Source organism: Aquarana catesbeiana, linkage group LG06 (genome assembly GCF_042186555.1).
Source record: "Aquarana catesbeiana isolate 2022-GZ linkage group LG06, ASM4218655v1, whole genome shotgun sequence".
In the NCBI taxonomy this organism is placed as follows: domain Eukaryota; kingdom Metazoa; phylum Chordata; class Amphibia; order Anura; family Ranidae; genus Aquarana; species Aquarana catesbeiana.
In genome coordinates, this window is record NC_133329.1 from 264,489,549 (window position 1) to 265,066,264 (window position 576,716).

Below are 576,716 nucleotides of genomic sequence, written 5' to 3' on the forward strand. Positions count from 1 at the left end.
CTCCCCTCATCTTCCCATCCCCCAAAGCTCCACCATCCTCCACATGATTACCTTTGTAAAAGAACTTTTCTGTAAACTCCTTTTCAGCTTCTGAACTCCCCGAAGCAGATAGGAGAGAAGGATCGTGGTGCAGAGCAGGGAGGCTGTTGAAGGAGCCGTGGGAGAGCTGCTCTACCCCCACTTTCAACTAATGCAGAAACTGAAAGCTGAAAAAACCTGCCTTGGTACCTTTTCCACAGCCAGCAATGTACGAATGCCTCTTCCCCTATACACTGGTTGCTTGACAAAGGGGGCGGGTATGAGTAGTAGTCCCGCCCATACCCAACATCACAACTCTCATCTGACAGGTGAAGTCTCTCGTCCACGCTGCACAGTGGACATCCAGCTGGCTTGCTCGCCCATCCCATTCCCTGGCTGTGCTGGATGTTATATCAGCAACAGAATGTATATGCTTCCCTTCTCTGTAGCGGGCCCCGGAGGGGGGAAGGGGGGGGGGGCGGCCAGGCGGCCCCTTACAGGAGTACAGCCTGTACCCCCTTGATGGCGGTCCTGTTGGTCTTGATTTGTTTAAAGTGGTTCCAAACCTATACATATACCCAGTAAAGTGATTAACCTCAGGTTATACACAGAGCTGAAACAAATCCTCCTACATATGTTGTACCTGTTTATCTGCATCTATCTATTCCACAGATCAAAAAGCACACAGATCAAGGTCCGTTATTTAAACAGAACAAGGCTGTGTCCTTTTCCATTTTGATGGATCTGAACGGATGCCATCTGTTTACATTTATTCAATTTATGTCTGTTTTTAGGCAAGAAACATTTTTAAGTTTATACTTTTGTCACCTCAGATTAGTTTTTGCAACAACTAAGAAAAAATGGATGCAAAAACAGATGTAGAGTGATGTAAACTGAACTGATACAAATCGATGTAAACTGAACTGAAGACGGATGTGCAAACTGATGTAAACTGAATCTGTTTTTTTCTTTGAAAAAGTGCAACTGAATGGATGACAGCAATGTGAATGGGGCTTTACAGGCTCATAGAAAAATACACAGAGCTGATGCTGGGCATATACGGGAAGTTTTCTTCGTTCAACAGAGCAGGCAAAATGAAAAAAACTTACAGATTTCTGTACCAACACATCTGATGTTAGTGTGGCGATCTCCCTTCTGAGCTATTGTGTTCTGATAGGGGGATTGTGCCCCCACCAGAACGCAGTGATCAGGGCTTGCAGCCATTGGCTGCATTTTCCAGCATGCTCGTTCGCCATGTCGTATAAGGAGCTGTATACACAGACTAAAAGTCACAAGGTTCCTGCCGAACTGACCATTTTCATACAATTTTCGCGCCGCGGATACCAGGCTTAAGGCTATGAGTCACATGCACAAAATATACTAGGCTTAAAGGGGTTGTAAAGGTAAACATTTTTTCACCTTAATGCATTCTATGCATTAAGGTGAAAAAACTTTTGACAGTACCGCCGCCCCCAGCCCCCCCGTTTTACTTACCTGACGCCTCGAATCTTCGCTGCTCGTGCTCGTCATCTTCATTGCAGCTCAGCCTGGTCGCTGATTGGCTGCAGTGGATGGATTGAAAGCAGCGCAGCCATTGGCTCGCGCTGCTGTCAATCACATCCGATGACGCGGCGCGCCGGGGGGCGGGGCCGAGTGATACAGCGAGCGGCTATAGCCGCCGGCTGTATCACGGGAGCGCGCCCGCAAGCACTCACCACCGTGCGAGGGAGCTCGCATGAAGGTGGTAAATGCTTGCGGGGAGGAGCTGAAACAGCCGCCGAGGGACCCCAGAAGACCAGGTTCGGGGCCACTCTGTGCAGAACGAGCTGCACAGTGAAGGTAAGTATAACATGTTTGTTATTTAAAAAAAAAAAATAAATAACTTTACAACCCCTTTAAGGCAATGAATCACAGGGAAAAACTGTCAGAAGTGATTCATGCAGATAGCAGACAGAAGAGATATCAGAGAGGAGCCATGCTTTGTGCTTTGCATTCAGGCTAGTGCACACTATAGAGGGATGTGCTTCGTTCATTTTTCTGAGAATTATCCATTTCTGTTTTTTCTATAATTGTTTATTAAAGGTTTATAATGTCATGACAATGTAAGAGTTTGTAGCAGTCATGGTAAATTGATTATTATATATCTAAGAAATTAGGGCATGCAACCATAAATCTCCTTAGTCTGTACAACTCAGTTGTGTAAATAGCATTAGAACATAAATACAAAGCTTTACCTAGCAGTAGCTGAGTTTGACAAACGGTGGCTTTCTTTGGTATTTGGGAGAGTAGCCTGTGTAGGTGAATTTGGTGGAATTTAAAACTGTGGCCAGCTTTGCCTCTTTCTCCAGTAATGGTTTACTTAGGCTGGATTCACACCTATGCAGTTTTAGTGCTTTTTGCAATTTGCAGATTTGCACTACAGAACGTGTCCCATAGGAAACCATGTTAAATGGACTGTAGTGCAAATCTGCAAAATGCAAAAAGCACTAAAACTGCATAGGTGTGAATCCAGCCTAAGTGTACTACCACAGAGCAGGGCCCATGTTGAGGAGGTTAAAGTTGGTGATATAGTGAACAACAGCCAAAAGGATAGTCAAGGTCAAAAAAGGAGCAAAAAAAGTAAGATGTAGATTGGAATGCCATTGGTAGGGGTATAAGAGTAAGTAATAGAGAGGGAGTCGGGTGTGAATCCTTGCCAGCAAGCACTACCATAGGGGCAATCAAAGTCTTTAGGGAGGTAATGTTCTACCCATCAAAATTTTCATACTGTGTCCTTAAGAATTGCAGCCATTTTTCTGTAGATCAAGGACCATGTCATATTATGTTTCACCTGGGTGATTGTAGGGATTGAGAACCACTATGCCTTTGCAAGAGTTTGCTTTGCTGGAGTGAACAGAAATGACAGAAATTGTGAGTTAATGCATTCTGATGGTTTATTAGGTTCAACAGTGCTTCCCTAGGTGATTTTCGTATACCCCTGCCTGGTATTGTGTACACTAATTGATATACACAGGTTCAGAACCTTTTGATCTTGGGGCATCTCCACTATATGCTGCAGGGACGTGCAGTGAGGTCAGTAGCTGGTGAGGCACTGGCTAGTATCAGAGCCAGATACACACAGGTTACATACGCCGCGATCGTTAGAGCGAGAGCAATCATTCTAGCACTAGACCTCCTCTGTAACTCTAAACATGTAACCTGTAAAAAAAATTAATGCGTCACCTATGGAGATTTATAAGTCCTGAAGTTTGGCGCCATTCCACAAGTGCGCTCAATTTTAAAGTATGACATGTTAGGTATCTATTTACTTGGCGTAACATCATCTTTCACATTATACAAAAAAATCGGTTTAACATTAGTGTGTTTTTTTTTTTGTTCATGAAACAGTTTTTTCCCCCAAAAAAGGGGTTATTATATATTGTTTTTAAGGTAATTTTCTATATTTTCAAAATGTGTACTCAAGCAGGTGGCTTAACGGACAAATTACTGAAGCTTGAAGGTAGAACTTCCAACCAGTAATTTCACAGTAAATAGATAAATAATAAATTATGTTACAACATACTGCATATAAATATATAATTTAGCTTGAATATAACAGTACCTTTTCAACAGAATCAGTTTCTCCCTCTTAAATGTGTGAGAAAAACATAGGATTGTGGGTAAATTTTATACACATAAACACATGTTTTTTCCTTGTAGTTAAGAGGGCTGGGCTGGAAGGGAGCATTTGTCTTTTAGATACACGCCCCTTCTATGACACTGCAGTGAGAGGCGTGCCTCCACTGGAGCATTTTTATTGGACAGCTGGGACCAATGGATCTTTACCATTGGTCCAAGACGCCAAGCTGTTCATTGAGCTCAGTGCTCTGACAAGAAGTGAGAGGCACTGTCAGCTCAACCTCCTAGTCTACTGCAAACAGAGTGTGTCAGCTTGTATTTAAAGTGGTCGCTCTGTATTTAGCTTCTGACAGGCTGCACAAGAAGCCCCATATCCCTGGAACCACAGGTCGTAGGAGCCCCAGATTTTGACCAGTGGTGGGGTAGGACTTAGGCTACATACCCCCCAAATCGCTGAGCTACGACCCTCGAAGCTTATTTTTTATTATTTTTAATGATCATGGCAGGTGAGGCCCTGCTTCACCTGCCTCCCCTGACTGCACGTCCCTGATATACTGTATGTAGAAGAGTGCCCAGGAACTGGCATTCCTGGAAACATGGTAACACATTTTTTCTATTTTTCTGTTATGGGACAATGTACCATCGCGTAATCCATTTATAGTTGGATTCTATGGCCAATGCCTTTAAGGAGCAGAGGACTATGGCCTGCCATATTTGTTTTTAGTCCTTCTGGTCAATGTGGGGTCAAGTATGTAAATTTTTGCATAATTTTTGATCTGGGGGTACCTGAAATAAATATTAACCACAATCACATAGCGCTAGAAGTAAGGCTACCTAACCCAAAATTTCAAATTACAAAAAAGTATCCCAATCAATAAACATGACATCTAAAAAAGTGTGAAATACAGTGAAAAATAAAGTAAAAACTGTGATATAAAAGTCCATACAGAACTCTTCACAGTGACTTGCAACAATAAAACAATATCAATGGCACTTATAAATCCCAGAAAGTCTTCTTCCATTTAATTCATACCACATGCCTTGACACAAACATACACTATATTACCAAAAGCATTGGGACGCCTGCCTTTACATGCACATGAACTTTATTGGCATCCCAGTCTTAGTCAGTAGGGTTCAATATTGAGTTGGCCCACCCTTTGCAGCTATAACATCTTCAACTCTTCTGGGAAGGCTGTCCACAAGGTTTATGCGTGTGTCTATGTTTGACTATTCTTTCAGAAGTGCATTTGTGAGGCCTGGCACTGATGTGGGTGAGAAGTCCTGGCTCGCAGTCTCTGCCCTAATTCATCCCAAAGGTGTTCTATCAGGTTGAGGTCAGGACTATGTACAGGCCAGTTGCTTTGTGCACTGATCCAAATCATTCGGTGGAGGGGGCATTATAGTGTGGGATTGTTTTTCAGGGCTTGGGCTTGGCCCCTTAGTTCCAGTGAAGTAAACTCTTAAGGTGTCAGTGTACCAAGACATTTTGGACAATTTCATGTTCCCAACTTTGTGGGAACAGTTTGGGGATAGCCCCTTCCTGTTCCAACATGACTGTGCGCCAGTACACAAAGCAAGGTCCATAAAGACATGGATGAGAGAGTTTGGGGTGGAGGAACTTAACTGGCCTGCACAGAGTCCTGACCTCAACCCAATAGAACACCTTTGGGATGAATTAGGGTGGAGACTGCAAGCCAGGAGTTCTCTCCAACATTAGTGCATAAACTCACAAATGCGCTTCTGGAAGAATGGTCAAACATTCCCATAGACACACTCCTAAACCTTGTGAACAGCCTTCCCAGAAGAGTTGAAGCTGTTATCGCTACAAAGGGTGGGCCAAATATTGAACCCTATAGACTAAGACTGGGATGCCATAAAAGTTCATGTGTGTGTAAAGCCAGGCTTCCCATTACTTTTGGGAATTTAGTATATATATGCACTTCACTCGTCCATAGACCTCCGTGTTATAAGAGTCCCAAAGTGTGCCTGTTGTACAACTACTTTCCATCACCTTCAAGGGTTCCTGACCAGGCTACCTGATGTTACCCTTTTTGGATTTAAAAGAAATCTTCCTTCTTTCCTCCTCCATTAGAGACAAAAAATAGACACTTCTAGTGTTGTTCATTTAAAAAAAATTCAAACAAATGCATATAATATACTCACATAAAAAGTGTTCACTTAGCTGGCAAACTAATGTATATCCTCCACACAGGCATTTCAGCGATGGCTCTCCATCTTTTTCGTATAGCGCAATGATGTCATGCCCTGTTCTCGACCTTACACTTTACGCACACAAGATAGGGCATGAAGAAGATTCCCCCTCCCCACTAGTAAGAACTGACATCTACTTTAACAGACCTACCAGTGCTTATAAGTCCCACACTAATTTCTTCCTATTCACTTTATCAGCAGCACTACCTCTGTTTTCCCTATAACATTAACGCGCATTACCAACATGGCTTTGGTGACCTCACCCTTTTATCCAAAAAGACCCCTTATTGGCCCTTCTAAGCCAGCTAACCTAAGTTCAGTGGAGGGTTATTACACCTTGTCAGTTTTTTTCACAATCTATGTCCCATTGGGGAGATTTACGTTCAATTTCTGTCCCGTAGCCAAAACAGGAATTGAGAGGAAATCCTTGCAAATTAAGGGAATCCCTGGGGTCCCCCAGGTCACCAGAACTAGTGTCCCTATTAGAAGACTTCCCCTCTATTACTTTTGTGGGGGCAAAATGTAGGATTTTCTTTTACTTTCACTTTCAATACTTTCATTATCCCTGAAGGAGCTTCTGGTTAAGATGGGCCCTCTGTTTTAGCCTTGACTTCCTCAAGAGCCTCTGCCGCTCTAACACTTCAGGTTAGGAGAATACAAGCACATACAATGGAACACAGCAAATCATTCCTGTTACCCAACGTTGGAGTTATCCTAAGAAACCAGACACCAAGCAATTGATATGGATAAACTAAAAATGTTGTTCTCTCAGAGAGTTGATAACCCCATAAGTAGAAGAAAAATACAAGTCCCTAACATTGATCTTCTGCCAGTTAACATTGGGGCCCTTTTTGAACAGTGTTGGTGCACTTATGATAGTCCTTAAACCTGCATGCAATTAAGTGTTGGGGTTGCAATGTAGACTATAGTATGAGAAACATACTGGGTCAGAGGTGGAAATGATGCACTATGGCCGCAGTTCATAGGTAGCAATGGTGCAGCAGGGATATTTGAGGCGATAGATAAATAAATATAAATACCGCGCTCAGACAAAAACTCAATCAACAAAAAGCAGCAACAATAAACCATCTAATACCTAATGGTGCTAATGTAAAAACTAATGTGAAAAAGTAAGGACAGACTCCTCTGGGGACACCTGATGGCATCTGGTGGCAGGCGACGTGGCTAGTGACACGCTCAGGACTCCCACTGATTCTGCATTATGGTACTGACTTGCACTAGGACTGTTGAAAAATACTTTTAAATCAATCACAGGTCTGCTGAACAAGCCAGCTCAGAAATACCACGTGACTGGATCTCCCAAAATTGGGAAGGCCAAACATGTGTACTATCGTGATCAGATTGGGGACATCCAGCTGATGAGCATTTACTGCTATTTGGCGAAATCTCTGCTGACCCTTCAAGACAACCAAAAGACAGAGAGACCAGAGGATTCAAGTGTCCCCGCAGAGGGCTTAATCTGTCCGCTCGTATGACCCCGCACTTTAGTGGGTCCACCGGTTCCGGTAAGGGTTATCACATACAGAGTTTTACACCAAAGCTGTCTCCCATTTTCGGCATCAAAGAACAAGGCTGATTATTCGGACCCCCATACCTGCTGTGGATTATTATCCATATAATTTAATGTTTATCTATCACACCTAAAGAAAGACGTTGCTCATTATACTTATTTTTCACATGGACACTATCTATTTATTTATTAATCGATTTGTACATGATTGATTTCAATTGTTGCTATAGTGTTGATTTCACCATTTATTTATTTATGTACCTATCACCTGAAGGAGCTTAGGGTGCACTCCTGATCCGGGTGTGTCCTTGATTTTTGCATGTTTATTGGTTTTTATTATTTCTTGTATAGGGAAACATTTAATTTAGCGCAACTTTTTCACATTAGTTTTAATATTTGAGGCAATAATATAAACAATGGAGGGGTATGGAAATAATACTACAGATGTCCTACTCTCAGTAAATTGGATACTGCTGACACTACAAAGTGGGTCTGAAGCCCCCTCGCTGACTCCCAAAGGTGGCAATAGACTTTTAGCAGTGGAAGGGGCCCCTTTCGGTCTGGTCCTGGTGTGGCTGCAGTTCACTCAACAAGAGGAAGGAGGCTGGCGAACTCCTCTGTCTCTCAGTGGCAATCCCGTATGATCAATAAGGCTGGAGATGCGACTGGCTCCTTGGTGATGTCACTCTCCACATTGGGCTCTTTAGGGTTGGCTCCATCTCCTGTCAGGTCTGAATCTTCCACAGCGCCAAGAGAGTGAGCTTTTCCCAGGCAGAAGAATATAAAGGCCTTTAGGCATCTCCTGTGGCCCGATGCCTGTTAGGAGCTGCCGTTTAGAAAGTCAGTTGTGCCATTACGTGGCCACCACATCAAACTGCACCTCACATAATTCCAGATGTCTTACATAGAAGTCTATGAGTTTGCATCTACTTAGCTCTGCCCCTGATGGCCAGAGGAGAATTTTGCGGCTCAGTATAAACAAGAGAAATGAAAACAGAGCAATGTTTTGGTCTCCATATTGTTGTAGTGAAGTACCTGGCTACAATCATAATGGTAAACAGGACAAATAGAGAGGGCAAATCTCCCAAATGAGGGCACAGACAGCAATAAAAACCTAATAGGTGTTGTAATCCATCTCCACTCTGTTCAAAACCAAAGTTTTTACCTTTAGACACTTTAAGGGCTCTTTCACACGGGGCGGATCAGTGATGATCTGCCCCGTGAACACCGCTTGCTCAGCGGGGATCGCTCTGCCGATCCCCGCTGAGCAGGAAGATGACAGGTCCGTCGCTGCACAGAGCGCAGCTCTCCCCTATGGGGGATCGGATGATGACGGACCGTAGAGTCCGTCGTCACCCGATCCTATCCGAAAACGGATGGAAAAGTAGGGTTTTCCTCCGTTACACTTTTTCAGATGGGAGCGGGTCAGATGTCAGCGGACATGTCACTGCTGACATCTGACGCTCCATAGGGATACATGTATGTCCGTTTTTCATCTGAAAACGGAAGGATGAAAAACGGACATACGGATCGTCTGTGTGAAAGAGCCCTACGGTTTAAAAAAAGTCAGTCAATGCCCACATTGGTTGGGTGGGTTCCAAGACTTGAACATGCAGGATTCACCACGAATCCGAAGCTCATCCTCACTTCTTAGATGCTGTGTATATAACAAGTATATGATTTGCAGCACCGATAACAAAATATCATGTACCAAAGATATTAAGGCTTCTGGAGCTTACATATCTCTATTCTCAATTTCTCATAGTCATGACTAATCACATATTTGCATATATTTCTGTCAATGTTCCATGTTGCTCATGTCCACTTCATAACAGATCCTGAAAACAAGCGATCTTTAATGCACTAAAAAAATGCTAGTGGAGGGAGAGAGATATTTTGCACCCAAGGCAAAGATTACGTGATTCACCCTAAATTGAAACAAAGAGATAGGGAAAAAAACGAGATTTGGTAAGGAAACCAGAAAGACCGCCAAATAGACAGTCTATAGATGTTAAAACACCCAGTAGCAATCAATTGGTATTTTCTTCTGTCATATAATCTTTGGGTGAATTGTAATCTGATAAGTTCAATCAAGAGCATAACGCCCCTGACTGATCCAGGAGCATCATGCCCTCACCAATTTCTTCCTGCATTATGAGACCAAAAAAAAAGGAAGGACAAGTAAAAAATGGAACTGCCTACACAATCTGTCATTTTTAAACCCCATTCATATCAATGGAAATATGTAAAAATTAAACACGTGTTTTCCTGTGCTCTTCCAGGTTAGTAAACCAGCAAAGAGTTAGCATGGAGAAAAACAATATTGCAGGTAAAAAGAAACCAACATGAATGTTTAGTAATTAATAATCATGACAGAAAAGGAGTGCCATGTACAACTTTATTATTATTAATATTATTAATTTTTTTGCATGTTCTCAGCAGTGTATTGACATCATATTTAGATGTAAGGGAATAATCAAGCATGTCAGTCAGCAGTACAAAATGGAAATAGCTTATTTTTCCTTAATTACCTCCAGTTCCAGAATTATCTACCATACCATTTACTATGCAAGTGAGGCTACTACTGGACCATAAGTCATCTTATAAATCAAACCTATGCTCATATCTGATCCAAACCTCACCTATTTCTCAAAGTCACATCTCTGTGTATCTCCAAACAGTAGAACAGCTGGTAGAGATGCTATCTGGAACTGGTAGAAGATACCCACCTTGTAGACTCCTCTACTTTATTTGTGGGGGAAAATATTGCTGTTCTGCTTTTACGAGAAATAAGTACTACTGAAAAACATTATTTATTGTGAAAATTCCCATAAAAATCCCTGATGTAGAAAGGCAGAAAAGCATTTGCAGAACAGCGTAATACTTATAGGAAACCTGTACTGAAAAATATGGGCACCATTGCTGACCTCTTTCTAAAAATACAAATGTCCTGTCTTTCTCTGGCTTTATTACATTCTTAGTCACTTAAGACCGTCTCCAGTTTCAGTACAGGTTTTGCTAAATTGATCCTGCTATCTAGAGCTGGTTAAAGCGGGGTTTATAAGGTGCAAGACTCCTGGGTTTTTCAAGATGGCTTCTCTGAACAGAAGGCAGCGGGAGGAGAAGTGAAAAGTAGAGATGGAAGGCTAGTACGTTCAAACAGCTGTGTTTAGAGATTGCAAGATGATGTCCGTGAAGACTGCAAAATTGAGAAAGTTAGAAAATCAGTTCTTGCCATTTCTGTGAAGTAGCTTGTCAGAAAAAAAATAAGCCCTTTCTTTGGGTTAAATACAATTCTAGCTCAAAACTCTGGACCATATTTCTAAAGAATTCGAGTACTGAAATTTGCTAAATAAATCAGCGTATACCACTTTTGAGGAGCCTGTTTGCCAATTGTTTTGCACCTGAGTTATAAAGGATGTAACGAGTAAACGGTGAACTGCAAAATGGTGAACGAAAAAGCTGTATCTTTGGTCAAAAGAAAAGTGAATATCCTTCACAAGTACATTCACCACTGTCAACTTTTTGCTAATTTTTATTACTCATTTTATTTATATTATTAATATTACATGTGATCTATTATAATAGTACACAGCAACAAAATAGCTAAATAGGTTGGAAAACAGAAAAAAAAATAAAAAAGGGGACAATCAAAATGGTGAAGTGTTTAAAAAATAGAAGAAGAAAAGGGAAGTAAAAAAGTGGTGCACTCAGCTATACCTCCCTTACAAATAGACCCTTCTCACTCCTTTTTGTTTCCTAGCATATTCCATCTCACTGATGATAAATTGTTCTCAGATATGCCAGAACGCATCACAATATGTGATTTATGGTAGATTAACCGCTTACCGCCCACGTAACGTCAAATGACATCATTCACTTTGAGCGGTGATATCTGAATGATGCCTGTAGCTATAGACATCATTCAGATATCTTCTTTTAATGCCGGCGATTCCCTACACCATAATAATGATCATAGCGGCTTTTCAGCTGCTTGATTGTTCTTACAGATGGCAGGAGGGGACGACCCCCCTTCCGCCGCCCTCTGGTGCTTCTACTGACTCACCCCTGCCAGCGGCGATCCAGAGAAGGGAACTGCTGCCGGATGCTGACCATAGAGATTTCCGGTGGACCAGATGGGCCCTGGAGTCTCTATGACCATTCGGAGGCCCCTGCATTTGAAAAAATGGCACCGCCTCGGCTGGGAATCTGAGATCTTTTTTTTTATTTCAGGCTTCACGCTTATTGACCCCAGATCTCACTGTAAAGAGGACCTGCCACGCACTATTCCTATTACAAGGGATGTTTACATTCCTTGTAATAGCAAAAAAAGTGATAAAAAAAACTGTAAAAAGAAAGTGTTAAACTAGAAAAATTCAAGTAAAATTAACAATAAAAAAAAAAAAAATTTAAAGCGCCCCTGTCCCCACGTGCTCGCACGCAGAAGCAAACGCATAGGTGTCGCTCCCAAATATGAAAATGGTGTTCAAACCACACATGTGAGGTATCACCAGGATCGTTAGAGCAAGAGCAATAATTATATCCCTAGACCTCCTCTGTAACTCAAAATATGTAACCTGTAAAAAAATTGAAAGCGTCGCCTATGGGGATTTTTAAGTACCGAAGTTTTGCGCCATTCCATGAGCGTGTGCAATTTTGAAGTGTAACATGTTAGGTATCTATTTACTTGGCTTAACATCATCTTTCACATTATGCAAAAAATTTGCCTAACTTTACTGTTTTTTCGTTTGAAAAATTACTGCGCAAATACCGTGCAAGATAAAAAGTTGCAACGACCGACATTTTATTCTCTAGGGTCTATGATAAAATATATATAATGTTTGGGGGTTCTATGTAATTTTCTGGAAAAAAAAATATGATTTTTACATGTAGGAGAGAAATCTCAGAATTGGCCTGGTAGGAAAAACAAAGAAAAACAAAAAATATATACCGTATATACTCGAGTATAAGTCGAGATTTTCAGCCCTTTTTTTGGGCTGAAAGTGCCCCCCTCAACTTATACTAGAGTCACCGCCATCTGACTACATGATCAGCGTGTCATGCAAGCAGATGGTGATATTACCATTCAGCGGCCAGTCCACTGTTCAAAAGCCAGGTCTCCTCCTCGTCTGTGATAGGCAGAAAACTCTATTTCCCAACAGTCAGTGTACAGCCTATCACAGACATTCTCTCATCCTCATCCATGGTATGAGGATGAGAGAATGTCCGTGATAGGCTGACCGCTGACTGCTGGGAAGTGGAGTGTTCTGCCTATCACAGACGAGGAGGAGGCGTGGCTTTTGAACAGTAGAATGGCCGCCGAATGGTATTATCACAGGCTGATCGGTGCAGAGCGGCACAGGGAAGCATGCACAGGACACAGGTAGGCTGCACAGGACACATGCACACATACACAGGGACACATGCACACATACACAGGGACACATACACAGGGACACATACACAGGATACATACACACATACACAGGGACACATGCACAGGACACAGGTAGGTGACACATACACAGGGACACATACACAGGACACAGGGACTCATACACAGGATACATATACACATACACAGGGACACATGCACAGGACAGAGGGACACATGCACAGGACACAGGGAGGCATGCAGCTGCAGATGGGCATTGTTGACCCTCTTTTACACTTATAGTAGCTGCTGCATTTCTCACCCTCGTCTTATACTCGGGTTAATGCATTTTTCCCAGTTTTTTGTGGTAAATTAGGGCCTCGACTTATACTCGGATCGACCTATACTCGAGTATATACGGGTATTTATATATGAAACAGTCAGTGAGAAAGCTATTTAAGTTTAATCATTTGCTTCCTGCATATGCCCTGATGAGGCTTTTTTTCACATTTCCCAATTCTTTCAGGAACACTTAATGTGGGTTTAGAAGAAGGTAAAAATAATTAAAATAAATTTAACAATGTTGGATCAAAACGATCCAATGAAATATTACAGTTAAAAATCTATATTTTACATAATGTTTTTTCTTACTATTCTTAATTCTTAATAACCAAACTATTTGAATCACTTGAATTTTGATATTTGTTGCTTTAGTATACACTGCCCTGTGACAAGCTGAAGTTTCCTGTATCACCAATGATTTCCAGTTTTTAATCTGCAGCAAGTGAGCACTGGTCAAACAGCTACTGCTGCTACGGCTGTGAGAATAAAGTCTCCTCCAGCTATTTTAAAGCCCAGTTGTAGTTTACTTTAAATATGAACAGATACACCTACCATGTCTGTGAGAATAAAGCCTCCTCCAGCTATTTTTAAAGCCTAGTTGTATTTTAATTTAAATGTGAACAAATACACCTACCATTTTGCTCCAGTATTTATCTTCAAAGGCACAAATTTCTAATATTATTTGAATGTACTTGATTGAAGCCTTCTAATGTTCTTCAGTTTTTCATCAGTATCACAAACCAATGCAGTGAAATATATATTTGCAATGTCAACACATGAACATGTAAGGAACTCACTACTACCATACTTAGTGCTGTTGATTATATTTTTATTGATTGTTTTGTATTTCCATGTGTCATATTACTCACTGTACAACAGTTATATTTCTAGTCACATGGACAAAAATATATAAAACATATATGAGGGTTCTTCAAAAAGTTTCCACACTTTGTTTAAACTCTATGAAATATAAAAAAGTGTGGAAACTTTTTGAAGACCCCTGTATATTCCAGAAAATGAAACAGATAACACAAGGGTGGTGATGATGTGTGAATTTCCTACTGTGAAGTTTGCTGTAAATGAGTTCCAGCACCAGTCCAAGGCATGGGCAGGAGACTGCAGAGAAGGACCAATGAGAGCAGTGGTCTCTTTTCAGCAGTCTGACACACCTCTGCTGAGTCAAAGTTAGAGCTCTCCAACCAGCAAAGTGCACACTCCCTGCTGATTGGAGAACTGTAGCATCTGAGTCAGCAGGGGAAAGCATCAAAGCACTGCAGATGAGACTACTGTTGTCACACGGATAGCACCGGTGCTTCTAAGCAGCCTATTTGGATTTTGAATTATCCCTGGGAGTAATTTATGGCAAATCTCACAGTTAGACATTTATACATATGTATTTTTCAAAACCCTTAAAGTATCTGTTTAAATTTATGTTAAACAATTACAATTGGGCTCTAAATCTTAGGTACTAAGGTTGAACCACTAAGAAATACAGGCTGCTCACTTTGCAAATTGAATGTCCATTTAGCTTAGTAAATAGGGTGAAGATATTTTGACTTTAAATACTTAGTGATGTGCAAGTAAAAATCCCGTCTTTTTAGTTTCACTTGCACTTTTCCTTTAGTAAATCAATCAATTTCTGTTGATATTGTGCTTCAATTGTTTTATTATATACACTTTATGATCATTTGTCTCTAGCAATATCTCACCTCTGTAATGTTCACCACGGTTTGTGATGTGTAGCTGGTTGGGATATCTTCTGTTTGGGGATTAACATATCTCGAATTTCTGGTTTAAGGCTCAGCCCAGGGACAGTGAATATAGACCGCACTGAAATAGAACACACACGGGTTATACATACAGATGCGGCCATGGGTTTAATTCCAAAATACTGTGTATCAAACTGCATATATAAAAAAAGAGAAAGTTATTAAGGTAGAATCAAAGGGCTGCTTTGTGTACCTAATTGCTCAGAGCACATCCCAACTTCGAAAGACTGCCACCATCCTTGAAGAAGGACTAACGATTCCAGATTGTTCTTTTTAATGTGCATATACAACAGCACTGGACAGGTGTATGGTGTCTGGGATCAAATGGAGATGATCTGGGCTTTGTTGTCCTTCACAGAGTCTCATAACCAATCAAGATGTGGTGTCAGTAGGCTTCATGTACACATTGCCTACTTTGACCGCCGGCCGCGTGAAAAGGCAAAACGTGGCAAAATCGGTTGCATTTTTTTTGTGGCAGGCGGTCAAAATGTTCTTATCCTGAACGTGATTCTTCCGCGTTCAGGAGAGGGAGGTTGAGGGAGGTTGAAGCTCCCCTAACTGCGGCAGCTCCTAAACTCTGGTAAAAGACTATGTGTACATTGACACATAGGCTTTTATGCAGTTGAGTTTAGGAGCTTTCCCAAAAAAACTCCAAAGGCTCCTAAACTCAAATTTAGGAGCTGCTAGTGTACATAAAGCCTTTTTGAGGTCTCAGGCTGCTGCCTCTCTAAAAGCGACAGTAAGACACCCGGTGGGATTATTTAAAATGTGTGTAGAGGCAAATCCAGTATAAATTTTCATCACACTTGTGGTTGAATTTAGAAAGTTTATTGGAGTTCTAAGTTCACAAACGATAAGAGAAGCCATCACATTTTGGAGGAGGGATGCCTCCCTATTCATCAGGGCTAGTGTAGAGGAAAAGCAATAAAAATATTTCATGTACTTTATATCCTTTACATAAGCAATCCATATCAAGCACTGGGCTTTATTACTGTTCAATTGCATCTCCCCCGAAGCATGTTAGCTTATCATCGGTGAACTTAGAACTTCAATAAACTTTTTAAATACGACCACAAGTGTAACGAATATTTATGCTGGAGGCGCCTCTACACTTATTCTAGACTGTGGTTTGTCAACTGTCATTAAAGGCACTGTGCACTTTTCAATGTCTTTGTTGTTTAAACTAGATAGTGTATTTATATTCCCTGTGTCATTTGTTTGGCTTACCTTGTAATAATGGGCTCACATGTTGAGGCTGAAGTTTGTGGTGCCACGGGTGATCAATTTTCCTATGCCCATGTATTTATTCATGTAGCTTGCCCCATTCGTTAAAGGGACAACAAAGTTCACACAGCATCCAATCCATGCCTCGCCATTTCCTCTGTGTTGCAACACAAATGTGGGCTGATACTGATGTGATGATAGACTGCATGGTGATCTCTTTGTTAACTAGACTGAGAGACCCAGGGATTGTGGGATATAATGTTTCTTCACAGGAAGTGTCAGTTCTTAGACAACAGACACAACCTTGAACACAAACAGAAACTGCTGACAAAGGAATGTGAAAATCTATGCTACTATAGGCTGAGAGTACAGGGCAACAAATGAGATCATGAAATGACATGATCAACGCACATCTTATGCAGCTGAAAAACACAAGTAAGATCAAGATGCTGCAGACTATCACTTCAAAAGTTTTAGTCAAGTGCTGCATAGCTGAGAGATCCACCCAATGGCTGCCTGCATGTGTAGATACAGATGCACTTTATCAAGTTCAGGTAAAGAATGAAATAAGAAATCACTTGGCTGCAATGGTTTTTATTTTTTGAATATTATTCAGTAGGGATGAGCCGAACACCCCCGGTTCCGTTTGCACCAGAACATGCGAACAGGCAAAAAATTTGTACGAGCACGCGAAGTCTATGGGACAAAAACATGAAAAATCAAAAATGCTAATTTTAAAGGCTTATATGCAAGTTATTGCCATAAAAAGTGTATGGGGACTCGGGTCCTGCCCCAGGGGACATGTATTAATGCAAAAAAAAAGTTTTAAAAACGTCCATTTTTTTCGGGAGCAGTAATTTTATAAATGCTTAAAGTGAAATAATAAAAATGAAATATTCCTTTAAATATCATGCATGGGGGGGGGGGTGACCTTAGTATGCCTGTAAAGTAGCGCATTTTTCCCATGTTTAGAACAATACCCCAGCAAAATTAAATTTCTAAATGTAAAAAATATACATGCAATGTATAAATGCAAAAATGCAATTCAAGATTACTTGCAGCTGTAATGTATTATTGGGTCCCGGCAATATAGATGAAATTCATGGAAAAAAATCAGCGTGGATTCCCACCCCCAGTCCATTACCAGGCCCTTTGGGTATAGATTTTAAAGGGAACCCCGCACCTAAATTTTAAAAAAAAATGCGTGGGGGTCCCCCCAAAAGCCATACCAGGCCCTTCAGGTCTGCTATGGATATTAAGGGGAACCCTGCACCAAAATGTTAAAAAAATGGCTTGGGGGTCCCCCCAAAATCCATACCAGACCCTTATCTGAGCAGGCAACCTAGCAGGCCACAGGAAAAGGGGGGCAAGAGAGCCATACCAGGCCACATGCCCTCAACAGGGGGGGGGATGCTTTGAGGTCCCCCCAAAGCACCTTGTCTCCATGTTGATGGGGACAAGGGCCTCATCCCCACAACCCTTGTCCGGTGGTTGTGGGGGTCTGCGGATGGGGAGCTTATCGGAATCTGGAAGCCCCCTTTAACAAGGGTATCCCCTTGTCTACGGTAATTTTTAACATTTTGACACTTTTTTTGGTGAATTGGTAGGGGTACAATGTACCCGATACCCATTCACATAGGGAGGACGGGATCTGGGGGTCCCCTTGTTAAAGGGGGCTTCCAGATTCTGATAAGCCCTCCGCCTGCAGACCCCCACAACCACTGGGCTGTGGGGATGAGACCCTTGTCCCCATCAACATGGGGACAAGGTGCTTTGGGCGGACCCCAAAGCATTCTCCCCATGTTGAGGCCTGGTACGGTTCAGAAGGGGAGGCCCTCTCTCGCCCCCCCTTTTCCTGTGGCCTGCCAGGTTGAGTGCTCGTATAAGAGTCTGGTATGGATTTTGGGGGGACCCCTACGCCATTTTTTTATTTTGGCTCGGGGTTCCCCTTAAAATCTATACCAGACCTGAAAGGGCCTGGTATGTATTTTGGGGGGATACCTATGCCATTTTTTTTGTAATTTTGGCACAGGGTTCCCCTTAATAACCATACCAGACCTGAAGGGCCTGATATGGATTTTGGGGGGACCCCCACGCAATTTTTTTTAAATTTGTGTGCGGGGTTCCCCTTAATATCCATACCAGACCCAAAGGGCTCAGTAATGAATTGGGGGGGGACCCATGCCATTTTTTTCAATGATGTTCATCTATATTGCCGGGACCCGACAATACATTACAGCCGCAAGTAGTTTTAAATTACATTTTTTCCATCAGAAATGTCATTTTGCTGTGGTACCAAAGCCATTTTGTCATTTAAGATAGCAGAAAGACGTTCATTAACCATGATCCAAGACAGTTTAGATTTTATGAGATGAAAGGGAATCGTTGAAGACTTCCACGATTTTGCCATCGCTATCCTTGCTGCTACAAATATAAAGGTTATGAGTTTCCGCATGTATTTCGATGTTCCTTCTACTGGGCGTCCCAACAGTGCCTGTAGGGGTGACTTGATAAGGTTTACTTGGGTTAATGAGTAGACAAAGTTGTATGTGCGGATCCAAAATCTGCGCACTTTTGGGCAAGTCCACCAAGTATGTATCATGGTGCCTTCAGTGCTGCATCCCCTAAAACACTGCGGGGAGGCCCCTGGAATAAAAGCTGCCACTCTCGCTGGGACCAAATACCATCTCATCAGGACTTTGTAGTTTGCTTCTATCAAAGAAGTATTGATGTATGATTTGGACGCCTGCAGAGACAGTTTGTTCCAGTCTTCAACTGTTAGACTGATATCTATATCTTGTTCCCATTTTTGCATGTAAAACAATTTCTGAGAGGTTGATGATAAGATACTATATATCAATGAAATATGACCTAAACACTTTTTATGGCAATAACTTGCATATAAGCCTTTAAAATTAGCTCTTTTGGTTTTTCATGTTAGTGTCCCATAGACTTTAATGGCGTTCCGCGGCTTTTGAATTTGCCGCAAACACCACATATTGTTCGCTGTTCGGCGAACACCCAATGTTCGAGTCGAACTTATGTTCGAGTCGAAACATCGGTCTCATCCATATGAAACATCGGTCTCATCCCTATTAGTCAGTCACTTAAGTTGTAGTACATGCAGGTCAGACTTGAAACTCAGCTGATGAGTGGGTTAACAGTCTGTTTGTTAAAAAGTATGAGAACTTCTGGTGAAGCTAATTTTGAGTAAAAGTGCACTCTTGAAAGCTAAAAACTTCTTTAACAGAAGAAAAACATTTCTGTAGTGTGACTCGTGTACTTTGAAAACAGCTCATTAAGTTGAATATGATAAACCTGCACGGATGCAATTTCAGAATGAACTGTTCTCTCTGTCTGCTATCGAGGTGGCTATATCTCCCATGTCTCCACCTCTAAGCACCCACTTCCATATTTATTTATTCAGAGCACGAGGCTTCTGAGGTAATTAGGCTGTCAGAGTCAGAGAGTTAATAAGGAATAGCAGGAGAGAGAAGACATCTTTCTCTCTCTCTCTTTCACCCTCTCTTCATCTTCTATGTTTTTATCTTAGTGCTTAGTGTCTTTATTTCACTAGCTGGTTTCCTGTTCTTTCTTGTGGGATTTTACCTATTTAATTAAGAGATCACATTATCTTCAAATGGTGTACTATTTGGCTGGTACTGTATTTTTCCTAGTAACAGTAACTCGTTGCTAAATTTTTATATTTGGAGACTTCTGAATTTGTTTCTGAGAGTTAAATTGCACTTTCATAATATATGGGCAGATAAAAGTTGCTTTTCCCTGACAATACCTGGGTGGTCCTTTATAGAGCATATTTAGGAAAGTGTAACTTCCTATATACGTCAATTTCAGTTTTATACAATTTTGACATTGCCGGATTAAACACAATGTAACAGGGCCACTTTATTGTTCACTAAATTTTCTGCTCATATTTACCATGGTGCTCATCCAAAGTTCTGTTCACCTGCCAGAGCCAAGTGCAATAACTGATGTTTCCAGGGATAAAGTAGCATGTAACTTTCTCCCTTTCTACCATTATGTACTGCTTGGCTGTGGCAATTGCCAAGCCCAAGATCTGTCACATATGGGGGTGAATGGAAAGCTTTTTGCTTGGCTCCAATGGGCAAACTGGGGAGCAGGGTGGCATGGAAATTGTAAGAATGCACAGCTAGGGGGGGAAGGCTGTTGAAATTGTAAGAATGCACAGCTAGGGGGGGAAGGCTGTTAAAACAGAATTAAACCAATCGATTTATCTGCTTCCCAAAAACAGTTACTTTCAAGGCATGGTGTGAATAATAACGGTCACAGGTGATTGTGCTCTCAGCTGAACTGTCAAGCCAGCAAATGGCTGGTGTCATAACTAGGGATGAGTTTAGGTGTGTTCTGATCCTAGTCCAAACCCACCTAAGCGAGCCACCCAGAAAGTTGTCACCTGTACTGGGCATGTACTGAGGCTGAGGCAATCCCTGCCCTGCAGCCACATGTAAATCGTGTGCGTTGGAGAATGCTTCGGCTGCTTATAATTGGCTCAGTACAGTGACAACTTCTAGGCGTGCTTACTCAGGTGGGTTTAGAGTAGGATCTAAATATGCCTGAGCTCATCTCTATGGCCACATAAAGAAAGCACTACTCCAAGCCACTGTGAACACATTACCTGGTGACTCCAAAACCCTGAGCATTGTGCTGCTGCTCCAAGCTCAGCCTATCAAGCTCAATGATACAAACATCTGACAAATGAGAATGGAGTCACACACATATCAGACTAGTTGTGCTAAATGTAGAAGAAGATCGTCTTCAAATAGTCTCCTCCCATAAGCCATGCTCTATAACGCATTTCACACTTCCATGGACTTAATCGTAGAGGTCCTCTAGAACTAAGCATGTGGGAAGGTGAAACACTTTAGAAACTAACTGAAGACGATCTTCTACATTTAGCATCACTAGGCTGACATGTGTGCAGGTCCGTTCTCTTTTATCGGATGTTTGAATTCATCCCTAGTCATAACTGGTAACATGTGCAGCACCATGGCAACTGCAGATCAAACAGAGCTAAGAGAAACATTTCCTTGGCTGTAAAGAATAAGAGGGTTAGTTACACTTTAAGTTAAAGTGGTTCTAAAGGTAGAAGGGTTTTTTATCTTAATGCAATATCTGCATTAAGGAAAAAAACCTTCAGTTTGCAGCTTCCCTGCTCCACTCTTTCTCTCCTTAGTGGACATGGAAGCAGCAGTGGGAGCCATTGGCTCCTGCTCCTGTCAATCACAGCCAGTGAACCTGCAGGGGACCCCAGAAGAGGAGGATCAGGGCTGCTCTGTGCAAAACCATTGCACAGAGCAGGTAAGTATGAAATGTTTGTTATTAAAAAAATAGGTTTACAATCACTTTTAGTTACCTTGTTCTTAATGGGCAGGTTCGCTTCAGGCATAGCTTTCAGAAGGTGTCTGGAGAAGACTTTTGGCACTCACACTGTACTGTGTTCTCTACTAACTTACTTCCTGCATACCATGGCAGGAGTAGTGCAGGGATATAATTTCTTTCTGAATTACTACAGAACTGAATAATTATATGTCACATATATGAAACTACTCCAATGAATAGAATGAAAATTATTTTTACTGCTTTAATCAGATGATTGGTTCCTGCCAAGAAATCTTTTTATAAATTTGCTATTGTTAATTTTCAACTAGCAGCCACATTTCCCACCAGGTTCAAATGTCTAGTCTAATAACTTTTTCAATAAGCAGTACACTGCAGCATTCATGTACCTATAAAACTATATTTGTACATTTTAAACATGAAAATGTTATAACAGCAGAAATCCTAGCTCTGTATAAAACTACAAGGTGCCCTTATTTCCTACCCCCCACCTTTTAAATAAAAATGTTCAGATAAAGTTAAAGAAAAATGGGAGAAAAAAAATACCTTATACCCAGTTTCTGGCATTATTGCTGGACAGGAGGTGACTTCACCGAGCCTTCTCGAAGGATTTTGGGAAAGCTGAGGTTCCCAATTCCCACAAGAATGTGTTTCTCACATTGGCCTTTATGATCTTGCATCATTTGGTCCACCAAACCTGTCTGCTGCACCAGGGCCACTATAACCAATTTTAATGGAACATCAGTGTGAAGTTTAATTCTTGATGCCTATTTTCCAAGAAGAGTTGGAGCTGTCATGGATTTGCAAAGCAAGAAGAGTCTTGTAGAATAAATTATGATTATTTTTGTGGGAGAAGTGTTGTTATAGTTTTGATAAGGTTTATTCTAAAATATAACTATAGGCTTTTTTTAATTTTTTTTTTTTAATTTTTACTTTTGGGTAGAGTGGAGAGAGATTAGCACTCCTGTCAGATTAGGGTCCAGGGACACACTGGATGCCTTCATTGCAATCATGCCCTTTCTGGGTGTCACGTGCATCCCTGTGCCTGTAAGGAACAATGGGCTTCCTTCAGGCACACCTGCCCTTAATATATCCTACTGCTATTAGTGCTCCTACTTAGGAAACTCTGGAAATGTATAGAGTTAGGACTGCAGTTTACAGAGAGAGGAGCCTTGCTCCCTGGTAGAACATCTCCTCAATTCAGCCAAAGCCTGCATCCCAGTGATGTGGAAGCAATCATCGCTTCCTAAAAAAAATGCTCTGGCTTCCCAAAACTGAAGGAGTAAAACAAAAGGAGTTTTCATAATGTCATTATGGCGATGAAAGATCAGGAAGAGAGTTATTGGCTGATTTGGACGCCATATTTCTTCTAAAGAGACCAGACATCCTTAGCTTCCCAAAAAGAAGTAGGGCCATACTTCAGTTTCTCCAAGAAGTGACATTGTGGTTTGCAGAAGCATTTTTTCCCCGCTTACCTACCCCACCTAGTCCTTTGCTGTCACCCTTGTTGATTTTTTTTTTCTCCCTTCCCCCCGGGTTTGTAGCTTTCTCACTGAACTTAAAAAAAAAAAACATTCGAGAAGCAATGGTCACTAGTTTTTCATGCCTGAAGTTACCAAGTATATGTTATGGAATTTTTATTACTGGAATAGGTATGTTAAGCACTAGGGGCCTTAGTGGCTTTCTTACTTTGCAACAATACTGAATGTTGGTTGATGTATTTGGTACTTCATAATAGTGTGTACGTTTATCATTATGTACTACCACCTTTCTTAAATAGAAATTTTTTTTAAAAGAAAAGAAGAACAAAAAAAAAAAACACTAATGCATAAAATACTCTGGATGAACTGTGGATCTGTAAATATTAGCAAGTCTGCAAATGAACCTAATTATATAGGTTGAATTTGGAATTTTCAGGGTTGATTCATTCATGCCTAGTTGCTATGGGTTACTGCACATTGCAGACTGCCTAGCTGAATAAGTATAAAACATCTGTGAAATGAAAGGTAACAGCAGTAACTGACATTTTGCTGAATGCACCATAAATAATAAAATACATTTCCCAAACGCTGAGCAAAGAGTCAATTAATACTGACAACTGTGTTATCCATACAGCTAAGCAATATATGTAATGTTACAAGTGCACTGTGCTGTTGTGAGCAATAAACACAGTTGCACCCAGCTGAAACTAAAAAGCATCCTACGAGAACAATGTGTAAGGAGCGCATTCATCAAAGCAAAGATTAGCCAGCCAGACTGTATTTGCACTGTATTTCCCTTTATACTGGTTTTGTCTGTTTATTAACTTCAGGAGACATCATATTGCTATGCTATTATGCTAGAATGAATTTGCCAATTTACATCTTGTGAAGTCCACTAAAGCTAAACGCCAGGTAAACAACTAAATGTACAGCTGAAATGCATACAGTTAGGTTCTTGACCTTCCTGCAAACTACACTGCAGTTATGCAATACAGCTTGGTCCAGGACACACCCCAGCCTGTGAATAGATGACGAAGAAGCTGCAGCACACTTTTAACGCCACCTCTGTACGCTCCTACAAACACATTTACACAGCCCTGTGCAAAATCATATAGCGCTGACGGTCTCAGACAAATGTCCCTCCCTCTCTCTGTTTGACTGTTGCTTAGCAGAGAATTTAGCTAAGGTTGGGTTCACACTATTGCGAATTGGATTTGGGTTTCCCCCATCCAATTTGCTTGTCAGGAGATTGTGTCCGGTTCTCTATGGAACTGGTTCACACATCTCCCGAGCGGCTCTGGAGCGAATTGCACTGTACATCTTCTGGTCCATTTCAGGTCTGGATTCAGCCAAAATTCAGACCGAAATCGGGGCTGAAACAGAGATGCACTGGACCCCTGCTGTGAGCCGCTCCATGCGGCAGTGTGAACCTAACCTCAAAGTGTAACTTACAATTATCAGGGTGCACATGCATGCTGCGATCACCTATGGAGAGTTCATACTCTGATGGGGGGCATGCGTGGGCCTAGCAGAGAAGGTTTTGAAACGAGGTTGTGTGGCACTAAGGTCACACAGCCAAGATCTCGGTAGACCAGGAACAAGTTAACATGGGATCCGGAGAGAAGGGGAGTCAAGAATAAACACCACAATAAACAATAAATGTAAACTCCTTCCATTTCACCCTTTTTATAGGTGTGAAGCTCAAAAACTTGTTTATTTAATATGCAATGAAACAGCATAGTAAAAACCTGGACTACTTTACTTTACTTTTTATGCATAAAGGGATTTTTTTTTTCAGCAATCTGGACCATAGCCAATATAAAAATGCCCCTACTCAGTGAGTGTGGTATATAGTGCCCAGTGTGTGAAGATAAAACATATGAAATCATGCAAACATGTTACCAATCTGTATTGTTTCTCTATATCCTGCACAGATGGTCATTTACTAGCTGCACATTTTATCTATAAGTTTATTCTGCATTATCTCACCTACCCTTGTCCTATCAGTTCTCATCTTTCATTTTTCCCACCTCTCTCCCTTCTTGCCTCTGTATTTATAACCATTCTGTCTCTTTCTCTCCCTCTCTCTCTGTTCCTGTATGCCGTTGCAGAGACTTTCATCTGTTCCCTTGGGGACTGGATGTGTCACCGCGGGATTTGCTTGTCCGCCTCTCATACAGTGGCAGAGCCCCATGGCTTTGACAAACCTCATTTAATTGGGAGGAAGCCAGGAGGGTTTGAAAGAACTCACATGTCTACGAAACTCCTTTTATCAGGCATAATTTAAACTCTGCATGGAAAAAAAAAACTATATGTAGAAAAGAAAGTCAAACTCCCTCCTGCTGTGTGCCCCCCTCTTCCCGCCACAGATAGACAGGTTCATATAAGATTCTATCGTTTTATTTTTATAAAAATGTCAATGTAGATTTATGTTCTACAGCTGTCTGCGGAGTGAAGAAGGCAGATATAGCTGGCCCTCATTCTCATTATTTCCAGTGTCTGCTTCTATTCAATATTTACAGGAGGCAAATTAGTATGTTCTTTTATTTTTAAGTGGGATCAAATATCCTAAAATAAGTCAATAGCTACAGTTGCATGGCTGTACCAAAAAAAAATATAATACTTTTTTCATTCTTTAGATTTGTGTTGATTTAATAACCAAAAAAAAGTGTGTTTTTAACTCTAGTAAAGACTACCCGTATTGAAAACAGCCACTTAACCTCAACTTATATTAGTGGAGACCTGCTGCTTGTATCCTAGAGAGAATCTGACTTGTACTGCCAAAGAACCCTTATAATGTTGCTATCAGTAGGGAATAGGGTAAAACCTGCCATAGACGGTTTGAATCTTGGCTGGTTCGAGAGGGGCCATCCAGGATTCAAACCATGTATGGGCAAGCTGAATGTACCCAAGTTGATCGATCGTGTCGGATTTTACATGTGATAATTGCTAGCAGCCAGTATAGCCACTAGCAGTAATCACAGTGTTGTCCTGCCAGGAGAAAACAATAGCTCCACAGGATGAATTCCTGTAGTTGCAGGAAAGTAATTTGCTCCATCTATGGCCAGCTTAAAGAAAATGTTACAAGCTGATATTTTTTATGAGACCTAAAGAATCACTATTACAAAGAATATTGTATGCTGGATTGGATATTTTAGACCAAATTGCATATAGTTAAATTTATGCATGATAGTATTCAGTACAATAATTATTATATTGTCTCCACATTAACAGGCAGATCAAGCTGTCCTGTAAGGCAACATTGACATGGTATGAGACAAACTATAACACTACTATGGGAGCAGTAGTAGCTACATTTTATTAAAAGAGCGCCAAAACATTTGTAGGGAAAACTTTGTCAAATTCATCCTCACAGTTTGTCTTTTAGAAAGACAGGGATAATTCAAAATTATTCTATTGTCATTGAAACAGGAAGTGGGGAGAAATATAACAAGGTAAGCCCCGGTTCACACAGGGGCGGCACGACTTGCAGGTCGCCTCAGCCAGGCGACCTGCAAATGACTTCCGCGGCGACTTGCAAAACGACTTCTGTATAGAAGTCTATGCAAGTTGCCCCAAGTCGCCCCCGAAGTAGTACAGGAACCTTTTTCTAAGTCGGAGCGACTTGCGTCGCTCCTATTAGAACGGTTCCATTGTACAGAATGGGAGGCGACTTATCAGGCGGCTAGGTCGCCTGACAAGTTGCCCCTGTGTGAACCGGCTCTGGTGTGCAACATGCGGCCCTCCAGATGTTGCGGAACTACAGGACCCATGAGGCATTGCAAGGAAAGTCCCACAAGGCATTGCATGGCTGACAGTTGCAAGCATGACTCCCGAAGGCAGAGGCATGATGGGACTTGTCGTTCCACAACAGCTGGAGGGCCGCAGGTTGGATACCCATGTAATAGGGACACCTGTTCTATTGACAAGTAAAATATTTCCCACTTTGAAGATATTTCCATTCACTTTCTGTTGTGTCCCTGGGACAGAAAGTAAAGGGGAATCTTCCCAATAGGACACAAACAGCAGGAAAAAAAACAGGACTTCCAATCAATCTCGACTCTACTAAAATATAACAACATTTATACTTTAAAGTGAATCTGTTCTTTGCATTTGCAGAGAAAAGCAAAAGATCTTCATTAAAACTTCAGCTTGCAGCAGCTTATTTTTTTTACCCCCCCCCCCCCTCACTCTGCTGCCACCCTGTTCCCCACTGGGAGCATGGAGAAGAAACCCTAAATAAGCCCCAAGTCTATCCTGGTCCCATGTTCTCCTTTTTAGGACTCTCTCCCTGCCCTACTGACAGTGCTGGTGCAACAGCTATGCACCAGAATTGTAATGAAGGAAATAATTGAGTGAGTCTTGTGCTTCCCTATAACTGGAAGTACAAGGTCTTTCTCTTTGTGAACAGAGTAGTGGAGGAGTAAAGTGAATGCAAAAGGAGAAAACAGCAGGGTGCCAGGTTAGGACAATATATAAAACACCATTCTTTATTGGAGCTCCAACGTATGTCCAGCTCCAGTGGTCAAGGTGGTCAAGGTGGAATGTGCAAAAGTAGGCAGGAGGAGTGAAGTGAAGTGGAGGCGAGTATAATTACTGCATGGGCAAAATTCATGTTTGCTTTAAATTATGTGGATAAAAGGGTTTCTTGTGTAAGTACCCTTGGCAGTAATAAAGTTTGTCCCACTTCCTGTCAGTTATGCTGGTGAGTGGGATGTATGTGTTCACTGAATTACAAAATGTAGTGAATTACCGTATATGAAATTACTTTTTTGTGGATGAATGAGCTACTTTGTATGGAGTTCATTCACAGTAAAAGAAACTATAACCTTTACAGTGTCAGCCCTTATTTCCAAAATCAGAAGAGCCCTAAGGACTCTCTTCTTTAGTAATTTTTGCACTTTGACACTTTAGTGTATTATGTATGTAACACCCTGGTATTTAGGCAGGGTTGCTAATACATTTAGTTTGTCAGATATTAATCATCCTGGCTGATTGTTAGAAGATCCACCACTGCTTCCTCTCTAACTCTGGATTGCTGCAACTTTTCTCTTCTGTCACTAGGTTGCGCTTGCTGGTGGCATTAGATTGACAAGGGTGTAGCAAGGTCAGGCTATGGATGGATGGGGTGTCTTAGCCAATTGGCAGGAGTTACGTTAGTCCCTTGGCCTGCTGGGAGAGCCTATTTATTTGGGTGGAATCAAGTGATCGGGGTTCTGTGCCACGAGGACGGCTGTCTGGGTGGACGTGTGTTATGCTGCCCTGGGCTGCTAGGCTGGAAGCCTGAGGCCTATCCCCGGGACATCTGGCTGCTGGGCTGTCTGAGAGCCTATCCAGAAGCAGGGGAAGCAGCGCAGGGTTAGGACTGCTGGATTGGAGTCCAACCGAGAGTAACGGTTCAGCCGGACGGGGAACCAGTTGTGGTCGGAGGTAGAGGGGAAGCTGTCGCCACTAAGGGGCTATCCACCTTATTACCCAAGACCATTGTGAGTAAGCTGGAGCCAGTACCAGAGCAGTCTTCTCACCAGCGGGACAGCAGAGGGGATGCTTGAGGAGCATCAGTGAGTGCCAAGCAAGGGACCTAGCGGGTCAGCAGAGGTGACGTTTGAGGAGTATCTGTGAGTGCCAAGCCAGGGACCCAGCAAGGAAGCAGGGGTGAGGCTTGAGGAAGATACAGAGTTAGGGAAGTGGAACAGCTCAGGGCATTCAGTGGCGATTGGGTCTGAGAGTCTTGTGAGAGATTGGTGAGTGAAGATCTACAGTGAGAGATGGTAAAGTGCGAGAACTATTGGTGTTAGCAATAGTTCAATACAACTACCGTTAGTAGCGACTGTAGTGACAAGATTTGTTGCCATGGGAGACAGCAGTCCTACCTATATAGAAGTAGTGTCCGGCTGGAGGCTTTCCACTGTATAGCTGTCTACCTATAGAAGTCTTGGAGTCTGCCAATTGTCATTGCATCTACTTAAGTGTGTCCTGGCTCTAAACCTCTCTTCCACAGTTCTTGTTTAAGGACAATAAATTTCTTTGCATTCAAAAAGTGTCTGGCGCCCATCACTTCAGCTTGCATTACAACCCCCATGCCTTGTAAACCACTCTACAACGAAGGAAGTCAGCTCTCCCTGAATCTGGAGGTCACCATTAGGCCTCTAGGGGTCGGGGCCATTGCTATATGTATATATTATATATATATATATATATATATATATATATATATTGTAATAGTCCCTGTCACTGGGAAAAGGGATGGGATCTCTAACCTTGTGTCCATGTCTTATGGAGAGCCAGCAGGTTGTGTGCCCAGGTGCACACAGCCCATATAACGAGGGGCTAGTGAGAGCAGAGGGTGGAGGAAGGTGGAGTGTGTGTAGCTTGTTGCTACTGCTGTGTGAAGACAGACCTGTGTCTGGAGAGTGGTCTGCCCTGCGGGAGTCTGCAGCCTATGTAAAGGGGATTCTTTGCCCAGGGACTGGGAAAGGCTGGCCAGCCTTGAGAGTCGGGGAGACTGAGGAAGCCAGTGAGTCCAGGGGGCTGTAAAGAATTGGCAAATCTGTTGAGAGCAAGCAGAGGAACTGCTGACAAGAGAGCCAGGTGGCTTGGTATGTTTTCCTTATTTTTGGAGTGCTTAATGAAGTTAAACCCCTGCGTGGGAATCCTGAATGGACCTTTTTGCTTTTGTTTTTCGGTTTAATAAACGTGGGCTACCAGGCCCTTAACTATAATGCCTGTCTGATGTGGACTCACTGCACTAAAAACGCATTTATCGCTTGAGCTAAATACCCCAAACATTACAAGTGGTGGAGAATGCGGGCATGTTATGTCCAAGTGCCCTTTGTCTCAGTCTCCAATACAAGGCGACACGGCCAGACAGAGGTCTGCAACAAGGTTTAGAAAGCCTGATTTAAGTCCCAGGAGTGTCCAAAAGGCTTATCAGAAGTTTGACAAGTATGTGGTTGCCCGTAGCAACGGCAGTGATGTCAAGTCTGTGGACTACGCGAGAAACGTATTGCCGACAGAGGATCGTGGCATGTGTAAAGCAACAATGCTTCAAGGAGCGCAAAGTCGCTGCTTTTGGGAGAGTCAGCAAAGTACAGCTGGAAGAGTGCCATCTCCCTTAGCAACAAGGGATCGGGTGTTAACCGGAAGGAGGAGATACAGTGGAGATGTGGAGCGGCATCCCATTAAAGATATGTGTAAAAATGTACCATGCCTGGAATGTGGTCAACTGGGGCATGAAATTTTTTCTTGTCCCAGGTTATGGAACATGCCTGGAGATGTGGTTACTGGGCAGAAGTCTTTGTCTGCAAGCCCAGATTTTTGTGCAAACCTATTTTCAGTCACCTCTGGCAACAGTGAGGAAGTACCTGTTGTGCCTGCAGGGGGTGCTAAGGAGTCAGAAGTGGCTGCTGCAGTTTCATCCCATGGCCACCAGGGAGAGTTAGTCAGTAAAAGTGCGATAAAGGATAGACAACGTACTCAAATGAAGCCAGAGTTACCTGCTACAGATTATGGTAAGACTGTTGCAGTTTGCGGGACTGATCCCAGTGAAGTGGGAGTATATCCGGCTGGGAGATCAGCAGAAGTGGTAAAAATGGACTTGCTGCAGTTTGCTACCCCGAGTAGTGGGGAGACACAGGTTGAAGCTCAACCTGCAGCAAGGTTAAGAACTCAAAAAGACTGGACTCTGTATGTACCTGGTGTAATCCACCAGAGTGCTGGAAGTGGTAACCTAGGGGTGACCAATACAGTTTGTGTGCCAGGTTCCCTAGTGACAGGTGCTACAGAGATGCCCAGGGAAACCTCCCAGGAGCCCGCAGTGGTGAGGCACATGGTTTCCCAGGACAACTGTGGAGCCGCCCTAGTGGGCAAAAGAATGCCTTTGGAGAGGAAGGGTGGTGTGCTGAGCATTACACGGGGTGCTGTGTGTTCTGACCAAAAACAGCCTGTTAAAGCTTATAACACTGCTATGTCTATGGCTGATGATACATGTACTTATTGTGATGTATTCAAAAGTAATGATGATGTTGAAAAGTGTATTACTGACAATGTTGATGGTTTGGTGTCTCCCATGGTAACCACAGGTAGTGCAGCAGAGTTGTCCCAGGAAATCTCAGGAGGACTCCCAGTGTTGGAGCCGGCGGGGCTCCAGGACAGCTCTGATACTGCTCAGGTGGAAAACAATGGGAAAATAGCTCAAATGAGGGAGTATGTATTATCACAATCTGATGTGGTTGACAGTGACTGGTGCAGATTGTCTGCTGCTAAACCACTCTGTCCACCTGTGTCTCCATGGGCAGAGGGAGCAGTACTACAGAGTGCTGATGACTGGAGCACAGACAGGATAGACTGGGATAGTCTCGCCATTAAGGTGATAGCGTGGTGGAAAGAAATTTCTGAAGGTAATAGTAAGCTGGACACTATTGCTGCTGTGACAAATGGAGAGGCTGCAAAGCCAGTAGACACAGGTGCGTTGGCTGTTGCAGAACTTAACCCCCTCCAGGCGGAAGGATCGGAAAAGGGCGCATATATAGCAGAAGTTTTGTCCACAGCAAAAGAGATGAGTCATGTTGAGTGCCAGGATGATGGGATAATGGATAGGGACTTGGAAGGGCTCAGTGTTGCTGAAAATGAGACAATGAGTGTGACACATGCATTTAGCGGTGCTCATTGGGAGCCGCAAGTTTTGTCAGTGGCCTCTGAGGTGGAGGTCTCTTTGAGTGTCTCAGCCTCTCAAGCCTTAGCAAATGAGCCCCTCCACGTCGTTAGTAAGGGAAAAGTCCCTAGAGTTCTGTGTTTAGATGTGGCATGTCTAGAAATAACTGAGATGTTGTTGGAATTGGTGAAAATCTTTCCGCTGTATACCTGCATGTATCCACCGCAGATGGGCGACCTGGTACTGCGTAGTACCAATCAGTGGAGACACGTGGTACAGGCGATGTTAAGCAATGTTGATAAAAATTGGTTACTGCAATGTTGGTTACTTTTGCAGAAAGTGGTCTCGCAGTTCTCTGCGAGAATGCTTCCAGCGACAGTTATGTGCGGAAGGCGTTCAGGGGAACTGCTAAAGGAATCAGAAATGATAGACATAGTAGAAGTCTCTCCGTATGCTGGTGTGATGAGGTGCATTCCTGCTGGTGCGATCCGAGGTGCAGCTGAGCAGTGGTTGGTACATGGCGCGTGTGCTGTCTCACCCGCTAGACCTCGTGAAAGGGAAGGGCCCGGAAAAGACGCAGCAGTAGTGGGAATTCAATCCATCACTCGCAGGGAGGTGCAGTTTGAGGTACCCGGAGACACTTTGACAGGAAATGGCAGTGTTGGTAACTGTAATGAAAAAGTGTATGAGAAGCACTGTAGAGCACTGTCGGACAACTCAGAGGTATTGGTTGAGGTACCAATGGACACAGAAATGGTTAAAGAGATTGGTGTGGAAAAATGTGCATTGGTAGGACAGTCGCTATTGGAGTGTTGGACAACAGGGAGCGATGTGAAACTGCGGGAATGTCCCATAGGGAGTAACTGCTTGCCTGTAGATGGTCCCTCCCTAGACCCTGTTCTAGCAAACCAGGTGACAAGAGGTCTTGATGATGATGATGATGATGATGATGATGATGATGATGATGATAATATTGAATTAAATAACCCCTTGTGGAACATTGCTATCGAGGTTAAACAGAAGTATGTGGTGTTGATCTCAGATGATTTGGTTGCCAAGGGTAACCACACAGGGGTTAGTGAACCTGATAAACAGATGTTGTTGGTTAGTGTTGCGTCAGGTAGTGAGAGGGGTCAGTCCCTGACAGATTTCATGGAAATGGGTCCCCAACAGTCCCAGGAGAGTAGGTCTGTGGGAGGGAAAAGGAGGATCCCGTGGCCAGAAGGTGGAAGGGATAGAGAGATTAGTGGGAGCCCATGGTTCAAGGTGAAGTGCTGGTGGAAACATACCCGGAAAAAGAAATGGGCCTACGCAGCGAATGGCTGGCACAGAGGTGTCCCATTCTTAGTGACTGGTTTATGTGTTCCTCCCTCCGGTGCGAAACAAGGGGGGAGTATAGGGAAATGTAGGACCCTGTTAAGATCCAGGGTGGGACGTACCTGGAAGCGCACCCGGAAAAAAGGTTGGGCCTATGTGGCTGACAGCCAGCACAGAGGTGTCCCAACCATGACGGGTGCTGGTGTTCCTCCCTCCGGATCGAAACAAAGGGGGGGGATATGTAATAGTCCCTGTCACTGGGAAAAGGGATGGGATCTCTAACCTTGTGTCCATGTCTTATGGAGAGCCAGCAGGTTGTGTGCCCAGGTGCACACAGCCCATATAACGAGGGGCTAGTGAGAGCAGAGGGTGGAGGAAGGTGGAGTGTGTGTAGCTTGTTGCTACTGCTGTGTGAAGACAGACCTGTGTCTGGAGAGTGGTCTGCCCTGCGGGAGTCTGCAGCCTATGTAAAGGGGATTCTTTGCCCAGGGACTGGGAAAGGCTGGCCAGCCTTGAGAGTCGGGGAGACTGAGGAAGCCAGTGAGTCCAGGGGGCTGTAAAGAATTGGCAAATCTGTTGAGAGCAAGCAGAGGAACTGCTGACAAGAGAGCCAGGTGGCTTGGTATGTTTTCCTTATTTTTGGAGTGCTTAATGAAGTTAAACCCCTGCGTGGGAATCCTGAATGGACCTTTTTGCTTTTGTTTTTCGGTTTAATAAACGTGGGCTACCAGGCCCTTAACTATAATGCCTGTCTGATGTGGACTCACTGCACTAAAAACGCATTTATCGCTTGAGCTAAATACCCCAAACATTACAATATATATATATATATATTGGAGTCCTAACAACCGATGACATCATCAGTTACTAAGGAGGATGTCTGTTGCCTCCACAGTATCCTTGTTTGACTCTTCTGTGCCCCTCTCCCTCAGCACTTGGGTGACATTGGCTGACTGATGGAGGGAAATTGAGGGAGAAGAGAAACATTGGAATACTAGTCAGAATCAGAGTGCAAAAGTGTATTTGCTTTGGGAGAATAAATCACCTCCAACGTTCAGTGTCCTACATGTGGATGTTGCTGCAATATGTAATACTATTAGAATTTTTTTTTTTACATTTTAGAATGGAGTGCCTTGAGACTGCCAATAATTTTAAAGGGTGCCTTGAGATTGTCTATAGTTTTAAAGTGTGCCTCAACTAAAAAAAGGTTGAGAAACACTGGTGTAGAGGACAGAACAGGCTGTGGAGTCTCATGCCTGCTTTTCTCCCCTCTCCATGTGCTGTACTATGATTGGAGAGGGCTCTGTGTGTCCTTCCCCCTCGCTCCTGCCCCCTCAATCCTAGCAGCAACTTTCAAACAATCCGTGGAAGAGAGGATTTACTATGCAGCTGCTCTGGATTCGGGGAAATGTAGTCCTTAAAGGGGCACAGTGCAATGCAAGTGAATGAAAATGAATGGCTGAAAAACTACAACACTCAGGGGAGGAGACATGACTTTTCCTAGGCACTTCTAGAGAAATCAAGGTCTTAGTCAGGAGGAAGCCAATCAGTAAGGACGAGTGCCAGAGTTTCTTGCAGTCTGGGGACCAGAGGGTACAGACCCGCCAGTGAGGTGTCTGTGTCTGTGCCTGAACAGACGCAGACCTGTTGCTAATATCTAAGCATAGCACCAGTGAGACTAAGCCACTAAGAGATCACTTGCTGAGCTGGGACCGGAGCTGGAAGGACCCCTTGTTGTGAGTGTCTACAGCAAGGGTGAACTAGTGGTGACCAGAGCTGGGAGACAGAGCCCTGTGAGGGAAGACTGAGTCACTGGGTCCATTGTATCTAAGGACAACAGACTGCCATGTGATCTGGACCGGATTCCTGTGTACCAGGATGGGTGGGCTGAACCATCTGTGCATAACTGAACACTGACACAGTTACTGCAATAGAGACTTCTCCTTATTTAGCAGCCCGTCTGCTATCCATTTCACACTCTTAAAGCGATAGCTACACATGCACTACCTTACAGAGGGGCCACCACAATAGCCGGTTAGCGTTAACAATTAGGCGCCAGGTACTTTGCAATCACCTTCAGAGGCACCCCTTTGTCAGGAACGCATACATCCACCGACTATTGGGGCAGTATGTGTAGTGTGCACACGTGGACCTCCATTTTGCATTAGTTGATGCTAATACTTTTAACCCTGTTACAATTTGGTTTAGCAACACCAGTTGATTGTCATCTTGTGATTCAGTGCTCACATCATGTAGTGCAGCATCTGTAAACCTGTTTGATTGTCTGTTTATCAGTTCATGCATTGTTTAACTGCATTGCCATAATACATCCATTTACTCTACCATCCAGTGGCCTATTTTCTGTGCATTATTATATTAACTTTTAAATTACACAGGTGTGTCAGCGGGGTCCAAGCAGATTAAAGAGTTGTGGCAGAACAGAGAACCCATCAAATCCAGCAGCTCCTGTGGGGGTAAGCACTACAGGCTTACTGTTTTCCTAGAGGTTTTAACACAGAAGTTGGAAATGTCACTAGGATCTCATTTACACCTGAGTGTTTTGTAGCTTGAAGCCTGAAGCTACAAAATGCTGAAGCTGCACAAATATTCACAGTAAGTTCCAAAGACCACAGACCTTCCAATGTGACATGTGAATATTTGTGCAGCTTCAGTCACATCCTCAGAGTCCAGAGCACAGGTAGAGTCTTGACACCCTTAGCTTATGGGAAGTCGATGAGTGGGCGAATCTGCTGGGAATGGTGCCTAAAACGAGATGATTTGTGACGCTATCTGAGGAAATTGGAGACCCATACCGATATTTCCCATAGAGCCCAGGAGTGGCTCATAAGCCTGTTTTGACATAGTTTAATTACTGTGTCACACGCTTCAAGGTGAGCGCATATGCTTTTGGGGGTCACTGGAGAGCACTAAGGCATGCTATATTGTTGTGCACTTTTCGGATGAGCAGGATGGATGGATATCACTGATTATGGACACTTCTTTTTGTGCACTTTATATTTAATTCTTGTTGAACCTTATGGACTTTTTTTCACTTTATTTAAGGAGTGATTGCATTTTCATTCCTGGGTTAACACTTGGATTTTGAAATATTTATGCACTTTGCACTTTTTATATTCATTTTTTGAGCACTAAGAGCCCTTGCACACTGGGGCGGGGGGCAGCGTCGGCGGTAAAACGCCGCTATTATTAGCGGCGTTTTACCGTCGGTATGCGGCCGCTAGCGGGGCGGTTTTACCCCCCGCTAGCGGCCGAGAAAGGGTTAAATACCAGCGCAAAGCGCCTCTGCAGAGGCGCATTGCCGGCAGTATAGCCGCGCCGTCCCATTGATTTCAATGGGCAGGAGCGGTAAAGGACGGTAAAGGAGCGGTATACACACTGCTCCTTCACCGCTCCGAAGATGCTGCTGGCAGGACTTTTTTTACCGTCCTGCCAGCACATCGCTCCAGTGTGCAAGCCCTCGGGGCTTTCACACTGGGATGACAGCAGCGGCACTTTCGGGGCGGTTTGCAGGCGCTATTATTAGCGCAATAGCGCCTGCAAACCGCCCCAGTGTGCAAGGGCTCTTATTGTTAATTTTTACTCTTTGATATTTGTATTTTTAGCGCAGACACATTTATTTATTTTTTAGTACTAATATTTACTCCTGCTCCTTTAAGAAAAAGTTGGTAAAAACGGATTCAACTAACCCTGATTTAGGCTGGTGTCCCATGGATGTCTGCTATAATCATTTATGCTGTACATACTCTCTTTGTCATAACCCTGATGGCAACGTCTTTTGTACTGCAAGTTCACTTTGAATATGGGTACCTTTAGGGATAAGCACAGTTTTGCTGACAGCGCTGAGCCACATCCTGAAAACAACTCAGTGTAACTCCCTACTTCTGTACAGCAGACGTCCTTCTTCACCTTGCCCTACCTATATGCTGCTGGTACAGTGCAGTGTTAACACCAGCTCCATACATCACAAAAGGGTGGCACAGTGGCAGGGTCTTGCTGGGAAGGTTTATAGCATGTAAAACCCATTCCTCTCTTCCACACATCTGTGTATAGAGCCCTGTCCCATTGGACGTTCGAGAACCAGAGCCATTATATCTAATATATACAGGGCCTGGACAAGGGGTGGGCAGAAGGAGAAATTTGTGTTTAGGGGATTGGGGAAAAAGATTTGTGCTAAAAAGGGGGGATATGGTGGAGGGGGGAGGTAATCTGCTAGGAGGGGAATTTTTTTTGGGGGGTGGGGGGGATTTGTGCTAGGAGGAGGGAAGAATTTGTGCTGATAGGGGAAATTTGAGGAGTAGAAAAGATTTTTGCTAGGAGGGGTGAGCAACTTGTTTAACCACTTCAATACCAGGCACTTAGACACCTTCCCGCCCAGACCAATTTTCAGCTTTCAGCGCTGTCGCAATTTGAATGACAATTGCGCGGTCATGATACACTGTACCCAAACAATCCCCACAAATAGAGCTTTCTTTTGGTGGTATTTGATCACCTCTGCGATTTTTATTTTTTGCGCAACAAATAAAAAAAGACAGAAAATTTTGAAAAAAAACACGTTTTTCTTTGTTTCTGTTAAAAATTTTTGTAAATAAGTACATTTTCTTCTCCAATGACGGGCACTGATATGGCTGCACTGACGGGCACTGATACGGCGGCACTGATGGGCACCAATGAGGTGGCACTGACAGGCACTGATGATGGGCACTGATAGGCGGCACTGATAGGTGGCACTGATAGGTGGCACTGGTATGTGGCACTGATGGGCACTCATAGGTGGCACCAATGGGCACTCGTAGGTGGCATTGATGGGTACTTATGGGTGGCACTGATGGGTACTTATGGGTGGCACTGATAGGCACAGATGGGCACTGACAGGTGGCACTGATGGACACTGATGGGTGGCACTGATGACACTGTTTGGTGGCACTGATGCCCCTAAGGGTGGCATTGCTGGGCATCACTGCAATATACTGGTGCCAATCAGTGCCCATTTGTGGGCACTGATTGGCACAGATTGGGCACATTGGGCACATGTGGATGGCCATGGGGTACATACCTGGCCATCCACATGTTGCCCCTCTCCCTGGTGGTCTAGTGGTGATCCCTGGTGGTCCAGTGTGGTGATCTGAGGGGGGGCTGCGCTGATAAACAATCAGTGCAGACCCCCCCTGTCAGGAGAGCCGCCAATCGGCTCTCCTCTACTCGCGCCTGTCAGACGCGAGTGAGTTAAAGCCGATCAACGGCTCTTCCTATTGACATCGTGATCAGCCGTGATTGGACACAGCTGATCAAGATCGGTGTAGCGCTATGTCAGACTGACACACCGCTCCACCGATCGCCGCGGGCGCACGGCGGCATGTTATCCTGCTGGACATCATGTGACACCCAGTCAGGATAACGGAACCACCGCGCGGCCGTCATCTGCTATGGGCCGGGCGGAAGTGGTTAAACTTGTAGTTAAGTCTCTGGCCTTGTCCAGTCTAATGAGAACTTTCAAAGCCAAAGATAGCTGACATCCTTCTGTATGTATTAGAACAAGGGGGTTGGTTGGGACTTTATATACAGCACAGCTAAGAACTTAAAGATATGCAATCACATGTTAGTGGATTTCGAAGAAATATACATAGAGTAAAAAGAATAACATGATAGAAAAAAGCAGCACCTTAACAATATATTATACATAATGATAACATGATTCACAATCAATATAATAGTAATAAATACTTTAGTATATAGTAATAAAATTGTTACAATTCATAATGCACATAATTATGTCAATGGTGATAATGATTGATGATGAAATTCATATTATTGAATCTCAAAATCACATGATTGTGTTGATGTAGCATAAGGCTGGGGCTCTACGCATTTCATGGAGATGTCCACTCATCAGGAGTTACATTGGGATAAATCTATAATAGAACAAAGGATTGCAGAATGAACAGATGTTTAACACAAGGGAAAAATAAGACAGAGGAGGGATGGAGTATTCTCAAGCACTCTTACCTACATATGAATTGGATATATAATTTAATAATGTTCACGACTGGAGGTGCCGTGCAAAGCAGACATCCCATGGGAGCTGAGGCCACTAGTCCATGGCCGCACTGAGGCCCAAAGAAGTGATATAAGAAACATCAGTGGTGGTGTAGTCCCTAATTAACATCTAGGTATTGGTACAGAATGTGTGACAGTTCCAGTGGGTATGCTGTGAAAAAGAACATTGTGTAAATATATATGTGTGTATATATATATATATATATATATATATATATATATATATATATATATATATATATATATATAGCACTAACTCACGGTGGAGCTGCTGGTTTAAGCGGGTCTGTTACCTTCACCTTGGTTTCACCGGCACCGGGTCTAGGGGTTCCGTTGAGTTTACTTCTGGACGACACACGCACCAACACTGGAGTGCGTTTTCAATGCTTTATTGAACAAACAAACTTTAGGAAGTAGCAGGAAAGAGGCGCAAAACGAAACTTTCGGGAGAAACTCAAATATCTTCTTATAGAATCTTAGCGACAAATGTCCTGATAGAATTCAGATAATTAGGTGGAATGCGCTCCCCTTGTGGGACACACTCCTTGCTCGTCTGGATAGGCTTCTCTCACCGGTCTAGCAGCCAGTACGCAGCACGAATCAAAAGTCTCTGCCACAGACTCATTTGGGGGGTAAATCCATACGATCCTCTGCCACAGGACAAGCCTCTGGACCCACCCCTGCGCCGCAGCATCGTGGGCCTCCTGATCGGAGGACCACGAGGTAGCTCCTTAACGCATACCTGTCGGCCAGGAGGGCCAGCAGGTGGCTGTAAAAAAAAACCCTAGAACATGGCGTCTGTCCCATAAATACCCTCTTCCCAGAAAGCAACTCGGAGGACCACCTCCACCGAGCTTGTCTCCTAGACAGAGGAGCATCTATACACTTCGACACGTTGCCTTTCCAACACTGACCAGTGGTAACAGCGACACCCACCAGTCAGCTTGGAAGCACACACAACGTCAGCCAAGCTGGAACAGAGGCAAACTTCTAACCTTCCTAACACACAATTTACTAAATTTACCTAACCTGCAGTAGATTGTAAATCTACTACCGCTACATATATATATATATATATATATATATATATATATATATATATATATATATATATAAATGCACAAGGGCAGGTTTTGAGCGCCAATTGCCGAGTGACACTAGGTACCTAAGCACTGATGCCGCCTCCCCCCTGATTATGCAGCTTGACATTGGTGGCATACCGTGGCTGCCTGAGGCTACTAATACTGCAGGAAGGTGGAGAAAAAACTCTATTCACCCCGAGACCCCAACACACTGGCTGTCATTATTTTCTTTCTGAGCTTTAAGGTAAGATTCCATTGGTTTGTGTTTCACTCACTGGGTCCACTCGTTAATTCCCCACGTTCACACCCCTCCTTGTTTGGGTATGTGGGATGATTTTTTTAGTTTTGTTTACCTTTCACCTGGCTTTTTGACTCTAATATATGTCCCTTCAGGTAGTAGTTCTTAATCTGCCCTTGTGCAGTTCTATATATATATATATATATATATATATATATATATATACACACACACATATATATTTACACAATGTTCTTTTCATCTGTTACATCTGTTCATTCTGCAATCCTTTGTTCTATTACAGATTTATCCCAATGTAACTGCTCCTGATGAGTGGACATCTCCACGAAATGCGTAGAGCCCCAGTCTTATGCTACACAACTCAATCATGTGATTTTGAGATTCAATAATAAGAATTTTATCATCAATCATTATCACCCTTAACATAATTATGTGCATTATGAACTGGAAACATTTTTTACTACATACTAATGTATTTATTACTATTATATTGATTGTAAATCATGTTATCATTATGTATATTGTTAAGGTGCTACTTTTTTCTTTCATGCTATCCTTTTTATTCAATGTATACTTTGAAATCCACCATGTTATTGCATATCTTTATCTTCTTAGCTGTGCTTCATATAAAGTCCCAACAACCCCCTTGTTCTAATATATATAATAGGGATGGAGGCAGATGAACCTACCCATTCATTGCCTCACTTAAAGTCCCAACCCCCCTTTCTCCCCCCTTCTTGCAATCCTTCTGTATGTGGTGGGTTGTGAGGCGTAGTGGGTGCAAGGTGGACAAAGGTATTGGGCGCCAGACACTTCTTGGATGTAAAAGAGGTTTTTATTTCTCTTAACAGTCCTTTTTGTATTTTTGGGGGAAAGAGGGTTAGGGCCAGGACACCCTTATATAGTTGCTAATTCAATTGGCAGACTCCGAGACTTCAATAAGAGAACAGCAATGCAGGGAAAGGTCCCAGCAAGGTGCCACATCTGCACTTGCAGGAATGCTGTCTCCTATGGTAACAGTCTTTAACAGTTCATAACTCAAACGCAACAGACCTTTCAGCTCCACTACAACTGCCTCTTGTAGTTCTTCAACACTGAGCTCCCGGTCTCTCACTAGATCCTCTGATTCACTGACTCTGAATTCCTTGAGCTCCTCCAAGGTTTGCGGTGGTATCTCCCTTAAGCGTCACCCCTGCTTCTCTGCTGGATCCCTAGCTTGGCACTCCAGATACTTCTCAAGCTTCACCCCTTCTAACTGGCGAGGTCCTTAGTATGACTCACAAGGCTGCTCTGCAAGCGTCTCCTCCGCGTGTTGGGTCCCTGACTTGATCACCGCCTTGATCCCGATTCTCCACCGTGCCCTTTCAGTGTAAATGTGGTTCCAGTACTTGCTTCAGTTACTCACTGTGGTCCCTGGTAAAGATGATTGGTCACTTTGTTGTGACAGCTTCCCCTCTACCTCCGACCACTGACAGGTTCTCTGGCCAGCAGAACCGTCACTTCTGGTTGGACTGCAAGCCTCAATCCCAACCCTGCACTGCTCTCTTTACTTCTGGATAGGCTCTCACACAGCCTAGCAGCCAGATGCACCCAGGATAAGCCCAATATTTGGCCTAGCAGCCTAGGGCGTACGACACACGTCCACCCAGACAACCGTCCAGGTGACACAGAACATACATCACCTGACCTCACCCATTTATATAGGTTCTCCCAGCAGGCCAAGGGATTCAAGATACCCCATATACTCATAACCTGACCTTGGGTTGCCCTTCTCATATCTAGCACAAGCAAGTACCCGGCCACCTAGTGGTAGAAGAAAAAAGTGCAACAAGGCCAAACTTAGGGAGAAATCAATAGATCTCTATCAATCGACCAAGATAACTACTCTTGGCAAGTATATTTGTGAGGAGCTCCCTGACTAAACCCCAGGGTGCTACAAACAGATTTAAGCAGCCCATAGGTGAGTCAGTTTTTTTCACTCAACCGGTGGGTTGAAAAAAAACTAGTGTCCTCCATCCACACACTCAATGAGACTTCCCTGCTGTCAGAATACACTGATCAGTGGTGCCAGCTATAGATGGCAGTGCTGATTGAGTCGGGAAAATTCAACAGGCTAGTTTACAGAAGTTGATCCGTAGATCGCCTTCTGTGCAACCAGCCTGCCCATAGGTGGATCGAAATTCAGTTAAACCCTGCTGAACCAGTCGAATTTCAAGCCATGTATGGCAGGCTTTTCCCTGAACTTACACAGGGTATGGACTCTTTCAAAGCTCTATATGATTAGGCCAATCACAAGGTATTTAGCATTGTCACGTGGGACAGGCAAAGTAAGTCACATGCAGACCCACAACTGAAAGTGCTGAATATGTGTATTCACTTTCAGCAGCCAAACAGAACAGCTCAAGAGTAAAGAAAAGTGGGTATGTCCTGCTGGGGATGAAGGAGGTAAGTCACTCTTTTTCTTTGCTCTCCGTGGGCATTTTAAGCCTAACTTCAGTGAAGTTTCCACATACTGCTCTACATTCCAAATAGGAAATTCTAACCAGAACTGTGTCCTAACAAAGATGATCAAGACTAACTTGTACAAGCTAGGCTAAAGTGTTTACTAAATGACTTTACAAGGAACTTTGATCCTCTAAAAACAATTTTTAATATTTTAAGAAAATGAGAGGAATACCAAAACTAAACACAGATTGCTTAGTTTAAAGGTGGATACCACATTCCTCTGCCTTGCATAACATTGAAAATATGATATTACATAGAAGTCACAGAGATTAGCAGAATTTGACATTTGAAACTGGAAGGAAACCTATGAAGTTTTTGAAATATTTTTGATCTAAATGATGTGCATTGGGACATACTAAAGTCTTTGAATACTTTCAGACATGAAGTAGAGCCCTAACTATTCCTTCGTTCATCTTGCAGACAGCATGTTTATTTAGGCATTAGAAGCGTAACTTTTCCAGATGGGTAAATGGCATGCTCCATTCAACAATGATCCTGCTAGTGAAAGGGCTGAAATCCTACACATTTATAGGACTACATGCACAGTAAAATGACCTGTTTAGGGTTTAAGAGATAACCCAAATAAAGAGTTGGCATGCCAGGAATTTATGGAGTAATTCTTCAAAAGGATTATCAAGGGACTACTGGCCATGTGATTAAGTCATTGCCATGTGTTCTTTGGGGTATTTTTTTTCCCCTCATTTTTTCGTACCAGCATGATTATGAAGTAATGCTTTTCTTTCCTTTAAAAAAAAAACAATCTTTCTCTGGTAACATGCGTTTTAATTACAAGTGTGGGTTTTTTTACTTACAAGCCATGCTTTAATTCTGTAATCACTACCTCAGGAGGCGTTCTGGTGTTTTCAGGACTATAAAGTTTGTCTAAAGCTGGCCAAAGACGTGTATTTTTTTTTCCCCGCTCAGCTAGCGGAATTAACAAAAAAAACAAGAAAACAGATTCCTCCATCTTTACAAAGTAGATGGAGAAATTTCCAAATTTACCCTCCCATGACATTGTATTCTCACAGGGATACCTAGCGCTGTCAGAATATAGTGATCAGCAGCTGCAGCCTATTAATCGACAACATTTTACCAACTTGTTAGTTTGACAGAAGTTAGTCTGACAACCACGGGAACGGTCTGTAAACCCACACATACACTAACTGTAGGAAACTGTAGACATACATACAGTATATTTTTTAATTAGAAGCCTCACAATGATTACAAATTGTGTAAAGGCTCCTGATGTATGTTAGCAATGATGGTAGTATGGTAGTGTTGGGCGAACGGTTTCGGCCCAAACTCATGTTTAGGCTGAACCGTTCGCCTAACACTACCATACTACCATACATAACATTGGCTGTTCGGCCCCGTTCGTACAACATCCCAATTTGCAACATCCTGCAATGCACTGGCTACATCACCCGGTGGCATCGCCCCCTTTGTGACATCATCGACCCAGCATTCACCAGTCCGTGAAATCAGAAGGGGGCGGTGCTACCCGGTGATGTAGCCAGGTGGCCCCGCCCCTTACCTATACAATAAATGTCAAACGGCAGAGCCTACAGTAGGCAGCCATTCTTCATGTCAGCCGGAGTGTTTTTATTTTTTTTATTTTTCAGGTGTGGCGTGCGGCGTGATTGATGATTTACATAGTTACATAGTAGGTAAGGTTGGAATAAGACAATAGTTCATCCAGTTCAACCTGTGTAGGTGTACTTGTGTCAGTGTCTATAATTATTTCCCATATCCCTGTACGTTGTGCTCTTTAAGATGCACATCCAAGAGTCTTTTCAAAATATCCATACTCCCCGCTGCCACCATCGATTGTGGAAGAGAGTTCCACATCCTTATTGCCCTGACAGTGAAAACCCCCCTGTGCAGTTTAAGATTAAACCGCTTCTCCTCCAATTTAATTGTGTGGCTCTGTGTCCTCGTACACTCCCTGAAACTGAATAGTTTTTTTCCTATGCTGGGATCACCATTGAGGTATTTCTAAATCACTATCATGTCCCCTCTTAAGCATTGCTTCTCCAGCGAGAAAAAATTTAGTGCTTGTAGTCGTTCCTCGTAATTGAGGGCGTCCAGTCCCCTTATTAGTTTTGTTGCCCTGCTTTGGACTCTCTCCAGCTACAGGACATCCTTCCTGAGGACTGGTGACCAGAACTGGACAGAGTACTCCAGCTGAGGCCTAACCGGAGTTTTATAAAGTGGCAGGATGATCGTTTCATCAGCAGCAGAGGCGATCGGATCCTGTCCCCTGCTTGGCATGGAGTTGAGTGAGGGGAAGATGGCCCCCACCCGGCTCCATACCATTGCAGGGCAGAAGCGACGTCTAAACTTCACTTCAGCCCATAGCTGGGACATTTTTTTTTTTCAAACGACATTTTTTTTTTTTTTATTGCATTTTAGTGTAAATATGATATCTGAGGTCTTTTTGACCCCAGATCTCATATTTAAGAGGTCCTGTCATGCTTTTGTTCTATTACAAGGGATGTTTACATTCCTTGTAATAGGAATAAAAGTGACACAATTTTTTTTTAAAAGAACTGTGTAAAAATAAAATGTAAAAAGTAACATGAATTAAAAAAAAAATAAATTTAACGCGCCCCATCCCGCTGAGCTCGCGTGCAGAAGCGAACGCATACGTGAGTAGTGTCCGCATATGAAAACGGTTTTCAAACCACACACATGAGGTATCACCGTGATTGTTAGAGTGAGAGCAATAATTCTAGCCCTAGAACTCCTTTGTAACTCAAAACATGCAACCTGTAGAATTTTTTAAATATCGCCTATGGAGATTTTTAAGGGTAAAAGTTTGTCGCCATTCCACGAGTGGGCGCAGTTTTGAAGCATGGCATATTGGGTATCAATTTACTCGGTGTAACATCATCTTTCACAATATAAAAAAAATTGGGCTAACTTTACTGTTGTCTTATTTTTTAATTAAAAAAAGGGTATTTTTTCCCAAAAAAGCGCGCTTGTAAGACCGCTGCGCAAACACGGTGTGACAATATTGCAACGACCGCCATTTTATTCTCTAGGGTGTTAGGGAAAAAAAATTATGTTTGGGGGTTCTAAGTAATTTTCTAGCAATAAAAAATATTTTAACTTTGTTAAAATCCATACCAGACACGAAGGACATGGTATGGACTGGGGGGGGGGGCAAACAGTTTATTCTTAATTTTTTTTTCAATAGCCGGGTGATGACAATTGCAACCGCGAGTAATTTTAAATGAGATTTGACTCGTTTTTTTTTTTTTTCTTTAGAAATGTAATTTTTGCTGCAGCATGTTCTATATGTGCTACAGATGTGCCACTTTACATGCAGACTAAGGGGATACCCAGGCACTATATTTAAAGGAATGTTTCATTTTTAGTGTTGCAATTTAGGCACCATTACAAATCACTGCTCCTGAAAAAAAAATTATTGTTTTTAAAAAAAAAATTTGCATTGATACATGTCCCCCAGGGCAGTACCTAGACCCCTGTTTATGGCCAATTACTTGCATATAAGACTTCAAAATGGGCACTTTTGATTTTTCTGTTTAGCTCCAGTAGACATCAGTGGGGTTCACCGTTCGGGTTAGAACCTTTCCTCTGTTCGGGAGTTCTGCTGCGAACAGGGGGGTGTTCGGCCCATCTCTATAGTATTGACACAACAAGACTAAGGCCCATACATCTATGTATGTGGTAGAGGTGTCTATACTCATCAGATGGCTTCTGCATTTAGAAAAAGCTAAACACAGGAGTGCCAGTGTGTGCCAGTGTAATATAAAAATTTACAATTAAGTTCCCTAATATATAAGTTTTAAAATAGGGACAATGTATCTTTTTAGCATCAAATGTTTTAATTGTCAGCTGAAACCAAAACATCAGTGCAGAACTACCAGGGTCACAAAGGTCACACTTGCGACTAGGCCCTGGTGTTCTGCCACCGTGGGGGAGCCCCAAGCAGTGTTGCGAACCATCCATTACTATAGCTGCAGTTTTAAAAAAACAGCCTGATTTCTGCGCTCTGTAGGAAAAGGGAATCGGTCTGTAAATTTAGGAACTAGTGGATGCAACTGAGCTGAGTGTCTGTGACACTCTCACACAGCCCAGCGATAACACCCCCCCCCCCTCCCCGATGGGAGAGGAGAGAGGAATACAACTTGCTCCTCCTCCTCCCGCCCCTGTTTCCCCTGTGTCTGCCTGGTGGGAAATATGAATGATGCTGCTGCCTGAACCACCAGATATCAGCCTCGGCCCTCGGGTGAGTGAACACTGAGCACTGCGGTACATTTTTCCCCTGCTGGGGCAAATTGGTTCATGCTTTGCTGGGGCTTTTTGTCTTCCTCTGGATCAACTGTGGGTATAGGATTGTGTATATAGGATTGTATGATTTTTAATTTTTTTTTCCCTTTTATTGGTTGAACTAGATGGACTTGTGTCTTTTTTCAACCAGATTAACTATGTAACTGTGATTTCTAAACTCTTCCCATCTCCCTCCTTTCTCTCCCCCCCATCCATCTGCCTCCCCCTCTCTGTTCTTCCAAGAGCTTCACAAACTTGCTTAGTTCCAGTTAGCACTTAGGCAGCCTGTATATTGATCTTTTTTTTTTTTTGTTCAACCATGTGGTTAAATGAAAAAAAAAAAAACACGATCCGATTCTTCCATCTACACATTTAAGGTGGATAGGGGGAATCCTCCCACTGAATCCTCCCACTGAGACAGTGGTGGTACTACCAGGGCTACACTTGGCCCTTCTGCCAACATGGGATTCTCAACCCCTTCTTGCTGTTCTGCCCCTGCTATTGATAGCGTCTCCATTGCACCTGCGGCAGTGCTTTAGGACCCAGTGGCAGTTACTTAATGGAGCTGATGGGCACATGCACTGGAGGACCAGCACTATTGGTTGTAAACAGCTGAGCTTCCCACTGGTCACCTAGCAGTGGTGACACTGCATAGCCTTCTCTTTTGACATGCTGACCGGGATAAGATCCGGGCGATGCTCATCAACCCTGCACTCTGTACACAGCACACTAATGAACCCTGCACTCCCTCTACGTAGTGCACTCCTGAACCTTTCACTCTGTAAAAGCACACTCCTGAACTTAGGGTGCAATCACACCCCTGAACTCTCCATTCCTAAACACCTGGTATGTAACAATGCCCCATTGTTAGTGCAATTTGGCCACAACCACCATTTGATTGGGCAGGACGCCACCCCCCCCCCCATAACCCCATCACACACCCCCCTCTTGGGGTTTCTGTTCCTGCACCTGTTCCATTCTCTGAATAAAAAAGCCCTGCTATGAACTAAACATACCATCAGATAGCTGGTACAGCTGACAAGGCAAAGTACTGAAGAATTTATGAAGCAGCGCATCCTCAGCAGAGATCCTTTCTCGAGGGCAACCTTTCAACATCTTCCATGCAAGATCTTCAGCTCCCATAGTTCTACTCAATCTGAAAAACACAGAAATGCATGTCCATCAAAAGAAACAGATGTTATATATCATGCATTACACAGAAATCTTTCCCCAAAATTTGTAAATGCTACCTCACAATACCATCTGTCCATAACCAACCAAGCACATGCTTCTACCAAGAATAATTTTCTAACACATGAACTGCATGGATCAAACTGCACTTAGAGAGTCTCAACTAATGCCAGCTGTCAGTTCAACTTTCAGCTCAGTGTTTTTGTATGCAATAAACCAGACATAATTTATTTTCATACTTGTCTTCATTAATTCATATAGAAGATAAAAAACATGTTTTTCTTAGAGCCCAGGTTCACACTATTGCGATCACAGATGTCACATGCGATTTGCACCCGCACCTGCGGTGCCGATCACATGCGATGTCTGTGAGATGCGAGTTTAGCCATACAGTTGTATGGCTGAACTCGCATTAGATTCGCACAGAAAAAAGTGCAGGGACTTGTTTTTCCCCGCAGTAGAATCGGATCACATGGGTGTTCTCACCTATGCGATCCGATTCCTGTGCGTGCGTGGGGGTGTCATTAACAATGTAATGACACCCGCAGCAGTTCACAGAAGGCAGTGTGAACTGCCTGCGGGAGAGATGCAATGTGGGAACCAACGCTTTATTGCACTTGTTCCCGCATCGCATCAGTGTGAACCTAGGCTGATTGGCACGATACATAACAAAATTAATGTAATTAATGTAAGTTTTCACAACTTAGGATGCAATAAAAAGATCAATATTTATACATTGAAACATAAATGGCAAGATTTAGGTTTTAATGTAGTCTCAGAGAAATTAGGGGTAATAACATAAGAGCCCTTAGTGTGGCCCATATTGTGACAATGTTGTCATTTTTTGTATGTGTTTTTATTGCGGGGTATTCTGGGGGTGGGGGGGTTTACATTTGTAACTTTAATAAAGCAATTTTTCAATTAGATATTCCGTGATTGATTATCCATTTGCTCCTTTTGGGACATCTCTTTGTTCCAGCACCATCAATTTTTTATGGTAATAACATAAGAGTATGATGTATTATATAAGTACAGAAATAATGTGTGTTGAAGCATGGTAAATTGTTGGTAAGTTGTGGCTTATTCAGTTAGCTAAAACCTGTATCCAAAAAGAAAAAATCTTTTTCTGTAACTGCTTAGCTAGAGTTAAGCTTTAATTTGTTGGTCACTTCTATAAAGTGCATCTAGCTCTACTAGTCCATCTAACATTTTCCACCCCACAGGTTGACAATGCTGCTGTCCAAATGTAGCTGCATTGCTCCTCCAAAAATACAGTGGAGAAGTGTGTGTAGCCACCCTAAGATAAGAAGTGTTTTACTGGCTAATACACCAGGTGAAAAAAAGGGAAAAATTGCCTTAAAAAAACAGAAAACTGGAACAGCTACCACATCTAAGGATCAATAAGCTGCAATATAGTTCATGTTTCTTCTCTGAGTTAGATACATTTTTAGGCCCGTTCATACCAGGACTCACATAGGAACGTGCTGTGCCTTCCCGTGCGATTCACATGAGATCCAGGTGCAGTGAGATTCCAGTCTATTAATTTGAATACGCTGAAATTGCGCTGGACAGAACCAACAGTAGTGCATGGACTACTTTAAAAAAACGCATAGCAACCGGATTGCAAGGTACTACTGTACCATGCAACCCATTGCAGGCAAATGTACTGCATTAGCAAACTGCATTTGGGGTGGCTATAGTCAACATTGACATCCGCTGATCGTAAGTGCAGTGCATTTTGAACGCGGTACAGAAAACACACACAGAAGGCAAATTTCCTGCACTGCGTTCTGGTGTGAACTGACCCTGAGTCATGTTGTTAACACCAGAAAGGCTAAAATCTGTAGCAGGGCAGAACATAAACATTGCAGTCAATTTCCAGTTCTATGGAAATACATGACAGTTTTCTCCATGATATAATTAGCCCTAATGAAATGTATTCTTTACATCTGCTAGATTTTGGATTATGATTGTCAAGTTTACTTCCTAACACTTAGCTACAAGGGTGCAGAATCACAATAATTAGAAAAAAATGAAATGGTATAAGCGTACATATACAAGTGTTCATTTTTAACATAATTTGCAATGGGTCTATTACAGCTTCATTTGTGTGGCACACCCTTAGCTGTGTATGAGATAAACCCAGATCTAAGCTTATCAAGAGCTATCCTGGTATGTGTGACTAAGTAATTGAAAGAATCCATAGGCATTGGAGGGTGGCTGGATTATACCTGCACTTTTTGTTTAAAGGTTGGTGAATAAACATACACACTTGGATCACCCAAGCATGCATGGGTACAGCTATGGAAGCAGGAGGGGATTTTGACCAGCTATCGCAAGTGCTGGTTTATCCATTAATTGATTGACATATCACCCAATGGGTGTCTTCCAAACTGATATTCAACAACATATGTCAGCAGCACTCCGAAAAGCTCAGGAGAGGAGTTTGATTTATCGTAGGTATAAAGTAAGAGCTGCTGCAATGGTCTCTTTATCAGGCAACAAGCAAACAGCTATTGTGCAGATTTAAGGGGGTATTTTGCTGTAATAGGCTGGACAGGCAAATAGACAAATGTATATTTTGGAATGCTTTACCTGACATTCCAGTGATGGTGATCCCAGCTCCTTTGCCAGATTACACAGCTGGAGCCTTAACCTATACTGCAGCCACAGCACAGCTCGTCATTGTAACTTGCAAAGAAAACACCCAGGCTGCAGACTAGACAATTTACTTTCTTTGCTCTTTCTTTGCTCTCTCCCCCACTACATGTTCACTGCAGCAGAGCCTGATTGGCTTTCAGTGCCGGCCCTTCCTTACTTACAGCTACTTACATGAGAATTAAATTTTATTGTACTAACTGCATTCTTTGATGGTTCTTTTTCAGATTCTTCATTTATAAAAACCCCAGAATCAGTTACAGGCCAAGCTGTGGAGTCAACAGTTGCATAGGTAGCATACCAGTGAAACAATTCATACATCAATACCATCAACGGTTAAATAGGGAACCTTTCCGAACAGGACTGTTAGGTCTGCAAAAGGTGGTGACACATTCCTAACTATTACTTTAATTTTTAAAAAGAGGTGAAGGAATCAGATTCGTAAAATGTGGAGATTATGGCAAATAGGAGCACCAAGGTGAAAAAGAAGAAGCAAGAGATTAAAGAAAGGGAAAGAAGAGAAGTACAAGGGGAGGGAAGAAGTAGTAGGGGAAGGTGTGGATATCCTACCCCGGGGTCCTCTCTGCAGGAAGGAAGATTGTTTAAGAGCAATTCAGTAGTAGGTAGAGACGTGCATGAAGGAAAATTTTGTTTTGTTTAGTTTCAGATTCATTTGTTAAGTAAATAATTCTGTTTAATCATATTCCTTAGGCCCCTTTCACACGGTCGGACCATCCGCCTGTCAGTTTTGACGGCGGACCTGAACGGGTGCTCCATGCTAGTCTATAGAGCGATAGATGTCAGTGGGGGCATGTCCGCTGACATCCGACCCGGCCTGATCTGCTAAAAGCAGATGGATGCCCCTACGTTCGCATTCATCGATGGTGGACATGCTGTCCGTTTTCGTCCGATCTTTCCATAGGCAGCAGCGGCGCTGGACAAGCCCCTCCCCGCTCAGTGAGCAGAGAGGGACCTGTCATCTGCCGGCTCAGCGGAGATCAACGGAGAGATCTTTTTGAATATTTGGATTTTTTTTGGATATTCGTTGCAAATTGGTTTGTATTTTCAGAGTTATTTTGGAAGATTGGTTATTGTCATTCTAACATGTTAATTTGGTATTTTGAGAAATTACTTATGCACTCTGAGTCATCCCTGCTAGTTCAACCAACAAAGAGAAATGGAATGAGCTGGATGGATGGTATCGACTGGAGTTGCATGCATCTGAAAGTATCGAATGGAAAGAAATTATTTTCGGATTTATTCTTTGTGATTTTGAGATTCTGATGGATCCACCTCCATTCAACCCAAACACAATAAGTAGGAATCATCTTATATCACTTATACCTTACTGTATTTATTGCAACATGTTTCCATTTCATATGTAGTGCATTTTTAGAATAATGAAAAATATTAATGCAAAATAAAAATGGGATCATTTGTTATGTCATCATGTTATTTTAGATGCTTCATACATTTACAAAAAAGCCCAAACTATCGCATCATGTCACCCAAATGAATACAAATTAATTCTTTTTTTTGTTATATTTTGGATTAGTTGAAATGTGTTACTAATGTGAATCAGAGATTTGGATACATCCGAATCTCGAAAATTTTGTCCGAATTTCGACTAGTAACAAAACAGATTGCACATGTCTAGTAGTAGGGCCTTACCCTCGTCTGAGGAGGAAAGTGTTCCAGTAGTCCCCATTGCATAGATAGGCCTCATGCTTACTTTGAGTGAAATGTATAAGGCACTCCCTTCTCCTGACTTCTTCCACTTTATTGATCCACATGGAAACCGTATTAGGGAAAAAGTCTTTCCCTAATCCCTAAGCAGAGGACTGACTTACAATAAGTTTTAAGAGGTATGTGTGAACAATGCAGAAGGAAGAAGGTCAGGAAGAAGTAAGAAGGTTGTCTGGTATAGGGATGTGCTCTTTAAGGACTTTAATGAAAGAGATAAGAACTTTTGGCATTGCTCATCTGTGAAAACGACTCCCGGCTCATGTTCCAAAGCAAGAAGAAATGGAGCTTCTGTTCCAAAGAGGGCTGTGTCAAGATAGCATAAAGGGTAGATAGAGTATGCTTTAAGGGACTGCTGTCAGTGTTCGAAGACGTTTAAAGTAAGGAAGTGATCTCAAGAATGCTGAAGGGGCTGGCAAGGAAGTAAGGGAGTGTCAGAGTTGGAGAGACGAATGGGCCACCTAGATTTTGATGTATTTTTTTTATATTTGCCTTTAATTCAGCTTTAGATTGTTACTTAAACTTTATTGTATATTTATAGAAATAATGTTGAGATCATTGTAACTAATCTTTAATTTAGGATAAGTAGGGCTAAAGCTCCTTTCAGGGATGTGGTAATTCACAGACATAAGGATTATATGCAGATACTTTCTAGACACTGACAAAAAGGAAAAAAACATTGGAGGGCCAGCCCCATATAACCCTGCCCCCAACTGTCATGCTTTAGTCTTGTGAGGAAGCATTATATAGGACCAATAAACACATAGGAGTGGGACCTGGGTCCCTCAATGAACTTCAAGAAGAAGGTAAGTGCAAAAGTTTAACGAACATGAAACATCACCAATGATATGGAGAGCAACCAAACAACTACCATAGGGAAAAAACAAGTGGGAGAAAACATGGACCAACAGCAGAAATTGTTACCAAAACATGAGTGTTTGTAAGGTAAAGGCCAAAGCCCCAGATGCCTAACCCTTGACCTCAGGGAAAAGAATTCTGGACTTACAAAGTATGTCCCAATCAAGGACTAAACATTACACAGCTGAGGGTAAAGGAGAGCACTAATAACCCTTGACTTTAAGAAAAGGCATAACTATAATATAGCAGCTCTCCTGATAGTAATCTAAAGGGAGAGAGGAAGGGAAATCTTTGATGTGGAATAGGGGAAGGTAGAGTACCACATACTCATTAAAAAAGGGGTCAAAGTTCCACATGTCTAAATAATATAGAAATCTAAATGAGGATTTATTGCAACATTATAGACATACGGGAACCTCAGAATGAAAGGAGTAGACAATGACACCTTCCAATTTACACCAAGCACAGAGGTGTGATAGTCACAATAGGACCTGTTTAATTATACAGTATATGTAAATGATCAGCCTGATATAGAGAAGAAAGGGGATCTTTCTTTTTAAAAAATATGTCCCATAAGAACTTCTGTACATATCAGTTTTCTACTGCGGTACTTCTGTCTCATCGGCAGATCTCCAACATTGAAATGGGCGCTTAGAGCAAGAACCAGGAGGTCTGGGCATGTCACCATTAAGTGTGTGACCAAAGAGATGTCTTTCCTCAAACAGCAAGTGAATAATACCTTTTTAAAAGACATGTTTAAACATATTCCTTATTCCCCGGACACATAGTGAAAGAACCCTATACAAATAGAGTGACATTACTGCCAACCGACACACCAACTTAGATGCCTCTAGGAGGCCATCATAACTGAAAATTAGGATTGGCATCTTAATTGAAAAGAAAAAGTTTCAAAGTACTGAGGTTGTTAATAAAAGAGAAAAAGTGTTCAACCTCCTAGGACACTATTGAAAATTAAAGTGTGTCCACCTTCTGAAGGCAGCTGCATATAACCCATATGTCTTCAAATTACTTATTGTTAATGTTTCCCCCAATGAACAATAAAGAGAAGTTTTATTTTAACAAATGGTGTGGGATTAATTTTTTTTCTGTTCTGTCTGAATACAAAGGTAATGGAAATTAGGTACAGGTTGGCTTGCACTGGGCAGGGCACCAGGGCAGGTAGACATCAAAGAAATTCTGGACAGCCGCACTCCAAAAATATTTGCCTTTATTCAATAAGGTGTCATCCAAAATACAGGTCACAGCAAAGTGGAACAAAGCTTATGCGTTTCGCACAAGGGGTGCTTAGTCATAGCTAGTAGGCTTGTAGCTATGACTAAGCACTCCTTGTAGTGCGAAATGCGTAAGCTTTGTTCCACTTTGCTGTGACCTGTATTTTGGATGACACCTTATGAATAAAGGCAAATATTTTTAGAACGCGGCTGTCCAGAATTTCTTTGATGTCTACCTGCCATAGCATTGCCCACACCTGGACTTCTAGACTGAAGGAGATGCCTTTTACCTCGATCTGACCCACCTGGAGCGGGCACCAGGGCAGGGGGAAGGTGCAACGCTGGCATACTACAACTCCAGAAGGTTAGGGGTAGAAAAGACACACTATGTCCCTCATCTCTTCTTTACTAAAGGTAATAATGAGGAGGGAAGGTAGAAAGGTTTGGTGTAGCTCTCCATTCTTATGCCCTGTACACACGATCAGACATTGATCGAACATTCCGACAACAAAATCCATGGATTTTTTCCGACGGATGTTGGCTCAAACTTGTTTTGCATACACACGGTCGCACAAAGTTGTCAGAAAATCCGATTGTTCTGAACGCGGTGATGTAAAACACGTACGTTGGGACTATAAATGGGGCAGTAGCCAATAGCTTTCGTCTCTTAATTTATTCTGAGCATGCGTGACACTTTGTTAGTTGGAATTGTCCACACACGGTCGGAATTTACGCGAACGGATTTTGTTGTCGGAAAATTTTATAGCCTTCTCTCAAACTTTGTGTGTCGGAAATTCCGATAGAAAAAGTCCAATGGAGCCCACACACGGTCGGAATTTCCGACAACAAGCTCCGATCGCACATATTCCGTCGGAAAGTCCCACCGTGTGTACAGTGCATTAGAAAAAGGTTAAACAGCCTTAGCAAATGTGTGGCAGACATCACACTAAGCTTTAAAAAATGTAAGTTGAACTTCAGGCAAACAGCTGTCTATACATAAGTCAGTTTTTTTTTTGTTCAAACCAGCGGGTTGAATGAAAGAAACTGCATTGATTTCTCTATCCATACATTCGCGGTGGATGAGAAAATCTTCCCTGCCGAGCTTTTGTATCATGACAGCAGGTTACCCCCCCATTAGAGGACAATGACTAGCACTGCCGGCTACAGCCAGCAGTGCTGATCCAGTTGCAAAAATTTGACAAGGCGGCTGTATAGAAGTTAATCAGTAGATCAACATCTTTGCAACTTCCCTGCCCATATGTGGATTGGAATTCGGCCAGTGCCCGCTGAACCAGACAAATTTTAATCCACATTTGGCTGGCTTAACCACTTAAGGACAGAGCCTCGTTTTGAGATTTGGTGTTTACTGGTTTAAAACAGTTTTTCTTTGCTAGAAAAATACATAGAAAAAAATATATATAATGTTTGGGGGTTCCAACACCCTAGAGAATAAAATGGCGGTCGTTGCAATACTTTCTGTCACACCATATTTGCGCAGCGGTCTTACAAGCGCACATTTTTTTATTAAAAAATAAGACAACAGTAAAGCAAAGTTACCCCAATTATGTTTTATATTGTGAAAGATGATGTTACGCAGAGTTAATTGATACCCAACATGTCACGCTTCAAAATTGAGCATGCTCGTCGAATGGCGACAAACTATTACCCTATAAAATCTACATAGGAGATATTTAAAAAATTCTACAGGTTGCATGTTTTGAGTTACAGAGCAGGTCTATGGCTAGAATTATTGCTCTCACTCTAACGATTGCAGTGATATCTCACATGTGTAGTTTGAACACCGTTTACATATGCGGGCGCTACTCGCGTATGCGTTCGCTTCTGCATGCAAGCTCGGCGGGACGGGGCACGTTAAAAAAAAAAAAATTCTTATTTATTTTACTTTTTATTCTTTATTTTTACACTGTTCTTTTAAAAAAATGTGTCACTTTTATTCCTATTACAAGGGATGTAAACATTCCTTGTAATAGAAAAAAAGCATGACAGGACCTCCTAAATATGAGATCTGGGGTCAAAAAGACCTCAGATCTCATATTTACACTAAAATTCAATAGAAAAAAAAAAAAAATCATTTGAAAAAATATTTAATAAAGCACCTTTAAGAGCTATGGCGGAAGTGACGTTTTAATGTCGCTTTCGCCCTGCAATGGTATGGAGCCGGGTGGGGGCCATCTTCACCTCACTCAGCTCCATACCACACAGGGAGAAGGATCCGATCGCCCCTGCCGTTACCGACGACTCCAGTAAGCGTCAGAGGACACCAGAGCACGGCAGGAGAGGAGCCTCTCCCGCCACCGATAAAAAGTGATCTCGCGGCGAGCCTGCCGCAGAGACCACTTTTATCTGAAAGCCGACTGCCCGCTGAAGAAGAGGATACCGGGGTTATGGTAGCTAGCTGCTGCCATAACAACGATATTCCTCTTCAAAGTGCTGACGTATAACGACGGCGGGCGGTCGGCAAGTGGTTAAACTACAGTAGTTATAGCCGCGTACACACGGTCAGGACTTCCGACAACAAATGTTCGATGTGAGCTTGTTGTCAGAAGTTCCGACCATGTGTAAGCTCCATCGGACATTTGCTGTCGGAATCTCCGACAACAAAAATGTGAAAATTTGAGAGCTGGATCTCAAATTTTCCGACAACAAAACCCGTTGTTGGAAATTCCGATCGTGTGTACACAATTCTGCCGCACAAAATTCCACGCATGCTTGAGATCAAGCAGAAGAGCCGCACTGGCTATTGGACTTCATTTTACTCAGTTCGTCGTACGTGTTGTACGTCACCGCGTTCTTGACGTTTGGAATTTCCAACAACATTTGTGTGACTGTGTGTATGCACAAGTTTGAGCCAACATCCGTCGGAAATAAATCCACGGTTTTGTTGTCGGAATGTTCGATCGTGTGTACGTGGCATTAGACTTAGCGGCAACTCTATTTCCAGTAGTCTTCCAGGACAGCGCTTGAGTGATGGAGCTCCTCCCATCGCCACAGGAAACACATAGCCAAATTCAGTTCAAAAGGTGGTCCCTCAGGAACATGGTCAGTCATAAACAAGAACCGAAGGGCGGAACTGAAAAAACATAATCAGAAACAGGTAACATCATTAATTCATAATTTCAAGGGTGGGATCGTGCTGTCCTGGAAGACTACTGGAAACAGAGTTACCGGTAAGTCTACAAAGTTACATAATCTAACTCCGGATTTCCCCAGTCATCTTCCAGGACAGCCCCTGAGAGGATCCCCAAGTACTCACCAGAGGCCTGGTCCCGGCTAGATAACAAGTCTAACCGGTAGTGTCTTGTAAAGGTGGCCAAGCTTGACCACGTAGCTGCCTTGCATATTTTCTCCGGGGTGGCACCACCTTTTTTCCACCCAGGAAGCAGAAAGCGCCCTTGTGGAATGCGTTCTAATACCATCAGGAGGTTCTCTATCTAGAACTCTGTACCCTAATAGCCAACCTGATTCATCTGGCTAATGTAACCTTAGAGGCCTGCCATCCCTTATGTTTACCAGAAAATAAAACAAATAGTGTATCTATATTCTAAATTGCTCAGTAGCTTCTAGGTAAGCTAAAAGGCATCTCCTAACGTCCAACATATGAAATTCCCTTTCTTTCTCATTTGTAGCGTTTTGACAAAAGGTGGGTAGAATAATGTCCTGAGATTTATGAAACGTAGATTCAATCTTATAAACAAATTCAGGATCCATTTTTTAGATGACCCTATCGTCTAGGATTTGGAGGAAGGGACCTCTAACAGAGAAGGCCTGCATTTCACCCACTCTGCACGCTGAAGTGATTGTGATCAATAGAACAGTTTTAAGAGTGAGTAATCTTAATGAGGCTTCTGCGATTGCCTCAAAGGGTGCTCTAAGAAAGGCTCTGAGAACTAGGTCCCAAGTTGGAATCTTGTGCCTTTGAATTGGTGTGGATTTTGCGATGGCTTTGCAGAATCTGGAGATAAGCGGGTCCTCTTGTAAGGATTTTTGTAGGTAGACGCTTAAAGCAGCTATCTGCACCTTGATTGTACTAAGTGACAACCCTCAATCAACCCCATCTTGAAGGAATTCCAAGATGTTTGCTGAGCCCCTGCTTGCATCTGTCCTATTACTTAGCCATCCATTAAATTTCTTCCAGATCTTGCCATAGATTTCTCTAGTGACCGGTTTGCAACTCTGGATCAAAGTTCGGATAACTCTTTCCGATAATCCCTTGTTCTTTAAGATTTCTTCTTCAGTAGCCATGCTGCTAGTTTCAGTATGGCGGTCTGTGGATATACCAGAGGGCCCTGCGAAAGAAGATCCCTCCTGAGGGGTAACATCAAGGGGGTTTTGTCTGATAATTTGAGAAGTGTTGTAAACCATGGCCTCTTGAGCCAGAACAGGGCCACCAAGATTAACTGTGTTTCCTCTAAGAGAAACTTGGATAGAACCCTTGGAATAAGATGGAGAGGTGGGAATGCATAACAGAGGTCAAGGTCCAGGGATTCTGTAGAGCATCCACTGCCAGGGGCTGATCTCCTGGATTTAGTGAGAAAAATCTTGTGACTTTCGCGTTCTTGGTTGCGAATAAATCGACTTCTGGGTCTCCCCAATATGAAGCTATGCTGTTGAATACCTCTGGGTGAACAGACCATTTTGAGGCTTGTTGTTGACTCAAAAAATCTGCTGTATTGTTCTGCTCTCCCTTTAGTGGAACTGCAGAAATAGAATTGAGATTCCATTCTGCCCACTGAAAAATGGTTTGGGCCACTGATATTAATTGGGGACTCTTGGTACCCCCTTGTTTGTTGATATATGCTACAGTTGTTGTATTGTCTGAACAGATCTGGAGGTGATGACCCTGGATCTGTTCCTGAAACAGCCCTTTGGATACAGCCGTCAGTTCTCTCCAATTGGAGGAGAATCTTCTCTCTTCCTGGGTCCACCTGCCCTGTGTCCAGCGGTTGTTGAGATGGACTCCCCAGCCCCAATTGATGGCATCTGTGGTCAGTATGCAAGATATGGGTAGTACCCAGTGTATCCCTTTCTGAAGGTTCTCCCTGTTCTTCCACCACCATAGGGACCATTTCACTCTGGCTGGAATGTTTTTTTTCTCTTCTAGGTCTCTGTCCTTCAAATCTCTTAAAAGGAAGATTTGTAGGGTCTTTTGGTGGAACCATGCCCATTGGACCGCCGGTATTGAAGCTGACATTAGACCTAGGGCTGACATCACTTCTTTTACTGTACACCTGTGATTGGATTGGAGATAAGACGTTTTCTGCTTCAGGCGGCCAATCTTTTCCTCTGGATGTACTATCTTCTGTTTCGTGGATTGGATGGTGTATCCCAAAAAGAGAATGTTTGAGCTGGGATTGGGTTGGATTGTTCTTGATTTATAATCCACCCCAGCTGTTGTAAGTTCTGCAGCGCGGTGTCCAGATTCCAAAGGAGCTCTTCTTTTGAACGAGCCATGAGAAGCAAAACCGTCCAAGTATGGAATGATTGTAATAGACTGGAGTCTTAAAGGGACTAGTGCTTTGGCTAACACCTTGGTAAAAATTCTCGGGGATGACGATAGCCCGATGGGAAGGACCCTACACTGAAAATGATAAGTCTTGTCTCCGATCTGAGTTGCTAGGCGGAGGTACTTTTGACATTCTTCCCTTATGGGAATATGTAAATAGGCATCTTTTAGATCCAAAGTTGCCGTGAAGACTTCTTTCTGTAGAAGGTTCCTTATAGAATAAATAGACTAAATAGAATAAATAGACTCCAAAGCAAAACCTTTTGTATCGGATGCATGCGTTCAAGGGCCGGAGATTCATAATTAGTCTGAATTTTCCGGATGCTTTCTTTATTGCAAAGACGTGAGAATAAAAATCGCTCCCTTGAACCGGGGCTGGTACCAATACTTCTTGGTCTACCATTTCCTAGATCAGTAAAGGTAAGGCCCTGACTTTTTGTGGGTCTCTTGGCAATTTTGTAACCAGAAACTTCGAGGGTGGGTTTCTGCGAAACTGTAGGGCATAGCCTTTCTTTATTATGTTTCGCACAAAAACGTTGGTTGTTACAGCTTTCCTCTCACCGGAAACCTGACGTCACTGGGGATTTGGATTTTGACTGGGATGGTTAAAGAGAATACCTCCCTTTCTTTTCCCCTTATGCCCTGACCAGTGCTTCTTAGTTCTAACCTCATTTCCTGCCTTTGGGGGTTCTTTTTTGGGACGAAAAAACTTTTTCGAAAAATACTTCTTCTTAGCAGGAAAAGTCTTCTTTTTGTCAGCCGTTCTCTCTAGGGCAGCGTCCAAATCAGGACCAAATAGCAGATCACTAGTAAAGGGAATGCTGGAGAGGCGCATTTTTGAGGCTCTGTCTCCTGTCCAGGTCTTCATCCAAACCTTTAGGCTGCTACTGAGAGTGCAGCAGATTTAGCTGAAAATTTGATCGATTCTGCTAATGCATCTGCTATAAATCCTACGGCTTTGAACAGCATTGGAAAAGATTTTAGCAGTTCTTCTCTTGGAGTACGGTACCTGCAATCAAATGCTCTTGAAGCTGTGAGAGCCAGAATTTGAAATTCCTGGCGACACAGGTTGTGGCCAATGCTGGTTTTAAACTGGCCATAGACGCATCCCAGGCCCTTTTTAGAACTATGTATGTTCTCATATCCATAGGATCGTTCAGATGTCCCATGTCTTTAATTGCTAAGTCTGCCTGTTTAAACATTTTGGACAGAGGTGCGTCTAACTTGCGATTCTTATTCCAAATAGCTTCTAGATTTTCGCCAAAGGGGAACTGCTTCTTTAGGGAATTGAAGAAAAAGGCTTTTTTATCAGATTCAGACTACTCCTTACGAAATAGATCTGACAAGATTTCCTGGACTGGAAAAACTCTTGCTTTCCTTTTCCCTAGTCCCTGATACATCCTATCGTGTCTGGACAACTGTGCCGCTTTTTCTTGCATTTCCATAGTATCATAAATTGCGCCTAAAAGGTCATCAACTTCTTCCAGGGACAATTTATACTTTTCAGACTTGCTAGACTCAGCCTGCTCTTCCTCCTTTTCTGAATCCGAGTCTGAAGAGACCGACCTGACTACTGTTGGGCTCTGCTCTCTAGACCCCGAAGCCTCTATTGTATTTGAGATTGCGGAGATGGGAGAGGAGGGTACTCTCGCTGCTGTACTACTGGCTGGGGCTGTAGTTGTACTTGCATCGGAGATAAGCTTCCTAAAGGCCTTAAATGTGGAAGCTACTTTGTCCTTAAAGGAGCTGAGAAACTTGCCAGGGGAGACTTTGCTTCAGATTTGAGCAAATTAGTAATAAATTGTTTGCATAGAGTTTTGTTATAACTGGAAGAGAGCTTAGTGCCAGTTAGGGCACTTCTTCCAGCTTGATCTATCTTCCCTGGAAGTTTCTTTAACCTGAAAGATAATACAAAAGGATGGAGGAATAAGCCAATCAGTCTCCCAGCTACTACACCCAAGTGCCAGTACCCTGCTACCCTCTGGGACTGTGAGGACTCTCCACCTAGAGGTTCCCTAGTCACCATGCAGATATAAAGCATATTAACATACTGCTCAGCAGCCTACTTGTGCCTGGCTGGTGCCCAATTCCCCAGAGTGTCCTGGGAAGAAGCCTCCATGGTCCCCCTCTGCTCCAGCTCCCACCGCTGCTCCTGATAGCCAGATGGGAATGTATGGGGTAAATCCGCGCAGTGGCTAAAACGTTCCTGAAACATAGAGTTGCTGCCTCTACAAATACAATTCCACCTAGGTGGAGTGTATTAGAAAATTTGTGGAAAGCAAGAGTAGGTATGGCGCTGCCCTTATGGAGTAAAAAAATTTTTTTTACGTGGTGAACAATTACTCTGTTTGGTGCTTGGTGTGTTTAATTTCTGTGAGTCTGCACCTCAGAGGCCCGGAACTGGAAGGTCTCGGCGCACTGCGATGACGTCACTCAGCTGGAAATTACGCTCGGCGTCTCTGGCCCTGACGGTGTGGCGTGGCCTGAGGAAACAGGCTCTTCTGCTGGTGCGGCCCCCTTCTGGGACTATGCTGCCGAGCCTTGGGAACGCAGCCAGCTATGCCACAATGCCAGGAATGTCATCACCCGCCGCTGACCCTCGCCGGATACTGGAGGGAGGCGGGAGCAGGTCTGTTCCATGCATGCTGGACGGTGCCCATGGCCATGATGTGGGAGAGGAGGGATAGTATCCCCAGCTGCCTGTAAGACCCCATCCCCCTGCAGCCTGCTTCCATCCTCCCAGAGAGTCCTCTTTCCTAAAAATAAATAAAAGGATTGGTCCCTCAGCAACATGCCTCCTCTGACGGAGGAAACACAAATGACTGACCATGTTCCTGAGGGACCGCCTTTTGAACTGAATTTGGCAGTGTTTCCTGTGGCGATGGGAGGAGCTGCATCTCTCAAGGGCTGTCCTGGAAGACGACTGGGGGAAAATCCCTTTACTGCTTTCCCTGGGTTTATTAGTGAAGGTCACATGATTGCTGTAGAAGCTACAGCAATGCACAGACCTGCTGGTGGACATGTCCAGTGTCGGGGACATTACATCATGGCAGGAAGTGACGTTGCCACTGAGATTCTGTGTTTCCATAGCAATGGAACACCATCCGTGCTGGCAGCATACAGGTGTATGGCTCGCTGAAGACTGTCCACGCTGTCCAGGCTGCAGTGCCTGCTCGCATTCCCCAGAGCAGCTGGGTCTCTGCTCACAGCTGAAGGCTGTGGTCGTAAGAGAAAGCGATCCCCCCTGGACCAGGCTATTTATGTCCTCACCCAGTATTCTTCTTTCTCCAATCGACTGGAACTAGTCTGCAGCAGCACTGGCTCCATGGAAATCCCGGCTCTCCGGACCACATGTCCCACAATCCCCTGCTTTCAATAGTGGTCTTGCACTATCTGCTTTACGGAAATTATGTCACAATGTCCAGGCTGAACACAAGAGGGAAACACTCAAGGCAGCCCTTGTTAACCACTTACCCTCTGGGCACTTAAACCCCCTTCCTAACCAGACCAATTTTCAGCTTTCGGTGCTCTCACATTTTGAATGACAATTACTCAGTCATGCAACACTGTACATATATGAAATTTTTGTCCTTTTTTTCACACAAATAGAGCTTTCTTTGGTGGTATTTAATCACCTCTGGGTTTTTTTTTTTTTTGCGCTATAAAAGAAAAAATACAGAAAATTCTGTAAAAAAACGAATTTTTCTTCGTTTCCATTATAAAATTTTGCAAATTAGTAATTTTTCTTCATAAATTTTGGCCAAAATTTATACTGCTACATATCTTTGGTAAAAATAACCCAAATCGGTGTATATTATTTGGTCTTTGTGAAAGTTATAGAGACCATAAGCTATGGTGCCAATACTGACGGCCAGTACTGACGGCCTATCTCATTTCTTGAGACCCTAACAAGCCAGGAAAGTACAAATACCCCCAAATGACCCCTTTTTGGAAAGTAGACATTCCAAGGTATTTAACCACTTGAGCCCCGGACCATTATGCTGCCTAAGGACCAGAGGTCTTTTTCCAATTTGGCACTGCGTCGCTTTAACTGCTAATTGCGCGGTCATGCAATGCTGTACCCAAACGAAATTTGCGTCCTTTTCTTCCCACAAATAGAGCTTTCTTTTGATGGTATTTGATCACCTCTGCAGTTTTTATTTTTTGCGCTATAAACGGAAAAAGACCGAAAATTTTGAAAAAAAAATGATATTTTCTACTTTTTGTTCTAAAAAAAATCCAATAAACTAAATTTTAGTCATACATTTAGGCCAAAATGTATTCGGCCACATGTCTTTGGTAAAAAAAATGTCAATAAGCATATATTTATTGGTTTGCGCAAAAGTTATAGCGTCTACAAACTAGGGTACATTTTCTGTAATTTACACAGCTTTTAGTTTATGACTGCCTATGTCATTTCTTGAGGTGCTAAAATGGCAGGGCAGTACAAAACCCCCCCAAATGACCCCATTTTGGAAAGTAGACACCCCAAGGAAATTGCTGAGAGGCATGTTGAACCCATTGAATATTTATTTTTTTTGTCCCAAGTGATTGAATAATGACAAAAAAAATAAAAAATATTTACAAAAAGTTGTCACTAAATGATATATTGCTCACACAGGCCATGGGCCTATGTGGAATTGCACCCCAAAATACATTCAGCTGCTTCTCCTGAGTATGGGGATACCACATGTGTGGGACTTTTTGGGAGCTTAGCCGCGTACGGGGCCCCGAAAACCAAGCACCGCCTTCAGGATTTCTAAGGGTGTAAATTGTTGATTTCACTCTTCACTGCCTATCACAGTTTCGGAGGCCATGGAATGCCCAGGTGGCACAAAACTCCCCCAAATGACCCCATTTTGGAAAGTAGACACCCCAAGCTATTTGCTGAGAGGCATATTGAGTCCATGGAATATTTTATATTTTGACACAAGTTGCGGGAAAGTGACACTTTTTTTTTTTTTTTTTGCACAAAGTTGTCACTAAATGATATATTGCTCACACAGGCCATGGGCATATGTGGAATTGCACCCCAAAATACATTAAATACATTTAGCTGCTTCTCCTGAGTATGGGGATACCACATGTGTGGGACTTTTTGGGAGCCTAGCCGCGTACGGGGCCCCGAAAACCAAGCACCGCCTTCAGGATTTCTAAGGGTGAAAATTTTTGATTTCACTCCTCACTACCTATCACAGTTTCGGAGGCCATGGAATGCCCAGGTGGCACAAAACCCCCCCAAATGACCCCATTTTGGAAAGTAGACACCCCAAGCTATTTGCTGAGAGGCATGGTGAGTATTTTGCAGCTCTCATTTGTTTTTGAAAATGAAGAAAGACAAGAAAAAACTTTTTTTTTTTCTTTTTTCAATTTTCAAAACTTTGTGACAAAAAGTGAGGTCTGCAAAATACTCTCTATACCTCTCAGCAAATAGCTTTGGGTGTCTACTTTCCAAAATGGGGTCATTTGGGGGGGTTTTGTGCCACCTGGGCTTTCCATGGCCTCCGAAACTGTGATAGGCAGTGAAGAGTGAAATCAAAAATTCACGCCCTTAGAAAGCCTGAAGGCGGTGCTTGGTTTTCGGGGTCCCGTACGCGGCTAGGCTCCCAAAAAGTCTCTCACATGTGGTATCGCTGTACTCAGGAGAAGCAGCAGAATGTATTTTGGGGTGTAATTTCACATATTCCCATGGCATGTTTGAGCAATATATCATTTAGTGACAACTTTGTGCAAAAAAAAAAAAAAAAAAAAAAATTTGTCTCTTTCCCGCAACTTGTGTCGCAATATAAAATATTCCATGGACTCGACATGCCTCTCAGCAAATAGCTTGGGGTGTCTACTTTCCAAAATGGGGTCATTTGGGGGGGTTTTGAACTGTCCTGGCATTTTATGCACAACATTTAGAAGCTTATGTCACACATCACCAACTCTTCTAACCACTTGAAGACAAAGCCCTTTCTGACACTCATTGTTTACATGAAAAAGTTATTTTTTTTGCAAAAAAAATTACTTTGAACCCCCAAACATTATATATTTTTTTAAAGCAAATGCCCTACAGATTAAAATGGTTGGTGTTTCATTTTTTTTTTTCACACAGTATTTGCGCAGCGATTTTTCAAACGCATTTCTTGGGGAAAAAACACACTTTTTTCAATTTTAATGCACTAAAACACACTATATTGCCCAAATGTTTGATGAAATAAAAAAGATGATCTTAGGCCGAGTACATGGATACCAAACATGACATGCTTTAAAATTGCGCACAAACGTGCAGTGGCAACAAAATAAATACATTTTTAAAAGCCTTTAAAAGCCTTTACAGGTTACCACTTTAGATTTACAGAGGAGGTCTACTGCAAAAATTACTGCCCTCGATCTGACCTTCGCGGCGATACCTCACATGCATGGTGCAATTGCTGTTTACGTTTGACGACAGACCGCCGCTTGCGTTCGCCTTAGCGCGAGAGCAGGGGGCGACAGGGGTGCTTTTTTTTTTTTTTTTTTTTTTTTTTCTTTATTATTTTTTTTGCTTTTTTATCTTATTTTTAAACTGTTCCTTTCATTTTTTTTTTTTTTTAATCATTTTTATTGTTATCTCGGGGAATGTAAATATCCCCTATGATAGCAGGTAGTGACAGGTACTCTTTTTTGAAAAAATTGGGGTCTATTAGACCCTAGATCTCTCCTCTGCCCTCAAAGCATCTGATGACACCAAGATCGGTGTGATAAAATGCTTCCCCAATTTCCCAATGGCGCTATTTAGATCCGGCGAAATCTAAGTCATAAAATGCTCGTAGCTTCCGGTTTCTTAGGCCATAGAGATGTTTGAAGACACTCTGGTCTCTGATCAGCTCTATGGTCAGCTGGCTGAATCACCGGCTGCATTCTCAGGTTCCCTGTTGAGACAGGAGAGCCAGAGAAAAACACGGAAGACGGTGGGGGGGGGGCTTTCTCTCCCACGGCTTGTAAAAGCAGTCTAGAGGCTAATTAGCCACTAGGATTGCTTTTACATGAAAGCCGACCGCTGGCTGAAAAGAATGATACCAAGATGATACCTAAACCTGCAGGCATCATTCTGGTATAACCATTCAAAGTCGTGAATGGCGTACCTGAAGACAAAAAAATGGTTAACAATAAAGCACAGTAAACGGTAAAGTATAAAAAATTGCATACCTGAAAAGCAAACGTGATAAAACATAATAACAATAAAACATTGCAGAATAGAATACAGTAAAAAAGAGCAGAACAAGAGAGAGAGAATAGAGAGAGAGAGAACAATAAAACGACAACTATTTTTTTTTATTTTATATATATTTTTTTTTTTACACTTTTTTTGTAACTAACTTTTATAACTGTAACCGGTTCCAGGTTCGGGTCTCTCAAAATGCGATGGCATCTTGGGAGACCCTGTGAAAGTGTGCCTAGTCTGTGCAATGCTGTACCCTACGCTAATACTCAACTAATGAATGGTAGCGTTCAAAACATTCACCAATGCAAAGACCAGGATTGTCAGGACAGGAGGGACAATAATAGAGGGTGTCACGCCTATATTCGCGCTTGCTGCAGACACAACATCTTTTTTGGGGGTTCGTTGGGTAGGGGTACTCGGGAGGACATAAAGAAAATGCCTCTCATGCAGCCGACTGCATTTGGTTGGGGATGTGAATGGGGGAAGTACGGGCGCTGCAGAAGCGGTGGGTTCCCAATTAGGATTGGCGAATGCAGCAGGAAGGGCACTATGGGCACGACGGGCCTGTGTTTGTCTTCTTGGTGGCAGCGGGACACTACTTGTGCTTGCCACCTCACCAGCTTGAACTGCACTTATGGGACTCGCCACGTCACCAAGTGTTACTGCAGTGCTGGTTTGACTATGACCGGGGTGTACTAGGCCGCTGGCGCTTGCCAGTTCAATAAAAAGCTACCAAAAAAACTGTTAGCGATCGCAGGGATCAGGCCTGACTCTGCGAATGCTGCAGTTATGCGTTAAGTGTTTTGTAAGTGACAGTGATCGATCGATACTGCACTTGGGTGGGCTGGGCCGGGCGGAGGGGCAAAATGCAGGTGCTAGCAGGTATCTGGGCTGATCCCGCTAACACTGCGTTTTTGGGAACCCTAAACTGCTGGGGACGCCAGTATAGATCTGATCGGATCAGATATTGATCCGTTCAGATACTATACCACTAAGGGAGGTGTACGGTGCGTGCGTGGGTGTTAGCGGTACTGGCGCTAATCTGACGCTGCTTGGGGCTGGTGCTTGCCAGTTCACCAAAATACTACCAAAAAAACTGTTAGCGATCGCAGGGATCAGGCCTGACTCTGCGAACGCTGCAGTTATGCATTTAGTGTTTTGTAAGTGTCAGTGATCGATCGATACTGCACTTGGGTGGGCTGGGCTGGGCTGGGCCGGGCGGAGGGGCAAAACGCAGGTGCTAGCAGGTATCTGGGCTGATCCCGCTAACACTGTGTTTTTGGGAACCCTAAACTGCTGGGGACGCCAGTATAGATCTGATCGGATCAGATATTGATCCGATCAGATACTATACCACTAAGGGAGGTGTACGGTGCGTGCGTGGGTGTTAGCGCTACTGGCGCTAACCTGACGCTGCCTGGGGCTGGTGCTTGCCAGTTCACCAAAATGCTACCAAAAAAACTGTTAGCGATCGCAGGGATCAGGCCTGACTCTGCGAACGCTGCAATTATGCGTTTAGTGTTTTGTAAGTGACAGTGATCGATCGATACTGCACTTGGGTGGGCTGGGCGGAGGGGCAAAACGCAGGTGCTAGCAGGTATCTGGGCTGATCCCGCTAACACTGCGTTTTTGGGAACCCTAAACTGCTAGTTTTTTTGGTAGCATTTTGGTGAACTGGCAAGCTAGTATAGATCTGATCGAATCAGATATTGATCCGTACAGATACTATACCACTAAGGGAGGTGTATGCTGCGTGCGTGGGTGTTAGCGGTACTGGCGCTAATCTGACGCTGCCTGGGGCGACGCATATCACCGCCGGGCGATCAGGGGGCTAAACCTTTATTCGGTAATAAACGGCGGGTGCCCTGACACTATAAAAAATAAACAAACTAACCAGCGTCACCCGTAACAGTTATACGGTGATCAGTGGTGAAAGGGTTAACTAGGGGGCAATCAAGGGGTTAAAACATTTATTCGGTAGTATATGGGGTCCCTGTCGCTATAAAACGCTGACGGCGAACCTAAATATTTAGGTCCCTAACTAGCGTCACCAGCGACACTAATACAGCGATCAGAAAAATTATCGCTTAGCGACACTGGTGACAGGGGGTGATCAAGGGGTTAATACTAACTGTCCCAACACTGTAACTGTCACAAACTGACACCAATGCAGTAATCAGAAAAAAAAAAAAACTGCTGGTGTCAGTTTGTGACGGGGGGGGGGGGTGTGATTGGGGGGGGTCGGGGGGCGATCGGGGGGGGGGATCGGGGTGTTTAGTGTGCCTGGCATGTTCTACTGTGTGTGTGTAGTGTTGTGCACTCACATACCTGTCTTCTCTCCTCGGGCCGGAACGGAAATTACCGAGCCGAGGAGAGATGACATCATTTCCTTTGCTGCTGCTTAGCATACAGCAGCAAAGGAATGATGTGATTGGCCGGCGGCGATCGCGAGGGGGGGCCACGAACGGATGGCCTCCCCCTCACCTCTGATCGCCGCTGGACAAAAGACGACCGCCTCGGGCACCGGGGGGAGGGTCCGATCGGACCCCCCACCCGCGGAAGGCAAATCACGTATATGTACGTGATTTTGCCTGTCCGTGCCACCTTGCCGACGTAAATCAGCGTGAGGCGGTCGTCAAGTGGTTAATAAAAGGCATAGTGAGTTTTTTGAAGTTGTAAATTTTTTCCACAATTCTTTGCAAAATCAAGATTTTTTTATTTTTTATTTTTTTTACACAAAATTGTTATATTAGCAGGTTATTTCTCACACACAGCAAATGCATAGCACAAATTACACCCCAAAACACATTCTACTACTCCTTCTGAGTATGGCGATACCACATGTGTTAAACTTTTACACAGCGTGGCCACATACATAGGCCCAACATGCAGGGAGCACCAGACGTTCTTGGAACATAAACTACACATATCATTTCTTGACTACCTCTTACAATTTTGAAGGCCCTGGAGCACCAGGAAAATGGAAACACCCCAAAAATGACCCAATTTTGGAAAGAAAACAACCCAGCGTATAATCTGTGAAAACACATTTTTTTTTACACAAAGTTGTCCATTTATACAATATTTCTAGGGCTGACCCGATACCAATACTAGTATCGGTATCGGCACCGATACCGAGCATTTGCCCGAGTATTTGTACTCGGGAAAATGCTCCCGATGCTTCACCTGATACCTGGACAGGCTTTCAGCTGCTTTAGCAAAATTTATACAGCAGTGATCGGTGCTTGTAACTCTCCCATACACGATCACCGCTGACTGTCACAGCATCCTCCTCCATGCCGTTCTGCTGTCCCCCTCTGTTCTAACTCCATGCCCCCTCTGTTCTGCTGTCCCCCTCTGTTCTGCTTCTGTCCCCCTCCATTCTGCTGTCCCCTCCGTTCTGCTTCTGTCCCCCTCCATTCTGCTGTCCCCCTCCGTTCTGCTTCTGTCCCCCTCCGTTCTGCTTCTGTCCCCCTCTGTTCTGCTTCTGTCCCCCTCTGTTCTGCTTCTGTCCCCCTCTGTTCTGCTTCTGTTCCCCTCCGTTCTGCTGTCCCTCTCCACGTACTCTTCCTTTTTTGTATGGACAGAGTCAGCCGCTGTCTTCTCTCCATTCATTTTCAGTGCAGCTGAGGCTGCAGAGAAAGGAACTAGGAAATCTCTATCCTTGGTCTCTTTCTCTGTCTCAAGGGGGAGATATCAGGGGTCGTGGATGAGAACTGATGTGAAATGGATGAGCATGAATGGGGATGGGTGAGCCGTGGATGGGGATGGCTGAGTAATGGATGGGTATGGCTGGGTACGGTTGAGTATGGCTGAGTATGGATGGGATGGCTGGGTATGGCTGAGTACGGCTGGGTACGGCTGAGTACAGCTGGGTATGGCTGAGTACGGCTGGGTTGCTGGGTATGGCTGAGTATTGCTGGGTATGGCTGAATATGGATGGGATGGCTGAGCATGGATGAATGGATGAGTATTGCTAACTATGGATGGATGGATGAGCATGGATGAGTATTGCGGATTAGGGATGGATGGCTGAGCATGGATGAGTATTGCTGATTAGGGATGGCTGGCTGAGTATGGATGGCTGGCTGAGTATGAAAGGCTGGCTGAGTATGGATGCATGGCTGAGTATGGATGCATGGCTGAGTTTGGATGGATGGCTGAGTATAGATGGCTGGCTGAGCATGGATGGATGGATGGCTGGCTGAGCATGGATGGATGGATGGCTAAGTATGGATGGCTGGCTGAGCATGGATGGATGGATGGCTGGCTGAGTATGGATGGCTGGCTGAGTTTGGATGGCTGGCTATGGATGGCTGGCTGGCTGAGGATAAATGGATGGATGGCTAGAGTGGGCACAGATCAGCGCTGTGGGCACTACACATCCAGCCCACAGCGCTGCAGCACCTGATCTCTCCCCTCACACTGTACCGATTGGTACAGAGAGGGGAGAGAGGAACCGGACATGAAGCTGGTTTGTTTACAAGTGTTCACTCCGTCATTTGACGGAGCAATCATGTGGTAAATGGCCATTTACCGATGATCATGGATATTCCCGGGTGCGCGTCCCTGGGGGCGCGAGGGAGCGCGATTCTGGGAGGACGTCAATGTACGCCCTCCAAGAGTTATCGAGCTGTCATTCGGCTATGGCCCGGTCGTTAAGTGGTTAAATACCAAAAGAAAGCTCTATTTATGTGAAGAAAATTATAAAAATTTGGGTACAGTGTAGCATGACCGCGCAATTGTCATTCAAAGTGCGACATCGCTGAAAGCTGAAAAATGGCCTGGACAGGAAGGGAGTGTAAGTGCCCTGTAGGCAAGTGGTTAATCACAACACCTAAAACTGACAACTTTACAATATTGAGCCTAAGTTGTTCATTAAAGCCAACAGTAACTGCTAGGATACAGCTGCCCCCAAAGCAAATTCTGCAGATTTCAGATACAGTATATAACAGATGAAAACAACACCTCTTAGTTTGTGCCTGTTAATGCTGCCAGTGAACATGACGAAGCATCATCAAGTAACTGTTACATTATTGAAGGAAACAGAATAGCCACCTGCTGATTTGGAAGTTCTCAGGGAATAGGGATGAGCTTTGTGTTCGAGTCGAACCCATGTTTTACTCGAATATCGTCTGTTCGCCCGTTCGCCGAATTGTGAACGATATGGGCCGTTCGTGCCAAATTCGTGTGGCGCGTCACGGCCCATAATTCACTGCGGCATCGCAGTGCATTACTGGCTGATGATTGGCCAAGCATGCACTATGACCCGCATGCTTGGCCAATCACAGCGCCGTCAGTAGAGAGAGCTGTAATTGGCCAAAGCCAGGGTGGCTTTGGCCAATTATGGCTCAGGGGGTTTAGAACACGCCCCACACTATATAAGGCCGCCTATACGTCGGCCCTGTGTAGTGTGTTCCGGTGTGCTGAGAGAGAGAGAGAGAGACAGTGTAATTTCATTTGAGTTAGCTAGATTAGGCAGGACAGTCAGTCAGTTAGCTGCACTTACAGTGTATTGTGTATATATATATGCATCCCAGGTGTTGTATATATATATATACACACTGTATTCAGTTTAGCTAGATCCATTCCTGTTATCTTCCTACTGACAGGCAGGCTTGTCTTGTTACAGTATTTACAGCTACCTGAAGAAAATTGCTGGTGTTCTTTTGATCCTATTAGTACCACAGTCAGGCAGCTAGACTATTTACAGTTAGTGTAGTGCATCCTCCTCACAGTGTTCAGCTAAAGCTACAAGTTAGTTTAGTGTGACCTCTGCACAGTGTTCAGCTAAAGCTACAAGTTAATTTAGTGCGACCTCTGCACAGTGTTCAGCTAAAGCTACAAGTTAGTGTAGTGCGTCCTCTGAACAGTGTTCATCTAAAGCTACAAGTTAGTGTAGTGCGTCCTCCTCACAGTGTTCAGCTAAAACTGCAAGTTAGTGTAGTGCGTCCTCTGAACAGTGTTCATCTAAAGCTACAAGTTAGTGTAGTGCGTCCTCCTCACAGTGTTCAGCTAAAACTACAAGTTAGTGTAGTGCGACCTCTGCACAGTGTTCAGCTAAAGCTACAAGTTAGTTTAGTGTGACCTCTGCACAGTGTTCAGCTAAAGCTACAAGTTAGTTTAGTGCGACCTCTGCACAGTGTTCAGCTAAAGCTACAAGTTAGTGTAGTGCGTCCTCTGAACAGTGTTCATCTAAAGCTACAAGTTAGTGTAGTGCGTCCTCCTCACAGTCTTCAGCTAAAACTGCAAGTTAGTGTAGTGCGTCCTCTGAACAGTGTTCATCTAAAGCTACAAGTTAGTGTAGTGCATCCTCCTCACAGTGTTCAGCTAAAACTACAAGTTAGTGTAGTGTGTCCTCTGAACAGTGTTCATCTATAGCTACAAGTTAGTCACCACCAGATACCAAGCACCTGATGCTGATGTAACCGAATCATTTTTTTTGGAAATGTCAGATCCCTTCAAAGACTGCCTATGCTGATGCTGAGTGACTATCCTGAGTAATTATCCTCTTCCTCCTCAATGATCATGCTGATAGCTTGTAAGAACATTTTTGATTCTGGGCGCTGCCACCACTGCCTAAGGCCCAATTTTTCAGCCCCTGTTTAACAGGGGCGTGTAATTACAATTCTTGATGCAATACTTTGCAGCAGGGCTCGTTCCTGCGTTCCAACTAGAGTATCTGTGAGGGGTTGCAGTGTTGTGGCACCAGCGCCTAAGGCCCAATTTTTCAGCCCCTGTTCAACAGGGGCATGTAATTACAATTCTTGATCTAATATTTCACAGCAGGGCCCGTTTCTGCGCCCACCAAGATTAACTGTGAGGACTTACAGTGTTGTGCCACCAGCACCACCACCACCACCAAAGGCCCAATTTTTCAGCCCCTGTTCAACAGGGGCATGTAATTAGAATTCTTGATCTAATATTTCACAGCAGGGCCCGTTCCAGCGCCCGCCAAGAGTAACTGTGAGGACTTACAGTGTTGTGGCACCAGCACCACTACCATCACCAAAGGCCCAATTTTTCTGGCCCTGTTCAACAGGGGCATGTAATTACAATTCTTGATCTAATATTTCACATCAGGGCCCTGTGAGGGCTTACAGTGTTGAGGCCACAACAACACCTAAGGCCCAAATTTCTGCTGAGTATATAGGACAGGCCCCTACTTTCAAACATCCAACTTACAAACGACTCCTACTTGCAAACGGAAGGAGACAACAGGAAGTGAGATGAAATCTACCCCATAGGAAGGGAAGTTCTCTCCTGTAAGAGTTAATATGGGAAAAACTTTTCTCCTTTCCACTGATGCTTTATCACTAATCCTTGTTTCACTAAAAACCCCAAATTTTCAAAAAACATTTGTCATTGGGACAAAAAGTGAGGTGAAATCTTCTGAAGAGGAGCACAGACAGCAAAACAAATGTCACAGGGGTGATAACCGTTCCCTATGTTTTCCAAAAAGCTTAAAAACAGATTTTTTGACTGGAGCTACACTTTAAAAATGTACCAGTTCAAAATTACAAACAGATTCTACTTAACAACAAACCTACAGTCCCTGTCTTGTTTTCACCACCTGTATACTGCTGTTCAGAGTATATAGAGCCTGGGGGCCCCATGCCTTTCCTTTTTTTAATTTGGGTGCGGGGTTCCCCTTAATATCCATACAGGACCCAAAGGGCCTGGTAATGGACTGGAGGGTACCCATGCCATTTGTCTCACTGATTTTCATTCATATAGCCGGGACCCGACATTACATTAAAGCCGCAAGCAGTTTTTAAATAACTTTTTTTCCTTTAAAAATGTCATTTTGTGCAGGGACTGTTCTAAGCACGGGAAACACATGCCACTTTACAGGCATACTATAGACACCCCCCAGGTACGATATTTAAAGGAATATTTCACTTTTTTATTTTTTTAACTTTAAGCATCATTAAAATCACTGCTCCCGAAAAAACGCCGGTTTTTAAACTTTTTTTTGGCATTGATACATGTCCCCTGGGGCAGGACCCGGGTCCCCAAACCCTTTTTAGGACAATACCATGCAAATTAGCCTTTAAAATGAGCACTTTTGATTTCGAACGTTCGAGTCCCATAGACGTCAATGGGGTTCTAACGTTCGTGCAAATTTTCGGTCCGTTTGCAGGTTCTGGTGCGAACCGAACTGGAGGGTGTTCGGCTCATCCCTATCAGGGAATAGACATAAGTCTTGACTTCTTTGACATATATGTTAGAAAGAGAAAATCCTTTATTGGTTAAAGATGGTTCGAAAAAGGAAACTTGCCTATTTATTTTTTTACTGATGACTGGGGCATTCTTTTCATTTCAGTATTTTAGGCAATATTGAAAAATGGTAAAGCTATATTACATGGCTAGATTGTATGTAGCAAAAGTAGGCAAACACTGTTTAATTTTCAGTGCCAATTTTTATAAAACTCCCTTCATCAGCCTACTTACATTGGCATGGCTAGGTCACTGTATTCACAGTACAGGATATGAAAAACACAAACATTCATACTCACCTAGGTAGGTGCCGCATCAGTTGGATGCTACATCTGTCCCCCGTCTCCTCTACACCGAGAAGTGAGTAATCAAAGACAGCTGAGCGCTCAGTTCTCAGTCTTCAGTCTGCCCTACCAGCACTCACTGGAGTGACACGTGCAAGCAGGTGAGTGTTTTTACCGCACATTGTCCCCAGCAAAAGAATCACTTGAGTGACACATTTTTTTTAAAAACCTGTGGCGTGTGAAACACATCAAAAATCAAAATGCTTATCAGTGTAGATGTCCCTTTTACACAAGCCGGTTATTGGCTGTCAGTGTGAGGAAAGGAATGCCGATACCCAGCTTGTGTTTACATCGTGATCAGCTGTGATTGGACAGTTGATCACATGGTAAAAGGCTGTGATTGGCCCTTTACCTTGATATGTGATCAGCTGTGTCCTAGTAACACAGCGATCACAGAGCGTGCTGCCCGCCTGCTGCAGTGTGCACACGGCAGACACGACCACGTCATATGATGCCCTCCCAGAACTGGCTGGCCACGCTCTAGCCGTCATTTGGCTATAGCATGGTCAGCAAGTGGTTAACCTTAAGCTGATATGATCTCACCTCCTGCTCATTCAGTCTGATACAGCTGTATGCTCCCACTCTCTGATCTGCCTCTCCACAGTCTGCATTTAGCGTTGCCATACACAGCATTTCAGTTCACAGGAGTTCACAGGAGCTGCAATCAAAGAGGAGGCATTGGGTATCAATGTGCACTAACAGCAATCACTGTTATTGTGCTGTTGCCTTATGAGTTTATGTGAAATCTCCATTAATAACTGTAAAATATTGTAATAATGAATATATTTAATTTAGCTGGCATCTATAAAAGCCGGGGAAAAAGGGTTTCATTTAAGCTTTTGCTAAGAGCAGAGAATGTGGGCCAAGGCTTGTATATGCAAACAATGGAGAGCCAATTCCATTGTTCTAAACCTACTCCTTTGAAAGGGTGCCATGCTGGGATATGCATTGGACCTAACTTCCTGGGGAAATGCAATTAACACACTTGGCCAACATAGTCACAAGGATTTGCATGAAAGGGGGCCGACTTATGGAGTAAGCCCTTCAATCATGATCCAAGCTAGGCCAACCAATGAGACATCAGCTTGGTTTGATATACTCAGAGCCAAGGGGGAGGTATCGCGCTCTTTCTGATAGACCAGCAAGCTGAAAGGAACTTTGGTAAGGCTGGGTAATTATGGGAAAGGAATGCCCTTTTACTTGTAACTAAATATGTGTGCAGATTACTGTATGGAGGAATATACCCTGTATTCCTTCATGTAAATACTTTATTTCAACCTAATATTTTCTTCCTTGGTGTAAGACGATAGATAGATGATTGTGTATTAGCTAGACTTTCAACTGCTTCCTAATAAATGTTATTATATTTGAAGCTTTCACTCTTGGTCGAAAAGAACTCTTATTTAACCCACATCATATCTATGAGATATGAAAAATCTTAAATATAGATTTTTCAGGGTAACAATGCATTGAAAACAACATTGGACAATTATGTGTGGCAGAACTCCTGGGGACTTCTCACAGAACCTCGGAAAAGAAACGCCAATTTAATGCTGCTTCTGCAATAATTGTTGTTAAATCCACAGCTCACTGATCAGATCCAATATTCCTTGAATATTCTGAACATTTTTTTCAGGGGCTCCCTGAGATCTAACATTTTTTGCCCAGGGTTCCTCCAGGATATAAAAGTTGGGAAACCCTGGACTAGAGTGTGGGGCTTCTCAAGTCGCTGGTTTGACATCCCTTTAGTCCCCAAATAAAAAAAACAAATCTTTACCTAACACATTGATTTTTGTGCTTCTCTTTATACACCTACGGGTTATTTTAAATGCTTGTGTCTTCCTGTCCCAGTGACATTTTCCTCATTTCTTTCTCCTACTGACATAAGTTGTTTGGCAGTACAAGGCCTTGTAGTAAGTATTAAAACCACACTTTATGAATATAAAATTGTTCCACTCATATTAAAGCAGTAGTTCTTTGGTCACCCCCGCCCCCCCAGAAAAAAATTAAGTCAGCAGCTACATATACTGTTTCTGCTGACATTTAACAAAAAGACCTGTCCATGGATCCAACGTTTCCTCACCTGGGCCAGTTCTTCACTGGCACCGCCATGTTAACTGTGGAAGTCTGGCTTTCCACTGTGCATGTTTGGGCTGTGCTGGACTGTGTGAAGGGTCCTGGAACCTTCTGGGACCAAGAGGCCATGGGAAGAGAGGGGGGCCAAATTTTCACTTGGATCGCCTATCGAAGGCGGGGGACAAGAAGCAGAAAAGCATTCTCAAAGAGGCAGCTGGCTTTCACTATACAAAGCACACTCCTATCTCCCAGGGCCCAGCGTCTGTCTAGATGCGTTTTGTAACAAGGACTTCCCCAAGAGGCACTTTAATAAAAATCTAGTCTTTTTTGGTCTCATGCACAATAAAAAGCATTTTACCATGTCTTGGAGGGAAAACGTATGATGCCACATCCCAAAAATACAAGTAGGAAAAAAAAGAGGTAAGGAACTATCCCAAAATAGGGGACTTTAAAGGCTTCATACTAAAAGTGAGGCAACACAATTAAATTCATAAAAAGGAATTATTTCACAATTCAGTTATGAAAAGCTAGCTCAATCATGACCGCCTAAGTGTAATTACAAACATAAGGAATAATCATCGCATTAAAACACCATAAAAGTTTTGGCTAAATTCCAAAATTGATGCCAATATATCCTGCTGGTTTGTTCCGATGCATTTCGCAGCTGACTGCTGTTTCATCAGAAAGATAGTAGAACCATCTGAAAGGTTTAAGAACATGTACAGTGTACAGTACAAAATAGTTTCACGCTGAATAAAGAAAGCATTGCTATTTATGTAACCTTTGGCTTGTCACAAATAAAATTACAGGCTGAACTTGCATGAACTGCAATACTCCGAAGGGACGAAACACATATGGGGCATCTACCAGCCACCACCGGAACAGGCAGCGGATAGCGTCACACACACTGGACCAGCAAAAATAAAGTACCTCAAAAGTCCAACTTCATAGCAAATAATACCTACAATGCAAATCAGGAACTCACAATACTAATTCCACTCAAAACACACACACACCAAATATCCAAATGTGCCCTCACCTAACCAAATCCTCCCCCACAAAACCAAACTCCACAACCCTCTCCATCCAGTCCAGTGACTGGAGTGATATGGGGTTCATTTGTGTTTGTGTTGGAGTGTTGCTGGATGGGGGGCTGTTATATTTGGTTGAGGGTTTGGAGTTGTTATGGGTAGTTTTGTAGGGTGCTTGTGTGTAGGGGTGAATGAATGAATTAATGAATAACTTGTATAGCGCTACATATGCAAACTAAATTGCCTCAGGGCGCTTTTGCCACCAGTGTCCGTCTAAGTCTTCAGAAGAGATGGGTCTTGAGCTTTTTCCTGAAGGCCAGATGGTATTCTTCCACGCTGATGTCCACGGGTAGAGCGTTCCACAGCCGTGGTCCTTGGACTGCGAACCTTCGTTCACCTTTTAATTTATTACGGGTCTTGGGGATGTGGAGGAGGTTCTGGTTAGTTGACCAGAGAGGGCGACCTGGGGTGTAGTGCTTTATTTTGTCGCAGAGGTATTGCGGGGCTTTTCATTGTGTACATTTGTGAGTGAAGCAGAGGGTCTTAAATGTAACTCAGTCCTTCACGGCTAGCCAATGGAGGGTCCTCAGGGACGGGGTGATTGATTCCCAGGGTTTTTTTCCAGTTACCAGTCTGGCTGCTGTGTTCTGGACGATTTGTAGACAGGAAATTTGGTATTTTGGAAATCCTAGGTAGAGGGAATTTGCGTAGTCGAGTTGGGAATTGATGATTGTTCCAACTACTGCTGCTGTATCTCCTTCCGGGATGAAGGGGATGAGTCTATGCAATAGGCAAAGAAGGTAGTGGGATCCGCTGACTACTGATCCTATTTGTGCATCCATCATCATGTTTGAGTCAAAGATGACTTCGAGGCTTTTGGTTTTAGTGCTGGGGGGTGATGGGTTGTCCGAGGATGGTGAGTAGTGTGGACATCGTGCCAAGGTTTTTGTTTCTGTTTGCTTGGAGGAGTTCTTTTTTGGATCCGTTGAGTTTAAGGGAGCTCTCCATCATCCAATCGTCGATCAATGAGAGACAGTTTTCCAGTGCCTGGTATTGGTCTTTTTTGTTGGTGATGCGTAGGTAGAGTTGGATGTCATCCGCATAGGAGTGATAAAGTAGGTCCTGGTTGCTGATGATTTTGAGGAGTGGGCAGAGATAGATGTTAAAGAGCACGGGCGACAGGGGTGATCCTTGAGGGACTCCACATGTATGTTTCCGAAGTGAAAGCTCCTAGTTTCACTTTCTGAGATCAGTTCTTTATGAAGCATGCGATTCAGGGTAAGTCTGAGTCTGCAGTTCCAGCTACTTCTGTGAGACGAGTGAGCAGGGTTTTGTGGCCTACTGTGTCGAACGCTGCACTGAGGTCCAGCAGCACCAGGAGACACTATGGAGATGAAGTTGAGGCTTGTGACAGGTCTGCGGTCGTTTGGGCCTTTGGGATCGAGGGTAGGCTTCTTTAGGTTGTATGATGATGGTGGTGGTTATCGATAGTTTGTGTGGATGGTTATGCTTGTGCTTGTGGTGGCTGTGCATAGTGCATTTTTATATACCTATAACAAAGTATTTGCTTCATTTACACCCAAAAAGTCAAAACAGCATGAAATGATCAGCCCCTGATATTTACTGGCAGTTGTAAAAAAAATCACTGATTTTTACAAACTGGCAGTAAATTTACTGGCGGTTGGCAACCCTGGTGGGATGGGGTGGGTTGTGGAGTTTGATTTTGTGGAGGAGGATTTGGTTTGGTGAGGGTACATTTGAATGTTTGGTGTGTGTTTGAGGTTTTGAGAGTGGAATTAGGAATTGGGAGTCCCAGATTTGCATTGTATTATTTGCTATGAAGGTGGACTTTAGAGGTACTCTATTTTTTCAGCTGTGGTGGATAGGTCTGTCGTGGCCTCCATCTCGCCTCTGGGTTGTCCAGTGCCTGTGACGCCATGCACTGCCTGTTCTGGTGGGGATTGGCGGATGCGCCATATGTATGTCGTCCCTTTGGAGTATTGCTGTTTGTGTAAGCCTGACTTCTAATTTTATTGTGGTAATCCAAAGGATACATGCTTTAAATGGTGATGCTTTCTTTATTCAATGTGAAACTATTTAACAATGTAAATGTTCTTAAAGCTTTCAGATGCCTCTGAGGTCTCCTTGATAAAGCTGCAAAACATGTTGCAACAAATCAGTGGGATATATTAGTATTAATTTGGGAATTCATCTGAAAATCTTATTGTGTTTGATATTATGATTATTCTTTATGGTTGTAATTACACTTTTGTGGTCATGAATGACCTAACTATTTAAAAATAAATTGTGAAAAAAATTCCTTTTTCTGAGTTAAATTGTGTTGCCTCACTGTTAGTACAAAGCCTTTAAAGTCCTCTCTTTTGGGATGGCTCCTTACCTCTTTGTTGTTCTATTTATTTATTGCATCTTTTGTTTAGGAGTTGTAGTACAGCTAATGACCACACACAGCACATTCTTCAACAGCCAACATAAATTCGAAATATGCCAGTTTACCTTAAAGAATCCTATGGGATTTAACCATGTGCTTCTCACAGCCAGGGGTCAGATTAAGAGGCCAGTAGCTATAGCAGCCAGGTACACACTACAGAAAAAACAGCTAACGCGTTTCGCACTTATGCCAAGTGCTTACTCATAGCTGGCAATGATTGCCAGCTATGAGTAAGCACTTGGCATAAGTGTGAAACGCGTTAGATGTTTTTTCTGTACTTTTTCGCTACAGTGTCCTGTATGCTTTATGATCCAGATTTTACAATAAAGACACTTGCATTTTCTCCCGGTGTGCGGCTGTCCAGATCTTCTCGTATACTTCCTGCTTGGCTCAGCATTAGCCAGCACCTGGGGCTCTTTCTTATATGGAGGCAATCATTTTGTTTATACCTGGTCTGAATTCATACCTGTGCGGTGAAGTCTCTCTCGCAACCCACGGGGTTGAACCAAAAAAAAAACTAATAGTGTGTACCCGGCTTAAAGAAACAAGCAGGCCAGCCTGGCAGATGATGCGGGCTCACCCGAGGTGCCTGGACTAAAGCACTAACCAGTATTCAGCAAAGTTCCTGATGGTAGAAATGAGTTTTGCTGCATGTTAGTACCAGGTCGTAGAGGTGAGCAAACCAGGGTCCAGTAGAAGGCATAGCAGGTAGGAATCAAGCAGAAGTGTATTCCATAAACAAGCCAAAGGTCGATAACAGTGGTTGCAGTTTGGGATCAAGCTGCAGCATAGTCAAGAAACAAGCCCAAGGTCAGGAATGAGTGGTAGTGGAGACAAGGACTTCTGCATGTATGCAAAGGAGCAAGATATCAGCTAAAGAGAGTACAATAATCTGGCAAACACGGCTTAAACCAGGAAGTTCGTGGGAGCAGCAAAGAGTTAAAGATTCTTCAGAAACCAGAGACAAGGCAAGAAAGACCAAAGGATCAGACAGGGAGCCATCTAGCATTTCAGATGGCTCAGCAAGAAGAGCAGAGGTTGCGAGCTCAGATCCTGATCCTGACAGTGCTGCTGAACCATATTCTGATCATTTTCAAATGTTCTCTACAAAGGTTGCTCATGGATGCACCCGATGTTCTAGGAACCCAGCAATGCCACTGTGCATTGTGATGGCTAGCTATCTATGTAAGTACTGTTAAGGGATACATATGTTTATTCAAATAGTGCATGGTTTATAACATAAGATAACATTTACTTCATTTATTAAGGATAAATACAGTATGGTGGGTCATCATTATAAGCAAAAGCATATGTAGATAAAAGGAAATACTAGACGGTTTAATTGTCCATAAGTAAAATGCTCCTTTTGGTGAACTGACCCTTAAAGTGGTTGTAAAACCTTACACACCACTTGTACCTACAGGTAAGCCTATAATAAGGCTTACCTGTAGGTACCATGAATATCTCCTAAACTTGCGCCGTTTAGGAGATATTCAGTGTATCAGCATGTGCCAACGTCATCGACACATGCGCACTGAAGAAACGGCTCGCTCGTGCCGTTTCTTCAGCTGCTGTGCCATTACCGGCGGCTCCCACGCGCATGCATGGGAGTGATGTCATTACGGCTCTGGCCAATCACAGCGCCGGAGCCCACGATACCCGGAAATAGCTCCGGGAGACATGTTGCCGGTCACAGAGGTGTGCCGGGACCGATGCGGGGGCTTCTATCTAAGGTAAGTATTTCATAATGAGCTAGTATGCTATGCATACTAGCATATTTTGCCTTTGTCTTGCCGGTTTTTTGTGGGTTCACAACCTTTTTAAGGTTAGTATAATTCATGAAGAGACACAGTATATATTGTATTATCTTTGAAGCAGCCTGCAGAGCAAGATAGTGCCATTGGCTTTGCACACATGCTGTACAACTACATAGTCTTTTAACACATGGATTGAGGACAGTGTCATGATGCAATCATACAAACCAGTTCCATGTGTCATTCTGCAGTTCATAGCCTGCTGTTTAAAGTGTCGGCGGTGAAACAAACAGTTGCATTCTATACAGTGGCCTGCTGTTTATGACAATAGGTTGTCATAAATCCGTCATATATACATAATCAGAGACAACGTCTTTGTAAATGGACAAAGAATATTAACCATAAGATTGCATGAGCTATTGTGCAGAGAACAGTATGAATTTAAACTAAAGAAGAACAAGTGAATCTACACATTAACTTTAGATACATGACATTAGCAATTGTTTGATTAGTATACGTATGAATAAGGGCTTCTATTTTCATAGAGTTCTTTTTAAATTTTATTTATGGACAGATATACAATGATAAAGTATATACTGTATATATCCATGTATAAGTAGCAAAGATTTATACAATGTGAATACAGCTAATGCTCAGTTTGACTTGATTCACAGCTATAATGATTCTAATATTTTACATGTTCTTTTATTTCCTGTTTTTTTTTAAGCTTTAGGAATTTTGGTGCCTTTAAACTTGATCTTTTAAATTATGTTTTTTTTCCATTTCTTTTTTTTTCCTTTGCATCACAGCACCTGATAAGAATATAAATCCCAAGAAAAGCCAAGTCTTTCCTTTGAAGTTGCGGTCTTTAAAAATAGTTTGGCCGCTGGAAACCCCTAAGGGTGTGTGTTTTTTCTTCTTTTTCTTTCAGCCTTTTCCCCTGAATGACTCCAGGGCAGGATCATTTTATGGCCGACTGAAAATTGTCTGCAAAAGAACGAGTGACAACTGCACTGAAAACAAGGGTCATGGCACCAATTGTGTACTCGCCCTCTGCCCCTTTCTTCAAATACAATGCTGGCATTATTGGCAAGAACAATTGCAGAGAAGGCAAGAAATTAGTACTCCTTCTTCTGGGCAGGTCTATTCCCCAAACATTTTTCAGAAGCAGATAGCTGCAGATGTTAATCCCCTCTGAGTGAACAGATTATTTTTAACTTACTCACCCTTTGTTTTTTCATTAGCGAATAGATTGCAATAGTCTATATTTATTTAACAAATCAAGAATGTGGAATAACATTTTTTTTTAGTTTTGCAAAGGGTAATGGCAATACACCACATTATTCAGTTCAAGTCCCTATTAGAAACATTAAAAAAAGAGAAAATTAATTTATATAAAATACAAATATTCAGCTCTTTATATATCAAATAGGGATGGGCTGAATGGACCCCTGTTCAGTTTGCACCAGAACTTTCGAACACTGCGAACGTTCGGACCCGAATAACGAACCCCATTAAAGTCAATGGGACCCGAACATCAAAAATCAAAAGTGCCCATTTTGAAGGCTTATATGCAAGCAATTGGGCATACAATGGTTATGGGGGTCTGGGTCCTGCCCTGGGGGACATGTATCAATAAAAAAAAGTTTGTGAAAAACATAATTTTTAAATGAGTAGTGATTTTTTGATTTTTAAAGTGAAAGCATAAAATGAAACATTCCTACCAATATAGTGCCTGGGGGTCCCCTAATGCCCTGTACACATGGCCGGTTTTCCAGTCGGAATAAACTCTGAAGGTTTCTCCGATGGAGTTCCGATGGAATTCCGCTCAAGCTGTCTTGCATACACACGGTCACACCAAATTCCGACCGCCCTGGAACACGGTGACATACAACCGTACTAGAAAACGGAAGTTTAATAGCCAGTAGTCAATAGCTTCCGTCTTGTACTTGCTTCAGAGCATGTGTCATTTTTGGTACGTCGAAACAGCATACAGACGAGCAGTTTTCCCGATTTCGGAAAAATTTAGAACATGTTCTCTTTCTAGGTCCGTCAGAATTTTTGACGTAAGAAGTCCGATGGGGCATATGATCGGAATATACGATGAAAAACTCCCATCTGACTTTTTCTGTCTGACATTTCGCTCGTGTGTACACGACATTAGTCTACCTGTAAAGTGGCAGATCTGTACCATGTCTAGAATCTGCTGCAGCAATAATTGCATTTATAAAGCCAAAAAAATGACATTTTCCCTGCAAGCTGCCTTTATTTTGCTCAGCAACAGCTGGGGAGCCAGTGTGTATGATGACAACATATAAGTGTGAACGCTGGGTTCAACACAATTAAGACCCCCCAACCTTATCGTTCCTAATAAGGAGCAAATGTACATAGGAATACAACTATATAAACGTGGACTAAGACAATGTAATAGGCAATGTTGCCAAAAAGACTTTTAACTGCTTAATGTCCATGTAAGCTGTAATATAGTCCATTATAAATATGCATATGAAGGCAACTGTAGAAGGCAGCCCCGTTTGAATGGAAGAAGCAGCCCTCTGGGTGCTGGAGAAGAAAAACTGAGGTTCCACTCTAAGTGCAATATTAAAAAGAAATTTAATAAATCTTTAAAAATAGTACTCACAAAGGTACATTTGTAATCAGGCATGTGGGTAAGGTTGCAGTACTGCCGGATGTCCCGGGAGTTATGTCCGATCAGGTCGTTGGATGACGGTAATCTCCATACGACAGGCTGCGCTGCTGTGTGCCGATGCTTCTTTCCATTGGAACGCACAATAGAAACCAGAAGGACGGGATCGCTTCCGGGTCTGTGTAGGAGTAGGTGACGCGTTTCTAAGTGTTTTTCTTCTCCAGTGTGTATGATGAGGCCACAATGTAGTGCACAGGGAACAAGATTAGAGATTTTTTGGATACATTCTGGTGTCACTTTGACTTTGGATAGAAGTAACAGGTGCGTAAAAATTGGTCTTTGGGTGTCGGTGGTGCCTTCCCACCTTAACCCTTTAGAGGTACTCTTGATGAAAGCAAGAATTGGCCTTGCTGTAAAAAATTGCAATGATATGCACCTGTCAAACAGGTGCTGAAAAATTGGTCTTTGGGTGTTAATTGTGCCCATGAAACCTATACCAAAAACATTCTTCCAGATGAAATGATTGAACATCCTCAAAGCTAGGCAGCCTCAAAGTCCTGCAGAGATTCCATATCCCAAAAAGATGTGACATCCCAAAATCAGTGACATCGGCATCAGGGGCTTCATAGCTGGTAATCCAGGACTGATTCATTTTTGTAAAAGTCAAACGGTCTTTTACAACAGGGATTCTGTCACTGGTGCATGCAGTCGCTGCTCACCATCCTTGTGGCCTCCTCAAATGGTGACAATACAGTGCATGCATCCTTAATGATCAGCCATTGGCGTTGAGAAAAAAAGCTGAGGCGGCCTGAGCCTGTCGTTGTGCCGTACTGGCACAGGTACTCGTTGACGGCCCTCTGTTGCATGTATAGCCGCTGTAGCATTCCCAAAGTTGAGTTCCACCTGGTGGGCATGTCACAAATAAGGCGGTTTACGGGTAGGTGGAATTCCCGCTGAATTTCAGCCAACCGAGCACTAGCTGTGTATGGCCGCCTGAAATGGCTAATGACTCTTCTGGCCTGCCTTGCAACCCTGGTTACGTACTTAGGAAACGCTGCACCACCAAATTGAGGACATGTGCCAGGCAACTTTCCCTGTCTAAGGGCAGACAGGAGGTTTGAGCCATTATCGGACACCAGAATTCCTGGCTCCAGCTGGCGTGAACCACCTCTGGGCCTGTCCCTGCAGAGCTGCAAGAATCTCTGCTCCGGTGTGGTTCCTGTCCCCTAAACACACCAGGTGAAGCACTGCATGGCACCTTTTTGCCTGACTCTGGGAATAGCCCTTTGAATGCTTAGTGGGTACCTGATGTTCATAGGAAAATTATGCAGAGGAGGGCATGGAGGTGGCGGAGGAGGGGGCAGAGCTCATCACCACCAGCTGTATGGAGATGTGGGGGCACAACAAGCTGCAGCACCGAGCCCTGTCCTGCATCCTTTCGAGTTGCAAGCAGCGTTACCCAGTGTGCTGTGAACAAAATATATCATCCCTGCCCATGCTTGCTGCACCACGTAAGGTGGATTTTGTGGCTGACTGCCTTGCTCAAGGATGCCAGAACATTCCCTTCCACATGATGGTAGAGAGATGGAATGGCCTCACGTGAAAAGTAGTAGCGACTGGGAACCTGCCGTTGTGGTACAGCACATTGTGCGAATTCACGGAAGGGGGCAGAATCCACCAGGCTGAAAGGCAGAAGTTGGAAAGCCAACAGCTTTGGCAAACTTGCATTCAGACGCTGGGCATGTGGGTGGCAGGGACTGTATCACAGGGGCAGACTGAAGTGGGTAAGGAGGAGGAGGAGGAGGGACGTATTTGTGTCCCTTTTGTGTGGCTTTTAGGTGCTCTTGCCAACGGGCTGAGTGGTTGGACGTTAAATGTCTTATTAAGCAATGGTTGTTGTTTTTGCTATGTTTGATGTACCTGAGACACTGAAGAAGGCCCAGACAGCTGAGCTTTGGGGAGTGGGCCGGGAGATAACAGCTGCAGAATGTGATGGAATAGGGTGGCTGCTCTCTACTCTTTCTTGATGTCGGCCTCCTTGGGGTTGTGCCGCCTAACCTTCAGTTTCCTCCTCTGCTTGATCTGGCACCCAAGTCGCATCACTGACCTCATCATCATCTCCATCATCTTCATCATTATCACTGGAGACAACTTGACAATACGCTGCGCCTTGGGGAACATGAATGCCAATTTGTCTACCAGTGTTCCTCCATCTCTCTAGGCTCATTTTCCTGTCATCCTCAACCTCAGAACCAACATCTGAATCCAGTAATGGCTGGGCATCATCAAGGGGCAAGTGGCTGACACTGTGGTCAAATAACTCAGCTGATTCCTCAATGGCTGATGTTGGGGCTATGGCAGGAATAGATGTGGACAAGGAAGCAGGTTTATCCACTCTGGCAACTGCAGGGGACTGCACACTTGTCTCTGCTTGCATGACAGAGGATGAGGAGGATGAGGAAGGTTTAGTAAGCCAGTCCACCACCTCCTTTGCATGCTGTGGCTGGATAGCATGGGCAAACTCACTAAACAGAGGAAATGATGCCCTGCCTGAGGACTGACCACCACCTCCACCTTTTCCTGTGGACACATTTGTTGCTGGCCCCCTTACAGTGCCAAAAGAACATCTGCCTCTCCTTGTTGTCTTCCCAGACATTATTGGGAGGGAGGGGGCAGTGCTTATAAGCAAATGTAAAGAAGAAATTGAAATCTGTACGTAGATGCACTTTAATCAATGTAAAGAGGTGTTTGGTGCACTTTAATTTGAGTACTCATACTACACAGACACACTCCACAGATACGCTATAATATACTGCAATATGATGCGCCAAATGTACAGTGATGCACAAAACTATATGGCGTTAAACTGGTAGTAATGCACACACAACTGTATGGCGTTAAACTGGCAGTAACGCACAAGAACTATATGGCGTTAAACTGGCAGTAACGCATGCAAAACTATATGGCGTTAAACTGGCAGTAACGCACACAAAAGGATATTACATTAAACTGGCAGTAACATACACAAAACTATATGGTGTTAAACTGGCAGTAACGCACACAGAAGTAAATGCCATTAAACTGGCAGTAACGCACAAAACGATATGGCATTAAACTGGCAGTAACACGCACAGAACTATATGGTGTTAAACTGGCAGTAATGCACGCAGAACTATATGGCGTTAAACTGCCAGTAACGCACACAGAAGTAAATGGTGTTAAACTGCCAGTAACGCACACAGAATTATATGGTGCTAAACTGGCAGTAACGCATACAGAACTATATGGCGTTAAACTGCCAGTAACGCACACAGAAGTAAATGGCGCTAAACTGGCAGTAACGCACACAGAACTATATGGCGTTAAACTGGCAGTAATGCACACAGAACTATATGGCGTTAAACTGGCAGTAACACACACAAAACAATATGGCGTTAAACTGGCAGTAACGCACTCAAAACTATATGGCGTTAAACTGGCAGTAACGCACACAGAAGTAAATGGTGTTAAACTGCCAGTAACGCACACAGAATTATATGGCGCTAAACTGGCAGTAACGCACACAGAACTATATTGCGTTAAACTGGCAGTAACACACACAAAACGATATGGCTTTAAACTGGCAGTAACGCACACAGAAGTAAATGGTGTTAAAGTGGCAGTAACACACACAGAGCGATATGGCGTTAAACTGGCAGTAACGCACACAGAACTATATGGCGTTAAACTGGCAGTAACACACAAAGAACTATATGGCTTTAAACTGGCAGTAACACACGCAAAACTATATGGCGTTAAACTGGCAGTAACGCACACAAAACAATATGGCGTTAAACTGGCTGTAACGCATACAGAATTAAATGGCGTTAAACTGTCACTAACACAATCAAATAGACGGTGTTCAACCGTCACTACACTGACGCTATCTGAACTGTTCCTACTCTAGCTATACACTAATGTAAAGATTACTGGCACGGTCTCACTACACTACACTGAAACTATGTGAGCTGTCCCTACTCTACACTAATGTATGTATGAATGACAAAGTCTCACTGCACTACAGTGAAACTATCTGAGCTGTCCCTATTCTAGCTTTACACTATGCAAAGCTGAATGATGGTCCTCCTCACTACACTCACACTATCCCTAGACTGACAGTAAACTAATATTCTACACTGACAATTGAAGCAAAATAGCACAGTATAGCACACTAAATAACTAATAGCACTGAACAGAGCCCTGTTATATTTCTCTCCACGCCGAAATCACACTGAAAATGGCTGCCATTGAAAGAATACTTTTATACTGTGGGGCGGGAATGAACCATGATTGGATAAGAAAAAGGAAAGTGGGACTTTAAATGAGGCTATTGATTTGTGGGGGTGAGATAATTAGAAAGTATATTTAATTGGCATATGGAGTCTGACAATACATAACAATGATGCACATAGTGGAAAAGGTTTAATATGTATACACACACACACATACATGGTACTGACCTCATGAATACATTACATATATATGTCAAAGGGACGGCATATAATATATTTCTTGGGGATGATGTTTTGTGCACCTGGTCCCTCTCTTGCGGGCTCCTTCCACAGCTGCCAGTACAGACAATTTGGACAGCCTCGGATTCCTCGTCCCCCATTTTCCAGACTTATCATGATGTAAGTACTTAGAGGGATGAGTAACTCTCTCCCTTTTCTCTTGCACACATTCTCTCCGTTGAGGGGTATATTGGTTGATCATACTGGTCTACTCATGTTTTGTTGTTTTTTTATAGAGTTGCATGCATCTGCCCCTGAAGAGTGGTATTATCCACAAAACGTGCATCGGGCTTATAGGATGCATTCTTATGCCTATTGATAGGAATCTACTTAGAATCATTATCTACAACCAAATGATCATATGTTTTTACCATTGTTTGCACTGCATAGTGCCATTTAGATGTCTACACATATGAATCTGCAATAATTCATTTTACCCTATTAAATCTCTAGTCAATTTAATATGCAGTCCCTTTGACATGTATATGTAATGTATTTATGAGGTCAATACCATTTTTGTGTGTGTGTATACATATTAGACCTTTTCTACTATGTGCATCATTGTTATGTATTGTCAGACTCCATATGCCAATTAAATATACTTTCTAATTATCTCACCCCTACAAATCAATAGCCTCATTTAAAGTCTCACCTTCCTTTTTCTTGTACCTGAACCAGGGATGGAGGCACAGACCGTGTGCTTCATTTAAAGTCCCAAACTCCCCCCATATTATTCTACATTATTGGATAAAGTCATGATGACAGTGTTCAATCATGACTCTGACAGTGCTCTGTGCCCTGATTGGCTGAAGCTTTCATTGCTTCAGCCAATCAGGGCTTGCAATGCACTGTTTAGTGCCACAATGCATTGTGGTCGGTTTGGGGGGCCGAACAAACAGTTGAAGGACCAGTTTGTTCGGCTGTTCACCGAATGACCGAACAACAAAAGTTTGGCCCAAACTTATGCTCGGGCCAAACCGTTCGCCCATCCCTAATAACAAAATAACATAATAAAGGGTCATATAAATAACAAAAAAATAAATAAAGAGAAGAAAACTAGTAGATTTCCAGGTATGATTACAGCACTGCACATTATTAATTGGTCAATGAGAATTAAGAATGGACTAGAAACTAACCAATGAGAGGCAAATCATAACTTTTCATTTATGTTAGGAGAATCCTAACTGCTGCTTGAAAATTGTAATAAAATATCCCCAGCATCCCCTTCCATGTGTGCATATATCTGCTACTTGCAGTAGCTGCAAATCTCTTTTTTTTTTAAACTCTGGAATATTTCCCTCTTCCCACCCACCTACCCATCCCTAAGTAAATGCTAGGGTAAAAAAGTAAATAAATAAAAACCCTACCCTATCTAAAAGCTCTTTTTACTAACCTAAACCCACAGTCATGTGATAATCCAGCCAAAAGCCTTGTACTCTTCTGTTTACTTACGGCTTGGGTCCTTCTTCGGGCCTGCATGACATGGATACTTCCTTTAGGATGTCCAGTACCAGGGTTCCCTCAGGATCCAGAAGAGGACTGATGTGAGTGGAGGGGAAAGGTGTTCCCAGTTGCTATTGTGACCCACACTGAAAATAGGGACACTAAGGAGCCTGGAGCTGGCGCTGGCTTCACCAGTTAAGGAGTCAAAAAGGCCTGGCAAGAGGGGTTGGAGGGGATAGGGGGATGGATAGTTTTTGCTTGGAGTGGGGCTTTAATGAGGCCCTGTTTACAGCCAATTAATTTAACAAATATTTTGCCATAGGATTATATGTGTACTTAAGGACAGTTATTTACCTGTAAAAGCCCCCCTTGTGAAGACGCCCAAAAAGCCCTGACACTGCTTCTGGGCACCTCCATATTAGCAGTCAGCAGTACCAGCTGTCACTCAAGTGGCACGCTACACTATCTCCCTTTGCAATTCCCCTGACAGTTACATTAAAAGTTATGTAGAGAGCTTGGGGGGGGGGGGGGGGGCAGCACAGAAGAGGAGACACTCTCAGAACAAGAGATGGCTATGATGTGTAAGGGGAGAAGGGCCTGTGCTAGGATATATTTTAATCCAGCTATAGAAAGAGATCTGTTGCTATATGTAATGAAAGATCTGAGGTACAATTGCTGAAGCTGCAATCAATTGGTAAGTACTATTTCACCGAACAGAACAAAATATTGCTTGTGCTTTATTGAGATTAAATATTCACAAATAGGATCATAACACTAACAATAACTTAAACTAATAATGATGTTGTAAAACATATAAATATACAGATAAGGTTTAGTCAATTTTCTTTTACATTTTTTAAATATTTATTTATAAAATATATAAAAAATAATTGATATAATGTATTTAACTTTGCTTACGTTAATGTAGTAAATCTAAATAATTATACAGCTAAAATCTTTCCATTAAAAATGTTCAAATGTACAAAAATGTTGCATATACTTTAAATCACTTAATCAAGAAAAAGTGTTAAAATAAAATATAAATAATAATAAAATGTCCAATTTAAATTTGCACTCAAATATTTTAATTCCATGCTATTTTTTGTTGTATTTTTTAATGCATTAACTGCCTCTAGCTATTTTAGCTACTTTTACTTCCTACAGTTCCATCACACCAAATAAAGAATTTGTCAAATTCTCTCACACAGCAAATGGTTCCCATGTGAGATCGCTTCAGTGTTACCACAGTTCTCTGCTCTTGTTAGACACAAGTTTTTAGTCTTGTTGCTTTTGACAGTCCCAGTTGGGGCTTTCTTTTAAGATGGAGACCCCTCCCTCTGTGCCATCTGTTCATCTGTTTCATGCTCAGGCTCACATATTGTGCTACAGAGCGTGAGGGATGGGGCACATATTTTTATGGATGGCTGCTTGAGAGAGGCCTGCAGGTGCCATCGTCTGTGTTGTGTCAGGTGATGGGGTGAGAAAGAACCCAAGAGAAACAGGTGTGGGAGTAAATGCCTATGTATCTTCTTCTCGATAAAAAGAAAATAGTTACTTCAAAAACTGGGACTTTATTACTAGAATCAGTGGCTTCTGTTGTCTCTTAATGATATTGGAGAAAAATGATCCATGCAATATATTTTTGAAACAATTGCATCTTTTATTTATTTTTTTAAGTAAAGTGAAACTTTGTCACATCCCATTAGTATCACATTCATATAAATTGAGAAAAAAAACTATTTTAATTTTTCTTTTTGCCTTTATTTCATTTACTGGAAATGCACAATATAACACTCTACACTAAATTATTGGGGCTGATCAACCGATACGAAAAAGGGCCTCATGCATACAGAGCTTAAAAAACACCACATTCAGTGCTTTTTTTTATGCCTGTAAAAGCACCTCTATATTTATATGAGTTAGGGACTTTAAATTGTAAGCTCCCTGAGGACATGTGAATGTACAATCCATATGTAAAGCACTACATAAATTGACAGCGCTATACAAGTACCTGTAATAAATAAATGTTAGCCTATGTGGCCATGAGCACACAGAGGAGCATTTACAGACAGGAAAAAAAACACAAAAGGCATGTTCTGAGAGGTGCTTAGAAAAAAGCGTGTAAATGCATCTATCTAATAAACACACATTTATACGCATAAATGTATTCCAATGGCCAGAATGCATTTACACTCAAACACCACACAGGCATAAACAGGCATACATTTTGTAACATTAGAGGCATTTTTTCTGCCAAATTCTGGCAGAAAAAATGCTGTTTTTTTCATAAGCCTCACGCACACAGCATGAGGCTTAAAAGTGGACAAGGTATATACCATAGTGTTTGGCTTTTACACTATACATTTTTTGATTAAATGTCTTTTATCTTTATAATGAATTAATATTGTATTTTGGCTATGTTGTATGTGTAGCCTATGGGTACCAATAAACTCCACTTTATTCACTGCCATTCCTCGGTAATAAAGAAAGGGATTGGTGTGACATAGAAAAAATACTGTCTTTTCTGATAAATAAAAGAAAAAGAATAAAAAGATGATAGATGATTGCATTTCAGCTCTTTGGAGGTTATTTACGAACGGCAAATCCACTACAAGTGCAAACTACAAGTGCAAAGTGCACTTGAAATTGCACTGAAAGTGCACATGGAAGTGCAGTCGCTGTAAATCTGAGGAGTAGATCTGTAATGAGGGGAAGCTCTGCTGATTTTATCATCCAATCATGTGCAAGCTAAAATGCTGTTTTTTTTTTTTTCCTTGCATGTCCCCCTCAGATCTACAGCGACTCCAATTCCAAGTGCACTTTCAGTGCAATTTCAAGTGCACTTTGCACTTGTAGTGCAAAGTGCATTTGCCTTTCGTAAATAACCCCCTTTATCTTGGTATGTTACAGAATTTATCAGCATCAAACAATAACTGCTCTGGTGCTCCTTTAGTCTTCACTCGCAAAATCTTTATTGTCAAGGTTTAGATAAACTACATTTTTTCTCTATAGGGAATACAGCTCTTCTACCTGGGTAAACAAGGCATAAGACCATATTCTCCCAAGCTGGGGAAACAAATGCCTCTTTTACACACATAGTAAGGATGTTTCTTCTTCTTCCCAGGAAGATGACAAATGTCACTTCTCAGTCCCAACTGACTGCCTGGCACACCAGTCCCTCCAAACTGTCTATAATCCCACCACTATGCCTCCAGTTGACACCACAGGCAGCTAGTCCCAAATGAAGTAGCTCCCACACCCTTACACCACCACCCCCCCCTGTAGTTTATGGCACATCCTTGTGCCAAACTTTCCCCATACTGGTACCAGGGTTAAAGAACCAAAGTGGAAGTATGATTATGAAGTTCAAGAAGAACATAAAAACAGAACAGATTAGCAATATTTTTTTCTATAGATTAACACATTCAAATGCACATTCAAAATTAAAATAACAATCTACTCGCATTGAGGATAAGGAAAGTATACAAATTTCTCAGTTAACTGCATTCTCGGAAGCATGTATCAAATTCCCAGCACAATTACTGTAGACCTTGAGAACACACAGGTACTTGTAAACAACTCTTTCACACATGAACGGTCTTTCCAGGTGCAATAGGTTGTGTAAAGACTTTGGCACATATAGGACTCCAGACTGAGCTCCAAATAAACCTGAAGTTTAAAATAGCACTGAAATTTAGAAAATATGGTAAACCAGCAGTTATGACCTCTTGTAGAGGGAGGTAAGAATCGGGAGCTCCAATAACATACATTCTCTCCGAGCTTACTTAGGCCACAGCTTTAGCTGGGGGAATAGGTGCAAGGGGGATCACTGACTAATGGTATGTTGAGGCTCTGCAGAAAATCTTCTGGATAAATCCTTTGCAGAAGCAGAAAGCAGCAGTTCACTCAGCCAAGGCATGGTGGCTGGAATCAACAAGTATCAACTAGTGCTTCAAAAGTGTCTGTAATACATGTTTGTTGTAGCTTACAATGCTACATTTTGACACTTTCAGGAGCCAATATAGATAGTCCTAAGCCTTTTTTTATTTCCTTTTTAAGCCCCAATGAAGGAAGATTGTTTGGTCCTCAGAATGTACTGACTGTCTTTTAGCTTCAGGTTATTTCAACTTTGATTACCAATGAATGATTGTGGACTCTAAATGTGACCCACTGGTGCTCTTTTTGCTAATTTCTCTTTGTTTTCTCAGTGGAGGCTGATGCCTCTTTTTGGGGGACAATGCCTATAATAGAACTGCTAAGGTTCAGTCATCAAACCTTTCTAATGCTCCCTGACTGACAGACAGAAGATCCAAGTCTCGCACCTCATACACACCTGGCATAGAGCTCAGGGACACTTTCAGGTCCAGGGTACGTGTCAGTTCAGCCAAAAGTTCTCCACAGTGAGGGCTAGTGGAATACATGCAATAGGCAATAGCCACAAACTAATGAAGAGGCGGCATATCAACATCTGGGCTGCTAGAAAGGTATGTATAGAGACTTTTTTTTTTTGTTACAGGTAATTCTTCTTTCTGTTTAAGGATCAGTTTAACTGGTTTTCTAAATCTAAATGGTTTTCTAAATCTGAACTTATTTTTGCCACCCCTCCCACTATACGTGATGATTAGAATTCTGCCTATAGCTAGGTCCTCTTTAACATTGTTCATCTTTAAGTTGCTCATTATATATTATGTAATTTCATACATGTGTGTGTTTATATAGTGTATATTTTAGACTGTAAGCGCTAACAAGCAGATCCCTTTGATTCCCCTTGTTTTGTATTGTGTTGTAACCGCACTGTCTGCCTCCATTTTGTAAGGCACTGCACAATTTGTTGGCGCAATATAAATCCTGTATAATTAATAAAAATAATATACTGTATGTCTACAGGTTGTAATTATCAACTAACTCCATGAAGTCTCAAAAAACTCTACTGCTTGTATGGTAGCAGGACTAGGTACTGCAATAGATTAATTGTATTAAACAACAAATCAGTCAATTTGAAAAATTCTGTATTATGATGATTGTCAGTTTAAAAAAGGACAATGTATGAGCACGTTTACTATCCGCCATATGATTAGCACGTGTACCAAATATCCAGATCTTTTCAATTTATCAAAAAGTATGAGTGTAATGTAAAATGTAGAAATGTCTTAGTCACTTAGATCAAGTAACTTGATCTCCTGGATCATAGACTTCACAGACAGGTTTCTTCAATTTGCTAAACACTTGTGTTATATTTTTTAATATATTATTCTAGAGGTTTTTCTAATCTAGAAGAATTCTAGACCTTCTGACAATTTTAAAACGCTTAGGTATTTTTTCAAACGTTTTACTCATGGAAGCCTAAGTGGGGTACATTCGGCCTCATGCACACAGGACGTTTTGCTAACTCTACTAGACTTCTTACCTCTTGGCAGCAGAGTTTTGGCAGAAGAAACGCTTGACACTTGTAAACTCATGTAATGCGTTTAGGTGCATTTAAATGTGTTTAGGTGCATCAAGCACGTGGGCATCTATTCATTTTATTGGCCAGAATAATAATTTATTATGTGCTATAATAAAATGTAGCACTAAAATGAACAAAAAAATACAGGCAAATGATGTGGTGATCACTGGGTACAACTCACTGAGACATGAAAAAGGAAAAAATAAATATATAAAGTTCAGCGACTACAGTATATTTAAACTGAGCCATGATGTGAATAAGTGAAAAAAAGTCCCATAATGAAGAGTGAAAGTGAATCCAAAGTGAATGGGAAATCTTCAGGTCTGTGTTTCATCGGCATGAAAATCTCGAATAAGAAATAGATGGAATACTCTTACCAGAGACGGTGGATTCAGATGCCAGCGACACCAAATCAAACAGGCTTAGAGATCCAAGAAAGAAGTTGTCGTCCAGGGAACCCCAGATCTCAAGGGGCATCCCCTCTCCGCTCCACCGACCAGGATGAGGACCGCCAATCCGGAAGGACCATGGGGAAAAGATTAAATATCCAAATCTCGTAGGAAATCCGGGGATGTGGGGAAGCAAAAAATGAAATGCGCCAACTTGATTTTATCTACGTGATCACGCTTTTAATTGTTTTGTTTATTGGTGTGACCCAATAAATATATCCTTATGATCTGCACTAATGGCGCATTTCATTTTTTGCCTCCCCACATCCCCGGATTTCCTACGAGATTTGGATATTTCATCTTTCCCCCATGGTCCTTCCGGATTGGTGGTCCTCATCCTGATCGGTGGAGCAGAGAGGGGATGCCCCTTGAGATCTGGGGTTCCCTGGACGAAAACTCCTTTCTTGGATCTCTAAGCCTGTTCGATTCGGTGTCGCTGGCATCTGAATCCACCGTCTCTGGTAAGAGTATTCCATCTATTTCTTATTCGAGATTTTCATGACGATGAAACACAGACCTGAAGATTTCCCATTCACTTTGGATTCACTTTCACTCTTCATTATGGGACTTTTTTTTTTCACTTATTCACATCATAGCTCAGTTTAAATATACTGTAGTCACTGAACTTTATATATTTATTTTTTCCTTTTTCATGTCTCAGTGAGTTGTACCCACTGATCACCACATCATTTGCCTGTATTTTTTGTTCATTTTAGTGCTACATTTTATTATAGCACGTTTTGAATATTGGTCATATTTGTATGTAGCAGCTTCACCATTGTTTATTGGGTTAGTGCAGTGTTATTTACACTTTAATAATTTATTATGGCCACTGAGATGAATTAATGCTCAAGTGCTAAATGCGCATAGTGTAAAGGCGCGTTTAGACGTGTTTACGCACACTAAGCATTTTTTTGCCAAAACTCTGCTGCTCCTGGGCACACTACACTGACGGTGGGTTTTCTTTCTGCCTCTAAACCCCCCTGCCTCTAAACTCTGCTAAATGCCTCTGTGTGCATGGAAACATAGGCCAACATACAGGGGTGTCTAGTGGCAGGAAAAAAAAATGCCAAATGTCCCTAGGAGCAGCAGGAAAAAACATCTAATGTGCATGAGACCTTCATCTCTGATGTGCTTAGCAATGTGAAAAGTGTAAATAAAGATGCATGATCATCTTCCAGCACTACAAGCAGTTCTTACTCATTAGCATTTTATTCTTGGCAAACATTAGTTCAATACCTTGGCTTACCTGTCCCAGACATTTCCAAAAGGCTGTTTTTCACATAGAGTCAGGCAATCTACAAACAAAAATAAAATAGCATATTTATACACATGCATACAAATATATAAAACGCCAAAAGCAATAAGCCATGTTAATGCAAACATCTGAATACTAATTGTTTTAAACATAAAAGGACCATACTTAAAATTGAATGTTTTAGACACCAAAGCATAGACGCTAAGCCCAGAAGGCACAGGAAATGCACAGCTTTTAGGGCAAGTGCCCTTATAATTGCTAAATGACAACCACAATTAAATACTTTTACATAAATGTTATAAACAGAAACTGAGCATCTAAAAATTATAACTTGCTGGAACAGGTTCATGTAAAAATTGAAGGCATAAAGTGTCAGTTGTACAGCTCTTAGTAGTGGGAACTGTATACGGTATTTATTAGTGACCTTTTGACCATATAACTTCACTGTCACTGTGAGTTTTTAGCACCGAGGCTAAATAGCTGGTGAAATGAAAAATGTGGAAGCTACTATTGCTAACCTCTTGAAAATATTAGTTGCAGAAAGAAAAACACTGCTGTTCGATACAGTATGAAGTACAATCATCTAGAGGCCCCTGTTTTGGTTTGTCTGTCATGGTAGATTTTCGTTGAAGGTATGTGCAGGCACCTCTCTGTGCCTATACTTTATACCTTAAAACATTTTTATTTTTTTTTTAGCTTGCAGTACTATCTGGGCGCTGACCATGAACAAACTGAGATTTTACCATGGATCTCACACCACTTCCTCAAACCCAATCTTTCAAAAACTGAGGTTATCACCAACTTTATTTCCAAATATCACCCAACATGTCCTCCCGGGAACTTTTGCTCTCTAGAACCCTCATCACCTCATCCCATCCTGGCCCCCAGGACTTTTCCAGAGCCTCACTTATCATTTGGAACGCCTTCCCCCAATCTGTCCAGGTATCTCCTACCCTGTCCACCTTTAGGTGATCCATGAAAACTCATCCCTGCGAGGAAGCCTAACCCTCCTCAACCTAAAAATGATACTCCTACTTTCTCCTTCAGCTCATCCCTCATAGTTATTATCTTTTGTATCACTTGCCCCTTCCTTTTAGAATGTAAGCTCTCACAATTGTGGTCCTCCCAAACCTCTTGCACTGAATTATATCAGCTGATCACATGTAAACAGCCAGTATAAATCTGCCCTCCAAAAATACAATTCCAGCCTCCTCACTGCCAAGCAGACCTATTTCATCACCCTCATTAAAAACTTATCATCCCGTCCCGTCAACTCTTCTTTACCTTCAACTCTCTACTTCGCCCTCCACTGCCTCCACCCACTAACTCACTCACTGCTCAGGAGATCGCCAATCACTTCAAACAGAAGATTGATACAATTCGCGAGGAGATCTCTAATGTTCTGACACCCTCCATGCCTTACACCTCATGTCCACAGGTACAATCATTACTTCCCTCTTTCAACCCCACCTCTATAGAAGAGGTTTCTAAATTACTTGCTAACGTCCATCTTACCACCTGCCCTCTAGACCCTGTTCCCTCACAAATGCTACATTCACCCTCTAGCTCTATTCTACACTCTTTAACCCACATCTTCAATCTCTCCCTCTCCTCTGGCATCTTCCCCAATTCCTTAAAACATGCACTTGTCCCCCCATACTTAAAAAGCCCTCACTGGACCCATCCAATCTTAACAACCTATGCCCCATCTCCTTGCTCTCCTTTTTATCCAAACTCCTTTAACGTCTAGTCTACAACCAACTGATGATCGTCCATCTTACTGATAATAGCCTTCTTTATCCCCTTCAGTCTGGATTTCATCCTCAACATTCCACAGAAACTGCTCTCCTAAAACTAACAAACGATCTACTAACGGCCAAAACTAAGGGACACTATTCTGCACTCCTACTTCTGGACCTCTCTGCTGCCTTTGATACGGTTGACCACCCCCTTCTCCATAAAAAAACTCCATGCCTCTGGTCTCCGTGACTGTACTCTTCACTGGTTTTCTACTTATTTAACCGCACCTTTAGCGTTACCTACAATTCTACTACCTCCTCTCCTCTTCCTTTCTCTGTTGGGGTCCCCCAAGGTTCTGTTCTTGGACCTTTCCTATTTTCAATCTACATCTCCTCCCTGGGTCAGCCTCCCACGGCTTCCAATACCATCTCTATGCTGATGACACTCAAATCTATTTCTCTACCCCACAACCCACTCCTTCATTCTCCTCACGTATCACTAACTTACTTTCAGATATATCAGTCTGGATGTCATGCCACTTCCTCAAACTTAATCTATCCAAAACCGAATTTATCAGTTTTCCTCACCCACGTGCCTCTTCCCCTGATCTCTCGGTCAAACTCGATGGCACAACTATCAGTCCATCCCCACATGCCAAGGTACTAGGAGTATTCCTGGACTCTGAACTCTCCTTTAAGCCCCATGTCCAATCACTGTCCAAATCTTGCCGCTTCAACCTCCGGAACATCTCCAAAATATGCCCCTTTCTAACCAATGACACAACAAAGCTCTTAATTCACTCCCTGGTCATCTCTCGCCTCGATTACTGCAACTCCCTCCTCATTGGCCTACCTCAGCATACTCTATCCCCCCTTCAGTCCATCATGAATGCTGCTGTCAGATTCATCCACCTTACCAACCGCTCTGTCTCTGCTACTCCTCTCTGTCAATCCCTCCACTGGCTTCCGCTCACCCAACAAATTAAATTCAAAATACTAACAACTACCTACAAAGCAATCCACAACTCTGCCCCCAGCTACATCACCGACCTAGTCTCAAAATACCAAAGTAATCGTTCTCTTCGTTCTTCTCAAGACCTCCTGCTCTCTAGCTCTCTCATCACCTCCTCCCACGCTTGTCTCCAGGACTTTTCCAGAGCCTCTCCAAGCCTATGGAACTCCGTACCCGAATCTGTCCGTCTATCTCCTACTCTATTAGCTTTTAGACGATCCCTGAAAACCCTCCTCTTCAGAGAAGCCTATCCTACTCACACCTAACAACTGTATTTTCATTTTGTCCATCTGATCATCCCCCACAGCTACTACCCTCTGTTCCACTTGACCCTTCCTTCTAGATTGTAAGCTCTAACGAGCAGGGCCCTCTGATTCCTCCTGTATTAAATGGTATTGTAATTGTACTGTCTTCCCCAATGTTGTAAAGCGCTGCGCAAACTGTTGGCGCTATATAAATCCTGTATAATAATAATAATAATAATAAACAGACTTGCTGGTTATCCTCAGATGCTGTGTCTGTGTAATGAAAGGAGAGCTGTTAACTTGGCAAGACTGTCAGTACATTGCGTACACTGATAATCAGGGCACTGATCATCAGTGCCCTGATGATCAGTGCTGCCTATCAGTGCTCATCAATACCACCTATCAGTGCCACCTATCAGTGCTGCCTATTAGTGCCACCTATCAGTGCTCATCAATTCCGCCTATCAGTGCTCATCAATGCTGCATATCAGTGCTCATCAATGCCGCCTATCAGTGCTTATCAGTGCCACCAATCAGTGCCATCTATCTGTGCTCATCAATACTGCCTATCAGTGCAAATCAGTGCAGCCTATCAGTGCTGCCCATCAGTGCTGCCTTAGCAGGACTCTGAACTGAGAGCATCTTTCTCATACAACCCAGAGCCTGCACTGACTGTTCTTCCTCTCACGGATGGGAGAGGAGAGATCCAATCCGTTTCTTCACCTCCCGTCCCTCTCCTCTTGTGTAAGCCCTGAAGAAAGTATGAAGCCTAGCAGCTGAATGATTAAAACTAGCTTCACACTTCCTGCAGTGCACACAGGAGGAGAGGGGTGGGAGGAGAAGGAGCAGATCAGCTCTCTCCTCTCCCATCCATGCGAGGGAGGAGAGAGGGGGAACGGTCAGTGCCATCTCTGGGCTGTATGAGAGAGACGCTCTAAGCTCAGAGCCTTGCGGCCAGCAACCCTGCTGGGACCCCCCCCCCCAACAGTAGCAGAACACCAGTGCGACCTTTATGACCCTGGTAGTTCCGCCACTGGCTCCATGTCCTACCAGCTTTCTTCTGATCCAGGAAGTGAGCAGAGGTGAAAATTTTAATATGGCATCAGAAACTCAGAAAATGCAGCCTGAATGTTCGAGGAACAAGAGGTCAGCAAGGGAGGACTGAGGACGTTAGTATGGTAATTCTCTATTAGTAAGAATATACCTTTAAAAACATGTTCATTGCTTTCAGTTCTGTTTTCGGTCTTAATTCCGCTCTTCTTGGAAAATGAAAGCTAGACTGCTAGCTTTTCATTGTGTATTAGTGAGCACATTATAGAAATTTATTTTACAAGATTTTATAAAGTTTCAGAACATTGTTACAAAAACGAGGTGAACACAGGGGTCCAAGATTTCAGGGAACGAAGTAGATATGCAGAAGAGTCATACATTACAGTTTTTTGAAGGTACACATTTATTATCTCTTTATACATGCAAAAGTCCAAACCTTCATCTGGTAAGAACCATATGAAAAAAGACACTGACACTGTACTCACCACCTCAGTGGGAGATTGTTTTGTTCCATTGAGGGCACAATGATTGTAAAAAAGAAAATAGTATAGAGAACAGGGACACAGAGACATGACAAAAAAGTTATTGGGTATGATAAGAGTGAATGAAGAAGAGGAAGGAAAAAAAAATAAAAGGAAAATGTAATAGTTCTATGGATAATGATGTAAAGGAAGATAGAGTTTGGGAATGAAATGGGATTCCCATTCTCAAGGATACCTGTTTGTCATGTCCAGGTACCTGTCTTCTTTATTCTTGAAGAAAGAGGGAGCTAGCTAGGTCACCCTGTGTATGGGCTTAGTTGAGCCATGGTTACCAGTTTTTTAGGAAATGGTTGTGTCTGTCAAATTAGTTTGCTTCATCTATTTTGACCTCTTAGAACCACATAGTTGGTGACTCACAGGTCCTGTCTAGTAACCAGTTCTGCTGCTCAAGTCTAAGCATTGCAAGTGTGATCTCTATAACTGATCCAGTTGGGGTGAGAAAGCTATAACTTACAATCTCAGAAGTGCTGGCAAACAGTGATTTGATACAAATGACATCTTGCAGAACATAGAAAGCTTTAATTGAAAACGTGTGCAGATCTTCACAGAAGAACATCAGATAGGTTAAAAATCATAGTATGTCTAGCTGCAGCAATTACATGTGCTCAAATCAGAAACGAAAAACAAACACTGAAAAGAGGGTGGGACTAGCTATACAGAACATCTCCTAGCTATAGAGTAAGAAAGGGACAAGATTATTTAAAGGCAAACAAACAACAATGCATGTGTAACAAGATACCCTCCATCGAAATCCATGATTTTAAATATTAAACAATTGAGAGTCCAAACATTGCAAGAGAAGAATATTCCAGGAGCACCTGAAAAGATTAAATGGGGAGAACATGGAAGAATAATGCAAATATTAACATACTGTAAAACTTGTAAAGTCATTACTAGTGTCTGTAAGCTTGCACAGAAGATTGTCTAGGAGTGTATCTTCAGAGGGGAAGGCAGCAACATGCAAAAGTTTGTCGATAGGTCTGAAGTTGAGTTACTCTGATCCTTCCATAATTACCAGGACTTCTACTTTCTGAACCTTTCCATCATCACGTGGTGCAGCCTTTGTAATAAGACCCATAAGCCAATGATTGCGGTGGGCATTCTTTTCTTTCAAGAAGACTATGTTGCCCACTTGTAGGTTGGGTTTTTTAGTTTACCATTTGTCACAATCTTGAAGGTTGCATAGGTACTTCTTTTTCCAATGGCTGCAGAAGACATTGGCAAGGTGCTGAACTTGCTTGTGGTGACGTTAAACCAGCAGTGCAGTGGTGTGATGTCAACCTGGAGAAATAGGCTGATTCTGTTCCTTAATCTAACAGATTGGACTTCTGTGTGCTACCTCCAACTCGAAGTAAATTGTCATGATCAATCACTGGGTTCAATTTTGTACAGCAGACTATGCTTAGAAAGGCTAAGTCTCTTTGATATGTTACCAATCTCCTGAGAGTACACTTCATGTTGAACACATTAAATGATGACTTTTTCTGCTTGTGAAATTTTTTCGATGGTGAGATGCCCTTTACAGATGTGCCATCCACAACACTTTATGGACCTCAGTGTTGGATGCAAATTGATGAGCAACATGGATAAGTTGTGCAATAGCCTGTGCAACAAAAGACCACTTTGAAAAGTGTTCAAAACAGTGAGAACCTGCCTCATCTTTGACTTTACAGAGGTGTTGTGTGTAACAGTATTAGCTTTAATCTCCTTATCAGGCACCGGATTAACCAGTTCAAATGTAGAAACAATGAGAATTGTGTTGGGGTCATCATTGTTGCAATACCATCGGAACCTGAGTAAGTTTCTGTTTTCTTCTTGAAAGATGAAACAGTGGAACATCCACTGAATGTCGGCCATAAAAACAACTGGTTCTTGCCTGAAGCAGAGCAAAACTCCTATAAGCTTGTTATTAAGATTAGACCCGGTGAGAAGGATATCATTGAGAGAAACACATTCAAACTGAGCACCTGTGTCGTAGACCACCCTGATCTGATCTGGCTTGCCATGATGGTACGTGCCAAAGCATGGGAGGTATCAAACATCCTCTCCTTCCCTAAGAGGTGGTGCAGACTCAGCATGATCTCTCGCAAACACCTTCTACATAAACAAAGTGTTTTTTAATCTCAGGTTTTCTGTTCAGGGTGCATTGTAAAAGAAGTAAATAGTGCTTCCACATGCTGAACATTGTTTGGTAGTTTCTTTCTTGAGGCACAAAATGGCAGTGGTGCCAACCAGCTGTTGAATTGTCCTGATAGAACTCATTACTCATAATTTTTAGGAACTTCTTGCCTTCCATTGTGGCTTCCAGATCATTGTCTTTAGTTTAGTTTAGTAAACAATGTGGTGCCGACATGATCATCCCAGAAATGAAGGGCCTTGTTATCACCTTGTGTATAGAAGTGTTGCATGTCTTTAATGAAAATGTAGGCACTGCTTGACACAAGTAATGCGACCATCTGGCACAGAACAGGTGTCTTGAACGAAGAAACTGTGGAAGACCTCCTGATATTACCCAAGCAGATGTTGCCTTTGATGACCCAGTTTAGGTCCAGGCGTTGGGCATATGGTGCATCATGTGGTAGGTGGGCATCCGTCTTGACAAGTTGAAGCTCCAAAAGAAGGTCATTAATCTCTTGAAACTTTAAATTGTCTCTGCTAGATATTTTTGGGAAGTTATGCAACCTCCTTAATGGCTTTTGGGCTACTGAAGCTATGCTCAAGTCTGTGCTGGGAGCTGAAGTTTTGGAAGAGAGTGTGAAAAATACGATGTATATGATGCAACTGAGTATCTGCTGCTGTTACATCATTCAGTTCACTAGCAGCTTAACCTTTCCATGGCTGTGGCATGCTCACATTGTTTCACCAAAGCTTCCATCTCTGCTTTCTTGCGTGTAGCATCTGCTTTCACCTCTGCTTCCATCCATGCTTTCTTGCATGCAGTTTCTAGGGCTTCTGCTTCCACCTCTGCCTTATTATTATTATTATACAGTATTTATATAGCGCCAACAGTTTGCTCAGCGCTTTACAACATGAGGGCAGACAGTACAGTTACAATACAATTCAATACAGGAGGAATCAGAGGGCCCTGCTCATTAGAGCTTACAATCTAGGAGGGAGGGTCAAGTTATACAAAAGGTAATAACTGTGGGGGATGATCTGATGGAGAAAATCTCGCAAGAGATTGGTTTTCAGAGATTGTCTAAAAGCAAACAGAGTAGTAGCCTTATTGTGTGCAGTTTCTGCTCCAATCTCTGCTTTCATATGTGCTTCCTTGCTTCCTATTTCTGTAGCTTCTGTTTCCATCTCTGCTTTCTTCTGGGCAATGACTGACCAAATTTTAGAAGTTTCAACATCGGCACAGGTTTTAATAAGCTGTTGGCTGAGAGTGGAAGAGCTTGATTGTAAGGATTTGGCAAATTCTCACCTCTGCCTTTGTTTTTGTAGTATTAAACTGTCTCTCTCTAGATTAAGCTCATCAAACCCGTTTAATTCTTCCTGTGACTTTTCAGTGTTGTACCACTTTAGGAGGTTAGCATATTTAAAGCACAGTCTTTGATAACTCCCATAGGTAGCAGTTCTGAGAGCACCCTCTAGTTGCAGTATCTCATGAGAAGGGTGAGAAATGGATGGCATGCAATCAACCTTTGTGTGATTAACATTAACCAGCAGTTCTTCTTTATTAGCCTCATAATTGTGTTGAACCTTGCAAGGTGGTTTAACCAAGTATTTACCTTGTCAGCTTAGTTCCTGATCTGGAAAGAATTCTATTTCTCACTGTGTTTCAGCCTCACAAATGTAATGTTTTGTTTCGGCCTTCAGAAAATGTAATGTTTTGCTGAGACATTGTGTCAGAAACCATGAAATCAGACCGAGACAGAAGTACAGTTAAAACACTTGTTTAATAATAAAAGTAAAAAGAACAAACGTAGTCAAAACATAGCCAAAGTTCAGTAACCGGAATGGATAGTCAGCCAAGCCAGAAGTCAGGGATCAATGTAGTGGAACAGCAAGCAGGATCCAGGGCCAGAAGGGATGTCAGCAATGCCAGTCTTTAAACAGGAACACAGGAGATGTTTCTTGTGATGTTGACCAAGGCAAAGGCAGAGCTCCTCTGGACTGGACGGCTTAAGTAGGCAGGACTGACAAGCAGGATATCAACAACAGCTGAGTAACTGTGGAGAGAGATGGGAGCTGCCAATTAGCCTACAGCTGAGCAGCCAGCTCAGAGAAGGAAGGGCTGAGCCCAGCCCTGACAGTACCCCCTCCTCAACCACCCCTCCCCCTCGGAGGACCACCATGCTTGAGGGTAAAACATCTATGGAAATCACGGAGGAGGACAGGGGCATGTACATCCGAGGATGAGACCCAAGAGTGTTCCTCCGGACCGTACCCTTTCCAATGCACCAGGTACTGTATGCGCCCACGGAACCTACGGGAGTCAACAATGGACTGTGCTTCATACTCCTCATGGTTCTCAACCTGTACAGGGTGAGGACGTGGCACCGAGGTGGTAAAGCGGTTGCAGGCCAAAGGTTTTAATAAAGGAGACATGAAATACATTTGAAATACGCATATTAAAAGGAAGGTCTAATGCGTAAGCCACTGGGTTAATCCGGAAGCTCCCAATAAACCGAGGTGGGAACTTCAGTGATGGAACACGAAGTCGGAGATTGCGAGATGACAGCCAGACCCTGCCCCCAACCTGGTAGGAAGGCGCAGGCAGGCGTCTGCGGTCAGAAGGGAGTCTGTACCTATCATTAGCATGACGCAAAGCCTCCTGGACTTGTGCCCAAATGGATTGAAGACCACGGAGATGCTCCTCTAATGCAGGAATACTCTGCGGAACAAACGAGTCAGGCAACATGGAAGGTTGGAAGCAACAATTCGCCATAAACGGGGACAATCGCGAAGCAGAATTCAAGGCACTGTTGTGAGCAAATTCGGCCCATGGTAATAGGTCTGACCAGTTGTTATGATGGTCAGAAATATAGCAACGTAGGAATTGCTCCAAGGACTGGCTGACTCGTTCTGCGGCCCCATAAGACTGCGGGTGATACGCAGAAGAAAAAGCAAGCTGAATTCCCAACTGTGCACAAAAGGCTCGCCAGAACCGGGACACAAACTGACTATCCCTGTCCGAGACAATCACCTTGGGTAGCCCATGTAAACGAAAGATCTCCCGAGCAAAAATGGAAGCCAGTTCCTTAGAAGTGGGCAACTACTTAAGTGGAATACAATGACACATCTTTGAGAACCAGTCAACCACCATAAGGTTAACTGTGTTGCCCTGGGAGTTGGGTAATTCCACAATGAAATCCATAGACAGATGGGTCCAGGGCCTCTCTCCATTGGGTATGGGTTGTAGGAGGCCCACTGGAAGGTGTTGTGGAGTCTTATTCTGAGCACACACGGAACAGGCAGCTACAAAAGCAGTTACATCAGCATGTAGACTAGGCCACCAGAATTGTTGGGAAATGGCCCAAACGAGTTGATTCTTCCCAGGGTGGCCAGCTGCCTTAGGACAGGTCACAAGGTTTCTCAGGAGGAGCATGGACCTGAGCAGCAAGAATTTTGTCACCCAAAGGAGAAGTGAGACTTGTGCGAACCATAGCCAAAATACGATCAGGAGGAATCACAGGAACCGGAACCGACTCCAACTTGGAAGTGGAGGAAAATTGTTGTGACAAGGCGTCAGCCCTTACATTCTTAGTACCGGGTAAGAATGAGACAATGTAATCGAAACTTGACAAGAAAAGAGCCCATCGCACCCTTCTGGGAAAGAGGCGTTTAACCTCAGACAAGAATGTGAGATTCTTATGGTCAGTAAGAATGAGAACCGCACAGTGGTACCTTCGAGGAGATGTCTCCATTCTTTCAGGGCTAAAATTATTGCCAACAGCTCTCTGTCATCAATCTCATAATTGCACTCTGCAGGTAACAATTTCTTGGAAAAGTAGCCACAAGGATGCATAGCGCTCTCAGAGGTAGGGTGTTGAGACAGAAGGGCGCCAACACCAGTCTCAGAAGCATCAACCTCAAGGATAAACGGTAACGTAGGATCAGAATGTGCCAACACAGTAGCAGAAACAAAGGCAGCCTTGAGACTCTCAAAGGCCTTAATGGACTCCGGAGACCAACTCTGTGGGTTACCGTCCTTTCTGGTCATATCAGTCAGGGGCTTGACCACAGACGAGAAGTTACGAATAAACTTCCGATAATAGTTGGCAAAGCCCAGGAAACGCCGCAGAGGAAGTAAACCCACGGGTCGGGGCCACTGTAGGACTGCCGAAAGTTTCTCTGGGTCCATCGAAAAACCAGCAGTGGAAATGACGGTGGAATTTAACCTGTTCAAGATGGAACTCGCACTTCTCCAGTTTACAATAGAGATTGTTCTCTCTTAGCTTCTGAAGCAAACGACAGACATCTGTGTGGTGGCTCTCCAGGGACTTGGAAAATATGAGGATATCATTGAGATAAACCACCACACATAACTACAACAAATCTCGGAGGACATCGTTATTAAATTCCTGGAAAACTGCCGTAGCATTACAAAGGCCAAAAGGCATTACAAGGTACTCATAATGGCCTGTTCTGGTATTAGACGCAGTTTTCCACTCATCGCCCTCCTTAATCCTCACAAGATTATATGCCCCTCTCAAATCAAGCTTCATGAAAACTGTTGCTCCCTTGAGGCGGTCAAATAACTCTGTAATCAAGGGAATCGGATAGGCATTCTTAATCGTGAAACGATTGAGACCCCTATAATCAATACAAGGTCTCAGTTCACCACTCTTCTTCACAAAGAAGAAGGCAGCACCAGCAGGAGATGAGGATTTGCAGATAAAACCTCGAGAAAGTGCGTCTGCAACATACTCCTCCATGGCCTTATCCACCAAGACCGACAAAGGGTAAACCCAGCCACGAGGGGGTATGGCACCAGGTTATATGTCAATAGCGCAATCATTTGGCCGGTGTGGAGGCAAACTACCGGCTTGACCTTTGTCATAGACATGGCTAAAATCGTGGTACCCCTCCGGCAGGGAGGAGTGTGAAGAGGTGCACAGGACCTTGGCTACCTTGGCTACCTTCTGGAAGCATGTCTCACTGCATTGTGGTGACCAGGAGAGAACTCAGCACAGAGCCAATCAAAAGAGGGGTTATGCCTCTGTAACCAAGGATAACCAACAACCAGCGCAAACCTAGGTGAGGAAATAACTTGGAATTGGATTATGTGAAGAGGTGCACAGGACCTTGGCTACCTTCTGGAAGCATGTCTCACTGCATTGTGGTGACCAGGAGAGAACTCAGCACAGAGCCAATCAAAAGAGGGGTTATGCCTCTGTAACCAAGGATAACCAACAACCAGCGGAAACCTAGGTGAGGAAATAACTTGGAATTGGATTATCTCATGGTGAAGAGCCCCTACGGTCATGGACAACGGAACCGTCTCATGAGTCACATGGGCAGGCTGTAGAGGTCTCCCGTCAAGAGCCTCAATGGCCAGTGGAGTGTCACGCAGCTGCAGCGGAATCGAGTGCTTCGATACAAAGGCAGCATCAATAAACAGGCCTGCAGCCCCAGAGTCAATTAGAGCCTGTATCTCGACGGACGACTCAGCCCAAGAAAGGGTGACAGGACCTCAAGGTCCGGGCGTTCCCTGGACGGGTAGGACAAGACTTCAAAAAGTGACCTGCCTGGCTACAATAAAGGCACAATCTCTCCCTCCTCCTACAGGTTCTCTCATTCGCAGAGACACGTGAAACCCAAGTGCATGGGTTCACCTTCACTGCCCGACTCGGTACCAGGAGGCATGGGAGGTGAGGGAGGCACGGGTGGGACTGCAAAGCTCAGAGACAAATGTACAGGAGGCTTCCGCAAGCGCTCCTTAAAAGAGAGTCTTTCTCTGAGTCTGGAGTCAATGAGGATGGCAAACGTGATCAACTTCTCCAGCTCAGTGGGTATATCTCGGGCTGCTATTGTGAAGGAATGTGATGTAGATAATAATAATAGTAATCTGAAAATGTCTATTTTCTTATGTGCATACATATTTTTCTCCTTACTCATTATATAAGTATACAGGTTTGCTCTGTTCCTATATTTTCTCAAGATGGCGGGTACCCCCTGCATCCCACACATCAGAAGAACGCGGAACTGAAGATAAAACCAAGGACAGCCAGACCTCGTTATGAAGATTCTCCATTTTCTTTTTTTATCTTAACCAATGAGATGTACCTATTAGACTAACATAGCAATGACGTATTTGTGTGTATAAAACATTAGCACCGCCTTGAATAAATTAGAAGTGTGAGAAGTAACGGAGCTGAGCGTGTCTCAGAGTGTTTACTTTATATGCATGCATATCAACACTTTCAAATTAGAGACAGCAGCAGATAACCTTGGGCTCGATTGGAGCTCTTAATCATTCCCATAACAGATGGTGCCGAAACCCGGGACCTCAGGCTACAGTCGAAGCTATACCGCGACAAGCATTCGGGCGTTAATCGATTGATAAGAGGGGGTTTGTGCAGCCCTAACAGTACCGGTAAGTTTGATATATATTCTTACCACTGTACGACTTTCTTATCTTTCGGTTGACCGCTGGATTCTGTCGGTATGCTGAGACTGTCTTAGAGGCAGGTAACTCCTCGCCTGAGGTTGTTTTAACGAACCTGCCAATGGGTTTCTGCTGACTGTATTTTTTTTTTGTTCACTGTCTGCCATTCTTTGGGCTACGAAACTCAGCAGTCTAAAAGTGCTACATGTGTGAATGGGTGGTCTCATCTCCAGATGAGCTTTCGGCCTCTGGGATAAGATTGTTTCCCTTGTAGCAAACGTTTATAGACGGGTTACTCTGGGTTCGTCGAATCTTTGAGGGTTATCTCAGCTGCTGGCTTTGCAGTCTGAAAGTGTTACAGAAGTCTCACCCCAAGACGAGTTGTCGGCCTCTTGGTGTAGAGCTGGAAAAAAAAAAAACGTCTATAAACGGGTTTATTTTTGCAGGGTGGTCTGCCCTTGTGGTTATCTTAGCCTGCTGAAATTTTGCAGTTCGAAGAGTGGCAGGTGTAATGTCCTGTTGTGAGTGTATTTGTGGTTTACTGTTTGCTATACACGAGAGGGGTTGGGGACTGGTTAAGGTCGGATGGGGGGCTGCCCGGGGGATCTGTTAGGTCGCGGGCCGTTGCTCCTCACTACCCCTGACGTGTTTGTTCTTGTTCTGAGATTAACCGTACATTACAGGGTTATAGCAAACAGTAGAAGCTAGGAGCGCAGTATGTGCCCCCACCGAAGGAATTTGTTGATAAAGAACGCTGAGGAAAATATTAACCCCTTGGTTGTATGTATTCTCCTCTCAAGCCGTTAGCCGAGAAACAGAAAGTGATATTGTAAAGAAAGTGAGATTGTAAAGAAAGTGATATTGTAAAGAAGGAGAGAAGAAGATGTTGAAATAGTTAACAAAGTTGAAAGAAGTGGCGAAAGTTATGTTGCTAAAGAAACAGGGAGAAAAATCCTGTGTGATAAAGAAAATTGGATAAAGGAAGTTAAGAAAGATGGCGATTGTATTATGTATGTGTATCACAGAGCTGATGATATGTTGGAACTTGAAACAAAGGAGGGGAGGGACAGCACTGCCCTCCGTCTAACAACCACTCCTTTCTCACCACCCAAGCACAACCCACTGTGACAACTCAGCCCAGCGGCCATCTTAGTGCACCCATGCCTTCACTTTCTACCCAGCCCAGTGCACTTCCTGCTGGCGGCCATCTTGGTACACCCAGTAAGCTTAAACACAGCCTGTACCCAGCCCTCCCTGTTTTAAACCAGGATGGTTCGTACCACACATCTGTCTTCCCCAATACGGAAGCATCACATTCCCAGGCCGGATATGTTAATGATGAAGAAGCATCTGAGTGGGAAGCCCAACAGCAGGCAGCAAGGCCACCCACTGATTTAACCCCCAGTCCGGCTCCAGACTCTCAGTTCCGAGAGGATCTCAAACACATGCTGGCAACCGTAAAGAACAGTGCCTCTTGCCAGCCCCCGCCCCAACAACAGTTTCGGTTACTAGAAGGGGCACCAGTGATGTATGTCGCTTTTACTCCATCACAAGCAGAGGCCTTAGTGACAAGTCTGCCTGACCCAGAGAAGCAGCCAATTCCCTTCTACCACAGGATAGTGCAGATACAAGAAACTTACTCAGCTGCCTGGAGAGACTTGATCAGCCTATGCCAAATCAAAGCAGGACATGTCTTTTGGCTGGTCATGCAGATGGCCTTCAATGATGCCAGCCTGACAAGTGCCACTTCCTACACCTCAGGCGTGGAGTTCTGTGCACAACTCCACGACTGGGCAAAGGAGAAGTTAACGGATCAGACCACCGCAATCCAAGATATTACCCAAGATAAAGGGGAGTCTGTGAAGAAGTATCATGCTAGACTCATAAAGACACACACACATGTTATCAACTGCTTTTGTTTCAGGGCTCAGAGAGGATATCAGAAAAGGCCTGATGGTGGCCCGCCCTGAATACCATTCAATGAAAATGTCTGATTTATTGTTGGTGACCAGAGGTATAGAAAATCAAAAAGGTAAAAAACCAACGCCCCTCATGGTAACCCATGACGAAGATCCCGCCTACACTAGTCCACCACCACTGCCCAATACCAGGGAAAGGATCACCTGTTACAACTGTGGGAAACGGGGTCACTTCAGAAAAGAATACAGAGCCCCAAGATGTCCCAGACGAAAAACCTACCACTTTCCTCATTGACAGGGGTGCAGCCAAAAGTGTGTTGAGGGCAGTGAACCTGCCTAATAATTCTTTCCTTTCCACTATTGATGTTTCCTGCGTAGGAATGGATGGGGTGCCCCGCTCCAGTCCACTTCCTGATTTGCTTGCCAGATTTGTGGTGTCCTCTACATGTCCCTTGAATCTACTAGGAGCTGATGTGTTGTCCAGACTACAGGCCTCAATCAGGACACGCCTGAAGGGGGGATGAAGTTACATACTCCCCTATCTTTAGAAGACTCATCTGCTTTGTGTTCTCTGCCTCTCCTGATGACACTTAATGAAGCAAAAACTTCAAGTTCAATACTGCAGGAAGTACTTGACAGAATCCCTGCGTGCCTATGGTCCACAGGACCGGAAGACAACGGTCACTTAAAGGTGCCACCAGTTTCAGTCAAGCTAAAAGAGGGCGCTTCATTGCCCCGGAAACCACAATAACCCCAAGAAGAGAATCCTAAAGGAGAACCAGGTACCTGCTGTGGATGCCTTTGACTGCAAAGTACCTCACAGAGGTGGACCTTACAAATGTTTTCTTCAGTGTCCACCCTCACCCCTCCTGCTGGTACCTTTTTGCATTCATCCACGGAAAGAAACGGCAACATACCTAAACAGTTGTGCCACAAGGGGCACAGAACTTTCCAAGCCAGTTTGCAAAAGCTATGGCTATCATCCTTGACACATGACAGGAGGAACACCCGGAAGTGATTCTCTTCCAACATGTTGATGACCTTCTCCTTTGTGCAGCTGACTTACCCCCTGTTGAAGTCACCTCAGAAAGCCTGTTGTGCTATCTTGCCAACCAGGGCTGCAGAGCCTCAAAGCCCAAATTGCAGTGGTGCTCAACACCTGTCATTTTCCTTGGACTAATTTCCTAGTGCAGAGCATGGATTCCAGAAGCCTTCCTACTGATGCTCTGCAATCAGACCCCTTCCAGATGTCTCCTGAAGAAATATCTAGAGTTTGAAGCCCTTAAGTGCGCCACCCCGGCGCTAGGGCTTCCAGCCTACGACAAAACGCTTAAGCCTTGTATCTGAACGTCTGGGACATGCTGCAGGTGTACTCACCCAATCACACGGCATCAGCCTACGCCCCATAGGATATTATTCCTGTCGGCTGGATGCGGTAGCAAGAGGAGGCCTATTGTGTCTGCGAGCTGGATTTGCTACACAAACCTTGCTTGACAAAACTTTGAACTTGGTCCTTGGACACTGCCTCGTTCTGCTTGCTCCCCATGACGTTGTTGCCATATTCAACCAAGATCCAGCCGAAACACTTGTCCACTACCAGACACTTGAGACTCCTGTGTTCCCTCCTACTGGACAGCATTACTCTATTAAGTTGTCAAACACTGAACCCTACCACCCTTCTTCCACTTCTCGAGGGGGGAAAGGAGGAGGAGGAGTAGAGTCTTGACTTGTCACCCCATGACCACACAGGACACGCGGTCATCACTGAAAACACTGTTCTACAAGCTGAAGCCTTACCACCGGTGATGTCTACACAGGAGGCAGAGCTGTAAGCACTTACTACAGCATGTAAATGGGCAGAGGGAAAAAGAGCCAACATTCATATGGACTCAAGATATGCTTTCAGCATTGCCCATGATTATGGTGTTATCTAGGACAGAGGATTCCTGATGGCTGCAGGAACACCTGTGAAAACTTGATTGATGCCTTGCTTCTCACAACCCAAGTGACTATTATGAGTAAAAGCACACGACAAACTGAACTCAAAGGAAGCCAAAGGCAATCATCTAGCCAATTCAGCTGCCAAACAGACAGCTGGTGGTCCACGGGAAGTGGACAGCAGAGTGGTAGAAGAAGACCACCCCGTGCTTACCTTACAGACTTTCCCAGTGGACAGAGTTTATCTAAAAGAACTACAGGAAACAACAAGTCCGGATAAGAAGGAAAGCTGGAAACGGAGAGGAGCAACTCTCAGAAATGAACTATTTGAGTGCAACAAGAAGCCTTGTCTACCCAGGAGTATGTACCCAGCTGTGGTGCAATGGGCACATGGAGCTGCCCACTTGACAAAGACTTTTATGAACTCTCTTATCAACAAGTGTTGCACCAAGAGTTACTCCACTGACCGACAACTTCTGCAGATCATGCATTATCTGCACCAAATGTAACCCAGGATGCACAGAAGAAGCACAGAAGAAGCACAGAAGAAGCACAGAGGAAGCACCTGGCAAAAGCCCTATACCCCATTCCAGAGGATGCAAATTGATCATTCTCAAGTGCCAAGAAGTGGCAGATTCGAATACACCCTAGTGGAAGTGGTCATGACTGCCAGGACCACAGCTAAGAAACTACTGAGTGAGATAGTATGTAGATTTGGGGTCCCAGAGGTGATATTGAGAGGTCAGGGCCCAGCCTTAACAGCAACCCTTACTAAAGAGAGTTGGGCAGCACTGGGGGTTCAGTTGGTACTACACACCCCATACCACCCTCAAAGTAGCGGGAAGGTAGAAAGGATGAATGGGACACTAAAAACAGGATGTTAAAGATGGCCCAAGAGACTAACATGAGTTGGCCAGACAGTTTGCCCATTGCCCTGTTCAGTGTCAGACACACCCCCAGGGGAAACATGCCCTATCCCCTTATGAAATTTTGTTTGGTTCAGCTCCCAGACTTGGTTGTTACTTTCCACAACAGTTACAGTTACAGTCTGATGTGTTGACTAATTATGTAACCACATTATCACGAGAATTAACCTGAATGCATGTCCAGATGTTTTCTTCCATTCCAGATCCTGAATTAGATACAGGAACACACCAACTACTGTCTGGAGATCCTTGAGCCAAGATATGATGGTCCATTCCAAGTTTTGCTGACCACAGCCACCTCAGTCAAGTTGGCCAGGAAGAACACCTGAATGCACGCTTATCACTGCAGGAGAGCGTGTTTTCGGGCGCTGCATATCCTTTTTCTGTTTGATCTAGGGGGGAGGGGCCCAGGAGGTGGCCATCACAAAAATGATAACATAATTACGTTTTGGTGTAACTCTTCAGGTACACATGTGACCACCTTTACCTTAGATTACTGTGACATAGTACCTTGTCCGTTTGACCCTTCATGGTGATGCCATTGGTACAGTGATATCCCTGACGGTAAGGACATATATGTATGCCACACAGACAGTTACTGGGGACAGAGTTGTGGTTTCTGTGGGAGCCAGTGGGTTGGAACACAGGGCCAGACTGGGCGACCACAGAGTGCATTAGAAAAAAAAAAAAAAGATGAAAATAGAAAGCCCCATATCCTAACCAAAGATACCCCTGATACATACACTGACCCAGCACACAGTCAGAGGAGGAAGCGAGCAGCTCTCTCCGGAAGCTTTGACCCTCATGTATACATAGATGCCATAAGGGTTACAAGGGGGGTCCCTGATGAGTTTAAAGCCAGGGATCAGGAAAAAGCTGGTTTTGAGTCTTTGATCCCCATAACAACTGTCAGCAAGAATGTAGATTGGATTAACTACATGTCATGGTTATGCAATAGAGTTTGTCGATCAGCATACCTGTCTCCATGTGTTCATCTCTAGAGACCAGCTGACCCTCACCTGACTGCTTTTGTAACCTCTCCTCTAAGCATGGCCCCACCCCAGGCCCTATCAGGGAACCCTATATTAACCTGTGCACTACAAGCCAGCAGTGCTGATCAACCACTGTGTGTTAGCCTCTGTGTGTACTTGCTGTGTTTCCTACATCTGATTCCTGTTACCGACCTTGGCTTGTCCCTTACTTTCCTTGTTGTTCCAGCCTGCTGCCTCCTTCCTCTTCTCCTGTAGTCTACGGTGAGCGTGAGCTGTGAGACCCTGGGGGCCGCGACCTGGAGCCAGACTGCAGCGCAGTCCATCCTTACCATTAAAGGCTCTGGTGAACACCTGCTGGCTCTTAGACTCCGCGCCCTGGGGAATCTATGCTCTAGCTCCCAGTGGGATCTGTGTCAGTGATCCAGTAGACCTGATTCCTGAACCTCCCAGGGTTTAAGCCGCAGCAGTCAGCCGTAGGGTCCACTACCTTGCTGTGCACTCCTGATCCCAACGGTGTGCATCTGTCACCCAGCCTCTAGGTGACCTGACACTACACATATTATAACCAACAGAGATTTGTAAATTACTCTAAAGATGCCCTCCAGGGAATTGCTGACCAGTTAGCCCCCACTTCCTACATGACATTCCAGGACCTGATGGCCTTAGACATGGTGCTAGCTGGGAAAGGAGGTGTTTTGTAAAATCATAAAAAAAACAGGAACTTGCTGCACATACATTCCTGATAATACTGGCCCAAATGGTAAGGTTACTTTAGCTATAAAGAAATTAGAAGATCTGTCATTGGAGTTGAAGAACTCAGGTATCACAGACCCATGGGACCAATATTTTAGCTGGATGAGTGGGTGGCAGAAGGTGCTCGCCCAGATACGGGTAACGGTATTAATAATCCTGGTCCTTTTAGCCCTGATTGTATGCTGTATTCTACCTTTCGTAAAAAGTTAATGAGCAAGGCTGTAGACAATAGCACACCCACATTTCTCCACCAAGAAGAAGAGGATCACCTTGTGATGGAAGATGACAAACCCTTCACTCCTCTACAGTCACTCCCTGTCCATAATCTCACAATCCTATAGGGTTATAGGGATAGATAGCGCCTGACTGCACCTCTCCAGCTGTATCGAGGAGGGAAGTGAACAGTTGCTGCCCAATTCTATATACAGCCAAAAAGAGTTGCTGAGGAGAAGGGCCAGGCTAAAAGTAGGACCTTTAGTATTAGGGACAGAAAAGAGAAAATAGTCATTTTAGGGGGGATTGTGAAGGAATGTGATGTAGATAATAATAATAGTAATCTGAAAATGTCTATTTTCTTATGTGCATACATATTTTTCTCCTTACTCATTATATAAGTATACAGGTTTGCTCTGTTCCTATATTTTCTCAAGATGGCGGGTACCCCCTGCATCCCACACATCAGAAGAACGCGGAACTGAAGATAAAACCAAGGACAGCCAGACCTCGTTATGAAGATTCTCCATTTTCTTTTTTTATCTTAACCAATGAGATGTACCTATTAGACTAACATAGCAATGACGTATTTGTGTGTATAAAACATTAGCACCTATAAACAAAAGAGCGCAGCGCTGGATATAAACAAAATATCGTGCTATGTGCAAATACTTTTAAAATATTCCAGATTTTTTAATCTCAAAAAACAGCCTCCCAAATCGTCCCCTGGGTCATCTTTGCCATCAAAGACCCCTTCAGTATTAGTGACGATCTGAGACCTATATTCAAAAATATCCATTGCGGATGCACCAGCAGCAAATAATATGTATCAAAAAACAGTATTTTTTTAAAAGGAAAAATTTGCGCTAGGTGTACAAATGTTGTGAATGAAAAAAGAATGTCATGAGAGGGTTTACCCGTTGGTGGCGCTATCGGTCTCTTGGATCGCAGTACCAGTGTCCATCAGCAGGTGTCCTCCAACACCTAGGACCTGCAGTAAGAGGTCTTTCCTGCTGGTGGCACTGTTGCATCCTTGGGCCGTAGTACTGGTGTCAACCAGCGGGTGCACTCTGGCAGTGTGGAGCAAACAACACACACTGCGCTCAGCTGTGACATGAGGTCAATCACCACAGCCTTATAAATACCCGGCAAGCCCTCATAGGCTTGCCTTGGTATCTCTCTCTCCCTCCCTGCGTTCTGACCTTGCTGCCTGTTTGACCTTGAAGCCTGCATCTGCCTTGTCCTGATCTGATCCAATCCCTATCCTTCCTGAGGCCTTCCCAGTCCTGTCCCTTCTGTTCCTGGCTACCTTGGATCCCTGCCCTGAACCCCATCCATCCATCCTCTCCTTGTCCTGTTCAGTTTCCCGTCCTTACCCTTTTGCTGACTTCCCTGTGTATGACCTTGGCTTGGCTTGTTTACGATTACGGTATCTCCATTTACCTATATATATTGTTGTTTGTAGTGGGTTGTTGTGTGGGTTTTTTGCACTATTTATATTCCTTTCACTTATCACTTGTTAATAAACACCATCTTTTCACTTACATGTGTTTCTGGTCTCCTCTGTGCAGTCCACACAGTCTGGTCTACTAGTCTCCTGACAGTATACCAAGGCCATCCCTGACCAGACGTGGCTGCACTGAGAAACCGTCCTGTTACGGTGGGCGCGCAAAATGGACTTTGATGAAATTGTCTATTATTCTCTGCTGGCGGCAGAGGATAATGAATATTGTTGTCAGACTCTTAAAGATTGGACCCGAGACCAACTGCTGGAAACGATACAAACCGCCCATTTACTTGTAGATCGAGGTCATATGTTATTTGAGGATGTTCAGCCTTTGATCCAATTATGTACAAGGTCAGCTTTGTCATGCATTCCCGAAGGTAGTGACGATTTCTCCCCTCCTTTCAGTTGTGACCAGGTTGAATCCCTGTTATGGTTGTTAGAGGATGATCCGGCTTCCTTTGATGAACATTATTCCGCTTGTTCCCAGCAGGTGTTATCCGATTGCATTTATTCAGTACAATCTTTGGTTAGTCAGGCTGTGTGTAAATCAGCGTTTGTTCAACCTTTGCTGCAGGCATGGTCAGATCTCCTGTCTTTAGCTAAACCACAATATTCCAGCCCTGCCATTAATCATCTACCTTCCAAGAAATCTATCTCCCCGTCACCTATGGCAACCTCAGCTACAACCCAGTTTAATCAGCTCCCTACCCAATACTACCACCCAGTCTCCAAGTGTCGCACCTATCCTGCCTTCAATTCACCTGTCTCTTCTCCTCCACCTGTAACGGTCCCACAAAACCCCTCTCTAGCTACAGTTCCTTGGTCTTCCTTCTGCCCAGCTACTTTCTTTTCTTACAGCCCTGCACCTACATACAAAACTGCACGGCCTAAAGCAAAAAGGAAACAAAAATTCTTCCCGACCCACACCATCTTGCCAGTAACCCAACCTGCTCCCACTTTCCAGTCTGATGTTCCAGCCTTCCAGTCTGATGTTCCAGCCTTCCAGTCTGATGTTCCAGCCTTCCAGTCTGATGTTCCAGCTTTGCAGTCTGATGTTCCAGCTTTGCAGTCTGATGTTCCAGCTTTGCAGTCTGACGTTCCAGCTTTGCAGTCTGACGTTCCAGCTTTGCAGTCTGACGTTCTAGCTTTCCAGTCTGACGTTCCAGCTTTCCAGTCTGACGTTCCAGCTTTCCAGTCTGACGTTCCAGCTTTCCAGTCTGACGTTCCAGCTTTCCAGTCTGACGTTCCAGCTTTCCAGTCTGACGTTCCAGCCTTCCAGTCTGACGTTCCAGCCTTCCAGTCTGACGTTCCAGCTTTGCAGTCTGACGTTCCAGCTTTGCAGTCTGACGTTCCAGCTTTGCAGTCTGACGTTCCAGCTTTGCAGTCTGACGTTCCAGCTTTGCAGTCTGACGTTCCAGCTTTGCAGTCTGACGTTCCAGCTTTGCAGTCTGACGTTCCAGCTTTGCAGTCTGACGTTCCAGCTTTGCAGTCTGACGTTCCAGCTTTGCAGTCTGACGTTCCAGCTTTGCAGTCTGACGTTCCAGCTTTGCAGTCTGACGTTCCAGCTTTGCAGTCTGACGTTCCAGCTTTCCAGTCTGACGTTCCAGCTTTCCAGTCTGACGTTCCAGCTTTCCAGTCTGACGTTCCAGCCTTCCAGTCTGACGTTCCAGCTTTGCAGTCTGACGTTCCAGCTTTGCAGTCTGACGTTCCAGCTTTGCAGTCTGACGTTCCAGCTTTGCAGTCTGACGTTCCAGCTTTGCAGTCTGACGTTCCAGCTTTGCAGTCTGATGTTCCAGCTTTGCAGTCTGATGTTCCAGCTTTGCAGTCTGATGTTCCAGCTTTGCAGTCTGACGTCCCAGTTTCCCAGCCTGACGTCCCAGTTTCCAGTTTGACGTCCCAGTTTCCAGTTTGACGTTCCAGCTTTCCAGTCTGACGTTCCAGCTTTCCAGTCTGACGTTCCAGCTTTCCAGTCTGACGTTCCAGCTTTCCAGTCTGACGTTCCAGCCTTCCAGTCTGACGTTCCAGCTTTGCAGTCTGACGTTCCAGCTTTGCAGTCTGACGTTCCAGCTTTGCAGTCTGACGTTCCAGCTTTGCAGTCTGATGTTCCAGCTTTGCAGTCTGATGTTCCAGCTTTGCAGTCTGATGTTCCAGCTTTGCAGCCTGACGTCCCAGTTTCCCAGCCTGACGTCCCAGTTTCCCAGCCTGACGTCCCAGTTTCCCAGCCTGACGTCCCAGCTTTCCAGTCTGACGTCCCAGCTTTCCAGTCTGACGTCCCAGCTTTCCAGTCTGACGTTCCAGCTTTCCAGTCTGATGTTCCAGCTTTCCAGTCTGATGTTCCAGCTTTCCAGTCTGATGTTCCAGCTTTCCAGTCTGATGTTCCAGCTTTCCAGTCTGATGTTCCAGCTTTCCAGTCTGATGTTCCAGCTTTCCAGTCTGATGTTCCAGCTTTCCAGCCTGATGTCCGGGTGTCTGCCCTCCAGCCTGATGTCCGGGTGTCTGCCCTCCAGCCTGATGTCCGGGTGTCTGCCCTCCAGCCTGATGTCCGGGTGTCTGCCCTCCAGCCTGACGTTCCAGCTTCCCAGTCTGACGTGCCAGCTTTCCAGTTTGACGTGCCAGCTTTCCAGTTTGACGTGCCAGCTTTCCAGTTTGACGTGCCAGCCTCCCAGCCTGATGTCTTGAAGCTTGCCTTCCAGCCTGATGTCTTGATGCCTACCTACCAGTCTGATGTGCCAGTCTCCCAGATTGATGTGCCAGCTTCCCAGTCTGATGTGCCAGCTTCCCAGATTGATGTGCCAGCTTCCCAGACTGATGTGCCAGCTTCCCAGTCTGATGTGCCAGCTTCCCAGTCTGACGTGCCAGCTTCCCAGTCTGACGTGCCAGCTTCCCAGTCTGACGTGCCAGCTTCCCAGACAGATGTGCCAGCTTCCCAGACGGATGTGCCAGCTTCCCAGACGGATGTGCCAGCTTCCCAGACGGATGTGCCAGCTTCCCAGACGGATGTGCCAGCTTCCCAGACGGATGTGCCAGCTTCCCAGATTGATGTGTCTGCTGCCCAGCTCAAGTGGTTCCTGTCTGCTGCCCAGCTCAAGTGGTTCCTGTCGTCTGTTGCCCAGCTCAAGTGGTTCCTGTCGGCTGCTGCCCAGCTCAGGTGGTTCCTGTCGGCTGCTGCCCAGCTCAGGTGGTTCCTGTCGTCTGCTGCCCAGCTCAGGTGGTTCCTGTCGTCTGCTGCCCAGCTCAGGTGGTTCCTGTCGTCTGCTGCCCAGCTCAGGTGGTTCCTGTCGTCTGCTGCCCAGCTCAGGTGGTTCCTGTCGTCTGCTGCCCAGCTCAGGTGGTTCCTGTCGTCTGCTGCCCAGCTCAAGTGGTTCCTGTCGTCTGCTGCCCAGCTCAAGTGGTTCCTGTCGTCTGCCGCCCAGCTCAAGTGGTTCCTGTCGTCTGCCGCCCAGCTCAAGTGGTTCCTGTCGTCTGCCGCCCAGCTCAAGTGGTTCCTGTCGTCTGCCGCCCAGCTCAAGTGGTTCCTGTCGTCTGCCGCCCAGCTCAAGTGGTTCCTGTCGTCTGCCGCCCAGCTCAAGTGGTTCCTGTCGTCTGCCGCCCAGCTCAAGTGGTTCCTGTCGTCTGCCGCCCAGCTCAAGTGGTTCCTGTCGTCTGCCGCCCAGCTCAAGTGGTTCCTGTCGGCTGCCGCCCAGCTCAAGTGGTTCCTGTCGGCTGCCGCCCAGCTCAAGTGGTTCCTGTCGGCTGCCGCCCAGCTCAAGTGGTTCCTGTCGGCTGCCGCCCAGCTCAAGTGGTTCCTGTCGTCTGCCGCCCAGCTCAAGTGGTTCCTGTCGTCTGCCGCCCAGCTCAAGTGGTTCCTGTCGTCTGCCGCCCAGCTCAAGTGGTTCCTGTCGTCTGCCGCCCAGCTCAAGTGGTTCCTGTCGTCTGCCGCCCAGCTCAAGTGGTTCCTGTCGTCTGCCGCCCAGCTCAAGTGGTTCCTGTCGTCTGCCGCCCAGCTCAAGTGGTTCCTGTCGTCTGCCGCCCAGCTCAAGTGGTTCCTGTCGTCTGCCGCCCAGCTCAAGTGGTTCCTGTCGTCTGCCGCCCAGCTCAAGTGGTTCCTGTCGTCTGCCGCCCAGCTCAAGGGGTTCCTGTCTGCTGCCCAGCTCAAGGGGTTCCTGCCCGCTGCCCAGCCCAATGACTCTGACATACCCACCGTCCAGTTTGATGTACCCGATGCCCGGCCTGATGTGCCCTCATCTGTTCGGTTGGAGGCCATGAACTTTGGACAGATGCACCTTGTTGGAGCGTCCGGAGGCCGCTCCTTTAGGGGGGGTACTGTCATGAGAGGGTTTACCCGTTGGTGGCGCTATCGGTCTCTTGGATCGCAGTACCAGTGTCCATCAGCAGGTGTCCTCCAACACCTAGGACCTGCAGTAAGAGGTCTTTCCTGCTGGTGGCACTGTTGCATCCTTGGGCCGTAGTACTGGTGTCAACCAGCGGGTGCACTCTGGCAGTGTGGAGCAAACAACACACACTGCGCTCAGCTGTGACATGAGGTCAATCACCACAGCCTTATAAATACCCGGCAAGCCCTCATAGGCTTGCCTTGGTATCTCTCTCTCCCTCCCTGCGTTCTGACCTTGCTGCCTGTTAGACCTTGAAGCCTGCATCTGCCTTGTCCTGATCTGATCCAATCCCTATCCTGAGGCCTTCCCAGTCCTGTCCCTTCTGTTCCTGGCTACCTTGGATCCCTGCCCTGAACCCCATCCATCCACCCTCTCCTTGTCCTGTTCAGTTTCCCGTCCTTACCCTTTTGCTGACTTCCCTGTGTATGACCTTGGCTTGGCTTGTTTACGATTACGGTATCTCCATTTACCTATATATATTGTTGTTTGTAGTGGGTTGTTGTGTGGGTTTTTTGCACTATTTATATTCCTTTCACTTATCACTTGTTAATAAACACCATCTTTTCACTTACATGTGTTTATTAACAAGTGATAAGTGAAAGGAATATAAATAGTGCAAAAAACCCACACAACAACCCACTACAAACAACAATATATATAGGTAAATGGAGATACCGTAATCGTAAACAAGCCAAGCCAAGGTCATACACAGGGAAGTCAGCAAAAGGGTAAGGACGGGAAACTGAACAGGACAAGGAGAGGATGGATGGATGGGGTTCAGGGCAGGGATCCAAGGTAGCCAGGAACAGAAGGGACAGGACTGGGAAGGCCTCAGGATAGGGATTGGATCAGATCAGGACAAGGCAGATGCAGGCTTCAAGGTCAAACAGGCAGCAAGGTCAGAACGCAGGGAGGGAGAGAGAGATACCAAGGCAAGCCTATGAGGGCTTGCCGGGTATTTATAAGGCTGTGGTGATTGACCTCATGTCACAGCTGAGCGCAGTGTGTGTTGTTTGCTCCACACTGCCAGAGTGCACCCGCTGGTTGACACCAGTACTACGGCCCAAGGATGCAACAGTGCCACCAGCAGGAAAGACCTCTTACTGCAGGTCCTAGGTGTTGGAGGACACCTGCTGATGGACACTGGTACTGCGATCCAAGAGACCGATAGCGCCACCAACGGGTAAACCCTCTCATGACAAAGAACCTGTGAATAAATATGAACCTGTGAAAAGGTATCCTGCAGCTATACGCTATAACCCTGATAGGGGGCACTACTAAACATATAAACAAAAGAGCGCAGCGCTGGATATAAACAAAATATCGTGCTATGTGCAAATACTTTTAAAATTATGAGCAAAGAAATGTGCACAATAGTTCACAAAAAAATGTAAATACATAAACAAATAGTGAAAATATTTTGTGCTATGTGCAGACACTTATGAATAGAGAGATGTGCACATTATTCCACCAAAATATTGTCCGTGAATATTAAGTGTAAATAAAAATTGCTAATCCATTTATATAAAGTCCATAAATTGTGAAATTATCGCTGTTGGATAACCGACTTCCACCACTGTGAATCCCGTCACCTCAGAGAGATTAAAGGCTTACCGAATAGCCTATAGAAAAAGGCATGAACCAATCTCCTCTTAGGATGCTGTACCTTCTGTGGATGGGTTCCGCTATGGAGTGCTAGGTGGATATTCTCAGATCGTCAGCCATGGAGGAAAGCCATTCCCAACAGTAATGGGTGTCCAGGAGAAAAGAAAGAGATGCTCCGATAGTGTAATTAAGCTTATGGTTCCTTTATTAAAACCGCCATATAGCCATTCAATATACAAAAATCCTTGCAAGGAAAAGTTTAAAAACAGCTCCGGTGGAAAACGAAAGTTCGCGCATGCGCAGTACGTGCGTGCGTGTCTACCCTACGGCCGTTTCGTCAGAAATGACATCATCAGGGGCACGCCTACACGTCCGCGCATGCGCTTTAAGTACCTGAGCGGCGAAGCGAAGAAACTCAGCCATTGGTCACATAATTATCGGAGTTAAAAACAGCTGAAGCATCAATCAAAATGAAAATACTCATTTGCATACAAAAACCTTAACCAGAGCCATCTTGTGGACAACTGGAGTAATGCTTCAAGCTTACATTTAATTTTAGTAGATAAACCACCACAAATAGAGCAAAGGGAGGATTTTGGTTTAGCATTCTTAACCACTACTCTAGCCAGCATTGGGCCATAAAACGCATAATAAAAAGACATTGGCCTGTTATAAAAAACGACAGGATTTTAGGGCCGCTATTGGCAGAAAAACCTTGTGTGCTGTTTAGGGGTGCCTCAAATCTTAGGCACTTCGTAGCACCTAATGTCCCAGATCCACCAGTAAGACCCTCCTTTTTTGGTGATTTAAAAGGTTTTTATCCCTGTAAAAAGTGTCAAATTTGTAGCATTAATGCTTTCAGGGGGAGAAGGTTAACCGAATTTACATCTACAGGAACAGGTACTACATATCCAATCAGATCTTTTATTACCTGTTCCACGAAATGTGTGGTGTACCTTTTAAGATGCCCTTGCGGGTTGGAATATGTAGGTCGTACCACTAGAAAGCTACAAGTGAGGCTTGGGGAACATGTTGCCAATATCCGAAGGGGTTTTGATAAGCATAATGTTTCAAAACATTATGATCTTAAACATGGAAGGGACCCCACTGGTACCACATTTCTAGCCCTCGAAAAATACATACCACACTGGCGAGGCAGTAACGGTAAACGTAGTATATCTAGAAGTGAGACTAATTGGATATATAGATTGGGCTGCCATGTTCCTATGGGTCTGAATGTGGAGTGGGACATAAATTGTTTTATTAATAATAGTTAACACCATTTTGATTCTTTGATATCCCCTCCACACTCCTCGGTCAGTTTATCTCTCTGTTTTGAATGTCTTTATATAGAGAGTGATTTCATCATTCTTTGCATTTTTGGATTAATAGTTTTTTCAATACTTTCTGAACCAAAAGAAGGCTTTTTCATCTGGGGTCTATCACCTCACATTTGGGTGATTTTTATCCTACGGTGACGTTAGGATATTTTATATAATATATCTAATCTTCTGCTTTGATATATTGTTTTAATTTTCTTTTAATTTTTGGAGAGAAATTTTTCCATTTTTTCTCTCACTTTATTAGGCTTGTGTAATTAGAAATGTTTCTAACTTGAAGGGGGATGCGAATCGTCCTTCAGCCATTTCTATTTATTTTTATTTTAATTTATCAGGATTAAAATATTAAAATTAAAATTAAATGTAAGCTTGAAGCATTACTCCAGTTGTCCACAAGATGGCTCTGGTTAAGGTTTTTGTATGCAAATGAGTATTTTCATTTTGATTGATGCTTCAGCTGTTTTTAACTCCGGTAATTATGTGACCAATGGCTGAGTTTCTTCGCTTCGCCGCTCAGGTACTTAAAGCGCATGCGCGGACGTGTAGGCGTGCCCCTGATGATGTCATTTCTGACGAAACGGCCGTAGGGTAGACACGCACGCACGTACTGCGCATGCGCGAACTTTCGTTTTCCACCGGAGCTGTTTTTAAACTTTTCCTTGCAAGGATTTTTGTATATTGAATGGCTATATGGCGGTTTTAATAACGGAACCATAAGCTTAATTACACTATCGGAACATCTCTTTCTTTTCTCCTGGACACCCATTACTGTTGGGAATGGCTTTCCTCCATGGCTGACGATCTGAGAATATCCACCTAGCACTCCATAGCGGAACCCATCCACAGAAGGTACAGCATCCTAAGAGGAGATCGGTTCATGCCTTTTTCTATAGGCTATTCGGTAAGCCTTTAATCTCTCTGAGGTGACGGGATTCACAGTGGTGGAAGTCGGTTATCCAACAGCGATAATTTCACAATTTATGGACTTTATATAAATGGATTAGCAATTTTTATTTACACTTAATATTCACGGACAATATTTTGGTGGAATAATGTGCACATCTCTCTATTCATAAGTGTCTGCACATAGCACAAAATATTTTCACTATTTGTTTATGTATTTACATTTTTTTGTGAACTATTGTGCACATTTCTTTGCTCATAATTTTAAAAGTATTTGCACATAGCACGATATTTTGTTTATATCCAGCGCTGCGCTCTTTTGTTTATATGTTTAGTAGTGCCCCCTATCAGGGTTATAGCGTATAGCTGCAGGATACCTTTTCACAGGTTCATATTTATTCACAGGTTCTTTTTTCATTCACAACATTTGTACACCTAGCGCAAATTTTTCCTTTTAAAAAAAAAACATTAGCACCGCCTTGAATAAATTAGAAGTGTGAGAAGTAACGGAGCTGAGCGTGTCTCAGAGTGTTTACTTTATATGCATGCATATCAACACTTTCAAATTAGAGACAGCAGCAGATAACCTTGGGCTCGATTGGAGCTCTTAATCATTCCCATAACACTATCTCATCCTTGATGGTATACGAGAGACCATGAAAAAAAGAAGCCACGAGGGCCTCATTGTTCCACGCAACCTCTAAAACTAAGACAACAGGTTTTTGCATCTCCCATAGAGGGTTTGCCCAGGACAAGGCTCTCTCAGAAAGCAAAGATATCACGAAACCTACTTTGCTTCTGTCCGTGGGAAATGCCTGGGGCAGCATCTCAAAGTATATCTCAACCTGGTTGAGAAACCCTCTGCATTGGACTGGATCGCCCCCAAATCGCTGGGGAAGCAGAGCGGAACCAGACTTACCTCTTATAGAGGTAATACTCAAGGTGGGTGCCTGCACAGAGACTGGAGCAACAGCAGGGTCGGCCTGCAACATAGGTTGTATCGGGGCAGCCACAGTGGGAGATTCCAGGTGAGCCGTGCGACTCAGGAGCATTGGTAAACGCCATGGCAAACTGATCCAATGCGTGATCCAGTTCATCCAATATGGAAAAAATATTACCAACAAGTGGATTGACTGCATTTTCTGAATTCATGGCCTTTGCCTACTGTCAGAAACCATGAAATCAGACCGAGACAGAAGTACAGTTAAATAACACTTGTTTAATAATAAAAGTAAAAAGAACAAACATAGTCAAAGTTCAGTAACCGGAACGGATAGTCAGCCAAGCCAGAAATCAGGGATCAATGTAGTGGAACAGCAATAAGAATCCAGAGCCAAAAGGGATGTCAGCAAAGCCAGTCTTTAAACAGGAACGCAGGAGATGTTTCTTGTGATGTTGACCAAGGTGAAGGCAGAGCTCCTCTGAACTGGACGGCTTAAGTAGGCAGGACTGACGAGTAGGATATCAACAACAGCTGAGTAACCCTGGAGAGAGATGGCAACTGGCAATTAGCAGACAGCTGAGCGGTCATCTCAGAGAAAGCAGGGTTGAGCCCAGCCCTGACACATTGTCCTGACATTGAAAGAGTTAACTGGCAGTTTCTGAGAAATGTATCAATTGTTAGCTCTTTGCTTAGAGGTTGTTTGTGAAGTAGAGATTGCTTTCTGTCGACTTGCTTGCGAAGGTATTATAAGCAGAAACTGGCATGTAGTAACACAGACAGCTTCTACTATAATATATACATGTATATTGCACAACTGACTTGTATAACAGTCCCATTAGGCAATCGCTGTAGTATTGGTATTGTAGGCTATAAGATGCTGTGATTAGCAGTCATGTGAAAGCTTGAATGACAATATCTGTGCTGTCCTAAGCTGCTATATACCCATAGTTGCCAACATTGTAAAAAAAAAATGTGGGACACTTTTGTGGCTGTAGGCGGAGCCGTACAATAATTAGGGGGCGGGGCATTTGTTTGTAGGCGTGGCTTGGGAAAAATATACAATTATATAAGGCGAAAAATGGGCGTGGTCTACGCGACCCAGTGGGCGTGGCGTAAATGGGCGTGGCTCAAGGGGGTGTGGTTAGAGTCTAAGATGAATGAGGGAGGGAGAGGGAGAGAGGGGGAGAGGGGGAGAGGGATTAGAGGGGGAGAGAGATTAGAGGGGGAGAGGAGGAGAGGGAAATGACGGGACAGCAGCCCCAGATCCTACACAATAAAAATATGTGTATTCTAGAAAGTTTAACAATCAGCAGATAAAGATACTCCAAACACCTGGTGTTAGCACTTCAATCATCCCGGCACCATGGTTGTTTTGGTTTCAGGATGATTGAAGTGCATTATTTCTATTATTAAATTGTAATATAAAATGAAATCATTCAACTCACCATAATGCAGAATCAGTGGTATCCCTGAGTGTGTCACTAGCCACGTCGCCTGCCACCAGCCGTCCGTCCTTGCGTCAGATGTCCCAGCAGAGTTCGTCCTTGCATTAGGTGTCCCCAGCGGAGCCCCCCTTACATCAGATGTCCCCAGCGGAGCCCCCCCTCACACTAGGAGTCCCCAGCAGAGCCCCCCTCACATCAGGAGTCCCCGGCGGAGCTCCCCCTCACATCAGGTGTCCCCGGCGGAGCTCCCCCTCACATCAGGTGTCCCCGGCGGAGCTTCCCCTCACATCAGGTGTCCCCGGCGGAGCTCCCCCTCACATCAGGTGTCCCCGGCGGAGCTCCCCCTCACATCAGGTGTCCCCGGCGGAGCTCCCCCTCACATCAGGTGTCCCCGGCGGAGCTCCCCCTCACATCAGGTGTCCCCGGCGGAGCTCCCTCTCACATCAGGTGTCCCCGTCGGAGCTCCCCCTCACATCAGGTGTCCCCGGCGGAGCTCCCCCTCACATCAGGTGTCCCCGGCGGAGCCCCCCCTCACATCAGGTGTCCCCGGCTGAGCCCCCCTCACATCAGGTGTCCCCGGCGGAGCTCCCCCTCACATCAGGTGTCCCCGGCAGAGCCCCCCCCTCACATCAGGTGTCCCCGGCGGAGACCCCCCTTACATCAGGTGTCCCCAGTGGACCCCTCCCCTCACATCAGGTGTCCCCAGTGGACCCCCCCTCACATCAGATGTCCCCAGTGGAGCCCCCCTTGCATCAGGTGTCCCCAGTGGAGGCCCCCTTGCATCAGGTGTGTGTCCCAAAGGAGCCCCCCCCTCACATCAGGAGTCCCACAGCGGTGCGCCCCCCCTACCTCAGAGGTGTCCTAGTAGTGTCCGGCTAGAACCCCCGCCCCTTTCCATATCAGACAGGAAGACGGCTGGGGGGGGTAGACGGAGCTCCTGCGTCGCCGCCCACCCTCCGCCTCACCCCACCTACCCCCCGCTGCCAGTCTGATATGGAAAGGGGCGGGGGGGTAGGCGGGGCGAGGCGGGGTGAGGCGGAACGGGGCGGAGGGTGGGCGGCGACGCAGGAGCTCCGTCTACCCCCCCTCCCCAGCCGTCTTCCTGAACTACATCAAAATGGCGGCCGGCGGAGACATTGTCTCCGCCGGCCGCTGACCTCTAGCGGCGGCGGTGGCGAACCGGATTTCTCGGGACATTTCCCAGGACACCAGAAATTCGAGAATGGCGTCCAAGTCCCGGGAATGTCCCGGGAAATCCGGGACAGTTGGCAAGTATGTATACCCTGAGTCCATATCACATTTCACAGTATATTCCATAGCTATAGATTTTTTTAGTCTGGAGCTATAAAAGATTTTTTGGCTGGAGCTAAATTATTTTTTTTACTGTCCCACTTCCCCGATCTAGGCATTGCAAGTATGATCTCTATAACTGATCCAGTTGTGATGAGCTAGCTATAACTTTTCATCTCAGCAGCATTGACAGACTTGATTCAAATGACATCTTGCAGATCGTAGAAAGCTTTAGTCCAAAACTTATCAGTATCAGTCAAAAAATCACAGTACGTCTAGCTCCAGCAATTACATGTGCTCAGAAAAGAAACTAAAGACACACTGAAAAAAAGGTGGGACTAGATATACGGAGTATCTTCTAGCTACAGTGTGAGGAAGGGACAACATTTTTTTAAAGGCAAGCCAATAACAATGTATTTATAACTTGATATAACCAGTGTACATTTGTGTTGGGATAGAGAAGATATGGGTCTTTTATTGAGTTATTTGATAGGCTAAGGTGCAATTAGAAGTTATGTCATTACAGCCTCAGAAGGAGTATGAGGAAAGACTATTCTATTTTAAAAGGTACCAGCATATTGGAATAAGAGTTACAACAATTTCTAATTTTTGCATCTCCAACCTTTCTGCCTATCTTAAGCTGGCCATACATGGATCAAAATTAAGCTGGTTTAGCAGGGACTAACCGAACTTCAATCCATATATGGGCAGGGAGGGTGTACGATAGTCAATCTACTGATTAACTTCTGTACAACTGCACTGCCAGATTTTACCCACTCGATCAGCATTGCAGGTTATAGCCTGCAGTGCTGGTCAGTGCATTTTGATGGCAGGGAAGTCTCGCCACTGTCAGAACACAATAGCTCAGTGGGGAGGATGCCCCCATCCGAATCAACTGTGTGGATGGGGGATGTACGAAAAAAACTGACTCATCTATGGGCTGCCTTAAAGAGGAGATCCAGCCTGGGTGAAAAAAAATACTGTAGCTGCTGACTTTTAATATTAGGGCACTAACCTGTCCAGGGAGCCTGCGATGTTGGCACCTCAGCCGATCTTCAGATCGACTCCCAGGTGCTGGTGCCGCCATTCCTGTTAAGGGAACCCGGCAGTGAAGCCTTTCGGCTTCACAGCTGGTTCCCTACTGCGCATGCGCAAAGCGCGTTGTGCTCTTTAAGTAGCCTGGCAATGGGGCAAGGAGGAGGGGAGCTGAACTTCCGGGAGATCGAGCCATGGCCCCGTCTCCGCAAGTGGGGAAGGGGACCTGTTTTTGATCCCTACCCCCTGATAGGTGCCAAATGTGGCACCGGAGGGGGAGAGGAGGCGTATAAGTGGAAGTTCCGCTTTTGGGTGATTAGAAGAGGGAAGCACTCATAATGCCACTTCCGTAAACTGGGGGAAATAGGAAAGGGTACTGATAAAGTAACCAAAGGTCGGACTTTAAAGGCATAGAAACAATGGAGAAGTGTTACTTCTCCATTGTTTCTATGCCTTTAAAGTCCGACCTTTGGTTATTTTATCAGTACCCTTTCCTATTTTCACTTTTGGGTGGAACTCCGCTTTAAGGTGACATTGAACAATACTCTTATTCTCTAAAAATAATTAATGTACATCCACTACCTAATGGCCTTGTAATCTATTATTTTTTTAAATTATTTTTTTAGGCTTCATGTACACTACATTTGCCATGGCCGGAAAATGCAAAACATTTTGCCATGGTTTGCATTTTCCCGCGGCCGTCAGTCGAAACATTCCTATCCTGAACACAATTCAAGAGGGAACTTGAGGGAGGTTGAAGCTCCCCTAACCGCAGCAGCTCCTAAACTCTGGTAAAAGCCTATGTGTACATTGACACATAGGGGTTTATTTACTAAAGGCAAATCCACTTTGCACTACAAGTGCATTTGGAAGTGCAGTCACTGTAGATCTAAGGGGGACATGCAAGGAAAATAAAAAACAACATTTTAGCTTGTAGATGATTGGATAATAAAATCAGCAGAGATTCCCCTCATTTCAGATCTAACCCTCAGATTTACAGCGACTGCACTTCCAAGTGCACTTTCAGTGCACTTTCAAGTGCACTTGCAGGGCACTTGTTAGTGCAAAGTGGATTTGCCTTTCCTAAATAACCCCCATAGGCTTTTATGGAGTTATGTTTACGAGATTTGGCACTAAACACAAGTTTAGGTGCTGCTAGTGCATAGTTGCCAACATTGCAAAAAAAATGTGGGACACTTTTTTGGCTGTAGGCGGAGCCGTACAATAATTAGGGGGCAGGGCATTCGTTTGTAGGCATGGCTTAGCAATAAAAAATAAAACTGTGGCGAGCGTGGTTTACGTGAAATAGTGGGCATGGCTCAAATGGGCGTGGTTTACGTGAAATAGTGGGCGTGGCTTAAATGGGAGTGGCTCAACGGGGGTGTGGTTAGAGTCTGAGATGAATGAGGGATGGAGAGGGAAAGGGGGAGAGAGGAATGATGGGACAGCAGCCCCAGATCCTACACAACAATAGAAATATGTGTATTCTAGAAAGTTTAACAATCAGCAGATAAAGATACTCCAAACACCTGGTGTTAACGCTTCAATCATCCCAGCACCATGATTGTTATGGTGTCAGGATGATTGAAGCGCATTATTTCTATTATTACATTGTAATATAAAATTAAATCATTCAACTCACCATAATGCTGAATCAGTGGGATCCCTGAGCGTGTCACCTGCCACGTCACCTGCCACAAGCAGAGTCCATCCTTGCATCAGGTGCCACCAGCAGAGTCCGTCCTTGCATCAGGGGTCCCCAGCAGAGTCCGTCCTTGCATCAGGGGTCCCCAGCAGAGTCCGTCCTTGCATCAGGTGCCCCCAGCAGAGTCTGTCCTTGCATCAGGTGTCCCCAGCAGAGTCTGTCCTTGCATCAGGTGTCCCCAGCAGAGTCTGTCCTCGTATCAGGTGTCCCCAGCAGAGTCTATCCTCGTATCAGGTGCCCCCGGCAGAGTCCCTCCTTGCATCAGGTGCCCCCAGCAGAGTCTGTCCTCGCATCAGGTGCCCCTAGCAGAGTCCATCCTTGCATCAGGTGCCCCCAGCAGAGTCAGTATAGACCCCCTCAGTGCAGACCCCCTCAGTGCAGACGCCCCTCCATCAGTGCAGACCCCCTCAGTGCAGACGCCCCTCCATCAGTGCAGACCCCCTCAGTGCAGACCCCCTCAGTGCAGACCCCCTCCATCAGTGCAGACCCCCTCCATCAATGCAGACCCCCTCAGTGCAGACCCCCCCATCAGTGCAGACCCCCCTCCATCAATGCAGACCCCCTCAGTGCAGACCCCCATCAGTGCAGACCCCCCTCCATCAATGCAGACCCCCTCAGTGCAGACCCCCCATCAGTGCAGACCACCTCAGTGCAGACCCCCCTCCATCAATGCAGACCCCCTCAGTGCAGACCCCCCATCAGTGCAGACCCCCCTCCATCAATGCAGACCCCCTCAGTGCAGACCCCCCGATTCGGGACAGCCTCCGATCGGGACGAGGGTCCCAAAATCGTGATTGTCCCGGGAAAATCGGGACTGTTGGCAACTATGCTAGTGTACATGAAGCCTTACTGTTTCCTAGTAATGTCCTCCATGAACTCCCTAACCTCTTCTTTTCCTCTTTACTTTTGTTTGTTTGGAATGGGAAGTGTATGTTAGTTGCGGTCATGTGCACTACTCAATACATACAACAAATCCCATGGTTCATACTCCATAGTCCTCAGTCCATCTCTGGAGTAAGCAGGAAATGGTGGCTACGTTTATACATACAGTGGGACCATGGAGAATGAACGTAGCCACTCTCTAACAGGATGTCAGATTACAGCAGAGAAAAAAAGGAATTTGGAGATTTGGAAGAGGCTGAGAGTAGTAGAAGTCACCGTCCCCCCTGCCCCCCCCCCCCCGTCTTACTTACCTGAACCCCTTCATTCAGTCGGCAGGGACGCGCTGTCTCTCTCTTCACAGGCTCCTAGCTCTTAATTGGATAGCTTGATAGCAGCGCAGCCATTGGCTCCTGCTGCCATTAATCAAATCCAATGACGCGGGGGGGCAGGGGGCTGGGCCAAGTCCTGCATTCGGCCTCTATGGATGCCGAATGCTGGACTCGGGAGTGCCCCCGCAAGGTAATCCCCTGGGAGAGCCCTTTTCCCAGGGGGTTATCTGATGCGGGAAGGAGCCACAAGAGCCACCGGGGGACCCCAGAAGACGAGGTTCGGGGCCACTCTGTGCAAAATGAGCTGCACAGTGGAAGTAAGTATGATATGTTTGTTATTCTAAAAAAAACAAATTACCCTTACAATCGCTTTAAGAATACCTGAATATACTAGAATATATTTTATTAAACCAGACTTTAATGTCACATTAAAATGACCCACCTCTTTAAAGTTTAACTATCTATTATTCGATTTTCAACATATAGTATATTGCAGTTTTAAGTTTGGTAAAAGATTTAATAGGGAGAAACAAAGTTATGAAAGAAGGTTGGGGGGTGTGGGGTCATAAAGGCATTAGTGTTTAAAGTCTGTGAGAGTCATATGGGATGGCTTTTGATGAGTCAGAGACTCTAGGTAATATTTCAGCTGCAAATAATAAAAATAACTCATTCACTGGAATCTTGTGCAATTCCCCTATGTGGCAGAAAAGTCTCACTCCATTAAAGCAATAAGTGCAGGTGAACCCACTATTAATCTACCAGTGAAACTTAGAGGGTTACTGTAGTCCAAGGGAAATAAAGGACAGCCAACTAGGCCAGCTGAAAATTATATAACTTTGAATTATACAGTATATACCCCTATTAATAAATGTCCCGTTTATGCTCCTTTTTGGTCTGTGTTAAATATAAATTTGAAAGCATTTTGTAATATCTGTTAGATAAAGTGGAAAAAAATACCTCCTGACCAGTGGAGGCTGGTGGGGGGGGGGGGGGGTGCGGCGGCAAACAATCCAGCTGGCGCCACAAGCCCCCCCAGTCGGTCGGGTCACAGGCATCCATCCCCCCACCCCCTGGTTGGTCACCAGCCCCTCATTTACCCCATCTAGGTTGCGGGCTGCGCTTCCTCTGGGCGGTGTCTCCTCCTCCTGGTGCTTCACGGCGGCTTCCCCTGTGTCTCCTTCCTCCTCCTCAGCGGCCAATAGGATCGCTCCTCCTCTTGGACAATCAGGTGGAGGGTCTCAGGACCCGCTTCCTGATTGGCTAGGAGGAGAATCAGGAAGACAATAGCGAACATTAATTCGCTATTGTCACACAACTGGGTGGGCTCTGCGCCCGAGCCCACCCTTTTTTGAAACCTATTAGAGCCTCTGGCTCTAATCACGTGCTTCTAAAAAAAAAAAAAAAAACCCATTGGAATCCTTTCGTTCAGCACCCCGCATGTAAATTATGGGGCTGGATGCATGGATTAGGGGGGCGGTACCCCTGTGCCCTGCAATTCGGCCGCCACTGCTCTTGATTCTGCCAGAACTTCACTGAGCTGAAACTTTCTGTGCTTTCTGCCTTTGCTGACTTTTCTCAGCTAGCATTTCCATATCTCTCTATTTCTGGACTTTAAAACACATCCCCTGGAAAAGAGGAAAGGGGAAGTAATCTGTATTCCTAAAGCACTTCCTGTCCTAGGGTGAAAATGCTCAGTGTCCGGCGCCCTGTGATTGGGCGTATGGGGGTCATGTGCGGTAGCAGGGCTGGCCTATTCACGATAGGGGTTGCTCCTGCAGTCCCGCCTCCGCACATGACCCCCATACGCCCATTTACAGGGCACCGGACAGTGAACATGGCGGCCAGAGCACAGAGGACAAAGGCAATGAAAATCATGATCTGCCGCTGTCTTCGTCTCCTCCTCCTCCTCTCCTCCGGACCAAAGCAGGAAAAAAAAACTGACGGTGAGTCATGTTGCTGGCCCCGGGGGGGGATGGATGCAGTCTGGGGAGAGGGAGCAGCCAGAGAGAGAGAGAGAGTGTGTAGAAGAGCAGCTCCATGTAGTGTCAGTTTAGGAATACTGTAGGTAGGACAGTGTAGTGGACAGTATAGTATAGTGGTCAGTGTAGTATAGTGGACAGTTTAGTGTAGTGGACAGTATAGTGGTCAGTGTAGTATAGTAGACAGTGTAGTATAGTGGTCAGTGTAGTGTAGTGTACAGTATAGTGGTCAATGTAGTGTAGTGGACAGTATAGTATAGTGGTCAGTGTAGTTTAGTGGACAATATAGTATAGTGGTCGGTGTAGTGTAGTGTACAGTATAGTGGTCAATGTAGTGTAGTGGACAGTATAGTATAGTGGTCAATGTAGTGTAGTGGCAGTATAGTATAGTGGTCAGTGTAGTGTAATGGACAGTATAGTATAGTGGTCAGTGTATAGTATAGTGGTCAGTGTAGTGTAGTGTAGTGTAGTGGGGAGAGGGAGCAGCGGGAGAGAGAGAGAGAGAGAAAGAGATAGAGAGAGAGAGAGAGAGAGAGAGAGAGTAGAAGGGAAACGCCATGTAGTGTCACTTTAGGAATACTGTAGGTAGGACAGTGTAGTGGACAGTATAGTATAGTGGTCAGTGTAGTATAGTGGACAGTTTAGTGTAGTGGACAGTATAGTGGTCAGTGTAGTATAGTGGTCAGTGTAGTGTAGTGGACAGTATAGTATAGTGGACAGTATACTAAAGTGATCAGTGTAGTACTATAGTGGTCAGTGTAGTATAGTGGTCAGTGTATTGTAGTGGTCAGTGTAGCGTAGTGGACAGTATAGTGGTCAATGTAGTGGACAGTGTAGTATAGTGGTCAGTGTAGTGGACAGTATAGTGGTCAGTGGACAGTGTAGTATAGTGGTCAGTGGACAGTGTAGTGTAGTGGTCAGTATAGGAATCGGGTTGGTCAGTGTAGTGGTCAGTATAGGAATCGGGTTGGTCAGTATAGTGGTCAGTGTAGGAATCAGGTAGGTCAGTACTATTGTAGGAAGGGAAGGAACTTGGAGTGCTAAAAGTCAGCAGGTTAGGGGGTGCAAATTACTTGCCTTGCCCCAGGCGCTGATAACCCACACTACGCCACTGCCTTCATATATACAGAGTGAGCATTGTCACCTTAGGACAGGAAGTGTGTTTCTGGTGGGATCACCAGGTGAAAATAAAGAGAAAAAAGATAAATAATGCAGTCACAACATCTAAGGACTGGTAAGCTGCAATTTATTAAATGTTTGTTCTTGGGTTTGGCTGCATTATAATTTATTACAGTATTGCACACTGTCCCATATTTGCATGGATCATCACCAAGGTAGCTATTTGAACAATCAATTGTTAGTATTTGCTAATGTACTACCAGGCCTCCTGTAAGTGTATAGCTGTAAAGAGTAGATCTGTTAATTGGGGCCTAATGGTATTTTAGATTGCATTACACATAACATATGAGCAGGGACTGTGACTGACAGGGTCCCAAAATAGTAAAAACGTTTGCGTATATAAGTTGTTTTGATTTCATTCATTCTACTAATATATAATATAATGATATTTACAAATTATTCTTGAATTTATTATAGTCAGGAAAAATAAACATTATAAAAAGAGGTTCTTTTTAAGTTAGGTACATATGAAATAATGTATATTACTATTCTTTTGTTTGGCCAGCAGGTGCAGTTTCTTTTATCTCTTTAAACCTGTTGTAAAAACCCTGTTGCTTACAGACCTCATTAACTCAAGCTGAAATTTGTGTACCAGAGAGGATGACTTATTTAAGTATCTCATACATTATCAGATGGCACAGTGCATGGTTTCAAGCAGACAAATGGAGCTGTAGGTAAGCTGCTACTGCTGTCTGTGACTGTAGATGAATGTTACTGCTCTGGGAATCCTTTTTGGATATTAAATGTCTGTTTGTAAACAAAGAGTGGTCGAGTGGTCTGCGAGTGCACGTAGGTCTACGAGTGGTCTACGAGTGCACATAGGTCTGCGAGTGCACGTAGGTCTTCCAGTGGTCTGCGAGTGCACGTAGGTCTGCGAGTGCATGTAGGTCTTCGAGTGGTCTGCGAGTGCACGTAGGTCTGCGAGTGGTCTGCGAGTGGTCTGCGAGTGCACGTATGTCTGCAAGTGGTCTGCGAGTGCACGTAGGTCTGCGAATGCACGTAGGTCTGCGAGTGCACATAGGTCAGCGAGTGCACGTAGGTCAGCGAGTGCACGTAGGTCAGCGAGTGCACGTAGGTCTGCGAGTGCACGTAGGTTTACGAGTGGTCTGCAAGTGCATGTAGGTCTACGAGTGGTCTGCGAGTGCACGTAGGTCTACAAGTGGTCTGCGAATGCACGTAGGTCTACGAGTGGTCTGCGAGTGCACGTAGGTCTACGAGTGGTCTGTGAGTGCACGTAGGTCTACGAGTACCTGTGTATTGTCTTGTTGAGTACCTGTGTATTATCTTGTTGAGTACCTGCGTATTGTCTTGTTGAGTATTCGTGTCAGGAAGCTAGTTGTTAGGTAATTTGGACAGGGTATAATCCCCAATCCTCATTAAATTTAATAGGTACGATGCCCGGCGGGTGTGGAGAGGCGACTCGTTGTACATCTTGCAGCATGTATGCGTTCCCTGATCATCCGATCGAGGGTGAATACTGCTGTGCAAAATGTAAGCGCATTGTTTCCCTGGAAGCCCAGGTTCTGAATCTGGGGAAGCACTGTCAGCACTGAGAACTCCCTCCATACTAAAGGAGAGCCAGGAACGTACACGGCAGGTGCCGGCTGGGGCCAGCACAGAGACAGGTGGAGACAAAGAGGTGCAGGCACTAGCAAAGAGTAGATGGGTGACAGTCAGGAAGAGCAGAGGGGAAAGTGCCAGGGAGGCCGATCCAGGGCTGGAGCATCCCAATAAGTACGCTCCATTGAGTGACATTGGTGAAACCAGTCAGGGACCAGCACTGCTGGAGCTGAGGGACTCTCCTAGCTGCCGGGGGAAGAACTCCTCCAGTGCGAGTGGGGGGGAAGCAAAGGGAAAGGAAAGACAGATTCTGGTGGTTGGGGACTCAATTCTTGGAAGGACAGGGAGGAAAATCTGTAACAAACACCTGAAGCGCCGAACAGTATGTTGTCTACTGGGCGCTCGGGTTCAGCACATCACGGATCTGGTGGACAGATTACTGGGAGGGGCTGGGGAAGACCCAGCTGTCATGGTGCACGTTGGCACCAATGACAAAGTCAGAGGCAGATGGAGTGTCCTAAAGAATGATTTTAGGGACTTAGGAGCTAAATTGAGGAAAAGGACCTCCAAGGTAGTATTCTCAAGAATACTACCGCTACATCGAGCCACACCAGAAAAGCAGAGGGAGATTAGGGAAGGAAATAAGTGGCTGAAAAGCTGGTGTAGTAAGAAGGGGTTTGGGTTCCTGGAGGACTGGTCCGACTTCTCAGTCGATAACCGGTACTATAGAAGGGACGGACTGCACTTAAATGAGGAGGGTGCAGATCATCTGGGAATGAAGATGGACAAAAAGTTAGAGGGGTTTTTAAACTAGGCGATTGGGGGAGGTGTCCAGAGGTAGAGATAGTCAGCGCGGAACATATTTTAGAGGGTATTATTGGGGGCATTAGTGGTAAGTTGACCACATAAACCCAAGGTAAGTATAGTATCAAGTTCTAGTTGCAATCTCGGAACACCCAATAAGAGGATAATATGCGAACGGTCTAAACTACGTGGCATGTTCACCAACGCCAGGAGCCTGGCGGACTAGATGGGTGAACTAGAGATACTGTTGTACGAGGAGGATTTGGATTTTGTGGGAATTTCAGAGGCTTGGTTCAACAGCTCTCATGATTGGCTGGCAAACATTCAAGGGTATACCCTTTATCGCAAGGATAGAGAGGGTAAAAAAAGGGGGAGGGGTATGCCCATATATCAAGAATAATGTACAAGTGAATGTGATAGATGACATCACTAAGGGAGCTAGGGTGGAGGTGGAATCCTTATGGGTGGAGCTCCAAAGGAATGAAGCTAAGGGGAAAATAATACTGGGAGTATGCTATAGGCCCCCTAACCTGAGCGAGGAAGGGGAGACATCTCCTATCACAATTTGGATTAGCAGAAAGGATGGGAAGTGTTATTATAATGGTGGATTTTAACTATCCAGACATAGACTGGGCGGAGGGAACCGCATATTTATCTAAGGCTCGCCAGTTCCTAAATGTCTTGCAGGACAATTTTATGGGTCAGATGGTAGACGCACCAACTAGAAATAAAGCGTTACTGGATCTACTGATTACTAACAATACAGACCTGATCACAGATGTGGAAATACGGGGCAATTTAGGTAACAGCGATCACAGGTCAATTGACTTCAGTATAAATCACACAAATAGGAAACATAAGGGGAATACAAAGACAATGAATTTCAAAAGAGCCAACTTCCCTAAACTACGAGCCTTGCTAGAAGGCATAAATTGGGATAAAATCTTAGGAACAAAGAACACGGAGGAGAGATGGGTTTGCTTTAAGAGCATATTAAATAAGGGCATTAGCCAATGCATCCCATTGGGTAATAAATTTAAAAAATGGCTTAACTAAAATGTAAAAATGCATATAAAAGCAAAGGAGAAGGCCTTCAAAAAATACAAGGTTGAGGGATCACCATCAGCATTCAGACTCATCACAGGAAGCACCTCCATGGTTAACAGAGGACATAATTAAAATTAGACTTGGGAAACTTAACATTAATAAATCACCGGGACCAGATGGCTTGCACCCAAGGGTACTTAGGGAACTCAGTCAAGTAATTGCCAGACCACTGTTCCTAATTTTTACTGACAGTCTACTGACTGGAATGGTACCAGCCGATTGGAGAAAAGCCAATGTAGAACCAATATTTAAAAGGGCCCAAAAATGGGAATTACAGACCAGTTAGCCTAGCATCAATAGTATGTAAACTCTTCGAGGGGATGATAAGGGACTATATACAAGATTTTAGTAATGAGAACGGTATCATTAGCAGTAATCAGCATGGATTCATGAAGAATCGTTCTTGCCAAACCAACCTATTAACCTTCTATGAGGAGGTGAATTGCCATCTAGATAAATGAAGGCCCGTAGACGTGGTGTGTCTGGATTTTGCAAAAGCATTTGACACAGTTCCCCATAAATGTTTACTGTACAAAATAAGGTCCGTTGGCATGGACCATAGGGTGAGTACATGGATTGAAAACTGGCTACAAGGGCGAGTTCAGAGGGTGGCGATAAATAGGGAGTACACGGAATGGTCAGGGGTGGGTAGTGGGGTCCCCCAGGGTTCTGTGCTAGGACCAATCCTATTTAATTTGTTTATAAATAACCTGGAGGATGGGATAAACAGTTCAATCTCTGTGTTTGTGGACGATACTAAGCTAAGCAGGGCAATAACTTCTCCGCAGGAAGTGGAAACCTTGCAAAAAGTTCTGAACAAATTAATGGGATGGGCAACTACATGGCAAATGAGGTTCAATGTAGAAAAATGTAAAATAATGCATTTGGGTGGCAAAAATATGAATGCAATCTATACACTGGGGGGGGGAGAAACTCTGGGGGAATATAGGATGGAAAAGGACCTGGGGGTCCTAGTAGATGATAGGCTCAGCAATGGCATGCAATGCCAAGCTGCTGCTAACAAAGCAAACAGAATATTGGCATGCATTAAAAAGGGGATCAACTCCAGAGATAAAAAGATAATTCTCCCGCTCTACAAGACTCTGGTCTGGCCGCACCTAGAGTATGCTGTCCAGTTTTGGGCACCAGTCCTCGGGAAGGATGTACTGGAAATGGAGTAAGTACAAAGAAGGGCAACAAAGCTAATAAAGGGTCTGGAGGATATTAGTTATGAGGAAAGGTTGCGAGCACTGAACTTATTCTCTCTGGAGAAGAGACGCTTGAGAGCTGATATGATTTCAATATACAAATACCATACTGGTGACCCCACAATAGGGATAAAACCTTTTCGCAGAAGGGAGTTTAACAAGACTCGTGGCCGCTCATTACAATCAGAAGGAAAAAGGTTTAACCTTAAACTACGTAGAGGGTTCTTTACTGTAAGAGCGGCAAGGATGTGGAATTCCCTTCCACAGGCAGTGGTCTCAGCGGGGAGCATCGATAGTTTCAAGAAACTATTAGATAAGCACCTGAACGACCGCAACATACAGGGATATACAATGTAATACTGAGATATAATCACACACATGGGTTGGACTTGATGGACGTGTGTCTTTTTTCAACCTCACCTACTATGTAACTATGTAAGATTATATCCAGAACTGTCAAATTTCCGTTTAACCTATTATACATTCATTTATAAGAGGATGTTTTAAAAATTAATAACAGACTAATGCTTATAAATAATAATAAGTTAGTGGCAGTGCCATTATGTAACAGATACATAATTGCATATTTTTTAAAGAATCAGTCCACCCAAAAAGTATATTTCTGTTATAGGCAAGAAATAGTGAGCCAGTTAGCTGCTGGCCTAATATCTCTTGAAGAGCCCACACTGAGGTTTTTCCATTCCTACTTTTGCATGTTAATAATTTTGTTCTTACCTCGCTCCACAGCTAAAGGATGCTCTATGTAGTTAGTCTCACGCTTCTTCTTTAGCCTCCATTCATCACATGTACTGTGTTCTGATGTAGCTTGAAACACCTTTGATTTTTTGTCCTATCTAATGTTCATCTGTTGTGATCTGCACAAGTTTTTGGATTAACGATTTCTACGATATGCAAGATGTCATTTGGATTGAGTCACTGCCAAGCTACCGAGACAGTAGATTAACCACTTGCCGACCGCCTCACGCAGATATACTGTGGCAGAATGGCACGGGCAGGCAAAGTAACGTATGGGTACATTACTTGCCTCTCGCGGGCAGGGGGTCCGATCGGACCCCCCCCCCCCGGTGCCCGAGGTGGTCGGCATCTGTCCCCGAGCGATCGGAGGTGAGGGGGAGGCCATCCATTCGTGGCCACCCCCTCGCGATCGCTCCCAGCCAATGACAATCTTCCTCTGCTGCTGTAATGTAAACAGCGGCAGAGGAAGTGATGTCATCTCTCCTCGAGCCGGTCTTTTCGTTCCGGCGCCGAGGAGAAAAGACATCGATGTGAGTTGCACCAACACTACACTAACAGTAGAACACACTAGGCACACTTTTCACCCCCCATCACCCCTCGATCACCCCCCTGTACCCCGTCACAGTGACACCAATAGCAATTTTTTTTTTTTCTGATTATTGCATTGGTGTCAGTTTGTGACAGTTATAAGTAGTAGGACAGTTAGTGGTAGCCCCCTTTAGGTCTAGGATACCCTCCTAACCCCCCCAATAAAGGTTAACCCCTTGATCACCCCCTGTCGCCAGTGTCACTAAGCGATCGTTTTTCTGATTGCTGTATTAGTGTCCCAAATGATGCTAGTTAGGGAGGTAAGTATATAGGTTCGCCGTCAGTGTTTTATAGCGACAGGGACCCCCCTATACTACCTAATAAAGGTTTTAAGCCCCTGATTGCCCCCTAGTTAACCCTTTCACCAATGATCACCGTATAAGTGTTACAGGTGACACTGGTTAGTTAGTTTATTTTTTATAGTTTCAGGGCACCCGCCGTTTATTACCTAATAAAGGTTTAACCCCCTGATCTCCCAGCGGTGATATAAGTTAAGTTTTAGGGTCAGATAAGGTCCACGTCACCCCAGGCAGCGTCAGGTTAGCGCCAGTGCCACTAACACCCATGCACGCAGCATACACCTCCCTTGGTGGTATAGTATCTGAACAGATCACTATCTAATCTGATCAGATCTATACTAGCGTCCCCAGCAGTTTAGGGTTCCCAAAAACGCAGTGTTAGCGGGATCAGCCCAGATACCTGCTAGCACCTGCGTTTTGCCCCTCGGCCCAGCCCAGCCCACCCAAGTGCAGTATCGATCGATCATTGTCACTTACAAAACACTAAACACACATAACTGCAGCGTTCGCAGAGTCAGGCCTGATCCCTGCGATCGCTAACAGTTTTTGTTGGTAGTGTTTTGATACAGTCGCTAACAGTCAGGAGCTTTTTTGCCTGTGAGTCTCACTAGTATACCACTAAATTTAGAGCCCAAAATGGCAAATCGAAGGTACACTAGTGAAGAGGCCTACACGTTTCTGAGCATGACAGATAGTGAAGAGAAAGTCACTCATCTGTCAGATTCAGGCTCAGAATACGATCCTGTAGAGGACAGCGGCTCCATGACAGATAGCTCTGATGACGGAGTTGTGGTCCCTGCCAAGGTCAGGCGTACCAGACCCTGATCTTCTTCTGCTGTTGTTGAGGTGCAAGAATCGCAGGTCCCTCGTATGGAGCAGAGCAGTACTAGCGCCGCTATATCTTCTGGTGAACTGGCAAGCACCAGCGGCCTAGTACACCCTGGTCGTACATCAAGCACTGCAGTAACACTTGGTGACTTGGCGAGTCCCATAAGTGCAGTTCAAGCTGGTGATGTGGCAAGCACAAGTAGTGTCCCACTGCCACCAAGAAGACAAACAACAGGCCCATCGTGCCCATAGTGCCCTTCCTGCTGCATTCGCCAATCCTAATTGGGAACCCACCACTTCTGCAGCACCCGTACTTCCCCCATTTACTGGCCAACCCGGCATTCAGGTGGAAACAGTTGATTTTACCTCACTTGATTTTTATTCGCTGTTTTTCACCGAAGATCTCTATAGATCTATTGTGGACCAAAGCAATTTGTACGCTGGTCAACACATCGCCACTATTCCCCAGTCCTCCCTTGCCAGTGATTGGGAACCAATTACGGTTTCCGAATTTAAGATCTTTCTGGGCCTTTCCCTCAATATGGGCATAACTAAAAAGAGTGAGTTGCGGTCATATTGGTCCACTGACCCAATTCACCATATGCCCTTGTTCTCTGCCTCCATGACCAGGGCACGATACGAGCAGATTTTGCGGTTCATGCACTTCAACAACAATGAACTCTGTTGTTCTCGTGGAGACCCTGAATACGATCGGCTCTACAAAATTCAGCCCCTCGTAAACCACTTCAACCAACGTTTTGCAGACTTGTTTACTCCCCATCAAGTTGTCTGCGTTGATGAGTTCCTGATTAAGTTTTCTGGCCGCTTGTCATTCAAACAGTACCTTCCCAGCAAGCGTGCCAGATACGGGGTCAAGATGTATAAGCTCTGTGACAGGACCACAGGCTATACATGTAGTTTTATGGTTTACGAGGGCAAAGATAGTCACGTAGAGCCGACAAACTGCCCTGACTACATAGGAAGCGCTGGCAAGATTGTGTGGGACTTGGTGTCACCCTTATTTGGAAAGGGGTACCACTTGTACGTGGACAATTATGATCAACAGATTGGAGCATGTGGCACCGTGCGACCTAATTGCCGGGGCTTTCCCCAACGGCTTGTAGATTCCCGTCTTAGGCTGGGGGAGAGAGCCTGCTTCAAGTGTAATAACTTGCTCGCTATGAAGTGGAGGGATAATAAGAATGTTTTCGTTCTTACCTCCCTTCATGCAGACACGACGGTTCAAATTCCTACGGCAACTGGTGTTGTGGAGAAACCCCTCCGTGTCCACGAATATAACCTTAACATGGGAGGGGTGGACCTCAACGACCAGTTGTTGGCGCCGTACCTATTTGCCCGTAAGGCCAGACACTGGTACAAAAAAGTGTATGTTTATTTATTTCAATTGGCTTTGCTGAACACTCATGTGCTATACAAAGCTTCAGGATGGACTGGATCCTTCCTTAAATTCCAGGAAGAGATCGTCAGAGCCCTTCTGTTTCCAGACGGTGCTCCACCTCACCCTCCCCAACCAAATTCAGTAAGCCGGCTGCATAAGAGGCATTTTCCGTATGTCCTCCCGAGCACCCCTACCGAATGAGCCCCCCAAAGAAGATGTCGTGTCTGCAGCAAACGCGGATATAGGCGTGACACCTGGTATTATTGTCCCTCCTGTCCTGACAATCCTGGTCTTTGCATTGGTGAATGTTTTGAACGCTACCATACACTAGTTGAGTATTAGCGTAGGTTACAGCACTGCACAGACTAGGAACACTACACAGGGTCTCCCAAGATACCATCGCATTTTGGGAGAACCGAACCTGGTACCAGTTACAAAAGTTATAGTTACAAAAGAAAGTGTAAAAAAATAAAAAATAAAAAAAAAAGTAAAAAAAATAAAAACACAAACAAATATATAAAATAAATAAAAACAAAAATAGTTGTCGTTTTATTGTTCTCTCTTTCTCTATTCTCTCTCTATTGTTCTGCTTTTTTTACTGTATTCTATTCTACAATGTTTTATTGTTATTATGTTTTACTATGTTTGCTTTTCAGATGTGCAATTTTTTTATACTTTACAGTTTACTGTGTTTTATTGTTAACTATTTTTTTGTTTTCAGGTACGCCATTCAGCTACAGAGCAGATTTATTTATCTTGACAGAAACAGAGTTTGCTCCCACGATACATAAAGCCGTGACTCCAGCGCTGTCGGAGGTGATATCACCACCACAGTTACATACTTCAGCATATATGCCGAAGCGTGGGGGCAGCAGTGGGTGGAGGAGCGATTTGCTCCTACCTTTTGCGGGAGGATGCCCCCATGCTTCGGCATATATATATTTTATGCACAGGTTGCGTTAAATGTTTTATTTTTTACTATGTTTTTTTTTTATTTGCTTTGCAGGTATGGTAAGTCTTACTGTTATACTGTAATGTTACTTTGTTTTATTGTTAACCATCATTTGCTTAGCAGGTACGCCATTCAGTTGCAGCGCGGATTTATTTATCTCGACAGCAACAGCGTTTGCTCCCACGATACATAAAGCTGTGACTCCAGCGCTGTCGGAGGTGATTTCACCACCACAGTTACATACTACAGCATATATGCCGAAGCATGGGGGCAGCAGAGGGCGGAGGAGCGATTTGCTCCTAACTTTTGCGGGAGGATGCCCCCATGCTTCGGCATATATATACGGTGCATGTATGCCCATCATTAGAAGTGGGTGGATGAAGGGAGGTATTCTAATGGTGGGCATACCCACCAATCAATATCTTTTTTTCGTTCAGCCCACAGGCTGCATGAAAAAAAAAGTTTACAATATATGCCCAACAAGGACCAGCAATGTACTGGTATGTTGCTGGACTTTGAGTGGTTATACCAGAATGATGCCTGCAGGATTAGGTATCATCTTGGTATCATTCTTTTCAGCCAGCGGTTGGCTTTCATGTAAAAGCAATCCTAGCGGCTAATTAGCCTCTAGACTGCTTTTATAAGCAGTGGGAGGGAATGCCCCCCCCCCCCCCACCGTCTTCCATGTTTTTCTCTGGCTCTCCTGTCCCAACAAAGGCCTAAGAAACCGGAAGCTACGAGCATTTCATGACTTAGATTTCGCCGGATGTAAACAGCGAAATTAGGAAATTTTATCACACTGATCTTGGTGTGGTCAGATGCTTTGAGGGCAGAGGAGAGATCTAGGGTCTAATAGACCCCAATTTTTTTTAAAAAGAGTACCCGTCACTACCTATTGCTATCATAGGGGATATTTACTTTCCCTGAGATAACAATAAAAATGATTTAAAAAAAAAAAAAAAAAGAAAGGAACAGTTTAAAAATAAGATAAAAAAGCAAAAAAAAAGAAAAGCACCCCTGTCCCCCCCTGCTCTCGCACAAAGACGAATGCAAGCGTCGGTCTGGTGTCAAATGTAAACAGCAATTGCACCATGCATGTGAGGTATCACTGCGAAGGTCAGATCGAGGGCAGTAATTTTAGCAGTAGACCTCCTCTGTAAATCTAAAGTGGTAACCTGTAAAGGCTTTTAAAAGCTTTTAAAAATGTATTTAGTTTGTCGCCACTGCACGTTTGTGTGCAATTTTATAGCATGTCATGTTTGGTATCCATGTACTCGGCCTAAGATCATCTTTTTTATTTCATCAAACATTTGGGCAATATAGTGTGTTTTAGTGCATTAAAATTTTAAAAAATGTTTTTTCCCAAAAAAATGCTTTTGAAAAATCGCTGCGCAAATACTGTGTGAAAAAAAAAAATGAAACACCCACCATTTTACTCTGTAGGGCATTTGCTTTAAAAAAATATATAATGTTTGGGGGTTCAAAGTAATTTCCTTGCAAAAAAAAATAATTTTTTCATGTAAACAAAAAGTGTCAGAAAGGGCTTTGTCTTCAAGTGGTTAGAAGAGTGGGTGATGTGTGACATAAGCTTCTAAATGTTGTGCATAAAGTGCCAGGACAGTTCAAAACCCCCCCAAATGACCCCATTTTGGAAAGTAGACACCCCAAGCTATTTGCTGAGAGGCATGTCGAGTCCATGGAATATTTTATATTGTGACACAAGTTGCAGGAAAAAGACACTTTTTTTTTTTTTTGCACTATTTAGTTGTCACTAAATGATATATTGCTCAAACATGCCATGGGAATATGTGAAATTACACCCCAAAATACATTCTGTTGCTTCTCCTGAGTACGGGAATACCACATTTGTAAGACTTTTTGTGATAGGTAGTGAGGAGTGAATCAAAAATTTACGCCTTTAGAATTCCTGAAGGCGGTGTTTGGTTTTCGGGGCCCCGTATGCAGCTAGGCTCCCAAAAAGTCCCACACATGTGGTAACCCCGTACTCAGGAGAAGCAGCAGAATGTATTTTGTGGTGTAATTCCACATATGCCCATGGCAAGCTTGAGCAATATATCATTTAGTGACAACTTTGTGCAAAAAAAAAAAAAAAATTGTCACTTTCCCGCAACTTGTGTCAAAATATAAAATATTCCATGGACTCAACATGCCTCTCAGCAAATAGCTTGGGGTGTCTACTTTCCAAAATGGGGTCATTTGGGGGGGTTTGTGCCATCTGGGCATTTTATGGCCTTCAAAACTGTGATAGGTAGTGAGGAGTGAAATCAAAACTTTACGCCCTTAGAAATCCTGAAGGCGGTGCTTGGTTTTCGGGGCCCCATACTCGGCTAGGCTCCTAAAAAGTCCCACACGTACTCAGGTATCCCCGTACTCAGGAGAATCAGCAGAATGTATTTTGGGGTGCAATTCCACATATGCCCATGGCCTGTGTGAGCAATATATCATTTAGTGACAATTTTTTGTAATTTTTTTTTTTTTACATTATTCAATCACTTGGGACAAAAAAAATTAATATTCAATGGGCTCAACATGCCTCTCAGCAATTTCCTTGGGGTGTCTACTTTCCAAAATGGGGTCATTTGGGGGGGTTTTGTACTGCCCTGCCATTTTAGCACCTCAAGAAATGACATAGGCAGTCATAAACTAAAAGCTGTGTAAATTCCAGAAAATGTACCCTAGTTTGTAGACGCTATAACTTTTGCGCAAACCAATAAATATATGCTTATTGACATTTTTTTTACCAAAGACATGTGGCCGAATACATTTTGGCCTAAATGTATGACTAAAATTGAGTTTATTGGATTTTTTTAATAACAAAAAGTAGAAAATATCTTTTTTTTTCCAAATTTTTGGTCTTTTTCCGTTTATAGCGCAAAAAATAAAAACCGCAGAGGTGATCAAATACCATCAAAAGAAAGCTCTATTTGTGGGAAGAAAAGGACACAAATTTCGTTTGGGTACAGCATTGCATGACCGCGCAATTAGCAGTTAAAGCGACGCAGTGCCAAATTGTAAAAAGTGCTCTGGTCAGGAAGGGGGTAAATCCTTCCGGGGCTGAAGTGGTTACGTTATCTCACCACAACTGAATCAGTTATAGAGATCACACTTTCAGTGCTTAGATTGTGGAAGCAGAACACATATTCTGTAATATAAAATAAATAAGAAATCCAGCAGGGAGAATAGGACTCCTTCACAATGACCATGACTGGTGTGTAGATGTGGGAATCCCATCTTTGAAATCCCACTATTGGAGAAGAAATATTAAACCATTATGTGATTTATACTTCCAGTATCCAACAGAAGCTAAAATATAGGATTTTTGTGGACTTATCCTTTATCCCAGAACAGATCTAGGAACCCCAGAGGGTTACTACCTGTATTATCCTAGTTAGTATAAGTTAAAGGGCTAAAATTCCAATTCCTATTAATACACTTGTACCTACCCCAACCTTAGAGATCTCTGAGCTAAATTTTAATGTGCATGCTGCAGGACATAAGATTTATATACAACAAACATGTTAAAAATATGAAGACTATTAATTTGCTGGCTAGCATGAATGTCTTCAAGCATTCAGAATTTGATTCCTTAAACAAAGGCGAAACTTTCCACTTACTGGTGACAGCTTGAGCACTTCATATATGAGCTCATTGTAACTGTCTTTGCCCATCTAATGCCTACCAAAAGCAGCCAGTGTGTCTTACAATAAGTACACGATAGATGAGTGTATCCATGTGGTATTTAAACTGTAGATAGTGTGAAACAAAGGTACTTTGTAATAGGCTTGGAGACCCCCAACAAATCCCACATTACATTTGTCTATTTGTCCCTGTTTCATTATGCTTTGAAGATCCCAAAATGGCAGCCAAACCTCACTGGCCAACAGGATATTGCAACATCAGACTTTGGGCACAATAACAGTCCAACCACAAAGTATCTTTGAAATTAGACAGTCTCTAGAGTTTGCAAGTGAGTAATTAATGTCTGGATCGCCTTCTTTTTTCAGATGTTGTCATTTTTAAATAAACAAAGTAAATTTTTTTTTCTTTTGGAAAGCAGCAGCTTATGCTCATCGTCTGTGAGTACATTTTGTGACTTAAGTTTACATAATAATTCAAACTTCTGTCAGTTTCAACTGTGTAGCCTATGGAGATGCTACCAAATGTATGACTTTTATCAAATGAATGTCAGACTACTGGCTCAGAATTTCGGGGTGATTAGAGGTCACATTTCAAAGATTTACATTGTCTTTTACCCTAGTTGAAGTGAATTCTCTGGTTGTGCAGGGGTTAAACTTCATCTTTCTCAAAATGGAACAATTAGATCCCCTTCCCCACCCATTTCCTGCTGAATATTTTTGTAGGGTTGTTTGCTTGTCTAGTAAACTCGAGCTGCAAAGGTAATCAGTGATCTGTTTTACATTAGCCTGGCTGCTCTGGAGAGGCTCCTGAAGGATTTCATTAAAGTCTCATGCTGCAGGAACCGGTGTTTTTGTTTTCTATGTTTATCTTTTGTACTAGTCCCAGGAAAAATAAGAGGAAAACTATGTGCCTGTTACTAAAATATGGAGTAAAAAAAGGATTTATGTATCTAAAATATGTAATACTCTATATAGGTACTTAGGTTGTCACTACAGTAACACAAGAATAGATTACTTTGTTATCATTTACTTTTCATGCAGATAAAATGTTGGTTTTGTCATTTGTCGGGTCCTAGGCTGATGTAAAAATAGAATTTAGAATTCTTTACTGGGGTAGTGGTGGTGGTGGTGGGGGGGGGGTTATGGGGTTTGCACACTATCTTGGAGATATTTGATTATTATTATTATACTGAATTTATACAGTATCAACAGTTTGTGCAGCGCTTTAAAAAAATTAAAAAGGATACATTGCAATTACAAAACAATTTAGGACAATCTAAAGGGATTAGTAAATATACAAAAAGGTAATAACTGGAGGGAGACGAGTTGATGAAGAAAGTAATAATGCAGTTTCTAGGTGGAGGTGGGATAGATTTCCCTGAAGAAATTTGTTTTTAGAGTTCTCCTAAAGGTGGACAGGGTAAAAGATAACCATACAGATTGTGGTAGGGAGTTCCAGAGGATGGGAGAGGCTCTGCAGAAGTCCTGGAGGTGAGCATGAGAGGAGGGGCCAAGATTGCTAGAAAGCAGGAGTTCTTGGGAAGAGCAAAGTGGATGGTTTGGTTGATATTTTTAGACAAGGTTAGTGATCTAGCCAGTTTTTTTATCCAACTTATATTAAAGCCCACTATTAAACCGCCTAAGTTTTAATTCAGTTCTATAGAGAGAGAGAGGGAGCAGGGAGACCAAGACAGATATGATTGCAGCCCAGGAATCTTATATATGCTTCAACATGTTGATTTGAAAGTAACTGTAAATGATGATTATTATTATTATACAGGATTTATATAGCGTCAACAGTTTACGCAGCGTTTTACAATATAAAAGGGAGACAATACAGCTACAATACAATTAAAATAAAAGAGGGTTAAGAGGACCCTGATCAGAAGAGCTTACAATCTAATATGAAAGTTATTTTCAATAAATTGGCAGCTTTCAATAAAATAATATGAGCAGGCTCCTCTGATTCCTCCTGTTTTGAATTGTATTGTAACTGTACTGTTTGCCCTAACATTGTAAAGTGCTGCGCAAACTGTTGGCGTTATATAAATTCTGTATAATAATATTAATAATAATATGTGGTGATCCTGTCAATAAGGTCCTTGTTCAAGCACTTCCTGGTATAGGGTGACAACACCCTGTCCACATCTCCCAACTGCATTGTCACCCTGCCACATGGTCTTCTAATGGAGAGTAGAAGTGGCGGCTTCAGCACATATTATGCAGCCATTGTCCACTATTGTTATGATCAGCAAAACTGCACTGAGAAATGAGAAGGGTGATCAGCAGCACTGAGATGTATAAAAATATATATATAAAAAAAGAGCAAATGCAAGTATTCAAATCCTTATATTTTTGTTAAAAAGTGGACATTGTTTATGACAGCATTTTAGCAAACTAATGTCATTCAGTTACAGTTCACGTCTACTTAGGAAGGCAGTTTCTACATTTGCAAATTGGTGCCATGTGCTTCTGTATGATCATGTTCACCCAACACTGATTGTTTGGCAGGAGGGGATCTTTGCATTCAAGAGAAATATGGTGCACAAAAGAGCAGATGCCATATTACCAGCACTGCCAGTAGTTTTGAAACTGTGCTTTTCATTGCTATTTCTACAAAATTCTACAGTTTCAGACATAAATATGTATTATATGTGTAGATAAACAGAAAGCAGTAGACACTTATAAGTATTCATCTGGAGAATGTGTCCAAAAAGAGGAGTTTATTCCCTCCAATATTCAATGGAAGGCAGTCCATCTTTGTCAGTGCAGCTTGACAAAGACGGACTGCGATCCATCCAAATGTTGGACAAAATAAACTCCTCTTGTTTGGACACATACTTTGGCTCAAGACCTATAAATGCCTTTACTACTTTCTATTTATCTACTGATAGTTTGCTGCACTGCACCCAGGCAGATACTCCCTAGATAGTGTGCAGTGACTTCCAATGAATTTTATATAACATATATAATGCCTATAGATAAGTATATACAAATCAATAACAGGTTGACAGGCATCACCTGTACCGGTACAACATCCGTTTACACTTGCAGTTGCAGGGTAGTAGCAACCTGTATTTGAGCTGCAAAGATAGCCACTGCATGTCAAAAGCAGCTTGGCAATAAGGATCCCCGTCTTGTGTTCGGCAGACAGTACCACCTGTGGAATGCAACACATTCAAGCGAGTAGGGCAATGCCACGATAGCGTGCAATGCATGTGGTTGCGGAACGGTGATGCAGGTATTTAGGGGTTAAATACCTGTCAAAGAGCGGATAGCTCTTCAAAGGGCAAAGCTAGTGTAAATGAGCTCTTAAGGAATTAAAGTGATTGTAAAGTCTTGTTTTTTTTCTAAAAAATAACAAACATGCTATACTTACCTGCTCTGTGCAGTGGTTTTGCACAGAGCAGCCCAGTTCCTCCTGTGATCCCTCTTCAGTGCTCCTGGCCCCTTCCTCCTGTTGAGTGCCCCCACAGCAAGCAGCTTGCTATGGGGGCATCTGAGCCACAGCTTTGTGTATTCATTCAAAAACAGAGCTGCGGTTCAGCCCTGCCCCTCTCTCTCCTCATTGGCTAACTGACTTTGATTGACAGCAGCAGGAGCTAATGGTGCCGCTGCTGTGTCTCAGCCAATCAGAAGGGAGAGTCCAGGACGGCCGAGGCAATCGTGGACATCGCAGGATTGAAATGGGGCTCAGGTAAGTATTATAGGGGGGCTGAGGGGGGCTACTGCACATAGAAGGTTTCTTATCTTGATGCATAGAATGCATTAAGATAAAAAAACTTCTGCCTTTACAACCACTTTAGAGTGGATGTAAACCCGAAAAACATTTTTAATTAAGACTTGCACCTTGTACAGTATAGGATTTTATGTCATCTGTGCCCAGTCTTGCCACAAAGAGTTAATCAAGCTCTGAGCAGTCCTCTTATCTTTTTTCAATGAGATTAAAATGGACAGACAGAGAAATAGGAGTCTGTTTCTCCCCCTTGCTGTGAGTGACAGGTGATTTACATATCTCATGCACGAGCCTGAGAGAGACATTCTGTGTACTTCAGATCACCTCTTCCTTTCTTCTCCAGCTCTCCCAGGATTGGCTGCTCCACACCTCAGCATGATTGAGCATGCTGAGGTCATGTGGTGACTTTTCTGGGTTTTGACTGGATGTTAGTGATCATAGCAGAAGAAAATGCATGTTGACAAGAGGAGTGTAGAGGTGGACGGGGAGTCTACTGACATCACGACTCCACCCACCGAGCTCCGGACAGCAGACCCACCCACAGAATCTGCAGTTTTTTGGGTCTCATAACAGACAGAGGGGAGACATTTGACAGGTAAAGATACATGCAGGAGGCATGTATATCCTTATAGATAACCACTATGGCATTAGTTTAGAAAGGATGAGAGTGGGTTTACATCTACTTTAAGAATCTTCACTCTAAATGTTTTGTGAATATTCACTTCAGTCATTCACTTATATGAAAAGCAAATTCCTAATTACCTGGAATACCCAATCATGTGCAGTTTTTCACATGGTTGAATAAGAGAATTTAATATTCACACAATTGTTGAGTAACGATACTCAATACCTTTAGTAAAATCAGCCCAATAAGCATTCATGTTTAGGGCAGCAAAAGGGATGAGAAAGACTTAATTGTTTTACCACTTTACTACATATTTTAGGCTGGGTTCACACTATTGCCACATGCAGCTCAGAGCAGGGGACAGGTGCGTCCCCATTCATGATTTCAGGTCCGATTTCAGCCCGAATTTTTGGGTTATACTCGGACCTGAAAAAGACCAAAAGACGCACAGGGCTCCTGTGCAAATTTGCACCGGAGCCGCACCCGAGAAATGTGAACTGGCTTCATAGAGAGCCGGTCACAATCTCCTACCATGCAAATTGAATGCTGGAAAACCCACATCCAATTCGCATAGGTGTGAACCCAGCCTAAAATACATAGGTCTCCAAGGATGATCTTATGCCGCGTACACACGAGCGGACTTTACGGGAGATTTTGCCCGGCGGACTTTTCGACGGACTTTATGACGGACTTTCCGAATGAACGGACTTGCCTACACACAATCCACCAAGTCCGTCAAATTTGTACGTGATGACGTACGACCGGACTAAAACAAGGAAGTTCATAGCCAGTAGCCAATAGCTGCCCTAGCGTGGCTTTTTGTCCTTTGAACTAGCATACAGACGAGCGGACTTTTCGACCGGACTCGAGTTCGAGAGATAGATTTAAAACATGTTTCAAATCTAAGTCCGTCCAACTTTTGAGAAAACAAAGTCCGCTGGAGCCCACACACGATCGAATTGTCCGATGAAATCCCATCCGCCGGGCAAAGTCTGCCGTAAAGTCCGCTCGTGTGTACGCGGCATAAGGCGTTATGTTACATTTCATAGATATTACACTTATCTGTCTTATATAAGGTGCATAGGAGTGTATAACTACCGAATTGTGATTATAGACATGTCACATATGTGGCATAACACTGTCTCATGATAGCTACTTATGTCACCAAAATGACAGCAAAAAAAGTGAGATGCAACTCAGTTTGTCAATTAAGGAGAAACGGTATAAAAAAAGGACAGCTTGTGGGAAAATATAAAGATCAAATATGGAAGCAGTTCCAATGTTGTGTTACAGAATTATTATGTTGCACAATTACATTCAAATGAGAAAATTGTGTGGGATAAAAACATTTTGTGTACAGCTGGTAGTATTTTTATTGCACAAAGACAAGAGACTGTCAGTGCATTCTCAGGGGATAAAGCAGTGGGACTCGTCTTGAAAAAGATTGTTATGTTAAGGGAGCTGTTTGGAGACCTTTCCTGCTGACAGAATGCCCCAGAAGTGTATCTGTCATGTGTGATGATAGCATGGTACAATTATGCTGACATCCCACAACAGATTTCTCCCCCTATTGTGTTACAGCTGCAGAATGTACTAACAAACTCACGTTATGTTCATCCAGTATATTTCCAAAATTCACCAGCAATTGTGTAGTAGCAAATGTGCAATCAAACCAAAGTGATGTTATGGAAAAAAAAAATCCAGTGGGCAAAGAGTTTAAACAGCGGTCAGATGTTCAGGTATCATCAAACTGCTACAAGACGTCTTTCCCTTAACACCCCTATAAACATGTATGCTTACTGTATATCCTAGAAGGCTACATGCACATGGTCGCATTTGCACATGCACCATAAACAGGCTGTGTATTTTTGGTGCCCGGGATGTCCTGATGATGTATTCAGCTGCCCATGGAAGTGAATAAGTGAAAGTAGATGTATGAAGCTATGCGCTGCTATAATTGTAAAGTAGTGCATGTGCACAGACCTAATGTCCTGAATGTAGGTAGGGCATACCTCCCAACATTTTGAGATGGACGTGAGGGAGACCTACTAGTAAACGTATGCAGGCATAGGACACGCCCCCTGTCACACCCCCTTAAAAGGAGAATTAACCCCAAAAAAAGGTTAATTAAATCCACAAGGGCTTTTTTTTTACCACTACTATTCCTTTATATTGGCTTTTAAAATTTACAAATGCAGCTATTTAGAATTTGGATGAAAGGTTTAGCGCTGGGAAACACTTTTTGAAAGATAAAAAGTGCACTTTATATACAACTATATGGATCAGACCAAAATGAGGGACAAATGAGGAGGGAAGAGGGACAGAGGGACATTGCTCCACATCAGGGACAGTCCCTCCAAGTCAGGGACAGTTGGGAGCTATGGGTAGGGTGCGTTTGACATATTACATCTGTGCCCCTGGGCTACTTCATATTAATAGTGGCACATAGCTGTGTATAGCCGACTTCACCCGTTCATGACTATGGGCAGCTGTATGCAGCTCCAGGACATCCCAGGCACCAGAAACACACACGTGTGCATAAAGCCTAAGTGCATATGTACTGTAGAAGGATGAATGACAGCGAACAACAGAAAACAAATGTAAATACATAAATATTCTGAACCCAAATAATTTTACTTATTTGTATTGCTACCCGGGGACTATAGCAGGGCAAGGTAAATATCCCCTTATTGTGCCATTAAAGAGGAGCTTCGCTCTCTCAATAAACATTGCATATTTTTAATCCTCTGCGCCACCTTTAGTAAATTAATAGGAAAGTACATCATAATTACTTGTTTTAAACTTTTTTTTTTTTTAATTTCTTCAGTTACTTCCTGGTTTCTAGGCCTAGGCAAATGACTAAGCGAATGCCTCAACGATTAGACCCACTAGGGGGCAAAACGCACCTTAGGGACCTCTCCTGCAGGTTAAGAGCAGAGATGAAGCCATACTTATACTACTTATACTACTTTTTTCAGTGTTGGTCACAGTGAGTTGGTGTCTTAGGTGCAATCTGTTGCCATTTTTCTATAGCACCTAGGCAAATGATGTCATAGAACCCAGGAGTCTTCGGGGGGGGGGGGGGGGTTTCTCAGCTAAGCACACCCTCCTGCCTGCATGCCTAAGCTAAGGGCAGATGGATTCCAGGAAGTAAAGGCCACATGAATCATCTGCCCTTACTCAAGATGGCCATGGCCAGAAATGCTAGGGGGGTATTTTTCAAAGTGATTTCTTATCAAAATAAAGCATGGATACATGAATGGGTTAGTTTGCTTTGAATAATTTAAATGAATTAAATATTATTTTTTGGTTTGTGATGCTCAGATGCAGTGTAGTTCCACTTTAAGTTGTCTCAGCTATATTACATAGATCTTTTATTATTGTTAAATCATGGTAATGTTAATAAATCTGTATTATATATTTATTTTTCTTTTGGTAGTTCATTCTGAGCAACACAATTTACATGAAAGATAAGTCCTTTTATTAATCAACTCCCAGACTTTTCTATTGTTAACTGTGTCTACATTTGGAAGATTTCTCCTTACTTCCTATTTGAGTGTCAGCCAGAACAAAGAACGTTCAAACAGCAACACAGACAGCAATTTAATTTTTTTCTTTAAAAGATTGGCCTCTTTCACACAGACAGACCGACTGGACTATCCATTGCTCTCTATGGAGCGGCGGATGTCAATGGACTTGTGTCTGTTGACACCCGCCGATCCGATCCTGTCCGCTAAAAACAGACGGATGGGGATCCATTCCTTGTCTCTCCGGCGGATGGGATGACAGTTTCCATCTGACAGCCCATAGAGGATTCGCTTGCTCACTGGCCTGTCATCTGACTGCTCAGCGGGTATCAGCGTAGAGATCCCCTGATGAGCGGGTGGATCTTTTGGTGGACCAGTATGATGGGGCCTTAAGAAACTTTAGAACCTTTGCCAGGATTGTACTGCAGTTTGTCCTCATGAGGGAAATCTCCCTTCACTTCCTGTCCAGGTGACAGGTGTCAGAACAGGAAGACACACAGTACCACATTTAACTGTGACAGAAGTTCTAACCCTTCTCTATTTTATTTGTAACTAGGAGAAGAGTTTTGGCTAGAGTTAGACTTTAAGACTATAAAGTGCCCCTTGCCTGAAAGGATTTGAAGAAAATGCCCTTTTTACATCTTTACTAAAATGACCATGCACTTAAGCCTAATGCAATACTGTTATTATTATATTATTATACAGGATTTATATAGCGCCAACAGTTTGCGCAGCACTTAACAAAATAAAGGCAGACATTACAGTTACATTACAATTTGGTACAGGAGGAATCAGAGGGCCCTGCTCATTAGAGCTTACAATTTAAATGTTATGATGGTAAGATTCAATACTGAAGTACTATAAGACCCAAAGGTTTGCCATCACTGCATTTATCTCATCTTTGCACATGCCTATAAATCTACAATTGATCTATACATTTCCAAAAAATAATCCTTTAGCCTTTCGTGATTGCTTCTGTTTAGTAGCTATACTATGCACATCATATGATTTTTGGTTAGTTTTTTATTAGGCTAAAAAATAATCTTACATCATCTTTAGGTCATGAATTTCATTTGCAATTTAGATGTAGCACAAATATGATTTTGAGTCTACCAAATTTACACTATTACCTAAATAGCTATAACATTTACATATTTTACTTCATTACTACATGTTCATTTTGGAACAGGTAACCCTTCCTAAACTACCCAGTGTACACATACATATAGTATATGAATTAGGCAGTATATAGAGGCTTGGCATTCTCAGAAAAATAAAAAGATATAATTAAACAGATTCTGTCTCCCCCTTCTGGTTACACAGAAGAAAAAAAAAGTTAAGAACTAACTTACTAGAGCTGCAGCCTTTGGTTAAAATTCATGTTACTACACCTTTGGAGACTACAACAGCTAACTAATATTGAATTACTCAAATTGTAATGCCGTGTACACACGAGCGGACTTTTCGACCGGACTGGTCCGAGAGACTATCAAACGGACTTTTGACGGACTTCCAACGGACTTTCCAAATGAACGGACTTGCCTACACACGATCACACCAAAATCTGACGGATTTGTACGTGATGATGTACGACCGGACTAAAATAAGGAAGTTGATAGCCAGTAGCCAATAGCTGCCCTAGCGTCGGTTTTAGTCCGTCGGACTAGCATACAGACGAGCGGATTTTTCGACCGGACTCGAGTCCGTGGGAAAGATTTGAAACATGTTTTATTTCTAGGTCCGTCGGACTTTTGGGAAAAAAAAGTCCGCTATAGCCCACACACGATCGAATTGTCCGACGGAGTCCGGTCCGCCGGACCAAGTCTGCAGGAAAGTCCGCTCCTGTGTACACGGCATAATAGTCTTCTTAAATTGAAAGAGCTCTTTTCAAAAAATTAACAAAAAGATTTACAAATATTTTTTTTTAACAGCCCAAGGCAAAAATGAAAATGGCCACACATAAAAGATGATTATCTTTTGATACAAATATAGCTAGATCAGATAATTATTGCATTGTCTATGGCACCTTTGTTCTAGGGTGGATATTCCTAGATGATCATTGTTTCCCAGGGAATAGTCCAAAGCAGTGATGTCTGGACAGAGAAATAGGCATGCAGGCTTTGTGCACATCACTTAAAGCGGGGTTCCACCCAAATTTTGAACAATATCTGTATGTATTCTCTTCCTTGCCTAGATGCTGACATGCCGTTTAAAAAAATTTTAATCGCCGTAATTACCTTTTATTTTTCTATTCTTCTTTGCACTTCCTGGTTCTCTTCCCGTGGGAGTAGGTGTGTTTCTAGCCTCTCCCAGACTCCTGGGAGCTAGTCCAGTGTTTCTCAACTCCAGTCCTCAAGGCGCCCCAACAGGTCATGTTTTCAGGATTTCCCTCAGATGGAACGGCTGTGGTAATTACTAGGGCAGTGAACCTGATCAAATCACCTGTGCAAAATAATGGAGAGCCTGAAAACATGACCTGTTGGGGCGCCTTGAGGACTGGAGTTGAGAAACACTGAGCTAGTCTGAGGCTTCCCAGGATGCCACTGAGCATGTGCGGGAATGAGCGGTGAATGCTGGGAGCACAGCATTCACCACATCCAGGAAATAAATGCTTGTGGGCTTCAAATGCCCACAATGAAGATGGAAACCGCCTGCAGTGAATAATATAAGTTATTCTTTCCGACGAAATCTGACACAGGCGGACATATTACACACAATATGTGAGTATGTAATGCTGAGAAGAAAAGTTTGTGAATGAACTCAAAAAAAAAAAAAAAACGATAGATACGTGGACCCCCGCTTTAAGTCACAGTTTGTTCACCACCCAACTGCCATCTAATTCCTATTGCCAAAAATAAAGCCCCAGGTCAAGCATAGCATTCAAAGGTCCTGTAAGTCTCTTAAAGGCGTAATCACACCTGTACATGCACATTGTAGTGTCGGTTCATGCACTTTTTCGGGTGCGCTAACTGTATAGAAGCCGAAGTGTGTTGCCATTCACTTCAATGGCACCCCAGTGCTGATAAACAGACAAAACAAATGCTCCTGACCCTCAGCAACTGCAACGTATGTAATAAGAAACACAGTAGTCGTCTTGGAGTGCTTTAAAAAAATAAGGCAGGTAAATTTTTTGGTCTGTGGACGTGGTAAGGGCAATGTGAAATCAAATAAGCATACTCAACACAAAAAGTACATCAGTGCGCGCACATGTGAATTGGTTCTAAATGATTTTATGAATAATTCTATGAAGCAAAAACATGTTTTTACAAATGCATATGAAAATGTGAAATATTCCATAATACATCTACTAAAGCAGCGACTCGCCAAGAAACTGGCAGGGGTTCTAATCCCTCTCCACTCTGTCCAAAACTTTAAAAAAGTTTTGCCCTTAGTTAGACTTTGGGTAAACCTGTCAAAAACCTAAGCAATTTAAACTGAATATACTAATATTATATTAAAATCTAAGCTTGTCTCCGGTTTCTGCAGAGCTGAAGGGACTTGTGGCACTTAGTAGCCAAAAACTACAAATGGCAAGCAGATCCCTAGTTCAGCACATAAAAGTGCTGAGAGAAAACAGATGAGACCGTGGGGAAATTGTAAAACCTTTGAATATATTTGGTAAAGTGGTTACATTTGCAATAGGTGTATTATGTGAGTACACAGGTTACAATTTGAAATTGTAAAAGGCATTTGCTTTCATTTGAATTAGGTTGATTGCATTTTAATTAGTAAGTAATTGGTCAGACCAGCAGTGTACCTAGTGTAGCGGACAACTGGGATGAATTATATATTAACCCTCCACACTCGTCTATATGTCGTAGTGGTGCACGTACTGAGCTGTGCAAAACATGGGGACAATCACGCAGCTTTGTGACAGTGGCAGGATTATATTGTAAAATGTTTCTGTAACCCAGTAGTTTTTAACTTAGTAGGTGTAGGTGACCTCACTCGTAGCCCAGGACATCACCAAAGGACCACACATAATGTCCAGTATATGTAATTCAAGAGACAACTGTCACTTCAGTTCTACTCTGGCCATACATGTCTCAGCTGTGATTTAAAGCACATAGTTTTGCAGCCAGTAAATGGCTGATGTGTATTTTTCAATAAAGTAAACAAACTATCTGAATTACTCTACCCCTCAAGATAGAACTATTGATTTATTTAGGCCTCTGCGTTTCTTCCCAGTAAAAAGTTTTACTTAATTTTACTGACGGCGGGCGGCGCAGCCAGGCACAATCATGTACATTTACGAGGCCAGCTGATGGGCATGCAACACCACACTCCCACGACTGCTATGTCCACCAGATACAGCTTATTGCGGCTCCCAGTACCCGGCTATGCGATCACATGATCACAATGTACACACAACCGTTATGAATGTGTTTAATTCATAACAGCTGTGCTTAGTACTGTGATGTTGTAATTGACCCACATGGGCCCATTACAGCACCCTGTATCATGACAGTTCAAAACACTGCTATTACAGTGATCATCACTGTAATGGAAATCAAAGTGTAAACAAAAAAAAAAATACCAGATCACCCCTCCAGAGTAGTTCAGTGTCACCGCACATATATTGCGGAATTGCGGCCCAGCTGCGTGAAACAACGTACCTGTACCGTTGTTCTGTCACAGACAAAGAGAGAGATCTTGTGTTCCTACTAATCAGGAACACAGATCTCTCTATTTGTCTAGTGCATCCATTCCCCACACAGTTAGAAAGCACTCCCAGGAAACACTTTGATTGCCCCTGATGTTAACCCCCTTCCCTGCTAGTGTCATTTATACAGTGAGTGCATTTTTTTTAGCACTGATCACTGTATTGGTGTCACTGGTCCACAAAAAGTGTCACTTAGTGTCCAATTTGTCTGCCGCAATGTCGCAGTCTCACTAAAAATCGCTGATTGCCGCCATTACTAGTAAAAAAAATAAAAATAAAGAAAATAAAAAGTCCATAAATCTATCCCATAGTTTGTAGACGCGATAACTTTTGCACAAACCAATACACTAATTGGGATTTATTTTGCCAAAAATCTGTAGCAGAATACAAATTGGCCTAAACTGATAAAGAAACTCAATTTTTTACATATTTTTATTGGATATATAGCAGAAAGTAAAAAATATTGGGGTTTTTTTTTTCAAAATTGTTGCTCTTTTTTTGTTTATAGTGCAAAAAAATTAAAAACGCAGAGGTGATCAAATACCACTAAAAGAAAGCTCTATTTGTGGGTAAAAAAAAAGACATCAATTTTGTTTGGGTACAGCGTCGCACGACCACACAATTGTCAGTTAAAGTAACGCAGTGCCGTATCACAAAAAATGGCCTGGTTATTAAAGGGGTAAATTCTTCCGGGGCTGAAGTGGTTAAAATGTTAAAAAAAATTGAATAGAAAATGTAGATCCTTTTTTTTTTTTTTTTTTTTTACATACTGTCACCATTCAGTATCCCTGATCACTGCCATACCACATCATGAAGATGACGCTGTGCTGCACTGGTGACAATATGTAAAAAAATAAAATTGTGAAAAAAAAATAACAAATTTTATTTAAATTCTTCATTTTCCAAAAGACTAACAAAAAATGTCAACTTCAGAAAACTTGTCATTCCTTTTACTAAACACCGCAGGCTGTCTACTTTCCAAAAAATTGTCATTTGGGGGATTTTGTACTGTTCTGCCATTTTAAGGTCCTCAAGAAAAAAGGCTGTCGGTACATCAGGACTGATTAATTTTCAAATACATATACAGTGCCTTGAAAAAGTATTTATACCCCTTGAAATTTTCCACATTTTGTCATGTTACAACCAAAAGCGTAAATGTTTTTTATTGGGCTTTTATGTGATAGACCAACACAAAGTGGCACATAATTGTAAAGTGGAAGGAAAATGATAAATGATTTTCAAAATTTTTTACAAATAAATATGTGAAAAGTGTGGCATGCATTTGTATTCAGCCCGCTTTACTCTGATACCCCTAACTAAAATCTAGTGGAACCAAATGCCTTCAGAATTTACCTAATTAGTAAATAGAGTCCCCCTGTGTGTAATTTAATCTCAGTATAAATGCAGCTGTTCTGTGAAGCCCTCAGAGGTTTGTTAGAGAACCTTAGTGAACAAACAGCATCATGAAGGCCAAGGAACACACCAGACAGGTCAGGGATAAAGTTGTGGAGAAGTTTAAAGCAGAGTTAGGTTATGAAAAAATATCCCAATCTTTGAACATCTCAATCCATCATCCGAAAATGGAAAGCGTATGGCATAACTGCAGACCTACCAAGACATGATCATCCACCTAAACTGACAGGCCGGGCAAGGAGAGCATTATTCAGAGAAGCAGCCACCAAGTCCATGGAAACTGAAGGTGCTGCAGAGATTTACAGCTCAGGTGGGAGAATCTGTCCACAGGACAACTATTAGTTGTGCACTCCACAAATCTGGCCTTTATGGAAGAGTGGAAAGAAAGCTATTGTTGAAAGAAAGCCATAAGAAGTCCCGTTTGCAGTTTGCGAGAAGCCACGTGGGGGACACAGCAAACACACCCACCCCATACACACTGACCCTCTGTATATGCTGACTTTTTTTCCCTGTACACACTGCTCCCACTCCTTTTTGAAACTATCCCCCTCCCTGTACACACTGCCCCTCTCTCATAAATGCCTCTCCCAGCCTATCAGCAGCCTGTATTTATGTATGACTGTACACAGTATGGGGGAGGGGGGCAGGAGGAAACAGTACAGAGGGGTTGAGGGACACAGTAAAGGGAAGGTCAGGAGGGTACAGTATAGAGTGTAGTAATGTATAGTGTCAGGTTTAGGTAGTATAGGGTGGTAGAGTGTCAGGTTTGGTTAGTATAGGTGGTATAGTGGAAGGTTTGGGTAGTATAGGTGGTATAGTGGAAGGTTTGGGTAGTATAGGGTGGGATAGTGGCAGGTTTGGATAGTATAGTGGGAGGTTTGGGTAGTATAGGGTGGTATAGTGGAAGGTTTGGGTAGTATAGGTGGTATAGTGGGAGGTTTAGGTAGTATAGGGTGGTATAGTGGAAGGTTTGGGTAGTATAGGTGGTATAGTAAAAGGTTTGGGTAGTGTAGGTTGGTATAGTAAAAGGTTTGGGTAGTATAGGGCAATATATTAGCAGGTATGGGTAGTATAGGGTGGTATAGTGGCATATTTGGGTAGTATAGGGTGGTATAGAGGCAGATGTGAGTAGTCTAGGGTGGTATAGAGGCAGATGTGAGTAGTACAGGGTGGTATAGTGGCAGATGTGAGTAGTATAGGGTGGTATAGTGGCAGATGTGAGTAGTTTAGGGTGGTATAGTGGCAGATGTGAGTAGTATAGGGTGGTATAGAGGCAGATGTGAGTAGTATAGGGTGGTATAGTGGCACATGTGAGTAGCATAGGGTGGTATAGAGGCAGATGTGAGTAGTCTAGGGTGGTATAGTGGCAGATGTGAGTAGTATAGGGTGGTATAGTGGCACATGTGAGTAGCATAGGGTGGTATAGAGGCAGATGTGAGTAGTCTAGGGTGGTATAGTGGCAGATGTGAGTAGTATAGGGTGGTATAGAGGCAGATGTGAGTAGTATAGGGTGGTATTGTGGCAGATGTGAGTAGTATAGGGTGGTATAGTGGCAGATGTGAGTAGTATAGGGTGGTATAGTGGCAGATGTGAGTAGTATAGGGTGGTAGAGTGGCAGATGTGAGTAGTATAGGGTGGTAGAGTGGCAGATGTGAGTAGTTTAGGGTGGTATAGTGGCAGATGTGAGTAGTATAGGGTGGTATAGTGGCAGATGTGAGTAGTATAGGGTGGTATAGTGGCTGCAGCTCAGCTGAGTGTTTTTACAGCCACAACCAATCCCCCCCCCTGAAAGACAAGTGTAGCATGTAGCATCTCACAGTGCCTTGTGATCTTCAGGCCTCATGCACACCGGTGTTTTTTTTACTGCTTCCTAAACTTTTTGAATCTTTTAGTGGCAGGGGTGTTTACAAGCAGGAAAAAACCCCAGGGGCAGTGCATAAAGGAGCAGCAGCGTTTTGGCAGAAAAAATGCTTGACATGTGTAAATGAGGCGCTTGAAAAATGTGTCTAATGCTTTTACAACCATTTAGGCACGTTTACAGGTGTTTAACGCCTCAGCGTTAATTCATTTCAATGACCAGAATAAATTATTATTCTGGCCAATGAAATTAATTAACGCTCACGTGCTTGACGCCAGTAAGAGCATTAGACACTTTTACAAGTGTCAGGCTTTTTTCTGCTATGAGGCTACTGCCAAGAGGAGGAGCATTTTTTAGACATCCTGTGTGCATTCGGTCTTATAGCTTTAGGATAATTATCCACACAGGACAGCAGGTGCTCTATGGCTTTGTCACTTTGCATTAAGTGTGTCACATGGCTGTTGGGTGCTGACTTTGTTCATTTATAACTGTACTATGTGTTACAGATTGTACCCCACAGTACATCCACAGCAAAGTCAGCACCCAACAGCCATGTGACACACTTTAACAAAGCCATAGGGCACCTTCTGTCCTGTGTAGATGATTATCCTAAAGCTATAAGATGCTAAAAGGTACTGTGACAACAGGCATGACACCTCACTCACTGTGTGCTGCCCAATGCCTGCCATGCTACCCGCTGCCACCGCCGCTCCACTCGTATTCATTTTACTGCTCCCTCTCTGCCAGCTCTCTCACATTAGTCTCGGCACCTGTAAGAGCAGAGCAGCCGCCAAACACCGACACCAGGGAAGAAAGATAGCAGCCGATAAGGGCTGGATTAAGAGCATTATGGGCCTGGTGCTGAGGATTTTGGTGGGCTTTTTTATGAAAATAAATAAAATGAAAACACAAACATTTTTTGTTAAAACAAATTAAATTAAAGAGAGAGAGGGGGTGATAGAGAGAGAGGGGGGTGAAAGAGAGGGGAGGAGAGGGAGGGGACAAAAGAGAGGGGGGGTGAGAAAAAGCGGAATAGAGAGAGAGGGTGGTAGGATAGAGGGGGTGAAGGGGGTGAGAGAGAAAGAGAGAGGGGGGGGGGGGGAGAGAGAGAGAGAGAAAGACTGTGGGGGGCACAGCATAGTACATTACATGGGGGGCACAGCACAGTACATTAGATGGTGGGCACAGCACATTACATGGTGGATACATGAATGCAACACATTATATTGTGGGCAAAGCACATCACATTACATGGAGGGCACAACACATGACAGTGGGCACTGCACAGCACATTCAATGGTGAGCATAGCACAGCACATTACATGGTGGGCACAGGACATTACACGGTTGGCATTGCACAATACAGCACATTACGTGGTGGGCACAGCATATATGGTGGGCACAGCACATGACATAGTTGGTACTGCACAACACAGCACATTAAATGGTGGGCACAACACAGCACTTGCACATGGTGAGCACAGCACCTTATATGGTATGCACATCATGTGAGAGGCAGGCACCGCTGAGCACATTACCTGGTGGGCACTGCATATTAAAATTGGGCACTGCACAGCACATTATATGGTGAGCACTGCATATTATATAGTGGGTACTGCACATGACATGGTGGGCACTGCATGACACCACGTGATATGGTGGGCACTGCATAGCACAGCACGTGACATGGTGGGCACTGAACTTGACATGGTGGGCACTGCACTTGACATGGTGGGCACTGCACGACAAAGCACAGCACATTACATGGTGGGCACAGGACACTAAATGGTGAGCACTGCACAGCATGTTCCATTGTGGGTACTGCATGGCACATGACATGGTGTGTACAGCACATTACATGGTAGGCACTGCATGGCACAGCACATGACATGGTGGGTGTAACACAGCAAATGATATGGTGGGCACTTCATGGCAATTTACATGGTTGGCACTGCATGACATGGTGGGCACTGCATGGCACAGCACATTACATGGTGGGTACAGCACATTACATGGTGGGCACTGCATGTAAAGCACATGACATGGTGGGCGCTGCATGGCACAGCACATTACATGGTGGGCACAACACATTACATGGTGGGCACTGCATGAAATAGCACATTACATGGTGGGCAATGCACATGGCATCGTGGGCATTGCACATTACATGGTAGGAACTGCACATGACCTAGTGGGCACTTCATGTCACAGCACATGGCATAGTGGGCACAAGAGAGCACATTACATGGGGGGGGAGCAGCAGTCTGTCCCCTAGCACAATCATTACACCCCCCAGGTCAGTTTCTTCACAATCCTCCCTCCCTAAAATTACTAACCTCATATCAACAGCATGGCATATTTCCTTCCTTCCGGGCTCCTGGATGACATCAGCGCCCCTCCCCCAGACAGCTGCCTGCAGCTCTCAGGCACTGAGGATCTGTGTGAGTGGAACAGATCCTGTGATAGGAGGCATAGGCAGAGACAGAGGGAGGGGCCTGGAGCTGCAGCTCCAATAGCCCTGCAGCCAGGAAATCTAGAGCATGCGCCTGGGCGCAGGATGGTGTACCTCCACCCCAAAAATGAAAAAATAGTCCCCCAGCACCCACCTTCTGGGCCCCTCTATTGAACTGATGGGGTCCAGAAAAATATATTTATTCACCCCCTGAGCAAAAAGGAGCAGTACATGTTTACAAGGGGACAGGTAAAGTGCAGGGGCCCCCATGCAGTTGGGGCTCCTGGGCAGTGCCCAGGGGTGCATACTCATTAAGACGGTCCTGGCCCACCCTGTCTTTTACACATCCCACTCCAATGTCAAACAAGGTATAATATTACTTAGCTGTAAGCAGACAAGTATGGAGCTGGTGCAAAGAGCAGAGTGGATGGGCAGTGCCGATGCCAGGGCCAATACTATTAAATAAGTAAAGGACTAATAGGGGAGCAGTTTTGCAGAGCAATAAAACAACGAGTGTTTGGATGAATAAAGATTGCATTTTAAAGTGTGCTAGACACCACCCCCGTCAGCCATAGTGCCTTAGGCCACAGCTCATGAACTTACCGAATGAAAGAAAATCAATGGATTCTCCCATCCACTCTAAACAGCTGAATATCCACTGCTGGCTATTGTATTCAGGCAGTTGCAGCATCTGTGGCTGCCTAAATACCTTAAAGAGGAACTGCAGTCTGCTCACATAATTTGTAATAAAAACCTCTTTGCCATTCTGAAGCTTCCCTCCAACCACTTTGCATATTATTTTATATATACTGCGATTCTGTGCTTGCCAAATATGCTGCAGAAATCTCCCTCCACCGAGTCTGGCTGCATTCATTTTAACTGTGGGCAGCTGAAGCTGCTGCCTGTTCACTTCCTGGATTTAAACCGACATGCAGAGGCACACCTCCAGCTTTGCAGCTCTCATTGGCCCTCTTATGACTGATCCCCCCTCCCTTCCTGGCTAACTCTCATGAGAGTAAGAGAGAGAGCTGTGCATGATGCCATAAGCCTAGGCTTTTTACCAGACAAGAAACAGGAAGTGGGCTGTATAAGGTATTTACTGGCAGAAAAAAATGTTTTACTATCCAAAGTTAAAACAACAAGGGCAGAAGATTTAATAGGTGGAAAGTTGAAAAAATGACTGAAGTTCCTCTTTAACAGTGACTGAATCTGATAGGACGCAGTCACTGTTTGGCTGATCATTTTCCAACTGGCTCATTTGATTTTTAAAATCAGTTTTGTAAGGCCTGGGGGTACCAACAGGGCCACCCACAGCTCACATTTTTTTGGAATAAGCCAAAATTCATACCCTGTATGACCAGCTTTAATGTATGCTTGTACATTTGTCTTGTTTCTTTCATTCTTTGAGTATATGTATAAGGGTGTTATTGTGCCCATCTATCTTCCATTTTCAGACAGAAAGGGAAGAGAGATATAGAACTTTTTTTGTAGAAAAAAATAACGGAAAAATAATAAGTAAAAGGAAAATAATGCTAATATCAGTGGGTAGTTTGGATTGAAATACACATCCACTGCTCTGTAAAGATCAGGTGAAATTATAAACTGGTGCTTTACTGCAGCTCTAAATTCAGGTAAGTACCTAGCTTATTTTCCACTCTTCTCTCCTTTATATTATAAACTGGAAAAATTCTCTCTAAAGCTCACCACGCGTTACAATCTGATTATACCAACTCCTTTAGGCCCTGTTCACACCTTCAAGTTTTAATGTATACGCTGTAAAGCAAAACAAGGAATGTGTCATAAGAACCAATGCTAGTCAATAGGGCAGTTTAGGTCTTTGTGGTATGGTGCAGTGTGATTTGAGGCATGTCTAATATTCTGTGCATTTTCATGTGCTGTGACGCCCAATAGAATACTGGAAATGCATGTAACAGTGGACGTTAGAAAACACACTAAAGCCGACACGGATAGATGTGAGCTTGGCCTTAGATCGAACAACAAAATATAATGTAAAGGCCAATTGATTGGATACAAATTGTTTGGATATATGAGAAAGGTCCTTATATTATAAAGTTTTATTAAATCTAAAGGTGATTGTAAAAATATTGTAACATGTATGGTGACCCTTATACATAAATGACAGTAGCTCTGGGCTTTCTTCAATTCAATTTTTGGCTCTGTGAAATCTGTGTGTAGGAAATACTACTGATTGACTACTCAGGCAGAAGCAGCCTGCCAATCAGTAGCACAGCCTACATACAGACCCTGTGCCATATACTGCAGCTTATTGCCAGATTAGAACAGAACGAGACAGAATCCAGAGCCTTTGTCAGGTAAGTGAAAGAGGGGTATTTTTTCAGAATGGGTTAAAAATGCAAAGATGAATAGGAAATGTGTGGTGTTGGGCTGGCAACTGTATGTATGGAACAGTGCTTTCCCCAATCTGTCAAAAAATTCAAGAAACTTGATAAATAAACTTGATAAATTTGATAAACTGGCAAATATCATTAATACAGATTTTTACAGCAGGATGAATTACTCTATTCAGATGACTGTTACTAAGAGATGTTATCAGTGTCATTGCTCTTACCAACTGTTGGGACAGTGGAAATGTTGAAATATCCAGTTTAAATTTGTTATATTATGAGCAGATGTGATTGGAAAAAATGAATGATTCCATGGAAAAATTGCTTGATTCTCACATATCATTTCCAAATTTTATACAATGTTTTTAAAAATATGTACAGTACATCTGGTTTGCGTTATAATAGTCACAGCAAAGTAAAAAAATCTGTACTCTATGGGCAGTCTTAGTTGAGTTTAGGCTTTTTTAAGCACAGCTGGTATATTACAATTATGAGTAATGGCCTACATACCAACATCACTGTCACAAGCAGCAGAAATCTGTTACAAGTTTGGAGAATTTCTAGGACCTGCGCAACTGTCACAGAATGGTATGAATGGTATGAATACTCAGTGTCATTACTGGAAGGTGTTGGTTTACCCAAGGTGCAGAGTCTATGAAAGGCCTGGACTTTGTCTGGGATCCATGCAGGGAAGATTCGTATTTAGTGTGTTACTGTGTGACCCTCTCATGTCTCACCCCTTAGGTATGTCCTACTGGTGACTGTTGCTGAAATGACAAGCCGCCAAATCAAAGTACTGAAAAGCATTCTGTTAATAGGCAAAGGTCCTAAAACAGGCACACCTTGCTCTCTAATTTTCTCATCACCCCTTCCCATGCTCGCATCCAGGACTTCTCCAGAGTCTTTCCCATGCGCTGGAACTACCTACCCCAACATGTACAGCCATCTCCTACTATTTATAACACAAGTTCATCTACTTGCTTGTTCACACATTCAGTAATGAAACCACCTCAAGGGCATATAATCATAGCCAAAAAGATTATGAAAAAGACATAGTTTCCTCTAGGTGATAAAGTATAGTATGTCCTCACAGTATACATGAAGAGTATTGAATGAATTATTCAATGCCCACGGTTTACAGGGTACACTGATTAAAAAGAAGCAATCTAACAAGTGCTCTCCCACAGTTGTGTAGGAATGGCAAAACGTGTAAAGAGTCAGGTTTTACAGATTAGGAGACCTGATAGTGCTTCAGTTACTCATGTTGAATTGACATCTTAAATGGGTATCATCTGGAGTGTATTGCAACTGTTGTAAGTGAATCTAAGTGAAAGAGATGAAAAGATGGAGGAGGAATTGTGTCCCCTAGTTAGTCAAGGATCACTTTGACATGACTCATAAAGAGTCAATAGCCAAGCAAGGAGAAGTTGGGACTCAGACTAACCTGCTTATTCTCTGCTCACTTACTTCTTGAGTAAATTTGCTAGTGAGCTTTAAATTATTATAATGTTCACAGAACCATTTCTGGTTCAACTCCAACTTTTGGACAGATGGCCTCACCTTCTCATCAAGCACTCTTCAATATGATGAAGAATGTATAGTTGACTCGCCTGACTGCAAGCTGTCCAAGCCCTGAGATAGCAAAGCAATCCCAAACCATAAATTTCTACCCCCATGCTTCACAGTTTTTCTGTGTTCTGTGATCTTCCCCTGAAATGCTGTCAGTATGTGGAAAATATGTCTACTGTTACTATGACCAAACAACTTGATTGGTCAGACTTCAGCTCATTGTTGCAGAAGACCTGGTCTTTGTCTATATGTTCAATGGCAAACTGTAATCTTTCGCTAATGCTCTTTATGGTCAGCTGAAGTTTTTTCTTAACATGTCTCTCATACAAGTTAAAGTGGTTCTAAATCCAAAACGTTTTTACGATAATGCAGTCCCTTCATTAAAGGTAAAAAATGTTCCACTAGCTCCACCCTCTAAATATCCCTAAACATTTACCAGCCCCCCTCACAATCCAGCAATGTGCCCATTTGCAGAACCACTCCATTGACTTCCTCTTCTCACAGGGCACACAGGCAGCAGCGGGAGCCATAGGCTCCCGCTGCTGCTAGTCAAATTCTGTGAGGAGGGAGCAGGGAGTGTGGCTGAGCTAGGCTGTGTGTGTCTATGGACGCACACATCCCCTCTTTGGAACGTACTCACATGGGTGCTCCCATAGTACACAACTTGCTATGGGGGCACTTGAAGGGAGAAGGAGAGGACAGTACTGCCAGGGGACTACAAAGAACAAGTAAGGGACCGCTATGTGTAATATCTTTGCACAGAACAGGTAAGTATAACATGTTTTAGTTTAATAAAAGAAAACTTTTGCCTTTAGAATCACTTTAAATTGCTGAAATCCCTTTCTGATTGTAGGTGCATGCATTTTGACACCAACTGTTACAAGATGAACACCCTGCAATTCATTTTTAGGATTCTTGAAGACTTCTTTTAGCTTCAGTTCTTTGGCCGAGTTTGCTGAGTACCCAGACCTGGACAAATTATCAGTTGTTGACACTTACAGTGGAATTAATTATTCCATATCATTTGGTGATCTTTTAAAATCCCTTGCCAGGCTCATAAGCATCAAAAACTTTCTTCCTCAGGGTCGTAATTTTCTCATGATGACATTACATACTTTAATAGCAAAGAGAACACCAGACCCTAGATGGCTAAGGTTTAAATAAGACAAGTTCCACCTTCGTACGCCATAAGTAGTTTCTAATAATTGGCATTTAAACTGGAACACCCAATTCTAATTTCAAAGATTTGGAATGGTGAAACATTTAGGGGTATACTTACTTTTTCCATATACCAAACCTGCATTTTCATTAATTTAGATCATGAAAATGAATACATTGTGTCAGTTTTGTGTGTCATTTGGATCCCCTTTGCATATAGGCATTATTTGAATCAAGATCTAATGTTTGCCTGTTTAAATAGGATAAAAAAGTCAACAACTTACTTTTTCATATGGCTGTATGTGAAAAGAAGTTATTTGAAATTATTGAATTTTTTACTGTTAAAGCAGAACTCAAGTAAAAAATAAGACAAAAATGAATAGTTAATGAAAAGATAAAATAACAAAACAACTTTTGTTCCATTATTACCTTTAATTACATTTCTGCCACTAAATGTCCCTGAACCTGGTCAACATAATTGAACTCACAGCCTCTGAGCCCAGGTTGTGACTCTGCTTTCATTTATATGTAAATAAATACCCCCTTGTTACTAAAAACAAGCAAATATTCTATAATACTGTGTTAGAAGCTGCTAAAAACCAGTGTAATTACCAACCACAGCATTAAAAACATTCAACAGATAACAGTGTAGCGCTTCCTATAAAACAAATACATATGAAAATACTAATGGTATTTTTTCAATCTACTGCTTATAGGTAAATTTAGTGGGTTATCTGTTTATACATAGTCAGACTTGCCTCTGTTCCAGCTTGGCTGAGTTGCGTGTAGTTTCACACTGTGCCTGTGGGTGTCGTTGTCACCATGGGTCGGTGTTGGAAAGGCAACACGTTGAAGCGTATGAGTGCTCCTCTGTCCCGGAGATAACTCGGTGGAGGTGGTCCTCCGAGTTGCATTCTGGGAGAGGGTATTTATGGGACAGACGCCATGTTTTAGGGTTCGTCTTTTGTTCCACCTGCTGGCCCTCCTGGCCGACAGGTATGTGCTAGGAGTACTACCTCGTGGTCCTCCGTCCGGGAGGCCCACGTAGCTGCAGCGTGTGGGTGGGCCCAGAAGCCTGTCTGGGGCCTACCACAGCGGCAGAGGAATGGTCCTGGGCTGTCTGTCCTACAGGAAGAAGCTGGACAACTGAGAAGATCCCAGGGGAGGACCCGTCATGGAAGAATCATGCAGAGTGCTCGTCTGGAGAGGGGCCTGGTGACTCAGTTGGAGGACGCATCCTAAAGTAATCTTACCGCATAGTACTGCCGGGACGGCTTAAAGGTTCTAGTGCTGTGTTTGCTGTTCATCGTAAACCATTACATCCTGTGGCAGAGGATCGTACGGGTTTTGTTCCAATCAAGTCTGTGGCAGAGACTTTTGTTCGTGCTGCGTACTGGCTGCTAGGTTAGTGAGAGAAACCTATCCAGGCGGGCAAAGATTCAACTATAAAGAGAGAGTACATTCATCTACAAGCTTTCAATTCCTAATAATACACCAAGAAAAGGTATTTGAACTTCCCTGCAACTCACTTTCTACCTCTTTCCTGCTACTTCCTTCAATTTACGTTTATTAAAGCATTGGAAAAGATACTCAAGTGTCAGACTTCCACGTAGCAGACAGGTTAACCCGATGTAGCAGGGGGAGGCCTCCCTTACGTATTTGGTTACCGGCCCCTGATAGTATGGACAGGAGGCACGGGAGCACAGAGTGGTATGAGAGCCTGGCGGGTTAGCTGCAGGAAGATCCCGGTAAGATGGTTATGGAGATCACCAGTCAACTGAAGCACAGGCAGTGGATGCAGAGCAGGAGTGGAGCAGGCTGGTCGGGTCACAGGCAGAGGTCGGCAGCAGGCGGGCAACGCAGTACAGAGGAGCAGGCAGGTTCGTAGTAAGGACAGTCCGGGATCAGTGGCAGGCAGCAAGCAAGGAGAATCAGAGACAGGCCGGTGGTCAGGAGATCGGTACAACAGGAAACAGGAAGCAGGTGCAGGGATACAGGGAGCTGAAGATCGGACAGCACCGAGCCCCCTGTGCAGATGGCCTAAATAGGCAGGTTGGCGCCAAACACCGGGCGCGCGCGCCGATGCGTGCCCCCGCACACACGCACGTGCCCGCGCACACGCACCCGCGGCGGCGCGCACGGGAACGCACGCCGACGCGCCCCAACGCACCGCGATGCCCACCAACAGCGCATCTGCCCAAGGGAACTCTCTGACACAAGTGTCCGGTGCCTACATTGTCTGGTATTAAACTCAGTGGGACCCTAGACCCAGTTCTGGTGAAATAGAGGTAACGAAGGTGACGGTAACAGCCCGCTTTAAACCAGCAGCTCCACCGAGAGTTATTGCTACATGTGGGGGCGTCGTCCGGGATTGTTAGCCATCAACCTCCCGCAACCCTGAGAAGTATTTCACAGGGAGTTTACGTTGGAATAAGTTTCTGGACAATTTTTGGAGAGAGGAAGGGGTTAAAGTGCAGGACTTTATTTCTGACTGCATAGGCTGTGGGTGAGAAGTAAAAGCCCGGGAGCTACGTGATCAGAAGAACAAGTGGGAGGACCTAACCTACTTGTTGCCGCGTGGGACACATGTGTGTGTTTGGCGCCAGAGGAGAAAAGAGGCCTCTTGATCGTGCTGAGAAGATCAGAGTGCAGCCATGTCTTCTTTTCCATTGATACCGCCAACTAAGGGACCTAAGATGTTCCCTACAAGTACCACTGCGGGTGCTATGCTGACCGGAACCCTGCTGACAGATACCGGCATTCGTCTGAAACCGCAGGGGAGGTTTGTTCTCTACACAGTTAGAGATATTGAAGGGCTGGGCATGCTTTGCCACAAGTGTGAAGGACTGGCCATACATCTCCATCCATTTGTTCGTTGTTTGCAGTGCAGAGAATATTTGTTCATAGTGGAGCAACCTACTATGTCGCCCCGTGCTTATCGGGTGGACTGGGCTACAGGTATTGCTACAGTGGAAGCTGCTACCATTGCTGTTGGAGAACAACAGACTGTGATTTCGCCTGTTGCCACCGGAGAGTGTCCCTGAGGGAGATACCGCTGTCACTACTTCATCAGCGGACATCACTTTCATTTCCACATCTACTACACCTATCCCCGTTGCACCTGTCCAGAGGAAGGTGGGATATGTAAAGGCTTCCTGCAGCCGTGGTCGAGGCCTACCCCAGAGACTACCCGAACCGGAGCTGGAGAAATACATGGATGCGGAGAAGTCCACGTCAGGTACGGGTGAGAGATCAAAGGGGGACATATCTGGGACTCTTTGTAAATGTTTGCCAGCAGAAGAGTTGAGAGACTCGCAGATAGATTGTATGTCATATCTCTCTGGTGATGATGATTTGTTTGAAACAATGTCACAGGAACTATTGTGGGCCCAGGGCGAAGATGTTGCTTCTGCCTTGACTTTCTCAGAGTGAACAGCCATGGATTCTGGGAAGACATCACCTTGTGTGGAGCCGCACAATACTACTAAGGAGACATTATCTAAAGTTGCTAATTTGCTTCCGACACCCGTCGGGTCTATGGTGAGTAAATCACCAAACTCTTGTGTGCTTCCTGGTTTGGGAAAAAATAGATCTTTGCCTAAACTTGCACGTTTACAGAGAGTACTTACCAAACGTGTTGCCACAGAATATGGTCTGGAATTTCCCTATGTTACTCAGGAAATTATGCAGGAAATTGAGGCCAACCGAGAACTGTGGTACAGTGAAGCTGTTTGGGACTATTTGTCTGTGCCAAAACCTTTCTGGAAAACTGGATATTCTGTTGCCATGGACGAACGCTTCAGTGGATGTTTCTTACACTGGAACTATGGTCGGCACATCTATGCTGACAAAGTGGTCATTTGCAGACCCGGAAAAGATGACATTGTGTACTTTATCACTACAGTGGATAAACTGGGAAAGAAACTGATTGCTCCTAAACTGTTTATTGAGGGTACTGTACATATTTAGTGTGTGTCTAACTTTGTTTTTTTTTTCAGGAACAATTGGATCTCCTATCAAGCTGTTAGGCTTTTCAGCTAGATAGACAGTGGGGTTGTGACAGTCATTATGTGATTTTATTTGCAGATGTGAACATGTTGTTTTATAAATGTTGGAACTGTAATATTTCTATACTGTCTTTTCTTCTTCCTTGCCCTTATCCAAGTTTTAAGTTCAAATACCTACTCTCAGGCTTGGGAGTTATTTTGACAGACATTGAGGACAACGTCTATTGTAGTGGGGGGAGTATGTAGCGCTGGTAGATTTTCAATCTACTGCTTATACAGTAGGTGACCGCGATATTGTTTCAATCTCGCCGCATTTCTCGGCGAGATTTGACACCTGCGAGCCCCGTCGCGAAAACTTTGTTTTCCTTTCCCGATGAGTGACAGGCAGTGCTGACAGCTGTCTGGTATGAATCCTGAGGGGGAACGCCACGCCAAATTTTAAATAAAAAAAATGGCGTGGGTTCCCCCCCAGGGGCATACCAGGCCCTTAGGCCTGGTATGGATTATAAGGGGAACCCCCTACGCCGAAAAATTGGCGTGAGGGTCCCCCCAAAATCCATACCAGACCCTTATCCGAGCACGCAGCCCGGCTGGCCAGGAAAGGGGGTGGGGACGAGCGAGCGAGCCCCCCCTCCTGAGCCGTACCAGGCTGCATGCCCTCAACATGGGGGGGTGGGTGTCTTGGGGGAGGGGGGGCGCCCTGCGGGCCCCCCCACCCCAAAGCACCTTGTCCCCATGTTGATGAGGACAAGGACCTCTTCTCGACAACCCTGGCCGTTGGTTGTCGGGGTCTGTGGGCGGGTGGCTTATCGGAATCCGGGAGCCCCCTTTAATAAGGGGCCCCCAGATCCCGCCCCCCCCGTATGAATGAGTATGGGGTACATGGTACCCCTACCCATTTACCTAGGGAAAAGTGTCAATAAAAAAAAAAAAACACAGTACGCAGGTTTTAAGAGTAATTTATTAGGCAGCTCTGGGGTCTTCTTCTGACTTTGGGGGGGTGGGGGGTCTTCTTCCGACTTCTCCCGGTGTTCCGCCTCTTCTCCCGGGCCCCTCTGCTATCTTCTTCCAGCTCTTTTGCCAGCGAGGGGCCCGGTCTGCTGCCGCTGTTTTGTCGCCGCTGTCTCGTCGCTTCTTCTCTTCTTCTCTTCTTCCGATGTTGACACGACGCTCTCTCCGGCTGGAATGCTTTGTGTGAGCTGCGGAGCCATTTATATAGGCGGTGACCCCGCCCCCTTGTGACGTCACGGTCCTAGCGTGCGCAGGGACTCTGGCATCATAAGGAGGCGTGACCCTAGAGTCCCTGCGCATGCTGGGACCGTGACGTCACAAGGGGGCGGGGTCACCACCTATATAAATGGCTCCGCAGCTCGCACAAAGCATTCCAGCCAGAGAGAGCATCGTGTCAACATCAGAAGAAGAGAAGAAGCGACGAGACAGCGGGAGCAAGACAGCGGCGACAAGACAGCAGCAGCAGACCAGGCCCCTCGCTGGCAAAAGAGCTGGAAGAAGATAGCGGAGGGGCCCGGGAGAAGAGGTGGAACACTGGGAGAAGTCGGAAGAAGACCCCCCACCCCCCCAAAGTCAGAAGAAGACCCTGGAGCTGCCTAATAAATTACTCTTAAAACCTGTGTACTGTGTTTTTTTTTATTGACACTTTTCCCTAGGTGAATGGGTAGGGGTACCATGTACCCCATACTCATTCACACAGGGTGGGGGGCCGGGATCTGGGGGGCCCCTTATCCCCCAAGGCACCCACCCCCCCATGTTGAGGGCATGCGGCCTGGTACGGCTCAGGAGGGGGGGCTCGCTCGCTCGTCCCCACCCCCTTTCCTGGCCGGCCGGGCTGCGTGCTCGGATAAGGGTCTGGTATGGATTTTGGGGGGACTCCCACGCCGATTTTTCGGCGTAGGAGGTTCCCCTTACAATCCATACCAGACCTAAGGGCCTGGTATGCCTCTGGGGGGGAACCCACGCCGTTTTTTTTCATTTAAAATTTGACGCGGTGTCCCCCCTCAGGATTCATACCAGACAGCTGTCAGCACTGCCTGTCACTCATCGGGAAAGGAAAACAAAGTTTTCCTTTCCCGATGAGTGAGCCAGCGCGACATGCACAGCACCCTGTCGCCGAGAACCAGCGCAATGGTATCGTGCTGGAAACACAATCTCGCGGTCAGGTACTGTAGGTAAATTTAGTGGGTTATCCCGGGAATAACTCGGTGGAGGTGGTCCTCCGAGTTGCATTCTGGGAGAGGTTATTTATGGGACAGATGCCATGTTTTAGGGTTCGTCTTTCGTTCCACCTGCTGGCCCTCATGTCTGACAGGTATGTGCTAGGAGTACTACCTCGTGGTCCTCCGTCCGGGAGACCCACGTCGCTGCAGCGTGTGGGTGGGCCCAGAAGCCTGTCTGGGGCCTACCACAGTGGCAGAGGAATGGTCCTGGGCTGTCTGTCCTACGGGAAGAAGCTGGACAACTGAGAAGATCCCAGGGGAGGACCCGTCATGGAAGGATCATGCAGAGTGCTGGTCTGGAGAGGGGCCTGGTGACTCAGTTGGAGGACGCATCCTAAAGTAATCTTACCGCATAGTACTGCCAGGACGGCTTAAAGGTTCTAGTGCTGTGTTTGCTGTTCATCGTAAACTATTACATCCTTTGGCAGAGGATCGTACAGGTTTTGTTCCAATCAAGTCTGTGGCAGAGACTTTTGTTCGTGCTGCGTACTGGCTGCTAGGTTAGTGAGAGAAACCTATCCAGGCAGGCAAAGATTCAACTATAAAGAGAGAGTACATTCATCTACAAGCTCTCAATTCCTAATACTACACCAAGAAAGGGTATTTGAACTTCCATGCAACTCTCCTTTTACCTCTTTCCTGCTACTTCCTTCAATTTACGTTTATTAAAGCACTGGAAAAGATACTCAAGTGTCCGGTGCCTACATTGTCTGGTATTAAACTCAACGGGACCCTAGATCCGGTTCTGGTGAAATAGAGGTAACGAAGGTGACGGTAACAGCCCGCTTTAAACCAGCAGCTCCACCAAGAGTTATTGCTACACTAACATAATAAATAACTTCATGAAATAATAAAGTGTTCAAAAATATTTTTAAATAAATGATAAGTGTTTTTTGTGCTTAATCAAACCATAAACCATAAAGTGTCTCTGTGCTTTAAATTGTGCTTAAATTAGCCCTTACATCATCCAAGCATAATGCTTCAATCAATGGTCATGCAGCAATATACTCCAAACATATTTTCCCAAATATGTGAATCAATAAAAAGTTTCCATAATCACCAGAGCTTTTCAACACCTCAGTTCCCCAATCACGTGGATCCTCACCTTTACCCTCACCCTAGATGGACCTTACTAATAATTAAGGTTGAAGCAAACTCAATAATGTGAACCTTCTATAGGGATTATTGCCTTCTTTCCAGTCACTTCTAGTAATCCTCGCAAGAACCCATGAACAGTGATCATACAAATCCATTGAGTTGCTCAAATAAACAAAAATATCCTCATAGTGTATACCATATGTTTATTCAGATTATATAAATTAAAACTGCACCTACAATACACCGATAGGATTCAGCTTTATTTATATTAGTGCAAGTGTGGCTGCAGCACCGCTAGCTCTCCTCTTCGCTTGTGGTGATGTCACTGGTCCCACCTCCTGATGCGTTCTCTGGACTTTAAAAAGGTTGGCTGGGCTAAGGAATTCATCACTTTGCCTTCTTTACCTATCAGCATGCTTCTTGTCAGCACATGAACTGATTGGCTCCTTGTAATACTCCTTTTTTTTATCACACCCAGCCCTGCTGCACAGAAACTGCCGGAGGCTGATACCAGGTCAAATTAAAGGCTAAGGATGATAAGCATTAACTTAATAACGTCCGGTATAAGCAGGTTCAACAAAAAACAGTGGACACTCGGCCAGTGTATACTTCAGCCTGTCTGACAGAAGTCGGCCTAAGGTCCGTCTTCTGTTGAACAGGCATGCTGGAACACCAGCAGCTGACCAGTATTGGATCAATGTGCCCTTGCAGGGGGAGGGGCATTTCCCTCTATCAGAACACAATAGCACAGTGGGGGAGATTGCTGTACTAACATCACTTGTGTTATTACAGTGATCTGTCAGGTTTTTTTTGGTTAGCCTGCTGAGCTGAACAAAAAAAAAACCTTATGGTGTGCACCCTGCTTAAGTTCACTATTTAGAACGTGCTACATCCGTATTTAGGGTGTAACATGTAACATGTTCTAGTCCCCCCTCCCCCTCAACACCCCTCCCTCTGTGTGACACAGGGGAAGACTGGGCAAGGGGGGCAATTGCCCTCTAGGCCTCTCTGATGCTTTGTAAAAAGGCCATAACCCCAGTGCTGCCTCCTTGTCATTATAGCATACCCCTTCATTAAAGGCCAAACTCCAGTTCTGCTCTGGCTTGTGTACCACGGGCCGCATCTGAATGGTGGAATACTTGTTTCAGCACTTGGCTTCCACTTTGTCTTCTACATTCCACACCCCTCTGCTCTAATTGGTTGGGGGGAAGCTGTGAGCTTTCGGTGCCATTTCCTGATTGGAGAGGAGAATGAGGTGAGAGAAGACCAGGACAAGGAAATGTCTGTGGCAGTGCTCTGTGCTGACAACAGGGGATGAACACCGAGCTGTCCCAAAGGTCCTGAGCAGGGACCTTCTATTCCACTCACCCAGAGATGTCCATTCACCCCACAACACGGACAGACAGGAACAGACACCCTCCCACAACTCTTGCCAACAGTGACAGAAAAATCCCCCCAAAAATCCCCCAAAATTACTACAAAAATCCCTAACTCATCCTGAGGGACTGCGGGCTCCAGGGGCCCCAGATTTTATTGTGTCATTTGAGCAGGACCAGTAGAGCGGAGCTGGGCAGGGGAATCTGTCATTACTAGGAGGGGGGCTTTTTGAATTACCCCCACAATGTAAATAAAGATTTGAAATAACTCTTTAGGCACTTGAGGTATCTTGGTGCACAGTGAGAGTTTCTTGGTGCTTGAGGGAATGGCAGGTGGTGGTGGGGGGCCCCAGGTCAACTTTTGCATTGGGGCCCACAAGCTTCAAGTTATGTCTCTGCCCCGCCGATTTCCTACCCGAGTGCGGGATTAGGACGAAGACAGAGAGAGAGGCCGTCCCCCTGGCATGAATGGCGTACACTGTCTGAGCAGAGGCCGGCTCTGTGCCCCACCGGAGGCTCTCCTCCCCAAGCCAGCCCTGACCGAGCTGCCCCGGCTCCCCCCTGCAGCCTTCGACCAGCCAGTTCGGGAACTTGGAGTTGGTGCAGCAGGCGCTGTCCAGCCCGCCCGGGCCTGGAGAGCAGAGAGTACCTAGAGCAGAGCATCAGCCTGGGATGGGGGTTGGCAGGAGGCAGGGAAGAGGGAGATCAAGAGGGGGCTGAGACGTTGCACCATGGGCCTCTGGTTTCGGTTTGTACTTGTCCCTTGAGCCAAAAGTTGCCAGTCAGCCCATTTTATGACAGCAGGCATAGGTTCTTCTCTCCGCACCTGCTGTCATATTTTGAAAATAGCAAAGCTGTGCAGGGCTCATGTCATTCATTCTTTGGGGGGAATCTTTAAATGAAGAAACTACAAGTCCTGTCTTCCATCATTCACATTGCCTTCAGCTCTGAAACTAAAAGCCCTTCCACCCAAATTTTGAACATTATCTCTATGCATTCTCTTCCTTGCCTAGATGCTGACATGCTGTGTAAAAAAAATTTAAATCGCTGTAATTACCTTTTTTTTCCTAATCTTCTTAGCACTTCCTGGTTTTCCTCCCATGGGAGTAGACGTTTTTTAGCCTCTCCCAGACCTCCCACAGTCCCCTGGGAGCTAGTCTCAGGCTTCCCAGCATGCATTGTGCAACAGCATCATCACAACATCTCTGTGAATGCTGGGAGCACAGCATTCACAGCATCCAGGAAATACATGCTTGTGGGCTTCAAATGCCCACAATGAAGATGGAAACCGCCTTCAGTGAATTTTATAAGTTATTCTTTACAACGAAATCGGACACAGGCGGACTTATTACACAGAACATATGAGTAGATAATCATGAGAAGAAAAGTTTGTGAATGAACTCCAAAAAAAAAAAAACGATAGATAGGTGGACCCCCGCTTTAATATGTATTGTCATAGTGTCTCCCAGTGCTAGTTCTCCTGCAGCACACTCCAAAGAGCGGACTGGGGCAGACTGACGCCAGCTGAGACCCGTTTTGATAGTTAAAAGCTTCCGCCAGAGAAGGGCCCCTGTGCAATGCACAGATGATCGTCTGGGGGGTGTTCACTCTGCAAATACATTATCGGCTATGGGAGATGTACTCTCGTGTGTCTGATCAGCACGTAAGGAGGCTATGGCGTGTTCCTGCAGATAATCCCCCATCCTTAAAAATGGTAGTATAATACAGGTATGCGTTGTTCTCTGAACAATGCAGAATAAGGATTCACGCCAATGGTAAAAATGAGAGTCTTTGAGTGCGTTTTGGTTGGTGGGCAGTGTTCATGATTTCAAGGCCAGCCATGCTGTTTTCTTTGTCTAGCTGAAGATGATGGCTTACAGGGACAGGGGGTGGGAAATCATACACATTGGCCCTGCCCAGACACGCCCATGGACTCCCCTAGTCATTGTTCATTGGTTGAGATTTGTATAACTCCTTCTGTTTGAAGGATTGCCTGTTCTTGATTGGCTGATTGTGAAACCATCAAGCTCTATTGTTAGGTACTCTAAATAAAGAGAACACAGGGTCTCCAGGGACAGTTGAGCTGTGGTGCTAAGGATGTAAGGATGGTGGTCATGTCTGTTTACTTGGGAAGATACGGGAAACAGGGGTTTACTAAGATGCATTATACCAAGAAGCTGAAAGAGCGCTCTATTAGCGCAGGAGACATGGATTACGCGCACAGGTACAGCCACAGAGCTGTAGGCAGTGTGTGCAGGAGCCTGACATTGCACCACCAATACTTTGAAGGCTTCTGTTTTTACCTGCAAAAATATGTGCATTTATTATTTTTTAATAAAAGTGAACTAATGATTACAGAATTACATTAATTAGTGACCTCATATAGTTAATCTCTGCCTTACAGTTTATTATTTTTCTTACCTCTACTGTACATAAGAATTTCACTTTTTGTATGACTGGTGGCCTGTGAAGTTTAGTTTAGTGGAATGTACAGGATTGCTTTTTATGCTAAATTTGTATGTGGTTATATGATATTATTCCCTTTTCTTCTTTCTTTTCTCTACTCTCATCCTAATTATTGTCCTAGGTAATAACAACCTTTTCAGGGTTCCTTTTCAGTAAAGTGCAAAACCTCAACATTGAACTTGACCCTGGTGGCTCCTTTAGAAAATGATGAAACAGAGATTTAAATAGAAGAGAAGCATGCTGAGCAAGCCTGATTTATTGCAGTTAAAATTCAATATATAGTTGATAAAGTTTTTTAAATTGAATAATTTGGCCAAATGGTACTAAAAAAAAGCAAATGGATGACTTTGCAAACATACTAAGCATTGTACAGTAAATATACAGTACACTATAACTCTATGGATACTTTTAATATACATTGCATCTCTAATGCTGCGTACACACTATCGGATTTTCCGACAACAAATGTTCGATGGGAGCTTGTTGTCGGAAATTCCAACCATGTGTAGGCTCCATCGGACATTTTTTGTCAGAATTTCCGACGACAAAAATTTTAGAGCTGGTTCTAAAATTTTCCAACAACAAAATTCATTGTCGTTAATTCCGAGCGTGTGTACACAATACCAACGCACAAAATTCCACGCATGCTCTGAATCAAGCAGAAGAGCCCCACTGGCTATTGAACTTCCTTTTTCTAGTCCCGTCGTATGTGTTGTACGTCGGTGCGTTCTTGACGATCGGAATTTCCGACAACATTTATGCGACCATGTGTATGCAAGACAAGCTTGAGCCAACATCCGTCGGAAAAAAATCCCAGGATTTCGTTGTCGGAATGTCCGATCGTGTGTACGCAGCATTAGATTATGAAAGATAAAGTAACTTTGGGAGCAATAACTTCAGGTTATCAGTATATGATTTAAGATTCAACAACCTGTTCACTTTAAAGATGTACTGGAGTAAAGGTTTACCCCAACATTGTGAGATGCTATAATGTCCACTTCTTAGCCTTTTATGTCACAGGAATGTGTCTGTTTCTGAAGGCGACACAACAATCTGAGCTCAGTCTAGTCTGATTAATGTCTCTGCTAATTGTCTGTAAAGTGGCAGTTTCAAGTCTGTTCGTAACCAAGCCATTATACAGAAACTGGCTGTGCATGTGAAAGAGGGGATTAGGGGTAAAAGTGGAACAGAGGTTCTCTCTGAAACAGGGTGCCCCTCTCAAGGGTCACAAGTAACACCCCTTTCTTTCAGGTAACTTTACTATGCTCTGATAAATCCCAAAGGCCACTTTTTTTTTCAAGCCATTCCCCTCCTCAGCTTTTGGTTCCTTTAATGTGACTTTGACTATTTCCCATGGCTGTTAAGGCTATTACTGAAGTTTATATAGTAGGCCTTGTGGCAAATAAACAGTCTCTGTTCTCTTTTGCATGCTACAGCCCATAACAACAATAGGCATATTCTACTTAAATGCTGCATAAAATGACCATTTACATCAGTGCCTAGTGAAGTCATATTTTATGGCATGCAATGATGGCTAACAGAAAACACAATATGCCAAAAGGCTTTTTTTAACATCATTATTTAAACACTTATGCCCCGTACACACGGTCGGACTTTGTTCGGACATTCCGACAACAAAATCCTAGGATTTTTTCCGACGGATGTTGGCTCAAACTTGTTTTGCCTACACACGGTCGCACAAAGTTGTCGGAATTTCCGATCGCCAACAACGCAGTGACGTACACCATGTACGACGAGACTAGAAAAGGCCGGTTCAGAACCAAGCGCGGCACCCTTTGGGCTCCTTTTGCTAATCTCGTGTTAGTAAAAGTTTGGTGAGAGACGATTCGCGCTTTTTCAGACTCGTGGCTTTCAGATCGTTTTCTGCCGTTCAGTTTGTGCTTGTGGGTTTGTATCTGCTCTTCAGTGCATGCAGTCAGTTCGTATCGGAGTTTTCTGTGCGATCTTGCCCGCTCGTTGCTGTTTTTCAGGTCGCTCTTCACAGGCCTTGCTGTTCTTCAGTGCGTTCTGTTACTTCGTTCTGAGCAGCCGACCGTTTTCTAGCCATGTTTCGTATGCGTACTCCTCGTAGAGTTCGTGCTGTGCGGGGGCTTGGTGTTGGGGTCCTGACCTTGACACAAGTCCAGTCCATGAACAGGGTGGGGAGGAGTTCATGGACCAAGAATTGGTTGCTTCAGCGTGACCAGTTCTCTCATATGCCTTTGCTCCATGAGATCTGTGAGAATAATCCTGATGATTTCAGGAACTTTCTCAGGATGACGGACCCCGTGTTTCACCGTTTGTTGGCTTCGCTGACCCCTTATATTAGCAAGCAGGATACCTGCATGAGGCAAGCCATCACTCTGGAGCAGAGGTTGGTCGCTACCTTGCGTTATTTGGCCACAGGGAGAAGTCTGCAGGACCTCAAGTTCTCGACAGGCATCTCCCCCCAGGCTCTTCTTTGTGGACATTTACTGCTTGTGTTTGTTTGAGCTGACCCTGACAGAAATGTGTGGAGTGCAGAAAATGTCGTGATTGTGTAACCTTATACAAAGCACTGTTGGCTGTTATTTACTAAATGCAAAGACACTTTTCACTACAAGTGCACTTGCAACTGCACTGAAACTGCACTTGTAGTGCAAAGTGGATTTGCCCTTAGGAAATTACCCCCATTTTCTCATAAAACAACAATTACATCACCCCAAAAGTGTTGTAGCGTTGAGACAATAATCCACACATTCTTGATGAGCAATCTTTTTAATACCTGCACAATCACATGTGCATTTACCAAAGGTTTTTCTGACAAACCAACATGTTTGTTGTATAACAATTTTTGTGGTGTCATTATCCAAAATCAAAATGTGCATTTTAGAGAAAACAGGCCTGTGTAAAACCCACAAGAAAGACACAAATCTTGATCTTACAAAGTTCACATTTGGTAGAACTTGAAGGCAATATCAGACATGAGTATTTAGGAACTGGGTTTGATATTGCGTTCAGATGGGGGGAAATCACCCCTGGAAAAGCCAAATTTGGAAGATGCACACAAATTTCACAATGTCAACATGTGTGACCTGCCATCACGGGGGATCAAGGGACGTGTTTTGGGGGAGAAAGCCCTTCCTCACCGCTACTTTATTATTGAGGAAGGGGTTGCACCCCCAAAACGCGTCCATTGATTTCCCGTGATGGCAGATAGCACATGTTGGCACACTGTGTGCATCCTCCAAATTTGGCTTTTGGAAAAATCACAAAAACATTTAGCACATTGTAGCACACAAAAGAAGAAAGTGATTTGGAGGGGCTTTAAACTCGCCCCAAAACATCAATGATGTTTTTATATTTTGGAATAACATCATTGATGTTTTGCTTGATGATTTCCAATTGTAAATTACACCCCATGATCTCCCCGATCACGATCTGGGCACTTTCTGATGTGAAAGGATCTTCATCCACAACCTCACGATCACCTAAAAAGAGAGGAACCCAAAATAAATTAGGTCTAAAAAAAATGCCGCCATCCATCTCTTATCTGAGCCTGTGGTCGCAGACACTCATCTGTTGTGGTGACTAGTTCCACCACGTCTTCTTCCTCCTGCTCATCTTGTGTTGGGGGGATTTCCCCTTCTTCCAGGGGGGGGGGGTCTCTGGTCTCCTCGGATGAGGGGTGTCTTCCGAGTCTTTTCTCCCCTATGTAAAACAAAAATGGTATAATTAGCACACAGATATTTGATGGCAGAACTAGAAATAGGAAACATTGCTTGGAAGTGGGGTACAATGATCTATTTTAGCAGAGTTCCAAGATGTAGCATTTTTAGTGTCCTTTGTCAAGCTGCAATACTTTACCTGTTTAGTACAAGCTTCACAGATGGAGACCCCCCTATAGTATACACTGGAGCACCTGTGTGGCCCCCTAATAAAAATGGTGTTCTTGTGTCCCACACTAGTGCTCCAGTGTCCAGATGTGAAAACAGCTGCTGAGTGTCCTCTCCTTACACACAATCTAGTTTGCATTTCATTCTAGTAACCAAGCCATCTACACAACCCAATTCTTTGAAGACAAGTATAGGGCCTCAAAATGGTGGCCAAATGCATATGGCCTAAACAATGGTATTTTATAGTCCGAAATAAAAATGTGTGATCCGAACGAATAATGTGCCCATGAACATGAAAGTTGCCATTTTAAACTGTACAACAGTTCCCAAAAGCACATGGAGCAGCACGAACGTAATAAACACAAGAACAATAGGAACACAGCATAACTACTTACTTTTTTGCAGCACTCTCCGGATCTTTCTGTACTGCTCATGTTCTCGTAATTTCAGGTCCGACCACCGCTTCCTGAGCTGATCTTTCGATCGTCGTACCCCGAATTTCCGGTGCAGACTCCTGACCACTTTTGTCATGATCTTGGCCTTTCGGACATTGTAGTTGGGGTAAGGCCCATACTTTCCATCATAGTCGGCCCTCTTCAGGATGTCCACCATCTCCAACATCTCCCCAAAGGACATATTTGAGTCCTTCAATCTCCTTCTGGATTGGGACGTTTCAGGCTCCGGCCTTTCCTCCTCCTCCTCCTCGTTGCTGTACTTAGCACGATCCTGCTGTCTATCCGCCATGTGCTCTTCCTCCACTGCGCCGAACGAAAAGGGGCGGGGAATAGAATAGAAAGAACGTCAGGGGCGGGCGGAGTTATACGCATGCGCAGTGTGTATAAATCGTAACGCGCGCGTCTTACGTACGATCTGTGAGCGGAGGAAGGAGCATCGGAGACACCGATCGTGCTAACGAAGGTAGGATCTAAACTTGGGCCTATACTGCTTCGAAATTGAAGCCTATATTGTAACAAGATTAGGGGAGTTTGGCCTGACATTAGGGTTTGTCTTGTGTTGTGTCTTGCAGAGAAAATGGATGGGTTCAACGACCACAATTTCCTGCCCCTGTTTATTGACAAGTACAGGGAGCTGCCCTGTCTGTGGCAAGTGAGACACCCCCACTATAATCACAAACAGAAGAGGCAGGCAGCGCTGGAGAAACTGCTGGAGTTGGTGAAGCCGGTGGTCCCCACAGCAACCATCCCCTATTTAAAAGCTAAAATTAGTGGCCTGAGGAGCACATATCTTAGGGAGCGCAAGAAGGTCACAGATTCCCAGAGGTCTGGAGCTGCAGCAGATGACGTTTATGTCCCCAGGTTGTGGTACTATGAGAGACTGCGATTTCTGTCAGACCACACTGAAGTCAGGGAATCCCTCTCCACTCTTCCTTCCACTCTTCCTTCCATCCCAGCTGAGGCTTCTGATGTCCAAACTGGGCCTTCCAGCCAGGAAGAAGTGGAGGAGCCCAGCTGGAGTCAGGTATAGCATTCTTCTACAGATTTCTGGGCAATAAATAAATGATGTTTACTAGATGTTATTATTGATCATTAATTGCTGATTCCAAAAAGTGTTTTACATATCAATAGACAGTAGTGGGCACCCAAAATTGGGACAAGAATGAAAAATGCTGGGCTCAGAAGGATAGTCTGTTATATTTGTTAACATTCAATTTGTAGCAGTCAGGAGGTGAAAATTGTGTGTGATTGATGTAAAAAAAACTAAAACTATGTCTCTTTTTCATAAACAATAAGACCTCAGCCAGGAGGAGGCTGTGGAATGTGGCAGTCAGGAGGAGGCGGGGATTAGTGTCATCCAGGAGGAGGCGGGGATTAGTGGCAGCCAGGAGGAGGCGGGGCTAAGTGTCAGCCAAGAGAAGCCTGGGACAATAAAGTCCTACGTAAGGGGGAGAGTGGGGAACTGACACACAAGACGGATGTCATTGAGATCGACGATCCTCCTCCTCCTCCTCCTCCTGCTGCCACAACTCCACCACCACAGCCAAAGGCTGGAAGGAAGCGTGGAAGGAAGACCAAAGAGTGATTGCCCTGGGTTCAGTCTGGTCTGACAAAAGCTGCAGTCTCTCGTATGACCACAGCCTGGGGACACAGATGTCATCTGCTGCTTTCCGGATCTCTGGGACTTCTGGACCAGACTGCCCTCCCTTAGATATGGACTCCTCAGGCCACCAATTTTGCTTTTAAATAATTGATGTCTGCCCTGGGGGTCCAAGGCTTTGCCCACTTCTGCAGTTTCTCCAGCGTTGCCTCCCTCTTTGTTTATAGTTGTGACCCCTTAATAAAATATTTTTAGGTAAATTCTACTCTCCTGTGTGTGTTTTCATCCAAAAAGGACAGTTTGTTGGTGACGATTCAGGTACATTTCTAAAGTACAATGTGAAATTAACAAGGGACAACAACACCAAACAATCTCCTACAGATTAAATAGAACAACATATCAATGGTGTTGTGGGAACTTGTCACAAAAAACACACAAACATTTTCGGGAGTACAAATCAAAATCACCAAAAAAAAATATTAAAAAAGAGAAACACAAAAAAAGATTCTACATTAAAGTCAAAAAAATAAAAAAAATATGTTGTCAGATGTGAGAAATCAAAATATATTGAGGGAATCCCGATAAATAGTAACGAAAGAAGTTTGTGAGAAGTGTGTGTGAATATGAGCATCAAAACTACTTAATTCTTGTCACATTATAAAGAAGAAGAGAGTGCGCTGTATTAAACCATTTTGAACATTGCAGCGTGACGAAAGTGCTGTATCCATTACGAACGCTAAGTTTACCAGAATGAGCTGTCCCGTGTCGGAATTTCTTCTGAGCATGCGTGGCACTTTGTGCGTCGGAACAGGCCACACATGGTCGGAATTGACGCAATCGGATTTTGTTGTCGGAAAATTTTATCTCCTGCTGTCCAACTTTGTATGTCGGAAAATCCGATGGAAAATGTCCGATGGAGCCTACACACGGTCGGAATTTCCGACAACACGCTCCGATCGGACAATGTCCATCGGAAAATCCGACCGTGTGTACGGGGCATTAAGGTGCAGGGCCTCATTTACCAAGTTGCCAGAAATAAGAACTATTTGTGTTGCTCCATAACAACTAGCCAGTTTCTTCCTTTCATTCTCCAGCTACAGTGAGGAAAAAAAGTATTTGATCCCCTGCTGATTTTGTACATTTGTCCACTGACAAAGAAATGATCAGTCTATAATTTTAATGGTAGGTTTATTTTAACAGCGAGAGACAGAACAACAAAAATATCCAGAAAGACGCATTTCAAAAAAGTTATAAATTGATTTCCATTTTAATGAGTGAAATAAGTATTTGACCGCTTCGTAAAACATGACTTAGTACTTGGTGGCAAAACCCTTGTTGGCAATCACAGAGGTCAGACGTTTCTTGTAGTTGGCCACCAGGTTTGCACACATCTCACAAGGGATTTTGTCCCACTTCTCTTTGCAGATCCTCTCCAAGTCATTAAGGTTTTGAGGCTGACGTTTAGTAACTCAAACCTTCAGCTCCCTCCACATATTTTCTATGGGTTTAAGGTCTGGAGACTGGCTAGGCCACTCCAGGACCTTAATGTGCTTCTTTTCAAGCCACTCCTTTGTTGCCTTGGCCGTCTGTTTTGGGTCATTGTCATGTTGGAATACCCATCCACGTTTCATTTTCAATGCCCGAGATCCGAGCGGAAGTTCTCCTCTGATCAACGCCACACCAGTTACAGTGTCCCTGATCACCACCACACCAGTTACAGTGCCCCTGATCGCCACCACACCAGGCACGGTGTCCCTGATCACCGCCACACCAGTTACAGTGTCCCTGATCACTGCCACACCAGTCACAGTGTCCCTGATCACCACCACATCAGTTAGTGACCCTGCTCACCACCACACCAGTTAGTGTCCCTGATCACCACCACACCAGTTAGTGTCCCTGATCACCGCCACACCAGTTACAGTGTCCCTGATCACCGCCACACCAGTCAGTGTCCCTGATCACCGCCACACCAGTCAGTGTCCCTGATCACTGATGTAAACAGAATAAAAATTATGTGTAGCGCTAGAAAATCAACAAAAAGTCCAACAAATGACAGGGACGTCAACCAAAAAAAAAAAAAAAACATATAAAAAAGTCCTCCGTATGAATAAGACTCAAAATGTCAAAGTCTTCGTGCAAAGAACCTGGCCAATATGTAACATCTGAAATGGACACAAAGGAGACACACCACCACCAACTATAGAAAGGCTTACCAGATGACGTGGACCCAAGGGGGCATACGCCCGATTAGGTCAAGACAGGCTTGAGTGGTGGGTGATAATGGATGTTCTAGGCTGATGATGAGAATGGAGGTCCAAGAGCCAGCCAGGCGCTGGTGGGTCCCTCAGGAAAATGTTGAAAAGCAGATGGCCGTATGGTAAGATAAGAAGGAAAAAAGGCACATAGTGTAACTCCCTAAACAAATCCCAAATTTTTTAAAAAGAGACTCACACATGAAACTCTAAAAACAGCGCTGTAAAAAGTGAGGCGGCAGTGGGGTCCTAACCGACGCGTTTTGTCCTCTTAGACATCGTCTGGGGGGTCCCCCCACTGCAGCCAGCAAGATATATATAGATGATTTGATTCTAAGGAGAGGAGGTCACTTCAGACTGTATTTAATTGCCACTTCCGGTTTCGCTGCAAAATGGCCGCTCGGCGTGCGTTCCACGCCTCTCTATGAGGTTTGATATCAGTCCCGGAAGTTAAACCAATAGGGTTATTAAGACCTGGGTATGGCTGTCAGAAAATGTCAAAAGAAATAAATTATTATGCCCATTAAAACTGGTGAACAGGATTGCTTAAGTGATGGGTGTATAGCTGCACTAATATATTAGCTGTAAAAAATGTGAGTTGCGTGTCAGTCATCCGAGATGCGCACGCGCAGCATACAGCATCACGGCCCGTGTGAAGCATAGCGAAAACACCAGAGTGCGCACGCACCATGCGCATGCGCACTAGTGGACGGACACGGTTGGCAAGACATGCCTTGCGGACAGCAGTCCGCCCACCGTTCGGGGAAAGCGCCGTTATTGGAGAACACACAGGGAGGGAGCAGCCACACGCCATGTAAGGCGTGATCATAAGTGTTAGTGCGGTGGCCCCAAATAAACAAGGATCGTGGGGTCAGTGTAAATACTGAGTGCTGAAAAAAAATCTATATAAAAAGAATATATATATAAAAATAGGAAGAAAAAATAAACGTGCCGGCATGGAAAATGTCTCAACCCGTGGGGGGAAGAAACAAAGATAGTAAATATGTATAGATGTGATCACTATGTGTGAATATCCTCTTTATATCCAATAACTGTGCAAAAACATACCAATAAGGGAAAGACAATAAGTATGGAGATATAAAATGAACTCCCCTCTCATTGTAAGGCTACTTGCTTATACACATAAGTATAAACTGTACAAAGGACTATATAATAAAAATAAAAAGAAGAAAATATTTTGCACAGATGATTAAAACCATAAAAATATATATGTACAAAAATGGTGAAAAAAATAAAAATTATGGAATATAAAGCCAAATCGCATGAATACTCAAGAAATTGCTAAATAATAATAGGTGAGAGCATATATATATAGAGGAGAAAAAGACAGTGCAGCTGGGCATCAAGCCATATTAATAAAGGCATTAACGTCAAGCTCCACGTTGATACCAAGGGGGGAGAGCGTGCGGAGCTCGTGGATCCAGAAGGTCTCTAGGCGTGATACTCCTCTGGTCCTGGTGCCACCTCTCCAAGGGGGAACATATTTGTCAATTACTACAAATTGCGTTCCATCTATTACCCGATTATGATTAAGTTTATAATGTCTGGGGACAGTGTGTTTGGTGTCCCCATTCTTGATAAGGGCAATGTGCTCAGCCACTCTCACTGCAAACGAGCGAATGGTACGTCCCACATACTGTTTACCACAGTGGCATGTAATTAAATATACAATATGGCTGGTGGTACAGGTACAGAACTGCCTAATGGAATAGCGTTTATGGGTGACAGAGGATGTGAAAGAAACAGTCTTACGTCCAATCCCAGAATTGTGCTGACAGACAACGCACCTTCTACACGAGTAGAAACCTTCCATCTCGTGAAAGAAGGGCTGGCGTATGGGAGGATTGATAACATTTGGGGCAATTTCGCTCTGTAAAGTAGGGGCGCCTCTAAAAATGACCTTAGGTTGATCTGGCAAGGATGAATTAAGGACTTTATCATTTTTGAGAATACCCCAATGTTTAGAGATGATGGCCTTAATCTGTCGATGCTGAACAGAAAAAGAAGTGAGCATAGACCACTTGAAACCATCATCCGGTTGTTTCTTGGGTTTTTCCCTCAATAGTGACTCTCTGTCCATCGCAAGGGCATACTGGAACTCACGTTCAACAAGACCAGGGTCATAGTCTTTATGTAAAAACGTGGTTCTTAAAAGTTCAGATTGTGCTCTAAAGGAGTCAATGTCTGAGCAATTTCTACGCAGCCTCAAGAATTGGCTGCGTGGTACAGAATCAAGCCAGGATCGATGGTGGCAACTGTCAGGTGGTATGAAGCTGTTATGGTCCGTGGATTTGAAATGTGTCTGGAATTGGAACTGGCCATTGCGTATTCCTATTTCCAAATCAAGGAAGTTAATCTTGTCTCTGCTAGTGGTATAAGATAGAGAAATACCTCTATCATTATCATTCAAATGTTGGAAAAACAAATCAAGAGATTCAGCACTGCCCTTCCATAGGAGGAGGATGTCGTCTATATATCGTGCCCACATAGTCAGGGACGGATCCCTGTTGGCATAGACGACATCCTCCTCCCACTTGGCCATAAATAGATTGGCTAGGCTAGGGGCATATTTGGCGCCCATAGCCACGCCATGGGCTGACTGGTGTGATGACCGACACACCAGTCAGTGTCCCTGATCACCACCATACCAGTTACAGTGTCTCTGCTCACCACCACACCAGTTACAGTGTCCCTGCTCACCACCACACCAGTTACAGTGTCCCTGCTCACCACCACACCAGTTACAGCGTCCCTGCTCACCACCACACCAGTTACAGTGTCCCTGCTCACCACCACACCAGTTAGTGTCTCTGCTCACCACCACACCAGTTACAGTGTCCCTGCTCACCACCACACCAGTTAGTGTCCCTGATCACAATCACACCAATTACACTATCCCTAATCACCACCAAAGCAGTCACAGGGTCACCATAGGGACTTGTTCACATGTGTGATGGCCTCTGAAGAGCCATCCATATTCAGATCGCTCTTTAGAGAGCATTTGACAGGCAGTGAGAAGGCACTGTATTGCCTCCTCACCACCTGCCTTAACCCCTTGGAACCCACACAAGCAACCCCATTCACTGGAATGTGTCACAATCAGTGGGAGTACAGGAGGTATAAATCCTGCCACAGCTGCAAAGCAAAGCATCTTAGCCATGGCATGTACTAACCCTGGCCTGTTTATTGACCATGTTTCTGCCTGTTGCCTGGACCGATCTATTGCCTGTTTGCTGTCTCTGCCTGTGCCTGAACTGACCCATCTGACATTCCGCTGACTACGTTCCTGTGAGACACCAGTCCCAGTCATCCCCTGTGGACAGTTGCACTCTTGGAACCACAGGAACATTTGTTCTTCCTTTCTTTAGCCTCCTGTACTTCCTGGCTAGTGAATATGGCATTCCTAGGGGCAGCCATGTACCAGTAGGTCAAGCTTGCTTGGCTTATAGGAACAGGGACTGCTATAGGTGATGCTACACAAAAGCCATATTCCCTGACCACTCATATAGAGGCGACCATTCAAGTACATTGGTTTTGATAAAATTGGTTGATTTGTGTGATACACAGGATACAATGTCCTGTATGTAATCTGTCCAAACATTGAAAAGTCGCACACATGTGGTATCGTCATACTCAGGAGTAGCAGAATCTTATCTTATTACATTTACAACTTTGTGTAAGAAATTCGTTTTCATTTTCATTCCGCATTTTCCAAAAATCTGTGGCAAAAAAATGAAGTCTTCAAAACACTCACTATGACTCTTAGAAAGTACCTTGTGGTTTTTGCTTTTCAAAATGTGTTAATTGTATGGGTGTTTCCACTGTTCTGGTGCTCCAGGGCTGCAAAAATGTTATCAGTAGTCAGGAAATTATATGTGTAATTTATGCCCCTAGAAAGCCTGAAGGTGCTCCTTGGATTTTGGGCCCCTCTGTGTGGCTAGGCTGTGAAAAAGTCTCACACATGTGGTATCTCCATACTCGAGAGGCGTAGCAGAATGTGTTTTGAGGTGTAATTCTAAGCATGTTTATGAAGTTTGTTAGATATATTTTATTAATTGGCAACTTTTGTGTAAAAAAAAAATGTTTTAAAAAATTTTTCCTGTATTTTCCAAAAACGCGTGGCAAAAAAATGTAATGCCTCTTAAAAAATATCTTGGAGTGTTTCCTTTCCATTTTGTAGGTGTTTCCACTGACCTGGTGCTTCAGGGTCTCCGACAATGTGATAGGTAGTCGGGAAATTAGATGTGTAATTTATGTGTTAACTTAATTTCCCAAAAAATGTGACAAAAAATTTAATTTTTTAAAAGACTCATTATGCCTCTTAGAAAATACCCTGGAGTATTTGCTTTCCAAAATGGGGTAATTTTGCAGGTGCTTCCACTGTGCTGGTGTTCCAGGGCCTCCAAAAATGTGATAGGTAGTGAGGAAATTAGATGTGTAGTTTATGTTCCTTGAAAGCCCAAATTGGATTTTGGGCCCTTCTATGCATCTAGGCTGTAAAAAAAGTCTCACACATGTGGTATCCCCATACTTGAGGGGCATAGCAGAATGTGTTCTGGGGTGTCATTATAAATAGGTCTATGTTGTGTGTCAGACATAACTTGTTAAAATGACTTTGTGAAAAAATATAATTTTATTTTATTTCATTATTTTCCAAAAAATGTGACAACAAATTGCAACTTCAAAAAACTCACCATGCCTCTTACTAAACACATTGGGCTGTCTACTTTCCTTAAAAGATGTCATTTGTGGGTATTTTTACTGTCCTAGCATTTTAGGGCCTCAAGAAATGAGATAGGCAGTCAGTACATCAGGCTTGATCAATTTTCAGATATATATAACATAGATTGTAGACTCTGTGACTTTTACACAGACTAAATAATATACACTGATTTGGGCTATTTTACTAAAGAAATGTAGCAGAATACATTTTGGCTTAAGAAAGATTATTTATTTTGCTAAATTTTATAACAAACTAAGAAAAACATGTTTTTTTTCAAAAGTTTCTGTATTTTTTCGTTTATAAAGCAAAAAGAAAAAAAAACCCAGTAGTGATTAAATACCACCAAAAGAAATCTGTTTTAAAAAAAATTTATATAAAAATGTCATTTAGGGACAGTTTTGTATTAATATGTAAATGATTATTATTATTATTCAGGATTTATATAGCGCCAACAGTTTGCGCAGCGCTTAAAGTGATGGAATACCCTAATTTGTCATTTTTACCTACAGGTAAGCCTATAATAAGGCTTACCTGTAGGTAAACTTAAGATCTCCTAAACCTTTACGGTTTAGGAGATATTCCCTTTGCATGCTGCCGCTCTTGTCAGCAGCACATGTGCTCTAAATGCCTGGCCGAAGGTCCGGCAGACGTTGCTGGACCTTCCCGGGAAGAAGACACCCGCGCACATGCGTGGGAGTGACATCATCGCGGCTCTGGCCACTCACAGCGCTGGAGCCACGAACCCAGAAGAAACGCCGAGGGCAAGGTGTCAGCTCCCTCGGCGTGGACCGGGCTGCGATATGGGGGCTTTGATCTAAGGTAAGTATTTCATAATGAGCTAGTATGCAGTGCATACTAGCTCATTATGCCTTTGCCTTGCCAAAATAAAGGCAGGCATTATAGTTACATTACATAATAATTACATAATAATAAAGTGTGACAGCGGTAAAAACGTAAAACTGGCCTGGGCAGGAAGGGGGTGAAAGTGTCCAGTACTGAGGTGTTTGAATAATATACTAATGGTAAATTTGCACTCGATCTCTAGAAAACAGCCAGAGAATACACTATTCCAAGTGTTATTTACAATCAAAAAATCTAAAGAAAAGCCAGCGCTTTCCAAACTTCCAGAGAAGTAACTATTCAATAAATCTCTTTAGTAGTAACTCTGGCAACTGGGCTGACCGTTGCCTATGGTTAACATCAAAGGGAGCCAACCCCTGATGGGAATACATTTATGGCACTCTATGATTTTTGCTTATTTTCTTAAAACTACATGCGAATAGTATTTTAACCTTTTTTTTTTATATTAAAAGTATAGTAATCTTAGTCAAGGCGATATTTTGTCCTTTTTTTTAACAAAGCTACTTTCCAGCTACATTACTGGAGATACAGGCTACACTGCCCATGGTAGACAGACACATCACAGACTCAACTGCATATAAGGATTTCCCTGTTTCTACTATAACCACTTCAGAACCGGAAAGATTTACTCCCTTAATGAGCAGGCCATTTTTTGTGTTATGGCACTGCGCCGCTTTAACTGACAATTGCGTGGTCGTGCGACGTTGTACCCAAACAAATTGATGTCCTTTTTTCCCACAAATAGAGCTTTCTTTTGGTATTGATCCCCTGTGCGGTCTTTATTTTTTGTGCTATAAACAAAAAAATTACAATTTTGAAAAAAAAAAAAAAAAAAAAACAATATTTTTTTTACTTTCTGCTACAATTCATATCCAAAAAAAAAAAATAAAAAAAAATGCATTCATCAGTTTAGGCCAATATGTATTCTGCTACATATTTTTGGTAAAAAAAATTGCAATAAGCTTATATTGATTGGTTTGCGTAAAAGCTATAGCTTCTACAAAATAAAGGAAAGATTTAGGGACTTTGTATTTTTTTTATTGTTTTTACTAGCAATGGCGACTTTTAATGGGACTGCAACATTGCGGCGGACAAATTTGACCCTAAGTGACACTTTTTGGTGACCAGTGACACCAATACAGTGATCAGTGCTATAAAAATGAACTGATCACTGTATAAATGGCACTCGCAAGGAAGGGGTTAACAAAGGGTTAAGTGTTCCCCAGGGAGGTGCTTTCACTGTGGGGGGAGTGGGCTGACTGGGAGTAGAGAGAGATCGCTGTTCCTGATCAGTAGGTACAGCTGATCTCTCTCTCTCCTCCCCTGTCAGAACGGGGCAGATCCCCGTTCTGCCTCTCTTTACCGTGATTGTGGGTGGCTGGCAGACAGCGAGTCCGCTAGACCCACGGGCGAGCTCCCGTGGTATGTGGCACGCGTGTGCCTGCTGTATATAATGCACAGACCGACGTACAGGTACGTCGGAAAATGTGCGTGTGTATCGTTCAGGCTCGGTGATAAGGGGTATGTGATCAATGCTTCCGCAGCCGCTGCAAGAGTGCTGACAGAGGATGGAACCCGTCCTGGCTCCTGTGAGGCTTCAGAGAACAATGGGGTGGCGCCTAAAAGTCACACATTTGGCATCTTTACCACTCTACTTACCACTCCAGGATACCTAGATGTGCGACTTTTAGGGGTCACCCCATTGTTCTCTGAAGCCGTACAGGTACGTTGGTTCATGCAGCAGGGCCACCCTACCGCAGTATATGTGCGGTGGGCGGTCTGGAAGTGGATAAACAAAGAGGAGTCATATTCGTGGGATTTCCTACATCCCACATATTTATCATATTTTTTAAACTGATACATATTTATAAGAATATTTATCAATCTTTTGCTCTAGTCTCTAATCGCTGTCATAGCATAAGATTGCGAGGACCAGTGTATGGTATTTTTCTTAGTTTGTACTGTAATCTACTGAGCCTATCATGATGATAGTTGTCTATATTAGATTTGATTGTGTTAATTGAACAAGCCTGATCTCCATTAGTGTTCAGTGTGGTTTATCTCTGGCTTATCATGTGACTGGGAGCATAATATATATCACATCTAAGATGGCCCCATCAGAGCCTTAGGAAGAAGCATGCATGCTTCGAACACGCGCACCCTCCCACTGAACTTTAATCCGGAAGTGACGACATCGCAGCAGGACGCTCCGGTGTTCAGGATCCCTTCCCCTGGATACTGAAGGCATTGGACTCCACCACTGCGTTCGCTTCTCGGTACATGCCAGTCCCAGACCTGCATCCTCTGGATAAGTGTGGATGACACCCATTATACATGCCTGTTTCTCTCATCTGTTTGTGAGTGTATTCGCTATTTTTTTACATTGAATCCATTAAATTTTTAATATTTTACACGCCGCTTTCTTTCCCTCAAGTGTAAGAATTGATGCTGGCTTGGAGCCAAAGGGTAGTCACACCAAACATTAATTTGATTTACATTTTTCTTCTGGTCGCTCACTTTACATTTTGTAAATTGATAAAAATAAACAATTAAAGAATATATTTATAAAAGCATTTACACTTTACAGCATTTCTTCACACTTGCCTAAAGGTTTTGCACAGTACTGTACATCAGCTGGGAAGGCATTGCTTTTTTCACTTAGCCCTGTGCTCCATTTTGTACACTCGGGTGGCCAGACCATTTTTGCAATTTTTACTTTGCTTTTTTATTTTTCATGTATAGCTTTCAGAGTTTGTAAAAGACCCTCTAAACCACATATTTTCTGAAAGCACATGATCAGTAGAATGAAAAGAAGGTGCTACTGATTTTTTAGACCCAGCTGTATTTGCACAAATGTTTATCAAACCAATATATTTGCAAAAAATACACTAAAACCATTATTAGCAGAAAAAAACACAGCTAATTTTACAAAAGGCCTGCTAAATCTTTACTAAATATAAAAGCTTAACTTGTATGAAGTTAATAACAAATATTTGTAAGTTTTAAATTGCGCCTTTTTGCAAAATGGTGAAAATCGAATGTACCCAAAAATTTCTCAAAAAATCTGGAGGTTTTCATTTTTCACTTACAGCTTTCAGAGTTTGTAAAATACCCCCAAACCATATATTTTCTGATAGCATATGGCCTCTGGAATAAAAAGAAGGTGCTACTGATTTTTTAGGCCCCGCATATTTGCGCAAAAGTTTATCAAAACAATATTTTTTCAATAAATACACTAAAACCATTATTAGCAGATAAAAACACAGCTAATTTTACAAAATTTCTGCTAAATTCCAACTAGATATAAAAGCTTTTCCTGTATGGAGTTAATACATAACAAATATTTGTAATTTTTGCATTGCGTCTTTTTGCAAAATGGTTCAAATCGAACATACGCAAAAAAATGTGTCAGAGATGCCATATGCAGGCACCCAGCAGGGGTAGAGCTTTTTGGAACATGGGTGGGAGTTAGGCAAGTAGGCAGCATGAGTACGTATCAGTCTTAGCCAATTACAGGGAAGGTGGCCCTGAGCATGCTGGGATTGACCTTTATATTCAGAGGACATGTGATCTATGAGAGCTTCCTTGCCCAGATGGTGGAGTGCACTGTCCAGGGGTGAGGCAGGCTTAACGCCCTGGCACCTGCTGCCATGCAGTCTCAGGTGGTTGACCTGAGGGCCTGAAGCCAAAGAAAAGGAGTGACCCTGGTGCTTCAGAAGAGCTGACTGAAAGGGAGCCATGCCTGAGGATCTGTTTGCAACTCTAGTACATACTAATGATCTTGGGGCCTGTTCTTTTTGGCTACCCCTCTGTGTTAGTACAGTCAGCCATGGGTCCAACAAAAAGGGATCGCTGGCTAGTTATCTGAAGAGCTTGCCCAATTGTGATTACTGCATGGGACTTTGCTCAGTTCTACTACTTCTGGACTGCCATAACTGGCTCATACCTGAAAAGCTCTGTCTACCTGTCCTGCTTTACAAGAGACTTTGGTCATGCTATTCAGGGCCAGTGCTACCTAAAGGCAAGGTAGGCGCCGGCCTAGAGCACACATCAGTCGTGGGGCACTGCAGGTGCCATCCATGGAAATCACATCCTCTGTGCCTCTAATGCCGCCCAGCACTTATGGGGTTAACCGATTTAAGCTCCTTCTTAAGGTCCAGCTCGGCACTCTGCCACTCCAGCCGATCACTGCTTGTAGACCTGGAGCCAAGCTTGCTATAATTAGATAAAAGAGGTGGGATTTATGATTTCTCCAATCACACCCAGGGGACAGGGCTTGTGCCTCTCCAGACGTCTCCTGCTCCTCTGTGTTCTGGCAGAAGTGGGTCTCCTCTTCCCAACACACACCGAGGACAGCATGTCGGTGGCCTGGGGCTGAGGAAACAATTCCACAAAGCCAGCCAGGTGAGATGATGACCGTGTGTGTCCCCTCACTGTCTTCTCTTCATACATGGGGGGCTGTATTGTATGATATGGGGGGGGGTGTATTGTATGATACGGGGGAGGGGGCTGTATTGTGTTATATGGGGGGCTGGGTTGTGTGATATTGGGGGCTGTATTGTATAGTATGGGGAAAGGCTGGATTGTGTGATATTGGGGGAGGGCTGGATTGTGTGATATGGAGGTGTGGTGTGATATGGGGGCTGTATTGTTTGATACTGGGGGGCTGGATTGTGTGATATGGGGGGCTGTTTTGTATAATATGGGGGAAGGATGGATTGTGTGATATTGGGGGGCTGGATTGTGTGATATGGGAGTGTGGTGTGATATGGGGGCTGTATTGTGTGATATTGGGAGGGCTGGGTTGTGTGATATGGGGATGTGGTCTGATATGGGGGGCTGTAATGCATCATATGGGGGGGCTGTGTATGGCAGACAGTGTCCCTATCTTTCCAAATGCTAACCTCTGACCCCGCCTGACTGATGGTGATCTGTGATTGGCTGTCTCCAAGGCCTCTTTCACATGAATGGCGGTGAAGCTGCATTATTACCAACTGCCAACCTGGAGGAGAAGCTGTGGTTGGTGGGGGCTGTACACAGGTCACAGTAGAAATTACCCCCTATCACAGCCCAGGTAGCTGAATGGTACGGGACCGTAATGGGGTGTAATGTAGGTGGGCGTGGTTGGAGCTTCTGAGGGCTCTGGCAGGTGACAGGCAACTGGGAGCAATCTGTCACCTCATCATCATTACCACCTGTTATCCCCCTGAGACTCCTGCACTACCTCGTAGCCTTTCTATGTACCACCCTAGCCTGTCTCTATACCGCCCTAGCCTGTCTATGTACCATCCTAGCCTGTCTATGTACCATCCTAGCCTGTCTATATACCACCCTAACCTGTCTATATACCACCCTAGCCTGTCCATATACTACCCTAGCCTGTCTATATACCTGCGGACTATGGCTGGCATGAGGAAGTGAGCCGGTGCCGCCACTATTTGTCCAGAGGCGTAGGTGCAGGCCTGCGGACCATGGCTAAAGAAATAGGTAGAGAGACACCACAAAACTCTACACCCCCGCCACCTCCACCGTATACATGGGCAGGGGGTGGAGTCAGGGGTGGAGCCCAGGGGGCGTTGAAATGAGGTTTCACCTAGGGTGTCAAATATCCTTGCACCAGCCCTGAGGCTATTGATTTCTACATTGATACATAGGATAAGTCTTCCATCTGTTCCCAGCAAGCGACTTCACCTACTAGTTCTAGATTAGCTAGAGTCCTCAAGTTATACATAGTTTTATTCTGGAGTATCCTACTACAAATCCCCCTACCCTATCCAAGTTCTTCAAATAAAACTAAAAAAACAACATGCCCTAGACTGGTCATTGACTACATCGAGCCTAAGTGTGTGTGTCTGGGTGCAGAAAATACCTTGCACCTGGCTGCCAGTGAAGACGTGAGGACTGTCAGTGTAATACTCAAGCGACACCTACAGGGGTAGCTCTACATTTAAAATTTATAAATGTTCTGGGTAGCATGAAACAGTGTAAGTAAACTTTTATAAGCATTGCTCAAGCATATACCAGTAAAGGACCTTTAAGCATTTATTTTTTATATTATAAGATTTTGGCTACTGTATATTTAGGAATCCCTTTACATAAAGGTTAAAGTGTATCTAATTCCAAAAACAAATACGTTATACATTGCAAATTACCCATCCTTAGCTCAGGTTTACACCAGTGCAATTTTCACCTCCGATTTCATTGCGGCTTGCAACGTCGTTTAACAGAAGTTAAACAGAAGTTAAAGTGGCAATGAAATTCCAAAAAAGTAGTGCAGGAATCTTTTTCAAAGTCGCTGTGACTTGAGTTGCAACAATTTGAACAGTTCTATCGCCAGCAATAGGGTGGGACTTGTCATGTGATTTTGTACTGTCAAATTGCATGACAAATCTCACCAGTGTGAACCAGGGCTAAGAATGTTAGCTTTCTTTTTTCAGACTATTTCTCTATTTTCACCTAATGATCTTGCCAGTAACATTTCCTGTTCTAGATGACAATGCTCACTCATTTTACTGTATCTATGGAGGAGTAGCATTTACACCCTAGGCTGCTCCTCCATGGATACAGATTACATAACACCCCCTCTCTCCTTGATTCCAAAACATAAAGGTGGTGGTCTCTAGGGTAGAGGTGAACAGGGGCTGATAACACTGCTTGAGATTTCAGTGAGGCGGAGTGCACAGAAAGTTGAGAGCTTATTGAATTTCTGGCAGGATAAAAAATTTTTTTTTTTTTTTTTTTGCTCTTATCAAACATATATAACAAAACAATGTCAATTGTATATTTAACTGACCAAACAGAGTAAATAAGAGTAGTTCATTGTGAAGCTTTACATACACTTTAAATGTTCAAAGAAAGGGTTTTTATTATGTATAAAATTGTCAGCAATAGGATTATGAGATCTGGGTTCTGTAATTTAAAAGTTAAAATTATTCCATGAACATGCCAGCATTGATTGCCATCTACTAATGTAATGTTTCATCCACTTATCTGTCTGTGTCATTTTTCCTCTCTTATTACAGCTCAGCCTGACACATCGAAAACAGCATGCCAGCACATAGGACAGAAATAGGCTTAAAGTGGTTGTTAAGCCACTCTAACATTTATGCACCATCCGTACTGCCTCCTATTGCAGTGTCCTCCTCTGTGTGTGATTTATAAAAATAAATGCTGCAAATAGCGTATTTCAGAGCGGAGATCGCGATCACATGATTGGCTGGGTCTCTCCTTTCCTCCACTGACAGATGTAGTGGGCGGGCCAAGATTCCCCCGCTGACGTCATATGGGAGGGGAGGAGGCAGGGAGGAGGAGAGATCCGGCTGGGTCACGTGATCGCAATCTCTGCTCTGAAATATGGCATTTGCAGCATTTATTTTTATAAATCGCACACAGAGGAGGACACTGCAATAGGAGGCAGTGCAGATGGTGCATACATGTTACAGTTATTCCAGCAGCCGGAGCGGGGGGGGGGGGGCACTGTCAGGAGCTGACAGGCAAGGAGGGGAGTGAGGAAGGAAGACAGAGGAGCAGAGAGGAGACAGGGGCAGGGCTGCGAATGACAGAGGCATGTAAACTGATCACGGTGTCACGGCTCAGCAGCCATGATTATCGTAGTCAGTTTACAGAGGGGAGGGGGGGAAACTGTCAGGATCAGCCAGGTTTTTTAGGTGTTACAGGTGGCCAAATGACACAGGACAAGCACTGTGTCATAACATGCTTTAAAGGAGCAGGATCCATTTTTTTTTTTTTTTTGGGTTAACAAACACTTTAAAAGTGGTGTTCCAGCTGAAAAAAAAATAAATAAAAGTCAGCAGCTACAAACACTGTAGTTGCTGACTTTTAATAAGGACACAATGTCGGCCCCCAGAGGCCGATCCGTCCATCGGATCGTGTGCCTGCACCGCCATTCTATCTAAGGGAAACAGGAAGTGGAGTTTTAAATACAATAAAACCTATTAAAAACAGAAAAATCAAACATATTGTCTGTCTTCCATACCTTCCCCTTTGACAGTATTAGAGTTGCTACTAAAATTACATGCACATTTTAGGAAAGTCAATGAACAATTCTATAGGGTTCAAAGATACAGCAAGACAGAACTGGTTCACATAGACTGGCATTAAAAGTGATTGCCATTAATAATTTAAAACTGTATCGCTGCTTCTAGCGCTGCCATGTTGTAACACAATACATAAAGTTTATACATTTTCAAGATTCCAACATTGCTTGGAAACTCTGGCTTAGCCATATGCTAACCAAGACACTTAATGATTATCAGTGCAGCCTATTGTATATACCGCATTATATTACCATAATTTCTGTTGTTTCGCAAGATCATCTAACTGCATTATATGAAGATAGGGGGTCTATTTAAAAAAAAAAGCCATGACGAATAATTACCATATTGTGCATGTGTATTTCCATTGTCATCAGCTCCATCTATCAGCCAGAATTTGGTATTTTCTTGAACTACTCCAGTCAGGACCAAAACCAAATGAGGGAAAGCTCTGCTTACTTCCATCATCCAATCATGTTAAAGCAAAAATTCGTTTTTTTTTTTTTTAATTTTCCTTGCATGTGGTTGGGTATTCTTTGCAAAGAAAAACTTCACCTCATTTACTAAGCTTTGGAGCAACTGTTCTTGCAAAGTGCACAGTCAATTTGCCTTTATTAAATCAACCCCTAAGTCTAGCTGTGGCACAAAAACAGTTTAATGGGATTTCTGTCTTGTATATTTGGTATCCATGTCTTTGGCTTGATCTGATTTAACATTGTGTGCCTTCAACATTTCAGACTTAAGTGGCGTACACACTATAAGAAAATTGTGCGAACGATCGTCTGATTTTCCTCATTGTTTCACAGCAAATCAGAACCAATGAACGAAGATTCGTACGAAAATTCTCGTAAGACAAAGGCTTTTTTTGTTGTTTATTGTTTCCGATCACGCACGGTCTTTCTTTTCTAATTTCTCTTGTACGAAAATTGTGTGAAAACAGAACACATTAAATGAAAATCGTTCATTCTGTTCCCGTAAGAGAACAATTTTGGAGTTTGTCCCTTCGGGAATTTTCATATAAAAATTCAGAATTGGCCGTTGAAAGTTGTGTACACACTACGAAAATTGTGCGAAAATTCTTTGGACAAAAATGTTCTCCTGATTTTCTTATAGTGTGTACAAGCCTTTAGTGAGAAATTGTCATTATCGTCACCCCTGTGGTATCTCTTGTCTGTTACGACATTATTCTATATGTGTGTTACCTTGTATTTTGAAAAACTAGCTTATGAGCGTTCTTTCTAGTTCTGTTTTTTCCCTAGATGTCTTGTCTGGGTGTTTCCCTGCGTTTGCACGTGGTGGGATTAGCTTGAGGCCTCCTGATTCCCTAGGTTGCTTTATACTTGGTGTCACTCCATGTGGTCGTGTCCAGATGAATCAGTTTTTATACTGTGCGTATAATTATTTTGCGTTAATACAATTTATATCCTGTTTGATCTGACTTACAAGTAATTGTTCATTTACATGTATCATTGTGGGTTATTTTCTCATGATAATTAGGTATACATTGCATTCATTGTACTATACTGTGAAATGTTGACAACAACAAAGAAAACTATACTGTTGGAATCCCCTTGAGTAGGGGTGTGTTCTCCATATTAGGAGGTTTACCTGTCATATACAAATATGCTTTGATACATATCTGTTAAGAGATGAGTTGATTATGCAGAATTTTATGCCTTAATTATGTTAAATGTTGTACTGTCTCTATTTTAACATTTTTGTAGGAATACACTGTGTGGGGTGTATATTCCCCTCCTTATTTTATAATTTATTGTACCTGTGTAATCCTAGGGACACCTCAAAAGTCTACTTTGTAGCAATTTGGTTTTGGTCTGTAATTGATAGGCTGTGGTGACTTTATTCTATGTCTTTGGCATCTCATATCTGTATGTGCTGATCTCTACCTCAGTCAGGAAAAAATGGATTTTTAAGACAGCTTACCTGTAAAATCCTTTTCTTGGAGTACATCACGGAACACAGAGCACCATAATAATGACTATCTGGGTTATATGCTACCTTTAGGTGATTGAACACTGGCAACCAATAGTAAGAAGGTTCCTCCCATATAACCCCTCCCATACAGGAAGTACCTTTAGTTTTGTAGCAAGCAATGAAGACCCCAGAAAAGAAGGGAGGGACCTCTGTGTCCTGTGATGTACTCCAAGAAAAGGATTTTAAAGGTAGCTGTCTTAAAAATCAATTTTTCTTTATCGTACATCATGGGACACAGAGCACCATAATAATGACTATCTGGGATGTCCTAAAGCAATGCATTTTGAGGGGAGGGTAAAGTATCCTTAAATCCCCTCCATGGCTTCTAAAGCAGCTCGCAGCACGCTATGGCCAAAAATAGTCTCCTCTCGAGATCTAACGTCCAGTTGGTAAAACCTGGTGAACGTATGAACTGAAGACCAAGCAGCCGCTTTGCAAACCTGAGCCATAGACATAGGCGAATCCACCTAGAGATAGTAGAACTAGTTGCTGCCTGTCCTCTCTTAGGACCCTCTGGCAGAACAGGAGCTGGCATGCTTAAGTAAATCTTAACTGCTCTCACCACATCCAGTGAGTGAAGTGACTTTTCCTCCTTAGTTTTAGGATTGGGAAAAAAGGAAGGCAAAATGATATCTTGATTCAAGGTGAAAATTGGAAACCACCTTAGGTAAAAAATCTGGACAGGGCCGCATCACCACCTTGTCCTAATGTAAAATTAGAAAAGGTTTTTTACATGAAAGGGCAGCCAATTCAGACACCCTTCTACCCGAAGTTATGGCTATCAGAAAAAACAATTTCCTGGTCAACAGAATTAAAGGAATATGCTTAATTGGTTCAAAGGGTTGAACCTGTAGGGCTGATAGCACCAAGTTCAAGTCCCAGGGGCATAAGGGAGGCTTAACCGGCAGTTTTAAGTGCAGTATCAACTTGACGAAGGTTCGCACTAAAGAATGAGATGCAATTGACCTCTGGAAAAAAACTGATAAGGCTGAAATTTGCCCTTTAATGGTTCCCAAAGATAAGTTTAAATCAATCCCTGATTGAAGAAAGGCAAGGATCCTACCAATCGCATACTTGCGAGGATGCCATCCTTTTCTCTTGCACCAGGAAATGTATCTGTTCCAAACCCTATGGTAAATATTTCTAGAAACTGGCTTTCTAGCATTTATCAGAGTAGATAAGGCTGAACCTCTGATACCACGGTCCTTCAGCACCCTGGTCGCAATAGCCATGCCATCAAATTCAGCGACAGTAAAGAAGGATGGTATATGGGACCTTGAGATAACAGATCTGGACGGTATGGGAGACACAGCGGGTCCTCCACTGCCATCCTCACAATCTCTGAATACCAGGACCTCCTGGGCCACCAGGATTACTGCAATCTGCTCTTCCTGTATCCTGCGCAACAGGTGCGGTAGCAACTGGATCGGAGGTAAAGCGTAAATCAGACAATACCGGTCCCAGGGAACCACCGATGCATCTGTTCTGACAGCGAGGGGATCCCTGGTCCTGGATACAAACCTGTCTACCTTGGCATTGAATCTGGATGCCAGAAGATCCACATCCGGCATCACTCAGCGCTGGCAGATCTCAAGGAAAACTTCGGGGTGAAGAGACCATTCCCCCGGTAGCAGCTGCTGGCGGCTTAGGTAATCTGCCTGCCAATTGTCCACCCCTGGAATAAAGACTGCCGACAGAAATGGCACATGTCTCTCTGCCCAAGTTAATATGTGATTTACCTCTCTTTGGGCCGCCCAACTCCGGGTACCCCCTTGGTGGTTGATGTATGCCACCACCGTGGAGTTGTCGGACTGGATTCGGACAGGAAACCCCCGCAGTCTGGACGTCCAAAATAGGAGAGCCAAGCGAGCTGCCCGAATTTCCAGCAGATTGATGGGCAAGGTCTTCTCTGTCTGAGACCATAAACCCTGGATGGAAGCCTCTTCCAGGACTGCTCCCCAGCCTAGACGACACCTTGTCCCCATGTTGATGAGGACAAGGGCCTCATCACCACAACCCTGGCTGGTGGTTGTGGGGGTCTGCGGGCGGGGGGCTTATCGGAATCTGGAAGCCCCCTTTAACAAGGGGACCCCCAGATCCCGGCCCCCCGTGTGAAATGGTAAGGGGGTACTTACCCCTACCATTTCACAAAAAAACTGTCAAAAATGTTAAAAATGACAAGAGACAGTTTTTGACAATTCCTTTATTTAAATGCTTCTTCTTTCTTCTATCTTCCTTCATCTTCTTCTTCTGGTTCTTCTGGCTCTTCTGGTTCTTCCTCTGGCGTTCTCGTCCAGCATCTCCTCCGCGGCGTCTTCTATCTTCTTCTTCTCGGGCCGCTCCGCACCCATGGCATGGGGGGAGGCTCCCGCTCTTCTCTTCATCTTCTTCTTCATCTTCTTCTCTTCTTCCTTCTTCTCTTCTTCATTTTCTTCTCCGGGACGCTCCACATCCATGCTGGCATGGAGGGAGGCTCCCGCTGTGTGACGGCGTCTCCTCGTCTGACGGTTCTTAAATAAGGGGGGGGGGGCCACCCGGTGACCCCGCCCCCTCTGACGCACGGGACATGACGGGACTTCCCTGTGGCATTCCCCGTGATGTCACAGGGAAGTCCCGTCAAGTCACTGTGCATCAGAGGGGGCGGGGTCACCAGGTGGCCCCGCCCCCGTTATTTAAGAACCGTCAGACGAGGAGACGCCGTCACACAGCGGGAGCCTCCCTCCATTCCAGCATGGGTGCAGAGCGGCCCGGAGAAGAAAATGAAGAAGAGAAGAAGAGAAGAAAAGAAGAAGAGAAGAAGATGAAGAAGATGAAGAGAAGAGCGGGAGCCTCCCCCCATGCCATGGGTGCGGAGCGGCCCGAGGAGAAGAAGATAGAAAACACCGCGGAGGAGATGCTGGATGAGAACGCTGGAGGAAGAACCAGAAGAGCCAGAAGAACCAGAAGAAGAAGATGAAGGAAGATAGAAGAAAGAAAAAGCATTTAAATAAAGGAATTGTCATAAACTGTCTCTTGTCATTTTTAACATTTTTGACAGTTTTTTAGTGAAATGGTAGGGGTAAGTACCCCCTTACCATTTCACACAGGGGGGGGGCCGGGATCTGGGGGTCCCCTTGTTAAAGGGGGCTTCCAGATTCCGATAAGCCCCCCGCCCGCAGACCCCCACAACCACCGGCCAGGGTTGTGGGGATGAGGCCCTTGTCCTCATCAACATGGGGACAAGGTGTTTTGGGGGGCTACCCCAAAGCACCCTCCCAATGTTGAGGGCATGTGGCCTGGTACGGTTCAGGAGGGGGGGGCCGCACTCTCATCCCCCTCTTTTCCTGCGGCCTGCCGGGTTGCGTGCTCGGATAAGGGTCTGGTATGGATTTTTGGGGGGACCACACGCCGTTTTTTTTTTTTTTTTTTTGGCGCGGGGTTTCCCTTAAAATCCATACCAGACCTGAAGGGTCTGGTATGGAATTTAGGGGGAACCCCACGTCATTTTTGTTTTTAATTTTGGCCGGGGTTCCCCTTAATATCCATACCAGACCTGAAGGGCGTGGTATGGAATTTAGGGGGACTCCCACGTCATTATTTTTTTTAAATTTTGGTTCGGAGTTCCCCTGTGGGGAATTCCCATGCCGTTTTTATCAATTAACTTCTATGTGTATTGTCGGCAATGCAATAGCCGCGAGTAGTTTTAAATGGGTTTTTACCTTCGAAATGTCATTTTGCTGTCAGACTGTTCTAAACACGGGAAACATGCGCCCCTTTACAGGCATACTACAGGCATACCCCCCAGCTACGAAATTTAAAGGGATATTACACTTTTATTGTTTGACTTTAAGCATTATTAAAATCACTGCTCCTGAAAAAACGGCCGTTTTTAAAACTTTTTTTTGCATTGATCCATGTCCCCTGGGGCAGGACCCAGGTCCCCAAACACTTTTTATGACAATAACTTGCATATAAGCCTTTAGAATTAGCACTTTTGATTATTCATGTTCGTGTCCCATAGACTTTAACGGTGTTCGCGTGTTCGAACAAACTTTTTTCCTGTTCGCATGTTCTGGTGCGAACCGAACAGGGGGGTGTTCGGCTCATCCCTATTCCTGACCAATTTCTTAAAATGGCCCTTCAATGCCTGACAAATACCGATAGCCGCAACTGCCGGTTGTACTGCTGACCCAGCTACTGCAAAAGAAGCTTTTAGTAAGGATTCCAGTTTTTTATCTGCTGGATCCTTAAATCCCTGGGCATTATCCACTGGACAGGTTAGACTTTTATTCACTGAAGAAATGGCAGCATCAACCAAAGGTGTATCCCACTTCTTCCTGAATTTTTCCTCCATAGGATATAAAAAATAAAACCTTTTTGGAGGCAAGTATGTCCTGTCCGGGTGGTCCCAGTCAGCGTAAATTACCTGTTCCAATAAAGGATGCAAAGGAAACGCCTGGGAACCAGTTTGAGGACGCAAGGACCCTAATGTAGAACAGGAGGGTCCTGGTCCCTGCACCGGAGGTAATTTAAATCCTGCTCTCACCATCTCAGCCAAGGACTGGATAAACAATTTTTGGGATTGAGAGGCTGAAATTGGTTCTTCAGAACCTGAATCCCCAGCCGAGGACTCTTCAGCTTCTCCTTCCTCTTTGTCTTTAATGGCTTCCTAGCGTTTCACCACTGGGACCAGAATCAGGGGAGGGAGATCTATGACGTTTCTTCCCTCCCTGTGTTACTGTAGCAATCATACCTGCTATCTTGCCTTCAAGGCCAGCTAAGGACTGATGCTAAATTATCCTTAGTAACATAGGCTGATGCAGGGAGATTGGTAGTGGCCACTACGCCTGACAACTGCAATGGCTCAGCCAGGCCAAATGCCGCAGGTCTTTCAGGGGAGACTGATGCTGACTGATGCTGCAGTAACCGGAGGTTTATCTCCTGTTTTTGAAGGAGTCCCTTTAACCCCTGGACTTGCCCTTCTCCCCGTACCTCGTTTCCTGGAAGACATTGCTTACAAGTTTGAGGAAAAAAAGGCACTCCCTCTCAGTTATATAGCTGGGTCTACGTACACCGTGGCCGCCACCACAGCCTTACCAGCCTTCAACCTGTTGCAAATGTCCAAATTTACGCCCAGACCTCTGTGTCCCACCGCACACTAGGCTTCTGTTGAGCTTAACTGACAAGCAGCAATGAATATGCAAGTGCGTGACTTCCCCTTATTGCGCCGCCCAGTGAAGCGCGCGTGGCCATGTTCTCCTGCGTGGCGCATACACAGGCATGCCGCGACACGTACGGCAACCATCACCTGCGCACGCAGATGAACACCGTGCACGCACGCGGCGAGCGCTCCCAAAGCACGCGCACGTCCCACGTGCAGGAGACACTCACATAAGCTGCATCTGTCAGTTTCCTCTGTAACGTCAGGTACAACAGCTTGCAATGAGACACAGGGCATACTCAGACATTACATGTTTAGAAACAACAGAAATATTGTTAGGCCTCTCAGAGGGAGTACTCACCGGTCCTCGCTGCAGGGCCTGATACAGGCCCAATCTTCCCCCATCATGGCGGGTAGCGCCACTGAGGACCTTCAAGGACCGGGTCCCCCTTTGTACTGGGTCCACACCCCTGGACCTGTAAAGCACCCTTCTGGTTCCCTTGGGCAAGTGAAGACCAGGGATACAATGTAACAAGGGTCCAGCGCCTTAACGGACACATTACAAGCAAAACCTTGTTCTTGAACCAAGGCTCGGGTACCATCCACTTTAAATTTTTATGCCATCCGAATGGATCCGATATAACATCCTCACTGGGACATTTTATTTGAAGAAAGTTTGAAGAGCTTCCACAGCCCTTACCATCACCTTCAAGACACTGGCAAAAAACTAAAGGTACTTCCTGTATGGGAGGGGTTATATGGGAGGAACCTTCTTACTATTGGTTGCCAGTGTCCAATCACCTAAAGGTAGCATATAACCCAGATAGTCATTATTAGGGATGAGCCGAACACCCCCCGGTTCGGTTCGCACCAGAACCTGCGAACGGACCGAAAATTTGCACGAACGTTAGAACCCCATTGACGTCTATGGGACTCGAACGTTCAAAATCAAAAGTGCTCATTTTAAAGGCTAATTTGCATGGTATTGTCCTAAAAAGGGTTTGGGGACCTGGGTCCTGCCCCAGGGGACATGTATCAATGCAAAAAAACTTTTAAAAACTGCCTTTTTTTCGGGAGCAGTGATTCTAATGAGGCTTAAAGTAAAAAAAAAAAAATTGAAATATTCCTTTAAATATCGTACCTGGGGGGTGTCTATAGTATGCCTGTAAAGTGGCGCGTGTTTCCCGTGCTTAGAACAGTCCCTGCACAAAATGTAATTTTTAAAGGAAAAAAGTCATTTAAAATTGCTTGCAGGTTTAATGTAATGGCGGGTCCTGGCAATATGGATGAAAATCATTGAGACAAACGGCATGGGTACCCCCAAGTCCATTACCATGCCCTTTGGGTCTTGTATGGATATTAAAGGGAGCCCCGTACCCAAATTAAAAAAGGAAACAGCAGTATACAGGCTCTGTACTCTGAACAGCAGTATACAGGTGGTGCAAACAAGACAGGGACTGTAGGTTTGTTGTTAAGTAGAATCTGTTTGTAATTTTGAACTGGTACATTTTTAATGTGTTTAGCTCCAGCCAAAAAAAATATATTTTAAGCTTTTTGGAAAACATAGAGAAGGGTTATCACCCCTGTGACATTTGTTTTGCTGTCTGTGCTCCTCTTCAGAAGATTATACCTCACTTTTTGTCCCAATGACAAATGTTTTTTGAAAATGTGGGGTTTTTTGTGAAACAAGGATTGGTGATAAAGCATCAGTGGAAAGGAGAAATGTTTTTCCCATATTAACTCTTACAGGAGAGAATTTCCCTTCCTAGGGGTAGATTTCATCTCACTTCCTGTTGTCTCCTTCCGTTTGCAAGTAGGAGTCGTTTGTAAGTTGGATGTTTGAAAGTAGGGGCCTGCCCTATATACTCAGCAGAAATTTGGGCCTTAGGTGTTGTTGTGGCCACAACACTGTAAGCCCTCACAGGGCCCTGCTGTGAAATATTAGATCAAGAATTGTAATTACATGCCCCTGTTGAACAGGGGCAGAAAAATAGGGCCTTTGGTAGTGGTGGTGGTGCTGGTGCCACAACACTGTAAGTCCTCACTCGCTCTTGGTGGGCGCAGAAACGGGCCCTGCTGTGAAATATTAGATCAAGAATTGTAATTACATGCCCCTGTTGAACAGGGGCTGAAAAATTGGGCCTTAGGCACTGGTGCTGGTGCCACAACACTGCAACCCCTCACAGATACTCTAGTTGGAACGCAGAAACGAGCCCTGCTGCAAAGTATTGCATCAAAAATTGTAATTACACGCCCCTGTTAAACAGGGGCTGAAAAATTAGGCCTTAGGCACTAGTGCTGGTGCCACAACACTGCAACCCCTCACAGATACTCTAGTTGGAACGCAGAAACGAGCCCTGCTGCAAAGTATTGCATCAAAAATTGTAATTACACGCCCCTGTTAAACAGGGGCTGAAAAATTAGGCCTTAGGCACTAGTGCTGGTGCCACAACACTGCAACCTCTCACAGATACTCTAGTTGGAACGCAGAAACGAGCCCTGCTGCAAAGTATTGCATCAAAAATTGTAATTACACGCCCCTGTTAAACAGGGGCTGAAAAATTGGGCCTTAGGCACTGGTGGCGGCGCCCAGAACCAAAAATGTTCTTACAAGCTATCAGTGTGATCATTGAGGAGGAAGAGGATAATTACTCAGGATAGTCACTCAGCATCAGCATAGGGAGTCTTTGAAGGGATCTGAGATTTAAAAAAAAATTATTCGGTTACATCAGCATCAGGTGCTTGGTAGCTGGTGGTGATCCAAGACTGATTCATTTTTATGAAGGTCAGTCGATCGACCGAGTCGGTGGACAGACGCACCCTGTGATCGGTTACAAAGCCTCCAGCAGCACTGAATGTGCGTTCTGAAAGAACGCTGGATGCAGGACAGGCCAGTAGCTCAATTGCATACTGTGCAAGCTCTGGCCAGTGATCCATCCCCAAGACCCAGTAACCCAAAGGATTTTCGGTGGGAAAGGTGTCCAAGTCAGATCTTGCCCTTAGGTATTCCTGCACCATGTAAAACAGATGCTGGCGATGGTTGCTGGAACCGATCATACCTTGGGGCTGCAGACTAAAAAATTGTCTGAACGCATCGGTCAGACGGCCACCTTCTCCACCGCTCCTTCTTTGACTGACCGAAGCCTCAGCAACACGTTTATCCAGAAACAGGAGTTTGTAACCTCCCAGTCTCTGGGAACACGTTGCACAGATCTTTTTGCAAGGCCTCCCGAAGATGTTTCATCCTCTGCTCCCTCTGCGACGGCAAGATAAGGTCCGCAACCTTACCCTTGTAACGTGGATCAAGGAGGGTTGCCAGCCAGTATTGGTCCTTCTCCATGATACCACGAATACGAGGATCCTTACGCAGGCTTTGCAGGATCAGGAAGGCCATGCAGCGTAGGTTCGCTGAGGCATTCGGTTCGGAGTCCTCTGGGTCACTAAGGACAACATGGTCCGTAGCCACCTCCTCCCAGCCACGTACAAGTCCATGTGTTTCTTGGGACTGATCCCTTAAAGACTGCTGCTGATACTGAGTGCCAGGCTCCACCTCCATACTGACACAATCCTCCTCCTCCTCTTCCTATGTGATTGGCAGGCACGCAGGAACACTGTCTGGATAAAGTAGGCCTTGAGAGCTAAGGAAGTCCTCCTCTTCCTGCCTCTGTTCTGCCTCAAGTGCCCTGTCCATTATTCCACGCAGCGTGTGCTCCAACAGGTGGACAAGGGGGACAGTGTCACTGATGCATGCACTGTCACTGCTCACCATCCTCGTGGCCTCCTCAAATGGTGACAGGACAGTGCATGCATCCCTGATCATGGCCCACTGGCGTGGGGAAAAAAAAAACAAGCTCCCCTGACCCTGTCCTGGTGCCATAGTCGCACAGGTACTCATTGATGGCCCTCTGCTGCATGTGCAGCTGCTGCAGCATGGCCAACGTTGAGTTCCACCTGGTGGACATGTCACAGATTAGGCGGTTCTTGGGCAGGTTAAACTCCTTTTGGAGGTCTGCCAGCCGAGCACTGGCATTATATGACCGGCAGAAATGCACACAGACTTTCCTGGCCTGCCTCAGGACATCCTGTAAGCCTGGGTACCTGCCCAAGAACCGCTGCACCACCAAGTTAAGGACGTGAGCCAAACAGGGCACATGGGTCATTTGTCCCTGTTGGAGGGCAGAGAGGAGGCTGGTGCCATTGTCGCAAACCACCATTCCTGCCTTAAGTTGGCGTGGCGTCAACCACCTCTGAACCTGCCCATGCAGAGCTGACAGAACCTCTGCCCCAGTGTGGCTCCTGTCCCCCAAACACACCAGCTCAAGCACCGCATGGCATCTTTTGGCCTGCATACTTGCTTAGCCCCTTGAACGGCTACGGAGCACCGCTGGTTCTGAGGACAAAGCACAGGAAGAGGCCATGGAGGAAGAAGAAGAGGAGGGGGTGGAGGAGAGAGGTGTGTCACAATCATTAGTAGTGGCATTTTGGAGGCGTGGTGGTGGAACAGCCTCCAACACTACTGCACCTTGTCCTGCATCCTTCCCAGCTGCCAGCAGAGTCACCCAATGTGCAGTGAAACTTAGGTAACGTCCCTGTCCATGCCTGCTGGACCATGAGTCAGCGGTAATATGCACCTTACCGCTGACTGCCCTGTCCAGCGAGGCATGGACATTGCCTTCCACATGCCGGTAGAGAGCCGGAATCGCCTTCCGTGAGAAAAAGTGGCGTTTGGGTACCTGCCACTGAGGAACCGCACATTCCACAAATTCACGGAAGGGGGCAGAGTCTATCAACTGAAAAAGCAGCAGTTGAAGTGCTAGCAATTTTGCCAAGCTAGCATTCAACCGCTGGGCATGTGGATGGCCGGGAGCAAACTTCTTGGGCGGTGCAGCAGCTGGGGCAGGGAAATTTGCCTGGTACAATCTGACGTTGGTGTACCGACAGCAGATTGCCCACAAGTACTTGGCTGTGACACACCTAATTCTACACCTTCATTCCTCTCAGTGCAAGTCTCAGAGAGGCCTGAAGGTATAGTGGGGTTGGAGATCTCAGCTGATGAGGAGCAAGGAGAGGTCCTCTTTGTTCTTTGGTGTGGGTCTTTTAGATACGCTTGCCAACGAACTGCATGGCAGGTCAACATATGTCTGGTCAAGCATGTGGTGCCCTAGCGGGAGATGTTTTGGCCACGCGAGATACGCTTGAGACATATGTTGCAAATAGCAGCGGTGCGATCTGATGCACTCGTCTCAAAAAAGGCCCACACCAAAGAACTTTTGGAATAAAGCGCAGAGACAGAATCGCCCTGCACATTCGGAGCTTTGGGGTGTGATGCAGTCAGTGTGCTGCCCTTAGGCTGGCCCCTGGAGGGCATCCTGCCTCGTTGGTGATGTGCCTCCTCCTCTCTCCTATCAGACACCCACGTTGAGTCAGTGACCTCATCATCCCTTCCCTCATCACTGGAGAAAATCTGGCAGTATGCTGCAGCAGGGGGAGCATGACTGCCAGATTGCTGTCCTTCTTGGGCACCCCCTCTGTCCGTGCTCACGTTACTGCCTTCATCTAGCTCAGTATCATCATCAGAGCCTTCTAAACGCTGGGCATCCTCCTGGAGCATGTACCCAACACTGTGGTCAAACAGTTCGAGGGACTCCTCAGGAGGACATTGTGGGGCTAGGGAAGGAGTCACTGATTCCCACTGAGCCGAGGGAAGAGGCCGCTTTGGCAGCTGCTTTGCCAGACAAAGTACCCTGAGCATGGGTGAGAGAGGATGAGGAGGATGAGGATGGCTTGGTCATCCACTCGACCAAGTCTTCCGCATGTTGCGGCTCAACATGGCCAGCTGCCAAAAAAAGGCCAAGCGTGTCCCACGGCCACGTGCTGATGAGGATGCACCGTCTCCACGACCAGCACAGTTGCCTCTAGACACAGAGCCTGCTTGCCCTCTTTTATTGGCTTGTGACTGTCTGCCTCTCCTTGTTGGCCTTCCAGACATACTAATGGCCTATAGCTGCATTAAGCTGGGATATATATATATATATATATATATATATATATATATATATATATATATATATATATATATATATATATATGCTGATACTGCAGCTAGCAAAATCAACTGCCTGCCTGTAGTATGAGAACACCACCAACCTTCTACAGGTAGCTTTAGCTGAACACTGTGCAAAGCTTGCAAAACACGAACTTGTAGCTTATTTAGCTGCCTGCGGTAGTGATAGGATCAGGAAAACACCACCAACCTTCTACAGGTAGCTTTAGGTGAACGCTGTGCAGAGCTCGCAAAAAACTAACTTGTAGCTTATTTAGCTGCCTGCGGTAGTGATAGGATCAGGAAAACACCACCAACCTTCTACAGGTAGCTTTAGGTGAACACTGTGCAGAGCTCGCAAAAAACTAACTTGTAGTTTTAGCTGAACACTGTGAGGAGGACGCACTACACTAACTTCTAGCTTTAGCTGAACACTGTTCAGAGGATGCACTACACTAACTTGTAGCTTTAGCTGAACACTGTGCAGAGGTCACACTACACTAACTTGTAGTTTTAGCTGAACACTGTTCAGAGGACGCACCACACTAACTTGTAGCTTTAGCTGAACACTGTGAGGAGGACGCACTACACTAACTTGTAGCTTTAGCTGAACACTGTGCAGAGGTCGCGCTACACTAACTTGTAGTTTTAGCTGAACACTGTGAGGAGGGCGCACTACACTAACTTGTAGCTTTAGCTGAACACTGTGCAGAGGTCGCGCTACACTAACTTGTAGTTTTAGCTGAACACTGTGAGGAGGACGCACTACCCTAACTTGTAGCTTTAGCTGAACACTGTGCAGCGGTCGCACTACACTAACTTGTAGCTTTAGCTGAACACTGTGCAGAGGTCGCACTACACTAACTTGTAGTTTTAGCTGAACACTGTGAGGAGGATGCACTACCCTAACTTGTAGCTTTAGCTGAACACTGTGCAGAGGTCGCACTACACTAACTTGTAGTTTTAGCTGAACACTATGAGGAGGACGCACTACACTAACTTGTAGCTTTAGCTGAACACTGTGCAGAGGTCGCACTACACTAACTTGTAGTTTTAGCTGAACACTGTGGGGAGGATGCACTACACCAACTTGTAGCTTTAGCTGAACACTGTGAGGAGGACGCTCTACCCTAACTTGTAGCTTTAGCAGAACACTGTGCAGAGGTCACACTAAACTAACTTGTAGCTTTAACTGAACACTGTGAGGAGGACGCACTACACTAACTCTAAATAGTCTAGCTGCCTGACTGTGGTACTAATAGGATCAAAAGAACACCAGCAATTTTCTTCAGTTAGCTGTAAATACTGTAACAAGACAAGCTTGCCTGTCAGTAGGAAGATAACAGGAACGGATCTACCTAAACTGAATACAGTGTATATATATATATATATATATATATATATATATACACACACACACACAACACCTGGGATGCATATATATATATACACAATACACTGTAAGTGCAGCTAATTCACTGACTGTCCTACCTAATCTAACTAACTCAAATGAAATGACACTGTCTCTCTGTCTATCTAAGCACGCTGGAACACACTACACAGGGCCGCCGTGCAGGCAGCCTTATATAGTGTGGGGCGTGTTCTAAACCCCCTGAGCCATAATTGGCCAAAGCCACCCTTGCTTTGGCCAATTACAGCTCTCTCTACTGACGGCGCTGTGATTGGCCAAGCATGCGGGTCATAGTGCATGCTTGGCCAATCATCAGCCAGCAATGCACTGCGATGCCGCAGTGAATTATGGGCCGTGACGCGACACACAAATTTGGCGCGAACGGCCCATATCATTCGCAATTCGGCGAACGGGCGAAAAGACTATGTTCGAGTCAAACATGGGTTCGACTCGAACAGGAAGCTCATCCCTAGTCATTATTTTGGTGCTCTGCGTCCCCTGATGTAAGATAAAGAAACACCACATTATGACCACTAGATGAAGCTGATGATCATAGGAAATAAACATGTTATACACAATACGTGATCACATTCGTGATGGTTGTGCAAAGGCATAAGGGATTCACATATCAAACTTGTTATAAATAGACCCAATGTTATGTTTTGCAGTCATAATAATTACTGTAAATGTTATTTGCATTACCAGTCTTGTAGTTAGGAAGCTGAGATACACCAGGCCATGTGTCCTCTGTTGGAGTTCCTATTACCTGTAAAAAAAAAATTACAGTTATCACAATATTCGCTAACAAAACAAAATTTTCTGCTTTAGCAACAAAATTTTTAATTTCCAGTGTAACCAAAGCTAATTGAGGCTGGTGGGTTAAACCTTGTGCATTCATTTGACAAGGAGAACTTCTTGCACCTCTCAGTTAAGTGCAACATACCTCTCTTGCCTATTTTTACGTTTTTTGAAACCTCTATACCTACAATGACATATACAGTAGATTCTGCTTCATTATCCTTCACATTTGTTGCATTTTCAAGTTTTAGTGTCTACTGTGTTATTTGTAACTCCAACACTGAGTCATAATCATATAATACATTTAACACCTTACTCTTGCTTTTATGCCCTGGCATGTACAGTATATTACTAAAATCACTGTATAATATCTTTTTATATTGGCTCTGAAAAAAGGGGAGCCTGCATCCCCCGAATCAAATTGGCTGTAAATTATTATTCCAGACTTTGGACCTTAACCTTAAACAAACCATCAAGTTGTACAACCTTGCATACTAGGTACTCCTCGCCATATGCTCACTGATTGTTGCACAACCTAGGGCCATAGCACACTCCACACACAGGTGTAATCCTAATAAGTTGTACAACAAAATAATCCCATCTGGATTTATATATGTCCAGGATTACCAGATGTAGCATACTTCTAGGCTAAGGGTGCTAAGTACTAAGGTTGAGCTCCGGCGTGTTCGCACAGCCCACGTGCAGCGCTCGCCAGGAAGTCGGCACAGCGCTGCGCTAATCACAGGCAGTGAGACATTTACCCGATGCACGGCTGCAGAGATTGGGAAATGTCTCACTGCCTGTGATTAGCGCAGCGCCTTGCCGACTTCCTGGCGGGCTCTGCACGTGGGCTGTGCAAACACACCGGATCTCATCCTTACTAGGTACATTTAGTGCAGTTTCCTCTGTAGCCAGAGAAGCTGTGATCTGCTGTTTTGATCTGTTCTGGCTTTACAGTCTGGGCACTTGATTGATTCCCCCTGAACCTGTAAAGAGATTTCTAGAGTTCAGGGCTCCTAACTTGAGGGGAGATGTGCCCAGATGGTTGGTCTTCTGGTAGCCAGCTGCAGGAAACTTAGATTGTTCCAGTCTACCTCCATGTCCTACTCATGCTCTAACATTCTCCTGGTCTACAGCTGGGAGTGAAAGACTTGCTACTACCTAGTGGACAGGTGCCTCTGCTAATTCTGTGCTTAATATTCAATTGGTCCACAGCTGGGAGTGAAAGACTGTGTTGCTGTTACCCAGAGAAAGCATCCTCTGCAAAATCTGTGCTTTGATGTTTTGGAGTATCCCATACCCCATTGTTCTCCCCAGTTACATGTTTTCAGCAATAAATCAAAAAAAGACAGCCCCTAGACTGATTATTGAGCCGGAGTGAGTGAACTGTTGCTGTTTGCTTGGCTGCCTCTGCACTATTGTGGAAAATAACTTGTTATACTCAGCGGTTCCTACAGGGGTAGTGCTACACACACACCAAATATAAGCATAAGGCTGGGTTCACACTATTGCCGCATGCGGCTCACAGCAGGGGTCCGATTCGTCCTGTTCACTATTTCAGGTCCAATTTCAGCCTGAATTTTTGGGCTGAATTCGGACCTGAAACAGACCAAAAGATGCACAGGACCCCTGTGCAAATGCACACCAGAGCTGCAGTGGAGATATATGAACCGGCTCCATAGAGAGCCGGTCACAATCATCTACCATACGAATTGGATGCGGAGAAACCCGCATCCATTTTGCATAGGTGTGAACCCAGCCTAAAAAGGAGGAATCAACACACCACACCAACATACCACTTCTGAATAAGTAAAAGATTAGCTGCCCTTGTGTGCTAATTATAATTTATTTGTAACTCTTTCTATTTCAGGGATTAATTTGAGTTAGGATTTAGTTAACCGCTTGCTTACTGGGCACTTAAACCCCCCTCCTGCCCAGACCAATTTTCAGGTTCAGGTTTTTGCGCGGTCATACAACACTATACCCAAATTAAATTTTTATAATTGTTTTCACACAAATAGAGCTTCCTTTTGGTGGTATTTAATCACAGCTGGGGGTTTTATTTTTTGCTAAACAAACAAAAAATGATGGAAATTTTGGGGAAAAAAAATCATGTTTTATAGTTTGTTATGAAATTTTGCAAACAGGTAATTTTTCTCCTTCATTGATATGCGCTGATGAGGCGGCACTGGTGGGCACTGGTAGGCTGCACTGATGGGCCCTGATAAGCATAGATAAAGTGGCACTGATGGGGACAGATAAGGCGGCACTGATGGGCACAGAAAAGGCAGCACGGATGACCACTGATAAGATGGCACTGATAGGTGTTACTGATAGGTACCACTGATAGATGGCACTGATTGGCACTGATAGGTGGCACTGATAGGTGGCACTGATGGGCACTGGCAGGTGACACTGATAGGCACTGGTAGATGACACTGATGGGCAGCACTGTTGATGAGGCACTGATTGGTGACACTGATAGGTGGCACTATGGGCACTGGTAGGTGGCACTGTGGGCACTGGTAGGTGGCGCTGATGGGCAATGGTAGGCGGCGCTGGTGGGCACTGTTAGGCGGCACTGATGTGCACTGGTAGGTGGCACTGGCAGGTGGGCACAGATGAGCTGGCGGCAGCTCTCCATTATCGGGACCGATGTCCCTCTGACAGCAGACGGCGATCGGCTTTTTTTTTCTCCTCACGCTATCAGCGAGGAGAAAAGATAGCCGATTTCCAGCTCTGTTTACATCACATGATCAGCTGTCATTGGCTGACAGCTGATCATGTGGTAAGGGGTCGGGATCTCATAGACTCGCTGATCACACCGTGCCTATTGATGCCCTCCCGGCAAAGTAGGTCCGCGCTGTAGCCGTCATTTGGCTATAGTGCGGATCTGAAGACGTTAAGGGGTTTGTTTTTCTATTCTTATAAGGGCTATAAACTATAATAAGCGGGTAGTAGGGATGAGCCTGATGTTCAAGTCGAACATTGGGTGTTCACCGAACAAATTTGAAAACCACGGAACACCGTTAAAGTCTATGGGACACTAACATGAAAAACCAAAAGTGTTCATTTTAAAGGCTTATATGCAAGTTACTGCCATAAAAAGTGTATGGGCACTCGGGTCCTGCCCCAGGGGACATGTATCAAAGCACAGAAAAGTTTTAAAACGGCCGTTTTTTTCAGGAGCAGTGATTTTAATAATGCTTAAAGTGAAACAATAAAAAAAAAAAATATTCATTTAAATATCGTGCCTGTGGGGTGTCCTTAGTTTGGGTATTTCCCGTGTTTAGAACAGTACCACAGCAAAACTACATTTCTAAAGGAAAAAAAAGTCATTTAAAACTGCTCGCGGCTGTAATGAATTGTCGGATCCTGGCAATATAGATAAAAATCATTGGAAAAAACGGCATGGGTCCCCCCCCAGTCAATTACCAGGCCCTTTGGGTCTGGTATGAATATTAAGGGGAACCCCACACCAAAATTAAAAAAAAAAATGTGTGGGGGTCCCCCCAAAATCCATACCAGGCCCTTTAGATCTGGTATGGATAGTAAGGGGAACCCTGCGCCAAAATTTTTAACAAAATGGTGTAGGGTTCCCCCCAAAATCGATTTTCAATGATTTTTATCTATATTGCCGGGATCCAACAATTCATTACAGCCACAAGCAGTTTTAAACAGGATTTTTTTCCTTTAGAAATGTAATTTTGCTGTGGTAATGTTCTAAACACGGGAAAGATGCGCTACTTTACAGGCATACTAAGAATACCCCCCAGGCACGATATTTAAAGGAATATTTCATTTTTATTGTTTCAATTTAAGCATTGTTAAAATCACTGCTCCTGAAAAAACGTTGGTTTTAAAACTTTTTTTTGCATTGATACATGTCCCCTGGGGCAGGACCCGGGTCCCAATACACTTTTATGGCAGTAACTTGCATATAAGCCTTTATTTTATTTTATTTATTTATTTCAGGTACTTATATAGCGCCGTCAATTTATGCAGCGCTTTACATATACATTGTACATTCACATCAGTCCCTACCCTCAAGGAGCTTACAATCTAAGGTCCCTAACTCACATTCATACATACTCGAACCAGCGACCCTTCTTACTGCTAGGTGAAAGTGCTATCCACTACACCACTGTGCCGCCCATTGTTCAAATTTTGGGCATGTTCTAATGCAAACCAAACTGGGGGGGTGTTCGGCTCATCCCTAGCGGTGAGGTTAGGTGACTGAATGCTAGAGTTGAGAGATTGGCCTTCCACCAAAAGTGAATTGTAATAAGTTGCAGTGAAATGATAATGTACAAAGCCTTCCGAAGAGATTGAAAGATCAGTGGCTCAAGGAAACTTGTACCCAGGACACCAAAGACGTCTTATCTCCCTCTAAATACCACTTCCGTTTGGAACCCTCTCTCCTGAATAGGTCATTGCATGATCAACTGAGCTATTTGCTCAGCAATACCTTAACATTAGTAATCACCTAAACCTGATCATTGGTGTGCACAGCCTATTACATTAGGGTGCGCACCCCAGAGCACAAACACACATTCGTGTAAATCAGTAAAGCAGTGGATGGTGTGAGCAGAGCAAACATTGGTGTCAGTAAGGTAGTGGATGGTGTCAGTATTTTTTTATGATTTTTTAAAATCATTTTTTAATTTTTTAAAATCATTTTTTATAATATTGTTTTTTTTTATTTTTAGGAGCCCTGTTATGTGGCTTTGGTGAAATATAAAGGGTCTAAACAGACCTCTGATGTCTAACTTTTGAGATAGAGAATGAAACTGAAGACAGAGATTCCGCCGTCCCTTTCCCTGCAGCCTGCAGTAAACATAGTTTACAATGCCTCAGTTAAGAATGAAGACAGGAGCAATCGGTACAGATCACTCACTGTGTTCATTCAGAAAAGGAAGAGGCCGGTTAGAGGACAGAAAGGAGGGGGAATCGGCACAGCATGGGATGATTGGGGTGTGCCCATGCACAACCGGCACACCCTGTGCGCACGCTATGACCTTGATACATTCCCACACAAGGCCCGGTTTTGCCATCCTTGTGTGAACAGTGTGTTTGACTTGCTCTATATACTACTGCTTTTTATATTTGAAGTTTTGTGCTACACCACATTATACTTGAGCATAGATCACAGGTTTCATAATTTATTTCTAATCAGCAAGTTACTGCAACACCTTCCAGACCAACAAGAGATATGAGACCAGGAAATGAGAGCTCAATCAAACCAAAATGTATGTATTAAGGCCTCTTTTACAATAGCAGCCAAATGACAGTAAAAACAGGCATCTGAGCCACTGTTTTACCACCCTAGACAGCACACCTAAATCCTAAAATACAGTTGGAGGGGTCTGTACATATTTTAACAAATCACATTAAATATTCCATGGCCAGGACGCAAAGAACCACAGCCACAGTAAATTTAATGAGGCTTGCCGAGTTCATAAATGGTGCCGCCTGTCAAACTCGCCCAATCAGGTCAATGGAACTGTGGCACATTAATTTCAAAAATGTATGTAATGCTATAGGCAGAAGATACGCCAGCCACCTTTAGTTCCTGACCTAGGCATCAGGCTCTGCGTTACACTAGCCTATCACATGCTACACTGGCATGCATTATAGGCATGCTGCATTTTTAAAGACTCCATTTTAACTGCCTTGAATAGCAAATTGCAAGGTAATGTACCCAAAATGCAGCAAGCAGAATTTCCAAAACACTGTGAACCCACTGGATCTTCTCATGATCATTTATTTTGCCTCCACTGAAAAATGTGTACAACACATTTAATATGAACAAGTCCTGACGTTCAGGCAGATTTTGCTTTCACCATAATGCTGTATGTATAAAATCCGCTGTAAGAACATTTGTCCCCTCTTTTTGTGAAGTTACGTGTTTTGTATAAAGGGAATAAAGGAGAGAGATAGAGAGGACCAACTTCATAAGAAATTGTATTTATGCATTGATTGACAAGCTTGGTAATTCTTGAAAGATAAAATTTGAATGATAAATGTTCTTTTTTTAACTTGAGCACTGTGATCAAAGCATACACCCTGTGAAGTGGGGCCTTCTGCAGGCAGTGGGGAAAGCCTAGAAAAGGTCAGGCAATGAATAAAAGATTTTACATGCAGATATATTAAGAACCCCCGCTATCACTTTCTAGGTGTAGATCGTACGTCTCTAGAAATGTCAAAGAAGTGCTGATAGACATTGAATAAATGTTTCCTTTACCACTAAACCTTCCTAGGGGTACAAAACTCTGACAACTCTCCACCCACTAAATGAACACCTCAATGCACTAAGTGGAAGTTTGCTATTTGCAAAATATTTAACAAACAAAATGTCAGAAGGGTTTCCCCAACCTTGACACTGATCCACAAAGTGGCAGCTAGGAGGTTGATTACGAACTTCACAGGGTTTTCTCAAAACATGCCTACAGTATATTGGATAATATATCCTTACCAGAACTTACTAACCTTGCGGGCTTTAAAAAATGGTAAGCGGCAAGGTAGACATCTTTGTGATAAATGTTTAAGGGTACCGATATTAAGTCTTTTCAAACCTACACAAGGAATTCTCCCTGCCCAGACATTCCTTCTATATTTACAGTTGCGGTACCCAGTACAAACAGAAATGTGTACTACTCCTCTTTTCTTCTCTTCCTTTCCAATAATTACTAATATAGCTCAAGTGGGAGAAACCAGAAAGGCCTAATTGCCAAGATATATGAAACTTTACTTACAGCTTGTAAGCCTAGTCTGGCCATCACTTTTGAGGCAGAATGGAGAAGAGACTTGGACACTCTCTCAGTGAATACATAGATGTAAACTTTGGAAACATTCCTTTAACCCCCTTAACTCCATCTCAAAAGATGCCTCAATTACTTATCATTCATAGAGTTTACCATACACTACACCCTTTATCAATTGTACAACATGTTATATGGACACGGGAACTCATAATTAATATGTGGAGATGTCCGATACTTTTTTGATACTTTAAAGATATATTTCACGTTATTAACTCACTGTTCTCCATTTCCTTACAAGTTGATCCCAAGATAGATATCTTGGGCGTATTGCCTAAAAACATAGTCCCAGATTATAGTAGAACATTAATAATTCGGAAACTATTTTCCCCAAAGATGACTGTCCCACATACAATCCATATTTGACCAATGGAAACCCTTAATCTACTCACATAAAGTGGAACTTGAGACACAAAATTAAGTCCTGCTGTATCACTTGAAGCTGGCCCATTTTGCAGGCATAGATATGTAAAACATAAAAAATAATTGGCTATACTGTTTACAATACAGTAATTCACGGACTCACCATGCTCTGCACATGCTCGGTTGCTCTGTATTTTTTGGCACTGTGCTGAAAATGTACAGGACGATCTGCTGACAGCCTAAAGATTGACTGCTGATCAGGGGTTCTGGGCTTCAGCAAAATGGCAGCCTCCGGCAAGAAGTAGGAACAATGGAGGCAATTTACAGCACACACTAATTTTAGTAGCATAATTAATAATGTGGGATGTATGTTCCTTGCTAAAGAACACTATTTTTTATCAAGTTATGAGTAAAGCTCTACTTTAAGGAAAGGAAAAAAACTCACATACTAACAGGAAGGTGCCATTAAAAATGCTATAAAATCTGGCCAACATGGATGGGCTCGCCTGCTCTAGCTCCTCATAGTGGAATCCTGAATCACCTCCTTAGCAGGACTACTTAATGGTAAATGACATGTAAACAGAGTTGACTAACAATGAAAATGCTGGAGGCAAACCTTTTTTTATTGTTCCAATAACCCTTGTACAAGTATAGCCATGCATGTAGTTGATGCGCATGCCCACTCTCTATCATTTAATTACTCTTCTGAGAATAAATACTGCAGTTGAATACTTTTTCATCATGAACAAATTGCAACATGTATTTTTCCCCTGGTCAAAACTCCCACAAGGACTCTTACCTACCACAAGGCAAATGATAAACAGTATGATAAGAGTATGTTAGAGATTTACTTTAGACTTTACTACAATTATTCATGTTTGTTGTTTTTCATTGTTCTTACTGAGCTGTAATTTTTGGTGATACCAACTGTTAATATGCTGTCATTACATTGATGCTATTGTGACTCCTAGATCTGTTGTGTGTTTAAATTTTAAATTTAAAAAAAATGTGATTTAAAAAAAAAAACAAAATGTATGGACTTTTCTTACTTATCTTTGCTGTATTTTCTTTAATGGGAACATCATCCACAGAATTTGTTAAATGACAGTTTTGTCTTATAACCCTAAGTATAGAAATATTCCTACACAGATTTCTGTGCATGAAAGCTGGAGCAAAAATCCTGGTTAAACCTGTTGTTCACTGTCCCTCCCTCCTTGTCCGTGTCCCTGCTGTAGCCTGAAATTGTGTAGACCAGCTTTTGATATCTACTGAGCATGCTCCAGTTTCACTTCCCTTCTGACTGTTCATTTGCTCCTTTTTCTTATCTGTGCAGCCTATGTGACTATAGAGTCACACATGTGGGCTTATACACGGTGGTAAATTATAGTCCCAATTGATCCCTTTTCTTCCATGTCTTCATATTGCTAAGCACTATGGGAGCGGAATATAAGATAGTGATTGATGAAGGCGTCACCAATCTGTTATTCCTAGCACTCACACACCATAGACACAGGCTGGAGGGGCATGACACAGCCTGTGATTGGTAGAATGACCTCCAGATCTCTTTACAGTGTGAACAAAGCTATTGTCAGTCAACTTAAACTCCACCTACACCATGCTATTGCAAAAAAAATAAATAAATAAACGTTTGCTTTTGAAATATAGATTTGTATGAAGCTTTAAAACACTCTGTTGCTATTATTTAATCCTGTTTTCTGTGACCAGCACAGCACCAATCAACGCTGTGGAGTGGAGCACTGACGTGCCTGATCTATGTGAGTACCCCATATGGGGGTTTTATTGTGATTAATAAACTGTTGAAACTATATCACACTATCAAGTCCTTTTTTCTAATAACAAGCTGAGGTATTGCGTTGACGGATCCAGGATTCAGGTAATATTGCAAAGCCCAGAGGTGGTTCACAGGCGTGTATTGACTAAGCTTAAGTGCAAAGTCACACACTCTGAGGTGAGCATTTATTACCTAGGGGGAAGCACCTGAGTGAGAACACTGCGGCTTGCTTTGGATCACCCACACAGTAGTTTCCGAATCGCATGGACTTCAAAGCACTTTTGAACTGACACAATTGGATGTCACATACACACACAGGAGCACTTTTTATTTTTGTATTTTAATCAATCAGGGGATCAATCTTTTATATATGATCCTATGGACACTATCATAACTGGTATAATCATTAACCACATGGATGCACGCTAGCACTTTATATAAATATATCTGTTTATTCTCTTTTTCATATATTTATTTATTCATTATAAGGAATTTAGAAATATATATTTTTTATATATTTGTTGCAGTATTGTCACCTTTTTCAGTCGGTAAAGACTGTGTTTATCACTGTATGATTTGCACATGTATTTTTGCACTTTGGTTATCACATACAAGGAGTGTATAGTCTATTTTGTATTCTGAAGCGCAGCATTTATATTTGATTTGGAATCCAGAACAACCCAGGTATCAAGCTTCAGCTTCAACATGAATACCAACATCCACTATCTTTCAAACCCCAGAAAAGGGGTGTTCTATTTGAAACGCCTTGGTTGTATTTCTAGGTGACTACAAAAATAAATAGTATCTTAACTACCAAGTAGTAACTACCACCAAGTAGGTGCTCCTCATCCATCACACCCTGATGTCCCTTTGCAGAAGAACCAGAATCCTGACTGTTTTTTTAGGGTTGAGCAGGCAAGGACCAACACACATTTTAATCCCCACTACCATTTTAGCCCCTCAACTTTGGTTTGCCCTACTGGCACTATACAGACAGATCATCCAGCATGAACTTACATACCAAAGTCTCATACACTATTTATACAATGTTATGGCAAAAAGCACTATATGCAAATAAAGAGCAAACATAGCGACATTTAGGCAAGAGTTTGTACCCTATTTTTATGGTAGGTGAATAAAGGGGCATTGGATGGTTGGCATTGGATGGTTGATTCTTTTGCTAGTAAGCAATCATATTCTCACAAGCATGGCTTGGCTTAGGTTGACTGCAGTGAATAAACAGCATTGGGGCAGTACACCTGCATCAACAACTGCACATTGCAGAAGAAGCCTAAGTAGTTCCAATGCAAATGCAAAAGGAAGGTGCAGGTTATTGCAACAGTTATGGCTTTTAAAAAATTTTAAAGACATTTAAGAACTTACCGACCAGATTTTTTCTAGTTGTTCAAAGGCATCTGACACCCCAGAGAATGCTGGGTATCCCTGAAGCATTTCTATGCATATGCAACCTGCGCCCCTAAAAAACAATGAAAAAAAACAGTATGTTTTTAAAAGTTTACACTTGCCAGGACTTAGATTTCTTAATAATGGGGTTTCCACCTCCAAACAACATTAAGCACTTAAATATTGGACCCTTTTACCCACTGCATGCCCAGGTAAATTTTCAGCTTTCAGAGCTCTCACACTTTGGATGACAATTACTCAGTCATGCAACACTATACCCATATCAAACTATAATTTTTTTTAGGCAGATAGAGCTTTCTTTAGTGATTTTTAATTACCACTGGGTTTTCTATTTTTTGCTATATAAACAAAAAAATACTGGACATTTTGGAAAAAAAAAAATTTTGCAAATAAATAATCTTTCTTCATAAATTTAGACCAAAATGTATTTTGCTACATTTTTTGGGTAAAAAAATGACCAACATCCATGTATATTATTTAATCTGTGTAAAAGTAATAGAGTCTACAAACTATAGTATATATACGTGAAATCAATCAATCCTAATGTACTGACTGCCTGTCTCATTTCATGAGACCCTAAAATGCCAGGACTGTACAAATACCCCCCAGATGACCAAGGAGACAGTCCAAGGTATTTAGTTAGAGGTATGGTGAAATTTTTTGAAGTTATCATTTTTTTGTCACAATTTTTTACAAAGTTGTCATTTTACACACACATAGCATTGGCATACTTATAATGACAATCTAAAACACTTTCTGAATAGGGATACCACATGCAATACTTTTTCACAGCCTAGATGCATAGAGGAGCTCAAAATCCAATAAGCACTTTAGGGCTTTCAAGGAAAAAAGATTATGCATCTAATTTTCTGACTACCTAACGCATTTTTGGAAGCCCTGGAGAACCAGAACAGTAGAAACACTTAAAAAAATTAATTAAATTGGAAATACTACAAGGTGTTTTCTGAAAGGCATAGTGAATCATTTGAAAATTACATTTTTCAAAAAGTTTTGGAAGATGCAGGAAAGAAAATGTAATGTATTTTTTTTTTTAATACTAAGATGTCAATGAATAAGACATTTCTATCACACGTAATGGGAATACTTAGAATTACACCCCAAAACACATTCTGCTACTCCTGCCATATGTGACTATATCACACGTGTGAGACTTTTTCACAGCCTAGCCATACAGAAGGGTCCAAAATCCAAGGAGCACCTTCAGGCGTTCCAGGGGATAAATTACGCATCTAATTTCTTGAGTAGCTATCACATTTTTGGAGGCCCTGGAGCACCCACAAAAGTGGAAATACCCAAATAAAGACCACATTTGGGAAAGCAAACACACAAAGGTATTTTAACAGGCATAATGAGTCTTTTGAATACTTCCGCTACAAGTTTTTGGAAAATGCAAAAAGGAAATTGAAATGTATTTTCTTACACAACGTTGTCAATTTAATAAGATATTTCTCACACACAGCATGGGAATACTTCGAATTACACCCCAATACACAGTATACTACTCTTTCGGAGTATAGCCATACCACATGTGTGTGTGGCTTATTCACTTCTTGGGCTGATTTTATACTGGACATTGTATCTTGTGTATCACATAAATGAACTAATTGTATCAAAACCAATGTACTGTAATGGTCGCCTCTATACGAGTGATCAGGGAATATGGCTTAGTGTAGCGTCACCTACATTAGTTCCAGTTCCTATAAGCCAAGCAAGCTTAGCCCACTGGTATAGCTGTCCCCAGGAATGTCATCTTTACTGACCATAAAGTACAGGAAGTTGAAAAAAGAAAGAACAAAAGAGTCCTTGTGGTTCTAGGAGAGCAGGATGGCCTGCAGGAAATGGCTGGGACTCGTGTCTCACAGGAACGTAGTCAGTCGAACATGCAGATGGGTCAGTTCAGGCTGCAGGCAGAGACATGGTCAGCAAACAGGCAAAGGATAGGTCCAGGCAACAGGCAGAAACGTGGAACAGGCAGCAATCAGGAACACTGCTGCTGACTTATAATGGTCAGATGACACTGGAACTGGTATAGCATCAATCAGGAACATTGTTGGTGGCTTACACTGGTGTGGTGACACTGTGACTGGTGTGGCGGTGATCAGGGATACTGTAACTGGTGTGGCGGTGATCAGGGATAATATGACTGGTGCGGCGATGATCAGGGACACTGTAACTGGTGTGGGGGTGATTAGGGAGAATATGACTGGTGTGATCGTGATCAAGCACACTGTAACTGGTGTGGCGTTGATTAGGGACAATATGACTGGTGTGGCAGTGATTAGGGACAATATGACTGGTTTGTCGGTGATCAGGGACACTGTAACTGGTGTGACGGTAATCAGGGACAATATGACTGGTGTGTCAGTGATTAGGGACAAAATTGCTCTGCCCCCCCAAAGCACCTTGTCCCCATGTTGATGCTGCACACAGCTGCTGCACACAGAAAGCTTTTTATCTTAATGCATAGAATGCATTAGGATAAAAAACCTTCTGCCTTTACAATTCCTTTAAGGACAAGGCGGCTGGCTTCCCGGCCTGCTCCTTAACAACTAGCTATTCACAGTTTGTTAAAAAGAAAAAAAAATGCAAAACACATGAGAACTGCATGCAAAAACACATAAAAAAAAAACGCAAAACATGCTGATAAAACACATCAACCGCAGCTGCATAGATGTGAGCCTAGTGTAAGAATGTAGAAGATCCTCAAAGAAAAGTACTTGAATAAGAAGGTGAAGCAGACAGCACATTTTGAAACATGTGTTCCATTTTACCATGATTTTCATTTCCTACATGTCCTACACTGAAAATGGCACCTACTGAACAACATCAGTATATTAGGGCATTTTATATCAGGAATACAGAGAAATTGTCTAATCTACCAAATGTTGTGATTTGTAGCCATTTTCAAATTATCACAAGGCATCACATAGGCACTACTAGATACAGCTTGTCCCACCAACTTAATCCTTCAATCTATCCCTCAGAGATTGTCTGCATTATTATTTAAAGCCGTCCCAACCACTCTAGGACTGCTGTCAGTTATGAAATGCTTTATAAAATTTCACAGTATAATCTTCCAACATGCATCTACTCCAGCAACAGAAATTGAGAAAGTCTATTTTTAAAAAACAATAAACACAGGTGTGCACAGTAATGCTGCTACAAAGCCTGATTTAAAGGATAAGTTCACTTTTCAAAAAAAAATAACACATGCACATTTTATGCAGGTAAAAAAAATGTGCATTTAAAAATCAGGTCTCTTGCAGACTGTTAGTATAAGCCGCTTGCTCGTACCTGCCACGAGCAGCCAGGTATACAATTGCAGGAAGAATCAATGAACTACCTGGAGAGCTCAACAGTGTCCTGGTAGTTTATTGAGGACTACAAGCTGACAGGCACAAAGGAAACTCTGTAAATGAATGATGCGGCCTGGGTGGGTGACAGCAGGCATATACAATATAATTGTATCTTCTAAAAAGTACAGTATAAAACATAGGCATACGCCATCAAGGCTTATTAATAAATCCCACCTCCAGCCTGCTTGTGATCACTAGGCCATAGCTTGTATAGGAAAAATACAGTCACAGGCCACTTTATTAGGTACACCTTGCTAGTACCAGGTTGGACCCCTTTTGCCTTGAGAACTGCCTTAATTCTTCATGGCAAAGATTCAAGAAAGTTTTGGAAACATTCCTCAGAGGTTTTGGTCCATATTGACATAAGAGCATCACGCAGTTGCTGCAGATTTGTCGGCTGCACATCCATGATGCAAATTTCCCGTTCCACCACATCCCAAAGGTTCTCTATTGGATTGAGATCTGGTGAATGTGGAGGCCATTGGAGTACAGTGAACTCACTGTCATGTTCAAGAAACCAGTTGGAGATGAGTTGAGCTTTGTGACATGGTGCATTATCCTGCTGGAAGTGGCCATCTGAAGATGGGTACACTGTAGTCATAAAGGGATGGACATAGTCAGCAACAATACTCAGGTAGGCCATACCGTTTAACTGTTTCCCGACCAACCACCGCAGTTATACTGCGGCAGGTTGGCTCCCCTGCGCGAGCCGTCAAAGCTATACGTCGGCTCACGGGGTCGGGATAGCAGACACACACGCTCGCTGCACAACGGGGGTGCGATACTCGTGGCCGACGGTCGTGATGACTGTCTGCCACGAGCGATCGTGAGCAGGAGACACAGAACAGGGACGAGTGTGTGTAAACACACACACTTCCCTGTTCTGTTCTGACAGGAGTGACAGATTGTGTGTTCCTATTAGCTAGGAACCACGATCCGTCACTTCTTCTAGTCAGTCCCCTCCCCCTTCAGTTAGAATCACATCCCAGGGAACACAGTTAAACCCTTCACCGCCCCCTAGTGTTAACCCCTTCTCTGCCAGTGACATTTTTACAGTGCAATCAATGCATTTCTATAGCATTGATCGCTGTATTAATGCCAATGGTCCCAAAAATGTGTCAAAATTGTCCGATGTGTCCGCCATAATGTCGCAGTCATGATAAAAATCGCAGATCGCTGCCATTACTAGTAAAAAAAAATAATAATAAAAATGCTATAAGTCTATGCCCTATTTTGTAGACACTATAACTTTTGCGCAAACCGAACAATATACGCTAATTGCGATTTTTTGTTACCAAAAATATCTAGAAGAATACATATTGGCCTAAACTGAGAAAAAATTTTCTTCTTTTAAAAAAAAAATGGGGATATTTATTATAGCAAAAAGTAGAAAATATTGTGGTTTTTTTCACAATTTTCTCTCTTTTTTTGTTTATAGCGCAAAAAATAAAAACCGCAGAGGTGATCAAATACCACCAAAAGAAATCTCTATTTGTGGGGAAAAAAGGATGTCAATTTTGTTTGGGTACAGCATTGCCGTATCGCAAAAAATGGCCCGGTCGGGAAGGGAGTAAATCCTTTCGGGGCTGAAGTGGTTAAGCTGATCAGTAGAACTAAAGATGTAAAGGTTTATTGATCCAGCAATCTCAATTTCATTTGACCACAAATATTTAAAATCACACTGATTTTATAACTGAAATGTGATGTTTGTCGTATTTAAAACAAGGAGTTACTTTGGTGCCATTTTATTGTTACATTGACAAGTCCCTTGATAAATTAGATCACTTATCTCTTAGTTTTATTTTGGCTTTCTTCTATTATCTCGCCACCTATTACAGAACAGTTTGCGTTATCTTTGTTTGTACATTTACATGTTTTTACCCCAAAAAATACTATTGATATTGCTTGACTTCCTACAATATATTAGCACAACCTTGTAAGTCACTTTCCAAGTAGGGATGAGCTTCGAGTTTGAGCATCTTCAAGGATAATGTAAGGGGGGCTTTCCCTGACTCCAGGGCTGGATACCTGAGCCACTAGACCAGAGATAACTAGGCTTGGGGTGTAGTCGCATTGATTTGTCCAGCCATAGCACCTTCTTGTCTTACACAGACAGGATATTGAGTTGTAGGGGTCTGAAGTGGAAATGTACAATTGGGATGGCCTTGAACGAGGTTATCATCAAACCGAGAACTCTCATGCAGAATCACAGAGTCGGACAGCTCCTTGACTGCAGATTTCGAGTCTAAGAATATAGAGTTAGAAGTTTCTCTGGAGTCAGTTTCAGTGCTGAATTTTGAAGGTTTAGCATCCAACTTTTTAGGGTCTGGACTAGGGATGAGCTTCGAGTTCGAGTTGAACTCATGCTCGACTCGAACATTGGCTGTTCGCAAGTTCGCCGAACAGCAAACAATTTGGGGTGTTCGCGGCAAATTCGAATGCCGCGGAACACCCTTTAAAAGTCTATGGGAGAAACCAAAAGTGCTAATTTTAAAGGCTTATATGCAAGTTATTGTCATAAAAAGTGTTTGGGGACCTGGGTCCTGCCCCAGGGGACATGGATCAATGCAAAAAAAAGTTTTAAAAGCGGCCGTTTTTTCAGGAGCAGTGATTTTAATAATGCTTAAAGTCAAACAATAAAAGTGTAATATCCCTTTAAATTCGTACCTGGGGGGTGTCTATAGTACACCTGTAAAGGGGCGCATGTTTCCCGTGTTTAGAACAGTCTGACAGCAAAATGACATTTCAAAGGAAAAAAAGTCATTTAAAACTACTCGCGGCTATTAACGAATTGCCGGTCCGACAATACACATAAAAGTTCATTGCTACAAACGGCATGGAAATTCCCCACAGGGGAAATTTAAAAAAAAAATGACATGGGGGGGTCCCCCTAAATTCCATACCAGGCCCTTCAGGTCTGGTATGGATATTAAGGGGAACCCCAGCCAAAATTTTTTTTAAAAATTGTGTGGGGTCCCCTCAAAATCTATACCAGACCCATCAGATCTGGTATGGATTTTAAGGGGAACCCTGCGCCAAAATTAAAAAAAAAAAAAACGGCGTGGGGTTCCCCCAAAAATCCATACCAGACCCTTATCCGAGCACGCAACCTGGCAGGCCCCCCCTCCTGAACTGTACCAGGCCACATGCCCTCAACATTGGGAGGATGCTTTGGGGTAGCCCCCCAAAACACCTTGTCCCCATGTTGATGGGGACAAGGGCCTCATCCCCACAACCCTTGCCCGGTGGTTGTGGGGGTCTGCGGGCATTTAAATAAAGGTATTGTCAAAAACTGTCTCTTGTCATTCTTAACATTTTTGACAGTTTTTTTGTGAAATGGTAGGGGTACTTTTGTACCCCCTTACCATTTCACACGGGGGGTGGGCTGGGATCTGGGGGTCCCCTTGTTAAAGGGGGCTTCCAGATTCCGATAAGCCCCCCGCCCGCAGACCCCCACAACCACCGGGCAAGGGTTGTGGGGATGAGGCCCTTGTCCCCGTCAACATGGGGACAAGGTGTTTTGGGGGGCTACCCCAAAGCACCCTCCCAATGTTGAGGGCATGTGGCCTGGTCCAGGAGGGGGGGCACACTCTTGTCCCCCCCTTTTCCTGCGGCTTGCCAGGTTGCGTGCTCGGATAAGGGTCTGGTATGGATTTTTGGGGGAACCCCACGCCATTTTTTTTTTAATTTTGGCGCGGGGTTCCCCTTAAAATCCATACCAGACCTGAAGGGTCTGGATTTTGAGGGGGGCCCCACGCCTTTTTTTTTTTTTTTTTTTAAATTTTGGCCAGGGTTCCCCTTAATATCCATACCAGACCTGAAGGGCCTGGTATGGAATTAAGGGGGACCCCCCACGTCATTTTTTTAAAAATTTTGGTTCAGGGTTCCCCTGTGGGGAATTCCCATGCCGATTTTATTAATTAATTTTTATGTGTATTGTCGGACCGGCAATTCATTAATAGCCGCGAGTAGTTTTAAATGACTTTTTTTCCTTTGAAATGTCATTTTGCTGTCAGACTGTTCTAAACACGGGAAACATGCGCCCCTTTACAGGCATACTATAGACACCCCCCGGGTATGAAATTTAAAGGGATATTACACTTTTATTGTTTCACTTTAAGCATTATTAAAATCACTGCTCCCGAAAAAACGGCCGTTTTTAAAACTTTTTTTGCATTGATCCGTGTCCCCTGGGGCAGGACCCAGATCCCCAAACACTTTTTATGACAATAACTTGCATATAAGCCTTTAAAATTATCAGTTTTGAGCAGTTCAAACAAATTTTTTGCCTGTTCACAAGTTCTGGTGCGAACCGAACAGGGGGGTGTTCGGCTCATCCCTATTTCCAAGTTCCCTGTTCTGGTAGGCCTGGAACAAATTATTTTAATAAAGCAGCCCTGACTGCTACTGATCAACAGTTTGCAGATATGGAGGAAACACTATATTAAAAGTCAGCTAGTTATTTACCTCAGTCACTTCTAATGGTCCCATGCATCATTATTGTGCTGGCACAGGATGCAAATATAGGATAACAGTTAAAGCTACTTAATGGGGCTGCTTAGCCTAAAGGAACCCTTAAGGCTATCCCTGTTTTTTGTAAGATCTGAGCATCCTGCTAACTGACAGTGATCAAATGAACAAGATGATGATTGCACAAATTAGCAACAAGAAAATCAAAAAGCATTCTGTTGTCCACATTTCTGTAACAGCTGTTACTGACCTCTCTGCCTCAATTACTGTACATGCTTGAGGAATTCATAATTAAAAGCAAATGGTGTTATCAGTGCAGGGCCCGGGGGGCGTGTCTGGATGAGCAAGGTGGAGGACGTGTTCTGGCTGAGCTCCTCCAAGCCACAGAGAATCTGCTGCCATCCGGGCTCTAACTCTCTCCTGAGAGCCTGCTTTACACTTTATCAGCCCCTGGGGCCGCCCTGCTTGGCGCCCGGAGTGTTATTTTTGTGGACTCTTGCTGTTTTCGGTGCCCCGGGCCTGTGGATTGCTCCTGGCAGAGACTCCCGCCGCCATCTTGGGGCCTACGGCCCGATCGGAGCCTCTAGCCTGCCGCCCCAGTGAGCCGGGAGCCGAGCGGACGCTCATCCTCGGCGAGTGGCTGCCAACCTGTCGGGGGAACGGCGAGGGGGGTCACCCGAGGTCTGCCTGGAAGCCCGATCCCTCCGCTCCGCTGCGCTACGGCCTGGTGCTGCCCCGCGGCCTGCTACATACCTGGAGCCTCTGACCTACACTATCTGGGGAGCTGGACACCGGCCTGGGATGGATCTGCCCTGCCTGACCCCTGGGACACAGTGAGTAACAGCTTCCCCTCCCCAAAGATCCGCTCTGAGCCTACATCTCGCACTGAAAAAGGCGCTCGCCCGACCGGATACAATCACTAGGAAAGTCCGCGGCTTCGGCCTATCCCTGGAGGTCGGCGGCCATCTTGGTGCTCCAAGTACTCCCATAACCATCTTTCTCCACTACCTTTCTCATTGAAACTTTTCTACAGCACTCACTTTTCAGCAAGTTCCTCTCTCATCTGACGCATTACCTTTACAGCCTCTATTTTTGCTTAATTACAATAATTTTAATAATTTTACTTGCCCTTCTACTGTCATTAGAGTACACTTTCTGCTACCTGTGCTCCACCTAAATGGGAACCCCTCCAGGTGCTGACAACATTTTGATGAATATGTGACACTGCTCAGATGTGAGGGGGGGTGCCCCTTGCAGCTATCGGCCATATAGCTCCAATTATGCCCGCCAAAACACCTAAGCTCCGCTCTGCCTCTGTTAAACGTTCAAGCAAGAGATCACTCTCTATTCCAGTCTCCACAGGTTCTATTCAGCAATACCTAGCCAACGCACGCGGTGACCAAGACAGGGCCTCGAGAGTAAGCGCCTCTCCATCATCCCACGCTGCTTCTGTGAGGGAGAGCTCTCCAGCTTCTTCCTGCTGCTCGGATCTTATGGATGATCCCGGATCCCCCGTAGGCTCTGAAATGTCAGCACTTATGAGCGGCCTCAAAAAAGAACTTGCAGGTAAGTTTCACAGTTTAGAGAAATCCATCAAAAAAGAAATAACTGCTGTTCGATCTGATATGTCACATCTCCTGGTCAGGGTGGAGGAAACGGAGCAGCGACAGGACACGCAGGCACTAGCCATTAAAGAACTGCAGGACACTGTTGCCCAGCTGGCTTTTGCTCACCGTACATCCTTATATAAGCTCGAAGACCTCGAAAATCGTAACCGCAGAAACAATATCCGAGTTAGAGGGTTGCCGGAAGCCACTAGGGATACTGATCTTGAACCTTCTATAAGAGGCATTTTTAATACCATCCTGGGTAACCCTGTCGCCGCACCATTACGCTTTGATCGTGTGCATCGGGCTTTACGACCCCGTAACGCTAACTCGGACCAGCCCAGAGATGTCATCTGCCGCCTACATTATTTTGAAGATAAAAATGCCATTATGATAAAGATGCGAGGCATACCTAACATTGACTTTGACGGTGCCACCATCAGTATCTATCCAGATCTTTCTAAAGATACTCTGGACCGCCGCAGAGCATTAAAACCGCTACTGGATAACTTACGATCTGACGGGATTACATACAGATGGGGTTTTCCTGCCTGCCTGATTGCTACAAAAAATGGTCGTTCCCATACATTGAGATTTCCTGAGGAACTTCCAACTTTTTTGCAGGACCTACATCTCTCACCCATGGAACTTCCAGGCTGGCAGGATTCGATTCCAAAATTCTCATGTCCCATGGACTCTGTCTGGAAAAAGACCCCCTCAAAGAGGAGTCGCGCTTCTCTCCCAGGCTCTGCACAAACACAAGGCTAAAACATTTATTTTTTCACCCATATTATTGTTAATAATATAAATCATTTTTTTTTTTTTTTTTTTTTCTTACAAAAAGGCTCTTTTGGCTGAGTCCGGACCCGGTCGCTGTGTTTGCGTGTGCATATAGAATTTTTCTTTACTCTTTTCTGTACTTGCGCCTGCGGATCCGGGGTGGACTCATCGGTAAACTGACCAATATTTGTTTTTCTTTATTATTATGTTGATTGTTGCATGTTTCCAATTGGTCTACATTTGCGATTTTTTGTAGGTTGCTTATTGTTTTTATTGATCCTGGTTCCACTTACATGGGTTTTCATATTTCCGACTGGAATTCATTGCTCTCTTGTTAATGACGGGTTGTTAACATGTTTTTCTTCTACAGGCCGTGTGCTGTCGGGGCACACTCCCCTCGCCACCTCCCCCCCATAGCGTAACACCACCCCCCACCTCCTCCTGGGGATGGCGAGCGTGAATGGCCCCGAAGATATCCTATCTAATCCTTGTTTAAGGATTGGGATGGCCTTTCGCTCTCTCTCTCCCCAATGGGACCACTGCAGTTTTCTGCGTGATATTTTTTCATTTCCCACTAGTTCTCTGACCTACATGTATAATTATTGTATATGTTTGTCTTCTCCTTCTTCCTCTCTTCTCTTTCTTTCCTACTATTCCTCTCTTTCTTCCCCCCCCCTCTTCCCCCTCTCTGCTGGTATGCTTGGCAAGACAAACTGAAAATATTCATGCTCTTTTTAAATGGCTAAGGTAAAGATTGTATCCTACAATGTTAGGGGTCTTAATGTTGCTGCTAAACGACATCAATTATATCGTGAACTTAAACAAGCTACATGTTCCATTGCCTTTCTTCAAGAAACGCACTTAACCCACACAACACCTGTTAAACTTACCTCACCTAACTTTCCGCAGTGGTACTATAGCCTGTCAGACACCAATAAGTCCAAAGGTGTAGCTATTGGTTTCTGCAGTGGTTTGTCTTTCAGGCTTTCTGACATGCTTGCGGATGACTATGGTCGCTTCCTTTTTCTTAAGGGATTCATTGGAAATGTCCAATGCACGCTTGCAAATATCTATTGCCCGAACCATGACCAACCTACCTTCCTTTCCCAAATACTGACTAAGTTGTCACACTTTGCCACAGGACTTACTATTCTAGCGGGGGACTTAAACATGCCGTTAGACCCCATTATTGATACATCACAAAGCCGTTCTAATATCTCTTTCAAAAGACTGAAATTTGTGAAAAAACGGCTTCTTGATCATCAATTGATGGATGTTTGGCGCCTTCTTCATCCTAAGGAGAAGGATTTCTCACACTACTCCTCAACACACCAATCATACTCTAGAATAGACAATATATTCTTAGACCATTTCCATCTCCCCTTTTTACACTCTGCCCACATTGGTCTCACATCAATTTCAGATCACGCACCTGTGTCGATGACATTGACCATGCCCTCCCTACCCCGACGCACCACCAACTGGAGGCTTAACGATTCCCTTCTCACTAATGAAGCAGAGGTCTCTATGCTAGCCTCCCACTTATCGCAATATTTTAGGGAAAACAAATCCTCTGACACCTCCCCCTCGGTCGTTTGGGAAGCTCATAAGGCTACCATTAGAGGTCGGCTCATTGAGCTTGGTGCACGGATAAAAAGAGAGCATGGTCAACAAATTAACCAGGTTCTACAACAGATAGAGGCTCTAGATAAGCAACATAAACTTTCTTTACATAATGAACACCTTAAATCCCTCACACTTAAACGTGAGGAATTGAAGTCCCTCCTTAATCTAGACACCAAGAGAAGATTCCAGCGTCTGTCGCAAAAATTTTACGAATGGGGGAACAAACCAAGTAGATTGCTGGCTAGATCACTAAAGACTAAACAGTCGCAATCATTCATCCCCAAGATTAAGCTTCCGTCAGGTACATTGGCCCATGCAACCCCAGATATTGCTAAAGCATTTAGAGACTACTACGCGGACCTATATAATGTAAAAAATGACTTATCCTCTCTCCCTTGTGAGGAGAGACAAAACCGTATGCTATCCTACTTGAGAGAGGCAAATCTTCCCAAATTACCCATATCTGTTCTAAAAGAATTAGAAGAAGACTTTTCGGTCGAGGAATTCCAGACAGCATTGAAGTCCTCCCCCTCTGGTAAAGCCCCTGGACCTGACGGACTCACGATTTTATACTATAAAACATTTAGTGACATCCTGCTCCCTCGACTCTCTGAATATGCAAACTCAATCTCCCACTCTTCAGGCTTACGCCCAGAATCACTTTTGACTCATATCACAGTCATCCCTAAACCAGACAAGGACCCTACACTCTGTAATAGTTTTAGACCTATATCGTTAATAAACGTTGACATTAAATTATTTGCCAACGTTATGGCAAACCGCCTACTTCCCCTTATACCAAATTGGATTTCGGCGGATCAATCAGGTTTTATACCCGCTAGAGAAGCGAAAGATAACTCCCTTCGTGCAATTTCTCTGATTCAATACGTTCGACGGTGCTCCCAGCCCACCCTACTCCTCTCTACTGATGCAGAAAAAGCTTTCGATAGGGTGGACTGGGAGTACCTTAAGCTGACCTTACGCCACTTGGGGGTGGGTCCTAAAATGTTTCACCGTATTTCTTCTCTTTATGCTAACCCTTCGGCTCAAGTCAGGATTAACGGAACGTTGAGCGACCCCTTTATCCTACATAACGGAACCAGGCAGGGCTGTCCCCTCTCCCCTCTTCTATTTGCTATCACTCTAGAACCTTTTCTCGCCACAATCAGGAACAATACTAACATCAAAGGCATACAAATAGGCAACAGATCCCATAAATACGCGGCATATGCAGACGATGTACTATTTTTTATCCAACAACCTCGGATCTCGATTCCGAATCTGATGTCTGCATTCTCCACGTTTCAATCAATTTCTAACTTCAAAATAAATTTATCTAAATCCGAAATTTTAAACATTAACATCCCCAAGGCCGAGACTCTCTTCCTCAAACCCCTTTTTCCTTTTCGATGGGAATCAAACTGTTTGAAATACCTAGGTATTTACCTCACCTCTAATCTTCAATCCATTTTCCGATATAATTACATCCCCATGCTAAATAAAGTCAGAACTGACCTACGAAAATGGTCTAACCTGTCACATACTTGGTTAGGGAAGGTTAATATAATTAAAATGAACATACTACCACGCATCCTTTTCCTTTTTCAAATGCTACCACTAGGTGTCCCGGTGGTTTTTTTTACTACTTTACAGTCCCTGGTCTCCCGCTTTATCTGGAAGGATAGACACCCTAGAATATCCAGGGGGTTATTGTCCCGCTCCAAATGCTCAGGTGGTTTGGCACTTCCTAATTTTAAAGCCTATTTCCAAGCAACGGTACTGGCCAGACTAGCTGAATGGAAATATGCCCTTGGCAGGAAGCTATGGGTACAAATCGAATATCATCTGAGTGGAGTGGACCTTTCAATGGCTCCCTGGATACCCCGCTCCCACAGGAACCTCGCCCACACCACCTCGGCCCTTACCATTTCCTCTTTGGATATATGGGACGCACTACACAAAAAACATTCCTGGAATTATGACTCCCCTTTGCTACCTCTTCTCAATCACACATACTTTCTACCAGGCCTTTTGGATCCAGGTTTTAAGACATGGAGGTCAGAGGAACCCCTCTTATTACATCACGTTCTAAATGGCAATACACTTAAACCCTTATCTTCAATCCTCACCCCTAAACCAGCCACGTTCCTAGATAAATGGAGATACCACCAATTACAACACTTCTTAAGCTCCCTTTCTAATCCAATTAGGGGCATTAGCGATTTAAACGAAATAGAAGTAATATTCCTTCCAAAAGACCCCCCTCTACATTGCATTTCTATATTCTATAAAGCTCTTATTACACTTCAAAACCCAGACCCCCCTTCCTACCTGACTAAATGGGAAACTGACCTTGGTCTCTCCCTGACTGACAACCAAAAAGATAGGATCCTCCAACTTGCTCACACCTCGTCCATAGCCTCAAGAATGACAGAGGTCAACTATAAACTGCTCACTAGGTGGCATTACACCCCAGTTCGCCTACACCAAATGTTCCCCGCCAGTTCCCCATTGTGCTGGAGGAACTGTGGGAACAAAGCTACTCACGCACACATATGGTGGTTCTGCCCATTGATTAAACCGTATTGGGAGAATATTCGCACTCTGATTGCTCAGATAGCTGATGTTCAAATACCAAATGATCCATGGGCTATTCTGTTTCATATCACAAAAACTCCCATAAAGGCGTACAAACACTCAATCATTCCTCATCTACTAAACACTGCCAAAGCCTTAATCCTCACATTGTGGGGCCAACCAATTACTCCCTCTATGAAGGCCTGGCTACAAATGATTGACAATGTATACCTTATGGAGAGTATCACCCACAATATTAGAGGGACCTCCCAGAAACATTCTTTAACCTGGGAACCCTGGGAAAAAATTTCAGACTACTGCCACATATACAAACCTCCTGCTCTAACCCCTTAACCCTAACACTTTAGCATAGCCATTAAACACCCACTCATGATAATCTTCCCCTCTGCTCAATACATGGTCTAGTATGCCAGCAACCTCCTACCCTCTCCCCTTCCCACCTTCAACTCTTTCTTTTCTATCCTCTCCCTCTCTACCACTATCTTGTCTCGATGTATACTTATGTTAAACTAAAGCAATATTTTCTATTTAAATTCCATTTAATGTATAGTGCTCACCTAGCTTACACTTCTTTATCCAAATCAGCTGTTTAGTTGACTTATTGTAACTTCCTGTGCGCACCTGATAAAACTAACTAAGCAGTGAATTTTATGAGTACTATAACCTATGCTGTTAAAATAATGGAAGATTTGTGTTATAACTGTATACATGATATATTTTCTTTAATAAAAACTTATTAAACAAAAAAAAAAAAAAAAAATCAGTGCAGGGCCCTGTTTATGATACATATGCTTTGAAGATTTGCACATCCGCAGCGGGCACACAATCACTACACTCTATACCGGCTTTTATCAACCTTTTCAACACAGACCTTGAAAAAACTTTCCGGTCTCAGGAAACCCCTGCTAAAATGACTAGATCTATAACTCATGATAGACTAGTGTTATGATCATTGGGAAGAATGCTCCTTACACTTGTGGTCATTGGCAAGAATTACCCCCTTGCAGATAGCTAAAAAGATCAATGGTGTCAGTGGAACTTATCTAAGAGGTAAAAATTACTAATTGCTCAAGGAACCTCTAGCAATTTCTGGAGGAACCCTTGAGTTCCACTCAATCCTTGTTGAGAAACCTTGCTCTATTCTGTCAGTGCTACCTGTTCACCATCATGGGGGGGAGTAGATTCCTGAACAAGACTTCCCATGTCCATGAGTCCTTAATGGCCTCATCAGTTGCCAGGCTGGTATATTCAATTTTCTGCTCTTATAACAAACTAGCCAACAAACAGAGATATTGTATTCAACTAGCCTATTCATACAGCCATTGCCATCCTTTGTAGTAGCAGTAAAAAACACAAACCGCATATCAATGCAATAAAAATGTATGATTAGCAAAAATGTTATTGATAGAAAAATACAGTACATACAATAGGTACATACAATACAGCAACTAAAGTAATTGCTATCTTTTATGGAACAGTTACATATTTTTGGTGAATGATATATATTAAAAAGACATACCCATCTTTCTGCTGTATATACAGTATATATGAAAAATGACAATATTTGAAAGTAAACACGGCACATCATAGCTAGTCAAAGCTCTGCAACTATCAGTAAAATGCAACCCTTGAAAGACAGTAATAATTATTATTATTAAAGAAACAGTATCCTTATTCTCCAAAAATAATCTATACACATTCACTACTTTAGGCTGGGTTCACACTATCTTCGCATGCGGCTCACAGCAGGGGACCAGTGCGTCCCCGTTCACCTTTTCAGGTTCGATTTCAGCCCAAATTTTTGGCTGCGTTCTGACCTGAAACTGACCAGAAAACGCACAGGACTCCTGTGCAAATTCCCTAGGGTTGTCCCCTGTACGGGATTCACCCGTACAGTCCAGGATTTGAATCATGTGCCCGGTTTTAAGCCCCGCTGAAAACCGGGCACATCATTCAGACCGGATCGTGGCTCATAGCTGGAGAGAGGATTAGGTGTTCTTCTCTCTCAGTATCCTTATTCTCCAAAAATAATCTATACACATTCACTACTTTAGGCTGGGTTCACACTATCTTCGCATGCGGCTCACAGCAGGGGACCAGTGCGTCACCGTTCACCGTTTCAGGTTCGATTTCAGCCCAAATTGTTGGCTGGGTTCAGACCTAAACTGACCAGAAAACGCACAAGACTCCTGTGCAAATTCCCTAGGGTTGTCACCTGTACGGGATTCACCCGTACAGTCCAGGATTTGAATCATGTGCACGGTTTTAAGCCCCACTGAAAACCGGGAACATTATTCAGACCGGATTGTGGCTCATAGCTGGAGAGAGGATTAGGTGTTCTCCTCGGGCCTGCAGGTGGCAATAGAGAGCGGCACTGACTGAAAAGTCTCAGCAGCACTATCGAGGAATGAACATGGAGTGTGCGGAGCCTGGAAAGAGAAATGAGGAACTTCTTTGCAGTTAGTGATCAGTGAGTACAGGGGCAAAGGGGAGCTCTGATATCATAACTGATGTAAGGGGGGCTCTGATGTCATATCTGATGTAAGGGGGGCTCTGGTGTCACATCTGATGTAAGGGGGGCTCTGGTGTCATATCTGATGTAAGGGGGGCTCTGATGTCATATCTGATGTAAGGGGGGGGCTCTTATGTCATATCTGATGTAAGGTGGGGCTCTGGTGTCATATCTGATGTAAAGGGGGCTCTGATGTCATATCTGATGTAAGGGGGGGCCTCTGGTGCCATATCTGATGTAAGGGGGGCTCTGATGTCATATCTGATGTAAGGGGGGTTCTGGTGTCACATTTGATGTAAGGGGGGGCTCTGGTGTCATATCTGATGTAAGGGGGGCTCTGATGTCATATCTGATGTAAGGGGGGGGCTCTTATGTCTTATCTGATGTAAGGTGGGGCTCTGGTGTCATATCTGATGTAAAGGGGGCTCTGATGTCATATCTGATGTAAGGGGGGGGTGGGCTCTGGTGCCATATCGGATGTAAGGGGGGCTCTGATGTCATATCTGATGTAAGGGGGGTTCTGGTGTCACATTTGATGTAAGGGGGGGCTCTGGTGTCATATCTGATGTAAGAGGGGGCTCTGGTGTCATATCTGATTTAAGGGGGGGCTCTGGTGTCATATCTGATGTAAGGGGGCTGTGGTGCTTTTGTTTATAGCACAAAAAAATAAAAACCGCAGAGGTGATCAAATACCCCCAAAAGAAAGCTCTATTTGTGGGGAAAAAAGGACATCAATTTTGTTTGGGTACAACGTCGCATGAACACGCAATTGTCAGTTAAAGCAACACAATGCCGTATCGCAAAAAATGTCCTGGTCAGGAACGGGGTGAATTCTTCTGGGACTGAAGTGGTTAAAGTGTTCAGGTTTGACTTGATGAAAAGGTGGCAACCCTAAAATTCGCACCGGAGCCGCAGCGGAGATATGTGAAGCGGCACCATAGAGATCCGGTCAAAATCCACTGCTATTGCTATTGGAATGCGGGAACCCGCATCTAATTCGCAATAGTGTGAGCCCAGCCTAAAGCAGAACTCCGGGATCGGCAAAAAATCCCCCCTACACAAAACACTAAACAGTTATTACATTTGAGAAATGCCTTACCACTGAAGAGAAAAGTCTAATTGAATTTTCAGGAAGTTAGCTCTCTAATAAAAAAAAATGCACCATGTATTCTGCCAAGAAGGAGCTGTTAGAACAGGGATTACATCATATACTCCTCTCTCTCTCTCTCTCTCTCTCTCTCTCTCTCTCTCTCTCTCTCTCTCTCTCTCTCTCTCTCTCTCTCTCTCTCTCTCTCTCTCTCTCTCTCTCTACACTGTAATGAAACTACATTTCCCATCATGCTTTGTGAATATGGGAGGGTACACTAGGCCTGTACATGTAAATATGAACAAGCCCACAACATGAACATAAATTATGCCCCTCATTCTGCAGCCAGCCACACTACTCAGTACCACACAGCAGGATAGGTAGGTTACAGACTTATAAATGCAAAGCATGTTTGTGCTCTCCCCCTCCAGCCACAACAGGAGATAAACATATTGCCCTTACTTGCTTTATGTAATCATTACTGAACTGTAGACACATGCCCATAAATCTATATTATAAACACTGTACTCTGCTGTAATTCAGTATTAGAAATACTCCTCCTTCTGCTGTAGCTTTGAGATCTTTCTAATAGCAATCAGTGCTTGTATGGTGTATATGAGCACATCCCTAGCTGCACCACAGAAAGAGCCGGGCCATGCTGCTTTACATCAGCACGTGGCACAAGTAAATGTCGGCATGAGAAAAAAACAAAAAAGTGCAGCTCTAATTTACTAATCAATAACACAATAATGATGGAACCCTCTAATGTATAGAAATCTCAATAAACTTCAATATCACCACAATACCGGTCTGTGTGATATGTAAAGTCACATATAATACACATAAAAAACTGAAAATAAGACATACAAAAATTACTGCAAACTTTGCAGGGATGGTGGAAACCCCTCCTACAGATATTTGGCAGTGGACGGTGTCAGTAAAGCAGTGGATGTTGTCCACTGCTTATCAGTGCAGCCTATCAGTGCCCAGAAGTTCAGCCTCAATAGTCCCCATAAGTTCAGCCTCATCAGTGTCCAAATGTGTGGTCTTGTCAGAGCCCAAATGTGTGGCCTCATCAGAGCCCAAATGTGCGGTCTCACCAGAGCCCAAATGTGCGGTCTCACCAGAGCCCAAATGTGCAGTCTCATCAGAGCCCAAATGTGCAGTCTCAACAGAGCCCAAATGTGCGGTCTCAACAGAGCCCAAATGTGCGGTTTCATCAGAGCCCAAATGTGCGGTCTCATCAGAGCCCAAATGTGCGGTCTCATCAGAGCCCAAATGTGCGTTCTTAACAGAGCCCAAATGTGCGGTCTCATCAGCCTCATCAGAGCCGGGATGGTGGAAACCCCTCCTACAGATATTTGGCAGTGGACGGTGTCAGTAAAGCAGTGGATGTTGTCCACTGCTTATCAGTGCAGCCTATCCGTGCCCAGAAGTTCAGCCTCAATAGTCCCCATAAGTTCAGCCTCATCAGTGCCCAAATGTGTGGTCTCGTCAGAGCCCAAATGTGTGGCCTCATCAGAGCCAAAATGTGCGGTCTCACCAGAGCCCAAATGTGCGGTCTCATCAGAGCCCAAATGTGCAGTCTCATCAGAGCCCAAATGTGCGGTCTCAACAGAGCCCAAATGTGCGGTCTCAACAGAGCCCAAATGTGCGGTCTCATCAGAGCCCAAATGTGCGGTCTCAACAGAGCCCAAATGTGCGGTCTCAACAGAGCCCAAATGTGCGGTCTCATCAGAGCCCAAATGTGCGGTCTCATCAGAGCCCAAATGTGCGGTCTCATCAGAGCCCAAATGTGCGGTCTCATCAGAGCCCAAATGTGCGTTCTTAACAGAGCCCAAATGTGCGGTCTCATCAGCCTCATCAGAGCCCAAATGTGCGGTCTCATCAGAGCCCAAATGTGCGGTCTCGGTGTGCAGGGCGGTGCTGGCAGGAGCAGAGCAGGAGGAGGACACTGCCTCCATGGGCAGTACAGATCGGGGTGTGTGAGACCCCTCCGCCCACTACAGCATGCTGAGATGGAAGTAGAAGTCCCTGTTTGCTGTGGATGTTGTCCACTGCTTATCAGTGCAGCCTATCAGTGCCCAGAAATTCAGCCTCATCAGTGCCTAAATGTGTGGTCTCATCAGAGCCCAAATGTGTGGTCTTATCAGAGCCCAAATGTGCTGTCTCACCAGAGACAGCGCAGGAGGAATAGCAACAGTACCGGTTTTATCTGAAAATCAGCAGGCTATTACAGAGGAACTACAGAGCTCAGAAGAAGATGGATGGCATATTCAGTGAAGGTAGATCAGCAACAACGACATGAAAAAAAAAAATTTCAAGGAGTTCTGCTTTAACCACTTGCCCACTGGGCACTTAAACCCCCTTCCTCACCAGATCAATTTTCAGCTTTCGGTCCTCTCACATTTTGAATGACAATTACTCAGTCATGCAACACTATACCCATATGAAATTTTTGTCCTTTTTTCACACAAATAGAGCTTTCTTTTGGTGGTATTTAATCACTGCTGGGTTTTTTATGCATGGATGGATGGATGAGGCTGCAGTGGGCACAGGCAGCGCTGTAGGCATTACAGATCCAGCCCACAGCACTGCTGCAACCGATCTCTCCCCTCTCTGCTCACACTGTACTGATCAGTACAGAGAGGGGAGAGAGGAACTGAACATGACGCGGTTTGTTTACAAGTGATCACTACGCCATTTGACGGAGCGATCACGTGGTAAACGGTCGATGCCAGCGGCCATTTAGCGTGATGGTCACGGATACTCCCGTGTGCGCGCCTGGGAGCTTGATTCTGGAAGGACGTTAATGTACGCCCTCCCAGAGTTATCGAGCCGCGCGGTAGCCATCATTCGGCTATAGCACGGTTGTTAAGTGGTTAATGACCCTGTAGACTTTTTTTATGAAATTGTCTCATAATATGAATTTATTTTTCTGCCTCCTTGTAACGTCCTCTGTGAACTCCCAATCCTCGCCATTTCCCTTTGATTCACATTTGTTTGGAACATGCAGTGCTCACTAGTTGTGATAACATGCATCAAAAAAAAAAAAGGATGTCGCGATTTGGAGGGAGGCTGGGAGCAACAGAAGGCATTCTTTTGAGTTAAAGCAGAAATATGAATGCATCATTGTAAAGGTGCATTCACACCTTTAAGCAAAATGTTATTCTTTCCATTGATTACTATCCAAGTAGTGAGAAAATTATCCTTTCTGTAGTGGTTTACAGTGCACTTTTCCCTTAACTTCCCATACATAAGACTGGTGGCCATTATGCAATCTATCCCCCTTGCCACTGGTCTTGTAACTTCCCTGCTTTAGTACTTTAAACAGTGAGCGGTGATGTAATTACGCCTGACTTGCTGCAGGGGGGTGGACCCAGGAGTCTCAGACTCCCAGTCTGATCCACCCACTTTACGTGCATCCGCGCTCCATGTGCAGACACACCAACAACCCTCAGTTCTGTCCTCAGCTTCACCTGCACATGCGCCCATCATGTTTTAATTTGCCTTAGCAACATGGGAAATGTAGTTTTCTATAGCAGCACAGATGAGATGTATGGCTATATCTAAAGTCCTCCTGGTGCTCAGAAGCAGATTTTCGGTGGAACGCTATGACATCACAAAGCTATAAAATCACAGAGATCTCAAAAAGTAAGCACTTTTTGATCAAATCTGGCTGCAGTTTAATTGGGCCATCGGAGAGCATCTTCTGCTAAATAAAATATAGCAGAATCCTGGAGTTCAGCTTTAAGAATATACAGTATACTTGAATAGCCTTTTTCTTTTTAAAGCAGAATTTATTGTCACTTTAAACTCAAGTCATATATACTGTACATTGGAAATTGGTTATTTGTGTTACAAGGTATTTTAGGCTTAGCAAACTAATATCACTAGTACTGTTTTAAAATTGGAGCGATTCTTAATATTATGCCGCTACTTGGTATTCTGCACCATCATCCACTGGCAGGATAAAGCAGTTTGTATTGTCTTTCATCCTACTTCTGCAGTTCATGCTAGCAGGGACTGCATGCATACAAAACACAGAATATTATTCAGAGCCAGGCTCTGTATAGCTACGTATTTTCCTTTTTTTTTTTCCTCACCTATGTCTCATTTCTATGCCCTTCTGCCCTTAAAGATGTACCGTGTACTTAAAAGAATAGACTGGATTTTATGATGAATTAAAAACTGACTGCTGCTCAATGTGCATGCTTGTTTTAGTTGGAGCACATACCACCTGTCTATTGATCTCACTTTATTTTCTTGGATATACCTAGCCATGAAAAAAATGGGGAACATTTTGAGATATGAATACTTTTTCAATACATACAGTGCCTTGAAAAACTATTCATACTCTTAGAAATTTTCCACATTTTGTCATGTTACAACCAAAAACGTAAATGTATTTTATTGGGATTTTATGTGATAGATCAACACAAAGTGGCACAGAATTGTGCAGTGGAAGGAAAATGATAAATGGTTTTCAATTTTTTTTTAAATAAATATGTTAAAAGTGTGGCGTGCATTTGTATTCAGTCCTCCTGAGTCAATACTTTGTAGAACTAGCTTTCACTGCAAGTCTTTTTGGGGATTTCTCTACCAGCTTTGCACATCTAGAAAATGACATTTTTGCCCATTCTTCTTTGCAAAATAGCTCAAACTCTGTCAGATTGGATGGAGAGCATCTATGGACAGCAATTTTTAAGTTTTGCCACAGATTCTCAGTTGGATTTAGGTCTGGACTTTGACTGGGCCATTCTAATACATGAATATGCTTTGATCTAAACCATTCCATTGTAGCTCTGGCTGTATGTTTAGGGTGGTTGTCCTGCTGGAAGGTGAACCTCCGTCCCAGTCTCAAGTCTTTTGCAGGTTTTCTTCTAAGATTGCCCTGTAATTGGCTCCATCCATCTTCCTATCAACTCTGACCAGCTTCCTTATCCCTGCTGAAGAAAAGCATTCCCACAACATGATGCTGCCACCACCATGTTTCACGTTGGGGATGGTGTGTTCTGAGCGAAGTGCAGTGTTCGTTTTCTGCCACACATAGCGTTTTACTTTTAGGCCAAAACTCCACCTGAGCTGTGGATCTCTGCAGCTCCTCCAGAGTTACCATGGGCCTCTTGGCTGCTTCTCTGATTAATGCTCCCCTTGCCTGGCCTGTCAGTTTAGGTGGACGCCCATGTCTTGGATAGGTTTGCAGATGTGCCATACTCTTTCCATTTTCGGATGATGGAATGAATAGTTCTCCGTGAGATGGTCAAAGCTTGAGATTTTTTTTATAACCTAACCCTGCTTTAAACTTCTCCACAACTTTATCCCTGATCTGTCTGGTGGGTTCATTGGCCTTCATGATGCTGTTTTTTCACTAAGGTTCTCTAACAAACCTCTGAGGGCTATACAGAACAACTGTATTTATACAGAGATTAGTCTATTTACTAATTAGGTGACTTCTGAAGGCAATTGGTTCCACTGGATTTTAGTTAGGGGTATTAGAGTAAAGGGGGCTGAATACAAATGCACGCCACACTTTTCAGATATTTGTAAAAAAATCATCATTTATAATTTTCCTTCCACTTTGCAATTATGTGTCACTTTGTGTTGGTCAATCACATAAAATCCCAATAACATGGGTTGTAACATGACAAAATGTGGAAAATTTCAAGGGATATGAATACTTTTTAAAGGCACTGTATTTCTACAGTGTATATATATATATATATACACAGTGGGGACAGAAAGTATTCAGACCCCCTTAAATGTTTCACTCTTTGTTATATTGCAGACATTTGCTAAAATCGTTTAGGTTAATTTTTTCCTCATTCCTCATTAATGTACACACAGCACCCCATATTGACAGAAAAACACAGAATTGTTGACATTTTTGCAGATTTAGTAAAAAAGAAAAACTGAAATATCACATGGTCCTAAGTATTCAGACCCTTTGCTGTGACACTCATATATTTAACTCAGGTGCTATCCATTTCTTCTGATCATCCTTGAGATGGTTCTACACCTTCATTTGAGTCCAGCTGTGTTTGATTATACTGATTGGACTTGATTAGGAAAGCCACACACCTGTCTATATAAGACCTTACAGCTCACAGTGCATGTCAGAGCAAATGAGAATCGTGAGGTCAAAGGAACTGCCTGAAGAGCTCAGAGACAGAATTTTGGCAAGGCACAAATCTGACCAAGGTTACAAAAAAATTCTGCTGCACTTAAGGTCCCTAAGAGCACAGTGGCCTCCATAATCCTTAAATGGAAGACGTTTGGGACGACCAGAACTCTTCCTAGAGCTGGTCGTCCAGCCAAACTGAGCTATCTGGGGAGAAGAGCCTTGGTGAGAGAGGTAAAGAAGAACCCAAAGATTACTGTGGCTGAGCTCCAGAGATGCAGTCGGGAGATGGGAGAAAGTTGTAGAAAGTCAACCATCACTGCAGCCCTCCACCAGTCGGGGCCTTATGGCAGAGTGGCCCGACGGAAGCCTCTCCTCAGTGCAAGACACATGAAAGCCCGCATGGAGTTTGCTAAAAAAAACACCTGAAGGACTCCAAGATGTTGAGAAATAAGATTCTCTGGTCTGATGAGACCAAGATAGAACTTTTTGGCCTTAATTCCAAGCTCTATGTGTGGAGAAAACCAGGCACTTCTCATCACCTGTCCAATACAGTCCCAACAGTGAAGCATGGTGGTGGCAGCATCATGCTGTGGGGGTGTTTTTCAGCTGCAGGGACGGGACGACTGGTTGCAATTGAGGGAAAGATGAATGCGGCCAAGTACAGGGATATCCTGAACGAAAACCTTCTCCAGAGCGCTCAGGACCTCAGACTGGGCCGAAGGTTTACCTTCTAACAAAACAATGACCCTAAGCACACAGCTAAAATAAAGAAGGAGCGGCTTCACAACAACTCCGTGACTGTTCTTGAATGGCCCAGCCAGAGCCCTGACTTAAACCCAATTGAGCATCTCTGGAGAGACCTAAAAATATCTGTCCAACAACGTTTACCATCCAACCTGACAAAACTGGAGAGGATCTGCAAGGAGGAATGGCAGAGGACCCCCAAATCCAGATGTGAAAAACTTGTTGCATCTTTCCCAAAAAGACTCATGGCTGTATTAGATCAAAAGGGTGCTTCTACTAAATACTGAGCAAAGGGTCTGAATACTTAGGACCATGTGATATTTCAGTTTTTCTTTTTTAATAAATCTGCAAAAAAGTCAACAATTCTGTGTTTTTCTGTCACTATGGGGTGCTGTGTGTACATTAATGAGGGAAAAAAATGAACTTAAATGATTTTAGCAACTGGCTGCAATATAACAAAGAGTGAAAAATTTAAGGGGGTCTGAATACTTTCCGCCTCTACTGTATATACACTGTATCTCACAAAAGTGAGTACACCCCTCACATTTTTTTAAATATTTTATTATATCTTTTCATGTGACAACATTGAAGAAATGACACTTTGCTACAATGTAAAGTAGTGAGTGTACAGCTTGTATGTTAGTGTAAATTTGCTGTCCCCTCAAAATAACTCAACCCACAGCCATTAATGTCTAAACGTCTGGCAACAAAAGTGGGTACACCCCTAAGTGAAAATGTCCAAATTGTGCCCAGTGTCAATATTTTGTGTGGCCACCATTATTTTCCATCACTGCCTAAACCCTCTTGGGCATGGATTTCACCAGAGCTTCACAGGTTGCCACTGTAGTCCTCTTCCACTCCTCCATGACAACATGACAGAGCTGGTGAATGTTAGGGACCTTGCGCTCTTCCACCTTCCGTTTGAGGATGCCCTGCTGATGCCGAATAGGGTTTAGGTCTGGAGACATTCTTGGCCAGTCCATCACCTTTACCCTCAGCTTCTTTAGCAAGGCAGTGGTCATCTTGCAGGTGTGTTTGGGGTCGTTATCATGTTTTTAATACTGCCCTGTGGCCCAGTCTCTGAAGGGAGGGGATCATGCTCTGCTTCAGTATGTCACAGTACATGTTGGCATTCATGGTTCCCTCAATGAACTGTATACTAGGATAGTGACAGGAACCTTGTGGAAGAAGACACCTTGCCCACATCCCTATAAGACTACACAATGGGAAATTTTCCTCTAATGGGACTTTGTAAGGCAAGAGTCTTCATAGGACTGCATAGCTGTTGTCTCAGAAGGAAGCCTCTTCTAAAGATTATGCACAAGAAAGCCCGCAAACAGTTTGCTAAAGACAAGCAGATTAAGGACATGGATTATTGAAACCATGTCATGTGGTCTGATGAGACCCAGATAAATTTATTTGGTTCAGATGGTGTCAAGCATGTGTGGCGGCAACCAGGTGAGGAGTACAAAGACATGGTGGTGGGAGTGTCATGATCTGGGGCTGCCGACACTGGGGAGCTACAGTTCATTGAGGAAATTTTCCTCTAATGGGACTTTGTAAGGCAAGATTCTTCAAACAATAATATATCAAAAAAGTATATAATTTTATTATCAAAAGTTAAAACATGACAAAAATAAATAAAAGAGGTGGATGCCAGCAGATTCAGATGGTGGTAACAAAAGGAGTATACATATCTGTTTACAATAATGCAATTAACCCCACACAAACTGTTTCAGCAGGGGGCTGTAAACAGAGGCCGACAAGTTTCAAGGTTGTAAATGTTGAAACCTCTTCTTCAGGGATGATGGTGAGGTATATGATTATCTAAAAACATTTTGCAAAGAAAAAACAACAGAATAAGCAACACCGTGAGAACCAAACATGATAATATTCAAATACATTCATATAACATAGAGATCAAAATTTAATTAGTGTGTTTAAGAAATGTTCTGACCGTGTTACTCCTAAGCCAACATCGAATAGCAACCAACTTCAAGAAAAAATGGGGCGGAATGGTTTGCAGAAATCAGATCCGTGAGCCAATGCTTGTCACCGAAAAACCATGCAAATCCACGACCCAGGACAAACACAAAGGGCGTCCTACCACTTGTAATGTGACACCACTGATATCAAATGTCATAGAATATACCTGTTAACTGAGGGAGAGAAGGGACAATGTAATAGAGCCCATCCCATAGATGTAAGGAAAAGGTTAAGCCTTTGGCCCCTTCGTGCAGGACAAACTGTCCTTCACTTTCTAGCGTGCCAAATCCATTAGGGTTAATTTAGTGTCCAGCGTATATTTAGGCGGTGGCGTGGGTAAACGAGATCCTTGTAAACGTCCTGGAACCTTCTGATGTGGCGGATGTCCGTATTGCCAATTCATGAACATCAAGCCAAATATCAAACTACCCAATGGTCACCCTAAGTGCACCCAAACATTTTGCAAACTGCAAAACAATCGGTGTGGTATACTTATTAATTTGTGACTGTGCATGCTACTATGTTGGCAAAACAAACCAGGAATTCTGGCAGCGGGCATACCGCCATATAGCCTCGATGAAATCATGTAACCCAAGCTTACCACTGGGAAGACATGTTTCTGCGTTCCATGTGGGAATCTTCCCCAAAGTGTCCTTCCTGATTTTAGATTGTGTTCACCCAGGGTTACGCGGTGGGGATTGGAACAAAACCCTGTTGCAAAAAGAACAGAAATGGATTTATCGCCTTCAGGCCACCAAGCCACCTGGCTTGTTTGACGCCATTTCTTTTTGACCTTTCTTGGAGGGCTTCACCTCTGGGGGGTCTGAGTGGGACCCCCCCGGGGTGAACATGCCCCATTCTTGTGAAACCCTCATTAAACTGATGTAAATCATCCACATACGTTCTCCTTGGGGTACAGTGGTTAAATTTTCTCCTTTACATTTTTGTTATATGCAGACTGTCATAACCGCACTAATGTAAGATAGCCTAGGAGGATGGGTATGGGATCTTATATGGATATGTATATTTGTATAGATTACATGTATATGCTTTCTACACATTGATCACCATGGACAGCTGTATATGCCCCCCTCCCTTCATTCATTTTTTATGCCATTTTTTTCATTGTACAGTTTTTCCCTTTCTCCTTCTTGCTCTCTGTCTCCTGTTTTCCCTGATTTTTCTTTTATTCCCATCTGTGCATCCCTTCTAAGTCCCTGGAATGAATGTCTGTTGCTGCCAAGGTCTTGGATCCTGAGCCGGTGCTGGACAGGAGAATTGGCTGGTCCGTGCCCGGATAGTCCACTCGGTGCACGGGGGCCAATGTGTCATCCTCTTGTTTGGCACTTTTGGACTCCTTCTCCATGATCGTGCGGGGCCGGGATATGTTTATCCCGTTGCCATGGCGATCAGCATTCCGCGGGCCCCTGACGCGGATGTCAGCTCCCTCCCAGCATGTGTCTGCTCTCTCCAGTGTGTGACGCCATCTCCTCCTGAACGCCGATATGTGTGTGGGGCTTCGGCAGACGCTTCCACCGCTCTACCTTTGTGTGATTTTTTTTCACTGGGGGATTTAATACTATCCCTGACCAGACAGCACCTCATGTGATATCCCTTCATCCCTTATTAGGAGTGATTTATCGTCCATGTGTCAACAGGTATGTATAGGACATATATACATTCCCATTTCACTAAATCTATAGCAGGTGTAAGCCTATTTAGGCTTAACCTTTTCCTTACATCTATGGGATGGGCTCTATTACATTGTCCCTTCTCTCCCTCAGCTGACAGGTATATTCTATGACATTTGATATCAGTGGTGTCACATTACAAGTGGTAGGACGCCCTTTGTGTTCTGTCCTGGGTCGTGGATTTGTGCGGTTTTTCGGTGACAAGCATTGGCTCACGGATCTGATCCCTGACGGCAAACCATTCCGCCCCATTTTTTCTTGAAGTTGGATGCTATTCAATGTTGGCTTAGGAGTAACACGGTCAGAACATTTATTAAACACACTAATTAAATTTTGATCTCTATGTTATATGACTGTATTCAAATATTATATCATGTTTGGTTCTCACGGTGTTGCTTATCCTGTTTTTTCTTTGCAAAATGTTTTTAGATAATCATATACCTCACCATCATCCCCTGAAGAAGAGGTTTCAACATTTACATCCTTGAAACGTGTCGGGCCTCTGTTTACAGCCCCCTGCTGAAACAGTTTGTGTGGGGTTAATTGCATTATTGTAAACAGATATGTATACTCCTTTTGTCACCACCATCTGAATCTGCTGGCATCCACCTCTTTTATTTATTTTTGTCATGTTTTAACTTTTGATAATAAAATTATATACTTTTTTTTATATATTATTGTTTGAAGACTCTTGCCTTACAAATTCCCATTAGAGGAAAATTTCCTCAATGAACTGTAGCTCCCCAGTGTCGGCAGCACTCATGCAGCCCCAGATCATGACACTCCCACCACCATGTCTTTGTACTCCTCACCTGGTTGCCGCCACACACGCTTGACACCATCTGAACCAAATAAATTTATCTTGGTCTCATCAGACCACATGACATGGTTCCAATAATCCATGTCCTTAATCTGCTTGTCTTCAGCAAACTGTTTGCAGGCTTTCTTGTGCATAATCTTTAGAAGAGGCTTCCTTCTGGGACAACAGCTATGCAGACCAATTTGATGCAGTGTGCAGCGTATGGTCTGAGCACTGAAAGCTGACCCCCCCACCCCTTCAACCACTGCAGCAATGCTAGCAGAACTCAAACGTCTATTTCCCTAAGACAACCTCTGGATATGATGCTGAGCACGTGCACTCAGCTTCTTTGGTCATCCATGGTGAGGCCTATTTTGAGTGGAACCTATCCTGTTAAACCACTGTATGGTCCTAGGCCGTCTTTATGTAGAGCAACAGTTCTTTGCCATGAGGTGACATGTTGAACTTCCAGTGACCAGTATGAGAGAGTGAGATCAATAACACCAAATTTAACACACCTGCTCCCATTCACACCTGAGACCTTGTAACACTAATGCCCTGTACACATGGTCGGACATTGATCGGACATTCCGACAACAAAATCCATGGATTTTTTCCGACGGATGTTGGCTCAAACTTGTTTTGCATACACACGGTCGCACAAAGTTGTCAGAATTTCCGATCGCCAAGAATGCGGTCACGTACACCACATACAACGAGACTATAAAAGGGCAGTTCAGAACCAAGCGCAGCACCCTTTGGGCTCCTTTTGCTAATCTCGTGTTAGTAAAAGTTTGGTGAGAGACGATTCGTGCTTTTTCAGACTCGTGGTTTTCAGATCGTTTTCTGCTGTTCAGTTTGTGCTTGTGGGTTTATATCTGGTCTTCAGTGCATGCAGCGAGTACAATTGACTTGTCATTGTGTTCGTGTTCGTTCGTTACTGATTTTCAGGTCGCTCTTCACAGGCCTTGCTGTTCTTCAGTGCGTTCTGTTACTTCGTTCTGAGCAGCCGACCGTTTTCGTACTCATCGTAGAGTTCATGCTGTGCGGGGGCTTGGTGTTGGGGTCCTTACCTTGACACAAGTCCAGTCCATGAACAGGGTGGGGAGGAGTTCATGGACCAAGAATTGGTTGCTCCAGCGTGACCAGTTCTGTCACATGCCTTTGATCCGTGAGAATAATCCTGATGATTTCAGGAACTTTCTCCGGATGACGGACCCCGTATGTCACTGTTTGTTGGCTTTGCTGACCCCCCTATATCAGCAGGCAGGATACCTGCATGAGGCAAGCCATCACTCTGGAGCAGAGGCTCGTCGCCACCCTGCGGTACTTGCCGACGGGGAGAAGCCTGCAGGACCTCAAGTTCTCGACAGGCATCTCCCCCAGGCTCTGGGGATCATTATCCCGGAGACCTGTTCTGCCATCATCCAGGTCCTGCAGAAGGAGTATATTAAGGTAAGATTTTTATCCTTTAACATCACATTTTATTGTATTTAATGTTTGTTAATATATTGTATTTCTTTCCTCATTCCCTAATTACCATGATTGTAATATGCTGTGAATGTCCCCTTTGTCCTCATGCATGCTGGATTTTTAATTAATTTTTTTTGTCTTTCATACATATTTGCCTTTACTTACCTCCCCAGCATGCTCTCCTGGGCCTATATTCACCTCGTGTAGTCACTTAACAATGTATTTTGTCAGCTCCATAGTAGTGCTTTACCCTAAATACCCCCTAAAATGTGTAAAATTGTGATTTGTGCTTTAAATTCAGTGCCAGAGGTTTTTTTTTTTGGTGTCCCAAAATCATTTGGAACCCTCCCCCCAAATGCTAACTCAGCTGATAACAATCCTCTACCTGCTGACTTTGCCAAACCCATACACACTATACCCACCTCTTTTGTGGTCAGATTTATGGATGAATTCCCCAAAGCATGTAGTGCAAGGGCCTGCCTGAATACTTTCAAATGGTACTGTTTAAAGTTTTTGTATCCTATTATTATCTTGATAGGTAATAGCAGAATGTAAAAATGTGATAAAATGTGTACAGTGTGTATTTATATCTTTGTATTATGACACTTCTTACCTGTCCAGTGGGCTGCCAATAGTGTAAAGTAAGGAGGGGCTGACCAAAGTAAGACACATTATTTAGGCATTAATCTCTCAATGAAGTGGAGAGGGTTACCTGTCCAAAAACATCTCCTCCCCCAATAAAATTTTACAAATGGCCCATGAGAGGGGGGGAATCTGATAGGTGGACCTTATACCTTTGTCTTTAAATACTCCCTAAAATAAATGTTATACTGATGTTGGCCAAGAATGTTTGTGTCTAATCTGCTTTCCATGTTTATGTGCAAAATGATTAATTTATTTTTCTTGTTTGACTCCACAGTTTCCTTCCAACCCACAGGAATGGCAGACTGTGGCCTCCCACTTTGCCCAGCGGTGGGACTTTCCTAACTGCGGAGGGGCAATTGATGGGAAACACGTCCACATCGTCCCACCACCCAACTCAGGGTCATACTATTATAATTATAAGTGGTTCAATAGTATTGTGATGTTGGCGGTGGAGTCGGCTGCTTATGAGTTCATGTATGTGGACGTGGGGAAGAATGGCCGGATGTCAGATGGTGGAGTCATCGCCCAGATGGAGTTCTACAGGCATCTCCAGAATGGCAGCTTGGACTTGCCACCTCCAGAAGACAATGTGGAAGGACTCCCATTCGTCTTCGTTGCAGATGAAGCATTTGCACTGGGGGACCATCTTATGCGGCCATTCCCGATGAGGACCCTCACCCCGGACGAGAGGGTTTTTAATTATCGGCTGGCCAGAGCCAGAAGGGTGGTGGAGAACACGTTTGGAATCATGGCCAGCCGGTTCCGCCTATTTCTTACACCCATACACATGGCGGAGTATAAACTGAATCACATCATCCTGGCTTGCTGTGTTCTCCACAACTTTTTAAGGAAAAATTCTGCCAACTATGCTGCCTCAGTTGGGCCTGAGGCCGGAATTCATGTAAATGAAATAACCCTGACGGCGCTTGAAGCTGGCCGTCCTGGCTTGCCCCCCCTGAGTGCCCACGAGGTCCGTCTAAGATACCTTGAATACTTTGCGGGTAGGGGGGCCATCAATATGCCAGACAATGTCTGAGACGTTTTTTAAATAAAAAAATAATTTTAACTACTAAAATATTTGCTGACATTTACTGCTTGTGTTTCTTTTAGCTGACCCTGACTGAAATGTGTGTAGTCCTAAAAATGGCTTGATTGTGTAACATTAGAAAGCACTGTTGGGTGTTATTTACTAAAGGAAAATACACTTTGCACTACAAGTGCATTTGAGACTGCACTGAAAGTGCACTTGTAGTGCAAAGTGGATTTGCCCTTAGGAAATAACCACCATTGTCACAGAAAACACCAATTTGAACACAACAAAAGTTTTGGAGCATTGAAACAATAATCCACACATTCTTGATTATCAATATTTTTAATACCAGCACAATCACATGTGCATTTAGAAAAGGGTTTTAAAACAAACCAACATGTTTGTTGAATAACAATTTTTTGGGTCACATTAATAAAACTAGAAATGTCCATTTAAGGTAAAACAGGCATGTTTAAAAGCAACAAGAAATACACAAATCTGGAACTTACAACTTACAAAGTTCAACTTTTATAGAAATTGAAGGCAATATCAGACATGAGTATTTATAAACTGTGTTTGATATTGCGTTCAGATGGGGTGAAGTCACCCCTGGAAAAGCCAAATTTTGAAGATGCACACAAATTGACGAATGTCAACATGTGCTAGCTGCCATCATGGGGGATCAAGGGACGTGTTTTGTGGGTGCAACCCCTTCCTCTCAACTACTTTATTATTGAGGAAGGGGTTGCACCCACAAAATGCCTACATTGATCTCCTGTGATGGCAGATAGCACATGTTGACACACTGTGTGCATCTTCAAAATTTGGTATTTGTCAAATATGTCAAAAAATCTGAAAAATGTTTCTATTCAAAAAACAATAAAAAAGTAAGGGATTTGGAGGTGTTTTAAACTCTCCCTAAAACATCAATGATGTTCTTCATTTTGGTTTTAACATCATTGATGTTTTTCTGGATGTTTTCCAAGTCCCTATTACACCCCATGATCTCCCTGATCAGGATCTGGGCACTCTCACTGGTGAAATGTCCTTCATCCACAACATCACGATCACCTAAAAATATAAAAACAAAAACACACCATATATTATAAATATTCCGGCATCCATCTCTTACCTGAGCCTGTGGTCACAGACACTCACCTGTTGTGGTGACTATTTCCACCACGTCTCCCTCCTCCTCCTCCTCCTGTTGGCTTTGGGGGATTTCCACTTCCTCATTTGGTGGGGGGTCTGTGGTCTCCTTGGATGAGTGCTGTCCTCCGAGTCTTTTCTCCCCTATGTAAAAAAAAAAAGATATACTTAGCACACAGATATTTGATGGCAGAAATAGGAACATGGAAGTGGGGTACAATTGTCTGTTTTGCCAGAGTTCCAAGATGAAGAATTTTTTTTGTCACTTTGTCAAGCTTGAATACTTACCTGTTTTGTACAAGCTTCACAGATGGAGACACCCCTATAGTATAGACTGGAGCACCTGTGTGGGCCCCCTAATAAAAAGCGTGTTCTGGTGTCACACACTAGTGCTCCAGCATCCAGATGTGTAAACAGCTGCTGAGTGTCCTCTCCTTACACAGAATCTAGTTTGCATTTTATTCTAGTTACCAACCCATCTAGACACCAAATTTATTTTAAGAGAAGTAGGCTAGCAAAAATTTATTCAAATGCATATGTCCAAAACATGGTGTTTTCTTTGCTGAACGAACAATGTTTCATACGAACGAATAATGTGCCCATGAACATGAAAGTTGCCATTTTAAACTGTACAACAGTAAAGAAAAGCACATGGAGCAGCACGAACGTTAGAAAAATAAAGAATAGGAACACAGCACAACTACTTACTTTTTTGCAGCACTCTCCTGATCCTTCTGTACTGCTCATGCTCCCTTAATTTGAGGTCCGACCACCGCTTCCTGAGTTGATCCTTGGATCGTCATACCCCAAAATTCCTGTGAAGACTCTTGACTACTTTCGCCACGATCTTGGCCTTTCTGACATTGGGGTTGGGGTAAGGTCTATACTTCCCATCATAGTCGGCCCTTTTCAGGATGTCCACCATCGCCAACATCTCCCCAAAGGACATATTTGATGCCTTAAATCGTCTCCTCTGGGATCGGGACGTTTCTGGCTCCGGGCTTTCCTCCTCCTCGTTGCTGTAATTAGCACGCACCTGCTGTGTCTCCGCCATGTGCTCTTCCCCCACTGCGCCGAACGAGAAGGGGCGGAGAATAGACTAGAAAGAACGTCAGGGGCGGGCGTAGTTTCATGCATGCGCAGTGTATATAAAGCGTAACACACGTGCGTAGTACGTACGATCTGTGAGCGGAGGAAGGAGCTTTGGAAGCCCTGATCGTGATAACGAAGGTAACATTTAAACTTGGGCCTATACTGATTCTAGATTGAGGCCTATATTGGGACAAGATTTAGCCTGACATTAGGGTTTGTCTTGTGTATTGCAGATAAAATGGATGGCTTCAATGACCACAATTTCCTCCCCCTGTTCATAGACAAATACAGGGAGCTACCCTGTCTGTGGCAGGTCAAACACCCCCAATACAATAATAAACAAAAGAGGCAGGCAGCGCTGGAGAAACTGCTGGAGTTGGTGAAGCCAGTGGTCCCCACGGCAACCATCCCCTATTTAAAAGCCAAAATTGGTGGCCCGAGGAGCACTTATCTTAGGGAGCACAAGAAGGTCCAGGATTCCCAGAGATCAGGAGCTGCAGCAGATGAGGTTTATGTCCCCAGGCTCTGGTACTATGAGAGACTGCGATTTCTGTCAGACCAGACTGATGTCAGGGAATCCCTCTCAACCCTACCTTCCACTCTTCCTTCCACCCTATCTTCCACCCCAGCTGAGGCTTCCGATGTCCAACCTGGGACTTCCAGCCAGGAAGAAGTGGAGGAGCCCAGTTGGAGCCAGGTATAGCATTGTTATACAGATTTCTGGTCAATAAATAAATGATGTTTACTAGATGTTATTATTGATCACTAATTGCTGATTTAATAAAGTGTTTTACATATCAATAGACAGTGGTGGGCAAAAATAATTGGGACAAGAATGAAAAATGCTGGGCTCAGAATGATAGTCTGTTATATTTGTTAACATTCAATTGGCAAGTCATGAGATGAAAATTGTGTGTGATTGATGAAGAAAAAACTAAAACTATGTCCCTTTTTCATACACAGGAAGACCTCAGCCAGGAGGAGGCTGTGGAATGTGGCACACAGGAGGAGGAGGCTGTGGAATGTGGTAGCCAGGAGATGGCGGGGGTAAGGGGCAGCCAGGAGGAGGCGGGGCTAAGAGGCAGCTAGGAGAAGGCCGGGCCCAGTAGGAGCCTGACAGAATCGCAGGTCCCTCCCCTCCACCTTCAAAACAAAAGACCCAGGAAGGGGAGTAACGTGCAGGATTCAGCACTCAGGCTGATTCAGGAGGCTTCTGCGACCCTCAGAGCCACCCCCACTCCTGAAGAGGCCTTTGCCTGCATGGCTGCCACCAAACTGCAGGGCATGCAGGAGGGTCAACGCCTCATGTGTGAGGACATTCTTTATAAAGCCTTAACTAAGGGGGTGAGGGGCGAAATAACACCCAATACCCACCTGTGTGAGTTGGACCATCCTCCTCCTCCTGCCACAACTCCACCACCACAGACACAGCGTGGAAGGAAGCGTAGAAGGAAGACCAGAGAGTGATGACCTGGGTTCAGTCTGGTCTGACAAAAGATGCAGGCTCTTGTATGACCACAGCCTGGGGACACAGATGTCATCTGCTGCTGTTCAGGATCTCTTGGACTTCTGGACCAGATTGAACTCCCTTATATATGGACTCCTCAGGCCACCAATTTTTTCTGGAAATAATTGATGTGTGCCCTGGTGGCCAAAGGCTTTGCCAATTTCTGCTGTTTCTCCAGCGTTGCCTCCCTCTTTGTTTGGTTAGGACCCCTTAATAAAGGAATTTTTGTTTCAATTATACTCGCCTATGTGTGTTTTCCTTCAAAAAGGACAGTTTGTTTGTGAGGAGGCAGGTACATTTCTAAAATACAATGTCAAATTAACAAGAGACACCAACACCAAGCAACCTCCTTGAGATTAAATAATACAAGATAATAATGGTGTTGTGGTAACTTGACACACAAAACACACCCAAAAATATTCTGGAGTTAAAAAAAAAAAAAGATCAAGATCAGGCTTGAAAAAAATACTAACCAAAACAAAAACAAAAAAAATTTTAATTTTTGAGTCAGATGTGACAAATGCAAATATTATATTGATGAAATCAACAGACATAATAAAGAAAGAAGTTTGTGAGAACTCTTTGTGAATATGAGCAGCAAAACTACTTCATTCTTATAGCATTATAAAGAAGAAGAGAGTGCGCTGCATTAAACAATTTAAAACATTGCAGCCTGACGAAAGTGCTTTACCCATTCCGAATGCTAATTTTACCAGACCGAGCAGTTCCGTCTCGAAAATTATTCTGAGCATGCGTGGCACTTTGTGTGTCGGAATTGTCCACACACGGAATTGATGCGATCGGATTTTGTTGTCGGAAAATTAGATAAATGTTACTGTACAGAGATTCTACATCCATAGTGACTAGAAGTATATTTGGTGGTAATTGTTTTATATTGTTAAGCTTGTTCAGAAAATCAGTGGTGTCTTGCAGGAAACTCGCAGTGTTCATGACTAAAGGTTTTAACATGTTTTCTACAAGGCCTGAGATATGTTCGGTAAGTGTATGCATTCCTGTTATAATGGGTCTGCCTGGATTTCCTGGCTTGTGAATGCTGCCCAAGATTCACAGAGGATGAAACTCTGAAAGGAATATTCCAACAACGCCCAATATTGGTTTTCAGACAACCACCCAACCTCAGACACAAACTAATCAGCAGGAAACTTCACTCTGATTATGAAGTCACAAATAATGGAAGCAAACCCTGCTATAAAAAACGCTGCAAAAACTATGCAACCAGATCAATCTATCCAAAAGTGTTACACACAAATGGGACCTTCAATATCATGGGATCTTACAACTGTACCTCCAGTAATGTTGTGTACCTCATCCAATGCAAAAGGTGCAGCAAAGGATCTTATGTTGGTGAAACAGGACAGAAGTTGCAAGCGAGGATGAATTTGCACAGACATACCATCAAAGAACATAAAGAAGACAGTTTATGCACACCTGTGGGACATCATTTCTCACAACCGGACCACACTATAGAAGACCTCACACTTTCAGAACCATCCAGGAAAGGAAAACGTTTGAACTAAGAATGATACTTCTTTTTGACACAAAAAATAATGGCCTGAATTTAGATATTACTTTCCTTACACATTATGCTAAAGTTTTACGACCCCTCTGTGACTAGTAACCCCCCCTGCATTCTATAGCTCTCCCTCTGTCTTATCTCACTAACTCTGCTGCTATCTTTATTACCATTGATTTGTATGTGTTTGGTTTTCTCTTTTTTTTTTTTCTTTTTCTTCTTTAACATTCTGCTTAAAAATTTGTGAATCAGTACTGCTTGGACCTTGAAGAAGGGGACATACCCCGAAAGCTTGTCCTGAAAAATTGTATGTTAGTGCAAATAAAAAAAGTATCATGGACAGTACTCAATTTTCTCTGTCACAATTGCACTAATACGGCTACAATCAAATCAAGTATAGCCTGCTCTCAAACTTTGTGTGTCTGAAAATCCGATGGAAAAAGTCCGATGGAGCCCACACACGGTCGGAATTTCTGACAACACGCTCTGATCGTACATTGTCCATCAGAAAATCCCACCGTGTGTACAGGGCATAACAAGTCACATGACACCGGGGAGGGAAAATGGCTAATTGGACTCAATTTGGACATTTTCACTTAGGGGTGTACTCACTTTTGTTGCCAGCGGTTTAGACATTAATAGCTATGTGTTGAGTTATTTTGAGGAGACAGCAAATTTACACTGTTATACAAGCTGTACACTCACTACTTTACATTGTAGCAAAGTGTAATTTCTTCAGTGTTGTCACATGAAAAGATGTAATAAAATATTTACAAAAATGTGAGGGGTGTACTCAGTTTTTTTTAGATACTGTATATACGCAGTGCTCAGCATAAATGAGTATACCCCAACAGATTTGTCAGAAAACCTTTACTTTCCTTTCACAATCAACATTTTCTATGGGACACTATGCTACAAAATACTCCCACAAATGGGGGCCATTGATTACAACCAAGATTTGTTAATTTGCACACACAAAAAAGTATAATTCCTAACATTCATTCAAGACCATGTTGCAAAAATGAATACACCCCAATGAAATTCTTAAGAGCAAAGCTAAATTTTAGACAACAAAATCCTAACTAACAAGAATTGAACTACATGTGAGTATAATTGTTCATTAACCACTTGCCGCAAAATCACGTACCTGTATGTCATTCTGCTTCAAGTGGTTGTGCCGGGTGATGCCTGTGCTGCCGTTTTTTAGAGCCATTTGTTAGAGCCGACGGTCAGCTTTCTTGTAATAACAACTGATGCGACTAATCCCCCCCTCGCGCCTGGGCTTTCCCATCCCACCAGGAGGCCCGAGCGACTAGCCGCCACATCCGCCGGCTGGCCGGAGACTAGAGCTGTGCAGTTAATCGTTAAACAATCAAAGCAATTCTACTCCCTCACAATCTTAAAAAAGCATTTCCTCAATTCAGTGCAGTGTTCTCTGCTCACTGATGACTGCTGTCAAAAAGAAAAAAAAACAAGCAGCCTGCCAAGTTTATCACAACATCGCTGATAACTATAAACATTATAACATTTAGTTCTTTTAGAATAGATCAAAGGGATGAACTTCAGTAAATGAGGGCAGTTTAACCACTTCAAGACTAAACCTTTTTCTGACACTTGTTGCTTACAAGTTAAAATCAGTATTTTTGCTGGAAAATTACTTAAAACCCCAAAACATTATATAATTTTTTTTTTTTAGCAGAGACCATAGAGCAGTGCTAGTGAACCTTGGCACCCTAGATGTTTTGGAACTACATTTCCCATGACGCTCAACTACACTGCAGAGTGTATGAGTATCATGGAAAATGTAGTTCCAAAACATCTGGGGTGCCAAGGTTCGCCATCACTGCCCTAGAGTATAAAATGGTAGTTGTTGCAATATTTTATGTCACACTATTTGCACAGCGATCTTTCAAATGCAATTTTTTGGGGGAAAAATACACTTTAATGAATTTTTAAAAAACGAAACAATAAAGTCAGCCAATTTTTTTTTTTGTATAATGTGAAAGATGATGTTACGCCGCAAGAATTGTGATCTTTATTCTAAGTAAAAAAAAAATCATGATTCTCATTTTAGCCAGAATCGTGCAGCTCTACTGGAGAGCCGAAAAAAACAGGAATTGACTTTGACCAGGTCTCAGATCTAGTAACCCGGAAGCAATGTCATGACATCTAAACAAAGTGGTATTCCACCATTTACTTTAAAGGAGTTGTAAAGGCAGAAGGTTTTTTATCTTAATGCATTATATGCAAAAAAACCTTTTGTGTGTAGCAGCCTCCCCAGCACCCCCCCTAATTATCTACCCTAGCCTCTTCTCCAGAGATGTCCAAGATCCCCTCAGCCATCCAGGACACTCCTCCTGATTGGCTGAGACAGAGCTGCACCCCCATTGGCTCCCATGGCTGTCAATCAAAGTCAGTCAGCCAATCAGAGGAGGGGGCGGGGCCAAGTCAGGTTCTGTGTCTGAATGGATACACGGAGCTCTGACTCAGCTTAGGTGCCCCCTGTAGCAAGCTGCTGGCTGAGGGGCACTCGATAGGAAAGAGGGGCTAGGAGCAGTGAAGAGGGACCCAATAAGAGGAGGATTGGGGCTGCTCTGTACAAAACCAACTGCACAGAGGAGGTAAGTATGACATGTTTCTTATTTAAAAAAAAAAAAACACAAGCCTTTACAATTACTTTAACTGCCGCAAACACCGGTAAGCAAATCCGTGGCTAATAAAATGTATAAATAACAGTGATGATGTTGCGCTGTCAAGTGCCCAAAAAAATGGATATAAATGTAGAATGAGTGATATAAGATGAGTAAGATATGTACTTCTATACAATGAATGACATAATTGTGCACATAGAGTAACTGCTCATAAGATAAAAACAAACGGACAAATAAATATTAAATGCACATTACTTCTAAAATGTCCACAATGAAGGTGCCAATAATAATGACTAATACATAAATAAAAAGTGAAAAAAGTCCAAGTGAAGACAATGCTAAATCAAATGTGCAGCTACAACTAGGTGCTTTTATTCTTCCGCATTCCAAAAAGTGAATAAAAAGTGATTGGTGTCTCTTCTTATAGTAACTATGACACCTCGGTGCTCACAAGCCTCTCACCTTACTAATGCTGTAAGACAACAGCATTATGTATAGATAATTCTCGTAAGGGATCCTTATGTCTCCACCTGTCTGTGGGGATCTCTCTGTAGTAAGAGCAGCCCTTGGGACTGAGTGGGCGATAGTGCCTCCTCCAAAGTGATGCTGGGGTTCCACCTAGTGCCCTCCGTAATGGTGGTACATAAAAAAGAGGGGTCTCCAATAGTGTGATATAGTTTGCCAAAATTTTATTTATAAAAAACAGTTGGTTTTACTCACATTTAAAAACAGTAAACAAGGCATGTAATCCACGAGCGGGGAGCTCATACTTCCTATGTCACGTTCAGTCTATCTGTCGCTCAATTCTGACGTGTATCATCACACCCACGTGACTTCATCAGGGATCATCCATCCTTTCCTCATTCACATTGGAGGCAGGTTTGAAATCGTGTGAGTTCAGCTGAACTTGCACGATTTCAAACCCACATTTCATTGCGAGTTTGGGGGTGATTTGCAAGACATCTGTGCGGGTTCATGCACAGATGTCTATTGAACTCACTCACAGTTGCCAAAAGTAGAGCAGGAGCTACTTTTGGAAATCGGTGCAGGCACCGCAAAGTTGCTGTCGCAACAATTCTGACAACGCTGTTGCTGGCAATAGGGTGCGATTTGGCATGCGATTTGACATGTCAAATCACATGTCAAATCGTCCCGATGTGAACAGGGGCTTAAACATGTAAGCAACAAGTGTCAGAAAAAGGCTTAGTCTACAGGTGTCCAGCAGGCAGTTGTTTATAAAAGAGCGTTAGTTAAAGCAGTAGTAAACCGTTTGTAGTAAAGCAGTAAAAAAAGGGTGTTTTTTTTTTTTTCTAACCTGCAAGTTAATGTCATAATGTGCTAGAATGCATTGCATACTAGTACATTAACATAGTACATTATGTTAAACTTAGGTTAAACCAACGTGACAATGATCCAAAACACACATTTAAGGTCACTGTTGCATTTCTGTAGAACAGGGTGAAAGTGATTTAGTGGCCAAGGTCTCTTGATCTGAACCCAATCGAACACCTTTGGGGAATTCTGAAGAGACAACTTGAGCATCACCCTCCATCCAGCATCCAGGCTCAAAAAGAGGTCGTTCTTGAAGAATGGAAAAAGGATAGATGTTGCAACATGTTGCCAACTTGTTCATGCCTAGAAGACTTGGTGCTGTCATTAAAAATCATGGAGGTCATACAAAATACTAGATGTAGTAGTTTTTGTTAAGGGGGGGGGGGGGGGGGGTGTATTCAGTTTTTCATCAATTATTTTGAGTAAAACTGAACATTTTGTAATCTAAGTTATATTTTTAACCTTACTTTCATGTAATGAGTTAGACAAATGTTCTATAAAAGTTAGTTTTGTCAACATTTTGGAAATTGTTCTTGTGTTCATTGAGATATTGATTAAAACCTTACTTTTCAAAAGGGGTGTACTCATTTAATCAGGGGCCAGAAGCTTTGGACTTTTATACAAGGACTTGTTGCTATGGACTTTTCTCCAATTCCGGGTATGGGCAACACCGGTTCTCTTCTGATTGCACCTAAGCTATCTTATGCACCACTAGAGGTATGAACCTAGTTAATGCACAGCCAATGCACATCCAGATATCAGCTATTTAACTGCGTTGTACATATGTATAATGAATAATGCAAAATTTGCATGAAAACCCTGAACTTTCTCGTCAACAGGAACACTATTAAAGGAAGAAGTTGTTGTGTCTTTTACTAATAGAAGTGCTCCCGATCAGCTTGAGTGTAACCTTGGGGTATCTAAAAACCTCACATTTAGAGCCAAGCAATTCAGTCTTTCAATTTGAGCAGCATTGGGCTGAGACAGAAAAGGTTTACCGGAATATTCTATAAAACTAGTACATCTGAATACATGCACACTTTAACCTTCAAGAGATAGTGGCCAGTCTGAAGTGGAAGTGGGTGACTTTGACAGGTGACAGCAGTCCTGTTCAGTGGGAGGACAGGTGCACTTTACATCCCTTTCCTTGCAGCAAGTTACTCATATTGGGACCTGTGGCACAGGGTCAGCCTAGGAACCCGTCCTGAGTTCAAAGCAGCAGCTTCCAATAATTTGAGGTTATGTCAACTGAATTCAGTACACTAGTAAAAATAAAAATAAAACCGCGCTTAGTGCTTAACAATAAGGCCCCTTTCTCACAGGGTGGACTCAGTGGAGGCTGGTGCTCAATGGGGGGCGGCATTGATTTCTGTTAAGGGTAAGATAAGCTCAGGGTCTGGTATGGATTGGGGGGGGGGCCCAATGCCATTTTTTTTCACAAATTTCTTTCCTGTCAATTCTTTTTTTTACATTTAGCTGTCAGTGGGGAACCCTGCTGACAGCTGATGACTTATTAGTTGTTAAGGATGCGGCGGCCGTGGGAAAGCAACCAGCTATATACAGAGAGTTTAAAGAGAAAAAAAAAAACACAAAATGTGCTTCAAAAATGCATCAACCGCAACTGCATAGATGTGAACCTAGACTAAGAAGGGATTACATTCTACTTTGTAGAGTGGTCTGCTCAAAGTTGCTACATGGCCCCAATCACATACATGGAAGATTGTGACAGGCAGTGCTGCCTGTCAAAATCTGCATGTAGTATTAAAATGTAGTATTAAAATGTCCACAACATGATGCAAAGCATTTTGGCCAAGGCAATCTGTGTGCACACAAGTGGCACCATGTCCACTTGTAGGTGAGCTGTAAAAAAAAGCAAAATCAATCTCCTGCTTTAACTGCCCCCTAACAGCCTCTGTGAAAGGAACCATAAAGAATTTGTTACCCTAAAAAAAAAAAAAAAAAAAAAAAAAATAGATCCTGTTCCCTTAAAGCATAAAAAATAGCACATTGCTTGTGCTATGTAATTTGTACCCCTGTATCATACAAAATACCTGGCTGATCCTGCCTGGTTCTGCCCTCCCCCCTGTAAACTGACCACTGACTGTAAACTACTGAGCCCTGATACCGTGGTCAGTTTACGTGCCTCCATCATCTGCAGCTCTCCTCTCTGCTCTCGCCCGTCCTCTCCCCCCCTCCCTACCTGTCAGCTCCGTCCATTCCCCAGCCCTCCCCTCCTGCTGCTTTTATAACTACAATATAACCATACAATCCCCTCTGTAAAATAACATTATGTGCCCCAGTGTCTGTGTTAAAATGTCAAAATGATTTTCAGTAATAGTCACAAAAATAAAAGAATCCTAATAATGGCCAGAAAGGAAATTGACATAGTGAAAAATCTTTTTATCTGAATGTTGCATCTATATTCATGCCAGTAAAAAACAAAAAAACAAAAAACAACACATACTGTAGGTTTAATAGCAAAATATGGGGATAATGGCAGAATGTAAGCCACTATTATCCCAATGAGCTGCAGAAATACCTCACTGATCATGCTGTCAACTCGTACAAACTGGTCAGACAAGACTGCAGATAATGATAACAAATGGTTACCTGGTATGCCATTTGTTTTACAAAATACACATTAAAAAATATATATTTTTACAACCTGTGTGTATTTTATGAAATTAACATACACTGTAATTCCTCCTTAATTCTGAGTAACAAGAAATCTTGAGTTGAATTTACCAGATATCTAGATCGGAGGAATAATCAGTAGCACCCAGAAGAACATCTGGTGGGCGGTACCACAGAGTGACCACTTCTGAGGAGTACGTCTGACTGGGGATTGACTTCGCTCGGGCAAGACCTGTAGAGAGATCAGAGCACATTGCAAGACATCACACAAAGTCTGAAGTCAGCCAAAATTCATCAGTCTGCTGTAAGCTATTTGTAACTTGCATACTCTAATGCCATCAAATTCATCAGTCTGCTGTAAGTTACTATTAACTTGCATACTCTAATGTCACCATATTCATCAGTCTGCTGTAAACTATTAGTAACCTGCATAGTCTAATGTCACCAAATTCGTCAGTCTTTATTTCCTATACAATCTGATGCCATCAAAATGCATTAGTCTGCTGTAAACTGTTTATTTCCTCCAAAATCTGATATCAACAAAATGCATCAGTCTGCTGTAAACTGAAGATTCCCTAATGCCGCGTACACACGACCGGACTTTCTGGCAGAAAAAGTCCGACGGAATCATTCCATCAGATATTCCGATCATGTGTGGGCTTCATCTGACTTTCTCTTTCGAAAATTCTGATGGACCTAGAAATAGAACATGTTTTAAATCTTTCCGACAGAATCAATCCCTATCGGGAAAACCTTTTGTCTGTATGCTATTCCGACGGACCAAAAACGACGCAAGGGCAGCTATTGGCTACCGGCTGTTGAAACGTCAGAGTTTATTCTGCCAGAAGTCCGGTCATGTGTACGCGGCATTACTCTTCTGGTTTCACTAGAATGCATTTGTTTGCTGTAAGCTATTAAATTAACCACAAAATAGGATGCCATCAAAATGAATTACAAATAAATCAATTATAAAAATTATAAAAAAAAAAAAAAAAAAAAAGAGATTGCTATTCCAAAGTTATAGCTATTATATGGAGTAAAAGAAACCTTTCCTGAGAGAAACCTAAAGCCTGCCATTGCTAAGGTTTCATTCTGAAAATGCTAATTGCTTGTCTGTCAGGCTGTCTCTTACCAAGGTCCACTTTCAAATTTCACACATTTTCTTTCTGCATTAAACAAGACATTACAGCTCTCAGGAACATTTTATGTGTTATTTCACAATCTGTGACAAAATTCTACTTATACAATACCGTGAAAACAGTGTCATAGGACTGGATTTAGGTCAGTGGGAGTAGAATATGTCCCTACATGGTGGTCAGTGAGAGTAATAAATGTCCCATCATCACTGGTCAGTAGCAGTAAAACAAGCCCTTTGCATCAGTGGGAGTAAAAAATACCCCTGTGTCAATAGGAATAATAAATGGCCCAACTTCAGTGGACTGTGGGTGTAAAAAATGACCCTGCATTAGAGGAGTGTAGCCACATGGACTATACTTGCAACAAACAGCTATTCCCTGCCCTATCCGTATACCGCATTATCTAGTGCTCTCTACCGCATTATCTCTAGTGCTCAGCGTTATCAAACTGACATCGTATTTGTAAACCCAACCAACGGGATTGTGGGATTGGTAGTTCCCCTGCATGACTATGGATCAGGACTACATATTCCAGGGATCTTTGCTACCACCAGGGAGATTGCTGGGAAGAACTAAAAAAGACACCAGAGACCCGCTTAGTGCTCTCTTCCTCCGGGGACTCGTTTGTGAAGGACTTCTCCACGCATGGAGAGTGAGGTTGAGGCCTACCACGCAATCCACAGCATTCCTACCTGACTGAGAAGGGGTCCAGCGCTGCCTGCTGTTTATTGGACTTCTGATCAGCACCGTCTCTACAGTGCAGCTACCCATGCTTCGTGATCCGTAACGGGGGATCATCATAAGCGGATCTGCAGTCAGAATGTCTATTAGCTGTCGCTAGCTGGAAGGTGTTGAATCGACCTGGTCGTCGGTGAGAGGGCCATTGCCTATCTTTGCAAACCTTTCCTTTGTTTCATTGGGACACTGTGCACAGACAGCTTTATCTTGGGAACACTTCACTGCACCTTTATTTTAACACTGTACATAATTCTCTTTAGCTACAGTCGTCACAAGATATACTACCACTCTGTTACTACATCCTATTGGATACAATTAATGAGGTCCAACTGCCGGTGAAGACCATCAGATCTGCAACGGGGACATTCAGTCATTGCTACTTAAAGGGCCCTTACACCATCCATGTTTAGCTGCATCTCTCATTAGGATCAGAGGGTAAACAGGCCAGCCTGGTTTTCTCTTTCTAGAAGCATTGTCAGTATTGCTGATTAACTTGTTTATCCTTTCAGTTTATGTCCAAGTGGTATTCTACTGTAAATAGGTGTATATAATATTCTGTTGTTGCCTCCTGTCTCAACTGACATTTATTAAGAGGTCATTTGGCTGAGTTTGAGCTGTTATCCCAAATTCAGTTGAACCATTACCTCTTTGTACAACCACATCTTAACTGAAGTATCCCAGTAAACGTTAATAGAATATAAACACATTGAGTGTTGTCTTATTACTTAAAGGTATTGCAATGATGTCTGAACCCAGAGTATCAGGTGGGTTGGACGGTTCACAGGGTCATGGCGATGCAGATCAGCGGGTAAATCCAAGCAGTCCCTAGGGGGCATTGCTACATTTGGGGGGCTCCTCCGGGATGCTATCTGCACCGGGCCCTAGCCAACCTAGACAAGAGCCAAAATCTGCGTGGGAGGCCGCCTCGGAAGCCGCGGTTGCTTGGGGCAAAAAAAGGAGAGCTCAAATGGAGAAAAGCCTTGTCCTAGAGATTTATTTATTTATTTATTTATTTCAGGTACTTATATAGCGCCGTCAATTTACGCAGCGCTTTACATATACATTGTACATTCACATCAGTCCCTACCCTCAAGGAGCTTACAATCTAAGGTCCCTAACTCCCATTCATACATACTAGGGACAATTTTTTAGACAGGATCCAATTAACCTACCAGCATGTCTTTGGAGTGTGGGAGGAAACCGGAGTACCCAGAGGAAACCCACGCAGGCACAGGGAGAACATGCAAACTCCAGGCAGGTAGTGTCGTGGTTGGGATTCGAACCAGCGACCCTTCTTACTGCTAGGCGAAAGTGCTACCCACTGCACCACTGTGCCGCCCGGCACAGAGATCTCAGGAAGTGAACATACTGAGAGAGAGATTAGGAGGTGGGTGAGAGCTCTGGCCCCAGAACACCGGGCTTACATTAGACAGAATGTTGAGTACGACTTTGATCAAGTCTGGTTACTACTGGAGTGGCAAGAAGAGATATCTATGTGCTTCCATATGTCTAACTAAAGGAGTGACTGCTAGAGTGATCTCACTCAAGGTAGGGGGAGAGTCTGCAGAGCAGCAGTCCCCCCACCAGGGCTCAGGAGAAGGGTACCATATTGGGGGAGCCAAATCCCAAGGAGTCAACGTTCCTCCTCTTTTTTTTATACAGATATGAGCCGGTTAGTTGGCAGTTTGGTGAAGAATGGCACTCGAAATGCCAACCAGAGCTATCGGAGACTCAGGTTTTTCTCGGGGCAATTACCAACCCCTGTAGGGGAAGATGAGTTTGAAACCTGGATGAGTCAAGCTTTACAGGCCATGGAAGAATGGAGTGTTCCAGATATGACAACGGCTCAGTGAGAGTCTCCGGGGTCCAGCGGCTGACGTTATCTGTAATCTGAAGATGGGATGGGAAAGAAAACTTGTGTTGCTATGGACTACATAGATGCCCTGTATGCTGTATTTGGAAGAGTGGAGACCATCGCAGACTTGAAGTACAATTCAATCAAACCCACCAGCAGAGAGGGGAGAGCCTGTCTGAGTATATATCTCGAGTAGACAGAATGCTGCATCAAATCATCCTCAAGAGGGGCATTGATCCCAAAAATGCTGACCAAGCCTGTCTAGACCAGTTTCTGCAAGGAGCTAGGCCAAACCACCCGACTGTATTAAAGCTATTACTAAAGAGAACCAAAGTGTTACCTACCTACCCTGAATTGATAAGAGAGGTATGAGAAGAAGGGCTCCATTGGAAGAGAAAAGTCAAAGGACCAGGGAAGTGGGTTCTATTACTGGAAACAGAGAGAAAGTGGTGGCCCGGGCTGTTCATACGGAGATGAGTTTCTCAGATGAGGACAGTGGGACTGAGTCTGAACCGGCGGGGTTGGCCATTCCTGACATTAACAAGCCAGTGAGTGAACCTGGGCCAACCAAATTAAAGGCTCAGATAGCTCAAGCTCAAACACAGATGTATCATGCCTTGATGCGGGTGATGGAGACCCAAGTGAAAGTCCAAGAACAAGGGACTCGCCAAGGAGAGCCAAAGTTTCCCTAAATGCAAAACAAACACATACAGCGCTGGCAAAAGAAAATTAGAATATAACCACACCATATATATAATACTAAATAAAAAATGCTCAGTGCAATATTCCTAAAATCATAAATCTATAAGTAACATAAAATGCATGAAAATTGAAAAATTAATGTGCAGTTGGTACAAATCACAAACCAATTGCTAATTAGTGGATTACTATTTGCTACTAGAGCACATACATAAAGTGCGAAAAATATATGCAATAGGTGCTACCCAAATACTGGTATAAATGGTGAAAAACAATATAAATTGTGTGCTGAAAAAATAATTGTTATAATACTAGTGAATAATCCCAGATGAATACCATCGGCTATGCTACTACACAAGGCTCTTGATTGCAGCCTCACTGACAAATTAAAGCAGCTCCAAGAGTTTGTAGATAAATTAGACAAGGATACCCAAAAGAAAAAAATTAAAAAATTCATTAGAGATACTAATGATTATAAGTCTAATGAAGTTTATAAATGGCAGAAGTCGCAGAAGAACCTGTTACTGCGTCCGGTTCCTTACACTTGGAGCTGGAACGGATTCTTGAGACCATAAAAACTCCTATTCGTCGATATGATGGCTCATATCAAGATTATGCAAGAGGTAATCAACAGAATAGTGAATATTATAATCCACCTACACATGCATACAATGTGGCTACTTATAATCGGTTTGAACCTCTGAATTATGATTATCCCCAGCCACCTTACAGGGGACATAATCCAAGAGGGTATGATCATAGAAGAGGCAATTATAGGGGACAGTCCTGGCATCCCGATCATTCCAATTACCAGCCTCCACCCTTTAGGGGTCGGGGATGGTACCCCAACAATCAAAGAGGGGATTTTCAGCGGAGAGGGTCAGGAGGACCTTCCACGAGGGGGAGAGGAACCATGACCCCCAGGAGACGTGGGAAGGACCAGAATCCATCGGAAGAATGGAGACCTTGGTATCCCACAACATCCCAATGGCCGGGAAACGGAGAAAGAAAAGAAGAACAAAAGGTTGCAGAGGAGGGAAAAGAAAAACGGAAAAGAGAAACCTAATGGAAGGAATTTTTAACCTTAGTGATGTTGTTTTCTTGCAGGAAGAATTAAAGGTTTTAGATTTAGGTCTCAAATTTGCTCTGGATAGGAATTTTAATAAATTTGATGTTTTTATTGATTTTCAGAAGTTTATTAGGAAAATTAACATTAAAAAGTTTTTTTGCAACAATAATTCTCCAACAAACTCTCAGGTAGAGGAGTATTTACATACTTCCCTTAAGAATAACTCTATCTTCAACCCTCAAATCACTAATAATCATTTTGTAGGTGTTTTTAAGTCTTTGGTTGAGCGAGATTTGGATAGACTTGCTGTACAACCAAAAAGACACAAGAGGGATTTAGAGAAGAGTTTGAAGGCACTGGAGAAAAATAAGAACATAGTAATTAGGTCGGCAGACAAGGGGAGGGGAGTAGTGATACTCAACAAGACAGATTACCTGGAGGAATTGAACAAACTGGTTGGTGATCGAGAAACATACGAAAAACTAAAAGGTAATCCTACGAAGAAATATAAAGCACAACTAAAAGATTTAGTAAAAATGGCTAAGGAAGAAGGAATTTTAAAGAAAAAGGAGGCCAGATATTTGATCCTGGACGCCCCACGATTACCGGTGATCTACCAGTTACCGAAAATACATAAAAACTCAACGAAACCGCCGGGCCGTCCCATAGTTAGTGGAATCGGATCATTGTTTTCTAGGCTTGGGGAATATTTGGATTATTTTTTGCAGCCACTTACCAAGAAATACCCCTCTTACCTCAAAGATAGTAAGGATCTTATTGAACTGATCAGTCCAATGGTAGTAGCTGGAGATTGTTTGCTGGCGAGTATTGATGTTAACTCGCTATATACAAACATTCAGCAGAAACATGCCCTCCAAGCTGTTGAATGGGCTCTGGGAAGTACCAATATTAAATCTAAGCAGAAAGAATTTCTTTTAAAAGCACTCGATATGGCAATGAGTCATAATTTTTTCTGGCATGAAAAAGATTACTATAGACAAATCAAAGGTTTGGCAATGGGGGCTAAGTACGCCCCATCAGTAGCCAACATTTTCATGAGTTTTTGGGAAAATCAAGCTATATACCAAATCAATATACCGGAGCTTAGGCTCTACAAAAGGTATATTGATGACATTTTTATAATTTGGGCAGGATCACCAGAATCTTTTTGTGAATTCCTTAAGAAAATGAGTGAAAATCCCTTCAACATTTCCTTCTCTGAAAGCTTTAGTCATACGGAGATCAATTTTTTAGATCTCACCGTCTTCAGAGAAGGTGACAAACTATGCACGCGCACTTTTTTTAAAGATGTTGACAGAAATGGTTACATTCCGCTGACCAGCTGTCATCATCCGAGGTGGCTGAGGGGTATTCCAAAAAGCCAAATGCTTAGAGTCAGAAGAAACTGCAGTAAAGAAGATGACTATAATTCCCAAGCCAATGGCATTTTGGAACGTTTTCAAGCCAAGGGATACAAATTGGAAGATTTGGAACAAACCAAAAAGACAGTTGGTGAATTGGATAGGAGGGATTTATTCAAACCTAAAGCTAAAAAAGAAAATGATTATGGTATAGCATTCATGACAGGTTTTAATAGACAATACCGGCACTTTGAAAAAAATATTAAAGAACATTGGCCTCTATTGCTGGAAGACACTGATCTGAAGAAGATCCTACCTACTCAGCCTAAATTAATTTACACAAAACCACCTACGCTCAGATTACAACTGGCACACAATGTGGTGAATCCACCCAGGAAGGTGTGTACCTTTTTGGATAGGACTGGGTTCTATAGCTGTGGAAGATGTTTGATATGCAGGACTTCAAAATTTCGTAAGAAAAAAATCACCCATTTCAAGTCAATATCTGAAGGAAGTTCTTTTGAAATTAAAAAAATTATCACATGCAGTACCACGCATGTAACATACTTACTGTCCTGTCCGTGTAACCTACAGTATGTGGGGAGGACCACCAGACAGCTAGGGGTTAGGCTCAGAGAACATGTTAATAGAATTAAGAAGGGATATAAATATCATGGTCTCTCAAACCATTTTAGGCTATTCCATAATAGGGACCCCAGTCTATTTACCTTCTGTGGAATTGATAGAGTAGAGGACCATTGGCAAGGCTCTGATCTTAAGAGAGCCATTTCGCAGAACGAAACCCAATGGATCCATAGACTTCCTACTTTGCATCCCTGTGGGCTCAACATTGAGCTGGATCTGAATTGCTTCTTATCCAATTGGTAATCTTTTTCCAGATTCCAACTGGTTTCATCTAATTGGCCATATTCACTATCCATATGGTTTCTGCTAAATCTTGATTTATTGTTTCTCATCCAACTGGTAATCCTTTATAGATTTCAATTGGCTCCATCGAATTGGATACATCCATCCATATGGTTTTTGCCAATTGGCCTATACTTTTTGTATTTTTGTATTTATTTTGTAGATTTAATTTTTTATTTATTTTATATATTTTGTCTATATTTATATTTCCTATTATTGATTGGAGGATATTTTAGATTGGGAGGTAGAAGAGAATAAGGCATACTCTCCCAACTTGTTGTTGCATTCTATACATTATTTTCTACTATTTCTGCTCGAGATAGGAATAGAAGGGATTCAGCCAATTTTCATGCTTTTTAGATTGGCGTTTTTATTTTATTTATTTTTTTATTTTATATTTATTTTTATTTTCATTTTCATTTTCATTTTTATTTTATTTTTATTTTTTATTTTTATTTTCATTTTTATTTTCATTTTATTTTTATTTTTATATTTTCATTTTTATTTTTATTTTATTATTTCTATTTTTATTTTTATTTTTGTTTTTATTTTATTTTTATTTTTATTTTTTTATTTTATTTTATTTATTTTATTTCATTTATTATTTTTTCATTTTTTCATTTCCCTTATTCCTATCAAAATATATATAATGTTTGTCCGATTAACAAATTATGGTAATAATATGAGACATATTTTATCCATGTGAGACCTAGTTATTTTAGTTTTTATGTATACCAATTGTACGCTGTTTACTTTTTAAATAATAACGTTTTTTGGTGTTGCAACAGAATATGATGAATCAGGACAAATGGTGGTGATTGATTCCCACTAGCCTTGATTGGCTGTCACTCTTTCATTTCCTTGTTGGGAGGAGTCCACACACCCTATATATCCCAACATCCGTGGGTTGGATGTTAAGTCTTTGATGACGCCCTGGGAGAGGGGCGAAACGCGTCAACGAAACATCCGGCTCACGCTTAACCAGTGACGCTTTTTCCTGTTCCCGTGGAACGCACGCTCCTAGCGGCGATCGCGGAAGTTTTCTGACATGCCTGATTGCAACCGTGTATCCAGTGAGTAGCGCCATGATGCGCAAGTGATTTTTCTTTCTCCACAGTATTTCACCATATTGCTTTTCCTTATTTTTTGGGTCTGATCCAAAGGTCGATATCTACAAGGATTTGACCTATCTGGTATGATCACAAGCCATCCACATTGCAGTTACATCAGAGGCATCATATTGCAGCACTCCCTGAGATTGACTGTCAGCATAGGTTGAAGAGATGCTGTCTGCTCTCCAGTGAGGCCGCCATCAAGAGCCTTGTGTAGTAGCAGAGCCGATGGTATTCATCTGGGATTATTCACTAGTATTATAACAATTATTTTTTCAGCACACAATTTATATTGTTTTTCACCATTTATACCAGTATTTGGGTGGCACCTATTGCATATATTTTTTGCACTTTATGTATGTGCTCTAGTAGCAAATAGTAATCCACTAATTAGCAGTTGGTTTGTGATTTGTACCAACTGCACATAAATTTTTCAATTTTCATGCATTTTATGTCACTTATAGATTTATGATTTTAGGAATATTGCACTGAGCATTTTCTATTTAGTTTTATATATATGGTGTGGTTATATTCTAATTTGCTTTTGCCAGCGCTGTATGTGTTTGTTTTGCATTTTTCAAGTAGTATCACTTTTCTTACAGCAGCGGCAATACACTTATTATTTGTATTGGTCACGAGCGCTGCATTATTCATACATTTTCTAAAGTTTCCCTAAAGGCAAGAGAAGAGACGTTACAGATGCGGGGAGGTTGGACACTTTCGACCCGAGTGTCCCAAGGCTGGCATCAACCCTCAATTTCTCACGGATTTTCAGAGAGCTTTACAGAAATTACTCTTCCCAAAACCAGCGGGAAACTTCAGGGGACCTCGGTGAAGGAGCTAGTTGAGAGTCCCGAGGGAAAACTGAGCTCCAAAGCCAAAGAGAGATCCAAGAACAAAAGGGGAGCAAGTCACCTGTTGCCCCTCCCCCTACTGCACCAAAGGAAAGGTCTAAGAAGAAAAGGGGACACAAGCCACCTGTTACTCCTCCCCTTTCCTTGCCAAGAAAAATATGAGAAACTAAACCTTCAAGGAAGGAGAGCCAGAGACTGGAAATGAACGCATACCTTGCTGAGCGAATAGTTAGACAAACTCTGCTACTTCCAAAGAGACTGATTAGGGCCCAAACTATAGAGTCACTCGCTGGAAATCTACGAAAGAACCTAGTGGGGCCTTCCCCTATAGTTTTGATACAAGTAGAAGGCATTTATACTCAAGCCCTATTGGATACGGGACCCCAGGTGAGGTTGCTGTACCAAGATTTTTATCACAAGTACCTGAGGCATATCCCTCTGTGCCGCATTCGAATTGATCGTATGATAATCAGATCGTTAGTACAGAGCTTTCGAGAGTCGATCAGGACAGTTCATTCGATATTATCGGACATGCAGGGAAATTTTTTTCGTACGATGCCAGATCATACGATTTTTGATTAAGCAGTACAGCTGTTGTTCGAAAATGCAAAACAAATGCATTACAACATATGACATCACTTCCGAATTTTTATTGTGTCGTATGGGAATTTTTGTGACTTTAGTAAACTTATCAGATTCGACATGAGATTAGCATGCAAAAAAAAAACCAGACAATTATTCGTTCGATAATCGGATCGCGTGTATGGGGCATTAGAGATTTGGGGCATAGGTACCGAGAATTGGCCATACATAGTTACATAATAGGTTAGGTTGAAAAAAAGACACAAGTCCATCAAGTCCAACCTATGTGTGTGATTATATGACAGTATTACATCATATATCCCTGTATGTTGTGGTCGTTGAGGTGCTTTTCTAATAGTTTTTTCAAACTTTCAATGCTCCCCGCTGAAACCACCGCCTGTGGAAGGGAATTCCACATCCTTGCCACTCATACAGTAAAGAACCCTCTACGCAGTTTAAGGTTCAATCTCATTTCTTCTCATTTTAATGAGTGGCCACATGTCTTATTAAACTCCCTTCCATGGAAAAGTTTTATCTCTATTGTGGGGTCACTAGTGTGGTATTTGTAAATTGAAATCATATCCCTGGTGCGAGGAAAGTGAGAGAATGGGACTTTAAAAGGTACATCATATACAAGGCAAGACAAATATAATAGTATAAAAAATATAAATCATTTATTTATTTAGAAAAGACAAGTTAAAAATAAAGACTCCAGTTACAATCATAGTCCTGGGTAAGCACACATATTCTAACCCTGACAAATGAGAGAACTGAAATCACATGCAAATGTTCCCACGTCCTAGAGTTTCGATATGTCTCGCCGTGATGGCTTCATCAGGAAAAGGACGAGGATATTCAGTTAAAAAGTATATATGTATAAGACAGTAAAGTATGCACAACCTTGAGTGTGTAAAGAAAAGGAGAAAACACACAAATGAATACAATACAATGGGATTAACACAATATAACATTGCACATGCATGACCCCATATCGTCCACAAAACATGGGAAATGTTTGGCGGTAAAAAAAAAAAAAAAAAGGGGGGGGAGCTTAGTGAACGTAAATGTGATCAGGCACGTACATTACATTTAGCAAATTTTGATTAATTCATCATTAATGTTATTCGAAATTTGCTAAATGTAATGTACGTGCCTGATCAAATTTACGTTCACTAAGCTCCCCCCCCCCCTTTTTTTTAATTTTTTTTTTTATTTTTATATTTATTTTATTATTATTTTTTCAATTTTGATTTAGATTTTTCCATTTTCATTATTTATTACTTTTTATTCCATACATCCATACTTTTTCCAATTTTTACATCTGCTTCACCTATATCCATCCTGGTCCATGTCAATAGATTCCCGTACGGACGCCCAAGGGTGTGCAATAGGACTAGCAATCTGCCCCTAGGGATGGTGCTGTCTCGTTGCAGGCCCGCCTTGAGGTACCCAGTCACCTACGGCTTTCCGTTAATTTTTTACATCCTTACCAGAGTGCAGCTTAGGTTTGCTCTCTGTCACTGTCTGCACGGCCGGTATCGCCCTATCAGACTGTGTACTGGTTGTTGTCATAATTTCTGGCTTCCAGGCGTCAGTCCGTACTGCGTGCTACCTCCCCCTTGCGTCCGCGGGGCGTCATTTCGGCGTCACGTCACACGCCGTGTTTTGCCACCACAGGGAGGGATATTTAAGTCCCACATGGTGCAGAGGCATTTGAACAAGTTGGGAGCTCATGAGAGACATGGACGAGATTTAAGGTATTTACTCTATTTGAAGTGGGACTGGATACATTCTTGTTTGGGACCCTGGTGGACTTGTGAATGATGATGCCCTGCATATGAATTCTTTTGTTGTGTAGATCAATACCAGCCATCTTTTCCCTTTGTGGGTTTGGCTCCATGGTCCTCTGCTACCCCTATGTGTCTTCTCAGCCTTGGCATCTAGGGAAGACTGGAGTAGTATAATAGTAAGACATACCGAGGCAAGAGGGTTATTTTGAATTTATAAGGATAGGTTTGAGAATTTTTCATATTATAGAATACTTGAAAGGCGGTTATGTGTCTTTTTTAGATTCCTTAGATGGGTGTATCTGGTTCATACATAATAGGATACGCCTTTGCCCCGTGTGGCTCTCTCGTCCATCTGAGCTCCCAATAGAGATATTACCATATCAATAAAGATATAGGTTTGTAGTGAGTACAATTTATTTATGAGCTCTATATGGACTTGTGCTCCCTTCATCCCTAATATGATGCAAGTTTATTTTAATACATTGCAGGCATTGCTGCACTTTCAACAGATTGTCCCAACCACACAAATCACATCCCTCCCTACGGGACATCTGACAATTTTTGGACTGGTTTTGAATGCAAGTTTTGGGGCCGTTTGGGCTTGGGCTTCCTTTGGGTTTGTGTGGGTGGGTGTAGGTTTTTTTTAGAAAGAATTCTTATCTGTGTTGAATTCCCATGCCGTTTTTATCAATGAACTTCTATGTGTATTGTCGGCAATGCAATAGCCGCGGGTAGTTTTAAATGGAATTTTTCCTTCGAAATGTAATTTTGCTGTCAGACTGTTCTCAACACGGGAAACATGCGCCCCTTTACAGGCATACTATAGACACCCCCCAGGTACGAAATTTAAAGGGATATTACACTTTTATTGTTTGACTTTAAGCATTATTAAAATCACTGCTCCTGAAAAAACGGACGTTTTTAAAACTTTTTTTTGCATTGATCCATGTCCCATGGGGCAGGACCCGGGTCCCCAAACACTTTTTATGACAATAACTTGCTTATAAGCCTTTAAAATTAGCACTTTTGATTTCTCCCATAGACTTTTAAAGGGTGTTCTGCGGCATTCGAATTTGCCGCGAACACCCCAAATTGTTCGCTGTTCGGCGAACTTGCGAACAGCCAATGTTCGAGTCCAACATGAGTTCGACTCGAACTCGAAGCTCATCCCTAGTGAATAGATTGCATTCATATTTTTGCCACCCAAGTGCATTATTTTACATTTTTCCACTTTAAACCTCATTTGCCATGTAGTTGCCCACCCCATTGATTTCAGATCTTCTTGCAAGGTCTGCAGACGCTAACTGGATACCAGGAGACAAACACACACTACACAGCGCAGCTCTAAACCTCGAGGTATCAGCTTCTTTGAGCCTTCAGCCTGTTTCTCCACAATGTTTGAACAGGTCTTGCAACTTCAATATACACAGGCTGGTCCATATTACCAGTATCTGTGTCTCTTTAGCTGTGTGTTAGTGACTACTCTTCCCCGGATATATCCATATAATTCTTGCTTACCAGCAAACTATTACGTTACTATCCCTGCGGTTGATGACTATATGATCTTTATGCTCCAGAAGAAGCGTATCCTTACGCACAACATGTAGAGCGAATAAGCGAATATTTTGTGCCTGGATTCATATTCTGACCCACATCATTCTATGTTTACATCCCTACTTGGATACTATTATGGGTATTTCAACCATTGCCCTTTTGGATGTATCATTGTAATTCTTTATTTTGCTAAGTGGTGTCAGAGTTTGCATGTAGGTTATACAATATTAGTCTCATGAATTTTATATATATCTATATGTAATAATTTCCCTTTTTTAACAATTTTCTACAAAATAAAAAATATAATTACTTTTATACGGTCTACCTGTGTGCCTTTACAGTCCATTTTTCTAGCCTTCAGTTTCTACTTGACTGAGTTTCCTAAGGACCCTCGGGTGCAAGCCATCTGGTCCCGGTGACTTATTAATGTTAAGTTTTCCAAGTCTATCTCTAATTCTGTCCTCTGTTAGCCATGAGGGTGCTTCCTGTGATGTGTCATAAGGATAAACACTGCGGTTTTGGTTACTGAAACCTGATTCCTTCATGAAGACTGAGGAGAAGAATAAATTTAACACCTTAACCATCTCCCCATCCTTTGTAACCAGATTTCGTTCCTCATTCTTTATGGGGCCAATATGGTCCGTCCTCCCTTTTTTACTGTTTATATACTTAAATAATTTCTTGGGGTTTTTTTGCTCTCTTGCACTATGTCTTTCGTGTTCTATCTTAGCCGCCTTAATTGCACACTTACATTTCTTGTTGCATTCTTTGTAAAGTCTGAATGCTGATGATGATTCCTCTGCCTTGTATTTTTTGAAGGCCTTCTCCTTTGCTTTTATATGCACTTTTACATTGGAGTTAAGCCATCCAGGATTTTTGTCTATTTTCTCTTTTAAATTTATTTCCCAATGGGATGCCCTGGCTCATGCCCTAACTTAATATGCTCTTAAAGCAAACCCATCTCTCCTCTATGTTCTTTGTTCAGAAGATTCTATCACAATTTATATCTTCTAGCAAGGTTTGAAGGTTTAGGGATATTGGCTCTTTTGAAATTCAGTGTCTTTGTATTTCCCTTATGTTTTCTATGTGTGTGATTTATACTGAAGATAATTGACCTGTGATCGCTGTTTCCTAAATTGCCCCTTATTTCCACATCCGTGATCAGGTCTGTATTGTTGGCAATCAGTAGGTCTAGTAATGCTTTGTTTCTAGTTGGTGCGTCTACCATCTGACCCATTGTCCTGCAAAACATTTAGGAACTGTCGAGCCTTAGACAAAAGCGTGGTTCCTTCCGCCTAGTCTATGTCTGGATAATTAAAATCCCCCATTATGATGACACCTCCCATCCTTGCTGCTAATCCAAATTTTGATAGGAGGTCCGTCTCCCCCTCCTCTCTCTTGTTACGGGGCCTATAGCATACTTCCAGTATTATTTTCCCCTTAGTTTCATCCCTTTGGAGCTCTACCCATAAGGATTTCACCTCCTCCCTAGCTCCCTTAGTGATGTCATCTCTCACATTCACTTGTACATTATTCTTGATATACAGGCAGACCCCTCCCCCTTTTTTACCCTCTCTATCCCTGAAATAAAGGGAATACTTTTGAATGGTTGGCAGCCAATCATGAGAGTTGTTGAACCAACTCTCTGAAATTCCCACAAAATCGAAATCCTTCTCGTACAAAAGTATCTCTAGTTCTCCCATCTTATCTGCCAGGCTCCTGGCATTGGTGAACATGCCATGTAGTTTAGACCGGTCGCATACTGTCCTCTTATTGGGTGCTCCGAGATTGCAAATAGGACTTGTTACTATACTTACCTTGGGTTGGTGTGCTTTAGTCAACCTACCACTAATACCCCCAATACTACCCTCTGGAATATGTTCCACGCTGACTATCTCTACCCCTGAACCCTCCCCCCCCGTCGCCTAGTTTAAAAACCCCTCTAACTTTTTGGCCATCTTCACTCCCTGCACCCTCCTCATTTAGGTGCAGTCCGTCTCTTCTATAGAACTGGTGACCAACTGAGAAGTCGGTCCAGTTCTCCAGGAACTCCTCCTTACTACACCAGCTCCTCAGCCACTTGTTTACTTCCCTAATCTCCCTCTGCCTTTCTGGTGTGGCTCGAAGTACCGGTAGTATTCCTGAGAACACTACCTTAGAAGTCCTCTTCCTCAATTTAGTCCCTAAAATCTTTCTTTAGGACACTCCATCTGCCTCTGCCAATGTGCACCATGACAGCCGTGTCTTCCCCAGCCCCTCCCAGTAATCTGTCCACCAGATCCGTGATGTGCCAAACCCGAGTGCCCAGTAGACAGCATACAGTTTGGCGCTTCAGGTCTTATGACGGATACAAATTCATCAAGATAACCTTTGACACCTCCCTGGCTGGAAAGCCAGAGACTTTTGATACGTTGGCTGTTGTCTGCCCCCCGATCTCCTGGAGCAGGTCAAAATTCTTTGTTGATAGGCACCAACACCAATCTTGTGAGGAGGCTACTCACTCCACTGGCCCTGGAGGGTGCTCCAGTAGGGAAGATCCACCCTCAGCTGCAACAGGCCTTTCAGCGAATGTTGCAAGAGAAGAAGGCCCCCTTGAAAGGAGTAGGAAGGCTGTGGCGATTGGATGCCCACAAAAAGGTATTGCAGCTGGGCAAGGGGGTCTGCTTGAAGGCAACTGTCAAGCTATCATGGGACCAGCCGGGTCCTTATGTGGTGGTGGAAGCTGATTCAGCAGAAGAGGATGTTGGGATAGAATTGGTCCTGGAGATCATACCCACTAGAGCCTGAAAGGGCCAGGCGAATCCCTTTGTGTGACCTGGAGGACCTTAGACAACAGCTGGGTGAGCTGAAGAAATCTGGGGGTCATTAAGGAATCCAGGAGCCCTTATGCATCCCGATTGTGGCATTAAGAAAGAAGAATGGGTCCCTCCGAATGTGTATTGACTACCGAACCTTGAACCGAAGGACTATCCCTGACCAGTACACAACCCCCCTGCATAGAAGAGGCCCTGCAATGTCTATCCATGGCTAAGTGGTTCAGTGCTGGATCTAAAGAGCGGATACTACCAGATACCCATGCATCCCATGCATCCGGATGACCGAGAAAAAACGGCCTTCATCAATCAGCCCTCTAGGATTTTTCAAATTGAACGAATGCCCCAAGGATTACCTGGGGCCCCGCCACTTTCCAGACTGATGGGAAACACTGTGGGAGATATGAACTTGGTGGCAGTGCTAGTGTACCCTGATGATATCATTGTGTTTGGGTAAACGTTGGAGGAGCATGAAGCTCGGTTGGAGAAAATTTTTCAAAGGTTACACACAGAGGGACTGAAGCTGTCGCTAGAAAAATGCCAGTTCTACAGACCTCGGTTACGTTTCTTGGGCACGTAGTTTCAGCTGAGGGGATAGCTACTGATCCTCAGAAGTTGGAGGCTGTTACTTCTTGGCCTTGGCCGAGCACCATCACTGAATTGAGGTCATTTCTGGGGTTCTGCTCCTACTACAGGAGATTTGTGAAGAGCTTCTCACAGATTGCTAGACTGTTGAACAAACTCTTACAAAAACAGACAGAAGGGGATCTGCAGAAAACCCAGAAGGGAGGATCCAGGAGGCCACGGGAATCCATCCAGGAACAATGGACGGTGAAGCGTGAAAAGGCTTTTTGATCGACTGGAGTGGAGCCTTATGGAAACACCAGTGCTGGCCTAGGTGGACCCATCCAAGCCTTATGAGTTGCACGTGGATGCCAGCAGAGATGGCCTTGGAATATAGAGATAAAGGGTACCGCACTTAGGAAAGAATATATAAAGGTGGCAGCCTCCCCTAAAAAGCTCCCATAAGAGAGCTCTTGAAAGTAAAGATATGACGGAAATGGGGTAGTTGGCACTACCTGTGTGCAGAAAGGCAATCTATCAGGTCACTCTTTATATGGCCCAGGGGACTCTATGAGTAGTTGGGTCTAATTATACATCTACACCCTACATGAGGGGTATGTGAGTGTGAAGGTGCACCTAAATAGGGACAAGCCTCTGCCTAATACCACAAGAGAATGAGTCCACGGTGATGGACTTAATTACACCAGTGAGGGTTGAAAAAAATATAAAGAAAATATATTAAATAATATTTAAACAATGCAATAATGACCCCAACCTTGTGTAAATCCAAAAATACTAAACCATAAGTCCAGAATTAATAAGTGAGAACTCCATATGTAGAAATTGTCCGAAAAACCAGCAAGTGATGTAAAACAGATAAGTGTTTCAAAAAATGTGTAAAGTGTTCCAAAAAAGTGTTAAATAAGATGTGGCAAAAAAGTTTCTTCAGAAACAAGCAAAAAAAGTTGCATCAAACCAAAAACAAAAAACAAAAAAATCGCACCAAAACGAATGTGTACAACAGTTCCAATGTGACTGATTAATCGTGATTTAACACGTTAATGCAGGTGACTTTTGTGCTCGCAGCTCTTGACAGGTGACTTGCGTGCTCCCCCTCAAGGGTCCCCACTTACCAGCTCCTGTAACCCCTGCAGGGATAATAGGCGTATAACTCCATATAACTTCACAATCTCGGCCAGTGTTCCCAGGTTCCAGCATTTGCAAATTTCTCTGAAGACCTGGCACCAAAATCATCTGTTACCTATATCTGAGGCTGTTCAAGTACCCCCATCTCCTTATCTAGAGAATTACCAGTTCCCTACTCTGAGGCCTAGGGCCGGGAAAGCCTGCCAACCCATGCTACCTAAAGAAGAGAGTGATGGGGAGGAACTAGCTCTTGGTTGGTTATGGATTTCCACTCTTGAAGACAATCCTGCCACTCAGGGGACACGTCCTCTACCATCCGAGGTAGTGTTGGATTTACACCAGACGAGAGTAAAGCAGAAAGTCAAGATGGAACCTATTGAAGTAATTGATGTGCCAGAGACCTCCAGTCCCCTCATCAACGAAACAGAGAGAGAACTGTTCTTGAGCCTGAGCCTGAACCAGCATATGCACCAGAGCTTGAACCAGAACATGCACCAGAGCGTGAACCAGAACATGCACCAGCGTTTGAACCAGACCATCAATCAGAACCTGACTCAGAACCGCTGGAAAATATCTACTCCAGATTGGGACAGAGAAAATGCCCCCTGAAAAGACTGACGTATGATACCCTTGGGGAAAATTCTGATGAACTTATTTCTACCGCTCAGCGCCCTAGTCAAGCACTTGCCCCCTTTATTGAACCTTTAGTAAAGGATGACCTTGATCCGCCCCCTGACACTACTGGGTGGGTCACTAACTTGTTACTGGCCTGTCATAAACTTGATGTGACCCTGCCTGATAATGTACATAAGTTTTTGTTAGAAGATCCCTCTTTAGATCAGTTATTGGCTATTGCAACTTCTAGTTTGTCATATGATTAACCATATGTTTCTTATATACAGTGAGGTGATCCTACAGGTTATGCTCTATCTTCGGGGACCAAAGACTTTCAAGTGGGGGAGGATGTAGCAATATGGACTATACTTGCAACGAACAGCTATTCCCTGCCCTATCCGTATACCATATTATCCCTCTAGTGCTCAGTGTTATCAAACTGACATCATATTTGTGAACCCAACCAACGGGATTGTGGGATTGGTAGTTCCAACAGATGGCTGTTCCCCTGCATGACTATGGATCAGGACTACATATTCCAGGGATCTTTGCTGCCACCAGGGAGGTTGCTGGTAAGAACTATAAAAGACATCAGAGGCCCGCCTCAAGCTCTCTTCCTCCGGGGCCTTGTGTGCGAAGGACCTCTCCACGCCTGGAGAGTGAGGTTGCGGCCTACCACATGGTCCACAGCATTCCTACCTGACTGAGAAGGGGTCCATTGCTGCCTGCTGTTTATCGGACTTCATCTCTACAGTGCAGCTACTCATGCTTCTGATTCCGTATTGGGGGATCATCACAAGTAGATCTCTAGCCAGAATGTCCATTCGGGAGTCGCTAGCTGGAAGGTGTTGAATCGGCCTGGTCGTTGGTGAGAGGGCCATTGCCCATCTTTGCAAACCTTTCCTTTGTTTCATTGGGACACTGTGCACAGACAGTTTTATCTTGGGAACAGTTCACTGCACTGTTATTTTAACACTGTACATAATTCTCTTTAGCTACAGTCGTCACAAGATATACTACCACTCTGTTACTACACCCTATTGGATACAATTATTGAGCTCCAACTGCCGGTGAAGACCATCAGATCTGCAACGGGGACATTCTGTCATTGCTACTTAAAGGGCCCTTACACCATCCATGTTTAGCTGCATCTCTAATTAGGATCAGAGGGTAAACAGGCTGGCCTGGGGTTCTCTTTCTAGAAGCATTGTCAGTATTGCTGTTTAACTTGTTTATCCTTTCAGTTTATGTCCAAGTGGTATTCTACTGTACATAGGTGTATATAATATTCTGTTGTTGCCTTCTGTCTCAACTGACATTTCTTAAGAGGTCATTCGGCTGAGTTTGAGCTGTTATCCCAAACTCAGTTGAACCATTACCTCTTTGTACAACCATTTTAACTGAAGTATCCCAGTAAACGTTAATAGAATATAAACACATTGAGTGTTGTCTTATTATTTAAAGGTATTGCAATGATGTCTGAACCCAGAGTGTCAGGTGGGTTGGACGGTTCACAGGGTCATGGCGATGCAGATGAGCAGGTAAATCCAAGCAGTCCCTAGGGGGCCGTGCTACATTTGGGGCGCTCGTCCGGGATGCTATCTGCAGTGGGCCCTAGCCAACCTAGACAAGAGCCACAATCCGCGTGGGAGGCTGCGGTTGCTTAGGGCAGAAATAAGGGAGCTCTAATAGAGAAAAGCCTTGTCCTAGAGATCTCGGGAAGTGAACACACTGAATGAGAGTTTAGGAGGTGGGTGAGAGCTCTGGCCCCAGAACACCAGGCTTACATTGTAGACAGAAGTTGAGTACGACTTGGATCACCACCAGGGAGATTGCTGGGAAGAACTAAAAAAGACAATGGAGACCCGCTTAGTGCTCTCTTCCTCTGGGGCCTCATGTGCAAAGGACCTCTCCATGCATGGAGAGTGAGGGTGAGGCCTACCACGCGATCCACAGTATTCCTACCTGACCGAGAAGGGGTCCAGCGCTGCTTGCTGTTTATTGGAATTCTGATCAGCACCATCTCTACAGTGCAGCTACCCACGCTTCGTGATCCATAATAGGGGATCATCATAAGTGGATCGGCAGCCAGAATGTCCATTCTGGGGTCGCTAGCTGGAAGGCGTTGAATCGGCCAGGTCGTCGGTGAGAGGGCCATTGCCCATCTTTGCAAACCTTTCCTTTGTTTCATTGGGATACTGTGCACAGACAGCTTTATCCTGGGAACACTTCACTGCACCTTTATTTGAACACTGTTCATAATTCTCTTTAGCTACAATCGTCACAAGATATACTATCACTCTGTTACTACACCCTATTGGATACAATTAATGAGCTTCGACTGCTGGTGAAGACCATCATATCTGCAAAGGGGACATTCTGTCATTGCTAAGTAAAGGGCCCTTACACCATCCATGATTAGCTGCATCTCTCATTAGGATCAGAGGTTAAACAGGCTGGCCTGGGTTTCTCTTTCTAGAAGCATTGTCAGTATTGCTGTTTAACTTGTTTATCCTTTCAGTTTATGTCCAAGTGGTATTATACTGTACATAGGTGTATATAATATTCTGTTGTTGCCTTCTGTCTCAACTGACATTTCTTAAGAGGTCATTCGGCTGAGTTTGAGCTGTTATCCCAAACTCAGTTGAACCATTACCTCTTTGTACAACCATCTTAACTGAAGTATCCCAGTAAACGTTAATAGAATATAAACACATTGAGTGTTGTCTTATTATTTAAAGGTATTGCAATGATGTCTGAACCCAGAGTGTCAGGTGGGTTGGACGGTTCACAGGGTCATGGCGATGCAGATGAGCAGGTAAATCCAAGCAGTCCCTAGGGGGCCGTGCTACATTTGGGGGGCTCGTCCGGGATGCTATCTGCAGTGGGCCCTAGCCAACCTAGACAAGAGCCACAATCCGCGTGGGAGGCTGCGGTTGCTTAGGGCAGAAATAAGGGAGCTCTAATAGAAAAAAGCCTTGTCCTAGAGATCTTAGGAAGTGAACACACTGAATGAGAGTTTAGGAGGTGGGTGAGAGCTCTGGCCCCAGAACACCAGGCTTACATTGTAGACAGAAGTTGAGTACGACTTGGATCACCACCAGGGAGATTGCTGGGAAGAACTAAAAAAGACACTGGAGACCCGCTTAGTGATCTCTTCCTCTGGGGCCTCATGTGCGAAGGACCTTTCCATGCATGGAGAGTGAGGGTGAGGCCTACCACGCGATCCACAGTATTCCTACCTGACCGAGAAGGGGTCCAGCGCTGCTTGCTGTTTATTGGAATTCTGATCAGCACCATCTCTACAGTGCAGCTACCCACGCTTCGTGATCCGTAATAGGGGATCATCATAAGTGGATCTGCAGCCAGAATGTCCATTCGGGGGTCGCTAGCTGGAAGGCGTTGAATCGGCCAGGTCGTTGGTGAGAGGGCCATTGCCCATCTTTGCAAACCTTTCCTTTGTTTCATTGGGATACTGTGCACAGACAGCTTTATCTTGGGAACACTTCACTGCACCTTTATTTGAACACTGTTCATAATTCTCTTTAGCTACAATCATCACAAGATATACTATCACTCTGTTACTACACCCTATTGGATACAATTAATGAGCTCCGACTGCTATTGAAGACCATCATATCTGCAAAGGGGACATTCTGTCATTGCTAAGTAAAGGACCCTTACACCATCCATGATTAGCTGCATCTCTCATTAGGATCAGAGGTTAAACAGGCTGGCCTGGGTTTCTCTTTCTAGAAGCATTGTCAGTATTGCTATTTAACTTGTTTATCCTTTCAGTTTATGTCCAAGTGGTATTATACTGTACATAGGTGTATATAATATTCTCTTGCTGCCTTGGTTGCCTCTTGATTGGATAGATTGATAGCAGTGCAGCCATTGGCTCCCACTGCTGTCAATCAAATCCAATGACTCGGGTGCCAGGGTGCGGGGCCGAGTCCGGCTTTCTGTGTCTATGGACACAAAAGCTGGATTCAGGAGCGCGCCCGCACAGGTACAGCCAAGGAGAGGAGTACTGGGGCCACTCTGTGCAAAACGAACTGCACAGTGGAGGTAAGTATGACATGTTTGTTATTTAAAAAAAAATAAAACCACAAGAGTTTGGTAACCCTTTAAAGGTATTGCAATGATGTCTGAACCCAGAGTGTCAAGTGGGTTAGAAGGTTCACAGGGTCATGGCGATGCAGATGAGCAGGTAAATCCACGCAGTCCCCTAGGGGGCTGTGCTACAGGAGTAATAAATGAGTCTGCATCAGTGGGAGTAATAAATGTGCCTGTGTCAATGAGAGTATAAATGTCCCTGCGTCAGTGGTCAGTAAGAGGAAAGGCGGCTTTGTGTCAGTAGGAGGAATGGTGCCCTTCTGTTAGAGGGAGTTAGGCTGCCTCTACATCAGCAGTTAATGGGGGGAATGGTGCTCAGTGTGTCAGTGGGAGGAATGGTATCCCTTTGTTGATGGTAGGAATGGTACCCCTGTGTCAGTGGGAAATTGTGTCTCAGCATTGGTGTTCAGTTTCCTGGGATGCTCCTTTTTAAAGATGTCACATCCAGGACTATACAGTTGCCATCAAGAAGAAGATTACTCCATTCAAGGTTGCCTTTTACATTGCTGGGGTGCTGCTATGCTCTGCTTTCCAGCACCTAGCACCCACTGCCATTAGATACAGCAGCTTCCAACTACCAACTACCACTTGCAAAGAGAAAGCCCTGCATACAGGGTCTGCTCATTGCAGAGCCAGTCTATGGCAACCAATGAACTGTAATAACCGGCCCATAGGTTGTTGTTTGGGGACTGCTGCATTAGGGAAACTACTGTATACTGGATTTTTAGCAAGTGCATACAATGAAGTTTTACTGTAATGCTAAGTTCACAGTTGTATATTCTCTAAAAAGGAATCCATAGTGGAAAACTTTTAAGAGTGTGGCTAAGCAGCTGCTGTCAGGCGTTAGAAGAGGTGATCCTTCCTCATCAACTACATTTAATATTCTCCATATACCATATCATGAATCCACAAAGGTACTACCTAATACTCACCTATATATGCGTAAATGGAATGTATTACTGGGACGTACTATCCCTATGCAGCTATGGGCTAAAATTTGGGTATCAACTTTTAAATCCTCCAAATGTGTCGTTCAAAGTGAGATGGCGGTGAAGATTTTGATGTTTTGGTACAGGACCCTAGAGCGTATTCATCATATAGATCCCTCCCTCTCACCTAGGTGTTGGAGATGTGGTACGGAGACAGGTTCACACTTTCATATTTTTTGGACCTGTTCACGTGTACAGGCATTTTGGATAGAAGTCCAGCAAACACTTCAGTATGTGACAGGCCTACCTCTCCCCTTAGATCCTATCCATTACCTACTGGGGCTCCACTTCCCAGGTATTTCCAAACCAACTAAATGCTTAACTTCCTATATTCTCCTAGCTGCTAAGAGGGTTATACTACTGTGTTGGCTGTCTACTACCCCTCCCTCTCACCTACAATTTCTACAAACTGTAACAGAGATTAGGAGGATGGAATTTCTCACGGCCACGGTACGATTCGGTTTCTCAGTTTAACAGTTTTTGGGAGCCCTGGGACCAATCGAAATATGGGGACCATACGAACTGAATGATTTTGGAATATTTAAGGTAGAAAGACTATGTTTTCCTCTACATGTGTATTTCTTTCTCCTTTTCCCTTGATAATGTTCTTGCAGAGACCCTTTCATTGTGAGAGGCCACTCATGTTCATGCACCCTGTAAAGTTTGCCTTTGCCATGTGTTAACTATTAATGTTCTCTATTCATAGTACGCCGAAAAGGTCCTAATACTGACCCATGGAACCTGCTGTCTTTATATCCTGATCCCTTTTGTACTTATATTTTGTATTTGTTTCTTTTTTGTGTTTTTTTGTTTTTTTTATTTATTTATTTTCTCCTTTTCCTTGGATGTACATCCTGTGATATACCTGTTATATCTTTAATGTGTTTTTCGAACAAATAAAAATTACAATTATAAAAAAAAGAAGAGGTGATCCTGCTAGCTCCTAGTCTGTTTTTTCTTCTTGCCATTTTTTTTGCCAATTGGCAATTTTCAGATGGACTAATGTGTCACAACCTTGAGCCAAGCAATTGGTGCAGCCTCATTGATTTGAATGGGACTTGAATGGGAAAGTTTGACAAGAGGTGCCAATGAAAGTGAGAGAAAGTTTAAAGTTGTCACTGGAACAGGAATAGAGAGGAAATCCTTGTTCCAGAGACAACTGTCTTATGGCCCTTTCATATGGGCATTCAGTCTGCATCTGTCTGTCAGTTTTATAGCAGATTCAGACTGAATCGCAATGTATGAGGGCCTGTTCACACTAGTGCGATGCCAGACATTGCATGTGATTTGCACCGCATTGCTGTGAAGATTACATGCGATGTCTGTGCGATGCAAATTCAGCCATACAAACTGTATGGCCAAATTCCCATTGCATTTTGACCAAACTCGTGCAGGACCCTTTTTTTGTCCGCACCAGAATCAGGTCACATGGGTGTTTACACCCATGCAATTTGATTACTGTCCGAATTCACAGTTCGCACTGCGATCTGCTAAGGAATCTGGGGGTGTCATTAGCTTTGTATTGGCACCCGAAGTGGTTCGCAGAGAGCAGTGTGAACCGAGCCTAAGAGCCCATTCACACCTGAGCGTTTTGTAGCTTGAAGCCTCAAGCTACAAAACGGTTCAGGGGAAAAAATCTATTATTCTCTATGGAGATGGTTCACATTTCCACTCCAAGTCGCCTGAAGCCCTACGCCTGAGGCTCAAACAAGTTCTGGACCCTTTTTTGTCGCGCAAATCGGGCAGATTTGGACGTTTTTGGAGCAGGAAGCAGATGACAAAATCTAACAGCATAGCAACAAATGATGAAACAACGCTGCATGGAAACGCGCAAATATGCCCGTAAGAAACGCGCAACAAAACTCTGGAAGAAACGCTCAAAAACGATATGCTCAGGTGTGAATACAGCCTAAGGGCGGATGTAAATGCTCTTGTGTTTGCAGATAGCCACAGAGAAAAAACAGAAAAGGTTTGTGTCTTTTTAGGTCTGTTCCATTTTTGTCCGTTCTCTAGAAGGCAACATATTTTTGTTTCTACTTTTGTCCAACTAAAAAAAACACAAAAACAGGCATGTTAAAAAAGGATGTATACTGACATAAACTGAACTGAAGACGGATGTATAAATTGATGTAAAGGATTCAGGTTTTTTTACATTTTTTATTGTGACAGAACTGACACTCTTGTTAAAGATCTTGTTTCCTTTGGAGACATCTCTCACGTCCCCTTGTGTATTGAGACAGGATATGATGGAAAATCTCCCCGGTCGAAAAACAAACAAAGTAAAACTGACAGGGGTTCTAGCCATTATTCTACCTTATCCAAAACGAAAAGCTAAATCAAGCTTGAAATGCCACCAATCTAGCACTAGTAGAAGGAATCTTCTAGTGTCTGTGCATCAGGTCCCTTGACCCTGGGTGCCCATAATACCCAGGTGCTCCCATATGGGCTTCCTACCTAGGTTTATGAGTTGTAAGCTCATTTCTATTTCGTGTGGTTACCCATTAGTGTAATGCCCTGTACACACGATCGGACATTCCGACAACAAAATCCATGGATTTTTTCCGACGGATGTTGGCTCAAACTTGTTTTGCATACACACGGTCGCACAAAGTTGTCGGAAAATCCGATCGTTCTGAACGCAGTGACATAAAACACGTACGTCGGGACTATAAATGGGGCAGTAGCCAATAGCTTTCGTCTCTTAATTTATTCTGAGCATGCGTGGCACTTTGTGAATTGTCCACACACGGTCAGAATTTACGGAAATTTTATAGCCTGCTCTCAAACTTTGTGTGTCGAAAATTCCGATGCAAAAAGTCCGATGGAGCCCACACACGGTCGGAATTTCCGACAACAAGCTCTGATCGCACATATTCCGTCGGAAAGTCCGACCATGTGTACAGGTATAATGGTTTACTAGTAAGGCTCAAAAAAAGGGATGGGGCCAGACCCCTGACACAATGTAAGTGCATTTTAAAGCACTTAAGCATTTCAGGCCCCAAAATGCTTACAGAAAAGATTTTATTTTTAACCCTCCTAAGATGTGTGCCAGTGGTGACAATGATAGATTTAGGTCAGTATGTACTATTTAAGGTTCATTTTAAAAGTAACTACGAAAAGTAGAAATATAGCAAATGATGCACTGTAAAGCAGCTCCGATTAATTTATTAGGGTTCCATTCAAAACTTAGAATATGAGTGAATCTTTACTGAGCAGTGCAGCTAAGCAGGATTTATAGCCTGTATGTATAATAAACACATTTGGGTGCCAATGTACGTATATAATTCAAGACTATAGATTTATATAAATATTTTTACATTCCAATAGTCCTATACTCATATGTTACATAAATTTCATTTTTTTCTGGGGAAAACACTGATGTAAGTTGCCTTAGTGCAGGTGATATGTATGAAGGCCTTTTGGATATAGGATCTCAAAAAAAGGTATCACCAGAGTTGACTGATCCTACTATTTTATCAGAGGTTATGTAACTAAGAGCCTAGGCCTTTAGACCCCTTTTCACACTGAGGCAATTTTCATGGGTTAGAAATAGCCTCTAAAAAGCGCCTGAAAACTGCCTCCCTTTCTTTGCGGTGTGCGCTTTCACACTCGGGCGATGAACTTGCGGGACGTTATAAAAAGTACTGCAAGCAGCATCTTTGGGGCGGGTTGGGAGCACTTCCATAGCGCCTGAAAAGCGGGACTTTTGTACCATTTGTTTTTAGTAAAAAGCGCTTCGCTAGCGGCCGAAAAACGAGCGGCACTTTAGTGCTAATGGCCGGGCGTCCCTGTGTGAAAGTAGCCTAAGGGAGAGTCAAAATTGTCTGATCCTACTATTTTATCAGAGATTGTGTCACCAAATCATTAGTCCTTAAAGTCCTTAAAGAGGAAGTTAACCCCGATGGGGTTTACTTCCTCTTTTGCTCCCCACAAGGCCTGCAAATGAAAAGCATAATGGGCTAGTATGCATCGCATACTAGCCCATTATGACACTTACCTGCAAACGAAGCCCGCGCTGTCCCCTGAGCAGGCCGCGGCCGTGTTTGCCCCTTTTCCTTCCGGGGCTGCAGACTCTGGCTCTGTGACTGGCCGGAGTCGTGTGATGTCACTCCCACACACATACGCGCAGGAGCCGTCAGTCACAGCACACGCTGGGGGGGGGGAGAAACGGCATGGTGGTCCGTTTCTTCACAGCGCATGCGTTGATGACGACATCGGCACACTACAAGTGAAATATCTCCTAAACGGCGCATGTTTAGGAGATATTTCCACTACCTATAGGTAAGCCTTATTCTGGGCTTACCTATAGGTAAAAGTCACCAAAAAAGCTTTACAACCACTTTAAGACATGTGGCCTGTACAAAAAAGCCTAGAGAAGCACTTTCTCTGGCAAAGGTAGGAATTTCAATTTTAAATGTTTTAACCAGGTAAAGCACTTAAATAAAAAGAAAATGGATGATACATGGATTAAAATCAATTAATCTTGTTTCTTTAGTAAACTGAAATAAGGTGATTGACACCTTGAACATCAATCACATCAGGTAAGAGTCAAGATATCAACTTTTATCTGGAGACCTGAGCAGACATCAGTGACTTACCAGTATTAAAATAAAGGTCTGTGGAGCAGGTTGGACTTTTTTTTAGCCATATAGGCTATGGTTCTCCAAAGATAAGTCTGTTGCTTGAATGACTAATGTGCACATACCTGTATGCTCACAGAACAGGAGAATGTATACCTACAGTATGTGTTACTTTGGTGATTTTTTTTTTTTTTTTCGGTAGTCAAGCCAAGCCAACTTATTTATGTGGCTACCTTTCAGGATCTTGGCAGACAACTATTTAGAATTTTCTGGGCAGCTAGTTCCCTCCTTTACCCACCCTTCTTTTTTTTTTCTGTTTTTAACACTTAACAAACTTTGCATTGGTTTTTTTAAAGCAGTAACATGGTTTTAATGTAGTCCAGATATTGGCCATGTATTTTTTACACACATGCATCCCATTAACCTGCCAAGACTGAACATTTCATTAACCTGAAGATTTTGTTTAATCTTATTCATGATGATCTAATTACAAATGAAGTGTACTCGAAAGGCCTGTTACTCCAACTACTCTGATGTAATTGTATCAGCTGTGTTGGACTTACCAAAATCAGCCAGTTTGAGCTCCCCTAGGTAGCTGATAAGGAGATTCTGTGGTTTTAGGTCTCGATGCAGGATGTGCTGGTGATGGATATAAGCCAGACCTCTGAGCAACTGGAACATGAAGAGCTACACAAGGAGATACAAGTCTGAGATCAAAAGAGGAGCCTTTATACTTTGCACATAACTACTTTCACTGTGTTCAGCTTCTGCTTAGAATCAACCCAATGTACAACCAAGAACATGCGTATGCCACCTTTTTTTATTTGTTATCCAAAAATATTCTATGATTGATGTAGAATGAGTTCTATGGAACTAGTAACAAAAATAAACACTGACAGTAAAATGTCCAGGGCAAATCACACAACTCTAATTAACAAGTAATGGCTAAGTACGGCATGATTACAGAAAGATAAGGCTCACGTACAGTGCCTTGCAAAATATTCACCCCCCCCCTTGGCTTTTTACCTATTTGTTACATTACAGCCTTTAGTTCAATGTTTTTTTAATCTGAATTATATGTGATGGATCAGAACACAATAGTCTAAGTTGGTGAAGTAAAATTAGAAAAATGTATACATAAAACTATTTTTCAGAAATAAAAAAAATGATAATTGGCACGTGCATATGTATTCACCCCCTTTGTTATGAAGCCCATAAAAAGCTTTGGTGTAACCAATTACCTTCAGAAGTCACATAGTTAATGAAATGATGTCCACCTGTGTGCAATCTAAGTGTCACATGATCTGTCATTACATATACACACCTTTTTGAAAGGCCCCAGAGGCTGCAACACCTAAGCAAGAGGCACCACTAACCAAACACTGCCATGAAGAGCAAGGAACTCTGCAAACAAGTAAGGGACAATGTTGTTGGGAAGTACAAGTCAGGGTTAGGTTATAAACAAATAACCAAATCTTTGATAATCCCTAGGAACACCATCAAATCTATCATAACCAAATGGAAATAACATCGCACAACAGCAAACCTGCCAAGAGACGGCCGCACACCCAAACTCACGGACCAGGCAAGGAGGGCATTAATCAGAGAGGCATCACAGAGACCTAAGGTAACCCTGGAGGGGCTGCAGAGTTCCACAGCAGAGACTGGAGTATCTGTACATAGGACGACAATAAGCCGTAAGTTCCATAGAGTTGGGCTTTATGGCAGAGTAGCCAGAAGAAAGACATTACTTTCAGAAAAAAAAAAAAAATGGCACGTTTTGAGTTTGCGAAAAGGCATGTGGGACACTCCCAAAATGTATGGAGGAAGGTGTGCTGGTCTGATGAGACTAAAATTGAACTTTTTGGCCATCAAAGAAAACGCTATGTCTGGCGCAAACCCAACACTTCACATCACCCAAAGAACACCATCCCCACAGTGAAACATGGTGGTGGCAGCATCATGCTGTGGGGATGTTTTTCAGCAGTCGGGACTGGGAAACTGGACAGAGTTGAGGGAAAGATGGATGGCGCTAAATACAGGGATATTCTTGAGCAAAACCTGTACCACTCTGTGTGTGATTTGAGGCTAGGAGGCTAGCACACTACTAAATCAACACTTGAGTGGTTTAAGGGGAAAGATGTAAATGTGTTGGAATGACCTAGTCAAAGCCCAGACCTCAATCCAATAGAAAATCTGTGGTCAGACTTAAAGATTGCTGTTCACAAGCGCAAACCATCCAACTTGAAGGAGCTGGAGTAGTTTTGCAAGGAGGAATGGGCATAAATCCCAGTGGTAAGATGTGGCAAGCTCATAGAGACTTATCCAAAGTGACTTGGAGCTGTGATAGCCGCAAAAGGTGGCTCTACAAAGTGTTGACTTTAGGGGGTGAATAGTTATGCACATTGACTTTTCTGTTATTTTGTCCTATTTGTTGTTTGCTTCACAATAAAAAAAAAATCTTTAAAGTTGTGAGCATGTTCTGTAAATTAAATGATGCAAATCCTCAAACAACCCATGTTAATTCCAGGTTGTGAGGCAACAAAACACGAAAAATGCCAAGTGGGGTGAATACTTTTGCAAGGCTCTGTTCTAAAGGTGTTCCTTTCTTTGCTTGTCAACTGGGGTGACACAATGGAAATAGCCTATTGCATGGACAGAATACATAAAAATATGGTGTGGTCTTTAGAACTGCTTCAATTAGGTAGTGGCTTATTGCATTAGGGTGTGCACCCCAGAGCTCAAACACACATGCGTATGTGTGTGTGTATATATATATATATATATATATATATATATATATACATACACACACACACACACAGTATTTCACAAAAGTGAGTACACCCCATACATTTTTGTAAATAATTTATTAGATCTTTTTGTGTCACAACACTAAAGAAATTACACTTTGCTACAATGTAAAGTAGTGAGTGTACAGCTTGTATAACGGTGTAAATTTGGTCAAAATAACTCAACGCACAGCCATTAATGTCTTAACCGCTGGCAACAAAGGTGAATACACCCCTTAGTGAAAAAGTCCAAATTGGGCCCAATTAGCCATTTTCCCTCCCCGGTGTCATGTGACTCATTAGTTTTACAAGGTCTTAGGTGTGTAAGGGGAGCAGGTGTGTTAAATTTGGTGTTATCGCTGTCACTCTCTCTCATACTGCTCACTGGAAGTTCAACATGGCACCCCATCGCAAAGAACTCTCTGAGGATCTGAAAAAAAGAATTGTTGCTCTACATAAAGATGACCTAGGCTATAAGAAGATTGCCAAAACCCTGAAACTGAGCTGCAGCACGGTGGCCAAGACCATACAGCAGTTTAACAGGACGGGTTCCACTCAGAACAGGCCTCACCTATGGTCAACCAAGGAAGTTGAGTGTACTTGCTCAGCGTCATATCCAGAGGTTGTCTTTGGGAAATAGACATATGAGTGCTGCCAGCATTGCTGCAGATGTTGAAGGGATGGGGGGGTCAGCCTTTCAGTGCTCAAACTATATGCTGCACACTGCATCAAATTGGTCTGCATGGCTGTCATCCCAGAAGGAAGCCTCTTCTAAAGATGATGCACAAGAAAGCCCACAGTTTGCTGAAGACAAGCAGACTACGGACATGGATTGCTGGAACCATGAACTGCGGTCAAGATAAACTTATTTGGTTTAGATGGTGTCAAGCATGTGTGGCAGCAATCAGGCGAGGAGTACATAGACAAGTCTGTCTTGCCTACAGTCAAGAATGGTGATGGGAGTGTCATAGTCTGGGGATGTATTAATGCTGCCGGCACTAGGGAGCTACAGTTCATTGAGGTAACCATGAATGCCAACATGTACTGTGACATACTGAAGCAGAGCAGGATCACCTCCTTTCGGAGACTGGGCCGCAGGGCAGTATTCCAACATGATAACGACCCCAAACACACCTCCAAGATGACCACTGCCTTGCTAAAGAAGCTGAGGGTAAAGGTGATGGACTGGCCAAGCATGTCTCCAGACCTAAACCCTATTGAGCATCTGTGGGGCATCCTCAAATGGAAGGTGGAGGAGCGTGAGGCCTCTAACATCCACTAGCTATGTGATGTCATCATGGAGGAGTGGAAGAGGACTCCAGTGGCAACCTGTGAAGCTCTGGTGAACTCAATGCCCAAGAGAGTTAAGGCAGTGCTGGAAAATAATGGTGGCCAGACAAAATATTGACACTTCGGGCCCAATTTGGACATTTTCACTTAGGGGTGTACTCAATTTTGTTGCCAGTGGTTTATACATTAATGGCTGTGTGTTGAGTTATTTTGAGGGGACAGAAAATGTACACTGTTATACAAGCTGTACACTCACTACTTTACATTGTAGCAAAGTGTCATTTCTTCAGTGTTGTCACATGAAAAGATAAAATAAAATATTTACAAAAATGTGAGGGGTGTGCTCACTTTTGTGAGATACTATATATATATATATATATATATATATATATATATATATATATATATATATATATACACACACACTTTTATAAATAAATGTAAACAAATATTTTAAAATGTAATAAAACACAGACAATGTGAGTAGGGCAGTGGACAGCGTCAGTTGAGCAGAAATTGGTGCCAGTAGGACAGTGGATGGTGCCAGTCATTACAGCAGTGGATGTGTCAGTAAGGCAGTGGACTTTGTCATTAGGACAGTGGACGGTGTCAATAGGGCAGAGGTTGCCGTATTTACCATCCCCTTCCCCCTGCTCTACATCCTGAAGCATCCCCCGCAGCAGCTGGCAGGAGAGGAATGAAGCCAGAGGCTATGGGGGGGGGGGGCACAGGGAGCTGGGCAGCAGGGGGAACTGGAACTGCACAGGGTGATTAGGGTGTGCCCAGGCACACCTGGCACACCCTGTGCGCATACCTGTGGGCTTAACTCGGTTGTCAGAGACTATACCAAACAGCAACATGGCAATAGCAGCAGCATTATTTATAAAGAGCACACACAAAGAGAAGGGGGTACATAGGACAACTTGTTCTGGAGCCAGGATCTCAGTGCTGCATCAGCACAGGCACTACCTGCTTGACAAAGAGAGGATCCTGGTAAAGGATACGGAGTGAGGGGTTCATTTATGGGTAGGGGTTGATTTTAGAGTTTAGGTTTATTGTAAGGATGGTGTAAATATGGGGGCTGGGTAAACTTTAGGATTATGCAGGGCTTACTATTAGTGTGGTCTCAGAATAGGAAAAGTTCTTTACAGCCCCAGCACCGGGAAACTCATGCCAAGATTACTAAGTGCCGAAAGTTCAGCTGCTGGAAAACTAAGTAATGAGGGAGAGGCATAAATTAACTGTTTAAAGGTACGTAATAACTTAATTCTGCGATGTGTAAATTTTATAGATGCCACTACCCTAATGATAGCTTAGTGGGAAAGATTTTTTGTAACTTACTGAAGACCATCAACCACTTATTTTAGTTAGTTTCTAATATTCCAGATTGCAATGGAAATTTTTCTTGTTTAGATTATTGCAAGCTTTTATATATTAGTCTTTTCAATCTTTGATTGAATGGTTAGGGGTTTCTCCTCTAATTTGCGTATTCAACATTAAAATGAGACATTGCTAAATATCCAGCTGAATTATTTTTTCTGTACTGTACTCTCAAAGGATTTGTAATTCTGATCAGCCACACAACATTACCAGTGTGACATGGTTCTTCAAACACATAAATATATTATATGTCTGCTTATTAGTTAGTTTCCTTCATAAGGTTTTTATCTTTATTTTCACCTGGTGATCCTGCCATTAAAACACTGGAATTCTGGCAAGATCTATACTTATAGAAAATATACTTATGCTGCCTACACACGACCGGTTTTGCCATTGGAACAAACTCCGAAGGTTTCTCCAACGGAACTCCCACGGAATTCCGCTCAAGCGGTCTTGCATACACACGGTCACACCAAAGTCCGACCGTCCAGAACGAGGTGACGTACAACACGTACGACGGGACTAGAAAAAGGAAGTGCAATAGCCAGTAGTCAATAGCTTCTGTCTCATACTTGCTTCAGAGCATGCGCCGGTTTTGGTCCGTTGGAACAGCATACAGACGAGTGGTTTTCCTGATAGGAATTGGTTCCGTCAGAAATATTTAGAACATGTTACATTTCTAGGTCCATCAGAATTTTCGAAAAAAAAAGTCTGATGAGGCATACACACGATCGGAATACACGATGAAAAGCTTCCGTCTGACTTTTTCTGTCGGACATTCCGCTCGTGGGTACGCAGCTTTAGCCTGAAAAAAAGACTAGTTAGCTGCAATATATTACATTTTTGTTATTAGATTTAGATATCCTTTGGGGTTCATTTACATTTGTTCATTTAATTTGCGATTCCCGATGCACAAAAATGGTGTTTGTACTGTTTTTAACAATGCAATGTTTTTACAACACAATGGGGTTAATTTACTAAAACTGGAGAGTGCAGCTGTGCATGGTAGGCAATCAGCTTCCAGGTTTTATTGTCAACGCTTAATAGAACAATCTGCAGTTAGAAGCTGATTGGCTACTACAGTCAGGTCCATAAATATTGGGACATCAACACAATTTGAATCTTTTTAAATCTATACACCACCACAATGGATTTGAAATGAAACGAACAAGATGTGCTTTAACTGCAGAATTTCAGCTTTAATTTGAGGGTATTTACATCCAAATCAGGTGAACGGTATAGGAATTACAACAGTTTGTATATGTACCTCCCACTTTTTAAGGGACCAAAAGTAATGGGGCAATTGGCTGCTCAGCTGTTCCATAACCAGGTGTGTGTTATTCCCTCATTATCCCAATCACAAGGAGCAGATTAAAGGTCCAGAGTTAATTTCAAGTGTGCTATTTGCATTTGGAATCTGTTGCTGTCAACTCTCAATATGAGATCCAAAGAGCTGTCACTATCAGTGAAGCAAGCCATCATTATGTTAAAAAAAACAAAACAAACCCATCAGAGAGATAGCAAAAACATTAGGTGTGGTCAAATCAACTGTTTGGAACATACTGCATCGGTGAGTTCAGCAACACCAAAAGACCCGGAAGACCATGGAAAACAACTGTGGTGGATGACCGAAGAATTCTTTCCCTGGTGAAGAAAACACCCTTCACAACAGTTGGCCAGATCAAGAACACTCTCCAGGAGGTAGGTGTATGTGTGTCAAAGTCAACAATCAAGGGAAGACTTCACCAGAGTGAATACAGAGGGTTCACCACAAGATGTAAACCATTGGTGAGCCTCAAAAACAGGAAGGCCAGATTAGAGTTTGCCAAGCAACACCTAAAAAGCCTTCACAGTTCTGGCACAACATCCTATGGACAGATGAGACCAAGATCAACTTGTACCAGAGTGATGGGAAAAGAAGAGTATGGAGAAGGAAAGAAACTGTTCATGATCCAAAGCATACCACCTCATCAGTGAAGCATAGTGGTGGTAGTGTCATGGCGTGGGCATGTATGGCTGCCAATGGAACTGGTTCTCTTGTATTTATTGATGATGTGACTGCTGACAAAAGCAGCAGGATGAAGTGTTTCGGCCAATATTATCTGCTCATATTCAGCAAAAAGCTTCAGAACTCATTGGACAACGCTTCACAGTGCAGACTGACAATGACCCGAAGCATACTAGGAAAGCAACCAAAGAGTTTTTTAAGGGAAAGAAGTTGATTGTTATGCAATGGTCAAGTCAATCACCTGACATGAATCCGATTGAGCATGCATTTCACTTGCTGAAGACAAAAATGCCCCAAAAACAAGCAGGAACTGAAGATAGTTGCAGTAGAGGCCTGGCAGAGCATCACCAGGGATGAAACCCAGCGTTTGGTGATGTCTATGCATTCCAGACTTCAGGCTGTAATTGACTGCAAAGGATTTTCAATCAAGTATTGAAAAGTGAAAGTTTGATGGATAATTGTTAATCTGTCCCATTACTTTTGGTCCCTTAAAAAGTGGGAAGCACATATACAAACTGTTGTAATTCCTACACCGTTCACCTGATTTGGATGTAAATACCCTCAAATTAAAGCTGAAAGTCTGCAGTTAAAGCAAATCTTGTTTGTTTCATTTCAAATCCATTGTGGTGGAAGATTAGAATTGTGTCGATGTCCCAATATTTATGGACCTGACTGTATGTACAGCTGCACCTGAGATTTTGCATCAGAGATTTTGCACCAGAGATTTTGCACTCTCTAGTTTTAGTAAATCAATCCTAATGCAGTGTGTTACTGTGCATTGCAGAGAGCTGCAACAGCAACACAGGTGGGTTTTGAAGGTGCTATGGACAGTGATGGATGAAGGGCGTGTGATCAGTTGCTCGCATCAAAAAGTATAAAATTTAATCAAATGAAAATAAAAGCCAATAAAGGCAAATAAAAGCGATTAAATAATGCCAATACTACGTATCAATACAAACAGGTAACAAAATATAAAAAACATGGAAATTTAAAGATAAAAATGGGTTAAAAGTATCATGAGCCCATATTGAGGCAGCTGTTTAGAGTTGGCTGACGCGTTTCGAGGATAACCCCTTCATCAGAGCCTTTGAGAACCAGGGCGCAGTCTCTATGGGCCAGTAGGCCAAAATCTGTACATCAACATAATGGCTGGTTGGAAAAGATGGCCTGAAATGGGGAATATGGTTTTCTGTGTTCCATACCAGTCCACGTATAAGCGTTCTATGTGGTAGTAGATGGTGTGTGTGTTCTCCTTTAAATTTGTAGAGAAGGGATTGTAGGATGGTGTGGACCTGTCACTGGGCTGGATGAAAGGGAGAATATTCAGCCTGGCTGCGTCCTCCTGGGAAAGTGCTGTCCTGTGTTAGAGAGGGTGGAGGGGGATGAAGATCTCTTGAGAGGTTACTGCAGCCAAGTGTGTCTGCAGCTGTCTCTCTGCCTCAGATAAAAGAGTGATAGCAGCCGGGTTTTGAAGGTGCATTAGGATGCGGTTCAGAGTGAATAGCATCACAGCATGCCATTCTGCATGATGTGCATTGCCTCACATTATTGCAGCACATTAGTGTTAATTCAGCCTTAATAACAAGCCAAAAGCCACACAGTTTCTTTCCACTAGTAAGTAATAAACATTAAAGCTGGTATTCTTTTTTTTTTTTGTATAATCAGTTTTTATTATGGTTTTTCAAAAAAATACACAATTTTAACCAAGGCCCAACTGAAAAAAGTGACAATATAAATAAAAAGTTCAAAACAAGTGACATAGTGCCCAAATTGCAATGTAGGGGTCCCCCAAGGTCCAGTCCCCTGACCCCTCCTCTTCTCCATCTACATCTCCTCCTTTGCTCACTCTATAAACTCCTATGGCTTCCAGTACCATCTCTATGCTGACGACACACAAATCTATCTCTCTGCTCCCACCACCTCACTCTCATCTCACTCCTTCAGACTTCTCTCGCATTAATAACTGACATATCAGCATGGATATCACACCACTTCCTCAAACTCAATCTTTCTAAAACTGAGGTCATAATATTTCCTCCTGCCCGTGCCCCCCCCCCCTGAATTCTCCATCAAGATTAATAATACAGCCATCAGTCCCTGCCCTCATGCCAGGGTACTAGGTGTAATCCTGGACTCTGACCTGTCCTTTCAGCCCCAAATCCAATTGCTGTCCAAATCTTATAGACTTCTATGTAAAATCTCCAAAATACTTCCCCTTTTTAACCGTCAAAACCACTAAGCAGCTTATTCACTCCCTTGTTATCTCTAGCCTTGACTATTGTAACTCCCTCCTCATTGGCCTCATTGGCCTACCTCTCCACAGGCTATCCCCTCTTCAGTGCCCGCCACCCCTCTCTGCCATTCCCTCCACTGGTTTCCGATTACGAAACGTATAAAAATTCAAAACACTAACAATTACATACAAAGTCATTTACAGCTCTGCCCCGAGCTACATCACCAATCTTGTCTCCAAATATCACCCAAGCAACCCTCTCTGCTCCTCCCAAGACCACCTGCTTTCTAGCTCCCTTGTCTCCTCCTCCCATGCCCGTCTCCAGGATTTCTCCAGGGACTCTCCCATTCTCTAGAACTCACTATCTCAATCTGTCTGGCTATCTCTTATGCCCCGTACACACGGTCGGACTTTGTTCGGACATTCCGACAACAAAATCCTAGGATTTTTTCCGACGGATGTTGGCTCAAACTTGTCTTGCATACACACGGTCACACAAAGTTGTCAGAAAATCCGATCATTCTAACTGCGGTGACGTAAAACACGTATGCCGGGACCATAAACGGGGCAGTGGCCAATAGCTTTCATCCCTTTATTTATTCTGAGCATGCGTGGCACTTTGTCCGTCGGATTTGTGTACACACGATCGGAATTTCCGACAATGGATTTTGTTGACGGAAAATTCTATATCCTGCTCTCAAACTTTGTGGGTCGGAAAATCCGATGGAAAATGTGTGATGGAGCCTACACACGGTCGGAATTTTTGACAACAAGGTCCTATCACACATTTTCCATCGGAAATTCCGACCGTGTGTACGGGGCATTACTCTGTCCACTTTTAAGCGATCCCTGAAGACTCATCTCTTCAGGGAAGCCTATCCTGCCTTCAGCTAATAACTGAATCTTATATTTCTCTCATCAGTTCATCCCCTACAATTATTAACTTTTGTTTCACCAGCCCCTCCCTATTAGATTGTAAGCTCGCAGGAGCAGGGCCCTCCTAACCCTCTGATATTGCATTGTATTGTCACTGTATTGTCTCCCTTTATATTGTAAAGGGCTGTGCAAACTGTTGGCGCTATATAAATCCTGTATAATATTAACATATAAAAAGCAATACCAATGGCCATAGGCAGTATAAGAAGAGTCAAAAGCCTGACAAGCATTCCTGACGAGTGTAAGCATACAAAGGTAAATGATGTGATAGCTGGTATTCTGAAAGACCATGCCTATGTGAGGGCTGACAACTCATTCATAATTATTAATACATACATCTATCTATCAAATTTATTATAATATAATAACATAATTATTAATACATACATCTATCTATCAAATCACACAGATTATGTGGCTGATTCATTGCAGGAAACGCCAAGCTGTCTTAAACCCAAAAACAATATATTGCAGCTTACCAATGCATAAAGAAGTATTCCAGGTGGACCACTATCACTATGTATATTAACTATGTATATACCATACCTGTCCATTGCCCCGGAAGCTGGAAATCACTGAAGCAGACTCTGCTACTCCAGTGATCTCCACTTGCTTCTCGGTCCTGTGCTGAGTGACAGTCCTGATGCATTCTGAACACAGAAGGTCAGCACAGGCACCATTGAGAGAATTTTCTGAAATAATGCAAATTGTTCTCTGATTGGACAAGGTGGAGAGGTTGGGTGGTTATGTCATGTTTTCCTTTCCTCCTATTAGAGCAGTGGTCATCAACCCTGTCCTCAGGGCCCACTAACATGCCAGGTTTTATGTATTACCTTGGGGAGATGCAGACTAGAATACTGCAATCTCTGATCAGCAAATGATATCACCTGTGATGTATTTCAGTTATCTTGCAAACCTGGCCTGTTAGTGGGCCCTGAGGACAGGGTTGATGACCACTGTATTAAAGAATGCTTTGCATACATTCAGAATGTGCAACTGTTCTGAGTAGATGACCTCCTTTATTCACAATACATCAGGCCAGCCGTTCAGAACAAGACCCAGAATGCAATTAAAGATCACTGTAGTAGCTGTATCTACTTCAGTGATTTCTAGCTTTCAGGGGCATCATCCAGGTATAGTATATGCATAGTTACATTAGTCAAGGCTGGACCAATGTATAAAATAAATTATGCTGCCTTCTCAGAGAAAAAAAGTCTACTTGCTAAGAAAACCCACCCAATAGACTTTTGTCTAAGATCTATTTGCCATGAGTGTGGGTTGAGATCTACCCTGATTACTATGTGATTCTGCTACAATTGACAAGACCAGGTGATGACTATGAAGTGCATATGGGTTTTAATAGTCCTTCTCAATTTAAGTTAAATGCATGCATTGCCCTCCAATGGCATATCCGTAATAGTGAATAGGACTACCCATAGCCACAAGATGGCAGTTGTCTAATGCAGTGGTCATCAACCCTGTCCTCATGGCTCACTAACAGGCCAGGTTTTATTTATTACCTTGGGGAGATGCAGACTAGAATACTGCAATCACTGAGCAACAAATGATATCACCTGTGATGTATTTCAGTTATCTTGCAAACCTGGCCTGTTAGTGGGCCCTGAGGACAGGGTTGATGACCACTGGTGTAATGTAGCCTTTCTTTGCGAGAACCAGACATCAAGTCTATGGTTCCTACCATAATAAACTAGAAGACTCTCAGCTCCACGTTCCTGATTTTTCCTTCTCCATAAAAACAGATATTAAGTTCAGCCAAGTGAGAATTTGCAGATTAGTTATCTGTCATGTTACACGTTAATTGTTGTTTGTTTGCCTTTAAATAGTTTTGTCCCTACCTCACTACGCAGCTATGTGATGGTCTATGTAATTAGTCCCACCCTTATTCTTCATATTTCAGCCTCCATTCATTACATGTACTCTATTCTGCTGGAGCTAGACAAACTATGATTTTTGATCTGATGTTCATCTGTTATGATCTGCACAAGGTTTTGGTTTAAAGCTTTCTGTGATCTGCAAGATGTCATTTGGATCGAGTCACTGTTTGCTAAGCTACTGAGACTGTAAGTTAAGCTCACCACAACTAGATCATATATTATAGAGATCACAGTTTCAGTGTTTAAATTGCGGAAGCAGAACAGTTATCTTCTCTGGTGTCTCCATAGGTTACAGAGCTGTGACCTGTTCTAGTGTCTTCCTCATATGAGGGCAGATGGATTGTACCTGCACATCTGATTACTTTCTAAAGTTTATGGTCAGAAATATGCTCCTCCCAGGAATGACAAAACTGATAAAAGTTAGGAAATAAGCTGTCTCCACTTATGTTTATACAGCCGGTCATGTAGGATCGGTGGGGATAATTTGAGCAATGAGTGACTGTGTTGGCACCACCCAGCTCATCATACTTTGATTTAAAAATAGGAGTAGGATTGTAAATTCTCAGCCGAACAGTGACTACAGCCAATCAGATGCAGTTACTATTTGGGTATTCAGGCATCCAAAGGAACAGCAGCTTTCAGAATACAATAGCTGGCAGGGGATATTCCTCCAGGCTGTTTAGCATGGATGGGGGAATCAAGTGATTTCACTTATTCAGCCTTTTGGGCTGAACAAGAGCATTCTACATGTGTATGGCTAGCCTTAGTTAATATAAATTGTGAGCCATTTATATGAAAGCTAGTGTGTTTGTGGATGCAAGATGTAAACCCATTTATAGAATTAATGGAAAATGTGAACTTCACAGAGAACAGATAAGTATTGCAAGATGAATTAGCCTAATCTGGTTCAAGCAATGAGTCCTAGGTGTCAATTGTCTGACCTTAGATATATGAATAAAAACAGGATCTCACCCGGACGTTGTATGGCAGAAGTCCTCCAGGATGCTGGGCCATGTACTGTGACAGGTCTGTATGCTGCAGAAATATAATATGTGTATAAAGTATTAGCAAAACAAGCCCTTAAATTTAAAAAAAATGTTAGGATTTGCCATAAACCTTTCTTTATATAAACACCTATTACCTATCTTATAGGTAACATTTCTTGTTGCTTGACCTCATCTGTTCCTCCCAAAACCTTTATTTTCTGACTAGGTTTAATTTTCTTCAGACTTTAGATAGGATGTCTGAGGATACTCAAAAAATTAGTATGAGGATCAAGAATAAGTGCAGTTATGAATAAGTAATGTCATGTTGGCTTTATCCATAGTCTTGCTGTATTCCTATTCAGCGGGTGAATAGTAGTATGCTTTTAATAATCTTATTGTTTTAAAATTTTATCTGATTGATTTGTTCTGGGTTACTTCCCTTTCCATGATCATCTCTGTACTGCATTAGTGAGTAAAAGCCCGTATACACGATACGAAAACCAAAAGTAAAATTTCATCCAACGAACGATCTGATGATTTTCAAATCGCTAGTATGGTGCTTTCGACAGCCAATTCCGGTTTTTCATCCAACAAAAGCTGGATGTGCAGACTATACAATTTTTGTCGTATATGGAATTAACGTCCGATTTTCGTTTAATTAGTATGGTTTTTGTCCGAAAAAAATTGTAAGAGCAAAACTATGCATGCTCACAAACTAAAGAATACATACAAAGCTTGAATTTTGTCGTATGAGAATTTTCATATGGTTAGTAACCTGTTCACTTTCGAAATGAGACTAGCATGCAACAAAAAACGGACGAATGGTCGTCCAATAATCTGATTGTGTATACGAGGCTTTAGACTGTGGATGTGCCGACAGGAAATTAAAATTCTGTCCTCAGTCAGTTTTATTTCTATTATTTATTTAAAATCTCAAGAATTGACTAAACATATGCTGGAAGTTCTTTATTGAGACTATTAAATTGAGCTGAATGATTCAAAATACATTTTCAAAAGTCAGTTCATTTTATAGAGATGTCCAAAACAGTGCCCTGAGCTCCCCCTACAGGACATGCATGGACATGAAAAGGATGAAGCATGGTCTTATATAAAACAAAACCGCATATCTGTCAAAAAAATAGCTCCATATGTGCTGGCTTTTTGTAACTTTTGTTATATGCTCATTTTCTGTTTTTATGCACTGATTGGCATTTTTTTTTTTGCCAGGATTAAGACATATGTTTTATTTTACTAACTGTTTTGAAGTAGCTGATATTTGTATTGGAAAAATAACTTGTATTGGAAAAGTTAACTTGGGTTTATTAAGCTGATTGCACAATGAAACAATACAATATATATATATATATATATATATATATATATATATATATATATATAAAATTATATATACACACACACACACACATGATCCGCCACTTCCGACACTGTCCTCTGGCACCGATCGTAAGGCAGAGACAGAACTGCAATCTGCCTATGTTAACCTTCTCACGCCCGCGCTATAGCCAAATGACGGCTACAGCTTGGACCTTAATTGCCAGGAAGCCGACAATAGTCGTCCTCCCGTGCATGAGCTGCCTGCGGGCTCTGTGATCACCGAGTGATCCCGGCCCCTCACCACGTAATCAGCTGTCAGCCAATGACAGCCGATCACGTGATATAAGCAAAAGATCAGTAATCAGTTTTTTTTTTTTTTTTGCTCGTGCTGACAGCGTGAGCAGAAAAATAGAGCTGATCACTGGCTTGTGTCAGAGGGACAGCAGTCCCTAAAAGGGTAAGACATCACCCAAGTATCTGTGCCCACCAGTGCCGCCTGTCAGTGCCCACCAGTGCCACCTGCCAGTTCATAGCAATGCCGCCTATCAGTGCCCACCTGTGCCACCTACCAGTGCCCACCTGTGCCACCTATCAATGCCCACCTGTGCCACCTATCAATGCCATCAGTTCTGCCAATCAGTGCCTCATCATCAGTGCCACCTATCAGTGCTGCCTATCAGTGTCACCTAGCAGTGCCCATCAGTGCCACCTCATCAGTGCCCACCAGTGCGGCCCACCAGTGCGGCCTATCAGTGTCCATCAGTGAAGCCTTAGTGCCGCCTTAACAGTGCAGCCTATCAGTACTCATCAGTGCAGCCCCATCAGCGCACATCAATGAAGGAAAAAAAATACCTGTTTGCAAAGTTTTATAACATACTATAAAACTGTTTTGTGTTTTTTTTTCAAAATTTTCGTTCTTTTTTAGTTTTTTTACCAAAAAAAACCCCAGCAGGGATTAAATACCACCAAAAGAAGGCTCTAATTGTGCGGGAAAAAAAGGATACAAATTTCATTTGGGTACAGTGATGCATGACCGCGCAATTGTCATTCAAAGAGTGACAGCGCTGAAAGCTGAAAACCGGCCTGGGCAGGAAGGGGGTTTAAGTGCCCAGTAATCAAGAGGTTAACAAAGCAGATTGCTGTTCAGAGAGGAGGGAAGGGATGGAGTTTGTGTCCCTGCAAAGCAGGAAATTCCACCTCTTCCCCCTAGTAAAAGCATCTCACACAGTATAGTAAAACACTGGCTATGCACACCCCCTTTTGATCACCCCTGATGTTAACCTCTTCCCAGTCAGTATCATTAGTACAGTGACAGTGCATATTTTTGACACTGATCACTGTGTTAGTGTTACTGATCAGTTAAAGTACCGAAGTGCCGTATCGCAAAAAATGGCCTGGTCATGAAGGGGGGGTAAATCTTCCGGAGGTCAAGTGGATAAGTAGAGACTTTCCACAAGCATCTTTTTCACAGGTTGTAGCAGTATCATAGTTTCCAGTAGCAGGCAATTTGTACTTCTACACGATTACAGATATGAACAACACAGCATGAAAAGAGGCATCAAAATAGGTATCCCTGCTGTACACTGTAAACCTGCTTCTTTAATATTTGTATTTAAAAACAGTAAACAATGTCACGTTTCTTGCCATCCTTGGACAATGTATAAAAGAGAATGAAAAAAGGCAACTATTAGCAAGAGAATTCAGCAGAAAGATGTCGTTTTTATTTGTCCATATTTTGCACCAACGTCTTTCAGCCTAAATTACTGGTTAACATGGGATAACAGTCACCCAATCCACCCGTTTTCTTTCTTCCAGATTGGGGGACTGATATTGTAACATCTAGGGTGCCATCAGAAAAAAAAAAACAAACACTAGGACAGGTAAGAAAACTTTGTCTAATTATTATTGTTACCCCTACCCTTTAAGATACGGCAGCACTAGAGATGTTGTATGCACATAAAAATGAATCCCAAGCATTTATGTTTATGCAGGAAGCTAGTCATGGAGATTACACCAGGTCCGATCATAGAGAGAAAGAAAAGGGTTTTCCCTAAGTGGACTTTTAAGGCAACCAATAGTATCATATAGGTAAATATACAAGTTATTTGAGTAACAATGAATTTAATAATAATTAGTAATGATTAAAAATATACATAAATAGAACTGGAATATTGATTGGCCTGAACAGAGTCAGCTAGTATCACCATACAAGGGGATATATGAAAAGACCTCCTTACACCCAACGCGTTTCGGGATACATTTAGGTCCTTCTTCAGGGGTGCAGAGGAAGGAGGAGTTCATCTATAGCATAATTGAAAATATATGTAATCAGTATTCATAGGTAGATCGGGTCCGATCATACCTGCACATTTCTCTATTGTTAACTTTAGTTACAAATCTTTTTATATAAAAGAAAATAATAATAAAAATATACAATCACTCACCACATATTCAAAGACAAAAGTTAACGTTTCCCTGGTTTGAATGATGTCATGCAAAAGAACGATATTTGCGTGTTTCAGGCCTTTCAAGAGAGATGCTGAAAAAAAAACATAAAAATGAAACGGCTATAAATATCTTTCAATTGTATTTTTTCAACAACATTGATTTCTATCCTGGGTTCACACTATAGCGATGCGGGAACCAGCGCGATTCCAGTGCAGGTTCCCGCATCGCATCTCTCACGCAGGCAGTTCACACTGCCCTCTGCAAACCGCTGCGGGTGTCAATACAATGTTAATGACACCCCCAGATCAGTTCACCGATCGCAGTGCGAACGGTAGAATTGGACGGGAATCAGATTGCATGGGTGTGAACATGCGATCCAATTCCAGTGCAGGGAAAAAAAAAGTTCCTGCACCTTTTTTGCATTGCACAAACATTGCATGTGTTCGGTACAGTAATGCAGGTGTAATTGACATCTTATAGTGGCACTGACCACACTGCTGAGGCACCTGTCATATGCATTCATCAAGAGTGCCGACTCTATGAATAGAGGAGGCAGACCTTTCATTCATCTACCTATCCTCAATTCATAGGTCACTTTTCAGTCACAGAATCTATAGTACAGCCTCTATGAATGGAGGAAGGGGGCAGAAAGTGTGGGCATAGATGGCACTCTTGATGAGTCTATATGACAGGTCCTTTGACTCTAATACCGCACTAGAAGATTACGGCAGGAGCTGGGGTATCTAAGAACTGAAGATTTCCACTAAAGCAGGAGCTAACAGCACAAGGGACATATCACATTGATTGTAAGTAATGTCTCTTGTGCTGATTTTTTTTATTTTGATTAACCATAGGCTTTAAATCTGTAATCGCTATTTACTTTGCATACCCAATCATGTGTAAGGGAAAGTTAGATTGTAAGCTGGGCCCTCCTATTCCTACTGTGTAGAACTGTATTGTAATTGTACTGTTCTTCTTTATATTGTAAAGCGCTGTGTAAAATGTTGGTCTAGTCTGTGCCACTATGCTCCCCGCCCCTTCCCTTCCTGCTGTTATAATATCTGTATTATAAACATACCTTCCCCTCTGTTAGCTAACATTATCTGTCTTAGTGTCCGTGCTGAAAAAATAAAATAAAATGCAGATTATACCTTATCAGAGCATCTCCCGACGCTCACGTGATTCCTCTGCTCTCTCTCCTCCCGGCTGACGTCAGTGGGAGTTCTCAGCCCCTCTCAGCCAGGGAGAGGAGAGAGCCGAGGAGTCATGTGAGCGTCGGGAGACGCTCTGATAAAAAGGTATAATCAGCATTTTAATTTTTTTTTAGCACAGACACTAGGATAGATAATGCTAACAGAGGGAATGGTATGTTTGTAATACAGTGGCTTAACAACCACTTTAAATTAACCCTGTTTTATTTGATGGCTATAAGTACAATATACCTTGGTCCTGACAATTACTGTTATTGAATATATACATTACCTTCTCGAATGGCAGTAAAGGGTACTCCTTCCTCAGCTTTCATGCTGATGACTTTCAAAGCAACCAGTTGCCCATTAATCCTAAAAAAATGAAATGTACCATTACTTTTATGCAGTCATAAGGCCATATTCCAGTGATGAAGTTATTATGTTTGCCATCATCATAACTGATTTTTACAGGCACCGGTGTTCAAACTGTTATACAGTGCATGATATATATGTATATATATATATATATATATATATATTGTGGCAGAGCAAGGCTCTGTCCCTATGGAAATGGGGTTAAAGTAGACACAGAGTCTGCATATTGGCTGAGTGCAGAGCTACAGAGTGTAAATTTGAAATGGAGAAAACTGCTCTGGCAGTTTTCTCCAGGTTTTGCTAGTTCCTTATGGGGCTCTGTAGTTTGGAGATCCTTCAGAGTCTTGGGTGGGATGGGATCTCCAACCCTGTGTCCGGGTCTTGTGGACAGCCAGCAGGGTGTGTGCCCAGGTGCACACAGCCCATATAACGAGGGATTGGTGAGAGCAGAAAGAGTGGAGGAAGGTGAAGTTGGAGCAGTGGCTGCTAGTAAGTGTCTCTGTGTGAGAATAGATGCTGTGTGCGTTGAAGGGCTTCAAAGCTGTGTGCGTCCAAGGAGCCAGATGCTGTGTGCGTTGAAGGGCTTCAAAGCTGTGTGTGTCCAAGGAGCCAGATGCTGTGTGCGTTGAAGGGCTTCAAAGCTGTGTGCATCCAAGGAGCCAGAAGCTGCGTGCATTGAAGCTCTTGAAACTGTGTGTGACCAAGGAGCCTAAGACTGTGTGCATCCAAGCAGCTTGTTTGAGGGGCCTGTTCCCTACAGCAGCAATACTGCTGAAGAGTAGCCAGGTGGGCTAGCATTTTCATTTGGATTTTGTGTGTTTAATTGAAGCTTGGACCCCTGCGTGGGATTCCTGGATGGACTTTTGTTTTGTTTTTTCCTTTAATAAACGTGGGCTACCAGGCCCTTAACTATAAATGCCTCTCTGATGTGGGCTCACTGCACCAAAATGCATCTATCCACTTGAGCTGAACAATCCCCAATGTCACAAGTGGTGGAGAATGCGGGCATGTAGACGGTGGAATCTAGGTCCTTGCTCCATGGTGAGTCGCATCAGGAACTACTGCTAGCTGTGTGTGGCAGCCAGGCGAACAGCATTGCACAGAAGTTTGATGGACTGTGTTGCATGCAGGTTGTGTACCTGTGAAAGGAGAATCACATATTTTTTTTTCTCTTTGCTGTGAAGTGTGTTGCAAGTTGCTGTGTGTGTAAGACAGCAAGCATGGGGCGTTCCAAACAGAAAAAGGAAGCAATCCTTGCTGAAGCAAGGGAAAGGGTTCTATGGCTAGAGGGTATTTCACCACATGCCCCAGCCACGCCAGAGAATTTTTCCAAGTGTGAAATTTCTGTGACCTGGGGTAAATTAATCATGTCATCCCCAGTTGAAAAGGAAGTGAAAGAAGTTTCCCCTGGCAACAGGAAGCCAGGTGGACAACAGCGTGTGAAAAAGAGGAATATGGTCATCTGTGGAAGCAATGTCCAGGCCAACAGGGATGTCGGGGATCCAAGGAGTCTGTCTGCTGATGGTCATGACCAGTGGTATCCCTTGGCAACAGAGAGCCAGTCATCAAGGAGATTCCAAGAAAGTAAAGTTCAGCTACCAGTACCGTGCTTGGAATGTGGTCAAGTGGGGCATGGAATTTTTACTTGCCCAAGGTTCTGGAACAACGCTGAAGAGTCTGGAAAGGCTGCAGTGTCGTCCTGTGGCCACACAGAGGAAGTAGCTGGTATGGATGCAGCTGAGAGACGGCGCACTCAAGTGAAGGGTATGATGCCAGCCACTGAAAATGGTAAGACTGTTTCAGTTTGTGGGACTGAACCTAGTGACATGGGAGTGTGTCCAGCGGGAAGATCCGCAGTGCAAATGGACATAGACTTGCTGCAGTGTGCTAACCGGAGTAGTGGAGAGGCACATGGTGAAGACCAGCTGACAGCAAGGTTAAAGACTCAAATGAACATGGGGACTATGCATGTGCCTGCTATAATCCAGCAGAGTGCTGGAGAGGTTAAACTAGGGGTGACCAAAACTGTTCTTGTGCCATGTTCCCTAGTGACAGGTGCTGCAGAGTTGCCCAGGGAAACTTCAGAGGAGCTTGCAGTGATGGAGCAGAGAGTTTCCCAGGTCAGCTATGGAGCTGCCCAAGGAGGAAAGAGTTCCCCTTTAAAGATAGAGGGTGATGTGAGGAGAGGCTCACAGGCTGTGGTTGGTAATAGACAATCCACAAAAGTAGCAGTTATGTCTATACGTAATGAAAATTCAGATGGTTATGCTGACAAATGTGTTACTGTTGGCAAATGTGATGGTATTGGTGATAATGACATTGAAAAATGTGTTCCCTTTAATGTCATGTCTGAAAATGTTGCAAATGTGTTCACTGACAATGATCGGAGTAGGATATCTCCCGTGACAACCAGAAGCGCAGGCTTGTCCATGGAAGTCTCATGGGGTCTCCATGTGTTGGAGCCAGAGGTGTTCCAGGATGGCTGTGGTGCTACTCTGGTGAAGCAAAGGAAGACTGAGTCACACAGTGAGAGTGTGCGGGCGCAGCCCCACAACCCTAAGTGTAACCCAGTTGTCAAGGGGTTAATTCAGCCTGCAAAAGCTGAAAGTGCAGAGCTGTGTGTGTCAGTAGCGCCCCCAGAGCAGGTAGGGCAAAAGCATGTATTACAGCCTACCTTGTCAGATGATGTGTCAACCCAAGGGGATATGTATAGAAATGACACAGGTGATGTTTTGGCTAGTGAATCCCAGGTTCCTGTGGGGCCTTCTAGAGTAAGTGATGGAACCACAATAGACTGGGATAATTGGTATGAGAATGCAATCGCAATATTAAATAATGTGGTGGACATAACACCTGCTATGCCCAATGGAGGGATTGCAGATCGGCTGGTGCTCAAGGACACGTTTGTCCCTGCAAAAGTTATTGCCCTCCAGTCTGAAGGAACTGTTCAGGGTGCTGGCATAGCAGATGTGTTGTCCACAGCCCAACAGCTCGGGTGTCAAGGTGACAATGTGACTTGTAATGACCTGCAGTGGCTCACTGACACTGGTGCAGAAGGGTTAAGTGTGAGACATGTGTCTGACAGCGCTCCAGGGGAGCAACAGGCTGTGATGAGGGGTACCTCCAAGGAGTTGGAGGTCTCTTCAAATGTCTCAACCTCACAAGCTGCAGTGGATGAGCCCCTCCATGTCTTGGACAGGGAAAAAGACCTTAGAAAGGTCTGGTATTTAGACATTGGATGTTTAGAGATGACAAAAACCTTACTTGAAATGCTGGAGTTGGTAAAAACGCACTCACTGTACACTTGGGTGTCTCCACCACAGTCGGACCAGGTGGTGCTGCGTAGTACCCATGGGTGGAGCCAGGTGGTACAGGCTGTGCTGGGAAGCCTTGATCGAGAATGGTATTGGTGGGACCAATGCTTATTAACAGTGTGGCAGATAGTCTTGAGGTTCTCTGAGAGGGTGCTCCCAGTTACTGAGTGGTATGGAAGGTGCCCAGGAGAACTGTTGGAGACATCAAAGGTCTCTCCGGCTGGTGTAGTGACTATAAACATCTCTGCTGGTGTGGTCCGAGGTGCGGCTGAGCTGTGGTCAATAGAGGGCGTGGATACTGTCTCACCCGCTGAACCTCATGAGAAGGTAGGGCCCAAAATAGACGCAGCACTAGCAGAGATGCTTTCTATCACTCAGAAAGTGGTACAACTTAAAGTACCCGGAGACACTGTAAAGGAAAGTGCTAATGTTGGTTGCTGCAAAAATGTAATGTGTACATCAGAAAGAAGTAGTTTGTGCTTGGATCAGTGTCATTTGTTAGATCAGTTACCCATGGAGTGTTGGACAACAGGTGAGGTGAAGCTGTGCTATGGACCCTTGGGGTGTAATCGCTTGCCTGTGTTTTGTCCCTCCTCAGGTCTGGTCCTAACAAGTACTGAGATAGATGGCACTGATAGTGTTCGACAGGATGTCATTGAAATGTATGATCTGCTAATGTTTGGTGCTGTTAAAATTGATGTGGTTGCCGTGGGTAACCAGAGAGAGTTTTTTGAACCTGAAAGACCTGTGGTGAAAGATAAAACTGACGTCTGTAAGCTGAAAGGTAGGATCAGGGAAGGCAGAGTTCTCCCAAGAGAGGAGAGTATGCTCAGGAACCCCAAGAGAAGAAAGGGAAGGCAGAGTATAAGGAATTATAGGACCCTGTCAAGATCCAAGGTGGGACGTACCTGGAAGCACACCCGAAAAAAGGGTTGGGCCTACGTGGCTAATGGCCAGCACAGAGGTGTCCCAACTGCTATGGTGGGTGCAGGTGTTTCTCCCTCCGGATCGAAACAAGAGGGGGGGGTATGTGGCAGAGCAAGGCTCTGTCCCTATGGAAATGGGGTTAAAGTAGACACAGAGTCTGCATATTGGCTGAGTGCAGAGCTACAGAGTGTAAATTTGAAATGGAGAAAACTGCTCTGGCAGTTTTCTCCAGGTTTTGCTAGTTCCTTATGGGGCTCTGTAGTTTGGAGATCCTTCAGAGTCTTGGGTGGGATGGGATCTCCAACCCTGTGTCCGGGTCTTGTGGACAGCCAGCAGGGTGTGTGCCCAGGTGCACACAGCCCATATAACGAGGGATTGGTGAGAGCAGAAAGAGTGGAGGAAGGTGAAGTTGGAGCAGTGGCTGCTAGTAAGTGTCTCTGTGTGAGAATAGATGCTGTGTGCGTTGAAGGGCTTCAAAGCTGTGTGCGTCCAAGGAGCCAGATGCTGTGTGCGTTGAAGGGCTTCAAAGCTGTGTGTGTCCAAGGAGCCAGATGCTGTGTGCGTTGAAGGGCTTCAAAGCTGTGTGCATCCAAGGAGCCAGAAGCTGCGTGCATTGAAGCTCTTGAAACTGTGTGTGACCAAGGAGCCTAAGACTGTGTGCATCCAAGCAGCTTGTTTGAGGGGCCTGTTCCCTACAGCAGCAATACTGCTGAAGAGTAGCCAGGTGGGCTAGCATTTTCATTTGGATTTTGTGTGTTTAATTGAAGCTTGGACCCCTGCGTGGGATTCCTGGATGGACTTTTGTTTTGTTTTTTCCTTTAATAAACGTGGGCTACCAGGCCCTTAACTATAAATGCCTCTCTGATGTGGGCTCACTGCACCAAAATGCATCTATCCACTTGAGCTGAACAATCCCCAATGTCACAATATATATATATATATATATATATGTATCTTTAGAAATACTGTTTAAAGCAGCCTTTCTCAACCTTTTCAACATGGAGGAACCCTTGATATAACTTTCCGGTCTCAGGGAACCCCTGCTAAAAATTACTTTATCTACAACTCATGATAATTTAGTGTGATGGTCAGTGGGAAGAATGTTCGTTACGTTTGCGGTCACTGGGTAGAATGACCCCCTTACAGAAAGTTAAAAAGACCAATGGTGTTGGCGGGAACCTATCTGACAGGCAGAAATTTCTCATTTCTCAAGGAACCCTTAGCAACCTCTGGAGGAACCCTAGTTGAGAAACCCTGGTATAAAGCATAACAGGCCATTTTCACATATTCCAAATGTATTACTTTCTCCTCTGGAAGCCAGGGGGCAGCAACACACAACATATAGCTCTCCCAGGGAATAATATGTAATAGAACAATTTGCTTTTTGTAGAATACTTGAAGAGCGACTTTCCACCGCATCAGTCATACATGTCCTTAATACAGTGCATCCGGAAAGTATTCACATCACTTCACTTTTTCCACATTCAATGTTATGTTACAGCCTTATTCCAAATGGATTAAATTCATTATTTTCCTCAAAATTCTAAAAAAAATACCCCATAATGACGTGAAAGAAGTTTGTTTGAAATCTTTTCAAATTTATTAGAAATAAAAAATGAAAAAAATCACATGTACATAGGTATTCACAGCCTTTGCTCAATACTTTGTTGAAGCACCTTTGGCACCAATTACAGCCTCAAGTCTTTTTGAGTATGATGCTACAAGCTTGGCACACTTATTTTTTGGGCAGTTTCTCCCATTCTTCTTTGCAGGACCTCTAAAGCTCCATCAGGTTGGATAGGGAGGGTCGGTGCACAGCCATTTTCAGATCTCTCCTGAAGTTATTCAATTGGGTTCAAGTCTGGGCCACTCAAGGACATTCACAGAGTTGTCCCATAGCCATTCCTTTCTTATCGTTGTCCTAGTCTGAGGACCAGAGCACTCTAGAGCAGGTTTTATCAAAAATGTCTCTGTACATTTCTGCATTCATCCTTCCCTCGATCCTGACTAGTCTCACAGTTTCTGCCTCTGAAAAACATCCAGCCACCACCATGCTTTACTGTAGGGATGGAATTGGCCAAGTGATGAGCCGTGCATGGTTTACACCAGGCATGATGCTGCCATTCAGGCCCAAGAGTTCAATCTTTGTTTCATCAGACCAGAGTATTTTGTTTCTCATGGTCTTAGAATCCTTCAGGTGCCATTTGGCTAACTCAAGGCGGGCTGTCATGTGCTTTTTACTAAGCAGTGGCTTCCGTCTGGCCACTGTACCATACAGGCCTGATTGGTGGAGTGCTGCATAAATGGTTGTTCTTCTGGAAGGTTCTTCTCTCTCCACAGGGAAATGATGGAGCTCTGTCAGATTGACCATCGGGTTCTTGGCCACATCCCTGACTAAGGCCCTACTCCCCCAATCACTCAGTTTGCCTGGGCGGCCCGCTCTAGGAAGAGTCCTGGTGGTTCCAAACTTCTTCCATTTACGGATGATGGAGGCCACTGTGCTCATTGGGACCTTCAATGCTGCAGAAATGTTTCTGTCTGTACCCTTCCCCAGATCTGTGCCCATGGGCGTCTGCACCATAGGGCAAGGGGGGTCAATTGCCCCCCCCTGGAATCGTAAGAGTGTTGATGTCCTTCAGCGTGAAGACACTTGACTTGCCCCCTGTGTTGCAATGGCCACCGCGGCCGCCTCCGCGGCAGCCGTGGACTTTTTTTTCAAAGTCTGCTGCTGGCCTGGGGGCTGGGGCTGCTCTCAGTCTTTTCCGACTACACATGCATCCGTCCCTCCCTCCTCACCCCCGGCCCGAGCATTAGATTGGCTCTGCCACTCGGGCCTCTGCTTAACATCAACGTGACACTGACCTGGCTGTTCCGTGATTGGCTGCTGCCTCAGCCTGCCTCTGCCTGTGTAAATGTATGTTGTGGCTGTGCTGTGCCTATGCTGATCCGGCCGGCGCGGCGCCGGCTCCTCCCACAGGTCACAGGTGCGTGGCGTGCAGTGGCCGAGACAACAGAGAATACACTGCCTGGCTGCCAGTGCCTGTCCTGGGACTATCGCTGAAGAACCACAGGTAACAGCAGTGCCTGTACAACGACACCACTGTGTACATCTTTTGTATTGCAATACAACTGTTGTGACCATATTTTGATCTTGATGGAAACAGCTATACCAGGCATATGCAATTAGTGGACCTCCAGCTGTTGCAGAACTACAAGTCCCATGAGGCATAGCAAGACTCTGACAGCCACAAGCATGACACCCCGAGGCAGAGGCATGATGGAACTTGTAGTTTTGCAACAGCTGGAGGTCCGCTAATTGCATATCCCTGAGCTTTACAGACTGTATTATACAGTCTGTATAGCAGTTTTCATCAAGATCAAAATATGGCCAGAACACAATGGCGGCCGGTGCATTAAGGGCACATTGGAGCTCCGCCCCCTCTCTCCTGCCACCCCTCTATCGCCTATAAATAGATTAATGCAATGCATGAATCTATCTGTGGCCGCCGCTACCACCCCCTACTCAGGCGCCCAGCCCCTTTTCGGGCGCAGGACGCCTGAATTACAGCGGCCGGGCGTGTTTTTTTAAGCACCTGATTAGAGCCATAGGCTTTAATAGGCGTCAAAAATGGTGACCTACAAGCGCCATGCTGGGTGCTCACAGGTCACTCAGCTGTGTTAGAAAAGCGAATGACTATTCACTTTCCTAACACTAAACCGCCTCTCCGCCAATCATGATGGGCACACTGGCAGCATATGATGGGCACACTGGCAACATATGATGGGAACACTGGCAGCATATGATGGGCACACTGGCAACATATGATGGGAACACTGGCAGCATATGATGGGCACACTGGCAACATATGATGGGCACACTGGCAACATATGATGGGCACACTGGCAACATATGATGGGCACACTGGCAGCGTTTGGCACAGTGGCAAGATTTGGCACAGTGGCTGCAATTGATGATTTTTTTTCAACATTTTTTGCGCCCCCCCCCAAAAAAAAAAAACTTTGAGCACCAGCCGCCACTGCCATAACATATGTATTGCAATATAAAAAGATGTACATTCTCTAGGCTTGAAAGATATATGTGTTATATAAGAGATCATTCAGCTCCACATTGTATTGAAAGTTGCTCAGGCCAGGCGTACCAGTCCATATAAATATAGCCTAGAGAATGTACATCTTTTTATGTTGCAAATTTGCAATGTATAGCAATACATGATGATCTGTTATGACCATATTTTGATCATGATGAAAACAGCCTATACTTGAAATTTTTTTGTGGTTTTTAAAAAGTCAGAATTGTTATTACAGCCCATTCTCCAGCTTTCCTCCACAAGACTGAAAATGTTTCAGTTCTCACTATAACAGGGGTCGGCAACCTGATGATCTTAGTCCACCTGTCCACAGCGAACGGGTTTCTGCGCCGCCGACCTCTGCTTTCTATGTGCCAGTCCTTGTCTCCCATCCCAGCCTCCTCCGTGGGTGGCTCCACCATGCCATCTATGTCACGGTCTGTCTCTCGCCCTCCCGCCTCTATCCTCCTCCACCACCATCAGGTTTCTCAAACCTTTGCCTGCCTGCCTGAGCTTTATGTGATAATGACTAAGCCCCTCCCCTTCATGACATTGTCAAAAAGGGACCGAGCATGGGTGTCCATAAAATGATGCCCCCCCCTGAAAAAATTTCTGCGGATGCCCATGTCTGTGTCTCAATACAATCCTGTCTCAGAGGTCTACAGACAATTCCTTGGCCTTCATGGCTTGGTTTGTGACATGCACTGTTAACTGTGGGACATTATATAGAAGGTGTGTGTGCCTTTCCAAATCCTGTCCAATCAACTGAATTTACCACAGGTGGACTCCAATCAAATTGTAGAAACATCTCAAGGAAATGTTCAAGGAAAACAGGATGCACCTAAGCTCAATTTTGAGTGTCATGGCTGTAAATACTTACTGTATGTACATGTGTTTTCTTTGTTTTTTATTTTTAATAAATTTGCAAAGATTTTAAACAAACTTCTTTCACATTGTCATTATGGGGTATTGTTTGTAGAATTTTGAGGAACATAATTAATTGAATCCATTTTGGAATAAGGCTGTAACATAACAAAATGTGGAAAAAGTGAAGCACTGTGAATACTTTCCGGATGCACTGTACATTACACATTAAAATACAATTTCAGCATTCAAGAGCATTGTGGGTGAAAATGCACATTGTGAGGCACAATTCTACCGACATGATAAAATAAAACATACAGTATGTCATAACAAAGACAGAATTGATACTCAGCTTACTGCTTAAAGGAAACATGTCACAACAGAAATAAGTCAGTTGCCATTACTGATCTCTCCTTCTTAAATTACCAGTACTTGTTTCTTGTCTGTCACTGTAGCCCTGTTGCTTCAGTACTTTCATAGTTGCCAACATTTAAAATACTCAGAAGGGACCAATCAAAAAAACTTTGAACATGAGTGGGCATTGCCAACAAGTGGGTGTCGATTACATGTCATATGGCTCATATTGTCATACTGTATGCTTTGCTATATTTTGGACAAAATAGGGCCTGGGGGTACAATGAAGAAAAACTGTGAATAAAATAAGACCATTGTTGGCAGCAGCGGCAACAATGGCGGCAGCGGCAACAATGGCGGCAGCGGCAACAATGGCGGCAGCGTCAACAGCTCCCACCAAGCTGTACAATGACGTCTACCTTCTTCTTGAGATAGGGTACACACACATCTCCAAGGGAAAGATTCTGCCATCTTGGCTACTGACTTTGCCCAGGACTGAGGGCACATCAATAATAAAGGAATGCCCATACATGTAGCCTTTAACAAATTTCTCTGTAGAACATGCATGTCATGTTCACTACCATTGTAATCCTCAGCAAACAAGCACCTGCATGCTCAATGTTTCATCTTGCGTAATATACAATAATGTATTGAACAAGAAAATCCATTGACTAAACTCTGTCCACATCTTTGCATTAAGATGAAAAGAATAGCACTGATCAGTGTTGCCAACCTACCAGATTAAAATTTACTGACACAACACCCAAAATGTACTGGCAAAGCCAAGTTTTTACTGCCATTTTAAAAAGTTACAAAATTACAGTTGTAATTTCAGTATTTAGGCTACAAATATGTACAATATGCAATTAGCAACGTGATTTAAGGTAGATATTAAGGCAAAAAGCGTATTTCTTCTTTTATTCTCAATATAGTAAGTAAGTGGCTCAGGGACAGGAAATTCGAATGGGTGACACGTCCATAATATGGACTCTCACAGTGTCACTCACAGCAGTGTGCAGCAGCACAGATCACTGACACATCTCATCCTGGGTCACAGTGACGCTCTCTCCCCACGCCAGGTGGTCCTTTCAGTCCCCTCCAGTCCAAACAGCACTGACCGTCCCGATTCCAGCTTGCCTTCCTCCCGTCCCACAGACCCGCACACTAGGCTCTGGTCACTCCGCTCGGCTCCCTTGCACCATGACATCACATGACACTCTCAGCCACTACCTCCGCCAGACCCGCCCCCCGCTGGTACCACTTGAACACACTGTAGCAGGCACTTGGATGGTTCTATAGATGTATATGTTTTTTTATGTACTAAACAATAATATTCCCCTTTAAGATTTGAGTTGCTGCATTCAAAAAAGAAAACCATTCGGTGAAAAATATATATTATGTGTGTTGAGTGCGCTACTCTATTTGCAATACACCACTCTGTTTACCATTGTGTGTCCCCAAACATTTCAAAACATATAACATATGCCTTAATTAATTAAAATAATATTTCCATAGATATCAGTACAACGTGCCGTAAAATATACAGTGCTCCAGCAAACGGGAAAGACCTCACATTCATTTGTATGTGAATTTAAACATGTGAATTTCACAAAGGTATAAAAATATATAAAAAAACACAAACGATTGTCTTATAAAATTAAAAATTATATAGTGTCCAAAAGTCCATGTGCAAAGTGCAATGTGCAATAAATTCAAAGGTTACTGTGCACCCTTCCTTCAAGTTCACTACAATTGTCATCCGTGATTCATCGTGACATAATCACCACTTCCGTGACAAACCACCACCATATGGATTGGCCACTCACCAGATGCTTAATGAACAATGCGCCTTCGGTTCAATAATAGGGATAACCATTCCACCTGATTCATATATGTGCTGTCCCCAATCCGCTACACATGAGCTTTAGTTTTCCTCAAAATATATGAATAACAATCATTGCGCAATATATTTAAAAAAGCTTGTTTATTTTAGCCAAATAAAAGAATATAAACTCACATTTAAAAGTGCCCTCAAGCCGGCACTAAGCTGTTCCAGCAGTTAAGGATGGGTGTAAATAGTAGCGTGGTAGTGTAGCGTAATATTCTTTTATTTGGCTAAAATAAACAAGCTTTTTTAAATATATTGCACAATGATCGTTATTCATATATTTTCTACGAGGAAAACTAAAGCTCATGTGTAGCGGATTGGGGACAGCACATATATGAATCAGGTGGAATGGTTATCCCTATTAATGAACCGAAGGCGCATTGTTCATTAAGCATCTGGTGAGTGGCCAATCCATATGGTGGTGGTTTGTCACGGAAGTGGTGATTATGTCACGATGAATCACGGATGACAATTGTAGTGAACTTGAAGGAAGGGTACACAGTAACCTTTGAATTTATTGCACATTGCACTTTGCGCATGGACTTTTGGACACTATATAATTTTTCATTTTATAAGACAATCTTTTGTGTTTTTTATATATTTTTATACCTTTGTGAAATTCACATGTTTAAATTCACATACGCATGAATGTGGGGTCTTTCCCGTTTGCTGGAGCATTGTGAATTTTACGGCACGTTGTACTGATATCTATGGAAATATTATTTTAATTGAGGCATATGTTATATGTTTAGAAATGTTTGGGGACACACAATGGTAAACAGAGTGGTGTATTGCAAATAGAGTAGCACACTCAACACACACAATATATATTTTTCACTGAATGGTTTTCTTTTTTGAATGCAGCAACTCAAATCTCTAACAATGCAATATTAAAGTAGAACTACAGGCAGTCCCTGGGTTATAAACAAAATAAGATCTGATGGGTTTACTTCTTTGTTCCGCTGCAAAGTAAAAGCATAATGGGCTAGTATGCATCACTTACCTGCAAACAAAGCCTGCAATGTCCCGCTGGTGGCCACATCCATCTTCGCACCTCTTCCTTCCGGGGGCCGCAGACTCCAGCTCTGTGACTGGCCGGAGCCGCGTGAGACTTCATTCACAGCACTTGCGAGTGAAGAAATGGCACAGAGGTCAGTTTCTTCACAGCGTATGCGCCAATGACATCATCGGCGCACTACAAGGTAAATATCTCCTAAACAGAGATATTTCCACTACCTATAGGTAAGCCTTATTAAAACTCAAAATCCGAGGTTTACACCCACTTTAACAACTTCATACCCCGCCCATAGTCAAATTATGTCCGCAGGAAGGATCTCCCATCCTGGATGGGTGTCATATGATGTCCTGGGCTTCCTGGCCATCTAGGGGGCGCGCGCTCCCGCCGCATCACTCAGGAGCCGGTGCGCGTGCATGGTGGCCGCGATGTCCGCCGGGCACCCGCGATTGCCGGTAACAGAGCCGGGGATGTGGATCTGTGTGTGTAAACACACAGATCTACGTCCTGCCAGGAGAGAGGAGACCGATTGTGTGTTCCCAGTACAGGGGAACACTGATCGGTCTCCTCCAATTGTAAGTCCCCTCCCCCTACAGTTAGAATCACTCCCTAGTCAACACATTTAACCCCTTGATCGCCCCCTAGTGTTAACCCCTTCCCTGTCAGTGACATTTATACAGTAATCAGTGCATTTTTATAGCACTGATTGCTGTATAAATGTGAATGGTCCCAAAATAGTGTCAAAGGTGTCCGATGTGTCCGCCGCAATGTCACAGTCACGATAAAAATTGCAGATTACTAGTAAAAATAATAATAATAATAAAAATGGCATAAATCTATTCCCTATTTTGAAGACGCTATAACTTTTGCGCAATCCAATCAATATATGCGTATTGCGATTTTTTTTTTTTTTTTTTTACCAAAAATATGTAGAAGAATACATATTGGCCTAAACTGAGGGAAAAAAAAATAAAAAATTGGGATATTTATTATAGCAAGTAAATGTAAAAAATATTGTGTTTTTTTTTTTTTTCAAACTTGTCACTTGTTTATAGTGCAAAAAATAAAAACCGCAGAGGTGATCAAATAACACCGAAAGAAAGCTTTATTTGTGGGGGGGGGGGGGGGGATTATAAAAATTTCATTTGGGTACAGTGTTGCATGACCGTGCAATTGTCATTCAAAGTGTGACAGCGCTGAAAACTGAAAATTGGCCTGGGCAGGAAGGGGGTGAAAATGCCCTGTACTGAAGTGGTTAACGCCCCAGCAATCAGCCCACTGTATTAGTTTTCTGCATAAAAATCCCTGGAGAGTTCAACATTGATCAGTTAAGTGTGTTTATTAAATCATTCCCAACAACAGATCAATAGTGCCAGTGCATTTACAACTGCAAACCAGCTGTTGTTATTATTAGCCAATTGAACTGTGTATTGGACAGTTTCAAGCATAAATATCATTGTCACTATTGCTTAGTTTAGTTATAACCATGTTGAGAAATAGTATTTGTCACTCAAAACGAATACACTGCTAGTAATTTAATTGCACATGTTGAACAGCATGCTGTTTTGAAAGGTGAATATACAACATCTATATATCTGTTTGCATACAGTCAGTGATAGAACAGCTGATGTTTTCAGGTACACAAAGTAGGCTTAAAAATTTCACTTTAGAGTGGAACTTTACACATAACAACTTGATAAAAAATAATGTTCTTTAGCAAGGAACATACATTCCACATTAATAATTATGCTACCAAAATTAGTGTGTGCTGTAAATTGCCTCCAGCATTGCTCCAGTTTCTTCTTGCTGGAGGCTGCCATTTTACTGAAGCCCAGAGCCCCTGAACAGCAGTAAATCATAAAGCGGAACCAAACCTGGAATGCCAGTATTGCTGCTAATTGCCACATTTGCTTGTGTCCTCAACCAGACTGTCAAACCATTAAATGGCTGGTGTCATAACTGATCACATATGCAGTACCATGGCAGTTGAAGATCAAACAGAAGCAGCTTCTTTGGCTGTAGAGGATAGGAGGGTTTAATTCCGCTTAAGCCTCGGTTCACACTAGTGCGATGCCAGAGATTGCATGTGATTCGCACCGCATTGCTGTGCAGATCACATGCGATGTCTGTGCGATGCGATTTCAACCATACAAACTGGCTGAAATCGCATACGCACCAAAATGGTGCAGGACCCTTTTTTGGTCTGCACTAGAATCGGATCGCATGGGTGTTCGCACCCATGCAATCCGATTCCTGCACCATTTCACAGTTCACACTGTGATCTGCGAACCGATCTGGGGGTGTCATTTACTTTACATTACACCCCCAGCGGTTCGCAGATCTCATTGTGAACCACTGTGCGATTCAGGGGCGATGCGGGAACCCGCACTGTGTGAACCAAGCCTTAAAGCAGTTGTATGCCCTGAAAAAAAGAAAAAAAAAACCTGTAAGGCAAATACTTACCTTAAGAATAAAGTGCCCACACTGCCTCCCGGTCATCGCTGAGGGAGCTGACAAGTACCCTCGGCGTTTCTTCTGGGTTCGCGACTCTGTGAGTAGCTGAAGCCGTGCAAGGTCCAGCAGCATCCGCCAGACCTTCAGACCGAATGCAAGGTATATATCTCCTAAACTGTACAGGTTTAGGAGATATAAATTTTACCTACAGGTAAGCGTAATTATAGGCTTACCTGTAGGTAAAAATGTGCAAACGGGGTATAAAACCGCTTTAAGGCTGTCAGCAGATCGGCCTCCATAGATCTAGCAGGACTCAATTTTCTGACTAAAGTTCCACTTCAAGGAAAAAAAAAAGGCTTGTTTTCATTTTGGAATGAGTAAGGGAGGTTAGTAACCCCCGTCGGGTTTTTTGTTTGCCATATGTGCCCCTTTTGGGAGATTTTCCAGTATTTTCCTTGCCCCATAGCCAAAACCAATGAGGGACTCCTTGGCTGTCATTAGGGTCACCAGAACTAGTGTCCCAATTAGAAGATGTCCCTTATAATAATGTTCTGAGGACAACTCAAAAATTTGGATTTTTTTTCACTTTCATATTTAGTGATAACGGTAAACATGACAAATAAAGGGATGAATCTCTATAACAGGGACACAGACAGCAATAAAAACCTGATATGTTTCCTAATCCACTCCACCTTATCAGAAATTTTAAAAAACTGCACAAGTTACACTGTAATCTACAAGAAAGTCTAAAACTGCTTAATGGTTACATTTTACAACAGTGAAACACAGACTACTGATACAGCACAGCAAAAATAAATAGCTAATTATAATTTATAATAGGATGGTTCAGACTAGTTACCAACTGTTCCTGATTACCACAACCAATCCAAGGATTTGAACACATGCCCCTAATTTTTTGTCTCTGGAAATGTTTTGTTTTTTTGGAAATAAAGGATATAAATGATAAAACCCATCTTTTTCTGTCTATTATATTAAAATACCATCCATTATTATAGTTAGTTTCTAACATCAATATCCATTTCAAAAACAGAATTTAAAGCCCAACCCCAGTCAAGCAATAAAATAATCTCCCAATCTCAGGGTTTCTGATTAATATTTTTAAAAATGAAATGACTGTGCTGCATTCCTTACTAATAAGCATTTGTTAGACCCTGTGATGTAATCAAAGGGCATGATAGGATCCCTTGCTGGTGGCTATTGCGGAAAGGAGTCAACAAGGCTCACTATATAAACTCTGGCTGGTAGAGGCACACCCTACATTGAGGCCTGGTTTATACCTATGCAGTTAGATTTTCATCTGTTTCTGCAGTGCTTTTTGTGGTGAGTTTTTGCATTTTGCGTTTCTATGCTTTTTTGAAGGGGAGATGTTTTTGTTGTTAGGCAGATGGAAAAAGGCAAAACGCTTTAAAAACACACTAGATGCATTTCTGCAGCGTGTCCATTGAAGTCTAGTGAATCAAAAACACACCATGTTTAAATTTTAAAAAGTCCCTGGCTCTTTTCAAAAACACAGTGGCTGAAAACGCATAGGTAGTAAACTTGTCCCATAGAAAACCATGTGAAATGGACTGTATTGCATTTCTGCAAAACGAGAAAGAAAAAAAAAAAGCATAGGTGTGAACCAGGCCTAATAGAGTAAAACTTGGAAGTGAAGAATAGTGTGGATGGATATGTGGATGGGGCTCCTAGCAAATGTCTGAGTAATCATGGAGGGAAGGGGGGCACAGAACTCCCATATTGTTGCTGCATTACTGTTATTATCAATGCAATGCACATTTGTTACAACACCGCCACTGTGACAATGGTACTGCAAACTACAGGGGGTATGTCCTTTGTAACCAGGTTGAATGCAAACCAACCTGGAGTTATCCATCAACCATTGGCTAAAGGAAATGATTACAATCTTTGTAGATCACAGAGGAACAAAATAAAAAAAAAAAAGGCTTAACGTAGAACTACAGGCAACACTTTTTTTTTTCATTTTGGATAGAGTAAAGTCTGGTACACAGTCACCCTATTAGTTTTTTTTTTCCGTTCAACCCAGCAGGCTGAATGAAAAAAATCTGAAGAGCTTAGGAGGAGCCGCTGTACTAACTATGCAATGTTAGTACCGCGATCTCCCCCACTGAGCTACTGTGTTCTGACAGGGGGTCAGCACTCTCAGCAATTGACTGAGAGCACTGATCAAATGCCAATCGGCAGATCTTTTTCTGTTATGCCCCTTCGGCATAAGCCAGCCGAAAGGCCGGCTTCTATCAGACCGGCTGCCATATACACTGAACCGGCCGATGCTACCTGTTATGTTCGGTCCATGTATACGGCCCTTAAGGGAGTGTTATAACCTCTGCCACTTTTTCCTCTTTGCCATCTGTGTCCTATTGGGGATATTTACCTTCACTTCCTGTCTCATAGCCAAAACAGGAAGTGAGAGTAAATCCTTGAAAATTAAGGGAATCCCTGGGAGCCCCTCATGTCACCAGAACTAGTATTCCCTTTTGAAGATTTCCCTATTTCTGGGGACAACCCAAAAATGTGTGAATTTCTTTTACTTTAACTTTCAATGATAATGGTAAACAGGACAAATAGAGAGGTGGAATCTCCCTAACGGGGTCCTTCCAAACCAGGCCTCTGCATAGGTGACTGTTTCCAATGTTACCATATTTCTCTACATTATTAGTGAAGTATGGTTAATGTAATTCTCAATTCCTGCCATTTGCCTTATGCCCACACTCCTTATGCCTTTACCTGCTCCAGAACTGACCCTGTTCTGTTATTCAACCAGGCCTCTGCCTGCCGCCTAAACTGTACATACCTCTGCCTGTTTCGGAACTGACCTTGGTCTGTTATTTGACCATGCTTCTGCTGGCCGCCTAAACTGACCATACCTCTGCCTGCTCTGGAACTGACCCTGGATTGTTTATTGACCACGTTTTTTGCCTGTTGCTTGGACTGATATTTTACCCTTAAGTAGTGGGATTCCTGATAACACAGGGGCCTCACATACGTGAGAGCCTTCAGAATAGTTTTTCCAGATGGAGAAAACAAATTTTTTGTTTTTTTCCGGGTTTTGTTATGCCCGGGTTAGGGTCTGGAGACCGGAGGCTTCAAAGAGATGTGGGTAGAAGAAGCCTCTACCCCTGTGCCCAGGTCTTACCTGACCAAGGCCCTCTGCTGACAATATCTCCTGCCTGCTGCCTGTACTGACCCTGGACTGTATATGGACAGTATTCCTGCCTGCACTGACTATGGACAATATTCCTGCCTGAACAATTCTGTTCACTGTCGCTGACCACGTCCCTGCCTGCTGCCTGGACCAATGCTCCCCTCTGTGGACAACTGCACTACTAAAATCACAGGTAATCCTTTGTTTACCTTTTGCTCAGCAGAATGTATTTTATGGTATAATTCTTGGTATGTGCTTGCTATGTGTTGGAAATATGAATGGCCTTCAAAAATGGTAAAAGGTAGTCAGGCAATTAGTGTCATTTATATCCCTATAACACCTGACTGTGCTCCTTGCATGTTGGGCCTCTGTATGTGGGCAGGTTGTGTAAAAGTCTCACACGTGGTATTGCCATACTCAGTAGCAGAATGTATTTTGGGGTGTATTTTTTTTTTATGTACATGCTATGTGTTAGAAATATCCTATAAATGGACAACTTTGTATAAGAAAAAATGCGTTTTCATTTTCTTTCCACATTTTCCAAAAACTTGTGGGAAAAAAATTACATGTTCAAAAGACTCATTATTCCTCATAGAATATACATTGGGGTATTTGCTTTCCAAAACGGGGTCATTTTATGGGCTTTTCCATTGTCCTGGTGTTCCAGGGCCTTCGAATTGTGATATGTTGTTAGGACATTAGATATGTATTTTATGCTCCTAGAACACCTGAAGGTGCTACTTGGATGTTGGGCCTCTGTATGTGGCCAGGCTGTGAAAAAGTCTCACACATGTGGTATTGCCATACTCAAAAGGAGTAGCAGGATGTATTTTTGGGTGTCATTTTTGGTATGTACATGCTATGTGTTAGAAATATTTTATAAATGGACAACTTTGTGTAAAAAAAAAAAAAAAAATTGCATTTTCACCAAAAATCCAGAAAAAACACATGATACAATTGTTACAAATTGAGTTGCAGTTCGGTGAGTAAAATAAGTATTTGATCCCCCACCAACCAACAATTCTGGCTGCCACAGACTGGCTACAGTATGTGCTCATATGGTACACAGATTAGTCCTGTTAATTTAAGAAGGTACTCCAATCGACAACTCGTTATGTTTATAAAAGACACCTGTCCAAAGAATCTTTCTTCCATTCACACCTCCCCATCATGGGCAAGACTAACGAGCTGTCAAAGGACGTCAGGGACAAGATTGTAGACCAGCACAAGGCTGAAATAGGCTACCATCAGCAAGAAGCTTGGTGAGAAGGAAACTGTTAAATTATTACAAAATAACCATCAACCACCCTCGGTCTGGAGCTCCATTCAAAATTTCGCATCATGGTGTAAGGATGATCATGAGAAAAGTGAGGGATCAGCCCAGAACTACACGGGAGGAGCTTGTGAAAGATCTCAAGGGAGTTGGGACAGTCGCCAAACAAACCATTGGTAACACAATACACCGCCATTGATTGAAATACTGCAGTGCCCGCAAGGTCCCCCTCCTCAAGAAGGCACATGTTCAGGTCCGTCTGAAGTTTGCCAATAAATATCTAAATGGTTCAGAGAAGGATTGGGAGAAAGTGCTGCATAGAGGGGCCATGTATTATAAAATTTGATTTGGAATCAATACCTGCAACCTCTGTCTCAGCCTCTCACAAACTCTCACAACTGCTTATTCTACATAGAGCCTATAGAACACCCATACAACTTAATGGATGGGGCAGGAGGGAATTTCCTCTCTGTCCAAAATGTAAAGTGCACCAGGGGGACTTTGTACATCTACTTTGGAGATGCCCAAACTCCACCGATATTGGGCGGAAATATCCCAATGCATCTCTAGACTAGCTCAGGTAACGGTACCCCTGAACCCCCTGGTGTACTTGCTAGGGGCAATTGACGAGGAGATGTACCTGAGGGGAATGTATCACATGATAACCAGGCTGTTATACCTGGCTAGAAAACTTATAGCTAGATATTGAATGGCATCTACAGTCCCTACCGGGAAACAATGGATTACCTATTGTACAGGACGCCGTGGCTGGGTCCTGGAAGGAAGCTATGTTTCCCCTCTGTTTGGACTGTGCTCCCTTTAAGGGAACAAAAAAGGGTTAACTCACCTGTCAGAGGAAGTGGGTTTAAAACAAGACAGGAAGTTAGAGAGGGTGTGGAGGAGTGTAGAGGAGAATGTGGATGGTGGATGGTGTTTTTTGGTGTGCAGCAATAGTGAACAGCAGTGTCCTGCCTGGAAGCCTCTTGCTAAGGGAATCTACCTGCAACAGAAACTAAGGACTGCTTAACTGCAATAGCAATTCTGGACTTTGCAAGTCGGTGAGACTGAAACCTTTTTCTTTTGTTTTTCTGCTGTAAAGCTATTTAAGTTCAATAAATCTCCTTTTGAGTGAAAAGCCTGTGTCCTGCGATCTAGCTGGTTCCCCAAACTTTACAAGTGGTGCTCGAATGCGGGCAGGACAGAGTAACAGGCATTTTTCTTGCAGTTTTTTTTTTTTTTTTGTGTATTGGACTTAAAACTGACATTTAAAGGGACAGTACAGTGGATTTATGTCCTGGGTTAAAGCCGCACAAACCCTGAAAGCTGAAGCAATGGAGGAGCTAATTAAACAGCTGTCCTTGGCTAATATACAAGTGCAGACTCGCCATGAGGAAGCTAATCAGCGCTTAACAACCCAGCTGGAGGTACAGCAAGAAAACACTCGCCTGTTGGTGGCGCAGTTGGCAGCCCAGCAAGCGACCCAGCAAGAGGTTATGCAGGCTCAAGTGACTGCCTTAAAAGAAGTAGTGCAGCAACTTTCTCAGGGCCGTGAGCAAGCAGCTGTTGCCCCTGGCAACCAGGTGACCGTGAGGGCAAGCCATTTTTGCCGAAATTGTCCCTGAGTGATGATGTAGAGGCATTTCTTGCTACATTTGAGAGGACGGCAGAGAGAGAAGGGTGGCCCCAGGACCAGTGGGCCGGCCTAATTGCTCCTTTCCTAACCGGAGATCCTCAAAAAGCCTACTTCGACCTGCCACCAGATCACGCTAAAGACTATCAAACATTAAAGGCAGAAATACTGGCTCGTTTGGGGGTAACTACAGCTGTTCGGGCCCAACGAGTGCACCAATGGAAGTATCGCCCAGATCGTCCACCACGGTCTCAAATGCATGACCTGGTGCAACTGGTAAAAAAATGGCTGCAGCCCGAAATGTTGTCTGGCCTCCAAATCGTGGAGCGTGTCGTGCTGGACCGATACCTAAGGTCACTGCCAGACGACCTTCAACGGTGGGTCAGCCATGGAGACCCCAAAACAGTGAACCTCCTTGTCAAGATGGTGGAACGATACACAGTGGTGGAGGATCTGCTTGGCCCTACCAAGCTCCAAGGACCCAGTCTGCCACGGCATATTCGTTCGACTGCTGCCCTTCGAAAGGACGTTCCCCGGAGCCCTGGAACCAACACCCCGGAAGGTCAAGAGTCACTCCCGATACCTTCTCAGCGATCTGTTCCTGTTCAGAGAGGAGGGGATGTACAATGTTGGCGATGTCACTCCTGGGGCCATACCTGGGCCCACTGCCCACTGCAAGAGGAGCCCATGGAATGCGGGGTTCTTCGGAGGGGGTCTTTTTATGCCAATAAAGCATGTACAACACATATCGATCTTGGAGAAGAGAAATTCGAGTGTGAAGTCCAAGTGAACCACCTCCCTGCCCGGGCTTTGCTGGACTCCGGAAGCATGGTAACCCTGGTCCATCCTAGAGTAATTGGGAAGATCGGTCCGGTAAGAAAAACTTTACGGGTGGTGTGCATTCACGGGGACACTAGAGAGTACCCTCTCATCTCGGTGACCATCTCCACAGCATGTGGCGCTGGTACTCAAGAGGTGGGGGTGGTAAAGAACTTGGTACATGATGTTATCATAGGACGAGACTGTCCATTATTTGCAAAACTGTGGGGACAAGGAGAACTACCTGAACGGTCCAGAGACTGGGGAGAAACTAGTCCCTCTGTTCCTGCAGTTGAGAGAAATAACCCTGAAATGCCGAATGTTCTTGAAAATGCTAATGATTTGGTTAATGGTGATGCAAGTAGTGCTGATGTTATTAAGGGTGTCAAAATGTGTGGTTCATAGACCTACCTGAACACTAAAGAGGGGGGGGAACCTTCCCCACTTCAGGTAATGCTGGGGGAAGAGGATGAGGAAGTGGCTGTTACCCCTGCCCTGCCGGATTTGGGTGTTCCTCAGGGGGCATTTGGTACTGCCCAGATGCAGGACCCCACTTTGGCCCATGCACGGGAACAGGTGGTAGTAATAAATGGGGTTCCCCAAGAGCCAGGTGCGAATGAGCGGTGGCCACACTTTGCAATATGTAATGAATTGCTTTATCGGGTTACCAAAGTGAGAGAAAATGTGGTAGAGCAATTATTGGTACCCCAACAGTATAGACGCAAGGTCCTGGACCTGGCCCATGATGATGTTTTAGGGGGACACCTGGGAGTTGAAAAGACAGAGGCACGGATCACCGACCGGTTTTACTGGCCAGGTCTGAAAGCAGAGGTAAGGAGATACTGTACCTCTTGTCCCACCTGTCAGTTGACCGCTCCGGTGACCCACTTCCGGAATCCTTTGGTCCCTCTGCCCATAATTGAGGTCTCATTTGAAAGGATAGCCATGGATATAGTGGGTCCCTTGGTGAAGTCGGCTCGAAGTCACTCCTACATACTGGTGATTCTCGACTATGCCACCCGATATCCTGAGGCGCTACCCCTGCGGAATACCTCCTCTAAGGCTATTGCCCGGGAATTATTCCAGTTGTTTACACGGACTGGTTTTCCCAAGGAAATACTAACGGACCAGGGCACCCCGTTTATGTCGAGGGTTATGGCTGACGTGTGCAAGCTCTTCCGGATTAAACAGCTGCGCACATCGGTCTACCATCCCCAAACGGATGGGTTAGTAGAACGCTTTAATAAGACCCTTAAATCTATGCTTAAGAGAGTTGTACAAAGGGATGGGAAAGACTGGGACTGTCTGTTACCAGCTCTCCTGTTTGCTATCCGCGAAGTGCCCCAGGCCTCCACTGGGTTTTCGCCCTTTGAGTTGGTATATGGGCGGAGACCTCGCGGACTACTGGATTTTGTTAAAGAGGAATGGGAAAGTGAACCTAGTCAGCATAAGAGTGTTCTTGAATATGTTTCCCAAATGCAGGAGAGGATCCGAACTGTGTTGCCACTAGTCAAGGAACATTTACAAAAAGCCCAGGAGGCTCAATGACGAGTCTATAATAGGGCTGCTAAAATAAGGAATTTCCAAGTGGGGGATCGAGTAGCGGTGTTGATTCCCACTGTGGAAAGTAAATTCTTAGCCAGGTGGCAAGGCCCCTTTGAAGTTGTAGAAAAAGTGGGAGAGGTGAATTATAAAGTCCACCAACCGGGTAAGAGGAAACCCTATCAAATATATCATGTAAACTTGTTAAAGCCCTGGACAGAGAGGGAACCAGTGACCTCCCTGGCTAGTGCAAGATTGGAGCCTCGGGTTGGGGTGGAGAGTGTCCAAGTAGCAAATACCCTGTCTAAAACCCAAAGTCAGTCAGTACAAAAGGATGCCTTTTGGATTGCAAACTGCTCCAGCCACATTCCAGCGAGCAATGGATAGGATTTTACGACCTCACCGGAAGTATGCCTCAGTGTACTTGGACGACATAGTCATTTTTAGCAGAGACTGGGAATCACATTTGCCCAAAGTCCAGGCAGTGCTGGACTCTCTTTGGAAGGAGGGGTTTACAATAAACCCTGAAAAATGTGCTTTGGGAATGGAGGAGGTGAAATACCTGGGCTATATCGTGGGTAGAGGGGTGGTGAAACCTCAGGTCAGCAAGGTAGAGGCTATACAGAGTTGGCCCTGTCCCCTCACAAAAAAGCAGGTACGTGCATTCTTGGGCATGGTGGGATACTACAGGAGGTTTCTACCCAACTTTGCCACGTTGGCGGCTCCATTGACCGATCTGACTAAGGGTCGGAAATCGGTCATGGTGGAGTGGAATGCAGACGCTAAGAAGGCCTTTTTGGAGCTTACGTCGGCACTGTGCCAACACCCTGTCCTGGTAGCACCCAATTTTTCAAAAGAGTTTGTGGTCCAAACTGATGCTTCCGATGTAGGAATGGGAGCAGTGTTGTCTCAGGTTGTTCATGGAGAGGAGCACCCGGTAGTCTTCCTCAGTAGGAAGTTAACACCAGCGGAGAAAAACTACGCTATAATTGAACGAGAGTGTCTGGCCATTAAGTGGGCTCTAGAGTCCCTCAGATGTTACCTTTTGGGGAGGAAGTTTAGGCTGATTTCTGACCATGCCCCTTTAACATGGTTGAGACAGGGTAAAGGGAATAATGCCAGGGTTACTCGGTGGTTCCTGGCACTCCAGGAATTTAAATTTGTAGTGGAGCATAGGCCCGGGAGACTGCATCAAAATGCAGATGCCCTCTCCCGAGTCCATTGTTTGAGCTCCACTGTTGCCTCCACCTCCATGGCGTTGGGGCACAGGGGGGGGATATGTATAGGACGCCGTGGCTGGGTCCTGGAAGGACGCTATGTTTCCCCTCTGTTTGGACTGTGCTCCCTTTAAGGGAACAAAAAAGGGTTAACTCACCTGTCAGAGGAAGTGGGTTTAAAACAAGACAGGAAGTTAGAGAGGGTGTGGAGGAGTGTAGAGGAGAATGTGGATGGTGGATGGTGTTTTTTGGTGTGCAGCAATAGTGAACAGCAGTGTCCTGCCTGGAAGCCTCTTGCTAGGAGAATCTACCTGCAACAGAAACTAAGGACTGCTTAACTGCAATAGCAATTCTGGACTTTGCAAGTCGGTGAGACTGAAACCTTTTTCTTTTGTTTTGCTGCTGTAAAGCTATTTAAGTTCAATAAATCTCCTTTTGAGTGAAAAGCCTGTGTCCTGCGATCTAGCTGGTTCCCCAAACTTTACACTATGTTAACTCACTTCTTCTCAGGGAGCGACTAGCTTATAGCCACAGGAAAGCTGTGCAAACATTTGAGCTCATTTGGCAACCGTGGCTGGATGATCCCAATCTTGCCCCACCACAATTGGTGATGGACAGACTTCTGTACTAGAGACCCGCCATTGTTTTGGGGGGGGGGGGGCGAGAGAGAGGGGAGGAGGGAGGTAGGTGAAACAAGTTAGGTCATGTGTACAGGTAAAGCACTAGAATCCACATGATTCGATAGTTGAAGAAATGATTAATACTGATTAATACTAATACTGAAAGTGCTAGTTGGTATTTTAGTTGAAAAATCACAATATCTGTATTGCCTTCTGATATTGCTCATGTACTATGGATACTTGATGCAATTTGTATAACATGTTTATTCTTACACTTACTGGATGCAACTATTGTATACATTGAAAGAGCAATTTCTCAATAAAAAAGTTTTGATTAAAAAAAAAATACACCTATGATAACAGTTATAGACCCTTCATTTCTTTGTAAGTGGGCAAACTTACAAAATCTGCAGGGGATCAAATAATCAAATAAGTAATTATTTTCCCCACTGTATGTCCCTTGAACACCTGACAGTGCTCCTTGTATGTTTAGCCTCTCTATGTGGCTAGGCCATGAAAAAGTCTCACACATGTGGTATTGTTATACTCAGGAGGAGTAGCAGAATGTGTTTCGGGGTGTAGTTGCAAGTATGCATATGCCACGTGAGAGAAATAACCTGTTTATATGACAATTTTGTGAGAAAAAAAATATCTTCATTTGCAAAGAATTGTGGGAAAAAATTGCAACTTCAAAAAACTCACCATGCCTCTTACTAAATACCTTGGTTTTCAAAAATGGGTAATGTGGGGGGTATTTGTACAGTCCTGGCTTGTTAGTGTCTCAAGAAATGAGATACTGTAGGCCGTGTGATCAGATGTGATCAATTTTCAATGATTGGCACCATAGCTTGTAGATTCTATAACTTTAATAAAGACCAAAAATTATACACTGATTTGGGTTATTTTTACCAAAGATATGTAGCAGTATAAATTTTGGCCAGGATTTATAAAGAAAAATTACTAATTTGCAAAATTAAAAAATGTGTTTTATGACAAAATGTTGTCTTTTTTTATTTATAGATTAAATACCACCAAAAGAAAGCTCTATTTGTGTTAAAAAAAAAGGATAACAATGTCATATGGGTACAGTGTTGCTTGACTGAGTAATTTTCATTCAAAATGTGAGAGCACCGAAAGAAGAAAATTGATCTGGGCAGAAAGAGGGAATTAGTGCCCAGTAGACAAGTGGTTAAAGAATTGTCTCAGCCTGTGTTTGCAGTACGCATTTTAGGCACAGCAATTTTGGTGACAGAACAAATTGGAGTGGGGGTATTATAAATGAACACAGGCTAAGGTAAGTATTGGCCTAATGATTCAGGCTTCATTTTTGGGTTAACTAGTGTGGGAGATTAGCAACAAAAGGAAAGGGTAGAGTAGCAGGTTTCCTCCACACAAGAAGCAATTTTGGCAGAATGTGGGTAAAATCAAGGTCTCTGTTATGATTTAGGCCCATTTTTACACTTGTGCGACCTGAAAGTCAAGCAATTTTGCCACAACTTATGTGACTTGCAGCAATGCCTGTGTAAATCTTGAGGTCTATAGATCTCAAGTTGCATCAAAGTCAGCCCAAAGTAGTGCAGGGACTACTTTGGAGTTGCTGCGACTTGAAGTCACACAGATATGAACTGTACTCATTGGAAATCATGGGGTATGACTTGTCATGTGACTTTGCAGTCCCAAGCCGCAGAACAAGTCGCACAAGTGTGAAAGGGGCCTTACATAGTTCAAAAGTTTACCAGAGGGTTTAGGATTGTAACAATTGCTATACAGTAATACCAGGGCCAGATTTATACTTCCTGACAACCTAGACTAGCTGTCTTTTCCTGCATTTCTCCTACCTCAGTCAACTGTCTGGCATTAATATCAGACCTACAAGATATCATAGTTATACCAGGAGCATCAAGGCTTGGGGCAGAAAACCTGAAAGAGATGCAGCCCAATTTCCAAAAAAGTTGGGACCCTGTGTAAAATCTCCACAAAAACAGAATGCAATGATTTGCAAATCTCATAAACCCATACTATATCCACAATAAAAAAACACATCAAATGTTTAAACTGGAATAATGTACCCCTTTAACACAAAAATAAAGTAATTTTAAAATTCATAGCAGCAACACATCTCAGAAATGTTGGGACAAGGCAACAAAAAGCTGGTAAAGTAAGTAGTGCTAACAAAGAAGAGCTGAAACAACATTTTGCACTTAGGTTAATTGGCAACAGATCAGTAACATGATTGGGTATGACTATGAAAAACTCTCATTACATGCTATATAACAGTGTTCATACTCACAAAGCTACTAAAGTATTTGTTTTGTGATCCTGCCTTTAGCTGTCCTTCCCATATTCTGTGTCCCCACCTCAGGTTGAGATTGTGTAGACCAGCTGGTGTCCTCTACAGAGTATACTCAATTTCGGTTCGTTTCTAAGCTCTGCATTTCCTCCTTTTCCTTTTCTGCGCAGCAGATATGACTATAGAGTTAGAAAAGGGGGTGTATACAGAATGGAAAATTACACTCCCCTTCCTCTAATAGACGCCCCTTCCAAGGATATTTCCCTGCAGTGCCAAAGCACAGGGAAAGATTGTGTGACCGCACAATAGCGCTGCAGAAATTAAAGTGATTGTAAAGTCAGAAGGTTTTCTATACATTAAGATAAAAAAACCTTCTTTATGCTGCAGCCCCCTAATACTTACCTGAGCCCCATCTAGATCCAGCGATGTTGTAGGAGTGTCTTGGCTGCCCAGGACACCCCTTCTCATTGGCTGAGACAGCAGCGCGGCACCATTGGCTCCTACTGCTGTTAAAGTCAGTGAGCCAATCGGGAGAGAAAGGGGACGGGGTCGGGCCGAATGGACACACGGAGCTGTGGCTCAGCTCGGGTGCCCTCATAGCAATCTGCTTGCTGTGGGGGCACTCAACAGGAGGGAGGGGCCAGGAGCACCGAAGAGGGACCTGAGAAGTAGAGGATCTGGGCCACTCTGTGCAAAACCATTACACAGGGCAGGTATGTTTGTTACTTTTAACTAAAATAAAAATGAGACTTTACAATCAAGTTAAGGTACTTAGAAGCATTAGGAAAAAAAATATAGTGGCATTCAGTCTCTCTGAATAAAATATTATATTTTATCATTGCTCTAATTTTGAACTATGAAACAACGCATTTGAACCATGAAAGATTTCTAAATAAGCCCAAAATACAGGGTCATCTTAAAGCGGGATTCTGTCCCTGAAAAAAAAAATTAAAAGTCAGCAGCCACAAACACTGTAGCTGCTGACTTTAAATAAGTACTTACCTGTCCTGGGTGCCCGCGATGTCGGCCGCCCGAGGCTGACCCATCCCTTGGCTGTCGGATCCCGGCACCGCCATCCTAAGTAAGAGAAGCAGGCAGTGGAGCCTTGCGGCTTCACTGCCAGTTTCCTACTGCGCACGCGCGAGCGGCGCGACGATCTGTGAATGGCCCCGTGGTTTTCTGGGAACACACACAGTTCCCAGAAGGCAAGGGGGGCGCTCAGCTAGGAACAGAACATGCCGCGGAATAGGAAGAGGCAGATTAGGAAGACTGCCTAGCAACAAGGGTTCAGGTAAGTTTAAAAAATTTTTTTTTCAAATGTTTTTTTTTAATTTTTTTTAGGATTTTTGGTGAATTTTTTTTTTTCAGGGTGGCCCTCCACTTTAAGGTCCCAGTTGTACAACAGGTAATTGTTTTCCAGTTGGAGATGTTGTTCTGCAAACAATGTATACAGAGCAAACTATGGCAAAGCTACATCCAATCTTTGAACAATGGGCCATGTTTATCAGTAAACATTTTCTTAAACTGAAATTGTCTAAAGCCCGCCATAGATGGTTCAAATCTCAGCCGGTTCAGCAGGGACCAGCTGAGGTTAAAACCATGTATGGGCAGGCTGATTGTATCCAAGTTGATCGACTGATTAACTTGGGTACAACCAGCTTGTCGGGATTTTTCATGCAATTATTGCCAGTGGCTATAGCACTTTAAAAATTGTACATTTTTTTACTTTATTATAATTAATTGCTTTTATCGATTTTACATTATATGCGGTTTCTACTTTATTCCATTACGTTAGTCTATACAGTTTTCACTTTTTCCATGATATCAGTCAGTCAAGCTGGGATACCAGGAAAATCTCCTGTGTAGGGAGTCACAAGTGTGCCTGACCTAGTGGATATTCATTAGCATAGGTCCAGGCAAAAAGGTGAGGCACGGGGTGCGCATTGGAATTCTTTGAACACTATTCGTGTTGGTTCAAATTGTGGAATAGGAGGTATAATTTACACAGAAGGAACATACAATTGACTATAAACCTTTTCTTTCTTACTGATGGACTCATGGACTAATTTATGTGATAAAGAAGTTGCACATCACTGGTTGATAGTGTTTGTAGGCACATGTTATGTTTACATACAGTGGCGGCTGGTGCTCAAAATTTTTGGGGGGGCGCAAACAAACTGTGAAAAAATACTTAAAAAAAAAAAACATCAATTGCAGCCTCACTGTGCCCAGCAAATGCAGCCACTGTGCCCAGCAAATGCAGCCACTGTGCCCAGCAAATGCAGCCACTGTGCCCAGCATATGCAGCCGCTGTGCCCACCAAATACAGCCACTGTGCCCATCATGTGCAGCCACTGCGCCCACCAAATACAATCACTGTGCCCATCATATGCAGCCACTGTGCCCAGCATATGCAGCCACTGTGCCCACCAAATACAGTCACTGTGCCCATCATATGCAGCCACGGTGCCCACCAGCACCCCCAGTGTCTATAGCAGAGAGGTACCACAGAGCCCAGCTAACAAAAGAAGTTTCTAGCCTGTGTCTCCCAGGCTCACCGCTAACAATTTTATATTTATATAAGATATACTTTTTTTTTTTACTGTTTTCATGGATTGTTGCATTTTTTAAGTCATTTTAAGTCAGATATTTACATTACATGTAGCCAGTGACATCACTGGCGCATGCACTCTGAAGGAAGGGCCCCCTGGGCCCTTCCTTCAGAGCCCTGTGCTGTGACCTGCGGCTCCTGCGCGCATGGCCAGGAGTGACGTCATTGAGGCTCCGGCCAGCCGCAGAGCCGGAGTCCGCAAACCTGGAGACAAGACGGGCGAAGATGGAAGTGGCCTCCAGCGAAGACATCGCATTGCTGGAAGGCTTCAATTTCAGGTAAGTTTCACATAATGTGTTAGTATGTGATGCATACTAGAACATTATGCCTTTACATTGCAGGTAAGAAGAAAAAAAAGCATCCAGTGGTTTACAGCTTTAAGGGGTATGGTGGTTTAAGTATTAAGGATTGGTTTAGTTTAGTTAAGGGAAGGTTACGTGTTCATTTTAGGTAACAGGTTAAATGTTAAGATGAATTGTGGGAACAGGCTAAGTGATAAGGTGATGCAGTATTATGGATAGGTAATATGTATGTGAAGGGAGGTACGTAGGAAAATTCTGTATGCTCTTAGCTTTGCTTCCAAATTTCCTGCACTAGTTTATGGGACTTCCCTTTGCCCCCTCTAAATTACTAATATTTTACCTGACACCTCCTTATTTCATATTTCCCAGCAGTCCCACATTTTCACCCTATTATTGCTGTTTCCCATGTACAGGGGCTGTGTCCTGCCAAAGTTTTGCCGCTGTACACTGTGCCAACAACTCATTCTGACCCCTTAAAAATTGTCCCTCTTTGTCAAGTTCAAAAGTTGGAAGTCATGTTATTTCCAATGAGTTGATCTCTAGCTATAGAGAGGCTAAACACAGGAGTAGTTGTGGCGCTAAGATGGTAACTGCAATGTGTTAACTAAAGTCAGCATTGTAAGTAAAGACGCACTCACTTATTTAAGCCTGGTACACAGGGGCCGAATATTGGCCGGTTCAATAGAACTGGCTGACATTCGGCTTGTGTGCATGCTGGAAAACCAGCATCTGATCAGCAACCAATTGGTGCTGACAGCCAATGGCTTGGCTGTCAGCACTAACCGATGTGTTCTGGCAGGGAAGAGGGGAGGGCAGTCCTCCTGTCAGAACACAATATCTCAGTGGGGGGGGGGGGAGGACAGAGGAGCTTGGGAGGAGCTCGCAGTACTTAAAATTGCTCCTCCCAAGCTCCTCCCTTTTTTTTATTTTCGTTCAGCCTCCTGGGTTGATCGGAAAAAAGACTGATAGTGTGTACTAGGCATTACATATTTACATTGAATTACATGTAACAACAGCCTGCTCTGAATGTACAAAACAATTCTGACCCACAGGTAGGAGTCTCAGTTTTAGAAGACAAAAAAAAAACAAACCTGCTTATTCCTTTGTACACTGTTGCATAGGAACCTTCACCTAGTTTCTCCAGGTTCAGATAGGAAGATGCAGTACCAAAAGGAAGTCCCTTTCTCTGCTGTAAGCAAAAAAGACACATGAAATTAAAAAATGAAATATGGGAGCCTTAGCTTTACTTCCCACTGGCAAACATGTGCCCATTCACTGAACAAGCTGAATATGAAAAGGAGCGTAACTGCAGTGGTGGCAAGAACAAAAGTGTGCATTGGTACAGTGACTGCGAGAGCAGGGGCGGGCATCTGTTCAGTGGCGATTGAAGGAGGAGCATGTGGGAGGGGAGGATAGGGGTCAAATGCAGTGGTAAGAGTAAAGGATAGTGTGCACAGTGGGTGGGGGGGGGTTCAGGCATGGTCATGAGAAAAGGGCTTCAGGCACAGTGCTGATGAGAGTGAGTGGGAAGAGTTGCAGGCTCGGTGCTGAGATTGCTGTGGATTTATTATCTATTTATTATAGGTATTTATATAGTGACAACAATGTATGCAGCACATTACCTATTGTACATTCACATCAGTTCCTACCCTCAAGGAGCTTACAATCTAAGGTATGGCTGTTGTGAATGGTACTGGTCCACATTTAAATGCCAATGTTACTGTATGGATCTGCTGCCCTCTACTGTCTCTAATTGTAAGTGGCTGTAGGGTTATTTATGCACATCACATCCTTCCTTCCCTGCTTGCTGGGTTAAAACCCCAGATTGGAGGACTTTGATATCTTTATAAAGAGGGGTTTTCAGGAAGAACACTGAGAGTGAACTGAGCTACATGTACATTTTCTGCTGTTGTATCTTCACCCAGACAAGAAGAGGCTATTATGCAAGTATTCCTAAGATCTAATAGTTTAACTGCTGCTGCTGAATGTATATCTAAATCCTTGTGGCAGATCTCTGTGACAGAGTATCTCTGTCCTGTCTTTGTAAATATTTCACATGCACAGTGCCAGATAGCTAGGACTGTGCTACTGTATATATGTAGTGGTCAGTTTGCTGTATATTAGTATGTGAACCTGTTTATTGCAATAGAATTTATAAACCATTCTTGTTATTTTAGAAACTTCTAGAGAGTGTCTAAAGCACAGGGTAGTTAGGCAGACCCTGAGTTCCATTGCAACATCACAGTTTCTATAGATGAGAAATTCTGTTCCAGGCTGGTTGGACAACAGTTGAAGGATACCCCCTTGACCTCTGACCTTGTCTTCAGGTCTCCGACACAAATGACAGACACCGCATCATCCTCAGGAGCCCCTGCAACTAGACTTTGCTGCAACTTTTATCCAGAGCTATCGCTATTGGTCACTAAATAAACCCAAGTATATGTGCACAATTCCACTAGGATTCCTATTGGACCCTTTGCTGATACCTGTTTGTCCATTGCATGTATGTACTGTTATTAACTACCTCCCGCCCGCCATATAGACCAATTACGGCAGGCGAGATGCTCTGTTGTTCTGGGATGACGTGATGTGACGTTACCCCAGTCTCACCATGCAGTGCAGTGATCGCAGGTGCGCTGTGTCACTGGGACACAGCGTGACCCCGATCTCGGTACAGAATCGATGGTGTGGCTCTTTACCCATGTGATCAGCTGTGTCCAATCACAGCTGATCACATGTAAACAAGGAAATGCCGGTTATTGGCTCTCCCCGCCTCACACTGACAGAGTGTGAGGAAAGGAGAGCTGATCAGCAGCATCTCCTCACAGGGGAGACCTTTACAGGTAATCAGGGCACTGATCATCAGTGCCCATATTATTAGTGCAGCCCCTGCAGTGATGCCAGTCTGTGCCCATCTGTGATGCCAATCTGTGCCCATCAGTGCCTCCAATCTGCGCCCATCAGTGATGCCAATTTGTTCCCATCAGTGAGGCCAATTTGTGCCCCTCCGTGATGCAAGTCAGTGCCAGCTCATAAGTGACGCCCATAAGTGTTGCCCATCAGTGCTGCCTATCTGTGCCACCTATCATTGCTTATAAGTGCTGCCTATCAGTGCTGCATATTGGTGCCTCCTCATCAGTGCCACCTCATCAATGCCCATCAGTGCCCATTAGTGCAGCCTCATCAGCGTACATCAGGAGAAAAAATACTTATTTACAAACTTTTCAGACAGAAACTAACAGAAAACTTCTTTTATTTCAAAATTTTCTGTCTTTTTTTGGTTTTTTAGAAAAAAATAAAAAAACCCAGTAGTTATTAAATACCACCAAAAGAAAGCTCTATTTGTGTGAAAAAAAATTATAAATATTTCATTTGGGTGCAACATTGCATGACCGCACAATTGTCATTCAAAAAGTTACAGCGCTGAAAGCTGAAAATTGGCCCGGGCAGGAAGGAGGTAAAAGTGCCCTGTATTGAAGCAGTTAATCTCCTCTTATATAAAGCTTGTATTATTTCTATACTGTTGTACATCTATATGCCAATGGGTAATGTTATATGCAGTCTGCAGTAATTTTTCTCCCAATAACTGGTTAATTTCCCAGAAAGTGAATCCCAGAAAGTTCCCAGAAAGTGAATCCCGCTCTGTTCACAGAGGCCCTGTCCTTCAGCAGCCAGAAACTGGAGCAGCTGTACATGGCAACCATTCAGCTTCCATCTTTCATTTTTAAAGCTTATCCACTTCAGCCCCGGAAGAATTTACCCCTTCCTGACCGGGCCATTTTTTGTAATACGGCACTGCGTCGCTTTAATTGCGCAGTCGTGCGACGCTGTACCCAAACAAAATTTATGTAAATTTTTTCCCACAAATAGAGCTTTCTTTTGGTGGTATTTGATCATCTCTGCATTTTTTTTTTTTTTTTTTTGCGCTATAAACAAAATAAGACCGACAATTAAAAAAAAAACACTATTTTTAACTTTTTGCTATAATAAATATCCCAAAATTTAAAAATACAACAAAACAAATTTCTTCCTCAGTTTAGGCCACTATATATTCTTCTACATATTTTTGGTAATAAAAACCGCAATAAGCTTATATTAATTGGTTTGCGCAAAAGTTATCGCCTCTACATAGGGGATAGATCTATGGCATTTTTATTATTATTATTTTTTTTTACCAGTAATGGCGGCGATCTGCGATATTTATCGGGACTGCGACATTGCGGCGGACAGATCGGACACTTTTGACACTTTTTTGGGACCGCTGACATTTATACAGCGATCAGAGCTAAAAATAGCCACTGATTACTGTATAAATGTCATTGGCAGGGAAGGGGTTAACACTAGGGGGCAATCAAGGTGTTAAATGTGTTCCCTCAGGGTGTTCTAACTGTAGGGGGATGGGACTGCCTGGAGGAGGAGAACGATCATTGATCCTATATACTAGAAACACACCATCTGTCGCCTCTCCCCTGCCAGAACAGGGATGTGTGTGTTTACACACACATCCCTGTTCTGGCTCAGTCAGGAGCGATCGTGGTGCCCGGCGGACTCCGCGGCCATCGGGCACGCGCATGGGCTCCTCAGTGACATGGCGCACAAGAGCCCCCCCACTATACTCCTTGAAGCGGCCTCCATACAGGTAAGGCAATTCGCGCAGGGGAGCCATTCTGCCGCTGTCAAACGGCGGGCGGTCGGCGAGAGGTTAACTGAACAAGCTGAAGATAGAAGTTGATTGGTTGCCATGCACATCTTCACCAGTTTTGATAAATACCCCTCACTGTGTATATTCCTGGGGTAAGGAATTGATGATATTATAAATCCATAATAATTATTTCCAAAACTATTAAACCTTCTACATTATTATTTTGAACATGCAATCTCTACATGAAGCTGAACCCAAAACTTAATTTTGCTCCTGTATTCTTTTTTTACAATAAAAAAAGGATAGAATAGAATAAGATTAGTCTGAAGATCAAGGGTAGTTACTGGCCAATCACGGTTATTCGAGCTCTTGCTCCAAGGGAGTAATTAACAGATTCTAAAAACAGTAAATGCTACAAGCAGTGTCCAGTTTCTTTTGGCATCTGTTGAATCTCCCCCATATGTAAAGGAGGTGTAATCCACACTTTTTTCTTTATATTTTCATTTGACAGCTACATTGTGAGGGTCATGAGCCAAGCACAATGTGCTGCAGTTTTGAAAAGCATCACGTAAAAAATGCAGAGGTGCATTACCTCCTAATATGTATGGATACAGCTGTTAGCTCAGCTCTTAATTGGGCTTTGCAATGTATTCACTCTTGAGAAGAAAATAATAAGGGAAATACATTTTTTTTTTAAATGACTGAAGTTCTTAAGGCGGTTGTAAACCCTATTTGTGATTTCTGACCTGAGCACTTATATCTGTAGTGTTGGGTGGAGAAGATGTACTGTGCGTACATCTTCCCCACCCAACATACCTTGCCTAACAGCACATTCAACACTCTCCTCTTTTGAATTGGCTACTACTGAAGAGGTTACAAAACTTTTCTCAGATGCCCACTTAACCAATTGTCCCCTGGATCCTGTTCCCTCACAACTACTACGGTCACCCTCTTCTTCTATCCTGTGCTCCCTCACTCACATCTTCAATCTCACCCTCTCTAGTGGCACCGTCCCCTCCCCTCTAAAACATTCGCAGATCACTCCCATACTTAAAAAGCCCTCACTGGACCCTACCAACCTGAACAACTTAAGACCCATCTCATTGCTCCCATTCACCTCTAAACTTCTAGAACGCTTAGTCTACAACCGTCTTAGCTCCTATCTCAGTGAAGATAATCTTCTTGACCCTTTACAGTCTGGCTTTCACTCACAGCACTCCACAGAAACTGCCTTACTAAAACTCACTAACGATTTACTAACTGCTAAAACCAACAGCCAGTACACCTCCTCCCTTGGTCACTTGATAACCGCCCACGGCTTCCAATACCACTTATACGCTGATGACACCCAAATCTATCTGTCTACTCCTCACCTCACTCCTTCAGTCTCCTCTCGCATTACTAACTTACTAACTGTCATATCAGCATGGTTGTCGCATCACTTCCTTAAACTAAATCTCTCTAAAACTGAGCTATTAATATTCCCCCCCGCCCATGCCCCCCTCCACGACTTTTCCATCAAAATCAACAATGCAACCATCAGTGCCTCCCCTCACGCCAGGGTACTAGGTGTAATCCTAGACTCTGACTTGTCATTTCAGCCTCAAATCCAATCGTTGTCAAAAGTATGTAGAATTCACCTCCGTAACGTCTCTAAAATTCGCCCCTTTTTAACAAATGAAACCACCAAGCTCCTCATTCACTCCCTTGTTATCTCTCGCCTTGACTATTGCAACTCCCTTCTCATTGGCCTGCCTCTCCATAGGCTATCCCCTCTTCAGTCTATCATGAATGCTGCTGCCAGACTTCTCCACCTTACCAACCGCTCAGTGTCTGCCAACCCTCTCCTCCAATCCCTACACTGGCTCCCAATCACCCAGCGAATTAAATTCAAAATACTAACCACAACATACAAAGCCATTCACAACTCTGCCCCGAGCTACATCACCAATCCAAATATCACCCAAATCGTCCTCTCCGCTCTTCTCAAGACCTCCTACTCTCAAGCTCTCTCGTCTCCTCCTCTTATGCTCGTCTCCAGGATTTCTCCAGAGCCTCTCCCATCCTCTGGAACTCGCTACCGCCACCTGTCTGGCTATCCCCTACTCTTGCTACCTTCAGGCGATCCCTGAAAATTCATATCTTCAGGAAAGCCTATATCGTCTCTAACTAATCTTTTACCACTTCCATCAGCTCATTCCCCACAGTTACAACCTTTTGTACCACCTGCCCCACCCTATTAGATTGTAAGCTCTTCTGAGCAGGGCCCTTCTAATCCTCCTGTATCTTATTGTATTATAACTGTATTGTCTCCCTTTCATATTGTAAAGCGCTGCGTAAACTGTTGGCGCTATATAAATCCTGTATTATAATAATAATAGTTACATAGTTAGTAAGGTTGAATAAAGATACTAGTCCATCCAGTTCAACCTAAGCGAGTGTGGGTGCGTGTCTACAATTATCCCTATTTATTTAAGGTACCCATATAGCGCCGTCAAATTACGCAGCGCTCCATATATACATTGCACACTCACATCGGTCCCTAACCTCAAGGAGCCCACAATCCAAGGTCCCCAACTCACATTCATATACTAGGGCCAATTTTTTGGACAGAAGCCAATTAACCTACCAGCATGCCTTTGGAGTGTGGGAGGAAACCGGAGTACCCGGAGGAAACCCACGCAGGCACAGGGAGAACATGCAAACTCCAGGCAGATGTGTTGTGGTTGGGATTCGAACCAGCAACCCCTTTTACTGCTAGGCGAGAGTGCTACCCACTACACCACTGTGCCGCCCTAATACTTATCTGTCTCCAAAGCTCTATGTCCCATGTCTTTCTGCTGCTCCATTCCTCTGTTATCAGCATGATAACTTCTGACAGGTTCTCCAACACAGGAGATAAAAGCAGCTGGGAATTTGTGTCGGGGAGGGAACTTAGAGATATATAAGCAGAGAGCTTGTCTATTCACAGTACAGCCCTGCAAGTTTCTTTGTTCCTCTGCCTATGTGGAGGGGGGGGGGTGCCTTTGCTCCAATTAGCTCTCACACAGTATATGCCTAGACTCCACACCCACTGCTGAAACAGGAAGAAAGATATAACATGATGTGCACTTTCTAAAGAATGTAGAAAGCTGAGGACAGCAGATATAAAGCTAACAGGTTTAGCCATCCACACAGACAAGGTGGATGGAGGAGTTCCCCCACCCCAGCCCCTCCCATCCCCTAATAATCATCTTGCGTTAAGCAGAAGAGGTCACACACTGACAGAAATTCCGCTTGTTTCTGCTTAAAAATGGTCAGTTTAAAAAATGGGAAATAACCCTGGAGCTTGTTTTCATGGCTGTTCAGAGTCTGGCATACAACTTCATATTTGGTGGGATTGCCCAATTGCCCATAAATTCTGGAAGGCAGTTTTTGACTTAACTTTCAAAATCTTTGATACACCTATACAGCCCAATCCTGCTACAGCCCTTTTAAACTTGAAACCTGATGGGATCACACAGAATCAATTTTGATTTCTTTTACAGCTCCTAACAGCCGCAAAACAAACCATTGCTAAGGCATGGACAACTAAATATTCAGTTCTAGCTGAAACCATACACAGAACTAATAGAGCTCTTATTCATGAAAAATGTAAGCATTTAAAAGAGATGGAATCGGTCAATTTGAGAATCTCTGGCTTCAGAGGCAGCTCTAGGCTTTGTGAGGCCTTAGGCAAAACTTACACATGAGGCCCCACGGACTGGGACGCTCCGTGATGAGGCCGCTATTCCTCAGGCTGCGGGCAGTATCTGATTTGTCCGTCAGCTACTAAGCCACAGAGTCCCAGTGGGGGTAGGCGGAGCCGCTGGCGTCAACTTCAGTGATTGAGAACAGGCAAATTAGGCGGCCGCGAGGCCCCTGTGAGTGCGAGGCCTTAGGCGACCGCCTAATTTGCCTAATTAGAGAGCCGCCTCTGTCTGGCTTCCTTGGGTTAAGCATTTACCTCCAGACCTTGAAAACACACTATTATTTCCTTGGTAATTTTACTCTATTTTTTGTTTTCTATCTTTCTTTTAATATTGTGTGGTACTTATATACACATTATCTCTTCTGTTTTTAATATATACCTATTAGATTGATCTCCTTATTACTGCTCTTGCAAAATGTACCAATAGTCACTAGCTTCCTTTTTTTTTTTTCTTCTGATGGGATTTTCTAATGCTTCTGATAGTTTATTGGTTTATTCGTTGCTCTACTTGTTACATTTTTACATTGTTATGTATTCATCATGTTTATAAATCCTTATATAATTTTAGTTAAATTCTTGTATGAAGATTGTACCACCATCCTTGTATGTACTCAATTTGTCAATCTTTGTTATATTTAAAAAATAATAAACACAATTGACGAGAAAAAATGGGAAATAGTCTTCAACAGGAATTGATTCAGTAGATTGTCTGCAAAGGTTCTCATTTACTCAGGTCTTGGTATAGCTAGTACTAGATAAGCTTACCATGCACAGCTCGAATTTCAGCCAATCCCTGCAGAATCAGCCGCATGTCGAATCATGGATGGCTCTGTCAGGTCCACCCAACTCAACGTAAGTCAATTTAAAAATCAGCTGAGCTAGGTGAAAAATTATCAGCCGAAGAGTGACTGCGCCCTATCAGTCACATTCATTTGGACTTGTCCAGTTGAACGTGAATAACTACTGCTAGCTGACTCAGTAGATATTTTTATCAACTTAAAAACCCTCTACTAGAAGGTAGGTGCTAGAATAGGATTTTTCTGGGTCTAGGATATCAGTGTAGGCAAATTTAGACAGGCCTGTCATGTAGGTTATGCCTGTGTGTTTTGATTTGTGATTGTGAATGTTTAGTGTAGTGGTGGGTGTGACCACCTGTGCTCTGACTCAGAGGCGCCACCCCTGCTTTCAGGAAGATTGTTTTGGAACAGAGGTTGGACCTAAGGTTTGAGTAGCAGGCAGTTCATGTGAGGAGCTCTGACCAATTACCTTGCGATATTGGCAGGGGGCAGGCCTCCCATATAAGCTGGGGTCACATGCTTCCAGGGAGTCTGAGAGTGCAGGAAAGAAGGAGAATAGAGCTTTAGGTAACTGCCGCAGGACGTCCCCACGTGGGGGGCGTGCCGAGCGTGGAGGAGGGATGGAGGAGCTGCTAGGATGTATTCCTGGATAAAGATATTCATCATGGAGTTGGTGTCAAACTGCTGTGACTGAGGAACACAGGACTTGTACACAGGAGAAGATCGGTGAAGGAGAAGAAACAGTAGGACTGAGAAGAGCAGATTTCTGTGACCGGGGAACACAGAACTTGCCCTTTGGAGAAGGTCAGTGTGAAAGAAACAAAGGGAGAATTGTTGAGAGTAGTGCAGAATGCTGTGGCCAAGGAACGCAGGGTTTGCAGTTAAGGACTGGCTGGGAACAGTAGTCTGCCTATTACCACGTGCTAGGCTGTCGGGGAGAGGTACCGAGTATCTCTGGACTAGTAAAGCACTCCAGTAATACCTTCCAAGAGACTGTGTAGCTACCAAATTCCCTGAGCCACAGGGGAGAGGTAATTGTATGCCTCTGGCTTATTGATTTGTTGAAACAACACCATTCAAGTACAGCCAGCAAACTGGGATTATTCAGAGTGGTCCCTTTTTGTATTACTGGAAGTGAAGCAACAGGAATCTAACAGTTTTGCAGTAGAGGATTTGTACAAGAAGAGAGGACTCTAGAAGAGTGATAATCTGCAGGAGTGAGTGCAGAGCAATAGTCTGCATCGGAGATATGCAGGGAAATAGACTGTGAATGTTAGAAGTGCATCATTTTCAGGGCTAAAGCTGCTAATCAACGTTCTACAAATGTGATGACAATTTAACAAGTGCTATGGGCATCCCATATCTTCCTTTCCCCCAACCAAGTTGTATCCCGTAATAAACGCAACAGAACTACGCAAATGACTGCTCATTGTCTCAGAAGTGATAGATGAGGGTCTGGCAGCAGGGTGATTTGGTGGATCATTGTCAAGAGTGCTCACACCATGGCTACAACAACATAATAGCAATAGATTACCATGTCTAGATACTAGGCTGTTTTACACTTTGGAAGGTTTACTTTTAGCCTTATGTCTCTGTAAAGGTTCCTAGGCACAGACAAAAGAACAACGTTGAGCACCTGATTCTACACAAATTAGTATCAAATGACATTGGGATGTCTACTGAAAACCTAAGAACATGATATGAGGACAGATGTTTAGACAAATGTTTTGTTTTCAAATATCTGACTCAATAGTACTAAAACCTTTACAGTTCCAAAGCATAGTACTGACCAACTCCCTACAACATTTTATTATAACACCTATCAAGTATATTCACCACTTAAGGATTGCCCTATAGCACATTTACTGCTACAGCGTGGCCATCCTATGCAGAATCACATATATATATATATATATATATATATATACCAACATTGTATGGGCCAAGTATATATATATATATATATATATATATATATATATATATATATATATATATATATATATATATATATATACCAACATTGCATGGGCCAAGTTGGGACAACCATGGATTTGGTGCCATATTATAAGTGTTGGGATTAGACATTTTGGATTTAGACTATTGTTATTCATGAAGGGGTTTAGGTTCTGTATTTTTCCTGGAAAGAGCATGTGATATGTTTAAGTGTGAAACAAGGGATGGACATATCCCCTCTGTGTTTTTTAATGTAACAACTATGGAACAACTATGTGTTAAAATTGTTGGTTTTAAATGAGTTGTTGAAGCTTTCTGAGAGATCGCCCACCTTCAAAGTCCACCACTTTGATAATCTCATGGTTTTCCAGGAAGAATACATTTTACATTATCCTAGACTTGGTGGGGTACCCTTGTCTTTATCACAAAAAATATGTCAGTATAAAAAAATATGACAGTCGAGATCCAAAAAAATAAATATAAATCCTAATGAGGTATGAGATTACCATAGTTAAATAAAGAAATGCCAATATTACGTTATTGGCAGAGGAGGAGACAGGAGTCTCTTGGAGACAAGCAACATTTATTATGTGGGAGAGGAGGTATTTGAATACCTTAACCCTTTTTATACCCTGTACATTAACAGCCAGGTAAGAGCCATGGTGAGAGGGAATAGATATTTTACAAGCTTCAGAGCAGGGGCAATCTTTTTTGAGGACACCTGTTCCAGTGACAACGAAGAGGGCATTGTCCAAATTTAGGCTAGGTTCACACTATCACCACACCTGTCTCATAGCAGGGGTCCGGTGCGTCCTGGTTCACCGTTTCAGGTCTGATTTCAGCCCGAATTTTGGGCTGAATTCAGACCTGAAAACAGACCAAAAGACGAACCGGATCTGCAGTGGAGATTTGTGAACCGGCTCCATAGAGAGCCTTTTAAAATCTCCTGCTATTGCGAATTGGATGCGGACAACCCACATCCAATTCACAGTGGTGTGAACCCAGCCTTAGGAGAGATTTCCTGTCTCTTCTTACTGCACCTCTGAATGCTCTGCTGACTAGGTCTCTTTAAGACATATGGCACTTTAAAGAAAGCTTGAGCTGAAAGCAATATGTAGACAGCCTTCGCTGATCTACTGAAAATGCTAGTTGCCTGGCTGGCCTGACATGCTTATCACAGACCCAAAATATGTAAAGGGGTCAGGAGTTCTGACTTCCCTGCTGCATATTCCTGCTCCTTGATAGCTGCTGGTCTCATTCCAGCATCCTGATTTTGGCTGTGGTGCATTTTCCCTGTCTGCCTGTCCACCTGCAAGATGATTGATGTAGCCAGTCTGAGTGGAGACCAAACCTGCTTTAAGCCAGCCAAGCCTGCAGTCACATTCTTGTGATAGCGTGTGTAACATGTGCTCCAAGCTTCCCGTTTGTCTGCCCTGCCTGCTAGTTTGGATTCTTTTGTTTATGACCTCATATTGGAACTTGGGCTATTCTCTGAACTCAGCCTGCCTTTTGACCAAGGAGTTGACCCTGACTATTCTGAACCTTGCCTGCCGTGTTCCCTGGATTGTCACTGAACCACTGTGCCTGTCTGCCAACCGCAAGTACCTGTTTGCTGTGCTCAGTTCATGCCTGCCCTAGCATGGTAGCCAGGCACTATAGCGTTGTGTATAAGACATGAGGGTAGCCAAGAATTGGTAGGCTGCTATAGGTGAAGAACACAGAAGCCATACACATTTAGATGTCTCTCCTTCATAAAAAAATTAAAAGATTCCTCTATGCTCTGCTGGTTATTGTTTTCAGACAGCCACATCTGATAGTAAGCATTCACTTTTCAGTCAGTAATTTTCCACCCAGCTCAGTAGCTACTTTTGTTGAGCCAGTTGGTGCTAGCAGGTCCACCTATAGTTCAAATTTGGGGCACTGTATGGCTAGTTTAAGGCATTGTTTAGAATAAAAGTTGGAGGGCAGCAAAAATGTATGGTTGAATTGCGTTTTTGCTGCCTGCTAACCACCCCCCTTAAGCTGCAACAGGTAGCAGACAAGAATGTTTTCATGCCGCGACCGCGATGGTTTACTTCATGGCAGAGTTGACCTGACATGTGCTACACATGCGGGCCAATGGGGAAACACCACAAATGCGCCGTACATGCAGTGTGATTGTTGGCACAAATGGTGTTAAAACAGATGGTGAGGAGGCATTGCATCACTTCCTCAGCACCTGTCAGTAGCCCCTGCAGTGTGATCCTTACACAGATTAAGCTTCAGGGAGATTTAGATGCGTGTCTAAATCTACACTTAGGGTCATTGATCCAAAGGATAAGCATGACAGTCAGGAAGCTAACATCTTCAGAAGGAGACCAACAATGACAGTGCCAGGGCCCGGACTTGAACCTGGGACCTCTGGTGTGTCTGGCAATAACTTGCTGAGCAACCCGGAATGCTGAGCAGTTCCCTGGACAATTTCTTGAATGATCCTGCCTTGAATCTTGTTTGTCTTGAACCTTGAACTCTTTGTTCCTCCCATTAACTTCCTGATTTAGGCCATGCCTCTCCTGCTGCTGTCCATATCTTCACTACCTTTTGTTACCGACCTTTGGATTGTTCTTTGACTATGCCTCTGCTTAACCCCAACCTGCAACAATTCATTACTAACCTTTTGGATTGTTTCCTGACTGCACTTCTGCTTATCCCTACTTGCTATATCTGCTACTGGATCCCGGCTTGCTTACCTCCTGGTGAGGCGATCCTGAGGACCTTGACCTGGTACTAACATGCAGCAAAACCCATCTCCACCATCAGGAGCTCTGTTACTGGTTAGTACTTAGACCCCGCACCTCAGGTGAACCTGTGTCATCTGCCAGGGTGACCTGCGTGTATACCTGTCCCGCTTGTTGGTGGGTGCTGCTCCACTGCTATAGCTATTGGCCTCTGAGCCTGACTCCAGACTGTGACAGATAGCCTCTGTATTCTTTTCATAATGGAGTTCCTCATTCTGTTTACATGCATATGTGGCATCATGGATGTAGACCTTCTTTCCCGAGTCGCTACATATATGTGCTCAGCATATGTGTTGGAAGTGGGCTCCATAGCACACTCTCAGCAGAATAACTGAGCTGTCTCCGACAGCTCTGGGTCTTTTACTAATGATTGGGAGCCAGGTGCAGTCAACTGCTCCAGGTCTTCTGTCACCAGCAGCCTCAGGTCTTCTACTAATGATCACTGCCTGTGATTGGTTATCACAGTGGTCACACAGTAGAACCCTCCCCTGTACTGGTTTTCTCCTCTGAATGAAGAAAAAGATACAATGTATCTTTTTCTGAAAGTCAGAAAACAAAAGGTCTTTGTAAAAAACAAATTATAATAAATAAGAAGTAAAGATAAAATAGCTAGATCGGGGCTCGATCTCGGTTAGTGTCAGGGTCAACGTCAAAGGTCACAAATAGTGAGCTTTAGGTAGGAAAAAAGGGTGTTTTTTGTTATTTTTTTTTAAATTTAGTGTCAGTGTGTTTTGGTGGGATAGAAAAATGCAAAATGTTCACTTTTATTTTTTGGCCCTCCTACTGGTGCAAACAAATAACATACACATACAAAGCATCGCCACAAACATCAGAAGTAGGAAACGATTCTTCAGAGTTTTTTTTTTTGGTGGGGGGAGAGGGGTCACAGTAAGGCCCCTTTCACACGAGGCGGACTCCCTTTCTACGGAGCCTGCCTCGGTCCGCCGGCTCAGCGGGAGATCAGTCCGTTGATCTCCGCTGAGCCGGCGGATGACAGGTCCCTCTCCGCTCACTGAGCGGGGAGGGGCTTGTCAGGCTCCACTGCCGCCTATGGAGGTGATCGGATGAAAACGGACAGCCTGTCCGTTTTCATCCGATCTCACCCGATCCAATCCGCCAGCGACGGACCTGGATGTAGGGCCATCCGTCTGCTTTTAGCGGATCGGACCGGGTCGGATGTCACCAGACATGTCTCCGCTGACATCCGACGCTCCATAGACTAACATGGAGCGCCCATTCAGGTCCGCCGTCAAAACTGACAGGCAGACCTGAACGGTCCAATCGTGTGAAAGGGGCCTAATGGCAAGAAATTTATAGTTACATTTAGAAAAAAAAATATTTTTTTTACTATTTTAGGCTAGTTTTCCTTTGAAAATAAAAAAATAAATAAAAAAACAAACAAAAAAAAGCCATTTTAAACCAGTGACACCACTAAGATTTTTTTTTTTTTTTTTTTCAATTCATAATTTTTATTAGTATCAATTTTAGTTTACAGCACTTAGAACAAAAACAACTAAATACACATAAAAAAAAACTAAAAAAAACTAATAAAACGAAACAGTCAAAAAATAGTAAACAAACCAAGGCCAACACACATACACCGCCTATTTTTCTCTTAATTACATCAACACTATTATTCGTGTAAATAACTTGTCTCTTTCCCCCCTTCTTCTCTCCCCATTTTATCTACCTCATCCTATATCCATCGACGAGAAAAAATTCCCCCTACAATAAGCCCAACAGTCATATATATCTATAGGTATGCCTATCTATACAATCCATTTCTATCCTAAACTTATCCCTCTTATGCCCCGTACACACGGTCGGATTTTCCGATAGAAAATGTCCGATCAGAGCGTGTTGTCGGAAATTCCGACCATGTGTGGGCTCCATCGGACATTTTCCATCGGATTTTCCGACACACAAAGTTGGAGAGCAGGAGATAAAATTTTCCGATAACAAAATCCGTTGTCGGAAATTCCGATCGTGTGTACACAAATCCGATGGACAAAGTGCCACGCATGCTCATAATAAATAACGAGATGAAAGCTATTGGCCACTGCCCCGTTTATAGTCCCGACGTACGTGTTTTACGTCACCGCGTTTAGAACGATCGGATTTTCCGACAACTTTGTGTGACCGTGTGTATGCAAGACAAGTTTGAGCCAACATCCGTCGGAAATAATCCTAGGATTTTGTTGTCGGAATGTCCGAACAAAGTCCGACCGTGTGTACGGGGTATTACTCTTCCTTTCTCTTTTTCCACCTTTCTTCCCTCTTTTTTTCCCTTTCTTCTCCCTCTCCCTTTCTTTTTCCTCTTTTTTCCACCTCTCTCTTCCCTCTCCCTTTCTCTCCCTTTTTCTCCTCCTACCTTTTATTTACTTTCCCTTATTACACTCTCTTTCACTTATCTCTCCACACATTTTCTATAATTTGAAAGAGAACCATCCACCCCTAGAGTTCCATCTGTTACTATTATAAAAGGAGTCATCCTGGTCATGCCCAGCCACAAATCCCATATTTTATGAAGCTTTTTTATTGAGCCCCTATTTCGACAAACCTGCAATTCTTTTTTTTTTTTTTTTTTCACCACATCAGTGTCCTTTTTTGGGGTAGTTAATTTCAACTTTACAGTTCAATATTCACCCGACTCGTTATTCACATCATGGTGGCATTTATTACTATTTTTTTTTTCCCCATTTTTACAAATGTCGCTTAGTTATAATCTACATTGTTTGCAATCGGCAACACAGCAACCTCCCTCTTCGAAAATGACAAATAAATCATATCTAATACCTCCCTTATCTAAGCCCTTTTCTCTTCCCCTCCCTACCACCCCCCAAACCCCCCCCTCCCCCCCGAAGTCCTATATCTCCTTTAACCATAGGCCTAAGAGCCAACTAGTTCGACATCACAGATGGACTCCTCTCCTGTTGTATTTTTTTTTTTTTTTCCGAATTCTGACTTACTACACAAGGGCTATATTGGTTAGACCTCTTAGATTTCCAATACTTCTACGGATCTTATTGAATTTTTAAATTTTTACCAACCCCTCCATTTGCAATTCTTTTAATACAGTGTCATTAACCTGTAGGTGCCATTCCTCATATGTTGGCACATTCGAGGAAATCCATTTTTGTGTGATTAGCTTGCGTGCAATAAACATCTTGTTAATTGCTATCCTAATTGTTGGTATGTATGTTTCTTTTTCTAGGCACCCCAGCAAACTTATTTTAGAATCCCTTTGTACCTGTATTTGGTATACCCGGTTAATAGTATCAATTATTTTTTGCCAGTACCTAAATACCTGTAATTTGGGACATTTCCATAGCATATGTATTAGGTCAGCTGAGGTTCTTCTACTCACAGTCAGATGTATCTCATCTACCCCAGTTATACAATTTAACTGGGGTCCTATACACCCTATGAATTATGTATAATTGTGTTAAAGTTTGCTGGGGTGAAACTGATACTAATTGTGCTTGTTCCAAAATATTTTGCCATTGTTCATCTGTTAGATCTCCTAGGTCCTTTTCCCACCCCCGTCTAGCTTGACAGATAGCCTTTCCCTGGAGTTGGCCAATTAAATAGCCATATATTTTAGAGATGATGCCCTTTTTACATAGCTACATAGTAGGGGAGGTTGAAAAAAGACACAAGTCCATCAAGTTCAACCTATGTGTGTGATTATATTTCAGTATTACATTGTTTATACCTGTATGCTGCGGTCGTTCAGGTGCTTATCTAATAGTTTTTTGAAACTATCATGCCCCCCCCGCTGAAACCACCACCTGTGGAAGGGAATTCCATATCCTTGCCGCTCTTACAGTAAAGAACCCTCTACGCAGTTCAAGGTTAAACCTCTTTTCTTCCAATTTTGGTGGGTGGCCACGTGTCTTATTAAACTAGCTTCTGTGAAAAAGTTTTATCCCTATTGTGGGGTCACCAGTATGGTATTTGTAAATGGAAATCATATCCCCTCTCAAGCGCCAGAGAGAATAAGTTCAGTGCTCGCAACCTTTCTTCATAACTAATATCCTCCAGACCCTTTAATAGTTCTGTTGCCTTTCTTTGTACTCGCTCCATTTCCAGTACATCCTTCCTGCAGCCTGGTGCCCAGAACTGGACAGCATACTCCAGATGTGGCCGGTCCAAAGTCTTGTAGAGCGGGAGAATTATCGCTTTAGCCCTGGAGTTAATCCCCTTTTTAATGCATGCCAATATTCTGTTTGCTTTGTTAGGCTCAGCAATGGCATGCAATGCCAAGCTGCTGCTATCATCTACTAGGACCCCCAGGTCCTTTGCCATCCTAGATTCCTCCAGAGGTTTATTTTACATTTTTCTACATTAAACCTCATTTGCCATGTAGTTGCACACCTCATTCATTTGTTCAGATCTTCTTGCAAGGTTTCCACATCCTGCGAAGAAGTTATTGCCCTGCTTAGCTTAGTGTTGTCCGCAAATACAGAGATTGAGCTGTTTACCCCATCCTCCAGGTCGTTTATCAACAAATTCAACAGGATTGGTCCCAGCACAGAACCCTGGGGGACCCCACTTCCCACCCCTGACAATTCCAAGTATTCCCCATTTATCACCACCCTCTGAACTCGCCCTTGTAGCCAGTTTTCAATCCATGTACTCGCCCTATGGTCCATGCCAATGGACCTTATTTTGTACAGTAAACGTTTATGGTAAACTGCGTCAAATGCTTTTGCAAAATCCAGATACACCACGTCTACGGGCCTTCCTTTATCTAGATGGCAGCTCACCTCCTCATAGAAGGTTAATAGATTGATTTGGCAAGAACGATTCTTCATGCATCCATGCTGATTACTGCTAATGATACGTGATACGCTAATGATAAGTGGTCTGTAATTCCCAGGGATGTATTTTGGCCCTTTTTTAAATATTGGTGCTACATTGGCTTTTCTCCAATCAGCTGGTGACATTCTAGTCAGTAGACTGTCAGTAAAAATTAGGAACAATGGCCTGGCAATTACTTGACTGAGTTCCCTAAGTACCCTCGGGCGCAAGCCATCTAGTCCCGATGATTTATTAATGTTAAGTTTCCCAAGTCTATTTCTAATTCTGTCCTCTGTTAACCATGAGGGTGCTTCCTGTGATGTGTCATGAGGACAAAAACTGCAGTTTTGGTTACTGAATCCACCCGATTCCCTCGTTAAGACTGAGGAGAAGAATAAATTCAATACCTTCGCCATCTCCCCTATCCCTTTTTTACAGTTTATATACTTAAAGAATTTCTTGGGAATTTTTTGCTCTCCTCCGCTATGTGTCTTTCGTGTTCTATCTCAGCCACCCTAATTGCACCCTTACATATCTTGTTGCATTCTTTGTAAAGTCTAAATGCTGATGATGATCCCTCAGCCTTGTATTTTTTGAAGGCCTTCTCATTTTCTTTTATATGCATTTTTACATTAGAGTTAAGTTATCCAGGACTTTTGTTTGTTTTTTAACATTTTTTTCCTAATGGGATGCACTGGCTAATGCCCTTATTTAATATGCTTTTAAAGCAAACCCATCTCTTCTCCGTGTTCTTTGTTTCTAAGATTTTATCCCAATTTATATCTTCGAACAAGGTTCGTAGTTTAGTTTTTCAATTGTATCTTTGCGATTAAGTCTATTAATGGAATTTTTTTAACTTTTAAATTCTTTCCTTTAAATTGGATCTGTAAAGCATGTCTTAATTGTAAATGTTGAAAAAAAGTGGCATCAAATTTTGATTCAAATATTCCTCGATTTTAAAGGAGACCCAAATACCTAGATACTTAAAAGACTTTTCTAATCTGATTTACCTTCTGTGGTATGATTGGAGACATCTTGAATGTCTGGTTAAGAATTTTCAATAATTCCAGGAGCAGTATTTCTCCATAGAGCTTATAAATCTCCAGCCGCAAGCCATCAGTTCCTGACACTTTACCGCTAGCCGATTCTGAAACGGTTCTTGTTTTTTTTCCCTCCAATGTGAGTGGGGAATTAAGTTTTTCTCTGTCATCTGCAGAAATTGAGGGTATCTCCAGGGGATGGAGAAAGTCTCCGAGTTGGTCCAATTTATAAGTCACCTTGCTCCTATATAAATCACCATAAAAGGATAAAAAGGATTATATAATTTCTGATTATGTGAGCTGTCTCCTGTTGGCAAACATACCACGGGGATACAATTTAAACAGGTCTGAGATTTGGCTATTACAGCTAACATTTTCCCATTCCTTTCCCCTTCCTCGTAATACCTACTCCTTACAGATAGGAGATCTTGTTCTGCTTTTTCCAGGAATTTTATATATAAGTTGGGTATCTTTCCATATAGAATGATTTATTAAAGTAGGATATAATGAAATTCTTTTTGTTGCACTTCTCCTACAAGACGAGATTCCTACTCTGCATTTGATTTTTTAAACCGACTAATTGCTTGTATTAGTATTCCTCTTAAAAAATCCTTTATCGTATCCCATATAACCTGTGATGTTGCAGTATCTGCATTATTCCTGAAGAAATTGACCAGAGATTGGGTAGCACCTGCAACCACTGAGCACTGACTCTCCAATTCGATTTGATTCTGGGTTTAATCCTTTATAAAGACAAAGAAATCTGTGAATGGTCTGAGACATTCTTTGCTAGATACTGCACACCCGAGACAAATGGGAGGGTTAGTTCTGTACCCAGGACTAAATCAATCCTGTAGAGTGATCCATAAGTAGAGGAGCAACATGAATAAGCATGCCCTGTAGGTTTAAATACCCTCCATAAATCCTAAAGCCCCAGTTCTTGTAGGTGAATTGCAAATGGAGTTTCTACCCATTGGCCTGCTGGAAAGCGATCCATAGCTGGATTACAAATGTGATTAAAATCTCCCATTATCAATAACGGTATACTAGCATGCTCTGCCAAAAACTCCCCAATTTTGCACAATACTTCTGTGCTATATGGCGGAGGGATATAGACTGAGCCCAATATATAAACCGTTGAAAATAATGTGCAAACCAATAAAACAAATCTGCCCTGTGGGTCTATCAATGCCTTCCTGCAGGAAAATTGTATTTTTGATGATATTAATATACTGGTACCTCTAGCATATGTAGTGTATACGGAATTATATTGTATAGGGTACCTCTCGTTCTGTAATAGTCACGTGTCCTGTGTAAGATGTGTTTCCGGCAGGAAAGCTATCGACAAATTATATTGCCCCAGTGCAGAAAAAATTGCTCTCCTTTTTCCTGGTTCCAGTCCCCTCACGTTCCAGGACACTATTCTAAATTCAGCGTTCATTCTTCACATTTTTCAAAGAATAAAAGGATTGCCTTCATAACAATGCAATAGAACCAAACTCCAAACAAACATCTCCAAAAAAAAGAGAGAGAGGGAAAAGAGAGAAGAGGAATATCACACCCATAACAGTGGAGGCCATCCAAAACCTAGACAAACCCCACCAACCCAATCAACATTAAACATTAAAACCCACAACAAACCCCAGCCACTCCCAAAAAATAAAACCATTTCCCCCAGGGGAAAAAACAGAGGGAGAAAAAAAAAAAAAACAGTAGCTATACCTCATCCACCATCCCTCTCCACCCAACAGCAATAGGTGAGAGGAGGGGGGCGGCAGGTGAAGAAACGAAAAATTGAAAGATAGAGACAGCCCCCCCCCCACTGCCCCCAGCCAGTCCACATAGGGAACATTTTCATATTTATATAGTATCATTTTTCCTTGAATATCTTCTCCTGAAAAATGAGCAGCTACTGCTACCTGCATATCTAGCCAGATAGTGGCAACCATAGGCTAATGACCCATGCTGTCTCCCGAGATCTGCCCCGAAATGTTGCAACCAAGAGAGTGTGTAGCCCCCGCTGCCTGTGAAACAGGCAGCAGATCGTGAGGTTTACCAGAGTCGCTGAGTGTGTGAACTGTCATATAATGTCACTGCTTGCAGAGAGAGAGAGAAAGAGACCAGCTGTCAAAATTCAGCGGTGATCTCGGGGTGGGGCGGCTATCAAATACCAGCCAATGGGATGGGGTCTGGGCGGGCTGCTATGTTTATGTGGCTCTGCCCCCTTTCTTAAGCTGCCCAATCATTGGCTGGTGTTGATAGCTGCTTGGTCCCGCCCATCCCCGACATCATGACTGAGTTGTGACAGCTCCTCTCTTTCCCTGTAAGCAGTTACATAAGCTGACAGTTTCACACACCAAGCGGCTATGGCAAGTCTGTCTGTTGCATGTGAAACTCCTCCTCTCCCCTACCGGTGCCAACCAATGCTGCCTATCAGTGCCAACCAATGCTGCCTATCAGTGCCAATCAGTGCCAACCAATGCTGCCAATCAGTGCCAACCAATACTGCCAACCAGTGCCAACCAATGCTGCCTATCAGTGCCAAGTACCAAACAATGCTGCCAATCTGTGCCAACCAATGCTGTCTATCAGTGGCAATCAGTGCTGACAATCAATGCCAATCAGTGCTGCCTCTCAGTGCCAATCAGTGCTGTCATTCACTGCCATTCAGTGCTGCCTATCAGTGCCAAACAATGCTTCTAATCAACGCTGTCAATAAATGCTGCCTATCAGTGCCTATCAGTGGCAATCAATGCTGCAAATCAGTGCCCATCAGTGCTGCCAATCAGTGTTGCCTATCTGTGCCCATAAGTGCTGCATATCAGAGCCAATCAGTGCCCATAAGTGCTGCTAATCAGCGCCCATCAGTGCATCCTATCAGTGCTGTCTATCAGTGCTGACAAACGGTGCCCACCAGTGCTGCCTATCAGTGCTGCCTATCAGTGTTGCCAGTCAGCGCTGCCCATCAGTGCCACCTATCAGTGCTACCAATTAGTGCCCATCAACGCTGCCAATCAGTGCAGCCTATTAGTGCCCATCGGTGCCAATCAGTGCCCATAAATGCTGCCAATCAGTGCCACCTATCAGTGCCCAACAGTGCAGCCTATCAGTGCTACAAATCAGTGCCTATCATTGCTGCCAATCAGTGGCAATTGTTGCTGCTTAACAGTGCCACCAATCACTGCTGCCAATTCGTGCCAATCAGTGCTAACAATCTGTCCTGCCTATCAGTGCCAATCGGTGCTGCCAATCGGTGCCCATCAGTGCTGCTAATCATTGCCACCTATCAGTGTCAATCGGGGGCAGCTTTTAGTGCCCATCCTTGCTGCCAGTCAGTGCCACCTATCAGTGCCAATCAGTGCTGCCAATCAGTGCCCATCAGTGCCAATCAGTGCCCACCAGTGCTGCCAATCAGTGCCCATCAGTGCTGCTAATCAGTGCTAATGATTTTAGCAAATGGCTGCAATATAACAAAGAGTGAAACATTTAAGGGGGTCTGAATACTTTCCGTCTCCACTGTATAATACACATTAAACTGAAAACAAGACATAGCAAATGTAACTTAGCAGGGATGGTGGAAACCCCTCTACAGATAGTTTGTATTGCAATTAACTTAAAATGCAACAACTTTTTACTTGGGAGGTTTACTTCATTATAGCACTTTGGAATTATTTTTTTTTTAGATTGTTACACTTAATTTTATATGTTTTAGTTACTAGTATAATGTGGATTATTGCACTTGAAGTTAATTTTCCACCACCCCTGCTAAGTCCATGTCTTTATGGACTTTACTTTGCTTTGTGCACTGGCGCGCAGTAGGGTTGCCACCTTTTCTTCAAGTCAAACCCGAACACTTTAGCAGTGCACAGCAATTTTTTTTATAGTATAAACTATAGATATACTTTGTGATTAAATAACATTTCTAATCATATGAAGTTAATCACAAGAGTCCCCCTTTACATCAGAGTCCATAGAGTCCCCCTTTACATCAGAGTCCCCCTTTACATCTGAATCCCTTTATCTGTGGCTGCTGGGCTTCAAATTTCTGGCCCCCACTTTCCATTTCTGCGGCACAGCGCCAGGGATTGGAGTGTGGGCAGACACAGAGGGGTAGGGGCGGGAGGAAGTGGTGCAGATCGATCCCTCTCTCCTCTCCCATCTGTGTGTGTGTGTGTGTGGGGGGGGGGGGGTTAGTGCTGGGCAGTGTGAGAGAGAGTGTAACAGACACTTCCGGCTTAGACAACTGCAGCCGGAAACCCTGCTGTGAAGTCATAGTCCAGTGTGAATAATGTATCCGGGTTTCAGACAGTCTGAAACCCGGATGCATGATTACAAACCCGAACTGTCCGGGTGAATCCCGGACAGGTGGAAACCCTAGCGCGCAGTCATGTTGGAACAGGAAGGGGCCATCCCCAAATTGCTCCCACAAAGTTGGGAGTATGAAATTGCCCAAAATTTCTTGGTATGCTGACGCCTTAAATGTTCCCTTCACTGTAACTAAGAGGCCAAGCCCAACCCTTGAAAAACAACCCCACATCATAATCCCCCCTCCACCAAATGATTTGGACCAGTGCGCAAAGCAAGGTCCATAAAGACATGGATGAGCGAGTTTGGGGTGGAGGAACTTGACTGGCCTGCAAACAGTCCTGACCTCAACCCAAGAGAACACCTGTCAGGTCACCTGAGACCAGGTGACAGATGCACTCTGTAGGAATCGGAAGTGCACCGCTAAGGTAGTGGACCCTAGGACTGACTGCTGCGGATTGAACCCTGGAATGTTCAGGAAGCAGGTCTACAGGATAACTAACATGGGTCCCAGTGGGAGCTAGAGCATAGATTCCCCAGGGCGCGGAGTCTAAGAGCCAGCGGGTGTTCACCAGAGCCTCTAGTGGTGAGGATGGACTGCGCTGCAGTCTGGCTCCAGGTCGCGCCCCACAGGGTCTCACAGCTCACGCTCACCGTAGACTTACAGGAGAAGAGGAAGGAGGCATCAGGCTGGAACGACAGGGAAGTAAGGGGTGAGCCAAAGGTCAGGGGGACTAGCAGACAAGGATAAACATAACACGCCAAAGGTCAGGGTAACAAGCAGACAGGGAGAGTTGAGAACAGGCCAAAGTCGGTAACAGGAATTAAACGTAGGAAACACAGCAAGTACACACGGAGGCTAACACACAATGGTTGATCAGCACTGCTGGCTTGCAGTGCACAGGTTAATATAGGGTTCCCTGATAGGGCCTGGGGTGGGGCCATGCTTAGAGGAGAGGTTATAAAACCAGTCAGGTGAGAGGCAGCTGGTCTCTAGAGATGAACACATGGAGACAGGTAAGCTGACAGAGAAAACTCTATTGCATAACCATGACAACACCTTTGGGATGAATTTGAGTGGGGACTGCGAGCCAGGCCTTCTCGTCCATCATCAGTGCCCAACCTCACAAATGCGCTTCGGGAAGAATGGTCAAACATTCCCATAGACATGCTTCTAAACTTTGTGGACAGCCTTCCCAGAAGAGTTGAAGCTGTTACAGCTGCAAAGGGTGGGCCAACTCAATATTGAACCCTACAGACTAAGATACCATAAAAGGTCATGTTCATATACACGTATGTGTTTTTGAGCTTTGGGGTACACACCCTAATGCAATAGGCTGCGCACGCCTCTGGTGGCAGATGATCAAGGAGACCGAGAAACAAGTCAGGAGGTCGCAGCAGTCACAGGCTTTCACGATCGTGGTCGCGATCCAGGCATCTGATATGTCTCCTCGCTGTTCCACCCAGCACAGACCTCTTAGCTCCGGGCACTCTCAGCTCCAGGCACAACCACTGACACAGGTACAGGCACAAACACAGCCCATCCTGCTCCCAAAGACTCCCACTCTCCAAAGTTCTGACCACGGGTGTTCACATGTTCTTCCAGGTGTTATCGAACTGGTAATCAGCAGCAGGAGGGTGGCATTCCACTCCCATTCATATCCTGCTCACATTGCTAACTGATCACTTCCTAAGATTCTAATTCACTCCCTGGTTATCTCTCATCTCAACTACTGCAACTCCCTCCTCATTGGATTACTTTCATATAGGCTATCCCCACCTTCAGTCCATAATGAAGGCTGCCGATGATTCATCCATTTTACCAGCCGTTCAGTGTCTAGTATTCATTTCTGCCAATCACTCCACTGGCCTTCCACTCGCCCGACAAATGACAATTCAAAGAACAACAACTTACAAAGCCTTCCACAACTCTACCCCCAACTACATCACTAACCTGGTCTCAAAATATCAAGCAAATGCTCTCTTCAGTCCTCCCAAGACCTCCTGCTCTCTAGCTCCCTTGTCACCTCCTCCCATGCTCGCCTCCAGGACTTCTCCCGAGCTTCTCCCATCCTTTGGAATTACCTACCCCAATCTATCCAACTATTTCCTAATCTATTCATCTTTAGACAACCCTTCTTTTTAACCCCCTCGCGGTATTCCTGAGTGTGGCTCGGAGTGAAATTTCAGTACCATTAGCGGTAACCCAGAGCCACACTCGGGATCGCATCGCTGGATCCTGGAAGAGGTTACTTACCTTGTCCCCGGGATCCGCGATGTATTCCCACTGTGTACGGCAGCCGGTTTTTCCGCATCTTCCGCCCAATGCACTGTGTGCCCTGGCTTTCGTTCCCTGTGAGCGTCGCGACGCAGGGGGTGGAACCGGCAGCAAATTCAAACAGTATAAAACACAAACACACTGATACATTGTAATTCTATTGGATTACATTACTAAATAAAATAATATCGACCTTAGTTTGCCCCTAGTGCTTTATCCAGTGCCCTTGCCTGCAGTTTTACTGTACTTTCTGTGTGGAAACTGCAGAGCGACCATGGCATCAAAAAAGCGTGCCTCTACCTCAAAAGCGGCATATGACCTGCTGGAAAACAGCGACAGCAATACAGAATCGCTTGCAGAATTGAGTGAAGTGGAAGTTCGTCATCAGGCATGGAAGGCGATTTCAGCGATGATCCTGCTACTGTGTCCAGTGATGTGCGGACTTGGTGCTCGATTGACTGCGGTACGCAGCACGCAGCGCCCCCAAGATTCCCAATTACTGGAGCACCTGGTATCAAAGTGGATGTGGAAGATGACAACCCATTGGCATACCTCCAACTCTTTTTGACTGATGAGGTTACAGAAAAAGTTGTTACGGAGACAAATCGGTACCAGGAGCAACAAGCTGCTATGCATCAGAGGTTTGCAAGGAGCAGAAAGTGGGAATCAGTGACCAAAGAGGACATCTGGAAGTTTCTGGGCCTCATAATTCTTCAGGGAGTGGTGGGGAAACCCCTGCAGAAGTGGTATTGGACAACCAACAAATTACTAGCCACTCCTTTTTTTGGCACCATCATGTCGGAGTACAAATTTTCTCTGATAATTAAATATTTGCACTCTCAAAATAATGAAGAATTTGATGAGACTTCTCATCTAGCACCAAAACTGAAAAAGATTTGGGAGGTATATCAAATTATTCAGAAAAATTTCCAGCAGACCTATGTACCAGATAGAGACATCAGTATTGACGAAAGTCTAATGGCCTACAAAGGAAGACTCAGCTGGATACAGTATATCGCGTCTAAGAGAGCACGATTTGGCATAAAATCATTCATGCTCTGTGAATCCAGCACTGATTACATATGGAATTTGGTCCTTTACACCGGGAAAGGAACCAAATTCAACGAAAGATTCAGTAATTATGGAATGGCAACCGCTTCCGTTCTTACTTTGATTGAGCCATTGCTGAATCAGGGCTACTGTGTAACCACAGATTTTTACACTTCTCCAGAACCCTGAGTTTCTTCTACAGCACAAGACGGATGCACATGGGACCATTAGAGCTAACCAGCGTGACATGCTGCCAACCTTTGGCAATAAAAAGCTCAAGGCAGGAGAAATAGTTGCCTGGTAGAAAGGCAAAATGATGGCACTGAGATGGTGTGACAAAAAAGATGTGTGCCTAATGAGTACCATTCCCAACACCTCTACTGTCATGATACACACAAAAGGTGGAAAAGACATAATGAAACCACAAGTCGTGATGGACTACAACAACAACATGGGAGGTGTTGACAGAGCTGACCAGGCCATGACTTTTCCAGCCATGAGAAAGCAACAAAAAAAATATTACAAAAAAATCTTCAGGCATCTTCTTGAACAGTGCCTGTGGAATGCTTTCATTCTAAAAAAAAAAAGAGTGACGAGCCTGTGGTTTATGCGGACTTTGTTTGTAAAGTTGCCAAACTTATATTTCTTAAGCACCAAACACCAACGATTGTAAATAGATCTGGACGTCGTGCTGCTGGCGTTGTGAACCCGGAACGCCTGACTGGTCGTCACTTTATGGACACATTCCACCAACGGAAAAGAAGGCAGCACCCACAAGGATGTGTGTGGTTTGCTGCTCTAAGCGTGACGACACTGGAAGGAAAATCAGAAAAGAAACCAGGTTCTACTGTCCTGACTGTGATGTCGGACTTTGTACCATGTTTTAAAATTTTCCATACCCGGGACATTTACTGAGGCAATATGACTACTAATATTGCACCCTTGTTTGGCCAAAAAAAAAAAAGTCAGTGTTTTTGATTACCGTATTTATCGCGGTATAACACTCACCCCAAGTTTAGGAGGGAATTTTAAGGAAAAAAATGTTTTAAGGAAAAAAACTTACATTTAAATGCCCATCAATGCAGCCTTGCACAGCGTCCATCTGCATGCTTGTTCAGTGTCATTTGCAGCCTTGCAGTCATTTGCAGCCTTGGTGACATCTGCAGCCTTGCAGCCTTGGTGTCCAGTAGTGTATTTAGGTTTTTTGCTGCCCTAGGCCTGACTAAACATGTGCACCCCCTAATTTAAATATGACGCACCCCTTCCTGTCAAGGGCACACCCCTTGCTGTTTAAGACCTGCCCTGAAATTTTCGAGTGGGGACACTAGTTCTGAGGGCCTGGGGGGGGCAATGGATTCCCTTAATTGGCATAGATTTCCTCTCACTTCCTGTGTGACTATGGAGCAGGAAGTGAAGGGAAATCTCTGCAATGGGACAGGGATGTCTCCGTTCCCAGTGGAAGCCTGTTTAGGGGAAACGCGTCGGGTGGAGCTAGAGGCTATGTCGCTATCACGTTTTTTTGTTTTTTCCCCATGCAGTCAGCCGGTTTGCTCCCGCACTGCATGTATGCTAAATTTTAGCTGTTTTTTATCTGGTTCCCGTTTGGTGTGCGCTTGGGAGTTGTTGATTTGCGGTTCCTGATGTGTTTTGTATCGTTGCTGTGATTATTTGCAGTGAAAATTTTGAAGTGACTGTGAAAAGTTTTTTAATAAATTTATAATACACATCTGCACTATGGAGTCTCTTCCGCTTTGTTCCCACTGAGGTGTCTTTTTTCTATGGAAGAACAAAAGAGTTAAAATCTTGTGAAAATCGGATATACTGTACCTGTGAGGGTAGATCTGGCAAAGTGGATAAGAGCGAAGTGGATGAGGAAACCTCCCGGGATCGATGCCCAGGTGATAATCTATAAAGCCGGCAGGCTAATGCAACATGCCTATTTGATCTCATTAACCTGGGATTCATCTGATCCGGTAAGCGGCTTTTTCTACAATACCTTTTGAGAAGGAAGATCATTGGTGTGTTTTCCCAGTAGAAGATTTGTGCTAACATCAGCTTAATATATTTTTATAAGGACTGACTAAATATTCCTATATATAAGATATCCAGGGAGGGGAAGCTCTCACTGATAAACCTTTTCTCTTTTTTTAGCACGAATTGGATATGTAGAGTGGTTGCTACATTGTTGCGGATTGAAATTCCTTAAGCAACATTGTGGCTAGTGGCACAATATTTATTTATGTTCACAATAGTTCTTTTGAAACATGGTGAATTATTCAAAGGACTTTAATTTTTTCACATGATTTTTTTTCACATGAGTTTGTTTCACATTAGAATACTTTTCAGTGTGTGGTCATAATTAATCTAAATTTTAATTTTTATTGTTATACTAATAGGAGTCAGAACTATTAGGATCACCTATGTTATATAGTATACACTGATTTAAGATGCGCGCTTGTTACACTATATGCTAATTGTTTTTGGGTATTTTGAATTTTTTGACTAACACGAGCGGCAGCACTAATTTTATTTTTGTATGGTTAGCGCAAAAAAACCTTTCTTTTTATAATGGGACAGGGATGGTAAAAAATAAACATTGCGAGCCAGCGGGGACTCTTTCCGTGCTGCCCCTCTGCAAAGTGCTGCCCTAGGCCTGGGCCTTGATGGCCTAGGCCAGGATACAGCGTTGTTGGTGTCATTTGCAGCCTTATCAGTGTCCATTTGCAGCCTTGCAGCTTTGTCAGTGCCCATCTGGAACTTTGTCTGTGTACATTTGCAGCCTTGCCCAGGCTGCAGTTAAACTGCAGTGACAGTCATGCCCAGTCCCTGTGTCCATCATAGGGCGGGACTGGGCATGACTGTGAGCGGAGCTAGCCGAACCTAGCTGAGTACACTCGGATATCTGTATATGGGAGGCGCTCGCTCCGCTCACAGTCATGCCCATCCCGGGCGGGACTACGAGTGGAGCCGAAAGTGGCCTAGAGCCGCCGCAAGTCATGGCTATGTATCTCGGCGCCATTTTCAAACTCCACTATCTATGTATATCTGCGGCCGGCGATCGCTCAGCTTACAGTCAGCGGGCGATCACAGGGGATCGGCGTATAACACGCACCCTCGATTTTCCCCTGATTTTAAGGGGAAAAAAGTGCATGTAATACGCCGATAAATACGGTATATTATTTACTAAAATGTATTGAATAAAAAGTATTATTATTATTAATATTATATTATTATTTGTTATTATTTATAGTTATTTATTATATTATAATTTATGATTTTGTGTTTCAAACTTTATCATACTTGAGATGTCTACTAGACTCTGGTTTGGACAGATTTAAGTGAGTTATTCCCAAGAATTACAGGCCTACAATATAAAACTCCAAATCTCCATGCAAAATGGTACCACTTTCAGCACCTAAAATCTGAAATAATCCTACCGCCAGGGAGGTTAAAGAAGCCTATCCTGCTTTTAACTAATATTATTTATTGCCAAACAATGGCCCAATTTGTTCTGAAAAAGGTAATAAGTAATAATCCTCCTAGTGATGATATGTACAGTTTTACTAACACATGCCACAGTTGTAAAGCAAAGATTTGTTTGTTTTTTTTTTTTAATCACTTTTTCTTTATTAAGACAAATTTCAACATACGAAATACACATTGCACAATATATCTATATAAATCTTTTTATTAATATAAACCACACTAACCCCCCCACCCCGAGAAAACACACCGGAACCTTGATCATGTCCTCTTCAAAAGAGAGAAAGAGAAAAACAAAAGGAAAAAGCCCACCCACTTACCTACCTATAACCAAAACTCAATTTGTGCAAAACATTATTCAAAGTATAATTAAGAAGGGGCTTTACAGCGCCCTATTACATGTGTCAAACAACCTACAATACAAGAAAAAAACAGTAATAAAAAAAAATATATATATATTATACGTGTCCTATTATGTTTAGTGTTTTAATTCAATATAATCTCACTCTACTATTTCATTTTTTATACCTCTGCACCTTTCATTGCAATCTACCCTTCTTTATGTGATTCCATTACATGTTGCCCATCCTGTGCCTAATTTACTAATATTATATATGCTCTTCCTTTAATGACATCAATCATCTCTCCACTGGTCCTCCCAGAGGAGGAAAACAAAACACAAAAAACAACACAAAAAAAAAAAAACCCAACTTCTCCCAATTTCCCCCCACCAGATGCATCTCATAGACCAGTGATGGCGAACCTATGGCACGCGTGCCACAGCTGGTACGCCGAGCACTCTTTGTGGGCATGTAGCGCGTCGCCAGGATAGGGGAGGGAATCCCCCAGCAATGCAGTCACTTGCACTGGCGTGCAGGCGCGAAGGCTGGCTCCATTCCTATCATGAGTGCGATCAGGCAGTGGAGCAGCAGATGTGAGTAAAGCCCTCCCTGCATGCACTGAGGGCAGCCCAGTGGAAAGGACACGGAGTGTTTGCTGTAAGCAGCGCACGATGCCTCTGAATACCGAGGAAGAGAAGAATGATCCTCCCTTCCTGGACTTGGAGAGCCAATAGGAGAGTGGCTTCTTGTACAGGGGCTCGGGCGCTGAAGCATGGCAATGTGGAGGACTTTGGCTGTACATACACAGGTAGGACACTGCTGTGTATGTGGGGGGGATGTGAAGGGGCAGAGGAAACTGCTTTGGGAAGGGCCCTGTATTCTGAGCACAATGCATCCATATAATCCCTGTATTCTGAGCACAATGCATCCATATAATCCCTGTATTCTGAGCACGATGCATCCATATGCTCCCTGTATTCTGAGCACAATGCATCCATATAATCCCTGTATTCTGAGCACAATGCATCCATCTGATCCCTGTATTCTGAGCACAATGCATTCATATAATCCCTGTATTCTGAGCACAATGCATCCATCTGATCCCTGTATTCTGAGTACAATGCATCCATCTGTGATCCCTGTATTCTGAGTACAATGCATCCATCTGTGATCCCTGTATTTTGAGTACAATGCATCCATATAATCCCTGTATTCTGAGCACAATGCTTTCATATAATCCCTGTATTCTGAGCACAATGCATCCATATAATCCCGGTATTCTGGGCACAATTAATCCATCTGATCCCTGTATTCTGAGCACAATGCATCCATCTGATCCCTGTATTCTAAACACAATGCATCCATCTGATCCCTGTATTCTGAGCACAATGCATCCATATAATCCCTGTATTCTGAGCACAATGCATCCATATAATCCCTGTATTCTGAGCACAATGCATCCATCTGATCCCTGCATTCTGAGCACAATGAATCCATCTGATCCCTGCATTCTGAGCACAATGCATCTATATAATCACTGTATTCTAAGCACAATGCATCCATCTGATCCCTGTATTCTGAGCACAATGCATCCATCTGATCATATCTGAGTACAATGCATCCATCTGTGATCCCTGTATTCTGTGTACAATGCATCCATCTGATCCCTGTATTCTGAGCACAATGCATCCATCTGATCCCTGTATTCTGAGCTCAATGCATCCATCTGTGATCCCTGTATTCTGAGTACAATGCATCCATCTGTGATCCCTGTATTCTGTGTACAATGCATCCATCTGACCCCTGTCTTCTGAGTACAATGCATCCATCTGTGATCCCTGTATTCTGAGCACAATGCATCCATCTGATCCCTGTATTCTGAGCACAATGCATCCATCTGACCCCTGTCTTCTGAGTACAATGCATCCATCTGTGATCCCTGTATTCTGAGTACAATGCATCCATCTGATCCCTGTATTCTGAGCACAATGCATCCATCTGATCCCTGTATTCTGAGTACAATGCATCTATCTGTGATCCTTGTATTCTGAGCGTAACGCACTCCTTTGAAAAAGCACAAAATGTTTTTTCTGGGCAAAATCGTAGGTTTTTGGTCCCTTAGGGCTCATTCAGAGGGATGATCAGTCCCATCCTCTGTACAGAGCCGCTGGTAGGTTTAATTCCATGTTGGCACTTTGAAATAAATAAGTTGGTTTTGTGTTGCTGTTTGGGCACTCAGGCTTAAAAAGGTTTGCCATCACTGTCATAGACTATCTGATCCAAAGATTTGTTGTACCTAGAGGCATGATGGGGTTTTAGCGCCTTGCTACTAAACATATCGTCTTGCTACTAAACATATCGTACTAAGGTTTCCAATGGAGCAAAGGGAGCCATGGCTCAGAAACAGGCTTAGTAGTAGCTCCTACCTCTGCTTTCCCTTTCTCACATTTCCATATGCTGCCTGCAAGTACCTGGAGATGTTTTGAACACATGGAGAATACCAGATATTGATCAGTCACTAAATCAGTGCCTATAATATAGAACTGCCTGTATATGTTTCCATACTTGTTTTTTTATGACATATGATGTATAGGTGGTTTGTCTTCAACTGCAGAAAGTGCAAGCTGACGCATGTATGAAGTCCTTTAACTATTTCAGCACTAGGAGTCATTTAAATCTTTATATGACATTTTCGTTTTTCATTACCAATATAACACTACAGGGGTTTTTGCTTTCAAAGTACATCAGAGCTCTTGTAATGAATGGCAGATCCAATGCAATCTGTGCCCAGCAGCTGTTACATAAAGTAGCTATGGTACACTGTAACATGCAATAACTGCTATTTCATACAGGATCTTGTGTCACAGGATTCCAGTAAATGACTCAAACAACACTTACCCACTGAAGCCCTTGCCCCAAGTTTTTCCCTTGCAGTGGGTCGCTGTTACTCCGAGCCCTCAGTGCTCTTATCCTCCGCACTTGGACAGTGTGATACCATTGTGGAGGAAGAGACCGGACGGGGCATGGAACATCACTGAAATCTGTAAGCTAATGAGAAAACAGGGTCATTTGCTTGTTAATAGTTTGTTACAATTATGTGATACAAAGAATAATAATAATAATAATACCATCTTACTACCATCTTTAGTATTTTATATGTATTTTTTAAAAGTATATGTAAACTAAACTATATCTGAAGCCAGCATTTTTCTTTATTTGTGATAGCACTGGAAATGATAAAAATGCCTGTCAGTTTTTTTAGATCTGTGTCCCATTGGAGAGATTTACCTTCACTTTGGATAGGTAAACTCTCTAAAGGGAGGGAAATTCCCTCTCAGACACCAAAACATCCTATTAAAATAATATCTGCCATGAAAGCACTTCCACAGGAACTTCCTGTTACAGGGTTACAACTCTGTCCCATTTTCACACACTTCCCATGGAAGACTACCCGTGGCTCTGCTGACATCATCAGAAAAACCCAGTTTGAGGATCCAGCAGATTATGACCTTGGGGATATCCAAGAGCTCCAGGAATGTGCTCATTCTAGACAACGCATATAAGATTCTGTACAGATGGTACTATACGCCAGCTCGCTTGGCTCATTTGATTCCATCTTTTCCATCGACCTGCTTCCGCAGTTGTTCCCAACTGGGGACAAAGGCAGACAAATGGTGTTCCTTCCCTAAGGTGTGTAGACTATGGGTTCAGGTTTATTTCTTTCATTCAGATATCAAAAGAAACCTATACAAAGCTCTTCTTTGTAAACTCTCAGACACCAAAACATCCTATTAAAATAATATCTGCCATGAAAGCACTTCCACAGGAACTTCCTGTTACAGGGTTACAACTCTGTCCCATTTTCACACACTCCCCATGGAAGACTACCCGTGGCTCTGCTGACATCATCAGAAAAACCCAGTTTGAGGATCCAGCAGATTATGACCTTGGGGATATCCAAGAGCTCCAGGAATGTGCTCATTCTAGACAACGCATATAAGATTCTGTACAGATGGTACTATACGCCAGCTCGCTTGGCTCATTTGATTCCATCTTTTCCATCGACCTGCTTCCGCAGTTGTTCCCAACTGGGGACAAAGGCAGACAAATGGTGTTCCTTCCCTAAGGTGTGTAGACTATGGGTTCAGGTTTATTTCTTTCATTCAGATATCAAAAGAAACCTATACAAAGCTCTTCTTTGTAAACCTATTGAGGAGTTGCTCCGACTGGAGCGGTAACTACTCTCTTTACAGTAACCAAACCTACCATAGCGAGAGCCTGGAAAACCCCAATTCTCAGTTTTGAGACAGTCAAACGCCGAATGAATGATATTAGGGTCAACGAAAAATTAACAGCCATTTTACTAGAAAATTTTCGAGTCTGGTAGCCTTGGATTTCCCATGCTCAGCCATCGCGTTTCGATAACCTCCTCAAGTCCTTAATCCACTGTTCCCTCTGCTACGGAGTGTCCATCTTCTTTCCGCATGCGCCGTAGACAGCGGTGCCTGTCTTTTTGCAAAGGTCAAAGTGGTCTGTGAGGGTTTACAACCACTTTAATTAGCGTGTTAACCTATTAGGCATTAGAACATGGCCTGGTTATGATGATATTGGGTTTCTACCTTTTTTTTTTTTTCTGTGTTCCCACCATGAAATTGCAATTTACTTGGCCTGGTATTTCAGGCAAACCTTAAAATCAATACTCCAATCAGATAGAGTGTAGTTTTGCTTTTCTGTGACGTTGTGAAGTTCTGGATTCGCGTATTCTCTTTTTTGTACGAAACTATGACAATGTTATGTTTGCAATTCCCATATATGCATACTTGCTGTATGTTTTGTACTTGTCATCCCACTGACTCTGTTGTGTATGTACTAAAGACAATAAAGCCTTTTGTAAAAGAAAACCTAGTTTGATAAATGATATGCAGCAGTTGCCGGTGTGCATGCATGTAGACAGGAAGTGAGTGCAAGGAGGCTACAAGAGATCAGCAGTACTGGTACGCAACAAAGGATAAAAGTTAGATGAACACTGCTTTTTTTTAGAAAAAATTGCATTTGTCTGAGATACATGGTGCTTTAGCAAACCTAAAGTCATTCAGCTGGGGTTTACATGTAGTTTGTGTATATTTTTCATAAAGTACATCTCTGAGTACATAGGAAAAATATTTAGTATCACTTATTTCAATTACAGGGGGGGGGGGGGTTACTAAAACTGATGCACACTGTATATAGTGCAGCTGACTGTGCATAGTAACCAATCAGCTTCTAACTTCAGCCTGTCCAAGTAAGCTTTGACTCAAAGCTTACTTGGACAGGCTGAAGTTAGCAGCTGATTGGTTACTATGCACAGCTTCACCAGAAGATTCTGTGTATACTGGCTTTAGTAAATCTCCCCCATAGTGTGCATCCTGGGTATATGCACAAAGCTCCATATTTCTATGTGCATCAGTTGCCTAAAAACTTAAGAACCTCTGACATGCAAATCTTGACTTTTGCAGAATAAATTGACCAATGACCTGCCTTCTCCCCACCTCTTGTGTCTTCCTTTTAGCCAATAAGATCAACGTCATATAGAAAGACTAATACAAAGTTACAGGAGATAAGTATGGTAAGAGTATGGTAGTCAGGTATGGCATGTTTGATAAAGCCACATTCAAAATAATAAAGAACATTAAATTATGCTATGCTTTATATTATGCTTTATCTTTTGAATTGTAAGTGCATCTATAACATTGACACTAACCTCACAAATAAAGAATTGAAAGGACACTTACTACAATATACACTGGACAATATACACAGATAGTATCAAAATGTGTGAAACATCCATGTACAAATTCCTGAAATTTGGCATGAGCTATACATAACCATACATAACTTATATAAAAATAATGTAGTATTTATAATCAGTATAAAATGAGCACTACAGTAATCAAAAGATCTAAAAACACAAATAGATAATTCTATGTCCTAATCATAAATATGCAATAACGGAAGCACAGACACAAACAATAATACAGTAGTAGTACCTCCAAGTTAGGGGACTCATCATATACAGAACTATCCTCTTGCTGGCCCTGAGTTCCTGCTTTTCCAGAACCATGACAATTCACACACAGTACATCACCCATCACTTCCAGGGCTTCTCATACATCTCTCTGAGTCTCTCTTCTAATGTTCATATGACTCACATGACACCCCAGCTTCCAGCAAACAGCCCCATGACTCAGTGCGCCTTCCCACATACCTTGAGAATTCTAAAAACACAGTTTTTTTTTTTAATCCTTACAGACTGAAGTGAATAGAATAACCGTTTCAAAGACAGATATGCCACACAGCTCCTCTAAAAATAAAGGGTCAATTTTGTTGGTTTACATAAAAGAGCTTTTGTGGGTTATTTAGAATGCATTCTGTCTCGCTTCCGTTTTTCTACCAATTTATAATAAGCGTTAAATGGCATAAATCTGTTCATTCATCCCAGCACAGGATGTTTTATTTTTTTGTTTTTTTCAATACTGTACTTTATTTTCATCACAAGGTAACAATACAGAGAACGCATAGCATATACATCAGAGATGACAGTATATCCATCCAATGGTTCATCAAGAGGGAACCATGTTACAAGATTTGCAAGGTGCAATTCAACACAGATCCATGACCTGTCAGAGGAGAGGAGACCGATGATGTGTTCCCACTACAGAGGAACACCGATCGGTCTCCTCCCCTTGTGAGTCCCCTCCCCCTACAGTTAGAATCACTCCCTAGGATACACATTTAACCCCTAGATCACCCCCTAGTGTTAACCCCTTCTCTGCCAGTCACATTTACACAGTAATCAGTGCATTTTTAATCGCACTGATCGCTGTATAAATGTGAATGGTCCCAAAATAGTGTCAGAAGTGTTCGAAGTGTCCGCCGCAATATCGCAGTCATGCTAAAAATCGCAGATTGCTGCCATTACTAGTAAAAAAAAAAAAAAAAAAAAAAAACAATAAAAATGCCATAAATGTATCCCCTATTTTGTAGATGCTATTCATTTTGTGCAAACCAATCAATATACGCTTATTGCGATTTTTTTTTTTTTTTTTTACCAAAAATATGTAGAAGAATACATATCAGCCTAAACTGAGGAAAAAAATTGTTTTTGTTTTTTTTTCAGTGGGATATTTATTATAGCAAAAAGTAAAAAATATTGTGTTTTTTTTTAAATTGTCGCTCTTTTTTTGTTTATAGTGCAAAAAATAGGGAGGTGATCAAACACCACCAAAAGAAAGCTCTATTTGTGGGGAAAAAAATTATCAAAATTTCATATGGGCACAGTGTTGCCTGACCATGCAATTGTCATTCAAAGTGTAACAGCGCTGAAAGCTGAAAATTGGGCAGTAAGGGGGTGAAAATGCCCTGTTGTGAAGTGGTTAATGAGCTGTTACAAGTAGCCACAGGAGAAGGAGAGGATGGAGTCAGGGCGAAGAAGTCTGGTGGTCGGAGGAAAGGAGAGTCAGTCCAGAATCAATGGACTCCTCAGTGTGAAAGAGCATTTTGGCAATTAAAGAGTCTCACTGAAGCCTTGGTCTTGGCTTATGCTGATCCTGGCAAGCCTTTTGAACTTCATGTGGATGCCAGTAGCGAGGGACTGGGAGGAGTTCTCTATCAAGAACAGAATGGTGATCTCAGACCTGTGGCTTATGTGAGTCGTAGCCTTATACCATCTGAAAGGAATTACCCTGTCCACAAGCTGGAATTCCTGGCCCTAACGTGGAAAGTAGTAGAAAAACTAAAGGACTATTTGTATGGAGCTGAGTTTGTTGTAAAGACGGATAATAATCCCTTAACATACCTCTTGATATCAGCCAAATTGGATGCTACAGGGCACAGATGGCTGGCAGCCTTGGCTGGGTTCAAGTTCAGTTTGAAGTACCCACCCGGTGCAGGAAATCGAGATGCAGATGCTTTGTCTCGCAGACCTCATAGGAAAGAAGAAGAGACGGAGGATTGGGCCTACGTGACTGAAGAAGGCGTGCAGGCCTTGTGCTAGGGCATGGCTCAGAAGATGAAGGGAGGTGTTGCCGCTGAGTCTATCGGAGTTCACCCCTCTGGGATACCCTGGCGCTACTGTGGGCTGACGCAAGTCCGAGGTGAGGGCCTACCTCAGTTGTCTAAAAGAGATTTAAGGAGGGATCAGGATCAGAATTTTCTATGCCATCTGGCTGTTCAAGCCCTGAACAAGCAGGACCCTGGATTACTTTGGAAAGCCCTGTGAATAGAGTGAAGGTTCTACATAGGGAATGGAACAGACTGCAGTTAAGGGATGGAGTGTTGTATAGGCGAAGCCCTTCAAAAGACAGAGGAGAGTAATGGCAGTTATTCCTTCCTGAGAAGCATCGTTCAACCATTCTGACCTCTTTGCATGATGATCATGGGCATTTAGTGACAGAGAGAACTTTCCACCTAATCAGAGATAGGTTTTACTGGCCTAATATGAGAGGAGAGGCTGAGAGTTATTGTCACTCCTGTTTAGCATGTATTGAGCGTAAGACATTACCAGTCAGGGCTGCTCCTATGGAACATTTGCAGAGCCAAGAGGAGCCTTTAGAGTTGGTTTTTCATTGACTTCCTGTGCCTGGAACCTGATACAGGTGGAAGAAATAGCATCCTGGTAGTGACTGATCACTTCACTCGTTATGCACAGGCCTATCCTACCAAAGACCAGAAGGTGAGCACTGTGGCTAAAGTCCTGGTTGAAAAGTTTTTTGTGCATTATGGGTTGCCTGTACGAATTCACTCCGATCAAGGAAGAGACTTTGAGAGTTGACTAGTCCATCAGCTGTGCACCCTACTGGGCATAAAAAAATCTCGAACCACGCCATACCATCCACAAGGGGATCCTCAGCCTGAGAGGTTTAATCAAAATTTGTTGAATATGTTGGGGACTCTACCCCCGGAAAAGAAGCAGCACTGGGGAAATCATATTGCAGCCATGGTACATGCTTACAACAGTACTGTGAGTGACACCACTGGTTATTCTCCATATCGCCTCATGTTTGGGAGAGAAGCCCGTGTTCCTGTTGACTTTGAGTTTTGGGCACCTCAACTGATAATACTTCTTTGACCTTTCACAGAGGTTATGTTGACAGATTACGGAAGAACCTGCGGCAAGCATATGAGAAAACTATGGAACATACTTCAGCTAGGGAATCAAAAAACAAAAGGAACTTTGACTTAAAAGTGAGAATTCACGATTTGCAACCCAGAGATCGTGTGTTGTTGAAGAACTTGGGGGTACCAGGGAAACATAAGCTGGCCGATCGATGGTGACTACAACCTTATGTTATTTGTAAACAGTTTCCTGGGCTACCAGTCTACCAAATCAGACCTGAAGGAGAACAAGGGCCTTTAAAGATGTGGTATCAGAACCATCTGATTCCATTGTCTGATGCGGTTAGATTACCTCAAGTTCCTTTGCCGTCTCCTCCAAAGCCAATTCCACCCAGGACTCGGTCACAGAAACAAGTTTCTATTCCTCCTGTCTTGTCAGAAGAGGACAAAGATGAAGAAGATTATGTACCACCGTGAGTTCCTAGTCCCACTGTATCATCAGGAAAAAGGTGAGATGACAAAGAAGAGGAAGAAGGTGTAGTGGCTGTGCCCTTTTAGTTGTGGCTTGCTGAGAATGAACCTGATTCCAGGATTATGAATGAGAAGGGAGGAAAAATGCCAACTAAAGTGTCACCTAGAGGGACAACCGGAGTGACTAAGACTACAGATCTCTCAGCCCGGAATATGCAGATCTCTCAGCCCGGAATTAGAAATTCTACCATTTTTCACAGAAGCTGATAGAATAAAAATCGAGAGACACAGCCCAACTTCTGAGAAGGAAACTAGAGATTTGATGAATTTTTCTAATGAACCTTTGCCTGTACCTGAAGCAAGTTGCCCTGCTATGCTTGGAGTTCCTTGCATGGGTGTGGAGAATAGAGAATGTCAGATACCTGTATCTGCTTCTCTTGAGGAGGTTGATATTTCCTCCCCACTGCAATGTTCTGAGTGCACAGAACAGACTGCTGGGAGAGGATATAAAAAGGGCTGGTGCGGCCTAGATCAGCCTCTCTGGACACTGTTTTGACTCTGCCAGCAGGAGGTCTGTGTGACAGGGAGTTTGCTGCTGACGATTTGTGGAGCCGGACAGCTATATCCAGAGGGATCTCTCTGCGGTCAGCATTGCTTCTCCAGTGCAGTGGACCGGCGGGAGTTTTAGGTCATCCAGAGGCGCCTGCAATTCAGATTCCAGTGAGCTGCAGCGTGGCGCAGCGGCTGCCATTTTCCAGAGCAAAGACACATAAAGAGAGTCCCGCCCGGAGTCTTATCATCTGCACCGTCATCTAATCCATCTGAGATTTGGAGTGGTGAGCGGGGATAGCACATGTTATAGTTAAGGACACTGCTGTTTTTCGACACCCACACAGTTTAGCTGGTGGTACTTATAGTACCACAGTAGTTAAATCCTCTATTATAACGAACACAGCAAGCAGATGCCTATATTCAGTACACATTACTGATTTCAGTAGCCATATCAGATGACATCTTTAGGATTATAAAAGAAGGAAGTTATACTACTATCAGGATAAATCACAGTTTTGCTAACTTTGCTACAGCTTGCCATTTCGGATTACTTTATTTACAACATAAACGAGGCTAGCTGAAGATATCTGGATTTCAAGGAATACCCTTTCTCACCTTTTTATAATTTTCTATCCTCATCTGCTCTAATTGCATTGAACTGCTAAAGGGTGCCATCCTATTAAATATAATATTTTTTATACTGTTTTCCATGTTGTGCAGGATTTGCTGGCCTGTGAAAGGAGGCAGAAGGGAGAGATCTGGTTTGGAACTTTACACCAATGTATTGTGTTTACTAGATAAGCTTGAGATAAAGGGCGGTGCATACAGGAGTGTTTCCATTATTGACAAAGTTGATATATATATATATTGGTGTGCCAAGAAGCACTCAGCTGAATCAATTTACACACAACTCCATGTGCAAGTGTTTCATTTAGCATTCCATTTTAAAGTCCATGTAAACAAATAAATTATCTTACAATTTAGTGGAAGGGGATAAAAATGGAAAGAAATAAAGAAATCATAAATATAACAAAATGGCAACAAAGAGTATTAATGGGCCTGAACTGTAAATTAGATGTAAAGGCAAACATGTAAAACCATAAAAGGTACTCAGTACCACTCTAGAAATGACTGTTTAGTGTACATAAAAAAATTATTCCACCGCATGCTAAAAATACCTTTTTGGGAGTTTTAAAGTTGTTGTAAACCCTCTTTAAAAAAAAAAGAAAAACCTAACACCTGCAAGACAAAGGCATAATGAGCTAGTATGCATAGCATACTAGCTCATTATGTAACACTCACCTGAGATCAAAGCTCTCGCTGCAGTGCCCGTACACTGCTCCAGCGGCCGACATCACTCCGGGGGTTACATCCGGGTATCGTGGCTCCGGCGCTGTGATTGGCTGGAGTCGCGATGACGTCACTCCCGCGCATGTGCGCAGTAACGGCACACTCACTGAAGCAACGGCACATACAGCATTCCACCATCTGAAGCAGGCCGAAGACGGCAAAAAAAATGTTGCGTGTGCACCAAAAGAGGATTTCGAAAAGATACCAGCTACCATTGTCCCCAGTGTCCCTCCCAACCTGGCCTTTGCATTGGTGAATGCTTCGAACTTTATCATACATCCCTAAAATATTAGCCCATATTTTTAACCATTTCCCCATTTTCATCATCTGTGCTCACCATTTTCCATTCTTCCCCAAATAACCATGCCACTGCCTTCCACATGAACTGACCCTGGCCTGTTTTTTGACTATTCCTCTGCCCACCGTTTGGACTGCTTCCACGTGAACTGACCCTGGTCTGTTTTGGGACTATGCCTTTGCCTAACGTTTGGACTGCTTCCACGTGAACTGACCCTGACCCTAGAGATTTGGGTGGGTCGAAGCCTCTATCCTTGTGCACAGGTCTTACCTGATTGCGGCCCTCAGCCTGCTGCTGACTTACTGCCACCATGCCTCTGCCTGCCGCATGAACGGACCACACCGCTACCTGGACTATGCAGATAATTAGCTGTAGCAAGAGGCAGTATGTTTATGAAGGGCTCTGGAGAGCGGTACAATAATAAGTGTCTGCAGGTAACAGTGTACCAGGACCAATATTATGGCTGTGCTGGCTGTCTCTGCCTGGACAATTTCTATGGACTGTGCTGTGCTGACAATATCCTTGTGCTGACTATAGACAATATTCCTGCCTGCTGCCTGGATAATTATATTGCTGTCGCTAAGCACATCCCTGCCTGCTGCCTGGACCAGTGCTCTCCACTGTGGATACTACTAAAAGCACAAGTAATGCTTTTTTTTTACCCTTTCCCCAATAGAATTTTCTTTTGAATTGTAATTCTTGGTACGTACATGCTATGTGTTAGAAATATGAAGGGCTTTCAAAAATGATAAGTTGCCAGGAAATAATATATGTCATTTATGCTCCTAGAACGCCTGATGGTGCTACTTGGATGTTGGGCCTCTGTATGTATGTACACATGTGGTATCACCATACTCAGGAGGAGTAGCAGAATGTATTTTGGGGTGTCATCTTTGCTACGTACATGCTATGTGTTGGAAATATCTGATAAATGGACAACTTTGCGTAAAAAAAAAATGCGTTTTTTTTTTTTTCCACATTTTCCAAAAACTTCTGAAAAAAAATGAATCGTTCAAAAGACTCATTATGCCTCATAGATTATATGTTGGGGTGTTTGCTTTCCAAAATGGGGTCATTTTGGGGGCAATTCCATTGTCCTGGTGCTCCAGGGCCTTCAAAAGTGTGATAGGTGGTTGAGAAATGAGATGTGTCATTTATGCTCGTAGAACGCCTGAAGATGCTACTTTAATGTTGGGCCTTTGTATGTGGCCAGGCTGTGTAAAAGTCTCACACATGTGATATCGCCATACTCGAGAAGAGTAGCAGAATGTATTTTGGGGTGTAATTTGTTGTATGCATATGCTCTGAGAGAGAAATAACCTGTTAATATGACAATTTTGTAAAAAAAAAAAAAAAAAAATCTTCATTTTGCAAAGAATTGTGGGAAAAAATTACAACTTAAAAAAATTCAACATGCTACTTACTTAATACCTTGGAATGTCTATTTTCCATTAAAGGGTAATTTAGGGGGCATTTGTACTTTCCTGACTTGTTAGTGTCCCAAGAAATGAGATAGGCCGTCAGTACATCAGGTGTGATCAGATGTGATCAATTTTCAGTGATTGGCACCATAGTTTGTAGACTCTATACTTTTTTGCAAGGTGTAGAGGTTTAACATAATTGTTTTATTATTTGTGTAACATCCTTATTTTACAAAAAAAATACTATAGGGTGCTTCCATGCTGCAGTGTTAGCAGTGCATCCTTGCGACTTGCTTTTAAATATAATCAGTGCCCCCTGCAGTTGCCAGATAACTACTGCAAAGTGGAGAAACAGGGGTCCCTCTGCTTCCATTATTGTGCCCAGATCTGGGACCAGTATTCCTTTTTATGGATGATCTCATAGTCCGCTCTTGAACACATGATAGTGAGGGGGTGAGATAGGTGGACATGACGCACAACTTTCTAACTATATAATTTACAGTGCTGTTTATACCTCTGCATTTTATATTTAATATACAGTAATATTACCTGTCTTTTTCCCATGTATGCTTAAATACTCAGAAACAAAATATTTGAACTAATATGTAGTAATATTCATATATCAGAATCTACCAATACTTCCTTACGCTAGGTTCACATCTGTGCAGATGTAGGAGTGCATGTAAAGCCAGCAATAGACAGCTAGAATCTCGACAAGTTCAGCAGGAACCGGCCGAGATTCATACCATGTATGGGCAGGCTGAATGTACCCAAGATGATCGATCGATCAACTTGGGTACAATCAACCTGCCAGATTTTACAGAACACAATGGCTCCACGGGAGGAAATCCCATGTCAACAATGACTGTGTTGATGGGGGAATCGAGTGAGCGATTTTCTTTCCTGCCACCTGTGACAGAATAGAAAATCGCTCCATCTATGGCCAGCCTAAATCACATTCCCACACCTGCATGCAGTGCTGATCTTAAGAAAACATGCAGGGGTGCCTTTAACTTTTAATGGCACACCCACACACTGAAAAACGCTGTGCAGTTTCTCACATGCAACATGCGACAAGAAATGTTCGATAGGAGCTTGTTGTCGGAAATTCCAACCGTGTGTAAGCTCCATTGGACATTTTCCGTCGAAATTTCCGACAAACAAAATTAGAGATCTGGATCTCAAATTTTCCGACAACAAAATCTGTTCTCGAAATTCCGATTGTGTGTACACAATTCCGACACACAAAGTTCTATGCATGCTCTCAATCATTTACGAGAAGGAAGCGCTCGGTCTGGTAAAACTAGCATTTGTAATGGAGATAGCACATTTGTCACGCTGCAAATTTTTAAATCTTTTAATGCAGCGCATTCTCTTCTTCTTTATAATGCTAGAATAATGAAGTTGTTTTGCTGCTGATATTCACACAGAGTTCTGACAACCTGATTTCTTTATTATTTCTCGTGATCTCATTCATTTTTTTTTTTTATAGCGATCTCCATAATTTTTTCTTTCGTTTTGTGTCAAGTTACCACAACACCATTATTATCTTGTATTTTTTAACCACAAGGAGGTTGGTGTTGGTGTCCCTTGTTAATTTGACATTGTATTTTTAAAATGTACCTGCCTACTCACAAACAAACTGTCCTTTTTGAAGTAAAACACATAGGCAAGTATTTGTGAAAAAGAAATAGCCATTTGTTATGGGTCATAACAAAATAAAGAGGAAGGTAACGCTGGAGAAACTGGTGAAATTTGCGAAGCCTTTGTACCCCAGGGCACACATCAATTATTTTACAGTCAAAATTGTTGGCCTGAGGAGTCCTTATAATAGTGAGCACAATCCGGTCCAGGACTACAAGAGATCAGGAACAGCAGCAGATGACATATATGTCCCCAGGCTGTGGTCATACTACAGCCTGCTTCTTTTGTCAGACCAGACTGAACCCAGGCCATCACTTTCTTGTCTTCCTTCCACGCTTCCTTCCATGCTTGCTTCCTAACTGTGGCTCTGGTGTTGTAGTTGTGGCAGGAGGTGGAGGAGGACCATGGTTGAACTCAGAAACGTAGCTTTGGCTAGTGAGTTCGCCCCTCAACCCCTTATTAAGGGCTTGTAAGATAACTTCCTCACATAAGAGGCGTTGGCCCTCCTCCATTTCCTGCATTTTGCAGGCTGCCATGTAGGCATAGTCCTCTTGAATATTGGGGGGGGGGGTTCTGAGGGCCGCAGTAGCCTTCCAAAATAGCCCAAGTGCTGCCTCCTCCAGGTTACTCCTCTTCCTGGGATTTTTTTTGGAAGGTGGAGGGGAGGGACCTGGGATTCGGGCAGGCTACTGGCCCCGGCCACCTCCTGGCTGCCACTTACCCCCGCCACCTCCTGGCTGCCACTTTCCATGGCATCCTCCTGGCTGAGGCTTTCCTGTGTATGAAAAAGGGACTTAGTTTTTGATTCATCAATCACACACAATTTTCAGTTCATGACTGTTGCAAATTGAATGTTAATAAATAGAAAAGACTATCATTCAGACCCCAACATTTTTCATTCTTGTCCCGATCATTTGTGGCCCCTACTGTCTATTGATATGTAAAACACTTTGTAAAATCAGAATTTACTGATCAATAATCACATTTAGTTAACATCATTAATGATTTGACTAGAAATATGTTGAAAAAAGCTATACCTGGCTCAAGCTGGGCTCCTCCACTTCTTCCTGCCTGGAAGCCCCAGGTTGGAAGTTGGAAGCCTCAGCTAAGGTGGAAGGAAGCCTTGAAGGAAGATTGGAGAGTGCTGCCTGGGTTCAGTCTGGCCTGCCAGAAAATGCAGTCTGTCATATTACCACAACCTGGGTACATAAATGTCATCTGCTGCAGCTCCTGATCTCTGGGAATCCTGGACCTTCTTGCGCTCCCTATTATAAGTGCTCCTCATGCCACCAATTAGGGCCTTCAAATAGGGGTCGGCCGTGGGGATCACCGGCTTCACAAATTCCAGCAATTGATCCAGCGCTGCCTTCCTCTTTGATTTATTGTTATAAAAGGGGTGGTTTACCTGCCACAGACGGGGCAGCTCCCTGTACATATCAAGGAATATGGGGATAAAGTCATTGAATAGATCCATTTTATCTGCAAGACACAACACAAGACAAACCCTAATGTCAGACTAAACTCTCCTAATTTTGTCCAAATATAGGCCTCAATCTAGAAGCAGTATAGGCCACTAATGCACCAAGTTAAAATTGTACCTTCGTTAGAACGATCGGCGCTTCCGCTACACCTTCCTCCACTCACACCTTCTGCCCTTTGTATTTCTGCGCAGTGGGGAGAAAGAGCAAGTGCATGCAGACAGCAGCAGCAGCAACGACGAAAGGCCAGAGCCATGAACGTCTCGATCCCGGAGGAGATTTAAGGCCTCAAATATGTCCTTTATAGAGATGGTGGAGATGGTGGAAATCTTGAAGAGGGCCGACTATGATGGGAAGCATGGACCTTACCCAAACCCAAATGTGAGAAAGGCCAAGATCATAACTAAAGTTGTGAAAAGCCTGCACAGGAATTTTGGGGCACAGCGATCCAAGGATCAACTGAGGAAACACTGGTCAGACCTGAAATTGAGGGAGCAGGATCAGTACAAAAAGATCAAGAGAGTTCTTCAAAAAAGTAAGTATTTGTCGTGTGTTCATATTATTCTTATTACTTTTGTGCTGCTTCATGTGCGTTTCTTTACTGTTGTACAGTTTAAAATGGCAACTTTCAGGTTCGTGGGTACAGTAATCGTTCGTAGTAAACATCGTTCTATCGCCCACTATTACGATGTTTTTGGCAGATCCGTGTTAACTACATTTGTTCAGGCCTATTTGTATTAAAAGAAGTTTATGACATTGTTGTCTAGATGGGTTTGTACGAGAATGAAATGCAAACTTGATTCAGTGTAAGGAGAGGACATTCAGCAGCTGTTTACACATCTGGACGCAGGAGCACTAGTGTGGGACTTTTTAGGGTGTCCCACACAGGTGCTCCAGTGGATACTAGGGGTGTCTCCATGTGTGAAAATTGTACAAAAAAGGTAAGTATTCCAGCTTTATAAAGGGAAAAAAATAATGTCTTCAGCTTGGAACTCTGCCAAAAAAGACAGTTGTACGACACTTCCAAGTAATGTTTCATATTACTATTTCTCGCCTCAAATATCTGTGTGCTAAGTATACCTATTTTTGATTCACATAGGGGAGAAAAGACTTGGAACATCTGAGGACACCAGGGACCCCCCACCTCCTAAAGAAGGGGAAATCCCCACACCACAACCAGAAGATGTGGAGGAAGGAGAGGTTTATGAAGTGGGCAAAATAGTGAGTGTCTGAGACCACAGCTTCTGGTAATAGATGGGTGCCTGCATATTTATAATACATGATGTGTTTTTTTATTTATGGTGATGTGGATGTTGTGGAAGAAGAATTTCATTTCACAAGTGCAAGTGTACACGTCCTCATCGGGGAGATTATGGTGTGCACTCGGGATTTACAGAAGATCAAGGAAGACATTAATGATGTGGAAAAAAGACTCAAAAACATCATTGATGTTTTAGGCAGAATCTAAAACACACCAAAATTCTGCAATTTGTTGATATTTTATAAATTTTAGAAAATTTGTTGCAGTAGATTAAAAGCCAAATTTTGAAGATGCACAGTGTGTCAACATGTGCTATCTGCCATCACGGGATATCAATGTATGCGTTTTGGGGGTGTAACCCCTTCCTCGCAAATCAAGTAGGTGACAGGAAGGGGTTGCACCCCCGAAACACGTCAATTGATCCCCCATGATGGGAGCTAGCACATGTTGACATTAGGCATGGGATCAGGAGGGAAATCCCCATTTTGACTCTCAATTTGTGTGCATCTTCAATATTTGGCTTTCACAGGGGTGATATCACCCCATCTGATGAAGGCAATATCAACACAGTTTAGACATACTAATGTCTGATATTGCCTTCATTTTGTCAAAGTTGAACTTTGTAAGTGTCATGTACCAGATAAGACCAGACTTGTGTGGACTGCAACAGAGGAAACCCAGACGTGTATAAGTGAAAATATAAATGATTTATTAAAGATAAATGAATAAATATAACACAACCACCTCCAATAACACTCAGTGCACCACAACCAATACAAAACAGAACCCCACAAATAATAATAAAAGAACAAATACATACAAGTAAGGGAATTACCGAGATCATAAACAGAGCCAGGGTCATTAACGGGAGGTCAGCAGCTGGGGAAGGGACACAAACAGGACAGAGAGGATGGATGGATCACATTAGGGACGGGTCAGATACAAGGCTCAGGGTCCAGAGCAAGGAAACAGACAGGGAACAGGATCAACAGGCTCCAGGAATCAGGTCTCAGGTACAGGAATCAGGTTTCAGGAATCAGGTAAACAGGATGCAGGCTGCAGGTCAGGGCTCAAGGAAAATACCAAGGCAAGATGAGTGTGCACCTGTCGGGTATTTATACTGCAGCTGCTAATTTAAGTCAGGTGACACCTGTCTGCAGAGGGGAATACCCATACTGCCAGGATCCCTCCGCTGGTGGACGCCAGTACTACGGCCCAAAGGTGACAAAATACCAGCAGGGAAAAGCTCTTCTGACCGCTCCAAACTGCCAGGAGACACCTGCTGGTGGACATCAGTACTGCATGCTAAATGATCGATATTATTTGCGGAGGGGACCTTTCCTGACAGTAAGTTCCTGAGTTGTGTATTGTTTTATGGTTTTAAACATGCCTGTTGTAACACAAAAAAGGCTATTTGCACTGTCAAAAAAAAAAATGTTATTACTAAAATATGTTGGTTTGTTCAAAAACCCTTTTCTAACGCACATGTAAAAAGTTTTCTACTCAATAATGTGTGGCTTCTTCTTTCAATGCTCAATATCATTTTTTGGACTAAGTTGGTGTTTACACTGAAATGGGGGTTATTTACTAAAGGCAAATCCACTTTGCACTTTCAGTGCAGTTTCAAGTGCAGTTTCATGTGCACTTTTGCAGTGCACTTGGAGTGCAAAGTGGATTTTCGTTTAGTAAATAACTGCCACAGTGCTTTATAATTTGCCACAATCATGCCATTTTCGTGACTTGCCAAAATTCATTCATGGTGCTGAAAATGATGAATATTTTTATCAGTAATGCATTACATACATTAACAACAAAAACAAGGTATGTGTGTAGCAGACCCACAACATAATAATAGTTAGTTGAAGAAGAGATTGTCACCTCATGTATCAAATAAATTACGTTTGCACTATTGAAGAAAATGTAAAAAAAAAAAAAACCCATTGGAGAACCTAGGAAACAGCTAAAAGTAAATCAAAGGAAATATTATTTCAGTTTACCTTAAAAAAATATTTAGAAAAATGTTTATTAAACATTTTCTGGAATATCAATGGCCGCCCTAGCCGCCACGTACTCCATATATTTTATACGGGCCTCACGTGCGCTTTGGGGGGGCAAGCACTGAAAACTAGATACGAACCCACAAGCACAAACTGAAGAGCAGTAACAATCTGAAAAGCACGAAGCTGAAAATCGCAAATCGTCTCTCACCAAACTTCTACTAACACGAGATTAGCAGAAGGAGCCCAAAGGGTGGCGCACTTGGTATTGAACTTCCCTTTTCTAGTGACGCCGTGTTGTACGTCACCGCGTTCTTGACGGTCGGAATTTCCGACAAGATTTGTGTGACCGTGTGTATGCAAGACAAGTTTGAGCCAACATTTGTCGGAAAAAAACATGGATTTTGTCAAAATGTCCGATCTTGTGTACGCGGCATAACAGAAGCCCATTCAAATGAATGGGCTGCTTTGCGGTGCAAACACGGCTCGAAGAACCACTCAGATGTGAACCTAGCCTTACAGATAATATTTACTACATTATTTTATTTTCTATTACACTGTGTCTTCCTGTTCAACTGCCAACTGAAAAGATACTGATTAGAATCTGAAACAAAAGTTACATCTGCCATTTCTAATGCAAAAAATTCCAAAGCCCTACATTTACCATTTTTGTTAATGCACAGATTGATACTGCTGCAGGGGAATTTGTTAGTAAGCTGTCAAAAACTTCTGAGCTTTTGCAATGCATTTTATTTTAAATGTTAGTCCCAGTTCACACTTGTGCGATATGGGAAACCCTGCAAATCCTGTGCAGGTTCCTGCATCGCACCTTAATCGCTGGCGGTTCACATTGACATCTGTGAACCACTGCGGGTGTCAATGTAAAGTAAATGACACCCCCCAGATTGGTTCGCAGATCACAGTGCGAACTGTGAAATGGTGGAATCCGATTTCAGTGCGGATCAAAAAAAGGGTCCTGCACCATTTTTGTGTGATTACGATTCGATTTCAGCCATAACGTTTGTATGACTGAATTAGCATCGCACAGACATTGCATGTGATTTGCACAGCAATGAGGTGTGAATCACATGCTCTGTCTGTGATCGCACAAGTGTGAACCCAGCCTAAGTTCCTGCATTGAATGTCACTGATCACTTCCCATCTGGTAAGTTGAGAGTTGCAGGTAAAACAAAGTTTTCAGTGATTAGCAAATTGGTTAGCCCAAACCTGGATTTGCAGAAAATTGGACCAACCTTTAGTAATCAAATGTTTGTTGAAAAAAAGTTGGATGAGGTTGGAAGAGGGTTTCATTAGACCTTGGTTTGCTGTGTTATTGTGTGATAGCTCTACACTAGTCTTTCTCAACCTTCCTACCCCGAAGGAACCCCTGAAATAATTTTCAGGTCTCAGGGAAACGCTGCTAAGATTAGTGAATGGGGGGGTCAGTATGAAAATGCACCTTATATTGGGTGGTCAGATGGAAGAATGCCACCTTTATGCTGACCATACACTATTCATTTTTTTAATTAGAATATTCTTACCAACATGCATATGAAAATTCTTTGTACATTCAATGACTGGGCAAATGTTGTTTGAAAATTTCACTTGCTTTTAAAGTGGTTGTAAACCCTTACAATCCAATTTTTGCTACAGGTAAGCCTATAATAAGGCTTACCTGTAGCTACCCTGGATATCTCCGAAACCTGCATGGTTTAGGACATATCCCCTGTATCTGCATGTGCCAACGTCATCGGCACATGCGCACTGAAGCAAACGGCACTTACATGCCGTTTCCTTCAGTGAGTGTGCCGTTACCGCGACATTTACCACGACATTCCTCCCTGGAGTTACTTCCTGGTAGTGCGGCTCCAGCTCCGCGATATCCAGAAGTAACTCCGGGGAGAAATGACGCCGGCCGGTGCTGTGTACGGGCACCACAGCAGGGCTTCAAACTCAGGTGCGTATTACATAATGAGCTAGTATGCTATGCATATTAGCTCTTTATTCCTTTGTCTTGCAGGTCTTTTTTTTTAATGTGGGTTTACAGCCACTTTAACATTCAAGTTTAGAATGAATGTAATTCCCAAATGAAAACCTCTGTTTGAAAATTGTTTCCTCAAGAGAAATTTTCCATCTTCCTCTTTCTTTCTTGTGGCTGAATACAACTGTTGATATGACCCTATTAACAATTATAATATCAAACGAACCTTTCGAAAATGAAAATGTTCGCATGAAAATCTATTAGTGTATGACTAGCATGCATTTCTGCATCTTTCTAGAGCCTGGTCACGTGACCAATGTTTCAGCAGTGTTCATGTAATCTCTGATAAATGAACCTATGACTTTACTTTCGTTACAGGTCTGCTTTATCCATCTTCTTTACCCATCTGCTTGAGCATATATACTAAAGTGTTGCACTTATACTTGTATCATTTTCTCTCTTTTCCCCTTTCCACAGGTCTGCATGACATTGCTATCAGCCAAATAGCTATAAATATTTGTAGTGTTCTCAGCGGGAAGCGGGACTGTTGGCCTACTAGTGCAAGCAGTTCAAATATCTCTTGGATAACTGAACACTCATGCCTAGTATAGCTGATCCTTGACTAATTGACGGCAGATAAAAGAAATTCTGTGAATAGTCCTGTGGCCAAAATATAAAGAAAATATACAAATAACCTTTTAGTAGGATGGATTTGCACACTTACCTCTTCATAGCCTGTATGCTTTTGTTTCAAACCTATTGGATTAAAAACATGTATTAAATTAGTATAATAAAACCCATTCCGTATTTACAAGAAAATATAACAGACTTGCAGCCTAAAGAGTTAACAGTGCCAGATTTAAAATTCCATTTTCCTTTCTATTTAATGGCATTTCTGTGGGCGTCATGGATATTATACTGAAAATAGCAAAGCTTGAAGCAGAGACACGTGGCTTATTTATCTTGTCATGAGCGCTGCATTAACAGCATATTTAGCAATCAGTTTTTGTAATTTATACAGAGAATGTCCAACCACAAAGTGGATTTAAGGTGTAATCTGGCATGTAGATTACAAGTGCCTTAAAGTGGACCTTCAGTTATTTTTTCAACTTTCCGTCTATTAAATCTTCTGCCCTTGTTGTTTTAACTTTGGATAGTAAAACATTTTTTTTCTGCCAGTAAATACCTTATACAGCCCACTTCCTGTTTCTTGTCTGGTCGTTAGCCTAGGCTTATGACATCATGCACAGCTCTCTCTCTCTCACTCTCGTGAGAGTTTGCCAGGAAGGGAGGGGGGGTGAGTCATAAGAGGGCCAATCAGAGCTGCAGAGCTGGAGGTGTGTGTCTGTGTAAATCTAGGAAGTGAACAGGCAGCAGCTTCAACTGCCCACAGTTAAAATGGATGCAGCCAGACTTAATAGAGGGAGATTTCTGCAGCATATTTGGCAAGTACAGAATCACAGTATATATAAAATAATATGCAAAGTGGTTGGAGGGAATGGCAAAGATGTTTTTATTACAAGTTATGTGAGCAGACTGCAGTTCCACTTTAATGGATTTCCTACACATTTGGACATAAATAAAGCAATGTGTTTAATGGTTATTTTCACTCTCAAAGTTAGTTCTAGACTACTGAGGAACCCAGACTACTGAATATATAATGTTAGACAGTCAATTTGGCCTTGTGTTTGCTCAGCAGGCTTATTTGATAATCGGTGTAAGATTCAAGTGTAAATATATGTAGCACTAACTCTCGGTGGAGCTGCTGTTTTAAAGCGGGCTGTTACCTTCACTCTTGATACCTCTGTTTTACCGGCACCGGGTCTAGGGTCCCATTGAGTTTACTTCTGGACGATGTAGACACTAACGCTTGAGTAGATTTTTCAATGCTTTAATGAACAAATAATAAAGGAAGTAGCAGGAAAGAAGCAGAAGGAAAGTTGCAGGGAAGCGCAAATACCTTTTCTTAGTATTCTTTGGAACATTCTCTGGAATTGAACACTTGCGGTTGAATGCGCTCCCCTTGTGGGATTCAATCTTTGCCCGCCTGGATAGACCTCTCTCACTTGTCTAGTAGCCAGTACGTAGCATGAACAAAAGTCTCTGCCACAGACTTGTTTGAAATAAAACCCATACGATCCTCTGCCACAGAATGTATTGGTTTGCAATGAACGTCAGACACAGTACTTGAACCCGGCAGCACTATGCAGTAAGATTACTTCAGGATACGTCCTCCAACCGAGTCACCAGGCCCCTCTCCAGACCAGCACACTGCATGATCCTACCATGACGGGTCCTCCCCTGGGATCTTCTCGGTTGTCCAGCTTCTTCACTCAGGATAGACAGCTCAGGACCGTTCCTCTGCTGCTGTGGTAGGCCCCAGACAGTCTTCTGGGCCCACCCACATGCCGCAGCGACGTGGGCCTCTGGAACGGAGGACCACAAGGTGGTACTCTTAACGCATACCTGTCGGCCAGGAGGCCTAAACATGGCGTCTGTCCCATAAATACCCTCTCCCAGAATGCAACTCGGAGGACCACCTCCACCAAGTTGTCCCCGGGACAGAGGAGCACTCGTACGCTTCAACACGTTGCTTTTCCAACACCAGCCGATGGTGACAACGACACCCACCAGCACAGTGTGGAACTACATGAAACTCAGCCAAGCTGGAACAGAGGCAAATCTAACTTCCTCTAACAAGTAACCCACAAGATTAACCTAACAGCGGTAGATTAAAAAAATCTACCAGCGCTACATATAGAAAAACACAGTAACCCAATCAAAATCCACCTTACTGTGGTACAACCAATACAAAATGGATTCTAATTGCTTACTGTACTTTGCACTTATCCGATTGTTCCTTCCATCCTTTACTGAATAGGCCCACAAGTGTGATGTTTTTTCTAGGACCCAATCGGGAGCGTAGGAGTTAATGCCATTCCCAGTGCTTTGGTCTTTTGGCAGGTTCTTTTCTGGGCTTGGCCCACTAATCCTGTGATATATGCTGCCCTGAACAAGATCAAACCTTTACCCTTATTCTGTTGCCCCCTCTTTCACTGCAATCTGTCCAGGCCAGTTGTAAAACGCCACCCCCCACAAGCTTGGTTTTATCAGCTTCTAATTGAATAGTTTTGAATCTTCCCCCCACACCTTCCCACTATAAATTTAGTTCATTTCTTGGGACGGCTGGCGAGGGTTTAGGCTGGTCACTCCTTGCACAAGGTGTTTGTCACTTGGACATGGGCACTTTGACTAAAACACTGCTACAAAAAAGTAAGTACAGACATTATTGTTCCACAGCTATTTTGCAGGAAGTTCCACTTCATTCTCTAACTTTCCTCAGCCTTCCTTCTATTAGCCTGTCCCCACCCTCTAAAATGCTCACACTAATCTTTGTTATAACGTCCTCTCTCCTCAAACTCTCATTTCTTTATCCCCCCTCTCCAGCCCCCAACCTTTACATATCTCCCTCTCTTCTGCCCACTCAATATTACTCCACTTACCACCTCCTGCTCATTCTAAGCCCACACAGTATCACCACGTCCATTCCACCACAGCATCTGCCCTCCTATAAATCCCACTCCCGCCTTACCACCCTCACCCTCCTACTACTCTTAATGTCTGGAGACATTGCACGAAAACCCGGCCCTCCCACACCCAATTACCAACGCCAAGATTGGCCATCTACCTCCTCCAGCAGTAATCGTAACTTCAACCTTCTCATCCCAATTCCCCTGATTCCACAAGTCAGCCCCCCTCTTTCATGTTCCCTCTGGAATGCCCGCTCAGTCTTCAACAAACTAGTATTTTTTAATGACCTCTTCCTCTCCAAATCCCTTGATCTATTTGCTATAACCGAAACCTGGCTCCAGGAAATCGACACTACCTCTCCAGCTGCCCTGTCCCACAGTGGCCTTCTCTGGACTCACTCCACCACCGACTCAGTGGACGAAAAGGAAGTGGTGTCGGACTTCTCCTCTCCCCACAATGCACCTTCCAGGTACTTCCCACGCCTCCCTCTCTTTCCCCCTGCTCTTTCGAAATGCACTGCATTCGTCTTTTCTCTCCAGCTTGTCTGAGGGTCCCAGTCATTTATCGGCCTCCTGGACCAGTGTCACGCTTTCTGGATGACTTCTCTGCATGGCTACCCTATTTTCTCTCATCCAAAGTGCCTGCCATCATCCTAGGTGACTTTAACATTCCAATCAATGTTAATAATGCTACTACTTCTAAACTACTCAACCTAACCTCCTCTTTTAACCTAACACAATGGACACAAACCATCACTCACTCCAACGGCAACACTCTCGACCTTGTATTCTCCCATCGCATCTCTCATCCCACTCCCTGCAATCTCTCTAATGCACCCTTTCCTCTCTCTGATCACAACCTTATCCGTTTCACACTCTCCTTGTCTCCTACATCCCATGCTGCCAACCCACAAACCACTACCCGCAGGAACCCTCGCAACCTCAAACCTTCACTTCTTCACTCTGCTACTGATGGCCTTCATGACAAAATCGCACCCCTGTCCTGCCCAGACCTAACCACTTCCATCTACAACACCACGTTGTCATCCTCCTAGATGTACTTGCTCCTCTTTCTACACGCAGAACCCATCTGCCACAACCCGGGCAAACAGACGACACCAGAAGTCTCAAGAGACACAGCCGTGCTCTTGAGCGAGCATGGCGTAAATCTAAACCCCTGCAAGATTTTACCCTCTACAAATCTGCCCTTCTCAAATACAACTCCTGCCTCCACACTGCTGAAAAACCTATTACAACACTCTCATCAACACCCTCTCATCCAAACCTTGTCAACTCTTTTCTGCCCTTAATTCCTTACTTCACCCCCCACTGCCCCCACCCACCAACTTGCTTACCGCTCAACATATTGCCAACCACTTCAATAGCAAAATCAACACAACACAAGGAGATATCCAGCATTCAAATTCCTCCCCTACCCAACATATCAGGTCCAACACCACACTCAATACTCTCCTCCTTTTGCCCAGTTACCACAGAAGTTGATAAACTCCTCTCCATGGCCCACCTCACTACCTGTCCCCTGGACACTGTCCCCTCTCAATTACTGCGACCACCTTCCCACTCTATCCTCAACTCCCTAACCCACATCTTCAACCTCTCTTTTACTGAAACTGCCGTACTAAAACTCACCAATGACCTAATAACTGCCAAAACCAATGGCCACTACTCCATACTCATCTCATCGCCTCTCCTTTTCTCACTCTATACCTCTTCCCTGGGCCAGTTGATAACCTCCCATGGCTTCCAATACCACCTCTATGCCGATGACACACAGATCTATCTCTAAACTCCTCAATTCACCCCCTCTATCTCCTCACATATGACATATTGGTATGAATGTCACACCACTTCCTCAAACTTAATCTTTCTAAAATTGAGCTTGTTATATTTCCCCCTTCACGGTCCCGCTCCTGTGACTTCACCATTAATATCAACAACACAACCATTGGTCCCTCCACACATGCCAGGGTCCTGGGTGTAATCCTTGACTCTGACCTCTCCTTCAGCCCTCATATCTAATCACTGGCTAAATCCTGCCGCCTTAACCACTTGCCGACCGCCGCACGACTATATACAACGGCAGAATGGCACGGGCAGGCAAAAGGACTTACAGGTACGTCCTTGCCTGCCCGCGGGTGGGGGGTCCGATCGGACCCCCCCCCGGTGCCTGCGGCAGTCGGCAAATCTCCCACGGCGATCGGTGGTGAGGGGGAGGCCATCCATTCGTGGCCCCCCCCTCGCGATCGCTCCCAGCCAATGGGATCATTTCCCTGCCTCTGTATTGTACACAGGGGCAGAGGAAATGATGTCATCTCTCCTCGGCTCGGTATTTTCCGTTCCGGGCCGAGGAGAGAAGACTGCAATGTGAGTGCACCAACACACTACACACACAGTAGAACATGCCAGGCACACAAAACACCCCGATCCCCCACCCGATCACCCCCCGATCCCCCCCCAATCACCCCCCCCCCCCTGTCACAAACTGACACCAAGCTGTTTTTTTTTTTTTTTTTTTTTTTCTTTTCTGATTACTGTATTGGTGTCAGTTTGTGACAGTTACAGTGTTAGGGCAGTGAGTGTTAGGCCCCCTTTAGGTCTAGGATACCCCCCTAACCCCCCCTAATAAAGTTTTAACCCCTTGATCACCCCCTGTCACCAGTGTCGCTAAGCGATCATTTTTCTGATCGCTGTATTAGTGTCGCTGGTGACGCTAGTTAGTGAGGTAAATATTTAGGTTCGCCGTCAGCGTTTTATAGCGACAGGGACCCCCATATACTACCGAATAAATGTTTTAACCCCTTGATTGCCCCCTAGTTAACCCTTTCACCACTGATCACTGTATAACCGTTACGGGTGACGCTGGTTAGTTTGTTTATTTTTGATAGTGTCAGGGCACCCGCCGTTTATTACCGAATAAAGATTTAGCCCCCTGATCGCCCGGCGGTGATATGCGTCGCCCCAGGCAGCGTCAGATTAGCTCCAGTACCGCTAACACCCACGCACGCAGCATACGCCTCCCTTAGTGGTATAGTATCTGAACGGATCAATATCTGATCCGATCAGATCTATACTAGCGTCCCCAGCAGTTTAGGGTTCCCAAAAACGCAGTGTTAGCGGGATCAGCCCAGATACCTGCTAGCACCTGCATTTTGCCCCTCCGCCCGGCTCGGCCCAGCCCACCCAAGTGCAGTATCGATCGATCACTGTCACTTACAAAACACTAAACGCATAACTGCAGCGTTCGCAGAGTCAGGCCTGATCCCTGCGATCGCTAACAGTTTTTTTGGTAGCGTTTTGGTGAAATGGCAAGCACCAGCCCCAGGCAGCGTCAGGTTAGTGCCAGTAGCGCTAACACCCACGCACCGTACACCTCCCTTAGTGGTATAGTATCTGAACGCATCAATATCTGATCCGATCAGATCTATACTAGCGTCCCCAGCAGTTTAGGATTCCCAAAAACGCAGTGTTAACGGGATCATCCCAGATACCTGCTAGCACCTGCGTTTTGCCCCTCCGCCCGGCCCAGCCCAGCCCACCCAAGTGCGGTATCGATCGATCACTGTCACTTACAAAACACTAAACGCATAACTGCAGCGTTCGCAGAGTCAGGCCTGATCCCTGCAATCGCTAACAGTTTTTTTGGTAGCGTTTTGGTGAACTGGCAAGCACCAGCCCCAGGCAGCGTCAGGTTAGTGCCAGTAGCGCTAACACCCACGCACGCACCGTACACCTCCCTTAGTGGTATAGTATCTGAACTGATCAATATCTGATCTGATCCGATCAGATCTATACTGGCGTCCCCAGCAGTTTAGGGTTCCCAAAAACGCAGTGTTAGTGGGATCAGCCCAGATACCTGCTAGCACCTGCGTTTTGCCCCTCCGCCCGGCCCAGCCCAGCCCACCCAAGTGCAGTATCGATCGATCACTGTCACTTACAAAACACTAAACGCATAACTGCAGCGTTCGCAGAGTCAGGCCTGATCCCTGCGATCGTTAACAGTTTTTTTGGTAGCGTTTTGGTGAACTGGCAAGCGCCAGCGGCCTAGTACACCCCGGTCGTAGTCAAACCAGCACTGCAGTAACACTTGGTGACGTGGCGAGTCCCATAAGTGCAGTTCAAGCTGGTGAGGTGGCAAGCACAAATAGTGTCCCGCTGCCACCAAGAAGACAAACACAGGCCCGTCGTGCTAATAATGCCCTTCCTGCTGCATTCGCCAATCCTAATTGGGAACCCACCACTTCTGCAGCGCCCGTACTTCCCCCATTCACATCCCCATCCAAATGCAGTCGGCTGCATGAGAGGCATTTTTATGTCCTCCCGAGTACCCCTACCCAACGAACCCCCCCAAAAAAGATGTTGTGTCTGCAGCAAACGCGGATATAGGCGTGACACCCGCTATTATTGTCCCTCCTGTCCTGACAATCCTGGTCTTTGCATTGGTGAATGTTTTGAACGCTACCATTCACTAGTTGAGTATTAGCGTAGGGTACAGCATTGCACAGACTAGGCACACTTTCACAGGGTCTCCCAAGATGCCATCGCATTTTGAGAGACCCGAACCTGGAACCGGTTACAGTTCTAAAAGTTACAGTTACAAAAAAAGTGTAAAAAAAAAAAAAAACACAAACAAAAATATAAAATAAAAAATAATAGTTGTCGTTTTATTGTTCTCTCTCTATTCTCTCTCTCTCTATTCTTCTGCTCTTTTTTACTGTATTCTATTCTGCAATGTTTTATTGTTATTATGTTTTATCATGTTTGCTTTTCAGGTATGCAATTTTTTATACTTTACCGTTTACTGTGCTTTATTGTTAACCATTTTTTTGTCTTCAGGTACAGCATTCACGACTTTGAGTGGTTATACCAGAATGATGCTTGCAGGTTTAGGTATCATCTTGGTATCATTCTTTTCAGCCAGCGGTCGGCTTTCATGTAAAAGCAATCCTAGCGGCTAATTAGCCTCTAGACTGCTTTTACAAGCAGTGGGAGAGAATGCCCCCCCACCGTCTTCCGTGTTTTTCTCTGGCTCTCCTGTCTCAACAGGGAACCTGAGAATGCAGCCGGTGATTCAGCCAGCTGACCATAGAGCTGATCAGAGACCAGAGTGGCTCCAAACATCTCTATGGCCTAAGAAACCGGAAGCTACGAGCATTTTATGACTTAGATTTCGCCGGATGTAAATAGCGCCATTGGGAAATTGGGGAAGCATTTTATCACACCGATCTTGGTGTGGTCAGATGCTTTGAGGGCAGAGGAGAAATCTAGGGTCTAATAGACCCCAATTTTTTCAAAAAAGAGTACCTGTCACTACCTATTGCTATCATAGGGGATATTTACATTCCCTGAGATAACAATAAAAATGATTAAAAAAAAAAAAAAAAATGAAAGGAACAGTTTTAAAATAAGATAAAAAAGCAAAAAAAAATAAAGAAAAAAAAAAAAAAAAAAAAAAAGCACCCCTGTCCCCCCTGCTCTCGCGCTAAGGCGAACGCAAGCGTCGGTCTGGCGTCAAATGTAAACAGCAATTGTGTTTTTTCCCCAAAAAATGCGTTTGAAAAATCGCTGCGCAAATACTGTGTGAAAAAAAAAAATTAAACACCCACCATTTTAATCTGTAGGGCATTTGCTTTAAAAATATATATAATGTGTGGGGGTTCAAAGTAATTTTCTTGCAAAAAAAATAATTTTTTCATGTAATCAAAAAGTGTCAGAAAGGGCTTTGTCTTCAAGTGGTTAGAAGAGTGGGTGATGTGTGACATAAGCTTCTAAATGTTGTGCATAAAATGCCAGGACAGTTCAAACCCCCCCCAAATGACCCCATTTTGGAAAGTAGACACCCCAAGCTATTTGCTGAGAGGCATGTCGAGTCCATGGAATATTTTATATTGTGACACAAGTTGCGGGAAAGAGACAAATTTTTTTTTTTTTTTTGCACAAAGTTGTCACTAAATGATATATTGCTCAAACATGCCATATGTGAAATGGAATATGGAATATGTGAAATATGTGAAATTACACCCCAAAATACATTCTGTTGCTTCTCCTGAGTACGGGGATACCACATGTGTGAGACTTTTTGGGACCCCGAAAACCAAGCACCGCCTTCAGGCTTTCTAAGGGCGTAAATTTTTGATTTCACTCTTCACTGCCTATCACAGTCTCGGAGGCCATGGAATGCCCAGGTGGCACAAAACCCCCCCAAATGACCCCATTTTGGAAAGTAGACACCCAAAGCTATTTGCTGAGAGGTATAGTGAGTATTTTGCAGACCTCACTTTTTGTCACAAAGTTTTGAAAATTAAAAAAAGAAAAAAAAAATTTTTATTTTTGTCTTTCTTCATTTTCAAAAACAAATGAGAGCTGCAAAATACTCACCATGCCTCTCAGCAAATAGCTTGGGGTGTCTACTTTCCAAAATGGGGTCATTTGGGGGGGGTTTGTGCCACCTGGGCATTCCATGACCTCCGAAACTGTGATAGGCAGTGAAGAGTGAAATAAAAAATGTACACCCTTAGAAATCCTGAAGGCGGTGATTGGTTTTCGGGGTCCCGTACGCGGCTAGGCTCCTAAAAAGTCCCACACATGTGGTATCCCCGTACTCAAGAGAAGCAGCAGAATGTATTTTGGGGTGCAATTCCACATATGCCCATGACCTGTGTGAGCAATATATCATTTAGTGACAACTTTGTGCAAAAAAAAAAAAAAAAATAAAAAATAAATTGTCACTTTCCCGCAACTTGTGTCAAAATATAAAATATTCCATGGACTCAACATGCCTCTCAGCAAATAGCTTGGGGTGTCTACTTTCCAAAATGGGGTCATTTGGGGGGGGGGGTTTGTGCCATCTGGGCATTTTATGGCCTTCAAAACTGTGATAGGTAGTGAGGAGTAAAATCAAAAATGTACGCCCTTAGAAATCCTGAAGGCAGTGATTGGTTTTCGGGGCCCCGTATGCGGCTAGGCTCCCAAAAAGTCCCACACATGTGGTATCCCCATACTCAGGAGAAGCAGCTAAATGTATTTTGGGGTGCAATTCCACATATGCCCATGGCCTGTGTGAGCAATATATCATTTAGTGACAACTTTTTGTAATTTTTTTTTTTTTTGTCATTATTCAATCACTTGGGACAAAAAAAATGAATATTCAATGGGCTCAAAATGCCTCTCAGCAATTTCCTTGGGGTGTCTACTTTCCAAAATGGGGTCATTTGTGGGGGTTTTGTACTGCCCTGCCATTTTAGCACCTCAAGAAACGACATAGGCAGTCATAAATTAAAGGCTGTGTAAATTCCAGAAAATGTACCCTAGTTTATAGGCGCTATAACTTTTGCGCAAACCAATAAATATACACTTATTGACATTTTTTTTACCAAAGACATGTGGCCAAATACATTTTGGCCTAAATGTATGACTAAAATTGAGTTTATTGGATTTTTTTTAGAACAAAAAGTAGAAAATATCATTTTTTTTCAAAATTTTCGGTCTTTTTCCGTGTATAGCGCAAAAAATAAAAACGGCAGAGGTGATCAAATACCATCAAAAGAAAGCTCTATTTGTGGGAAGAAAAGGACGCAAATTTCGTTTGGTTACAGCATTGCATGACCGCGCAATTAGCAGTTAAAGCGTCGCAGTGCCAAATTGTAAAAAGTGCTCTGGTCAGGAAGGGGGTAAATCCTTCCGGGGCTGAAGTGGTTAACCTCCGCAACATCTCCAGAATTCGACCCTTCCTGACTAATGACACCACAAAGCAACTTATTCACTCCTTGATTATTTCCCACCTCGACTACTGCAAGTCTCTCCTTAATGGCCTACCCTTAAGCAGGCTATACCCCCTTCAGTCTATTATGAATGCTGCTGCTAGACTAATACACCTCACTAATTGATCCGTGACTGCTGCTTCTCTCTGCCAATCCCTTCACTGGCTTCCCCTACCTCACCGTGTATAATTCAAAATGCTAACCATAACATACAAGGCCATTCACAACATGGCCCCCATCTACATCACCAACCTCCTCTGCAGATATCGCCCAAATCGCCCCCTTCACTCCTCCCAGGACCTCCTGCTCTCTAGCTCCCTTGTTACCTCATCCCATGCTCGCCTTCAGGACTTCTCCAGAGCCTCTCCCATCCTCTGGAATTCCCTGCCCCAGTATGTCCGATCAGCCCCTACCCTGTCCACCTTTAGGAGAGCCCTGAAAACTCATTTATTCAGGGAAGCCTATCCCACACCCACATAACTGTCCCTGAGCCACCCCCATCAAATCATTCTTTGCAGCTATTACCTTTTGTACCACCACCCCCTCCCTTTAGAATGTAAGCTCTATGAGCAGGGCCCTCCTGTACCTTTTGTATTGAACTGTACTGTAATTGTGTTGTCCCCCTTATACATTGTAAAGCGCTGCATAAACTGTTGGCGCTATATAAATCTCGTATAATAATTATAATAATATATAAATATGAGACAGTGGTCCAGTACAGGAGTTCCGCCCCTTAGAGAGATCCAGTAAAGAGGCTACAAGAAGTCCTCAGTAGAGAGCCAAGAGGTCCAGGACCCATATTGGGTCTGATTCCCATAAGGGAATGAAATGGAGAACAATGCCTGTGATGAGTAGAAGGATGTTGCTTATCATTGCCCGGATGTAAAGTCATCAAAACCTGGAGTTTGCCCCCGACCAGCACTGGAGGAATGCCTTTGATGGACTTTGTACTGCACGAATACTACTTTTGCAGGTATGCTGGGGCAGTGCACAGCCTGTAGTTAGAGTTAGGGAATAATTATGCCTTTGCACTTTTCTAAGCAAGCATTTGAAACATTGTTCCTGCTTGGTCTGAAGTTACTGAAAGGGGTGTAATGCCACTCTGCTACTGGGGAATTGTAGTGGAAAACACTGGACAGGTGGTTGTGGACAAGGCTCGGCATGTCCCTCCTAAATGCAGACTATAGAGAAGGTGTACAAGGGGAACCGAGAGTTAACTGAAGAACAGTTGCAGTGCAAGTGTACATGGTGTATGTTCATCTCTAAAAGTAGAGGCTCGCCTTAAGGTCGAGTATTCCCCCAGAACAGCCTCAGCCTTGTCCCAGGGCAGGGTATTGATGGAAACGGCACATGTGTATTTAACTGACCCTGTACAAGGTGGCTAGCATAGCCCAGAGGAATCCACTCGGGGTAGGCCTCCTATGTGACCCACACTTGGCGCCCAACAAGGAGGGGGACATGGAGAAGGTACCACTCGCCTACCCTTACAGGCACTTTATCTGACCACTCAGGCAGTGATGAATCTGGCAATTAGCCTCTCAGTCCCAAACAAAGCAAGTGGGTAACATCCAATTAACGATAATCCTTTGTCAAAAGATGACTGTGTTAGCCAATATTAGTCATCAACAGACATTCTGACGGCTTTAGGCCTCATGCACACTGGATGTTTTTGCTATCTCTCTTAGATGCATTTCCTACTGGCAGGTGTTTTAGCCGAAAAACACTTGGCACTTGTAAATGTGTGTAACATGTTTAGGCACGTCAAGTGCTTGAGCACTAATTCATTTCATTGGCCAGAATAATTAATTGAAATATATTAACGCTCAAGTGCTAAACGCACCTAGTGTTAACACGCGTTTAGATGTATTAACATGTTTTTTCTGCCAAGACCTAGACACACTCGCAGTGGGGGTTTTTTTCTGCCTCTAAATGCCCCTGCCTCATAGGCTAACTACCGTATTTATCGGCGTATAACACGCACCCCAAGTTTAGGAGGAAAAAAACTTTTAGGAGGGAAGTTTAAGGAAAAGAAACTTACATTAAAATGCCCATCAATGCAGCCTCATCAGTGTTCATCTGCAGCCTTGTTAGTGTCATTGCAGCCTTTTCAGTGTCAGTGCAGCCTTGACCCAGTGTCCAGTGCAGCCTTGTCAGTGCAGCTTTGCCCCAGTGCAGCCTTGTCAGTGCAGCTTTGCCCCAGTGCAGGTTTGTCAGTGCAGCTTTGCCCCAGTGCAGCCTTGTCAGTGCAGCTTTGCCCCAGTGCAGTCTTGTTAGTGCAGCTTTGCCCCAGTGCAGTCTTGTTAGTGCAGCTTTGCCCCAGTGCAGCCTTGTCAGTGCAGCTTTGCCCCAGTGCAGCCTTGTCAGTGCAGCTTTGCCCCAGTGCAGTCTTGTCAGTGCAGCTTTGCCCCAGCGCAGCCTTGCCCCAGTGCAGCTTTGCCCCAGTGGTCAGTGCAGCCTTGCCCCCAGTGTCCATGCCTACCGCCGCCGCCGCTGACATACACATAGCTGCATGTAGTTGTAGTTTTAAATATGGCGCTGCGGAGTTTGGAGGGACTCGGCGCCGGCGGAACTGAACGAACGCCGCCGAGATACACATAGTTGAGTGTACTCGGCTCTTTCCGGCGCCGCTCACAGTCCCGCCCAGTCCCGCCCTATGATGGACATAACACAGGTCCAATGGCGGGACTGGGCGTGACTGTGAGCGGCGCCGGAAAGAGCTGAATACACTCGACTATGTGTATCTCGGCTCTGTGATTTCGGCGGCGCTCGTTCAGCTCTGCCGAGACCCTCCGAACTCCGTGGCGCCATATTTAAAACTACTCGCTATGTGAATGTTCACAATTAGCGGGGATCGCCGTATTACACGCACCCACTATTTTCCCCTGATTTTAAGGGGTAAAAAGTGCGTGTTATACGCCAATAAATACGGTATATAGCAGCATCAAAAACTTTCAGTGTGCTAGAGGCCTAAATAAGAAGTAAATATGCTTACAGACATTGAACATCGTCTGGCTGTCAATGCACAATCCAACCACCATATAGATATATATATATATTTACACATTATATCACAAAAGTGAGTACACCCCTCATGTTTTTGTATATATTTTATTATGTCTTTTCATGTGACAACACTGAAGAAATTACATTTTGCTACAATGTAAAGTAGTGAGTGTACAGCTTGTATAACAGCGTAAATTTGCTGTTCCCTCAAAATAACTCAACTCACAGCCATTAATGTTTAAACCGCTGGCAACAAAAGTGAGTACCTGAAGGACTCTCAGACCATGAGAAACAAAATTCCCTGGTCTGATGAAACAAAGATTGAACTCTTTAGCCTGAATGGCAAGCGTCATGTCTGTGGGAGACCATGCACAACATCATAACCTGGCCAAAACCATCCCTACAGTGAAGCATGATGGTGGCAGCATCAAGCTGTGGGGATGTTTTTCAGAGGCAGGTACTGGGAGACTAGGCAGGATCGAGGGAAAGATGAATGCAGCAATGTCAGGGCCGTTTTTAAGGCAGGGCAAAAGGGGCAGCTGCCCTGGGCCCTGTCATTGTTGTGGGGCCCAAAGCAGCTGCCTTATACTTGCCAACTATCCTGGTTTAAATTCCCTCGTCCCTTGAGGTTTTAGTCCTGTGCTGTGTCCCAATATCTCAGTGTGAAATGCTGCTACTAATGCTGCCCAGCTCTGCCCTATTGTTGTGTACAGATGACTCACCTGCAGACCCTGTGTTTACATGTAAATTACCGGCATTCATACGTAAATAGCGGCGCCCGGCGGCATTGATATGTATATCATGCCCCCCCGAGGTCATATCCACAGTAATCTCTAGCAATTAATCAACAAGCAGAAATCATGTGCTGTAACCTCTAGCCACTAATCAGTGAGCCGTAATGTGTGCTGTAACCTCTAGCAACCAGTCAGTGAGTGGTAATGATACACTGTAACCTCTGGCAACCAATCGCAATAGCTGCCTGATCGGATTCAGTAAACTGATTTTGAGTCTAGCTGCTATTTATTGTATGTCTCAGAGCAGGTGGAGAGCAAAACTGCATGGGGGGGGGCCCAAGAAAAGTTTTGCCCAGGGTCCAATCAATATTAAAGATGGCCCTGAGCAATGTACAGAGACATTCTTGTTGAAAACCTGCTCCAGAGTGCTCTGGACCCTAGGCTGGGGCAAAGGTTCATCTTCCAACAGGTTAACGGCCCTAAACACACAGCCAAGATAACAAAGGATTGGCAATGGGACAACTCTGTAAATGTCTTTGAGTTGCCTAGCCAGAGCTCAGACCTAAACCCGATTGAACATCTCTCCATCTGAAAATGGCTGTGCACTGACGCTCCCCATGCAACCTGATGTTGCTTGAGAGGTCCTGCAAAAAAGAATGGGAAAAACTGCCCAAAAATAGGTGTGCCAAGCTTGTAGCATCATACTCAAAGACTTGAGGCTGTAATTGGTGCCAAATGCACTTCAACAAAGTACTGAGCAAAGGCTGTGAATACTTATGTACATGTGGTATTTTTCATTTTTTATTTTTAATAAATTTGCAAAGATTTCAAACAAACTTCTTTCACATTGTCATTATGGGGTATTGTTTGTATAATTTTGAGGAAAACAATGAATTTAATCTATTTTGGAATAAGGCTGTAACATAACAAAATGTGGAAAAAGTGGAGCGCTGTGAATACTTTCTGAATGCACAAATATGAGGTGTGTCTAAAAAGTTTGTTGAATGGTATCAGAAAACAAACAACACAGAAGATAACAAATTGGCCTTAAAAATAATCGCTATCCTTCACAACACACTTTTGTCAACATTCATAACGCTTCTGGCAACTGTCAGCAAAAGCCTCTTTAGGAATCAATCACAGAACTGCTGTCACACATTCTTGGATTGCTGCCACGTCCGCAAAATGTGCACCTTTTACAACACTCATTAGGCAGGGAAACAGAAAGAAGTCTGCAGACGCCAGATCAGGGAGGTACGGTGGATGATCGAGAACAGGTACGTTTCGCTGAGCCAAGAATTGGCGCACACAAATCGCACAGTGCACAGGCACGTTATTGTGCAGCAACATTCAATGTCCAGTACTGTCCAACTCTGATCCAACACTGCAGAAGTCATAGCAAACATTTAAATAATCTTCCTCCTAGAATGCGGCTTTCACGGTTTGACCCGCAGGAACGAATTCCTTATGGATCATGCCATCGTTGTCGAAGAAGGCGATTAACAATGTCTTGACATTGGACTTTTGCAGGCAACTCTTTTTCGGTCATAGGGAAGACGGTGAACGTCATTCTATTGATTTCCGCTTGAATTCCAGATTGAACTGATAGCACCAGGTCTCATCCCCTGTGATGATGGATCCTGGTCACACATAGTAATGAAATCTCCAGAGGTTTCCAGCTGTCTTGCTTTCTGGTCATCTGTCAGCTTGTGTGGCACAAACCAGGAACATATCTTCCGCTTACCCAAATCTTCACAAACGATAGTGTGCACTGTGTCCTTGCTAATGCCCAATTCCTCCGCCATCAATTGTAGAGTCAGTCGCCAATCTCGTGCCAGCATTTGTCGCACTCGCTTGATCATGTCTGGAGTTCTGCTTGTCGATGGTTGTCGATGGCTCATCCTCAGTCATTTCCTTCCCATCAAAAAAGCGTTTTAACCAGTCGTAAACACATTTTCTGCTTATGGCTTTGTCCCGTACACTTGCATCAACATTCCATGCATGTCCGTCACCATTTTCTCCAATTTGTAACACAACTTGATGTTCACTCTTAGCTCCATTGCACTGTGACCTTACCTCTCACACTGACTACGTTTGACTGCCTGCAGCGGGTTTTCCCTGAGGGTCACATGTACTCCACGCGAAGTGTCTCTGGATAGTCATGTTGCTGTTGAGATATTGGACCATTCACCAAACTTTTTAGACACACCTTGTATACTGTATCGCTAAAGAATACAAGATCTGCCCATTCAACTTTCCCTTTGTTTTTGTTTTTTTTTTGTTTTTTGTTTTTACAGCTTGTCCTGAAAATGTAACTGTTAGTGCACAAAAAAAAACTGTACAGTACTCAGATGTTTTGTTGCAAGTATACTAATAACTATAATCACCTCAAGATTTTCATTTTCAAAATCAGCTTTTTAGATGTGTGGTAAATGTTTGGTGACAGACCAGCAAATATCTTTAACTGGTGGCCACACATCCACCCATGATGGACATTGGAGAGGCAAGATCCTACCATAATACCCAAATGATAGCAACAACAGGGACGTGGTAATCTGAAGAAAAATGACCAATTGTGCTTGTGCAACCCGGACTGTAGCTGGTAACTGCTACAGAACTTCTTCCTTTCTTGCTGCTGTATTATCCTTCTGCAGTGTGGACAGGGTTAAACTAAATATTAATTAATACGGAAGTGCAGCAGATATTTTTAAGGAGACAACTTTGCAATGCTCTTCTGGAGTGTCTCCAGTGCAGGGGACAGTTATCTTGGATGCAATAGAGCAAGGAAAAGTGGGTCTGCAGGCTGGTGATGAAAGATGAGAGGACTGTCTTGATGCAAGCAGGTGAGTGGGGAAAAGACTGCGCTGCTGCTACTGGCTGAACAGAAAACTACCATAGCTAACCAAAATCTGGAGAAGCAAAGAGAATACTCTCCTTGCCTAAGAGGTTGGCAACTTTCTCCTTGAAGGGTGTGAGCTGTGATTTGGGTACCTGGTGAAATTAGACTGCACTGGAGAGCACTCCAAACGCTTGTGAGAAAGGAAAGGTAGGACTGTCTAAGTAGGACTGAAAGAGAGACATGACAGCAATTCCTAACCCTGTCTGAGGACTTATCCAGAGCACATGTCTGGAGACCCAGAGGAGGACACCTGGATCTGGTAAGAGGCTAACATTATAGTTCATCTGTTGTCTGCTGGGAACATTTTTTTTTTTTCATCATTCACTGGCCAGTGTGAAAAAAACGAGGATTGTTATAGCAAGTTAGGACTGTTTTTATATACTGTTGGTAGGTAAATGCAGTTCATTTAATTACTGTCAGTGGCGTCACTAGGGTTGGTGTCACCTGGTGCGGTAAAATATGGTGTCATCCCCCTCCTGTCTAGGCTGCCCAGCACCCTGCAGGCAGCACACGGTCACAGGGTGCACCCCAAACCGGGCCTTGTAAATGACAGTATAGGGTGGTATAGTGGCAGGTTAGGGTAGTATAGTGTTATAGTGGCAGGATAGTCTGGTATAGTGGCAGGCTAGTGTAGTATAGGGTGGTATAGTGGCAGGCTAGGGTGGTATAGCGTCAGGTTAGGGTGGTATAGGGCAGGTTGGTGTAGTATAGGGCAGGTTAAGGTGGTATAGGTCAGGTTTGGACAGTATAGGACAGGTTAGGATGGTATATGTTTGGGTAGTATAGGGCAATTTGGTGGGGTATATTGGCAGTTTGGGGTTTGTATAGTGGCAGTTTGGGGTGGTATAGGGCAGGTTGGGGTGGAATATTGGCGGTTTGGGGTGGTATAGGGCAGGTTGGGTGGTATATTGGCAGTTTGGGGTGGTATAGGGCAGTTTGGGGGGTATATTGGCAGTTTGGGGGGTATATTGGCAGTTTGGGATGGTATAGGGCAGGTTAGGACTCAGAGCTTACACAGCAACTTATATGAAGTTGCTGCAGATGAAGACAGACACCCGGGTGGGGCTGCTGTGTCCTCGCCTCTTTCTCCTTATTCAGCTGCGGGATCAGCCAGAGTGAAGGAGTCTGTGGGAGGAGTGGAGGAGGCAGCCACACCCGCAGCTTCGCCCACCAACTCCGGCTACCTCGAGAGATATTGGAGGTCTCGGGTGACAGCTTACCCTGACTGGAGAGTGATACAGGCAGCCTCCCCCATGCGGCTGGGTGCCCCGCTTGAACCGCTACGCTGCAAGCAATATTGTGCACTGTATCACCCCTCTAGCGGGTGTTACCCTGTGCGGGCCACACCCCCCACCCCCACCCCCATAGCAACGCCACTGATTACTGTTAGTCAGAATGCTGCAGGTGTTTAACTTTATTATACAGAGTAACACATAGGGGTTGATTTACTAAAGGCCAATAGACCATGCACCTTGGAAAGTGCAATTGCACTCTGCAAGTGCAGTTGCTCCAGAGCTAAATGAGGTAAAGCTTCACTTTACAAAGAATACCCAATAACATGCAAGGAAAATAAAAAAACAGCATTTTTGCTTGCACACGATTGGTTGATGAAAGTCAGCAAAACTTCTGCTCATTTACTAAATTCTGGAGCAACTGCTCTTGCCGTGTGCAACTGCACTTTACAGAGTGCACAGTCTTTTTGCCTTTAGTAAATATACCCCTATTGTCTTATTGGTTGTTTGTATAAGTACACTTGCTAATCCTCTCTTCTTTAAGGTTATGCCTGGCCTAAAAAATTATTTGAAATACTACAAGGTGTGTCTGTAAATGCTGGGTGACTGAGGTGTGTCATCTTCCGGTGTGCAGAGAAATCATAAAACAATTCGGCAGCCCCTCTGGGGAAAGAGCTACACTTGCTTCCAGAGAGATTTTTTTTCAGCAAGTTAAAAAAATCTTTCATCTGTAATAATTGATTAAAAGTTCCCATGAACATTTTATATGGCCTCAGAAAAAAACCCAGTTATTGGAAACCATGTTCAAAATTGGAAGCATTACCCGTTTTTATTTAACCATTGATAGCCAGCTAAGTGTTCAGCTGTACTTTGGTAAGCTCTCTACACTGCTTATTCATCAAATAAAGCATTGCTAAAGAGACACAGTTTAACTGTCTCATTGATGAGATACTGTAATCTTATCTTCTCAGCTAGTGTTATGTCATAGAGCCAGATAGTGTGGTTATTAGACCAAGACCTTGCTTCTCTCTGAAGCTTGCATCCTGTATTTTTCAACCTCTGAGTATAAAGATATTTTAAACTGGATACATGCAGAAAAAACATTTAGCTATACATTACTTATTGTATTACTTATCATTATTCACAGTATTATTAGTAGTAGTAGTAGTAGTAGTAGTAGTACATATTATTACTTACAAATGCTTTATCCTGCTGTGTTATTGCTAGTTCCTAGTCCATATTGAATAGTTAGGAAAATTAGATAATAAAAAAACTGAATTTTTCTTTTGAGAAAAGCCATCCCTCAGTCAGGTTCCTCTGGTGTATGATTTTGGTGCAGTGCTGTGTGATCATAGTGCAGTGAATCTCACCAGACAAGGCCAGTAATACTCACTGTTAGGGTACTTTCACACTGGGGAGCTTTTCAGGCGTTTTAGCGCTAAAAATAGCACTGTAAAGTGCTTGAAAAGTGCCTCTCATGCCTCCCTAGTGTGAAAGCCCGAGTGCTTTTACACTGGGGCGGTGCGCTTGCAGGACGGGAAAAAAAGTCTTTCAAGCAGCATCTTTGGGGCGGTACGGGAGAGGTGTATACACCACTCCCAAAACTCTCTGCCCATTGAAATGAATGGGCAGCGATGAAGAAGCGCCTGCAAATCGCTTCGGCAGAGCCGCAGCACGGGCGCTTTCAACCCTTTCTTCGGCCGCTAGCAGGGGTTAAAAGCGCCTTGCTAGTGGCCGAAAAGCACCGCTATAAATGCAGTAAAGCGCCGCTAAAACTAACGGCACTTTACCGCTAACCCCAGTGTGAAAGTACCCTTGGTGTTAGTGTGCCAAGATCATACAGCATTGAGATCCCAGTGCTGGTGCATCTGTCATTCTGCTCTTCGGTTTATCTTAGACAAGGATTTAATGTTAAATTCCAGTTAAAAACCTTTATTTCTTAAAGGGGAACTCTAGGTTTCAGCCAATTCTTCAGAATATCTGCAAACCTCTTACTGCTATAGAGATATTAAGGCTGGATTCACACCTATGCACATTGCAGTTTGCATATTGCAGGTGCATTTTGCTTTTTTCAATACACATTTTTGATCCATTGAAGTTTATGGAACCAAAAACCAGAAAAAAGTCCCTGGCCCTTGCACAGATGTGAACTACATCCATAGGAAACCATGTTAAATGGACTGTAGTTTGTTTTTGCAAAACTGAAAATGCACAAAAAAATGCATAGGTGTGAACCAGGCCTCAAAGTGCGCTATCTCCAACAAATATAGTGTAAATGTAAAAAGTACATATTATTCCTCAATGTCGTTTTGTGACGGATATCCACATACACATATACATACACATACAAGTGTTCCAAGTGCAAATAAACTGTGCAAAAACTCATGTAATAAAGTGCAAAAATAGTGCAAAGAAAGTTTTTCATACGATATACATTTCTTATTAAGTGAAAAGTGCAAAAAATCAACAAAATAAATTATCATATAATGTGGTCCAAAATTTCATATGCAAAAAATAGCTTATAACTAAATATAAGCAACAACAGTCCAAATAAAGTCCATACAGGCGCAAAAGGAAAGTGCTCTTGTGCTAACCACTGTAGTTAATGAATTGCTTAAAAGCCACTTAAAAGGCACAGGGTTGAATGCTATGGGATTATATATTTCCCAGCCCTTTGCAGCAACAAGTTTGGCTACGACCGTGAGTGGTTAAACTTGATCTTTTGCCTTGGATGGTTTAAGGATCAAATACATTGGAATTTGTTATGAATTGAGCGTATTTTAAGCTGCAGGATAGGGCATAAGTGTTCCGTTTTCACTTGCAGGGGTTCCCATGCATAATATGACCAGTTCCGGTATACTTCCACTATAAAAGGCATGTTGAAGACATTGCGTGCTAGCCTCCAATCCTAGATGATGCCTTCTAGGGGGAAACGCATTGGGAAGGGCTAGTGATGTGGCATCAGCCTGCAAGGACCGATCGACAATCGCTTTGGCTGTGTCTATTGGAAATTTAATTTGCCTTCTTATTATACTCATTCTGTAAGTGCAATACTTTTCATTTTAATGAATTGTCAAACAGTATAGCACTATGAGCTCTCCTACTTATTTTTGTTACATATGTATTTGCTGGAGCTAGAAGGTGGAATACACTAGGACATAGAGGAACCACTAAGAAGCAAGTTGTGGTTTTCCATAAGGAGAACATTCCCAAGCATTTTTGATTCCCTTTGTGGGATCTCACATTCTGGTAAAGCAGCCTGTTTGTCTTCAAGAGCACAGCGGTGATATCAAAGTGACTTTAACCGGTTCAATACAGGGCAATTTCACCCCATTCCTTCCCAGGCCAATTTTTAGTTTTCAGCGCTGTCGCACTTTGAACGTCAATTGCGCGGTCATGCAACGTTGTACCCAAAAAAAATTGATGTCCTTTTTTCCCCACAAATAGAGCTTTCTTTTGATCGCCTCTGCGGTTTTTATTTTTTGCGCTATAAACAAAAGAAGAGCGACAATTTTGAAAAAAACACAATATTTTTTACTTTTTGCTATAAATATCCCAATTTTTTTTTTAAAAAACAAATTTTTTCCTCAGTTTCGGCCGATACATTTTCTTCTACATATTTTTGGTAAAAAAAATCGCAATAAGCGTATATTGATTGGTTTGCGCAAAAGTTATAGTGTCTACAAAATACGGGATAGATTTATGGCATTTTAAAAAAATATATATTTATTTATTTTTTTAGCGGCGATCGCGATTTTTTTTCATGACTGCGACATTATGGCGGACACTTCTTGACACATTTTGACACATTTTTGGGACCATTCACATTTATACAGCGATCAATGCTATAAAATTGCATTGATTACTGTGTAAATGTGACAGGCAGTGAAGGGGTTAACCACTAGGGGGCGGGGAGGGGTTAATATGTTTCCTAGGGAATGATTCTAACTGAAGGGGGAGGGGACGCTCAAGGGGAGGAGACCGATCAGTGTTCCTCCGTTCTGGGAACACAGATCGCTCTCCTCAGAGCTGACAGGCTGTGGATCTGTGTGTTTACACACACAGATCCACGGTCCAGCCCGGTTAACGGGCAATCGCGGGTGCCCGGCGGACATCGCGGCCGCTGGGCACACGCACCTGGTCCCGAACAACGCGGCGGGCGCGCTCGCGCGCCCCCTAGGCAGCCGGGAATCCCAGGACGTCATATGACGTCCACCCAGGATGGGAGATCCCATCTGTGGACGTCATATGACTATGGCTGGGTAGGGAAGTGGTTAAAGCAATTCATTAACTAAAGTGTTTAGCACAAGAGCACTTTCCTTTTGCACCTGAATGAACTCTATTTGGATTTTTGTTTTTTATTTTTAGTTCTAAGCTATTTTTTGCATATGGAATTTTGGATCACATTTTATGGTTATTTATTTTGATGATTATTTGCACTTTGCACTTTATAACAAATGTGTATCATGTGTGTGTAGCACACCCCCTAGGAGCTGCAAGTAGAAAGGGATCTCTCACCCTGCACAGCCAGGCACACCTCATCTTCACAGCACACTTGAGTCAGAAGAACAGTCCAGTGCTTTGTTTTTTATAATTTATTGCGAGGAATAAACATGGATAGGGATAAGGATATAATGGGATGCCCCTTATCAAAGCAGCAAAACTCTTCAGGGACACAACTATATACAGCACGTATATAGGCTTCTCCTCTACCTCCAGCACAAATCTTTTGTGTAGAAGACTCCCAACTGGCACTGTTTGGATGATCTAACAAAGGCTCAGTTAGACTGGTAGCAAATGCCCTTTACAGGCAGGGACTGCCGGCCCCTTTGTTTGTGTAGCACAGTACTAGTGCCCAGCTGTCCTTTTCCTGTGGCTACTAATCCCAGCATCACCTCTTCAGGCACTGCCAGCCCGCCTGGCTGCAGCTGCCCCTTTCTCTAGCCCTCCTGGCTAAGACACCACAGTCCTCCCACACTAACTGCATCCATCCCAGACTGCTCTTACCCAGTCCTCTCAGGCATGCCTCTCAGTCCTCTCCAACTGTATCACTCATTAGCCTACCTGGCTGTCTTCCTCCATGGACATTTGCCCAACAGTGTTCTCCTGTTGTCCTCTACTTGCTCCTGTGCCTCCGATCAGGACACCTCTGTGTCGTAAAGAGGGTCCCTTCCACACCCCAGCCTAGGCCTGAGGTCAACCCCCCCCCACCCAGACTAGGAGGCTACCTTCAAGGGCCACCGCCGACAGCCTAACACTCCATCTCCAGCTTCTACCCGAACTCCACTGCCCCAGCTGAGCTGACCCTGAGTATTTGAGGGGGCCTGCCCCCTGTCAACCAATCTGTTGGAGATTGGTCAGGGCCCACAACATACTCCAGGCAGCTCCTCCTTACCTCCACGCCCATTCTTCTGGAAGTTTCCAATAAGTTCCAGAACTAGGGGGAGGTCTCAGAGATGCTGCTTGTGAGTCATCCAGCCCTCCCTGAGTCACTCAAACCCTGACCCAGAAAAACACACAGGCTTGGCTGCCAGCCAAGCCTAACAATTTACAGACACTAACAAACAAAAATCCTAGAACTCTAGCAACACAGCTAGATAATGCTACACATGAAAATCTTTCTTTGCACTATTTATACAATTTATTACATGAGTTTTTGCACAGTTAATTTGCACTTGGAACATTTGTATGTGGTAGTGGATACCTGTCACAAAACAACATTGAGGAATAATATGTAATTTTTACATTCACATTATATTTGTTGGTGATATCGCACTTTCTATAGAGGTTGTGTGGTATAGTAATAAGCTACTTTTTTGTGCAGTGGTAAATTTTAAACCACCTACTGCTGCCTGTGTCCCTGATTTTTTTCCCCATGACCTGTCTTTTTGAGAGCTGTGGGGCAGAGCAAGATAAATAAATAACAATAAATAAATAACATGGGTAGATAAAAAGATCATTTTTTTTTAGTTCAGGTCCACTTTAGGGCAGGCATGTTAAAATGATGTCTTTGGGCTGCGTGTTAACAAGGTTGGGGGGGCCTTTTTGTAAATATTTTATTATATCTTTTCATGTGACAACACTGAAGAAATTACACTTTGCTACAATGTAAAGTAGTGAGTGTACAGCTTGTATAACAGTGTAAATTTGCTGTCCCCTCAAAATAACTCAACACACAGCCATTAATGTCTAAACCGCTGGCAACAAAATTGAGTACACCCCTAAGTGAAAATGTCCCAATTAGGCCCAAAGTCAATATTTTGTGTGGCCACCATTATTTTCCAGCACTGCCTTAACAGTCTTGGGCATGGAGTTCACCAGAGCTTCACAGGTTTCCACTGGAGTCCTCTTCCACTCCTCTATGAAGACATCACGAAGCTGGTGGATGTTAGCGACCTTGCGCTCCTCCACCTTCTGTTTGAGGATGCCCCACATATGCTCAATAGGGTTTAGGTCTGGAGACATGCTTGGCAAGTCCATCACCTTTACCCTCAGCTTATGAAGGCAGTGGTCGTCTTGGAGGTGTGTTTGGGGCCCTTATCATGTTGGAATACTGTCCTGTGGCCCAGTCTCCGAAGAGAGGGGATCATGCTCTGCTTCAGTATGTCACAGTGTTTCCTCAATGAACTGTAGCTCCCCAGTGCCGGTGTTCTGCCGAGAAAGTTCCGCTCGGCGTATAAGTTCCCCCCTCTACTGCGCCTGCGCAGTAGGTATCGGCGGAAATAGCCGAAGCACAACAGCTGAAAATCAGCTGTACACGGCGCCTGGAAGAGGGCCCCTCGCCACGCTTCGGGCACGGCCTCGCTACGCTTGGCACTTTTAGATTCCCCCTCTAGGTCCACTTGGATGGTGGGGAAGGAACCTGGACCCAGAGCGCAGGCGCCGTGTACAGCTGATTGAAGCATTTGAGCTTCGGCTATCTCCGGCGGCTGAGAGTAGTATGTACTGCGCAGGCGCTGCGCCTGCGCAGTACAGGGGGGGAACTTATCCGCCGAGGGAACATTCTCGGCAAGACACCGGCAGCACTCATGCAGCCCCAGACCATGACACTCCCACCACCATGTTTGACTGTAGGCAATACACACTTGTCTTTGTACTCCTCACCTGGTTGCCGCCACACATGCTTGACACCATCTGAACCAAATCATTTTATCTTGGTCTCATCAGACCACAGGAGATGGTTCCAGTAATCCATGTCCTTAGTCTGCTTGTCTTTAGAAAACTGTTTGCGGGCTTTCTTGTGCATCATCTTTAGAAGAGGCTTCCTTCTGGGACGACAGCCATGCAGACCAATTTGATGCAGTGTGCGGCGTATGATCTGAGCACTGACAGGCCGACCCCCCAACCCCTTCAACCTCTGCAGCAATGCTGGCAGCACTAATATGTCTATTTCCCAAAGACAACCTCTGGATATGATACTGAGCATGTGCACTCAACTTCTTTGCTCGATCATGGCAAGGCCTGTTCTGAGTGGAATCTGTCTGTTAAACTGCTGTATGGTCTTGGCCACTGTGCTGCAGCTCAGTTTCAGGGTCTTGGCAATCTTCTTATAGACTAGGCCATCTTTATGTAGAGCAACAATTTTATTTTTCAGATCCTCAGAGAGTTCTTTGCCATGAGGTGCCATGTTGAACTTCCAGTGACCAGTATGAGAGAGTGAGAGCGATAACACCAAATTTAACACACCTGCTCCCCATTTGTATATTGTGTCATTGGAACTGATTTGCTTAAAAAGTAAGAGCAGCAATCCAAGATGGCCACACGGCAATTTCGCTCCTCGCCCGCCGGTCACATCGGCCGTTTTCCCTGCATCCCGTGGAGTCCTTTTCGCCCACCCTGTCCACCCTACACCTCCGCACCCTCTTCTGCACCGATGGGGAGAAGAACCGGCGCTGCACGCGCCACCAATACAACATTAACCGGCCCAGAAGATGGGGCCTCCCCGCCCGCGGACTCTCCTGAAGCCCTGGTCTCAAGTTTGGAGCTCCTCCCACCACTGCTATCAGATGAGGCGGACCTGTTCTCAGATGCTGACAGTCTGGCAGAGGGATCTTTGCCACCGCAGCCTCCCCCACCGAGAGACGCTGAGCTGCTGGGGTGCTTTAAGTCCATGTCTATTTCAGGAATTGGTGCCCGCCATTCCTATTGAACGCCTTGCGTTTGATCACATTCATCGGGCACTGGCGCCAAAGAGGCAGGAGGGTCCCCCAAGGGATATCATCATCAAGTTTACGTACTATCCCACAAAGGAAACCCTCCTGATGGCGGCCAGAAACAAACCAGAGCTGTACTTCCAAGGACACCGCTACCAGCTTTTCTCTGACCTTTCCCAGATTACTCTCCAGAAGAAGCGTCAGATGAAGCCATTCACTACAGCCCTGATTAACAACCACATAAATACGCCTGGGGCTTTCCTTTTCGGCTGTCCTTTGATTTCAAGAACAAGAGCTACTCTGTTAGCGCCCCTGAAGAGGTCCAGATGATGCTGGAAGCTTTGCATCTTCTTCCCCTTGGAGGTACTGGCCCTGGCCCGACGCAGCCCCCAGTCTCTTTAAAGGGCCCCAAGTCAGCTTAGCCACCTTTGGGAGAAATCTTCTGCCCGCAAGAGATCTCGCTGCCGCTTCCCTTACCGCCCTGGTCCCTCAAGCTCCCCCCTGGGCTGAAAGTCCTACTGGAATGTCCTCCTGGTTTCTGCTTTGGAGTTTGACCTCCTGACCCTGCGATCTCTCCTCGTGAGTCTGGCTGTGTGGCCATCTTCCTATAAACCCGTTGTCATTGGGTTTCCCCCCCTCCAGTTTGTGGTTGTGTTTTTTTTTTGGGGGGGGGGGTTTATATCCTGGATATCTTCTCAGCGATATGTGTTGCATCTCCTTAAGACTCCCCCTGAGTGACTGTGTGGACTTACTCGGTCCCCTGAGGAGAATCTTACCCTCACCAGATGTCTAGTCTGTAACCGGCTGTGCCTATTGCTCTGGAAATGGCGCCCCAAGCAAGTTCCTGTTGAATGCTCTAACTCTCTTTTTATTTTTTCTATTCATTTTTTTCTTTTTCTTTTTTCTTTTTTTTTTTTTTTTTACCCATAGATCATTGTGGAACTTCTTATAGTGTCCCTAATTGTGCCTACAGGTCCTTACCTTAGCTGGAGATTTTCTCCCCTTAGTTTCATGGCACTATTGTTGACCCCTGTTTTACTTGGCTTCCCCTGGAGGCCCACTATGGGTTAATGACATAGAGATTAATGTTCTATTGTTCACTGGGTATTTATGATTGATTTGCTGAGCCATTATTTTCTATATGTTTATGCCATCCTAGATTGACCCTTGGGACGGCCTCCCCGCCTCCGTCGGACCCTTTAGTGCTGGCAGTGGTGTGAAGGCCTGCCCTGCTCTCTATATGCTATTTTTTACACATTACACACAGCCTTCGACACCTTGTCGTGGGAATACCTGCAATTTGTGCTCTCTCTTTGGGGTTTTGGGGAAGCCTTGCTGACCTGGATTCAGGCTTTATACTCGGCCCCTACAGCTACGGTCAAATATGCAGGGTACTTTTCAGCACCCTTCTCTATCCATAGGGGCACGAGGCAGGGGTGCCCCCTTTCCCCAGCTTTGTTCCTCTTGGCTTGGCTTTAATACTCGCACTTCGCACAGACCGGAACGTGACTGTAATCCCCTATGCAGGCCATGAGTTCAAGTTAAACCTCTTTGCTGACAACTCTCTTCTGACCTTGACTAATCCCCTCACTACCCTCCCCAACTTGGTATGCCTCTTAACACATCTCTTATCCATTTTGGGCCTCCGTATTAACTTAGAGAAATCTGTAGCTCTAAATGTCTCTCTAGACCCTGACCTGGTTGCACACCTGCAGTCCCACTTCCCTTTTCGTTGGACAACCACATACATTGAATATCTGGGAGTTCGGCTGACCCCCACTTACTCCTCTCTATTCTCTGTTAATTACTATCCCCTGCTTAGATCCTTGACCACTCTTCTGCAGACATGGCAATTTCCACACCTGTCCTGGTTGGGTCGAATCCACTCTGTAAAGATGACGGTCTTAACAAAATTCCTGTTCTTTTTCCACACCCTACCAGTACAGGTCCCTCCACATTTTATCCACCTACTCCATAACAGGATCATGCGCCTTATCTGAACTAATAAACGCCCTAGAATTTCTAAGGCTACTTTTTTTTATACATAGATTGCAAGGTGGTTTGGGAGTTCCCCATGTCTCTAAGTACTATCTGGCAGCTCAGATCTCCCAATTATCACTACTGCATGCTTCCTCCAATGTCCCTCTATGGGTGCTTCTGGAACTCCCTAATTATGCCCTTCTTTCTATGCAAGCGCTTCTTTGGCTCCCCCAGAAGCTTCAGCCAAAGTCATTGAGCCCTCTCATGCTACATAGCTCAAATTTGTGGGACTTGGTAAGATACTCGAGCTCCCTTATGTCCCCCTTCCTGCCGCTGCTGCCTATTACTAATAACCCATTGTTCCCCCGGGTCTCGACGAGCCTCAGGCATTCGCATGGTGGACTTGACGGGGCCTTACCCAGGTACGCCATCTGTTGACTACCCGTACTCCACCGACGTGCGAATCCTATGACGCTCCCCAGGCAGAATTCTTTTGTTTTCTTTAGATCCATGTCAGGGCTGGCTCAGCCCTTCCTTCTCTGAGCTCAGCTGTCGGCTAATTGCCAGCTCTCATCTCTCTCCACAGTTAACCAGCTGTTGTTGATCTGCTCGCCAGTCCCGCCTACTTAAAGATCTTTAGCTCACTTCATTCCTGCCTTCGCCTTGGTCACATCACAATAAACCATCTCCTGCGTTCCTGTTTAAAGACTGGCTTTGCTGACATCCCTTCTGGCTCCTTATCCTGCTTGCTGTTCCTCTACTTGGATCCCTGACTTCTGGCCTGGCTGATTACCCGATCTGGTTACTGAACTCTGAACTCTGGCTTGGCTGATTACCTGATCTGGTTACTGAACTCTGGCTTGGCTGACTACCCGATCCGGTTACTGGACTCTGGCTATGCTTTGACTATGCTTACTCTATTTACCTTTTTATTTTTATTAATAAACAAGTGTGATTTTACTGTACTTCTGTCTCGATCTGGTTCATGGTTTCTGACAATCCAGCACTGGATAAATATGCTCCGACGTACCTCCTCCTATCCGTTCCAGACATCCGATTTCGAACATATCTGTCTACATGCCCCTTCTTCCCTGGGCCTTATCTCCACCCTCTACACAGCTTTTAAATGGTCGATCATCTCTCACCTCACTCTCCTATGTGTCCCAGTGGGAGCGGGATTTGTGACGTGGGATCGATCCAGCGGACTGGAGCAAGGCCTGGTCTTCTGTAGCTAAATGTTCCTTTAATACTGCCATCTTGGAGGCAGCATATAATGTACTGTTGCGGTGGTATTGGGTTCCAGCACGTATTGCCCATGCCAACCCGACCTCTAGCGATCACTGTTTCCGGGGATGTGGCCATCGTGGGGATGTAAGTCACACCTGGTGGGCCTGCCTGCGATTAGTGGGTTTCCGGTCCAGAGTGTTTGGTTTGTTGTTTTCTCTGTTCCATTTGAATGTCTGCAAATTTGCACTATTACATTGCCCCATCCCGGGTTTGTTTGCTCGTCAACAGAAATTGGCAACCTGTTTATAGCGGCCAAAAGGACAATCGCTCAAGCATGGAAAAAAAACACAGTCCCCTTTCAGGAAGTGAAAAACCGCTTGACCTCCACGATGGTCAATGAACAAATGTCTAGTATACTCAAAGACACGCATGCCAAGTTCCTTAAAGTTTGGGATCCATGGCTGGCATATGCCCTCCCCGAACTCCTTCTGGCTAGTATGTATCAGCTCTGACTGGTTTCCTGTGTGATCCCAGGTCCCATTCTCTTTTTTTTCTCTTCCCCCTGCCCCACTTTTCCTTATTCTCCCCCTCTCTTTCTTATTTCTCTCTGTTTTCCTTCTCTTACCAGGGCTCTTAGCCCTTTTTGATTGCTAACAGATGCCCAAGATGATCTTAATGCAGTGTTGTCCTGGTTATTCCTGCACTTATGGGGGTTACCCTAAATTACGTATGTTGCACTCAGGATTTCTGCGACCGTTTAAATAGGAGGCTGCCCTCCCCTGTTTATGTTGTATTTTTTTTTGTCTCTTATGCACCAGTTATAGCCCCTGCGTGGGCAATCTAGGTGCCTTTGACGTTGTATGTTTAACACTACTTCTGCAATAAAAACGTATTGAACCAGAAAAAAAAGTAAAAGGTTCAGCAACTTCAATGAATCTGTGTTAATTTAAACAATCACAAACAGGGTCATTTAAAAAAAAAAGAAGGAATTCCTCTGCACATAGATAATAAAGAAAACAGCTTCATTAGGTTAAATGGACATAATGCTTTAGTAAATCAACTCTGCTTCATCTAAATGAATGAATTCATCCGCGGGGCCAGACTTGGAAAACAAAGCAGCCTAGGCAAATAAAGCATCACAGCCCTTGTCTGTGCATGTGACCCTACTAAACCTTTAGTGCAATATTCTAATTAGTTCTATATGTGTAAGGGCTACATACAGGCTTAACTGGTGCCATAAATATTTCTATTCTAGGCCCTGGTTGCAGGAAACTCGATTGATTCCCCCATCAACACAGTTAGTGTTGATGGGGAAATCTCTCCTGCAGAGCCCATTGTGTTCTCCCAGCGTGGGGGCGGGGAAGCCATCCCCACCGCGGAAACACAGTGATTATTGCTAGCGACTATAGCAGCCAACAGCAATAAACGCGTGTATAACTTGACAGGCTGGTTGTACTCAAGTTGATAGATCGATCAATTTGGGGACAATCAATCAGCCTGCCCATACATGGTTCGAATCCTGGCTGGGACAGCAGGAACCAGCTGAGAATTGACCCATCCATGGCCGGCTTTAATCACTTGAGTCCCTAGGCCTTTTTCCCTATAAGACCCTCCTTGAGTCCTAGAGTGTTTTTCATTTTGGTGATGTCTCGAGTTCTGAACTTTAGGTTTTGTAGTATATCCTGTAGTAACATATCATTCATCATTTTTCTAGGGACAGATAAGGCATTCATTTGATGGCACATTTGGATATATACAGTGTATTTTTATTTTCTAGGTCTTAATTAAAATAAATTGTGAAAAATGTAAAAAATATATATTTTCCTGTAATTCTGCCCATCACAAGTTTTACATAATTAGCACAGCCCCAGGTAGGTACCCTAAAATGTAAATGTCAAAGCCTGCTGAATAAAAGGATATCATATACATTAAGTGGGAATTTGATATAACATTACAAAATGGTAAAGCTCACAGTGAAGGTTTGCATTTTACATTAGGAGATCTTTACTCCCCTTTCAAAACTACATTGCGACACACACAGGAAAAGATAATGGGGTTGTCTAACATGACATTCAAGGTCAACTTGAGTTGGTATTTTTTTCTTATATTTTATACTTTTTTCCATGTAGGAGGGCCTGCATCTGTTCAGTACAGACCTGATCTAGACCCCCCCCCCCATGCAGCTGTTCAGTAACAGATCACTTCTAATAGGGATCAATTGCTTGCTGCAATCAGCCAGCAAAAGATCACTATAGTAGTAATCTACAGTTGTGCTCATAAGTTTACATACCCTGGCAGAGTTTATGATTTCTTGGCCATTTTCCATGATAACACAAAAACATTTCTTTCACTCATGTTTAGTGTTTGGCTGAAGCCATTTATTATCAATCAACTGTGTTTACTCTTTTTAAATCATAACGGCAACAGAAATTACCCAAATGACCCTGATCAAAAAGTTTACATACCCTGGTGATTTGGCCCGATAACATGCACACAATTTGAAACAAAGGGGTTTGAATGGCTATTAACCACTTCAGCCCTGAGACTCTTTTTTACACTTGTTGCTTACAAGTTAAAATCATTTTTTTTTTTGCTAGAAAATTACTTAGAGAAAAATATATATAATGTTTGGGGGTTCTAACACCCTAGAGAATAAAATGGCGGTCGTTGCAATACTTTCCGTCACACCGTATTTGCGCAGCGGTCTTACAAGCGCACTTTTTTTGGAAAAAATAAACTTTTTTGAACTAAAATATAAGACAACAGTAAAGTTAGCCCAATTTTTTTTATATTGTGAAAGATATTACGCCGAGTAAATTGATACCCAACATGCCCGCTTGTGGAATGGCGACAAACTTTTACCCTTAAACATCGCCATAGGCGATGTTTAAACATTTCTACAGGTTACCAGTTTTGAGTTACAGAGGAGGTCTAGAATTATTGCTCTCGCTCTAACGATTGCGGCGATACCTCACATGTGTGGTTTGAACACCGTTTTCATATGTGGGTGCTACTCACGTATGCGTTTGCTTCTGCACGCAAGCTCGCCAGGACGGGGCGCTTTAAAATACATTTTTTTTCCTATTTATTTTACTTTTAGTTTTTTATTTTAACAGTTTTTGAAAAAAAAAATACAAATTTGGGTCACTTTTATTTCTATTACAAGAAATGTAAACTTCCCTTTGTAAAAGAAAAAAGAATGCCAATCAGCAGTGTTCAAAACTCTAATCAAGAAGCGAAAAAATGAGGGGTTCTGTTGAAACCAAACCACTGTTGGGTAGACCAACTAAAATTTCTGCCAGGAAAATTGTTCGGGATGCAAAGAAAAACCCACAAATAACTTCAGGTGAAATACAGGACTCTCTGAAAACATGTGGTGTGGCTATTTCAAGATGCACAATAAGGAGGCACTTAAAGAAAGATGGGCTGCATGGTAGAGTCGCCAGAAGAAAGCCATTGCTACGCAAATGCCACAAAGTATCACGCTTACAATACGCCAAACAGCACAGAGACAAGCCTCAAACCTTCTGTAATTTGGAGTGATGAGACCAAAATTTAGCTTTTTGGCCACAACCATAAATGCTACATTTGGAGAGGAGTCAACAAGGCCTATGATGAAAGGTACACCATTCCTACTGTGAAACACAGAGGTGGATCGCTAATGTTTTGGGGATGTGTGAGTTACAAAGGCACAGGAAATTTGGTCAAAATTGTTGGCAAGATGAATGCAGTGTGTTATCAAAAAATACCTGAGGAACATTTGCATTCATCAGCCCGGGAGCTGCGCATGGGACGTACTTGGACATTCCAACATGACAATGATCCAAAACACAAGTCTAATGTGACCTGTCATTGGCTACAACAGAATAAAGTGAAGGTTCTGGAGTGGCCATCTCAGTCTCCTAACCTCAATATCATTGAGCCTCTCTGGGGAGATCTCAAACGTGCAGTTCATGCAAGACAGCCCAAGAATTTACAGGAACTGGAGGCTTTTTGCAAAGAGGAATGGGCAGCTTTACCATCTGAGAAGATAAAGAGCCTTATCCACAAATACCACAAAAGACTTCAAGCTGTCATTGATGTTAAAGGGGTTAATAAACGGTATTAAGAACTGGGGTATATAAACTTTTGATCAGGGTCATTTGGGTAGTTTCTGTTGCCATTATGATTTAAAAAGAGTAAACACAGTTGATTGATAATAAATGGCTTCAGCCAAACACTAACCATGAGTGAAAGAAAAGTTTTTGTGTTGTTATTCATATTCTCTGAAAAATGGCCAAGAAATCATAAATTCTGCCAGGGTGTGTAAACTTATGCGCACAACTGTATTGCTGTAGGTGTTTCTAGCCCACATGCCGACAGGGCTCTGCAGGAGCTGCCAATCCCTTGGTGATGTTTTAAATCTGGCACATTGTTCACACAATTTGCAGAGGATAAAACTGGTAAATAACAAAACCTTTACTTTTGTTTCATGTTACTCCTGACAGCAGCTTCAATATATGACAGATTCTTGAGTCTGTTTTAGCAAAGAGCTCAGAGAAGAAACTGTATGACCTTACTGCCTGATACTCAGCCTGTTGCTTCTGCTTTGACAATTTAGAGAATACAAGTACAGTAAAACCTTGGATTGCGAGCATAATTCGTTCCGGAAACATGCTTGTAATCCAGAACACTTGTATATCAAAGCATATTTCCCCATAAGAACAAATAGAAACTCATATGATTCGTTCCACAACCATTTATTCATAAATCCTTCAGTTTATAGTCCATATAAAAAGATTATAGCAATGTGATAGGTTTGTGTAACCATAAAATGTCCATCAACAAATGACCGCCTCCCCAAGGGGATTAGAAGCAAAATCCAGCAGGAGCTACAGAGTATAAAAGAGAAGAGAGGCGCCTCTAAGTGTAGCAATATGTTTACATTAAATGAAGGTACAACATTTAGCAACTCACTTGGTTGATGATTGAGAGAGGCACATCTACGTATGCAAGCATCTGGAGTAAAGCTGTCTACATAGACCATCCTCCGCACCGCCAGCTCTCACTGCTGTCGGTCTGCAATCGTGACCGGGAAGACTACCCTGCAGTAGAGCAATCTGAAAGCGAGGCTTGAACCGCTCATGGAGTGCAGCGTGAAAGGGATGACTTCGGTGGTGTGGAGGATGGTCTATGTGGACAGCTTTACCCCGGATGCCGGCATATATAGATGTTTTAATCATCAACCATGTTGTACCTTCATTAAATGTAACCATATTGCTACACTTAGATCCACTCTCTTCTCTTTTATACTCAGTTGTGACGTGACGCTACTTGTACATCAAGGCATCACTTGTATATCAAGTCAAAATTTATTTAAACATTTTGCTTGTCTTACAAAACGCTCTCAAACCAAGTTACTCTCAAACCAAGTTTTTACTGTAAATATCTTCATTTTATATAAACAATAAGAAGAGACTGTATTGTAGCTTCATATAGTTAGCTCAGTGGTCATTTTACATATACAAGCATTACATAACTGGCATGCCAGTGAACAATAGCACACCATAGACTCTAGATCAGCCCCAATTTTCTGCACCTTCAGATCTTAGGTCAACCCCCATCCCTGCACCTTTAGACCTCAGATTAGCCCCAGTGATAGACTCACTCGGGACAGAGGCTTTTGGAGGGGACTAAATGCTAGCCTCTTGCCTACCGACTATGGGCCCTGGCATTTGAGGGAGCTACAAGCATTTAGGAAGATGTTCTGTAATCCAAAATGACATTAATAAAAAGGCCATGATGGTCTCTGCCAGCGTGGGACTCCTAGCTGATGTTGATGTCATCAGCAAGCCATCTGTCTGGGGCCCCTGGCCACAATATGTTTATTGAAAGTAGGTCTCCTGCTATTGTCTGAAGGTGTTCTATGTTTATATTAATGTTAATGTCTATTGTACCTTCTGAGCTTGGAGCTGGCAAGTCTGACCTGCAATGAGACATCTGAGTCATCCAGGTGGCTAATTAATGTAATGTTTATAGTATATGTTGATTGTTGTAATTATATTCCTGTGTGCAGTTTGTATTGTTAGGGTAATATGATCAGAAGGGGGCATGTCCTCCTGGGGTGTATAAAAGCCTGTATTCTTGTTCAAATTAACAGTTCTTATTCTGGTTTACTCTAAAACTGGTATTGCCTAGTTCTTGGGGTAACTATAGCCAGATTCACTGATCTCATGTTCCAAAGCTTAGGAAGCCATATACTGACGGAAGCACTCAAGCAGAGTGTGGGAAGTGATTCCGTCACTGCCCCAATCCCTGCACCTTCAGATCAGCCCCATTAGTGTAGCTTCATATATCAGATCAGCACAAATTTGTGCACCATTAGAAACAAGGGGTAGTTGGGTGAACTTCTTAATGTAGCAATGTCTTGCCGTTTAGCCTGATTCTGGGAGGAGGGTTCGCTACCTGAACATAAGAAACAAAGCCTTTCTAAAATGTCATGGAGGTGGGTGAGTGGCAGGTACAGAAGGGCAGATCAAACTTTGTAACTGGCAGCCTAGTTAGCTGTCAATTATAGCCTATGCAAGTGGTTCTGTATCTGTAAAGAGCAATGACCCACCTGAGGATCATCTGGTCCTCCGTTGGGCTAATCCAAGCCTGTGTGCATGCCACATGGTGATCTTATGGCTGCCACTGAAAATGACTTTGCATACCAGGCCTAGATGAGTGCTTTAGGCTGTGGATCTCTGCTCCAGTTGGTGCAAGTAATTTTTTGGTTTTATCAATAAATGAGACAATTGACATAGGTCCGCATTTACTAACATTTGAAGTAAGGTGAAGTGTAGTAAACGCAAACATTCAATCATGTGATGAATAATTTTTAAAAAATTAAGAATTTACTATGCCCATGCCAGTTTAGAATGGCAAATTAAGACCATATATAATTGTTTATATACAGTATTTGTTACATATGAAATAAAAAAAAATGCACATAATGCAATTAAGCAACAGCTTAATAGCTAAAGCTGTGCAAATTCATAACCATATCAGCCTCTATAAGCAAATTTTCCTAAACCAAGCCAATAACCACTGCTTGAGATACTGCATCTGCAGAAAACAATGACACTTTCTTATTACACTGGAGTACTCAGAGAACTAAATATTAAGTGATATTGATCTATTTCCAAAAGCGTTAGAAAAAAACTGAGAGAAATAAACCTAACAATGTGTATTTTCTGTGGCAGTCTAGGGATTACAAGCTGTTACCACTGAGACATGTCAAAACCAAATCTGGGTATTTTATATAACCAATGCCTTTACTCAAAAGATACTCAGAATGATGGGCCTCGAATGATAATGGTTTATTATAGCTGAATACAGTTCCCTGTCACCTCAAGAGACCCTGGGGACAGGAATTCAATTTGACAGCTTTTATTGGGCCCCATGAGAACGTTAAATCAAACACACAAAAACACACACATTCAGTGTGCTGCAAAGAGTGCGGTCCATTTAATAGGGTTTGCACATACACTCTGGTAATGCAGAGCACTGAATTTGAAATATAACTCACAACTGGTTACCACTGCGACCCGATTACCACATAAATAGAATCCAAATGCCAATTGTAACAAACCCAATGCCATTTAACAAATTGCATTTATGAATCGTTATGGGTATAGTTAAGGTTAGTCATTTAATTTCTACATTCTCTGTAAAGCTACGGCCTAGAGCTTCTCAGTCTGTGATGCATGAAGGGTGCCCTCGTCAAGGGTTAACTATAAAAATGGAGGATGCTAGTGCCTCACCCGAGTAATAATGCTGTATTACACACCTGCCTCAGGCAGTGAATAGCTGCAGGCTGCATAGATGAAAATGAAATGGAAAGCCTTACCGTTTTCAATGTGGGAGCTAAAAAACACATTGAAAAGGTATTTTTACACCATTATTTGGCTTTTGATGGAGGCACTTACCCAGGCGACAAAAGGCCTCTGTGGCTGCTTGTCTTATGTTCTGCATGATGGACACAGAGCAAGAGAGAGGAGCGGAAACAAAAAGGAATAGGAGATCGAAAGAGAGGCAGTCTGCTGTGTTCATCACTGTGCTAGCTCCACTACACAGAGACTTAGGATAGTGGCAGTATATGGGCATGGAAGAGAAGAAAATAAAAGGGAAACATTTCTGGTATTGATCCTGGTGAGGTCAATTAGCAAAGATTGTGTGTATTTTTTTACATTGGAAATCAAGGATCTTGTCAGTCACATATAGTATAATATGAGCTGTGACAGTTAGTCATTCTGTCACTGTTCCCACAGTAGGATGAAAGCCCCCACCTTTTCAAATGTTCCAATGTGTCAGTATAAAGATTTTAGTGACGAAGAGCTGGGACAGCAGAGGATGCAAACATTAGCAGCTCATGGCCCTTGGGGACACAGCTATGTGTCAGAAAAAGGCTTTTATGCATGCATTGTGCATTGCGAGCAGCATTTGTATGTACAATAGGTTTCACTAAAAGTGAAAAGATTTTATAGAACCGGGTTCTCCAATTTTTGGTGGGGACCACAGGATTTTAAAGATACCCCAAATTGAATACAGACCCTTTAATGGCTTTTGAGCTGACAGTGGATTAAATTACAAAAATAATAACTTCTTGTAATACAACACGATATAGTCAGTGCTACTTTTGCAGCATATTTATTTTTCCAGTTTTATTAACACGTCTGTCAATAAAGATATTGAATTATGAAAACTAGAACCTCACAATAGGAGAAAATATGGAGCACCAGAGCCCCAGGCCCAAGGTCACCCCCCCCTCCTCCAGACTAGGGGGCACCCTCAAGGGCCACCGCCAGCCTCCTCATCACTCCATCTCCATCTTCCACCCGACTGCCCTGGCTGGCATGGCCCATGTCTATTTATGAGATGGCCTGCCCCCTTCCAGACCCTTTTTGATCGGGATTGGTTGGGGACCTCATAAATATGCATGGCAGACCCTCCTTACTCCCACCCTCCAGCTCTGAAAGTTTCTACCAATTTGCAGACCAGGGGGAAGTGTCAGCGAGAGCTGCCAGATGAGTCATCCAGTCCCTGAGTCACTAAACCTCGACCCAGATTCACAACCCAGGCCTGGCTCTCAGACAAGCCAATTTACCTACACTAACAACTAAATCTATGTACACCCAGTACACTAGCTAGAGGGTGCTACACGTATTCAAGCATTGGTGTGCAGATCCTATTGCATTAGGGTGTGTACTCCAAAGCTCAAGCACACATGTGTGTATTGTTAGTAGCACAGTGGCGGTGTCAATCAGAAGAGCAATGGGCTTTGTCAGTGTAAGGCAGAGAACGGTGTCAGTATTTTTTATTTTTGTTATTTTCTTTTCTTTTACAATTTTATTATTTTTTACTATTTTTTTAGGAGCCCTACCTGGGGTCTTTGGTGAAACATCAGAGGTCTAAACAGACCCCTGATGTCTCCCTTTTGAGACAGAGAAAGGGACTGAGGACAGAGATTCCCCTTTCTCTGCAGCCTCAGCTGCACTGGACTGTGAATAAATGGAAAGTGCTCTGTGCTGAGCAGCTTCCAGTTCTTCACAAACCGAAGCATGGTAAACACAGCAGCATAGTGCAAGAGGAGAGGATGGAAATCAGCAGTGCTGCGGGGGGTGGGCACAGGGAAGGCCAGGCAGTGGGGGTAATCAGTGGCGCATGCAGTGATTAGGGTGTGCCTAGGCACAACTGGCACATCCTGTGTACACACCTATGTATACAAGCATTTTAGAAGCATATTTCAAGGGTTTTACATGTGTATTCAAGCTTCAGGCATTTTTGTTTTTGTTAATGGAGTGCACTAAAGGGAGGAGGCTAAATGTGTAGATATCTCATATTGGATCACTGTATCGGATGAGGGGTCTATTTTTCTACATGTATGGGATTGGATTATTTACATCTTATTGTATACATGTGGTTATGCGTAAGATATTTGCGTATACTATTTGTCCACCCTGTTTGGTATTTTAGTTGTGTATACACATTTATTATTGAACAGATTCATATGTTCTGGTATTGATTACAACTATTACTATTGTGCTGTGGCCATTTTCTATTTTATTTATATCTATTTTTATTTTATTTTATATTTATATTTATTTTTATTTTATTTTTAGTTTCATATTTATTTTATACGTTTTAATATTTAACGATTAAAGTTTACAGACAAAAAAAAATTTATATATATTTTATAACATTATATTTTTTTGGTTTCACGATATACGGTGCGATATCGGTCATATTAACCGATTATCAGTCTATGCATACAGAAACCAATAAGGATTGTATATATTGTAGGTTCTTTTTACTTCGTTGTTATGTATGTAGTGTATAAATTCGATATATGTACACATATTTACATTTTTTCAAATCTATAATTTTGAATGTTTTTTATTTGTCATATAAAGAATTGGGTACTGTGGTATATTATACATTATACATTGGGGTATGGTGAGCCGAACATCATCCTGCATCCTGGATAAATAGATACATTTCCTCTGTAAAGTTTAATATATTCTCTCATTTAATTCACACATCTAGTGACACTTGTTACTGTGTATTATATTGGATTATTTGCACTTTGCATGGCTTTACGATATTGGCATGGATACGATGTGTTTGCCAATAGTTGTCCGCCAAGCATGTTTTATTATTAAGTGCTCCAGTCTAATTGGTAGTCCAACACTAGAATGTCCGCGGTCCATGACAAAATGGCTGCGGGCGCTGTATTTAAACGATAGAGCGTCCATCCAATTATAATCCCCCTGATGAAGACACGTGATCCCTGTGTCGAACACGCGTAGGGGAGGGGCCAGGACAGAGCGAGTGGCAGCGTATCTGCCAGTGATGAGACGCCTACCATACTCCTAGACTGTTTTACTGTTGATACGTCTTCTATAGAGCGGTGCACTGACGCACCTAAAGAGTGTGAGTACCCCATTTGGTGAGTGTGTTTTTTATAGTATTTAATACATTTTAAACAATATCACACTATCAAGCTCTCTTTCTCATATATCTCTTTGGAAACCGCATTGGAGCCCGAGACCCGGTGATCTGTACTGAGCCCTGCTGTGGTTCAAAAGCATGTTTTGACTCAGTGTAGCAGCTGTGTCACACGCTCTAAGGTGAGCACATTACCTGGGGGGCCACCGGATTACACCTTAAGCATGGTTTTGCGGCACAGAGGAAGTTATGAGCATGCTGGAAAATAACTACAGTGGACACTTATTATAAGCACTTTTGCTACTATTTATTTACAGGATTTCACTTCCACCTTTATTGTATTGCATTAAAGCGGAGCTCCACCCTATTTTACATGTTTTGCTCAATCACATGCCATGAATGTATTTAGTTATAAACGGATATATATATTTTTTTCTTTTGTACCTGTTTTTTTGCATTGTCGTTCTCTGCTTCCTGTCTTAGTTATCTGCGGATATGGGCGGGTCAACTGCGGGTATTACGCAATTTCCTTTTTACTTGCAATGTCTCCTGGGAGCTCCTGTCATTATTCCCAAAAGTCATTGCGGAGGCCTGCCGTGAGTTCTCGCGGGATTTCGATGACGCCGCCTGCCCGTTGTGATGGCAACCCTGAAGTTTACGGCGCTGCTCACAGTAAACACTGAGCATGCGTGGGAAATATCGTTGAATGCTGGGAGCTCAGCATTCACCGTATCCCGGAAATCAATGCTTGTAGGCTTCACATGCCCACAAGCAAGATGGGAACGGCCACGATCGATTTTTATAAATATTTATTGAAAACGGACAGCAGCAGCTTAAAAATACCGAAACAACAGTGAGTTTCAATTTAGGATTGTACATGTGTCTGAATGAATACAAAAAAAAAAAATAATAATACGAATGGTCGCGGGAACCCCGCTTTAAGGATTTTTTTTTCACATGTATTGTGTGGCACTGTGGCACTTTTTGCATTATTCAGTTTATTTATGATGCACTTTAGCATGTTTCTTTGATTTGACTTTGCATATTGCACTTTAGTGTGTTTACACTTATAGTTGTGTGTATTTATACTCAGCAATATTTCATGATTATTAATCAATTATTTATTCATTTTAACCATTTATTCACCATTATTCTGTGTTTGATTTAGTGGGGACACACATTTAATTATATTTATGTGTTTTAGTTTCATACGTTTGTAGACACATACACTTTATATTACATAATGTAATATAGTACACTTTAGCGCAGTGTATTTTTCTTTTTCACTTCTTATTTGCACGCTATATGAGACGTGTTCTATGCATGCAGCTGATTAGTGTTATTTTCTAGGCAATAAGTTCACTGTGGCTCGCAGGATTTTTTTTCTATTTTGTTAACATGCATATGTAGCCAGGTGCTTTGCTACAATCCATGAGGCTCCATGCACACTAAAGCTCATAAACATCCGTTTTTGGGAGTTTGGGCATTTTTTTAACAGCTCCCCTCTCAACCTCTCTCAACTCCCTCTCCCAACTCCCCTCTATGTTATCCTATGTGTCCATGCACACATGGACGTTTTTGGATGTTTATCAGCAGTGGAGTTTATGGGCTGTTTTCTGAACGCCATAAAATCGTGTTCAGGAGTCATTTTTCTGACCACAAAAAAATGCAAAACGATCATAAACTCTGATAAACGTCGATGGCTCACCAGCGTGTTTTAACGTTTTTGATCCATTGGAAAAAAAACGCTAACAAAATGATAATGTGGAAAAACGCTAAAAACCGATATTGCAAAAACGTTAAAAAAACGTTGAAAGACTCACTGCAAAGCTGCTGGTGTTTTTATAATGTTATTTTAATGTCCAGTGTGCATGGAGCCTGAGAAGGACATTATCTTTTGTTGTTTTCTTTTCAGCCACAAGAAAGAGTTGCTGAGCAAGTTAACCTCCTGATCATAATGCAGAGTGCATGAAATGCTGGGAGATGTAGTCTGGGCCAGCACAGTGTGAGTGTAATAACTGAGCCTATAAACTACAGGCCCCAATCAACCCAGAGAGCAGGAGGAGTCCTCAGAGGAGTTTATATGGGAATAACCCAGGAAGGAGAGGAGGTTGTGGTTAGCGCCAATCGCAGGGCAGAGTGGTTGTTCCAGGGAAGCTGTGGAGAAGAAGATCGAGAGGTCCTGGTATTTGACACAGCCACTGATCTGCCAAATGCATGGTGTGCCCTGCATGTCATAGTAAAACTGTACTGCCCATCCTTCTGACACTGCTCCACCATCTGGTCGGTTGTCTCAGTGGGACCAGCACATACAGCACAGCATACTGAACTGGCTCCACTACACGGTCAGTCATTACAGGCACTGTATTCTGGGCTGGTCCAGCCAGACTCCATGCCAAGTTCCAGGGAAAGGGCAAGCGCTCATCGCCACATTGGGGGGGGGGGGGGGGGGGGGCATCCATCATTACAGACTGCTGCTACAATCCAGGGATTTGGTGAGCAGGTCACTGACCTACCTTTGATCTTTCTTCAGGAAGAGACATACTGTACGCAGAATTAACTTTGTAGAGTCCCCTCCTCCTCCAGCCCAGTTTAATCTTCCCAGTACTGTTAGCAGACCCTGTCTGGTTGTTTAGTTGCCCTCAACAATAGCTCTTCACTTGGCCAAATCTGTTGCATTGTGTACAGGACTGTAGCTCATAACTAACCATCTTACTGCAAGTAGTTCTAATAGACACCTTACAGCGTGCCAACGTGTGTCCAGGTGACAGATGCACCCCACTGGGGTCAGGAATGCACCGCTAAGGTAGTGGACCCTACGGCTGACTGCTGCAGATGGAGCTCTGGGTGGTTCAGGAAAACAGGTACTCTGGAGCACCAACACAGATCACACTGGGAGCTAGAGCATGAGATTTCCCAGGGAGCGTAATCTAAGAGCCAGCAGGTGTTCACCAGGGGCCCCTGATAGTGGTGATGGACTTCGCTGCAGTCTGGTTCCAGGTCGCAGCCCCCAGGATCTCCCAGCTCATGTTCACGATAGGCTACTGGAGGATAGAGAGGAAGCAGCAGCTTGGGACAACAAGCATAGTCAGGAGATAGCCAAAAGGTCAGGGCAACAAGCAGATAAGGATAGTCAAGAGCACGCTAAAGGTCAGGATATGAAGCAGACAAGGACAGTCAAGAACAAGCCAAGATCAGTAACCAGAATCAGACGTAGAGCACACGGCAAGACACACACACAGGAAGCGAAACACACAATATTGATCAGCAAGGCTGTCTTGCAGTGCACAGGTTTATATAATGTTCCCAGTCAGAGGCTGGGGTGGAGCCATGCTTGAGGAGAGATTACTTAAAGCGGCCAGGTGAAGGGTGGCTGGTTTCTTAAGCTGAACACACGGAGAGGTAAGCAGACAGACATGAACATTACTGCAGATCCATGACAGTACCCCCCTCTTACGAGGCCTCCCCCTCTCTCGCTTTGGCCCAAGCTTGAAGGGAAACCTCAGATGAAACCTCCTCAACAGGCGAGGCGCAAAGACATCAGATGCAGTGATCCATGACCTCTACTCAGGACCAAACCCTTTCCAATGCATGAGGTACTGAAGAATGCCTTTACAAAGCCGGGAATCCAGAACTTGACCAACCTCACACTTTAGATTATCCCCAGAGACCGGAACCGGGGTAGAGAGAGGACTAGAGGACCCACTGAGGACCAAAGGCATTTTAGGAATGGGCAAGGGCATGAGAAGGCCAGCAGGAGCCTAAGGAGGAGCCCCCAGACCCTTAAAGATGAGCTGGATATCCAGCACAGGACCATCAAACTGGGAAGTGGTCAGTGGATCTGTGAGGTCAGGTTGGTTAGCAGGTGACGTGTCACAGGAGTCAAGCCAGATAGCTGAAACACAAGCAGAATGCAGAGAGCCCTCAAAAAAAGGTTGAACGCCCCACCTGGCCGAATGAGCCAGTCTATCCAAAGAATGGATTGAACCTCTTAGATTTGAATAGATGTAGTAATAGTAGGGTGAGGCCAGGTTATAGAAGGTCCTGAATAAGAAAAAGCAGGAGGCTCATTGGGCATGGGCAGGACTGGCAATACTGGTGCAGAGGCTGACTGAATCGCATCGCCAGGTGTAGTGACTACCTGAATCACATGCGGACAAGTTAGCCTGGCTGTGCGTCCAAGGGAGTTTAGGGAAAGGCAAAGGTAAATGGTTACGCAAACTGGAGTGAATGATCGGCTCAGGTTTGCAGGTGGGCTCATCATCCAGAGTGTCAAATGACCTAGAGAGTGCATCAGCCTGACTATTGCAGGACACATCCCGGAAATCGATATATGAAGCGGGAAGAGCAGAAGATACTGAGATGGTGGCAACAGGAAGTTTCTCTTTTGGGGCAACTTTGAGTAGGCAGGATGAGGAACAGGAGGATCTCCAAGCCAGGATCTGCCCAGCAGTCCAGTCAACATGTGGAGAATGGAGTCGTAACCAAGAAGGATCCAAAACAATAGGTGTTGAGGCCTTAAGTACGATAAGGAAGGATATACACTCCTGGTGGAGTGTACCTACCGACATCTTAACAGGAAGGGTCTGGAAGCGGATAGGGCCCCCTGGGAGGACAGTGCCATCAATCACCGAGACCACCAATGGTGTGGTGAGGGGCAAAAGGGTAAGTCTCATGGAAGATGCAGTCCCCAGTCCATTAAATTTCCAGCTGCTCCCGAATCCAGATATGCCGAGACCGAATGAGAGGAAGCGCCAACATGAAGGAAGACAGAAAGTAAAAGACAAGAAGGTGAAGGTGATATTTCTGGGTCCAATACTCCACCTTCCAGATGTATTAGACCTGAGCGTTTTTTCGGATGTAGAGAGCAAGTGTCATGATAATGACCTTTGACCCACAATAGAGGCACAGGCCCAGAGTTCTGCGCCTAGCACGTTCCGCGGAAGACAGCCTGGTGCGGCACAGCTGCATAGGTTCCTCAGCTGGCGGGAGGTGCTCCTCGGGTCGAAGAGAGGGGAACTCAGGCTGCCTAAGGACCCGGGGAGTACTGGCGTCTTTTTTCCTGGGTCCTCTCCTGAAAGCGAAAATCGATCTGGTTACACAAGGAGATGACACGTCCAGATCAGCAGGGATGGTTCTTCCTGCTAATTCATCCTTCACTCTGTCAGAGAGGCCATGTAAAAAGGTTGCAACTAGGGCCTCATTATTCCAGCTCAGCAGCAGCAGTCAAAGTATGAAAATGAAGAGCGTACTGTCCCACAGAAGCAGACTTTTGACAGAGACGCGCTGGCCTCTCAAGAGACACGACCCAGTTCCTCACAGATATTCCGAAAAAGTTTCAAGAAGTTAGACAGGCTAGAAACCACTGGATCATTCTGTTCCCACAGAGGGGCAGCCCAGGCTAACGCCTCGCCAGAGAGGATGGATATAATATAGGTTACCTTTGTTTGATCGGACAAGAGGGGCTGGAGTTCAACAGTGTGTGACAGTGGGCAGAGGAGTGTGGAGGATATGGCAATGGGCAGTATGCACAGCAGAGGAGTGTGGAGGGTTGACAGTGGGCACTATGTACAGGAGAGGAGTGTGGAGGGTATGTCAGTGGGCAGTATGTACAAGAGAGGAGTGTGGAGGGGATGACAGTGAGCAGTATGTACAGGAGAGCAGTGTGGAGGATATGATAGGGGCTGTATGTACAGGAGAGGAGTGTGGAAGGTATTATGGGGGGCAGTATGTACAGGAGAGAAGTATGGAGAGAAAGACAGATGGCAGTATGTACAGGAGGGGAGTGTGGAGGGTATGATGGGGGCAGTATGTACAGGAGAGGAGTGTGGAGGGTATGACAGTGAGCAGTATGTACAGGAAAGGAGTGTGGAGGGTATGGCAGGGGGCACTATGTACAGAAGAAAAGTGTGCAGGGTATGACAGTGAGCAGTATGCACAGCAGAGGAGTGTGGAGGGTTGACAGTGGTCACTATGTACAGGAGAGGAGTATGGAGGGTATGCCAGTGGGCAGTATGTACAAGAGAGGAGTGTGGAAGGGATGACAGTGAGCAGTATGTAAAGGAGAGGAGTGTGGAGGGTATGATTATTATTATTATACACAATTTATATAGCGCCAACAGTTTACGCAGCACTTTACAATGTAGAGGGGGGACAGCACAATTACAGTACAGTTCAATACAGAAGGGACAGGAGGCCCCTGCTCATATTATTATTATTATTATTATTATTCAGGATTTATATAGCGCCAACAGTTTACGCAGCGCTTTACAATATAAAAGGGAGACAATACAGTTATAATATAATACAATACAATACAATAGGATTAAGAGGGCCCTGCTCAGAACAGCTTACAATCTAATAGGGTGGGGCAGGTGGTACAAAAGGTTGTAACTGTGGGGAATTAGCTGGTGGAAGTGGTAGGAGATTAGTTGGAGACGTGATAGGCTTTCCTGAAGAGATGAGTTTTCAGGGATTGCCTGAAGGTAGCAAGAGTAGGGGCTAGCCGGATAGATGGAGGTAGCGAGTTCCAGAGGATGGGAGAGGCTCTGGAGAAATCCTGGAGACGAGCATGGGAGGAGGAGATGAGAGAGCTTGAAAGCAGGAGGTCTTGAGAAGAGCGGAGAGGACGATTTGGGTGATATTTGGAGACAAGATTAGTGATGTAGCTTGGGGCAGAGTTGTGAATGGCTTTGTATGTTGTGGTTAGAATTTTGAATTTAATTCGCTGGGTGATTGGGAGCCAGTGTAGGGATTGAAGTAGAGGGTTGGCAGACACTGAGCGGTTGGTAAGGTGGATAAGTCTGGCAGCAGCATTCATGATAGACTGAAGAGGGGATAGCCTATGGAGCGGTAGGCCAATGAGAAGGGAGTTGCAATAGTCAAGGCGAGAGATAACAAGGGAGTGAATGAGGAGCTTGGTGGTTTCATTTGTTAAAAAAGGGCGAATTTTAGAGATGTTACGGAGGTGAATTCTACAAACTTTTGACAATGATTGGATTTGAGGCTGAAATGACAAGTCGGAGTCTAGGATTACACCTAGTACCCTGGCGTGAGGGGAGGGACTGATGGTTGCATTGTTGATTTTGATGGAAAAGTCATGGAGGGGGGCACGGGCGGGGGGGAATATTAATAGCTCAGTTTTAGAGAGATTTAGTTTAAGGAAGTGGTGTGACATCCATGCTGATATGTCAGTTAGTAAGTTAGTAATGCGAGAGGAGACTGAAGGAGTGAGGTGAGGAGTAGACAGATAGATTTGGGTGTCATCAGCGTATAAGTGGTATTGGAAGCCGTGGGCAGTTATTAGGTGACCAAGGGAGGTGGTGTAGATAGAGAAGAGAAGGGGTCCAAGAACCGAGCCTTGGGGGACCCCCACAGAAAGGGGCAATGGAGAGGAGGAGACAGAGTTGTAGGTGACACTGAAGGAGCGCTGTGATAAATAGCCAGAGAACCAGGATAGAGCAGAATCTCGGAGGCCAAGGGAATGTAGTTCATTGAGAAGGAGCGGGTGGTCAACAGTATCAAAGGCCGCAGAGAGGTCAAGTAGTAGGAGTATGGAGTACTGGCTGTTGGTTTTAGCAGTTAGTAAATCGTTAGTGAGTTTTAGTAAGGTAGTTTCCGTGGAGTGCTGCGAGCGAAAGCCAGACTGTAAGGGGTCAAGAAGGTTATTTTCATTGAGGTAGGAGCTAAGACGGTTGTAGACTAAGCGTTCTAGAAGTTTAGAGGTGAATGGGAGTAATGAGATGGGTCTTAAGTTGTTCAGGTCGGTAGGGTCCAGTGAGGGCTTTTTAAGAATGGGAGTGATCTGTGCATGTTTTAGAGGGGAGGGGAAAATGCCACTAGAAAGGGAGAGATTGAAGATGTGGGTGAGGGAGCATAGGATAGAAGAAGAGGGTGACCGTAGAAGTTGTGAGGGAACAGGATCCAAGGGACAATTGGTTAGGTGGGCATTCGAGAAAATTTTTGTAACCTCTTCCGTAGTAGCCAATTCAAAAGAGGAGAGGGTTGAATGTGCTGCTGGGCAAGGTATGATGGGTGGGGAAGATGTACGCACAGTGGAGATGTCCTCACGAATTGCATTGATCTTGTCTTTGAAGTGATTGGCAATCTCTTGGGCAGTGAGTGAGTTAGTGGGTAGAGGGGGTGGTGGACGAAGCAGAGAGTTAAAGGTTGAGAAGAGCCGACGGGGACTGGATGACAAGGAATTAATAAGAGAGACAAAGTAGGCTTGTTTGGCAGCATGGAGGCATGAATTGTATTTTAGAAGGGCAGATTTATATAGGGTGAAATCTTGCAGAGCTTACATTCTAAAGGGAGGGGGTGGTGGTACAAAAGGGAATAGATGTGGGGAATGATTTGATGGGGGTGGCCTTAGGGGGGCAGTATGATACAGGAGAGGAGTGTGGAAGGTATTATGGGGCAGTATGTACAGGAGAGGAGTGTGGAGAGAAAGACAGTTGGCAGTATGTACAGGAGGGGAGTGTGGAAGGTATGATGGGGGCAGTATGTACAGGAGAGGAGTGTGGAGGGTATGACAGCGAGCAGTATGTACAGGAAAGGATGGGGAGGGTATGACTGTGGGCAGTATGTACAGGAGAGGAGTGTGGAGGGTATGACAGTGGGCAGTATGTACAGGAGAGGAGTGTGGAGGGTATTACAGTGGGCACTATGTACAGGAGAGGAGTGTGGAGGGTATGACAGCGGGCAGTATGTACAGGAGAGACATGTATGACAGTGAGCAGTATGTACAGGAGAGGAGTGTGCAGGGTATGACAGTGAGCAGTATGTACAGGAGAGGAGTGTGGAGGGTATGACAGTGGGCACTATGTACAGGAGAGAGGCGTGCGACAGTGGGCAGTATGTACAGGAGAGGATTGTGGGGGGTATGACAGCAGGCACTATGTACAGTAGAGAAGTGCATGACAGTGGGACGTATGCACAGGAGAGGAATGTGGAGGGCATGACAGTGGGCACTATGTATAGGAGAGAAGTGTGAAGGGTATGATAGCGGGCACTATGTACAGGTGAGGAGTGTGGAGGGTAAGACAGTGGGCACTATGTACAGGTGAGGAGTGTGGAGGATATGAGAGAGGGCAGTATGTACAGGAGAGAAGTATATGACAATGGATGGTATGTACAGGAGAGGAGTGTGGAGGGTATGACAGTGGGCAGTATGCACAGGAGAGGAATGTGGAGGGTATGACAGTGGGCACTATGTACAAGAGAGAATTGTATGACAGTGGACGGTATGTACAGGAGAGGAGTGTGGAGGGTATGACGATGGGCAGTATGTACCAGAGAGGAGTGTGGAGGGTATGACAATGGGCACTATGTACAGGAGAGGAGTGTGGAGGGTATCACAGTGGGCAGTATGTACAGGAGAGGAGTGTGGAGGGTATGACAGTGGGCACTATGTACAGGAGAGGTGTGCTACAGTGGGCAGTATGTACAGGAGAGGATTGTGGGGGGTATGACAGCAGGCACTATGTACAGTAGAGAAGTGTATGACAGTGGGTAGTATACACAGGAGAGGAATGTGGAGGGTATGACAGTGGGCACTATGTATAGGAGAGACGTGTGGAGGGTATGATAGTGGGCACTATGTACAGGTGAGGAGTGTGGAGGGTAAGACAGCGGGCACTATGTACAGGTGAGGAGTGTGGAGGATATGAGAGAGGGCATTATGTACAGGAGAAGAGTGAGGAGGATATGACAGTGGGCAGTATGTACAGGAGAGAAGTATATAACAGTGGACGGTATATACAGGAGAGGAGTGTGGAGGGTATGACAGTGGGCAGTATGCACAGGAGAGGAATGTGGAGGGTATGACAGTGGGCACTATGTACAAGAGAGAATTGTATGACAGTGAACGGTATGTACAGGAGAGGAGTGTGGAGGGTATGACAATGGGCAGTATGTACCAGAGAGGAGTGTGGAGGGTATGACAATGGCACTATGTACAGGAGAGGAGTGTGGAGGGTATCACAGTGGGCAGTATGTACAGGAGAGGAGTGTGGAGGGTATGACAGTGGGCACTATGTATAGGAGAGGAGTGTGGAGAGTATGACAGTGGGCACTATGTACAGGAGAGGAGTGTGGAGGGTCTGACAGAGGGCAGTATGTACAGGAGAGAAGTGTGGAGGGTATGACAGCAGGCACTATGTACAGGTGAGGAGGATGAAGAATCTGGGAAGGAAAAATGTAAAGGTTTGTGGAAGGATGTTTAGGGACTGCGTAGTGGTTAAGCGGGCCATACATGGATTGAAATTAAGCCAATTAAGCAGAGACCAATCATAGTTGATCTATGTATGGGCTAGCTGGTTGTACACAAGTCAATCTATTAATCGACTTGAGTACAACCAGCCTGTCAGGTTTTTCCCAAAACAATCAGTGCTGCCAGCTATAGTTAGCAACATTGATCATTGTATTCTGTGGGTAGGGAAGGCTCCCCACAGAACACAATAACACTGCTGGAGTGATTTCCCCCATCCACATGTCAGCAGGTGAGAGGGTGTGTGGGGACAGGCTGGGGAGAGAGGACTGTCAGCAGGGGGGTGTGAGGTGGTCATGGAGGGATATCAATCAGCGAGTGGGGGGAGTAACTGGGAGTGATAAAAAGTGAAAAGTGATCTGTGGTGGATTGCTTTTCAACGAGTATACAAGGTATAGCACCTCAGGTGTTTTTTTACATTGCTGCTACTGCTGCAGCTAAAGAAATTACAAAAAAAAAGTTGCAGTTGTGAAGTAAAGCATCACAGCTACGGCATTCGTACAGCCCTGTCCTAATATATTTTTAAGATTTGGGTCAGGGACGTGCAGTGAGGTCAGCGGCTGGTGAGGCACTGGCTAGTATCAGAGCCAGATACACACAGGTTACATATGCCACGAACGTTAAAGCAAGAGCAATAATTCTAGCACTAGACCTCCTCTGTAACTTTAAACATCTAACCTGTAAAAAAATTTAAAGTGTCACCTATGAAGATTTTTAAGTACTGAAATTTGGCACCATTCCACAAGTGTACGCATTTGTAAAGTGTGACATGTAAGGTATCTATTTACTCGCCGTAACATCATCTTTCATAGTGTACATAAAATAGTGTTTTTTGTGGTTTTTTTTGTTCATGAAACAGTTATTTTCCAAAAAAAAACACGTTTGAAAAATTGCTGCACAAATACTGTGTAACATAAAAAGTTGCAACGACCGCCATTTTATTCCCTAGAGTGTCTGCTAAAACAATATATCATGTAATTTTCTAGCAAAAAAATGAGGATTTTTACATGTAGGAGAGAAGTGTCAGAATTGGCCTGGGTGGCAAGGGGTTAATTACCAGAAGTAAGTAATATACAAATAATTATTATATATTGTTTTTAAGGTAAATTACTATATTTTCAAAAACTGCACTCAAGCAGGTGGCAACAGTAGAAGATTCTCATTCTCCCTCTTAACTGTGTGAGAAAAACATGGGATTATGGGTAAACCTTATATATGTATTTCCTTGTAATTAAGAGGACTGGGCTGGAAGGGAGCATGTGTCTTTTATTGGACCAATGGTAAAATACCATTGGCCCCAGCTGTCCAAGGCTCCAAGCTGTTCATTGAGCTCAGTGCCTCTGACAAGAAGTGAGGAGAGGCACTGTGAGGTTATCCTTTCAGTCTACTGCAAACAGATTGTGCCAGCTTGTATTTAAACTGACTGTATGTAGCTTCTGACAGGCTGCACAATGAGCCCCGTAGGTTTTGACCAGTGGTGGGGTAGGTCTTCGGCTACCTACCCCCCCCCCCCCCCCAAATTTGGGGTCTCTGCGATCCTCAAAACTCAATTTTTTTAATTATTATTTTCTTTGATTTATTTTTTTTATTTTTATTTTTTGGGCAAATGGGCATATCTTAAGGTAAGGGGCCTGGAGCTGCAGCTCCAATAGCCCCTATGTTAATCTTGTCCTGCTAAACACAATGCGTTTTTGGCACGATTGACGCATAATAAACAGTGCAGCATTCGCAGCAAACTGTATTGTGAGAAGCTTATCACCCAAAAAGTAGCAGAAACTTCTTTTGGATGACAAGCTTTGTGGGATGTGGTTTGCCATAGTTGCTGCAAGTCTTCTTACATGACAATCGTGGCAGAACCGCATGCCGTTTAGGTGCCATTGAAAATGAATGGCTTTCAAACATTTTGCACTATTACAGTGCGATTTGGGATCCTAAAAAGCCAGATGTGAATGGGACCTCAAAGTCATTGCAGACACAAGCCAGTAGTTGCGAAGCAGAAGTGTTTATCACTGACCCACCTATAATTTTCCTCTGGATCAATATACTAATTTAACAGTGTGTTGCCAGTCATATTGCAGCACACAATAACATGCTGCATAGCCAGAGAAAGTGTGAGGCACAATAACACATTTTCAGATATATGGGTGGCCGTTATAATTTGCTTCTAGGGACCTTGCTTGGTATTTTTAATTGCCACTGATTTACCAGAGATTATGCGGAGCAATATTTTAACACTAAATATTCAGGGGAATTGCATTTATAATAAATAGTTGGATATCTAGTTTTTTAATCTCGGTTCACACTAATGCGATGCTGGAAACACACAACATTTGCTGCGTTTCCCTGTATCGCACTCATACATACGATCCGAAAATCGGACGACAGATCGTCCGACTTTTTTCACTTACTGGCTGCAAGTAGAAATTGCATAGGTTACTAACGTCACGAAACATCTCGTACGCCAGCAAAAAAAATCGGAAGTGATGTCATGTGTTGTAGTGTATTCGTATTGTATTTTCTGACAACAACTGTACTGTAGAAATGTGCAGTTTGTTTCGTAACGAATTGAAATTTGCATCTTTTGGACATTCGGATGCATCTGAATGTCCGAATAAAAAAATAACGAATTTCAACTAATATGAAAGAAATTATAGCGAATATAACGAATGAATTTGACATGATTTGGTAGTTCGTTAAAGATCTAATGAAACAAAAGGTCAACTCAAAGTAAATCTTACAGCCCAATCAGATGATTAATTTTGTGCTGGAGGTTGTAGTGAGAAGGGTGTTGTATTGTATTTGAGCAGAGGAGAAGAGATATTGTCATTGTGTGTGTTAATAGATTCAATAAACAGACGACTTTCCAAACTAGGAATCATCATCAGGAATATATATACATGCATAAATATTGAATTTCAACTAATTCAAAAGAAATTATAGCGGACATAACGAATGAATACGACATGATTCGAGATTCAGTATAACGAATATCCACACTCTACGAATAATAACGAATTATATAAAAACGAATTGACATAACATAACGAATATAACAGAACAAAATGATGTATTTTACGAATGACAACGAACCGAAACTAAACAAAATTTTCCATTGTGCACAAGTCTACTGTACTGACTAAACGGAAATCGTACAATCTGGTATCGTACAAGGAAAATTTTCGTGCTTGTTCGATCAAATAATATCGGATGAACTGTCGTGATTGCCTCTCGAAAGCTCTGTACTAATGTTCCGATTATCGTAGGATCGCGTAAAAAGTATTTTTCATCCCATTTACGGATCGTGTGTACACGTCATAAGCAATAGCACGGCATCAATGTGATCTGCTGCGGGTGTCAATGTTATATAATAACACAGAGGAAGGGGGAGGGGGGGGAGAGTTCAGCGCTGTAGGCCATGTGTGTAGCTTGGACTTGAGAAAGGAGCGCGCCCTACAGCGCATGCTCTGAAACGCGTTGCTTAATGGCAGTACAGCGCACACTATTGACTCTGAGTTCCAGCCCTCCTTTTGACTGCCTGACTGAGGTGCAAGCCTCGCTTTGGATCACGGTCGGAACCCGGAAGTCCACATGTGAGTGTTTTTAATGCTCATTTGTCATTAAATATTACAATCTAACTAAGAGGCGCCTTTTTCTATTTTTCTCTCTTTCTACATATTGGAGTGGCTTCACCTCCCCCTGCAAGGCTGCCCTACAAATAGACTGTACATCTCTCACCAGGAGCTACCATATTGCTCAAAGGACTAATTTGATGTCTTGCATTGTGTTTATTAGTTATATGGAGACCTGCGCTGCTATCTGTTGTCATAAAAGTTCATGGAGTACAGGTGAGTTGTTTGGTCTAATCCTCACAGGTAGTAAATTAGCTCTTGCTCTAGAAGGTGGGTCTTCCTTGAATTATATAGGAATCAGACAGCGCATAAATGTAAATATAACTGATAACAGCATTAATTGCATACATTGAATCACTTGTTGATCGCTGACTGTAGATATCTTTGCCATTAGTTAGGCAGCTATATTATTGCAGCACTGATACAGATAGCTAAAGGACCTATGATTAGGGTCCGGACTTGTAGTGCTGTCCTTTAGTTGGTATAATAGAAATTGAATCTATACTTTACCACTCTGTTGTAAAGAGGTCAATTTCAGCGGTCCATGTCTGTGCAGTTAACAGAGCAATTGTAGCTTCAAGGCTGTGGGGATTCTCATTCACCTTTAGCCAATGCACTGATACATCACTAGCTGTGCAGTCAGTTCTCTGTTCTGTCGCCTTATGGCTCCACCAACCCGCCCGGTACTCGTATGTGAGTATCGCTGTTCGTGCCTGCAGAGACGGACGTTCGGTCTCTCACGAGTATCCAGTTCACATAGCGTCTTTGGACGTGACATCGCCATTGATGACGTCAACGTGTTTCGCTGGGCTAGTAGCGTAGCTTCATCTCGGGTGTCAATGTTATCTTAACAACACCCCAAAACAGATGGCAAAGTGCAGTGCGATTGTCAGAATCGCATCACATAGGTGTGAACACACATGCAATGCAATTCAGGTGCGGGTGAAAAAAAGGGGCCTGCACCATTTTGGTGCAGATGCCAAGCAATTTCAGCCATAAAAAATGTATGGCTGAAATCGCACCGCACAGACATCACGTGTGATGTGCACAGGAATACGATGTGATTCCTGTGCAAATAACATGCAGTGTTTTCCAACGCACCAATGTGAACCCAGCCTTAATTAGTAAGAGGTCTCCCTGCCACCCACAAGTGACTGACAGCAAGGTCAGCTTGCTTACTAAACTTTGAAGAAAATACCGTAAATAGCTTTTTGATGGAAACATGTTCCCTTTACATCTTGTCCCAGTGATGCAGAAAGCAGTAAAAAACATTTTTTCACTATATCCAAAATGAAAAGTAGCTGGGTCCCACTTTAGATTTTTATGAAATTAAAGAGTAGTATTTTTGTTGGAAAAAAAATCCCCTCTGGGAAAGCAATGTACATCGCAAGCATTCTAACAACCTTTGTTGCAAATTCCTACCATTTCTTCTCTAAGGGCTCATTCACACCAGAACATGGTGCGGGAAACCCACGTTCTGTGCTTATTTCCTGCACCATGCTCAAAACGTACCAGGTGAGCAATCTTCTGCAGGTGTCATTATATCCTAACAACACCCCAAATGCAGAACACAAATGCACTGTGTTTGCCTGCACTGGATCTCATGGTACCACAGCACCATGCGATCCAGTGCAGTGCATTTTTGAAAAGTAATGCATGCACAACTTTTGGTGCGATCCAGTGCGGAATGGGCTGAATATTTCACCACACTGAATCGCACAGGAACGTGAACCGCATTCCTGTGTAAATCGGGTATGAACTAGCCCTGAAGGAATAGCTGATTGATTGATCATGATGTGTATAGAGTGTTTCGAAATGGGAGGGTCTGGTTCAATATTATGAGCTATGTTCTGAGAAGAAAAGTTGCAGTGTCTGCATCCCTTTGGTAGTAATCAACCCTTGGGTTAAATCTTGCAAAGAATGCATAAAATCTGACTTGTATCTTAGTGCAGACTTCTGAAAAAAATCAGTGAGCCAATCACACAAGCAGGAAATTACATTTGCAGGGGCATTCAGTCCAGCAACGGTTTACAGAAAGCCTCCAGGTTGCCAGATTGCAATACATTTTACAGAAAATTACAACGCTGAAAATTAAAACGGAAAGGTGATTATTAATAACATTCAAGTACTATATGACTTGTGTAGCAATTGTACTGTATAAAATAACAAAAAACAAAATGACATGTTTTGAGTTTGCGAAAAGGCATGTGGAAGACTTCCAAAATGTATGGAGGAAGGTGCTCTGGTCTGATGAGACTAAAATTGAACTTTTTGGCCATCAAAGAACACGCTATGTCTTGCGCGAACACATCACATCACCCAAAGAACACCATCCCACAATGAAACATTGTGGTGGCAGCATCATGCTATGGGGATGTTTTTCAGCAGCCTGGACTGGGAAACTGGTCAGAGTTGAGGGAAAGATGGATGGTGCTAAATACAGGGATATTCTTGAGCAAAACCTGTACCACTCTGTGTGATTTGAGGCTAGGACGGAGGTTCACCTTCCAGCAGGACAATGACCCCAAACACACTGCTAAAGCAACACTTGAGTGGTTTATAGGGAAACATGTAAATGTGTTGGAATGGCCTAGTCAAAGCCCTGACCTCAATCCAATAGAAAATCTGTGGTCAGACTTAAAGATTGCTGTTCACAAGCGCAAACCATCCAACTTGAAGGAGCTGGAGCAGTTTTGCAAGGAGGAATGGGAAAAATCCCAGTGGTAAGATGTGGCAAACTCGTACAGACTTATCCAAAGCAACTTGGAACTGTGATAGCCGCAAAAGGTGGCTCTACAAAGTATTGACTTAGGGAGGTGAATAGTTATGCTCATTGAATTTTTCTGTTATTTTGTCCTATTTGTTGTTTGCTTCACAATAAAAAAAAAATCTTCAAAGTTGTGGGCATGTTCTGTAAATTAAATGATGAAAATCCTTAAACAATTCATGTTAATTCCAGGTTGTGAGGAAACAAAACACGAAAAATGCCAAGGGGGGTGAATACTTTTGCAAGGCACTGTATGCTACTTTATTGTGCATTATTTTTACCTTTTTAAAGTGGAGTTAATCTTTAATAACTCTTCCTCATAATGTTTTTTTCTTAGTAACAATGAAAATTGACTTACAGTGTAACAATTTATTATTTCTCACAGCTAAGTCACATGAGTGGCTTGTCACTTCCAATCTGAGCCATTTATGTGACAGAATTTTTGGCTGAAATAGTTGCCTTCAAGAATAACAGCTTCTGATATGGATTAGAGATTTTTTCTCATCTAAACTGAAAACTCAGCTCTATTTTAATTTTTATTTTTACACTGCTACATAAATGGGTGTTTGTTCACCACCTCGGGAAAAATTACCCTTAAAAACATGCCTAGATCATTAGTGCCACTTGGCTAACTAAACTAAATGATGAGAAGGAATTTGTATTATACACACTTCTCTGAGCAGATAATTCTGACATTCTACTTGCAGTGTGTACACATCTGAATTTAACAACTTTAGGCTTCATGGGCTGACTCCCCCCCTTAAGCTACAACAGGCAGTGGATGGGGATGTTTACATGCCACAGGCGCGATGCTTTGCCTCACGCCTGCGGCAAAATTTATGTAGTGATCGGCAAGCGACAAGCACCCGCTGAATGCTACACATTCCAGTAAATAAGAAAGTGCAGCAAACAATGCACTGCACACAGACAGACAAAGTGAATCAACACAATAACAAAACAGCACAGTCAAGTACACTTTATGCCTCGTACACACGATTGGACATTCCAACAACAAAATCCATGTTTTTTTTCCGATGGATGTTGGCTCAAACTTGTCTTACATACACACGGTCACACAAAGTTGGTCAGAAATTCTGAACATCAAGAACGCGGTGACGTACAACACGTACGACGGGAATAGAAAGAGGAAGTTCAATACCAAGTGCGCCACCCTTTGTCTGACACACCGCTACACCGATCTCGGTAAAGAGCCTCCAGCGGAGGCATGTTTACTTCCTGCTTTGGGTCCTTCTACTGAATGTCCATTGAAGCGGCCTGCGCCGTGTGTTCAATGGAGAGGGGAGGGGCCGATCCGTGCAGCTAAGCCAGGCTTCAGTATGTGAGAGGAGAAGCCGATTAATTGGCTGCACGGATCGAGCCCCCTTCCTCTCTCCACTGAACACAAGGGGGAACAATCTAGCGGCCGCGCCGGCGGCCATTTTACTGAAGCCCAAATGTAAAGATGTAAAAAAAAAACTGAAAAAGCAAACATTCCTGATTTCCCTGGGCAAAATCTCGATTCGGGACAGCCTCCGATCGGGACGAGGATCCCAAAATCGGGATTGTCCCGGGAAAATCGGGACTGTTGGCAACTATGTAAACATATGCCAATCAGTGCCCACAAATGGGCACTGACTGGCACCTCTGTGGCACACTAAAAAATAGTGATGTCCAGCAATGCCACCCATCAGTGTCATCAGTGCCATCCATCAGTGTCCATCAGTGCCACCTATCAGTGCCCATTCATGCCTATCAGTGCCCATCCGTGCCACCCATCAATGCCACCCATAAGTACCCATCAGTGCCACCCATAAGTACCCATCAGTGCCGCCTACGAGTGTTCATCAGTGCCGCCTATGAGTGCCCATCAGTGCCGCCTATGAGTGCCCATCAGTGCCGCATACCAGTGCCACCTATCAGTGCGGCCTATCAGTGCCCATCATCAGTGCCCATCAGTACCACCTCATTGGTGCCACCTCATCGGTGCCCATCAGTGCCGCCTTATCAGTGCCTGTCAGTGCAGCCATATCAGTGCCCGTCATTGAAGAAGAAAACATACTTATTTACAAAAAACTTTAACAGAAACAAAGAAAAACTTTTTTTTTTCAAAATTTTCAGTCTTTTTTAACTTGTTGCGCAAAAATTAAAAATCGCAGTGGTGATCAAATACCACCAAAAGAAAGCTCTATTTGTGGGAACAAAATGATAAAAAATTAGTTTGGGTACAGTGTAGCATGACCACGCAATTGTCATTCAATTTGCGACAGCGCTGAAAGCTGAAAATTGGCATGGGCAGAAAGGTGTATAAGTGCCTGGTATTGAAGTGGTTAAACTGAAAGAAGGTTTCCTTTGATTTACTGCCTGGATTTCTTTTAGTTGTCTCCTAGGTTCTCCAATGGGTTTTTCTTTTTGGACATTTTCTTCAATAGTGCAAATGTAATTTATTTGATACATGAGGTGACAGTCTCTTCTTCAGCGAACTATTATGTTGTGGGTCTGCTACACACACCTTGTTTTTGTTGTTAATGTATGTAATGCATTACTGACAAAAATATTCATCATTTTCAGCACCATGAATGAATTTTATGGGGTCATGAAAATGGCGTGATTGTGGCAAATTAGAAAGCACTGTGGGAGTTATTTACTAAAGGCAAATCCACTTTGCACACCAACACTTAGAAGTGTACATGAAACTGCACTGAAACTGCACTTGTAGTGCAAAGTGGATTTGCCTTTAGTAAATAACCCCCATTGTCACTGTAAACACCAACTTACTACAAAAATTGCTATTGAGCCTTGAAAGAAGAAGCCACACATTGTTGAGTAGAAAACATTTTACTCAAAGCACATTCACATGTGCGTTAGAAAGGGTTTTTGAACAAACCAACATCTTTGGTGTATATTTTTTTTCACATTGTAAATATCCTTTTTTTGGTTAAACAGGCATGTTTCAGAGCATAACATACACAACTCAGGAACTTACAAAGTTCAACTTTGATAAAGTGAAGGCAATATTAGACATTAGTATGTCCAAAATGTGTTGATATTGCCTTCATCAGATGGGGTGATGTCACCCCTGTAAAAGCCAAATTTTGAAGATGCACACAAATTGGGATTCAAACTGGTGATTTCCCTCCTGATCCCATGCCTAATGTCAACATGTGCTAGCTCCCATCATGGGGGATCAATGGATGTATTTTGCGGGTTCAACCCCTTCCTCTCACCTAATTGAGTTGGGAGGAAGGGGCTGCAGCCATAAAACACGTACATTGATATCCCCTGATGGCAGATAGCACATGTTGACACACTGTGTGCATCCTCAAAATTTGGCTTTTCAAATACTTTACAATTTTTTTTTTAATTCAAAAGTACACAATAAAACAGTACAATGTTGTTTTATTATATTCTGCCTAAAACATTAATGATGTTCTTTTTTTTTAGCATCATTGATGTTTTCCTTTATATTTTCTAAATCACGATTGCACCCCATTCTCTCTCCGATGAGGATCTGGGCGCTTTCACTAGTGAAATGAGATTCTTCTTTCACAACATCCACATCACCTAAAAGAAAAAAAACACACCATGTATTATAAATATGCAGGCATAGATCTCTTACCTGAAGCTGTGGTCTGAGACACTCACCTGTGTGGTGACAATTCCGCCCACTTCATAAACCTCTCCTTCCTCCACATCCTCTGCTTGTGTTTTGGTGACTTCCCCTTCTTTAGGAGGTGGGGGGTCCCTGGTGTCCTCAGATATCCAGAGTCTTTTCTCCCCTATGTGAATAAAAAATAGGTACACTTAGCACACAGATATTGGACGGCAGAAATAGGAATATGAAACATTGCTTGGAAGGGTTGTACAATTGTCTGTTTTGGCAGAGTTCCAAGCTGAAGAACATTTTATTTCCTTACTAAAGCTGGAATACTTCCCTTTTTTTTTAAGTATCACCCATGGAGACACCCCTATAGTATCCACTGGAGCAAATGTGTGGGACACCCTAAAAAGTTTGTTCTGGTGTCCCACACTAGTGCTCCTGCATCCAGATGTGTAAACAGCTGCTGAGTGTCCTCTCCTTACACAGAATCAAGTTTACCTTTCATTGTAGTTACAAACCCATCTAGACAACAAACTTATTTTAATACAAATAGGCATGAACAAATGTAGTTAACCTGTATCTGCCAAAAACATCTTAAAGTGGGCGAATGAAGGATGTTTCCTATGTCCGATTACTGTGCCCATGAACATGAAAGTAGCCATTTTAAAATATACAACAGTAAAGAAAAGCACATGGAGCAGCACGAACATTAGGAAGAAGAATAGGAACACATAACAAAATACTTACTTTTTTGCAGCACTCTCTTGATTCTTCTGTACTGATCCTTTATCCCAATATTCATTGATATGTACAGGGAGCTGCCCTGTCTGTGGCAGGTAAACCACCTGTTTTTTTTAACAATAAACCAAAGAGGAAGGCAGCGCTGGATCAATTGCTGGAATTTGTGAAGCTGGTGATCCCCACGGCAGACATCCCCTATTTGAAGGCCCTAATTGGTGGCATGAGGAGCATTTATAATTGGGAGCGCAAGAAGGTCCAGGATTCCCTGAGATCAGGAGCTGCAGCAGATGACATTTATGTACCCAGGCTGTGGTACTTTGACAGACAGCATTTTCTGGCAGGCCAGACTGAACCCAGGCCAGCACCCTCCAGTCTTCCTTCAAGGCCCCCCCCCCCCCCACTGAGGCTTACGACGACCAACCTGGGCCTTCCAGGCAGCAACATGTGGAGGAGCCCAGCTTGAGTCGGGTATAGCATTCTTCAAAATATTTCTGTTTGTCAAATTAATGATGTTAAATATATGTTAGTTTTGATAACTAATTTCTGATTTCACAAAGTGTTTTACATATCAATAGACAGTAGTGGCCACAAATGATTGGGACAAGAATGAAAAATGCTGGGGTCAGAATGATAGTCTTTTCCATTTATTAACATTCAATTTGCAACAGTCATGACCTGAAAATTGTGTGTGATTGATGAACCAAAAACTAAAACTATGTCCCTTTTTCATACACAGGAAAGTCTCAGCCAGGAGGAGGCCGTGGAAAGTGGTAGCCAGGAGGTGGCGGGGGTAATTGGCAGCCAGGAGGTGGTCGGGCCCAGTAGCCTGCCCGAATCCCAGGTCCCTCCCCTCGGCTTTCCACAAAAAAGTGCCAGGAAGAGGAGTAACCTGAAGGAGGCAGCAATTAGCCTATTTCTGAAGGCTACTGCGGCCCCCAGAAACCCCCCTAGTGTTCAAGAGGACTATGCCTACATGACAGCCTGCAAAATGCAGGAAATGGAGGAGGGCCAATGCCTCTTATGTGAGGAAGTTATGTTACAAGCCCTAAATAAGGGGTTGAGGGGCGAACTCACAAGCCAAAGCCACGTTTGTGAGTTCAACCATGGTCCTCCTCCTGCCACAACTCCAACACCAGAGCCACAGCCTGGAAGGAAGCGTCTAAGGAAGACAAGAGAGTGATGGCCTGGGTTCAGTCTGGTCTGGCAAAAGAGGCAGGCTGTTGTATGATCACAGCCTGGGGACAGATATGTCATCTGCTGCTGTTCCCGATCTCCTGTAGTCCTGGACTGGATTGTGCTCACTATTATATGGAATCCTCAGGCCACCCATTTTGACTGTAAAATAATTGATGTGTGCCCTGGGATACAAAGGCTTCACAAATTTCAGCAGTTTCTCCAGCGTTGCCTTCCTCTTTATTTTGTTATGACCCAGAATACAGTTGCAATAAAAAGTATGTGAACCCTTTTGGAATGATATGGATTTCTGCACAAATTGGTCATAAAATGTGATCTGATCTTCATCTGTTTTTATTGAACACACCATGTAAACATTCACAGTGCGGGTGGAAAAAGTATGTGAACCCTTGGATTTAATAACTGGTTGAACCTCCTTTGGCAGCAATAACTTCAACCAAATGTTTCCTGTAGTTGCAGATCAGACGTGCACAACGGTCAGGAGTAATTCTTGACCATTCCTCTTTACAGAACTGTTTCAGTTCAGCAATATTCTTGGGATGTCTGGTGTGAATTGCTTTCTTGAGGTCATGCCACAGCATCTCAATCGGGTTGAGGTCAGGACTCTGACTGGGCCACTCCAGAAGGCGTATTTTCTTCATTTTAAGCCATTCTGTTGTTGATGTACTTCTATGTTTTGGGTCGTTGTCCTGTTGCAACACCCATCTTCTGTTGAGCTTCAGCTGGTGGACAGATGGCCTTAAGTTCTCCTGCAAAATTTCTTGATAAACTTGGGAATTCATTTTTCTTTCGATGATAGCAATCCGTCCAGGCCCTGATGCAGCAAAGCAGCCCCAAACCATGATGCCCCCACCACCATACTTCACAGTTGGGATGAGGTTTTGATGTTGGTGTACTGTGCCTCTTTTTCTCCACACATAGTGTTGTGTGTTTCTTCCAAACAACTCAACTTTGGTTTCATATGTCCACAAAATATTTTGCCAGTACTGCTGTGGAACATCCAGGTGCTCTTGTGCAAACTGTAAACGTGCAGCAATGTTTATTTGGACAGCAGTGGCTTCCTCTGTGGTATCCTCCCATGAAATCCATTCTTGTTTAGTGTTTTACGTATCGTAGATTCGCTAACAGGGATGTTAGCATATGCCAGAGTCTTTAGCTGATACTCTAGGATTCTTCTGCACCTCATTGAGCAGTCTGCGCTGTGCTCTTGCAGTCATTTTTACAGGACGCCCACTCCTAGGGAGAGTAGAAGCAGTGCTGAACTTTCTCCATTTATAGACAATTTGTCTTACCGTGGACTGATGAACAGCAAGGCTTTTGGAGATACTTTTATAACCCTTTCCAGCTTTATGCAAGTCAACAATTTTTAATTGTAGGTCTTCTGAGAGCTCTTTTGTGCGAGGCATCATTCACATCAGGCAATGCGTCTTATGAAAAGCAAACCCAGAACTGGTGTGTGTTTTTTATAGGGCAGGGCAGCTGTAACCAACACCTCCAATCTCATCTCATTGATTGGACTCCAGTTGGCTGACACCTCACTCCAATCAGTCCTTGGAGATCTCATTAGTCTAGGGGTTCACATATTTTTTCCACCTGCACTGTGAATGTTTACATGGTGTGTTCAATAAAAACATGGTAACATTTAATTCTTTGCATGTTATTCCTTTAAGCAGACTGTGATTGTTTATTGTTGTGACTTAGATGAAGATGAAGATCAGATCACATTTGTGAAGAAATCCATATCATTCCAAAAGGGTTCACATACTTTTTATTACAACTGTAAGTGGTTATTTCTTTTTCACAAATACTTGGCTATGTGTTTTACTTCAAAAAGGACAGTTTGTTTGTGAGTAGGCAGGTACATTTCAAAAATGCAATGTTAAATTAACAAGGGACACCAACTAACCTCCTTGAGGTAAAAAAATACAAGATAATAATGGTATTGTGGTAACTTGACACACAAAACGAGAAATAATATTATGGAGAGCACTAGAAAAAAATGCAGATCTTGATGATACAAAAAAAGAAAAAAAAAACAAAACATTATTATGGAGATGTAACGAAAAACAAAATTAATATTATTCATGAGATCACGAGAAATAATAAAGAGATCAGTTTGTGTGAATATGAGCAGCAAAACTACTTAATTCTTCTAGCATTCTAATGAAGAAGAGAACATGCTGCATTAAACTATTTTAACCTCCCTGGCGGTATGATTATTTCAGATTTTAGGTGCTGAAAGCGGTACCATTATTTTTGCATGGAAATGTGGCGTTTTATATTGTAGGCCTGTAATTCTTAGGAATAACTCACTGAAATCTGTCCAAACAAGAGTCTAGTAGACATCCTGGGTATGATAAAGTTTGAAACACAAAATCATAAATTATAATATAATAAATAACTATAAATAATAACAAATAATAATATAATAGTAATAATACTTTTTATTTAATAAATTTTAGTAAATAATATAAATCAAAAACACTGACATTTTTTTTGTCCAAACAAGAGTGCAATATTAGTAGTCATATTGCTTTTAGTAAACGTCTCGGGTATGGTAAATTTTAAAACAGGGTACAGCGCAAAGTCCGACGTCACAGTCAGGACAGTAGAACCGGGTTTCTTTTCTGGCTTTCCTTCCTGTGTCGTCACGTTTAGAGCAGCAAACCACACACATCCTTGTGGGTGCTGCCTTCTTTTCTGTTGGTGGAATGTGGTCCACAAAGTGTCGACCTGTCAGACGTTCCGGGTTCACAACGCCAGCAGCACGACGTCCAGATCGATTTACAGTGGTCGGTGTTTGGTGCTTCAGAAATATGAGTTCTGCAACTTTCCAAACGAAGTCTGCATGAATCACAGGCCTGTCACTCTTTTTTTTTAGAAGAATGAAAGCGTTCCACAGGCACTGTTCAAGAAGATGCCTGAAGATTTTTTTATAATATTTTTTTTGTTGCTTTCTCATAGCAGGGTAAAAAGTCATGGCCTGGTCAGCTCTGTCAACACCTCCCATTGTGTTGTTGTAGTCCATTACGACTTGAGGTTTCATAACATCTTTTCCAACTTTTGTACGTACCATGACAGTAGAGGTGTTGTGAATGGTACTCATTAGGCACACATCTTTTTTATCTCGCCATCTTAGTGCCATCATTTTGCCTTTTTGCCAGGCAACTATTTCTCCTGCAGTGAGCTTTTTTTTGGCAAAGGTTGGCGGCATGTCACGCCGGTTAGCTCTAACAGTCCCGTAAGCATCTGTCTTGTGTTGTATAAGGAACTCATAGAGTTCTGGAGAAGTATAAAAATTATCTGTGGTTACACAGTACCCCTGATTCAACAATGGCTCAATCAAAGTGAGAACAGAAGCGGTTGCCATTCCATATTGACTGAATCTGTCGTTGAATTTTGTCCCTTTCCCGGTGTAAAGGACCGAATTCCATATATAACCAGTGCTGGCTTCACAGAGCATAAATGATTTTATGCCGAATCGCGCTCTCTTAGACGTGATGTACTGTATCCAGCTAAGTCTTCCTTTGTAGGCCATAAGACTTTCGTCGATACTGACGTCTCTGTCTGGTATATAGGTCTGCTGGAAATTTTTCTGAATAATTTGATATAAGTCCCAAATTTTTTTCAGTTTTGGAGCTGGATGAGAAGTCTCATCAAATTCGTCATTGTTTTGAAAATGCAGATATTTCATTATGAGTGAAAATTTGTATTCCGACATTATGGTGCCAAAAAAAGGAGTGGCTAATATTTTGTTGGTTGTCCAGTACCACTTTTGCAGGGGTTTGCCCACCACTCCCTGGAGAATAATTAGGCCCAGAAACTTCCAGATGTCCTCCTTGGTCACTGGTTCCCATTTTCTGCTCCTTGAAAACCTCTGCGGTATAGCAGCTTGTTGTTCCTGGTACCGATTGGTCTCTGTAACAATTATTTCTATGACCTCATCAGTCAAAAAGAGTTGGAGGTATCCCAAGGGGCTGTCATCTTCAACCTCCACTTTTATACCAGGCGCTCCGGTAAACGGGAATCTTGGGGGCGCTGCGTGCTCTGTACCGCAATCAATCGAGCACCAAGTCCGCACATCGCTGGGCAAAGTCGCAGGATCATCGCTGAAATCGCTTTCCGTGCCTGATGACGAACTTCCCCATGATTCGCTATCACTCACATCTGCAAGCGATTCTGTCTCGCTGTCGCTGTTTTCCAGCAGGTCATATGTCGCTTTTGATGTTGAAGCGCGCTTTTTGGATGCCATGGTCGCTTTGCAGTTTCCAGACACAAAGTACAGTAAAACTGCAGGCAGGGGCACTGGACAAAGCACTGGGGGGCAATCTGAGGTCAATTTTTTAATATTTATTATATTTTGTAATGTAATCCAATAGGATTACAATGTGTCAGTGTGTTTGTGCTTTATACATTTTGAATTTGCCGCCGGTTCCACCCCCTGCGTCGCTACGCTCGCAGGGAACGGAAGCCAGGGCACACAGTGGATCGGGCGGAAGATCCGGCCGCTGAACACAGCGGGAGAACATCGCGGGATCCCGGAGACAAGGTGAGTCGCGTCTTCCAGGATCCAGCGATGCGATCCCGAGTCTGGCTCGGGGTTACCGCTTTTGGTACTAAAATCTCACCCCGAGCCAGACTCGGGAATACCGCCAGGGGGGTTAAAAATTGCAGGGTGACGAATGTTCGATCTCCATTACGAACGGTAGTTTTACCAGACCGAGCGATGCCGTCTCGTAATTTATTCTGAGCATGCGTGGCACTTTGTGCATCGGAATTGTGTACACACGATCGGAATTTACGTGAACGGAATTTGTTGCCGGAAAATTTGAGAACCAGTCAGGAGCATCTACGTTTAAGCCTGAGAATCTTTTAGACCTCCTATGAACCAATATGAACCAGTACTTCTAACAGGATAAACCCTGAGTATGAAACGGTCTGAAAATTTGGTTCTTCTGCAGGTTAAGTTGGGGTCCTTATGTTGGTGTGCAATGCAAGGTGCTGTCCCTTTAAGATTTGTAAAGAACAGGGTAGATTCCTTTGAGAAGCAAATTTGTTAGAACTAGTCACTTTAGAATAGGAAATTGTAGGCAAGGGTCACTTTAAGATATGAGGTTGTTGGTACAGTTTGCTTTAAGAAAAGTAAATTGTAAGTGTGGTTCTCTTTAAGAGGTAAACGGCAAAAGCGCCTTCTTTAGATAGGCTGCACCAAAGTGGATGCAGCCACATGGAGAAGATTTTGCCTAGCAGGGTGCAAGGGGTTACCTCAGCCCAGCAACCTGCAGGCAGTGATCACGATAGCAGATAAGAGATGGCAGTTTGCAACAGTAAAGGGCACTGATGTATTTGTCTCAGGTATGGGCCAATGGTGAAGAATGTGTATAACCTTGATAAAATTAGTCTGGCAATAAACAAACTGCAACAGGTAACCGCAATGCATTGGTCAGCGACCCTGTCACCCAATCCTTAAGCAACAATCAGAGAAGTAACAGGTGTCCTGCGGTGAGGGGCCCCCTTTAATTAAAGCTGTAGTGGTGATGGTGGCAACTCACGCACTCTGACAGCTGAGTGATCTAACCTGGAGCAGCCTTCTCCCACAAAATTCGGCTTGACAGTCTTCTCCAGTTGCTCTACAGGCACCGGCCCAGTCCCAGTCCAGTCCAGAATGGCACAGTTCGGCATGAACGCTCCCACGTCCTTCCTCTTGTACAGTTTCTCTTCAGCTTCCCTGTGTCCTCCTGGGCTTTTTCTGTGTCTGCCCCTTGGGGATTGCTCATGGGCTCTGTAGTTCAGCTTGACTGTGAACAAAATTTTGCTTTCAGCCTACAATTACCAGAAGTTTCTGAATGCCTGTAATAAGCTATGGCAAGTAAAGGTGCTGGATGCTGCCATCTTGTGGATGAATAAAGTTTTGCATTTTCAGTAACAATGCATAGTGTTACATCAGCGAAAATGGGGTTAAAAGAGGCAGTAAGGAGGCAGTGAGGAGGCATTGCATCGCTTCCTCAACGCCTATCAGTAGCCTCCGAAGCACGATCCGAACGCAGTTCGGGCTTCAGAGAAAAGGGAGATTTAGATGCATATCTAAAGATACCCTTATTTTGGAAATAAAAACATTTCAGAATAAACTTGAATTTACAACATACTGCATGTGTCAGCTTAACGGCTGAGTTCCTGTATCCCATTATATCTTTACAGAAGCAAGAAATACCAGAGCTCAGCCATAAACTTCAGATCCTTTACTGATTAAAACCACATGGCATTGGACAGAACAAGAATACTAACACATTTGGGCTGAAAAGCCTTAGTCATAGCTATATCATAGCTTGTATTGTCCTTTTGTGCCTTCAAAACAGCAGGTTACAATTTCCTATAGTACTGTCCAACATCCTTTATGAATATACTGTTTCTTTTGCAGATTGAGTACTGTTTATGAGCACAACGTGTTCCATTTTGGACAGTCTATCTACAACTACATAGTCTAAGATTGACAACTCAACAATAAAGTCCATAGAAATCGATTCCCATGGTCTTTTAAGCACTGAAAGTGGTCTCTGCAGGCCCCAGGATTTGGGCCTGTCATTCTTACTTTGGATGCAGATAGTGCAAGACTTGAAGTAGTTCTTACAATCTGTCTTTAAATTAGGCCACCAAAGTAAACATGGTGTCAATTCCACAGACTTTTTGAGTCCCAAAGTGCCCAGCCAACAGGTAATCATGGAATAGCGTGAGGACCTAAATCGTAACTTTATGAGATGGGAATGAGGGAGACCTATTAATAAAAGTATGTGGGCATAGGCCACACCCCCTGCCACACCCCTGTAAAGGAGAATTATGCAAAAATATTATTAGTTAAACCCACAAGTGTGTTTTTTTTTTTTACTACTAGTATTCCTTTATACTGGCTTTTGAAATGTTTAAATGCAGCAATTTAGAATTTGGATGAAAGGTTTAGCACTGTGAAACATTTTTTGAAAGGTAAATAGTACATTTTATATACAACTATATAGATCTATACAACAATATAGATCAGACCAAAATGAAGGACAAATGAGGAGGAAAGAGGGACAAAGGGACTTTGTTCCAAATCAGGGCCAGTCCCTCAAAATCAGGGACAGTTGGAAGCCATGCATAAAGATGCTAGTTCTCCACTTCAAAAATGTCATCTATGAAAAAAGTCCATCTTTTTCCTGTAGACCTACCACTTGGGTTAGTAAATCTTGTCCTGATGCCTGCATAATGTGAGGCATCTGTCTGGAGGAGCAAAACGTTTTGAGCAGACAAGATGCTGAGAATGTTACATAAACATTCACGACAGGGCAACAGGCTTGCTATTCTTGGAACCAGAGCACAATGTAATGTGGAACATAAATCTAGAAAAGAATAGCACTTATCAGGCCTGATAGGCCCACAAGCAAGTATTGCCATTCCTTGAGGGCAGATTTACAGTGATTGTAAAGATTATTTTTTTCATATAACAAATGTCATACTTGCAACGGTTTTGCACAGAGCAGCCCTTATGCTCCTTTTCTGGGGTCCCCCACTGGCGCTCTGGGCTCCTCCTCTTCTCTGTGTGCCACCACAGGAATCCACTTCCTTTACTGGCACATCTGCGGGCTTGATCCTGAGCCACATTCTGTGTGTCTATTGACACACACTGCGGCTCAGCCCCGCCCCCTTCTCCCTTATCACTGCATTTGTTTGACAAGAACAGCAGCCAATGGCTCCCGCTGCTCTCACTGAGTCCAGTAAGGCAGGAGAGAGAGAGCAGTGCCGCTGCTCTAGGGCATATCAATGGATCGAGATCCGGCTCAGGTTATTGTTTGGGGGCTGAGGGAGAAAACTGACAATAGAAGGTTTTTTACCTTAATGCAGAGAATGCATTAAAGCTGAACTCCGAGCTATTTTTTTTTCACATGCAGTGGGGCTGTGCCTGCACTGCATGGGTTAACTGTTAGTTTTTGTCTAGGGGTTCGGATATCCCTCTAACCCTCTAATCCTCCTAGTGCAAGGCCGGTCCCTTGGATCCAGCGGTCTTGTGCGATGGACTGTTCCTCATGTCATCATGCCCATAGACCGGCTCTGGACGTGAAGAGTCAGGAACAGTCCACCGCTGGAAGTGAGAAAGCTCAGTTTTTCGGCGGATCGGGTGAGTATAAGCCCTGTGTTCACACCTAGACATAACGAGCAGTTGACCCATTTACAACCACTTTAATTGCCAGCAATTCACAATCTTTCACATAATGCTTTCTTTCTGCTGGCTTCAGCTTTCTGGAGGAAAAAAAAAGGATTGCCATCTTCCATTTTATCAAAAACATCCAAAAAGTCATGATAAGCAAATTGTGGTGAGGGGAGAACAAACTGCAATAAGTCATATTCAGGATGAAGGGACAGAAGCAGGGAAGTTCTTTTGGTATATGGCTGATGGCAGGACTGTTGGCAATAAAAAGGATGATGATGTCACCTTTCCTCTGTTCCAGTTGATGTGGGGTTTGTGTGCTTGAAGCCGGGGATACCAAGAATATCAGGAAACAGGTCGCTTTCAAGAGTTGCAGGTCCCAAATTGAGACCTGTTCCATTTGCTGGATGTATAGTCAGTCCTTGTTTTTTCGACTGCAAAGGGATGCCACATAGTTTGGCAAAATCAATATCCATAAAACAACTGCATGCGCTCAAATCAATAATGGTTTAAACTGGGATAGCCCTTTCAAATACGTGCTGGAAAAAGCAACACAAGCAGGTCTATTCCCATCTATATTTAGTCAATGACACACCAGACACCCCACCCCTTTGTTTACATTTAGCAGCAGAAGTGTGAAGATGTAAGTCATGGCAAGTGAGCAAAAGGAATGGATCCTGTCAGCAGTTGGTAGATTTTTTTCTGTGGGCAGATGTCATTCGTCATGATTAACAAGGATCTGCATCCCTGGTTAACGTGGTTGACAATAGATTTACATCATTGGACATTTTTTTTAAGCACTTGAGCTCCAGAAGGTTTTACCCCCCTTTATGACCAGGCCACTTTTTGTGCTATTAAGTACTGTGCTACTTTAACTGGCAAATACACGGCCATGCAACACTGTACACAAATTGATATAATTTATGTCACATAAATTGAGCTTTCTTTTGGTGGTATATGATCACCACTGTTGTTTTTTTATTTTTTGCTATGTAGACTGAAAATTTTGAAAAAAAAACAATATTTTCTATTTTCTGTTATCAACCATATCCAATAAAATCACATTTCTTCATGAATTTAGGCCAACATGTATTCTACTACATGTCTTTGGTAAAAAAAAAGCCAGTAAGCGTATATTATTTAGTTTTTTTGTGAAAGTTATAGAGTCTGCAAGCTATGGTATTTATATGTAAAAACTGACCAATCCTGGTGTAGTGACGGCCTAGCTTATCTCTTGAGGCCCTTAAAATGCCAAGACAGTACAAGAACGTAGACAGCCTGAGGTATTTAGTAAGAGGCATTGTGAGTTTGTTGAAGTGGTAATTTTATGTCACAATTTTTTGGAAAATGAAGAAATTAAATAAAATTTGGGGCTTTTTTCACATTTTTTTTCATATGGTCACCAGTGCAGTACAGCATCATCATATGATTGGTGTGGCAGTGATCAGGGATACTGACTGGTAACAATATGTAAAAAAAAAATGCAAATCATTTTTATTCAATTTTTAAACATCTTTTTATTTTCCATTGGTTTTTTTTTTTTTTTTTTTTTTTTTACTATTTTTTTGGTACATCCTGCCATCAGATTAGTTCAGTGTCACCATAGTGACACTGTATTACTCTGGGGGGGGGGGGGGTAATCAGGGATTTTTTTTCTTTTAACACTGTTATTGCTTTTACAGTGATGATGACTGTATAAGAAATAGTTTTAGCTGTCATTATTGGGTTAAGTCATTCACAAACAGCTTGTTTATGATTGTGATCTGTGACTGGTTACAGCTAGTGACATGGTACAGGTAAGCTGTGGGCCAATCACAGATCACCACTGTAAGCAAGCTGTTCATGAATGAAAATCCTTTCATGACAGATTGGTTACATTGGTATCACGTGGTCGCTATGACCATGATACCGGTACCCAATTACTGATTTTGTTTACTTTTCACTTTTTTTGTGTGTGAATGAGTAGGGCTCCTATGTACTCCTTACTCATTCACACAGGCGGATGGCCAGTATCTGGGAACCCCTTATTGTTACTATAAATAAAGCCCTCACCTGCCCACAGCTCCCCACAACCACCAGACCAGGGTTGTGGGTAAGGGCCCTTGTCCTCATCAATATGGGGACAAGGTGCTTTGCTAGGGGGTTTCTTCTGGCAAGGTAACCCCCCATGTTGAGGGCATGTGGCCTGGTATGGTTCAGCAGGGAGGGGGGTGCATGTTTGTCCCTCAATTTCATGGCTAGCTAGACTGTATGCTCAAATCAGGGTCTGGTGTGGAGTTTGGGGGGGGACCCCACTTTATATCTTGTTTTTTGTGTGGGGGTTACCTCTGAAAATCCATAGCACAGTGGGAGCAAGCTGGCGGCGGCGCACATGTGCTCCCCCTACCCAGAAGAGCCGGATCATGTGTATATACATGATCCGTAAAACACAGGTGCCAACCTGTAACAATAAAAACTGCTATAGGGCACACCTGAAGTAGTTAAAGGATTTGTCCGCCGCAATGTCGCAGTCCTGCTAAAAATCACAGATCGCCGCCATTACTAGTAAAAGCAATAAAAAATAAATAAAAGTCCCTAAATCTATCCCATAGACGCGATAACGTTTGCGCAAACCAATCAATATACGCCTATTTTTTTTTTTAGCAAAAATATGTAGAAAAATATATATTGGCCTAAACTGATGAATAAATGTGTTTTTTTTATATATGTATTTTTATGGATATGTATTATAGCAAAAAGTAAAAAAACATTTCTAAATTGTCGCTCTTTGTTTATAGCGCAAAAAATAAAAACCGCGGAGGTGATCAAATACCACCAAAAGAAAGCTCTATTTGAGATCTATTATTTTTGGGGAAAAAAAGACATCAATTTTGTTTGGGTACAGCGTCACACGATCGCGCAATAGTCAGTTAAAGCGATGCAGTGCCGTATAGCAAAAAATGGCCTGGTCATTAAGGGGGGAAATCTTTCCGGTCCTTAAGGCTGCTTTCACACTGGGGCGGGCGTTGATGGTAAAATGCAGCTAGTTTTAGTGGCGCTTTACCATCATTTTAGCGGGCTATTCGGCCGCTAGTGGGGCTTTTAACCACCCACTAGCGGCCAACTAAAAGGTTTAAATTCGCCCGTGTAGCATCGCTGCCGAAGCGCATTGCAGGCGCTTCGGCAGCGGTGCTCATTCATTTCAATGGGCAGGAGTGGTGGAAATGTGGTGTATATACTGCTCCTCCACCGCCACAAAGATGCTGTTTGCAGGACTTTTTTTAACATCCTGCCAGCACAGTGCCCCAGTGTGAAAGCACTCAGGCTTTCACACTGGGGACTGCAGGGGAGGCGTTTTTCAGGCACTATTTTTAGAGCAAAAGCGCCTGAAAAACGCCCCAGTGACACAAATCTCTTTAATCTCCTTGAATGGATCAATTTCTGCTCTCCTTAGTAGACACAACAGAGAACAAGTGTCAATTAATATCAACATATGGATTTCCGCAAAAAATTGCAAGTGACAAAAATGATGCATGTGATATTTTAAACTGTCTGTGAGATAAAATTTGCAGTAAAAAGAAAAAACATTTCTTAGCATTGTAAAAATGAGCAAATGATGCACTTTATCCAATATACTAGTTAGGTTTGTGACCAATATGTGTCAGTAAAAATGAAATGTATCAACTAAACTGCGGTACTTTCAGTCATATCCCTGTAGTATGGGAAGCCAGAGTTCACATTAACGTGCAGACACACATCCTGGAAATTAGCAGTGTGTTTGCATAGGTGTGATGGAAAGTGATACTTTTATGCTCAGCTGCAAGACAATCATTCCCTGCCTTGTTCATCCACTCCATTGAAAAATACTGCATACAGTATTGTCACCACAAAATAATATTCTTCAAAAAGAAGACAGTGATTAAAATAAACCCTATTATTGGTGTCCGTGGTTGTAAAATAAGCCCCATTGTTGTCGGCATCAGTGGGTGTAAAATAAGCTCCAGCTGTGGTGTCAGTGGGAGCCAACTAAGTTCTATTGTGGATGTCAGAGGGAATTAAATTAGCCCTAGCAATGGTGTCAGTGGGCTAAAATAAACCCCACTGTTGGTATCAGAGGGAATTAAATAAGACCCGTCATTGGTGTTAACGGGATAAAATAAACCCCACTGTTGGTATCAGAGGGAATTAAATAAGACCCGTCATTGGTGTTAACGGGATAAAATAAACCCCACTGTTGGTATCAGAGGGAATTAAATAAGACCCGTCATTGGTGTTAACGGGATAAAATACGCCCCACAGTTGGTGTTAGTAGGACAAAGTAAAACTTTATCTGGGGTCTTGGTGTGACCAAAATAATCAACATACATTAGGTATCGGTGGTAGCAAAATAAATCCTAGCAAGGTGTCAGTGCGAGCAAAATAAACCCTATACAGTATGTGACATGATGTCATGGTTGCATACATTAACACCTATAGCTGAACTCCAGCCTTACCGTCAGACTTGCACAGTTGTAACTTTTCCTGTACTAAAAATGTGTACTCTGATTTCTCAGCCCACTGTGAACTTCTCACGGTGTGCATAAGAAGCTGTAGCAAGGCAATTATAGTCCACCTCATTTCCTAGTTGAAGGACTAGGATTTGGATTTCAATCTATTGAATCATGGAAACTAGGGTTGCATTGATATTGTTTTTTTTTTAATTGGCGAGTATGAGTACCAATACTTTCGGTCAAGTACTCACCAATACTGAGTACCAATGCTTTGCAATGCGATTTGCGCCATACAAAAAAAAAACTGGTGCAAAACGTACTGAAAGGAATCTCATGTGATTTGAACAGGAATGCAGTGCGATTCCTGTCTGAATCACATTCATTTTTTCCCACTGCTCCTGTGTATAGAAAAGGAAAAGCACCTAGTGGGCAGTTTATTATAAATGTTAGCACTCGCAGTACATATCTGGCCAAATGCAAAATCTTCATAGGTGTCCTGGTCCCTGTTCTATCGGATAGTACCCGCTATCGAGAAGTGCCCGGGACGAACTGCAGCGTACGGAAAAGTACAACAGCTGATTTTACAATCAGCTGTTGTGACGGCGCCTGCGCACAATAGCCAACGGAAGAAATGTTTGCGTCAGCTGTTGTACTGTTCCGTACGGCGCATTCGCCATTCGTCCCGGGCACTTCTCGATAGCGGGCACTATCCAATAGAACACCGCCAATGATGGTATATCATGGCCACTAGAGGTGCCCACGGGGCTGGAGAAGTTCCAGGCCCTTGTGGGTATAGGGCGGAAGTGATGTCAGCTTGGGGGCAGACTGCCTCTACATCTCCAGCCCTATGAGCACCTCCAGTGGCCATGATTTGCTATCATCACGACACCTATGAAGATTTTGCATTTGGCCAGATATGTACTGTGAGTTCTAACATTTTTAATAAACTGCCCACTAGATTTTTCCTTTCTATATGCACACACAGGAGCAGTGGGGGGGATGCGATCCAAACAAGAATCGCACCACATTCCTGTTCAAATCGCATGCAATTTTTTTGTAGTGTGATTTACGCCAAATAATTTTGTATTGGTGCAAATCACACCGCAAAGTATCAGTTTCGGTATTGTAAGCATTTGCGCGAGTACCGTTACTCACGCAAATGCTTGGTATCAGTATTGGTGCATCTCTAATGAAAGCTTAGCGTTACATCCAGGACGTGCGGTGAGGTCAGTGGCTGGTGAGGCACTGGCTATTATCAGACCCAGATACACACAGGTTACATACACTGCAAATGTTACAGTGAGAGCAATAATTCTAGTACTAGACCTCCTCTGTAACTCTAAACATGTAACCTGTAAAAAATGTTAAAGTGTTGCCTATGGAGATTTTTAAGTACCGAAGTTTGGTGCCATTCCACAAGTGTGCGCAATTTTAAAGCGTGACATGTTAGGTATCTATCATCTTTCATAGTATACATCATCTTTCACATTATACAACAAAAAAAAGGCTAAATTTAGTGGGTTTTTTTTTATATTCATGAAACAGTTTTTTGCAAAAAAAAAAAAAAAAAAACAGTTTGAAAAATTGCTGCGCAAATACCGTGTAACATAAAAAGTTGCAATGAACACCATTTTATTTACTAGGGTGTCTGCTAAATATAATATATATAATGTTTGAGGGTTCTGAGTAATTTTCTAGCAAAAAAAGATGATGTTTACCGTACATGTAGGAGAGAAGTGTCAGAATTGGCCTGGGTGGCAAGGGGTTAATTACCATAGATAAGTAATATACAAATAATTATTATATATTGTTTATTAAGGTAATCTACTATATTTTCAAAAACTACTCAACCATGTGGCTTAACGGACAAATTACTGAAGTTTAAAAGTTATAACTTCCAACCAGTAATTTCACAGTAAACCGATAAATAATACATTTTTATGTTATAACATATAGCATAATAATATATGCTTTGACGTTATTAAAAAAGTACCTTTTCGGCAGCAGAAGATTCTCATTCTCCCTCTTAACTGTGTGAGAAAAACATGGGATTATGGGTAAATCTTATACACATAAACCCGTGCTTTTTCCTTCTAGTTAAAGCGGAGTTCCACCCAAAAATGGAACTTCCACTTTAAGTGATGGTGACCCCCTGACATCCCACATTCGGCATGTCATTTTTTTTGGGGGGGGGGATACCCTCTTTTTAGGGGCATCCAGCTCCCACTTCCTCCCGGGGCTCCGTGGAGCCAGAAGGAAGTTCACCTCTCCCTCCTCCCTCCCTGCAATCTTCTGGGACACGTCACAGGTACCAGAAGATTGCCCGGCCAATTACAGCGCGCAGTGCGGCTCGCGCATGCGCATTGTGTGCCCGGCTGTGAAGCCACAGCCGGGCGCCCATAGTCACAATGCCGGCGCCTAGGAGAGGAGGGGGAGAGGAGCAGGGCTTTGTTTGCCCGCATCGCTGGACCGTGGGACAGGTGAGTGTCTGATTTTTATATTGGTGGAACTCCACTTTAAGAGGGCTGGGCTGGAAGGGAGCATGTCTTTTAGACACATGCCCCCTTCTATGACACTGCAGTGAGAGGAGAGCTTCCACTGCAGCATTTTTATTGGACAGCTTGTTCCAATTGTGCCTTACCATTGGTCCAAGACTCCAAGCTGTCCATTAAGCTCAGTGCTTCTGACAAGAAGTGAGAGGCACTGTGAGCTCATCATCTCAGTCTGCTGCAAGCAGAGTGTGCCAGCTTGTATTTAAACTGGTCCCTCTGTATGTAGCTTCTGACAGGCTGCACAAAGAGCCCTGTGTCTCTGGAACTATACATGGCAGGAACCCCAGGTCGCCGAGCTACGATCCTCGAAGCTCAATCGTTTTTTTGGGGGTTTGTTTGGTTTTTTTTTGTTTGCTTTTTATGTTCATGGCCTCCCCTGACTGCACGTCCCTGCGTTACATGTGTGCATTACCTAGGCTGGTCTGAAGTTTTCTGAAAACTATGTACAGCCCCTCCCCCAGCCATGATCTAACTGCATTGCATAGAGAAGCACAGACAGGGCCGGATTAACATAGGGGCTATTGGAGCTGCAGCACCAGGCCCCTACCATAATTTAGGCCCTGGCTGGCCAGATTCACTGTCACTTGTAAATACAGAAGCCCAGGCCGGCGCTGCTCCCTCAGAACCTCACAGCACTCGGACACAGACACAGCTGCCGAGGCACGGATATGTTATGGGCATCAGAGGGCTTGCTGGCTGAGAAACAGCCTGGTGCGCAAATGCCGACGCCCCCTGCTGGACGATCTCACTGCCGGCTGCTGCAGCTGTCCAGTGGAGGAGAGGCAGAGCGAAAAAATGGACTGTGTGGGAGGCTGAGACTGAGTGCTTCCAAGGTGAGGTGAGGGGGAGGTCCATTTGTGCAAAGGTGAGGGGGGGGGGGTGAGGGGAGGGGCGGTCCGCTTGTGCAAAGGTGAGGGGAGGGAGTTCCGTTTGTGCAAAGGTGAGGGGAGGGGGGGTCCGTTTTTTGCAAAGGTGAGGGCAGTGGGAAAGCAGGACTCAAAGCTGAAGCAGCAGAATGCAGAGCTTAGCTGTGAGGGAGGGTTAGGAAGTGGCTGCAGAAATCTGTGAGAGAAGGAGAGAAGGGTGCAGAGGTGAGCTTTGGATGTGGGGGCAGAAGTGTGCCCTATGCATAGCAAACCTCTGAACCCAGCATTCTGTATATTACGCTCTTCTGAACCCAGCGCTCTGTGTATTATGGTCTTCTGAACCCAGAGCTCTGTTTATTAGGGCTCTTATAGAAGCCTGGGACTTCCATAGCATTGGACCTGTGCCTATGCATCCTTTCACCTCAGGGCACACACCAACACAAAGCCCTACCAAAATCCTCAGCACCAGGTCCATAATGCTCTTAATCTGGCCCAGAACAGAGGGGGAGGAGCAAGATACAGGACAGAGGGGGAGGAGCAGGAAGATGGAAGATACAGGACAGAGGGGGAGGAGCAGGAAGATGGAAGATACAGGACAGAGGGGGAGGAACAGGAAGATGGAAGATACAGGACAGAGGGGGAGGAACAGGAAGATGGGAGATACAGGACAGAGGAGGAGGAGCAGGAAGATGGAAGATACAGGACAGAGGAGGAGGAGCAGGAAGATGGAAGATACAGGATAGAGGAGGAGAAGCAAGATGGAAGATATAGGATAGAGGGGGAGGAAGATGGAAGATAGAGGATAGAGGAGGAGAGGGACAACGGAGGATAGAGGGGGAGAAAGATGGAAGATATAGGATAAAGGAGGAGGGGGGCCACAGAGGATAGAGGTGATGGAAGATATAGGATAAAGGAGGAGGGTGACCACAGAGGATAGAGGTGATGGAAGATATAGGATAGAGGAGGAGAAGGAAGATGGAAGGTATAGGATAGAGGAGGAGAAGGAAGATGGAAGATATAGGATAGAGGAGGAAGAGGACCATGGAGGATAGAGGGGGAGGAAGATGGAAGATATAGGATAGAGGAGAAGGAAGATGGAAGATATAGGATAGAGGAGAAGGAAGATGGAAGATATAGGATAGAGGAGAAGGAAGATGGAAGATATAGGATAGAGGAGAAGGAAGATGGAAGATATAGGATAGAGGGGGAGGAGGAGGAAGATGGAGGATAGAGGGGGAGGAAGATGGAAGATATAGGATAGAGGAGGAGGGGGACCACAGAGGATAGAGGGAGAGGAAGATGAAAGATAGAGAATAGAGGAGGAGGGGGACAACGGAGGATAGAGGGGGAGGAAGATGTAAGATATAGGATAGAGGAGGAGAAGGAAGATGGGGCTGTAGTTGGGGGAACAAGGTAGGTGGAGGGAATCAGGATCTGTGAGCTGGGGTAATAAGAGGGAAAAGTCACACACTCCTCCCGTTCAACTCACGTTTCGTGGGAAGGAGTGTGAGAAGCAGCTTGAGCAGATCGGGCAATCTTATATCAGCAGGCAGCTATCGGTGGCAGTAAGCGAGGGTCTAAGCAGGGGCCCGGCCGGCCGTGTCGCGTTGCTCCAGCCAGGAGAGGACAGCCTCCGAAGAACTGTGCTTTGCCGTCACTCACCAACCGGAGCTGTGCCGGGAAAAGCGCGTATGGCAGGTGGTGTATCCAGAGCTGCCGCTTTGCCTCGCCGAATCATACTCGCTGAGTATGAGAGGCAGGAAGTGATGCGGCCTCTGTGTTTCCTGGCTAGAGCTTTTCCAGGATGGTGATCTGATCATGCTAAGGCACTGATATCATCACTAATGGCAAATTGGATGTCCGGCCGGGAACTGTATTGAAATAGGGGACAGCGAGTCCTTCCCCTCATCTCCCTCCCCCCTGCGAGTGGATGACCCAGATTGGGCTACTTGGAATCGGAATAACATCTCACGCTCATACCCCTGCAGGGGCAGAGCGCTCCGGTGAGTGCAATCACATCAGGGGGAGATTGTTAATAACTACTGCAAGGTTTTTCTATTACAAAGGAGAAATTTCACCTTTATGAACATTTTTTGCTGCACACCATATGGGACTTTCTCTTGATAGTCAGCTGACGATTTGTTATAAGAATATATTATATATATTTTTAGTCTGTTTAGGTTTTTTGCACACCATTGCACAGTGGTTTGAACACCACGTTATTCATTTAGTAGAACTTTGCACTTGTCACTTTGGATTCTTAGACAGAGGGTTGATTTTATATAAGACTTATCAGCACATGGCATTCAGGGTTTATATTATATAATTTTTCTGTTTTTTCAATATATGGGATTATGACTGTGCCAATGTATTTACATACAGTTTACAATTTTTTCTTGCACTAACTAGCACTTATCACTTTATATTTATAGTATACACCATTGCATTGATTTTTTATTAATTTATTTTAATCTATTTTATTATTACACTGCCAATTTACACTTGTTAGGGGATTGAACCGTCGCACTGGTGCACCCGTCACTTTAGAAAGTAGAAAGCGCTGCGTAAATTGACGGCGCTATATAAGTACCTGAAATAAATAAATAAATAAATAATTGTATACCGATACTCCCTCTTCATAACACAGCGCCACTCCCTATTTTCTGGTCTCTTTGCCTCCCCGAATCATGCTCGCTTCTTCTGGACCTCGGCTGAGAAGTCTGGGAGCACCGCAACATGCACATTGTCGAGGGGGATATTACCACGCTCCTGGGTAAGTCGCAGGATGGTGTCCCAGTCACGGTAGTTCAGGAACTTAGCAATGAATGTGCATGGTGGAGCGCCGCTAGGTGGAGGTTTCGCTGCAAGGCGGTGGGCGCGCTCCACCATGAACATGGAGGAGAGGGCCTCTCTGCCTTGGGTCTTGATTAGCAGGTTCTCCAGGTAGGGGGGGCGGGGGTGTGAGCCTGAGGACCGCTCGGGGAGCCCCACAAAGCAGATTTTGCAACGTCGGAGGCGGTTCTCCATAACGTCCTGCTTGGAGAGGATGGCGTTCAGCTGGTGTTGCAGCCGTTCGGTGGTGACTTGGAGCAGATGTAGGCCATCCTCCACGTGGCCGACTCAGCGTTTGGACTCAGTGACCCTTTCCCGCATCCTGTGGATGTCCTGCCTGATCAGGGAGATGTCAACCTTCACCTCTTCAATCTTGGAGGTGAGGGTGGATTGACACAGGGCGATGGCCTCCAGTACTCTGGCGGTGTCTCCAGAGGCTGGATCGTTTTCCTCCGGGAGCGGGGCGACGCCATCTTCCTCCCCTATTTATCGAGTTTGGCGATGGCGCCGGATCTCTTAGGTGGAGAAATGTCAGCGTGGGGTCAGGTGGATGGTATGAGGCTTCTGGTGTCTTTTTGCGGGAAGGATAACCCCCAGGATCGAAGAAAAGGATGTTGCTCGAGCGGAGCTCTCACACTGCACACCTTACTCCATGCAGCTCCAGACCACGCCCCTAGTGCCTGCCATTTAATGAAAACACATGTTGGTACATGAAATTGTCTAGTGACCATGGGCTCAATTATCCGATCTGCTATCTACGAATGATTAAATAGCACAGGAGCCAACTTTAAGAAACCAGAATCTGTGCTCATTACTCCTTATTTACATTTAAATGCAATAGATCAGAGGTCCTCAGACTTTCTAAACAAAAGGTCAGTTTCCTGCCCTTCATACCTTAGGGTGCCAGACTGTGGCCAGTGGGAGTAAAAAATGCCCCAGGTTTAGTGAGCAATGGGAGTACAAAATTACATAATCCTCCCCTATAAAACCAGAGGTGTTAACGGCCCAAGGTTGGTATCATTGGGAGGAATAGTGGCCCATGTTTGGTATTAGTAAGAGGAATCATGGCCCATGGCTGGTATTAATGGAAGGAATGGTGGCTCATGGTTGGGATCAGTGGGAGGAATAGTGGCTCATGGTTGGTATCAGTGTAAGGAATAGTGGCCCATGGTTGGCATCAGGAGGAGGAATAGTGCCCCACCACAGTTCCCAAAGGTCTGGTTAAAAGTAAGCAAAGGGCCACAGTTTGGGCACCACTGCAATAGACATTGTGAGAAAACACACAGGTGAAAGAATTTATTTTATTTCAAAAGTATATTATATACAGTATGCATGATGTAAAAACATGTAGTTATACAACTATGTATTGTAAGAGTAAGTTAACGATTTACATATAAATACAGTAAATACAATAAAAAATACAGTTTCCAGCATCTCAGCAACGCACAATATTGTGTCATTGAGGCCAATAAAGGATAAGTGTAATTTTACAAGCTTTAGAAGGCCTAGTCTCTAGTCTTATATAGTTTAGTTTCTTTGAAAATCAGTTATATGCAAGCCTGCTCACCGCCATTAGGCTGCAAAGAGACTTCTGCTGTATGCGTGAAAGCAGTGGTCTCTCTGCAGTGGTCAGACACCCTCTCCTGAATCAGAGCTAATTAGTGGAGCTCATGCTGAATGTCCTAACCCAGTAGGATGGGGGTGTCAGACCGATGTTTTCACACAAGCAGCAGCAGTCCATCTGTACAGCCTGATGGAGGGGGAACAATATAATCCATATAGATAAAAGGTCATTCAGTAAATCTAAGTACATATGCAAATATAAATGATTTATAAAAATATTAGATGTGATACTTCTGTATAAAACTAATACAACAAATATATACAAACACAACACTTCATACAAGGAATGACTTATTAGACAGTAAAAAGTCCCATGTAAAGAATTGATATTCTTTTCAATATAGAATTATGAAGGGGAAAGGGGGTATTACACGGTCAGATCCAAATACCCTTCACAAGACCACGAGGAAAGAGACGGCAGGACTGTGGCTGCACCATAAAGGCCGGGGGAAAGAGCTGAAAGAAGATTACATGCATCTCCTGATGGTCCAGTTGCTGGTTCATATTTGAATTTTGCATTTTTCACGTTTCTAAAATGCAAATGAGTAAAGAAAAAAAAAAAAAACATGAGCGGATCACACACACAATCACTATGTGATAAAAAACAAGCACAATTTAGAATACATTTTTAGATTTACATAGCTATAGCCCTAGAGCAACCACTTAAAGTGGTTGTAAACCCTTTAAAAAAAAACAAAAAAAAAAAAAAAACCCTGCAAGACAAAGTCATAATGAGCTAGTATGCATAGCATACTAGCTCATTATGAATTACTTACCTGAGATTGAAGCCCCCACAGAGCATGCGCGTGGGAGCCGCTGCTAACAGCAGAGTACAACTGAAGCAACGGCACATATGTGTGCCGTTGCTTCAGTTTGCTTAAGTGCGCATGTGCCGATGGCGTCGGCACATGCAAATACGGGGATATCTCCTAAACCGTGCAGGTTCAGGAGATATCCAGTGTAGCTACAGGTAAGCCTAATTATAGGCTTGCCTGTAGTATAAAGTGGTTGTAAAGGGTTTACAACCACTATAAGGACCGAGCCTTTTTTTGACACTTGTTGTTTGCAAGTTAACCACATGCTGACTGGGCCATAGCCAAAAGACGGCTGCAGCACAGTCGGCTTATTCTGGGTGGGCGTCCATGGACGTCCTCCCAGAATCCTGCTCTCGCGCACCCCATGAGGGACCAGAGGACCCGGCGCATCACGGTAAACGGCCGCTAATCGCGGCCATTTACCATGTGATCGCTCTGTCAAATGACGGAGCGATCACATGTAAACAAACCTTCCTCTCTCCCCTCTGTGTACCGATCGGTACAGTGTGAGAGGAGAGGGGAGAGATCGAATGGCAGCACCATGGATAAATGGACAACTTTGTGTTAAAAAAAAAAAAAAATCCTTTTTAACCACTTCCCACCCGCCGGCCGTCATATGACACCCTTGACTTTGTGCTGGGATATCTGAATGATGCCTGCAGTTACAGGCATCATTCAGATATCAGCTTTTTCACCCTGCGATTCCCTACACTATAAGAATGATCATACCGGCTGTTCCACTGCTTGATAGTTCTTACGGGAGGCGAGAGGACCCCCTCCGGTGCTTCTACCGACTCACCGCTACGATCGAAGCCAGGATCGTTTTTTAAATTTTTTTTATTTCAGGCTTCCCAGCCTAGAGGTGAGATGTGGGGTCTTATTGACCCCATATCTCACTGTAAAGAGGACCTGTCATGCCATATTCCTTTTACAAGGGATGTTTACATTCTTTGTAATAGGAATAAAAGTGATCAAAATTTTTTTTTTTTTTTTTTTTCAGAAAAAAAGCGTCAAACTAAAATAAAAAAAAAAAAGTAAAATGAACAATAACAAAAAAAAAAAAAAAAAAACATGAAAAAAAAAAAAAAATTTAAAGCGCCCCTGTCCGTGTGCTCGCATGCAGAAGCGAATGCATACGTAAGTCCCGCACACATATGAAAACGGTGTTCAAACCACACATGTGAGGTATCGCTGCGAATGTTAGAGTGAGAGAAATAATTTTGGCCCTAGACACGTTCGAAAACAGAGTTAGGTACCTGGTAACTCTTTTTCTAAGAAGTCTTCCAGGGCAGCATCCGAGAGATAGGCTCCTCCTCCCTAAAACAGGAAACACATTAGTCCACCATTATAAATTTCACACTCTTACCTGTGTGCCTCAGTTATGTTAAAGCACCGAAGGAATTCCCTGTAAGCTGCAAGCTCCCCCTCTGTACCTGGTTTTTGTTGTTTCAAGGGTGGGAACTAGTGCTGCCCTGGAAGACTTCTTAGAAAAAGAGTTACCAGGTACCTAACTCTGTTTTCTCGAATCGTCTTCCAGGGCAGCATCCGAGAGGATATATCAAGCAATACTTACTAGGGTGGGGTTAGAGACTGGAGCACTTTACGACCAAATGCTTGGTCTTGGTCAGGCAGCTGGTCTATGCGGTAGTGCTTAGCGAAAGTACTGAAGCTCGACCATGTCGCTGCCCTGCAGATCTGCTCCGGAGTTGCCCCTGCTTTCTCTGCGGCCGAGGTTGCCCAGGCTCTAGTTGAGTGCGCTCTGATTTCACTAGGTGGAGTGAGATTCTGTGCCTTATAGGTAATCTGTATGGCCATCCTTATCCATCTGCTGATGGTGCTTTTTGAAGCTTGTTTCCCTCTGTTGATTCCTGCATAGAGGATGAAGAGGGAGGTCGTTCTACGCCATTCTTTTGTTCTTTCGAGATACGCTATGAGCGTGTTCCTTACATCAAGTTTGCTGTAAATGTTTCTTTTCCTACTATCCATGGTTGTTGGAAGTGAGGGTATGACGATGTTTTGGGTTCTGTGAAATGTAGAAGAGACCTTGGGTAGAAAGGCCGGATCTGGAGAGAGAATTATCTTGTCCAGATGTATTAGACAGTATGGTTCTATTGAAGATAGAGCTTGGATCTCACTCACTCTTCTGGCGGATACTAAGGCCAGAAGGAGCGCAGTTTTTAACGTGAGGTTTTTGTCTGAGCTGTCCTCGATAGGTTCAAACGGAGGGGAAAGAAAGCCCTTAAGTACTGTGCCCATGTCCCAGGTGGGAGTTTTGTACAATTTGGCTGGTTTGGATCTTTTAAGAGCTATGAGGAATCGTCTTATCAGCGGGTCTTCCGCTAGTCTAGTATCCATGACCGAGGAAAGTGCTGCAACTTGTACTTTCAGGGTACTTGGTGATATGTTTTTGTCTGCACCATCTTGTAGGAAGTCCAAAACTATTGGAATTATCCCACCGTTGGAGATTGGTCTGTCTTCGTACCAAGAAACAAATTTTTTCCTTATTTTCTCATAGATGGCTCTCGTTACCAGCTTTCTGCTGTTTAAGATGGTGTTGATTACTCTGTCTGACAGGCCTTTGTTCTGGAGTTTTACCCTCTCAGTAACCAAGCCGAGAGCTTCAAGATTTTGTGGTTTGGATGGTTGACTGGGCCTTGTGACAGTAGATCCGGGCGGTCCGTCAGTGTCAGCTGAGGTTGTATGCTGAGATTTTTTAAAATGACTGAACCATGCTCTCTGGGGCCAGTGTGGTGCTATTAGTATTACTGTTGTTTTCTCTGCCTTGATTTTTTGGATTACTTTTGGGATTATGGCAGTTGGAGGGAATGCATAGCACAGATGCCATTTCCAGTTTTGGTTGAAAGCATCCACCCCGCTGTTGCCATCTGTAGGGTCCAGGGAGAAAAATAATCGGAGATTTTGCGTTCGCCCTGGAAGCAAATAGGTCTACTCCGGGTATTCCCCACTTCTGGGTGATTTGAGTGAAGGTTGTTTGGTTTAGCGACCATTCCGTGTGTTTTATCGTTTTCCGGCTCAGGAAATCTGCCACTGTATTGTCTGTTCCTTTTAGATGAATACCGGATATCGATCTTATGTTCACTTCTGTCCACAGTAGGATAGATTGTGTCAGTCTCATCAGTTTTTGGGATTTTGTGCCCCCTTGTCTGTTTAGGTATGCGACTGTCGTTGCGTTGTCTGATTGTATCTTTACATCCTTCCCCTGTAATGCTGGCTTGAAGGTTTTTAGCGCTTCCCCCACAGCTTTCAGCTCTCTCAAGTTTGAGGAGGCTTGTGCCCATTTGGGTGTCCATTTCCCTTGCGAGAACCGCCCTTCCATGTGGGCTCCCCATCCTAGGGCGCTTGCATCGGTGGTGATGCTGACTGGATTGACTTGAGCCCATCTGCGCCCCTCGATGACCCGAAGTGGGTTGAGCCACCGGTAGAGTGTTTGTTTGACTGTGGCGGGGACGGGAATGGATTTTTCTAGGGATGCTTGCCTGCCATCCCATTGGGACAGAATGTAGTTCTGTAAGGGTCGCATGTGAATTTGTGCCCAGGTGATGGCTGGAATGGAAGACGTCATCAGTCCTAGTACGGACATTCCGTGCCTGATCGTTGTGGAATGGTTCCTTAGCAGGGACGTAATTGCTTGTGTCATTTTTACGTCTTTTTCCTTTGTTAGGAAAATTTTTGACAGTCTGGAGTCCAGCACGTATCCCAGGTACACTACTCTCTGGCTTGGGATCATTTGCGATTTCTCTGCGTTTATTAACCATCCCAGGTTTTGCAGATAGATCATACTCTTGCGCAGGTTGTTTTCTAGGATTGCTGCTGAGTCCGCAAAGAACAGGAGGTCGTCTAAGTATGGTATTATTCCAATACCCTCCTGTCTTAGACCTTTTAGCGCTTCCGCCATTATTTTTGAGAATATTCTTGGAGCTGAGGAGATTCCGAAGGGGAGAGCTGTGTACTGTAGGTGCAGCGTAGCTGCTGGCCCCTGGATTGCGAACCTTAGAAACTTTTGGTGATCCTTCCTTATGGGGACATGTAGGTAGGCATCCTGCAAGTCTAGTGTTGCCATGAATGTCTCCTGCGGTAGGATGTTCCTGATTGAATAGATAGATTCCATTCTGAATCTCTTGTATCTTATTCCTCGGTTGAGTGGTTTGAGGTTTAGTATCAGCCTTAGTTTGCCTGATGGTTTTCTTTTTGCGAAGATGTGTGAGTAGAAGCCCTTTTGTTCCTCCTCTTGGGGAACGTGACAAATCACCTTCTGATCTAATAGTTTCTGTAGGGATTCTAGAAACACCTTTGCTTGGTTGCTGTCCTTGGGTAGCATGGTCGCTAAGTATTTGGTTGGGGGCGGTTGGAGAATTCTATTGCGTAACCGTCCGCTATGGTGCGCAGTATGAATTTGTTTTCTGTTATCTCCTCCCATTGGTGGGAGAAAGCCGCCAATCTGCCCCCCACCTGAAGGCAGTCATTGTTTTTTGTTCTTTTGGGTATTAGGCTTGAGGATGAATTCACCTTTGCCTTTCTTGTTTTGTTGACCCCAGTGCTTTTTTGCCCCTGGCTTATTGAATTTCTTGAAATGCCGAAAGGGCGCCTTCCCTTGTCTCTTCTTGGTTTGAGGGAACCCCTTATTTTTTGCTGCGGTCCTATCCAGAACTGTTTCTAGTTCGGGACCAAACAGTAGGTCTCCAGTGAATGGTATGCCACATAAACGGTTCTTGGAAGGTGCATCCCCCCCCCAGGATTTTAACCACAGGGCTCTGCGGGCCGAGTTTAGTAGTGCCGTGGTCCTAGAGGATATTCTGACAGTTTCTGCTGAAGCATCTGCCAAGAAAGCTGCCGCTCTAGTTAGTGTGGGGATGGTTTTAATTAGTTCCTCCCTGGGTGTGTCGTTCTCCAATAGATCTTGCAGCTGGGTTAGCCAGATTAGCAAGGTTCGGGCTGTGCAGGTGGAAGCAATAGCCGGATTTAGGTTTGCCGCCCCTGCTTCCCATGCCCTTTTCAGGAGAGCTTCTATTTTCTTGTCCATGGGGTCGCTAAGGGTACCTGCGTCATCAAAAGCCAAGTCCGATTTGTTCGTGATTTTTGCCAGAGAGGCATCCACCTTGGGGCATTTAGCCCAGGTTTTGGTGTCTGCTTCCGCAAACGGGTATCTGCGTTTGATTGTGGCGGCCCCTGTGATTCTTTTGCCACCATTTTGTCTGAGCATTTCTGAGACAGGGGCTTTTTCCAATCTGGGGAAAGCCTGTGGCTGCATGAGGCACATGTTTTGCCTTTAGCCTTCCTTTCCTCAGGGGTCTTTGCCTGCAAGCGAGCATAGAGAACAAAAAAACCCCGTGAGTTTAGGTGGTCAAAGGAACTGCCTGTAGATAGGCAGTAAAGAGGTTAAGACAGAGATAATTCAAGAATATTCTGGCTTACCTTGGAGCTGTCCTGATTTGCAGGATCTGCAGGGCAGGGTGGGGAAGCGTCAGACATGATCAGCCACCAGGATCCTCTGCTTAGAGGCCTTTTTATCTGCTTCCTGCATAAGCTCCGGCCCCGCCCCCGGCTGACCCCGTGCAGGTTGGTGGACACACCTGCACATGCCGCTGTATTGTAGAGTAACTGTGCTGGTAGTGAAGGGTAGCATTGAACAAATTTGCTATTTGTATTCTGTTTTCTCTTTTTTTTTTTTTTTTTTTAAACTTCCCGCCCCTAGGTGTCCCTGCTGTATCTCCGCAGTAGATAGACTATGGGAAAATGGCCGCCAACCCGGAAGCGGAACTTCCTCGGCGCCATCTTGGTACACCCCCGACTTCCTGTAGCAGCCTGTGGCGGTGAGGACGCTGCTGCGCCGCCCGGAGAGCGGCGGATTCGTTTGGGGGGACAGCCGCAGCCACCAGGGACCTAATTTAGAGGGTGCAAAACCCTCCCTGCTAGACCCTCTGCTGCTGAGGTTTTCGGCAGCGGTCGGCGGCGGCGCGGGGGGGGCGCCCATCTATGCATGTATCCATCCCCCCTGGCGGGCTCCAGATTCTGCGGAAAGCCAGAGGGGGGTGCTTGCGGAAGCATACACAGGCCTAAACAGCGGCATGGGGTGGGGATGACAGAGTCCTCCTGCAGCCTGGGGGGATGATTGCAGACCCCTCAGTAGGGGCGAAATCTCAGGCTTTGAGCAATGTTGCCCAGTGCTGCGCCTGCTCGCCCTCCCAAAGCCCCTTGGGCTGTATGGGATGCTGGCAGGGGGTCTCCTGCAACAAGCACAGAGACAGGTGAAAATAAAATAACAAACGTTCTTGCAGCTCCTGTGGGTCCGGAGGAAACACAAACAACTGAGGCACACAGGTAAGAGTGTGAAATTTATAATGGTGGACTAATGTGTTTCCTGTTTTAGGGAGGAGGAGCCTATCTCTCGGATGCTGCCCTGGAAGACGATTCGAGAAAAATTGCTGTGCAAATCCCGTGCGAGATAAAAAGTTGCAACAACTGCCATTGTATTCTTTAGGGTCTTTGCTAAAAAAACATATATAATGTTTTGGGGTTCTATGTAATTTTCTAGCAAATAAATGATGATTTTTACATGTAGGAGAGAAATGTCAGACTTGGCCTGGGTGCTCCAAAACGCCTGAAGGTGCTCCCCTGCATGTTGGGCCTCTGTATGTGGCCACGCTGTGTAAAAGTCTCGCATGTGGTATCACCATACTCGGGAGTAATAGCAGAATGTGTTTTGGGGTTTAATTTGTGGTATGCATATGCTGTGTGTGAGAAATAACCTGCTAATATGACAATTTTGTGGGAAAAAAAAATAATCTTGATTTGGCAAAGAATTGTGGGAAAAAATGACAACTTCAAAAAAAAAACTCACCACGCATCTTTCTAAATACCTTGGAATGTCTTCTTTCTAAAAAGGGGTCATTTGGGAGGTATTTGTAATGTTCTGGCATGTTAGGGTCTCAAGGAATTAGATAGGCTGTCAGTACTTCAGGTGTGATCAATTTTCAGATATTGGCACCATAGCTTTTGGACTCTATAACTTTCACAAATACCAAATAATATACACCAATTTGTACTTATTTTTACCAAAGATATGTAGCAGTATAAATTTTGGCCAAAATTTACAAAGAAATATTACTAATTTGCTAAATTTTATAACAGAAAAAAAAGAAAAAAATCATTTTTTTACCGAATTTCAGTCTTTTTTCTTTTATAGCGCAAAAAATAAAAAATCCAACGGTGATTAAATACCACCAAAAGAAATCTCTATTTGTGTGAAAAAAAGGAAAAAAATTTCATATGGGTACAGTGTTGTATGACTGAGTAACTGTCATTCAAAATGTGAGAGCACCGAAAGCTGAAAATTGGTCTGGTTAGGAAGGGGGTTTAAGTGCCCAGTGGTCAAGTGGTTAAAATCTGTTTTTTTTTTTTGCTAGAAAATTACTTAGAACTCACAGACATTAAATATATATTTTTTTCTAACACCCTAGAGAAAAAAATGGCGGTCGTTCCAATACTTTCTGTCACACCATACTACCAGCGGTCTTACAAGCGCACTTTTTTTGGAATGATTATTTCAGATTTTTGCATCTCAAAGCGGTACAATTATTTTGCATAGAAATTTGGCGTTTTATATTGTAGGCCTGAAATTCTTAGCAATAACACACATAGATCTGTCCACCAAGAGTCTAGTAGATATCCCAGATATGATGAAGTTTGAAACACAAAATCATAAATTATAATGTAATAAACATAAATAATTAAAAAAATAATAATATACTGTAATAATAATAATAAAATACATTTCCCCACGATTCACGATTGCTCAATTCTGCAAGTGTTCTAATTTACTATCGCTGTATTCTAGCTGGTCTAAAGCCACTTTTGACGTAAAGGGACACTTTTTGGTTGCTATGGACAATCTCAAGTTTCCAGGCAGAAAGAACAGTATATATAATATAAAACTTCATGCAGGGCATTGGACAAAGCATTGGGGACAAAAGGGATGGGAAATGATTTCATACAGTACTGTAATCTGTAAGATTACAGTGATCTGTAAGATTACAGATTGTACTGTAAGATTACAGTGTACTGTATGTGTTATGATTTTTACATTTTTTTGAGTTTGCTGCCAGGATTCGCCCCCGTGTGTCGCGACGCTCGTAGGGAACAGAGCCCGGCACACAGAGGCTTCGAGTGGAGGACACAGCCCGCAGACACCGTGGGGGGACATCGCAGGATCCTGGGGACAAGGTAAGTAACCTGCACCAGGATCCTGAGATGTAATCCCGAGTGTGGCTCGGGGTTACCGCTAATGGTGCAGAAATTTAACCCCGAGCCACACTCGGGAATACCATCAGGGAGGCTACGAGCTATGTGCTATGAGCTATTTGACGTTGCTTCCGCCCTCCCATGCTATGGAGCCAAGCGGGGGCCATCTTCCCCTCAGTAGGCAGCCAGGCATCCACGGGAAAGGACGCGACCGTCTCCGCCGCTACCGGCGGGTCCAGCAAGTGGTGGAGACGACTGCCACCAATAAAAATGATCTCGCGGAGAGTACGCTACGGAGACCACTTTTATCCTCCTAAAGAGAAACGCACAGCGTTTCTTTTCTTTTTTTTTTTACCACTTCAGCGAACACTGTCAAAAGGCTAATTCAGCTTAACGGGGACTTCCCTGTGGCATTCCCCGTGACGTCAGAGGGGGACGGGGTCACCCGTTACGTAATGGGTGACCCCTCTGACGTCACGGGGAATGCCACAGGGAAGTCCCCGTCATGTCCCCGTGCGTCAACCTTCAGAAGACGAGAAGCGTCACACAGCGGGAGCCTCCCATCCAATCATGGATGCGGAGCGGCTCGAGAAGATGTGAAGAAGAAAAGAAGAAGAAAAGAAGAAGAAAAGAAGAAGAAAAGAAGAAGAAAAGAAGAAGAAAAGAAGATGATGAAGATAAGAAGAAAAGACGATGGAGAAGAAAAGACGATGGAGAAGAAAAGACGATGGAGAAGAAAAGACGATGGAGAAGAAAAGACGATGGAGAAGAAAAGACGATGGAGAAGAAAAGACGATGGAGAATAAGATGAAGAGAGGAGGAAGATGCCAGACGAGAACACCGGAGAAAGAAGCAGAGGATCGGAGGAAGAAGAAGATGGAGGAAGAAACCGAAGGAAGATAGAAGAAAGAAGATGGAAAAAAGAAGAGTTTAAATAAAGGAATGGTCAAAAACTGTCTCTTGTCATTTTTAACATTTTTCTTGTGAAATGGTAGGGTATCCGCTTACCATTTCACACGGGGGGACGGGATCTGGGGGTCCCTTTGTTAAAGGGGGCTTACAGATTCCGATAAGCCCCCCTGCCCGCAGACCCCCACAACCACCGGCCAAGGGTTGTGGGGATGAGGCCCTTGTCCTCATCAACATGTGGACAAGGTGCTTTAGGGGGGACCCCAAAGCACCCTCCCAATGTTGAGGGCATGTGGCCTGGTACGGTTCAGGAGAGGGGGTGCTCTATCGTCCCCCCCTCTTTTCCTGCGGCCTGCCAGGTTGCGTGCTCGGATAAGGGTTTGGTATGGATTTTTGGGGGGACCCCACGCTAATTTTTTAAAAAATTTTGGCGCGGGGTTCCCCTTAAAATCCATACCAGACCTGAAGGGCCTGGTATTGAATTTAGGGGGACCCCCACGCCAGTTTTTTTTTTAATTTTGGTTCGGGGTTCCCCTGTGGGGAAATCCCATGTAGTTTTTATCAATTAACTTTTATGTGTATTGTCGGACCGGCAATTCATTAATAGCCGCAAGTAGTTTTAAATGACTTTTTTCCTTTGAAATGTCATTTTGCTGTCAGACTGTTCTAAACACGGGAAACATGCGCCCCTTTACAGGTATACTATAGACACCCCCCAGGTACGAAATTTAAAGAAATATTACACTTTTATTGTTTGACTTTAAGCATCATTAAAATCACTGCTCCAGAAAAAACAGCCATTTTTAAAACTTTTTTTTGCATTGATACATGTCCCCTGCGGCAGGACCCGGGTCCCCAAACACTTTTTAGGACAATACCATGCAAATTAGCCTTTAAAATGAGCACTTTTGATTTTGAACGTTCGAGTCCCATAAACTTCAATGGGGTTCTAACGTTCGTGCAAAGTTTTGGTCTGTTCGCAAGTTCTGATGCGAACCGAACCGGGGGTGTTCGGCTCATCCTTACACTAGAATAAGAGGCAAGTTTAAGTCCTCCAGTGGAGACACTTGTTCTGGTGACAACTGAGATGGGAATTTCATATACTTTGTAGAAATTTCCTCTCACTTCCTGCTGCATCTCTAAACCAGGAAATGAAGTGAAATCCCCCCCAATGGGGCACATGCACTTGGAGCAAAAGTAGTTGCTGGTGACAGAAAACTGATTCCATGTTTCAGCCTCCCAGGGTACATGAGAGGGTGAAAATTAAAACCCTATGGGTAACATTGCATCACTTCAGAAATCAGGACAAACTGATTAGGAGAACATAGAGGCTTGTTCACTCTAGAGCAGTGTTCTCCAAACTGCAGCCCAGGGGCCAGATGTGGCCCTTTGCTTGCTTTTACCTGGCCCTTTATCCCCCCCACTGTAAGCAATCAATGATGGGGCACTAGTCCTCCCATTGATACCAATGATGGGGCACTAGTCCTCCCATTGATACCAATGATGGGGCACTATTCAATTCCTTCCAATGATACCACCGATGGGCTACTAATAATCCCATTGATACCAATGATGGAGCACTATTCCTCCCATTGATACCAATGATGGAGCACTATCCCTCCCACTGATACCAATGAGGGTGCATTATTACTCCCCCTAATACCAATCACAGGGAATGGTTTATCCCCACTGACGCCAAGACATTTTCTACTCCCATTATCCACATTGTCCGGCCCTCCTAAAGTTTGAAGGACAGTAAACTGGCCCTTTGTTTAGAAAGTTTGGAGACCCCTGCTCTAGAGGTAAGGACTGCTGCTTATCTGAAAAGCAATCCTCCCTCAGATCACTTTTCAGAGGCATTTGACAAGTGGTGAAGAGGTCATATCTCATCTCCTGTTTTGCTCCCCTAAATGTCACACCACCACTAACCATGTGCAATGCATGCGGTTGCAGGCTGGCCCCGTTCACTTGAATGGGTCACATTTGCGAGGCGTTATGGATCGTTTTCATGGCAGCCACAGGGGGTATGATTCCTGCCACGGTCATAAAGCAAAAGATAGAGGTCACGGCATGTGTACGCCCTGACTGTTACCTCTTCCGGTAAAGAAGGGGGAGTGGTAAAAAAACATGGCTTAACCATCCACCCCTCCATCCACAGTAGTGAATGAGCCCCTAAACAATTGAACAAACCACAATACAAGAGCAAGAATATAGTGAGAAGATGCCAAGTACTTACAATTGTGGCTCTTGGCTAGATTTCACCATCTTTTCTAACATCTGGGAAGAGAAGACCATGAGGGTAGTGTTCTTCGGAATGTAGGAGTGCTCTCTGTATGCTACAATAAAATAATAAAACACAACATGAGAAGCATTCACAGATCAGGAAAAACATTGTAGCTGCAGTGGCATCACTGGTGGGGGGGGGGGCACTCATATGTTAAAGGACATTGTTATCACTTCAAGGTAACACCACATAACAAACAACATAAACATTTTCTGGTACAATAGCAGTAAGGGCTCGTCTACACTTGCGGTAAGGACTGCTGCACCTCTGAAAAGCAATCCATGTTCAGGTGTTTGTCAGGCAGTGAGGAAGTGATATGTTTCTTACTGCCTGTTTTTACCCCTAAATGCCATGCTACCACACAGCAACCACATGCACCACACGCGGTTGCAGCGCAGCCCCCTTACTTAAATGAGTTGAATTCAGGGGGAGCAATTCCTGCCACAGCCCCCACCCTCCACAAACACCAGCAGGTGGGTAATCTTTTGATTAGCCACAATACATATGCCTCATTCAAAGTCCCGACCTCTTCCTTATGTACCCGATTAGGGATGGAGATGCGTCTCAATCAAAGTCCCCAAAAAAAAACCTTGTGCAATGTATTAGGGATGGAGGTGTATTGAGTGGTTTTCTGTTGGGTCATGACCCTAAGACCCCTTTCACACTAGAGGCATTTTTCAGGCGCTTTAGTGCTAAAAATAGCGCCTGTAAAGCGCATGAAAAAAGCCTTAGCTGCAATCCCAGTGTGAAAGCCCGAGTGCTTTCACACTGGGGCGCTGCGCTGGCAGGGCATCACTAAAAGTCCTGCATGCAGCTTCTTTGCAGCGCTGTAGGAGCGGTGAATACACCGCTCCTACAGCGCCCCTGCCCATTGAAATGTTGCAGCGACATTTTTAACCCTTTTTCACCCATTAGCGGGGCGGTTTTAATCCCCCGCTAGTGGGCGAAAAAAGGGTTCTTTGGTGGCGCTGCCCATTGATTTCTACGGGCAGGGGCGCTTTAGGAGCAGTGTATTCACCGAATATCACCGCTAAAAATAGCGGCGCTTTACCGCCGACGCCCAGGTGCTTTGGGTGTGAAAGAGCTCTTATTGTCCTCATACCAATCATGATTGACCTCCATTACGGGCCGTCTGATTCTAGAGCCCTCTTTCCTACCATCGTTCTAGGAATTTTTTTAGACATCCTGCGGTTTGTGTTCATACACGCAGTGCCTGATTGCTGGACTGGTTTTTGCCTCATTCCTCCGGGAGCTGCGATGCTTTCTCGGCGCCTCTCCCCTGTTCCTCCCACCCGCCTTTTCATTGGATGCAGGTGGGTGTGTTCCGCCTTAGCATCGGCGACACGCTGCCGCTCATGCAGTTGACGCCTCGGGGCCATCTACCGATGCATGCTGGTGTTGCCATCACAGCTGACAATGGGAGGGACATCTGGAGTTCAATGAGCGGTTGTCTGCCCTGACTCTGGCGTCCGCCATGTACGTCATGCCTGCGTGAGGCTGGGTGGGGTCCGTTTGTTATGCCGGGAGCATTTAAAACACTTTTTCCTCATTCACAGCTAGTCCTCTGGCTGGTACACATCCTGTGCATTCTGCACTTCACACGGCTGGTTTCTACTCTCTACTTTCTACTCTCACGTCAGCAGTATTAGGTAACCATTACCATTATTACCACACTTATTTTATATGTGGTTTTGGATTCCACTATTCCCAGGGGATTTTTGCTGCCTCATACATTAGCTGTATTCACCATCTGGTTGGGCCCCCTGATAGATAGATAAATAAATATTAACAACTGTATCCATGCCCACCAATGCAGCCTACCTGTGCATGGTGAGGAGAGGAACAGAAGAGCTGGGTGGTCAGAGCGCAGCGCGGGGAACACAGCGATAACAGCTTTCATTTCAATTGGCATGTTCCCACCTCACAACGTCATATACAGCCCCGCCCCCTGGCCGGGGAACTTTGATTTACAGATCACCCGTCACTGGGACTGGATGGGTGATCTGTCTATCAAAGTCCCGGGACCAGGAGGAGGGGGTTGTATCTGACAGCGAGCGTCGGGGAACACGGCTATTGAAATGAAAGCGGTTATCGCTGTGTTCCCCTCGCTGCGCTCTGACCACCTGGGCGTCTCTCTCTCTCTCTTCCCCTCCATGATCGCTGGGAGAAGGACTCCCATTCCAAACAGGCTGCCGGCTCGCCCCCCGCTCCCAGGCAGCCCTTCCTTGCCAGCCCTCAAAATCCACTCGCAAAATGCGAGCAGGCGAGTGGATTTTTTGAGGGCTGATATATATATATAATTTATTTTTTTTGCACTTTTTTAGCATCTATATTTCTTATCGATCCACGGAACGGAGCCCACTTGTCCCATTGTTCCAGAAACTTTGGTGCACACATGCTCCCTGTGCCTCCATCGGACCCTGTAACCACAGATTCCGGACCAGGCATTCTCCATGGCCCACGTGCTCTGGCAGTGTCTTCTCCACACTAAGCAGATATGTGAGTCTTGCAGGGATGGTTATCCTTACTTTCCCTGTATTTATTACCATTTTTTTCAGTTTTGGTTTATGAATGGTCTACTTTGACATATTTACATTTCTTGGTAGATGTATCATGCATCCACCCCTGAAGATTGGATACATTCCATGAAACGTGGCGGACTTACCCTAATTCATACATACCTACATGATCTTTGGATTCAGGCACTACCTTTGACTACAATTGCTATATTACAGTGATTTTAACCATTGAGGGCATTGCTTTTTTATATTTTTTTTATGGTTTTTAACATGCAAATTACTTTGATACATCATTTGTAATTATATATATGCACGTACTGTTTGTTATGTATCTACTCCATCATGGCAAATAAATACTAATATATGCTTTTACATTGACTCCTTTGATTAGCAACTATATAAAAGGATAGATGGATTTCCAAATTTTTTACAAAATAAATATGTGAAAAGAGTGGTGTACATTTGTATTCACCCCCCCTGAGTCGATACTTTGTAGAGCCACCTTTCACTGTAATTACAGCTGCAAGTCTTTTTGGGGATGTCTCTACCAGATTTGCACATCTAGAGAGTGACATGTTTGTCCATTCTTCTTTGCAAAATAGCTCAAGCTCTGTCAGATTGGATGGAGAGTATCTGTGAAAAGCAATTTACTGTAAGCCTTGCCACAGATTCTCAATTGGATTTAGGTCTGGACCATTCTAACACAAGCTTTGATCTAAACTATTCCATTGTAGCTCTGGCTGTATGTTTAGGGTCGCTGTCCTGCTTGAAAGTGAACCTCTGCCCCAGTCTCGGGTCTTTTGCAGATTGTAACAGGTTTTCCTCGAAGATTGCCCTGTATTTGCCTCCATACATCTTCCCATCAACTCTGACCAGCTTCCCTGCACCTGCTGAAGAAAAGCATCCCCACAGCATGATGCTGCCACCACCATGTTTCACAGTGGGGATGGTGTGTTCAGGGTGATGTGCAGTGTTAGTTTTCCCCCAACACATAGCATTTTGCTTTTAGGCACCTTCTTCCACATGTTTGCTGTGTCCCTCACATGGCTTCTTGCAAACTGCAAACGGGACTTCTTATGGCTTTTTTTCAACAACTGCTTTCTTCTTGCCACTCTTCCATAAAGGCCAGATTTGTGGAGTGCACAACTAATAGTTGTCCTGTGGACAGATTCTCCCACCTGAGCTGTGGATCTCTGCAGCTCCTCCAGAGTTACCATGGGCCTCTTGGCTGCTTCTCTGATTAATGCTCTTCTTGCCCAGCCTGTCAATTTAGGTGGACGGCCATGTCTTTGTAGGTTTGCAGTTGTGCCATACGGTTTCCCTTTTTTAGATGATGGATTGAACAGTGCTCCGCAAGATGTTCAAAGCTTGGGGTATTTTTTTTTTTTTTTTTATAACCTAACCCTGCTCTAAACTTCTCCACAACTTTATCCCTGACCTGTCTGGTGTGTTCCTTGGCCTTCATGATGCTGTTTATTCACCAAGTTTCTCTAACAAACCTCTGAAGGCTTCACAGAATATCTGTATTTATACGGAGATTAAATTAAATTACACACAGGTGGACCCTATATACTAATTAGGTGACTTCTGAAGGCAATGGGTTCCAGTAGATTTTAGTTAGGGGTATCAGAGTAAAGGGGGCTGAATAGAAATTCACTCCACACACTTCACATATTTGTAAAAAAAAATTGAAAAATAATTTTCCTTCCACTTCACAATTATGTGCCACTTTGTGTTGGTCTATCACAAAAAAAATCGCAATAAAGTACATTTATGTTTTTGCTTGTAACATGACAAAATGTGGAAAATTTCAAAGGGGTGTGAATACTTTTGCAAGGCACGGTACCTTTACTAATAACATTGTATTTTATTATTTAAAGGATTTGATAGGTGCATTTACTTCCTATAGCCACAGCCTGGCATATGAAGCGGCACAGAGTACACAATACAGGCTACAGCAGAGCTGTCCACCCACCACTGAGAGGAAGAAGGAAACCTCCCTGGAAGAGCCATAGATATTATTATTAGAGCTGTCCTTAGATAAGCGGAATGAACAGTCATGATATAAGCTGGGATTATTAGACCTCGGTAGTTCCAGGCTCATAACTCCAGGTAAACAGCTAAATACACCTTTGAAATACATATCTTGGGGCTGTTTACAAGGGATGGGCTCAGGCGCATTCCGATCCTAGTCTGAACTCAACAGAACAATCCTGCCAGGAAGCGGTTGTCTGTCCATGACCAATCATAAGCAGTTGAGGCATTTCCTGACCCTCTGCTGCACCTATACACGCCCCTTGTGTACATGTGGCTGAGGGGTGGGCAATGCCTCGGCTGATTATGATTGGCCATGGACAGACAACCGCTTCCTGCCAGGATTGCTGTGGTGGGTTCAGACTACGATCCAAACATGCTTGAGCCCATCTCTACCATTTACCTGTTTGCTCACACTTTTCCAGTATCCTCATGCGCATCAGGAGTGGGAAAAGTTTTTTTTTTTTTTTTTTCAATTTGGTGGTGGGTCATAGTAATAAAAAAAATATTCAGCCAATAAAAAGTAGATTTTTCCTTTTATGAATAATAAAAAAAAAATAAGGGCATTTTCCTGGCCCTACAAAGGGGTATAAACAACGAATAATGCACACATATGTGGCACATCAGGAGAAGGATTTTTATTTTTTGAGTGGGTCATGCTAATGGCATACAATTAAATACATTTAAAAAAAAAATTAATCAAAAAAAAAAAGTTTAATTTTTTTTGGGCTATTTTACTTTTAATAAAAATCAGTAGATATCTATTAACCACCAAATAAAAAGCCAGTTGGTTCTGATAAAAAAAACAATATGTAATTCACCTGGGGTGCCTCAAGATTTTGCATTCTTTTAAAGGGTACCATGACTAAAAAGAAAGGTCTAGAAATACTGGAAAAGGGAGAGAGACGGTCATTATCCATGAAGCTCATTAAATACTAAAGACAAATAGACTGTGCACTTTGCAAGTGCAGTTGCTCCGATCGTTCCCGAGAGAGACAGAGCGGCGGTGTGCCTATGTAAACAAGGCAGACCGCCGTTCTGCTAGTAGGGGAGACAGAAATCCTGTGTTTCTGCTAAGCAGGAACACAAATCTCTTCTTACAGCCAAAGCACCCCCCACACAGTTAGAAAGCACCCCCTAGGAGCACATTTAACCCTTTGATTGCCCCTGGTGTTAACCCCTTCTTTGCCAGTGTCATTAGTACAGTGCATATTTTTAGCACTGATCACTGTATTGGTGTCACTGGTCCCCAAAAAGTGTCACTTAGTGTAAGATTTGTTTGCTACAATGTCGCAGTCCCACTAAAAATAAAAATTCCATAAAAATATCCTAAAGTTTTTAGACACTAAACCAATCAATATACGCTCACTGGGATTTTTTTTTTACCAAAAATATGTAGCAGAATACATATTGGCCCAAACTGATGAAAACATTTGATTTTTTTAAAAATTTTAGTGGGTGTGTTTTATAGCAGAATGTAAAAGTCTTTGTTTTTTTTCAAAATGGTCAGTTCCTTTTTTTTTTTTTTTTAAATAGCGCAAAAAATAAAAAACGACAGACGTGATCAAATACCACCAAAAGAAAGCTCTATTTGTGAGAAAAAATAGACAACAATTTTATTTGCGTACAGCGTCGCACGACCGCGCAATTGTCTGTTAAAATAATGCAGTGCCAGCAGGATTGCTGTGGTGGGTTCAGACTAAGATTTGAAGTGCATCAAGCTGTCACAAAGCTTGAGTACCAAAAGTGATATCCACTACAGATCTGTACCTGTGGGGAACTGAACACGCAGCAAACGGAACCCTGACAAAGACAAGCTGTACAGATAGGTGGCAACCCCCCCAATTAAGGCTAGCTGGTAAGTGTGCTGCAAATATTTTTGTTATTTTGTAATACACCAAGTGCACCTTACTGTAAAGGCTAGTTATAGATTGGGGTGGTTGCCACTTATCTGCACAGCTTTTCGGCTGCATTGTGTGTGGGGACACATTGGATGCTTTCAGCTGTCATTGCGCTTTTGCTGGGTGTCCAACGTGTCCCTGAATCTTTAAATGAGTGGCGCCCCCTCTAGGCAAACCTGCCCTTAATGTATCCCCTGCTATATGTGCTTCAACTTGGGAGACTCTGAAAAGTATACAGTTAGGAACACAGTATACAGAGGAGCCTTGGCGAGGCATTGTGGCTTTCACATAGATTTGCAAATGTGTACAACTAAACCCTCTGTCTTTACCATAGCAGCCAGCAAAAAAAAAAAAATAAATAAACAAATTAGCCCCATCCAACTGTGTAAGTGTACTGGGAAGTTATTTGTCGTTTTGTAACCTGACAAAGACTGACGAGAACAGGAAAGCTCTTTAGTACAAGTCCTAAAACAAAGGCCCCTCCAAAAATATGAATCCATGAGTCAAAGTGAGGCCAGCTTAACTGCTTTATGACCGCCTACCGCACATATACTGCAGCAGGGCGGCCGCTCTGGATCATGTACCTAGTATGTTACCTGCACACCCCCCGCCTCCCCGGCTGTGCTGCAATTGGCTGCAGCACAAACCAATCAGCAGCTGCCAGCCGCTGATTGGTCACAGACACCCAACGATCGGCTCTGGACATTACCGAAAACAACCCTGTGTAGGTAAACACACACGACTCTCCTCTGACAGCAGCAAAGTGCTGTTTTCTTTTCTGCTGGAAGTAAAAAAATAAATAAATAAAAAACAAACACACACACAGTAACACATGTTGGCCACACATTTAACCCCTTGAACCCCGAATCAATATACACTTATTGTGATTTTTTACTAAAAATATGTAGCAGAATACATTTTGCCCTAAATTGGTGAAGAAATTAGATTTTACATTTTTTTATTGGATGTTTTATAGCAGAAATAAAAAATATTGTTTTTTTGCAAAATGGTTGGTCTTATTTTGTTAATAGTGCAAAAGAGAAAAACCGCAGTGATGATCAAATACCACCAAAATAAAGCTCTATTTGCGAGGGGGGGGAGGGGGGCGACGACATACATTTTATTTGGGTACAGTGTCGCACAACCATGCAATTGTCAGTTAACCGCTTGGCATCCGCGCTATAGCCGAATGACGGCTACAGCGCGGACCTACATTCCCGGGAGGACGTCATATGACGTCCTCCCCTGTGCACGCTCCCTGCGCGCGCCCTGCAGGGCGCGCGCCGGGCGCGTTGTGATCACCGAGTCACTGAGACTCGGCTGATCACCGATCTGTGTAAGGGGCCGGTCCCGGCCCCTTACCATGTGATCAGCTGTCAGCCAATGACAGCTGATCACATGATGTAAACAAAAGATCGGTAATCGGTTTTTTTTTTTACTCACGCTGACAGCGCGAGTAGAAAAAAAAGCCGATCACCGGATCGGATGTGAGGGACATCGGTCCCCAAGTGGAAGAGGCACATCTGCCTCATCAGTGCCCAATAAAAGTGCCACCTAATAGTGCCCACAGTGCCACCTAACAGTGCCCACAGTGCCACCTAACAGTGCCCACAGTGCCACCTAACAGTGCCCACAAGTACCACCTATCAGTGCCCACAAGTACCACCTATCAGTGCCCACAAGTACCACCTATCAATGCCCACCTGTAGTGCCAATCAGTGCCACCTGCCAGTGCTGCCCATCACTGCCACCCATCAGTGCCCATCACTGCCACCCATCAGTGCCCATTACTGCCGCCTATCAGTGCCCATCACTGCCGCCTCATCAGCGTACATCAATGAAGGAGAAAAATTACCCGTTTAAAATTTTTTAAAACAAAATATAAAAAAATAAACTTTTTTTTTTAAAAAAATTCAGTTTTTTACATTTTTTTAATAAAAAGTAAAAACCGCAGAGGTGATCAAATACCACCAAAAGAAAGCTCTATTTGTGGTGAAAAAATGATAAAAATTTCATTTGGGTACAGTGTTGTATGACCGCGCAATTGTCATTCAAAGTGCGTCAGCGCCGAAAGCTGAAAATTGGTCTGGATAGGAGGGGGGTTTAAGTGCCCGGTAAGCAAGTGGTTAAAGTAAACGCAGTGCCATGTCACAAAAAATGGCCTGGTCATGAGGGGGTAAATCTTCTGGAGTTGTTAAAAAGTATTCTTCACATTCAAGAATTAAGTGGAAACCCCTCCACTTGAGGTCTCATGTGGGTCTCTCAGTTTGGACCCCCTGCTGATCCAGCTCAGAGACTTATGAATTTTTTTCCAAGGCACAACTCCGGCTCAGAAATCTAAGACCCCTTTCACACTGGGGTGTTGCGGGCGTTGGCATTAAAGCACTGCGCGTTTTAGCAGCACTTTACCGCTGTTATAGCGACGTGCTTTTAACCCCCCAAAAGGGGTTAAAAGTGACCACTTAGCGCTGCTTTCAAAGCGGCGCCCATTCATTTCAATGGGCAGAGGAGCGCTGTATACACCGCTCCAAAGATGCTGCTTGCAGGACTTTTTTTTCCTGTCCTGCAAGCACACCGCCCCAGTTTGAAAGCACTCGGGCTTTTACACTGGGGCTGCAGAATGGTCAGTTTTCAGGCACTATTTTGAGCGCAAAAACATCTGTAAAGCGCCTCAGTGTGAAAGGGGTCTAATGGTAACGGATTTCTAAGCCAGAGCGGAATCTCCAAACAACACTATTTTGTTCTGCCTCTGACACTACAAAATAACAGGTCTCTCCAGTCATACCACCCAGTTTGTATTAGCCCATAAGTGGATGGATTTTCCTCATCTAACCCAAAGTTTGTGTTGGTCTGAACAGAACTATGTTGAATGGCATGAAGTGTGAGCTGCTACTCCATTTTAAACAAGTGCTAAAGATGGACATAGCAGCGCAGGAGTTTTTTTTTTTTTTTTTTTTTAACATTTTTTAGGTTTGTGTGTGAAGTTGTAAGACACACGTAACATAAACATAGAATACAGACTAGAACATTTTCAACTTACCAGTCTAAGGCCATTTATTGAAACAATGAAGTCAAAGAAAGGTTCAAGCCCAGCTCTGTGTTCAGGAGAGTTCTCTTGTACCTGTTGAGAGAAGCGGAGTCTGTTTAGTCATCGATTTGGATAGATTTTCGATTTATCATCACAGTAAATCTGAACTGTACTGTGTAGGATGTGAGAGCTGTTGGTGCTTTGACTTGAAACCAACAGATTTAGGAGTTATGGAGCAAATATAGTGGCTGCCGCTGTCAATCGTTCCTTCAGGGCTCCCAGTGTACTCATTGCCCGGCTATAATGCTGATCCTCGGGCATCACAACTTTGTAAAGTTACCGACACAAAACTAATATGCACACTAGGAGTTATGAGGAGGTCTTTTTGTGCAGGATTTTTCCAGGCCTGTGACTAAGAAGATATTGAAGGAAAAGGTAAGCAACTAGCAAATTAAGAAGGTTGGCAATGGCAGTCCTCACATTTCAGTAGAAGTTTGTCTAAAAGAACCATCACCGGCATCTGCTAAAATGAACAATAAACCAATCTGAACGCTGATCCTCCACTTTGGTTGTGATGAAGATGTGTGATCAAGGAATAAGAGAGAATATTTCTATACAAGGAATGCAGTTTGCTGTAATGCACAATAAATAACTACTTAGAGCAGTTCAATCATGTGGGGTCTAAAAGCGTGTTGAGAAGCAACCTTTACAAAGCACTATATAAAATAAAGATTTTTATTATTAAAAAACAGCTTGAAGGAGGTTTAAGGGCAGAAGGTTTTTTTTTATCTTCATGCATGAAGATAAACCTTCATTGTGCAGCAGCTCCCCTAATACTTACCTGAGCCCCATCTCAATCCAACGATGTTGCACAAGTGTGTCCGCTATCTGGGACTCTCCCTGCCGATTGGCTGAGACACAGCAGTGGTGCCTTGGACTCCTGCTGCTGTCAAAATCAGCTAACCAATGAGAAGAGAGGGGGCGGGGCTGAACCGCAGCTCCGTGTCTGAATGGACACACAGAGCAGCAGCTCGGGTGCCCCCATAGCAAGCCGTTTGTCTTTCACTCGATAGGAGGGAAGGGCCAGAAACGCCGACAAGAGACCCAAGAAGAGGAGGATCTGGGCTGCTCTGTGCAAAATCACTGCACAGAGCAGGTACGACTTAACGTGTTTGTAATTTTTAAAGAAAGGAAAATGAAAATTTTTACTTTAGTATCACTTTAATACGTTGATTTCCTGTGATCATCAGCACTATCTAGTGCCCATAATGTGATCATTTTCCTGGAACACTTCAAATCCATAAAATGCGGCATTATGGCTGCTTGATGGAGCCGATGATGTCACTGAATTACGCAAAATACAGTCAGAATCTGAAGTATGGGCAAATGCTTGTTACATTCATGCAACACATTTTTGGTTTTGTTTATATAAACAGACCCCTTTATGTTTTCCCACTTACTGGGATGGCAGCACAATAACACGTTGGGTTTCATGCATGAAGGATCGCTGGGACTTTTTTGCCATTTTATTTTGCAATGTGTTTATTTTTGAGCACGCATTTGCAGATTTTTTCATTTTTTTGTGTAAAAATCTGACATTTCATCCAGAAAATGGGTAGGATATTTTAAGGCTCCTTTCACACTAGAGGACCGATCGGGTCCACCTGTCAATTTATTGGGTGGACTCAATTGGACCCTCCAATCTGCTCTATGGACATCTGATCTGCTAAAACAGGTGGGATCTGTTCCCCATCCATCTAGCGGATCAAATAACAGTCGGGTTAGACAGACAGTCCATTTACATTCGACCGCCCATAGAGCGGGCTGTGTCTTCATAAGCGGAGCGGATATGGACCAGCCATCTGCCTGCTCAGCGGGGATTAGCTGACAGATTCCCTGCTGTGCAGACAGACTCCAGCGGAGCCGCTCCATGTGGAAGGGGCCCAACACATCTTAGTGCATTTTGCAGTTTAGACACTAGGGGGAGCCCTCAGCGGCTCCGTGTTATTACTCTAAATTCTGAGACAAATTATATTCCACACACTCCCATACTAGCATTGTGAAACAAAGCAGTAAAACATATTTAATGCTTTAGGAATGCATTCAGGAGGTAAATCGGAAGTCCCACTGACCCGGCCACCCAACAAATACTAGGGGTGAAACAGTGTATAGAGCCAACCAGTTCCACACACAAGTACACAGCACAAGAATATACTTCACCCCATTCTCTGGAAGGTGGTGCTGCAGGCAGATTCAGGTTCACAGTTTCCTTTGGGAGAAAGTGTCCCAGATACCCCATGGATGCCCCTTCTTCTTCCACACCACGAGTACTAAATCTTGTGTATAAGATGAGCAGCAAGAGGTAAGGAATACATTCCCCCGGGTGTAGGCTCTCAGCACTGCTAGGACTCCTCATTACACCTCACAAATCAGAATGGCAGAACAAGGAAATGGTTAGCAAGTCCAGCTCTGGGCTCATGTACATAGTAATATATATATATAACATATGTGTGATCTTGCTGGCAGTAATACCCTATGTAACATCTGTTAGCATGCAATGTCTGTAATAATGTTACATGCATGAAGTACAAATGTACGCGATTTGCTAGGAAGCCCCCCCACCTAACCCCCTAGCCCCCCCGCCGCACAGCATTTATACAAGCTAGGACACAAACTTCCATTCAGGCCACTTGCAAGTGAAAATGCTCGGCGACCATTCAGGGCTGATGGTGTATATTTACACTCAGTACTATATGCATGTAAATGTAAGTACAAATGTTTACAAGTGTACATCATTAATAAATATAAATCATATGGAGGACTGAGGGAACTGATTATTATTTTTTTTATAAATGCAGATGAGAGAGGCGAGCTCAGCTGTGTGCACCATAGAATAACACACAGCTGCATTCAGATCCATATAAAATGTACACATTACAGACCTGAGCGCAGAATATTTTGTACCCGTGTACATAGACACTCTGTCTGGGCATTCTAATTCATTTTGTTTTTATATAGAATAAGCAAAAGTCTGCACATTTCCTGATGCAGCCTCACCACTGGGGGTGGGGACAGAGATAAGACACACACAGGAGGGGGGGGGGGGGGGGGCAGAGATGACACACATACAGGAGGGGGGGGGGGCAGAGATGACACACATACAGGAGGGGGGGGGGGCAGAGATGACAAACACACAGGAGGGGGGGGACAGAGATGAGACACACACAAAGGAGGGGAGGGACAGAGATGACACACACACGCACAGAAGGGTGTGTACACATTACAGACCTGAGTGCAGAATATTTTGTACCCGTGTACATAGGCACTCTGTCTGGGCATTCTAATTCATTTTGTTTTTATATAGAATAAGCAAAGTCTGCACATTTCCTGATGCAGCCCCCCCCCCCCCGCACCTAGTGCCCCAATTTAACCGCTTAACTACCAGACCAATTCTGACACTTCTACATGTAAAAATCCTTTTTTTGCTAGAAAATGACATAGAACCACCAAACATTATATGTGTTTTTTTTTTTAGCAGAGACCCTAGAGAATAAAATGGCGGTTGTTGCAACTTTTTATCTCGCACGAGTTAGCCCAATTTTTTACATAATGTGAAAGATAATGTTACACCGAGTAAATGAATACCCAACATGTCATGCTTCAAAACTGCACACGTTCATGGAATGGCGCCAAACTTCGGTACTTAAAAATTCCCATGAGCGACGCTTTAAATTTTTTTACTAGATCTAGGTCTAGAATTGTTGCTCTCACTCTAACCTTCACGGTGATACCTCACACGTGTTTACATATGTGGGCGTGACTTACGTATGCGTTCGCTTCTGCATGCAAGCACATGGGGACAGGGGCGCTTTAACTTCTTGCTTACTGGGCACTTTAACCCCCCTCCTGCCCAGACCAGCTTTCAACGCTGTCACACTTTGAATGACAATTGCGCGGTCATGCTACACTGTACCCAAATGACATTTTTATCATTTTTTTTTCACACAAATGAAGCTTTCTTTTGGTGGTATTTAATCACCATTTGGGTTTTTATTTTTTGCTAAACAAACAAAAAAAGACAGAAATTTTTGAAAAAAAAAACATTTCATAGTTTGTTATAAAATTTTGCAAACGGGTAATTTTTCTCCTTCATTGATATTCGCTGATGGGCACAGATAAGGTGACACTGAAAGGCACAAATAAAACGACACTGATGGGCCCTGATGGGTGGCACTGATGAGTGGCACTCATGGGTGGCAGTGATAGGTGGCACTGGTAGATGGTATTGATAGGCAGCACTGGTAATGATGCACTGATTAATTTAAAGGTGGCACTGTGGGCACTGGTAGGTGACACTATGGGTACTAGTAGGTGGCGGTGGTGGGCACTGGTAGGTGGCGCTGGTGGGCACTGATAGGTACCTCCACGATTGGGACCGATGTCCCTCTTGCAGCCGCTGGTGATCGGCTTTTTTTTCCCTGCTCACGCTATCATCGTGAGGAGGAAAAATAGCTCAAGCCTTACTACGATGTGTGATCAGGCGAGTCTCATAGACTCGCTGATCACACAGCGCCCTGCAGGGGTCGCACAAGCCACTCAAGCACGGGAGGATGTCCAGGGACGCCCTCCTGGCAAATTAAGACGGCAAGTGGTTAAACATTTTTTTTTTTATTCATTTTACTTTACTTTTATTTTTTTATTTTATTTAAATTGCCCCAATCCTTCCTCCCAGCACAAATTGCCCCAATCCCTCCTCCCAGCACAAATTGCCCCAATCCCTCCTCCCAGCACAAATTGCCCCAATCCCTCCTCCCAGCACAAATTGCCCCAATCCCTCCTCCCAGCACAAATTGCCCCAATCCCTCCTCCCAGCACAAATTGCCCCAATCCCTCCTCCCAGCACAAATTACCCCAATCCCTCCTCCCAGCACAAATCTGCCCCAATCCCTCTTCCCAGCACAAATCCCCCCAATTCCTCCTCCCAGCACAGATATTCCCAATCCCTCCTCCCAGCACAAATCCCCTCCAACCCTCCTCCCAGCACAAATCCCCTCCATTCCTTCCTCCCAGCACAAATTGCCCCAATCCCTCCTCCCAGCACAAATTGCCCCAATCCCTCCTCCCAGCACAAATTGCCCCAATCCCTCCTCCCAGCACAAATTGCCCCAATCCCTCCTCCCAGCACAAATTGCCCCAATCCCTCCTCCCAGCACAAATCTGCCCCAATCCCTCCTCCCAGCACAAATCTGCCCCAATCCCTCTTCCCAGCACAAATCCTCCCCAATCCCTCCTCCCAGCACAGATATTCCCAATCCCTCCTCCCAGCACAAATCCCCCCCCCCCAATCCCTACTCCCAGCACAATTGCCCCAATCCCTCCTCCCAGCATAAATTGCCCCAATCCCTCCTCCCAGCACAAATCCTCCCCAATCCCTCCTCCCAGCACAAATCCCCTCCAACCCTCCTCCCAGCACAAATCCCCTCCTCCATTCCCTCCTCCCAGCACAAATCCCCCCAATCCCTCCTCCCAGCACAAATCCCCCCCAATCCCTCTTCCCAGCACAAATCCCCCCCCAATCCCTCCTCCCAGCACAGATATTCCCAATCCCTCCTCCCAGCACAAATCCCCCCCAATCCCTCCTCCCAGCACAATTGCCCCAATCCCTCCTCCCAGCACAATTGCCCCAATCCCTCCTCCCAGCACAATTGCCCCAATTCCTCCTCCCAGCACAAACTGCCCCAATCCCTCCTCCCAGCACAAATTGCCCCAATTCCTCCTCCCAGCACAAATCCCTTCCAATCTCTCCTCCCAGCACAAATCCCCTCCAATCCATCTTCCCAGCACAAATCCCCTCCAATCCATCCTCCCAGCACAAATCCCCCCCAATCCCTCCTCCCAGTACAAATCCCCTCCAATCCCTCCCTCTAGCACAAATCTCCCCAATCACTTCTTCTAGCATAGATCTCCCCCAATCCCCCTCCCACTAGCACAAACCCCCCCATCCCGCCCCCTAGAAAACCCCCCCAATGCCTCCCCCTAGCACAAATCTCCCCAAATCCCTCCCCCTAGCACAAATCTCCCCCAAATCCTCCTCACAGCACAAATCCCCCCAATTCCTCCTCACAGCATAAATCCCCCCAATCCCTCCTCACAGCACAAATCCCCCCCTCCTAGCACAAATCCCCTCCAATCCCTCCTCCCAGCACAAATCCCCTCCAATCCCTCCTCCCAGCACAAATCCCCTCAAATCCATCCTCCCAGCACAAATCCCCTCCAATCCATCCTCCCAGCACAAATCCCCTCCAATCCCTCCTCTTAACACAAATCCCCCCCCCCCAATCCCTCCTCCCAGTACAAATCCCCTCCAATCCCTCCCTCTAGCACAAATCTCCCCAATCACTTCTTCTAGCATAGATCTCCCCCAATCCCCCTCCCACTAGCACAAACCCCCCCCATCCTGCCCCCCTAGAAAAAACCCCATCCCGCCCCCTAGAAAACCCCCCCAATGCCTCCCCCTAGCACAAATCTCCCCAAATCCCTCCCCCTAGCACAAATCCCTCCCCCTAGCACAAATCCCCCCAATCCCTCCCCCTAGCACAAATCCCCCCAATCCCTCCTCCTAGCACAAATCCCCCCAATCCCTCCTCCTAGCACAAATCCCCCCAATTCCTCCTCCTAGCACAAATCGCCCCCAATTCCTCCTCCTAGCACAAATCGCCCCCAATTCCTCCTCCTAGCACAAATCGCCCCCAATTCCTCCTCCTAGCACAAATCGCCCCCAATTCCTCCTCCTAGCACAAATCCCCCCAATTCCTCCTCACAGCACAAATCCCCCCAATCCCTCCTCACAGCACAAATCCCCCCCTCCTAGCACAAATCCCCCCAATCCCTCCTCCTAGCACAAATTGACCCAATCCCTTCTCCTAGTTCAAACCCCCCCCCCATCACTTCTTTAAGCCCAAATCCCAGCTGAGGCGGCAACATTTTTTCAAATGCAGGGGCCTGGCATGACATCATAACATTGCGCCTGGCCTTCGAAAGATCATAGAGACTCTGGGGACCATCAGGTCTGCCGGAAATCTCTATGGTCAGCATCTGGCACTAAAAGAAGATATGTGAATGATGTCTGTAGCTGCAGGCATCATTCAGATATCACTGCTCAAACCCGATGACGTCATATGATGTGCGGTGGGCAGGAAGCGGTTAAAGAAGAGTTCCAGCCACCTAAGGAAAAAATAAAAATCAATGGCTACAAAAACTGCAGCTGCTGGATTTTAAAAAAACAAACCACTCACCCGTCCCATGATCCAGCGGGGTGCTCATCCCAGCCAGTCTCACCCGCTGTCTTCGGTCCCCATCGCTGGCATCTTCACTAGGGGCACCCAGCTGTGACAGCTTGCAGCTTTAAAGCAGGATGCCCACTGCGCATGCGTGAGTCACGCTGTGCATCGTGATTGGTGGATGCAGTCTTCTGGGACCTCTCAGTGTCCCAGGAGACTGAAGGGGGGAGGGAGGGAGGAGAACTTCTGTTCAGAGCGCCGCAGGAACTCGGAACGGAAGTGGAAAGCGGGTACCTGTTCAAAATCAGGTTATGCTTCCCACCTCCTCCCAAAAAGTGCCAATTGTGCAAGAGGAGCGCTGGGTGGAGCTCTGCATTAAGGACCGCCCCATGTACATATACTGCAGCAGGGTGGCCCTTGAGCGCAAAATCACGTGCCTGTACTTAATTTTTTCATTTGGCTCCAGGGTGCGCATCCATACAGGAAGAGGAGGGCAGAGATGAGACTCACACAGGAGGAGGGGGGGCAGAGATAAGACACACACAAGAGGGGGGAGGCAGAGATGAGAGACACACGGGGGGGCAGATATGAGACACACAGGGGGGGGCAGAGATGAGACACACACAGTGTGTGTCCAATCCCCAATCCCTCCTCTTAGCTCAAGTTCCCCCCCCCCCCAAAAAAACCTCCTCCCATCACAAATCCCCCCCCAGTCCCTCCTCTCAGCACAAATCCTCCCAATCACTTCCTCTAGCACAGACCCCCCCCCCCCCCCAATCTCTCTTTCCAGCACATCCCCCAAATCCCTCCTCCCGGCACAAATTGCCCCAATCCCTCCTCCCAGCACAAATCCCCCCCAATCCTTCCTCCTAGCACAAATCTCCCCCCCAAAAAAATACCTCCTCACAGCACAAATCCCCCCAATCACTTCCTTTAGCACAGACCCCCCAATCCCTCCTCCTAGCCCAAATCCCCCCATCATTCTTTAAGCCCAAATCCCCCCAATCCCTCCTCCCAGCACAAATCCCCCCCAATCCCTCCTCCCAGCACAAATCCCCCCAATCCCTCCTCCCAGCACAGATATTCCCAATCCCTCCCCCCAGCACAAATCCCCTCCAATCCCTCCTCCTAGCACAAATTGCCCCAATCCCTCCTCCCAGCACAAATCCCCTCCAATCCCTCCTCCCAGCACAAATCCCCCCAATCCCTCCTCCTAGCACAAATCTCCCACTCCAAAAAAATACCTCCTCACAGCACAAATCCCCCCCCAACCACTTCTTCTAGCACAGACCCCCCAATCCCTTCTCCTAGCCCAAATCTCCCCCATCACTTCTTTAAGCCAAAATCCCCCAATCCCTCCTCCAAGCACAAATCCCCCCTATCCCTCCTCCCAGCACAAATCCCCCCCAATCTCTCCTCCCAGCACAAATCCCCTCCAACCCTCCTCCCAGCACAAATCCCCGCCATTCCCTCCTCCCATTACAAATTGCCCCAATCCCTCTTCCCAGCACAAATCCCCCCCAATCCCTCTTCCCAGCACAAATCTACCCCAATCCCTCTTCCCAGCACAAATCTGCCCCAATCCCTCTTCCCAGCACAAATCCTCCCAATCCCTCCTCCCAGCACAAATCCCCCCCAATCCCTACTCCCAGCACAATTGCCCCAATCCCTCCTCCCAGCACGAATTGCCCAAATCCCTCCTCCCAGCACAAATTGCCCCAATCCCTCCTCCCAGCACAAATCTGCCCCAATCCCTCCTCCCAGCACAAATCCCCTCCAACCCGCCTCCCAGCACAAGCCCCCTCCATTCCCTTCTCCCATCACAAATTGCCCCAATCCCTCTTCCCAGCACAAATCCCCCCAATCCCTCCTCCCAGCACAGATATTCCCAATCCCTCCTCCCAGGACAAATCCCCCCCAATCCCTCCTCCCAGGACAAATCCCCCCCAATCCCTCCTCCCAGCACAAATTGCCCCAATCCCTCCTCCCAGCACAAATTGCCCCAATCCCTCCTCCCAGCACAAATCTGCCCCAATCCCTCTTCCCAGCACAAATCCCCCCAATCCCTCCTCCCAGCACAGATATTCCCAATCCCTCCTCCCAGCACAAATCCCCCCAATCCCTACTCCCAGCACAATTGCCCCAATCCCTCCTCCCAACACAGATATTCCCAATCCCTCCTCCCAGCACAATTGCCCCCAATCCCTCCTCCCAGCACAATTGCCCCAATCCCTCCTCCCAGCACAAATTGCCCCAATCCCTCCTCCCAGCACAAATCCCCCCAATCCCTCCTCCCAGCACAATTGCCCCAATCCCTCCTCCCAGCACAAATCTGCCCCAATCCCTCCTCCCAGCACAAATCCCCTCCAACCCTCCTCCCAGCACAATTGCCCCAATCCCTCCTCCCAGCACAAATCTGCCCCAATCCCTCCTCCCAGCACAAATCCCCTCCATTCCCTCCTCCCATCACAAATTGCCCCAATCCCTCCTCCCATCACAAATCCCCCCCCAATCCCTCTTCCCAGCACAAATCCCCCCCAATCCCTCCTCCCAGCACAGATATTCCCAATCCCTCCTCCCAGCATAGATATTCCCAATCCCTCCTCCCAGCACAGATATTCCCAATCCCTCCTCCCAGCACAAATTGCCCCAATCCCTCCTCCCAGCACAAATCTGCCCCAATCCCTCGTCCCAGCACAAATCCCCCCAATCCCTCCTCCCAGCACAGATATTCCCAATCCCTCCTCCCAGCACAAATCCCCCCCAATCCCTCCTCCCAGCACAAATTGCCCCAATCCCTCCTCCCAGCACAAATTGCCCCAATCCCTCCTCCCAGCACAAATCTGCCCCAATCCCTCCTCCCAGCACAAATCCCCTCCAACCCTCCTCCCAGCACAAGTCCCCTCCATTCCCTTCTCCCATCACAAATTGCCCCAATCCCTTTTCCCAGCACAAATCTGCCCCAATCCCTCTTCCCAGCACAAATCCCCCCAATCCCTCCTCCCAGCACAGATATTCCCAATCCCTCCTCCCAGGACAAATCCCCCCCAATCCCTCCTCCCAGCACAAATCCGCCCCAATCCCTCCTCCCAGCACAAATTGCCCCAATCCCTCCTCCCAGCACAAATCCCCCCAATCCCTCCTCCCAGCACAATTGCCCCAATCCCTCCTCCCAGCACAAATCTGCCCCAATCCCTCCTCCCAGCACAAATCCCCTCCAACCCTCCTCCCAGCACAATTGCCCCAATCCCTCCTCCCAGCACAAATCTGCCCCAATCCCTCCTCCCAGCACAAATCCCCTCCAATCCCTCCTCCCATCACAAATTGCCCCAATCCCTCCTCCCATCACAAATCCCCCCCCAATCCCTCTTCCCAGCACAAATCCCCCCCAATCCCTCCTCCCAGCACAGATATTCCCAATCCCTCCTCCCAGCATAGATATTCCCAATCCCTCCTCCCAGCACAGATATTCCCAATCCCTCCTCCCAGCACAAATTGCCCCAATCCCTCCTCCCAGCACAAATCTGCCCCAATCCCTCGTCCCAGCACAAATCCCCCCAATCCCTCCTCCCAGCACAGATATTCCCAATCCCTCCTCCCAGCACAAATCCCCCCCAATCCCTCCTCCCAGCACAAATTGCCCCAATCCCTCCTCCCAGCACAAATTGCCCCAATACCTCCTCCCAGCACAAATCTGCCCCAATCCCTCCTCCCAGCACAAATCCCCTCCAACCCTCCTCCCAGCACAAGTCCCCTCCATTCCCTTCTCCCATCACAAATTGCCCCAATCCCTTTTCCCAGCACAAATCTGCCCCAATCCCTCTTCCCAGCACAAATCCCCCCAATCCCTCCTCCCAGCACAGATATTCCCAATCCCTCCTCCCAGGACAAATCCCCCCCAATCCCTCCTCCCAGCACAAATCCGCCCCAATCCCTCCTCCCAGCACAAATTGCCCCAATCCCTCCTCCCAGCACAAATCCCCCCAATCCCTCCTCCCAGCACAAATCCCCTCCAATCCCTCCTCCCAGCACAAATCCCCTCCAATCCCTCCTCCCAGCACAATTGCCCCAATCCCTCCTCCCAGCACAAATCTGCCCCAATCCCTCCTCCCAGCACAAATCCCCTCCAACCCTCCTCCCAGCACAATTGCCCCAATCCCTCCTCCCAGCACAAATCTGCCCCAATCCCTCCTCCCAGCACAAATCCCCTCCATTCCCTCCTCCCATCACAAATTGCCCCAATCCCTCCTCCCATCACAAATCCCCCCCCAATCCCTCTTCCCAGCACAAATCCCCCCCAATCCCTCCTCCCAGCACAGATATTCCCAATCCCTCCTCCCAGCACAGATATTCCCAATCCCTCCTCCCAGCATAGATATTCCCAATCCCTCCCCCCAGCACAGATATTCCCAATCCCTCCTCCCAGCACAAATTGCCCCAATCCCTCCTCCCAGCACAAATCTGCCCCAATCCCTCCTCCCAGCACAAATCCCCTCCAACCCTCCTCCCAGCACAAGTCCCCTCCATTCCCTTCTCCCATCACAAATTGCCCCAATCCCTTTTCCCAGCACAAATCTGCCCCAATCCCTCTTCCCAGCACAAATCCCCCCCAATCCCTCCTCCCAGCACAGATATTCCCAATCCCTCCTCCCAGGACAAATCCCCCCCAATCCCTCCTCCCAGCACAAATCCGCCCCAATCCCTCCTCCCAGCACAAATTGCCCCAATCCCTCCTCCCAGCACAAATCCACCCCAATCCCTCCTCCCAGCACAAATCCCCTCCAACCCTCCTCCCAGCACAAATCCCCTCCATTCCCTCCTCCCAGCACAAATCCCCCCAATCCCTCCTCCCAGTACAAATCCCCCCCAATCCCTCCTCCCAGCACAAATTGCCCCAATCCCTCCTCCCAGCACAATTGCCCCAATCCCTCCTCCCAGCACAAATTGCCCCAATTCCTCCTCCCAGCACAAATTGCCCCAATTCCTCCTCCCAGCACAAATTGCCCCAATTCCTCCTCCCAGCACAAATTGCCCCAATCCCTCCTCCCAGCACAAATTGCCCCAATCTCTCCTCCCAGCACAAATTGCCCCAATCCCTCCTCCCAGCACAAATTGCCCCAATCCCTCCTCCCTGCACAAATTGCCCCAATTCCTCCTCCCAGCACAAATCCCCTCCAATCCCTCCTCCCAGCAAAAATCCCCTCCAATCCCTCCTCTTAACACAAATCCCCCCCAATCCCTCCTCCCAGTACAAATCCCCTCCAATCCCTCCCTCTAGCACAAATCTCCCCAAATCCCTCCCCCTAGCACAAATCCCTCCCCCTAGCACAAATCCCCCCCAAATCCCCCCCCTAGCACAAATCCCCCCAATCCCTCCTCCTAGCACAAATCGCCCCAGTTCCTCCTCCTAGCACAAATCGCCCCCAATTCCTCCTCCTAGCACAAATCGCCCCCAATTCCTCCTCACAGCACAAATCCCCCCAATTCCTCCTCACAGCACAAATCCCCCCAATCCCTCCTCACAGCGCAAATCCCCCCTCCTAGCACAAATCCCCCCAATCCCTCCTCCTAGCACAGATTGACCCAATCCCTTCTCCTAGCTCAACCCCCCCCATCACTTCTTTAAGCCCAAATCCCCCCCAATCCCTCCTCCAAGTACAAATTGCCCCAATCCCTCCTCCCAGCACAAATCCCCTCCAATCCCTCCTCCTGGCACAAATACCCCCCCAATCCCTCCTCCTAACAAAAATCCCCCCAATCCCTTCTCCTAGGCCAAATCCCCCCAATCTCTCCTCCCAGCACAAATATTACCAATCCCTCCTCCCAGCACAACCCCCCAATCACTTATTCTAGCATAGATCTCCCCCAATCACCCTCCCTCTAGCACAAATCCCCCCCCAATCCCTCCCCCTAGCACAAATCCTCCCAATCCCTTCTCCCAAATCCCCCCAATCACTTCTAGCACAGATCCACCCAATCCCTCCTCCCAGGACAAATCCCCTCCAATCTCTCCTGCTAGCACAAATCCCCTCCAATCTCTCCTCCTTGCACAAATCCCCTCCAATCTCTCCTCCTCGCATAGATCCCCCCCAATCCTTCCCCCTAGCACAAATCCCCCCAATCCTTCCCCCTAGCACAAATCCCCCCAATCCTTCCCCCTAGCACAAATCCCCTCCAATCCCTCCTCCTAGCACAAATCCCCTCCAATCCCTCCTCCTAGCACAAATCCCCTCCAATCCCTCCTCCTAGCACAAATCCCCTCCAATCCCTCCTCCTGGCACAAATCCCCTCCAATCCCTCTTCTTAACACAAATCCCCCCAATCCCTCCTCCCAGCACAAATCCTTTCAATCCCTCCTCCCAGCACAAATCCCCCCCAATCACTTCTTCTAGCACAGATCCCTCTAATCCCTCCTCCCAGTACAAATCCCTCTAATCCCTCCTCCCAGTACAAATCCCTCTAATCCCTCCTCCCAGTACAAATCCCCTCCTCCCAGTACAAATCCCCTCCAATCCCTCCTCCCAGTACAAATCCCCTCCAATCCCTCCTCCTAGCACAAATCCCCTCCAATCACTCCTCCTAGAACAAATCTCCCCAATCACTTCTTCTAGCACAGATCTTCCCCAAGCCCCCTCCCCCTAGCACAAATCCCCCCCAATCCCTCCCCCTAACACAAGTCACCCCAATCACTTCTTCTAGCACAAACCCCCCCAATCCCTCCTCCCAGTACAAATCCCCTCCAATCCCTCCTCACAGCACAAATACCCCCCCCCCCCCATCCCTCCTCCTAACAAAAATACCCCCAATCCCTTCTCCTAGCCCAAATTCCCCCCCATCACTTCTTTAAGTCCAAACCCCACCAATCCCTCCTCCAAGCACAAATCCCCCCATCCCTCCTCCTAGCACGAATTCCTCCCTCCCATCCCTCTTCCTAGCACAACCCCCCCCCCCCCCCATCCCTTCTCCCAGCACAAATCCCCGCAATCCCTCCTCACAGCACAAATCCCCCCCAATCACTTCTTCCAGCATAGATCCCCCCAATCCCTCCTCCCAGTACAAATCCCTCTAATCCCTCCTCCCAGTACAAATCCTCTCCAATCCCTCCTCCCAGTACAAATCCCCTCCAATCCCTCCTCCCAGTACAAATCCCCTCCAATTCCTTCTAGCACAAATCCCCTCCAATCTCTCCTCCTAGCACAAATCCCCTCCAATCTCTCCTAGCACAAATCCCCCAATCACTTCCTCTAGCACAGATCCCCCCAATCACTTCTTCTAGCATACATCCCCCAATCCCCAATCCCTCCATCTGGCACAAATCCCCCCAATCCCTCCTCTTAACAGAAATCCCCCCCAATCCCTCCTCCTAGCACATATCCCCTCAAATCCCTCCTCCCAGCACAAATTCCCCCCAATCACTTCTAGCACAGACCCCCACTCCTATCCCTCCTCCCAGTACAAATCCCCTCCAATCCCTCCCCCTAGCACAAATCCCCCCCCCCCCCCATTACACAAATCCCCCCCTCTCCTCTTAACAAAAATCCCCCCAATCCCTTCTCCTAGCCCAAATCCCCCATCACTTCTTTAAGCCCAAATCCCCCCAATCCGTCCTCCAAGCACAGATCCCCCCCTATCCCTTCTAGCACAAATTCCTCCCTCCCATCCCTCCTCCTAGCAACAATCCTCCCCCCTAGCAACAATCCCCCCATGCCTCCCCAAGCACAAATCCCCCCCCAATTACTTCTTCTAGCACAAATCCCCCTCAATCCCTCCCCCTAGCACAAATCCCCCAATCCCTCCTCCCAGCACAAATTCCCCCAATCCCTCCTCCCAGCACAGATCTTCCCAATCCCTACTCCCAGCATGAATCCCCCCAATCACTTCTTCTAGCACAGACCCCCCAATCCCTCCCAGTACAAATCCCCTCCAATCCCTCCCCCTAGCACAAATCCCCCCCCAATCCCTCCCCCTAGCACAACCCTCTCCAATCCCTCCTCCCAGCACAAATCCCCTCCAATCCCTCCTCACAGCACAAATACCCCCCCCCCCCATCCCTCCTCCTAACAAAATTACGTCCAATCCCTTCTCCTAGCCCAAATTCCCCCCCATCACTTCTTTAAGTCCAAATCCCCCCAATCCCTCCTCCAAGCACAAATCCCCCCATCCCTCCTCCTAGCACGAATTCCTCCCTCCCATCCCTCTTCCTAGCACAACCCCCCCCCCCAATCCCTCCTCACAGCACAAATCCCCCCCAATCACTTCTTCTAGCATAGATCCCCCCAATCCCTCCTTCCAGTACAAATCCCTCTAATCCCTCCTCCCAGTACAAATCCCCTCCAATCCCTCCTCCTAGCACAAATCCCCTCCAATCACTCCTCCTAGAACAAATCTCCCCAATCACTTCTTCTAGCACAGATCTTCCCCAAGCCCCCTCCCCCTAGCACAAATCCCCCCCCCCATTACACAAATCCCCCCCTCTCCTCTTAACAAAAATCCCCCCAATCCCTTCTCCTAGCCCAAATCCCCCATCACTTCTTTAAGCCCAAATCCCCCCCAATCCATCCTCCAAGCACAGATCCCCCCCTATCCCTTCTAGCACAAATTCCTCCCTCCCATCCCTCCTCCTAGCAACAATCCTCCCCCCTAGCAACAATCCCCCCATCCCTCCCCAAGCACAAATCCCCCCCAATTACTTCTTCTAGCACAAATCCCCCTCAATCCCCTTCCCCTAGCACAAATCCCCCAATCCCTCCTCCCAGCACAAATTCCCCCAATCCCTCCTCCCAGCACAGATCTTCCCAATCCCTACTCCCAACATGAATCCCCCCAATCACTTCTTCTAGCACAGACCCCCCAATCCCTCCCAGTACAAATCCCCTCCAATCCCTCCTCCCAGTACAAATCCCTCCCCCTAGCACAAATCCCCCCCCCAATCCCTCCCCCTAGCACAACCCCCTCCAATCCCTCCTCCCAGCACAAATCCCCTCCAATCCCTCCTCACAGCACAAATACCCCCCCCATCCCTCCTCCTAACAAAAATACCCCCAATCCCTTCTCCTAGCCCAAATTCCCCCCATCATTTCTTTAAGTCCAAATCCCCCCAATCCCTCCTCCAAGCACAAATCCCCCATCCCTCCTCCTAACACGAATTCCTCCCTCCCATCCCTCTTCCTAGCACAAACCCCCCCCCCCCCCCCAATCCCTCCTCACAGCACAAATCCCCCCCAATCACTTCTTCTAGCATAGATCCCCCCAATCCCTCCTCCCAGTACAAATCCCTCTAATCCCTCCTCCCAGTACAAATCCCCTCCAATCCCTCCTCCCAGTACAAATCCCCTCCAATCCCTCCTCCTAGCACAAATCCCCTCCAATCACTCCTCCTAGAACAAATCTCCCCAATCACTTCTTCTAGCACAGATCTTCCCCAAGCCCCCTCCCCCTAGCACAAATCCCCCCTAACACAACCCCCCCCCCAATCCCCCCCCAACACAAGTCCCCCCAATCACTTCTTCTAGCACAGACCCCCCCCCCAATCCCTCCTCCCAGTACAAATCCCTTCCAATTCCTTCTAGCACAAATCCCCTCCAATCTCTCCTAGCACAAATCCCCCAATCATTTCCTCTAGCACAGATCTCCCCCAATCACTTCTTCTAGCATAGATCCCCCAATCCCTCCCGCTAGCACAAATCCCCCCCCAATCCCTCCCACTAGCACAAATCCCCCAATCCCTCCTTCTGGCACAAATCCCCCCCCCCAATCCCTCCTCTTACCACACATTCCCCCCAATCCCTTCTAGCACGAAATTCCTCCCTCCCATCCCTCCTCCTAGCAACAATCCTCCCCCCAGCAACAATCCCCCCATCCCTCCCCAAGCACAAATCCCCCCCAATTACTTCTTCTAGCACAAATCCACCTCAATCACTCCCCCTAGCACAAATTCCCCCAATCCCTCCTCCCAGCACAAATTCCCCCAATCCCTCCTCCCAGCACAGATCTTCCCAATCCCTCCTCCCAGCATGAATCCCCCCAATCACTTCTTCTAGCACAAACCCCCCCAATCCCTCCCAGTACAAATTCCCTCAATCCCTCCTCCCAGTACAAATCCCTCCCCCTAGCACAAATCCCCCCCAATCCCTCCCCCTAGCACAAATCCCCCCCTAATCCCTCCCCCTAGCACAACCCCCCCAATCCCTCCCCCTAGCACAAATTGCCCCAATCCCTCCTCCCAGCACAAATCCCCTCCAATCCCTCCTCCCAGCACAAATACCCCCCCCCCCATCCCTCCTCCTAACAAAAATACCTCCAATCCCTTCTCCTAGCCCAAATTCCCCCCATCACTTCTTTAAGTCCAAATCCCCCCAATCCCTCCTCCAAGCACAAATCCCCCCATCCCTCCTCCTAGCACGAATTCCTCGCTCCCATCCCTCTTCCTAGCACAAATCCCCCCCCCAATCTCTCCCCCTAGCACAAATCTCCCCCAATCCCTCCTCACAGCACAAATCCCCACAATCCCTCCTCACAGCACAAATCCCCCCAATTCCTCCTCACAGCACAAATCCACCCATCCCTCTTCCTAGCACAAATTCCTAGCACCAATCCCTCATTCCTCCCCCAGCACCAATCCCCCCCAATCCCTCCTCCTAGCACAAATCCCCTCCAATCCCTCCTCCCAGCACAAATCCCTTCCCCCACCCCCCTCCTAGAAAAAATCTCCCCCCATCACTTCTTTACACCCAAATCCCACCTATCCCTCTTCCTAGCACAAATCCCCTCCAATCCCTCCTCCTAGCACAAATCCCCATCCAATCCCTCCTCCTAGCACAAATCCCCATCCAATCCCTCCTCCTAGCACAAATCCCCATCCAATCCCTCCTCCCAGCTCAAATCCCCTCAAATCCCTCCTCCTAGCACAAATCCCCCCCCCCAATCCCTCCTCCTAGCACAAATCCCCTCCAATCCCTCCTCCTAGCACAAATCCCCATCCAATCCCTCCTCCTAGCACAAATCCCCAACCAATCCCTCCTTCTAGCACAAATCCCCATCCAACCCCTCCTCCCAGCACAAATCCCCATCCAATCCCTCCTCCCAGCACAAATCCCCTCCAATCACTCCTCCTAGCACAAATCCCCTCCAATCCCTCCTCCTAGCACAAATCCCCTCCAATCCCTCCTCCCAGCACAAATCCCTTCCCCCACCCCCCCTCCTAGAAAAAAATCTCCCCCCATCACTTCTTTACACCCAAATCCCACCTATCCCTCCTCCAGGCACAAATCCCCATCCAATCCCTCCTCCTAGCACAAATCCCCATCCAATCCCTCCTCCCAGCACAAATCCCCTCCAATCCCTCCTCCTAGCACAAATCCCCATCCAATCCCTCCTCCCAGCTCAAATCCCCTCAAATCCCTCCTTCTAGCACAAATCCCCCCCAATCCCTCCTCCTAGCACAAATCCCCTCCAATCCCTCCTCCTAGCACAAATCCCCATCCAATCCCTCCTTCTAGCACAAATCCCCATCCAATCCCTCCTCCCAGCACAAATCCCCTCCAATCCCTCCTCCTAGCACAAATCCCCATCCAATCCCTCCTCCCAGCTCAAATCCCCTCCAATCCCTCCTCCTAGCACAAATCCCCATCCAATCCCTCCTCCTAGCACAAATCCCCATCCAATCCCTCCTCCTAGCACAAATCCCCATCCAATCCCTCCTCCTAGCACAAATCCCCATCCAATCCCTCCTCCCAGCACAAATCCCCTCCAATCCCTCCTCCTAGCACAAATCCCCATCCAATCCCTCCTCCCAGCTCAAATCCCCTTAAATCCCTCCTCCTAGCACAAATCCCCCCCAATCCCTCCTCCTAGCACAAATCCCCTCCAATCCCTCCTCCTAGCACAAATCCCCATCCAATCCCTCCTCCTAGCACAAATCCCCAACCAATCCCTCCTTCTAGCACAAATCCCCATCCAATCCCTCCTCCCAGCACAAATCTCCATCCAATCCCTCCTCCCAGCACAAATCTCCATCCAATCCCTCCTCCCAGCACAAATCCCCTCCAATCCCTCCTCCTAGCACAAATCCCCTCCAATCCCTCCTCCTAGCACAAATCCCCTCCAATCCCTCCTCCCAGCACAAATCCCTTCCCCCACCCCCCCTCCTAGAAAAAAATCTCCCCCCATCACTTCTTTACACCCAAATCCCACCTATCCCTCCTCCAGGCACAAATCCCTCCCCCATCCCTCCTTCTAGCACATAATCCTCCCACAATTTCTCCTCCTAGCACACATCTCTCCCCCATCCCTCTTTATAGCACCCCCCCCCAATTCCTCCACAAATCCACAACCCCCTCCAAATTACTCCTAGTACAAATTCTCCCTCCCTACCCAGCTCTCCCACCAGCACAGATTCCCCCCTCTTAGCAGAAATTCCCACCCCCTCCTAGCACACACATTTCCCCCAATCCCCCCTCCTGGCTCAAATCCCCCCCAAACTCTCTTCCTAGCACATATCTCCCCCTCCCCATTCCTGCTTCTACAAAACATCCCCCCCCCAATCCTGATTACACTTCTCAGCACAGATAGCTTCTCATCCCCCCTTCTTCACAAACATCCAAAGCACAAACTATTATTGCCCCCTGGGCCCCTCATTGTGTACAATTTCCCTGTAACCTTCCCCCCTTCACCCTCTCCTGTCACTACAGCACTCCTCCAGCACATGAGAGAGGATCGCTCTTAGATGGCATTGGACTGCACACACACAGTTTGATTACCACCCCCTATCCACATTTCTTACTGCTGGGAGATGAGCAGCCCTTGGAGGAGATGGGGGGTGGTAACCAAACTGTGTGTGTGTGTACACTCCGATGCCATCTCCCCACTCTGCCACTTCTCTCACTGCTCCAGAATGCCATTCCCCTTTCCCTGGTCTGAGTGCGGGCGATGGTGGGGGGGGGAGATCAGCAGCCACTCAGGCATCACATCGAAGGAAGGGCTGGGGAGGGGGCACAACTGAAATCTGGGTAGAAATTAGCACCCCCCTGGATCCGCCTTGTCTGTGTCTCTCCATCCAGCAGCTGAAAGCTGGCGAGAGGGAGAGAGGTTGCTGCAGAGAGCAGCACAGGGCATCGTTCTGCAATTACTCTTACCAACCCCACCATCTGATCCGCCTGCTGTCTGGGCCCCCTATAGGAGAACCGTGGAACAACCCTGATGACGGCCCTGCTCAGGATCATTCAGTGACGTAGTATGAAGTTACATACAATAATAAGTTACTAAGAATTACACCCAGCATATGAGACCAAAGAAGTGGTACTGTGCAGGGTCCATGCATGCAAAATAATAACAGATACTGAGAATTATACCCATCATACAGGACAAAAGAAGTGGCACTTAGATTCCATACATACAGAATAAGAACCAATACCGAGAATTACACTCGGCATACAGGACAAGAGAAGTGGTACTGTGCAGGATCCATACATACAGAATAAGAACAGATACTGAGAATTATGCCCAGCATACACAGCCATTAACCTCTTCCCGAGCACCGCACGCCAATGTATGTTGGCAGAATGGCACAGGTGTGCTAAAGGTCGTAACCATACGTCCCTTCGTAATCCTGGACCGGTGGCGCATGCCCATGGGTCCTGCGGACTCGATGTCCACCGGCGGCCTGCGATCGTGACAAGGAGAGGCAGAATGGGGAAATGCCTAGGAGAGACGAGGAGAGGCAGAAACAAGGCATTTTCCTGTTCTGCCTAGTGACATGACAGGGATCTACTGCTCCCTGTCATTGGGAGCAGTGATTTCTCTCATGTCCTAGGTAGCCCATCCCCCCTACAGTTAGAACATGGTGAGGGAACACATTTAACCCACTGATTGCCCCCTAGTGTTAACCCCTTTCCTGCCAGTGACATTTACACAGTAATCAGTGGCTATTTTTAGCTCTGTATAAATTTTAATGGTCCCAAAATAGTGTCAAAAGTGTATGACCTGTACGCCGCATTGTCGCAGTCCCGATAAAAATCGCAGATCACCGCTATTACTACTAAAAAAAAAAAAAAATAATAAAAATGCCATAAATCTGTCTCCTATTTTGTAGACACTATAACTTTTGCACAAACCAATCAATCTACACTTATTGCAATTTTATTTTAACAAAATTATGTAGAAGAATACATATCGGCCTAAACTGAGAAAGAAATTAGTTTTTTAATATATTTTTTTAGGGATATTTATTATAGCATATAGTAAAAAACATTACTTTTTTTTTCAAAATTGTCAGTCTTTTTTTGTTTATAGCGCAAAAAATAAAAACCGCAGAGGGATCAAATACCACCAAAAAAAACTATTTGTGGGAAAAAAAGAACGTTAATTTTGTTTGGGTACAAAGTCGCACGACCACGCAATTGTCAGTTAAAGCGACACAGTGCTGAATCGCAAAAAATGCTCTGGTCACTAAGGGGGTGAAATCTTCCGGGGCTGAAGTGGTAAAATTACCATAGTACAGTTTAATTTATATGTAAAATCTATAAAATTATATAACATTTATTTGGCTTCAGTGTTACATGACCGAGGTATTCCCAGTCAACGTTTCCAGGCCTGAAAAGTATTCGTTGGTATGATCAGTTATTAGCACTTTATTAATAGCGTCCCCCTATCACTGTTAAATATTACTCAAGTTAGCATTGTCTACACTTTGAGGGAAGCAGCTCTTATTAATCACTGATTCTTAATTTATCATAGAGCAAGGTTCACACTTAATTTTCACATTGTCAGATTGTGTTTCCTGCAATTATTAGCCTTTTTATTTACATTTTTTGCTATTATCATATTATTATTGTATATATTACTATTATTATTCATATTAAATATTTTTAGTTTTTTGTTTTACATTTCCAAGTACACCGGCATTAAGATGCCACGACCCTCACGTCAACCGTCCCGTGGAAGGCGATCACGCCAGGAGGGAAGAGAGGAACCCATCGCCCACCGGACGCGAGGACAGCGGAGGAGGAGACGAGAGGACAGAGCCAACAACATGCGCCATCCTCCTGGAGACCACAACCAGGATCAGCAACCAGCGTCTCAAAGACCACCGGCAATGGAACAGCCTACCTGTTCCATTTGCCTCAGTGAGTATAGTGCAGAGGACTGTACTGAATTACATTGTAATCATATATTCCATTCTGATTGTATCCACAGATGGGTACAACAAAATGCGACTTGTCCCCTATGCAGGGCATTTGTTCCATATTATTTAGTTGCTGCATATGAAGACAATGTGTACATGTATGCCGTCCTGGGGCATGATGAAAATGGAGTCCCCATCCTTAATATCTAGAATGTGTAGTATTCTCTTTCAGATCCCCTGAAAACAACATGGGGTAATGTGTAACAATATGTATATTTTGTTTGCTGTTTCTGCTTATAGTAGATGATGCCTAAAAAGATATACACTCCAGACATTTACCACTGAAAAGGAGTCGCTTCACCCTGATTGAACTACCACCTCTCAGGTGAACACTCCAGACATTCATCACTGAAAAGGAGTCACTTCACCCTGATTGAGCTACCACCTCTTAGGTGAACACTCCAGACATTTACCACTGAAAAGGAGTCGCTTCACTCTGATTGAACTACCACCTCTCAGGTGAACACTCCAGATGTTTACCACTGAAAAGGAGTGGCTTTACCCTGATTGAACTACCACCTCTCAGGTGAACACTCCAGATGTTTACCACTGAAAAGGAGTCACTTCACCCTGATTGAGCTACCACCTCTCAGGTGAACACTCCAGATGTTCACCACTGAAAAGGAGTCGCTTCACCCTGATTGAACTACCACCTCTCAGGTGAACACTCCAGACATTCACCACTGAAAAGGAGTCAATTCACCCTGATTGAACTACCACCTCTCAGGTGAACACTCCAGACGTTTACCACTGAAAAGAAGTCGCTTCACCCTGATTGAACTACCACCTCTCGGGTGAACACTCCAGACATTCCGCAACGAAAAGGAGTCACTTCAGAGTTTAGTGTCACTTTATTAATATCTTAGAAAAAAGGAGAGGAATTGGCCAGCTATGGGGAGTGGAGGAGGCCGGATTTATTTTTACACTAAACAATATCTTTATTTACTGAAAAGGAGTCGCTTCACCCTGATTGAACTACTACCTCTCAGGTGAACACCCCAGACATTCACACTGGAAAGGAGTCACTTCACCCTGATTGAGCTACCACCTCTCAGGTGAACACTCCAGGCACTTAGCACTGAAAAGGAGTCGCTTCACCCTGATTGAACTACCACCTCTCAGGTGAACACTCCAGACATTCATCACTGAAAAGGAGTCACTTCACCCTGATTGAGCTACCACCTCTCAGGCGAACACTCCAGACATTTACCACTGAAAAGGAGTCGCTTCACCCTGATTGAACTACCACCTCTCAGGTGAACACTCCAGACATTTACCACTGAAAAGGAGTCGCTTCACCCTGATTGAACTACCACCTCTCAGGTGAACACTCCAGATGTTTACCACTGAAAAGGAGTCCCTTCACCCTGATTAAACTACCACCTCTCAGGTAAACACTCCAGACGTTCACCACTGAAAAGGAGTCGCTTCACCCTGATTGAACTACCACCTCTCAGGTGAACACTCCAGACATTCACCACTGAAAAGGAGTCAATTCACCTTGATTGAACTACCACCCCTCAGGTGAACACTCCAGACGTTTACCACTGAAAAGGAGTCGCTTCACCCTGATTGAACTACCACCTCTCAGGTGAACACTCCAGACATTCACCACTGAAAAGGAGTCACTTCAGAGTTTAGTGTCACTTTATTAACATCTTAGAAAAAAGGAGAGGAATTGGCCGGCTATGGGGAGTGAAGGAGGCCGGATTTATTTTTACACTAAACAATATCTTTATTTACTGAAAAGGATCGCTTCACCCTGATTGAACTACTACCTCTCAGGTGAACACTCCAGACATTCACCACTGAAAAGGAGTTGCTTCACCCTGATTGAACTACCACCTCTCAGGTGAACACTCCAGACATTCACCACTGAAAAGGAGTCACTTCACCCTGATTGAGCTACCACCTCTCAGGTGAAGCATTATGTTTTGCCATAGATGCTTTGTAAGATTCTACTCACCAGGCGTTCCACCTTGCGCTTGTGCTAATACACATACGTAGAACCCTTTGGTAAAAGGTTGGTTTGCTGAAGCACCTTGCAAGAAGCTTCTGACTAGTTTCCCTTTTCATGGGGAGCGAATATTTGGCGATGATTTGGATAAGTACATCCAGACAATTTCTAGTGGAAAGAGTACTCTTTTGCCAGTCAAAAGAAAGTATAAACGTCCTTCATTAAACTGACTTTTTTCTCCTGCGCCAGGGGCATCCCCCTCTAGGCAGTGGCAACGGTTTTCACCATCAGACTCTAGAGGAAGGCCTCAGGGTCAGGTCCAGTCGCAGAAAACATTTCAGCCGCTATATACATGATTGAAAATGCTTTTCCTCCGCCCTGCAGGGCCTAGAAGGAAAATTAGCGACTTTAATTGCATCCGCTATCCAAAAGGATTGGAAGTGTGTTAGATCCACCTTAGACCCCTTATCAATGGGAAAAGTGGGTTGAGGATGAGGGGTTACCCTCAGGTGATCAAGAAGAAAGGCAATCCGATTAATTATACAACTGCAGTTGAACCTTTTTCAGCCTTGCAATCTGAGATATTGCTGGTACAGATCTCTTACAGAGATGATTCGTGTTTTTTCAAGCTACCTCTAGTAGTCAGCTGATAGTTCTGTTTTTTCTTAGGTTCCTTAGAACCTTCATTGCCTTTTTTCATGCGTTTCCTGTACATGTACAGATCCACACAGAAATTCAACAGATCCATTCTAGATCTAAAAGAATCAAAATCAGTTGAAGATCCGCTCCTTTCTATGAAGTCGATCAGATCAGTAGTTCCTATCCTACAAGGAGGAAAACTTCTGGTGCCTATCGGCATCAGGGATGCATATCTGCATGTCTATATATTTCCCGCTCAACAAAGGTTTCTGCGGTTCGAAGTAGAACAGCAGCATTTCAGTTTATAGCCTTGCTCTTCAGGCCAGCTACAGCACCCTAAGTGTTCACAAGAGTGCTAGCCCCACCTCTAGTCCCACCTCTTGTCGGACTTTCCGACAACAAATGTTGGCTAGCAGGTTCTCAAATTTTCCGCTAACAAATTTTTGTTATTGGACTTTCAGATCGTGTGTACACAAGTCCGTTGCACAAAAGTCCATACATGCTCAGAATCAAGTACGAGCCGGAAGCGCTCGGTCTTGTAAAACTAGCGTTCGTAATGGAGATATCACATGACTATTGAACTTCCTTTTCTTTAATCGTACATCACGGGACACAGAGCCATAGTAATTATTATGTGGGTTATAGGCCACCTTCAGGTGCTGGACACTGGCACGCCCTAAACAGGAAGTTGCCTCCCTATATAAACCCTCCCATACCGGGAGTACCTCAGTTTTTTCACCAGTGTCTAAGGTGTTGGTCAGGAGTAAAGATGTGCTGTGCTGAGCTCTGCTGGAGCAATCCTTGCTGGGGCTAGCTATGCAGACGGATCCATTCAAAGTGTCTTTTAGGCCGAATTGAATGGCACCCGGGCTTCGTGTCCGAATAAACAAGGTTTTGCCTGTAATGCTTCTCTTTTTAGAGAGCTGGACCCCGGGATCCAATGCTTTGGTATTTTCAGCCATAAAGTTTTACTGGCGGGGTCCAGGAGTGTGGGTTCCCCGAGGGTCCCCGGTTTCTGAAGGTTTGTTAACAGAACCCACCGTGAAGGGTGAAGATTGGGTCTGTTGGTTTTACCACAGAAAACCCTGCGGCGGGAAAGGTGAGTGGAAATTTTCGAAGGAATTTTTAAATTTTCTTATGAAATGTCTCCTTTAACCACTTGCCGACCGCCTAACGCAGATATACTGTGGCAGAATGGCACGGGCAGGCAAATTCACGTACCTGGTACGTGATCTGCCTCCCGTGGGCGGTCGGCTTCGTTAGGGAAGCGATATAGGCTGAGGGGGAGGCCACTCATTTGTGGCCACCCCCTCACGATCGCTTCCCACAAATGAAAATCTTCCTCTGCTGCTTTAATGTAAACAGCGGCAGAGGAAGTGATGTCATCTCTCTTCGAGCCGGTCTTTTCGTTCCGGCGCCGAGGAGAGAAGACATCAAGTAAGTTTGCACCAACACTACACTTACAGTAGAACACGCAGGCACACTTTTCACCCCCCATCACCCCCCCCGATCACCCCCCTGTACCCCCTGTCACAGTGACACCAATAGCATTTTTTTTTTTGCATTGGTGTCAGTTTGTGACAGTTATGAGTGGTAGAGCAGTTAGGGTTAGCCCCCTTTAGGTCTAGGGTACCTCCCTAACCCCCCCTATTAAAGTTTTAACCCCTGCTTGCACCTGCGTTTTGCCCCCCGGCCCAGCCCAGCGCAGCCCACCCAAGTGCAGTATCGATCGATCACTGTCACTTACAAAACACTAAACACACATAACTGCAGCGTTTGCAGAGTCAGGCCTGATCCCTGCGAACGCTAACAGTTTTTGTTGGTAGCGTTTTGATACAGTCGCTAACAGTCAGGAGCTTTTTTGCCTGTGAGTTTCACTAGTGTACCACTAAATTTAGAGCCCAAAATCGAAGGTACACTAGTGAAGAGGCCTACACGTTTCTGAGCATGACAGATAGTGAAGAGGAAGTCACTCATCTGTCAGATTCAGGCTCAGAATACGATCCTGTAGACGACAGCGGCTCCATGACAGATAGCTCTGACGACGGAGTTGTGGTCCCTGCCAAGGTCAGGCATACCAGACCCCGAACTTCTTCTTCTGTCCTTGATGTGCAAGAACCGCAGGTCCCTCGTATGGAGCAGAGAAGTACTAGCGCCGCTATTCCTTCTGGTGAACTGGCAAGCACCAGCGGCCTAGTACACCCTGGTCGTGCATCCAGCACTGCAGTAACACTTGGTGACATGGCGAGTCCCATAAGTGCAGTTCAAGCTGGCAAGCACAAGTAGTGTCCCGCTGCCACCAAGAAGACGAAGACAGGCCCGTCGTGCCCATAGTGCCCTTCCTGCTGCATTCACCAATCCGAGTTGGGAACCCACCACTTCTGCAGCACCCATACTTCCCCCATTCACTGGCCAACCCGGCATTCAGGTGGAAACAGTTGATTTTACGTCACTGGATTTTTATTCGCTGTTTTTCACCGAAGATCTCTATAGATCTATTGTGGACCAAAGCAATTTGTACGCTGGTCAACACATCGCCACTATTCCCCAGTCCTCCCTTGCCAGAGATTGAAAACCAATTACGGTTTCTGAATTTAAGATCTTTCTGGGCCTTTCCCTCCTCATGGGCATAACCAAAAAGAGGGAGTTGCGGTCATATTGGTCCACTGACCCAATTCACCATATGCCCTTGTTCTCTGCCTCCATGGCCAGGGCATGATACGAGTAGATTTTGCGGTTCATGCACTTCAACAACAATGAACTCTGTTGTCCTGGTGGAGACCCTGGATACGATCGGCTCTACAAAATTCGGCCCCTCGTAAACCATTTCAACCAACGTTTTGCAGACTTTTTTACTCCCCATCAAGTTGTCTGCGTTGATGAGTCCCTGATTAAGTTTTCTGGCCGCTTGTCATTCAAACAGTACCTTCCCAGCAAGCGTGCCAGATACGGGGTCAAGATGTATAAGCTCTGTGACAGGGCCACAGGCTATACATGTAATTTTATGGTTTACGAGGGCAAAGATAGTCACGTAGAGCCGACAAACTGCCCTGACTACATAGGAAGCGCTGGCAAGATTGTGTGGGACTTGGTGTCACCCTTATTCGGAAAGGGGTACCACTTGTACGTGGACAATTATTACACGAGTGTGCCACTTTTTAGTCACCTTTTTGATCATCAGATTGGAGCATGTGGCACCGTGCGACCTAATCGCCGGGGCTTTCCCCAGCGGCTTGTAGATTCCCGTCTTAGGCTGGGGGAGAGAGCCTGCTTGCAGTGTAATAATTTGCTCGCTATGAAGTGGAGGAATAATAAGAATGTTTTCGTTCTTACCTCCTTTCATGCAGACACGACGGTCCAAATTACTACGGCGACTGGTGTTGTGGAGAAACCCCTCTGTGTCCACGTATATAACCAAAATATGGGAGGGGTGGACCTCAACGACCAGTTGTTGGCGCCGTACCTAGTTGCCCATAAGGCCAGATGCTGGTACAAAAAAGTGTCTATTTATTTCAATTGGCTTTGCTGAATGCTTATGTGCTATACAGAGCTTCAGGACGGACTGGATCCTTCCTTAAATTCCAGGAAGAGATCGTCAGAGCCCTTCTGTTTCCAGATGGTGCTCCACCTCACCTTTCCCAACCAAATGCAGTAAGCTGGCTGCATGAGAGGCATTTTCTTTATGTCCTCCCGAGTACCCCTACCCAACGAGCCCCCCAAAAAAGTTGTGTCTGCAGCAAGCGGGATATAGGCGTGACACTCGGTATTATTGTCCCTCCTGTCCTGACGATCCTGGTCTTTGCATTGGTGAATGTTTTGAACTCTACCATACACTAGTTGAGTATTAGCGTAGGGTACAGCACTGCACAGACTAGGACACACTTTCACAGATCTCCCAAGATGCCATTGCATTTTGAGAGACCCAAACCTGGTACCAGTTACAAAAGTTAAAATTACAAAAAAAAGTAAAGAAAAAAAAAACACAAAAAAATATATAAAATAAAAAAAACAAAAATAGTTTTCGTTTTATTGTTCTCTCTCTATTCTCTCTCTATTGTTCTGCTCTTTTTTACTGTATTCTATTCTGCAATGTTTTATTGTTATTATGTTTTTATCATGTTTGCTTTATAGGTATGCAATTTTTTTATACTTTACTGTTTACTGTGTTTTATTGTTAACCATTTTTTTGTTTTCAGGTACGCCATACAGCTGCAGAGCGGATTTATTTATCTTGACAGCAACAGCGTTTGCTCCCATGATACATATATTTTAGGCACAGGTTGCGTTAAATGTTTTATTTTTTACTATGTTTTTTTTGTATTTGCTTTGCAGGTATGGTAAGTCTTACTGTTATACTGTAATGTTACTTTGTTTTATTGTTAACCATCATTTGCTTAGCAGGTATGCCATTCAGTTGCAGCACGGATTTATTTATCTTGACAGCAACAGCGTTTGCTCCCACGATACATAAAGCCGTGACTCCAGCGCTGTTGGAGGTGATTTCACCACCACAGTTACATACTTCAGCATATATGCCGAAGCGTGGGGGCAGCAGTGGGTGGAGGAGCAATTTGCTCCTACCTTTTGCGGGAGGATGCCCCCATGCTTCGGCATATATAAACCGGTGCATGTATGCCCATCATTAGAAGTGGGTGGATGAAGGGAGGTATTCTAATGGTGGGCATACCCACCGATCAATATCTTTTTTTCGTTCAGCCCACAGGCTGCCTGAAAAAAAAGTTTACAATATATGCCCAACAAGGACCAGCAACATACTGGTATGTTGCTGGACTTTGAGTGGTTATACCAGAATGATGCCTGCAGGTTTAGGTATCATCTTGGTATCATTCTTTTCAGCCAGCGGTCGGCTTTCATGTAAAAGCAATCCTAGTGGCTAATTAGCCTCTAGACTGCTTTTACAAGCAGTGGGAGGGAATCCCCCCACTGTCTTCCATGTTTTTCTCTGGCTCTCCTGTCCCAACAGGGAACCTGAGAATGCAGCCGGTGATTCAGCCAGCTGACCATAGAGCTGATCAGAGACCAGAATGGCTCCAAACATCTCTATGTCCTAAGAAACCGTAAGCTACGAGCATTTCATGACTTAGATTTCGCCGGATGTAAACAGCGCCATTGGGAAATTGGAAAAGCATTTTATCACACCGATCTTGGTGTGGTCAGATGCTTTGAGGGCAGAGGAGAGATCTAGGGTCTAATAGACCCCAATTTTTGCAAAAAAGAGTACCTGTCACTACCTATTGCTATCATAGGGGATATTTACATTCCCTGAGATAACAAAAAAAACGATAAAAAAAAAAAAAATGAAAGGAACAGATTAAAAATGAGATACAAAAGCAAAAAAATAATAAAGGAAAAAAAAAAAAAAAAAAACCCCTGCCCCCCTGCTCTCGCGCAAAGGCGAACGCAAGCGTCGGTCTGGCGTCAAATGTAAACAGCAATTTCACCACGCATGTGAGGTATCACCGCGAAGGTCAGATCGAGGGTAGTAATTTTAGCAGTAGACCTCCTCTGTAAATCTAAAGTGGTAACCTGTAAAGGCTTTTAAAAATGTATTTAGTGTGTCGCCACTGCACGTTTGTGCGCAATTTTAAAGCATGTCATGTTTGGTATCCATGTACTCGGCCTAAGATCATCTTTTTTATTTCATCAAACATTTGGGCAATATAGTGTGTTTTAGTGCATTAAAATTTAAAAAGTGTGTTTTTTTCCAAAAAAATGCGTTTGAAAAATCGCTGCGCAAATACTGTGTGAAGAAAAAAAAAATGAAACACCCACCATTTTAATCTGTAGGGCATTTGCTTTAAAAAATATATAATGTTTGGGGGTTCAAAGTAATTTTCTTGCAAAAAAAAAATGTTTTTCATGTAAACAAAAAGTGTCAGAAAGGGCTTTGTCTTCAAGTGGTTAGAGTGGGTGATGTGTGACATAAGCTTCTAAATGTTGTGCATAAAATGCCAGGACAGTTCAAGCCCCCCCCCAAATGACCCCATTTTGGAAAGTAGACACCCCAAGCTATTTGCTGAGAGGCATGTCGAGTCCATGGAATATTTTATATTGTGACACAAGTTGCGGGAAAAAAGACACTTTTTTTTTTTTTTGCACAAAGTTGTCACTAAATGATATATTGCTCAAACATGCCATGGGAACATGTGAAATTACACCCCAAATTACATTTTGTTGCTTCTGAGTACAGGGATACCACATGTGTGAGACTTTTTTGGAGCCTAGCCGCGTACGGGACCCCGAAAACCAAGCACCTTTTGATTTCACTCTTCACTGCCTATCACAGTTTCAGAGGCCATGGAATGCCCAGGTGGCACAAACACCCCCCCCCCCCCAAATGGCCCTATTTTGGAAAGTAGACACCCCAAGCTATTTGCTGAGAGGTATAGTGAGTATTTTGCAGACCTCAATTTTTGTCACAAAAATTTGAAAATTGAAAAAAGAGAAAAAAAAAATTTTTCTTGTCTTTCTTCATTTTCAAAAACAAATGAGAGCTGCATAATACTCACCATGCCTCTCAGCAAATAGCTTGGGGTGTCCACTTTCCAAAATGGGGTCATTTGGGGGGGGTTTGTGCTATCTTGGCATTTTATGGCCTTCGAAACTGTGATAGGTAGTGAGGAGTGAATCAAAAATTTACGCCTTTCGGGGCCCCGTATGAAGCTAGGCTCCCAAAAAGTCCCACACATGTGGTATCCCCGTACTCAGGAGAAGCAGCAGAATGTATTTTGGGGTGTAATTCCACATATGCCCATGGCATGTTTGAGCAATATATCATTTCGTGAAAACTTTGTGCAAAAAAAAAAATTTGGCACTTTCCCGCAACTTGTGTCAAAATATAAAATATTCCATGGACTCAACATGCCTCATTTGGGGTCATTTGGGGGGGGGGTTTGTACTGCCCTGCCATTTTAGCACCTCAAGAAATGACATAGGCAGTCATAAACTAAAAGCTGTGTAAATTCCAGAAAATGTACCCTAGTTTGTAGACACTATAACTTTTGCACAAACCAATAAATATATGCTTATTGACATTTTTTTTTTACCAAAGACATGTGGCTGAATACATTTTGGCCTAAATGTATGACTAAAATTGAGTTTATTGGATTTTTTTAATAACAAAAAGTAGAAAATATCATTTTTTTTCAAAATTTTCGGTCTTTTTGCGTTTATAGCGCAAAAAATAAATACCGCAGAGGTGATCAATTACCATCAAAAGAAAGCTCTATTTGTGGGAAGAAAAGGACGCAAATTTCGTTTGGGTACAGCATTGCATGACCGCGCAATTAGCCGTTAAAACGATGCAGTGCCAAATTGTAAAAAGTGCTCTGGTCAGGAAGGGGGTAAATCCTTCCGGGGCTGAAGTGGTTAAAAAAAAAAAGTAAATGTTGTCCTAAGAGTCACCACTGGGGGCTGTATAGAGCATGTACCTTGCATGCTTCCTGAGAGATCACGCTGTGTCAGAATCAGCAGGCTTTTCCTCCGGCTAGCAGCTCAGACCTCCGGTAGGGGGGATTTTCTTTCACCAAACACCCCGCACCTGGACAGAGCTCTCCCCCTCTCCCTGGAAAGGGGAAGCCAAAACGATCGGTGGTGCCGATCCGTTTTTTCACCGCCCCTGCGCGGTGGCTGGTCACCAGGTCTCCTCGCCATCCCCCCCCCACACACGCCGATCCCGACGGATCGGAGGCCCACGCAGGAAAAACTCTTTTTAAAAGAGAGAGGGGGGCGCGATGTGCGGAAGGGGCGGGGCTTAGCGCGGCATTGGCGTGCAGCAACGCTTAGCGCGGGAGTATGTTTTAAAGCTCCATTTTTGCTGGCTGCAAATGTCGGAGGCACATAAGAGTAAAAAGTGGCATGTAAGAGGTTGGTGATTTCCTTGGTACATTTACTAAAAGCATCAGGCTGAGCGTTAATAGGTACATAGTTGGTGAGGTTGAAAAAAGACACAAGTCCATCAAGTCCAATAGCAGTGGCAGTTTCTGGAATCGCATCCTGGAATATGCTATAATCGCATCCGCTGTTCAAGCAGTGGATGCGATTTCTTCTGGTAGTACTTCTGCAGTTATGCATCGGGCTATGGTCAGAAGGGGAGATAGAAACACACCAAAAAAGGGCTAAAAGGGTCCCCTCAAGTTCTGAAAGCCTAAAACTCATCTCTGCAATGGATCCTCCCCTGAGAGAGGGTGGCTGGTTAGAGTGAGCCATCAGGGGCCATGAAATGTTTGCAACTGTTTACAACATTGCAGCCCCTGTCTATATTAAAAAAAAAAAAAAAAAGTTTTTTTTCCTAAGCCATGATAGGATTGGGAAAAGGATTAGCAGCTTTAATCGCATCCCAGTATAAGATAAATTGCGACAGGTTCCCTTCCATTACCCAGGACCTTCAAACTGAGGATCTGGGGCGGGAGTAAATGTTTTTCTCTCAGGGGAACGTGAAGAGGCTAATGACTCCTCTTACTCCTCTTCTGAGGGGTCAAATGCGGAAGGATCAGCTTCACAATCTGAGATTGTGGGTGCAATTTCTTACTGAATTGGTCCGCTCCACATTTGTTACCCTTAACTGAGTGTCCACTTCTTGTCGCTAAAAGCCTCCTCAAGCTGCGCATGCCTTTCCCGTCCATTCATTGCTGGAAAGACTTATGTATTCTGAGTGGGATCACCCAGATAAGCATTTTTTTCCCCTCCTAAAAAGTTTTTCACACTTTATCCTATGGAGGAAAAAATTGACTCAAGGTGGGAGATACCAGCAATTGACGCTGCTATATCTTCTGAATAAAAGTTTTACTTGTCTGGTAGACAAAGCTCAAATGCTTAGGAAACCAACAGATAAAAAGTTGGAATTCCTATTTAAAAAAACAAAAAAAAAATATTGTTTTCTCTGGCAGGTTGAGTGTCTCAGCCTGTGCTGACAGTAATTGGTATATGTCAATGCTTGAGAGACCAGTTTTACCAGGTGCTAAAGGTTATCCCTGTTCAGCAGACCCAGGATCTGGCAAACTCCAAGTAGCTTTAGCCTCGGTTCACACCAGAGGCGGCACGACTTGCAGGTCGCCTCACCGAGGCGACCTGCACACGACTGCCCGGGCGACTTGCAAAACGACTTCTGTATAGAAGTCTATGCAAGTCGCCCCAAGTCGCCCCCAAAGTCGTACAGGAACCTTTTTCTAAGTCGGAGCGACTTGCGTCGCACCCCTTAGAACGGTTTCATAGCACAGAATGGGAGGCGACTTGTCAGGCGACTAGGTCGCCTGACAAGTCGTCCCTGTGTGAACCGAGCCTTAGGTTTGCAATAGATGCTATGAGAGATTCAATCTTTCAGGCCTCACACATTTCGCTGGGCTGGTACATATGAAGCCGAAGCGTCATGCAAAAAACTCCTGGCTAAGTTTCCTTTCTGCGGTGAAATGGCTGTTTGGGATATCTTGAGATAATACATCCAAAGAATTTCTAGGGGAAAGTACCCCTTTGCCATTTGAGAAAAGGAGCAAATATATTCAATTTAAACAAGCTTCTTCTCCAGTGCCAGGGGCATTAGCCTCCAGGCAGTCACGATGTCTTCCACCATCAAGTTCAAAAGGTAATCCTCAGGGTAAAGCCTCCTTATGGGGGGGCGCCCCCGCTCGCTCGAGTGGGGGGAATACTTCTGCAGTTCTCAAGGGTCTGGCAGAAAGAGTGTCGAGACAGATGGGTGGCTCAATAACTCTAGGGTACAAACTGGATTTCTGAGAGTTCCCGTTTCCTCGTTTTCTCAGATCAGACGTTCCTAAAGATCCAGAGAAAATAAGTCTCTCTTTCTAGCAGTGGACCATCTTTTGGCAAAAAGTTGTCATGGTGGTCCCCATGAAAGAGCAGGGGGTTTTATTCAAACCTTTTTTGACGGCAAAACCGAATGGAGATGTCAAACCCATTCTGGATCTCAAGAATCTAAACCGTTTCCTGAATATCCGCTCTTTTTTGCATGGAGTCAATCCAATCAGTTGTCTCCATCCTACAAGGAGGAGAACTTTTGACATCAATCGACATCAAGGGTGCATACTTCCATGGGCCTGTTTCCCGCTTACTAGAAATATTTACTTTTTAAGGTAGAAAATCTTCATTTTCAGTTTGTAGCCCTGCGTTTCAGTCTAGCTACTGCACCTTGAGTGTTTACAAAGATTCTGGCCCCTCCTCTAGTTAAGGGCCCAAGGTATAAAGATTATAGCTTACCTAGACGATCTGCTCTTGATGGACCAATCGGTAGCCCATTTAGACCAAAGTATGGTCACCACAGTCAACTACCTGGGATACCTAGGATGGGTTCTCAACCTAGAGAAAGATCAGCGCCATAAAGGAACTGATTCAGGTGGTCAAAGCAAAAAGGAATCCTTGATTCGGCTTTGCATGAGGTTGTTGGGAAAGATGGTGGCTTCAATCGAGGCCGTCCCTTATGCTCAGATTCATTCAAGGCTGTTGCAAAACCGTATCCTATTGGCTTGGAACAAGAAGGTCCAAGCTTTAGATTTCCCAATGTGTCTCACTCCAAAGGTGCGCTGGAGCCTCAGTTTGTGGTTGATAACCAAAAATCTGCAAAAGGGAATATCCTTCCTACAAGTTACCTGGAAAGTGGTAACAACAACGCCAACCTTTTTTAGGTTGGGGAGCAGTCCTGAAAGAGAAAAGTGGTCCGAGAAATGACCTTGCCCATTAACATTCTAGAGATTCAGGCAGAGCACTTGGCCCTGAGGGCCTGGACGTTTCGTTTACGGAGATGTCCTGTCAGGATCCAATCCAACAATGCCACAGCAGTGGCCTATATCAATCACCAAGGCGGCACAAGAAGTTGTGCAGCCCAGAGACAGGTGAATCATATCCTATCTTGGGCAGAAAACAATGTACCTTATCGGCAGTTTTTCATTCTAGGAATAGAAAATTGGCAGGCGGTTTATTTGAGTCGCCAGCAGTTGTTCCCGGGAGAATGGTTCCTTCACCCCGATATCTTTCTGACAATAGATCAAAGATGGGGGATCCCAGACGTAGATCTGTTTGCGTCCAAGTTCAACAAAGAGATTAACAACTTTGTGTTAAGAACAAACGATCCGCTAGCATGCGGAACAGGTGCCTTGGTGTTCCCGTGGAATCAGTTTTACTGATTTATGCATTCCCTCCTTTTCTGCCTGCATCCACGACTTCTTTTCAGGATCAAGCAGGAAGGGAAGTCGGTGATTCCTGTGGTCCAGGAGATCTTGGTATGCAAAGATCATAAGGATGGGATAAGGATGGCATAAGGATGGGTGGGGTCCATGGGATAAGGATCCCATGGACCCCACCACCATGTCCAGACCTTCTCTCGCAAGGTCCGGTATTCCATCTTACTTTTTCAAACGCTAAATTTACCAGTTTGGCTATTGAGACCCACATTCTGAAGAAGCGTGGGCTGTCAGGTTCAGTGGTATCTACCTTGGTTAATGCAAGGAAGCCAGCCTCCATAATCATATATTATGGAGTCTGGAAAGCAGGGGTTGGCACCCCAGGAAGTAGGTCATCGGTACAATCCTTGACTGCAGATGGTGTTAGAAATAAAGCTGGCCTTGAGTACTTTCAAAGGACAGGTCTCGGCCTTATCGGTATTATTTCAACAACCACTTGCTTTGCATTCTCTGGTTCGTAGCTTTATTCAGGGGGTAACATGGCTTAATCCTCCAGTTAGGTCACCCCTGAACCCTTGGGACTTGAATTTAGTTCTATGGGCATTACAAAAACAGCCTTTTTTTGAGCCGATACAACATATTCCCTTGGTCTTTTTTGACAAGGAAAACTAGTTTTTCTGGTAACCATATCTTCTGCAAGAAGGGTATCAGAGTTGGCTGCTCTTTTCTTGTAAAGAGCCATATTATTATTATTCACAAGCAAAAGGTAGTATTGCGTCCTCATCCTAACTTTTTACCGAAGGTAGTATCAGGTTTTTTTTTTATCTAAACTAGCATATTGTTCTACCTTCATTTTTTCCAGAACTCTGTTCAATGGAAGAAAAATCACAAAATTCTCTTGATGTGGTGAGAGCAGTCAAAGTCTACTTAAAGGCGACTGCTCAGATTCACAAAACGAATGTTTTGAAGTTCCTAAAAGAGGACAGGCAGCATAGAAATCTTCTACTTCTAAATGGATTCGACAAGTAATCGTTCAAGCTTATGGTTAAAGAGGTAGATTCCACCCTCTCAAATCAAATCGCACTCCTCTAGGTCTGTTAGTGCTTCATGGGCAGTGCATTACCAAGCTTCCATGGCTCAAATCTGCAAGGGCGCAACTTGGTCTTCAATCCATACATTTACCAGATTCTATCAGGTGGATGTAAAAAGACATGAGGATGGGCGCAGTGTACTGCCGGCAGCAGTATAAGTCTTCTGATCTCATGGTGCCCTACTTTTTTTGTGTCTCCCTCCCCTCAGTTGGCATTGCTATGGGACATCCCACATAATAATTGCTATGGCTCTGTGTCCCGTGATGTACGATTAAAGAAAATAGGATTTTTATAACAGCTTACCTGTAAAATCCTTTTCTTTTGAAGTACATCACGGGACACAGAGGTCCCACCCCTCTTCTCTAGTATACACGTGTATTGCTTTGCTACAAAACTGAGGTACTCCTGGTATGGGAGGGGTTATATAGGGAGGCAACTTCCTGTTTAGGGCGTGCCAGTGTCCAGCACCTGAAGGTGGTCTATAACCCACATAGTAATTACTATGGCTCTGTGTCCCGTGATGTACTTCAAAAGAAAAGGATTTTACAGGTAAGCTGTTATAAAAATCCTATTTTTATCAGCTCGCCGTACATCTTGTACGTCACTACATTTGTAATTGTTGGGCAATATTTATGTGACCGTGTGTATGCAAGACAAGTTGGAGCCAACAACCTTCAAACAAAATTTCATGGTTTTGTTGTCGGAAAGTCCGATCGTTTGTACAGGGCATAAGGCTCGATTCACATCTGTGCATGTTGCTTTTGAGCTTTTCTGCAGTACTTGCTGCATTTTTGGACACGCGTTTTTACCTCGATTTCTCTGCAATTTTGCAGCGATTTGCGTCTTGCGGTTTTTTTTTTTTTTTTTACACTGTATATAGCTGGTTGCTAAGGAAGGGGCTGGAAAGACGGCCGCCACGTTCTTAACAACCAATGAGTCATCAGCTGACAGTGGGCTTCCCCGCTGAATGTAAAAAAAAAGAATTGCCGTTTAAAAAAAAATGGTGAAAAAAAACAGCTTGGGGTCCCCCCAGGTCCATACCAGGCCCTTGGGTCTAGTATGGATTCGGGGTAGTTTTTTTGGTTTAAGAAAACATACTTAAATTTAATATATTTTTTTTTAAACCAGAGTTTAGTATAATTTCTTTAACATTTTACAAAGGAGAGTAATTGGCCGACTGTAATGCCGCGTACACACGATCGGATTTTCCAACAACAAATATGAGCTTGTTGGCAGAAAGTCCGACCATGTGTATGCTCCATCGAACATTTGTTGGCAGACTTTCCGATCATGTGTACACAAGTCCGTCGCACAAAAGTCCACGCATGCTCAGAATCAAGTACGAGCCGGAAGTGCTCGGTCTTGTAAAACTAGCGTTCGTAATGGAGATCACACATGACTATTGAACTTCCTTTTTATCTGCTCGCCGTACATCTTGTATGTCACTATGTTCGTAATTGTTGGCCAACATTTATGTGACCGTGTGTATGCAAGACAAGTTGGAGCCAACAACCTTTGAACAAAATTCCACGGTTTTGTTGTCGGAAAGTCTGATCGTGTGTACGGGGCATAAGGCTCGATTCGCATCTATGCATGTTGCTTTTGAGCTTTTCTGCAGTGCTTTTTGCGGTGCTTGCTGCGTTTTTGGACACGCGTTTTTACCGCAATTTCACTACAATTTTGCCGCGATTTGAGTCTTGCGTTTTTTTCTTTACACTGTATATAGCTGGTTGCTAAGTAAGGGGCCAGGAAGCCGGCAGCCATGTCCTTAACAACCAGTGAGTCGTCAGCTGGCTTCCCCGCTGAATGTAAAAAAAAAGAATTGCCGGTTAAAAAAAAATAGTGAAAAAAAACAGCATGGGGTACCCCCCCAGGTCCATATCAGGTCCTTGGGTCTAGTATGGATTCAGAGGGGACCCCCCCCCCACGCCAACATTTTTTTAAAAAAATGACGTGGGGGGGTTCCCCCCCAAAATCCATACCAGACGCTTATCCGAGCATGCGCTGCAGTATCACGTGGTGACGTGGCGAGTCCCATAAGTGCAGTTGAAGCTGGTGAGGTGGCAAGCACAAGTAGTGTCCCGCTGCCACCAAGAAGACGAACACAGGCCCGTCATGCCTATAGTGCCCTTCCTGCTGCATTGGCCAATCCTAATTGAGAACCCACCACTTCTGCAGCACCCCTACTTCCCCCATTCACTGGCCAACCCGACATTCAGGTGGAAACAGTTGATTTTACGTCACTGGATTTTTATTCGCTGTTTTTCACCGAAGATCTCTATAGATCTTTTGTGGACCAAAGTAATTTGAACGCTGATTGACACATCGCCACTATTCCCCAGTCCTCCCTTGCCAGAGATTGGAGACCAATTACGGTTTCATAAGCTCTTTCTGGGCCTTTCCCTCAACATGGGCATAACTTAAAAGAGTGAGTTGCTGTCATATTGGTCCACTGACTTACCGTAATTCACCATATGCCCTTGTTCTCTGCCTCCATGACCAGGGCACGATATGAGCAGATCTTGCGGTTCATGCACTTCAACAACAATGAACTCTGTCGTCCTCGTAGAGACCCTGGATACGATCGGCTCTACAAAATTCGGCCCCTCGTAAACCACTTCAACCAACGTTTTGCAGACTTGTTTACTCCCCATCAAGTTGTCTGCGTTGATGAGTCCCTGATTAAGTTTTCTGGCCGCTTGTCATTCAAACAGTACCTTCCCAGCAAGCGTGCCAGATACGGGGTCAAGATGTATAAGCTCTGTGACGGGGCCACAGGTTATACATGTAGTTTTATGGTTTACGAGGGAAAAGATAGCCACGTAGAGCCGACAAACTGACCTGACTACATAGGAAGCGCTGGTAAGATTGTGTGGGACTTGGTGTCACCCTTATTCGGAAAGGGGTACCACTTATATGTGGACAATTATTACACGAGCGTGCCACTTTTTAGTCACTTGTTTGATCAGCAGATTGGAGCATGTGGCACCGTGCGATCATATCGCCGGGGCTTTCCCCAGCGGCTTGTAGATTCCCGTCTTAGGCTGGGGGAGAGAGCCTGCTTGAAGTGTAATAACTTGCTCGCTATGAAGTGGAGGGATAATAAGAATGTTTTCGTTCTTACCTCCCTTCATGCAGACACAACGTCAAAATTACTACGGCGACTGGGGTTGTGGAGAAATCCCTCTGTGTCCACGAATATAACCAAAATATGGGAGGGGTGGACCTCAACGACCAGTTGTTGGCACCGTACCTAGTTGCCCGTAAGACCAGACGCTGGTACAAGAAAGTGTCTGTTTATTTATTTCAATTGGCTTTGCTGAACGCTCATGTGCTATACAGAGCTTCAGGACGGACTGGATCCTTCCTTAAATTCCAGGAAGAGATCATCAGAGAGCCCTTCTGTTTCCCAACCAAATGCAGTAAGCTGGCTGCATGAGAGGCATTTTCTTTATGTCCTCCCGAGTACCCCTACCCAACGAACCCCCCAAAAAAGATGTCGTATCTGCAGCAAGCGTGGATATAGGCGTGACACCCGCTATATTTGTCCCTTCTGTCCTGACAATCCTGGTCTTTGCATTGGTGAATGTTTTGAACGCTACCATACACTAGTTGAGTATTAGCGTACAGCATTGCACAGACTAGGCACACTTTCACAGGGTCTCCCAAGATGCCATCGCATTTTGAGAGACCCAAACCTGGAACCGGTTACAGTTACAATAAAATGTAAAAAAAAAAAACACAAAAAAATATATATTAAAAAAAAAAAATAGTTGTCGTTTTATTGCTCTCTCTCTATTCTCTCTCTATTGTTCTGCTCCTTTTTATTGTATTGTATTCTGCAATGTTTTATTGTTATTATGTTTTATCATGTTTGCTTTTCAGGTATGCAATTTTTTTATACTTTACTGTTTACTGTGTTTTATTGTCAACCTTTTTTTTGTTTTCAGGTACGCCATTCAGCTGCAGAGCGGATTTATTTATCTTGACAGCAACAGCATTTGCTCCCACGATACATAAAGCCGTGACTCCAGCTCTGTCGGAGGTGATTTCACCACCACAGTTAAAAAAAAAGAGCATATATGCCGAAGCATGGGGGCAGCAGGGGCGGAGGAGCGATTTGCTCCTACCTTTTGCGGGTGGATGCCCCCATGCTTCGGCATATATATATTTTAGGCACAGGTTTTTTTGCATTTGCTTTTCAGGTATGGTAAGTCTTATGCCCTGTACACACGGTCGGATTTTCCGACGGAAAATGTGTGATAGAACCCTAGCTATGAGTAAGCATCCATTGATGTGAAATGCGTTAGCTGTTTTTTGTCCTATGTATCCACCTTGATGTGACCTGCAACTTTTTACTACAATAAAGGTGCTTTTTCACGGAAGTGCGGCCATCCAGACCTCTTCGATTCTTTATCTACTCATCGTGCAGAGCCAGCACCTGTGTGGCTGTGAGAGTGTATCCTATATGGCTTAATGTTTGTTATCCTGGGAGCGGTTTTTCTGTTTCTTGTGATAGGACCTTGTTGTCGGAAATTCCGACCATGTGTGGGCTCCATCACACATTTTCCATCGGAATTTCCGACACACAAAGTTTGAGAGCTTGCTATAAAATTTTCCGACAACAAAATCCGTTGTCGGAAATTCCAATCGTGTGTACACAAATCCGACGGACAAAGTGCCACGCATGCTCAGAATAAATTAAGAGACGAAAGCTATTGGCTACTGCCCCGTTTATAGTCCCGACGTACGTGCTTTACGTCACCGTGTTCAGAGCAATCAGATTTTCCGATAACTTTGTGTGACCGTGTGTATGCAAAACAAGTTTGAGCCAACATCCGTCGGAAAAAATCCATGGACTTTGTTGTCGGAATGTCCAATCAATATCCGACCGTGTGTACGGGGCATTACTGTTATACTGTAATATTACTTTGTTTTATTGTTAACCATCATTTGCTTAGCAGGTACGCCATTCAGTTGCAGCGCGGATTTATTTATCTTGACAGCAACAGCATTTGCTTCCACGATACATAAAGCCATGACTCCAGCGCTGTAGGAAGTGATTTCACCACCACAGTTAAAGAAAAAGAGCATATATGCCGAAGCATGGGGGCAGCAGGGGCGGAGGAGCGATTTGCTCCTACCTTTTGGGGCAGATGCCTCCATGCTTTGGCATATATAAACCGGTGCATGTATGCCCATCATTAGAAGTGGGTGGATGAAGGGAGGTATTCTAATGGTGGGCATACCCACCGATCAATCTTTTTTTCATTCAGCCCACAGGCTGAATGAAAAAAAAGTTTACAATATATGCCCAACAAGGACCAGCAACGTACTGGTATGTTGCTGGAGTTTGAGTGGTTATACCAGAATGATGCCTGCAGGTTTAGGTATCATCTTGGTATCATTCTTTTCAGCCAGCGGCCGGCTTTCATGTAAAAGCAATCCTAGCGACTAATTAGCCTCTAGACTGCTTTTACAAGCAGTGGGAGGGAATGCCCTCCCACTGTCTTCCATGTTTTTCTCTGGCTCTCCTGTCCCAACAGAGAACCTGAGAATGCAGCCGGTGGTTCGGCCAGCTGACCATAGAGCTAATCAGAGACCAGAGTGGCTCCAATCATCTCTATGGCCTAAGAAGCCAGAAGCTACAAGCATTCCATGACTTTGGTTTCGCTGGATATAAACAGCACCATTGGGAATTTGGGAAAGCATCTTATCATACCGATCTTGGTGTGGGCAGATGCTTTGAGGGCAGAGGAGAGATCTAGAGTCTAATAGATCCCAATTTTTTCTAAAAAGAGTACCTGTCACTACCTATTGCTATCATAGGGGATATTTACATTTCCTGTGATAACAATAAAAATGATAAAAACAAAAAATAAATGAAAGGAACAATGTAAAAATAAAAAAGCAAAAAGAATAATAAAAAAAATAAAGCACTCCTGTCTCCCTCATGCTCGCGTGCAAAGGCGAATGCAAGCGTCGGTCTCGTGTCATATGTAAACAGCAATTGCATGCATGTGAGGTATCACTGCGAATGTCAGATCTAGGGCAGTAATTCTAGCAGTAGACCTCCTCTGTAAATCTAAAGTGGTAACCTGTAAAGGCTTTTAAAAACGTATGTAGTTTGTCACCGTTGCACGGTTGTGTGCAATTTTTAAGCATGTCGTGTTTGGTATCTGTCCCCGGCATAAGATCATCTTTTATATTTTACCAAACTTTTGGGCAATATAGTGTGTTTTAGTGCAGTAAAATTCAAAAAAGGTTTTTTTTTCTCCCAAAAAATTGCGTTTAAAAAATTGCTGCGCAAATACATTGTAAAAAAAATTGCAACACCCACCATTTTAATCTGTGGGGCCTTTGCGTTAAAAAAATATATAATGTTTGGAGGTACAAAGTAATTTACATGAAAAATTGTATTTTTATTAGAAAACAAAGTGTCAGAAAGGGCTTTGTCTTCAAAGGGTCAGAAGAGTGGGTGATGTGTGGCATAAGCTTCTAATGTTGTACATAAAATGCCAGGACAGTTCAACCCCCCCCAAATTACCCCTTTTTGGAAAGTAGACACCACAAGCTATTTGCTGATAGGCATGTGGAGTCCATGGAATATTTTATATTTTGCCACAAGTTTTGGTAATATGACACTTTTTTTTTTTTTACACAAAGTTGCCACTAAATGATAAATTGCTCACACATGCCATGGGTAAATGTGAAATTACACCCCAAAATACATTCTGCTGCTTCTCCTGAGTACGGGAATACCACATGTGTGAGACTTTTTGTGAGCCTAGCCGTGTACAGGACCCCAAAAACCAAGCACCGCATTAAGACCCCTTTCACACTGGAGGCATTTTTCAGGCGCTTTAGCGCTAAAAATAGTATCTGTAAAGCGCCTAAAAAATGCCTCATCTGCAGTCCCAGTGTGAAAGCCCGAGTGCTTTCACACTGGGGCGCTGCGCTTGCAGGACATTAAAAAAAGTCCTCCTCCTCTATACCATATCCTCCATCTTTCTTCTTCTCTAACCTCCATCTTCCTCCTCCTCTTCTATCCTATATCCTCCATCTTTCTTCTTTCTCCTCCTCTATCCTCCATCCTCCTTCTCTATCCTCCATCTTTCTCCTCATCCGAATCCTCCTCCCCCTCTATCCTATATCCTCCATCTTCCTCCTACTCTACCTTCCATCTTCCTCCCCCTCTATCCTCCATTGTCCCCCTTCTCCTCTATCCTCTATCTGCCATCTTCCGCCCCTCTATCCTGTATCTTCCTCCTCCCCCTCTATCCTGTATCCTATATCTTCCATCTTACTCCCCCTCTATCCTCTGTTGTCCCCCTCCTCCTCTATCCTATATCTTCCATCTTCCTCCTCCTCTATCCTCTATTTTCCTCCTCCTCCCCCTCTATCTTCCTCCTCCTCTATCCTATATCCTATATATTGCATCTTCCGTCTCCTCTATCCTCCATCTTCCTCCTCCTCCCCCTCTATCCTATATCCTCCATCTTCCTTCTTCCTCCTCCTCTATCCTCTATACCATATCCTCCATCTTCCATCTTTCTTCTCCTCTATCCTCCATCTTCCTCCTCCTCTATCCTATATCCTTCATCTTTCTTCTTTCTCCTCATCTATCCTCCATCTTCCTCCTCCTAATCCTCCTCCCCCTCTATACTCTATCCTCCATCTTCCCCCTCCTCTATCCTATATCTTCTATCTGCCTCCCACTCTGTCCTCCGTTGTCCCCCTCCTCCTCTATCCTATATCTTCCATCTTCCTCCTCCTCTATCCTCTATCTTCCATTTTCCTCCTCCACTATCCATCTTCCTCCTCCTCTATTCATCTTCCTCCTCCTAATCCTCCTCCCCCTCTATCTTCCTCCTCCTCTATTCTATATCTTCCATCTTCCTCCTCCTCTATCCTCCAACTTCCTCCTCTTCCCCCTCTATCCTCTGTCCTCCCCCTCCTCTATCATATATCCTCCATCTTCCTTCTTCCTCCTCCTCTATCCTCTATACAATATCCTCCATCTTCCATCTTTCTTCTCCTCTATCCTTCATCTTCCTCCTCCTCCTCTATCCTATATCCTCTATCTTTCTTCTTTCTCCTCCTCTATCCTCCATCCTCCTCCTCCTAATCCTCCTCCCCCTCTATCCTCTATCCTCCATCCTCCACCTCCATCCTATATCTTCCATCTTCCTCCTCCTCCATCCTATATCTTCCATCTTCCTCCTCCTCCTCCATCCTATATCTTCCATCTTCCTTCTCCTCCTCTATCCTATATCTTCCATCTTCCTCCCCCTATATCCTACATCTTCCTCCTCCTAATCCTCCTCCCCCTCTATCCTCTATCCTCCATCTTACTCCTCCTCTATCCTCTATCCTAGATCTTCCATCTTCCTTCTCCTCCTATAGAAAGTAAAGAATGGGGTGAATGGCGCTCCCTGATTGTGGGGTATGTGATCTATATGTGCAACAACAGTGCTACCAAAACCACTATAATGATATACACATTATGTGAAACCCCTTGTAAAGTATAACTAGATCCAATCAAATCAATCAATACTGAAAATGAGTGATCTATTGTACCATAAATAACGTGTAAAACTCAGTGATATACAGTTATATGCAGTGCTAGGCATATATGCAATGTTGTGCCAATCTGTTACAAAATATGGCATGAGCAGTTCGTCGGATTCATTTGACAATGGGAGACAAGCCACGGGGAGCGCGCAGAGGGAGATAATCTAAATGTGTAAGATTCTGCCTCGCTCTCTGTGGTGTGAGGTATCGACTGGGCATGCGCAGTTCGTCAGATGCATTTTTCGACGAGAGGCAAGCCACAGGGAGCGCGCAAAAAGACAATTTAAATTTAAGATTCTGGCTCACTCTCTGTGCACCTCAACACTGGATGTAAGGGAGAACTCTGCAGAGAACACTGGATGTAAGGGAGAACTCTGCAGAGAACACTGGATGTAAGGGAGAACTCTGCAGGGAACACTGGATGTAAGGGAGAACTCTGCAGGGAACACTGGATGTAAGGGAGAACTCCGCAGGGAACACTGAGGTAAGGGAGAATTCCGCAGGGAACACTGGATGTAAGGGAGTACGCCACAGGAGACACTGGATGTAAGGGAGAACTCCGCAGGGAACACTGAGGTAAGGGAGAATTCCGCAGGGAACACTGGATGTAAGGGAGTACGCCACAGGAGACACTGGATGTAAGGGAGAACTCCGCAGGGAACACTGGATGTAAAGGAGAATTCCGCTGGGAACATTGGATGTAAGGGAGAACTCTGCAGAGAACACTGGATCTAAGGGAGAACTCCACAGGGAACACTGGATATAAGGGAGAACTCCACAGAGAACACTGGATGTAAGGGAGAACTTGGCTTGGAACATTGAGGTAAGGGAGAACTCGGCTTAGAACACTGAGGTAAGGGAGAACTCGGCTTGGAACACTGAGGTAAGGGAGAACTCGGCTTGGAACACTGAGGTAAGGGAGAACTCTGCTGGCTTAATAACATTAGCGGCAGCACCGCAATCAGCCCCGCCCCTAGGCTGCTCTAGAGAAAGGGGCAAGCCCCATGCATAAGCAGTGTATTTGTCAGGGAAGCTTGGATTGACACAGCGGAGGCAGTGGTAGGGCCAAGTGTTGGGTGGATACTTATTGGTGTATTGATGTCATTACAGGAAGTGATGTCACCAGCTTGGAATGCACTTCCCCTGGTTCTTTCTGATAACAGTGTATAGACACTTACCCTAGGTTCAAGTGCTGCATGCTACATTTTTGCAGTGCGATGTTCATTTTTCGTGCTGATGCATTTTTTTTTGTAGGAGGAACATTTTTTATTACACAAAACTCAGGTGAAAACGCACTAAAAACGCATGTACATACACTTTCCATGCATGCCCATTGATATCTATGGAATGAAAAAAGCTTTCAACTGCACCAAAAGAAACGTTTGAACCTTTTCAATCAACACGCTGCACTGATGTGATCGGGCAACATAGAGGATAATGTGATTTTCATTGTCTTGCAGCATGACAGCAATTGCAGGACAAAAAGGCACTAATAAGCTACATTCACACTCGTGCGTTCTGAAAATACATATAAAACTCACTCTTTTTGTGCACGTTTATGAAAAATGTGTTACGCCCCATCAGGAAGTACGGTCATTATCAGCTGAAAGGCAGTAACAGCACGTGATTACATCATCTAATGCAACGCCTCCCAACTTTGTGAGATGGGAATGAGGGACACCTATTAGCAAAGGTATGTAGGTATAGGACACACCCCTGACACACCCCCTTAAAGGAGAATTGTACAAAAAAATAATTAGGAAAACCCACAAGTTCTTTTATGCTACTATTTCTTTATAATGGCTTTTGTAATTTACAAATGCAGCAATTATAAATTGGATGAATGGTTTAGCACTGGAAAACACTTTTTTTTTCATAGATAAGTAGTGCATTTTATATACAACTATATAGATCAGACCCAAATGAGGGACAGTTGGGAGTTATGTTAGTCTAATGTTATGAGAAGTCTATAGCAGTGTCTTTATTGTGTAAACTCTACAGAGGATGAATGATGATGTGTGTCTGGCTATATCAGGGGTCTCCAAACTTTTCACTTCGAGGGCCACATAGTAAATTTTACACATACTCGCGGGCCAAAAAAAATAATTTATAAACAAATCTGCAGCAGTGGAATAGAATAAAATGTGTCTGGCTGCATGGTGCACCTGTGTCCTCTGCCCAGACCTACATGCCATAGCCTCATGCCTTCCATCTGTCTTCCCATCAGAGTCTCCCTGCACATTTCTGTCCCCATCAGCTTTCCTCTGCCAAGTGATGTCCCCATCAGAGCCCCTCCCTCCCCACACACTTTTTTGTCACCTTCAGAGCCATCACCCCCCCCCCCACAACTGTGTCCCTATCACAGCCGTAACACCCTCCACCATAACTGTCCCCCCAATAGAGCCACCCCCCCTCCACACAGGATGGTGTCCAGACAGGGCCAGTGCTACCACTAGGCAAACTAGGCAGCCGCCTAGGGCGCCAGGCCACTGGTGTTCATACTCTCTTCCCGCTGCAGCAAGCAACTAAGTCTCAGCATCAGGCAGCCACTGCTCCATTCACACATAGCATCAGGGGTGCTGCAGTGGCGGAGAACTGTGTCTGTGTCCCGACTCTCGAATTAATGGAAGCAAGCGAACATTCATTGATGGGCGCTGGTGAGGCTGCATTGATGGGCGCTGGTGAGGCTGCATTTGATGTGCGCTGGTGAGGCTGCATTGATGGGCTTTGGTGAGGCTACATTGATGGGCATTGGTAAGGCTGCATTGATGGGTGCTGGTGAGGCTGCATTTGATGGGGGCTGGTGGGCTGCATTTGATGGGCATTTCGTTAAAAAGGTGGGGTATACATGGGCAGGGTAAAGAGGGTGGAGTCAGGGGTGGAGCCAAGGGGGGCCTCAAAATTAGGTTTCGCTTAAGGTGTCAAAAATCCTTGCACCAGCCCTGTGTCCACATCAGAAACAATCCCTTCCTGTCCGCACATTTGTTTCCTCCCCACCGCAGTCTCTGTGCTGTATAGTGTGCGGACCTTCTGCACCTCCTCGCCCCGCCCCATTGTATGCAAATATACAGCTTAACCACTTCCCGCCCGCCCTATAGCGGATTGACGTCCGGGAAGTGGTTGTGTTATCCTGACTGGACGTCATATGACGTCCAGCAGGATAACATGCCGCAGCGCGCCCCCGGGGGCGCGCATCGCGGCGATCGGTGGAGCGGTGTGTCAGTCTGACACACCGCTACACTGATCTTGGTAAAAAGCCTCCGGCGGAGGCTCTTTACCACGTGATCAGCCGTGTCCAATCATGGCTGATCACGCTGTCAATAGGAAGAGCCGTTGATCGGCTCTTCCTCACTCGCGTCTGACAGACGCGATTAGAGGAGAGCCGATCGGCGGTTTTCCTGGCAGGGGGGGTCTGTGCTGATTGTTTATCAGCGCAGCCCCCCCTCAGATCACCACACTGGACCACCAGGGATCGCCACTAGGACCACCAGGGAAGGGGCAACATGTGGATGGCCAGGTATGTACCCCATGGCCATCCACATGTGCCCAGTGTGCCCAGTCAATGCCAATCAGTGCCCACAAATGGGCACTGATTGGCACCATTATGTTGCAGTGATGCCCAACAATGCCACCCTTAGGGGCATCACTGCAAACAACCAGTGCCGTCAGTGCCACCCATCAGTGTCCATTCATGCCACCTGTCAGTGCCCATCAGTGCCCATCTATCAGTGCCCATCCATGCCCATCTGTGCCAACTATCAGTGCCACCCATAAGTAACCATCAATGCCACCTATGAGTGCCCATCAATGCCACCTATGAGTGCCCATCAGCGCCGCCTATAAGTGCCCATCTGTGCCACCTATGAGTGCCCATCAGTGCCGCTTACCAGTGCCACCTATCAGTGCCCATCAGTGCCGCCTATCAGTGCCCATCAGTGCCGCCTATCAGTGCCCATCATCAGTGCCCGTCAGTGCCACCTCATCAGTGCCACCTCATTGGTGCCACCTCATCGGTGCCCATCAGTGCCGCCGTATCAGTGCCAGTCAGTGCCCGTCAGTGCAGCCATATCAGTGCCCGTCGTTAAAGAAGAAAACATACTTATTTACAAAAAAATTTTAACAGAAACAAAGAAAAACTTGTTTTTTTTCAAAATTTTCGGTCTTTTTTTATTTGTTACGCAAAAAATAAAAACCGCAGAGGTGATCAAATACCACCAAAAGAAAGCTCTATTTGTGGGAACAAAATGATAAAAAATTTGTTTGGGTACAGTGTAGCATGACCGCGCAATTGTCATTCAAATTGCGACAGCGCTGAAAGCTGAAAATTGGTCTGGGCGGGAAGGTGTCTAAGTGCCTGGTATTGAAGTGGTTAAGGACACCAATGGAAATAGCGAGGCAACCGGCCCTCTAGTGGTCACACACAGGCATTGCTGGCTTCTAATGTACATTGCGACCAGACTCCTCCAGTGCGCTTGTGTGAAGTTGTATTACGTGCCTTGAGCAGGCGCACTCCGTAATCTACGTCTAGGGTTCAGTGAGGGGTTGCCATAGTAACCGGAGCCGACTTCGAACTGCAGCCCCCCGAACAGACCGGAGCAGAATGTTGTCTGTACTGGACGCTCTATGGGAGGACCGCGATGTCCGCTTTGATATCTCTCCGCAGTGAGTGCTGTGTGTGTCCAGGGTGTACTGACGGAGCACAAACGATACAGAGCAACTGGAATAGTGTCAGCAATGGGGAGGATTCCAAGCAACTGGAATAGTGTCAGCAATGGGGGGGGTTCCGAGCAACTGGAATAGTGTCAGCAATGAGGAGGATACTGAGCAACTGGAATAGTGTCAGCAATGAGAAGGATACTGAGCAACTGGAATAGTGTCAGCAATGGGGAGGATACCAAGCAACTGGAATAGTGTCAGCAATGGGGAGGATACCGAGCAACTGGAATAGTGTCAGCAATAGGGGGTACCGAGCAACTGGAATAGTGTAAGCAATGAGGAGGATACCGAGCAACTGAAATAGTGTCAGCAATGGGGGGGTACCGAGTAACTGGAAAAGTGTCAGCAATGGTGGGGATACCAAGCAACTGGAATAGTGTAAGCAATGAGGAGGATACCGAGCAACTGGAATTGTGTCAGCATAGGGGGGGGACCGAGCAACTGGAATAGTGTCAGCAATGAGGAGGATACCGAGCAACTGGAATAGTGTTAGCAATGGGGGGGTACCAAGCAACTGGAATAGTGTCACCAGTGGGGGGGATACCGAGCAACTGGAATAGTGTCAGCAATGGGGTGGGATACCGAGCAACTGGAATATTGTCAGCAATAGGGGGGATACAGAGCAACTGGAATAGTGTAAGCAGTGGGGAGGATACCGAGCAACTGGAATAGTGTCAGCAATGGGGAGGATACCGAGCAACTGGAATAGTGTCAGCAATGGGGGGGATGCCGAGCAACTGGAATAGTGTAAGCAATGAGGAGGATACTGAGCAACTGGAATAGTGTCAGCAATGGGGGGGATACTGAGCATCTGGAATAGTGTCAGCAATGGGGAGGATAGCGAGCAACTGGAATAGTGTCAGCAATGGGGAGGATACTGAATAACTGGAATAGTGTCAGAAATGGGGTGGGATACCGAGCAACTGGAATAGTGTAAGCAATGGGGAGGACACCGAGCAACTGGAATAGTGTCAGCAATAGGGAGGATACCGAGCACCTGGAATAGTGTCAGCAATGGGGAGTATACCGAGTAGTGTCAGCAATGGGGGGGATACCGAGCAACTGGAATAGTGTAAGCAATGAGGAGGATACCGAGCAACTGAAATAGCGTCAGCAATGGGGGGGTACCGAGTAACTGGAAAAGTGTCAGCAATGGTGGGGATACCGAGCAACTGGAATAGTGTCAGCAATGGGGGGGATGCCGAGCAACTGGAATAGTGTAACCAATGAGGAGGATACCGAGCAACTGGAATAGTGTCAGCAATGGGGGGGATACTGAGCATCTGGAATAGTGTCAGCAATGGGGAGGATAGCGAGCAACTGGAATAGTGTCAGCAATGGGGAGGATACTGAATAACTGGAATAGTGTCAGAAATGGGGTGGGATACCGAGAAACTGGAATAGTGTCAGCAATGGGGTGGGATACCGAGCAACTGGAATAGTGTCAGCAATGGGGAGGACACCGAGCAACTGGAATAGTGTCAGTAATGGGGAGTATACCGAGTAGTGTCAGCAATGGGGGGGATACCGAGCAACTGGAATAGTGTAAGCAATGAGGAGGATACCGAGCAACTGAAATAGTGTCAGCAATGGGGGGGTACCGAGTAACTGGAAAAGTGTCAGCAATGGTGGGGATACCGAGCAACTGGAATAGTGTAAGCAATGAGGAGGATACCGAGCAACTGGAATTGTGTCAGCATAGGGGGGGGACCGAGCAACTGGAATAGTGTCAGCAATGAGGAGGATACCGAGCAACTGGAATAGTGTTAGCAATGGGGGGGTACCAAGCAACTGGAATAGTGTCACCAATGGGGGGGGATACCGAGCAACTGGAATAGTGTCAGCAATGGGGTGAGATACTGAGCAACTGGAATATTGTCAGCAATAGGGGGGATACAGAGCAACTGGAATAGTGTAAGCAGTGGGGAGGATACCGAGCAACTGGAATAGTGTCAGCAATGGGGAGGATACCGAGCAACTGGAATAGTGTCAGCAATGGGGGGGATGCCGAGCAACTGGAATAGTGTAAGCAATGAGGAGGATACCGAGCAACTGGAATAGTGTCAGCAATGGGGGGGATACTGAGCATCTGGAATAGTGTCAGCAATGGGGAGGATAGCGAGCAACTGGAATAGTGTCAGCAATGGGGAGGATACTGAATAACTGGAATAGTGTCAGAAATGGGGGGGATACCGAGCAACTGGAATAGTGTAAGCAATGGGGAGGATACTGAGTAACTGGAATAGTGTCAGCAATGGGGAGGACACCGAGCAACTGGAATAGTGTCAGCAATGGGGAGGATACCGAGCAACTGGAATAGTGTCAGCAATAGGGAGGATACCGAGCAACTGGAATAGTGTCAGTAATAGGGAGGATAACGAGCAACTGGAATAGTGTCAGCAATAGGTAGGATACCGAGCACCTGGAATAGTGTCAGCAATAGGGAGGATACCGAGCACCTGGAATAGTGTCAGCAATAGGGAGGATACCGAGAAACTGGAATAGTGTCAGCAATGGGGTGGGATACCGAGCAACTGGAATAGTGTCAGCAATGGGGAGGACACCGAGCACCTGGAATAGTGTCAGCAATAGGGAGGATACCGAGAAACTGGAATAGTGTCAGCAATGGGGTGGGATACCGAGCAACTGGAATAGTGTCAGCAATGGGGAGGACACCGAGCAACTGGAATAGTGTCAGCAATGGGGAGTATACCGAGTAGCGTCAGAAATGGAGAGGATACCGAGTAACTGTAATAGTGTCAGCAATGGGGAGGATACCGAGTAGTGTCAGCAATGGGGAGGATACCGAGTGTGACAGACTCACCCGGGACAGAGGCTTTTGGAAGGGACTGAATGCCAGCCTCTTGCCTACAGATTATGGGCCCTGGCATTTGGGGGACCCTTGAGGTGATGTTACTTTGGATTCGAGTCCTTGTCCCCCAGGACACACAGACTCCGGGGACCCTGTATTTGCCATATTAGAAATAGTGACTGATTCATACTGTTGGGACACATACTGTGAGGAGATGCTAATATCATCAACTACAACTACCTGTCTTGTTGTCTGCTATAATGTGTTTATTGTAAATAAGTCTAGTCTGGCTTACCACAGCTTCTAATGCCCTGTACACACAGTCGGATTTTCCGACAGAAAAAGTGCGATCGGATTGTGTTGTCGGAAATTCCGATCGTGTGTGGCCTCCATCTGACTTTTTCCGTCTGAATTTCCGACACACAAAGTTTGAGAGCACACTATAAAATTTTCCAAAATCCGATCGTTTAAATTCCGATCGTGTGTACACAAATCTGACGCACAAAGTGCCACGCATGCTCAGAATAAATTAAGAGACGAAAGCTATTGGCTACTGTCCCGTTTATAGTCCCGACGTACGCGTTTTACGTCACCGCGTTCAGAACGATCGGATTTTCCGACAACTTTGTGCGACCGTGTGTATGCAAGACAAGTTTGAGCCAACATCTGTCGGAAGAAATCCATGGATTTTGTTGTCGGAATGTCCGATTAATGTCCGACTGTGTGTATAGGGCATAAGAGTATTGTTGTTTGTATTGTTAATTGTAATTAGCTCCTGCTATTGTGTTTATACTACTGTGTGAAGTTCGGTGACCACAAGTCTGTGTCCTAAAGGTCATGTCTCTGAGTCATCTAGTCTGGGTAAATGATTTAGTAAACTAGCTTATGTTAATTAGGTTACAATTGTATTGTTAGAGTAATATGAGCAGGAGGGGAGAACCTCCTCTCAGGGCCGATCCTAGGGTCACAGGTGCCTGGGTGCAGAAATATTTCTGGCGCCCCCACATGCGCGTGGTCATCTTACTAACTCCTCCCCTTTACTAATGTTTCTGTGGCACCAACTCCACATCTCCATCTGTAAGCCCCACCACTTTGTTTTATGGCACAGTGGCAGCTTTTGAGGGGCACAGGGGCACAGTGGCACTGCGTTTGATGGGCACAGTGGCACTGCGTTTGGGCACAGTGGCACTACGTATGGGCACAGTGGCTGGGGGTGGGGGCGGAGAGTGCTGGGAAAGGTGGAGAGCACTGGAGGGGTGGGGGCTGGAGAGCACTGGGGGGGAGCTTGAAAGGGGGGAGAAAGAACTGGAGTGGAGAGCAGGAGGGTGCTGATGAAATGGGGGAGGAGCCAGGGAGGACAAAGATGGGCTGGAGAGCAGGAGGGGTGGAGCCAGGGAGTGCACGGAGGGGCCGGAGAGCACGGGGATGCAGAAAAAGTTAGATAGGAGGAGCGGTGGGGAGACTGCACATAGTGGAATTGATTTTTCCATATTCCTCCATGTAGCCGCTGAATGATCACTTCTCCTCTCCTTCCTGCAGACATTCAGCGGCTGCATGGAGGAACATGGAAAAATCAATTCCACTATGTGCAGTCTCCCCACCGCTCCTCCTATTCAGAGACACAGGGAGGCTGCACGGACACTCACCTTCTCTCCGGTCGCCCAGGCAGCATAAGAGCTCCTTCCTCCTCACAATCATGGGGCACTGCAGCTCAGCTGGATAGCTTCAGCGACCCCCCACTGCAGAACCAAATAGGAGGCAGGTGCGGAAAGGTCGGGTGAGCGGCACAGGCAGAAGGAGCAGCTCGGCTGCAGGTCCCACATGGACATGCCGTCCGCATGCCTTGGAGCCGGGTGCTGTCATCCAGCCGCTGCCGCCACTTAGAGGCCTCTACTGTCCCGCTCCCCGCACTTGCTACCACCGGACCGGGATGAGACCTTAACAGCATCAGTGATTGATCACAGGCAGATTAGCCGACCGCGAGGCCCCTCTGACTGCGGGGCCTTAGGCGATCGCCTAGTTTGCCTAATTAGAGAGCTGCCTCTGGGTGAGGGGAGGTCAGGGGAGGGGGGTCCGTTTTTTTGCAAAGGTGAGGGCAGTGGGAAAGCAGGACTCAAAGCTGAAGCAACAGAATGCAGAGCTTAACTGTGAGGGAGGGTTAGGAAGTGGCTGCAGAGATCTGTGAGAGAAGGAGAGAAGGGTGCAGAGGTGAGCTTTGGATGTGGGGGCAGAAGTGTGCCCTGTGCACAGCAAACCTCTAAACCCAGCATTCTGTATATTACGCTCTCCTGAAACCAGCGCTCTGTGTATTACGGTCTTCTGAATCCAGAGCTCTGTGTATTATGCTCTTCTGAACCCAGCACTATGTGTATTATGCTCTTCTGAACCCAGCGCTATGTGTATTATGGTCTCCTGACCCCAGCACTCTGTGTATTATGGTCTCCTGAACCCAGCGCTCTGTTTATTAGGTCTCTTATGGAAGCCTGGGACTTCCATAGCATTGGACCTGTGCCATTGCTTCCTTTCACCTCAGGGCACACACCAACACAAAGCCCCTTAAGGCCCACCAAAATCCTCAACACCAGGCCCATAATGCTCTTAATCTGGCCCAGAGCACAGAGCCTCCGTGATGACTTCACTTTGTCCTAAAAAAGGTATATAATGAAAGTAGAAAGGTTTTTGGGCTTTATAGCTCCCTAACATGTCAATGGATTCAAAGTTACCAAAGCTGAGGCTAACTTACAATATAAACACATTCTCCACAATTACTTTAACCACTTCAGCCCCGGAAGGATTTACCCCCTTAATGACCAGGCCATTTTTTGTGATACGGCACTGTCACTTTTTTTTAAACTCAAAATGTTCCTTTATTGAAACAAAAAGTCAAAGCATGATACAACATTTGTCCAAAATGGACCAAATCAAAAATGATACAGTACAGGTGAGTTTTTGTACAAGGGACAATGAGTACATTAACTATGCGACAATTCACATCCATAACACGGGGTTCCCTCTATTTTCCTGAGTCAAGAGCCGGAGCAGGTACTACACCCCTATATATCAGGATCCTTCCGTCAGCGGGCTACTCCTACCTACGCCGTCCATGGCTGCCAAATTTTATTAAACTTCTTGGGGCAGTTCCAGTTGAGGTATGATAATTTATATAGTGGAAGCACAGCATTTATTGATTTCTCCCAGGATCCCACCGTGGGGGAAGTGGGAGCATTCCATCGCAATACAAGTTCCCTCTTTGCGTAGAAGAAGAGGTAGATTAGAAGCAATTTGGTGTATCGAGGCCTCTGATCATCATCCCGGATACCCAGAAGCGCCAGCTCCGGGGATACAGGAAGATTCAGTTGGAGGTGACCATTAACAAAGTCCACTACCTCAGCCCAATATCTGGCAATTTTGGGGCAGCTCCAGAACATATGGAAGTATGTACCTACGCTGTTCTGGCACCGGGGACAGTCCTGCAATCTCTGTGGGTAAACCTTATGGAGCCTCTGGGGGGTATAATAGACCCTGTGTAGGAACTTGACCTGTATTAATCTTTCTTTTGAGGTTATTAGTAAAGCAGTACTGTCAGCTAAGCAGTCGTCCCAGTCCTCTCTATCTAGGTCCGGTATGTCCGTTTTCCACTGATCCCAGAGTCTATCTACTTTAGTGGCGTCCATTCTCAGGAGGTCTAGGTATAGAGCAGATAGGGGTTTTTGCAGTTTCTCTTGAGCTAACAATTCCTCAGTAGGATCCATAGTCGGTCTGGGTGACGTCGGGAATCAGAGTCGTAAATGGCAGTATGACACCCACTGAAACAATATCACCAAGCGTTTTGATACCGTGTCTAGCTCAAATTTGTGGATCGGGGACTGTCCTAAGTTGCGGAAGGTTAGAATTCCCCCATAGAGGACAAAAAGGGGACCAGTTCCGAGGGAGAAGAAGCCCCCGCCTGGCCAATGTCCAAGCCTAAAAGGGTTGTTTTGGTAGGTTGTGGGAGGTTGTCATATGCCCTATGTCCCCTATAGACTAGGTTACCCAACTCTCGGAGTGATCCAAGAACAGCTGCCTCTAGACATACTGCTGCATTACTCTTGGAGAGGATATACCACCATCTGACTGTGACTAGTACAGCCACCCAGTAGTAGTTTCGATAATTTGGCAGTGCTTACTAGTGCTTACTCTTCCTAGTAATGGCGGTGATCAGCTATTTTTAGCGGGACTGAGAAATTGCGGCGGACAGTTCGGACATTTTTTTTTACACTTTTGGGACCATTGACATTTATACAGCAATTAGTGCTATAAAAATGCACTGATTACTGTATAAATGACACTGGCAGGGAAGGGGTTAACACTAGGGGGTGATCAAGGTGTTAAATGTGTTCCCTGGGAGGTGTTTCTAACTGTGGGGAGGGTGGACTGACTGGGAATAATCACTAGGAACAGACGATCACTCTGTACTTCCTTGTCAGAACAGGGATCTGTCTGTTTACATTGAAAGATTCCCATTCTGGCTCTCTGTGGAGCGATCGCGGGTGGTCGGCGGACATCGCGGCTGCCGGCCACGTGCATCAGCTCCTGCGCAGTGTGCGCGCCCACTGTATCTATTGCACGAAGCAACGTACGCCTACGGTGATTCACGCAATAGAGCCGACCTGCCGCAGTATAACTGCGGCAGCTGGTCGGCAAGTGGTAAACGTTTCTAAAGATATTTATGATATGGTAACAAGTGTGTATAAGAACAAGAAGTGTATATCTCTTTTGGGGGGTTATGAGAAATGACCCTCCCCAAACAGGATATTGCACTAAAGCTGTAGGTAAATAAGAGAACTAGAACCTTCGCTAAGTGAAAGAGAGGGATTGATAAAAAGGTTGGCGGGGGAGATGGGCGGAGCCTAGCGGAGCAGACATGCATTGTTAGAGCTCCGCACCGCTGAGGAGAGAAGAGAAGGACAAAGCGGAGCCTGCAGGCTCAAAAGGTATCCATTTGAACCTTTTTGCCCCAGGGAACAAACTGTGAAAGTTTGGGCAGGAAATATGGTATTGGGAGGAAACCGTGGCAGAAATAAAAATCACCTCACAAAGAGCTCACAGGCACTCACTGCAACTAAAGCAGCTCCAGTCACCTCACAAGATACAGCATCAGGGCGCTCTCACAGACAGAAAATGTCACAGCAAGACTCTCCATTTGAGTCAGATACAGAACAAATCCTCTCACAAACTTCTCCACAAGCCTCCTCAGCATCCCCAGTAATATCATTACAATTTGAAAAGATGCTTCATAAGGCTTTAAAACAAACCTCAGACCAAATAACAAAAAGCCTAACCAAAGAAATAAGAGAGCTGGGAAACCGCACCGCAGCCTTAGAAATAAAAATGGATGAAATTGAAATTACAACCCAAGTAAATATAACAGAATTGGAACAATTAAAAGAAGAGAATTTAATACTTCAAACTAAGCTCGAAGATTACGAAAATAGAGCCAGACGTTCAAACTTGCGCATAAGGGGAATACCTGAAACTGTGACAGACCTGCAATCTACTATTACTGCTCTATTACAAGAACTAAAGCCAGATATCCCTATTGAACGTTTAGAACTGGACAGAGTACACAGAGCCCTCACAGCCAAAAAGAAAGATGGACCCCCACGTGATATAATCACAAAATTTCATTATTACAGAACGAAAGAACAAATACTAATTGCTGCAAGAGAAAAAAAGGAACTTAATTTTCAAGGACACAATTATCAAATTTTTGCTGACCTATCCCAACTTACTATTACTAAAAGACGATCCATGAAACCCCAACTAATGGAACTGCAACGCCACAACATTAAGTATCAATGGGGCTTCCCCTTTTCAGTCAGATTTAACTACCAAGGTACAATTTACAGAAGCAGATCAGCAGATGAACTACAACAAACCCTTTTAAAATTAAATCTGACAGAACCCACAAGCAGCAACTCTCCCACACGCAGAAGAATGGCATCATCTTCGCCTTCAGGCAGCACTCAGAAAATTTCAGAACAAAATGGGAATCATCATTCTCACAAAAGAGGCCGTTATGCCACATCATCCATGGACCAAGAAGATTCAATGGACTGACATCCTAATTCCTGATATCTCTTCATTTATTATACTAAGAGATGGTTCTCTATAAAAAACCTGTATTTATAACTGAATGTAACTGCATTCTGATAGTCACACACTGTGTGGGATCATGTTACATTCCAGTTATATTTCTTATTACTTCTGATTCATATAGCCTTAGAATATATATGTGAAATAAGGAAATTCTTGTTCAGTTATATATTATCAGGTAATAACAATAGATTTATTACTTTTTAGGACAAATATGTTCAATAATCCAGAAGTAATGGAAGCTTTTTCTTTCTTTTCTTAAAACAAATATATTATTACCTAACTAGTTCCTAGAATTATGTTTTTGTTTATTCTAATCTGAAGCAATACAACCTCAATTTTATGAGTTAACATATCTAAACAGTTACATATGAATAAAATATGTAATTGTTTACTCTAAAAGGGTTAAAATCCCAAAATAATTCAAACTATCTTCATCAATACCAAAGTTATTAACAGTACCTTTCTAACTGAATTATTTAGCCTAGGGCAAGACTAACCATATACAACCACCCTGGAATAAATAATTTCAACAAAAACTATATTCTGCACTCCAATTAATGAAACATCATTTTGATGTCTTTTGACATAGCACTTCTCTCCTGTAAGCGGAAGATCCTTGTACCCCCATTAGCCCTCCTCATTCTCCCAACCATATTATGTGGGAGTGTGACGAAGGCACTTATTCCCCTGAGAGAGATATTTAGTCTCTTTCACGGGTAAATTGTGATTACTTGCAAAAAATAATTTATACAATGTATCATCTAATCTCATATGTTTTTTGTTTACTCTTTACTCCAGAATTCACTGGTTTCTTTTCTATTCATCTCTTCAGTCCACACAGGTTGATCTGCACAGTCAGCTCTACATAACAAAAAGTAAGTCAAAACTATTTGATCTGTTGCCATGGCACCACTGAATATACTCTCCCTGAATGTTCAGGGAATAAATGTCCCTCAAAAAAGGACCAAAGCCTTCCGTACTTTCCATAACAAGAAGGCTCACATAGTATGCCTCCAAGAAACACACTTCACCAAAGATTCTACTCCAAAATATATTTCTCCTTTTTATCAACAAATTTACACGGCTTCTGCCTGTACCAAGCAAAGGGGAACTCTAATTGCATTTCACCGATCCACACCATTCACCTTATCATCAGAAATTAAAGACCCAGAAGGTAGATACCTGATACTCATGGGTTATATAATGGATACAGCAATCACGGTGATTTCCTACTACGCTCCTAACAAACAACCTACACCATTCCTCTCACATATATTACAAGTGATTAATACACACAAAATAGGAACAGTGA

At 44.0% G+C, this 576,716-nt stretch overlaps 1 protein-coding gene and 1 long non-coding RNA gene across 5 annotated transcripts; both read right to left on the minus strand.

The window, feature by feature from the left end:
* Positions 1-10,394: 10,394 nt before the first annotated feature.
* Positions 10,395-448,567, minus strand: CDK15 (cyclin dependent kinase 15). 4 transcript variants are annotated; one of them, XM_073633297.1, is made up of 15 exons: positions 448,379-448,563; positions 410,618-410,649; positions 391,246-391,395; positions 358,237-358,334; positions 326,671-326,750; positions 325,185-325,279; positions 321,392-321,454; positions 308,449-308,572; positions 279,494-279,614; positions 234,893-234,986; positions 224,438-224,501; positions 99,191-99,239; positions 48,154-48,293; positions 14,807-14,927; positions 10,395-10,580 (listed from the first exon to the last, which is right to left on the minus strand). In XM_073633297.1, the coding sequence occupies exons 1-14, from the start codon at positions 448,554-448,556 to the stop codon at positions 14,818-14,820; spliced, it is 1,398 nt and encodes a 465-aa protein (XP_073489398.1). In that variant the 5' UTR covers positions 448,557-448,563; the 3' UTR covers positions 10,395-10,580; positions 14,807-14,817. The 4 variants fall into 4 exon arrangements, with proteins under 4 accessions (XP_073489398.1, XP_073489400.1, XP_073489399.1 ...); XM_073633299.1 differs by lacking the exons at positions 410,618-410,649; positions 448,379-448,563 and adding an exon at positions 404,582-404,654; XM_073633298.1 differs by lacking the exons at positions 410,618-410,649; positions 448,379-448,563 and adding an exon at positions 394,374-395,073.
* Positions 448,568-493,838: 45,271 nt separating this feature from the next.
* Positions 493,839-516,216, minus strand: LOC141147729 (uncharacterized). The gene is made up of 3 exons (XR_012245123.1): positions 515,879-516,216; positions 506,337-506,436; positions 493,839-494,647 (listed from the first exon to the last, which is right to left on the minus strand). It is a non-coding gene; the product is annotated as an uncharacterized lncRNA (long non-coding RNA).
* Positions 516,217-576,716: the final 60,500 nt, after the last annotated feature.

What these genes read in the sequence shown, in the direction of transcription:
- CDK15 (XM_073633297.1), bottom strand. Translation starts at nt 448,556, where the DNA reads ATGCCCATATACTGCCACTATCCTAAGTCTCTGTGTAGTGGAGCTAGC. An exon ending in AACTAGAAAAAATCTGGTCG is followed by an intron (nt 224,502 to 234,892) that starts GTAAGTTCTTAA and finishes TTTTTTTTACAG; the next exon opens with GTAATAGGAACTCCAACAGA. An exon ending in GCTTCCTAACTACAAGACTG is followed by an intron (nt 99,240 to 224,437) that starts GTAATGCAAATA and finishes TTTTGTTTGTAG; the next exon opens with ATTGCCTGACTCTATGTGAA.